Source organism: Strigops habroptila, chromosome 1 (genome assembly GCF_004027225.2).
Source record: "Strigops habroptila isolate Jane chromosome 1, bStrHab1.2.pri, whole genome shotgun sequence".
Lineage (NCBI taxonomy): Eukaryota > Metazoa > Chordata > Aves > Psittaciformes > Psittacidae > Strigops > Strigops habroptila.
Window position 1 is genome coordinate 152,116,799 of NC_044277.2, and position 431,610 is coordinate 152,548,408.

The 431,610-nt window shown below is 40.2% G+C and overlaps 8 protein-coding genes and 1 long non-coding RNA gene across 24 annotated transcripts; 4 read left to right on the plus strand and 5 right to left on the minus strand.

Annotated features, from left to right (window-relative positions):
* Positions 1-11,951: 11,951 nt before the first annotated feature.
* Positions 11,952-16,174, minus strand: LSM5 (LSM5 homolog, U6 small nuclear RNA and mRNA degradation associated). 2 transcript variants are annotated; one of them, XM_030480393.1, is made up of 5 exons: positions 16,072-16,174; positions 14,979-15,074; positions 14,718-14,745; positions 14,002-14,074; positions 11,952-12,239 (listed from the first exon to the last, which is right to left on the minus strand). In XM_030480393.1, exons 1-5 carry the CDS (start codon positions 16,115-16,117, stop codon positions 12,207-12,209), a joined length of 276 nt encoding a protein of 91 aa, XP_030336253.1. In that variant the 5' UTR covers positions 16,118-16,174; the 3' UTR covers positions 11,952-12,206. The 2 variants fall into 2 exon arrangements, with proteins under 2 accessions (XP_030336253.1, XP_030336243.1); XM_030480383.1 differs by having other exon boundaries at positions 16,051-16,153.
* A 3,935-nt stretch (positions 16,175-20,109) lies between these two features.
* On the plus strand, positions 20,110-55,885 carry AVL9 (AVL9 cell migration associated). 2 transcript variants are annotated; one of them, XM_030480341.1, is made up of 16 exons: positions 20,110-20,325; positions 31,385-31,505; positions 33,646-33,731; positions 35,537-35,608; positions 36,265-36,354; positions 36,739-36,805; positions 37,496-37,536; positions 38,686-38,724; positions 42,243-42,312; positions 42,895-43,424; positions 46,377-46,511; positions 47,357-47,576; positions 48,612-48,729; positions 49,605-49,658; positions 49,954-50,042; positions 51,415-55,885. In XM_030480341.1, the coding sequence occupies exons 1-16, from the start codon at positions 20,260-20,262 to the stop codon at positions 51,507-51,509; spliced, it is 1,893 nt and encodes a 630-aa protein (XP_030336201.1). In that variant the 5' UTR covers positions 20,110-20,259; the 3' UTR covers positions 51,510-55,885. The 2 variants fall into 2 exon arrangements, with proteins under 2 accessions (XP_030336201.1, XP_030336210.1); XM_030480350.1 differs by having other exon boundaries at positions 47,357-47,507.
* Positions 55,886-59,035: 3,150 nt separating this feature from the next.
* Positions 59,036-72,043, minus strand: KBTBD2 (kelch repeat and BTB domain containing 2). 2 transcript variants are annotated; one of them, XM_030480363.1, is made up of 4 exons: positions 71,879-72,043; positions 64,941-65,458; positions 62,210-62,375; positions 59,036-61,759 (listed from the first exon to the last, which is right to left on the minus strand). In XM_030480363.1, exons 2-4 carry the CDS (start codon positions 65,108-65,110, stop codon positions 60,224-60,226), a joined length of 1,872 nt encoding a protein of 623 aa, XP_030336223.1. In that variant the 5' UTR covers positions 65,111-65,458; positions 71,879-72,043; the 3' UTR covers positions 59,036-60,223. The 2 variants fall into 2 exon arrangements, with proteins under 2 accessions (XP_030336223.1, XP_030336233.1); XM_030480373.1 differs by lacking the exon at positions 71,879-72,043 and adding an exon at positions 66,071-66,089.
* Positions 72,044-76,058: 4,015 nt separating this feature from the next.
* LOC115618047 lies at positions 76,059-83,136 on the plus strand. Of its 3 annotated transcripts, XM_030509193.1 has the most exons (4): positions 76,059-78,030; positions 78,985-79,110; positions 80,917-81,036; positions 82,271-83,136. In XM_030509193.1, exons 1-4 carry the CDS (start codon positions 76,224-76,226, stop codon positions 82,306-82,308), a joined length of 2,091 nt encoding a protein of 696 aa, XP_030365053.1. In that variant the 5' UTR covers positions 76,059-76,223; the 3' UTR covers positions 82,309-83,136. The 3 variants fall into 3 exon arrangements, with proteins under 3 accessions (XP_030365053.1, XP_030365043.1, XP_030365033.1); XM_030509183.1 differs by lacking the exon at positions 82,271-83,136 and having other exon boundaries at positions 80,917-81,130; XM_030509173.1 differs by lacking the exon at positions 82,271-83,136 and having other exon boundaries at positions 78,985-81,294.
* Positions 83,137-83,406: 270 nt separating this feature from the next.
* On the minus strand, positions 83,407-92,479 carry RP9 (RP9 pre-mRNA splicing factor). Its single transcript, XM_030509249.1, has 6 exons — positions 92,105-92,479; positions 90,870-90,900; positions 89,992-90,121; positions 89,032-89,123; positions 87,524-87,585; positions 83,407-86,817 (listed from the first exon to the last, which is right to left on the minus strand). The coding sequence occupies exons 1-6, from the start codon at positions 92,305-92,307 to the stop codon at positions 86,610-86,612; spliced, it is 726 nt and encodes a 241-aa protein (XP_030365109.1). The 5' UTR covers positions 92,308-92,479; the 3' UTR covers positions 83,407-86,609.
* A 14,590-nt stretch (positions 92,480-107,069) lies between these two features.
* Positions 107,070-124,398, plus strand: FKBP9 (FKBP prolyl isomerase 9). The gene is given in 17 exon segments (XM_030509263.1): positions 107,070-107,360; positions 110,741-110,886; positions 111,474-111,663; positions 112,977-113,122; positions 114,096-114,285; positions 115,840-115,985; positions 117,163-117,201; positions 117,204-117,250; positions 117,252-117,311; positions 117,313-117,336; positions 117,338-117,351; positions 119,735-119,880; positions 120,962-120,987; positions 120,989-121,045; positions 121,047-121,094; positions 121,096-121,123; positions 122,688-124,398. Coding segments are annotated over 17 exon segments (1,746 nt in total). The 5' UTR covers positions 107,070-107,106; the 3' UTR covers positions 122,873-124,398.
* A 4,225-nt stretch (positions 124,399-128,623) lies between these two features.
* NT5C3A (5'-nucleotidase, cytosolic IIIA) lies at positions 128,624-156,628 on the minus strand. 5 transcript variants are annotated; one of them, XM_030509228.1, is made up of 11 exons: positions 141,353-141,388; positions 140,875-140,981; positions 138,222-138,272; positions 134,083-134,181; positions 133,552-133,621; positions 132,802-132,848; positions 132,344-132,429; positions 131,996-132,085; positions 130,629-130,791; positions 129,945-130,145; positions 128,624-129,245 (listed from the first exon to the last, which is right to left on the minus strand). In XM_030509228.1, the coding sequence occupies exons 4-11, from the start codon at positions 134,179-134,181 to the stop codon at positions 129,144-129,146; spliced, it is 858 nt and encodes a 285-aa protein (XP_030365088.1). In that variant the 5' UTR covers positions 138,222-138,272; positions 140,875-140,981; positions 141,353-141,388; the 3' UTR covers positions 128,624-129,143. The 5 variants fall into 5 exon arrangements, with proteins under 5 accessions (XP_030365088.1, XP_030365080.1, XP_030365097.1 ...); XM_030509220.1 differs by lacking the exons at positions 138,222-138,272; positions 141,353-141,388 and adding an exon at positions 156,333-156,598; XM_030509237.1 differs by lacking the exons at positions 138,222-138,272; positions 141,353-141,388 and adding an exon at positions 156,362-156,470 and having other exon boundaries at positions 140,875-140,984.
* LOC115618095 lies at positions 136,810-138,215 on the minus strand. The gene is made up of 2 exons (XR_003994731.1): positions 137,902-138,215; positions 136,810-137,511 (listed from the first exon to the last, which is right to left on the minus strand). It is a non-coding gene; the product is annotated as an uncharacterized LOC115618095 (long non-coding RNA).
* Positions 144,219-419,592, plus strand: BBS9 (Bardet-Biedl syndrome 9). 7 transcript variants are annotated; one of them, XM_030509118.1, is made up of 24 exons: positions 144,219-144,230; positions 147,158-147,162; positions 158,089-158,203; positions 159,853-160,003; positions 161,086-161,150; positions 163,203-163,316; positions 182,972-183,146; positions 185,167-185,251; positions 186,762-186,945; positions 187,868-187,997; positions 200,194-200,375; positions 203,623-203,699; positions 205,672-205,725; positions 207,409-207,511; positions 208,452-208,556; positions 210,605-210,619; positions 214,195-214,335; positions 216,640-216,735; positions 221,305-221,477; positions 223,638-223,790; positions 272,828-273,010; positions 287,464-287,686; positions 314,803-314,913; positions 415,931-419,592. In XM_030509118.1, the coding sequence occupies exons 3-24, from the start codon at positions 158,098-158,100 to the stop codon at positions 415,969-415,971; spliced, it is 2,667 nt and encodes an 888-aa protein (XP_030364978.1). In that variant the 5' UTR covers positions 144,219-144,230; positions 147,158-147,162; positions 158,089-158,097; the 3' UTR covers positions 415,972-419,592. The 7 variants fall into 7 exon arrangements, with proteins under 7 accessions (XP_030364978.1, XP_030364994.1, XP_030365011.1 ...); XM_030509134.1 differs by lacking the exons at positions 144,219-144,230; positions 147,158-147,162 and adding an exon at positions 156,903-157,100 and having other exon boundaries at positions 214,255-214,335; XM_030509109.1 differs by lacking the exons at positions 144,219-144,230; positions 147,158-147,162 and adding an exon at positions 156,904-157,100.
* Positions 419,593-431,610: the final 12,018 nt, after the last annotated feature.

Consider the following 431,610-nt stretch of genomic DNA (forward strand, 5'->3'; position numbering starts at 1 on the left):
GAGAAGGCAGCAGGACTCACTTACTACTTTCTCAGCAGGAGTAACATTTAAGTAAAATAAGCTAATGCAGTTCTCTGGTATAATGGATACCCCATCCCTGGAAGTGTTCAAGGCCAGGCTGGACAGGGCTTGGAGCAACCTGCTCTAGTGGAAGGTGTCCCTGCCTTCCTGGTCTAGTGGCATGGGGTTGGAACTAGATGAGCTTTAAGGTCCCTTCCAACCCAAAGCAGTCTGTGATTCGATGGTTCTATGATTTTAAGAAGTCTTTAGCCACTTACACAACAAATGGGATTAGATAACAAACTGCATTTTTAAAAAGGCATCTTCTGATATTTCACTCTGACTCAGTTTCTAGAACAGCAGGTTGTAAACTATGATTTATGCCTGCTGCCTATTTGTTGTCCTGCAACTTCTCATCTATATCTGTGTTATTACTGTATTTTCCACAGCTGTATTAAATTCAAAGCAACAGTGCTCTCAAATACTAAGAATGAACCGTCATTTCCTCTAACATAAAGAGCTGTGAGCTATTATCTAGACGTATATTATACTCATGAGATTGGAAACTCATAATCCCTAAGGCTGCTATGTGAGTTAAATAATAAATCTTGGCTGATAAACTGTATATATCGCAGCTTCTTTATACATTTATGTACATGAGCCTCAAGACAAAACAACTCTGTGTTCTGCATGTGTCGTTTTAGATAGAGAAGACACTGATACACACAAGTAGACAATTAAGATGCTTGGAAGGTTTTGAAGAACTGACAGAAAGACAAATAACCAAAGAGGAGCAAAGATGTATCACAAAGATAGTTCTGCCATTGGATGTTTTCTTATTGCTTTCGTATAGATGTTCATACTATAAAATGAAGCTGCTGTACTTTGTCTTTCTGAGCCTCCCATTCTTTGTGAACTGTGAAATATCTGTGCAAAACTGAAATACCATCCTAATCTTACGTTACGATATTAAAAGAAAATGCCATAATGTAACATTCTGATTGAACAGCACTGGTAGTATTAGTCAATGTCTTTCCTTTGAAGACAAGAAGTATTTCAAGGTGGCAGCTCTCTTCTGCATGTTCAGAATTTCAGCACTAATTTCTCCAAATATTTACAGTACCCAAATTTAAGTCATTTCAACTTCTGTATACACAAGCTAGAAAAATTCACTACCTAAGTATGTGAGTACTAACTATGCATGTACCTCATATAATGACTATCCAGTATGAGCAGACCATAGAAATTCAGCTACTTCTTTACACTTGTACAGCCATGATGAACTTTTGGTTCATCCCTAATCATTACTATAACAAAAAACACTCAGACTGTTGGATTTAGCAATTGCTTGGCACAAACCTCTCTCATGGCATACTGGAGTGCAGACTGAATAACAGTTCCCCTTGCCTTAAAACCCACTAACATTTCCACTTCAAGATTGCCTTGATACTCGATTTTTGATATAAGCTTGGTGGGGAACGGGGTGGGGAAAGCAGCAACGCAAGAGAGGGTTAATTAAACCAACACACCCATCCACTTGGTCACTTGGGACTATTGCCATAGTGAAATGCTTTTTATAGGCAGCAGCTTAAGAAACACATGCCAATTATTTGAACTAAAGCGGATATGCTGTGCCCAAGTGCTCATGACACCATCCCACCCTCTGGGAGACTCCAGCATGTCAGAAAAAGAAAGAGAAAGATAAAGAAACATAAAAATCAGTAGCAAGAAGAGTGTCGTCTCTTCTTTGTTCAGCAGATAAAGAAATAGAGAAGATTAAGAAATAGATGAAGTTAAAACAGGTCTTCCCCAAGAGCTTCACATTCATAGCTCTGATCATGGTTCAACCAGATAGCTTTTATGCTTGACCTCACAGAGGACAAGCAGAGTTTCTGAGAACAATAGCTTACTTTCAGCTAAATGTTTAACATGAGACAGAAAACATTGTTATGGGTAGAAGAAATGTCATTCTCCTAAAATTACTTCTTCACATTTTGTTCTGTAGGGAAAACTCCATGAATTTGTTTGCTTTTCTTTAGGTTAGCATGGGTGCTACAGCTAGCATATAAGGCAGAGAAGTTTAAATTATATACTGCTATTATCTATAGGAGTAATTCCCTTTTAATCTCAAAGGGAAGCAACTTCTCCCCAAGGTACAGTCAAATCTTTGCAAGAGGAAACTATTAGCTTTAAATTTGGTGTGTAAATTCTAACTGTTTATAAGGCTTAACCATATTTATGGCTTCAGCAGAAAATAGTAAAGGATTTCCCTTTTCAAGCTGCCCCCGTTGTTTGCATACACTGCTAATTTAACCTTGGAGCACGTACATGCTCTTTCAGCACATACCTCAGAAAATGTGTGTTGACTCGATGTGACAAATCTCTTCCCTTTTTACACAATCTGAAACTTCCAGAATAAGCACAGTGAATTCATTATGTGAAAGCTCAACTTCAGTTTAATATTAGTTCCATTTTGTTCAATAATAGATTACTCCTCACGTGTTTCATTTAGCTATGTCTAATTGAAAATACACATCTTCACTTGTGAAGAGAGAAGGTGATTTGGCAGTATCATGGATTTTTGTTACAGGTACTTCCTGGCAAAATTCTCCTGTCATAGTTTCAGAGTAAATTATAAGCCATGCCAGATGTCATTAGGTTCTTGTGTTGTCATGAAACATTAATTTGAACTTACTAAACATACTGCATTATGGCATACACACAGCTTAGCGTTCACAAGAACTTTGAACAGAGGATAAAGAAATACACTGGTAAAAGCAGTTGGTTACAGCTAAGCTTGCACCTGTAAGGTGCTGTAAACTCTGGCTTTGGTCCAACAAAGTGTACAAGCTGTAGTTCAATTTCCATTGTACTTTGTGTTCAACATCCAGGTACTACCGGATCACCTAGAAGTTGAAATTTCCTTTTTGACGAGGTGTAAGCACATTTCTTTTGACTGAGCCAGAATTTATAATCTCATATTTATGACAGTTTTAATGCTTTATGGGGGAGGAAACAGTCCATGATCTATCACAGAATCTTCCAGGACAAATTGCTCATTCAATATTTATTCACAGAACAAATTAGAATAGCACCTTTCGCTGCTTTGCATCATAGTTGAGTGTTCTAAACTACTGCTGAGTGTACTAAAACCAGACGTGTTGTTTCAAGAAAACATGGTGCCACTTGAAGTCAGTAGAGTTTCTTCTGTTTGTAAACATTAATTGTGCGCTTAAAACCTTCAGCAGACTTACAAATTCAAACCTCTGACATGGTACTTAGTCCTATCATTTCTGATATCCAGGACATATGAAAATAAATCTTTCAGCTCAATAGTTGTCAATGAGAAAGATCTGAGATAATCTAGACCACAGAGATGGAATAATACTACGTTAGTCAAGTAGCCTTTATTAAGAGCTTAAAATTAACTTCTCAGCATCTTTTAAGTTTCTAACCATGACATAATTAGTGTAGCTTACAGATGTGGAAGAGAAATATTTTGGTATCATAACCAAAGTAGTCTTTCCCTCTGTGAACTGGAACACAATCTATACTATTGCTTTGACACTTCAAAACCCACTCTGTTTCTCCTCTTTTCTCGTCCCACATTTCCTTTTAGCTATTTCAAGAAATTCTTTCATTGTCTATCTCATAAAAAGGAGAAATAGATTATTATGGAAGAGCTCATAACATAAAAAGTTAATGCATTAGACTGTGATAAAAAAGTTATTTGAGATACATTTCTATTTGAGCTTCTGATGAATTATCGAGTTGTTTATAATTTCTAGGATTTCCCTCAGCAGTAAAACACTGGCAATGTGCATAAGCATGTAAAACTATTCATGAAGCACATTCATCCTGTATGCAGTTATATGAAGTTTTTAAATCACAAAAGGATTTGGCTGTGAGACAGTATGTTTAAATTACATGTGATAGTAACCAAAACCACAAGACCACGTCTGTCATACTTTGCTCTGTTTCAGAGCAACCTCAGCATGCAAGGCAGACCAGTTTTCTAACACAGAGATAACTAGGGCTCACGCAGACAAACTTCTCATTTAGAAGGCCATAAAAAGAATCACAAAGAGACCAAATATCTTTTCCTTAAACATTGTGCTTAGACAGCTGTTTTACCTCACAAAGTGCTATGAAAATTACTTTCTCTAAAAGTATGTTCCATTTATTAATCTTTTATTTTTCTCCTGAAAACAATCTTACATCTTAACCCTTAAAGCAATTTTTCGAGTTTTGATTTTTTTTCTAATGAGTGTCAACATAGGAACATTCTAAATTGTTCAAGCAAATCAAGTATTTGCTACAGCTGCACTTATCAACATCCCATTTTTTCCCAACAAGTGAACAAGTGCAACCAAGTTTCTTTCAAGAGCCATACAGAAGGAGAAAGTATAGAATCATAGAATCACAGAATGGTTTGTGTTGGAAGGGACCTTAAAGCTCATCCAGTTCTAACCCCCTGCCCCGGGCAGGGACACCTTCCTCTAGAGCAGGTTGCTCCAAGCCCCTGTGTCCAACCTGGCCTTGAACACTGCCAGGGATGGGGCAGCCACAGCTTCTCTGGGAAAAGTCTGTGCCAGCGCCTCAGCACCCTCACAGGGAAAAACTTCTGCCTCAGAGCTCATCTCGATCTATCTCCCCTCGGGCAGGTTAAAGCCATTCCCCCTTGTCCTGTCCCTACAGGCCCTTGTCAAAAGCCCCTCTCCAGGTTTCCTGGAGCCCGTTTAAATATAGATGCTGCTCTGTACGCTAGCAAGTAAGTGAAGAAGCTGCTATCAATTTGAAAACTGTATAGGCTCTGCTGTGCCAATTTTGAAATGGAGAAGAAAAACATCCCTTATTGATTTAATATTTAGGTCCACATTTTCTAAGTAGATCCATTGCTTTGAGAGACCGACTAGAATTACCTGGAACAAACCTTATTTTAGTATAGTATCTATTTGTTAGCTGATAAAACACTCACTATGTCTTGATTAATGATACTAGATGATTCCATCAACATATTTCTGTCTCAGTGGTTCCAATTCTATTTTGTTTTCCAGTAATACATTCCTATTCAATTCCTATCTCTGACTTAGAGATGAGCAGGGCACAATTTCTTCAATGTCTACTGATCACATGAGGAAGTCAATAAATCTTTTTTCCACAGGCACAAGCAGTTTGCAAAGATGAAACAGTTTGCTCCAGCCATCAAATGACCCTGAACAAGGAGGAAAATACAAAAGGATCAATAGAGAAGACCTTTGGTATTAGGGAACCCAGACAAACTGGTGCAACTTCTTTCCCTATTGATCTGAAAAGAATGCTGTTTGACTGTCACTCATAATCCACATATTATCTACTATTCTAGCCAAAAGGCTAAGGCTGTGCCACCAGCAACTCCATAAGATACCCTGAAACAAAGATCAGATATTACAGCTTGAAGTCTGAGGACACAGCATCAATGCTTAAGACAGCTGCAAGATGGAAGGCATGGTCAATGACAATTGTATAAGTCATTCATAATTTCTCATGGCTCTGTTTCAAATGCTGACCTTTTCCATGACTTGGATTATGCTTATTACTATGAGATCATACATCACCTATCACACAAGTGTAACTTTGTTAACTTTGAAATAAAAGCTGCTAGACAATGTACAACTCTAAGTCATCCAAGCAAGGGAAGTACAGCATGCTTCCACAGGCAGTTTGGAATCGGACGCCTGACTCTGATTTCTGACTTTGAAAACCTCCCTCCAAATCATTTACCATCTGTCACTAAGATCCACCAGCAGTTCTCTCTTTAGTCAACCGAAGCCCACAGAGCTGTACTGCAAGCTTGAAGACCAGTATGCCAGCCTCATGCCCCATTTCTGTCACCTAGCTTTCATGTACTGTTTCACACTAATTAAAAGGCACAGCGATTCCTCACCACGTCACACTTGAGTTAATACATCCACACATCTTTTTTTGCACCATTTGCCTGGATTGCTCTTGAGCTCTCTAGTTGACACACTGCATTTCAAGAAGGGCATAGTATAACCCAGTGAGCCCCTACAGGAAGTCCCAAGTGGGTGCTCAATGATCTACAAAAGTCTGACTTCAAAGTATAAACTGAAAAGCAGCTGCTTAACCTGGAAAGGGAAATGCTGAAGAGAAACAACGATGATTAAACATCTAAAAGGTAGCAGTAAAGAAAAGCTTTTGGGTATATCCACTGCACACAGGACACATAATAATGGGGTTTAAATTACCATCTGAAACATTTAGGACTCGTAGCAATCTTTGCAACAGTAGTAACAACTACAGGAAGCTTTAAAGAAGAGGTTAGACACGCAGTTGTCAAGAAGGATACAGAAAGTTGATCATTCACCTTTAGAATGAGAACTCTAAACTACCTTCAAAGGTTCTTCTTTCACCATTGCTGCCCTTCCGTGTATTCCTATGGTCAGCAAACACAAGCATCATCCTCAGCTGTGCACCTACAATTATGTATGCATATGCACATGCCTACCTATGCAAATCTATTTCTTTGTTACACACAGTTAAAGGAGATTACTCATAGGTAAGCCAATTTACATAGATAGCATTTGAAAACACCTCAGTTCCTTGCAAAACATCAGCCCAACAGATCACTGTTAGCAGTACGTAAATCCTTACTCCAAAATTGTGTTCTCTTAAATCTTGTGAAAATCTTTTGTAATATAAAGCCTACTTCATCTATTTTCTGACATTCTCCTCTTGTTAAAAGTACTTACTAGACAATAAAACAACTGACTGCGAGCAAACACCATGACTAGTCAAACAGCCAACTTTGGTAGCAGTTGCATATTACATCTCAATAAATGTTACCATTTAGTAGGTATACAGGTAGATACATCTTCATAAATGCACAAGAGCTGGAAGAAGTAATCTGAACAGGTAGACTGAGGACTCTGCAGTAGCATCCACCCTAAATCCACGTGCATCTATGGGGAAGCGTAGTACAGAATCATTCTTCTGGATTAAAACAATATGAGCAAACGTAGGAAAAGGTATTTGGAATGTGTTACTTGCAATCCACTGAAACAGTGTCTGCAATAGCAGTTAGAACACTGACAAACTACCTTTTCTGTTCCACAGAGCCTTGAAACCAATATGCATCATCTGTTGACAGTTGCCATTAGCAAACAAAAGCGTTATGATCAGCAAAAGTGTGTAGGACACCAAAAAGTGACATTTTTGAATGTATCACACACAAGATATTCATTCTCAGTAGTCTGTAAGGTTATACAATTGTGAATTAACTTCTGAACACACGAATCCTGGAGTCTGCCTTGGATTATATTAGTTTTTAAATTGTGTTTTGCTTCATATTTTGTCCCACGTGTTTTAGAAATACAAGAATCTTGGTAAAGTGATTCTCACATACTGCACGAACACAGTGTTTCTCCCACTGAGAGAGGAGTACAAAAACACTCTTATCTCTGTGTTAGAGTGACCGAGGTCACAGGAGAATCTGTACTTTTCCACTGATTAAAAGGTGCTTTGTGCCTGTGCATACAGTTGCCTGGTAACTTGCTCTGAGCTATTGCATATTAATCACACAGACATGTAGGAACACAAAGCTGACCACTTCAGTTTATCACCCTAAATATGGTTTGATGAGCACAACTTTTATAAATAAAAAGGAAGCAATAAGTCATTCATACAATAAGTTATTTACATGTGACTTTAGATCATACAAAAGCATAGTCTACAAAGCAAATATCAATTATTATCCATATTATCATAGGGCAAGATGTAATGTCTCAGGCTCCATAAGCATAACCTGACAGACTGTTATGATTTGAAAATTTTACAGAAGTTCTAATAGTGCACCCAAACTGGAGGTGTTTCAGTGTTTGGGATAGACTCATTGTCTTCAGTAAATACACCTCTTATTTCGAACACAGGATAAAACTAATCTATACATTTCCTCTTGTAAAAAGAAAACTGTTACAATTACACTGTTCACTCATATGTAAGATATTAAATTGCACAGATCAGAGAATTGCAGAATCCCAGATTGGTTTGTGTTGGAAGGGACCTTAAAGCTCATCCAGTTCCAACCCCCTGCCACGGGCAGGGACACCTTCCACTAGAGCAGGTTGCTCCAAGCCCCTGTGTCCAACCTGGCCTTGAACACTGCCAGGGATGGGGCAGCCACAGCTTCTCTGGGCACCCTGTGCCAGCGCCTCAGCACCCTCACAGGGAAGAGCTTCTGCCTAATGTCTAAGAAGTAACTTTAACCAATCCCACCTACATCCTGTATCATTCCAGCCGTATCATAAGCATAAGCTGTACAAATGCATTTAAATCAACAAGTATAAAAGCATGATCATCAGCCACAGAAGCAGAATCTAGCAAGGTAAACCACATCTTATGGCTGATGTAGGAGCAACCTGCTCTAGTGGAAGGTGGCCCTGCCCATGGCAGGGGTTAGAACTGGATGAGCTTTAAGGTCCCTTCCAACACAAACCATTCTACAACATGAGCATAGGTAGGAGCAAACTTTACCCATTTGCCTTTAACTGATGATGCTCCAATTATTTTAAAGTAGCTCTTAAAGTACATTACTAGCCCAGTATCTGAAGGGTGCCTATAAGGATGCTGGAGAGGGACTCTTCATTAGGGACTGTAGTGATAGGACAAGGGGTAACGGGTTCAAACTTTAACAGGGGAAGTTTAGATTAGATATAAGGAAGAAGTTCTTTGCAGTGAGGGTGCTGAGGCACTGGAATGGGTTGCCCAAGGAAGTTGTGAATGCTCCATCCCTGGCAGTGTTCAAGGCCAGGTTGGACAGAGCCTTGAGCCACGTGGTTTAGTGCGAGGTGTCCCTGCCTATGGCAGGGGGCTGGAACTAGATGATCTTAAGGTCCTTTCCAACCCAAACCATTCTATGATTCTATGATTACTCTTCATGCACAACCCTCCTTCAAATGTAGGTTTGTTCTCTTCAGATTTAATGCACGAGCAGAAACCAAACCTGCATAACCACTGAAACCAGTGAAATTTGCTATAAACTTTAGCAGTGTCAGAAATTGTCCTCAAGTATCTTTCATACGGCAAATGCTTCCCTTCTTCAAAACTGGTGGGGTTTTTTAGCACGTTAGTGATGCTGCACCACAAACACTTACCCCCAGTCACATATGTTCTTCCTGAGACTGGTACATGACTTAGGATTTTAAAAATCACCATCCTGTGTACTTGATACAGGTTCTCCCCTTTTTCAAGTCTGTTGATGGGGAAAAGCTGCAAGTACTACACAGCCAGGCAGACTCGCTGCTTCTTGCCAAAGAGAAAAAGATTAGGATTTATTAAAAAATAAGCCTATTGCCTAGCTTTAAGGATCTATAAAGCTATGAACAACTATGATGGCTTGTTAGCATCAATGTTTAAACACAGGTATGAAAAATGTCCTTTAATTGAATTCCAAACTCAATTCATTAACTGCTGGGCAACTCCCCAAGGATAAAACACCTATTAAAAGCCAACAGCAAGCCAGAAATCTCTTTCCATTTCATGTGGTAAAAAAACAATACATAATAAATCCTGAAAAAAGGTATAGATGCTGGACAGGGAAAGCCTACATTGTTACAGGGCAAGCATACAACCTCACAGCTCCAAACAGCTGTCTTAACTATGGCTGCAAGTAAACTGAATTAGTAGGTAGAGAGGAACCATGTCCATACTAAGCCAGTTAGCCACGTAGCAAAACTAAAGGTCATTGCAACCAGTGCCATCTTAAAGAGGGACAATAAAAAACTACAAAAACCAAAAGCTGAGAGGAACCATCACTTTGCATGTCATAAGCATGCAGTCATTTTAACTTGATGACTTCCCTGCTCTAAACTTTAAGCAGAACTTTTACATGTTTTTAAAGCTTAAGGTTATTATGTTAAATGATCTACTTGTAGTGGCACCCTAAGTGGACACCAGCGTCCACAACTTCTACAGGACAGTGCAGTGTGATTAAGCACTAGATTTCTAGGGGAGGGAAAAAAAACCCCCACCAGCAGTCACTTATTCAATTGAAAAGCTTATCACCTGCACTTCCAAAGCAACAGGCTACAGGAATATTGAATGCAAAGCAAGCCAGATCCATCTGGAATACTGTGTATTCTCAGCTGAAAGTTTATAAAACCATATTATTTCTTTTCATATTATAAAGGATTAACGGCATTTGGATGCACAGAAACTCTCTTTAGAGTGATGACTTCTCCAAGTCATGAAGTAAAATGTCTTCCTAAAATGTAGCAGTCATAGCACTTCCTCTAAGTGGGGAAAAAAACCCCATAACCAGATGAGGATGAAGCAATACCAAGCTTTTTTCCTAGACATAACAAAACCCTGAGAACACAAGATGTTAGTGCTATCAGAATCAAAATCCAAAGAGACACAAAATAGTTCATCTTTCCCCCTGTAAAGCTGCTTTTGAGTCAAGATCTGCTCTTTTCCTCAGCCAAGCATGAAACCTCTCTTCAGTTTAAGACTGTTTTCCAAATACTGAGTGAAGTAGAAATCAAGTGCACACACTGGAACACGTGTAAAATCTTCCTGGTAACCAAAAAACAACACAACACATAGTACTAGACTGGGTAGAACGCTCTAAGTGATTTAGTTCTGACGAAAAGACTCAGCTTATTGCTAGGAAATCAAGTGTTTGGAGCCCAAATTGACTGATGACATTCCAATCAAATGCAAGTTCGAAGAAAAAGAGTATTTTTTTATTGTATTAAAAAAAGAAAAGCTGGAGAAGGAAATGGGGACAGAAATGAAAATCCATTCAGGGAGCCAATGGCATAGCTTGTCACCACACAGTCTGAACATGCCAGTTGCAGATACTCAGAACAAGCAAGTCCAAATAGCACATTCCCTGAGAGAGAGGAGGGAGTCTCTTTCCCTTTTAACAGGCTAAAGCAAGACGTTCTCAATGTATTTCAAGGTAAGGCCCAGCTAGCAGTGGGCAGATTTTCTCACAGATGAAGCAAGGCAAAGGATCTTCCTTTCAGTCTCGTGCTCTTGAGCCCCCTTCTTCAACTCTTCTTCTGGTGGCAGGAAGGCAAAGCATGTTCTGTCTCTGTGAGCCTGTGCCCTCCTTGTCTACAGTAACAGCAGGCACCTGTGATTCCTCTCCAAAGACATTTATACACTGAGATCAGTTGAGTAGTGCATTATGAAAGCATAAGCTGCAGTGGACACGATTTAGAATCAGTTATTTTTTTGCCCACCATGACAAAATAGGAACAGCAATTCCTTATTTTATAGAAATTCTCTTAAAGTAGCAGTTGCTCCAAACATCTGTCAAGTTTTTATATCCCAGGAGAACAGATGCAGCCAAAAGAATGTTGTTTTAAAATGATTACTCTGAACTTCACAAGCAGGCAGGGGCAGCTCCCGATTTAATGAAGCACACACACAGCAGCTCCCAGTTTAATTAAGGATACACAGCACCACTTAGTGGTGAAAGCAGTCACCACTGACGTGGATGAGAAGTAGCAACACCAGCCTTTTTCCTCACACCCCCCAAACATGAACCAAGCCTGGTCTGCCTCTCCTCGCTGGCCAAACACTATTACAGTGTCTTTACTACAAGAAAGTGTATCTACCAAGCAAAAGATGCCCAAGAGAGCTGAACCTCAAGGCCAGTAGAGCCAAAGGCTACTGAGTATCAAACACATGCATCCCCTTTGAAAAGCTTTTCAGAATTATCCAAGTTTCTGGTGACACAGCCTCAAGCAGTGTTTAATCAAATGATCCAGCTTAATTTTGCCTGAACTCCAAAGAACAGCAATCTGTTGGTTCATGATTCATGTTTTGTATAGACTTGGGTCATAAACAAATGCAACAGATGTAGAAAAACTAAAGACTGACTTTCCACTCCATCGACCAGTTATAAAACCTAACTTGTGTACTTACAGAACAAACACAGTAACTAACAAAAAGAAAGCCTTTTATTCAGGACAGATTAGTGCGTCCTTACAAGAAAGTCATGATTTCAACTTACAAAGTCAGCATTATCATTAGTAATGCACCTTTCCTGAAGAGGAAATCCTTGTCTTTCATCAAATATCAACTGCAAGAGTGCATAAACAAAATAAACAACCAACAAACCCACCCATATCCCAAAAGCTCTATTTATAGTCTATATATACATATAATATGTCTTCATAGATGACAACTGTATCAATTTATACTTCAGGTCCTTCTCCTCCAGGAACCAGCTATAAAAGAATAAGACAATTGTGTGTTAGTGGCATAGATTTGAGTTTTACAAACTCGTATGTGACAGTTCTTGCTTTAGAAGATTTTAGCACATGGAGACTTCATGGTAGACCACAAAAGTGTGGTTAGATTTGATACTATCTTCCTCTGCCAACAGAGGAGGTCAGTTACTGCCAGAGAAGCACATGCCAAAAAGAATCTCCAAAATGCAAAGAATGTTTAACAAGACATAAAGGAGTTACTAGATAAGACATGTTTTGGGTTTTGTCTTTGTTATTCACTTCAAGGAGATTATTTTATCTAGAAACACTACAGCTTGTTTTCAAAAGGCAAAGAACATGTTTCCTTTCATGAAGGATTTCTCCAATTGCTGATTCTTCCCCAGACTGTCGCTATACTGGGAAGTTGCTTTCCTCTTTCTGACTTCTATTGCTAAGCACAGCCCAAAACCTAACAGAGCCTGAACCCTTCTACAGACAGCAGAGAGTAAGTCAGCATAGCGTTTTCCTGTGAAGAAAGCAAAGAACTTTTAGAATAACTCATACATTCCTTAAGAATCACTTTAAGATTCTTTAAGAATCACTGATACATTCTTAATAGTTAGCTGACCACTAAAGACAAAGAGCTTGGCTGCTTTTGGGATCAAAGAAAAAGTCTAAAAGCATAGTCTTCCTGATGTGGGAAGAACCGTGCCCCAAAAGAGACACGAGATCTAATACAGAAACCTATCCATGTCTCGCTGAAAATGTGCACTCTAAGAATCTCCAGCTTCTGTTTCAAGGGCAGTATCCCACCAGCTGAAGTGGATGGTAGTAGTTTTATCCCATACAAGAAGTCCAAATGTGCACTATCCCTTCAGGATGCAGAACAATAACCAAAGCAGAAAAAGGCTTAGAAATGAAGTCCACCTGCTGAGACACACAGTGAGGAGATGCAAGGTAGGCAAGACAGCAAAATGGAGATTATTAATCATTCACACAGAGCCAACTTGAGTCTACATCAGCCTTCCTCTTCTCTTCCTACAAAATTAGGAATGCCCTTATGTACAAAGTCCAGACTTTGTAGCCATTGATGCAGACAAGCAAAAAACTACTGTGGGTCTGCTTCTGTAGTATTTAGGAAGTTGCAGAATTCAGCTTAAGAATGCATAATCATAATATCTAATCACTGTTTCAGTACTGATCTACACACATCAGCACATGATAAACAAAACCCATAGTGCTTTCCATTTGGCATCATCCAAGACCTCCATGTGTTTTTTCAGAGCATGTAAAGGTGCATACAGCTCTCTGAGCATCAGGTGGATAATCATCACCAAGTGACTCCACAAGCCTGTAAGCATCCAAACTGCTGCAAACACATTTATGTATATAATAATGGATAAAAGAGATATATTCCACCTACATACTTAGGCAGGCAAACACTCGGAGGAGTTTAAAGCCACTGTATGAACCAGCCTCCAGAGCGGGTAACAAAACCAGTGATTCTTTGCACACCTCAAGACCAGAAAAACATCCACCTAAGTAAAATTAGGGTCATGCTCTTCTCATTATTATTCTTTTTAAACTGTAACAGGAACCAAGTAAGGCAATAATATCACTTTTCCAGCATCACTCATGCACAAATATGCCCTGGAAGGTATTTGAAAGTACCTCATGCAATGGAACTTTCTGGAAAGCTCAGCTTAAAGTAACTTAATTACTGACAGATTCACAGGTACAGAAAATAAATGCATGCAGCCTCTTAACCACGATGACTTACCATTGTTATGTTATTTCCATTTAACAAAATCTGGTCTAGTTTTGTGATTCTTCTGCCCTCAGGTGTAATCTCACTGAAGCAACATTAGAAAAAGAACATAAGAACACGTAACCAGGGACAATGCTTCAAGTTTTGATTACAGAACTGACACACATCTCTGCATTAAAATGACAATTGTTGGAATTAACAAAGACATCAGCCACACCACAGTGTAACTGACCACCTGGGTAAAGAAAGCTACCTGGCACCTAAAAAGTTCCATTGTACTTTTCTGCTCAGTACAGAAAGACACGGATTCACCCTGTAAATCTCGGCAATTTCTTGAATACCACCAATAGTCAAAATAGGTTTCCAATATAAACATGGCCCAACAAAGTAATAAATACTCATCTTGAAGTCTGCCAGCTTTTTAAATCTTTGCTTAGACCTTAAGGAAATGTAAAAGCAAACAAACTACCGGAAAGTTCAACACACAACCCACTCAAAATCAAGGCTCCAAAATAGGAACCTGATTACAAGTATAAATCATGCAACAGCTACTCTATGACATGGCTGTCATATAGATCACCACCTATAGTTTAAGTTGAAGGTATAAACTATTCAGCTGGCAAGTACTCAAAAAATATAAGAACATTTTGCATATAGATTTTATACAATATTTTTTCCCTCAAGAAACCAGACACTAAATAGCAAGAAAAGGCAGAAATAATACTTACAATTCCGTAACATCTTCTAACACCATATCTGAATATCCAGTTTCAAGGAAAATAAGGCCCAGAGTTTTAAAATCAAAATACTTCAAAGTTATTTTCACTTTTACTGAACTGTGATTCTGTCTGTAAAATAAAAACTCCAGAATAATACAACTGATCCATAGAAAAAGTTTCTATCCAGTGAACTCAAACCTCTCAAAAGCAATACATGAAATGAGCTGAAACATAAAAGTGTTCAGCATAAACATCTCCATCAAAGGATACTGACAAAGTCATCAAATCCTAGAAGTGTTCCAACAATTTCTTTATCACTCTTCATCACAATATGAATGCGGGAACCTATGCATTTGTCCACAAGCTCTGTAAATAAAAACAAACAAGAAAGTTGAAAGGTACAAGAGACTGTTTTACAGAACAATACATTTTTTGAACGAAAACCCTGACATTGCACGGGGTGGAAATATATTTTAAAAGTTGCACATGTACCGCTACTACACAACCAAGTTTCTGAGGCTGGAATTCTGCAGGAAGACGTTCCCTTCAGTGAGAACACTTTAATGTCATAGAATGTGTTGGAAGGGACGTTAAAGCTCATCCAGTTCCAACCCCCTGCCACGGGCAGGGACACCTTCCACCAGAGCAGGTTGCTCCAAGCCCCTGTGTCCAACCTGGCCTTGAACACTGCCAGGGATGGGGCAGCCACAGCTTCTCTGGGAAAAGTCTGTGCCAGCGCCTCAGCACCCTCACAGGGAAGAGCTTCTGCCTCAGAGCTCATCTCAATCTCCCCTCTGGCAGGTCAAAGCCATTCCCCTTGGCCTGTCCCTACAGGCCCTTGTAAAATCCCTCTCCAGGTTTCTCGTAGACCTCCCTTTAGGTATTTAATTTAAATCACCGAACAAAACCTAAACCCAACTTTATCAGTAAAAGAAACTGGTTAAAGACACTGCAACTTCTCCCGAAGGACATTCAGCTATAAGCAGTGAGCTGCAATATGTACACACGGAAAATACAAACGCATGGCAAAGGATGTTGCTCCCAGCCCCTGTGTCCAACCTGCCCCTGAGCACTGCCGGGGTGCGCAGGGCATTACCGCTCACCGGCCGAGCACCAGCGCTCGGCCCCAGCCGCTCTCCGCTCCGCACCCCCAGACCCCCGCCGGGCTCCTCATTTACCTCAGGCGCCTCCCAACCTCGCCTACCCCATTCAAGCTTCCCGCCAAGCGCCGGCGCCGCTCGCACCGCCCACAAACGGGCTCTCCTCTCCCTTCCCTTCCCCTTCCCTTCCCGCCGGTCCCCGCCGGTCCCCGCCGGTGCCGCCGTCCCCCGCCCCGCCGCACCCCGGGAGCGCCGCCGGTTACCGAGCGGCAGCAGCTGAGACGGGTTGGTGGCCGCGTTGGCCGCCATGTTGGACCCCGGCCTGAGCGCTGCAGACGGGAAGGGCGGCGCGGCAGCCCCGATGAGCAGACGGCAGAGCAGTCGCTCCGCCGTTCTCCTCTCAGTGGCGGGACAGCAGTTATGTCCGACCCAAACCCCTCTTCTTGTCGTGGGGAGTGAAGGTGGAAGGACTTAAGCGCTCTATGTCATAGCTGTTTTTATTTCCCCACCCAGATTTGCTCATTAGTTCACAAGTAGGCTGCAGCAAGAAGGATTTTTGGAAGCCCTTTTGGGTATACACATGGCCTGGAGCAAAAATACACTGGCTGTTCAAACATACTTTGCTTGCTTAATACTGCAGCAGTGAACAACCTGCTCTAGTGGAAGGTGTCCCTGCCTGTGGCAGGGGATTGAAACTAGATGAGCTTTAATGTTCCTTCCAACCCAAACCAGTCTATGATTAGATAAAACTGGTATTTCAACACCTAAGAGTCATCACACACTTTGTGACAGGCTGCCTCTGGAAGAATCAAGCCCAAATAAATTCCATCCTCTGCCTTGGAGGGCATGAACCTTTCAGAGGATGTAGAGCTGCTGGCTGCAGGGCAGCTCGCTCGGTTCTTGAGTGTGGTTAGTTCCCAGGCAACTCCGAATGGTCACAAAGTCAAATCCAACCTCTGGCATCAGCAGATGCCGTGGGGCTCCACACAGGATCACTTCACAGTGGCCAGGGCAATGTGAGGCCACACTTGCCTCATAGCGAGGGTGCAGGGCTGTGTCTCTCCCTGGAGTAGAGGGTGTACAAGGTGCTAGTTGGGGTAGTTGTAATGATGATGTAAGTTGGCACAGGCAGAATGAAATGCAAAGAGTAAGTTTATTTTCGTTATCTCGCCAAACGGAGGATCCCCTGAGCAGCACCTGGGCAGAGGCACGTAAAGCAGGGACACAGGCATCGTGGAGCTTGATCCGTGCTAGAGGATCACCAACACTGCTGTTTTCCCTCTTAATAATCAGAGATTCATGCAGGCCTCATTTACCACTGTGCTTTGATCTTCTCCATAACAGAGCAGGAATTTCAAGTGTGTCCGATCGGATGCCTCCAAGCCTATCATAGGCCTGTGTTACCTAAACACAGATGCTCTACTTGTCAAGCACACAAACAACAATTAATATGATATATGTATTTTTCTACAGCCCAGCTGCAACATATTTGTTGATGTACAAAAATTCTGATCCGCCTTTCAGCAAAGTGGATTCAGGTCCATTCTGTCAATTCCAGGAATGGATGAGATAGTCCTTGGGCAGTCTGGGTCAGAGGAAGAGAAGGGCTTGGAAAATCTTGGCTAGGAAGGCTTACAAAATGAGTTTTCCAAGAAGTAAGCCTTGTTTTGGTGGGTTGGTTTTGAGCTGGTAAGTTCATGGGTTCTGTTTGCAGACAGACATCTGCAGAAGACAACTACATGGGCACAGGGAGAAGACCAGTGAGGGGGTGGAAAACAGTCTCTTGAAAGTGTCAGTCTTCTCTTTTTGCTTGCCATGTCTGCTCACAGAGTTTCCTTTAACCACTGCATTACATGCAGTGTGACACGGAGACTGTCAGGAAGTGAAAAATAAGAAGGAAAAACTAACCACTTAATCTAAAAGGCAGTGTTGGCACCAGAACAAGTGGACACAAGAACTCCTTGTTACTGTTATGAAGTGCAGAATGACTAATGACTTGATGGATGGATGGGGCTTTGAGCAACCTGGTCTAATGGAAGGTGTCCCTGACGGTGGCACAGGGGGTAGTGGAGCTGGATGAGCCTTAAGGTCCCTTCTGACCCAAACCATTCCATGCTTCTATGAATTACAATCACTAGGGTAAGGTACAGTAGGTGGTGGTTCTTAAGTAAAATATTACCTCTGAGTAACAGAAGAACTGTAGGGCTGAGTTTTCATTGCTGTTTGTTAGCTATGCACCAAGAAAGAAAAGTCCTTTAGGAAATTCCTGACTGAGACTTCTCCAAGAGCTTCTGTTTCATAGCGGCTCTCACTTTCCTTTCTTTCTCATAAATACATGCAGTGTGAGCTGTGAAAAAACCAAACAAAACACAGATCATATCAACCAGTTTGTTTTCCTACAATAGGTCGATGTTGTCAATCCAACGTTTTTACTGCCTTAGCAGGAAAGAAAATTTCAAGCCGAAAATAAATTACCTAATAATCTGTTTAGGGAAGCAATAAGCCATAATTATCCAGCAGGATCATATAGAGATGTCTCGGTAATGCAAAATCCATAGCAGGAAGAGTGATGCCACACTGCGCTTTCCTCAATGAACTGAGTATGAGCTATAAACACTCCCATGCATCTTTGGGGGGGATATCTCATTACTGCAGGAGATAATGGCCAATACTTCATACCCTTTTCCTTTTTTAAGTGATACTAAACAGTAAGTTACAGACTAAAACAAGAAATCATTCACTTGCCAGAGCTGGATTGTTCTTTGTAGCTTATCCTGTGTTCCTTGCAGTGTATTTTTTTCTATAATGGCACTTCTGTTGGAGCTGAGGAACCATATGTAGTTAGAGGCTTTGTGGTTACAATCTGAGCCTCTGGGTACTGTGCCCGTGTTGAGATTTTCTTTAAGCACTATTCTTTTACAGTTCTTTCAGAAATAATCTCTTCCTCCAATTTCCACCCCAGAATCTTAATAATTAAGAGTCCAGTCTCTACGAAATGCTGTTGATTTATATAAGCAGAATTGAATCATAACAAAGGTTAAAGAGGGAGGATGGCCTGAGTGCACTATGATTTTAAATCACACTAAATTTTTCCTGTGCTCTTGGGCAGGCTTTTGAACTGTCTTTCTAGGGTAGGGAGTCATAGAATGAGTTGGAAGGGACCTTAAAAATCATATCGTTCCAACCCCCTGCCATGGGCAGGGATCATAATACACATTTAGCAGCAGAGCAGTGCTAACATTAGAAGCTTTTACTTAACATGAGCCAGCAGTGTTGCTAGCAGCTCAGAAAGCCAACAACATCCTGGGCTGCATCAAAAGAAGCGTGACCAGCAGGTCGAAGGAGGTGATCCTGCCCCTCTACTCTGCTCTTGTGAGACCTCACTTGGAGTACTGTGTGCAGTTCTGGTGTCCTCAGTATAAGAAGGACATCGAGCTGTTGGAGCAAGTCCAGAGGAGGCCATGAGGATGATCAGGGGCTGGAGCACCACTCGTATGAAGACAGGCTGAGAAAGTTGGGGCTGTTCAGCCTGGAGAAGAGAAGCTGCATGGAGACCTCATAGCAGCTTCCAGTGTCTGAAGGGGGCCTATAAGGATGCTGGAGAGGGACTCTTCCTTAGGGACTGTAGTGGTAGGACAAGGGGTAATGGCTTCAAACTTAAACAGGAGAAGTTTAGATTAGATATAAGGAAGAAGTTCTTTGCAGTGAGGGTGGTGAAGCACTGGAATGGGTTGCCCGAGGAAGTTGTGGATGCTCCATCCCTGACAGTGTTCAAGGCCAGGTTGGACACAGCCTTGGGCGACATGGTTTAGTGTGAGGTGTCCCTGCCCATGGCAGGGGATTGGTACTAGATGATCTTCAGGTCCTTTCCAACCCAAACTATTCTATGATTCTGTGATTTTTCTCATTTTCAGCAATCACTCTGACAAACCTGGATGGAAACCCTCCAGGGCTCCCTTCTGTGCTGCCATTAACCTGCACGGCTGGAAGGATGCAGCCCGAGGATGTGCTGTCCTCTGCGCTTCGAGCGGGCTTTGAGGGGAGATCTGCTCACAGAAGCAGCAGACCACCACAGAGAGGCGGCACCGTGGTGGGACCAGGACTGGCGACGACTCCAGTGCCCAGCTTTCCCGGCCGCAGGATAACACTCAGCCGCATTCCCTGACAGTGCTTTCGATGGGGCGAGCTTTCCTCAAGGGCTCCCAGCGCAGGAGGAGCGGAGCAGTGCCGCTCCCCGCCCGGCCGAGGGCACCTCCTGAGGGGACGAGCCGAAGCGAAACCCCGCCTTGGCAACGCGGCGGAGGGAGGGAGGGACGTGCTGCCGGTGGCGGCCGGGCGCTGCGGAAGCGCTGGCGGCCGGGGCCGCGTCCCTGTCGGACCCTGGGCGGCAGGAGGCGGAGCGAGAGCCCGTGCAGGGCGGCATCCTCCGGAGCGGCCATCGCCGGGGCTCCATGGAGAACCGGGGCCCGGTGCTGCACATCGTGGTGGTGGGCTTCCACCACAAGAAGGGCTGCCAGGTGAGGAGGCGCCGCTACCCATCGCGCTTCCTCCCTGCCTCGCTCTGCCCTCAGCCCGCGGCGGGGCGGCCCGGCTGCGGCCCGCGGGGAAAGCCGGAGCCGCTGCGGGAGGGGCGCGTCCGACGGGGCCGGGGGAGAAGGAGGCGGCTTCGCTTTACCTCAGGGCGGGCTGGAGCCGGCGAGGCGCCGCCGAGCGCGGTAGGGCCGCGGCCTCCCCGGGGCCGGGCTGGGCCGGGGGTTCCTTCAGCCGTGGGGCCGTGACTCAGCCCGCCCCGGGCGGTGGTTAATGTTTGCTGGGCTGCGTACGTGACTGCGCCCGGTGCTGCTCCCGTCGGGCGAGTTCGCGGTGTCCAGGGTGAGAGTTAAGAGGGAAACAGATTTGTGACCTGCCTCCCCTTCCTGCCGGGCAGCTTGTGCACACACAGCCTGGTGGCCCCAAGGGACAAGTGCACCCGTGATTTAAGTTTTGAGTGTCTGCTCCGTTCTCTCCTAAGTGTTTGGCTGCTTCCTGTGGCCTGTAAGGTAGAATAAGCTTATATTGTGTATTCCATAGATATTTTATACTCGACTTATTTTAACCCTTGGAACAAGAGAGGCTGTTGCCCAGACACAGTTGCTTTGCTGAGACAAGAGTGATGTTGCACCTGCAGTGAGCCTTTGTCCATGGAGCATCCTTAGTGTCTACAAAAAATTGCCAAAACAATAACAAACACCGTGGTTGTTGTTATACAAGAATAGGTCTGACACGAACACATTTCATGCAAGGTAGCAAAGAGTTAAATTAATCTTTGTTAACGCTTCAGGAAACAAAACAAGCATAGCATAGTAATGTGTTAAACCACTCCTACCAACAGAGGCTGAAGCAGAAGTGCAAGAACTCATTGTAGGTGTTCTTCCATCTCTTTTTCGGAAAGATCTGCAAGGTTTTGGAGTGCATCATTTCTCCTCAGGGTGTTTATGGCCTGTTCACATGTGGATGTTCGCAGGATCTTCCTGTGAAGTAATTAGATCATCTAGGCTGTAAGGTTTGCGGTATTTATCAGTCATTTTGTTGTCAAAGACTGTGAGGAGATGAGTGTTAGTTGGGTATCTGTAGGAGGAAGGGCACGCTGTTGACCTCTTGGAAAAGACATAGGTTGGAGACAAAAGCAGACGTGGCTTTTGTTGCTTCTAGTCATCTTTTGGGGCATGTATTTTTTTCCTTGCAGTGTTATGGAGTGTTGATGCAATGAAAAAACCGTACACAACCCCCCCCCCACCTATACATTAGTAGCAGTGAATTTTATCTTGCTGCCAGTAAAATGTTTGTAGAAGTATGTTTTCAGGTGGTGTCAAAAATGGGGTCGGAATACCTCTGAACCAAATCCTTCTTTAAGTTTCTTAAGAAATGAACCGGAGAAGTTGGAGAGAAAGGGAAGGCAGTTGGGGAAGGGGATAAGGTACCTGTGTCACAGGGAGAAGAACTGCAGGCATAGAAGGTCAGTTGGTAGAACCACGAACAGCCAGGCTTCCTAAGGGAAATCTAACCAGAAATCTAATTTTGAATGTATTCTACTTCTGACTTAGCAGATTTGTTACTGAACTATAGTTTCCTATAAGAACTGGAGGCAGGGAGCTGCACAGCTATAGCCTAATGAGTTTGACATCAGTAGCACGTGAGTGTCTGGAGAATTGATGAAGGAAAGAATTAATTAACAACATGAAACGAAGTAGACTGAGTCCTGCGGGCATTCACTGAAGATAGATCATGCCTGACTGACCTGCATCTTTTGCAAGAACAAATGATTTACTTTCTCTAGAAGAAAGAGAGAATCTTGAATCTGCCTGCAACTTGCTAACAGATCACACAGCACTGAGAAAAACCTTTTTTTCTAAGGTGGAGATAATGGGGAATTAGCACAGGAGCTCGTACCTGAGTGAGGAATAGTATGAAAGTGAGGAATCAGTGTTACAAAGCAAGACTGGAATGTTGTGGAAGAGCCAGATGATAAGGAATGCTGGAATGGTACAGATGGGGTGCGTTACAAAGGCATGCAATAGGAGTGAATAATAACAGTATAGGCTTGGGAATTAACATGAGGACATCTGTGGAAGAGCAAAGGCAGACCATGTATGATCAAGGACAAGTCCCGAAGTGGCATGTTTTGGGGGTGAGAGTGGCAGTAAATGTAGTCCTATAATGTAATAGTATTTTTATTGATGCATAAAAATTCTGATCCACCTTTCAGAAGAATGGATTTGGATTCTCTCTGTCACTTCCAGGAACGGATGAGATAGTCCTTGGGCAGTCTGTTTTCGAGGAGAACACAGAAGAGCTTGGCTAAGTAGGCTAACAAAATGGATTTTGAGGCATTCGACTGTCTTCATCTGAAGACTGTTAAGCTGCCTCTGTGAATATGGGAACATTCTTCCCTTTTCCTGTCCTACCTCTTCAAAGCTGGAAGATAGAGGCAGTTGTGTGTTGGCCTGAAATGGAGAACTGAGATGACCAAAAAGCAAACCTTGTTTTGGGTTAGTTTTGAGGTGATTAGTTGACAGGATCTGTTTGCTGAGTGGACATCAGCAGAAGACAACTACAGGGGCACAGGGAGACTAGTAGGGGAGGTGGAAAAGCGTCTCTTGGAAGTGGCAGCCTAGGACTTCTCTTTTTGATTGTCATGTGTGATAATGGCCTTTGAAGTATTCATTGAACCACTGCATTAAATGGAATTGTATTCCAGGAGACTGTTGGAGAGTAAAAAATAAGGAGGAAAAAACAACCATTTAATCTAAAGGCAATGTTGGCACAAGAACAAGTGGATATGAACCGTTTGTGGACACGCTGCAGATGGCAAGCGAGAAACCGCTGAGTGCAGAAAAGCAAAGCTCCAAAGCAACTTTCAAATGGCAGCAATTCAGGGTGAATTTGGGGAGCTAAAGTTGGAGAGATCATACAGCTAACCAGCCTGTTGTAATAGGAGTTTACCTGGTTTGCCTGAGAAGGCTCCTTTCGGGTTCTATGTTTCCATCTTTCTTTTCTCAAAGAGTCTTCCTAGTGAATGCATGTGGAGTTAGATATTTGGATGGATTTCTTGATGCTTGGTGTTTTTCATTAGCTGACTTTTCCTCTGAAGCCGTAGTATGGAAGGAGGGTGATAGAAATATATATGTGGTGTAAAGCTGATTTGTACAGAGGTGTGTAGCTTGAAACTGAGCTCCGACATTATGGATTCTCTGTCTGGGATTGCTGTTGGTAATGGACGTAATTGGATTCTTACACATTCTGTGTTGTTCTGGCTTGAGGCTGGTGTCTGAAGTGTACAGGTCTTCCTTTGATTATCTTTCAGTATAAGAATCGTTTATAGAGAAAAACTTTTATGTGCAGTTTGGAAATGTGCAGGAACGTACTTTTCTTGCATAGACCTGAAAAACAATCCACATGCATTTGTTTACAGATGAGAAGGAGAGTCAGGGAATTGCTTTGTCTCCTTCCAAGGCCCCACTGTTGGGCTGTGGGTCTTTTTGCTGGGTGAAGTAGAATTATGTAGGCTTGGCTTTGTTTAGGGTTAGGAGATGTCTAAGGAATGAGCAAGTTCAGTCTGCTCTTTTTATCAATTCTTGAGAACTGCCCACGTTTCCAGGTCTCCTGTGCCCTCGACTGTAACACTTGCTTCCAAGAGGGAAATTCTGAGGTCGCTCTCTTCAGAGGATTCTACAGGCAGCCTTTCTGGAGGCATCTGGCTTTGCTTTTGTTAAGGGGAACACTTCCAGCTTGCTCCTGTTTGTTTGCTCTTGTTCTCCTAAGACTATTTTACTGGAGAATTACTTTTTTTCACTTCTTGGTCTTTGTCAACCTAGTAGTTGCTGGGATTGTTCGATGTGCTTGATGCGCTTCATGTAAGTGAAGTATATGTTTTGTCTTCAAAGTCCTTGTCTCTCTGTTTTGGGGAGCACAGTAGGCAGGTATTAAGCAATAGGTAATCTCCTCTAGGGATTAAATGAGATGTTGTTAAAAGGAGCAACAGAAACACAAAATAACTTGGAAAGGAACTAGGGTAAAATCAAGCTGAAGGGCTTTGTCCTGGTTCTGTTGTCAATAACCTTTAAACGTTAGCTCAATTCCTTCTGTTTTCTTCCCTGTTTGTAATAATATTATTTAAGCACTTCAAAGGACCATTATGAGCAGGAAATCTCTTGATGAAGTTAATCCTAGCATAGGTTGAGTATCAAAGGTTACCCTGTTGTGGGTTTGCTTACGTTCAACAGGTTGAAACTTTGAAAGAAGCTTTTAGCTTTTATTAGAAAGGCTACTCAAATTAGCATGGGATGCTATTACTTTCCCAGGAAAAAGAGGATTCACTGGACCATTTGACAGCTCCCTGCCGGCATGCATGTGCTCCTTCCCATTGGGAACTGGGGCGTGCAGCAGAGCTGGGGAAAGGATGTGCATCTGAGTCTTGTGTGTGACGAGGTGTGGGTGCTGTCCTGGGGGACAGGAAATGCCTCCAGGCCCTGTAGCTGGGTGTATCCATTAAGAGCCAGTGGGTGCAGCAGCTGGTGGGGTGAAAGATGGGCTGCTGCTGACCCCAGTCTATACTATTTGCTGTGTTGAGCTGACGTCAGTTAGGAGTAGAGCTGAGGATTGCCCTCTCTTGTTTCATTAAGGAAACTACCCTCTGTGGTACCTTATATCTTCTTAAGAGTTCATCCTTTATGAATTCAAGCTTAGTTTCTGTAAGACCATAAGGTTTTGCCTTGAGGGCAGAATTCCCTAGCAAGTCCCCTAGGCTGGACTGGTTGCAATAGCATTATGTTCCACTCTGGGAGGAGTGTGTGTGTGCGCTTGTTCTCATTTACTTTCTTTGAGGAGACTGATGAAAGTTCCAAGGCACAGGATCTATGTCTGACTTGAACTGCATGACTATGAAAATAAAGTGTTAAGTAATTGGAAAGAGTGTCTAAATGCATCCTAGCATGACTTTGACAGCAAATACAGAGGTTTCAGTGTTTCAGATTATTTTATATTTTAAAGGCCTAAAAGTCAAAACTTTGCTAACCTGGTCAGGGTTTTCAAAGCCAACTTGAATGGTTACATTGTGCATGTGCAGCAGCACAAATGGTGCCTTACAACTTGTCTAAGTGGCAGCTCTATAGCTTTAGCGATAGAGGAACATGAGGCAGTGCCAGTTTCAGGAACTGGAAAGATAGAAAAGACTATGTCCTACCTCTTCGTAATACATGGTCTTCTTTCACTGTTACTCTGGATGTATGTAATGGATTTCTAAATATATTGATATAAATATGTATCATACATATTCTACATCTACATGTTTATATAAATATGCATGTGTATTATACATAGTTATTACATAGACATAAATATATAATGTAAATTTAAAAATCTGTTGTTCGATGTCATATTATTGCATAGGCATTATTGTTATATGAACGGGCTCTTCAGCTTGTAGATCCTGACCTGATGGTTCTGTCAATGGGGAAAGCCTGTCATTTAAATCGGATTAAATTGTGATTGAAATAATAAATTGTCCTCTGTGCTGAAAGAGCAACAATGTTCTTGGATTTCCAGTTGGCTGCATGCTGCAGTTGTTACGGTGATTCAGATAAAATCACCACTATGCTGCTTTTCTCTGCATCTGGCTATGCCAGGACTAATACATCAAGAAAATTTCTTTTAAAAATCCATACTTTGTGTGAGGAACAAATACTGACTTATACAAAAGGAGGGGTCAAGGTTTAGGTGTAATTTTAATCTATTGGGGGGGGGGTTTGATCAGTGTTGCTCGATACTCAACATCCTTCTACTTTTCTTTCTTAAATGAGAGAGGAAGAGCTGGTATCCTGCAAATGAAATGTGTTGAAATGATTCATGAAGGGGAAAGTTTTCCTGAATGGGAATGTAATAAGTGGGTTTTGCCGATCACTTTTTCTTCCTTCGGACAATTCTTCTACCTGTTTGTGCAGTACGAGCAATGGGAGAGATCATCAAAGCAATTGTTCAGAGAATGGAGTGGGTTCGCTCCCTGTAGATTAGATTTTGCAGTTTACTGAAGGCGTCCTTAGTCTTTAACATAATACTGTCATTCTAAATATTTTCAGGGTTTTTTTATAGAGATTTGAGGTTAAATCCTCTCTTCGTTTAACTGATGGGAAACCTTACTTGGGTCCACATGTTTTTTCATTTCTAGTCTGAAGAGAAATCTTCCCAAACACCCGTCTTAAAGAGGAGACATGATATTGTGACTGCTGAGTAAGAGGGGTTAGCTCGTAAGTGGAGTAGTAAGTGGATTGTAGATGGAGGAGGGAGGATGGGGAGTTTATACTGCATTGCCAGCACATTTTAAATCATCACTGTTTAGTGCTCACTGAGGATGTTGCCGTGGTTGCCAACACATAACACTTTTCACAGGTAAGGGAAACAACCTTACCTGAGAATGAAGCTTGCCAAAAATTAATGCCAACTTCCTGTACAATGTCTGAATGTAATAGCTTAGGTGGACATGTATATATATATTGGCAATTCCTCTTTTATCAATGCCGTTTAACTTCTCTTCTGATTGTGTACTTGTAATTTAGAAGACAATATCAATGCGTTGGGGTTTCTTTAAAGAAAAACCAGCATGTTTGTTCCTAAATATAGGAGGCGAAATACATTTTTCCCTGCCTGCACTCGTCTTTTTTACTGTGAGTTGATAAATGGCAGGTAAATTCCTTCTGACTGGGAAGTCTCTTTAAGGGGAGGGGGTTTTTAACTTGTATTTCAGTTTTATTTGGCAATCCACAGAGGTTGCAATACTCTGTGCAGAGCGCAGTTATTTATTTCTCCACTAAATCGCAGCACAATATTCTATATCGATTTTAGTTCTGAAATCCATCAAGAGCTATGTGCTTGCAGAACAAGACAAGGTGAACAGGCAGAAAGCATTGCCATCAAACCCCTTTGACAGGCATAACCAATATTTCCAGCAGTAATGAAGATCCCCAACACTGGGAAGAGTGGAAGAACTGAGTGGAGATTCTAGTCCATGTGTTATGTAGCTTATTCTGTCGTCTCTGAAGAGTCCAGCTTTGCATTTGAATTTCATTTTGTCAAGTCTTCTTTAATTCACATGAGGAGACAAAAAACTGCTCTGGCAGTCTGCTCTGAACTTGCACGTATTTCTTTGTTCCCGTTGACTAATGAGCTTTATTAAAAGACTTCATTTCTCATATTTGTAGGCGTTTTTTGTAATGCATCTGTGTATTAATGACAAACAGGGAAACTGAAGTGCATGCTTACGCATGCACATTGTCCTGGTTTCAGGATATATGTACGTATATATGTAAGGATTTACATAAATCCATTGTATTTAAATAAAAAATTAGCTCCTCTTTCTTCATTCTGTGAAGAGGGTGAAAGAAGAGCTCTGAGACAGGTCTCTTCTGTAGTCCCATCCCATCCCCCTGTCAGTTCGTCTTGGGTTTAAAGTGGAAGGTGAGAAATCAAATAGCTTTAAGTTGCTTTGATTAGGGACACTGTACATTGTGCACACGCAGGCTGAGAGGAGGATTTGACTGAGGCTCCAGCTGTTCTGCAAGTCAGAAGTGATAGGACTGAGATTCTCTCTACCCTGTTATTATCACTTCTGTGTATGTGCACTGTGCCAAGCTTTTCAAGAGCTGTGGGGTTTGGTTTTTTCAGTATGTTTTGGTGGTGGGGTTCTTTTTTAGGCTTACTCAATGTTCTTATCCTTTGGGTTTGAAATAATGTTTTTTATTATGCAAAGGATTTGTAACAGCAGTCGATGCAAGTCTGCAAATGGAGCTGTAGAAATCTAGCGGGGAGCAGTTATGGTGAGTTTCATCTGCATTCATTCAGTCATCTGCAAGTTAGAAGTGTGAGCGAGCTCTCTTCAGGAGGCGATGGAAAGAAACAGATCAGATGAATCATCCTGTGCAGGTGTCTGTTTTCTCTGACTGCAGAATGCTTTAGGAAAAGGAAAGCTGTCTTGGAGATGGTGCTTTTTGACATGTAGTCAGCTGACATGAATCCCACCTGCACTGACTACTCGTAAAGAAGTTTGATTTAAAGAGTTCCCAGTGATTTCATTTCAAAGAGTTAAGTCAGAGGAGGGGTGGAAGGAAGTTCCTCAGGGCATTGCATGCTCTCCTTGCTGTTGGATTATCCCTGTTCTTTTTCCTGCTTCTTTGTTACTTCCACGCTTTCAGCCTCCATGGTATGAGGCGGTGCTTCTACAAGCAGTGATCTATTACACTACACAAATGTGATTCCTCCTTAGAAACAAGGGTACTTCCTACACGGACCCTCTTGGGGAGGGGAAGGAATAGTATGTCAGAACATAAATCAGGTCTGTCATAAAGTAGATCTCTAAAATAGACTATTTTAGGCTTAAACAATCTTAATTCTGCTTTATCTGAGTTTTGTGATATTCTCTCACTTATACACACAGATGCATACAGAAATCTCTATAGTAGAACGCGCTTTTGAAGGAAGCAGACTAATACAGAACAAGGTTGTCATTAGTGTCTAATGTCTGCTCAGTTTGTTGAATTTGGAACAGTCAGAGCCTGCAGAAATCCCTGTTGCTGGGAGTATCAGATAGCAGCTGAGGTGCTGACAGCATATTGTGAGCTGGAACAAAGTAGTTCCTCAGCAAATTTCACGCTGTCAAAAGAACAGAGGGGCCAGATCTCTCAGCTTTATTCTAGGCTTTAAAAACAGTATCCTTAGTGAATACATGCTTCTCATATAGTTTGAGTTGCCCTGCCCTTTTTTCCATTAGTATGTCTTCTAATTCATTGTTTTGGTTGGAATGCAAAATAAAATTGGAATTCTGTAAATGCTTGGAAGCAGCTTGATGTCTTAGATCCTTACTCACAGTATTTTACTGTGAGGAATGATGCTTTGAAGGTGTTCACTGAACTCTAAGGGACCCACAGTCTCCTGTATTTGATGGAAAGAATCTCCTGCTGTGGGTCATGCAGTGAAATAAAATGCCTCATTCAGAAGGTTAGTGGAGATGCTTCTTGACTATCTATGTTGTAAAACTTAGGAACTGTGCTTTATTTATTGCTAAGGTTACTCCTCCTGCAAGAATCTAGTAGTAAGTTTTCCACCAGCCAGTTTGAATCTGGACAGCATCAAACTGTATAATCCTTTTGTGTATTGCAGATATTTACATGAAGCTTCTGACATTTTCATTTTCTTATATCTGTGATTTGAAAAGGATAGCAAGAAGTTCTCTGGATTTTATATGTGCAGTTCCTCTGCCTCTTGGATGGATGCTAATTCCAGTATTTGTTTCTCCTTTGGAAGTCAGATGCTCTTCTGTTCTGCTCAGCATAAATAGCAGACTGAGGATTCTTGGTAACTAACTGCAAGTCAGGGTCTGGATTCCCTCCCCTTTCCCCTGCCAGAATTAGTCCTTTTTCTATTGCATGTTTTGTTGGTTTGGGTTTTTTTCCTCCCCCTTTCCCTAATTATTTTAGTGGGTTAGTTACCTTTTGCTCAGGACTTTGGTCTTTCACCAGACCTTTATTTTTTGTGGGTATTTTCAAGATCTCATTTATAATATAAGGAATAAGAAAACTTGATACACCAAGTAACAAGGCTGACTTCTTGTGGCGTTTTCTTGTCCTTTGTGCTTTTTTAAGTTGGCAGCAGTTGCAGAAAGAGTGACACCGTGTGTTAAGGTGAAGAATGTCACTTTTCTTGATTTAGTTGCTATTTCGTCTTCAGTACTCTCATCCTTTACAATGTTTTTCTTTTATCATCTGTCAAACGTTAAGATTTTCTGTATGCTTGCTTTGCCATGCTTTTTTATTTTCCATGTATACATATTACAGCTCAATATTTATAGCTGGATGTCCTTCGGGAGAAGTTGCAGTGTCTTTAACCAGTTTCTTTTACTGATAAAGTTGGGTTTAGATTTTGTTCGATAATTAAAGAGATTAAATACCTAAAGGGGCTCCAGGAAACCTGGAGAGGGGCTTTGGACAAGGGCCTGTAGGGACAGGCCAAGGAGAATGGCTTTAACCTGCCCGAGGGGAGATCGAGATGAGCTCTGAGGCAGAAGCTCTTCCCTGTGAGGGTGCTGAGGCGCTGGCACAGACTTTTCCCAGAGAAGCTGTGGCTGCCCCATCCCTGGCAGTGTTCAAGGCCAGGTTGGACACAGGGGCTTGGAGCAACCTGCTCTAGTGGAGGGTGTCCCTGCCCGTGGCAGGGGTTGGAGCTGGGTGAGCTTTAAGGTCCCTTCAACCCAAACCAGTCTGGGATTCGAAATGCACATCTGGAAAAAAGAGTTTGTGAAAGTGGCTGGAAACCCAGTGGGGTCTCCACAGAAAAAGAAGATGAAGGATAGTACTGTGAAGATGCTGATGAGGAGGATCTCTGGTAGATATGTAGTGTAGTGCTAGGAATAGAAAGGTTTTCTCAATTTCTAGGAAAAAGGTAAATGACAAATAAAGGAAAGGTGAAGTTGAAAAGCAGGGTTTCTTGGGGAAAGGAAAGGGAGGTGCTTCAAGCCAATGTGTAGAACACATGGCAGCGAAGGACATAAAAATACTTTAAAGCAGTATTTTGCTATTAGCATAGTTTCTGAGATTATTCAACACTGTTAAGGATAAAATAGAGGCTTGCGTGTGTTAGAGTGTTCCCCAGTCATGAGCACTTGGGGGGCTGAGAAGCCAAATCTGATTTGAGGATATGTGTGCCCCGCAATGGCCCCTGCTGAGGTTGCAGTGCAGCAGTGTGCTGCTGGCTGTGTGCGTACAGAAGGTATTCAGATCTGCTTGAGGATCTGTTTCACACTTCTCTTGAGGAAAAGGTCCTAGGCTGGACAGAAACACTGTACAAGCCAAATCTGCTCAGGGCCTGTCAGACCACGCGTGAGTCTGTCTGTGGGTGCTTTGGAGGAAGAGATAAAGCATGCTAGTAGGAAATAAAACTTTAATACCATTGCTAAAACAAAAGGTGCTGGGCTGAATCACAGACACTTGGTTTGTTCGATAACAGTAATGTATTGTCTCTTTGCCTCCCCTCTGCTTTTGTTTCTTTGTTTAGGTTGAATTTTCCTATCCTCCCCTAAAGCCTGCAGAAGGACATGACAGCCACAGTTTGCCAGAGGAATGGAAGTACTTGCCATTTCTCGCCTTACCGGATGGGGCTCACAATTATCAGGAAGGTAAGAAGCAAGAGAGGAAGTTTTATGTACTACTACTACTGCAATCAAAAGAAACATCCTGATGTCTGAACAGTTAATCAGTGATTCTTTTAGACTTCCTGGATTTGGTGGTTTTTTGTTTAAGCTGCCAAATACATTAGCAAAGATATGTTTCTTCAGACTTTAAAATGAAAGTAGATCATAAACGTGTACCTCCTACATCAAGAAATCAGATATTGATAAAAGCCTACACTTGTGTGTAGTTCTAGAGCAAATCAAGGCTACCAGCCTTCTCAGTTCTTTGAAGGGGGAATAAACTCTTGAGTAAAACCTAATCGAGTTTTGAGGGAAGGGAGGAATGAAATTCTAACATTCTGCTTTGTAATGTATGTAATCATTATTTTCTCTACTAATTCAGAGGTTCTTAGAATGACCTCCAAGTGATTCAGTTTCTGTAGAATGATGTATTTTGAAAACCAGCACATGTAGAGGGCAGGAACAGAAGCGTTAGTGTATTTGTCAGCAGAATGATTCCTTTGCCACGTATTTACCAGCAAGTTCACTGCACTTATTTTGTTTCTGTTGTTTAGTATTGCATTTATTTATTTGACAGCAGTTTGGTTCATCACCGTGACGTTTATACGCATGTTCAGTTGTTTCATCTGGGTGATTTTCTCTACAGAGCAGTGAACAAGGAAGTCACTTAAAACAGCAGAATCACAGAAATGCTTTAATACTACTTTTAATAAGATTTTGGGGTTTTTTTTAACTCTATGTACTTAGCTTCCTAATTCTCCAGCTTCCAGAGATCTCATTTGGAAGCAAGAAGGAAGTCATATCAAAATAATCCCCTGCTACCAGCAAGAAGACTCCAGTCTGGGCCATGATATTTGTTCAATTTTGGTGTTGTTAAATACATAAGGAGAAATAGGTTACGTTCAAAGCTGGGAAAGTCACATTCAGCTGCACCTACATGTTCTCTCTTGGCTCAGTACCATCCCTCAACTTTAAGCATTTTTATTGCTGTACTGAAAGATTATCAGTGTGTATTTTTGGGTAAATAAAAAAAGACTTGGCAACAAAACTGATATATATTCTTGTGTTTTGTAAGCAAGAATACACATGAACTTGAAACAGGCAGGTATGTTTCAGATAATAGTTATGTTACGTTTACTGAAGCTTTATTAGATATGTATTTTTTGAGTTTTAAACTAATTCCCATTGATAGTTGCGTTTTTGCAAAGGAGATGATGGTTCAGGAAATAGTCTTCAAACCCAAGGTGGTCTTCATAATGTCATTAAACTTGTTCGAGGGAGTAAGCTTTGTTATAAACAGTCGCTCTTTCTGTTGGGATTAAAGCCTGTGGGATTGTCTCTTCATTTTGTTACTAGGAAGCAAAGTATTAGTAGTTGGTTTCAAAGCAAATTCCACTCATGTTTTTGAAGGGCAAACTGTTGTAATGTCTTCTAGTTACGATTTAGCAACTTTTGCAGCAGTAGCAAGTGCGTGTGTGTATACATTGGTGTGTAGGTCTCAAGCCATAAAAACCTTTCTCTTGTCATGTTTTATAGATACTTTTTTTCTTTCATGTTACGCTTGCACAGAGACAGCAATTATTTTGCGTGAGACAAGGATTCACAAATCCTTTCTGTAAGCATAGTGGTGCATGGATATCTACCTTGGCAGTGGTAGCAGCTACGTTCATCTTTCAACTGTCCTCCTTGGTGGGCTATTTTTTCCCTATCTTCATGGCATTTACTGTCTTAATGGCATCACACTCCAATTGTATGCCTTGCCTCACAGTGCTTTGTCTTTGCTCCTCCATACTGAATTGGGAAAGCAGCATGCCCATAGGTTTCAGTGGTGCTTTGCTGCTGTCAATAGCTGCTTCTGAGAACCTGTCAGTGGGCTTGTAGGAGCTTGGTTAAGCTAAACATCAGGCTGTTGTCAGAATAGCCATATGGGCACAGTTAGAGATTCTTCCACAAAGCATCCTGCAATCTGGATGTAGGCATAGCTTTATAGATGACTTGTTAAAGTCTCAGAAAGTAAGTGTGCCAGTATTTTCAGCAGTAAATGTTTTATAAATAAGTGATGCTGAAAATGACAATATTGGACTCTTGTTAGTAACATATGAAACAAATCTTTTCTCTTGCACAGATACTGTGTTTTTCCATTTGCCACCGAGGTGTGGGGATCGAACCACAGTCTATGGTGTCTCTTGCTACAGGCAGATTGAAGCAAAGGTAACTTCCCAAGTTGGGAATTGTATTAATGAAATAGTAGGCTTGATGCATTAATGACCCTAAAAATCAGTGGCTTGCATTACACCAACAAACTGCATGATCAGCTTGCATTAAAAACCTGTGAAAATGTGCATAGTAGATAGCTCCAGAACTTGGGAATTATTCCTTTCCCTTATGTCAACAGGCTTATTGTGATCTTTTGAAATGATCAAGGCAGTTAACAAATATGTTTCGGCTATTGTGAGCTAATCCAAGCATCAGCACCAAAAAGCAAATACCTATCAGCAAATAGCTGATTGTCTGTCAGGTAGCCAAGTCGTGTTTCCAAGGAGTAGGCATCTGGTGTGGAAGAAGTTGAAATTTCTCCAGTGTGTGACCATGCAGAATTTTGGAGTGTTTCCTGGGATCTGACAATGCAAGTGTAGGGATGTTTCTCTTCACCTACCTGCTTTGCCAAAAGTAGGCAGAGTAGACCAGAATCTTCCCATTCATTGTAGCTGCTTACCGATACTGAGCAAATAAAAAGCAGTAAAGGTGAAAAATAGCTGAGAGGTGGTGTGCACCTGAGCAGGCTGAGGAAATGATGTTCTTGATCTACTGAAATCTGCCCACGTTTTCAGAAGCAGTAACGGCAGTATGAGCTGTGCACTTACAATTGAGAAGTTGGGAACTAAATGATCTTTAAAATCCCTTCCAACCCAAACCGTTGTAGGATTCTATTGCTAAATTATTATCAATGTATTTTAAATTTCCTCCCTTTTCCAGTGAAATGCTAAAAATCTGGACTGCCATGTGGGTTTGAATTTTAAGTGAGTCTCGTATTCAGAAGATGTAAATTTTGTACTCTATTCTAGTGTTAATCATACCTTGATTATATTTCAAGTTCCTGTTTATGCTATAGGAGAAATTTCACACATGCATATTTTAGTTCCATTTCTTCTGAACTAAATCCATGTTGACTTCAGTTCCCTCACTATCTTTGTAGCCAGTCCTCACTGTATCTCTGATTTAGAGCCTTCCTCTATGTAACTGTAAAATAACTTGGCTTTATTGTGCTCTTGATTAGTTTATGTTGTTTAATAACTAATTAAGAAGCTAAAGAGATGTTTAAAATGAACACTTTGGAACAAGTAGAACACAAAACAATGTGTTTCATAGGACAGCTGTAGCGCTCTTCCCATCTGTCCTTTCTTGTGTGGGGGCTGCAGTCTGCCACTTGCTGGTTTGTACCATTAAGTGAATCACTTGGCTGGATTTCTGCCCCCACCCTTTCTAGGTCTGCTGTTAAATGCTGGGACCATTTGGTCTGGCTGAGAATGTAGTTGATTCTGCAGATGATACCTCCTTTATTTGATGGGTGGCTCAAAGAAATCCTCAAGTATAAAGCAAACAATTTCTAGGCAAAGACTTTTCAACCCGGTCCATTATCACAGATACTGTTAGAGAAGAGCAGGCAATGTGTTGTGTCTCCTCTTCTGTTACGTTACCTTGAGTTAAAATGCCATTGCCTTTTCCAGGGCTATTGCCTTTTTCTCATGCTAGTGTCTTTTAAACAGTCCTCTGCCTATCGTCACAGCTGTATTTGGATCTTTGCTGTGCACAGTGAGATGAGAACACAACTCTGACATATCAGTGTTATGACCATTTTTACTAGGTAAGGGCAAACTGTTGCATGGTTTGGATATTCTACCATTTAAGGCAGTCAGTTTTAGGATTCTATTCAAAATAGGGAGGTGGCATGTGGCAACTAGACCTGTATTCACAGTTGTGTCTGGTAAAACCACTGTAATACTTCTATGTTTTAGGCATTAAAAGTACGGCAAGCGGATATCACCCGAGAAACTGTACAGAAGAGTGTCTGTGTTCTCAGTCAGCTGGTAAGAATGTTTGTTTAACTCCCAAAACACTTTCAGATAACATACTAAAAATTATTTGTTTTCCATGTTCTGATTTGGAACTTTTGCCTCCTTAAATCATTGCAGAGTGGATTTACTGAAGTAAAATTGAGTCAGAAGGCTCTGGCATTTGAGTGAGCTGCCTGGAATTGGTATCTCCGTTTAAGAGTAATTGTAGAAGTGTCTGCATGTTGTCAGGGATCAGGATATTTATTTGTGGTTTTGATTCTTCTTATGTGCTACTAACTTTATTTCATGTAATAGGATTGTGGGTTTTGGCCATTATAATACCTGGAGAGAGTGGCTGTTGACATTGATGCTCTGACAGTTGACATTGAAAGAGGTTTTAAGGTAGTCACACATACAGCATACTCTGGCTTTGAAGAAACATCTTGTGTTTCTACCTATTTAACAAAAGCTACCAGTCACCAGGCAGGGAAAAGAGATTCTTTCTGTGCTCAAAGCTGAAAGGTTTAAGCACAGGAGAAGGATGCTGCGCATTAGCAACTGCCCCTCCATGAACTCTGTGTGTAATAATATGTCTATATTGCAAGATAAGAATGGGAGAAGATTCAACCTCAAAAGGAGTGACTAAATAAGTTTTCTTCACGTGCTTTTGTGTTTGTTTTTCTTCCAAGCCTCTGTATGGATTGCTTCAGGCGAAGCTGCAGCTCATCACACATGCGTACTTCGAAGAAAAAGACTTCTCACAAATTTCAATTCTTAAGGTAACTTTTAAGGAACAGCCACACAACTAACTTCCAGTGTACAGAACAAAGCTTTCAGTGTAAGGCTACAGCCTTTAGTGTTTGCAGTTATTGCTCAAATATTCCATTTGCGTAGGTCATTCATTTATTCAGCTCTTGTAACATTTTAACATGAACTACCGTAATCTGACAGAGAGTCACCTTTCTGGCTTGTAACAAGATGCAAGAACAAGCACGATTATCAGCCTGTATCTCTGTTGACCCCATTAGTAAAATTTGACTTTCTTTCTGGAATAAGATGTTGAAATCCTTGAAGAAGTGAATTTTCTTTATTCTGGATTTTTTGTGGCCATGTGCCATTAATGGCTTCTCGGTTTTGTTTTGCTTTTGTTCTAACTTTTACAGGAACTTTATGATCACATGAATAGTTCTCTGGGCAATACCTCGCTAGAAGGGTCACAGGTTTATCTTGGTAAGTGATTTTTTTTGTGTAAGCAGCAGAGATGTTAAACTAATCAGCATATTCCCTTCCTGAGCTAATTTGTTTATGTGCATTTAACAGATTAAGCACCAGAGGTCTGTGTGCCTGCACACTATTGTTATGTGTTTCTTTCTTAATGGATTTCAATAAATGTCAAATAAACTGAGTGTTGCTTTCATAATAGGAGTTATTTGTAGGTTGAAAGCCACATTACCTCTTGACCTAACAGTCCTAACAGTCTGACAAGCCACTGTTTGGCTGCTTTTAGGAAACAGTACCTTCTTAATTTCTAGATTGAGCTATTTGATGGTGTGGGGTGCTCAAGCTTTCATCATCTGTTATTTGGGATAGATCCCATCTGATTCTGACTCTTCCCTGTGTTTTCTGTATGCACAGTGCAGTACTTCAGTCTTCCCATAATGCTGTATGGTATCCAACAGGAGTCAACTCGAGAGTATGACAATTCAGGTTATTATTGTCTCAATTGTAGATATAACTCTTGCTCCTGCTCAAAAGAAAGAATTTTGTATGAGTTCTGCTGTTGAAATAACCAGGTTAACCATAATAACCATAATAACCATAATGGGTGTCCCGCTCCCCCTGAAAAAGAGTGACAAGAAGTAAGTTAGTATCTCTACTAGCTATTAAGCTGTAGTAATTGCTCTCTTTTTGGAATCTCAGGTCTGTCTCCTCGGGATCTTGTTCTTCACTTTAGACACAAGGTGGGTGTTCTCTGCTGTGTATGAAGTATGTGATGTATAAAGTACAACCCTTTGTGGAGTAAAATGCTTTGAGAGGAACTGAAAAATAAACATGTCTAGACATACCTCAGCTAGGAGCAAGATGACTGTTTCCTAAGTGCTTCTGGTGACAATCTCCTGATTTCCTATCCCCTTCCACCTACATGACTTCAGTGAATGTAAGTCCTAGACTGAGAAGTTTTGCCTGTGTGCTGGATTCCCTGGCCATTTCTAGGTTTGTGTGACATTTCTTTAGACCTGTCCCAAACTGCAGGTGGGATCTCAGTTACGGTCTTGTTTCGATTTCCTGCTTCTCATCAGATGAATGTGATGGAAGAACATTGCTAAAGTCTGTGCAGACACAACTTGGAGCATTTTTCCCTGTATATTGTAATTTCTGCAGCTTCTGCCATCATAGAACTTAGGGGACTTGCACCTCTTCTATTTCCAAATAACTATTGAAATGCAGTGTGTATCCTATAGCTAAGGTATAAGTAGCATTTAGAATCTTTTATTAACTGAAAGGCATCAAGAAAGCAAATTAAAGAATCTGGATTTCATGGTGTATTTGTGCCTGCTCAGTAGATTTTTGAGGTAGAACTCATTTTTGTTTAACATCAGATTAAACAATGTTAAATCGTTTCTGCCAGTCACACCCCAGAATTGTCTGTGTTTTAATTTGAGTGTGGAGAGTCTGTACGGCCACTCTGATCTAGATATCTCATCTGTAGATGCCTAAAATTAGGTGAGGTGAATGACATTTTTGGTTATTTTGCTGAATCTTTTCTGTATTTCTGTGGGGGAACTCTTTTATCTTTATGTAGTTTACTGGGGTTTTTAAATTCTTGGATTACACAATGTTCTTTCCAATAAGCTTTGTATGATTCAAATCACAGAATTCCTTGTGCAGGTTTTTTGTTGTGTAAATCAAATGCTGTTTTAAAATGAGTCCTCAGGTGGAAAACTGATACTGGAACACTGGTTGTCACTGGTCAAATGTATTTGCTCATTTGACGATCATGCAGTGATTAACATGAAACCTTGGATAAAAGATTATGCTTGCACAGTATTTTTGATAAATGGCAATGGTTCACTCACCATATTTTTCCTTTCTGTGTTTGTTTTCTCCAGGTGTTGATCCTTTTTAAGCTGATTCTTCTAGAGAAAAAGGTAACATTTTGTAGGCTGAGGTAATTGAAACAGAAAATGCAGTTATAAAAATTTGCCTCCACTTCTGTTCTGTTCACACTCTACCTTATTAACAGCTGTCCCAGCCAGAGTAAGTAAAATGTGATTAAATGTGTGAGTGGAGAAACTTAACATATTATAAAAGATAAGAAAGGATACACATAATGCAAATAGGTACCTGTGTGAAAGAACCAATAGGAAATGCTGGTACCCAAAAGGCTGCGTAAAGCTTATAACAGGTTTGCAGTAAGTGGAACTTCTGGTTCAGGCTTTAAATAGGCATAAAAAAGAAAACAAGTGCTAGAAGTGTCCTTCAGACCTGAGTTGCCTGGACACCTGCAGGGTGGCAACTGTTGGGTCAGGCTGAACTCACATTATGAATTGGTAAAAACTGTTGAATTCTAGGCTCAGTGTTCGATTTGGGCTGTCTCGCTGCCTCAGAAGTAATACTGTCTTAGTCATTTAAGTGCAATATGCAAAATGTACAAGCAGATGTGAAATAGTAGAGACATTTTTTTTCTTCTGTGTGTATATATATATATTTAAACACCCTGGAACAAGAATTTTCAGTGAAATGATTGTGTATCAAGTCTCAGACAGATACATGCAGGGATTTGCTTTTTGTTTGTTTTGCTTTTTTCAACTTGTTGTTGAAAGTTCTGTTTCAGTTTCCCAAATGTCACTTTTTCTTCAGCAAACCTGCTCTGTTAAACCCCAACTTCTTCAGAGTACTGAGAAGGACAATTAGAATTTCCCTTAGCTGCAATTGGAAAGTCAGTAGGACTTAATCTATAAAGGCAGTGTTCAAGGCCAGGTTGGACACAGGGGCTTGGAGCAACCTGCTCTAGTGGAAGGTGTCCCTGCCCGTTGGCGGGGGTTGGAACTGGATGATCTTAAGATCCTTTCCAACCCATACAGTCTGTGATTCTATGATTCATTCTAAGTGTAAACAGTTGTGGTTTTTTAAAGCCTGTTGAAGGCCTAGGTATCTTTTGTGGGGCAGTAAATACAGCTTTTAAAACAGAAGTAACAGCTTCTCCAAAGCTTTTGCACTTGTCACTTGTAAATTACATATACCTTGACAGTTCTAAGTATTTATTGATGAGAATAAATGCAGTTTCTGCATTTAAGAGCTGTATGGTAATGACTGATATATTTGAAAGGCTATGCAAAAGGTATACTTGAGAAATTATGATTATGACATAGTACGAGTGCACATGGAAATATGGATGTAATCAAGACTCAATATGCAAGCTTTTTCCCCAGAAGAACCCAAGTCTACACTGCTTTTTTTAACCATAAATGGAAAGAATATTTCCCAGTAGGATTTTGAAATGTATGTCCACTGATCTGTTTAAAACCTTGTAATAGCATTTCACTAAGTCAGTCCAGAATTTGGACATGAACAAACAAAATGCTTTCTTGAGCTACAGTTCTTCTCTGGAGCTGCTCAAACCACAACACATGAATGCACAGGAAGAGGGAGGGTTTCCCAAGCATGTTCATGTGACTCAAACATATGAAATTGTTTTGAAAATAACTGGATACTTATTGAATAAACCTGCAGATTGCTCTGGTTTTGTTTTTCCCTAAGCTCCAACAGGAGGACAACACTTTCAAAAGGAAGAGTTCTGGTTTTCTGGCACTGCCTGTTTTCTGCCACATGTTAAGGTTCCAGAATAACTGAAGGAATCTGTATGTTCAAAGACCTTAAACATAATAGCCAAGAAACCACTAATAATGCCAGTTTTCTTTGAGCTGAAAAATGCCTGAATGCCACAGACCGATTTGCTTTAGTCCTTAGCAATTTGGTTGATGCCTTTCCACAGACTAAAGAACTGTTTTTCCACCTCTCGGCTGTTAGTAGGCTGGAAGACCACTTCCAGATGGTGATCATTGGATTTTCTGCTTCCAGGACCACCCGGTTTGCTGATGTAAACGTTGTAGGGCATATAGTGAGGTTGGGAGGGCTCAGGAAGTGTGCGCACATATAGACAGAGAGATGGCAGAGGGGCTTGATGGAGCAAATACAGAAAAGTACTCAGCTTCAGTAAGCAGTATACCCAATGAAAACTCAAGAGTGGAATAGATTTCTTGTAAGCAAGATGGTACTTAGACTTCATTATTTCTGTAGGCTTAAAAATAAGCTTGGCTAGGAATACATGGTATCTGGGTATCTAAACCTGTAGAGGTATCGCAGGGTTTCTGTTGTAGTTCATTGCTGTTGGGTCCTGCATCTTTCCTACGTGCATTATAAAGCAGCATCCTAAAAGAAGTTTGACTTTTTTGATTCCTGTTGGAGTCAATAGGAATCCTTCCCTCAGTTGAGCTGCTTGTTCTCATCGTGCTTTCTCTGTGCCTGTAGCAATTTGAATTTGCCTATCCTGAATATAGACAAAAGAAAGTTTGTGCAAGATAATATACATAGTCTGTTTCTAGCTGAGGTACCATTAAACATCGTTTGGTATGTGTTAGGACTCCATAGGTTTTTCTCTTGGTTCCATCAATTCACTAGCTTGTAGACTTGCAAATACTGGTGGAACATGAGTTATTATTTATCAGTCACTTCTAAAGTGTCTTCCTAGCTGACAGCAGAAGTCTTTTATTAAGTCTTAAGTCTGCAAACTTGCACTTCTAATTTCATCATATACCTATTAAACTGGCCTGCAAAGTCATCAAGTTAGGTCATTCTGCATTCCTTTGGTTGATTCTTTGTAATGCTTGCCTGTCTTGCAGGAACTCCAGTAGTAATATTCAGTCTGGTTTGTGGTTCTTCTTTCCTTGCTAGCCTTTGGCATCCCCCTTTTGAATTCCTAACTAATTCACTAATCACAGTCTCTCTGATTTAATTAAGGAGATTCTCTATTCCCATGTTATGCCTTAAGTGCTTTACCAAAGCTAAATATCAGTCATGTCTTCTGTTTCCACAAAATCTTGTGTTTAATCATGGGAAGACACTGTTAATAAATGCATGCTGCATTTATCCTGGTTTTCATTTATCTGCATAGCCTTAATATATTTTCTTAAAGAGATGGTTTTGCATAGGTTTTTGTCAGAATTTTGGAATGGAGATTTGGCCTCTTTGATTTATAACAGAGATTATAATGTAGTACACATGGATAAGAATTTATGTGGTGTGCCAGGAACAACTTTTTCCTATCATCAGTTATTCAGTAATTACATCAATTTGGGGGGAAAAAACCTGAACGACTGACAGTAAAATCTGAATGATTGATAAGTATATATTACACTTGGGTGTATACATGTGACATATATATTACAAACAAAATATGAGGGTATAATAGACACTTAAATATTTGAACTGCTGTAAGAGCTTTTGTTGGTAAGCAGACTTTCTAAAATAACATAAAAAGCAATGCCTTGAATAGTTTTCATGTGTTCTATGTATCTGTGTCGTGCTTGAGTGTAATTTTATCATTCTCATTCTCTCCTCCCTAATTCTCCTCTCCTCTCCCCACCCCTCTCCCTTCTGCCACCAGGTGCTATTTTATATTTCTCCAGTAAATAGATTGGTGGGAGCACTGATGACTGTCCTGTCACTCTTTCCTGGTAAGAAGAGAAGTTTGGACTTCTGTTTCTGTGCTTTCTGGTTGTAACTGGGACTGGCAGTTTCATATGGAAAACAACATAGGTGACAATAGAGGCATGTTGGTATGTTGCCTGAAAAATAGGTGACTTTTATGTATGTACACATACCTTAATCCTTACTACTTATACTGTTATTCTTGTGCTTCATTAGAGCACAAGAATAGGGGTTATTTCTTGTGCGTTATTAAAGCCACTGGATCTTCGTATTGCCAGTGGGTAACATAGGTGGGACCCTGAAAAAGTCACACGTTCCTGTTGAGTTCAAACAAGCAACAAACAAAACCAAAACCCCTAACCTTGCTAATTCTTAACTTCTAACCAGTCTCCTCAAAGCAAAAAAGTTGGGGAAGTTTCTTTAGGAGAGAAAGTGTGGGGTTTGGTTTTGGTTTAGTTTTGTGTTTAGCACAGCTTCCCCCCGAAAGTAGTGTTTTAAAAACCATGATTTCCACTCAGCACACCAAAGCACTTTGTTCATTTTCTTTATTCAAAGTCACTTAGATTTCTATTGAGATGCTGGTATTCATGTGTGCTCTCACTTTCCAGGGATGATTGAACATGGTCTTACTGACTGCTCACACTATAGACCAAGAAAGAGCATATCAGAGGATGCTGGCTTGCAGGAAAATACACCACATTTAGATGACTCTGTTTCTGCTGCTGATACTTCAGATACAACCTTAGGAATGGGAAAGGGAGGCAAGAAGGTGGCAGGAAACCATTCAGTGGAAGGTCAAAAAGCAAGTGTGCCTTTCTCCCCATCAGAGAAGACTTGCAATGGAGCTCAGTCCTCCAACAGTGCTGTGCAGCGCTTGAAAGTTCCTTCCCGCGCTTCTCCAGCATCCTCTGAAAGTGACTGGGAGACTTTAGATCCGAGCATTTTGGAGGAGTCTAATCTGAAGGAAGGAGAGCGTGAAAATACAGCATCAGAACAGGCTGAAAATCTTCCGAGCTCAGAAAGCCTTCCAATCACTGTGCAGCCCCAAGCAAATACAGGACACGCGGTGCTTGTTCCAGGACTGATCTCTGGGTTGGAAGAGGACCAATATGGTATGCCCTTGGCTATCTTTACAAAGGTAAACATGTTGTTTATGATACCTGGTAAACTCATAAAGACATCTGTTTTTCAGAAGTGGCTAATAATTTTGGTTACCCAACTCCAGATGGAGAGTAGGGTACTACAAAACACCTAAGTACAGTGTCTGGCAAGTGACTGTGTTCCTAGGCAGGTGGAAAGTGTGAGTGCACGTCTGAGAGAGGTGCGTGCACGTACATGCACACATACTTGTCTTTCATATGTATACTTATTTCAATTCTATGTGATGGCAACCTGCAACCCCTCTGTGGTTAATGAATGCTATGTACCTGCTGTTTTCTTTCACTCTGAATTGTTGATCTAACCTCTATGGGGCAAGATCAGAGTACTTAAGAAGTGTATTGATACCTTAATCTACACTAAGATTCTGAAAGCTGTGTCTTAGCTGACACCTAAGCCTGTGTTTCCCTCTTCTAATTTTTATATGTATGCATTTATAGATACATTTATGTGTATATATGCATAAAATGTGTATATAAATGTGTATCTGTACACACACACAAAAATATATAGAATCATAGACTCACAGGCTGGTTTGGGCTGGAAGAGACCTTAAAGCTCATCCAGTTCCAACCCCCTGCCACGGGCAGGGACCTCTTCTGCTAGAGCAGGTTGCTCCAAGCCCCTGTGTCCAACCTGGCCTTGAACACTGCCAGGGATGGGGCATATATATCTAATTTCACTCTTCTTTAAATGGTAACTGCTGGTTGTCTGGCTCTTTCCCTGTGCATGGTGCTGAACCACTGAAGTTTAAGCTTGTGCTGGTGCCTGACTGAACTCAAGTGTCTCTCTAAGGACTCTGGGCATTGTCAGATAACAAGCAATACGTTTGCTAGGGCTGGTTTCCCATACCCCGCCCCAGGAAAATGCATCCCTGTTAAAGATATTTTTGTGAGTAAAAAAGTTTTAGTTTTAATTTAATAATCTTTTAGAATGAACATTTCATAGAATCATAGAATCATTTACCCAGAAAGAAGAAGATTCAGATTGATTTCCTCAAGCTGATGAGGTTCAAAGTGGTATTTCTTCCTTTGGAGGTGCTCGTTTGCATTTGCTTGCAGAATGTTTTATTGCATGACCCTGTGAGCTCCTGTCAGTAACTCCCATTGGAAACAGGAGGTTATGTGGGCTCAAGGGAGCAGCTCAAATGTCATTGCTCTGTATTGCCTCACGTCACTGTTAGAAATGCTTTTTCAACCAAGATGTGCAGTCTGGTGTTTGTCCTTGTGGTCTGTCTAATGAAAAGGATAGCCTGTAAATTGTATTTAGTGTAGTTCTATTGGAAATACGAGATGGAAAGCAAGAAGAAAATGATTGATAAGGGGGCCTAGGAGTGCAAACTTAGTTTGCTACTAAGCCCATAAAGTGGAAAAATAAACAATTTTAAGGAAACCGACAGTTCTTAGATGTTTACCTTCTGTTCCACATTGGCACTTTTCATTTGAATTCATCCAGTGTAATTAAAGCAGAAAAGGCTTTACATCTCTTTAAGTTATCAGAAAAATGTCATTTGAAGTTATAGTTTAACCACTATAAACTTACTGCAAAGTTTAAATCTCTTTTAGAGCTCTTGTGTCAGGGCTGTTTTATGCCGTGCCATGGAAAGACTAATAAATCTGACTAATGTGAGTGGGAGGAGATTTTGCCAGATGGCCTAATACCTTATCCAAGTACACCTGAGCATAAGGCAAAATAGGTTGTGATACTTAGTTGTTTGGTATCAGTTCTCTAAGTTCTGATACTTAGTTCAGTTGCTTTAAAAAGAATGGAACATATTCACAGAAATAGAAGTTGTTGTATTTAGAGCCAAATGTGAATTTGGGAACTGACACTTGATGCTTAAATAGCGAAAGATTTCCAGGACTTTGCTGCTTGAGTATCCAGTAATTAAACCTTCCTTTGCCAGCTTCTCCAGCCACATTTTGGGAAAGTTTTCCATTTAAGTTGGTGATTCCCCTCAAAGCACCATTGTTCCTTTGACACAGGCTGTTTGTTCTCAACTGATAAGCCCTTGTCATCTGGGAAGCCATCCCTGTGTCTAATCCAACAAAAGGGAATAGCTGTGCTCCTTTCTTCCATATGTTTCCCATTACCATGGACTGTGTGATGAAGTGCACATGCTTTTTGTTCTATGAGATATGTGTTAGCCCTTCAGGGTTCCTACCAGTGAGTAAGTTGCTTTGTGTTTTATGCAATGGAACAGCTGGAATTAGACTTCAGGGGTATGTTGAGCCTACATTTAAAAGAAAATTACAGTTTCTACAGCTGCTTCTCAGTGATCTCTCAATGATTTACATCAAAACCTTTTTACAAAGGCAAAATATTTGGTTGTTGGGGTCTTTTTCGACTGGAATGTAGGATACTAGCTTAACTTCTAAGCATCGAGTGGCTAAGCAGCACGGTGTGTTGCTTTCTATCCTGCTCTTTCTTAAATCAGGCATGAATATGCTTATCAGAAATTGGTTGCTATCTCTGGAGCCTGGAAATCTCCACCTACAAAATGTGGATAGCAGTCTGCAGCTTTCTTGCATTATGTGCTTCAGGACTACTAGAAGACTAGAAGACGTCAAGTGGAGAGATGAATCTTTGTTGACTTCTTGTCTCTGAATTGACCTGAGACCTCACTCTTGTTTTATATTGCTTGATCTGTTGCCTTATAAACAGATTTGATTCCTGTCCTTTGCATTGTGTTTCAGTCCTGAGACTGAAAGGCAACTCATCCACCTCTTGAAAAATGTAATTCATGTGGAACCTGCTTGCTTTGCTTTGCAGATGTGATGTAGCAAAACAATAGATAATCATGGCTGAAATAGTAATAACTAAGGTTCATTTTGGGTGGAATGTGCTGGGTTTTTTAGGAAAAGCTCTGAATATAGACAATTTGAATTTGTTTGGCGTTATGTTAATCCTCTAAACATGTCTGTTCCTTTAGGGGTACCTCTGTTTGCCCTACATGGCACTGCAGCAGCATCACCTCCTGTCAGATGTAACAGTGCGCGGCTTTGTGGCAGGAGCCACCAATATCCTGTTCCGGCAGCAGAAGCATCTGAGCGATGCGATTGTGGAAGTATGAATCTTTGCCTTTGAGCTTTTTGAACTGGGGAGGGGGGAAACAGAGGTTGCGTTGTAAATACAGCTTTAAAGTGTCACGTTCACACCCAAACTTTGAATTATTTCCCTGTGAAATAAATTCTTCAATGCAGAAGCTTATTAAATTGGTATCATTTGGTAGGATAGGGTTAGATAAGCTGTGCAAAACTACTGCGTGGTCTTCTGTATAGTTTTCTATCCAGTATTCGAATTTGCAGGGCCCTTAGCTTTTTATTTTGTTGCTGGTGTAATTTTAACTTCTCATGTCATGGGCTTTTTTCATGACTTTGTAGTAAGGTCTTCAAAAACAAGTGCTTGCAGCTGAGAAACAGCTACCATTGGGTAATACAGCACATTGCTGTTGACTTCCTTCTGATTCAAGCCAAGAGGCTAAAAAAACCAGTATCTGAGAAAACATCATGTCATATGTTTTCTTAGCAAATAGATACAGCTATAGCAAATAGATACAGCTATATCATCAGCATTTGGTAACGTAACATACCTACATATAGGTAACCAACTTAATAAATTGAAGTGATAATCAAAGAGCCTCTAGGAGAATGCATGTGAGCACCAAACTTCCCCTGCCAGATCCTGTCAGATAACCAGCTTTTACTATGTGCCAGGGAGATGATCAGGTTCTGGTTTTATCAAGCAGTATCTGACTTTCTGAGAACAGTTAATTCTTTGTTTGTTTGGCTGTTTGTTTCTTCTTGATATTTGGGGGGACTGTAAGCTTAGATTTAGGTAGCAATACATAGTAGTATATATACAAGTCATTTTATTTAGATGAATGGTTACCCTTGGAACTATTTCAAACAGATAGAAGATGCTCACGTACAAATCCATGATCCAGAACTCCGTAAGATCCTGAACCCAACAACTGCTGACCTGAGATTTGCAGATTACTTGGTGAAGCATGTAACTGAGAACAGAGACGATGTTTTCCTCGACGGCACTGGATGGGAAGGAGGTGATGAGTGGATCAGGGCTCAGTTCAGTGCTTATCTTCATGCGCTGCTTGCTGCTGTGCTGCAACCAGGTAGAACAGACACCTTGTCTGGGGGCTGAGATGAGGGAGGGTGTAATAAGCATTTGTACTGTTGCATTAAACGTGTGGGCTGTCATTGGATCTCTCTCTGCCTCACATTTCACTTGAGGCTGCTTTTTCAGTTGACCTTGGCTATCCTTGTTAATCCTTGACAAGCTTGTTACTAATTCTTACTCCACAGCCTGACAGACACTTTCTTCTTTGTCTGTCTCCTTGATTTAATTAAGCTTTCCTCATAAGTAGAAATACCTGAAACCCCATATATGATGAGACTTTTACAGACTTGGGTGTCTTACAGACACTGTGGCAGCCTGAGGTTAATTTTGGGGAACTGGTTGGATTTGGAGACATTAAGAGGCTGTCTTCAGGAAGTTTTCCAAGGCTGTTCCATCTCTTTCCCCTTCCTGCCATAGTGCCAAGTAGGGATTCACATAAGTGAAAAGCATCATCTAGAGGTGCGTGTGTTTTCTGGAGCTCAATTTTTTGTCTTAACTCAGAATTCTCAATGTTCCAGCTTTTTGTGCATGAATATAACTAAAAGAATCAGTGTTTTATTTGTGAGAAATGTTTAGTTTGCCCAGCACTGACCCTGTTAACTTCATTCTCATCACAATTATTCTATATTCATATCAAATAACAAATTCCTATTTTGTTCTGTGCTGTTTGTGAGAAAACATGGGATTGAGAACATGATTTTTCAAGTCCAGAAGATGCTCAGTTCTTGTCTGACAATATATTAAGATGATTACCCGATTGATATGGAGTGCCAGGGTTTTCGTACTAACTTTGCTGGCTGGCTCTAAAATAACTTTTTCCCTTCTCTCCTGGCATTGTATGTTTGGGACAATTTAAAATGAAAATAACAAAACATTATTTAAGTGCCTGGTTCTTAGTAGTAGAGTTTTACTTTGATTTGATAAGAGCCTGGAAAACTGTAATGTTTCTTTACAAGAAAGAAAGTCCTTTGTCTCGTATTAGATCTCTGATGAATTGCTGCAAATTCTCATCTTCATTTTAATTTATCAGACAACGAAAAGACTTTGTCAGACTTTGGAACGGCGTTTGTAGCAGCCTGGAAAAACACCCACAACTACAGAGTATGGAATAGCAACAAGCATCCAGCTCTTGCAGAGGTAAATTCTAGGTAAGGAAAGCATGATTTTCTTCTTTAATCCATTTACCATGGATTGCTCCTAGTCAGGCACACCATTCTGTAGAAATACAGTGTTCCCTTGTTCCTGCTATAAAGCACATTGAATCAATACCTCCTTCAATCCTTCTTGCTCTAATTCCGAGCTATAGTTCTAGGAAGAAAAACACAACCTGACTCAGAAGAAGTGGAAGTTGTTCAAGTTGATTGTTGGCTGTCTAACAACATATAGAAATCTATAGAAAGTTTGTCATTCCTCAGGAATTGTCCTCAGATGGTTCTGCTTTTCAGTAATTGTTTCCATGTGCCCAGGGAATAGCTGTGTCCAGGGTGGTCATTAATGGGGATGGAGGGGAGCTGCCTGCTTTGTGTCGCATCTTCTACACTTTGGATTGTTTAATGTGTATTTTCACACAACGATGAGGTGATGCCAGGCTGGGTGACACTGTTGGCTGTGCCTGTGTTTTGTTTACAATGGGTTCTTATTGTACTGCAGGGAGTTTTGCTTGCTTGTGTGTTGTCAGCTGCTCTGGTCTGAAGAAGGCTTTTCTTTAGACCTGCAAAGCTCTTTTGGTCTACTTAAGGGATCTTTTCCATTTGCTCTGTTTTGTTAGAAGGAGGTGCTGTGCCTTTGTGTGAAAGGATTGTTAATATCTGGACTGTAATTAGCACCTTATAGGTAGTTCCTAAGAAATCTCCAGTTGAATTGTCACTGGGACCTCGCCTTTGGTAAAGTAGTGTGTCTACAAGAGATTTTATTAGTTTTGTTGTAAGCCACGGGGAGGTGGACAAGGAATACTTGTGTGACATGAATTCATTCTTAGAACTCAATTCTTCAGTGTTTTCTTGGGTTTTTCCTCCTCTTCCAGCCACCCATTTCAAGGACAGTACTCTGTGTCAGACGTGAAGTTACGATTGTCACAGTAAGTGCATAGTACTTTGACTTTTTATATGTTTTTAAAGTGATAGCAAATAATAGCCTACTGTTGCTATGCTGAACTAAACAAAATCCTCTGAGAAGCTTGCCTAACTGATCTGTGTGGATAAGATGCATGCAGGAATTGTGGGCTTGATCATATTTATATATGTATATATAAAACTATGTATAGTATGTAAATTAGTGTGCATGTTGATATATATACTTTAACTCTGTATTTTATTTACACCTGAAAGTACTAAGTCAGTCAGCTGACAGTGTTCAGTGTCTCTCTTCTTTAGCTCTGTGCAAAACAGTGAACGGGGAAAGAAGATTGGGAATGTGATGGTTTCTACTAGCCGAAATGTTGTACAAACAGGAAAAGCTGTAGGTAAGACATTTGTTTCAAACCAGCTTGCATCTAAGCCATCTCTTTTTTGAAGAAGCATCCTATATCTCAGTCATGGTTTGTTTTAACCCGGCTCTACTTTATTACATACAAAGCAGAGCAACATTTTGAGGGGTGAAGCCGCTGGTTGAGGCTCTGTATATCTGTGGAATAGCAGAAAGAGAAGCAATTAGACAAACAAAGTATAAATTCCTTTTCCAGTGTGGGCTGGAGATGAATGTGGGAAAAGAGATGTTCAGGTAAAAGCTGTCATGTAATCTGGAAATGCTTAGACCACATCACCATCTTCTGCATCGAGCTATTCTCATTTTTATATCACTTTGACTGAAACTATCCAGAGCTGGTTGAAATCGGAGGAAAACCTCGTGTCAGTTTCTGCAGGTTTTGCAATAGTCTGTCATTTTCTGGAAAAGCACTTCTTGCACTTGAGCAGGAGCCACATCGCATTGTCACAGAATCACACACCAGGTTGGAAAAGACCTTTAAGCTCATCAAGTCCAACCATTCCCCAGCACTGCCAAGGCCACCACTAACCCCTGGCACTGAGGGCCTCATGTACACGGTGTGTGAACACTTGCAGGGACGGTGACTCCAGCCCTGCCCTGGGCAGCCTGTTCCAATGCCTGAGCACCCTTTGGGGAAGGAATTGTTCCTCAGCTCCATCTAAACCTGCCCTGGTGCAGCTTGAGGCCGTTTCCTCTTGTCCCATCCCTTGTTCCTTGGGAGCAGAGACCAGCCCCCTCCTGGCTCCATCCTCCTGTCAGGCAGTTGCAGAGAGCGATAAGGTCCCCCCTGAGCCTTCTCTTCTCCAGACTAAACCCCCCCAGGTCCCTCAGCCGTTCCTCATCACACTTGTGCTCCAGGCCCTGCACCAGCTCCGGTGCCCTTCTCTGGCCCCGCTCCAGCACCTCAATGTCTCTCTTGCAGTGAGAGGCCCAGAGCTGACACAGGATTCGAGGTGCGGCCTCACCAGTGCCCAGTGCAGGGGGATTATTACAGGGGGATTATCATCTTGCAGTGCCAGATAATGTGAGTTCACCCAGCGAAGAATCTGATAGCTGTTCTGCCAAAAATTTTTTACTTCCTCTTTTATTCCATTGGAGCCTTTCTACTCTTTTTGCTGTTGTACAAGCTGGGAAGGAGTGCCTTTCAGCCCAAGGTCTAGCAAGCCTTCCAGGGCAGAGGGCAACATAGGCCATTTGTGCTGACCTACAACGTTCAAGTTCCTTGAATAGTTCCAGACACAGACTCTGGACTTGGATTTTAAATCCCAAATTGGATGACTGGTTGTGTGGCTTTTCTCTGTTTGTTTGTAGTGGCTTAATACACTCCTGACCTTTGTTTTGTGATGCAGGTCAGTCAGTTGGAGGAGCCTTCACAAGTGCGAAATCAGCTGTGTCATCCTGGTTTTCCACTTTTACACAGTCAAGCCAAAACCTCGGGGATTGAATGATGGTTTTCCACAATGCTGCTGAATACTTCAGGTGCAATCCTTCCTCTGAGCTGTAGAAAGACCGCTCCGAAACATAGGAGTGGAGATGAACTATCCAGGACCAAAACAAGGTATATGTTGCTTGCAAGCAGACATGGAATGTTATTATTCAGCTTCTCTAGAACTACAGAAGAATGGTGTCTCCATACAATGGGATGGCATTTCCAATATACTGGTTATACTGAAAATGACTACTTTTCTTTCAAACTGAGCCTTTATAAAGACATTAGCAAACAGGGCTTGTGGCAAGCCAAATGTGTTTGACTTTAGATTTGTACATTTTCTTGGATGTTGAAAATATTTATGTAAACTAGTTATATTTTTCAATCCAAATAGCCAAATGTTGGTGAATTCTTGTTAGAAATAAGCAGAGTATAAACACTGATTCCTCTTTCGGGTTGGACTCGAGAAGATCTCTGCAACAAGTATGTATTGGAAACCCTCAAAGGGTTCCTTCCAAGCCGGGTGGAAGTTTTTTGCCTGCAAACTGCAATCAGCAGGGTGCAGAGTAAGACTGTGGCTGACTTAAGGGGTTTATTTTTCCCTTTATCCCCTGTAGCCATGTACAGTTGTTTGCATTATTCTGGCTCTCTCTGTCCCCAGATCTGTGTGACAGTTGTGAAATCAATATTTTCTTGACATCATGCAGTAAGCCTTCATAACTTTGCATATGTTTCGGCTGTGGTTTTACCCTGGGACGTGAATGGAATTCCATTTGGCAAGATCTCTTCAGGAAAAGGATAACAAAACAATTCTCCCAAATCGGGATTGGATCACAGGCAGTTTTGTGAGATCTTGCTGTAATTACACCATCAGTGTAGTTACATACGTATGAACACAACGTCCTAAACCCACCTAAAACTACCCCCGTGGCAAACTCTGCGTGGCTTTTTTAACCTTTATTTTATTTTTTGTTACAGTAAAGTTATGAAGACTCTTCCAAATGAAAATCAGCTCTGTCGATTTTCTGTGCAAACTCAGGGAATGTTCTGTTTGGATTGCTACCTTTTTCATAAGGAAAGGAACGCTAGGGTTGAGAAGGGAACTGAAATGGTTCAGTTCATATCCTTGTGTGAAGAATATCGTAGTTTATACGAAAAGACGTGCCATAATGCTGTATTTTGTATGCAACATGCATGAGGTGTCTTCTGTATGCACTTCCTCTCTCTGTGTGCCTCTCTATGCCTTCCAACATCCCCACATGAGAGCTGTTAACATTTTCTCCATTACATTATCAAATGTTCCAACTTTCTGTAGTAAAAGGCTCTTAGTTTATTGCCTCGTCAGTATCTGTCAGCATTTTGCCATGTTCTTTTCCGGGGCCAAGATTTCAAGGCATGGTTATTTCTTCTGTTCCTCAAATAAAAGACAGGACCTGTACAAGAGAGAAACCAGAAGGCTTGAATGTAATTTGTTTTAAGAAATGAAGTTCTTGTTTCTTCAGGTGCATTTGAGAAGCCAACAGAAAAGCCGCACTTGTATCACTGTCCAACAACTTAGTTTTCAGTTTTATTGCTTCAAACAGCAATTTGAAAACACAGGGTCTGGTTTAAAGCCTTCATTAGTTTTTTTCCAGGACTAAAGTAGATAGAATGGCTGTGGAAAACCTGTGAGTATACAGCTAGTATGAGTAGTTTCATTTGAGAAGGGCAAAAAAGGCCCCTAAAGCTCTACTAATGTACTGCTTCTGACATACAAGTAAAATATATCTATAGAACTGCTGCAACTATTGCTCCTGGTCTCTGCGTGTATTTGTGTATCTCCTAAAACTCCTGATGCTCTTTTCTGTTTTATTCCACAACTCTGTAATAGACATTTAGGTCTTTTCAAAGCCTAAGTAATACTCGATAGGCAGGAAGAGCTCTGGTGAAATAAGACAAGGGCTGCATTTATCCGCGATGAGTCTGGAGCTTTCTGATTCAGCATGCAGAGAAGAAAATACTCCCAAATAATCGCTTGCTTTTGTGAGATGGCTAACACATAATCTGCTCTCTGGGGTTTAAGTGGTCAGGCTTCATGTTGTAGTGAAGACTGAAGAAAAATGCATAAAGGATTTAAGCACTTATAAAAGTAATTGCAGCAACTTAGGGCACGCTGGGTAAATGCAGGCTTAGGCGCTCACGGTGGTGAGTTCTAGGAGCCAGGCAAGTGATTGGTATTTCCATGTCCAAGGTACAGAAATGGGACCTTCAAGGATCCCTTTCCAATATCTTTGTCACCTCCTCACCCGAGTTTTTCTGCAGAATTCTCCTGTGCCCCAAATTTGTATAGCAAATTTGTTATTGCTATACAGTTTGTTATATCCCTGCATTCCCCTTGCTCCCACAGACTCCCTCGCTGGCCCAGGGATATTAGGGATGATATTAGAAAGCTGACCTGGTTTTTGGCTGTTGTCTTGCTTTGGTAGATTGGTCTGAGGAAAGGCAGAATGAGGTGTCTCTGCAGTGCTAAGGTGATGCACGGCTGCTTGCTGCTTTGTACAGGGGCTCTTACGATACTTCACAGTGTTCCTCTTATGGGCAAGAAGACCAGGCAGATCTTGCTCTGCAGTGTTTTTCCCACTGTCCCAGCTGTCTCCGTTGTGGAGCCAGACACACAACCTGCTTTAAGAGTATTTTCTGTTCTTTACAAGTGACAGAATAAGAAACTCGTGTCCATTTTCAACCTTTTTAAGACCATGCTGCTAGCAAGTCAGACTGTGATTTTAAACTCGTACGGTGATGAAGAGCATGCAGCAGGTGAAGTGATTTTCATAATAGGTGATCTTCATGAACGTGTTCATTTGCTCTTTGACACATGTTGAACTTACTTTTGGGCGGTAGGAAGGCATGTGGCCACTGAGGTTCATCTAAGCTCATGTAGTCTTAATTTGATAGTTGTAACCTCTTCAGTTAAATCCAGTGCAAATGCAAGTTATTTTCTTCCCCTCTGTTTTCAGATGTCCAGTGCAAGCACTGGTATTTAGAAAGATTTAAACAGTCCATTTCCCTTTCAAAGATCCTGATGTCCATTTCTGCCCTGCAAGAACACTGAGTCCTACATCAATTGATGATAGTGCCTCTAATGAGTCAACTGTGGAGCTGTTGTTACAGCTCTGCCATGACGAATGTCGCAAAGGTATTTCTGGCTGCTGATGTGCAGCAGGAACTGACTTAGAGCTACTGCAGTAGCGCACCTCTCAGAGTCCCCCAAACCCACAACACTAACTATTGTTGACCTAATATTTCATTTCACTAAAAGGTTCAGCACTTTCCATCGATCATTTTCATGTTATAACCTTAATCCCTGTGCACATCTGACAGCGGTTCCCTCAAATATCACAATGTGATTATCAGTTTCAGATCAGTGTTCTAGTACCTTGCACTTGTTTGACCTTGTACATGTTTTAAAGCACCTTTGTAATGAAATTTAGTCTTTTGCCTAAGCAAGCTTCTGATTTCCATACCAATTATTACTAAGCAGAGCAACTAATGTGGCAGTATTTAGTGGTGAAAGTGAAGGCATGAATGCAGTTTTTAAACATAGAAACTGTTGTTTGGTAATGAAACATACACGTAATGTATTTGATTTTTCTTGTCCTGCTTGAAAAATAAATACATCCAGCCTGTTTAAAGCTCTGTCTGCTCAAAAAGCTGTATTATTTTAAGAACTGAATCCCACCAGAAGACACTTGCAGGCATCTGGGTTTGATATTTGTAGCCGCTTGGTTTAGGCTGGCAGTCTTGTCTTCCATTTAAACTGCTTGTGCTGTTGCTCCTTGCAAATGTAGGACAAGAGGATCCTCGAGTGTGATTTTTGATGCCCTATTGGGTACTGCTCATTGTGAATTGATTAAAGCCTTCAGCAGGTCACAGAGCTCTCTTGCACCAGCGAGAACGTCAGGTACGACTACGATGTGGATGTAGATTTAGCTGCACATCCAGTCCTCTGCCATGGTGAGCTGTTTTAAAACATGACAACTTCTACTCTTACTGTCCCTGTCCCTAGCTGAGAATGATCTGGTAAATTGCTGTAGGCTCAAACTGCCTCCAGTAAGACTGGGATGTGAATTAGATGAAGCTTGTGTCTAGAAAAGGGTTGCAATTCTCCAAAATGTGTTAAAAATGTTCCAGCCCAAACACACTGAAAGAGAAACCTCCATCATGTTGTCCATGTGGTGGCATTTGACTTTCTTGCAGGTATTTAGTTTTCCTTCAAAAGGGCAACATGGAGAGTATTGATGAGGGGCAGAAATTGTGATCAATTATCATTATCATACTGTGATTAAAGATGTATGACAAATCGCTTTGTGGTGTTTGGAGTCTTTAATACTATAGCAGAGGAGAGACTGGCTTAAAAAGCAGGCGCAGAGCTTTAGTGCTGTGATGCTTCTGGTCTTTCTTTATTAAACAGTAGAAGTAGTGCTTGGATCCATAAAAAGAAGTTAACTGGTTTAGTAGTGACCCTTACTCAGGTTGCTTTATTCCCTCTAATTTGGCATTGTACTTATGCACCATCTGTACACAGGCAGAACTTGGCCATCAAGCTGTCTTGTTGAGTCCTTCTCTACAGGTTCAGAATTGCCTGATCATACATTGCTGCTCTTGTAATACTATTCCGAAATCAACTGATAAAGAATAAGGTGGGGTTTTTGTTACGTCCCTGCCTGAATGGACTGATGTTGGTGAAAGCACAATGACTGTTTGCCTTAATAGGAGCAGGGAAATTCTGCACAAACTTCTTTTCTTGTCTTAATCTAGATCACCAAGAAAGGCACTCTGCTTTCTAGAAACAATATTTAGACTGAAGGAAGACTGGTTATCTGAAGTGAAGGCAGATGTAGAGGTGGGCAATAACATCCCTTGCATGCTCTATGAAACAGATGGGAAACACTGAAGAAGCGAATTTGGATGGTCCCTCTCATCTCTGCATTCAGAGACTTTATGAAATGCACACAGAAACACTGTGGAAAACTCATAAGTTGAGGCAAAACATAAAGTCAAAAAATAACACTGAGGTTAACGTGTTGCCCAATATGACTTGTGGGTACTGACCTTTGGTGCTCTTAATGAATTGGAGGCGTATGCATTTTGATGTGTGAAATGCTGTGCTGAGGAGTATGCCCACTCTGAAATGGTATTCTTCAGTAAGCACACGTGCTCAGAGGTCAGTCAGCTGAGCCACAGCTCTTGCAGTGGCTGAATAAAACCCCAGCGTCGAGATATAGCTTGATGTTTAGCACATCAGCTGAATAGGCTCTTAAAGCCTGCGTTACATCACTGCCCTTTTGTTGTCTTGTTTACCGGCTCTTTGGGCACGTTCATGCAGTAGAGTGTGTGTCTGTATTCAGGTCACTGTTTTAGGAGATGAAGTCATGTAGCGTTTGAGGTGACCGGTCCTACTTCAGCACTTCAGGAATGGTGTGTGTACACTTAAACCCTTTCTTTGCTGAAACAAAGCTACCTGGAGTCACAGGTTAGACCGAGCCCCAGAAGAGCCACGTGTTTTAGGGCAGGAGGGGAGAAAAGTACATGCTTTTATTACCGTCACCTTCATGCCTGTCTCACCTTCTCTATTAGTCCTTTCCTTCCACATTGGAGTTTGTTTCATTCAGTACTGACGCAGGTCTTGCTGGTTGTGAGTGATCCCTGCATTTTACTCAGGCTGCTGGTGCTCCTCCTCCAGGTTACGAGTGCTGTGAGTAAGAACTCTGCCTTCCTGCATTGTACTCGTGTTGTAGGAGGGAGACAATTTTAAACACTTCTGGAGTGGAGCCAAACAGAACTGGGTCTGGCTAATGTTGAGCATGAAGTGGGAACGAAACTGGTTTTAAGGGCAAGTCTGCCTCAATTAAAGCTCCTTTCATGCAGGAATCCAGATCTAAAAAGAAAGCAATGTTAAGGTAGCTGTAAATGGGAAACAGAGGAAGGAAAACACAGGCTGCTGCTGAGTTCAGGCATCACAGTGGCTTGTCCACACGTGTTCCATAGTACCGCAGCGGGGCAGGTGCTAGTGCATTGGAACAGAAGTGACATGAGACATGTGAAAAACCAAAACTTTAGAGTTTTATCAGATTATCCCCCCCCCATCCAAATTAACCACCCCTGTGATCCTGTTCTCTGTAAAGCCTGACACAACTCACTGCCCTGGACCTCCAGGCACATGACAGCAGTTTGCCTGCACAGTTTCCTTCTCCAGTTATGCAAGGAAAGAATTTAGACTTGAGAATAGCATTTCCCAGCTGCGTTTTCCTGTGGGGTTGAACACTGACTGCAGCAACTGGTTGTATAAGCAATTGAGCTAGTATGTCTTGAATGGAGTCGCTACAGAACCGCTGTCAATACAGTTTAAGTACTGTATTAGTAATAGTAAATTCATTTACGATAAGCTACTACATCATCTTAGACCATATAAAATGCAGGTAAGAGCTAGAACAATATAGAAATAATACTTAAAAACGCAGACCAGCAGGAAGTCATGTATACCAGCTGTGTTTTAACATATTCCCAAATGGATAAAATTAAGGACAGCTCTGCCAGGTTCTGTGAGGCAACTGCAGCTGCTGCAGTTTAGTCACCTATTTCCTATTCGAATTTACCCTTTTTCCCCTTCCTTTAGTAAGGAACTACGCACAAGATTTTAAACTCGAGCTGAAGGTTCTCACACAGCAACCGCACTGTGCTCCTTCGCCAGCTACAGCTCATCTCCAAGCACTTGGGCTTGTCCTGAAACCTCCTGCAGCATGACACAGCGGGCAGAAGGGAGCAGCCCCTTCAGCCCAGCCTTCCTAGGGCCAGCACTCACGGTTCTGGCTGAGGTATGTGATTCTAAAGCAGTATCATGGGGTTTCCTTTATTGTGCACTCCCCTGAGTGGGTTTGCAAGTGGAGGTCCCAGGCTACATGCCAGCAATGTGAACAGCTTTACCAGCAGCTTGCCTCTTTCTGTTCTGTTGGACCCATCAGTGTTCCGGCTCCCATAAATCCCTGCAATAGCACAAAATGCCAAAGCATTAGGAAGTGTTTTCTATAAGGCAGGTTTCTTACCTGAAGTCCCTTTCCCAGTCAAAGCCTTAAAGCTTTGTAAATCCACGTAGGTGCTGTGCTGTATTTATGGAATAACAGAATCAAAGGAAAGCCAGCGGCAGGCTGGGTGATGGAGTGAGTACATTTGTTCTTGGTATTAAAGACTGAAAATGGGTCTCCCATCTTCCGAGCTTGCAGAAAAGATCCCTCATCACCTCCTTACTGCCCGCTCATCGCTTTCAGTTGAGCAGGGTTTGTCCCTTGACTGGAGAAGTGCTGATACACCAAAATCAGAGCGGGGGATTCCAATTCTATATAATCCTTAGTTCACCTTGGATTCCCCTTTCAGTGACTAGTAAGCACAGCCCATTCCTGTGCTTCTCTCCTGGCTTTTCATAGCTAAACTGTTTCAAGCTGCCTTCAACAAACTACATAGAGTAACTCGATGTCCTTCGGGCAGAAAGCACACTTCAACTCAGGTTGGATTGAGTCTTTTTTAATAAATTAATGTCATTCAAAATACAGTGCCAGAACATGATGCAGCTGAACATGCTAGTAAGGTTTGTCATGAAGCACCTGTGTTCATGTTAGGTTGGCGGCGCCCCGCTACTGCTAGTGGTTCCTGGGATTAATGCCAGAGCAGCACTAGTCATCTGCTCTCCTGCACGCAGAGCACAGGATATTCCTGAAGTTTGCTCCCCTCCCTCCCCCGAGTAAAAAACCTGATAGCTAAGGGATATCTATACACAATCACACTACAGTAATGCTTGTTATTAAATTAACAGAAAATAAAAGACCTGGTTAATCCACACTAAATCTTTCGTTTTACAATGGAAAAATACATCAGCAGCAGGAAGTAATATACACGAGCCAATGGTACTGTAACACAGAGCGTGGAGGCAGTTCCTGATCAAAGCTCCACGCAGACCCGCACTATGAGGGCTGGCAAGTCCTACTCCAAGCCCAGCAACTGAAGTCCACACCTGGTAATCTACCAGCTGCTTGGAAGACCTGTATTCTAAATAGACAGGTATAAGTTAGTGAAAATAGGATACATGCACCTAACGATACAGCTTGACTGAACCTGCAGTCATCGTGCCCTGCATGTTACCATACAATGGAAGATCTACCCTTCCTACCACAGGTAGATCCATGGGATTTGTTTCTTTTTCTTTTAATGGCATTACTATACCAATATGAATATTAGTATTAAGTAAGTGCAGCCCAGTCCTGGAGCTGGGCTGCACTCACAGTTAGGTAACTAGCACTTAAGCAGAATATCCAGAAGTAGTTCAAATGTAACTGGAAGATACTTTCAGAAGAGTTTGTGACATCATCCTAGAAATAGAAACTACTTTTTTCTGAAGCTAATTTTCCTGAACTGAGACTTCATAGAACTAGAAATTAATTCTTTAGACAAGTCAGATGCTTAAGCTTATGATATACATATACGTTTCTCAATTATCAGATAATAGGATTTCAGATTACGGAAGCATATCTGCTCATTTCACTGATTCATACTGAATGGCGGCAAGTGTTAGGGGAGGGCATAAAAATACATCTTGGGGAAAGCCGGGTCTGACACTTCATTTTCCAGACCTGCTCTTTCACAACCATTTATTTCAACATAACTGAGCACGGAATCAGTCGCTCAGTCTGATGCAGGAGCTATACAGGCGGCAGAGTAACCATCTCCCCATCCAGCTCAAACTCATCGACTCCATCTGGTGAGAAGAGATAGGTCGGAGGTTTCCAGGGGGACTCTTCAAGGCAGGATGGATAGAGCTTTCCTACAGTGCACCGAAAGTCCTTCCCCAAGTCCCACAGCACGCGTTCCGATATGTGCTGCCTTAGAAACCAGCGGTCGAGTTCCAGGTCATACTGGTAGGTGGCATACTTGGCTCTCTCGTTCATGTGGGTTTCTCGTATAAAGACACACAAAGAATTGGAGATGACGACGGCTCTGATGCAGGGGTCCGAGTACCGCTTGGCAGGGATATTGGCTGCCATCCTCCATTCGTTTTTATTCACGTCATAGATTTCCACAGTTACGGAAGACCCATCTACAGTACTGCTGGGGAGCCTTATACCGGAGTTGCTGGCAATGTGCAGTCCTCCAATATAGAATATTTTGTCACCGAAAGCAGCAGCTGAAGCAAAACACCTACTTGTTTGGCGCATGGCCATCTCGACCCACGCGTCCGACCTGGGGAAATAGCAGTACATCAGGTTGTACGCCATGACATAGATGCAGTTGTGAACTGCTACCGCCGTGCTCCACTGCCACGCGCAAGGCAACGGGCTCACCATGGTCCACTCGTCCTTCTCCGTGTCGTATCTCTCCACAGTTCTCCTGTTGAGTTCTCCACCGACACTGTCTCCTCCGATTGCATAGATGTATCCTTCACAGCAGACCAGGCACGGCTTTATGCGAACAAAGAGCATCGGTGTCTTTGGGAACCAAGTGTTTTGCTGTGCATCGAACCAGTAAAAGCAATTGACAGTTCTGAAGGCAGCCTGGAGTTTGCTGCTTTTACTGTGATTGGCTTTTGTGTTTTTCAGAGGAACCTGCCCCCCCGCTATGTAGATGTCATTATCAGGAGTTACCAGCGTCCCAACCTTATGCAAGTCAGCAGGAGGGTTGCAGAGTTTGTAAACCTTTTCTGCCTGTGGGCTGTAACAGACAGAAGAATAAAGACTACCAGGGTTTTCAGCAGCAGCTTCAATGAATATCATCATCTCCTCTTTTGTCATACCGAGCCTGGGCTTGAAGAACTTGGGCATCGATTTGTAGAGTCCTTGCACCACCACTGACTTATCGTTAGGTGGCAAGCCTTGAAACCAGGCTCTCTGTGTCACTTCTGAAAGTGCATCAATCCGGATTTGGCTAAGAACAGAGGACAAGTACTGCGACCGTGACTCCGTGTTGTACTCCAGCCATAACATAGCAGCTTCACGCACCGTCTCCTCCTTCTCCACGTTTAAATTGTCACTGCTTAGAATATCTATCAGTAGATCGTGTGACAGTTGCATGAAAGCCTCCTGGTGGTACACAGCAGTGAACTTGTGCTCTACCATTCTTTTAGCACTCTGCTTTAACTCCTCGCAGCTGAAGAGATCAGCAAAACTCAACAGACGCACGCAATTCTCTGCATTAATCTTTTTGATTAAGTACTCTCTGCACCGCTGCAGCACATCATCTACCTGTAATGCACAGAAGAAAAGCACTCAGTGTTCCTGGGTACAGCCTGTTCCTTCACACACATGAAGTTCCTGCATTTAGTGTTGAACAGAGTTTAGGCCTGGAATACTACATACACCAAAAATTCAGCAGTGACTTATCAAGTGCTTCATATAGATCAAATGGGTTACTCAACTGCTTCATACAGATCAAGTACATCACATGGTTATGTGTTTTGGAGGAACTGCTCTTCTGCTAGAAGCACACTGTTTTACTTCCACCCTCCATAGGGCCTGTGAAGCAAGGAGGGCTGGGTACAGGACACCCATCTGGCAAGCAAGTGCTGTCTACGCTGAGCAAACTGAACGAGAGTATTTTGAAGTGACTCCACAGAAAAGACTATTTAACAAGGTAAAGAACACGGTTCAGGGATTAGCAGCAGTTATTTCATGCTCCAAGACAGACACTCCTACCTGTAAGAAGCAGGCAGTTTCGTACAGCTGCTCTACGGTGCTGTCGCTTATTGCCAAGTTACCCGTGTATGCGTAAGTGATGATGATTTGTAAAGTGGCTGCATCCACGTTCCTCAGGTGCACGTGGGTCTGTTTGCTTTCACTTAGCCCGCTCATGAACATGGCTCTGTGGAGAAACACAAACATTGAGACAAGGATCACCAGTGAGTAAGTACAGTCACCTCTAAGGCTTCACTCCCAAAGGGGAACGGTCTTTTTGGGTGCCCGTTTAGTATTTACCATCTAGTGTTTAAGAGAAAGCATTTGTACAGAACTTTCAGAAAGGGCCATCAGTGCCTTCTGGAGAAAGATTTTACACTTATGCATTACTCTTTTGCATTACTCAGGGAATTCTAGTGATTTGGGAATTTTAAGGCTGGAATTGAAAACTTTTTCTGTGTTCGGTGATGATGAGAAGGCAGAAACATTCTCCAAGAAAACACTGTTGAAACACATACACAGCTAGATTTCAGATTCCGAAACAGAAACAGCAGATTTAATGGACAGAGCTAAGTCATATCAAAGAGTGTGCTCCTCTAGGAGGAGGGAAAAGTTAGCTCAGAAAACAGAGCAAGGACTAGCACTCCGTGAAGTATTTCTCATACATCAAAATGCTTTATATACCTCTTGCCCATTCTGGCTTGTTTAATTGCACCACAGTTAAGAACTAACTAGATCCTAATCGTGTAAAGCAGGTACTTGCTGATTTTCTTAAAACAGGGGACATTGATTTTAAGAGCTTGATACTAATTCAGGTTTGGTCTTTACAGTTGTATTGAAAATTCACCTCAAGGCTCTTTATATGTATTTGGGTCTTTTTAGGCAGCCAGGCATGAGAAGCTCCAGCTGCAGAGGTGAGGGGACGCAGGCACGCTCCCTAAGCAAAGCTATTCCAAGCAGCATCTTATACAAAGACAGTGCCCCACCACTGTTCCCTCCTGCCTCACCCCTATCTCTCTGTCTTCTAAGCTCCTTAACTGAGGGCAACTTGCATCTTAGGAGGGAACACTGAGTGGCCAAGTGAGCATCAACTTGCCATGCAGGTAAGCGAGACGGTACAAGTGCCAGCGGACTCCTCTCTGTAGAAAGGAACAGGCAGCTGTTAGAGACAGCAGCGTTCCAGCACAGAGATGGAAGGTGATCTGCCTGCAGTCAGACACAAGGGCTGCATCACACCAAGAGATGTTTTTCTGCTCTTCCCCCTCTTCCCCACAGCCTCCTTGAGGGCTATCAATTTTTCATAATAAAGCTAAGTTTAGGGAGCCAAGCATCTTTTTGTAAACCAAAGTAGAGAAGAAAAGCAGAACATGACAAAACCACAAGCTTGATACTTCTTTTAACCAGTGCCAAACCCTCATTCCATAAATAAACAAACACACACATATGAATAAGAGATCTGACTGCACAATCTGCAGCACACTGTGTGGATTCGTGACAGCTTTCCAACCTTATGATTAGCCACCAACATTGAATCTGGCTGCATTTCCAGTGGCTGTTATTTTGTAGACTGTTGGAACCATGTCATCTGTGCAAGGCCAACGGCAATAATCATTAGTTAGTGACCACACAATGCTTGCTGCTAAAGAAATGTACCAGCCTCAGCTGAGGTGAAAAGGTTTAACACAAAACCCAGCAGCAACAAACACTTCTATGAAAGTAATAAATGAATCCTCAAAGAGTTCTATATACGAGAAAGCAGACAATGCACGCTAAAAGTGTTGTGCATAGTGAGCCCATCTCAGTGACAACCTTCCCTTGATGAAACAGGAAAGGAATGTCAGAATTGCATCAGGAAGGTAAAACGTGGCTGGATGTCACCAAGACTGGTTTTAAGCTTCAAAATTCCTTCCAGACAGGCACACTAATACTGTGTTGCCCCCAAAAAAATGATTAATCACTGCAGAACATTCACGGTGCCTCATCTTCTAGGACTTACTATGAAGGTATCTGCAAGAAGCAGTAGATACACTTAATGTATCTTGTTAATAAAAACTTCTCCAAAGCCAAAACCCAGGACACCTGGGGAGCAGGAGCTACTGAATTAGAAACTGCAATAGCATCTTAGTGAGGGGAAAAACCCAAACCAAACCAAACTACACACATACAGAGGAAAAAAACCCAAACCAAACCAAACCACACACATACAGAGGGAAAAAACCTCACAGGCAAAAAGAGACTCACACAAAAAGAACAACTCTCAGGCAACAGAAGGGTTTTGGCTTCTCTGCTGAGCAGAGCAAACCAGGTTATTCAGGCAAGGAAGCCATGAACATGCACAGCAATCCCTACTTTTAGCAGAGGCTTCTGCTAAGAAACCACAGCTAATAAACCTGACAATGGAGCTCCCACAGCCAAATCTCAATAATCCCTTGTTCTCCTACCTTAGGAAATAAAAAAAGCTTAAGCATTGCTAGATTAAGTATGAACAGTAAGAAATTTACTGTTTATTCAGACTTGATTAACTCCCTAAAGAAAAAGAACCATCCCAACTTCTTCCACTTACTGTGAAAAGTACAGTACCTGTCCAGAGTAAGTCTTCTGGTGTTGGCACATAATGGTATTTAGGATTTTAATTACTCCACTGATGTTTAAAACTCTAACACATTAATTATTTAGCAATCAAGTAATTTTACACTCGAAACCAGGGATCACAGATTGCCCAGAATTAAGAGATCCCACTTGGAACGCTTACCTGAAATACGAGCTGCACGTTGCAAGAACCATCTTATGGCAGGGAAATTCAGTGCCCTCAACAATCAACACTATGTCAGTGAGCAACTGCTGTTCATAGAAGAATTTTAACTGCTCCAGCAAGGATACAGCATACTCTGTATTTATCTGCCTCTCGTCCTGGGTAGACATGACTGTATTCCATTAATATTTCCAGGACCAGAGAGAAAAGTCACAATCTTTTTGCCAGAGAAAGGTCAGTTGAATGTTTCTGAAGTAAGAGCAGGAGGTCTGTAGCCTTCAGAAGTGATAGTGAGGAAAAAAGGCAGTGTTATCTTGGACTGCTGAATCAATGCTTCAGGCTTTGACCGACTCTTAGGTCATCCTGCTTGGACTTGCTGCCACGACGTGGTCAAAGCCCTTCAAGAGTGTCTGCAGAGCTCCTGGGGAGATCTGTGATGCAGCAAATGAACGAGCGAAAGCGAAGTCTGAGGTAGATTTCGTGGGACCATCTCGTGAACAGCAGCTGCACGTGAGTGACTGAAAGAAGGAAAATAAAGTTACTTCACACAGGAGCACTTTGTCAAAAGCCCTTTCATAGTTACCCCTGAAAAGCAGTTGTCTAAAACTCATTTCTAAATCAAATAATTCCAGATTTAATCTTGCATTGTTGTTTCACGTTCCAAAATCAAGCAATAACCAGGGTCACGTTTGTCTAATGTATAAGGCATCACTATCATTATAGTTCATGATGAATGGTGAATGCAGAAATACCTTACCTGAAACATCATACTTGAAATTGCAGGCAAAAATACACCCTTCAGTGTAAGGCAAAGGCTGTAGGAATCCCTGCTGCCATATCACACATCTGCTCATTCAACAGAGTCCTGCCTCCAATACAATTCAAAGACAGCTGCCTTTTAACATTCACTCGCTTGAAACAGATCTGCTTAATTAATGCCACTTTAATTACTACTAATTTAGTGTCACTGATCTTTCTCAGTGAAGAAATACATACAAACAGGAATCTCAAACTCTTTAGTTTTCACTGGTTGTTTAACTGGAAACCAGTCAAAATAGTCAAACCCAGTGTGCGCTGGTCAAGTGATGCAAGTTAATTAAGAATCCCAGCCTGGTTTGGGTTGAAGGGACCTTAAAGCTCATCCAGTTCCAACCCCCTGCCACGGGCAGGGACACCTTCCACTAGAGCAGGTTGCTCCAAGCCCCTGTGTCCAACCTGGCCTTGAACACTGCCAGGGATGGGGCAGCCACAGCTTCTCTGGGAAAAGTCTGTGCCAGCGCCTCAGCACCCTCACAGGGAAGAGCTTCTGCCTCGGAGCTCATCTCAATCTCCCCTCGGGCAGGTTAAAGCCATTCCCCTTGGCCTGTCCCTACAGGCCCTTGTCCAAAGCCCCTCTCCAGGTTTCCTGGAGCCCCTTTAGGCACTGGAGCTGCTCTAAGGGCTCCCCTTCAGGAGCCTTCTCTTCTCCAGGCTGACCCAGCCCAGCTCTCTCAGCCTGGCTCCATGAGAAAAAGAGAAAAGGTGTTAATATTCAGGGGAGGAGAGACTGTTATCTGCTATAACACCAGATATTTGCATAAGTCTTGCCTTCAGACCTCCAAGTTTCAGGAGCAGTTAACTGCTGGAGTCACTGAACCACACGTGTATCAAGGATATACAAAGCATTGCTCATCTAAAAGCAGTGACCTGCTTCAAGTCACACCTTCTCACCAAATTAGCATGCATGCTGTCTGCATCCCTGACATTATCCTGGTTATCTGATAACAGCAGAACATGCAACCTAATCCATTGACAGATTTTGCACTGAACTTTAAATGGCTATAGAGACAGGCAGACCTCCTAAGTGCATTAAGCCCACAGGAATAAATAGCTCGTGGCTCTACTGGTATCCCAGGTCTCTCTACAGCATTGGTTTTCCTGGCTTAGGAGTAAAGTTTCAAGAACAATACAAGCTAGTGGAGTAAGCTCTGCTGAGGCAGAGCATCGGAGTACTAAAGCTTTAGCAAAGGAAGTCATTGATATCCTAACTTCCTATTCTGAGGTCATTTTAAAGGATATAAAACTTCAGGAATAGGCAGAAAGAGCAAAACTAATGTACACTGGTTTAATCATCAGGCAACAGACCCAGCCAAGGATGCCATGGAGAAACTGACAGACCCCTGCTAGTGAGATTAAGGACTTTTTTGGCAGCGTGTGGCCAAGGGTAGATAAGTGAAAAAGCAGACCTGTTCAACAGGAGATGAGCTGAAACCATAACATTAATTACTATTAATAGCTGGAACATTTCAGTATGACCCTCAGGAGCAGAGAAGATTGAGGAGATGACAGGAGTTGTGTTGTGGAACATTTATGTGGTGTGAACCACCTCTGAACTGTAAATTCAGGAAGCTGGAGTGCTTGGTTTACAGCTGATCCCAACCCATCGTGTTTCTGTGATGTGCCCAGGGAGGCAAATGCACATGGTAGGGACATGCAACATACATGGCTCCTGTTTCCCACATCCATACTGTGTTTTGCTGCCAGTGACAAGCATTTGCTAATGAACCAAATTTTGTGTGTGTCACAAAGTCGGGAGCTGCATCCTATTCTCTTGTAATGGGGCCATCCTCAATACTCCTGAAGAGAACAATAAATACATCAAGGATCTATGCACTTCTGGTTTAAAATTATCCATCATTCATACTGTCATTTGCCCAGGAGAAGTGAATCTGTTCAAAACATTTGGGTGAGTAGTAGTGCAGCATTATTTAGTGCCTGGGAAGACATCCAAGACTACTTACCTACCTCTCTCATGCCTCTCTGAAGAGTTCCACAGAGTTTTAAAGGAGAAACTCTACTCACTTTGGAGGCAGTGAAGTAAGAACCAGCTTGTCCAAGGCCACAAACTTGCCAAAGGAGAACTACAAGAGGCTCAGTCTTCCCCAGTCCCAACATAACATCTCTCACTGCACCGTGCTTGTCTGGCACGCAGCTCTTCATCTCACCTGACCGATAAACTATGAATGTTAGATGTCTACAGAGGCACTACAGCATCCTGTGGTTCTAGAAACTACACAAGAGTGGACATGTTGGATTTATGCACGAGAAGACCTCTGGCTGAAGTTAGCTTAATGTCCTGAACTGAAATTCTAATAGACTAAAAATAATCCTTGAATACAAGTTCCATGAATAAGACTTTCCCCTCCAATGATGTCACTGGAACAACCGTGTTGTCCTGGGTAACTTCTTGGTAGGCAGCTACCTAAAGCAGGACTGGCAGGTACCTGCTGGAAGGCCACCACCAAACTGGACTGCAACCTAACCCCAGGGGATCCAAAGGAACTCCCTATCAAGCAGGAGAACAACATTAAGCAACAGCTTGATAACAGGGTTTGTTTTTAAGTAATTATTCCTTTCACCTTGAGTAATGAGGTGGCTTTTAACACTCGTTCATGTACTTCAAATCTGAATGAGACCATTCCAAAAATTAGTCATCAAGTGTTAATGAGTTCTGGGATAGGCTATTAATTGCCTTCCTTGGATCTCTTCATCTTCTGAGGTCAGGCAAAGACTGATAAGCAGAGATACAAACTGCACTATGTACATGGAAGTGTTAACACTGTACGTCAGTGTGTAACATGGAGTACCGATGGGGACTATTCCCAGTTTAATTAGTAGGGAAAGGTAGAATATATGTAATATTCTTCAACTGAACTCATTCAAAACAGAATTTGCTTTGGTTTTTTTCCCAAAATGGAATGAAGGTCAAAATACATATAGACATGCAGTATTTAGGGGGTGGAAAAGAAATAAATGCTTCTGAAAATCCCACTCAGAATTCTGCTAGATTAGATGCCTAACTTCCAGTAGAATTCTGGGATGTATGGAAGTGCCACAGGTTCCTATCTGCATCTTTGACCATCTAAGTGTCTCTTGAATTCTAACGTCACACTTCAATAAGCCTGTATGTTTGGAAGAGAAAGAAAAAACACACCACCAACGCTTACTTCCCCAGACATTCAACTTACTAAATCTACTTTTAACCAATTAAAAAAAAGCTTTAAATACTATTTTTGTGCACTTTTAGTCAAATTCCTATTTCCATCCAAGGGCAGCTTCATCCAAATCACAAGTAAAAACACGTCTAAAGTGAGTCACTCACTATTTTTAACATAATAAAATGTCAGAATTAAGAAGTGAACAACTGGAAGCCAAACTACACAAGCTCATGTGTGTAGAGAGGAATCCTCCCAGCTAGCAATGAAAGTATCGACCTCAGGGACTTTAATACTCAGTTACTATTAAGCATATGCTGAGTTACACATAGACATGATAAAAAATGACTACACCAACTAATAGTAAAGGGGAATACAAGTACTAGAAGTGACTAAAATCAATTCTGTAAATGAATACACCTAGCCAACAGATCTCAAACAGGAAAGAAAGAAGAAAAAGGAGCTGGAAGTTCTAGATTCTCGAGTAATGGATCAAGTTTGCATCCTTGGCAGCAAAAACGAAATAGGTAATTGATGAAGCAGTTCCAGACTTGGAAGTTTTCCTCTCTTCTAAAGCCATCAAAGGTGTCTTTGATAGCACTGCAGTCCAGAAACCTGAGGACATCAAGGAGATGCTAATACGGCAATGACATGAAATTTCAGAGGAAAACAAGGAATGATTTATTCCTACAATGTTATCATCTTGAAAATTACTGTTCACTTGGAAACTACTACTATTTCCCACACATATTATGCTTGGGAGGCTAGTTACAGCTCGGAGGCAGGTGAGCCTTCTGAAACTACGCAGAAGCTGGAGACAAGGAGTGTCAGACTCCATGCTAACAACACGTTTGGTCACAATGTACTCCTCATTACCAGTTTCTTTCCTGTTTTTCTGCTCCTAAAGGAAGTTATACACTAAAGGAAATACCTGCTCAGAAATAAAATTAGCACAAGATAAACCAACAACTTCACTTGGCAACTGGCCTTCTATGCTGAGCACAGGTAGTTTCCATCCCCAAGGGCGTTTCTGTTTTGTGGAAAGACTTGACCTGTTTTGGAAGATTAACCTTTGAAAACAAGAAAGAAAGAAAAGTGGGCCATGGATGGCTCCAGCAAGATCCAGCCAAGCCTCACCTGTAGCCAGAAAAGTGGGTTTTCTCTCTGTAGTATGTTAATGAAGCGAATCTGTTTAATAGCTTCAATTCCAGTTCACAATACACGTCACTCCCCAAAACGTTCACTATGAGATATGGTGATGTTCAACTATAAATTCAAGCATTTCTACATTAAGAAATTAGATTAATAATTAAGCCCAGACTGGTTTGGGTTGAAGGGACCTTAAAGCTCCTCCAGCTCCAACCCCCTGCCACGGGCAGGGACACCTTCCACTAGAGCAGGTTGCTCCAAGCCCCTGTGTCCAACCTGGCCTTGAACACTGCCAGGGATGGGGCAGCCACAGCTTCTCTGGGCACCCTGTGCCAGCGCCTCAGCACCCTCACAGTAGCTTAACTTACCATGTTAGTTCCTGAAGGCTGAAGAGTCTTATCATGGGCATCTTATTAGTACATATAAAATCTATTCTCAAAATGAAACAGCCAGTAAATTAAGGAAACCTCAGCATTTGCACCAATTCTGTTTCAAGATCACCAGACCAAGCTAAAAAAGCCTGCCTAACAAAGAGACCCCAACACCTGACCAATGGGTAGTAAAAATACTTCTAAATAAGCAGCCACAGCCTTTCTTCTGCTTTGGTCTGTTCTTGTAAGAGGCTAATTAGACAGCACCGAGTATAACAGGACCCTTTTACTCCACATACAAAAAGAATCGAGAAAGAGGTGTGACACCTATGCCCAGTTCATGGCAGTACATGACTTATACATCTGAGTGCATGAAGGATTAAAAATTACCTATTTCTCCTGGTACATTTATGAGAAACTAACTTCATTTTGTATTTTAACAATCTCCTGAACATATCACCTTAACGAAGCTCACGTAGGTACAGCCCGAAGTGTGCTCACAACAGCACACGGCCTTTCAGGTCCAGCAGGATCCCAGAGTAACGTGGAAAGCAGAGCTGTGGTTTTGCAAGGAAAGCTCTAAAAACAGAGATGCTAACTACAACACAAAGCCATTTCTACTCATCATTAAAGCTATTTCAAAAGCAGCAGGTATCTATCCTGTTCATAACAGAAATAGTAGCAAGTACTAGGAAAATCTTAGGCATGCAGATACCAACTTCAAAGTTATCCTATGCATATACTTAGGCCACAAAAACTCTCTAAGACTTACTTGGCTCTTCAAACGCACATCTGAAGCCCACCCCTCAGCCGCTGTAGGCACGAACGCAACTAGATGTAACAGCAAAGAAAGGCGGGCAACAACAACAACAAACAGCAATGCTTCTCCAGCGCGGTTCCACCAGGCTCCACCGTGTCTTCAAGCACGTCTAAACACACCCCCCAAGCTGCAAGCACCCCAACCCGCTCAGCCCAAGGGGCGCTGAAGCCCCACTGCCCACCCCGCTACAGGCCGGAGCTCACAGCCCCTCCCGCTTGCGGACACGGCAGCGGCGATGGGGACACACGTTGTCCCTCCTCCCAACACCCGGCTGTGCGTGAGCCCCTCCGCTGCCGGCATTCCTCCCCTGCTTCCCCCAGGAGCTCCCCGCCGGCCCTAAGGAAGGGGACACCTTCCTGCTCCGCCCGCGCTCCGGCGGCTCAGGCCGGGCCCGCCGCGCTGCCCTCTCCTCCTCCCGCAGGTCTCGGCCAGCGGGAGGAGCCGCACCCAGGCTGCGGGAGCGGGGCAGCGGCACCAGCGCCGCCGCAGATCCCCCCGCGGGCCTCCCGCCGCCGGGGCCCAGCGCCCCTCACGGCGAGGGGCGGCCTAACCCCGCGCGGGAAACGGGAAGCGGCGCCTCGGCCACGCCACCGCCAACACTCCCCTTCCCCACCGCGGACAAACCTCCGGGGCCCCGCTCCCTCCTCAGCGGCGCGGCGCGGCGCGGCCCGGGCCGGGGCAGCGGCGGCGGCAGCGGCGCAGCAGGATCCGGCCTCACCCGGGCGGCGGCGGCGGCCGTTGAGACGCGCCGCCCGCCTGCCCTGCGCATGCTCACCGCGCGGGGAAGGGGGGCCCCGCGGCTGCCCGCGCAGCCGGGCCCGCCTCCGCTTCCGGCGCTGCCCGCTCGGCTGCGCTCCGCTCCGCTCCTCACCGCCGCTTCCCGGCCCTGCGCGCAGGCGCTGCCGCCTCCAGCCGCGGCAGGGCTCGGCCGCGTCCCGCCGCGGCTCCCGCTACCCTCAATGGGCCGTGAGGCAGCGCGCGGGCATGTCCTGCTCCTCAGAGGGTCTTTCCCCTCACTGCCCCGGGAGCGGAGCTGGAGGAGCCCGAAGGGAAGATCCTGAGGAGAGGCGGCTCTTCAAAAGCATTTTGTTTATTAATTGGTTAATTATTGCCCAGGGCAGTGCTGGAGTCACCGTCCTGCAAGTGGTCACACATGGTGTAGACGAAGCCCTCAGTGCCATGGGTTAGTGGTGGCCTTGGCAGTGCTGGGGAACGGTTGGACTTGATGAGCTGAAAGCTCTTTTCCAACCTGGTTGATTCTGTGATTGCGTTTGGATACATCCACCAAGAGATATAGACAGGACAAAACAGGAATTTCCCAGTCTGGAAATGTGAACAGTCTCCAAGCACCCATTCCTCTTTATTTCTCCAGTCACATACCTTCTTGCGTAGCACATTGGTCGTGCTTTCTGCTGTCTCTCTCTGTCCCAACACTGGTGTTTTGCCGTTAACAGATGAGAAGTTGCAAAGTGGCCGCTGTGATTCTGATCTCCTGAGAAGAGCCAGGGCAGAGACAAATTAACACCTCGCATGTGGCGGAGTGCACTGTGCCGGGGTCAGTGCGTCTCTTGCCCACATGGAAAGAACATGGTGTTTGTCAACGCACGTAGCCACAGAATCACATAATCAACCAAGTTGGAAAAGACCTTCAAGACCATCAAGTCCAACCGTTCCCAGCACTGCCAAGGCCACCACTAACCCATGGCACTGAGGGCCTCATGTACACGGTGTGTGAACACTTGCAGGGACGGTGACTCCAGCCCTGCCCTGGGCAGCCTGTTCCAATGCCTGAGCACCCTCTGGGGAAGGAATTGTTCCTCAGCTCCATCTAAACCTCCCCTGGTGCAGCTTGAGGCCGTTTCCTCTTGTCCCATCCCTTGTTCCTTGGGAGCAGAGACCAGCCCCCTCCTGGCTCCATCCTCCTGTCAGGCAGTTGCAGAGAGCTATAAGGTCCCCCCTGAGCCTTCTCTTCTCCAGACTAAACCCCCCCAGGTCCCTCAGCCGTTCCTCATCACACTTGTGCTCCAGGCCCTGCACCAGCTCCGGTGCCCTTCTCTGGCCCCGCTCCAGCACCTCAATGTCTCTCTTGCAGTGAGGGGCCCAGAACTGACACAGGATTCGAGGTGCGGCCTCACCAGTGCCCAGTGCAGGGGGACAGTCCCTGCCCTGGCCCTGCTGCCACACTGGTGCTGGTACAGGCCAGGATGCTGGTGGCTTCTTGGCTGCCTGGGCACAAGCTGCTCATGTTCAGCTCCATCGATCCAGCTCCTTTTCCACCGAACAGCTTTCCAGTCACTCTTCCCCAAGCCTGTAGCATTGCATGGGGTTGTGGCCCTAGTGCAGGACCCATGCTAGGATAGAACATCACTCCCTTTACTCAGTACTGACTAATTCACAAAATTCGGAAACAAATTGAAACTTTGCTGTGCATTACCTTTCTTTTCCTAAAAACCAACAGTTTTAAGCAGAAGAATAGCAATATTTCAATTTGTTTCCTTAACGTAAGTTCCAACATCACAAAAGGGAAACATTGGATTCATTTAGGAATGCAGCTTAAATACCCACAAGATGAGACTGGGCTTCCTGTAAGCAGAAGCAGCAGCTGAAAGCTTTTAACCATGATTCCTACCCTCATTCTTGATTCTCCCTCCCCGCATTGATAGAAAAAGGCTCCTGCCATCACTATGAAATGAGCCTCAGGTGGAAGGGGAGCAGACAATTAGCAGCTGCCTGCCATAAAGAGGGTGAGCTGAGGGGTTGGTTAGTTTCTTGCTGGGCTGCAAGCTGTAGCAGCATGGACCTTAGTTATATAGGGGCTCTAACGGGGCAAGACTAGTTTAGGTTTTGTAGGCTTAGGGTTTTGTTTCTTTGCTTTTTTCTATATTGCTTTCTTTCTCCAAGGCCAAGATAATTCTAGGAGTGTTGGCCTAGGAGAGCAAGGGGAGCCTGTAGGCTTTTTGGTGCTTACAGGAGCTGACGGGCCGTTCTAGATGGAAACTGAAGAGGGCTCCAGTGTTCCTGGAAGCTTTCTGAAACTCTAGGTTGAACCGTGTGCTAGCTTGTAACAGGTCTTGAATTCAGATTCGTTTCCCTGTGATTTTGAAGTGTTTAAGCTTTCCAAAGAGCTAAGCTCTTTTTCCTGTCTCTTTTTCCTGTCTAGTCATTGGACCTTTTGTGTTCTCCACTAATTTTTTTATTTCTCTTCTCACTTATAAGCTGTGTGTGACAAGGTTGTATTACTTGCATGGGTTGGAATAGACTGAACTTAGCATATTAGTTAACTGAGGCAATGTGTAAGTGTGGGAGGAAGTTCTGTCTTGTGAATATTGTATGGCTTTGAATGTGAACTTATGCATAAAGATTTTCTTTGTTACCTATTATTGAGTTTAAGTGTTGTGTCACTCAAATATTTGGGGTTTTGTGTTAGCTGTCCTTGTTCTTGAGTATCTTATGAAGTACATTTCCTGAATTAATAGAGCTCTTAATAGTGATCTCAAATGCGACATGTGTGTTAGCATTAAGAAGTGCTTTCTTCAGGAAGCACCAAACTTCTGACTGTGTGAAGTTTCCATTGAGTTTTTTGCTCAAGGCTGACTTCTACTTGGCTGGAATACTACTTATATGGATATGTACATATATAAGGCTACATTCAGCTTACTAGTCCTGTGGCTTTAAAATGTGTTCTAAAACTGAAGTACTACTATTGAGAGCTGCCTATAAAAGCTTGCTTGACAAAGGAGAACTTAAAATCTTTGACCTTGATAGCAATGTCAGTTTTCTACTTTGTTTGGAAGATAATTGCTTTTTCGTGGAAAATCCTGGTTTCATTGGGCTGGGAGAGGAACATCTGCTGAATTCTGACAGAGCATCACAATCATGAGGTCACACAGTTCTTTCAAGTGGTTAATTCTGGTTATTTTTCTCTTTCAGTGTCCAAAAAAGAAAATGAATACTGCCTCAGCTTCAGAGAGTGGATCATATTCCACAAACCACGCAAGACCCTTTTTTTATGTACAGCCAACAGCACAACAGCCTTTTCCAAGTCCGTGGTACCTCAGTCATCCATACAGTCCATACTGTGTACCTGCTCCAGGTAAGGTAAATGAGAGCTGCCTGTGGTAACTTTGCTTAAGAAGTTAATATTTGTTTCTTCTACTTACTAGGTGGAGGAAACAAATGAGTATTTGTAGTAAGAAGCTGCTTGGGGGTTTAAGGTAGAATTATTGTAATGTTTTAGTTAGTAAAAATCTGCTTTATGGAGTGTTAGTTAAATGTGGAGCTTGTGTGCTGGAAAGCATCTGCTTGTGGAGAATGGAAACTAAGCAGAAGATTAAGTAATGGTTATCCCACAGATATGCAGAGCTCTAGAATATGCCTAACAATTAATGTGTGTGTATATATTTGAGTCATATGTATGTATTATAGGTATGGATAAATATAAACTTAAAAATCCACACCAAAACAATACTGTTAAATACATCTTGCAAATATATGTGTGTTACTATCTATCTGGAGCTGCCTTTTTCAAAGGCAATGCTATAGTGTAGTCCATAAAATAGCAGCAAGGTATGGAAAGCTCCATAACTGGTGTATGTTCCAAGGAATAAAATCAGGTTTTGTTTCAGATGTAGCTGTCCACATAAGCTCCTCCATAACGAGGAGCCCTCTCTGCTTTTTTGCCCCAGATTTGCTTCCAAGTGTTGATGAAGTGTTTTACTTACCTATGCTCTGATCTTGTAGCTGTCCCTGTGTATGCGAGCAGCTGTTAATCAGAATGATTTATTTCAGAAAGAAGACGTATTTGTCTTTGCCTTTTTATTCCCAATATCTAGGCTTCCGAAGTGGACATCCCTATTTTCCATTTTATTCTGTTGCGCTCCATGAGTACCCCGGATTTTTTGTTCCACAGCAACCAATACATGCAAGAGTTAACAGAAGGCCTTATTTTAATGCTCCCCAACCTTCCCCTATGTTTTATCATGCAACAAGATTTAGACACTATAGTACCCCTGGGAAAAAGATGGAGACAAAAGAGACACAGACTGATCCTAGACAGCCTGAAAGCAAGCAAAAAAAGCATCAGGATATCCGTATGGAAACGAAAGGTTGTGATGCAGGGAATGCGGCCTGTGTTTCTTCTGGAATAGGTACAGAGACTGAAAGTACTTCAGAGAAACAAGATTCATCTGGATCTTCCATTGTGGTAGACAGAGAGTTTCATAACAAGAGCTCTTCCAGTTCTGCACAGTATAGAAATCTTCCTACTGGAAGCTATGCCTTTGAGAAGGAAGAAGTGAGGATAGAATATGGCAATGGCTCTCCAGCTATTCAACTGTGGAAGTCCTTTAAAGAAACTATCCCTTTGTATGATGTGGCAAGTGGCAAAGCAGTCCCAGAGAATATAGTGCAGCGTGACTTATTTTCTGTTAGCTCATGTGAAGGAATGTTATATAGCACTCCTGAAGGGGAGAAAATGGTGGCAGGAGCTTCCTTAGAGGAGAGAAAAGCTGTTCTTCCCTCAAAACAGGGTGTGGAAACTGTGCAGGAAAAAGAGGTCCAAAATAATGAAGGGAAGCTGGATGCAGAAAAGCAAGCAAATACAAGTCAAGGGGCAAAATCTCCCCCCGGAGAACCCATGGCAGTGCAAATCACAGAGTTGTCAAGGTCTGTTAGTGTAGATCAGCCGGTGGTAAGACAGGATGTGGTAGTAGCTAAGAAACTGAGCTCCAAAAAACCTACTGGCTCAAAAACTTCTCAAGAAGAGCCCAGCTTTAGTCAACAAGCAGGACTGCTTCCATCTAGCGTGGAGGTTATGAGTGACTTGAGTTTCCAGCAGAAAAAGCTGAACCGAAGCCACAACGTGACCAGTGAAAGTCAAACTGATAGGAGTATTTGGTGTGATGAATCCATGGAGAAGTACGTTCCCTCTAGCAGCTGGCTGGCTTGTGTGGACACTATGGACACCAACTACAGCTATGACATCTGTTTGCCACAAAGGAAACGTCAAAGTGTACTCAGTCTTTCTTCTGGTGACATGTCCTCTAGAGAGGAAGGCTCATCAATTGATAATGCCCCGGTGTCTTATTTTGTCCCTGACTATGTGCTTCAGAAAAGCATGTATCCTTTCCAGAAGAATACAGAGGGCTTGGAGAAAGAGAAAATTAAAGGTGCTGGGTCCCTTAATGAAGATGAAGTGGTAGGAAGGGAGCAGATGAACAGCTTGCATGACCAGGATGTCAAAAACTCTTCAACCATGAAGACTAAAGAGGCTTCCAGTAAAGGCAGAAAGCTGGGAGACCTTCCTAGGTCTTCTAGTCGGATGAAACTCAATTCTCTCAAGACAAAAGCAGCTAAGAGTTTGTCAGAAGTTGAGGACTCTGAAGAATACTCTGTGAGGGGAGAAGAGGATGATGAAGATGGAGAGGATGAGGAGGATGAGGATGATGACTATGACATGGATGAAATGGAATATTTTATTCAGGGAGCTGCTCCATACGGAATCTTGACGCCTAGTACAGGAGGCTTCTACCAGGTTGGCCAGAGGGTGCTTTGGAAACCCCCTAGACATGCTATACCGGCTCAGTTCATCAGCTGGCCTGCTCAAGAGATGCTAAAAACTAGGAGTGGGCTTGGTGACAACACTGGTGTAGTTTACAAGCCGAAGGAGAGAGAACAAGAAGGTGTATGCAGTGACTATGGCTGTTATGGAAGAAAGAGGCCTACAGCAAGAAGAGGAGGACTTGAACACCAGCGAGCACTACGGAAATTCCTGGGAGGTAAGGAAATGGCTGAGGACAAAGTGCTGCTGAATAGAACACGCAACCCACCGAACTGCAGGTGCAAACTGTAGTTGGGACTAGTGGGGAAGATTGGAGCAGAGCCAGAAGAGCTGCAGAATGAGGTTGACTTTTCTTGGGGCAGAGGGGGTTTGCTACTATCTTTTACCAATTGCACGAGGATTCTGCATCTTCACAACCAGCAGAGGGCTTTGCAGAAGCTCTCCTTTGAGTTAATTTGATCTGCTTCACTTTCTGACATTCGTGGCAATTCATTAATTTGAAAAGCTTAAGGTCACTTGAACTACACATTTACCATTGTTTAATAGTATCTTGGAAATCTGGCATTTAAATCCATACAAACATTCTGACTTCCCATCACAACCATGTGTTAAGTGGATGAAACAGGGTTAAGTTCATTATAATCTGGTGGCTGTACCCTGTGTAACTTCTCTGCAAAAGAGGAGTCAAACCATTATTACTTCATTGTAGCTGCTGCTCTCTTACTTTTAGCAACAAAAGCTTTGCTTTATTTTCATCAAATCAGTGTGAAACTGTATTAAGTTTGACCTGGAAAAGAACATGTTCTTTAATCAAAGAAATTAGATTCATCTGGATTGAAAATGGGTGAAGTTATCAGTCATGGCTCATAACTGGTTATGTAGGAACTTCAGTGAGTGGCTGCTCTTTAGTCCAGCCTCGTATTGTGACAGGCATCCAAAACAGGGTGATCTGCTTCTAATGACAGGCTTATATGTTCTTAAAGTTTATCTTCTTTGTACAAAATCTGTAACCTAAAACAGCTTGTAAAATATCAAGTGTGGTCTTTAGAAAACTATGGGGTTTTAATAGCCCCTTAGAATTAGATTCAGTAGCTAGCTTTGCATTCTGACTTGTGGTTGAACAGTGTATTAACATTAGCAAAACTAAATACTAACTTCTTTCCTTAATTAGGAAGGCTGTTAAGGGAGAACATGGGGATACCACCTGAAGAGTATTGGATTAGAAGTGGTGCTAAACCCAAATTTACCAGCCAAATACCTGGTAGTCTCTCGCCCCCAGCCAGGAGCAAAGAACAAGGTACAACTTATTTCCTTGGTGTGTTTCTGTGCTTAAGGAACATTCAAAAGAATCTGATACAAAACAGCAAGTTTATGGTACTTGAACAAGATTTGAGGGTGATAAAACTAATGCTCATCACCCTGATACTGATGAAATACCTGTCAGTGCATCTTGAGGTATATTTATATCCTTCTCAAATTAAAACATGTGAGTAAGAATGCATTCTAGCTACTCTTTTTGTTTTAAAGGTACCAGGGGAAATCAAAGCATCAAATGCTTTGTGGCCAAGCAAAGCCTTTATTTGTGCAGAGCTGCTACTTCCATAAACATGGAAGTAGCAATGTAATGTTTATCTTAAGTGCATGTGCAGTGGTAGCTTCTGATCTTGATGAGTACGACAAACAAGGAGTCGTGTGATAGCTACAGAGGCCAGTGCTCAGAAACTAGCATGGACCACAGTGCCTTGCTACTGCTGAAGGATGTCTGAGTGCAAATCATCCTGAGGTGGCTAAGGAAAAGGTGAACAAATTGGTTACTTTAACAAAGTAAAGTTTCTGTAGCTTTTTCCTCTGAAGAAGGATGCTTTGCCTTTACAATTAAGGTTTACCTGGAGTGCAACTCTGTTTCTAAATGCTCTTCAAGGGTGTTTCTCATTGTAAGTGCTGTTGGAACAAGTGTAGAATTTGCTGTAGTCTGGGCATTAGTACTGTCCTGGCTCACATGCTTTCAAAGTATCACAGGATCACTCGACTAGGTAAGAGTGTGATGTTATCCTCAGGACAGACTGACTTGCTTCTCTTCAGTGACAATATCTATCAGGTTTCCTGTATCAACAGCCCAGTAAACTATTCTTCAGAGTGTATTCCTTGGTTCTCTCTACGTTGCTTTCGTGCTTGAGCATGTTGGGGTTTGAGATTTGCCTCCTGCATTGGAGACTTTGCCCTTTCTGTTATCAGACTTGAAACTGCTGTGGGATTTTTATGCTAGCCTGCTCTGTAAAAGTTGAAAACATCTTACTTTATCAGCACTGTTCTTAGTTCCTTACAACAGTTCATAACATAAAAATCATAAAGTAGTTCTAAAATAATTATCTTGAACTTTCAGCATGTCTCTTCTATCTAAGTTATAGATAGTGTGGCATGCTAAGAATGTTTGCTATTCCCTGCTTTTTCCTCCTCCTTTTCCAGCTTACAGTTTGAAGAAGCTAGCACATCCAGTACTAGAAAGAAGAAATAGGTTTCTTCTGAATGCTGTCCATACCAGTGGATGCCTCAGAAGTGCTAGTAAAATTGCATCCTTTTAAAATGTATCCTAAAACTGGTTTCTTCAAGTTAATCTTAAAGTGCCCCGCAAGTAAAGGGATTTGGCTAAACAAAGTATGTTGCTTTAGCAGTAATATCATATGCTAAATTTGACTACTTGAACTGTGTACCTGTGGTGCATAACTTAACAGGTCTGAAGAAGTGAGTGTTTTTAAGACAGTGGCAAGTTTGGTCACTTGGATGGCCACCAAATAGTCTTGAGCACTTGAGAAGTGAACTAAAGCAGGATTACCCAACTTTGACTGGGTTCTTTTTTGCCACATTAACACCTATCCAAGTTATGCCCCAAAATACAACGCATCCAGAGTTATGGTTAGTGATTCAGTATTGTAGATGTAGAGGATTGTTGCTTGACATAGGCAGTGCCAGTTTTATCTGCCACTAAAATGGGCACATAGAGGGATAGGAGAAAGAGGAACACTACAGACCAGTCAGGGGAAGTCAAGCTTAAATTTTTCTTTATGCTTTGGAGAAATAACAGCAGTTGTATCTTGCTATGTAGGGTGCCCACCTCTGGTTAAACTAAAGAAGAAAAGAATAGGCAAGCCACCTTCAAAACGCAGAGACACGAGATGTGAGGTGGAAGAAGCATGGGAGATGCCTAAAAGCAGTGTCCACAAAGGTTGGTATGCAGTGACAAGCTACAACAATGGCTGTTGTGAGATTTTGCTTCATTACTGTCTCGGGGACTAATGGTTCTGTTTGAACTGCAAGGACGTGGGATAGATTGTGAAATAATAGCAAATACATTGCTATTGTATGCAGGTAAGATGGGGGGGGAAAGGCAAGCTAAACTTTAAACACTCAATCATCTTGCTATGAAGACTGTTGTAGCTTTGAGCAGGTTAGGTTCCTTCTCCTTGTTTAAGGGAAAGGAAGGAAGAAAAACATATACAAAACCCTAGTATTTTGGTCTAGTTGCTCTTTAGACTATTCTACTAATATTTTCAAGTGTCCGGCCCTGTGTTGCTTTGCAGTAATACTTTTCTTTAAGTAACACTTCTCTTTAAGCTAAGAAAAGCTGATACTTTTCTTCTTGGTCTGTCTCAGCCAAAACACTGTTGTTTGATACAACACAAATGCATATAGATGGTTCTTAAGGACTTGAACTTTATGGAGTAGGAACAACTTGCTACTTTGGAGGAAGTTGAGAAAGGCAATGGAAGGAAATACTACATTGAGTAGGTTCAGTAACAAATATACTTTTGTGCCTTTGTGGGAGAGTCTGAGAAGGTTATAGATTAAAAAAGGTTGGTACATACAAGAAGCTACTTTAGATAGATCAGAGTTCCTTCTGGAAAAGAACAAGTTGGCATGGTAAAGCTAACCTGAATAGTCAGTCAGGAAACACAGGGGTTAAAGACAGTCTCTCCCGTATTAAACATGACACTTCCATGTGTTTGCAAGGTTGGAAACAACCTTGGACTGAAGCATCTTACTACTCAAATTGGCATCAGTCCTGAAATCAGATTATTTGAAGAGTGTTAAACCCTTAATTGCTGATCCTCTTCAGTAAAAGCATCCAGGAAATGAGTATCATTCCAAAATACTTTAGATTTACCTCAGAAATAATTGGTGCTTCTTGGATGCATTCAACAATGTAGTTGGAAGAGCACATTGAAAATATGCAATGAGTTTCATGAAGAACTCATCAGTCTGTTATCCTGAGATATTCTGAAGTCCAGCACCATTCCTGTGGAATTTATCCTTGCTGGGAAGCTGAGCACATAGTTATAATATCAGTGTGTTCTCCTGCAATAGGACAAGGCAGTTGCTAGCCTGTCTTTAGAAGCAAATTGGCACATATTTGGAGGGAGAGTGCACCCCTTGATCTCTTCCTTTTCTTTTTTCTTCAGGGCATGGATCAAGAAAGTCCCTCTCTAAGAGACGATAAGCGCCAATACTGGGGCAAGAGGGGAAGCAAAAAATGCATGTTTTGCATAAATCCACAACTCTATTATTGTGTATTTTGTAAGTTGCTGTGTACTCTTAGAGGATAAGTAGCAGCATTGTACAGACTGAGGACACTTAAAATGGAATTAAGTATTTAACACTAAAAGCACCTTTTTACAGCTAGCACACCCACTATTTAATAAATTTAATAGAATTGCACTTTGAGGCTTCTTGTATTCCATCTACACATGGAAGCAAAAAAGCTTGTTACAGGGGTATGTGTGCATCAGTAGTATTAGAGCTTAGCATTTACTGCTGTCCTGCTGTTAAACTCTGCAAGCTTGTGAAGTGTGTCAATGTCATCTCATAGTCAGCTTGTCTGAATGGAGGGGCTCTAAGTACCAAATTCTTTTCCATCAGCTGGGTTTTTGGCTGGATTTGCTTTTGTTGTAAAAGAATATGGTTAAAACTGGATGAGTACTGACTTGAAGGTTCAGATCGTAACTCTCTCAAGTGCATGATTGAGGACTAAAACTGAAACACTGTGGTGATGTGATGCTTCCCCTTCCTCCCCTTCTTTTTCTGTGGAGACCTTGGAGTCCTCTCTGGATGCCCTGAGCTGGAGAGATGGACTTTGGTGAAGCAGGAGTTTTTACAACAGCGCTGTACCCTGTTCCTTGACTTCTTACTGGGGACATCTATTAGTGTTGATAGTGTGCTTGGCAACTTGCTACAGGAAAATCATCTATAGAGCTAAGATGATAAAACAAATGATCTTCTGAATAATGGAAATAGACTGATCTAGATGAGGTGGATAGCTCAGAAGTGGCTGTTTTCACAGGAGAGTATTGAGGTTTCCCTACCCAACTGGTCCTTGTTCTATTACCTTTAACAGCACTTGCTTACTTGTTAAAAAGCTACTATAATTAAAGCCTTCACCCCAAGCTGTTAGTGGAAAGGATCCACTGCAGTGCAAGTTATTTCCTCTGTACCCTAAGCACTTCAAGAAAATAAGGAATACAGATTTGTATTTGGCTTTTGTGCTGCATAAAGCCTGTGTTACATCAATCTCAAAGAATAAAATGAGGGAGGGAATTACTTCCAGCATGGAGCTTTTTAATAGTCTGGAAAAAACAGGACTGCTGCTCTCGGACATCTAATACAGGAATGTGCTGCTCTTAGAGGAGGGAAGACTTGATTCTGGTGGGGAGAATCAGTGGTAGAATCTCTTCAACTTGAAGACCATTCTTAGGTAAGGATTGACCTCTTTTCCCTGAACTCGAGCATAGCCTTGTACTAAGCCAGTTCTGCTGACAGACTTACCAGACAAGCAGCAAGAGACAGTTAAAGGAATATTCATGACCTCACAGTTAAATGGCACTCTGGTAATAGCTAATACTTCACAGGTACTCCCAAGATCATGCTAGTCATCCTTCCACAGGTCTTGCAGTAGTCAGTGTATTTTCTACTCAGACATAAGAAGCAATTTAGGCTCTGGTGATGCCAGCTCCCAGGAAGATGCGAGGGAGCAGCAGTAGGAGTGTTTAGACACCTCTTTGTCTGAAAACAAATGCTATTTTAAACTAATTCCTCAATCTTGTAGTGTACCCATGCTATGTATCCATACCAATGCTTAAAGTAGTAGGCATGAATGTTCAAGTGCTCCAGAAATACTACTTGGATCATGTTATATGTGGTGTATTCTACTCGGACAGTACTAGTCCTGTGACCTTAAAACTAGATCTTCTACTTGGCTTTTTTTCCACTCAGCAGCATCATCATTTATGGACTGCATCTTAAGTCAACTGGTTTACAGCTATATTTAATATTCCAGTAGGTAAAATAGCCATGCTTCAGGCAGGCTGTGAAGTACAGCCTGTATTTTATGAGGCTGTGAATTGGAAGTCCAGGCTGGTTTTATTCAGCCAGGTAACCAGGCACAGGGATATCTGAGATTTAACTTTACAGACACACATACGTGTCAGGCTTTTGTCCTCACTGAGGCTGAGCTTCCCAGTGCTGGCAGCATCGACTGTGCAACTGTGGCAAGTACAGCACTGCCTTTGAAGCTTTCACATGCTTCCTGCAGCACCTCTGAAGGGCAGCTGAAGAATCTATTTGCTGCTTGGCACACCAGAGGTAGAGGCCTCTGAGGCTGGGAGGTTGGTTTGGGCAGACTGACTGACTGCGACTCTGAGTTTGACTCCTTATTTGCAGCTGACTAAAACCTCTGTTGCAAAGTGGGTGTGCTGCAACCACTGAAGTGGAGCTGGTGTCTTACATTGGCTTGCCATGTTCTAATTCTCTATTCCAAATGTCAATTTGGTAGCACCTGGATGGCATAAAGCTTTCCCTTTTACCATGTCCTGTCTACTGCCTTATGTTGGAAAAGATTAATTACAGGTGTCTCCATGAAAATCAAACTATGGAAGACCAGAGTCAATGGCACCTCTCCCTCTCCCCACTTACCACATGCTAACTGAGAGAAAAACACATACATGGCTTAAAAAGGAATCCTCAGATTCCCCTGGCTGACTCACTGCCATCTCAGTCAACAAGACTATAAGCCCCAAGTAATTTCATGGCCATAGAAGACATGCCAGTATTTTTGCTGAAATCTGACAAGGATGGTCATTTCAGCTGTTAAACCTCTTTCTGGTGGAAGAGCCAGGAGCTCTGACCTTGTTGCTGATATAGGGACCTATCAGGAGTCACCAGTATATCCCACCACAGGGAGATCTGCTATAAAATACTGGAGGATAAAACACAACTCCACATTCAAGCTCTGGGAACAAGCATCTTTTTGTAAGCAGCTTTTGACTACCTTGTTTTTCCCCAGAACATATTGTGAATGACTGGCAAGGAATAGGGGTTCATCTTTACTGAATGACGCGAGACATGTAGGAGGGAGAAAACACATTTTAATGTATATTTTCCCCTGTAATCTCTTCCAAAGCTCTCGGGAGGAAAAAAACCAATCATCTTCCATGAGTTTTCCTCTATGGTCCCTTGATGTCAGTGTTAACATTCACCCTACTAATGTTAGAGCTTCATCATGCCTTTCTTTTTCTTTCAATGTAAGCATAAGCACAGAGACTGAATTCTCTGCAAGTCCTTCCTACTCCTTCCAAAGCAAATCTGTTTCTCCTCCTCCTTTAGCAGACTACCACTCTGTATCTCACCTCAGTCCTGAAATCACAGCTTTGTACCACTGCACCTTGAGGTTTCAGAAAGAGCTGCTTACCCTAATGCAGTTCAGAACTAGCTCTATCTTTCTAACTGAGCCTGCAAGATTAGTTAGAATAAAAGCATGGTCAGCCCACAAGGTCAACTGAGTAGACACAACTTTTCCTTCCTCCTGCTTTACATGTTCTTTACTCCTGTTCTGTGGTTTACATGCCCATATTGAAAACCACTGTGAAAGCCTTACACACTTGTATTCCTGTGGGATGATTCAGCACATAATGGTAGTAAACAAAAAATAAGGTGGAATTTATTTCCCCAAGGAAAAAAACCTCAGATGTATCAACACAACTGATACTAAAATGTCTGTAGAAATGAATCCTTTTCATTATTAACATGAAACCCCCTTTTAAAATCACTAAACCCACTCCCTCTTTACACTCAGCTCCCACTCCTACAGGTTGGAGAAATGCTTCAGGTGTTGCAGTATTAATGTGTGTATTAATGGTGATGATGTTGAAAGTTTATTACACACAAAACCAACTCCAAGTCTTATTAACACTGCAATTTTGTCTCTAAGTACATCCCCTTGATTAACCTTCCTCCCCTTCAGCAGTGCTCTTTATTCCCTAGCTGCCAGTACTAGGACAAATACACCAAAATTCACACAGGCTGTAGGCAGAGGCAAAAAAACAATACAGTACAACCTGCTGCTTATGAGCGCTGGAAGTGAACTCCCAGTGCTCTGTAATACAAGAACTTCACAGAGAAAAGACACTTCAAGAGACAGCCTGCTCCTGCTGCAGGTGTGTTGGCAATACCTTGGTAGCCGCTGTTTCCTGCCACAGTCACAAGTGGCAATGCAGAGCCCAAGCTGACCAAGGCAGATGACCCTTAGCACACGTTTTACATAAAGATATGGTTGATGGAGAGTTGTTTAATGCAGTTCTCTTCTGGCTGCAGAGGGGCAGGAATGGGCAGCCAGTGTACGATGTCATATGTATCATCTGTACATTCAGAGTTTAATAAAGCTCCTTCTGGTGGTTTCTTCTTCATCCTTTGGATCTTGCCTTTTGCTCCACCAGAAGAGGTCAAGGAGCATGCAGCAGGTGACTGCTGTTAATCGGATTCCGACTTCTCATTGGATTTAGATGACTTACGCTTTCTCTTTTTCTTCTTCTTCTTTTCTTTCTTTTTCTTTTCCTTCTTTCTCTTTTTTTTCTTGTGTTTACCTTCAGAGGAAGTGGAGCTGCTGCTGTCTTCATCATCCGTATCACTGTTATCTTCTGAGGTAGAGTCCTCCAAGAGTTGCTTCAGCTGCTGTATCCTGAGTTTAAAAAATGGAATGAGAATCCCTTCTAGCTCTTCTTTACCTGTAAAACCTTATTCTAGCTTTCATCTGTTTCCTTCCTAGCCTGAGAAATGGGAGCTGTGTGCAAAGAGCAGGGGAACACGTCTGCTTCTGCCGAATTACACTCCTGTTACAGTATTTGCAGACTGATAAAAGCAATCTCTTCTGAGACAAGCAGATGCTCTTTTCTCTGGGACTTCCCATCCCACAGGATATCCAAGGCAGAGCAGGATATTGGCCAGTATTTATGTGTGCAAAACAATAAGGCTACAGCTATCACCAGACCACCCTAAGAAGTTCTGTGCTTATCTATACGCAAATGCATGTTGGAATGCTGATCTTATGACGTTCATTGCCCTGATGACACAGAGGTGATGGCATTGAAGCCTTTTTTAGGCCTACAACTAAACTAAACGCAAGTACCTGACTCTTATGGCATAAATGACTGACTATAAACTCTGTTTTGGGAAAAAGCGTAGAAGATGATAGAATTAAAGAGGCAGGAAGTATTATTGTGTGATTCTTAAGAAAGCAGAAATGCATTAGTCTCTACCAACATAAAGAAACTGCCATTAAACAAAATGTAAGGGTAAGCTTGTATCAAGATTTCCCCTATGTATTAGTATTGTGATCAAAAGGAAAACCAAATTGAAAATGCATTTTACTACGGAGCCACGCTTACCTCTTTTCTCTTTCTTGCCGTTTATTTTCCTTTATTATATTGTACATTGGATCTTCATGGGCCTTTAAAGTGGAAAACAGAAAATGCAGTGTTGGTAAAGCAAAGTATTTATCACTGACTGTTATATTTCCTAAAAACAAATAAACCAAAGCAACCCGCTTCCAGAGGCTTTTAGCAAAAGATGAAATACAGTTAGCAAGCTCTTAATTCCCAAGTATACACTCAGGCTTACCATGGTTAATCTGAACTGGTTTGGTTTTTATTACTTTAGGAAAAGCTTATCTAAATTGCATCACCAATGAAGGGGACCCTTCTTAGGTATAATGCCTCTCTGCCTCTTCAAGCAGTTAGCTAAGAGAACCCCTTCCATATACAGGGACAAACAGAAGTTCAAAATACTGAGCTGTATTTACCCTTAAAGCATATTTTGAACATAAACACACAGGAATGATTACAGGAGCAAGGAATATAAGACAAATAATAAAGTTGGAGTTGTCCTAGCTTGCTCTGCGCTACCATTATTGGTTCTTAACTCAGTTCTTTTGCAGTGAAATAGGCATTGCAGCAAAGCTTGTTGTGAAGGAAGGTAGCACATAAAAGCTGCAGATGTTTAAGGTGAGTTCATGCCATGCAAAAATGCAGCAAAAAGATGGGGCCATCATTTCTGTTGGAAGATTGAGCAAACAAGTTCAACAGAGAAGAGGGATTTGATGTCGACCAGAGGTGGGAATTAAAATGTCAGTAGCAAATGAAAGATGTTGGGAATGCACCATGAAGGGTCTTGGACATACAGCAAGAGTATGAAGCAACAGAGAACAAGCCTGAGGAACAGTGAAGAACAGAGGCAATGTGGTCATGGGAGAGAGCTAAAACTACTCTTTGCAGTAGCATACAATCAGTATGAGCCCAGAATCAGGACAGAATGAGTCCAGACTACGTCTTTTAAGGATAGAAATGAGGACATAAGGCGATGAGAGCTTGAAATATAGGTTAAGAACGCAGAGCCACAGGAAAAGTTAAAGAGGTCACGCAGAAGGAATCTGCAGAACTGAGATGCAGCCTCGTGTAGCAAGAGATCAGACCTGTAGACAACTGGATTACAGACCTAGACAACAGGCTTCATGATGTGGTTGTTCACAGCGACAGCAGAAGGCTTGAAGCAGCTGCAATGTGGGCAGCTCAAGCTTGACTAGACATTTTTTGTTACGTTGACATTTTAATCACAAACACTGAATGTAATGGTTGAAACAGCTTCTTGAAGATTTTCAATGTAAATGTAAAAATTACTAATTTTCCTTTTGAAGAGTAGATTTTCTGCAAAGCAGTCAAACATCCAACCACATCTGTAGCTTTTTCTTTATTAGGAGATTTTCGGCATCTGTATTATACTAGAGACAGGGGAAAAGTCCTTAATAAAGCATCATCTACGAGGCTTCTCTTCACTTGGAAGATTATGCATTGTCAGTATTAACAAGTACGAGCAGTAATACTACAGTATTTGTACTCACTACTCTAAATTGTTCCAATTTCTGGTTGCCTTTAATGAAGAACGGGCATTCTTTATCTCCTGTTCTGTGTCCGTAACGCTTACACCTCCAACCTTTAAAAACAAAGCAGCAGTGAATTGCATCTCAGAGCCAGATCAGAAGGAAAACACCAAAAACATATTTATGCAAAATATTTTCCAAGTGTTGGAACAAATAGTATGATGTTCATAAAAGTATGGCTTTTATGAAAGGCTAGGCAAGGCTACTACATCCTTCAAGATACTTTTGTATCAGAATGAGTCATAGATTCATAGAATGATTTCAGTTGGAAGGGACCTTAATGCTCATCCAGTTCCAACCCCTGCCACGGGCAGGGACACCTTCCACTAGAGCAGGTTGCTCCAGCCCCTGTGTCCAACCTGGCCTTGAACACTGCCAGGGATGGGGCAGCCACAGCTTCTCTGGGAAAAGTCTGTGCCAGCGCCTCAGCACCCTCACAGGGAAGAGCTTCTGCCTCAGAGCTCATCTCAGTCTCCCCTCTGGCAGGTTAAAGCCATTCCCCTTGTCCTGTCCCTACAGGCCCTTGTCCAAAGCCCCTCTCCAGGTTTCCCGGAGCCCCTTTAGGCACTGGAGCTGCTCTAAGGTCTCCCCTTCAGGAGCCTTCTCTTCTCCAGGCTGCCCCAGCCCAGCTCTCTCAGCCTGGCTCCAGAGCAGAGCTGCTCCAGCCCTCGCAGCAGCTCCGGGGCCTCCTCTGGCCTCGCTCCAGCAGCTCCACGTCCCTCTTGTGCTGTTGCCCCAGAGCTGGATCAGGGCTGCAGGGGGGCCTCCCCAGAGCGCAGCAGAGGGGCAGAATCCCCTCCCTTGACCTGCTGGCCAATCTACATGGACCTCCTCATCTGTCCAGCAGACATTCTGCCCTCCCCCAGTGTAAGTGGATGGCTCATGAAGGTCCACTGACATCTGGAATATTTTCAGCCTTACACTGCATGACTTTGACTTCTTTTCCCAAAGGCATCCAAAGCCCTTTTGTAGGGGCATGGGCCAGGAATTCTCGGGCACCTTCATTGCCCGGCATATCGGGTATGCAGTCCTCTGGTTTTGTTTCATTCTCCTATGAAAAAAAATAAGGAGAATAAAATAACTTCTTGACCTTGGTAAAAATTCATACCGCAAATGTTCAGGCTTTCACTTAAAATGGAAGCTATTTTCCCCGTAACATTTCTTTTTCTTGTAACATGTAAGAGATTTTAAATGCTTTTAACAGCATTAAGTAATTTTCTTTTGTCCCTCACCCTTGAATTTTCCAGTCTGGACTTTATTGCCATAATAATTCCATTCCTTCCTGTTTATTTTAGTAATTTATTTAAATAAGTAATGTAAATGAAAACTTAACAGACAAGCAGAGGCTTCTTTTTCCTCTTCCTTCTAACAAGACATAACGATTAAAAGCAGCCTTTACATCACAGAGAGTATTTCTTTAGCTTAAAAGCACTAAATGATGGCTTAGGTATACAAATTGGGCAAAAGAAATTATAATTGTGAAAGGAAAAGAAGTATTTTTTACACAACTATTCGAGCATAAGTAACCCAGAAGCATCCTGAAAAGATGTCATTCAAACTCAAAATCTGCTTTACCATAGATGACTCCCCTTTAGCCTCCCTATTAGATACTGCATGAAGTGTGTGTGATGAAAGAACTGGTCTCATCCTATCTGGGCATTTCACTCTGGATTCATCAAATCAAAGAGTTCAGGTTGTAACTGATGAGATTGAGTTTTACACTGGAAGCACCTACAGGTAACAGGTTGTATGGAAAATCCCTTGTAATGCTAAACATTTACTGCAATGTATTTACCAACCTTAATTAGCCCAGGGGGAGGTTTCTCATAGCTGAAAAGCAATAGGAACATCGTTACTCTGCAGCTTAGCACAAATACATTGAGAATATACAGTACTTTGATGGCATAGAGCTAAAACTTTCACCTCACATCTTCCCTTGGGTTTCACTCAGTAGTTATCAAGACACACTGTTTCTCATATGGCCACACACACTTCTCGCAAACATCCTTCGGGTTCATACTCATGTGGGAGAACTACTCTGATTGCGCTGCTTTACAGGGATGTGTGGTACATCCAATTCACCTTCAGTTATCATAAATGCACAATTCTCTTTTCCTGTAGCTCCCTCCTCAAGATCTCACCGATCCACATTTCTTAACTCCAGCGCTGCTGAATCATAGACACAGCCAGCTGAAAACTGGTCACGTCAGACCATTCCTTACCTCTAGGCCTGCCAGCCAAACCTAACACATACTGATTTAATCTCTCTGTGTATTAAAGACAGAGCCATACTGACCCAAGTATCATCGTCCCTGCAGCATTTCTCTAGAGTTAATAGCAGATACAAAACGTATTTAAATCCAAACAGCAAGCTACACAGAGCACAGCACCTGCGAAAGTGCCTGCGTTGGGAGTTAAATGCCAAGGCACTATGAAATGGTCTCATTTTTGAGTGCTGTTTAGTGCATTTCAGAACAGATTTTTACTTCCATTTGGAAAGGAAAAAAAAAATCATATTCTTGTGAACCTCCTGTTTATTCCATTAAACCCCTTTCAATGAAATACCGTAAACCTTTTGGTTTATCTCCATCAGCACTGCAGATGGAGTCATTAGGCACATCTCAAACCTTTGTATCTTCATTTCTTTCTTTCCTTTTTAACCCACTCTAGTGGAAAGCGCCTGAACAACCTCTGCTTCTATGCTGCCACTCCAAGCCTTCCAGGAACCTGGAAGAAACCCATTTTCCCCCCCCACAACCTATGGTTATAGAGTCACCGAGCAGCTCTGCAAGCGGCCCCGCTGCCGGAGACACGGCCTGCTTATGGGGAAAAAGGAGACACGGTTTCACATCGTTATACAGGACTGGAGCAGCCGCGGAGGGAAGGGACCGGGCCTCCGCCACCCGCGGGGCCAGGAGGCAGGTAAATCCCTAACCCTCCCTCCGAGCCGTGCACTGGAAACGCGCCGCAAAGCGGGCGGGGAGCCCCGGCCCCGCCACCCCGCGGGCAGCCTCCCTCCTCCGCCGCTCCTTACAAGGACTCGAGGTGCTGGATCTTCTGGAGCTGCTGCGCCTCCAACCTCTTCCGTTTCCTCTCCTGCCGCTCCTGGCTCTTCCCGCCGCGACCCGCGGGCTCCGGCCACCTCTTGCGCCGCGCCTGGCTGCCCCTCGCCTCTTCCTGCTGCTGCGCCCTCCCCTGCTGCTCCTCCTCCGGGCCCTGCGGCGCCGTTTGGGACATCCCGGCTGCGGGCAGAGCCGCGGCGGACGCCGAGGCCGCGCCGACGCGCCCGCCCCTCCCTGCTGCGCATTTCGGTTTCACTTCCCCTCCCGGGCGGGGCGCGGCCGCCCAAGCGCCGACTTCCTCCGGTGCCACGGCCGCCTTCGGTGTGCTCCCCGCGGCCACGGGCCCGGGTGGGCGGCCCTGCTCAGCCCAGCGTGAGGCGGCCTCATTCCCGGCCCCATTCCCGGCTATTAGAACTAACGTGTGGAGTGTTGCGCCTTCAAAACACCGATATTTAATATAAATAAGTAATAATAACACAAAAAACACCTCAGTGCCACAACCATTCACACCATTAGGGCAGGTGGAGAAGCAGAGGCTGAGGGTGCTGTGTGTCCCTTACTGAGGCGTCCCGGCGATGGGGATGCAGCTGAGGGGTGTCCGGCCGTGAGGAGATGGCTGTGGGTGCAAGGAGAGCCCCCATCGCGGTGGTAACCGGCCACCAGAGGCCAAAATAGGCGTGGATGTGAGGGAGGAGAAGGTCAGGGATGTGTCCTGCAGCATCCAGAACACATGGAGGCAGGTTTGTTGTCTTTCTTTTCTCTTTCAATAGGTGGGTTGGTGCCCATGGAGGTAGGGACAGGCACAGCGAGCTCTGGCCAGGGCCATGCTGGAGCTGCCTGACAAGCAAAGGGCAATTCCCTCCTCAAAGGGCTTCTTCCCTCCTAGACAGCCCAATCTATCCCTAAGTTTTGCAGTTTCCTGCCCCGGCTGTTATCCTTTGGCTGCAGGATGAGGAATGGAGGCAGGTCGGTGTCGGGAAGGCGAAGTTTGAATTGCTGCTTCAGCCTCGCACTGAGGTTCAAGGGCACATGAGATTCCAAGGATTGCTTGAGAGCTGAGTGAAACATACAAGATGGATCTTAGAAGTTGAGGAATTGAAGGTGATATTGACTGCTTCAAAAGTGCCCATCGAAGGCAAAGGGTGCTGTTCCCTTTAAACTGATATTACAACACCATGTGGTTCTGGAGTTGGACAAAAACAGCCATGAGAAAGCCTATCTTTACAATGGAAATAGCAATCTTTATAAGGGTTTATTTAACCACGTAATATTATTAAACAAGCACTATTTTAATGTTGTTTTAGCTTCTACTTGGTAAAACCTCACTTATTTGGGATGAAATATCACGTCTTGTTTCTCACTTGCTTTCAGCTAAGTGGCTGCCATCATAACTTCCGATCCCAGGACACTATTTTTGTCCAGTTATTTCTGTCACAGTCTTTTGCAAGGATTCGGTGCTTATTTTAAGGTTTAAACAAAATAATCCAGCTCTTTATTGCATATCATGCCAGTATTACATAATATTGATGATTTTTTATTTCATGCTCCAAATTTTGTAGGTTTTCTGGCACTGGAAGGAACGCAGCGGCCATTCGGGCACAAATCAACACTCAGCAGCAAAGCGCTGTGATCTTGGAGATACACTTCAAAGAAAACCAACTTCTGCTCTTCATAAACTAATTCCAATGTGTCCATCTGGTGAAGATGTCATGAGATGCTGTGTAAGTTGTGAGAAAACCTTTTTCATTCATTTAACCTGCCAGAGGGGAGATTGAGATGAGCTCTGAGGCAGAAGCTCTTCCCTGTGAGGGTGCTGAGGCGCTGGCACAGGGTGCCCAGAGAAGCTGTGGCTGCCCCATCCCTGGCAGTGTTCAAGGCCAGGTTGGACACAGGGGCTTGGAGCAACCTGCTCTAGTGGAAGGTGTCCCTGCCTGTGGCAGGGGGTTGGAACTGGATGAGCTTTAAGGTCCCTTCAACCCAAACCAGTCTGGGATTGTATGATTCTATGATTCATCCCATGGGTCTGTAGTTAGCTCCTGTGTTCTGCTTTGCAGCGGGCCCCTCAGCAGTTTTATTAGTAGCCTTTCTTTGGGCCTAATCTGAGAAGAAGAGACTGAGCTGCTGCCATCTCTTGAAATGGCAGGTCGCAGCAGTTGACCCGAGGTGCAAAACTCAATGAAGACCTCTTTTCTAAAGGCTTAGAGAGGCAAAATCAGTTTATTTGCTAATCTGAGTTACATACCAGTGTGTCTACACATAGTATGAGGCGAATGCAAGGTGATGTGATTTGAGGTAATCCGCTCTGGAGCACGTTAAACTGATGATTTCATGTTTGCTGGAGGCCAAGAGATTTGCTGCTGTGACACTGCCAGCGTGTGGGAACATGTCAAATGCCATCAGTCCCTTACATGGTCATGTATCTTCGAGCAATGAGTGAGGCAGGAGAAATGTTTTTAGGTGTTGTAATTGCATTTAGAATGCCTGAAAGGACTTAGATGAGACACAGTGTCAATTTTTCACTCTATTTAGAGAACTGGCAATAGTTACTAAAAGTTATGTATCGGCTGGGCTGATGCCTACTAAATAGAGACTTTATTTTGGAAGCAAACCCGAGTGATATAATGGAGGGTTTTGTCCCCCTTCTCATTCCAGTGTTATTTTGCTATTTTCAAGTGCCTTTTTACTTCATGTTTTCAAACCAACACAGTAGTCAGACCCTGAAACAGCTTTCCAGAGTGTTAGGACAGTGACAGAAAACCTAATGAATTCTCAGGTGGAGACTTTCCTGTTTATGAACAATATTCTGTGGGAGGGATGTGTGCAATAGCAAAAGACACAGGAGTTCTCTAGAACCCCTACCAGTCTTGCTTTTGTACACCCTTGACTGTCCTGGCTTGGCTGGAGTAAGAAGACTTCTGCCAGTTTGGAGCAGGTAAGGGCCTGGTTTAACCTCAGATTCAATGATTTCTGCCTTGAGAAAATAATTGACACAAATTCAGGAGCAAAGTGCATAGTCTCAAGAGAAGTGTGGGGTTGCAAGTGGAGGCAGAAGGGCAGACTGTGGTATATTATCCTCTTCTTCCCCTTAAGTCAGTGAGAGCTTGGCTGTGTTCTTTGCATCCTAGCGTCTTGTACGTCCAGGCCTTGATTTCTGAGCACATCAGGGCATTGGTGTAATACTCTTTCTGGCAGCAACTGAATGGGACACACAGAAGGTAAAATTAAACAGGTACCTAAATCTGCTCAGCCACAGTGTTCTTTCTTTGGTTTGGTACAAATAATTCACTAATGTGTTTCCTCATCTGCCTTAGAAGTGGGCTTTATCACTCTGTTACCCTGCTCAGAAGTACCTAGCTGTGAGCTCAGGCTTTTTCTACCCTCCGTTTTTAATAGAGGAAGAGTATTTAAAGCTGCAGGTAGCCCCAAAGTTATCCAAGGAGACAATTGCTTTTGTATCAGTCCTTAGGAAAGACCAAAACGAAATGAATTGGGAAGAAGGAGGGAGTAGAAAAAAAGTAGTCGTTATTTTCAGTTCTATTTGTTCTGGAGCAAAGATCCTCAGTATCTGTTGCTTATCTATTGCTTAAATCTGGTCTGTTTAAAGGGTTTATATGAGCTGAGGATCTGATTCCTTGTGCTTAGCAGGATATTTATTTGAAGTTACATTGTTTTTTCCCTTTATTTGAATATAGTGCTTCAGACATTTGAAGTAGTTCATTGTGGGGGAAATGTTGTCTCACCGTAAGAGCTGGCTGTTACGGTGCTGTAATTCCAGCTTCATCAAAACATCTAAGCAGGAACATTAACTGCTCTCCCAACGTGAAGTATCTAAAAGGCTCGTGTGTTTCATAATATCCACTACAACTTTGTTATAAACAACTGAATGCTTCAGCTACAAGCGATAGCCGCATTCATTTACATCTGTGTCATCCCATGGGCATCAGTATTCCTGTGAGAGCGTGGCCCTGGCAGAGCATCAGCCAATCTGTTTCTCTCCATTTTTGGCTGGCTAGAGCTTTGAGCCAGGATCTGTTTCTGATTATGTGTCAGATATTACGCACAGGAGAAGAATCCAGAACCCGTGTTAGGCTCCATGGGAAGCTGAGTACCTCCTAATGGGATCCAGAAGCAGCAGCACGCTGAGCAGAGCACAGTCTAAATCCAGCGTGGCCAGCCCACCGCTGCCTGAAGCTAGCTCATAGGAGACATCCATAGCTCTTAATGTCTGGACCATTTCTGACCTCAGCACTGAACAGCACTTCGAGCCACTTGGGAACCTTGGTTGTGAAGAGAGGTGCTGACACGCTTTCTTACAGAGAAATTAAAAGTTCAGTGTAAGTGGAAGTGCTGCAATTTCTTTTGTATGCTAGCTTAACAATTAGGAAACGAGAGACTTGGATTCGGTTTCCTCCTTGGTCTAAGCATTCAGTGATGGTGGCACTGGGAAAAAATACCCCAACCATCATGTTAATGGCTACATTGGTGGGGGCCACCAGCCATTTGTGTTCCACTCTTTGGGAGCAGCAGAGAAAAGCATTTGAGATTCATGGGATCAGAAGGACAAGTGTGTTTGAACTTGTCTATGAGAACACTAAGAGGGGGGCCCATCCCAATGCTGGAAACTGTACTTCTTTCTCTAACATACAAAATCAATGCTCTAAGCAGGGGCCAGAACCCCGTTCTCCCTTGATTAGCACCGTTGCACCACACGACAGTATTGTGCTCCTACTTCCCACTTCTCAGATTAATCTCATTTTAAAACTCGAGAGTTATTTATAAACTGGGCTCTGGCCCCTGCTTAGGTCATTGATTCTGTGTGAAAAGTGAAAAGTGTTCCTTCACAGCTGAACCTTTGCTGTGGTGTGTACTGCCACACATCATCATGTAGGGGGAATGAGGGAGCAAATGCCTGAAAGAACACAATGGCCACAGCTGCGTTTTGTACAGTCCGTGACAGTGTTCAAGACTGTAAATGTCTACAGGAGCAAGCCTTTTAGGAAAATTGGGCAGAAGAACATCAAGGATTTGGATCCCAACCAAGCACAGGAGTGAACTAAGCATTGACTTGCTTGTTTCTGTTAAAATTGTGGTACCACCTGAGGTATTCAGAAATACCCACCTGTAGGAAAACTCTACAGCTGAGCAAGGAAATGTCTTTAGAAATTAGGGTTGGACAGCAGCTGAGCAAAGTTATTTGAACTGTAGCTGTAGTCTGAAGCTCCTTCGTAAAGCTACATCTCATTTTAAGCACTGAAATGCTCAACACTGCTGAGGCTGCCCCTCAAATCCTGTGTCAGTTCTGGGCCCCTCACTGCAAGAGAGACATTGAGGTGCTGGAGCGGGGCCAGAGAAGGGCACCGGAGCTGGTGCAGGGCCTGGAGCACAAGTGTGATGAGGAACGGCTGAGGGACCTGGGGGGGTTTAGTCTGGAGAAGAGAAGGCTCAGGGGGGACCTTATCGCTCTCTGCAACTGCCTGACAGGAGGATGGAGCCAGGAGGGGGCTGGTCTCTGCTCCCAAGGAACAAGGGATGGGACAAGAGGAAACGGCCTCAAGCTGCACCAGGGCAGGTTTAGATGGAGCTGAGGAACAATTCCTTCCCCAGAGGGTGCTCAGGCATTGGAACAGGCTGCCCAGGGCAGGGCTGGAGTCACCGTCCCTGCGAGTGTTCACACACCGTGTAGCCAAGGCCTCAGTGCCATGGGTTAGTGGTGGCCTTGGCAGTGCTGGGGAATGGTTGGACTTGATGAGCTTAAAGGTCTTTTCCAACCTGGTTGATTCTGTGATTCTGTGATCCCAAAGACTGATAAGCTGGTACTTAAAAGAGGAATGATTGTCTTCCTTCGTGTAAATTCTGTCCTCCAAGCCTCTGGTTGTTGATTGCATGGATGAACTCCCTCCATCCTTCTGTGGAGATACTGCCTTACTGATCACTTCGAGTTTGTAGTGGCAGTGTCACCCGTTCCATCAGAAGTGTAATGCTTACTGTCTCTTCAAGCCACCACACAGTGAAAATAAGCTATCTTTGATCTTTCTTCATTATTTTAACTCCCTTAAGATTTTAGGGAAATGAAATCACCGAATAACTTGCGTCTTTCACAAGTTTTTGCCCTTTGCTTTCCAGTCTTTATAAACAAATACAAGTAACTATATGTGGTCCTGGCCATTTTGTGTTGTGCCATTGACACTTTTGGAAGAATGAGGCCGCAGCAGAAGCACTCAAATGCATTTGCATTATGGTGCATTATGCAACAACAGTGGGGAAGGGAGATTTTGGCTGACAGCTCTTGGAGAGCCTCCCAAGTTCTTACAAAGCATACCATCCTTTGTGGGATCGCTTGTGCCCAAGCTGAATGGGCAGGGCTTTGGTTTCATAAGAGACAGCCAGATGCAATGAAACGGGTAATTCTCTATTTATCTGTTTTTGACAGATGAGAGGTTGAGTCAGGATCGCTGCAATTTGAACCCCTTATTAAGAGGGATGATAATTATTCCAGAGTGGATGTTCCTCATGTATTAAATCTATATATATACTGCTGCTTAACCCCCAACGGTTATAGTTTTACTGTCGTCAGGGTTGGCAGGAGTTTTGCTACTGACTTAGCAGGGATCAAGGCTAGATTCTTTGCCTGGTAGCCAGGCTTTGTCTTTTCATAGCTGTAGGAAATTCCTCCTCCTGAGCTTTGGCTATATTGTTGTATCAGCGATCAGTTTGCAAGCGCTTTTCCCTTGCAAAAGCAGATTCCTTTCCAGAATTTCTTCTCCAGAATACAGTGACTGATAAAACAGTTCTTATTTAAATGATGCCCGGAGTATCAAATAAAATAGGCAAATCCATCTTCAGTGCCAGTATCTGCCTTTGGTATGTCCCCTCTGAGCTGCCAACTTTCCAGTGGAACACTGGTTAAGTTGCCTAAAAAGGCTCCAGAAATAAAGTGATGAAAAGTACAATCTAAAAAGTTGAAGGCAGAGATTCTTGGTTGTGCTTCCCACCTCTGTTAAACAGGGAGAGGTCTTTCTCTTCTTAAAACAGCTGCTCTGTTAGTTCCGTGCAAAGCAGCTGTTCCCACTTAACCACAGGTTTTTCAAAACTATCCAAACTTTGCAGCTTTTTAGGCTTCAAATACTTCCCAAATGTCAAGTTATCATCAGTTTCTTTCTAGGTAACTGCAAAGAGATGAATGGAAACTTACAGTTCTAGAGTTTCTGCTTCCCCTGACCCTGTTGAGAGGGTGATACAGCAGGACCAGCATAGCAGCAGTAGCAATGAAGCAAGGGTTAGTTATACAAGTTGACCCAGGAGTGTCTCTGACAGGAATGAGAAAGGAATTCTGATATTAGACTGTTGAAACTCATGCCAAACACACACAAATAATGTTTCCCAATGCTGGGCTAGCAGTCTTCATACTTTCATTCCACTACTCTACTCTTGCTATGAATAACATCCAGGAACACTCCCTCATTGCTTGAAAGTTAATCTCATCTTTCTTAGTGCAGTCTGTATCTAGGCAGATTTGTGCATGGCCTGTGCTCCTTAATGTCACTTGTGGAGTGCGTAAAAACAATCCATTTATCATCCTCTAATAGAGCTTTCTCCTTGTGTGCCAACCTTGTGTGCTGCTTTTTGGTCCTGCTTAAATAAACTGGGAAATGAGAGGTGTTCTGCCCAGTTATAATGTAATTTTAACAATGTCCCAGTGGTATTGCCAAAACAAATAGATGCTGGCTACAGGTGGGTAAGCAGTGTTAATAAAACATTAGTTAAATTATCTGGAATGCAGATTGGAGGCTGTGGGGAAAAATCCCATGGCGTTTTGGGCCTCCCAAAATGCAAGATAGCAGTGGCAGCATTGAAAACTCAAGCACAGTAATGGAGGCCTCAGGGCTATAGACACAAACCACAAACTTAACCACAGGTCACTGAAGAAATGTAGCTTTAGAAGCTGAGTCAGTCGACTTTGTGAGTTAATAAAGAGAACAGAGAACAAGTCAGCAACATAGGTAAAACCTAAAACATGCAGTAAACTGGGATGTAACATGGAACTGTGAGCCAGCAAAGAAGGAGCAGGTTGAAAGGCTGTTAGCAAACATATAAAAATGACCTAAAGTGAGGAGGAAGAAATGCACATCATCATTCTCCTCCTGGCAAAAAGGAAGAAGAAATTGTAAGTATTAGCACTGTAATCATGGCAAAGGACTTGGAATGCTGACAGCTTACTATAACCAAGCCTTGCTGCTTCTAGAGATCTTTTGAGCCCAGTGGGAGGGTAAGCATGAGACCAGAGAAAGGCATAGACAATGCTAGGTTTGTGTATAGTAGTTTGAATTATAATGTTATTGAATGAGCTGCAATAATCAGCTAATTTGACTATAAGTCTTAGCATGACTGTAACTGGACTAATAATAACTCTTTCACTTGCTAAGACTTTAATTCTTGGCTTTATGTTTATGGAGTGTTTCTTTAGCCCACACAAATTGCATGGGATGGTTGTTCAGGGCCCTAAGCATAAGCACAGACAGATAAACTTGGCTGCAGTGGTTGGTGGAGAAGGCAGGCACAAAGGCTGTGAGCTGTGCTGCAACAGCCCAGCAAACCAGGAATGGGATCAGAACGTGCCCAGCACTCAGTATGATCTTAACCAGCTCTGTGCAAACACCTAAAGCTGGTTGTGTGATACAAAAGCACCCAATTTTGTAAGCCTGGGTCTAAAACTGTCTTTCAGCGCACAGATCAGATGGCTGCAAGAGGTTACTGGAATACCACCCTCCAGTTGCTCCACAGATGGGCTATTCTCTGTTAAAAACAAGTTCAGAGATGTAGTTAATATCCTATGGATCTGTGAGAGTCTGCTTCCACAAGAATGTTGAAATTTCTAGTAGAAGTGTTAAGACTTGATGTCTGAATGTGACTTGTTTTCTCTCAAGATGCAAAACGGGCATAAAAAATCATGCAAGAGTCACTTAAATACTTGCTGACGAGGAGAGATTGAGGTGATCTTCTTGCACTTGGACCCTGGGTAAGCATCTTGCATACGTGTGGAATGCTTACATACGTGTGCTTGCAGCCCAGAACCAACTGTGTGCTGGGCTGCACCCCCAGAGCATGAGCAGCAGGTCAAGGGAGGGGATTCTCTCCCTCTGCTGCGCTCTGGGGAGACCCCCCCTGCAGTCCTGATCCAGCTCTGGGGCAACAGCACCAGAGGGACGTGGAGCTGCTGGAGCGAGGCCAGAGGAGGCCCCAGAGCTGGAGCAGCTCTGCTCTGGAGCCAGGCTGAGAGAGCTGGGCTGGGGCAGCCTGGAGAAGAGAAGGCTCCTGAAGGGGACACCGTAGAGCAGCTCCAGTGCCTAAAGGGGCTCCAGGAAACCTGGAGAGGGGCTTTGGGCAAGGGCCTGTAGGGACAGGCCAAGGGGAATGGCTTTAACCTGCCAGAGGGGAGATTGAGATGAGCTCTGAGGCAGAAGCTCTTCCCTGTGAGGGTGCTGAGGCGCTGGCACAGGGTGCCCAGGGAAGCTGTGGCTGCCCCATCCCTGGCAGTGTTCAAGGCCAGGTTGGACACAGGGGCTTGGAGCAACCTGCTCTAGTGGAAGGTGTCCCTGCCCGTGGCAGGGGGTTGGAACTGGATGAGCTTTAAGGTCCCTTACAACCCAAACCGGTCTGTGACTCTGTGATATACTAAGAACCAGTGAGCAGTACTTGGTAACACCTATGCACTGCGGGCAGTTCCCAGGGAATTCACACATGAATATGGATGAAGGATAAAATAACAAGGTGTCCTGTTTCCAGTTTGCTCAGACAGTGCCACTGGCAGCTGCAGCAGTAGTACACAGAGGAGTGACTGACCTGAGTCGCCTCTTTTCCAATCCCCTCTGCAAATAATCCTTTTACCCAAGACAGGTAAAGTGGGTTTGTGGTGTGCTCATTTCGAAACGCAGGAGGGTTTTACCTCTAGTAGAACAGATACCCTTACATGTCAGGCAAGCTGGCTTAGTTTATTTCGTGTCAAGTTGTTTGCAGAGGAACTGCTTCCTCTTCTCTTCCCGAAACATAGAGCTTCCAGAAAGCATTTTATAGGCAAAATGCTTTCAGCAGGGCATGGGTGGATGTGGGAGTGGAGGCTAGACTGGGGCTTGCATAAAAGGGTTCTGTCATAGTCCACACCTAATTTACAAACCAACTCCATTAAGGCTGCTTTGTTTAAAAGAATGTTGGAACAAGACATTATTATTTTTAATTTATAGAGCCATAACAGTTCTCACAGACAGAGCACAGACTGGCCTGATAAAACCTAGGCGGGATGCATTAGTTACCCAATTGTGGTCATTTGTTTTACAGACCTTCTTGAGAAGCTTTTTAGTCTTCAAATAAACGCATAATGCTTCCGCCCTCCCCTTTGATTCACTGAAGACCGTTTGTACCAGGCAAACTATCAGTCATGGTTTGATTGTTTTGGATACATTTTAGACAACAAGCGTGATCCTTGTTGCAGAAACCACTCCTTTCTGCACAGTTTAAGCAACTCAGCTCTGAGATTGTGCATGCGAGTCCAGAGGAAGCCACGGAGCTGCTGCGAGGGCTGGAGCAGCTCTGCTCTGGAGCCAGGCTGAGAGAGCTGGGCTGGGGCAGCCTGGAGAAGAGAAGGCTCCCGAAGGGGACACCTTAGAGCAGCTCCAGTGCCTAAAGGGGCTCCAGGAAACCTGGAGAGGGGCTTTGGCCAAGGGCCTGCAGGGACAGGCCAAGGGGAATGGCTTTAACCTGCCAGAGGGGAGATTGAGATGAGCTCTGAGGCAGAAGCTCTTCCCTGTGAGGGTGCTGAGGCGCTGGCACAGACTTTTCCCAGAGAAGCTGTGGCTGCCCCATCCCTGGCAGTGTTCAAGGCCAGGTTGGACACAGGGGCTTGGAGCAACCTGCTCTAGTGGAAGGTGTCCCTGCCCGTGGCAGGGGGTTGGGACTGGATGAGCTTTAAGGTACCTTCAACCCAAACCTGGGTGGGATTCCATGATTCTGTAATATATTTAGACTATGCTTTATTTCACATGAGTTTTGATAATCTGTTACCCAACATGTTCCCCATTTATCTCCAGCTACTCACCTCACATGAGGTATGTCACCAATGACCAGATTTTTAAAAGTTTATCCCCTCCATAGAGGAACTTCTCTGAAAAGCTGGTGACTGATTTCATATTTATGTTGAAATCTCAGCTTTTCAGAAACAGTCACTTTTAACCCCTGTGCTCTCCATTTTCAAGGGTATTTAGGTCTGAAAGCATTTTAAATGAGAGGCTGATAAGTGCCAATGAAGACAGCTCTGTTAGTGTGCCTCATTATGCTGTGACCTTCTGCAGGGGAGTTGCTGAGTACCAAGGGGCAAGTGAGACCTTCTCCTGGCATGGCAGGGTCTGGAAGTGAGTAATGGTTCACGCTGGTTACCTGCTATTTGTTTGACTTCCATTGGAACATCTGTAGTTGATGGAGTAGAGAGAAACTGAAGGTGTATTGGAGTAAGTGAAACGTGCCTACAGGTGTCCTCAATTTAAAGTGTATCCACTTCTTATGCTCTGTGCACTTTTGTGTTTACAGCTAAACCACTACCAGTAGTAAATCAGGATAAAATCTGCATGTGGAGGAGGCTGATGAATCCAGTGTGACTCTGTGACAAGGAAGGAGCTCTGTGGCACAGTATTTCTTATGGCCCACCAAGGAAAAAAGCCCAAATCACCTGGATCTCTTTGGTCACTAAAGGCAGTTAGGGTCATGTCACACCATTGACAGTAAATTTAATTACACCTAATTTAATTCTGTGTAACTGATAGAATTGATATTAAAATAACGTGGGTACAAAGAGCTGCTTCAGGGTCCAGGCATTCTGAATTTATCATGTAGGTGCATAAAATAACAACAGTATTTGTTCAAAATGCTGCTTACTCAAACCAATACTTACTGAGAATGCTCAATGGATGTAGTTTAGCCATATTTAATACTTAAAAGCAGTGTAGATACACTGTGCTTCTGTGGTGGATTCAAAGTATCTGAAGATCTCCGCAAATTTTACAGATGCTTAGAAGGAGAAATTAGCTTTGAGTTATAATTGGGGCTTTCATTTTCCTTACTTGCAGTTCAGCTCAGCAGAGAGAGCACAATGGCTCTTTCACATCAGTTGTAACCCAAAACTGTTCTCTAGGAAGCTGCTTAGGAGTTTGAAAGAGAGCACAAAGCCAGGGGAGCTGCTGTGGAAAGCTGCAGAGGGTAAAAGTAATCCACAGTCCCTGTAGATTATACAGCCAAGCCCAGCATCACGCTGTGACCTTTCTGAACATCACCTACTGATTAGAAGCAAACTCGTGCTTTTTTAATTTGGATTTTATATCTATTCACGCTGTGATTCCCATTGCTCTCACTTTTATACTTCTAGAATCCGAGTTTCCTCTAAATTTGCCTGCCATCATTTCGGGGTACCTGCAAGCTGCAGCATTTCACATGTTCTTTCTAAGAAATAAAGGACTCCTTCTGTTTTTCTTGAGCTGTAATTGAGAGATTACTTAGAAAACATCCCAGATCCACGCTATCTTTTCCTCTCTGGATATGCCACCTTTTTAGAGAACCTTCCTATCAAAGCACTATACACACTTGAGGCATCCAGGGCCTGAACCTTCAGGCCTGTAATCTTAGCTGTGCGATGGCTAGTTGAGAACAGTTAGTGGTTAAGCCCTGGGTAAATCCAACAGCTACTCAGCAGAATATTTCACTAGTCACAACCTCTTTTATGTTGATGTGACCGAATGTGTGGCAAACACTGTAATTTACATCATGACTGCCTGGCACTCGGCTTCAAGCACATTCCAAGGAGCAGAATGGCACCTCAAGTGACACACCAGTGGTATCCAGAACTGGAGTGTTAGGCATGTCTGTATTTATCTCCCTGCTCACACCGTGTTAGTCATTGCTGTGTTTTGGGCTGACTGAAGAACGGGCGATCTGACAGTGCTCAGCATCTCCAAAATGCTTCCTGGGAAGCTGGGTTAGTGTTCAAACAGACCTGAACAACCCTACGAGGACAGAAAGCAACAATGATCTTGAGCTCTGTGGGTGCTGGTGGAGAAGCACATGATGCACGAGTTACAGGGTGATGGGACCGGAGGGGTGGTGACACAGAATGCACATGTGGCTCTTCTAGGAGCTACTAAAACTGATCGCACTTAGAGCAGTCCTGAGACAATGGTAATTACATCAGAAGTGGAGAATTTTTACTGACAGAGGTGATGAGCAGTGAATCATGGAATAACAGACTGGTTTGGGTTGGAAGGGACCTTAGAGCTTAGAGCTCATCCAGTTCCAACCCCGTGCCATGGGCAGGGACACCAGCCCTTGGAGCATCGCCGTGGCCTCCTCTGGCCTCGCTCCGACAGCTCCACGTCCCTCTTGTGCTGTTGCCCCCAAAGCTGGATCAGGACTGCAGGGGGGGTCTCCCCAGAGCAGAGGGGCAGAATCCCCTCCCTCAGCCTGCTGCTCACGCTCTGTCTGATGCAGCCCAGCACACAGTTGAGGACAAAACTGCATAAATATGAAAGAGTCCAAGGAATTGTTTAGAAAATGTAGAACATCTCAATAAATGGGCAAAACCCAAAGGCTGTGTCACCACCTGGCAAAAAGAAGTGCCAGATGCAGGGCGAGCTTTGTGTTGGTTGTATCAACATACTCCAGTGGTGAGCTGTGAGTTCTCCTTAAGAAAATAAGCGTGTCCATACAAACTAACATCAAAATAAGCTATTTCAACCTAGGCAACTGCCAGACAATCTACACTCTTGTTTCAAGGATGCTTTGCAGGGCTGGTTTGGGACCTGCAGCATGACTGTTGTTGGATCTGTAGCGGCAAATCTGGTTATCTTCAAATAGCTGCCTGAGTTGCCAACTTTTTTCACGGGTTAGGTCATCGAGCAGCCACCATCTCCTAGAAAGCACTTGAGAAACGCTTTGTTTGGCTGCATCCCTTCGGCTGCGGGGTGATGGAGCGTGTTGGTGGCTCTGTGAGGAATGGGGAGCTGGGCCTATGGAACACAACACTCAGGCATTGATCACTGTCCCACCTTCAGTGGTTTCTTGTCACGAGTGCTCCACCTGAGTGGAGGTTATGCTTGTTTAATAGTGTATCAATAACGAAAACTTATCATAGAATCACAGAATGGTTTGGGTTGGAAGGGACCTTAAAGCTCATCCAGCTCCAACCCCCTGCCACGGGCAGGGACACCTTCCACTAGAGCAGGTTGCTCCAAGCCCCTGTGTCCAACCTGGCCTTGAACACTTCCAAGGAAGAACAAATCTGAGTTCCTCCTCAGCAAGATCAAGAGGGAGGAGAAGGGGAGAGCTGGCTGGTCGGGGCTGTGATGCCTCATGGGCGCTGGTGCCTCACTGGCTGCTTCTCAGGTCATTTTCTCCATCTCTTTCGCACCGTTTCCCTGGCAGGGTGTTGCAGATACCTGTGACTGGTGCTCACCAAGCAGCAGATGCCAACACCACCTTGTTACCTGCGGAGTTTTGATCTAAAAATGGCACATTTGCGACGGGATTTTTAAACCTACAACTATCCCAACCCGCGCAGGGAGCACACGTGCGGTACGAGCCCAGCACCAACCGTCCCCGGTGCCTTCGCTCCCTCCCAGGCTGAAGAGCTTCTGGATGTCTGCGGAGGGGAGGGGGGGGACCAGGACAGGCCGGGAGGGCGGCCCGGGGGCAGCGCCACGTCGCACCGGCCCCCGGTGGGACGGACGGACGGACGGACGGACGGGGGAGCGATCGCGGCGGGGTGTGGGGAGCTGGCGCCGAGGCTGCTCCTCCCCGTCCCGGCTGGGAGCGCTCCATCCACGTCTGCAAGTTCGCAGCGGCGGGAGGAGGAGCGGGCGGGCTCCCCCCCTTCTCCCCCTTTTCTTTCCGTCTCCCTCCGTCCCTCCCTGCGCCGTGCGCTGCCCGCTCGCAGCGCTCCATGGCGGGGCCGGCGGCCGTGCGGCGGCGGGGCCGGTGCTGCGGGGCGCTGCTGGTGCTGCCGGCCGTGCTGGTGAGCTGGGCCGCCTGCCAGGCGCCGCCGGTGCCCGCCGCGCAGCCCCCCCCGGACGGCGCCGAGCTCCGCGTCGAGCGGCGCTTCGTGCCCGAGAGCTGCCCGCGGGCCGTGCGGCCCGGAGACTTCGTGCGCTACCACTACCTCGGCTCCTTCCCCGACGGCACCCGCTTCGACTCCAGGTCTGGCCGGCAGCCCCCTCGGGGTTGGGTTCCTGCGAGGGTGCTCTAGGGGAGAGCGGCGCAGCGAGCGGCGCGGTCCCCCGAGGGTGTTGCTGGGGATGGATGTTGCGGTCGAGGTTCGGTGCAGCTCATCCCGTGGGCGCTTTTGGGGTGAGCGCTTGGAAGCAGGTCAGTGGCAAGCTGGGCAGTGCGGTGCGAGCGAGGACACAGGGCCCCCATGGGAAGGTGCCTGTGGAATGTGGAAGGATGAAGAGCTGGGGTGTGATTGCGGGGCACTGGGGGTGAGAGAGCGCTCTGTGAGGCTGGGTCCGGTTCCCAGTGGTTTGCGTGCCCAGACGGATCCCCACTGCATTCTTCCAGCTGCTTCTCCAAGGCGCCGAGCAGGACCTTTCTGCGCCGAGAGAGGAGACCGTAAGGATATTCGGTTAGCCTGGTAAACAGGAGCGCATATGGTATCGGAGGCTCTCACAGTGCCCTTCCCATTTCGTTCTGTATGTTTCCTATGTCTTCTCCAGGCTCAAACCTTCTGGAATGCAAACATTTCTGAATCATTATCATTGCCAGAAAAGTAAGAGTTGTCAGGCTGTGCTTACATAGAAGTTTTTGGATAAGTTGACCTATGTACAGTGAAGAACCTGGCTGCTTTCCTGCTGTTATTTTAGGATCAGGCAGCCTAAACAGTGGGATCAGGAGCTTGTGAGGAATGTTGATGCTGCCGATGGCTTATTTGTTTTTTCTTGTTTCATTCATTGCCACTGATCAGAAAGAAAAACCAAAATGTCTTTTCAGTAATCCTGCTAATCTTCCTTGTGCTTCAAGGAGAATCTGGTGCCTTAGGGAAGTAGCTGTCCTTCAAAGCAAGCTCAGCTCTTCCTCTGGAGCTGAAGTGGCTGGTGGTGCCCCTTCCCCAGCGCTGCTCCGGGTAACGTTTGGGATGCAGTAGCTGGAGTTGGTGCGGCTTCAGTGACGAGGCACAGCGAGGACAGTGAACTCATTGGCAAGTGAGACTCTTGGAGAATCATGCTGAGCTGCAGATGTGAGGACACGCACACACACAGGGCAGCATCCTCACGGCTCGGTTTGCAAGTATGCGGCAATTGGAAAACCAGCCGTGTGCTGAGAAATGCGTTTCTGCTCTCTGCACATACACACCGAGGCTTATACTGTGGGCTGAGCGGGACCAGCACATGCCTGCACCGAGGCAGGGCATCTGGAGGGGCTTCCCAGATGTTGGCTCTCACTTCATTCCAAGGTCCTTGTCATTTGGCTCTCAGTTATTTGGGGCAGGAGCAGGCTGTGCAGAACTGCGCAGCATTTATCTCTTTGGGACGTCTGAACATCAGTAAATCAATAACATCAGTGATAGTCTAATTGAACTTGGGGATCTGTATGGCTGCCTTCGTTTCAAAAGGGTGCATAAAGTCAGGTTTGTTCAGCTCATATTGTTTTCTTTCACACTGATATAGGTTTTTGTTATTCACTGTGGTCTATTGTTACTATCAATGACAATGATGGTCTTGTTAAGACAGTGGAAAATGAGGAGGGGTTTATGTCCTCTAGCTTAATGGAAGAAATATTTTGGAGTATTTGTCGTAAAATCTTTAGTGTTCCCTGCATACAGTCAATACATAGTAAAATTAGCCTATGGAAAAGCTCATTTTCTACTTGTCTGTGTTGCTTGACAAAAAGCCTGTTGATTTTAGGGTATTTTGTAGGTTTGGGGAAGTGTTTACCAGCATCAAAGACTGCTATGAAATCGGCCTAGAAGGCACTCCGGGTGTTGAACTGAGGAACTTTGTTCCTTCCTCAGCTGCTGGAATTATTCTTGCAGTTTAAGACTATCGTCCTGTATTCCCAAGCAGAGGTGGTCATCCTGCTCTTCTTCCTACCACGCTGTTGACAGGCTCTTAGTAATCATGACCATGTTTATTCTTTATTGTGCGCCTATTTATTCCCCCCCCATCAGTATTCGCACTTCTATTTCCATGGCCATTGAACGATCTGCAGCTTCAAGTCTGAAGCAGCTTGCCTCATCATCTGCTATTAATTTGGGAAATTCCACTAACAGAAACTAATTTGACTTATTTTTAAGGAATCAGCAGAGTCACTCGTCCAGAGCTGCGTGGTCAGTTCACTGCTTTGCCCAGTTCTCTGCTTAGCATCAATGTCGTCTTTGCTGTAGGTTTATATCTGGCAAATTTCTGGTTTCTTAGAACCTGTTACTACTCTTCACATCTTCTTTATGTTTTTGCACGTATAGCAGGATTTGGCAGGAGCTAATTTAAACATTTTCCACCCTTGCCTGGGAATAGGGATATTTGCACAACCGAAAGTGAGTGCTCTGTACAGTGCTCTGTATAGAGGGCTGGCTGTTCTAAGGGAAGTGGTTGCCAGAAGAGAGAATGATGGAGCAAACAGAGAGGTCACTCAGCGGGATACTTGAGGGATTTGAGGCTCCGGGCCTGTTGGGAGGCTCAGTGTGTTGTGGAAGTGATGCGTATGGTCCTGGAAGGAAAGTTTGACATCATTTCCCTAGCAATATCTAGCTCCTGGCTGCTTTCCAGAGTGTTTCAGCAGGAAAAGAGGCACAAGCATTTCTTTTGTATTTACATTTTTTTTTTTCCAGGGCTGCCTTTTATCTGACAACTGAAATAAAGCCCTTTAAATGAGAAAAGGAATTTGAGAAAATGGAAGCAGCAAAGGCTTAAAAATAGGCATGAAGCTTTTGAAATCCTTCCTGCTCTATGTTTATACATCGCTTCAGAATGTTAAATAGCAGCAGTAATTCAGGCACGGCCAGGCGGGAGCGTTGTGCAGATTTAAGGTGGTCAGACAACGCACGGAAGCTGATGTTAGTGTTCTGCTGTGGCAATGCTGATGTTCTCCGGCCTCGCTGGGAAACTTAAACCCATTTAAGCATCATTGCTTTTACCTTTCAGATGCTCATGTATTATCATAGTGGAAGGTCATTTAGTTCTTTTGGTTCTTGTTCAGGCAAAGTTGTTGTTTAAAGCATGTCTCTGTGCTTGAAGTGAGAGCTGGGAATGTGGAGGAGAAAATAAGTAACCAGCTGGAGAAAATAAATAACCACTGGCCAATCTCACCACTAGTATTCAAAAAGGCACCTTTTCCCTTTTCCTCTTCTCCCACAGAAAGTCCCCAACCATGATGTCTCATTATAAAGCTTATCAATCTGGTGTCATATTTTTGTGGTGTTACTCACCAAAGTGGTGGAATGGTAGAAAGGTTTAGGTTGGAAGGGACCTTAAAGCTCCTCCAGCTCCAACCCCCTGCCACAGGCAGGGACACCTTCCACTAGAGCAGGTTGCTCCAAGCCCAAAACGAACTGCTGATGTTTTTGCCCTCTCTTCCCCCTTTAGCTATGACAGAGGATCCACGTTCAACGTGTTTGTGGGAAAAGGTCAACTTATTGCTGGGATGGACCAAGCTCTGGTTGGGATGTGCGTGAACGAGCGGCGCTTTGTGCAGATCCCCCCCAAGCTCGCCTATGGAAGTGAAGGTGTCTGTAAGTACAGCCCTGGGCCAGCAGGGAGTTGATGTGCAGGGGATTCAGCAGAGCACGTAGAGAACGGAGACACAGAAGAGTAGAAATGGCAAGTAGTGAATTTCAGAGAGGTTCTGCCCTGCTCAGGGGTGTTTGTTAAGCCTGGCTAATATCTCCAGGCTCCCCCTGCATGCTGAAGGAAGAGCTGTTGACTCTCCAGGACCTTCAGCAAATGCAGCTTGCTGCTGAAGTTCACAACGTGTTTATACCCACCTCGGTGTTAAATACTTATTGTGGTTTGGGATGGCAGTGCTGCACAAGGTCTTGCCATTGCCAGAAGCAGCCTTGCTCTACAGGCTCAACAGAGGCAACAAATGCTAAATCAAGATCAGTTTGCCCAATGAATGTGTTTGATAACAGTTCATGCTGCCAGATACTGCCCCTTAAGTAGCTGCAACAGTGACAAGGGGCCAGGGGGATATAAGCATTACAAGGAATAAGGTGTGCACTGTGCCTTTTTTTTAGGATGTGCATGGATTTGTTCCCTTTTTGCTGATGCCCTGTAGAAAAAGGGAAATGAAACTGGTTGTGTTGTTCTGCTTTTGCAGCTGGTGTGATACCCCCCAATGCTGTGCTCCATTTCGATGTGCTCCTGATAGATCTTTGGAACTTGGAGGACGAAGTGCAGGTTCAGACTTACTTCAAACCTGAGAAGTGTCCTCGGACAGTGCAGGTGTCTGACTTCGTACGATACCATTACAATGGAACATTCCTAGATGGGACCCTGTTTGATTCAAGGTATGCAGCTGGGTTGTGTGTCTTTGTGTATTTTAGTAGGTATCTCATCTCACTTAAACCCATCATTTACTCCCCCTTCACTAGTGTAACAATTAATGCTAATTGCTGAGAAAAACAGGAAATAAAAGCATCATCTGAGTGTCAGTAACTTACTTAGAGGTTATAGGGCAGAGGTACTGACTCAGACCAGTAAAACAGTACATTGTTTCTTCATGGGCATTACAAACCAAGATCACTATTTATTGCAATCAGCTCAAAATTTCTATAACCACTGCAGCATAGCTGTTCAAGTTAGAAACAAGCTTTCTAAACTAAGCAGAGTTTGTAATGAAATTGAGCTGCTAAAACTTTCATGCTGAGATTTGAAGTTTGCAGCATGTGGACTTCATTGAAGTTCAGTGGAAGATAATGCTTTAGTAACAGCTGCCGTTAGGTTTGTGAGCCACTTTTCAAGACCTCTGTTAGGTTCCTGAAATAGCTAAGTACTCTGGAAGACACTGCCCAGCCAGTCCTTGGTAAATCAAGGAGCAGGCTTTTTGCAGCAGCAACTTGTGAGTTACAGCATAGAACCACAGAATCAACCAGGTTGGAGAAGACCTTTAAGATCATCAAGTCCAACCGTTCCCAGCACTGCCAAGGCCACCACTAACCGATGGCGCTGAGGCCTCGGCTACACGGTGTGTGAACACTTGCAGGGACGGTGACTCCAGCCCTGCCCTGGGCAGCCTGTTCCAATGCCTGAGCACCCTCTGGGGAAGGAATTGTTCCTCAGCTCCATCTAAACCTGCCCTGGTGCAGCTTGAGGCCGTTTCCTCTTGTCCTATCCCTTGTTCCTTGGGAGCAGAGACCAGCCCCCTCCTGGCTCCATCCTCCTGTCAGGCAGTTGCAGAGAGCGAGAAGGTCCCCCCTGAGCCTTCTCTTCTCCAGACTAAACCCCCCCAGGTCCCTCAGCCGTTCCTCATCACACTTGTGCTCCAGGCCCTGCCCCAGCTCCGGTGCCCTTCTCCGGCCCCGCTCCAGCACCTCAATGTCTCTCTTGCAGTGAGGGGCCCAGAACTGACACAGGATTCGAGGTGCAGCCTCACCAGTGCCCAGTGCAGGGGGACAGTCCCTGCCCTGGCCCTGCTGCCACACTGGTGCTGGGACAGGCCAGGATGCTGGTGGCTGCTTGGCTACCAGGGCGCACTGCTGGTGATACTGTGCTTTAATGTGTATTAATCTTTAAAAGCATGGGGCTTTTAAAGATTAATACTGTTCTGTCTGACATTTAGTTGTGTTTTGTTTGTGTTTTTCTTTCCTTATTTCATTTTTAGCCATAATCGGATGCGGACTTATGATACCTATGTAGGAATTGGGTGGCTGATTCCTGGTATGGAGCAGGGTCTCTTGGGAATGTGTGTAGGAGAGAAGCGTATAATCACAATACCACCTTTCCTGGCATATGGAGAAGAAGGAGATGGTAAAAGTTATTACTATATTTTTGATATAAGTAATTAACATTTTAAAACAAACTTGTACTTTGTGTATTTTAACTTTATGGGCAGCATTATTACCCATTCCAGACAGATGGAACAAAGTGGTGGAGAGAGAGGTTCAAAATGTATTATAATGTATTAGATGCAGGGTTGGACTGGTTAGAAAGTACAAGGTTTTTGGGGTTTTTTTGGGATAAAATTGTAATCTTTATATACTAAAATTTTATTTCATTCAGAGAATATAATCTAGAGGATGGATTAATTGTCGTATGAGGCTGTGTGCAGCCTGCAGGTCATACGCAGAGGTCCCCATGTTAAATGAGGAGACACTTGGGTATAGTTTGGAACTCTTCCTTAAATTCTTTCCCTCCTCTAATATTTAAGGATATGTCTGTGGTGTCCAAGGTTTCATCCCCCTTCCACGACTTCGTTACCATGAACTGTGATAGCCGTGGATAACAAAACTGGGGGGAGCTGGGTTTGATCTCAATGGTTCTCAGTCAAAACAACCCACACTGTGGTTTGTGTATGGATGGAAAGGTACTTTTTCACTGAGATACTCAACTTACCCTTGTTCAACTCCATCATGTGGTCTCCTGTTTTGATATTAACATGATGGGAAGAATAAATGTGCCACATTTGTCTTCTGATGGTTATTTTATGCACTTCCATGGAGTGTGTTGGAAATACTGGTGGGCTAAACCACACGGCTTGGATGGAGCTATATTGACTAAAATAGGTGTTGCTGAAGAGGCTGTTCTTAGTGAGGCAGTGCCACCACAGTAGGAACAGAAGGAAATAACTGAGTTGGAGAACTGAGTGACAAACCCACTTAAAATGACTGACTAGAAGCAGATTATGCTGGTTTATTTTGCGAGGGTAGGTGCTTGATTATCAGCCATAGGTTACTTTTCTTCTGCTGTTTCTAACCAATTTTCTGCTCCAACACTTCTGTAGGTAAGGAGATTCCTGGCCAAGCATCCCTTGTCTTTGATGTGGTTTTGCTGGACCTCCATAACCCCAAAGATGGCATTGCTATTGAGAACCAGCATGTGCCCGAGTCCTGCGAGCGGAGGAGCCAGGCGGGGGATTTCCTCCGGTACCATTACAACGGCACGCTCTTGGATGGCACATTGTTTGATTCCAGGTAAGCAGGCATTCCAGCCCTGCAGATCCCGTTTGCACTTTGACTTGTCTGTCTGTCCAGAATAGATCCAGTTATTTGCTTTTCCTTCTTTTTTGCGATTTTTGAGTGGAGTTGGAGTCCTCTTAAAAACCTCATAGAAAACTTTTCGATATAGGAAGGAAGACAAAGACCTCTTTGTGTTATGACTATCACAGACGCCATCTAGGGGTGGTGATCCACCTCGTGAAGCCATGTATGCTTCAGACACACGTGCCTGAAGACTTTTTGCTCCATAAAGCTTATCTGCCAAATAGGTGATGCTACTGAAGAGAGAGCAGGTCAATATGATTCCCATTGTATGTCCTGAGAACTGGGAGTCAACATGCTAGTGGCTCATTTAAGGTTAATCTCAAGACACTCTTTCCATTTGCACTTGAAAACTGGTTGCATTTTGGAGGCTGATGTCTTTCAGGACTGAACTCAGTGATGGGGTTTCTGTGATAAAGGAAGAGGGACTGTTGTCGTGTCGAATTCAAAGCTCTGTGGGCATGTGAGACTCGTGTACAGAATTATACGATGAATAATAAATACCCTTGTAGCTGCCTGCCACTGTTGGTTGCTCTTCACTAAGCAGCACCCTACTTTCACTCCAGTTTCAGAACAGTTGGCACAAGTAGCTGAAAAGACTTGAAGATGAGCCATGGTAAAATGTTGTACAAAATAAACTCATGGAAGATTGTTTAGTGCTGCTACAGCTGCTGTGGTTTTTCCCTCTGCAATAGTGGCAGCTCAGCCAGGGCTGTCTGGGCTCAGAGCAGTTGAATTACATCAGGGTCTGTCCTGGTTAACTCTTCCCCAGAGTTAACTTGAAAAGATGAATTAAAACCTTTCTGCCCTCCCTTCCTTGGGTTGTGCCTTCATGTAGAAGAAAGGCAGAAGACAGGCACATCCTTGTAATAAACCTCATTTGTTGGTGTGGGCTTGTTTTGTTTCTGTCATTAGGTGTTGAAGCAGATCCTTCAGCCTGCATAGAAGTGATTGGCATAGTTGGAAGGGAGGGATAGTATTGATAGTGTTTGTTGGTGTGACTCATTTTAATGATGTGCATCCCACCTTCTCCTTGTAGTAGTTGTACTACATAGCTGTGGTTGCAAAATGAGATATAGTCTGAAGGGTGTCTCATGAGAATGAACGTAAACTACATCTAGTTGATAAGCACCTACTAAAGTAGATTCAGGGCAGAGGAAAACTTAAAAGAGAGAACTGGGTTTTCTTCGGTTACTTATCAAAACGTGTTTTAATCTAAAATACAGAAAGAAGTGAGTTTAAAGATATAGCAGAAATGTGTTTGTTTGCAGATAAGCTGTTCCCTAACCAGGGTCCCAGTGCCAGATAGCGAGCGATCGCTGACTGAGGAAACTTGGTGGCCTGGATTCATTGAACGTGGTCATTGCATTGTGCCTCTCAAGTGCTCCTTAATGACCTGAACTGGTTTCAGGATCGTGTTGCAGCCCTCCTGCAGGGTTCTGTGTTTGCAGGAGCACTCCTCACGCTGCTAACATGCATTTCCCACAGCTATTCACGGAACCGCACGTATGACACCTACGTTGGGCAAGGTTATGTCATTGCTGGAATGGATGAGGGTTTGCTTGGTGTGTGCACTGGTGAAAAAAGGAGAATAATCATCCCCCCTCACCTTGGATATGGAGAAGAAGGAAGAGGTGAGCTCGACTTTTCATTGAAGTCTTCTGTAATGAATTAATGATGTTTCCTTTATTGTTGAGTGCATTTGTGTGTAGTTCCCTTTTTTTTTGGCATTGAAAGACTTAGGTTGTTATTTTGTGGGCATAGAGCTGACAGGATTACACCCAGGATTTGCAAAATGAGCTTAATTAACTAATAGGTAGGGCAGGAAGAATGCAGAACAACCTCACATGTCATCGGTGACCTGAACTCGTGTGGATGGTCGGTGTCTGAGACTGGCACTTGGGTGCCAGGAGCTCTGCAGGGTGAGATCTTCCTTCCTGTGTGTCTTCACAAGCTCTCTGTGCTGAAGGAGCTCGTGTTTTCTTCCTCGTTCTTTCCACAGACCCAGCTTTTGGGGACTCCTAAACCACCTCTGTAAGGGGTGGATGGATGTAACAGCAAAGTGTGTGCGTAACATACAATTATCATTCCTTTGGGAAAACTCATTAGCACCTACAGAGATCGCTTGTAGAGAGGTTGGAGGTGGTAACCCTTCACACCAGTCACAGACCTAAGGCTGGTGTTTCAAAAGGTACCTCCTGGGGTGTTACTTGGGAAAAGTGACTTAGGCAAAAAGGCCTCTCCTCTGGGAATGTAAATTCTCTGCTGGTTTGGTTTGGGAATCAGGCTCTTTACCAACAAACCCCATTCCCCGGGTCAGGATGTGCCTGTTAGTCCTGTAATGCAGTTGCACATTGTCCTGGGAAGGAGGAGGAGAAGAGGTGCTTTGCTGTCAGGACGTTGTAAGGTAATGTCACCTTTTAGACATGATGCTTCCTCGAAGTATGCAAAGTCCTATGGGAATTTCGATGCTCAGCAATGAATTGGTACATGAAACACAACTCAGTTATTTAGGAAGGTCACAGGAAATACCTGGTTATTGCTTCATTTCAGCATATTGTTCAAATTCAGAGTGATGCAGTCTTTCTCCTTCACCATTGAACTGAGGTTTTAATGCTTTTTTCCACTGCTTCTCCTTCACTGGATGCAGCTTGCAGTAGTTAAATAATCCTTTAATTCTGAATGAGAAGAGCAAAATAACTTGGGAGCAGGCGCAGTGGGAATACATATTCCTACAGGATGCAGACTGGTCACTGTAAGCCTGTTTGGGTACCATTTCTTTCTCTACTCTTTAATTTTCTTCCTATTTAGGGAAGATTCCAGGATCTGCAGTGCTGGTCTTTGACATCCACGTGTTGACTTCCACAACCCCTCAGATTCAGTCAGCATTACTGTGAACTTATAAACCTTCCAACTGCACCGTCCTGAGTAAGAAGGGAGATTACTTGAAGTATCACTACAAATGCTTCGCTCCTGGATGGTACCTTTGCTAGACTCAACGTAAGTAAATTCCCTGGTAAAGAGAATATCCCTGGCAGCTGGTGCAGGGCCTGGAGCACAAGTGTGATGAGGAACGGCTGGGGACCTGGGGGGTTTAGTCTGGAGAAGAGAAGGCTCAGGGGGGACCTTATCGCTCTCTGCAACTGCCTGACAGGAGATGGAGCCAGGAGGGGGCTGGTCTCTGCTCCCAAGGAACAAGGGATGGACAAGAGGAAACGGCCTCAAGCTGCACCAGGGCAGGTTTAGATGGAGATGAGGAACAATTCCTTCCCCAGAGGGTGCTCAGGCATTGGGAACAGGCTTCCCAGGGCAGTGCTGGGGTCACTGTCCCTAAAAGTGTTCACAGATCATATACATGAGGCCCTCAGCGCCATGGGTTAGTGGTGCCTTGGCAGTGCTGGGAACGGTTGGACCTTGACGAGCTTAAAGCTCTTTTCCAACCTTGTTGATTCTATGATTCTGTAGCATAATGAGAGAACTGGGAACAAAGAGGGTGTAGGAGTGTGTTGGAGAAGAACATAGACACTACAGGTGGAGTGATGAAGGAGGTTGTCTGTGTGGCAGTTCAGGTGTCCGACACTGGGCTCAGTATGAATGAACTGCCTGAGTGTGTTCAGTTTCTTGGGCAGGATTTGCTCCCTCTGTCTGGGTTCAGGTGCTCCCAAGAGAGGTCTGGTAGGTCTGTGTGGTGTAGGGCTTGTTAAAGCTGTTCTTTGAGTGTGGTGTATAGTAAAAGGTCACCCTTCACATCTGGACACACATGGGTGCTAGTTTTTTGTGTATTATGTTGTTGGTGTCAGCATGGAGAACTATCAGAGGGCTTGATTATGGTGGTGATGATCATTTCCTCTTCCTCCTTCCTGTTGGCAGTAGGTTGATGAGGGAAGCAAGAGACTGCTCCTGCCTCATGTAGAACTGAAGTGAGCCCATGGCACTGGTTGCTGCAGCTACAAGAATGTTTCTGCTCGCTTTTTTTTGCCACCTTCATCTTTGAGTAGTGCAAGTGATCGCTATTTAGATTGGAAGATTTCTTTTTGGAAGGGAAGTTGGGAAAAGCTATTTTTAAGCAGGTTATAATTAATGTAGGAAGCAGCTCATAGTTTTCACAGTGTACACCATAGCTTGCAGAGCTGAAAAAGCTGGCTGACATGAAGCTCTTAATGTGATGCTGTAGGCGAGTATGTATGCAAGTAATGTGTTTGGAATCAAAACACCTTTTATATGGCAGGAATGCTCATTTTGTAGCAGGAAGCAAGGGATGTGGAGACTGTCTTATTCGAAGCAGTTTATAGAGAACCAAAGATCATGAATCTCGTGCTCCTAATTTTAAGGCTGACCTCCTAGCCACTGAATCATTTTCTTTCCAAATAATACTCTTGTACCAGCGTGTCCTGTGGTGGCACAGCCAAGCCAAATAACCAAAGAAAGGAGACTGCCAGGAGAAAGGGTCAGAGAATCATAGTGTCACAGCCTGGTTTGGGTTGAAGGATGTTAAAGCTCATCCAGCTCCAACCCTGCCACGGGCAGGACAACCTTCCACTAGAGCAGGTTGCTCCAAGCCCCTGTGTCCAACCTGGCTTGAACACTGCAGGGGTGGGGCAGCCACAGCTTCTCTGGGCACCCTGTGCCAGCGCCTCAGCACCCTCACAGGGAAGAGCTTCTGCTCAGAGCTCATCTCAATCTAGGTGCTGGTGTTGTGACACATACCACGTATAACACTGCAAACTCTGCTTTTAGAATCACAAGATGTGTTTAACTTCTGGGGCTTTAAGTTGTGATAATGTCTAAGTTTAGAAATAAGCCACCAGCAGTAAGGTAGAATTCAAAATACAATATAGTTAAATAGCAGGAGTAGTATGTGAGATACTTCTATGCTGTGTTGGTTCAGTGACTACTACGTTGTAGTGACTGATTTTATTACAGTGCTGGCTGATCCGTGTGAATGCACCCTGATCCTTACAGGTTGGTAGTTCTGGAACAAATGTACCTCTGGAATTTGGACATCTGCTAAGAAGTCCAACTTAATTAGTTAAGAATTATGTGAAAGGCAAAAAGCCTTGTTTGAGATAAAACACCTTTGGGGGCTTTAGTTGCAGGATTAATGATTTTAATTGGATTGCATTCAAGAAGCTTATCATTTTAATATCAGAGGCCTTGTCAGCAGCAGGGACGCTTCTGTTTGGTGTTGGCCATAACTTGCTACCTTGGGAACAACTTCAGGTAACTGCTTGGTAGAACAGAACATTGGGCATGTAGTTAATTTTTGGTAATGGCAGGACACTAACTAGAAACTGCTCTTTCTGTGGTAATTTGGAACAACAGAAATCCTCTACTGTATGTTGAGGGCTTTTATAAGTCGTCTTCTTCCTCCTTTCCTCTCCAGACACAGCCTTGGCAAGACCTACAACATGTCCTGGGGTCCTGGGCAGGTGGTGGTGGGGATGGACATGGGCCTGCAAGACATGTGTGTTGGGGAACGCCGAACAGTCGTTATTCCACCTCATCTTGGGTATGGAGAAGATGGAGTTGGTGAGTGAATCCTAATGCACCTCCACTTAGCATCTCTTGAGTAACTGAAACACAAGTACACAGGGTTTGTTACTTGCTGTGCCTTAGGGCATAAGGTGAGTGCCTTGAATGGGATCTTTTTTTAGAGGTTTTTCATGTCATTATTTGAGGCAGATCCATTTTTAATGACAGGGACAACAATAATGAAAAGAACACTATAGAAGCGACAAGAGCTTTTGTATCCCAAGATGTGTGGTTGCTACTGCTCCTCTGAGTTAAAAGACTCGAGGAAGAGGAGTCAGGCAGGAGATCACCAACAAACTCTCATGTGTATGGAAACAGTTGCATAAGTTGCTGGGTTCTTTGAATAGCTCCAGAAGAGTTTGTGTTTTATAAAGACTGTCAAGCCTAATGGAGAATTAATTTGTGATAAGAAATAAGGAAGCATTTTCACTTGTACCTGTCTTCCACGAAAAAGTAGGAGTATTATATATATATTATTACATAAAATTGCATAGTTCTATGTAAGAAATTGAAAATCTCCTCATAACCTAAGAAGTCTGCTGTGTTAAGTACCTGTCACAGCTATTTGCCATCATTCAGATGACATTTGCTCTACATGGTCTGAAACACTGTGTGGTTTGTTAGTGCCTTGGTGTGTACCCAGGTACCTGAAGAGATGTGCTTGTTTGCTGCTGGGCAGAGGTTAGAGGTGACCTCCTTTTTCTTTGTCAATAATAAACCAAACTCCTTCCATGGTTTCAGCATCCCAAGCTGCTGGAACACTCTGGAGTCTGTCAGTTAGCACCTCGATACACAGTGTGTGGGTGAGATAAAGGAAAACGGATTCATTCCTGCAGTTTTAGAAGTAAAGAATAAAAGATGGATGCAGTTTTATCCTGAAAGCTTCCTTCATGTTTTGGTCACCTCTGCTGAAGTGAACAGGAAGATTTGGGGGGCTTGGGATCACGGGGTTTGGGGATTGCAGTAGAGAAGCTGCTGTTGGAGCAGGAAGAGAAATTTAATTATGGATTAAAAGGAAATAGACCCTTCAGTGTACGTGAGGATCATGCCCCTCTTTGCCATTTGTTGTGACAGAAAGGAGAAGTGCTGGTAAGTGCTGTATTGGGTTTTCGACATTGAACTGCTGGAACTGGTGTCTGGCTTGCCCGAAGGGTACATGTTTGGTGTGGAATGGGGAAGTCTCTCCCAATCTGTTTGAAGAAATAGACCAGAAATCATGATGGAGAGGTTCTTTTGGAAGGAGGTAAGCTGAAACAATGAGAAACACTTGCAGCGATTTTCTCCTGCCACCATCATCAGGATGTTTTCTCCTAACACCATCGCAGCAGATGTTGAAGAATGGGGTCTCGTCTCTTCTCTCTTCTCCCTTCTCTTCTTCTCTCTCTTCTCTTCTCTTCTCTCTCTTCTCTTCTCTTCTCTTCTCTCTCTTCTCTTCTCTTCTCTTCTCCTCTCCTCTCCTCTCCTCTCCTCTTCTCTTCTCTTTTCCTCTTCCCTTCCCTTCCCTTCCCTTCCCTTCCCTTCCCTTCCCTTTCCCTTCCCTTCCCTTCCCTTCCCTTCCCTTCCTTCCCTTCCCTTCCCTTCCCTTCCCTTCCCTTCCCTTCCCTTCCCTTCCCTTCCTTTCCCTTCCCTTCTGTCTCTTCCTTTTCTTTGACATGGTGTTTGTTGTCAAGTTAACAGGAAGGCAACATGTCACTTACTTAAATTGTGGTTATTTAGCCTTAGAGAGAGAACCAGAAAGAAGCAATTAATGTAAGAATGGCTAAGAAAGGAGTTGTATTCTTTATTTTCTTCTTAACTCTTCCTTTTCACCTTTCTCTGTCACGCTGTTTTGTGTCCCTCCTCGCTGGAGTAGTGTTGCCTGCAGCACTCAAGGGGCAGGTTGGGGCCCTGTGGAACAACATGAGATGCCTTTGAGCATTTTAACAAGCCAAAGGGGTAAAACCAGAGTCTCATTTCCCTTCCCCTAGCACTGTCTTCCACGTCTTTGTTTTCCTTCCTTCCTTCTCCTCCTCTCTCTCATGTTTACCTCCACTTCTGCTCTTGCAGAGAAGAAAAGCACTTTTAGCAGCCTAGGGAATGAGTGATGTTGGATGTGACTGTTGCTGGCACATCTTGCTGGTCACCTAGCAAGGAGGAGAGGGAGAAGCTGAGGAGATAGGAGAGGTGCTTGGCCTAGGAGGTGTAAGTTAATGTCAGGAGTAGCTTTCCTTGCTGAAGCTTATTTAACAAGAGGTGCCAGAGCTCACAGGAATTGAAAAGGTTGTGTTTGACTGCAGACTTCTTGTCTGTGGCAAGCCAGCAGCATGGCCTCTGTCAGCTGTTGTCACATCACATTGAATAACTTCATCATACACATCAGGAAAAGGATTTTTAGGGAAAACTAACCTTGGAACCTTTCTCACCATGGAGGCGAGCCAGAGGCATAATGCCTGAAGAGACTTTAGCAAATCTCATGGTATTCTGATACGTAAAGTCTCATTTCTGTGTTTCACTCTTTGTCCCTTATGTGTGGTTTCTTGTAAGATGCAGGTGGATGTTTCTCTTACAGTGTGAGCTGCTTGCATTGGCATCTGAAATTTTCTTGTTAGGGGTCCAGGACCCACTGGAATAAGCGAGGAAATCCACAAAGAGCAATTTAACCTCACGTGTCTGTCCGCATTAGTCCAGTTTGGGTTGTTAGCTTTATGCGTGTGTCCTTTTACACACCCTTAGTAAAATGCTAACAGTCAACAACAAGTAAATACTCATTCAGTTTTAAATGTCCGTCTCACTGTGAGCTGTTTTCTCCCCCTTTCCCTCCACTCAGTTTTCAGAGTACATCCAAGCTCAAGTCGATTCGGGCAAAGGAAAACTAGCTCCTGGTTTTGATTTTGAAAAGATCGTGAAAAACATGTTCACCAATCAAGACCGGGATGGAAATGGTAAAGTGACCGCTGAGGAATTCAAGTTGAAGGACCAAGAGGCCAAAGAGGAACACGATGAATTGTAAAGATCCAAAAAGCAGAGTCCTGAGCTGAGCTACTGTTTGAACGTGCGTACTGGAAGGGGTTTGGGCAGGCATGTTTCTGAAAGGTCAGCGCTCAGACACACAGCCTGTGTCTGTCTGTCCGCTGTGCTGGCAGGCTGCTACATGGCAAGAGGTTTTGCAGTTGGAATCGTTAGGTCTATTTGAAGAAAGCGTTCAGTGCCTCAAGACAGGATGTGTCAACAGAGCGTACGGCTGGACGTGAGCCACGGGGGCTGGCTTTGTGCTAAACATTAGATGTTCTCATTGAGCAACACACGGGCACTCGGGTGGGTGGTGGATGGATGGATGGATGGATAAGGGATGGGCGAATAGATGGGTGGATGGATGGATGGATAATGGATGGGTGGATGGATGGATGGATAATGGATGGGTGGATGGATGGATAATGGATGGATGGATAATGGATGGGTGGATGGTAGAGAGAAAACTTACCGAGTGCTTTTAAAAGCATTTTAAGATACTTTCTGTACCTGAAATATTCGTGCAGGAAAATGAACCAGAAAACATTCCCCATGAAAATAACCTGTCAAATGGGCAGCCCTTGAGCCCTTTCAGAAGGCATGAGCTCTCCTTCCAGTACCTGAACAGCCTCCCAGGACTCTTTGCCATCCGATGTGCGAATTGCAGAGCATGCAGCTGCTAGCTATGCCATTGCAGAATTCCATAAGCTGTGAATTAAATTAAACAGGCCTAGAATTGTACCCGTGTGTGTGCTGGGTTTTCACCTTCCGGAGTAAAAGTCTGCTACCAGCTGCCTTGTATTTCATTAGTAACCCTGACTCTGGCTGGCCTGTTCAAACAGTTCCCCTCAGCGATGCCCAAACCTCCCTAGCTGCAACCTTATTTATAGTGTTGTTAGACTTCAAGTATTGCTATTCCGGGGTCCAAATACTGTCAGAAATACTGGACACGATCGATGTTGTGTTGGGCGTCTGTCTCCTGTATTGGGAATTGTTAGAGGGAGGAGGAAGGACATGGAGCAGAGCAGTCTGGCACGGCAAACACCCAAAAAGACAGTGACACGATCAATAGATCCCTCTGTGTCTGCAAAGGTTCTGGCCGGTCCCTCCATATCAGATCAGCCCCGGGAGTGCTCCTGGGACAAGCACCCTTTAGGTCTGTAGACCAGGCTGTTGAGTAGGAAATACACAAACCCCCTTAGTATGACCCCCCCTCAGTACACTGCATGTAAAGAGCACAAATACACCTCTGGTGAGACACTGTTGAGGACAAGGAGAAGGGGATTCGTGTTCCATTATCTGCTTTGTGTCTAGTCTCTTGCTTTTCTAGATCTGTATGTGTGGGTTGGGGGCTCCCCGAGACCCTCTTTTTAAAACCTGGTATTTCAATTGGATGAAAACATTTTGTATCGGGGTTTTTAATACAGTTGTTATAGAAGGAGCAGTGAAATATTTTGTTTGGAGTTTGATACCGTTAAATGTCGGGTTACTGATCTTTTTGTTAAATAAAATGTTGATGAATTGTTACTGCTAACGTTTCTTCTTTTCTTTTTCCTCCCATTTTGGGAGCTTGAGAGGAAGCAGGACCCCTTGGTGCAGCGCTCTCCTCCTGCACACCGCAGGCTTATCCCGAGTATGGGCAATACTGCTATTAGCCTTCAGGAAAAATGCTTTAAACTAGGATTCTAAGGAACAACGTTTCATTCCTCAGGTTAGTGAAAGCAACCCCCCTGGGCTTTGTGTCTGAGGTTTGGTGCTCTCCCTGGGCAGCCTGTTCCAATGCCTGAGCACCCTCTGGGGAAGGAATTGTTCCTCAGCTCCATCTAAACCTCCCCTGGTGCAGCTTGAGGCCGTTTCCTCTTGTCCCATCCCTTGTTCCTTGGGAGCAGAGACCAGCCCCCTCCTGGCTCCATCCTCCTGTCAGGCAGTTGCAGAGAGCGATAAGGTCCCCCCTGAGCCTTCTCTTCTCCAGACTAAACCCCCCCAGGTCCCTCAGCCGTTCCTCATCACACTTGTGCTCCAGGCCCTGCACCAGCTCCGGTGCCCTTCTCTGGCCCTGCTCCAGCACCTCAATGTAACTCTTAATGGTAACTCTTTTCAGGTCACTAATAGCCACATGAAAAGGGATGGTTTGGGAAGGAGAGACTCCAGCCATGAGCTGCTGCTCTGGTAGCACAGCAGCCAGGTTCCCAGCCTGGGCACCTGATTCCCGTTAGGCAGCCGGCTGATGAAAGGGAGCTGCCCTCAGCCAAGGGTGGAGTTTGCCTGTGGGGTTACCAGAGGTTTACTAGGAAAGGAACATGGGTGTACACCCAGAGAAACCCAGGTATTTACATTCTTTCTGTGTGTTTTTCCTGTCCTCACTTGACAGTGATGCTTTCTGCTTTGTAATTCTGATCAGGAGGAAATTATGTTATAGAGGAAACATTTTGCTAAGTAAAGGCCCCCAGTACTTGACCTTGGACATGTGCTACAGACAGAACAGATACTGTGAGTAGCGTCAAAAAAGTTGTAAATTCACTTAACTTTGCTGCTTATTCCTTGCTTTAAACTTTAAATGGACTCTGTTGGCTCCAAGAGAATGGTCTGGGAAATGTATGATACCTTTCTAAGTTGAATCATAAATGAAATATACTGTTAGTGTTGCAAAATGTTCCTGGTTAGAAACTTGATTCAGAAAGACATCTTGTGAATAATATCTCTTTCCCAAAACTGAATGCAGAATCTGGTCAGCAATTAGAGGAATTGGACTTCCTGCAGGAGGACGGTTTAACCTGTAGCTGCAGGGATGATGCTGTGTGTAGTTAATTTTGCTCATGGTTTTGGAAGGCAACTGAATGTATCAATTCTTATTTCCAGCCAACAGACTGGGAACAAAAAGATGGGATTTTGAAAAAGTGGAGGATATCTGAAAATGCATCTTATGTTTTCCACTGGTTACCATATAATCAAGAGTTATGGTTGGCAGTGGGATGATGAAAGGATCTTGTTGCACTGTGCAGTACTGCGTAGGTTTTTAAACTGGACTTCCTGGTGCAGGCGGGTTGTTAGTGCCTGTTCTCTCTGGAAAGCTGTATGTGTGGCACTTCAGGAAGTAAATTACTTGGTGTACAGATCCCTTTGTACAGGAAATGGGCTCTGTCAGATGACTGAAGCGTGGCTCGGTTGCTCCTGTGTCCTAGCAAAGGTTCACTGCGCTGGCAGACCCCTGATGCCGAGTCTGAGACTGACAGGATTTAATGGCCAAAGGTGGAAACCCTGCAGGAGATCTGAGCTTTCCTTGTGGGAGGGTGAGAATCCTTTCTCTAAGTGATTGTCGCTGTGGACTGAATGTTTGGGGAGTGACCATTCAGCCAGTGCTCAGAGTTCAGATTGGAAAACCTTCTTTATGTAATGCATGGGAGATGGTTGGTTGATCTGAAATCCTCTATCAAGGCAAAGAGTTTTAAGTGTCCCTGTAGTTGGGAAACCATCAAGTGATCCCTTCTGATACACTGGGGTTCTAGGCAGGCTGAATACTCATTTCAGTAGCTCAGATTAAGATGTAGTTGGAGATCTGCTTGGGTAACTGCTTCTGAAGATGCTGCTTAATCCCTTTCCATAGTGCTCTGAGTGTGCTTCTCTGTATGGTTTGGTTGGTTTGGTTTTGCTTTCCCTCCAGTTGGGGTGGGTTGTACAATGAGATCCTCATCACGCTGAAGGAGCGATGGCTGGGGTTGGGTGAGCCTGAGGAAGAATCCTGGCGGGACGATCAATGAGGTGATGTGGAATCCTGAGGCAGGCTGGATGAGACCATGGGACAATCCTGCCCACAAGACATCAGAGCCTCTCACACCTTCTCACCGATGCTGCGGGGGGTCAGAGAACTCTGTTTGCTTGTAGCCAGAATGATCTTGTGCCAGAGAGTGTGTTACTGATGGATCTTGTGCTGTGGAGCTGTGGCTATCAGCTGCTTCTCACATACTCTACATTTCATCTGTTATCTGTATTCCAAAGGTAACCTACCTGTAAATGGAAAACTTCATCCCAATGTAGACTTTGGGAGTAATGCCTGGTAATTAGCCCCTTGCAACCAGAGACTGGTTGAGTAAGCAGTGCATCCCAGCACTGACAAACATCTCACTTTGTCAGAAGGCCTTTGCCTTTTGGACTTCTATTTGGCAGCTGTGACAAAAGAGCCAGCAAGATTGCTTGTTTAAAAACCAAAACCCAGAGCCACCAACTCTGCCCCGCTAAAAAACCTTGATGCTGACTCAGGTAATGTAAGTTCTGTAGGTGCCTGTAACCCAAAATGTACACTGTTAAAGGCAGAAGATGACTGTGCAGAAGGCACCTCCCTCCTTCCCTCCCTGTTTTGCAGTACAACCACCCAGACCCTCCTTGGATGGTCTCCTCCTGTCACTGGCACCACCAGGGTGCTTCCAGCTCTTCCCGTGTGCTGCTGCCCGAGTCACGGCTCTAAAGGGAAGGCAGCCAAGATGCTGTCCTCGCCTTGGTCGTCTTATGGTTCAAGGGGTTTTCTGCTCAAATGGATGGCTTCTAACATCCCGTTCTGGGGATCTAGCTGCCCCTGTGCCAGGAGGAGGGAATGACATGACTGTTGGTTGCATACAAGGGGGACATCATGTCTCAAACATGTGAAGATGCATGTCTTTGCCATGCATTCGGAATATGTGGATGGTTAAATTTCACTCTGCTGCAGACAGAGGTGGGGTAAGGAAACCACCCCCATCCTGCCTGCTTGGAAAAGTTCCAGTGGGTGTAACAGATGTCAGTCTGCTGATTGGGACTAAACGTGGCTGGTGGTACCACGTCAGAATTTAGATAACAACAGACCACAACTTGGACAGAAAAAGGCCATTTTGTGAGAGGTCTATTACTTGGTGGTAGGAGAATGTGCAGATCTAGGCTCTCCCATGTTTTCATTCCTCAAGGAATGGAAGATGGCACAGATCCAAGCAAGCAAAGGGGAACAATGACCATATTGCATAGCAGGGAAGTTTCATGATTGCCTCTGTGTTATTAATGAATAGAGCTAGCACAGCCAAGACCTCTCAGAGGTACAGAGAGGTGGTGGATGCCCCATCCCTGGAAATATTCCAGGCCAGGCTGGATGTGGTTCTGGGCAACCTGATTTAGTTGAAGATGTCCCTGCTCATTGCAGGGGGGTTGGACCAAATGATCTTTAAGGTCCTTTTCAACCTGAACTGTTGTGTGATTCTATGAAGATTCAGTAGGTGTTTGAACAGAGAGGACTTGCATAACAAAACTAGAAGAGCTAGATGCTGTACTGATGCTCCAGAGAGTAGGAATGTGACCAAAGGCAGTCTGCAGAGGTGTTCCTTAAGTGCTTCTGAGGCATGGGGCTGGTAGCAAGAAAACTCAATTTTGCACGTGGCTAAGTCAGCTCCTAAAATCCAAGATTAGGATCTAGCTTTGGTTTGATTTTCTGTGCCTGGGGCAGCTCACTGAGAATTCCAAGAGAAATTCCTTTAGCCGAGCCATGCCAGCTTTGACATGGGGCAGCAGGCTACAAGTGGAGTAGTACCCAAAAGATCTGAAAAGGGGCTGAGGTTATGACTGTAATCTCAGCTTGTGAAACTATCTGTTGTTACAGAGATGGAGAAACTGTATCTCAGATACGCTGACTTCAAACGTTCTTCCCATTCCACAGAGGATAAAGAAACAGGGAGGATGTAGAATAATTCGTACACGGTACAAAAATCTGGTAAGAAGAAACACTTTGCCTGAATTGGGTGAATAAAGCATTTTTACTGATGAAAAATAGATGTAGGAAAGACTTGTGTGAAAGTCTGTAGCATACGAGTAAGATCTTTCAAAGTGCAGCTGAGACTGAAGTCTCTTCTTTGAAAGAAGAAAAGGCAACACCAACGGGCACGCTGCTCAATCACAGAACGTTCACATCTTCAATGGTACAAAATAGCCACAGTGTCTAAAATGCTCCTCTGAAATGCCTGATTAAAAGACATTGAACCATAGTACCCCATCAGCAGCAGTTTATCACATCTATCAATCCCAATTTAAATCTAGTTGTCACTGGAGTGTGAGACAATAAAGAACAGCATAAGAGCAGTAAAAGGAGCTTCTAGTTGACGATGGAGACCCATGTGTATTTCAAAATACCAAAATGAAGAGAAAAGTTTTAAATTAAATTAAACAGTTCTGTAAATGAGTGATCTAAGACAGCAGCCACGTGCTGCTCTTCTGTCCAGTTGCCTCCTGGAAGGAACGGAGTGACTTGAGACTGCAGTTTACAGGATTTTCTGTAGGATGGAGTTGGCAACTTCCAGGGATTCATCTTTCACCAAGACAATATCGTAAGAGTCCATGTATTTTTCCAAAAGCTCATCTACCTAATTGCAGAAGAGATGAAAAGACCCACTTAGTTATATATTTAATTATCAAAAGAGGTTTTGTCTTTAGAATATTGCCCAGCCTTTCCACCTAACTCAGGGAATGAGCCATGCAAATAGGTATCGCTCCTATGAGTGAATTCCATGGGGTGACAGAGGAGGAGTGGTGTGACACAGCTGGGTGTGCACTGTAGGATACAGGGCCTCCCATTTATTCCAGGATCTCACACATAAAGATACCTGTAGTAGAAAAAACTACTTCCTCAGCTTCCTGAAAGAGAGAAATAGAAAGCTGAAGTCTTCTGTCTCCTGGATGCACATGGAAGTGCCTTACAACAAAAGGAGACGCTGCCTAAATTTGTTTGGAAGGTTATAATTTAGCTCAGTTACAATGCAGTACTGATAGGAGGGGGAGGAGCCACAAGAACATAAACCAAGTAATTTCTGTAGCTTCTGATTTATACTTCTCAACAAATACCTTTTTGGAAGGAGTTCAGTACAAAACCCAAAGCAATTTGTGGTTTTGTAGCTTACAGGTTAGGAAAGAAATCGAAGCAAGAAATCAGTGGAAAAGGTTTGAAATCTTAAACCAAATATGGGCCAAACACATGGTTTGATACCTGAAGCTTAATATAATGGACCTGTTTCTAACTCATCATGTCTCACTCAACGTTTAGAAGGCTAGATCAGGCTACTTACTTTATCGTTGAGATAGCCAATCTTAAGGATGTGTTCAACGTTTGCTACTCCATCTGCCATACTCAAGTCTCCTTGAGAATCACCCAGCAGTATGATGTTACTGTTGTCTTTCAGTTGTTTGAAGTACTCTGTATTCTTCAAGGCACCATCATGTTTGTTGTAAACATGAATCAATTCTCCTTTAAATCCTTTTAATATTCCCTATTTGAAACCCCCCCCCAACAAAACACTAAGGTTATTTCTAGTGTCGTGCAGACAAGATAGAATGTAGAATGAAATACGGGATGTTACTGCTGAACTAACAGTGAACTACGTAATCTCTAATGAGGAACAAGATAAATTACTGTTAAATAATGTAATCACTGCAATAGAATAGTTAAGACTTGACAAACAGCAATTCTCCCTGCTTGGAGGAAGAGTGGTGCTGTACTGGGCTGAGTGTGAGGTTGTCATTCAAGGAAATGAATGGTACCTTAGTCACAGCATGCTAACAGTGTTTGAACTGTTATCCTCTGCTGCTTTTGTGCCTGGGAAAGTGCTGAGTATGCAATTCTGATTTTCTGTGGCCAGATCTGTTGCATTAAAATAGTCATCTTGTAGTGTGTGTGTATATATATACACACATATATATAGCTACTAAATACCACAGTCATGCTTGGTAAGAATGTGTTATTTCATACATACGTTTTCATCAAAATCCATGAAATTGGAAACCACTTTGACATTGGGATGGTAGACCCCAGCCTGGTGGATCACTTCCTCGAGAATGTCCCCAATCCCAGCAGAAAATATGAACACGGGAATATTGTGTTCACTGAGCTTATCAAAGAAGTTCTCGTATCCTTCTCTGCAACACAGAATGTAAATACAAATCACATCTCCAACAAGGAAAGCCAAGAGAAGCTTTCAGAAGACATTCACATTGTCTTTGGGAAAGAAAATGAGTTTTCCCTGAGCATTTCACTTTATTTCTTTTACCTCACCTTTTCAGGTTAGCAAGAACCATCAACCTAATGCAAGGCACGTAGTTTTAGCAAGAAACTGCTGCATCAAGCTGTCTGGTCTTGCTCTGCAGAATTATTTTCCCCAAAAACTTCTATAAAGAATTAAACACACTTTGCCCTCCCCAAACACCCCACAGCAAGCAAACAACTAGTAGAACTCTCCCTAGCTCCTATGAGTCTGTACATCTCCTTTTAGTCTTCCTTGTTGAAGTTTTGACTTTCTTAAGGGTTGTTGCCATAAAGCACATCTTGTTTTGGTTTTAAATCCTGAAAACATTTATTGTGGCTCTGTCCTGAAAGGTTTCTACTTTTCAGTACCCAATCCAAGCTATATATAGTATTCCGGGAACAAGAGAATGTTATCTCCGTATGCTTTTTCCACCCAGACACCAATAGGTAGAATTTCACATTTAAAAGAGACCATGTGCTTGTCTGCTTTGGGGAAGGTAAGAATTTAGTCAATATGACAAACAATCACTTCCACAAGTGAAGTTCTAACATCCTGTTTCAGTCATCCAAAATCTGCCAACAAGTTTGGAGAACCCTGGGAGAGATGGGAGCTCCATCACATTTCAAGCAGGGATTTTGCTGGCTTTTGAACTTGCCTTTAGCCAGAGAGGAAGAACAATACTTAATATAACATATGAAATGTGTTTCGCTGTATTTTTATCTCACATAAAACTATTACAGGGGATATTTCTCAAAGCAACAAAGTTGATCTCTACATTCCCATTAAAACAAGCATCACCAGTGCAATTTCAAGAGGATGAGAGTCTAACAGAAATGAAGCTTGTAGAGATGGGACTAAAAAACCCCACAAATAGCAGTTTCAGATCTCTAGTTTACATGGAGTGATCACTGCAGGCATTTAGCTACCACATACCAATGAACTGGGAACATGAAGAGCTCTCTGTGTTCCAAGATTGAGGTGTCATGTTCTCAGGAATGTTGTTTGGTGTCTGCTTCCTCCTCCTCCCCCCCCCAACACCCAGTCAGAATCTATAGAAAATGTTCCAAACCGGTATCATTCAATCAAAAGGAACTTACTTCAGCATAACATCAGATTCCCTCACAACTTCTGCAAACTTATCCTTTTGTAAGCCTTGTTCAATGAGTAATGCATGAGATTTATTGTACCTAGAAGAGAAACAAGAAATGGGTTGGAATTGACTTAAGAAGTTTCACCTTTCATCAAATCCCATGATGAAAAGCATCCTGTATGGTTAATTCTTGCTCATTCAAGTTAGCAGCAAAGCAAAACCAGCTGTTGCACAACACTCAAAGAGATTAACTTGGTTCATGCGTTACCTAAAGTTAATTACTGCTATTAATTTGCTTCTAAAAACTTACTATAATGAATCTTAGCTCAATTTCAGGATGGGAGGTGTCTCTTACCATTCTACCATATAGGGATATTTTTCTTCAATAGTGAGAGTTGGATCAATTTCAATAGCATAATAGGTTTCTTTCAGCTGCAATAACTGAAGGGAAAAAAACCATCAGATGTTTCATAAAAACACATTAAACAATTCTTGGTACTTGATCTAACCATTCTGATTCCATTATTTAGATACAATGGAATCTGAAATGCTTTTTGATCAAAGCTTGTAAATATAAGTATTAAAAAGTGGATGCTGTTAAAATCAACCACGTGCTACTATCAAGAATACAAATATTTCACTTCTATTAGTGGTGGGATTTCTTTCAATCTCACTCAATTTCTTGAGTGAGAAAGCTCAGAGTTTTAAAGGTTGGATCCCTTTTCTTGTGGTGCTGTGTAATTCAACACAGAGTACAGCTAGTGAGTAATACCAGTTGTCTGCCCAACAACAGCTAGTAGGTTTTCTGCTTACCTTTTTCCGACATTCCTCTGTGATGAGCTTGGAGTTATCAATGATGTCTGGGGGGGTGTGAAGAAAAGAAGTGTTAAACAAGATGGTCTGTGTCTTTTGCTTCGCTTTACAGCAGTGTCAATGGCACAGATGAGAATGTTTGATGACATATCACTATGTTTCCTCAGAACTTTCCTTACCCGCAACCAGTAAAAGGCACATTTCTCTTCATAAGCATGAAGATGTCCTTCCCCTCATCTCTGAATTAAAAGGTCAATTACAAGCTCTCTTTATCTGTTTGTCGAGATTTAACTGTTTCTAAAATCATCATGAGCCATCCTATGTGTTTTAGGATTCCCATTCTTTAGTAAATGGATTATCTTTCTTTCTTCTAAAAGGCTACAGGATAAGAATGTTGAGAATTATGAAGACTTTACTATCTGCATCTTGCAGGCCTCAGGAATCTTACGAGCTCTTAAATATAAATTGACCCTACCATGTCTAACTACCATCTTCTAGTTCAGAAATTAATGTTTTAGCTGTGAACTTCACTGATTTTAATTCACATAGATTGTTATTAAAATATATATATACATAAAACCACATATAGGCAGTCACTAGAATACTTCTTCATTAGGGTGTACAGGTTAGGTAACAAGTCAATATAAAATGACACATATTAGGGAATAAATTGGATAGCAAATTAAAACGTAGGAAAAACTAAAAGGAGTGAACAAACCAATCTCTATTAAACAAAAAAAAAGTACTCACTATGACAAGTTGGACATCTTTTTCCATTGTAGGAAAATCTACTTAATGTCATATCAAAATCTGTAATAATCTATTTAAGGAAAGAAAAAGCAAAACTGTCTTACAACATGGAGGGACAAAATAAAGAATGGCTAGAAATTCTGCACGATCAACAATAGCTGCAGCTCAGTAGCATCTGTGTCACAGAAATCCCCCTGTTCTGTTCAACTACTGTAATGCAAACTAGTATAGCTCATGAGAACAACTCCTTTTTCCTAACACATCTGGTTTTCTAATTCCTTTGGTTAAAGTATTTCCTGAGATTACGTGTTTATCCATTTACTTAACTAGTGTCTGGCTGAATTACACTTGAATCAACAACAACAACAAAGAGGAGTTAATATGTCTAAATTTTGGAGATCTCTTGAAGGCTGACTTCTGGTTTTTAGAGAGATAGATATATATATACATGTTCTTAAAACTTTTTAGCATAGAGCACCAATTGCATGATTGCTTTCATTCTGAACTGGTTACACCTTCTACTATCTTTACCTGAAGTTTGGCAGCTCCACCTTTGATGAGGCCACAGATAATCTCCTCTACTCTCCCTGGGTCCTTAATATGGACAGTCTTCTTCTGGAACTCTGGCATCTATGAAGAATAAGAACAAAGAAATCTGCTTTACAGAGGAAAACTTACTAGGTAATACCTGCTATCCATCACATTGGAAGCTCTGCGTCTATTCACAGTTTGACGTGACATGCTCAGGACAGGAAGGCAAGTTAAGAGCAAGAAGAAACAGAAAATACTCTAGGTATATTGACTCATGATTGCAGACAGTTCTGTTTGCTTTCAGCATCTGTTTCCATTTCCTTTCCTAACATCAAATTATTCAGTAAGCTGACACTCGCAGAAAATGTAACTGTATTTGTAGGAAATAAGGGATATATGGAAACAAGATGTATGGGATCACCCTGTGGCTCAAGTCTGTCACTTGGAGATGGTGAACTTTAAAACTAGCTCTTTGTGCAGTTAATATGCCCTTAAAGTTTCAACATAGATAAAGAACACAGGCTGACTTTAGACACTGGTTGTTTTGTTGGGAATGCTGCACTTGTCAACCGAGTGCACCAGTACAACAAGGCCAAATAGTAATCCCTGCTCCCGAGCTGGTCCATCAGTCATTTTCCATAATCCCTTTGAATGAAGAGTAGTTCTCAAATATTATGAGAAATGCTGAATTTGGAAATAAACCCACAAATCCCCCATTCCTCCCCAAACAACACCCTCCCTGCCCCCTCAACCAAGCCTTTACTCCCTCTAAAAGTTTATCTTCATCCTTGCAGAAATGGTTACTGACTTACTGACAGAAGTTTCCCAATTTAGTATGTATTTCCTTCCTTTATAATCATGTACGGACTCTTCCTACCGCAGAGGCATCAGACATTTGCAGTCTCTTTACATAGGCATTTCGGATTGGTATGTTTTATTTTCTGTATCTATAACTTCAGAGAGGAGGAAGTGCTAGGAATTTCATTTCTCACATCCTGATTGTTGAGCTTTCATTTTCCTATACCTAGCACGTAATCTTTGCTGCAGTGAGCCAACTGAAAAAGGAAGAGGCAGCTTCTGTTTCCAGACACGCTTCTGGAACCAGAGTTCTCATATCACCAATTGTTATTAAGTCACACAACACTCTCTTGTCCTGCTCTCGATACTACTAAGCCTTTAACAACCGGCTTGCAGTCAAACTGCAATGAAGTTATAATTGAGGAAAAAGATGACATTTTAAAGTCTTGCAAACACTTGTTTTTATAGTGGAAAAGATACTTGTGTGTCAGGAAAAAGAAGGAGTTGGAGGTACCTTTAAATATCGGCTCTAGTCCGCTCTGCCCTCAGATAGGAGCAAACTTACAGCTACGTAATTCTCAGCAGATACTTGTCTAACCCATTCTTCAAAACCTCTACTCACATGTTCCTCACTTTCTTCAACCATCTACTCTACTGCTCAACTGTATGTTCAGAAAAGTTTGCTTAATCTCTATTTACCCTAATTTTAGGTCATTCAACCTGGAGGAAAATACTCTTTTTCTTGACCAGGTGCTTGCTGGATATCTTCCCCCTTCTTCCTGCACTAAAGAACCCCAGTTTCTCCAATCTTCTTTTGCAGAGCAGAGTTTTCTAAACCTCTGACAACTCTTGATGCTTTCCCAGCCCGTCCATTTGAACCGTATCATTCCTGAAACACAGCATCCATAACTATGGGCACGACCTTTCTGCTGCGCTCTGAAAAGGCCGAATGTGAAGGGCTACTTCAAACCATGTCTTCAGATAATATGTCTGCATTCAGGTTTGAATATGTTTACTTTGTTAGCAGTAATAAAGTGATAATTATTCAAATTCAGTTGGTAATGACCACATGTTCTTCAAAATTACTCCTAGGCAGAAACAGGTAGTTGCACAAAGTGCTCCATTTTCCATGTAGTCTTGCTGGATTGTATCTTTTCATCCACATCAGCGCTCCAATTTTTCCCTATAACAAATAACTCTAATCCCCAATATGCTCGTTGCTACTTTCTGGCTGATACCCTCGAAGACACTAATGAAAACAGGAAATAGGAATCCTTCCAAAAACTTAATCTTGAGTCTCTGATAATTTCCAAGGTTTTCCACCCATCCAAAATACTTCTTCCAGAATACCCTGCCAAAAATTCTTAAGTCATGACAGGGCATTTACTACTTCTTTGCTTTAAAAGTCTCATAAAGAAACAAATCGGCTACATCCCAGGCTGGGAATCATTGAGAAAGTTATTAACAAAATATAAAATTCCTGGAAAATATCCATGAAAGAATTCCCTAATCTTTTGAGAAATACATTTACGAAGCATTTTGAGATATTTATTCACAATTATCAACACATCTAGCTTCACCAAGTGAAACATTAACAATCTGCAACTCCGTACAGATGTTTTATGGTTCTTTCTTTTGTGTGTCAGTGCTGGTAAACAAAAGTAACCTTACCACTGGTTTGGTGGGTATGCCCCATTTTTTCTCTCTAATGGAAGATGAAGCAATTTGACTCTGTTTTGTAATGTTTTCACTGTAAATGGACTCATCTAATTCATTTGACTTTCAGGAGGCAAATGATACATGTATTTTTAGACTTGGCATGCAAAAATTAAACAAAGTGGAATCTAAATGCATGTTTTTCTAAGAAGTAGTTCAAGCATTATTTGGTTTACTTAAGATACTAAGCAGCAGACTTCCTAATATAACTGATTTAAACAGAGCAGATGTTGGGGGAGATGGAGAGAGCACAGGGAGAGGCTGTCTGAGGAAAGCTGCTACTGTTTTATTTCAGACAGGCCTTTCCTAAGTTTCTGAAACAACCTGAGGAAAAACCTCCTTAGTAAACACTTCAGTAGATGGTGTTGAAGAAGACATTGCTTAAGATTGTAAGTATGGTGAAAGCTTCCTGCTCTGATGTTGTAAACTGATACTCCTACTCAAGATCAGCTTTTGAGAGTCATCGATTTCTAAATAAAGAGTCATTTCTTTCATTTTTACATGAGAATTGAAGTCAGTTGAAGAGGATTTTATTTTAGGGGTGGAAAAAGAAGAGTCCTCTGCAGCAAGTATAACCCAGGCAATTTCAGTCTCACAGGCTCTTTCATAGGCAAAACCACATCTTCATTATAGATACAGCATCTGATAAAGCCTCAGACAAATAGAGGTAGTCAAAATAGCCACTGTCCCCATCGCTAGTTCTTTGTATTCATATTTGCAACTGAACATTAACTGGCAGTTCTTTTATTTAGGCTTTATCATTAGAAGTAAATGAAACTATCAAATAAGCAGTCACCAGTTTTCTGGCAAACTGGCTCCTTCAATGTCTGGCTCCCAGACTAGCTCTGCTCTTTTTCTTGCATATCTGCCATTTGCCAGAGTCGGAAGAGACAAGCAGATTCGAGTTGGAAAGAACTGATAAAACAGATGAAAGAACAAAGAGTGAAACAATATAAACAATATAAATATGAAAAGTTCAGTCAGTTTGCTAAAATTTGTGTTTCTATTAATTAAGAAAGCTCTAAGAGTCAACTCAGTACACACAAAAGGCCCCAAATTCTGATGCTGGGGAAGAACACATATGGAGAAAGACGCAAACAAAAATCTCCACAGCACCTAACAAAGGCAAGAAGGCTTTTCAGAGCAAAGAGCTTCTACACCGAGAACTAAAACTATATAAGCCCAGGAAAAGGAATTTCACATTTTGCTGTTTTGAAAGTACATCCTATTGAATCATTTAAGTTCCCCTATTTATTCTGTCATTTTATAAGTGTGAGAAGAGCTTTGCTTACCAAGATATCTTACCAAGGATATCTATATGTTACTGAAATAGCTCAGAGGCCAGTATCTCTTTTAAAACACATGTTAAAAGATGACAACTCCCAAAGGTAATTTGTAGTTGGCTTATATGCTGGCCAGAAATACACTGAAGTTTCTAGTCTCTGACATTTTTAAGGAGCCTTCAAAGAGAAGCAAGGAGAACAAAACTGAACAAGATTATTTTAAAGGTTGAGCTTAATTGGATTTATGAAAAGGAAAAACAAAGATCTGCTTGTTTGTGACAGCAGGTAACTGGAATAAGGATGTAGGAAATTCTTTTGTAGCTAATGATGTTATAGTCATACCTTGATGAATGAACCGTAATGGATTCACGCAGGTTTGGAAATCCCCCAGTCCTACAAACCACAGAATGGGTCATTTACAATGAGGATAGTTCTGGAAATCACAACTCTATTTAGTACCCGAGACATGCATCTGGGTTAAATAAAGAGGAAAAGTATTTACTGTAAAGACTCTGTTGAATTCTAGTTTTGAAATATAGTTTCCTTTATACAATTGGGTAGCAGGAACTAGGTGATCATTAAGATCCCTTCCAACCGAAACCATTCTATGAGTGCAAACAAAGCTGCTTTTGTGTTCCATCTGGGTGCTGTTTTCTTAGTATTTGAGACAGATTATATCTAAGTGCATGCTCCATCAGTTCAATTATAAAAAAAGAGTTGGTGATGATCACTGAAATGAAAGGCAGGTATCCAAGTGAATGCACAGCTGCATTCATAGCAAGCATTTCCAATTGGGTATCCTAGGGAATTAGTAACTGATTGTGTGCACAAGGTGTAGTGTCATATTCTGGAGTTAAGATTACACTGAATTTTTCAATCTACCAAGTGCTGGAGGGAGAGCAGTTACTTCCTTCCCCTTCCCAGTAAAACAACAATGTAAGTTCCTACGATTTAAAACAAACAAACAAAGAAGCCCATAAATAAATAGGAAATTTCCTATAAAGGATGACTGTGGGACCTTCTGTTGTTTTCACTAACCATAGTTTTAAGTTGGGAAGGAGGAGCTGATGAATGACTTGCTATCTTAACTACATGGAGATACGGCTCATTTCTTAATCAAATCTTGATACATGGCCCGAAATAGTACTAGTAATAACTAAAAATGTAAGATGTTATCATCAAAAGTCTAAGTAATGCTTTGACCAAGGACATGAAAAAAGTGGGGCAAAGTATTTTTATACCGATACTTGTAAGCCTACACTACTTGACAAAGTTGGTTTCTATTTTAAAAAGATCAGTATGGATCCCAAAAAACACTGCTAAGAAAACACCCCACATTGTGGCTGAATAAAAGGTAAGGGAACTTCTCTATAACTCTCAGTGATTAACAGAGTACTTTGTTAGATGTCAGTAATTCTGAATAATAGCAACTGTTCTTGCACTTACAAACATATTATATTCTACAAAATTTCAGATGCCTATACTGTTATATAAGTGCTAAGACCATGAATAAGAACTAGCCATAATACTACTGGCAGTGTGTAAATCTCAATTATCACACAGTTTCTTTTTTCCTACTTTGCTGGTAAACCTGCCTTAGACGAGACTATGTTCCAAACCTATTATCTTTTGACCCGGAGGACACACAAAGGTGAGCTGGCAAGGAGAGGGAACTAACAATGTTATTTCTAAACACGGAAATTGCAAATCAAAGTGATTAAATGGACAGGATTCAATTATTTGTGAATTCTATTTCTAGTCTATGGTGACAGCTTCCAAGTAAAAGAGTACAAACCAAGAATAAATGGCATTTATTTTGGGAACTGCAGATGCCTAATTCTGAGGTCTGAGACTAGCTATCACATATACTTACTTATGGACATGTACCAAAAGGGCAGGGCCTGGCATCAGTGAGAGCTCTGAAATTTGATACCTTGGCAAGCTACAGAAAATTGGTTTCAGAAAGTAGGAGTTTGGTGAAATTGTAAAAGGGGCACATTCCTTAATTTACATCTTACTTTCCATTCCCTTTTTCTTTTTGCTGTTACTACAGAACATTACTTTTATCTACTTTAGAAAACAACGCTTACCAAAAAGCTTTTGAAAAGCATGCAAGCTTTCTCATGTAACTTCTGCTATTTGCAAAGTATGAGTTGCAAGAAGCAGGGGAGCTGTAACAAAACCACAGAATGGGAGTGTGTGTTTATCTTCTCCTCCATCTCTACATGCTCATATATAGCTACAAGTGCTCATATGCTCATATATGTATAAAGCAAGATTGGCTTTGAATCCAGACAATTTGAACTGTGGTCCATGAGTGCAATAAAGGTTTCTCTTTGCAGCCCCAGCTGTGAGTAGGCTTATCTTTTAGACAGGAACATTAAAAGCCACTGGATGCGAGCACGGTTGCATCAGACACACCATTAGGTGCTGCTAGGCAGGAGATCTCCACTAGTGATCGTGCAATCTGCTAGCATAACCTCAGCTCAGGACAGATAGATATTCGTTTGTAATTACAAAAAACATAGTAAGTTTTCTATTCATATGATGTAAACTCAAATACAGTAGTAAGAAATCCTTAATAACTAGTATTACCAAATCACTCTTTTGGTAGTTTTGCCAAGAAATAGCCCTAAGTCTATTTCTTGGCATAGGACTATCTGAAAAGTAAATAGGCAAATGTTATTACGGAAATGAAAAAAACAGAACACTGAGTATCTTCACAGTTGCTTGACACCACACTGCAAAACTGGATACCCAGGTTCTATGAAGTAACTGAAGTGGCTTCACTACCTAAGCTATTTTAAGAAATGGAATAGGATGCGTACTAAAAATGTTTTTTCCTGTTTTGTTGCATTATTTACATCTTTTTACACTGGATTTGGATACTAGTTGTTTTTTTTCCCCAACTAACACATATAGAAAAATCTGGAGAGAGAGCTTTCACAGAAAACATGACAACAGCATTTCCTCTTGTGCTTTTAAAGGAGAATACCTGTGCGTTGAGCTTAGGGCACTCCTGATTCTTCTGTCCTTGATTTTGTCCTACTGCAACAGCATAGGTGGCAAGCAGAGTCCAGAGATGCAGGGCTTGCATGCAGGCTGCCAACAAAAACCAACCAAATCCTTTTAAGAATTGGTCTGCTGTATTATGTGATCTTTGCTATTCCTGCTGCATAGAAATAAACGCAGACATGCACGGTACATAGCTACGTCACTCTGAAAATCCCCGCACTTACAAGGCTGCTCTAACACGTATTTAAAAGCAGAGTTGAATTCATCTACTCAATCCAAACTGGTAAATAGATTTAGTCCTTCAGTGCTGTTGCCAATTCTTTGGTATCGAATTTTCATTTAAAAAAACAGAGCTTGTCACAACAAACAACTGTAAATAATGCTGCAGCTCATACCCTTGGCTTAAAAGCGCAGGCAGAAGAGAGTCAGTACTGTTGACAGAAGCTGTGCACACTTACCAGAGGGTTTTGCAGGAGCAGCTGCCAGAAGCAAAAGAAAATTCCTCTTGCTTGAGAAGCACTAATATAGCAGGACAGGGTGCAGTGGAGGGCGTTTCCAAATACAGCCTGACTAATCCCCGTGCAAAACCCCAGGGTCCTGTGACGCACATCAGCAGCGCACAGCAGTTTGTTATGCTCAGCAGTACAGCCGGCCGGGCTTACAGCCCGTCAGCTGGTGTACCAACAACAGAACCTTTGACCTGCGCTGAATGAACGGCTTTCATGGATGCAGCAGGCAAGTTGGGGCTGCTCTAACAGAGGAAGGCATTTGTTTTTCAAAGCAGAAGTTTACTACTTCGTTACTTTTTAACCCTTTTATGAGATCTTTCCAAGTGTTTCAGGATTTCCTGTTGCAGAGCGCCACAAATTTCTTACAGCTCATTGACATGCTCTCATGAACATGTAGGAGGGAGCACACATTTATTTGTGTAGAAGCAGCAAATTAATTACTCAATTAATCTTTGTTTGACTGTAATTATCTATGTGATACTGAAACAGGAAATCAAGGAGGCCTGTTTGTCAGGATTTTTGAGAGGCAAGGTGCCACAACATGCTTTCAGAAGTTTGTCATGAGGCATGTTGCCTTATCAAAGACGGTAACTAGGTGCCACAGGAGATGCATTTAAAAGGAATCTCTTTTTTGCTGTTAGAGTATGAAGGAAGTATTGTCTAATCATATTTACACTTTGAAGTTGTGTAAATGCTTGGAAGTGCCACGTGAAGTTAACTCTTACTACAGCAACAGTGTGAGCTTCCCTATACTACTCTGTCAGTCATGTTCAACCTTAGGTTTACGATCAGTGTTTCAGGCCAGTTCATATGTAGCCATGAACTCGACCCGTGCAACCCTAAGAACTGAAGCAAGGGCAGGTTAGACGTGTAGCACATACAAACCCCCCAGAGCTACACCCCACCCCTCCCAACCCCAATACCAGGACACTAGAAACTCATCGGTGATACAAATTTCTGTGTTTTTCTACATTTAAAAGAAAAAAATCAGTAGGCTTTTTCCCAATGGTTCAGGGGATCCGTGGTTTGTGTCCACATTCCAGCTGTAGGCCAGTATGTACTCTGTCAGAACCCCCGTTCTGACCCAATGAAACAACTGCTTCTGCTGATAGAAAACATGCAAATTTCATCAACACTCATCCTCTTAGAATTGAACAAGATCCCCTCAAATGTACATGTATAGGACTGCTGTATTCTGAAGCAGCAAAACAGTTTGAAAAGTATGTTCAAAATATGACATAATCCCTGCAAAGATTATATATAGTAAATTGAACACACTTGGCATTGGTATTTGCCAGGATTCATAGCTCCTATTAATCTACTTGTTACAGCATGTGTCTACTGTTGTAATAGGTAATATACAGAGAATGTCACCTTTTATAGCATTTTAATATAGTTAGCATGCTTTTGGCTAATAATAGCTCCATAATAATGTTTGAGAAAGATTTGTATAATACATTATCTTGAATAAATCTGAATTATTTGCATTACAAAAAGCCATAGCTTACATCAGTGCTGGATTTCCAATTTTAAAGGATCTTATGAAGTAAAATATGCTTGCTGGATGAATCATGGAGTTCAGGTAAAGACATCGCTTTATACAGTCAATTTCCAGAGTACCTGTCTTTGAGGTTTTTTATACATATATCAACGGTGACAATGGTAATAGCTCCATAATAATGTTTGAGAAAGATTTGTATAATACATTATCTTGAATAAATCTGAATTATTTGCATTACAAAAAGCCATAGCTTACATCAGTGCTGGATTTCCAATTTTAAAGGATCTTATGAAGTAAAATATGCTTGCTGGATGAATCATGGAGTTCAGGTAAAGACATCGCTTTATACAGTCAATTTCCAGAGTACCTGTCTTTGAGGTTTTTTATACATATATCAACGGTGACAATGGTACTGCTATAAATGAGTCTGGTGAACCTCCTGGGTGAGACTGGCATGTGGCGGAGCTGTTGATATTCTGGTACTTCTAGGATGTGATTCAGTGAGGAAAGAAATTCTAATGCTATCAAGAATCTAAAGGAAATTAACTTGTTTTTTATGGAAGTTGGGGAAACAAAAAGAAGAAATGTGTGTTTTTGTTGTTTTTCTTTTTTTAAAACTTTACATACAATTCAAGATTGAAGAGTTGCAGAAATGAAGCCCAACTTGGACAGAGTACATTTTGCCATGCCAGCCTAATTAGAAAGCATTTTAAAGGCATGCTTACAGTGTTAGTGCAAGAGCCAGAAAATGACGTGAGCAACACTTCTGTAAACGTTAATGCAGCCAACACCTAATTCTTGGAAAAACATCTCCTGTATCTCTACCAACAAGTAGAGTCTAATTAAAGTACTTTCACTTTAATGCAAACGTGGTATATGGAACTCCTCATGTACAAAACAAGGCAGACTGTCTTTGCAACTCTTAAGAACCCCGTGTCAAACACTTTAATGACAATAGCTACTACTGACCACGTTCTGTTACTGCTGAGTTGAGCATTTTGTTTACAGCGTTTAACTTCTGGTAAGAGATGAATTAAAATCACTTCTTTTTTGAAAGAGAGAGAAACAAAGCCCAGCATGACATTTCTACTCTCACGATACCAAAGGTCGTTTAAATATATTTTAAGAACCATGAACTAAAGATGTATAGCTATTGCAACAGCTAGGTTCTATTTTAACCTCTTCTCTTTGGCCGAGGGCCATATCTTGACTGCAGAATATTCTGTGCAGAAAAAGGGGGGGGGGGGTGAAGAACAACACTTAAAACATTAGATGAGTTGTTATTCATCTAAAGCTAGGAAAATGTTCAACTTTATATGGTGGTGTGTTGGGTGAACTTGGTTTGCAGAGATTCAGGATGCTCTCAGAGTATGAGGCACTGCAAGTTTTAGTCTGAAGCAAATAAAAACTGGTTCTGCTGGTCCTTACACACACCTCTGCCCTATGTTGCACCTATTTGTGGAAAGAAATGAACACAGCACAGGTAAGTTACGTAAGCAAGTAAGCTGAACTTTTGGGGTTTTATGTAGTAAGTTGAATACTTCAACTAAACTGCCATCAGGTTTTAGAGATCAAGAAAGGTCACGTTTAAGAGTTACTTCTGTTCACTGGAATATTTGCTACAAAAATTAGAGGTGACTGAATCCTGTCTACAGTTTTCATTAGTAAACATTAGCTAGTGGCTTTTCATGAGCTTACTACCTTTTATCCTTGTTTAGTAAGCCTATTACAACTGAACAACTTTGAACACATAGCTGTGTCTTTAGCATATTGCCCAATCTTACTTGAGCAATACTTTGTTTTATTGGAGGGATCAATTTTAAACGTTAAGGAACTGTATTTGTTTTCTAATTTTGCTTTTGTAGTAAGTCTGCTTAGTCCATATTTGCCAAACCAGACTACTTGATATAATCTCCACAAGACAGGGAAAGCTAACCGAACCTTAGCACTCAAGTACCAAAACCAAGCAGAAGAAAGGAACCAACATAAGCCAATTTAATTCAAACATGATTTTTATTCATGCCATAGTAAACCGAGTTAATGATCAGCATCCCGGTTCCGGGAATAACTTTTTATACTTGTGACCATTACAAGGAAAAGAACATCAATGTTCGGGTTGAGGAAAGTGGGGTAAATAAAGGTTTAGAAGGCTGCTTTGCAGGAATGCTGGATACCACTTATTTTTCCAGTATAGGTCTGGCGTTGTGCTAGCCATATTTACAGGTGGCATGATGCAATACAGAAATACTGTTTGTTTATGAAGATGTGTGTGCATTATGGAGATGACTCATGAGGAATATAAGAGATAATGTTTAAACATAAAGAGCTTGAACAGCACTTGCTATGGGAAAGTGCTAAGAATGTATTAAAGACTGATTTAATTCAGCTGTAGTAAATCCAGAGAAGACACATGCTAAGAAGGCGAGGGTCTTAACCTGAACCATTTTAAGGCTCGGCAGTACCATTTTTGCTGAGAATTTATTTTGCCCACTCAACTATTGTATTTTGAAGAGGCAGAAAAATAAATGCATGCTCAAAACCAAATAGAGGAAGGAGATGCCATATCACAAGACATAATTAGAGATTTCATTTGATATTAGATCTGATCAGAGATCCATCTTTCTCTACAATACAAGAGAAAACTTGCATTCTTCTACAGTCTGACCATTTCTGGCTGTACTGAACACATGACATTACCAGTGATAACACATGCACTAAAATGTATAAAGAACAGAGAAGTATTTATTCTTGCTGTGTTTAATACAACAATAACTATGATGTTGCACTTGCTGAAAAATGGTATCTCTACAAAACCACCGTCATTCATTAAAGAAATAAGGCTACATAAAGACACCTTTCAAATCAGCAAGATAACTGTGCATGTTTAAAGCACGGGGTAGATCATCAGTTTCATTAGGACTAAGCAAAGGTTTTAAATGGTGGACAAAACCAATGACTAGATTATGTGAAGGTCATGCAGTGAGGTAAATTGTTCTGGTTTAATGATCTCTCAAGGTGGGTACTCCATGAAAGTCTATGAAGCCAAACTTAGACCAAATTAGAACCAAAAAGACCCAAACCAAACCACATCAAAACCCCCAAAGGTTTCTGCAGTTCTGGAAATCTAAAAGGAATAGTGTTTGTAGCATCAATTTGAAACATGGAGGAAGCTGTGACTTGCAAAATTCTATATGGAATTGATTGTTCAGATGAGAGAGTAGAAGATACTGCAGCATCATTGTCCCTTATGTACCTTCCTTTTGTGCTTACAAAGCCACTCTAAAAGCAGAGATTTCTTCTGGATGATAAATCGACAGATATTTTGAATCTTATAAGAAAGCAGGAATGAAGGCAAGCCAAACACATTGCTGACTTGGTATATTGAAGTTCAGGTAATAGAACGTAGGGGCAAGAGGTTTAGATGGACTTACACGTTAATCAAAGATGTATTTCTCAAACACAGAGGTATTGTTACACATTACGAAACTCAGAAGTGTAACAACTGTGGCAATAGAAATCAACACTTTATGCGGTATTTCAAATCCTCTATAGAGGTTTATGAAGAACTAACAGTAACTAAGGCCTGAATTTCCAGTATTTCATGTGATCATCTCCTGTTAGTCACTACTCCAGGCAAAAATTTAGTCTGAGAGAATATGTGGGGTACAAACCACAGAGAACCAGTTCCGAAGCTTCTGGGAATGAATGACTGAATACAGTGCAGGGCAGCCATCTTTTGCCTGCAGTGGTATGTTAGGGGAATTGCTTCAGCTCTGGGCTCTGCTCCCCTTCCCTCATTTTGAAGAGAATTAAACTGATAGATTAAAAAAAAAAAAGGTAAAAACAACCCCAAAGGATTGTTTAATAATCAGCAGGTATCTGGAAATGACCAGGTGATCTTCAGTCAGTAACCACAGATCCTGGAAATGCTAGTCTATAATGGCTATAAACGGCAGCCTACCTGAGCCAGAGTTTAATCTGCTGGGGTTTCTTTTTTTCCATACTTGCATTTCACTGATGCCTATTCTTGCCAATGCTTTCTGGATAGCCCTCTTTATCAATCCATTATGCACTTGCAAGTTGAACACAAAACGCAGTTCTGGTTTCTCTGCCTTACAGGGGATAGAGCAGAACCGGAAAAGGCCCTAAGGAGACCAATAAGGATAAGCGATGATATGAAAAGCTTCCCTACAATGAACAGCTGAATACCATAGAATTCTTCAGCTTGGAAAAGAAATGACTGGATGGCATAGAAAAGGTTAGCAGGGAAAGATTGTTCACTATCTCTTCCTGTGTAAAGGTAGTAATTATCAACTAATGTTAACAGGAGGCACATTCAAAACAAGTGGAGACAGCTAGAGGTCACACAATGAAGTAAAGCAGTAAGAGGCAGGAATTCCTTTCTGGTGAAACTGTAAATTTACACAGCCTTAAAAAGGGACTGGATAACAACATGAAAAAAGCTCAGCTTAAATTACAGCCACTGTCTCTTAAACACAAGCTGCTGGAGGCTAGGAAGTCATTCTGGAAAAAAAATCAGGACAACTTGTCCCTTTCTTATGGTTTTGCTGGGCCTCTGCTATAGACTACTGCTAGACAGATGATCCTGCCTGTATCAGGCAAGGCCTTTCCTGGAAGGTAAGTCAACACTCCCTGTTGGTAACATGATGGCAGGGAGAGAATCATTTGCTTTTCAGGATAGTGCTTCAGTTTCATCGCAAGTATCTTATTTGCTACCTGTTCTTCCTTTTTCCTGCTGGTTCTTCTTCAGAGAGCAATGAAATATAGGAAATTCATTTTGGACAAATTAGGATTTCTGAATTTGAGTGGTTCTCTCTTTTTCCTTTATTACTGCTGGGGTAACAGGATAGCTATTGGAATCTGGCTACCTGAAAGACCCACTTCCCTCTCATCTTACACAGAATCTAACGTTTGCTGAAAGAATGCTTACAGGTGAGGATGTTGGTACAACTAATCCTTCTTCAAAACAGTACAGAATTCTAAGAACTGGCAGTATGTAGATACTGTGCTATACTTATAAATTCTTACTCAGTTATCAGGTGTGCAAAAGCTCACCTTGCACAATAATGTAATCCTGATGACCTTGATTTTTCCCCAAAACTGTACATTTGCATGTATACTTTTTACAAATAAATATTCTGCATGTATCTATACGCACTGAAAGAACTTAAATGCTGGCTTGCCTAGCAACTTCTCATGTAACACTGTCTAAAATGGAATTTGCATTAAGCCCAAGGCCTGGACTAAAGCAGTTGCTGCTGATTCTCCTCTTCTCTTATCTGCTTCTAAGAAAAAACCCCATCTGCTTAGATTTTTCTTCCCACTAAGAATGCTGTATCTAGATCAAATAAACTCTGACCCTTGAATAGTGGAGTTGCGGGACGCAGTTTGAAAGCAAAGTCAGCAGGACAAAGTTTAATCTACAATGTATAGCCAGACACTACCATTCTGCTGAAGAATGTAGTGCAAATATAGTATTCCAATTAAAGTTGCACATCGAGACTAACTAGGTTTTTAACTGTTCTCTTTGAGTACAGACCCTTCTTTAAACTTCTTGAGAAAAAAACCCCCATCTCTTAAGTCTAAAGATGAAATACCACTATGATACACTCAGTTGAAAGGTAAGAGGCAGCATGATGACTTGAGGTGTGATAGATTCTTTCACCCCTGTGTCCCATTGTTTTATGGGTGTTCCTGACTGCTGAATCCATTCGAAGATGTAACTGGATGCTCCTTATTTCTTGTATCTCTGTGTATTTTTCCCTCTGGAAGCGATAGAGGACATGTTCAAAACCAGTCTGTAGTAATACTACCACTAATATACTTTGCACTATACTACTACTACTGCTAAAGTACCAGTACTGCTGTTGCTTTGTACCAACTCCTACCCTTCAGTTTCACATACAATTTTTCCATGGTAACATGCAGACCAGGTTCAGGCTTACCCATAACTGATTTCCGTTGCAAAGGCAGATGCAATCCAGGATCAAAAGTGTTGCATTAATAACTACTAAGTGTAAAATTTACACTTTTAGTCTGAAAACTTGTAAGTTTCCAACATAGAAGGAGAGCTTTCAAGGAACAGGGTTAATGGTACATTTTAGTGGTATTCATTCTGTCAACATGAAGGTGGAGTAAAACAAACTCTTGGGTAACCCACCCCCCCAATAAACTTGAATTATTTCAGGGATCCAATCTGCAAAGCAGACAAACAGTTGACAAGTGGGGACGAAAAGTAGGAACAAGTATATTTGAATAGGAATCCTTGGTGGCAAAACCAGCTCAAGAGGTCTCAAATTCTATATTCAGACACTTTATGAATCTTCAGTGTCTGAATCTGGGCCTTGCTCCACCCCTTTAAAAAAAGAAATTACAAATTAAATTCTTTTATTTTTTTTTAAAGGTTGGCATATATGAAAGCAGAAGCCACATTTCCTTCTAGCAATAGGCATTATTCACATTATTTATAGAGTATTTTTGTTGTTATTGTCTGAGATAAGTCAGTGCAGTTCTGTATTCTTTTGTGGCATTACTTTTAGTATTTAAACACGGTGTCTTCTTTGACCTGTGTGCTGCAACCTTAAGCATATGTCCACTTGTACTGAAAAAATGCCTCATCTTTTTTTCACTATTCAAGTAAACCACTATATTAATACAAGGATTAGACAAATCCAGCAGACTTTTAATGAGTGCTGTTGTGGTTCTTTTTCCTTACACGGTCAGAAACTCCACACAAATAACCTAACCTAAGACAAAGGTGACCAGCACAACAGCCACAGATTCCAAGTTCATGGCACAGTGCCAGTCAAGCTGCTGCATGATAGATGTGGGACTAAAAACCTGCCTACTGCAGCCATCACAAGTTCTCTAATGTTTTACAGCAGCTGACCATTGGCGATCGATTACTTTTGGGTAAGAGAAAACGGCTTACATTCAGCAACTGGTCAACGCATAACTGCTATACAAAGAGCTCTGCCCCAGGAAGAAATAGTAACTACAGATCAACTGCTGCACAGTAACGTGATCACAAGGGCAGGGGGAAAGTTAGGCTTCATGTCTTTTTATTTTCCACACCCTTCACAACAGTATATTTACCCAACTTTCTTGCCCAGTTTTATCTGTGCTCCTGTCTCTTTGCATGCTGGTGAGGAAAGGAGGCCAGGAAGAATAGTTGTGAGCTATTCCTGCCTCTCAGTTGCACTTAGCATGTGATAGGATCAGCCAAATTTCAGTGCTGAACATCTGGCAGACAGCAGAGACACAGCTGCTACTGCAGGCCCTCTGCATGCAGCAGCAGTTCAGTTGTATGTACCTGACCTGGAGTCAGGTAGTGGCCAAGAAACGCCAGTTGTTGTGGGACAGGATTTCTTAATGACAGATTACTTACAAAATAAGCATATATCCATCTTCAGAGATGCAAACAGATACTAGTGCCACCTGCTGCTCTACACTGTCTGCTGCAGCTCAACTAGCTGGAATTTAAATCTGGAAAATTAACTGCCATCTGACAAATGCACCAAATTAAAGCACTAAAATCTAACAGTGTGCTTCTCTTCTCATATATCTTCCTTGAACTTTCCCCAAGACTTACTATTCACAGGAAGTGAAGAGTATACTGTAGTACTACTGGCGCTGTAGTACACTATGCACACATGGAGGGAAGAAAGGGGCTGATGGCTTGAAGGCTATTAATGTGAACTGGAAATAGCCAACACAGGAAAAGATGATGTATTTTGCATTATGCAATTCGTGCAAGTGAAAATAAAAGGTAAGAGGCAGCTATCTGACTTTTCTTTAAGAAAAGAACTTCAAAAGTTCAGGTATTTTTAAAATGTTTCCAGACTTACACAAAATGTGATGGTTTTACATTTGCAGGTACATTTGAAATTGCTATTGAATTTACAGCTAGTGTTCTCCTGCCTCTAAATGCACTGATCCATATACCCTGGGTCTCTTCAATGCCATTGATCAATTTAGGTATTTTTAATAACAGTTGATAGTTCTTGTGAAATCAAGACTGACTGTTGGAGTGCTATGCAACTTTCATTCATAATATGAAGAAATTTGCAATGATAATGTGTATTCAGTTAGAAAAAACCTTCTTACTGCTTCTATTGTTTGACAGTGAAAGGTAACATGTTGAATACTTGCAGTATTTGCTATTGGTCTTGATCTGTATAAGAAGTTTAATAGAACAGATACCGTTCTAGCTCAACCAATAATTACTGCAAAGAGGAGAAAATTCACTTAGAAAATATGTCTTAACACATACTAAGCATTTATGAAAAGTAAGCATATTCCAGAGGAGAATGATTCATTGAAAGATTGCTTTTCTGTCTTGGAGAAAGACTTCATACAAAAGATAAAGCAACAAACAAGCTCTTCTGAGCCTATAATGCATATCATATCCTGACATTTCCTTATAGTTACTACTTGGAGCTCAATTTTCAGGTGTGTAGATCATTATCATGTTTTTGACAACTGTTGTAATGAAGATAAATGAGTTCTAAAGAAACTCATGCAGAATTAAAGATTCAACTGATCTTCCCATACCCATTCCTTGTAAGAATATATGTTTCAAGATATACATGTTTCTACTGAAAACATATACATGTGTATATGTTTCAGGAATATATGTTTCTACTGAATTAAAACCAAAGGTAGCAACAACTTCAGAAAATTAAAAACTACTTCTGAAACAGATGATTAAATTGTAGGATCAGCTTATTATACTAAGGTAAAATATTAGTATGTACACAATGTATATAGTAGACTACTTTTTGATTCTTAAGAGTGTTAGAAAAGAACATTGAAATTGTGTCCATTTTTCTTCTCCTAGGACCCAAATCTTTCAATTTGCCAACTGAATTATTTTACAGTGAGAATGAAAACCTGTTACTGGTATCTAAGTTGTATCAACATGAACTCTGCTTACAGTGTGTTTCCTGGCCTGTATAAACTTGCTTTACAAGCCACATTCTAGGTAATTATTTATTATGATTACCTGTGCAAAAAGCCCGTGGGCAACAAAACCTTGTTTTAGTACTGCTGGTGTCAATGTGATTTTTCTTTGAGGGACACAATCTAAACAAAAACCAAGACAGAAATAGTTCTATCTGCAGAACTCATATCAAATTTAACTTGGATTTAAAATTTTAACAATATTCTAAACATTATTCTAATACTTCAGTTGCTAGTAATACAAAGGCTCTCATAGACATGTCAGTAGGCAGGGGCACTATTAGGTTTCAGGAGCTCTTTCACGTTTCACCACTTCACTACCTTTTATTGTTTCCGGTTTGCTCAGGCTCGAACTCTTCTTCATCTTTGTAAAGGAAAAAGGATGTATGAAGGAGTTTCACATACTAGCCATTTAAACTCTTGAGTATGTTTGCTACTTATTACATACTCTTTTACTTCATTCTCCACTTGGAGAATGTCATCAAGGTCTCATGCCAGAGTAACGTCACAGTTACTATAACAACTGGTTACTAGCAACAAGACAAGAATGAAGAAGTGGGGAGGTACGTGATTGCTGCTGGTTGTAAAGGTCTGTATCCTTTGTCTGTGGCACAAATCCCCTGATGCCCTATGAAACAAGGTGCCAAGCTCACCAGAGACTGGCAAGTAGAAGAAAATATTAACAAAAAACATCTCCCCACACAAACCCTATGACAGTCACTGATGTTACTTGATTTCTTAGGGAAGCAGACAAACATCAGTTACCTCACTTCTTACTCGTTTGCTTATCTCTCTCCAGGTAAACTGTAATACTACAAAGATCCACACACTTCTTTTCCTCCCCCAACGTATTAAGTAGGAATCGGTCCAGAGATTTTAACAATGGCTGGCTAAAAAGTTTCCTGTAAAAAGAGAAACTGCTTTTTAAATTGATTTGTAAGTTGCTGCTCTTGACATTTGATACAAAGTCTGGTTTGCTGCTAACTGGATCCTCTCATTTCAGAGACACAATGGAGAAACAGACAAAAGTAACTAAGCATTTGCCCAGTTTTCTGGATAACAAACCTGGGAGAGTAAGGAAGTCCCAGTTTAAGGTAGTCTGCTATTCTGTTGTCAATCAGCTCTATTATGTTTCTCATCCTTATAAAACAAATACAATAAAAAGCTCCAAAACAGAAGTAATGAACAAGCTGCCAAAAAACCCCAAACATCCAAAGTTCAACGATGTTGTTTATGAAACAGACAAACAACAAAAAATACTGTTACCCCATTAAGCAGTTGTTTTTACATTAACCCCATGTTTTAGTTAGCTTGGACTAATCCTTACATATGAGTGTTTTCAAAAGACTTGGGCAATGTTTTTCACTCTGGTTCGTGAATGCCTGTTTTCTGCTGAGTTCCTAAAAGGCTTTACAAAGAGTAAGCAAGAAACAAGGTCTGCTGTCAATAGAATTGATTTGCTATAAAAGGATCCACAACTTCACTGCAAACTTGTTTAGGGCCTGAAAAATCCCAAAGATTGAGTATATCTGCAAGGTTTAATCTACTTTTAAAGTAGCTATCAAGCAGCATCTAGTAAATTACTTTAAGGAGCTAATTAATTATTAACCTTCTCTTTAAATTAAAGTTAGTAACCTTGTGGCTACCTGTTACCTTCACCTGACTATAGGAATACTTTTACCGTTTCAGAGATGGCAATTTGGCTGGGCAAAGTAATATAGAAGACTTTGGGTGACAGTTGCCTCTTAACACATAGAGTAAAACTTCATGCGACTGGCTATATATTTACTATTAATGCTTCTGTTATTTCAGAAGTGGAGCCAAATTAACTCTGTCTACATCTATCAGGGCCTAAGGGAAACTCCCTGTTTGCAAACTTCAGGTGGTCAATAAAAATACATCATTAATATTTTAATTCCAAACTTAAATCTTTGCTTCCAAATAAAATGCAGCGATTTTATGGTGTCTTTATTAAGCTTAAATTTGCATACCAGTCTAACTACTTTGGTAAAGAAATAATCTACTGAAATCTAAGATAGATATTTATGAATTTCGTGATTTTTGTTATTCAACAAGGAAACACGGTTACCCTTACATTTTCCACAATGCTTGAGAATCCTCTCCACTTCCCTCAGCATCATAATTCCCAATACTAACTTCTCTTATAGATATTCTATTTGATTTGTCATGTTCACTCTCCTTTTAGCTTTTAAACACTGCTGTAAGTCAGCTGTTTACTTACATTTGAGTTTTATATCCATTTTAACTAGGAAAAAAGGAAAAAATGTATTGCTGTAGTTAATGATAAGGAAAGAATATTTCATGGGTGAGAACTGAAGTCACATAACTAAGGTGTAAATAGGCCTGCTCCCTACTGATTTTGATGACCTTATAAATTAAGGTAATTCTGAGTCTAATGTGGGTATGAAACCAAAGTGTATTATTCCCCAAAGAAAACATGAACCAAAAAAATCTGCTGAAAAGACAAAACCAATCCCATAATTTAAATCTAACATGGAAGACCAGCCTGGTATAGTAACTCATGGATTAGATAAAAACCCCAAACTGTTTTATCAGTGACAAACATTAAATCAAATCTACATTGGTGCATAAAAGTGTTACAGGAAGTTCTCTAGAATGCAGCATATTTGAGTAAAACAAATACTAAAACCACATTTTGACCCTTATTTCCTTGGTATGAGGTTTACATAACCACTTCCCTTGTTACAAAGAAATTTCACAGCCTGATTACGTGTCCACTGAAGATACTGCTTGAGGAAGAAAAAGAGGACTTGCAGCTGATGAACTGAAGATGTTTGTAAGCTGAGGAAGCTGCCAGTTGGAATAACGGTTGAAATTCCAGCTCAGTGAGCAGAGAGTATTAACATGTTGCACCCAACTGGTAAAACGGTTCCACCCGAGATAGCTGACATGCTTTGAACAAGCTTTATTTTCCCCTTGCCATTTAAAACTGAGAAAAATCTCTGATCATAAAAGCAGAATTTTTGGACATATCTATTTATGATCATAGATCTGTGTTGAAGAACATAGCTCTGAAAAATGTTATCTGAACTACATACTTAAGAATTTCACTTACCAGAAATCAATTTAACATTGGTGTAATGATTTTCCCTACCAAAGGCAAAATCTTTGCAACAAAGATAAAAGCTAAAGTCTTCCCAGCCAAAACTCTATTTAAACACTGCACAGAAAGTGAATACAAACACATCTTTAGCAATTATTTGGCACTTTCTGAACGACAGCTCAAATGGGATATTGTGAATAGGAGTTGATGAAACTATTGGAAGTTTTAGTATTACACTACTAGAATTAAAGAGTTGTATATACTTAACCACTGTTATGCCACGGTAAGTTTTCAAATGAGTTTTATAAAATCCTTCTACAGAATCCAGAGCCTTTTTTCAGAAATATATTTAACCCTCTCAACTTTCTGCTCTCCCACAAGCCAACCGGGCTCACAGAAACTCAAAAGCAAGACACCCCTCTCCAAAATGCTGAAGGCTGATGATAAGAAACAGCATTCAAATGTTATGTATGATGGCTTTATGATCAGTAAAACCGCACAGTGGAATTCTTCTCTGGACCCACATTACCACATACTGCACTGTATGACTTCCAGGGGCAAACGTTGTAACATGTGAGCACGTGAGTAGTTAGCTCATAATTTACACGGAGAATCCCAGTTTTTAGCAAAATCTATGTTTGCATGTGTAATTAAAATAAATAAAACTGAGCTTTTAGTAAGATTTTGCAGGGCAGATCACAAAATATCCATTGGCTAACGTCAGGTGACTTGGTTTCAGTTCCGTTCTTCAGTACGGCAGTGTCCAAACCATAAACTCAGACTTTGAAGGATTTCAACACAATCAGAATATTGTCTAAATTAAGACCTTTTACCATTCAGTTAATATCTGATAGGCAGGTGTTTAAACAATGCCCTAAACACCAAGTTTAACAAGGGCAGTGGGGAGGAAGCTCTATCTTCCTTTTATAGTAACCGTGAACAAGAACAGTTTCAACAAATGGCTGAGCATCCCCTCCTCCCCCCTCACTGCCCTCTTTTAAACAAGTTACAAACAGGCTTTTAAATTACCACCAAGACCTAGATAGGCCCGTATATACCTATTGCTTTACGCATAGCTGGACAAGACAGGATGAAACTGACGCTTTTAGCGCTAGTGGATCTTGCCGTGATGGAACAGCCTCCAGAGCCTGTCCTTATGGCCAGAAACCGGTCCCCAACATCGCTCCTTCGCCTCAAGGGGTGGACATAAGGCACAGCCCCACACATGTGGCCGGGACACGAGCTGAAGGAGAAAGGACTCGCGTGTTCTAGCTAAGGGGCTGTTACTCGAGGCCGGCGTCAGCCTGAGGAGGAGGAGAAGGGCGTTCGGGCGGCGGCGGAGCGGGCCTCTTACCACGTACCATCTCGATGATCTTGGTCTTCCTCCCCGTCTTCTTCTTCATGGTGAAGATGTACTGCGCCAGCACCACCCCGCCGACCAGCACGCACACGCTGGCGCTGGCCACCGCACCCATCTTCGCCACGGCAGTCCTATCCATAGCCAGCTGCCCCCCCGGGGCAGGCCGAGAGCCGCGGTGGCGGAGCGGGGCCGCTCCCCCCTTGGGCGCTGTGAGAGCGCCGCGGGCTCCCCACAGCGCCGGCCCCAGCGGGTCCGCACCCACACGGCAGCGTGACGTCACGGGCGCGTGGCCTGCCCGGCGCTACCACGCAACAGGCAGAAGAGGGGGAGGAGAAAGAGAAGGGGACTGGTGGTGGAGGAGCAAGGGGAGACCGTCCCCGACAGCGAAAAGCTTCTGTGAAGAGTTTGAAAAGGAAACAGCACCAGCGAGGAGATGAGGTTTTTCCCTCAGGAACACAAAGGAATTGTTTCTCTTCCTTTCCCCCTCCCCCCCCCGCGGGAAGAAATGAGCGAGCCCAACGGGCCACCGCGCCGCTTCTCACACTACGCTTCCCGGCGCCGGCGCCCCCTGCTGGTTGGGGCGGTGAGGGCGGAGCTCACCGCGCTGAGGGGACGGCGGCGATGGCGGCGCGGGGCGGGCGGTAGCGTTGCCGGCTGGTGCTTCACCTTAGGCTGCGCCTGAGGCGAGGGGCTCCTGCGAGGAAGGGGGACTGCCGCCCCGGAGCGGCTCGGACCGCACCACGCCCGGGAGGTGCGGGCTCCCGCCCAGGTGAGCACCCGCCAGTCTCGTTCTGTTGTCCCGCTTCAGGGCGTGTGTGTCCGCTCGGGTGCGGCACCGGGGGTCTGTGAGGGGGAGAGGGCGTGTGGGGAGGGCTGTGCTGCGGGCAGCCTGCCCTCGGCTGCAGCGGGGAGCGGCGGCAACCGCCTGAGGTGAGGAAATAGAGGTTTTATCTTCCAGGCATGGTTTCCTTTGCAGAGGGAACAGCGGCGCTGCCTTTGCTCCGGAGGAAGGCAGAGGGTGAGCCCGTCCTTAGGAGCCTGTAGCCCCCTCACCCTCCTGTGCCGGGTCGGGAGTGCCGGGGGTTGTCCCGCTCCCGGCGGGGCAGAGGCATGGAGCCGTGAGTTTGGAGCTAGGGCAGTGTTACTGTTCAGCCGCATACAAAAGGATTAGTCTCTTCTCTTCCTCCCCCCGTCCCCTTCTTAAAATAACAGCAGGTAGGGAGCAGAAAAGCTGATTTGTGCCCTGACTGACTGAGTTCTTTAGTCGTGTCACTAGGGCATCTGCAAGGCGATTACTTGTTGAAGGTTTTGGTGTTGTCGTTTTATGTCTAAAAATAAGTTTTCTTGCAGAAGAATTGCATCACAATCTTTTTTTTCCTTGTATTCTTTGATAAGAGACAAAATCTCAGTTCTGGGGCTTTGAAATCTTGTTTTACCTCATGTTAGTTACAGAAGGCTTTTAACAATTAAAAAACGCTGGTATTTTTGTGTGTTTTCTTCAAGTAACTAACATGTCTATCGTAACTAATCTCTAAGGACAAGAAGTTTACTAGGGTTGTTCTCTGAGCTACGTAATCAGAAACCCAGGACCTCTGAAGTCAACATTTATGCAGCTCAGACTAGAGCAATACGAAGCTAAGAGGTATATGAGAAATATACTAAATCAAAGTTGTTGATAACAAAGGAAATTGTTTGTATGCACAGGTGTGTGTATATATATTTGCGTATACTTTACTAGCGGTTTGTTTCCTTTTCAGTAAAGAAGAATGTCCTTGTTTAAAGCTAGAGACTGGTGGTCCACCATACTTGGAGAAAAGGAAGAGTTTGACCAAGGCTGTTTGTGTGTTGCTGATGTTGATAACAGCGGGCAAGGTAAATTCAGAAATACATGTTTACTGACTTTTAGGCTACACAGCTGCCAGGTTCCTTCAACCAATGCATACTGGAAGTTTATTGCCCATGTTGTGTGCATTAGCGTAGATGTACTTCAGCTGAGCTATTGGTCATGCCACCTCTTGCGGGGCAGAAGCCCTGATTGCTGTGTAACTCTTGTCAGGTGCTTCTGTGGTTTTTAACACATTGCTCACACCTGTGTCTTTGCTGCTGCATGGATCTCCATCCCTGCCTCCACTGAGACCAAAGGACCTAATTAGCACACCATCCCTCAAACCTGCTGCCCCCAGCCTTATTTCTGGTGAGCCTGGTTTTATCCCTTTCCGCCTTTAAGTATAATCTAGAGCTCATTCAGTGAGCCCTGCTGACTCCTGTGCAAAGATCCTTTCCCCTCTTTGAGGCAGGTGTACCCCATCTGTTGCCAGCAGGCTTGCTGTGGTGTGAACTGATCCATGATCACAACCCCCAAATTCTGCTGGAGCTCTGAATTGTCTTTTCCTAGTGGAAAAAACGTGGATATAAAAGCAGTGTTGTGGGAATAGCAGTCTGCTGCTTTATTTACTTTCTCAACATTATATTTTTCTCTTTGTTTTTAGACGAGGCTTTTTCTTCCAGAGTTCAGGACCCAAAGTGAATCAGCTAGTTGCAATTGCCTAACCCCAGGTTGAAATATCCTCACTTAAACTTAAGCATTTTTAAGGAATTAATAACTGCAGTGGATTTAGTTTACTGCTGCTGGAGTACTTGTTACTGAACTGAGGAAGAGATGTGGGGAAGGCAGCCAGTATTCTCTGACTGAGGGACTTGGGGGTTCAAATCTTTTGTGGCTGAACAAGAGAGGAAGCAAGTGTCTGCTCTGAGTTTTTGATGTGGGATCCCATGGAACCATGCCAAGTCTCTAGACCCTGGTGAACTTGGTTTAGGAGTACTTCTATGTTCTCCTGGTTTGTGGAGAAGTTTTATTGGTGTCAGTTTTGATTTGCGTTTATAGGATCATCTATATCTGGAAGAAGTAAGTACTGGCAACCAAGCTGGGTTGTTGGTTGTTATCTTGGGAGGCACCTCTTTGGTGTTTTCTTTTGTATTAATTATTTTGTGTTACTCACTAACAACCAAATGACTACTTGCTTAAAATACTGATTCCAAAATAACTCTGATGTAACTATGGCATTCATCTTGGTGATAATGGGCCTGCCTCAAGAGCAGGTGATCTCAAGGCCCAGCTTTGTGGGCCTGATGTAGTAATTATCTGCCTTTAGGTTTTTCCATTTGGCTAAATGTTATTGGTCCCAGCTTTAAAATTTCACACTTCTGCAGGTGTGGTGTGTCTGTGCACAAATCAAAGGTGTAGAAGCTGAAAGTTTGAAGTACTCTTCAAAACCAGAATGGGACTTTTTAAGTGAGATCGTCAGAATGATGGAATAGTAAGAATAGTCAGGGCCACCACCATCATGATTGCTGTATTGAACCCTTTGCTAATCTTAATCTAGAACACAGAGCATAAGCAATGTTAATTTAATCATGGAAATATTCTTTTAGGTACTCTTTGAAGCACTTCTGCAGCAAAATGAATTCCGGAGGTGCTGTTGTATTCTGTAGTCTCATTTGGTTACTCTTTTTCTTTGTAGATAAAATTATTGTAGGCAGTTATATGGGATATCTCCGAATCTTTAATCCACATCCTGTGAAACCTGGAGATGGAGGACAACCTGAAGACTTGCTCTTGGAAGTGCAGCTACGAGAACCAATATTGCAGGTGGAAGTGGGAAAATTTGTCTCGTAAGTCAACAACAGGCTTTGTTGCTGTTTGTTTAAGGCTTAGATGTGATTTTGTTTTGGGGAGGAGTTTTCAGTTTCCAGAGGGACAACTATTAAGCACATCTGTGAATACTGTAGTATGCACATGATCTGCTGCTTGTATCATCTTGGTATCATAGGATTTTTACTTAATGTATACATGGAGGATAATCTTCCAGATCCTTTTAAGAACTAATTTCTAAAATAAAGTTCTCCTAAGCAGATTCTCTTACAGCCAATTAAATACATGTTCTTAAGGGATTATTTTTAATTTTGAAACATGTTCTTAAGGGATTAATTTTAATTTTGAAATAAACTTCTAACACTGCAGCATGAATTTTATTTTAAAAAGAAGAGCAAAACCTGTACTAAGCAAGGGAGAAACTTGTGCTCTGAGATCAAAGGCTGCAAGCTGAAAAGCCTACAGGTGGAAACTGTTGTCCTTTCACTCAAGCACTCATGGAGTGACCCTGTGCTGGGAATTCCAATACCTTACCTTCTGAAATGATCTAACCCATTTTCTGCAGTTACAGCACAAGAACTTTCTCTGCAGGAAAACGTTTTGGGGAAGAAGAATGTGAATGTAGGATTCCACTATAGGAATGTGCAAATACAGGATTTGACTTCTGCCTTATAGCGTAATTAACTTAGGTTCCATGCATGTAATGCAACAGTGAATTTAAAAAAGTAATATATGTGGTTGTTCAATAATACATATTTGGAGGGTTGATCCTTATATTCATTTGGCTTTTGGAAGAATTAACAGCACCTTGTTTGAAATGGATTTCAAGCTAAAGTGGGAAAACAATTGACTTGCTCTTCATACTTAAATGCAAAAATATGTTCTTAAAAGATTCCTTTTGATTCTGAAATTAGCTTCAAATACTTCAGTATGCATTTAGGAAGATTAGTACTTCTGAGATTGCATGCTAGCATAAAACACCCAAGCCTTTGGATTTGGCCCACACCTGAAAATAGTTTCAACATGTTTACTTGAATTTTATCCTGTATTCATTTTACTTGTAATTTATCTGTAAACAGTACTTTTTTAACCTCCTTTACAGTGGTACTGAAGGACTTCATCTGGCTGTGTTGCATTGTCGAAAACTCTGTGTATATGCTGTTTCAGGTTAGTTACACAAGCTTTCCAGTGATTTTAAGTGTATTCTGAAGTTCGGATTAGGTTAATGCTAATCTTGGTATATACAGTGTTTGCTCATTGTCTCTGAAGAGCTGCAGTCGTGTTCTCTCACTCAAACTCGTGTCTGAAGAGGAGTCATTAGTAATTAGGTCTACATATTTCCCAGTGATTAACAGAGCTTTGCTGATCTGCTGAGTGCTTGAGGTGCTCCGATGTGTGTGCTGGTCTGTGGTTGGTAGTGCTTGTGAATGACTAGTTCTTATTACACTTTTAGGAGTGGGTGTTACTGTTCAGCATGCTAATGAAAAGAAAAAAAGGTTGTTTAATGACAACTTATCTCTTTAAAAATGAATCCATTACAATTACTTCTGAACTCAAATCCAGATAATTCTTAGAAAGCCAGAACACTCATACTGTTGTGCAATGAGGTTAATAGGAGGTTAATACTGGTAAGAAGGTGAAACTGCTGTGTTTTTTCTTAAGTCCTCTTTCTTCTGCTGCCTTTGGAAATTGTAAATGCTGTGTTCTCTCAGTATGTGAAGAGGCAAATCACAAAATAACTATTCTGTGCACTGAATTCTTTCTAATATATGCTTAAAGCAAAGCCCAGATTTAGGAGATTGTATGCCCCTCTTCAGAATTTGACAGACAGCTATCCATTGTGCATTTTCTGTGTACAGGGACAGCTGTGGCATGTAAGAGCATGGTTTTCTTGCAATTTCTGTTAATTTCTGTCATCTGAACAGGTACTTTCAAATGTGTTCCTTTGAAGAATAATGATTACTGTTTCTTTATGCTTCTGTGGCAAATTACACTTTCATGACGTGGGATCTTCACTTGGTTTATACATGTTGCCCTATCTGTCGCTTGTAATAAAATAACTCTGCTGCTTATCCTGATGAGAGCATCCTTCAGGGCTGACTAACTTATGGCCTCAATGTTGTATTCCAGTCAATCCAATGGGTATTCCATATGGACTGACTATTTTCTAACTTGTTTTTTCTCCGGTGTTGCTACTCTGCTGGTTACTTCTCCAGCCAGGGCTTTTTTTCCTCGCGTCTGTTCCAGTGTCTTTCCCTAACATGGGCCTGCTTTAGGGGTAACTGCTTAAAAGCTGTATTGGGTTTTAGTTGGAAGAATTGCCTAAAGGGTTACCATAAGCGACGAGTCTCTTATAGCATGTTGTTTAAGATGGTATTGGAATAGTCTTTGTATACTTAAAGCTATGGTAGGGTTTAGCTTAGATAACATTCACTCAAAACACCTTTTCCCCTGCTGATGTGACTGTTCTCAAAGGGTTTTGCTAATATTAGTCCTTAAGTGTCACTCTACAAGATGAAGAACTTTGTTTACTTCATGGGGTGCAGGAAAGGCTTATGATTATCAAAAGGGGAGCTTTAACTTCAGTTTCTTTAGGAAGCTTTTTGCATTTCTCCTAGTTCCCTAAAGGAGTCAGGAAATTAAAGTTAATTTTTAGTGAATGTGATGTGTATCACCAAATTATTTTTGTCGCCATATGTTTGTGTCTTACCTTTGCATTGTTGATCCCTGCATTTAATTTCAGACAGAGTAAAGGCAAGTGATAAATGTGCCCTAAGCATAGCTTTGCCCAATTATAGAAGTGACTAGCTATGTCTTAACTTGAGACAAAGACTGTTAAGGCTGAGGCTGGATGTTGGATACAGTATATTCACTATATTCACTGAATAACTAGAGAATTGTAAGAATTCCCCTTTGAGCAGGCTTTTTTCTGATCTTAGAGATGTGCCTAATGTGGAGAAAAATATATTTAAGTAATAATCTCAGCGTCTTACTAAATATTTGTGCCATATTTAGTATAAGAAGACCTTATTTATGGGTCTGGCCTTTAGGAAGCTTGGTGACTTCTTTAAATGAAAGCAGCAGTGTGAGCCTTCATATCTCAAAGCCACTAGGACTAAGTTTCAGGTGTTTTCAGGTTGTTTGAGCTGATACTTCTTTACTTCTTCCACATTGTGTGGATCGAAGGTATAAATATATAACTTTTGGGTTTTTTTGTAGAAACTCTGGGAAATGTGGAACATGGGAACCAGTATCAGATTAAACTGATGTATGAGCACAATCTTCAGAGAGCTGCTTGCAATATGACTTATGGTCCATTTGGTGGTGTAAAAGGTAAGCTCCTTGTTGCGAATTCTTTATTAGTTGTTTGACTGTGAACAGTTAAGGATTAACTTAAATTTTGGAAGGCAACATGATGCTGCTGTCTAGGGAAAAGTGTCGTTCTGTGAGTGATGGTGCCTTTTATCTGATGCATCTAGAAAATAAATGAGGCAAAGAGTATGAAATGCGGAATAGTTGTGTCCTCGCATCTTGAACTGGATATGAATTTGCAAGGATAATACTGATTTAAAATAAACCCCAAAACATTACAACACCCCTGGTTCTTCCCTTGTAAAATACTTTAACATCTAAAATAATTGTCATCCTTTGTGCTTTAATTCTGGTTTGCTTTTCTACAATTTGCTTATCCTGGTCAAAGAAGAAAGTGAACATCTTCACTCTCTGATCCTAAAATATAAAGTGTCTTTTAAAGATATGCAATGTAGGCTTTTAAAAGAAGTATTTAAGCTTTGATTGGAAAAACATAACAGTGGAAAATAGTATTTATGGTGTGTTTGTCATTTTGAATGAGTTTGGTAGATATCAGTCTCTTTGAACTTTTGAATGATGAATGTTTGTGTTCCAATCTGGAAGCATGTAGATTTTCTCTACATGACAGTTCTTTCTCTTCAGAAGTAAAGTTTGCCCAACGATATGAAGGGATGGTAGTCATCTACATAAGTAGTGTCCCTGAACTGTTGGCAGTGTGATATCACTTTACCAAGGCAGAAAATCCTCTGAATCTTCTGTAACAATCTTCTAGTGGTAACTCTACAATGCCTTACCCTAAACTCAAGCTTGTTCCTGGGCTTAAATTCAGCTGGCCAAAATTCATATAATCCATATTGATTGGAAAGATTTTCACCTACTAATTTTGCACAACCACTGTGGGAAACATGGTCACCTCCTGTGGGTGAAAAGATATCTATGTTGTGAGTATCTTGAGGAGTGAGTGTACGGGGAATAGTGTGTTTTCAGGCATACTATAGTGGAATTCCAGTAACAGATGTATTGAGGGGATCGTAAACTAAGAGTTGTGAGTGTCAGGAATGGTTCAAGGAGAATAAAAAGCAAATACCCAGGTACCACCATGCAGTTCTGCAGAATAAACTCTGGATGTTTGACATGATGTTTGTTCATGGAGATCTAAGTAGAAGTCTGACCTCTAGCTCAATCCTGATGCCAGGCCTGTCTCTTACACACCTTATCATGAGCTGTGCAAGTGCAAGTGATGTCTTTGGAAGAAAATGTCTTTGCAAGCTAGGGAGACACAAGGTAATGTTTTGCTCAGAGCCTGCTCAGCCAGCCAAACACTTTTCAACACCTAGGATGGTCAAAGTGAGGGCCAGTTCTGACACAGCAGCAAGAACAGTAGAGGTTACTCTGGTAAGTTCTGCAAACTTTGTTTTCTAGTAGCACTTCTGCTCCAGCATGTCAAGCTGCTTTCCTTTTCCTTTTTAATTCCCCATGTTCCAGTTTGCATTAATGTGTTCATTGCTATGGAAAAAGAATGACCTCAAGTCGTGTTTTGAGGTGGCAACATAATAAACAAGGAAGGCACAGATTTGTGTGTTGTAATAAATAGTAGATGTTCATATGATAAGAAGCTTTCTGTTTAAGACCTAAATCTAGGAATATTATAGTGGATGTACCTTATAGCAGGTATTGAAGGATCAGAGAAGTAGGCAAAATGAACACTGAAGAATGTTCTTTTGGGGAAATGTAAGAATATTCTTTTTGATAGAATTCCTGGACTGAATGTCCTTTTTTATGTGGCTTTCCTGGACTGTCTGGTTAGATCTCTTGTCAAGGATGTGTTTTTAATCTTGCCCATAGCCTTTTGCTGTCATCCTTGATACAGCATTGGGGTTTTATTTTCCATCCAGAGTGAACCAGAAAGGAAGTTCATCAAGTGCTGTTAATTTTAGTAAACAGATGCATGTCCTGGTCTGGCCTGCCATACTATCTGTGTGTATCTCTGGCAGATGTTCTGGGATGTAATTGAGAGCCAACCAGCCTGTAAATAACTAAATATATTTTTTACTATCTGCCTGCCACAGGCTTCTCTGGAATTCTTGCCAGGCATCTGCTAACAGTCTTTCTTGCCTTCAGCAGAGGCTAATTCATGATGGTGGCAGTGCTGTAAGCATGCAGCAATGAGCTGGCTTTGCTGATGGTCTGACCTGTACTTCCACTGCCAAAACATAGGGAGAGTTTTTGTATTTATTGCCTTCTGTTACTGTTGTGACTCATATATATCTTAGTGCTATACTCAAGCATCCTTGAAACAATGCGAAGGTGAAGGAAGCACTTCAGAGGTCATATTTACAGAGCTACTGAAGCAGACACAGGAGAGCGGCAGCTGAACAGGAGGAGGGAAGCATGTGTATAGGGAAAGCGTGCTGTGGGAGTGTCAGGGAGGAGAGTGAATGTCAGTCCCTCAGGAACATAATCTTTCATCTGAGGAAGTAAAGAATGCTGTAGGAGTTGACACAGAGCACTCGATCTGTGAAATTGCTCAGTCTTGCTCAGGTTTCTCTTGCTGAAGATTATGCTTTTTTCTCTTCATGGAGCTCTTAATCCTATACCTTCAGGGTTAAGAAACTCATTCTACCCAGCCATACCACTTAACGCTGGCAAAAGAAAAACAGGATTGACTTTGTGTATGCTAATTCATGCTGGTGTCCTCTAACATATTCTTGAGGGTTTTCTGTCCTTTCTTTGGACCAACAGTTATTTGGTTCTAGCTAAAGCTCTGTTTCTTTTTTGTTGGACTGCTTCCAAACAGTTGCCTGTCAGTTTAGTGGATACTGCTGAAAATGATCAGTTCACTACTGCTTGCCCTTACCAAAGAGACAATACTTGCCTCTTGCCATTCAGATATCTACTGTTATCATTCATAATGTGATTTCTACCCATGTGCAGGTGCAGTGTTGTGTTGTATAGCGGGCCACTGCAGCTGTGGTTTCAACTGAGATGCCAAGTGCTCTGTTGGTCTCTTGATGCTCTAAGGTTGCATAGTCAATTTTGAAAATTGGGGTGTAAAGCCAGCACATAGTTTCCATTTCCCATCCTACATCTGCTTTGGCCTCTGTGATGGCTTCTGCTCATTCCTTCAGGAAGAGTTTCAATTTCCTTTGAAAAAGGAAGGTTGAACAGCAAAGAAGGTGGCTGGGGCTTACTGCTGTCTCTTGCTTCATGGAAAACCCTGTGGGAAAAGAGATTGAGCCCTCTCTTGTCAAGAACCTTCCAGGGTGTGGGATATGGGGTACGTAGGGTTGCAAGAGATGCATAAACCAGGCTGGAACAGAGGTCTGAGGCTGCGTGGCTGCTCCTGAAATTGGGGAACAGTTCCATAAATAGGCAGCAAACTGTGCATAATGGTACAGAAAGGAATTCTCTTTCAATCCTGCACTTCTTTTCAAACTTGTCGAGTTGCTGAAAATCCTCCAGTTCCCTTTACATCCTTAAAGGAGCTGAAGAGGCTGGTTCAGACCAAACTTTCAGTTTTCACAGTATTAAAGTTCAATTTAGATTGTATTGGAGTAGAATGTGGTTCTCCAACTTAAAAAGCATCTTAGTGTCTTTAGGATGCCTGTTTTTAAGGAGAAACTGCCTGAAATTTTTCTCTTGACTGTTCTTTGACCTAGAGTCCTAGCAGAGCTTTTCAGAAATCAAGCAGAACAGCTGTTAAAAGCAGATGCTTTACTACTATTTTATGGTTTGGTTTGGTTATGAAGCTCCACCAAGCATTCTTTAGCTGTTTGTAGTTAGATTTGTGCTTACATAAACCTCTCCCTCTGCCTGCTTTCGGCAGCTTCATTAGAGAGGAGGCTCTCACAGCTTCTGTTACTGTGGTAGCTGGGGAAGAACGTCTCTGCAGGTGTTTGACATGTTCAGAATGTAGGAACAAACACCACCAGGTGTATATCTCATTCTCAGTCCGTTTCTTCCAATGTTTTTGCTTTCCTGTCCCTGTTAGTTTGTGGGAATCTTAGACCATTGCTATGTTATAATTCGGTCTGTTAAACTGCAGATCTGTTCAGCTGAAATGTGATGGAGATGTGAAACGTACAAAGTGCAACTGTCATTACTCAACTGGTGGGTTTTTTTGCCTCTTGTATTAAAAAAAAGGTACTACAAATTTCTCTGGGGGGAGAATTGAGGTAAAACCCTCTATTTTGTAGCCTAGTTGCCAGCAGCTTCATTCTTGCTAGCGTCTTCAGATTAATGATTGGATGCTATGAGCAACTTTCACATGTGGAAGGATGTTCTCGTAACAGGAGCAGATGAAGAAAATCAACAAACCCGTTTATTTAGTCTCATCATGGAAGGCTGAAACCTAAATTAAATAAACGATTAAAGCGATGGCATAAAAAAGCCAAAGGCTGAGAAGTTGTCCATTGGCTGGCATAGATGCAACAGCGTGCGTTTGTGTTTGAAGTAGCAGAGTGTGAATTGCGTTTGTCGCCACTAGATGGTCCTCTGACTACAGGTATTGGTTAGTAGCTGCGTCTCTAAAACTGCTTTTATTCCTGAACTGGTTCTACAGGTGTATTTACTGCAAGACTTGGTGAAGCATAGAAAACACAAAAGTGCTTTCTGAAAACCTGCATAGCAAAAAGTTTCATTGATTGGAACAGAATGTGTTGTGTTGGTTGTAGACGTTCAGCAAAAAGGTGAAATGAACTCGAGTCTTGCTTTCGCCAAAATTAAGGGGCCAGGGATATGGGAAGTGACAGGGAATTCCCTGATATGTTTAGCTAGAATCCTAAACACAGCTGGTGGAAGCATAAAAGAAAGAAGTGGGGAAAACGTACAAAGATGAAAATGAAGTGTAGGCAGAGTTAATTGAGATTTACAGCTTTAAAAGCTGTGGCAAAGGGAAAGATTAAAATACAGAACTGTGCGTTTCTTTGCTGCTATAACTTTACATTTTTTCCTTGCTGTCTCTGAGCACTGGTGCTAAAATGAAAACATGAAACTATCCAGAAGTGACAGAGGAAGAGCAACTGACAATTTTGTGTTAAAAAAATCCTGTATTGACAGCCCAGACTTTCAAAAACTGAACTTACTTCTTTTGTTATGTAGAATGCATCTATCTGCTTTCCAGATTTTGAACTCTTGCTCATGATCTGAGGGCTGTAAGTTGAATTTGCCCTGCAATGCTCTGATTCTGACATATGGGCCTTTTTAGAAAGGATGATTCATGATAAAACCATGAGTTAGGAGTGCTGAACACTGGTTTTCAACCACGTGAACTCTTAACCTAGCCACAGAATGTCACAGCCTTTAAGTAATGGTCAGATTGTACAGTCTTCATGTTTTACTTCAGATGTAAAATTTAAAGAACTTGAGGTGACTCTGCTGTAAGCTTTTTTTGGTTCATTTTTCCTTTTTTTTTAGAAGGAAACAAAGGTGAAAAAGCATCCACTTTAATGAGTTGCATTGCAACCCTATGGTGAGGATTCAGTTCTACAAAAATATACTTTATATAAGCCAAGGTGATTCTTCCTCCTGGTCAGACCCCAGCTGGAGTACCACGTTCAGCTCTGGGGCCCCCAGTATAAGAAGGATGCGGGTCTGCTTCAGCTCATCTGGAGAAGGCCACAAGGATGCTCTGGAGCCAGGCTGAGAGAGCTGGGCTGGGGCAGCCTGGAGAAGAGAAGGCTCCTGAAGGGGAGACCTTAGAGCAGCTCCAGTGCCCAAAGGGGCTCCAGGAAACCTGGAGAGGGGCTTTGGACAAGGGCCTGGAGGGACAGGCCAAGGGGAATGGCTTTAACCTGCCCGAGGGGAGATTGAGATGAGCTCTGAGGGAGAAGCTCTTCCCTGTGAGGGTGCTGAGGCGCTGGCACAGGGTGCCCAGAGAAGCTGTGGCTGCCCCATCCCTGGCAGTGTTCAAGGCCAGGTTGGACACAGGGGCTTGGAGCAACCTGCTCCAGTGGAAGGTGTCCCTGCCCGTGGCAGGGGGTTGGGACTGGATGAGCTTTGAGGTCCCTTCAACCCAAACCAGTCTGTGGTTCTATAATTAGACCACCAGAGACTGCTGTCTTAACAATTCAGCTCTCATTATATGAAGTTGTGTTTGCTGTTAGTTTACAATATCTTGGAAAGTATTTTTTGTCTTCCCATCTATAGTATATTATCTTTATAAGATACTTGACTCAAATACCAAGTTATTGGGTAAGATGTTAAAGAACCTAATCAGCTTGTAATAGCAAGAGTAAAGTTTGCATAACTCTGGCTTATAATTTTGTTTGGGAGGGAAGTGAGAAAGTTATTGAGCATCTTTAGACTTGTTTAGAGTTTTCGATCATTCAAATGCAAAGCTCTCCCCTTATTACCCTGTTGATCAAAGCTGTGAGTTGTTTCTCTAATACGAGTGAGGATGTAGTTACGCTTTTGTGGTTGTAGCTGTGTGATGCAGAGGCAGCTGCGCTAGTTTTAAAGCAGTGTGAGATGTGCTAGTTTAGAACTGTAGTTAGTATTCCAAACAGCATCTCTAAGATGCTTTCTGTGAGGTATCAAGTACTTACTTGAGGACAAGTAAGTAAATTAGTTTCAAATGTTGTACAGGGCTGGTAAACCCTAAGTGATGGAACTTCATGTGGGTTATTAAAACTCTGTGCTGATTGAAAGCTTCTGATAAATGAGTTACATGTTTTGATGCTGTTAAAAGAATGGAGTGAAGCAAATGAATTGGATATAGAGTTTTAGTTCAGAATCCCTTTTCTTATTCTTTGCACAGCAGTGTGCCTCCAGTTCAGTTCTTAAGGCATAAAGATGGTATTAATCTACAAATAGTCATCTTATTAAGCAATATTCTACCTATTATTTAATCTTAAAGTTAAAACAGCATTTATGAAAAGATTAAGATTTTTTTGTTATATAAGTAGTGATGAGATTGTGAGCCAGGATTGCTCAGTTTTGTGATTGACATCATTTGATCACAGTTTTGTTCCATTCTTAAACTTTTTTCTGTGCAGTTCCACCAGAGTCATGGAGGTCTAGTTCGTTTAATTAAAATAATGCTGAGTTGGATCTGTTCTAGCTGTGCAGGTAGTTTGGTTAATTGATTTAGCAGTGTTGACTTCAATTATATGAAACAGTAGCTGTGAATGATCATCACATAATAATAATAAAACTCCTTATAGCTGGGTAATCACTTGGAGATAGTTGAGATAATTGTCAACTGTTAGCTTAAGGATCTCGTGAATTTGCATATTGATACAGTAGAAGATTTGCAGGAAATTGGCATTAAGCAAAACTCATTTTTGTCTCTGCAATCTATATTACTTCATAATTAATCTTTATAGCCTTTTTCTAATGTGATGTTTAGTTAGTTAGTGCTGAACTTACCTTAATTTTGCCTCTACAGCCTATAGAAATAAACTGTCCTGTGCCTTGACTTGGTCTGTTTCACATTGAGGGTATTTGGAGATGGTGTGTTGTCATGCCCTTAGTGAAATCTGAGGAAGAGACACTAACTTGGAAAATCATGGAATCCCAGACTGGTTTGGGTTGAAGGGTCCTTAAAGCTCATCCAGCTCCAACCCCCTGCCACGGGCAGGGACACCTTCTACTAGAGCAGGTTGCTCCAAGCCCCTGTGTCCAACCTGGCCTTGAACACTGCCAGGGATGGGGCAGCCACAGCTTCTCTGGGCACCCTGTGCCAGCGCCTCAGCACCCTCACAGGGAAGAACTTCTGCCTCAGAGCTCATCTCAATCTCCCCTCGGGCAGGTTAAAGCCATTCCCCTTGGCCTGTCCCTACAGGCCCTTGTCCAAACCCCTCTCCAGGTTTCCTGGAGCCCCTTTGGGCACTGGAGCTGCTCTAAGGTCTCCCCTTCAGGAGCCTTCTCTTCTCCAGGCTGCCCCAGCCCAGCTCTCTCAGCCTGGCTCCAGAGCAGAGCTGCTCCAGCCCTCGCAGCAGCTCCGGGTCCTCCTCTGGCCTCGCTCCAACATCTCCACATCCCTCTGGTGCTGTTGCTGGACACAGGACTGCAGGAGGGGTCTCCTCAGAGTGCCATAGAGGGCGAGAGTCCACTCCCTCAACGTGCTGGTCACGCTGTTGGGAATGCAGCCCTGGACACGGGTGGTTTCTGGGCTGCAAGTGCACACTGCTGGGTCATATTGAGCTTTTTCACTCTTGTTACATGACCTGCTTCTGTTGAAGCTTATAGCTATTAGCTTAAGTCCTTCTACATCTTGAGAAGGGAGTCGATATACTACTTGTGCCTGACTGCTCTTAAAAAGAGAGATTTTCTGGTGTGGAGTCTGCTTATAAGAAATGGTAGTATTATGCTCTTATGTAGTGAAGAAAACTGCCCTTACTACTGCTTTGAAAAAGCGTGCACATCGGGCTGCACTTTTATTCTTTGCCTTGTTTGTCTTGAGTCAGATGTGACTTAGGCTTGAGGGAAGTACATGCAATAAATGTCTGCTGAAATGTTATAGTGGATGGAGAAGTGCTTAAAGTAAAAACAAACCCACTGTTAGTTGAAGCTTAGGTAGCTTTACAGGTCACTGCATATATTTCTTGTGGTCAGTTGTGCATTACGCTGAGTAGTGGGCAGGAGAGTAGGTCATATATGAACAAACAACAGTGTATAAGAAGTGGATACTGAAATTCTATACTTGGAGGACTAGTGGATGAAGTGCAGGTTCCCCGAGCTACCATCTGATGTGCTTACAGCATGTGTGGATGATCACGTGCTGTAATAGGAGGGTGACCTTTCCCAGGTGAGCGTTGAGTTCTGTGGTTGTTCTCCAGGGTGTAAGTGGTATGTTGAGGTGGGTGTATGAACGTTCTCAACGCTTCCAGTTTTCTTCTTCCATTTACATCATGAAGATTTTGCCTTTTACTTAAGAACTAAAGAATCAGCATATTGATAGCTTACCGGTGAGGGACACAAGCTGGGGTGCTCTTGAATAGAGTGTTGATTTTATTTAGTGACAAGGAGAAAGCATAGTTTAATAACCCTGCTTTGGTAGTGGCCGAGTTATTTCGAATGGTGTTCACTTGTAGATAATGGCTTTTTATTTTCATTGCAAAAGCAATAGTGCTATTTTCTATGATTCCACAGAAAGATACTTGCATTATCTAATAGTTCAAGAATAAGTGTATTTATCCTGTTTTTATAGAACCTCTTCAAACGTATTGATAAATGATTTAGAATTGGATCCTCCTAATAATGCACAGGTTTTGGAAATAATTTTTTCAGCTGAAAGCTTAATGCCTTAAGTTAGCTTCCAGACTAGTTCAGATATGTTTGAACTTGTTCAATGGATACTGCACCAATAAAAGGAAATAATAAAACAACAGTAAAAAGAAGGAAAAAAGAAAATACAGCTTTGACATGAAAAAGTTACAAGCAAAAGGAAGTGTGAAAATACCTTGAACCTGTCTTTTCCTCAGCAAATAGCCTTGAATTAATTTTATTATAGCACTGGCCTAGAGGCAAAGCATGCTTCAGAGTTCCAACAAAGAGGGTGCTATACAGAGGAATTTTCTTAATAATGAGATGCAACATATGTGTAAACCATGCGACCTTGTAACAGGAAACTTCGTAAGAAGGGTTAGACTGTGCTTAGCTTTTCCACAATTCTGCAAGAATGAGTTTTATTAGGTGTTAGTCAGAAAAAAATTATCAGCTGAGTTTTATGCTGTAAGGTTAAATGATTCTTGCGACTACGTTTAAATACAGCAGCAGTATAAATTTGGACTTGGATTTATTGGCTAGTTCTGTTAAGGAGAGGAATGTTTAACTGTTCCCTTCCTGTTAAAATTGCTTCTGGTTAAGGACAGGTGATTTGAAAGGCTTGGGCATCAGGAGTTTTTCGTGGAATAGATCTGCTGATGACTATTTCTAAATGATTTCTCATGTAACTTTGGAAACCTGGGGTTTTCTTTTGTAAATAATGGACTTAGAACCTCTTTTAAATTGATGATGTGAATGGAAAAACAATCAAGGAAAGTGTTGTGTGAATCTCTCACCATCCGTTTCCTTTCACCTTTCTCAACTTCTCCTAACAGTAATGACTAAGATCAGGGGCTAACTGAAGTGAAAAATCCCATTGCCTTCAGTATGTGAGAACTTTGCTTCAATCACAAATTGTTGGGTATATCATTTAATCTGCATTTCACTTAAAGCACTGTGATTAAAATGAAGTAAAACCAATTGTAGAAATACAGAACTGTGGGACCTCTTGTATATGTAAGCGAAAGACTTGTTTTTCCAAGCTTTGGTAGATTTTGTGTGCTACTTGTTTTGAATTTCCTTAGTTGAAGTACAGTACCCAAACGTGTGCGGTCATGGTGCACTGGTAGTATAAAATGTTTTGTATCTCGCATGTGGGCTTACGGCTTCAGCAGTGCTCCTGCCAAGAATCAGCGAGTGCCAAGCAGAACAATAATTACCTCATGTGTTTTTAATAGTGCACGTATATTAATAATGACCCAGTCTTGCATTTCGCCTTTTGCTGACATATTGTTGACTCATATTTAATTCATCATCCTCCTCTAATCCCCAGATTCTTCTTCTTAGTGCTGTTGCCTGCCGTTGTCTGGTTTCCTGTGAGACAATTGTCTGAGGTCATATCAGATGTTTGACTGAAGTTTAGAGATGCTGTCTCTAAAGTTTAGAGATGCAGTATATATTATTACTCTGTCTAATAAATAGTTTGGCATGATGAATTTTCTGTTACTTCAAACCTATGTGCAGCTTTATTATTTACACATGTACTTTCTTATTAAATGTTCCTGCATTTCATGTGGATGCATTTGTCTATCAGATTTGCTTGCTTTCTTCATCCAAAAGAATGCAGTTTTCTATTTAGTCTCCTTCGTCTTCTCAAAGGGTCTTTCAGAAATGTGTCTATGTAGCATTTGCTTATTTTTCTAGTATTCAGCCATGACTATTCCATGACAAAGTCTCTTAACTTGTAGGAATTTATTTGGAAGGTCACCAAAACCTTGTTAGTTGCTTTTTAGAGGGGTGAAGTGTGTCTTGTTCAGGCTGTCATGCTTTCTACTAATTCTAGTTTGGGTTATTAGGTTTGGTGCAAATAATTTCTATTAGAGATCACTCCATGTCATTCAAGAGAGATTTTTTCCTTGGAGTGTCAAAAGGGTGAGGGAACAAACTGGCAAGAGGAGATGAAAATCAACACAACTGTGGCAAGGTAATCTTGCTTTCAGATTCATGAGGAGAATTCTAACTTTGTGGTATCCAGTTGATTCTGATCATGGTTACAACTTGTTCTAGGCCTTGTGGATAGGTTTATTGTTGGGAAGATTGGGCAGCTGGGCATATACAGTTGAATAAGACTTGAAAAGTGTCACCAAATGCCTAGAAATGCAAGAAGCTGGTAAAAACTGAAGTTAGATTTAATTGTATACAGTTATTTTGTGTAGGACTGCCATGTTGTCCCCTGGGTGGCAATGCAAGCTTTGGTAAGTGAGACTTGAGCTTACCTTAATCATAGCTCTTGCTTTAGTAGCAGAGCCTCTGCCTCCTGGAAGTTTAAGGGCTGGTGCTGTAAAATGCTGTCATTTCAAAGGGCAAAGTTTTAGGGGAATCAAGAGAATTCAGAAAGGTTTAAAACAAAGTTCAGCAGACCAAAAAGTGTTCATAAGTTAAAGAAATAATGCTGCAGCCTTGCTAAATTTTTCTGTTTCTTTACCATGACTGAGTCTGATTATGGGCATGGTTTAATAAAGATAAACATGCAACCCCTCCAAAGAAGAAATGTATTTGATGACTATAACAAAAAGGACAAGGAAGGATTACAGCAGAAACGAAATGTTTGCGACTGCTCCTTGGTAGACTTCTCTGAAGATTGCTCTTTGGTTGGGATAAAAATGTGTCATCCTGCTTACCTGCAAAAGTATGAAAAGAATACATTGCAAGGTTAGTGGCAAAGGAATAAGATAATCTCAGCATTTGCAGTGTGCTTCCAACAGTCTTAAAATACCAGATAACAAGTTGTTCCTGCTTTGCTAAATCCGTGGTGTCTTTTCTGAGGTTGCCAAAAAGGAAATCCCTGGGGATGGTGATTTTTTGGTTGATGGAGACATAATTCTTGGTCTCATTTGACCACAAAGTAAGAGTTAGTCCTTTCTGTGTGTTGGTTACTAGCTGAGGATATATATAGACAAATGATCTGAGTATGAAAAGTGGCTGTATTTTATTGGTGGTTTTGAGCTGTGTATTTCTAATTTTAGCGGGATATTTGAAACTACTTGAAGAGGCATAGGTGTTCCACCTGATAGTCTGTAAACTCCCACTTGTGCATTGCAAGCTTCACACTGTTAGACTTTATTCTAAACTGGTTTTAACGAGCTCTTCGGATGTGACTTCAGTTATTCTGGAGGGTGTTCTTCAGCAAATATTTTCAACAACTCTCTAGCTCAAAATTAGTCAAGAATGAAAATACTTTGGGAAGTGCTCAGGAATCATGAAGCTTCTTACTTTAAGGAGATTAGAAATGGAGAGTAGGAGAAAAGACAGGGAATTTCACTGGGTTTTAGCAGTGGGATTTTGTATTCTGTTTGGTTATAAGTCTGCAGGTCTGTCTTAAATGGAAATTTAAACAAGGTGTATTTATTGTCTGATGGTGACTTAAGATCCTACTGGTAACTTTTGCAAGTACCTAAAATATTGCAGAACAGGGCCTATATTCAACTTCAGCTGAGCTCAATACAAGGTCTGCTATTGGTTTGTGATTCATTAAAAACATCCATGTGCCTTAACTATAAAGTCAAAGGCTATCAATTTGGAAGGGCAAATGCTTGTCTTCATTTTTATTTGTGGGAGATTTGCTAGTTCAGTAAGATGTTCTATAATATTTATATAGTATAGGATAGGTGTATAAATGCAGATGAAAGCAGCTTGCCATTGCAAAGGTTCCCAGACTAGAATTTCTCCTGTCCTCTTTAGGAAAAGCATATGTCAATGCTCTTTTTAAGGACCCACTCTGTTTATACTGTCTGGAATTAACGTGCTATATTGAAAACCAGACTTTAATACTATAATCTATTTAGGGGAGGAGGTTTTACCTTTCATGTTTATCCAGTGCTAAATACTGGATTTTTTTGCAGTAGCAACTGAAAAAGTGTGCTGGATGTTACAGCTGTGATACTTTACTGCATTTAAATCTTCTGTGCTGCTTTGAACCATACTAGTGTTGTTTCTAAGGGTCCTTCCACCACCTCAAGTCAATATCATAAATGGATCATTCCCAAATCATCATCTTCAGTAAGAGTCAGATCAAGAATAAAGGAGTGTATCACAGGTCTCTAAAGAATTGATTATGTAAATGAGGGCTGATTGGCCTTTGCAGATACTTTAATAGTTCAGGATCTCCTTTTCATCTAAATCCCTCTGATGCTTTATGGCAAGCTGAAATCTGCAAACGGTTAGGTAGGGAGGATACAGGATGATGACCGAGAGAAGCAAGAAGATGCTTTATCTCATGGCAGCTCTGGCTGCATGCTCTGCTGTGTCTTGACCAGGGAGGCTTCTTACAGAGTGGGCTGTTACAGAGAGAACATCTCTTGTGTTGGGACTTGTGAACATGTTTTGCTGCAGTGCTTTAATTTCAGGAAGGGATTACAAAATAATAAAAGCTAACATCAATGAAGTAAGCATTGAGCATTTTCCTTAAACACTTTTGCTATTTTCTCTTAAACTCCTATCCACTTCTCTGGTTTTCTTCCAGCAGAAAAGCACTGATTCAGTCTCAGCTGGAACATAGGTGCGCTTCATGCATTGTTTGGGATGGGGACATGCATTAGCATTGAATGATGCAGGGCGTTTTTCCCTTTTCTATTTACATGTGTGCAGGGTATTGTACCACCTTGGCAGTGCCATCAAATCCTCTGGCCTAGAATGAATGGCTGCAGCTGAAGCCCTGAATTTTGATCCCTTCTGTAGTAATGCAGCGAGCAGCCACCAAACCACCAAGCTAGTCAATTCAGAGGTCTTTAAGAATGCACACTGACATGTGCTTCCTGCTTTGGGTTAGGGAAGTAACCTAAGACTTATACCTTTTGCTAGGCATGCATTGTTTGAAGAACCGCCTGTCATATTCTCAAATGGGTTTTCCATTAGCCAGAAGTGATTCCTGAAGTGCTTTTCTCACAGTTGACCCAGATCTGTTTTGTTTCAGGAGCTATACTCAGCAGCAAGTTGAATTCTCCAGAATGGCTTTGAACTAGAGGAGACTGTTTTCTGTGCTGAGAGAAACTTTTTGGGGCAAATTTCAATGACAAAGGAAAGAGAAAATGTTTTTTGCTTGTTTCATGTCAGGACACTAATTTCAGCCCCAGTGTGTGGGAATACAGTTTGTGTGGTGGATTTAACTTCTTTTATCATATTAGTGTGTATTAGTGTGTATTATATTAGTGTGTATTCACACTTCCTATGTATCGTTAAAGGGCTCTTAGGTTCCTGGGCATCTTATAAATGGCAGTTGATCTTCTAATTGACATTTCCTTCCACACAAGGCTTTTGACTAAAGCTTTTGATTACCATTGAAGGCAGTAAAGTTATCCGTGCTGACGTCTCCCCGAAAGCTGTAACTCTATGAAGCTTTTTCTGATCTCTAAATCATCCCATTTGATAGTGTAGTTTTCATTGCACGAGTTCACGTGGTGCTCAGGCCTTGTGCTTACATAATGTACTTTTAATGAAAATGATTTGGTGCCAGAGGGGAGGCTCGGAGCAGAGGAAATCATTAACATGCAAAAAAACCTGGAGCTCCAAAATAACTTTAATTAGAAGCTTATTTCAAAGAGCTACCACCTGCCTCTCATTTTGGCTTTGCATTAGCTCTAAAAATACATTGTGATTTAAAAGTGTGACGTAAATGTATTCATGTCATGCTAGAATAACAAAAGTACAAAACAACAGTAGCCGGACTTGTGCTTAAAAGTAACACTTTCTGGCTGCAGGACATTCCTCTTGAGACACAAGCTGCTGAAACTATGTGGAGTATACTAAGTGATTCCATCTGATCTGCAGAAAACACTATGGTTTATATTTTCACTTTATAAATATGTCACTGGCAAAGCCAACTGGCTGCAATAAGCTTTTTTGAAATGGACATTTCTGGCCCAGTTTTTGGACGACTGCATTTCTTAAAGTGAAACATAAAAACTCTGTTCACTAGCTACACATTAAAAACAAATGGCCAAAGGAAATAAGTTGACCTATAAAATGCTGGGAAATAAAGAGTTCATACACAATTTAGTTTTCTTTAATTATGCTTTGCATGGAATAGTTTGGATAATTGGAGTTTGAACCACTAGTACAAGCTAGTTAAAATCCCAATTTGAGAATTCGTGGGAACACCACAAATATGATGAACAAAGCAGTAGGTATATTAAGAGGTGATGCTGTGCACTTGAAGTCAGAAAGTGATTACTGATTCAGTCTTAGGTGCCTTATATGTGTTTTTTCAGTAGTGCATTGTGCTTGGAGATCATTGGAGTGCTCTAAAGAACTCCTCAGTCATGTCATATTCAATCATATCACTACTGTTCAGCAGGAGAGATTTTTAACATTGATATTTGTATGTGATTAGGGATTAGGAATGTTAAAAGTGAATTGTGTAGCTCCATCTTCATTGCAGAAAATGCTATAGTTTTCATCATTTTCATGACGTAACGAATAAGATTGATACTCATAATCAATGAATAAGATTGATACTCATAATACACATGGAAGCAGAAGCTATTACTACTTGTTACTTAAGCAGTAACACTTCAACACTCGCCTTGAGGTTTCAGGTACCAAGGAGTTCCACAGAAGCTGGACAATGAAAGTTAAGGTTCTGGAAATAGGGCAGACAGCTGCAGGTTTCTTCTCTAGCACACAGCTGATGGTAGGAAAATTCATAACAACTTTGCAAGGGGAGTTGAAGATTCTCTACACCCAGACTTACAGTGTTGCATTCTTGATAAAGGTGTGAAATGAAGTGGAGCTGAATAGTTGGCTAATGTATAGTGTTGAGAGGGTTTTCAGTATGCCTTTGAATGTGAATGTATATGGTTTTGAGGTAACAGATGTAGAGTAGCTGTGAGCACGTGGGCACCTGGATTACGCAGCACTGTCTCCTTGCAAGCCAAATGAAAATACCACTAGTTAATGCTAGTAGCCAATAACCATAAGGTAACTACCTAAGACTGTGCTGACAACCAGTGGGCTAGCACCTTTTACTAGTTACCAGTGTTCATACAAGTTTCTGAGAGTGCTTTTACTGGTTACTCATAATTTTATACAGCTGGATGCTTTTTCTAGACTGTATCAGCACCGTGATAATACTGTCAGTAGCTGTTGGGAAGGGGAAGCTGGGCATCATTAGCATTGATAGCATAACAGTGCAAACCAGCTCACATTAATGGTTTCCATTGTTTGCTGATCAGCAGTATGGGATAGGACTAAATCCTGTGAAATTTCACAGTATTGAAGAACAGATATCTCCCATGGTGTCTTAGAGTAGACCAGGCATGAAAGGTAGAAGCTTTATGTGAATTATTCTTCTCTTGACATCATCTAGCCCAATCCCAGTTTCCAAGCAGGTTCATCTAGAAGTTGCTTAGGAGTATGTTCAGTTATGTTTTCAGTACGTCCATGGAAAGACGTTCTACAACCTTTCTGGACAATGGGTTCCAGTGTTTGATATTCACAGTAAAAAACCCAACCAACCAACCAACCCTTTTTTAAGTTCTGATAGATTTTCATGTGATACAGTTTGTTCCTGTTGACTTTTGTCCTGTAACTTCATGCCACAGAGAATAGTCTGTCTCTCTCTTACTCATTCTGTCCCATTAGGTATTAATGCACATTGATGAGGTTCCCCTGAGCTGTAGGCTGAGCACCCCAAGCTTTCTAGGTTCTCATCTGAAAGATGTACCAATTCCTTAAGAATGTTTGTGGCCCTTAGCTGGGCTTGCTGTGGTATGTCCCTAGGTGTGTTTTTGCACTGGGGAGCCCAGAACTAGACTCAGTGTTATGGATGTGGCCTCACCAATGCCAAGTTGAGGGGAAGGATTGCTTCCTTCAGCTTCCTGTTGATATTCTTCCTAACGCAGCCTGGGATACTGTTGGCTGCCGTTGCTGCAAGGGCACATTGCTGGCTCATGGTATAGTCCCCAGGTCCTTCATTTGGAGAACCTTTTTCCAGCTGTTTGGTCCCCAGTGTATACTGATGCCTGAGGTTATTCCTTCCTGGGGCAGGACTTTGCCTTTCTCTTTGGACTTACAGCATCCCTGTCTGCCTGCATCTCCAGCCTGTTGAGGTCCCTCTGAATGGCAACACACCTCTGAGCCTGGCAGTTTAACCAGCCTTCAGTCCTCCTCATTGTCCACTTCTGTGTTAAGTTTATCCTACTGAGTTGGCAAGCCTGTTGGCAGAGATACTTCTGCTGGATTTAGTTAGAGGATCCCATCTCTTTCAAACAGCTATCAGGTCCTCAGAGAGGTTTCTCAGCAGGATGAAGGAGGAAAACCACCTGGGCCCATATATCTTTAACCATCACCCCCAGGTCATGTCACACTTTTAAGCTTGAATGGAGTTATTTATGTGGGGTGATGATTCACTTGTCTGAAACGTAAAAAAGCTACAAATTCAGGATGAGTCCTGCTATCAGCTTAACAGCCATCAGGTAAGTACGAGGTCTGGCTTGGGAATGGGGAGGAACTATGTGTCCTGGGCAGAGGGAGCTGGATACCCACAGAGAAGGAGGTGAGTGAGCAGGGATCACTTACCTCCTTAGCATTAGATTGATTTCTCTCATTTGTCTACTCACAGCCTTAGTGTGCTTCAAGTGATCAAGTGAACTTGTGTAGTTGCTACAATTTTTTTATGTATACATTTTTAATTTACACAAACATAGATGTATTTTTAATTTACACTAATAGTAGTTGGCAGTGTCAGCTGTTAGTGATGAAAAGGAGGGCATTTGGAATTGCAGTAGCCTTAATATTAAATAACTTCACATAAGCATCTTTATTTTTTAATTGAAACATAAAAGGTACTTATAGATCACTATTATTTCTGAATCATCTGCTAGCAAAGTCATTGCAGTGCTCTTGGCTAGAACTTCAGAGACTCAGTATAAGCAGCAAACCAAATATTCTGACTATGGTCGGTAGTCGCTTTAACTGTAACCTCTTGAATACCACATATTTTAGGTGTAGAAATCAGCTACAAGTTATGAATATATCAGAAAATCCTGGAATCTGTTCTATGAAGAATGTTTAAGAGGGTAAATGATTTTTAGAGACTTAGTAAAGCTGCTTTATAGAGATAATTTCAGAGGAAGTGCACGAGTTATGCACATTTAGGAGTTGTGTGTTTATCTGCATGTCTGATGTGTTTGTGTACTGTGTGTTTCTAATTTTATAACCAATAAATTTGAAGATTGAACAGAAGCCCTAGACCATACTTTATCGTTTTAAAAGTCTGTGTAGAAAATCCTAGTAAAGTCCTAGCTCTAAAACAATTTCTCTGTTTAGAAAATGCTTTTGGGTATCCAAAAGCCCATATATATTCTCTCAAATACAGCAATATATCTCTCAACCCATAATAATTCTCTCAAAAATGATTGCATTTAGTCAAAGGAAACATGTCTTCATTGACTTCTGCTGTTAACAGACGTAAAGAGTCTACGTTTTCTAGAAGGATGTATGCCTTTAATCTGCACACAGAAGAGGGAACATTTAAAATGTTTCAAGTTTCCAGGTACAAACTTGAGCGTGTTCTAGATTAAACTTCTGAGAGTGAAATCATCAAATTGAAGCTGCTAGTAACAAGTGGTCACTGGTTTAATGAGCTGCTATAAAGATGATACATTTACATTTTCTCACTTGCAGTAGTAAGAAAAACCCAAAGACGTCTTGATTTGTCTTTAGTATGAGGCAAAATCTCAGTCTGATTACTTTTGAACGGCAATGATTTCCATGCTGAATTGCTGTTGTATAGCACGTTCCTATATTAATACAGATTCTGGCATTTTTTTTCAGCTTAAGAAGATGAGTTTTCATTGTCCTCCATATAGTCCTTGGTCTTGTTGATAACACAGAGTGGGGCTGTTTGGTTTGGTTTGGGCTTGGTTTTTTCTTTCCCACCAGACAAACAATGTGAATGCAAAGTGTGGCAAACATTACCACTGTGTTGTTTTCACAACAGTACATATTTGTTAGACTTTGTATTATATTGCTTAAGTAGACTTGAAAGAGTAGAATAGGTTATTTTTAAACCGTGGTTGTTATGACTGCCTGTAAGGTATAGAGGCATTTAAGAACCAAAATAATTTGGGGTTTTGGGAGTATTAAACATTTCTTTAAACTGAGATTGTAATAGTAATAGCTTTAGGAATTTTGGTTTGAAATAAAATAGCTGACTCTCTTATTTGCTCTTAATATGTTCTGAATGTTATTTCCCCCCCCCAGTCTAGTTTATTTTAATGAGCAAGCCTTTATTGAGGTTGGCATATTTAGCATTTTTCCTCATGGTAAATACTCATGTAAATTAAAATGAATCTTATTTTTGTTAGGATTACTTCTGAATACAGTTTTCATTTACTAAGAATTTTAGGATTAAAACTATATAAATAACATTGTTTATTTCCTTTGTATTTTCTTTCTCTTGTTTTCCTTAGGTCGAGATTTGATATGTATACAGTCCATGGATGGGATGCTTATGTTGTTTGAGCAGGAAAGCTATGCTTTTGGCCGTTTTCTACCTGGTTTTCTGCTGCCTGGTCCCTTGACTTACAGCTCTCGGACTGATTCTTTCATTACAGTGTCGTCTTGTCGACAGGTTGAGAGTTACAAGTATGTGTTAATGTTCAGTGGTTATAGCATGTTTTGGTGCTATCATTTAGTGTGTAAACCAAAAGTAATCATGTCTAATTCTTACTGCCTGTACTAATATAGGACCCAAAGCAGGTGATAAGTAATTGCAGGAAAGAAGAAGAATGATAGGTTTTATGTTGTTTAGTGATTACTGTGTCTGTGCAGTCACTGAAGAAAGCATATTGTATGTCCCAAGGACTTTATGGACCTATTTTATTTGCATTAATGGGTTAAGTTTACTAGCTCATCAAGTTGTCCTGCAAATGCCAGGATTTTCCCTGCTTCAGTTCAGTCTAATCTGTGCTTTCGGTGTTGTCTGCACTATGCTGCTTGAGGAAGATATTCCTTCTTGTTTCAGTGGCATTTTTATTTCGATGCAAATAGGTGTTAGTCTGATGAATCTGTTCAGTTTTTGGAAGAGATTTGAGACAGGGCTTCGTTAAAGCCTCTACTGGCAGAGGGTCTGAAGAACAAAGAGTTCCACAGATATTTCAGATGTAAAAACGCAGATCCAGGAAATTGGCCTCTTATTGAACAGATTGGGCAACTTCAAAGGTGTGAAAAGACCAAGGAACTTGATGCTTGCTTTGCTTTATTCTTTCTCCATTAGAACCTTAAATATCAATACATATTGCTGATTGATGGGAGTTTGATTTGAAAACTGTGTATTAGCCCCTGATTAGTTAATAAAATGACAATGTGCTTGCTAAGACTGTCAATAAAATATGGTGAAAAGAAAAAGATGTATTTGGTCAGAATCTGCAGGTTATCCTACAAATGTGTTAAACTGGAAGAGGGAACTGAATTTGTTCATCTAGAGGACAATTAAAGACACAATAATTGTACTAAAAGCGGCTTATTTAGTATTTTTAACTAGGCATTCACCTTAAGCAGTTAAATTTCTTACTCCAAGTGCTTAGTTTACTTCTATAAGTAAATATTCTTAGAAACTAAAATCCTTCAGTAGCGAGCACTACAATACATGCATCTGAAGTGTGAGGGCTGCTGGTATCTTTGTTTTAAATCTCTAAGTTTGACAATATACAAAAATACATACATCTGTTTGTTAAACTTCAGTTGGAGCATTCCGAATTGTGTTGGTTTGAGCTTAGGAGCTGATGGCACTCCATGACTTCCAGAATTGAATGCTATCTTTCGGATAATTCTTTTGTTGCTTATTTCACTTCTATAGGAAACTTCAGTATTTTTACTGATAATGTGATGCATGAGCAATGGAGCAGTTCAGTATGTTAGGACAGCAGCCTAAATTCAGGAAAGGAATAAGTTACAGAAGTGTCAGTGAGGACATTTTGAACATTGAGGATTGCATATGAGGAAGGACTTGCAAAGCTTTTCTGGCAGTTGACATCTTTTTGTTCTAATGTCTTCATTGCCAGTTTTCTTAAGTGGTTGGTTGGCAGTTTAAAAATAATAAATCCCAACCCAAACTTGCAAACCTCTCATCTTTTGCTAGATGTGCAACCTGTTGGTGCCAATTCACTGTTATATCTTGGATTGGAACCACTTAGTTAATGGGTGTGTTTGAGAGTGTAACTGTTATATACAGCAGATTGTATTTCTGGGTAGTTTAGGAGGTTTTGAAAAAGCTTAAGAGAAAAAAATTCCCTTTTGTATTAGAATCCTAATGTCACCAATTGAAAATACGTTGGTTTCTTGCTGTCTTTGTGGCTTAGATTTCTATCCTCTAATATATTTAGCTGTTGAAATAGTTTAACACCAGATAAAGTCTGAATAGAAATGTTTGGTTTAATTTCTACCTTTATGCTTAGCTGTTAGCCTACAGTGCTATTTATCTCATCATCTTTGCTGTTGATGGATGTGTTGCAGTAGGCTTTCTAAGAACCCTTTTAGACTGTGCTTTACTGCGCATCTATACTCATGATAATTATATTATTTCCTACTTAATATAAGGGTATTAACTACAAAGATACATTTCATTTTTTACTTTTTTTTTTTAAACATCCTTTCTTCTAAACAGATACCAAGTGCTGGCGTTTGCAACAGATGCTGATGAGAGACAAGAAACAGAGCAGGCAAAACTTAGTTCTGGAAAAAGACTTGTGGTAAAACCTGTTTATTTTACTTAACCTGTATGGTACGCTGCCCGCATGGTAAAGAAACCAATGCTAAGTAACAAATGGAAACATTGTCTGCTGACAAAGGACCTGATCCAATTGCCATTAAAGGCAATGGAAAGACTCCAGTAGATTTCTGTTAAGATTTCTTTCAGTTGTTTAAGGTTGGGCCTTAAAACTCACTGATGTTCTAAGGAGAAAAAAAAACCCCATGAGAGAACTGTGTACTGGAAATGACTTATTTCTAAGGCAGCTTTTGTAATACAGAACTTCAGATGTAGCAAAGTAGATAATTGGGAAATATAGCTCATGTTTTTAATTTAAGCTTATTTGTGACTTTGTACTGGACTTAGAAAACGAACCTCATTCTATTAGGGAAACTCAGCAGTGAAAAACAGTTCCATAAATAGTATCCTGGACTCTTTTGGTCAAAAAACCTGTGGATTCAATAGTCTTCAGGAGGTCCCTGGGACTGAGTTGTTTAGTATTAGAGCTGTCTCCTTTGAAGAGGAAGAAAATTTCCTTCTTTGAGGTCCTGCAATAGAATTGCTTGTCTGCTTAATGTACCGTGTATACTCAGCGTATTTCAGGTACAACAGTAAAATACTGGGAGAGCATCTTCCTTCCAGTGGTTAATCATAGAACTCTTTTGAAACTGTAAGCCAGAATCCTAAATCTTGAGTTACGAGAAGACATAGTTTTTAAATAAGAAATTTGGATATGCTGCAAACATTATTATTTTTTAATATCAAATGAGAAGCATGCATGGGGACAAATGTAACAAGCCTGGCTTTTTTCACCTTTGACTTTTCAGATGGCACTTCCAGCTTCATGTATCAGATAGGCACCTATGTTTACAAACACATTCTATGTTCTTTAAGCAAAGTGATTGATGCTGTTCGCATAGGAAGTGCTGACAGTTCAGCTTGGATACTTCTTTTTACTTCAGGAATTCAGAATTTGTAGTAGGAAAAATAGACTGATACACACAACGTTCATCAGACTGAAGGGTATACATGAGTGACTGCCAGCACGAATGTTGGCTTAGACAGCTAAAATTTTGTCTATTTTTCCATTTACATGTATTAGCATAATAAGCTACCACCTTTTGCTCTCCAGCCTTGCCCTTTATCTAAGGATATGTACAGATATAAATGATTTTAATTCTCTGCTCTTGGATTTAATAGTTAAAGTATGAAGCATTTTAATTTTGAATGGGATGTGTGTATTAAAATTTGAATACACTTAAGTGCACAGCCATCAAATCATGACTGTTTTAAAAAGTGGGTGTTTTTGCTGCTTTACTCACAATAAGGAAAATTACCTACTGCCTTCAAAATAATAGGATAACTCTCCCTTAGAAAAAGACCTTGATTTTACTTTTCTGTCTATGTTAATGATATTCATGTAACTTGATGAGCTCTGAGCCTTCTCTAAGTTTTGTCTTTAATATGCAGCTGTCGACTGATCTCTGGAGCATGTTGTTTTTCCTTTGAAGGTGGATTGGGTTTTAAACCTCGGCGAGCAAGCACTGGATATATGCGTTGTCTCCTTTAATCAGGCAGTTTCTTCTGTTTTTGTGCTTGGTGAGAGAAACTTCTTTTGCCTTAAGGATAATGGGCAAATTCGATTCATGAAAAAGCTTGATTACAGTCCGAGCTGCTTCATTCCTTATTGTTCAGGTTTGTAAAAGGAAAATTCAACTCAACTTTAGCTTGGTTACTTCTCAACAAGCTGTCGATTTTTAGAAAATCTGTGGAATCAGAGCTCTCTTTTTAGATGAAGCAGGTTGATTGTCAACTATTACTCAGTGTGATGTCTCATAATTTTTAGCATCTGAATAGATATTTTTCTCATCACCAAACTGAGGTACTTGTCTACTGTTTGAGTAAGTTTGTGCAGGCTGCCAAAGCAACAGACATTTCAGAATGAGAGATTTTGGAAGAATTAAATTGGTGTTTGAGACCTTCTGTCAGTTATGGACAGGTAAAAAAAATCAAGTTTATTGGTAGGAGATGAAACTTACTTATTACATTGTGTGGAAGCACCTTGGTTGGATGCTACTACAGAACTACAGATTCTTCATGCCTATTCTGTTTCCAATACTATTAGATAAATTTTTGACACTGTCTTATTTTCGGTTTAAAATATTATGTTAGGCTTTATAAATATGATCTTAATTTTCACAATTTATGCTTTCTGATTTAAATTATACTATAAATAAACCCTATAAATACATCCATCTTTAATCAGTATTCATGAGACATTGAAGAGTTTAAGTAGCTAGTATTTAACCAATGTGTATTTTGTCACATCTATCCTGGCACGTCGACATGGCAATTATGAGTCTTTGTTCATCATGACGTGGCGGGCTAGAGGCAGTTTGGGATATGTTGTCTAGTGTGCAGTTGGTATTGGTGTCCATAATTAATCACATATGTGCTTGGTTATTGTCAGTGTAACTTTCATAACGTTGGTATTTGAATTTATAGGAATTAATGTCTTAAAAGGAAAAGAAAAAATAATGTAATGATACAAGCCTCAAAGAAAAGTACTGGCTTTTGAACATCTTTCATCCTAAAGCTGTTTTTGTATCTCTGACAGTGAAAGAAGGAACAATAAACACTCTAATTGGAACCCATAGTAAGATGTTGAATGTTTATCAAGATGTTACGCTGAAATGGGCCACTCAACTTCCCCACGTTCCTGTAGCAGTGAAAGTAGCAAATTTACAGTAAGTAACTTGTAAAGTTTACTTTTTTTCAGATCAATTTCCAGTTGTGAAATTTGCTCTAGATGTGAACAATCAGTTCTGAGGTATGCAGCGAGGTGACTTGTAAAAGGAGAATTCAAAATATTTGTTCTTTGTTTTGTAAAGTATTCATTTCATCAGGGGGCACACTGTTAATTCTAGAAGAATACTTAGAATTGCTGTATTGTGCTCTAGATTTTCTGTTTTCCTTGAGTGAAGGTAGAACCTGGGATCTTGTAGCTCCAGTGGAGTAGTTTCTTCTCTAAGAGAATGAGAAGAGAAGCTTTGCAATCTGCTAAGATCCTTCTCTGAGATAGGAAAATAGGGAATCTCACTGAAAATCTGGTCTTCATTAAGCATTTAAGAGCTTATGAATTCCGGAGATGATTTGTTGGAACAGAATATTAAACTCCAACGTTAAACTGTGGAAATGAAGGAACTGTTTAAACTGCTGAGGATTGCACTGCACCAGACCAAAACCTTTTGTAAAATATGCATGAAACAGGTCAGGTGTAAAACTGGTTGGATGGGGGATCAAGTGTACAATAATTCTGACACATTGATAACTTGTGCTGAGCCTGTCACTGAAATAAGGGAACTACAGAGAAGTTTAGCTTACGCCTGGACTGCACCACCAGAGCTGTGGTAGGTGCTGGCTGCTGAGTCCCTGTGACCATACGGGATGCAGTAGTACCCTTGCCAGGTGGATTCCTTCTAATCCTCAGCAGGCTTGTGGCTGCTGTGCCATCATACACTGGATTGTAGAATACTTGATCACAAGTCATGCGTTTTAGCTCATACCAAATGAAAATGCATCAGACTAACTGGCTTTACTGACTAGCGCAGAGCAATCTGAGGGATGTTTTGTTTGGTACTAATGGTTACCTAATGATTTTTTAATAGTTTGTAATTTAAATGTTTGTTTAGACTCTCTGGAGAGAGTTGTGCTGGTGGCTTTCATCCAGCGCGTTGTACAAGTGAAACAGAACGAAGAGTCTCAGTGGGCCAGTTAGTATAAACCAGCAGTTAATTATGCAGGATATGACAGTGCAGCTTTTGGAGTTTGGAAAGAATATTTGTGTCAGAACAAACTTTGAGAAAGGCATAGATTTTTACAGCAGCAGGTTTTACTAGTGTTTGTGTATACACCTATTTGTTTGGAAAGTCGTATTGTTGAACCATCTCTTTCAATAATACCTCTATGAAGTTGATGCAGATTCTGCCTTTTCCATGTGAACTTTAACACTCGGTGGTTTGATCATAGTGAGAATTTTGAGAGCCTACTCATTTGTCCCAGATATTTTTCCTAGTTACACTTAGAATTCCCACAGACCTACTAATGCTAGGGTTTGATTTGGGTTTTGTTCTGTAGAGGGTGGAGAGGCAGCAGTCTGATTATACATACCTCTTTACACAGGTACTGATAAATGAAGGAATGCTTGTGTGTCTAGACCAAATGGCCTGAAAGGCAGGGAGAAGTCGAGGGCAGATGCATTTCAGAGCTATGCTTCTGTCTTTCTGTTTAGAAACATGCAGTATGCTTGTACTTTTGACATTAACAATAAAGATGAGCTAAACAGCAAAAACTGTAGTAGAGCTTACAGAGGTAGTAATTTGTCTTAAAACATGGTGGCTTTAAAAAGTAATTTGAAAGGGAATTCTTTTGAGTCAATGTGATAATGATTTTCTAATACTCCACTCGAGAGGCCTCAGCCTCAGTCAGGGCCTCTGGGCACTACGGTAACATAAATAACATGAAGTACTTTAATAAGCATAGAGTTGTTAATCCTACACTGCTGAGAGATTGAAATGCCTTAAATGTGAATGTCAATTAATTACTTTCACATCCTTTCCGCTTTTATTGCACTAATACTAAGGAGGTAAATGGGGTGTTCTGAAAGCAGTTGTCTCTACAGATCATAGATGTTCATCTGTATTTTCTTGTTGGCATGTCTATTACTGGTGTATGGCCCTGGCTTGATGAATAAGAAAAGCATCATTAGAAGCTGTTTTATGTAAATCCCTTGGGCAGGGGTAGTGATTGCTTCATAAAGGCAGTCATGTACTTTATCCTATGATCTTGATAGTTTACTTCAAAGATCAATTTACTCTTTGTGAATTGATTCATCTTCTTACAATAATGTGATATACAGTATTTCCAGTATGTAAATAATGACACGCTACAACATTTGGGATGAAATTCCAGCATAAACTGCTCGATTTCTATCCCATTTTCAGAAACATGCAAGGAAAAATAGAATCAAAGGTAGGTGGTTACTTATAACATGTTTAGTGAGGTGTCTCTGCACTGTGTTTTTAAGGTGTTGATCTACTACTGTTAAACCAGAATGTTCTCTGTCAGGCAACTGGATATTCCATATAAAAGCTTGTGATCAGAAACTTGAACTACAGGCAGAAATTTGAGAGTTTGTTCTGGGTTTATGAGTTTATTCTTATTCTGGATTTTAGTTCTCTAGAACTATGGTCACTGAACTGAAAGTTCAGTTCTAATCATTGTTATAGAAGTTTGTTCACTATTTTGTTAGATTATGGTCTGGTTCTGTTGATGTATGGTAGTTGCTAACTGTTCATGACATGGTTTTAATGTCAAGGGGACCCCTCTATGCTTAACACTTCAGAGATATAACCACTTACACTGACAATTTTGATTAACCTGCTTCGGACTTTGTCTCAGCAACAACTCATCTTCCCATTGATAAGCCTGCTTGGACAGTTACATTTCTTCATGCCCTGTGTTGTCATCCTTAAAGTCATGGCTGTGCAAAAGCATTCTCACTGCAGCTGAAACTCTGGAAGAAAATGGTGTAGGTGTTCTGCCTGAGTTGATTCAAAATCCCCCCCCAAAACTCCTGAAACCAACAAAAAAACCCCTTCTAGTGTGGATTGAAGAGAAACTGTCCATATGCTGCAGTTAGAAAAACTTGAAATCTGGGAACTTACACAAAGGAATGACAAAAATTCCCACTTCCCTCAAATTTTCAGTGTGGAAATGGTAATTGTGAGCAGCACCGTTTGCTTGGTATCCACCATAAATATCTTCTTAGCATTGACCTCAAAGTCCATGCCTTTTTTCCTTGCCCTTTAGTTTCCATTTTTCTGTTTCATCAGAGACCTCTGTTTCCAAGACCTTCCTTGTACCTCCATATCTTTTTTGCAAAGGAAATGTCATGAGCAGTATCTCATACATTTATAGATGATCAAGTCTATGAATTTGTCACTTTTTGATGTTTCATGAGATGCGTTAGATTTTTTCCTGTCTCCCACCCCATAATTCAGGTAATTATGAGGGGAGCAAGCCCACATAGGACTGTGGCTCCTACAGAGAGTTCCTGTTAGCAAAAGCGCCTCATATGAAAGTCATTTTTTCTCTGTTGGCAGGGATTTGAGCCTGTAAAGGCAAGTGACTTAATACTCCCCCACCAAAAAGGTGGGTCATGTTTGTCTGAATCATCTGAAATAACTTATACAGAAAGTAGCAGAAAGTCACTTTTTAAGGGCCTATCACAAGTCTTACTTGTTTTTCTGTGCCTGAATTATCCTGTCTTTATATGCTTGACCATAAAAGGTCCTTGGAGCAGATTAAAATACTTAGACAACTACTTTTCTATTTATTCGACACTAACTCACTTGGCAAAGCTGTTTCTAAGAGTACCATGTTTTAATGGCTGGCTGATTGCACTAAGTATTACTCTGACCTGGCTGGCCTGAAACTAGAACATTATGTTAAGGTGCATTCAGTCTGAAGCAAAATAGCTCATGTTGCTAGCCTCAGGGATGTTTCCATCACAAACAGCTGAACTGCCACTGTGGGTTGAGTTAAAACTACATAGATAGAGCATTGTAGCTTGGACATAGTCTCAGGAAGGGGATTTCTCTTTTGATCGCTTCCAAGTTACAAACCTGTTTTTGCAATAGAAAAGCATGAAGTCTTTAAATCAGGGAGTTTGTTTCTTCTGAACATGCTTGAAGTTCACTAGTCTCAACTTTACTACTTGGTTTTGTTTGTACGCAGCCTTCAAGTTATACCTGATAAGCCTGTGAAATTTGCCTGACCTTTTTCTTTCAAGCTGAAATAGACTGCAGAGTTCCTCAGATACCTCTCTTTCAAGTCAGTATTTAATAAGACTAATAAAATTTCACAATATTCGTAATATTTCTTAAAATTCACAATTGTGGTTCTTTGTGCCTTTGCCTATGCATCAAGAACTGAAGTCTGGTGGTATCTGTATGGCAAAAAAGTGTTGATTTCATGTGGAATTTATCAGCAGGCAGAGTTTTAAGAGTAAACCAGCCTCCTCTCAGGGTTTAGGGGGATGTGTTGTGGGAGATATTTCTTCCCTCTCATTTTAATCTATTGAGGACTCTTAGTACTTTAGGCACCAGTTTATCAATGAAGTTCTTGTCTAAATGAAGGCTGTTCTCACCTTCAGCCACACTGGAATTGGATTAAAAATTACCCAAAAGAAAAACCTGATAAGCCACTTCTAGTGCTTGTCTATAGGTATTTGGATGCTTTGCATATGTGGTGCCTCTTGCTTTTAGAATATGGGAACCAACTTTCTTTTGTCAGAATTTATATGTCCTACTCTATCTGTGAGCAGAAGAACTGGAAGAAAGATTCTTGAAGCAAATAACCCACAGAGTGGCCTATATGCCTTGTAAAATGTGAAGTTCCTTTTATTACGAGGGGTTGACAGGTATAGGCAAGTGGGTGAAAGTTACTAGAATATTTCCTTTCAGTTTCATGTATTTGACAGATAAATACCATTTTACTTGGTAATGGAACAGCATGTTATCTGAAGGGGAAATATAAAGCAGTCTGGAAAGGTTTTTTTGTGCAGAAGTAATTCATCACCTTTAAAGAATAAGAATTTCTGAGTTTCGTAAAATATTACATTTCCAGTACTCAATTTTTTAGCTTGAGCTAAGCTAGTAAATAGGTTTTCATTATTTGAGATGGGGGGGGGGGGGGGGGAGTTTTTACACAGAAAACTGTTGAAAAGCCAGGAAATAGAAGTACACTTTATATGTTCAAGATGGCAAGCAGGGCTACGTGGTGAGCTTTATCCGTACTTCAGCTCTTTACGAACTTCAAGTCTGTCTAGGTTTATACTGAGGAATGAACCTGTAATTTTTTTGTTATCTTCTGCAAATAAGATACCAGCAGGCTTGACTATAGGGGTCATGCTTGAACTTCTAACGTCGGTGGTGTGAAACACCAGCCATAAAGACAGTATTGCATGGTAGTATATTAATCAGCCATCTGTTAAAGCCAGCTACCCATGGGCTATTGGTGGTCATGTTTTGACTTATGCTGTTACATGTTTGATTTTGGATTCTACTGTATTAGAGACTTAAAGTAATAAATTTATTACTTAAAGTAATAGAGACTGTGTAGGCTGAGACGCAGGAAGCAGTGCAGCTTACTGAATCACTCCAAAGTTACTGACTTAATATGCTATAGTAGTGTCCAATTTTCTTATTGCTTGTAAGACAACATAAAGTAATTAAATAGGTCTAAAATTTGTTGTTCTTGTGGAAGTCTTTCTTCCCCTTGCAGAAATCATTAAGAAGCAGAGTGTATTTGACTAATAAAGGTACATAGTTAACGTGCTCATAATTTCATGACGCTTTATCTGAATAAGTTTATATATAAAGTCTCTGATTTAGTAGCCTGTCTCCAGGTTTAAATTGCTAGCGTTTAAATTCTGTGTTTTGACACAGGATTAATTCCCAGATTGCAACTCCTAAATAACAACAACAGCGTGATCAGTTTAGTTTAAATGAGGTTCATGAATCAAAAGATTGCAGTTCAGTATTCTGGTGGACAGCCATTGGTTGCAAATGTGCTGTATGGAGTTTTAGCTTCCAGTAGTTTTAAAAGAAATCTGCAATCAATTTGAAAGTGAGAAAATACCGGCCTGGTCCAAGTAGGAACTTGAAATTTCAACTTCTCTGGCACAGAACCATGGTACATTGGGTGGTTAGATGAACATACTTTGTGCTCTCCAAACAGTAGAAAGGTAACAGGAACTGAATTTATCTGGAAAAAATATCAAGAACTATTGTTGAATTAAGTATATAAACTGTAAAAGCACAATCACAGACAGGGTAATAGTGGGCGGAGTCGAAATACAACCCCTCTCATTGAATTTTTTAGCTGTCCAGATGCTTGGATATACTTTGTTCTTCATTCCAGCTCATCTGTTATTCCTTATTAAAACTGACATCACCGCAGCTACCACAACTGTTAAAGAATCGCCATGTAAAAATGGCAAAACTTACATATAAACCCAGCAAAACTTAGCACTTGCTACACGTTTTTATGGAAAGAAAACTGCAGGAATCAAACTTTATAGTTTGTTGAAAGATTTTTCCTTTTTCTGTATAGAAGGACTGTATTAGAAGCAATGCCAGTTATGACGCACGGTATGAACCGTTCCATTATATACGTGTATATATATAGAGTTATATGTGAGTGTTCTGTAAGAATATTGCCTGATCTGAGAAGTTAAATGCAGAGAATTCTAGAATCTTTCTACTTAAACATAATCACATTTTAAAGAGATGCTTCTAAGGAGGAAAAAACCCTCATTTTTTAATCACCGAATTACCATTGGCTTGTCAAGAGGTGGCAGAACAAAACATTACCCTGTTAAAGGTCTTTAAAGAGATAACTTTAATTATTAATGTGTGTAGCTTAGCCACAAAATATGAATGTGATTGTATTTCTTTTACCTTAGTAGGATTCCGATCCTGCAAAAGGCAGAGATGTGCCAAATACTGTGTCCAGCATATACTGTGATTCATGAGTGAGCTTTTTAGCAAGTTAGTTTCAAAAGGTATTTACTGTATGCTATTAAGCACGTGCCCTTATTGCCAGTTCTCCTGATTTTATTGCATGTCACTGATTTGCTTTTTCACAAAGCCTACATTTTACAGTCATGGTTTTGTCAGCTTTTCAGCTTACTTTAGAATAGCACTTAAAATATTCCTGCCCTCACGGTTCTAGGGAAAGCCTTAAAGGTGAAAATTCTAACTGCTCAGGAACAAGAAGGCAAGTAACTCCCCTTCTAGTATTTAAAATACAATACTTGCTTTTAGACAAATTGCATGGGTTTCTTTTCTCTGCTAATCTGCAGTTTCTCTGTGCCTGTTCATATTGTGACAGACCTGTAGTGCCTAATATTAGCTTGTGTGAAGCCAACAGCTGAGAATAAGCTTTATCTAAAACTTATTAGAGTGTAGATGTTATCAGTATAGCACCTTACACCTCTTTATGGTTGGAAGCAGAGATGCTAGGGTCCTCTTCAGCTTAGCTGGAGTGAAATGCACTCTAAACACTATCTTGAAGTGGGAGAAGAGAAGGTTTAGAAGGATAAACTTTTGAGGCTCTCCAGATCCTGTATTCATGATGCTGTAGCTGCTGGCTTTTGGTATAGCCTTTGGAAGCTACTCTATGCTTGTCTGCCAGTGAGGGAGTCTGGCCTTGAAACAGCTTTTAGACTTAATATGTTTTAGGTGTCACACTTCAAGAAAGAAATTGACACTGGTACTGTCATAAAAGAAATCACAATGTAATTTCTCTTGTTTCTTATTATTTGGAGCTTGGACTCAGAGGCTGCACTCTTATTTGAAGTAATCAGGGTTTTTTATCAGCCCTCACGTTCATTTTCAATTTGGATAAGGCCACTAGAGGTGTCTTAGATACGGAACTGTGATGATATGAAATACAGGGTGGAAGTTCTGAACTGTTCCTTGAATATATTGTACTTCAGAGTACATTTTTGTACTCTGCAAATGCAAATCTGCATTTTTGCATAGTTGGCTACCTTATTTTTTAATACAACCTTCACTGCTTTTGAAATAGCTTTGATTTTTATATTTTAAAACAACAAGAAACTAAGGATTGGTTAATCCTTCAGATAAAAATTAATTTTAGATAGAATGTGTAGCAAGAGCTGAAATTGTGTGTCTAGCCTGCCTGTACTAGTAGGTGTGCTCCCTGCACTAGTAGGTGTGCTCCCTGCCTGAAGGAACCAGATGATGATCACAGAATCACAGACTGGTTTGGGTTGGAAAGGACCTTAAAGCTCATCCAGCTCCAACCCCCTGCCACGGGCAGGGACACCTTCCACTAGAGCAGGTTGCTCCAAGCCCCTGTGTCCAACCTGGCCTTGAACACTGCCAGGGATGGGGCAGCCACAGCTTCTCTGGGCACCTTGTGCCAGCGCCTCAGCACCCTCACAGGGAAGAGCTTCTGCCTCAGAGCTCATCTCAGTCTCCCCTCTGGCAGGTTAAAGCCATTCCCCTTGGCCTGTCCCTACAGGCCCTTGTCAAAAGACCCTCTCCAGGTTTCTTGTCGGCCCCTTTAAGTATTGGCAGACTGTTATGAGGTCTCCTCGGAGCCTTTTCCAGGCTGAACAAGCCCAACTCTTTCAGCCTGGCTCTGTAGCAGAGGTGCTCCAACCCTCATGATGTTGTTCGTGGATGACAGTGTCTCTGCATGCGTTAATCTTTAAATATAAGCGAATCTTAACAGTTTAACTGTCAAGCTATTATACTAACCCTGTTTAAACCCCACTGCTTCATTTAGTATGATGTGGGGCTTGCCTGTGCCTGAGCTGTGCTCCTTGGCTGGTCCTCATTCACCTTGTGCTGCCCCGCAGGTGGCAGTAGTGCTCTGGCAGACAAGACCCCTGACCCAAACTGCTGTAAGTAGCGTTTAAGCCCTTTCCAACCCAAATCATTCTATGAGTCTATGATTTACCAGTTAATGATATTCCATATAATTACAGATTGTTAAACACTTATAACTGAACACTGTATTTGCATTATATGTTTGCATTTCCTCTTCGAAGTGTGCGAAGCATGTTAAATACATCGTATAAATAACTTTAAAAGAATTTTAGTTTCTGAGAAGCAAACAGATTATCTGTTTTCATGTGTTATAGGAGAGTGGTGAAGTCTTACACATACAAGTATTACTTCTGATGTAAAGTTGAACAAAGGGGATTTTTTTAATGAGGAGGGGGTTTTCAAAGGAGCCTGAGGGTCTTCCACAGATACCCCAAACCAGTTAAAAATAGGTGCTAGCTGGCACTGAGTTGTACCATGTATACTTTATATATTCAGCTGAAAGTCTGATTTTGGAGGTAGTGTTTAATAAGAGTAAGATGGGCTTTTGACTTTTACTCCCACTAGTCCATGTTGGAAAACTCTTAGAGTTTATTATTCGTAGTCTAATCTTCCTTGAGCATTTTATCGAATAGTTCGCACAGCTAAAACGACACTGCAGTCATAGTGAAACTTAGAACAATCTGGGTTTTCAAAAGCACTAAACTAAGAAGTGCTATTGTGTCGTTATGCTCTCGCATGTAATTACTTCAGAGGATGATAAAATTAAGAGAGAATTGGATTCAAAATGCTTGAGTACAGTTGAGGAATTAGTTTCCTTCTTTAGTAGTTTGTAAATAATACATTATCAATAAAGCTCTGAAAACAGTACTGCAGAGCATCTTGTTTTCTGAAACGATTGGTATGAGTAATACCAATTAAGACTACTTCTGAAATTGAGGTCGAAGTTTTATGTGCTATTATAAATAGACATAATTAAAGCTGTAAATTGTGTCAATAACCAGACCTTGTCCTGGGAGTTGTCCAGGGCTTAGCTTGTGTCATTCAAGTAGGATTCAGAATTACAGCTTCAACTTCTATGTCAATTGAGTGATCAGTTTGGTATTATAGAACTGGAAACACGCAAAGCATTTTAATTTCTTCAAGAATTATATTGTGAGCAATTTGTTTAGTAAGAGAAGATCTACAAAAAGCATATGCTGTTATTATTACCCAGAATCCAATAAAAGATACTTTTTCAAATTATTACCATATGCGTGTAGGAGTTGCTTTGTACTGTAGTTATTTTAGATACCAGAATAATTTGTTTCATACTTTGAGTTCTTCACTGTTAAAGTGTCCCCTTAGATTTGCCATTACTTTGACTATTGTGTGAGAGATAGTAAAAAAAAAAGTAGTTTACAATAAAAGAAAGTTAACAAGTAATTGGAATTCCAGATTCTGCACAAAATGTGCCAAATGAAGTAATGGTATTTGCAGGGATATTGCCTGAGTGCAGTAGCTGTGGGGAAACTACTATAAAACTGTTAAATGTGCTCCCCTTCCCCCTGCTGTCTTTAACCACTGTTACAGAAGCTTGAGGAAAATAAAGCAATCTTGACTGGCTGACAAACATTCCAACAGAGAAATTAATGTATTATAAATCATATGTTATAACTGGTTACCCATATTTTTCTTATTGCTTCTATTCATGGATGGCTTTAACAAGGAAAGGTCACTGAAAAAGGCTTTTTTCTATTTGTGTATGTTTTATGTTGCACCATCTTCTTGGGACCCAGCAGAACAGTAGCTGAAGCAAAGAGACTTGTAATGCTGCTTTCTTTAACTAATGCTTTTGTCTCTGAGCTAGTGAAGACTTAAGGGATTTGGTGACTAACCGGGAAGTTGCTTGAAATGAGTTTGTTTTAAGATGGAGTTTTTGACTGTGTATTTTGTAACGCTGACAAACTCAAGTTAAGAAAAGTGTAATTTATATAGGAAAATCACCTCCTTGATTTGAGTTGATTTCGTGTGATAGACTGATTGCCAACTTCAAGGTACATAGGAAGGTCTGTATTTGCAAACCACTTTTGAATATGTTATACTTCAGTAGTATATCATCAAGGACTTACTGCTAAGTGTGTACCTATATTTCTTCATGCTCTTTTAATTTACATTCAGATGGCCTCATGAATCTGTCTTTCTTTCTTAGCTTAACAGATTCATAGCCTCAGGAAAGAAATTTTAAGATGGTCCAAAGCCAGTGCTGGAGAACTTTAGGAATTGCCTTGCTTTCAGGTGTCAGTTTTCTTCAGTTGTGCAATAAGCTCATGGTGCACTTTTTCTTGTTTTCATTATTTGCTGCAACTAAATAGTTAAGTGTGGAGCAGACTATTCGATAACATGGTAACATCTGCTTCAGCAATATCCCTTTTCTAAAGACTTTGCTGTGCCCTTTGCCAGCTTTCATATGAAAATTAAGTTTTAGATCTAAGAATTCAATTTGATCTATCTTTGCTTTATATGACAGTTGTATTTGAGGCAAAGGCGGTGTCTGCTGTAAGATATTCTAATTATGGAATAAGAGCAAATGATCGGCATGAATATGTCACCTCATGGTTGTGAAAATAAACACAAGCTTTTAATTAAGAGTAAGCATTTTAAAAAGTAAAAGTTAACTTTGTCCTAACTTTTGCTGCTAACAACTATTCTACTCTACTATTCAGTTCCTCTTCTGTTTAGGAATTACATTAAAGTTAATCAAAATGCTGGCAATACTCTCTGTTGCCTTGTAATTTGTTAAATGCTTTCTTAAATCTTGCCTTGCATGGTACATGGTCAGATACACGAAATAAGTAAGATTTTTGTAGGAATAAGTTCCGGGAAGTCCTGTTCCCTCGACTGAAAAGAAACTGCAATGTAGCTAATAAAACACTCATTTGTATTGATCCAGAGCAGCGAAAGGGAAATGTTCTGGATCCGTGTGGCTTCCTTTCAGAAAGATACCATGGGGAAGAGCCAGCCACAGTCCTACTGCTGTCTTCACTGTTAATGTGTTCCATCCAGTGTGATTTCTTCTAATGCATCCTTTCCCTTCCCTTGCTTTCCCTTACTTGGTGTTCCATTTTGCTAATTCCTCTTCCAGCATACTGACCTCAATCTCGGTACTTCAAAAAACTGAAGTAAGAAGTTGTGAATAAAAGAGGTTACAACTGTACTGTCTACTCAGCTTGTTTGTTCTGATCCTTTCCTTTACTTGTCTTAATTATACAGATTCTGAGACACTTGGATTATGTTTTAGTCATCTGTCTAGCACAGATTGGTTGTTAGGTGTGATTGCAATAAATAGGAGTAATATTAGTAAAAACATCTGAATTGAAGAATAAGTATTGTTGTTTTCTTTTTGTCAAAGAATCTCGTTAAACCCAGGAAGTTCTATTATATTTGTAGGTGGAAGAATAGAAGCAGCATAAATTCAATGTTACTGCTTCTGTGATTCTCCTCAATTTCTTAATGAGCTGTATTTGTTTTTCTTATGCAGAAACTTGAAGGGTGTTATAGTCACTCTGAGTGATACTGGGCATCTTCAGTGTTCCTACCTTGGAACTGATCCTTCACTCTTCCAGGCTCCTAGGGTTGAATCTAGGGAACTAAACCAGGAAGAGTTTGATGCTGAAATGAAAGAGCTTCAGAAGATCATCAAGGAGGCCACAAAAACACAAGGTATATTTTATATGTGCTTTTAACCACCTGCCTTTGCTTTTAGCACTTCGAAATATTTTGTTTCATTTTCATCCCATAACACATTTCTGTAGGAAATGTAATGTTTAATGAAGTTTAAGTTTTAATTAAAAAAAATATACAAACAAAATCCTAGACTTGGATAGGAAAGTCTAGGCCCTTGGGTAGGAAAGTCAGGCCCTTGGATACAGAGTTTATTCTTTGTATTTTCATAATGCCTGTTGGAACTTTCAAGATACTTCTGTCAGGTTGCAGGTAGTTTTCACTAGTGCAAGGATTCAGGGAAGAAAATGACAGTGCATGTATTACCCAAAGGCAAGAAAACTTAGAGGAATTTCACAGCAACAGTCTAATATACTTAGGCTCCAGAGAGAGCAAAAGTATTGCCAAATTCTGTTTCATTATTACAAATGGCTTTTTAAGTCATGCAATGAACAGAGGGTTATTTTTGTTAAAGAAACTTCAGTTTTAACTTCTCTCAAAAGCAGTTGTTTTAGAAGAACATAGACATCAAACCCCAGATGATGATAAATTCTGGAATTTACATGCATTGCTAATAACTTGCATTGATTTTGTTCAAATAAGGGCACATAATTTCTGCAGAGATCCTTCAAAGCTTGTGTTTTCATAACTGAGTTTTTAAACAGTGTATCTGACTTGCACAGGGAATTGGAAGCATGTGATTTTACAGGAGACTATGGAAAAATCTTAGACAAATAGAAAGAACCAATTAAAATCTCTTCCTGATGATAGTTAGCATGTTCTTAAATTGTATTAAAGAAATAGTCGTGCCTTTTTGTTTGAAAAAGAGAGTGGAAAAGCTCATGGTTGATATCCCTAGAAAACAAGAAATGATTTATCTGCAGGTGTAAACTTGATTCTACAACTCAAGGATTTCTTTTTTGTAACTGCATATAACTTTGTCCATTATTGTGATAGATTAAGGTCAGATTTTCAGTTTTACACATCCAATAATTGTATTTTTAAGCATCTAGATGTGAGTAAATTCCACTGATTTTTACCACAGCTGCTCTTTGTAAGTAATTGACATTTTTATTCCGGCTGTCGTAACCAAAGGAAAGAAAGCATGATGGAAGGAATAAATCCATTTAAAGTGAACCAACTTCTGTTTGTTACTTTTAACATATTGTGGGGAAGATCCAGAGGAAGTAAGGAAACATAGAGCTGTTCCTTTATAACTTCTTTAATAACTGTCATCGTATGATTGACAGGTTTACTGGAAATATTGTTGGTCTTCCTATCATTTTCTCTTCCTCTTAGGTTTTTTTTCCCTTCTTCAATCTTTCTAACCTGATCTAAGGTGATACAGTGGTGTTTTCAGGTGGGTTTTTATGAATGCTCTCTTCGTTGTGGAGAGATGCTCTAATGATGTGTTTGGCTTTAACTGGATGTAAAAATAAGAGCATTTTTACAACGAAACATCTTACTTAAGAATGCCTTTCAGTTTCAGGTGGTTTGGCTTTGGTTCATTTTGGCTTTTTACTTAGAACTTTAGCTAAGTCTTAAAATAACTGCTAATCATATCTGGTTGAATCGAAACACTCCTGAACGTTGGTCACCATTAAGATGCTCCTAAGCATGATCTTTAAAATGAGCCATTGACTTTTCTGTCTTTTGGGTTCATGTTTTTGCAGTAAGAGCTTGTGTTGTTTTGAAAACATCTATCCTTATGTAGAAATACTTCTTTTTATTTCATTTTGGCTTTCAAACATGGCAACTATTTAGAATTAGGTCATCATATTAAAAATAAATAAAACCCTCCAAATTCCAAAGCCCCAAAACCTAACCAGAATAGTTATTCCCATAAATGCCTTGTACTTCTGTCCAGTGCTGACCCTTAAACTGTTGAAGTTAAGCTGTTTTGTACATTTTGAGGAATAAGGATTTACATTGTAAACTGAAGTATTTTAAAAACTTAATGTACTGACTATACAAATTAATGTTACTTGCATCAGTTTGGATGCTGTAAGTGATTAAATGTAGGTGTTTTTGCATGGGTCACTAATAGCAAAAAGTTGATGCTTACATTGAATCAACCACGTTGGAAAAGACCTTCCATTCCTGGCAGTGTTCAAGGCCAGGCTGGACACAGGGGCTTGGAGCAACCTGCTCTAGTGGAAGGTGTCCCTGCCCGTGGCAGGGGGTTGGAGCTGGATGAGCTTTAAGGTCTCTTCAACCCAAACCAGTCTGGGATTCTACGAAGTTGCTTCATAGTTTGCTTGAAGAAGCAACATGAAGAGAAATGGTTAAGAATGGCTAGAAAAGGAAGATACTGTCTTACCTGTTCAAGTGGAATGAATTGTGCCCATTTGTGTGTAATTGACAGAACCTGTGGTTTCTGAATGTGCTGGTGCTCTCAATTATTCAGTTAGTATGTTAATTTCCCCTTTCCATTAAGTCTTTCCTGTTTGTTACTTCAGGAACTATACATTTCCTGTTTGGGTTTTTCTTTTTCCAATACATTTAGTATTAAGAAAGAAAAGTGCTTTTCAGAAGAGTGTAAATACCTTAGAGCTGGAATTCTGGACGCTGAAGAGGAGAGTCTGGAATTCCTCATGGTATTTAAGTGCCTAGCTTTTAATCCTTGCAGCTTTTTTTTTATATATGTGAATCTGCATAAGGTTTTATATCATGGATATAAATGAGTTCATAGCATTCTTTACCTTTTATGTTGACAGTCCTGGAAATCATCAGGTAATATATTATAACCCAGCCCCATATAATGTTCTGTACATAAAACTTCCATATACTTTCTTACACAGAGGAATTCCTACAACCTGTTTTAATTTTACAGTATTAGGCACAGGATCTTTCTGTGTCTAATGTGTTCATTATCAAATTACTTAGATGAAAGTGCCGTGAGATGTGTGGAGATAGTTGTTTATTAGAGGTAGTGTAAGCATATGAAGACAAAAGCTTTACAGTCTCTGAAGATCATGAATAGTACGTGTAAAATCTTGTTATAGAATGCACCTAAATCCTTTCTCATAAAGAAATCAGAAATCTAAAATGAGATCCAAGTTTTAGGTTTAGGTAGAAATCTTACGAACTTGGGAAATGTCTTTGGTCTAAATCATAGGCATTGTTATACTTTTCCTTTACACTTGAGGTGTAATGATGTAAACCTGAAACTCGATGCTGTTAGTTTTAGAAATGTAGCTGTGTGTTTGTTAAAGGAGAGCTGATTTGCTTTTTCCTTTTCTTTCAGATATTCTGCCCAAATCTGAAAAGACCAGAGATGTAATTGTCACAGCTGAAGTTTCACCCGATTTGGATGCAGAATCTGTATGTACCTGTAGAAAAAGGAAATTACTCTGAAAACATGGGTTTCACACATGACTGGTTGATCATGGATAGTGATTACTATGTATTTATATTTGTGGGACTGAGCTTCTGCATAGCCCTCAGTCTCCATCAATTAAAGTGCACTTTTGTTAATGATTTTAACTAGAATTAATAAAATTATTTAGTATCTTTTGTACCTTTAGATGCCTGGCTAAACAAATGTAAGTGAACATGAACTTAGGTTCTCAATTCTCAAATAACTTTGTAGTGCTGAGAATTTGTAATGGTCAGTAGTTAATAATATGAAGGGAAAGAGTAGAAGTGTGGATCATCCTGTGGATCTTTTAAAGATAGAATGCATGAACCACTCAAAGAAGCATTGTAAGAAATAATCTTTCTCTGGTCAAGGCATCATTCCGTGTTCTCTGGTATTACAGCCTAATTAGTTTGTTCATCCTGTAAGCATACATAGTTTATAAAAATTCAAATTAAGATTCAGGAGAGCTTATATTGTCTCTTAAAACTTTTCACTTTAACATTTCAGAACATCCTCATTGCACTAGAACGTGTGTAGTAAGTAATTTCTGGCCACTGATTTCTGCAAAACTGATTTGCGGGGCTACTTACTGTTTAAAATACACACAAGGAGCTGCTTTTTAATACGTTAATATATATATTTGATACATTTATTTAAACTCTGTTATTACTACTGCTACCTCTACTATTATTTGATAAAGGGACCTTTTTTGGTATGTGCTAGTGGTCTTGGCTAGCTTCAATGATCTTCTCACAACACTGTTAGGTCCACAGAACGCTCTAATGCTGCTGTGCTCATTCTCTCATCCTTCCAGATGTTTCATATATAAGTAACTCAATATAGCAGTTGAACCACAGCCTTAAATCTTTTCTTTCCCAAGGTTGTCCATGTGTCTTAGTTGCCTCTGTGACAGGGTTTTTCTGGGTGTCCCTTCAGTAGCCATCTAGAAAGGAAAAATCTGATAAGATAACTCGTGGGGAAGGATCAATACAGCAAATATGAGAACAATTTTAGGGATTCTGCTGCAATCTTAGAAACTGGTCTTGTAGATAGTACTTCTGCACTTGTGGAAAGATTGAAATTGCACTGTGGGGGGTATAAGCAAAGAAGATATAAATGTGTTAAGATGGATTAGGTAGGTAAGTGGAGGACTGTTGCCGTTAGCAGCACGTCCTGTGTATGGCCTCTGATCCAGGAAATCCAACTGATTTCTGAAAGCTGTGTTAGGGATTAATCTCTTGGCCCTCCTGCTGTTGCTTCAGGATCAACCGCTGGTCACCAGAGACAGTGTGCATGACAAGCCAGTGTGAAAGTAGCTATCTTCTTTTAAGTGAAAAAGATAGACAATACACAAATGAAAGTCTTATTTCTAGAACCCAGAGGGCCTACCAACTTCCTGACTGAATTGGGTGGAATTGTCTATTGAAATAGAAATCAGCATGAGTAGCAGGATGCCTACTGTAATTTTCTTCTGAAACTGAAAATATATTTCTGATTATAAGGTAACGTGTGATGATATTATAGCGCATACTCTGGTGTGTATATAATATATTGGCAGATTGGAAGTCACCTTTCCCTACTGAGTAACAGAAGGTATTTCCAGAATTTAAATAAATATGCAGTGGAAAGCAGTGTGCCAAACAAAACATTTTCAAATATTCATATATACATCAGAGTGTATTAGCTCCTTATATACATAACATTCATGACCTTCTGCTGTCCTTTTTGCAGGCGATTTCAGACAGAGGCTTTACATTTTCAGAAAGAACTCGGAAATGTATTTTGTGTATTTTAAACTGTCACAGGAATGATAAGTCCTTTACTGTTAATTCCCTGTTTACCAAGTTGATGGTAGGAAGGTAATATTGCATTCATTGTGTTCACTCATCCATGTGTAATATTGAATTTACTCTGTTTTCATCTTTTTCTTCACAGCAAGCCATTGACAGTGAGGTAAAAGCAGAGGCAGTGCCATCAGTCACAGTAAAGGTACTGTGCCTAACTCAAACAGTAGCATTCATGTAGTGGTGACAAATTTTAACAAACCTGTCACTGTGTATTTCACTTAAATCATGAAAACAAGTAAAATCTGAAATACAGAATATACTTAATTCCTTTTCTGTGTAGCATGGCAAGGTGTCATTCTAGTAAGCCTTCTGCTGCAGTCAGAAAGTGATTGGAGTTTTATTTTTGATAGGCTTACCAAGCAGCAGACACAAAGACATTATTAGGATGGAATGAAGTTCTTTCTGAAGTTATGATTTTTCCACCACTTTTCAAAGGCAATAAATATTTGATTACTCTCAGTGTGAAGGTTGTTATCTTTTTAGATGTCAATAAACAAAATGAGACTTTCTTTCATAGCTTTTGCTAGTGAAAAAGAAGAATGCTAAGAAAATCTTAACTTGAAAATTGACATCACTGCAGACCTCCATGAGAGTTGCTGCCTGTAACTGGTACTACAAAAGGGTGGCTCTGTGTCTGCCTGTGCATGTGTGTGTGCAGGTGTAGTTTTGCCTCAGTATTGCCTAAGAAAGGATCATGATTTTTATTTCTCAGTTTGAGAGGATCTTCTAGGAATATCACTTGAGCCTTATTATTGAGAACCTTTCAAGTTCTCCCTCTGTGTGGAGTGAAAAGTTCAGCGGGCAATCAGGCTATTTATTGAAGCAGATTCTCCTAGACGAGTGTGGTTTGGTTGTACTTGGTCTAACACCTTTCTCTGCATTTTTAAAGGCTAAAATGATACAGGATAATCTGAGGGCCTGTTTGTAGCCCAAATGCATTTTGAAACCAAAATAAATGTTGACGTTGACCCTATTAAAGTAGTCAAACTTCCTAACACTTGAGTGATTTTATAACTAATAATATTTTCCTAAACTTAACCTGGCTGAAGAGAGCTACTTGTTAGACCAGCAGTACAAAAGAAGTGATAATAGATAGCAGATACGGTCTGTGTATATTCAGATGATGTTCAGATCTCAGCCACAGTTATGCTTTTATTTTAGATCTGAGTTAAGGACATTCTTTTGGTATCTGTTGGTTTTGCAAAGAAATAACTGCCTGCAATAGAAGCACCCAGGGCCACTCCAGGTTTGTGGTTAGGTCAGCTCTCGTAATCTAGAGTTGTAGTTGTGCTGCGTATCCTGTATATTGAATATGAGAATTTGTTGGCAGTAAAAAATCAAATAGAACTTGACTCTGAAGTTATTCCGAAAATTGTGCATTGCTCTTTGCAGTGAAAGGAAATAATTTCTTTGGTTAGCTTTGTTTGTTCTTCTTTTTGTGTTTTCTTACTGTAGTCACCTAAAAGAGGCAACGTTTTCTTTTTATTTCCATGAGGGCAAATGCACATGACACTTAGAAAATCTTAATATTTTAACAAACACTTTAGTATTGGTTTGTCTTGGGTTAACATTACAAAGAACACGAGAAATCCCCTCAGGTTTTTGTAGCCTTTCAAGTTATCGTGAACCATTATTGGCTGTAAGTAAGAACGAATTGTAAGAGCAAAGTACTGGTTTTGAAGTTGAAATTTGAAGTTCTTTAACAGTGTTGCTGAATCGCTGTTTGCAGGGTTTTCATATCTTTTTGCTGGTTATGGTTGTTTTCTGCTATACGGAGATGAATTTGTTGCTTCCTTTAAATACATCTGTATGTCACTTCATTTAGATAACGATACAGAGCAGAGTCACTGCGAAGAAACCAAACCTGGAAGTGTGTGTACAAGCTCCATTAGCAGTGACCTGTGAGCAGTTCGTCTTTGATGATTTAGGTAAATTATTCTAGGACCATTACAGCTATTGCATCATATTATGTTTTCTGAAGACGTTTGAAAGGTATAGTCCAGCCTCCATTCAGTGTATTGCTGCAGATATGTGGCAGTTAAAGCAATTACAGACTTGCCTTGCCTGCAGCTTCTAGATACTGCTTGGTGGAGAAGACAAAGTAGAAAGGAATGGAGTTGCTTCCTTGATTGTGGTATGATGCATGGCAGGTGAGGAGAGGCAGGGCGGCAGCTTCATGACGGAGGCAAAATACATCAAAATCAGTTACTCTGCAGTACTTTTGCTGGGGCATTTTGTTTTGCTGGCAATTCTGTCTCTGTAGAAATGGCACTCTTGAGCTGAAAGCAGGGGCAAAAAGCTTAGCTGAGGACAGCCTAGCATATGCTTCCAATTTAGCATCAACTGGTGGTTTCTAGTCTTTTCCTAGCTCTGTTGATAAGGCTGCAGGTGGGAATGCTAAGTGGAGCTGAAGACCTGAGAAGTGTGTCCTGCTACCTCAGTTGGGACAGCAGGCTATTTCTGCTCTGAAATGTGCAGGCATGGTCCCTCTTGAAACAGGGCTTTAGTGACTGCTGCTCATCTGAAAGGACAATCCTGATGTTTTCTCAACATGTGACAGGGGCAAAGGACTGATGGCTTTGTAAACTATTAAAAACACCATATAAAACTGCATTTGTTGTGATATGCTCTGTGTTCAGTCTCTTGAATTGTTTTATTGGTTATATTTCAAGATGTAAGCTGGGGAGACTAGTTTGCCTTTTACAAATTACAGATTTGAAAAAAACCCAAAACATGTCCAGAGATTTGATAAAGGTGAACTGATGGAAGCAACTCATAATTTAGTAGAATATTTCCCAAAGTGCTAGAAAATACATTGCTTTCATTTAGATGCTCCTATTACTTGACGTAATTTTGTATTGTTTCTAGAACCCGATTCATCTGAAACTGTGGTTGTGTCTGTCTTTTTGAAGAGGAATTTTTCTCCATCAGAACTCGAAGGGAACTGTGTGCTTTCATACGGTACGCCAACAGGTAAGGCACTGGAGATTTCAATTTGATTTGCCTTTTTTGAGGTCTTTATTTTTACATTTTTCTTATAAATGTTCTTTTGAAATATACTGAAGGCAGTAGTAATTAAATAATGTGTATCAGAGTCTAGTCTTCAATTTTAGCTGAAGTTTTATGTAGCATCATTTAGTTATGTAGTTGTTCTTATAGATGTAAAATCATATGCTTTTATGGCTTGGGAAGCAGCCCTACAAGCTTTCCCAGCCTGTCCTACCAATTTGCTGTGTTCAGCTCTTTAAGGGACCACCTCTTGGAGTGAGAAGTTAATTACATCTTTATGACTCGTCAGCCTTCTGGGCTGCCAACAATTGTGACAGTAACTGCCTCCCCACACAGGAGATTTGAATAAGCATTGGGGGTGATTATGCCTCACTTCCCTTCTAAACAGTTGACCATGCTGATTCTAAACAAATAAACTAACTCAAAGGAATAGCAACTAAGTCGTTCTGGTTTATAGTGCCCTAATGACCCTAGTGATAGCATATGTAAATTTGCTATCCCTAACTGCAGACCGATTAGCTTGGTTTTCCGCACGCAGCCTTGTCAATGTGTCAGCCTACTGAGAAACAGTATTTAGGCAAGACTTCTTTGTTAACTTAAAAGTAGCATACATCAGTTTAAGCTGCCTGTTCTTCACATCTCGCTGCTTGGCTTTGCTCCTGCATCTCCTCTTCCCTTGTGCTCACACAATCAACAGTTAGTTCTCAGCCAGATTTGCCGATTTGGTTCACTCTGCAGAGCCAGGGAGCCGTGCCAGCACAAAAGGAAGAGTGCCATGGAGTAGACTGGCAGCAAAGAAATGCATGTGGAGTTAGGGCTTCTGAGAAGGGTGGTGGTCTTGCGTACCTTATCCCACGTTGATGCTTTTATTTAAGCGTTCACTTCTCACTGAAACACTGCGTTTATCATGCTAGTCTAGGCTGTCTGATGACTGACAAAACTGAAACTCGTCTTTAAAGAATTTGATCTTACCCTCTTGCAGATGGGTGCAGAGGGTGGAGGGGAAAAGGATGCTCCTCCCTTATTCTGGAGAGCCTGCACAAGCAGCTTGTACAACTTCAGTCCCTCTGTATTGCGACTGGCTGCTTATTCCTTGTGAAGGAGATGTTGTACCTTCACGAGTGTCCAACTTAGTGGTGTGGCTTTAGACAGGTTTTGTGGTACAACTGTATAGGTAGCATACTTTTGAGTATCTTGGCTTCTCTGACTGAAATCTTGCTTTTTGTTTTGCTGGTCTTGCTTCTGTGATTTTTGTTTTGTATAACCAGAGTATCAAAGGGTATTTCTCACCAGCAAATGAATGGTATTTCTTTCAGGTGATACTGGTTAAACTTAGGCTTATATTTTAGATATTAGGTTGGATTTTGCAAGCCTTTTGGTTAAGGAAATAAAGAAATCGTGTATCTTAAGTATGTTTGATTGTTTATATGCAATTAAAAAACTGCCCAGAAGACATGAAATCTAACAGAATTAGGGATCTGTAGAAGAGATCTTAAAAACTTACCTTGATGGTAGAATTTGGAAGACTTCTAAATAAAGGAGCATGATTAAGATCATGCTAAATTTTTGGATATTCATCTAAATTATTAAGCTGGGATAATTCTCTTCAATTGCATACTAATGCTAGTGTTATATGTGCAAGGCAATCAAATCCCAAAATGTAATATATTAATAAACAAAAATAAAGTGCCTTTGTGACTTAATTTTGTCTGAGTAGAGACTTTTTCCTCTTTTAAGATATCCATATTTGTGGCCAAATCAGTAATCTATGTGGGATTCATACAGCTGAAGATTAATGAGTCAGTCAGTTGGATGGGATTGCACTGTTAATGAATGTGGTCTCATGTCTGCTTTTCGGCTAGGATTATGTCTTTATGTATTGTCTACTTAACAAATGTGTTTTAAGTTCTTGAATAACTATTACTACACTTGCTGGTTTTCTTATTTGAGTAGCATCTTACATATTCTTTTTTTTGCTCTTCTCTTTTGTCCCGTTGCTGGTTGTACGGTAGAGCTCTTTCCTGAAGGTGAGTGCATGGAGAAAATGCAAAGTTGGAATGGTTTAGTGAGTGACAGCATATGCTGAATAAAGCAGATTTGGAAGGAAGCTGTTATTTTACCTATTATTTCTGTATGTTCTCATTTATCCTTGGTTTGATGCTATAAAGGTGTGAGTATTTGAGAGAATTGAATGTAAATGAGGACTAGACATAAGCTATGGAGAAGATAGTGAAGACATTTCTTGGTGAATTATAATGCACTTCCTCATATGTAACCTAAGACTTTTGCAAAGTATGAAGTGCTTTGTGTGTTGAGATTGGAAATGGAATACACAATTGTATGTTCTTGCTTTAGCATCTTTTGAGCTGGTTTTTTCAGGTTTCAGCAAGAAGTTAAGCAGGTAAACCATAGCTTTTTTTGTGCTACTGAAACAGCCATTAAGGATTTGTAGCTAATGTTACGCTCTCTGGCCTGAGTAGCTCTCGGAATGATGTCACTTAACATCTTTTCATTCCAATTCCTATTAGAAACATGTTATTCAAGGCTAAAAAGCTGCTTTCTAACCAAGAATACCAGCAATACAAAACTTAGCTACGGTTGTGGTAGATATAATACTGGCAAAAGGTACAATTAAAAGACAAAACTAACAAAAGGACTAAAGCTTATGCATTGGTGGAGTAGAAAGAGAGAAAAGTAGTCTTGCAATGTAGTTGTGTACATGTGTTGAAAAGATACAGCCTTGTAGGACTTACTTTACTAACTTTACAAATTTAAAGTCCAGATTCCCTCGTCATTTTGGGAAAGGAAAGCCAGGTTGCTTGTCATAGGTTTAAGGGTCTTTTCAGTTTTGCAGTTTTCCTAAACTGAAGTTATATATCTGAATATTTGAGTCTGGTTTTTCAATACTTGTGCTTTTACGAGCATACGAAGTGAAGCAGAAAATTAGATAACTGTGTTACTGGCACCCTTTTCTGGCTTCTGGATGTTTCAGGGGACCTTGAGGTGCTGTACGAGAAATAGATACTCGAACCATCTCCATAAAATACTACTCTTGGCAAGAATAGCTATCACTTTGTGGGCAGATTCCTGCTATACAAAGTAATTTTAAAAAATATTAAAAAAGAGAATAAATATATAAATCAGCTATCTAAAAATAAATGTATATCTTTTGAAAGGGTAACATTCTAAAAAAGAATAGGATTTTGTGTTAACAAGTTTCTACTCGAGGTGAACACCTGATGCTGAAGAGAATGTTGTGGAGCATAGTAAGCTTAGTAGAATTATCTGGGGCAACATGTATCTGGGTTACTCTGAGGTGCACTGGGCTGGTTAAATTCAGGGTCATCAATATCAGAAAAAGCATAAATTCTCTGAATATTTAACATCCTAAATTAGGGGGCTGAGCTTTAATGTTTTTTTATCATGTACATCAGTGTTATGTTTCAAATATAAGTAAGAATGCATGAGTGATTTGTAAGTGAATTGTAACTATAGTGCATGGAACTTTGTGGCTTTTATCAGGTAAGTGCATAGTACGCCTTTAAATCATAGCAATTTATGAGGTAATGTTACAAAATTTCTGTTGTACTTCAAATTTGAAGTTAATCTGATTCTTTCCACATTCTTTCTTTATTACAGTGCTAAAATTATGTATCATGCAATGTATCACAACTCTAGATGAAGTGAGATGCATTGCTAGACATAACGCCAAAGGATTGAGGAAGTTCTGGCTCCCACACTTGGCTACTGCTTTGTATTTCTTTACTACTATTTAAAATGCTAAAATACTCTGAAAGCCTTTCCCAGCAAGAGTTTTTCACTGTAGTGATAAACTTTATTGGTGCTTTTTGATTTGATTTTCTTATATATAGTTGTTTTGGACTCATCAACTAGAAATCTCTCCAGTCCCTTCCAAAGCCAGATACTGTTTGATTTAGTTTTGATTTGACCTTTGTCTGAAATACTGAAACACTATGTTTCTGGTGAGGCAGACTGAGAGCAGACTATCTAGGAAAGGCTGGTTTGAAACAAGAAGAAAACATCTTTTTGGCTAGTTTTGTCACTATTGTTCTTCCTGTGGATAAGTCTCCATATCTAAGTTCAATAGTAAGATGTTTGTGTGATGTTGTCATCAAGAAAAGATCTTGGTTTTCTCATCAGATGATGGAGATAAAGTTGAGTGAATCATTCTGAATGGTCATGGGTTTATTGTCAAGTATTTTTTCAGGAATTTTCCTTGGAACCCAGGGATATCCTAGTTTTGAGGACCTGTCTTAAGCTTTCTACTTGTTTCACACTGATTTTGCTTTCTACAAACTGATGGAGAATACTTACTTGGAGGCATTATCAGCCAGCCAAAAGAGCTAAGGAATTGACAACCCAGAGGGATGAATCTGAGCGCTGTTATAACATTTGTCCCCTGAGATAAGTCTTAGAAATAATTTTTCATTGCAAGAGCTATGTGAAGCAGCAAACAGAATTGTGAGCAAAAAGGGTGGCTTGGATGACTGTTAAATGGTTGAACTCTGTTTTTACATTAACCTGCTAAGCTGGCAGGACTGAAAACTTGTGTAGCTGTTCAGTTTCGTGACTTTTCTGTCTCTATATAATCTATGACAATAACTTTATTCTCTCTAAAAATGTACTATGTTAAATTCTGCTGAGGTAAGCGTTGGGTTCATGTTTGAGTTTTGTGGGTTATTTGGGAGAAAATGAGAGAATGATGAGAGATTGAGATGAGGTAATGTTAATACTGATCTCAGTATGACAGGTAGTTCTGCTGATAGTGATGTCTGTACCTGAACAAAACAAGGTTTCCCTGTTAGCTCCTTCATCAAGAAATCCTCCTCAAAACCCCTATAACCTGGTTGCAAGAACTCCATATTTCATAGCAAGTAGCACTTCTACCTTTCACATATCACAAACTTCCTTTTTTCTCTTGCACCATTCTGATTTAATTGCATATGATATTAGATCCTGAGCATCAAAGGCAGTAGCCTGTTTGTTGTACAGTTCTGTTTCATTATGATGCAGTAAGTTGAAAAATAGAATTTAATATACTTTTGGGTATTAATGTCTGAGATCCATTTTTTTGCTAAGCCACAGACCTCTGGCAGATGCTATGAAGGTTGCATAGATGTTATTTAAGAGTGTAAAAGAGAGTAACTTTGTTCTTAAAAAGGATCTAGTTGGTGATATTCCTGATGAAAACATTCATGCTTCAGTTCTCTGTTCGAAGCATCAGGAGTAATCACACAGCTGTGGTCTACGTTGAAGTAGAGTTTTTTGTCTAGAGCATTAAAATGCCAATCTTCATTGCATGTTAATTGGTATAAATACAGGTATACAGTGGATTGAACTAATAACTCTTGGTTACCCATTCAGTTGAAAGTGTTTGCTTGAAAATGTCATTAAAGGTATTCAAATTTATAGATATTTTTAGGTGGAAAATAGAACAAAAATTGAGAACTTTGCATAGTTTTCGTTTTAATGTATCCCTTAATCACCTTAAAAATACCTTGTTATGCCTCTCTGAGGATAGAAGTATGAAGTGTATTCAGAATATGGATATGGAAGATGAATCTGTGTTTTTTCATTTTAGGAATACTGAAAGCTGCACAGTGTAACTTCAGTCTGCCTTTACGATTAATTTGCTTTCCAGCTCAACCATCAAAAGCAGCAAACCACAAGATAACTATTGATACCAATAAACCTCCCATCAGTTTTCTCACCATTTTTCCAGGTAGGTTTTGAAATATGCCTGTAATAGAAAATGTGTTGGGAACTCCACCAGGAATTGTTCGTCTGTGCAAAGTAATGAGGTAATTAACAAAATTAATGTTAGAATGTTAAAACAGTGTATTTCGAAAGAAATAATGTAGTGGAGTTCTTGCTACAGCTGCCTGGAGTTGATCTTTTTTAGTAATAGCTTTCTTGGACCAGAAGGACAATATGTACTTACTTATATTTTCTAATGTGCTAACCTGAGCTACTTTTCCTACTTAGGAGAGTGTTACAATAGTATGAAGGAGTAAGTAGGTGCCATTTAGGACTGGAAAAGAATAAAATTGAGTACTATAAAGTGTAATGTTATGAAAATAATTTCTGCTGCAATTATGAGCTCATAATTTGGAAGAGATAGAGGAGGTGGAAGTTACCACAGAAATACTCTTGTAGTACAATATGGTACAATCATAAGCAAGCAAATAAGAGCTGAGGATGCATTAGACAAAATGTTTCCATGCAGGAAACTATCATATTACTGTGCCCTGGCACACTGAGTGCTGGTTGCTGATACTAAATAAAAATGAATTCAAACTCAAAAGCGTAGAAAAAAAATTGATGAACATTATCTAGGGATTTGAGGAGAAATAAAAGTGACTCATTTAGCTTAATAAAACACAGGCAAAAAAAGGGAATACAGTTGACTTCAGTAAATATTTTGTGGCTGTATCATGGATCTAGAGGATCATATTGGCACAAGAAGAAATGAATAAAGAGGGCTGTTGTGGTTTAAACCCAGCTGGTAACTCAGCACCACACAGCCGTTTGCTCACCCTCTCTTTTTCCTCCCCCGCCACCTCTGTCCGGGCGGGATGGGGAGGAGGATGTAAACCCCATGGGTTGAGATAAGAACAGTCCAATAACGAAAGTATAATATAAAACTACTACTACTAATAATAATGATAAGGGGAAAGAATATAAAACTAAAAGGAGAAAGGGAAAAAGAACAATAAACCCAAGTGATGCACAATACAATTGCTCACCACCCACTGACTGATACTCAGCCCGACCATATCAGGATAAGTGCTACTTAGCAACAACTAAACCATTGCTGTGTTATCAGCACTGTTCTCAGACTAACGCCAAAACACAGCACTGCACCAGCTACTAAGGAAAGAGAAAAATAGTAACTTTATAGCTGAAACCAAGACAAGGGCTTATAAAGAGATTTTGAATAATTTAAGTCTGGCAGTGATTAAGTTTCTGAACTTCAGAGGGCTAAGGTTCTGGAACAGTTTGCTGTATGGGCCAACAACTTTAATACGGTATTTTTAAGGTGGAGCTGCATCTTTTTTTGAAGTACATTTGTCTGAGAGCAGCGGATTAGGCATAGTTGGGTTTTTTGGTGACCTGTTTTTCTTCGCTTTGAGAGTAAATATACCTTTTTTTTACAGGTGTGCTATGTAACACTTAATTGAAACAGAGAAACTTCTTTTTCATTTTGAGGTTTTAATCCTAGGCTTCCATTATGGCTAAGCAATGATGCTTTCAAAATACAGCATTATATTCTGTTGCTAAACCTAGGGATGTGCTGTTGAAAATACAGCAGAAAGCGTAGACCTAATGTGCTCCAGAAGAAGGTATTAAAACCTGATTTCTGTTCATCCCATTTTCAGTGATTGAGGAGGGGGGGAACCCAAGAAAGCCATGCTGATGTGATCTGTGAAGGAACTTCAGATTCTTGGTGTGCACAATAAAAATTATCTCTCTTCTACTCCCTGTTTGCCTTATTTTTAGGGGAAGGTTGGGAGGATAGGTGGTATGGAGTAGTTTTTAAAGTACAATACCCTTAAATGGAGCCTTTTAACCTGGTATGATCCACTGTTTGGAATGAAAAGAAAGGTGGACATGCATGGGACTTTGCAGAGTAGCTGGTTTTAGCAAGGTAGATGTTTGTTGTGCTCTGTACTGAAAGCTGGAAACATTTTCCTGGATAAATTTTGCATGGATATCTGAATTGTAGGTGACCTCACATCTGGTAAAAGATGATAGTCTTTGAGCTGTACACTAATCACAAGTCTTCACAAATCTACCTCTTGTTTCCAGGCTGGGGAAGAACAACAGTGTGTGGCTCAGCTTCCACCTGTGACCGAAGGGAGATTATACCAACATACTGCTGCTGGTCTTTACTCCTGAGCCCTAAGAAGGGGAGCAGTCTCATTCAAATTGCCTTTCCTAAATTGCTCGTGCAAAGGCTATGGCTTGAGGTTTGTTGGATCCCAGCATTGAATTACAGAAAACTGTATTTAACTTTCTCTTTCAGACTTCGTTGATCCATCTGAGGATGACCAGGCAAATGTTCTGGGATTTCAGTTTTTAACTGGTTCAAAAGCCACTCTTCTTGCTTCAAAAACATCACGTAAGTGCTATTAGAATTCACGCTAAAGGAAGCCTGATTATTAGTTAATATATGTATAAAATGAGAATGTGAATCATACAAAGCAGGATAATAACTGTGTGAGAATTAACACGGGACTTTCAAAGTGTCAGCTGACTAATTCTCATCCTCTCTCTGGTATGCAATGATGTTACTAGGGAAGGCACAAAATTTTACAACAAACCAAAAAATCCTCCTCAAGATCTAGTACGCTACAGTGACAATCCTCTGAAGAAGATGAATTTCTGTCAAGTTTTTAGTAATGTTTTTATTCATGAATTAATACTGTTGTCATAATAACGAAAAACCCCTCTTTTCCTCAAAGGTATTTCAACATCTGTGTTTGGGTGTAGGCATCTACTGGAATTTCTGAAAGGGATTAAAAAGCAGGTTTCTAACTCTCCCCTGAGTTTCAGAAATCCTTTAATTAGACATCAGACCCTGCTTACTTGCTTTTCTACCTGTCTCTAAATGCCTGTATATCTTTATAAGTATAGGATTATGGATTCAATATCCTTCCTATTACATTGACAGAATGTATGAGGGTGCGTGTAGATATGGTGTCTCTTGTATAGGGCAGTTTGTGAATGAAATAGTCATGTTACAACCACTTTGAATTTGTGCTATTTAAAATAGATTGGCTCTCTTCATTTTGGAGGGTTTATGGCCATCCCTTGTACAACTGCTCAACTCGCTAAACTCTTTCTTGGCATGTGCATCAGAATCAAATCAGTTCAACTGTGTTTAGCATTTTCCATGCCAGCAGAGCACAAAATCTTCATTTAATACAGCAGACTAACAAATTGAAAAGCTATAATACCTATTGTGCATGGCACGGAGTTCAAATGGAACAATGTGTGAATGCTTTATGAAAACTGTTTTGAGGGAGAAAGCAGAATCTAGTCTTGTTGTAAAATTCCTTTGATGCAAAAATAATATGCCTCTTGGTTTCCAAAAACTGGTATTCATGATGGGTTATACAAACATTGGTGGCATCAGCTGTGAGCTCTGGGATAATATTTAATACCTTTTCTAACGTAATCAAATGTGGGTAAACGAGAAAGCATTCGGAGAGTAACTGTCATGGTACCAAGAATCACGTTACATTTCTGAGGTTGGAATCCGTTTGCACTGGTTTGTGCATGCATTACTTGCACGCTGGTTTATGGTTAGTTTGTTTTTAATATTTGTTTAAATAGTATGACTTAAACAGTTTTAACTAACTGGACGTGCAGTGATAGTTTCTGAAAACCAAGGAATGTAAAGGATTTATAATAACTGCCTTTTTCCTGGATTACAGTTTAAATCCTTTCATTTCAAATTTATTTTGTGTAGTTGCTAAATCTGATATTGTGTAAGGAACAAATTTGTGTCCATGTAATTCATGCATTTTAGCTTCTAGTGAGGCTATAACTTTTAATTCCCCTACTCCAAACCTCTCAGGTTTGTTTATTCACTAGCTGGGAATGACGCTTGCAGCCCTACTATAAACTTTCCCACACTGCTTTACTTGTGAAATTCAGTTTACAAAGAAGATTCAAAATATGTTTCTCTTAGCATGACTACTCATTTCTTGTGTCTGGGAATCCTGACTTCAGACAGTTGAGTTGTTCGGTGCTACCTTCTGTGTTTCCAGCATCTATTTCATGGATTGGATTGGGTTGGTTACAGAATTTCTGAGGACGATTTGCTTATTTGAAATGTTACCCAAGTAAAAGTTATTTAAAAGGAATAAGTTGTAAAAGGTCTGATCCTGAAGCATAATCCAGAATATTTTTATGAGCTGAGACTCCATAATAAAAAAAGCATTGTTTGGTAGAATTTCATGATACTAAAATGATTCTGCTTGAGGGGACAGCTCTTCTCTGGAACTAATGAATGCAGATGAAATTGTATATTAATTCCATTAGTTTATTATGTATTAATTTAACACTGAGTTTATACTTTGTGAAAGTGCTTATGCAACATTATCGTTGTGGAATTAGCCTTCAGAAAGAAAATTGTACGTGATAAATAGTGATTAGAAGTAATGGTGTTTCAGAAAAGTACAAAAGTCCATTGGGGCTGATCAATCCTTATTTCTGGTTTTCCGTGAAAGAAGTTAATCTTGGTCAATGGAAGCAGAGTTCTTTTTCCATATCCCTTATCAACTGGGCTATAAGTTCTGAATAGGAAGAACTGCTTGTAGCAGTGAAAGTCTTCAGGTTCATTTGGGTTTCGCTGCTGAGGCTGCAAACATGAATGGCATCTGTGTTCACGTTTGGTTTTAATTGTATTAGCTAATCCAGTTTAAACATTGTAGTGATTGAAGATGTTACCTCAGCCTGTCAAAAGCACTGCTGCAAAGAACCCAGCCTGAAGTTCATTTTGACGGTACACATTAGAAAGTATCTTGCCTCATGTAAGATTAAGGTTTGAAATTTGTTTGTTTCTTTTCCAAAGTGTTTTGTAACTGTCTTTTAATCGAAGTGTAAAGGAGGCTTGACTGCTAATTGTGGCTGCTAATGTGGGTTTCCTAGCTGAGAGGGCAACAGAATCTTCTAGGCTTCCTTCAGATAACCTACTGGCAGGGCAACCTTTCTTAATGCAGGTTGTGCTAGTTGGATGATTGCTGTAGTGTTAAAAGCCTTTGTAACCTGTTTAACCTATGGGTGCTTCTCAGTCTCCTGCTTTTCTGTTTGAGTATTTTCCGTAACAGAGCTTACTTTAACAAAAAGCAAACCCAAGTTGGTTAACTACTGTAAAAGGACAGGATGACCAGAAGCATAGTTATTTGTTGGTTTTTTTCATTGCATTTCTGTTTGAAGCACATACAATTAAAGATTCTGTTTCATGCAGTTTCTAAATCTAATTTGTCTCTTTTTGAGAGCTGGAAGATTGTGTAAAGCAAATGGCTGCAATGCTCTCTACTCAGGCCATGGTCAAATTAGATTGTGTTTGTATTGACCAACAAACAGTGTATGGAAACCAAAGACGGATTTTGGAGGAAATTAATTTTATCCATTTTAAACCATTAATGTATTAGATATGTCAATTATAAATAGAATGACTGTTGATTTGGCCTGAAAACATCTGAGCTAATTTCCCTCAAGGAAAAATCACTTAAGGCAAAGTATGGTGATACATCCAGCTCAGTCCAGCCGTTACACTGTGAGTGTTTAAAAAATGGATATTAGGTTGAATGTTATCTTGAGCAGATGGTGTTCTTTTCTTTAACAGGCATGTTTTTAAATAAAACTTGCTTCTTTCCTGTTACACTGTAAACAGAATTTGTCATTCTTTGTTCAGTGAAATACGTATCCTGGGAATGATGCCAGTGGTAATGTCAAACAATCTTGAATTACTAATGTTGAGAAAATTTCAAATAAGTACATTCAAGTTCTAAAGAATTCTGGTTAATTTGATTTACTGTGAACCTTGTTAACAAGGGCAAAAAGAGAACTCTTTTGTATCAAGTCCCAGCAGCTCTTTTTCCTCATAGCTACATTTGTCTCTCCTTTTGGATAAGGTATTGGTAGATGTGTAATGAAAAGAAATAAGGAACTGTTGTTTGAAAATATTTACCTGGATCAAAACCAATGCTGCTGGGATATTCCACAATGTTTTCGTCTCCATATTTGATTCTGATTTCCTGGAAATCATTATATACATTATATACTATATGTACACTGCTATGTGAATGTGGAGTAGAAACAACAGAAATCAAACCTTATCCCGCTAGCTTGATAATTTGCAATTTACTAAAATGTGGTAAGTGAAGTGAATTTGTTGGGACAGATAACACTGGCACAAACAGGATTTGTTTTGTCACTTCGGTTTAACACTTTGCATTTGTACACTACAGCACTTTTACAAAGCCATAGGGTGTAGATGGATAAAAATCACCTTCTGCTAATATTAGCTGTATCTAGATTAAAGCATAGCTCTATTAAAGCTGAATATTGTTGTCTGTGACTAGTTAGAGTAATACTTTTCCTACTAAAAGATATCCTAGAAGTGGAGCTGTAATTAAAATTATATTGACTGTATTATCGAAGAACTCAATAACTGTTTCCAAAAGACATTCAGGATTTTAGGTGGATTGGAGTTGGTTTTTTCCCACTGTTACCAGATGCTTTGCTTCTGTCATGGTCCAGAGTGAATTGACCCGGATTCTACCTCCAACTCTCAGAACAGCTCACTAAGTTATATTATGACAGAGAATTGCAGACAGCCTCTTGTGATGACTTAATATCATCCAGTAATTATCTTGTTTCCTTATTATGGTAGTTCTTCAGAGCTTTTTGTTCTTCATGAGCAGGCCCATACTGTAAAGTAGCCCTGAAGCAATAAATACTTCTGTTTTGTGCTACGAAATTGCTTTTAAAGTTAGAACAAAAGAGCGAGTATTTAGGACTAACATCAACAAAATACAAGTATTTCTTTAACAGTGGTGAACATGCATCTCTTAGGAAAATCTCATATAGACTTAGGATGCAGTTAACAAGTTACATTTGTGTGTTAACTAAACTGTGTTGTTTATTAGTCTTGTGTTTGTTCTTGTTTTCAAAGAACGATACAGAATCCAGAGTGATCAGTTAGAAGACCTTTGGCTGATAACAAAAGAGCTGAGGCTTCGACTTGAAGAACATTTCAAGAAGCAAAACTGCAAAGATTTCGCATGTACGTTTTCTGGTTCAATTCCCCTGCAAGAATATTTTGAACTAATTGATCGACATTTTGAGGTATGTGAATCATTGATGTTCTGCTAGTTTAAAAATCATAGAATCATAGAATATTTCGGGTTGGAAAGGACCTGAAGATCATCTAGTTCCAACCCCCCTGCCATGGGCAGGGACACCTTGCGCTAAGCCATGTCACCCAAGGCTGTGTCCAACCTGGCCTTGAACACTGTCAGGGATGGAGCATTCACAACTTCCTTGGGCAACCCATTCCAGTGCTTCACCACCCTCACTGTAAAGAACTTCTTCCTTATATCTAACCTAAACTTCCCCTGTTTAAGTTTGAACCCATTACCCCTTGTCCTACCACTACAGTCCCTAATGAAGAGTCCCTCTCCAGCATCCTTATAGGCTCCCTTCAGACACTGGAAGGCTGCTCTGAGGTCTCCACACAGCTTCTCTTCTCCAGGCTGTTCATGTGTTAGTACTATGATTGGTTGGATTAGAACTAAAGTTATCACAGGCATTTGGCTTTCAGGAAATAGAAAGTTGTATCTAAGATAGTGCTGGAAAAAAGGAGATGTACCAGAGCAGATATAAATGTAATTACTTTTTCCCGTTTGGTCATACAGATGACAATGAAAAACCTCCAATAGTTCAGCTAGCTTGTGGAAATGGCTAATAAAGTAAAATAGATACACTCCTCCTGCCTCCACCTGCCTTTCCAGTTATAAAAGAGAACAGCTATTTGGAAATTTAAACTCATGTAAAGGGCAAAAGCAGCAGCAAATGTGTGTAAGTGAGAGATACTATTGGATGTTCTTTCATGCCAACAAATCTTCTGTGAGGTGGAGCCATTGCCACATAGAAAGATGGAAGTTGTAGTTGGGATTCTCTGGGATTTTTTTTAAGGAGTCAAGCTAGATCCAGGTCTGTCTCTCAAGCTCACAAGCAGTTATTCTGTTAGCCTTTCAACTAATTGGAAATTCAAAGGTGTTTGGTTTTGTTCAGTTTTCTTTGGGGTTTTTTTAATGACTGGTATAGTAGAAACACCTTAAAACATAGGCTTCATTAGACTGTCACAAGCTGAAATACACTGAAGTTTGAAATAGAGGTGTGATTGCTGGAATGCTATTTTAGGTTCTAGTTCCATTGCAGCTGGGGCCATTTGGAAGTTTCTGAAAGGTTACAATAGTTATCTGCTCTAAAAGTATCACACAATCTATCGATGGGATCCTGATGCTCCATCCCTGTTGGTTTCAACACGCTCTTTTTTGACAAGCTTGGGAGGATGTTACCTGAGATGTCCCTTTTTGCCTCCTACTTCTAGAAAAGCTGCAGTGTTTCTTTTTTTCTTAGCTTCCCTGAACTGTCCTTCATAATCATGTACTGACAGAACAGTATGTTTGCTCGTTTTAAATAGGATCTGTTTTCTAAATTTAGGAAACTTCATTTTTCTTCTCATTTTGGGACACTTTAAACTGGGCATGTGTCATAATGCTCACATCTGGAAAGCCTTAATGTTTCTTCTGATAACTTGTGCTAGTTACAGCATGTCGGCTGTACAGGGGAGTCCCTGCTTTTTGAAAGACTCACTTTTATTTAGTGTTTTTTGTGTGGAAAATGGTAAGGTGATAAAAAGATAAAATAAGAATTGTCGTTATCTGGGCATTAGATGTGCAGTGTTGAACAGAGTTCTGTGAACGCTTCAAGAAAGTTTGTTGCTGTGGCTGATCAGTGTATGTAAAAGGAGAAAGGATTTCACTTCAGAAAAAGACAGTCATTCAAACAGTGCAGAATTTAGTACTTCTATTCATGCTTAAGGGAATAAAGATCTACTTTCTGCTGCGATGAATATAGAATTCAATATACTGTGTGTATGTGTCATGAATAGCACAGCCAACCAAGAAGAAGCCTCGAGAATACTGGTGGTGAAATTTCACTCTTGTTATTAGGCTTCTTGATGACATATTTATACATTTTCCCAGATTATTGTGGCTGTTGACAATTAGCTTTGATTTCAGTGGCAAAAGCTAAGTCTTGAAAATGTTAATAAGCTTCATGAGGAGTGTAAAGTATGAAACTGGTGTAAATGACATTATCGTATTTGAATAATACACACTCTCCCAAGCATTTTACTACAGTTTTCCCATTTCATTTGGAATGTGCATACATAACATATATGACCCTTAACCTGAATTCCTGAAAACCCTTAAATTGCAGCTACGTTTGAATGAGGAAAAACTTCAGGAGCTGTTATCTCAAAGGGCTGCACAGTTTCGAGCTATTGAGCGGCGATTGCTGACGCGATTCAAAGACAAAACTCCTGCTCCGCTTCAACATCTGGACACCTTGCTGGAAGGAACATTCAGAGAGGTCAGTACAGTTTGATTATGAGCCTAACCTTTCTTTATGTTGTTGGTAATACTCAGCTTAAAGCATATAAGCTATGCTTTCCTGGTTATATTTACCATCCAAGAGACCAGGAAGCAGTAATTTGTTTAACCTAATTTTCCCTGTAACTTTCCAGATGATTTGCAATAGTTTTATTTCATCTGCAACCACAAAATCTTTACTCCTGGGTCACACCAGCTTGACAGCACATCATTCTTTCCTAACTGATGTTGATAGTGTAAATATTTTATAGTTCATGTGAAAATATTTTATAGTTCATAGCTTATGTAAATATTTTATGGTACACTGTAAACTGGTGGAATGGTTTGGCCAGTGTAACATTCACAACAAAATTGTCTGAGGCTGACCATGCCCTTCCTTACAGAGATTTTATGTTCTAATCATTCCAGAATGCGATAGCATTCATTACTAAACCATCCCCATACTGGAAGTACCCAGGAATAATACAGTTTTTCTTCCTTTTCCTGCCTTAGCCCTGCATTGCTTTAGAATAACCCGTGTTTCATGATGCGTCCCCTTTGCTAAGAAGTAACTTTACACGTTTTCTGTTGGAGGGTCTGATTTTACTTTCCAACATACTTTGTTAGAGAAGCTGAGTCACAATTAGATTCCTTGCTGGAAAAAAGACTTCCCTTTATGCACTGTTGTATATCACAGCAATTAAAACCCAAAGGTATTAAGGAAAAATATTTTTCCTTACTGTTTGCTCTAAGAAAACGTTTCTCTAAATTGGAGAAAACTGCCTTTCCGGGTAGGATTATACATGAGTCAAACAAAATTTGCCTTTATTTCAGTCTTTACTGTGAAGGAGTTAACTGTGAGATGTTCTAAGTTAGAAAGTGGGGGTTTTCTGCTTACTTCAAGAAATAGGTATTGTTGTGATAGATGGGTGATTCTTTAACGCTTGGAAATGGCATGACTAAATAAGCCCTAAAGATAAACAGAAGCAAGTCTCTTGAGTCTGCTTTTGCTGTGTAGAACTGTTGCCTTTCAACTTAAAAGCGACTGTGATGTGCTTGACAGTTTCTGTATGCGGTTGAATTGAAAGATGAGTTCTGAGAATATGACAAAAATCAGGTAGTTGAAATAAATGGATTCTGCAGAAGCTTATTTTGTGAGGTCCTTGAAACCAAAATTGAATGGGTGCTTTTCCTGATAATTAATGCTGTAAGTTTTTTTTAATTGGAATTAGTGTGGTTGAAAGGAGAATGAGGGAAAAGATTTCTTTCCAGAGAACAAATGCATACATTTGTCAACGTTTGTTAAAACTTCCTTTTAGGCAAGCTCACATTTTTCTTGGTAGATTTCCTTTGTTGTCAGCCTTTTGTGCGAATCTCCTTTCAAGAAAGAATTGTTATTGTTAGTGCAAACAAAAGTGTAGCAAAATAGTAATTACTGCGGACACCCCCACTGCTGCGTATGTTGGTTTGAAAGCAAGAGTTGTGGTAGGATTTAATACTGTCTCTTCGCTGTGTGGTTGAAATGAAATTGCTCAATGATGCATTTCCTATATTAGAAAATGCCTTGTCTTTAATTCAGCCTAATCTTTGGTCTTTATTTGAATAAGTATATCTAATGCAAATAGTTGAAGTATTCAAAATATGGTACATGTGTTTTCAGTAAAGGAATAATAAGGCCGGATAAATATGAACAGCATAAAATCTCACTCCAAAAAGCATGTGTAGCCTTTTTGACATTGGAATTGATATGATTCTGTTTTTGAGAATGCTGCTTTTCGGAAGAATTCTTCAAACAAGTTGTGTCTATATTTCGTTTTGGAAAGTTGTCTGGTTTGAGCCCCATGGTTGTGTTTAATGATTTTCCTAATGCAGAATGCATTGAATGAAGAATAATGATCCGTACTTCATAGAGTCTTTAGTGGAATGACTTATTTGCTTTGGTAGAATTTGGATTGAGCTCTGAATAAGCAATGTAGAAGTTCTAGGGGGTTTTGTAATGAAATAAATATGATAAATCCCACAATAAAATACATTACCAAGGTAGGATGTATTTAGTGCTACAACAGAATTACTAACGGATTTATTATAAGCAAACTTTAGCCTTACTTTTCATCTTCACAATAACAGAGAAATGTATAAGCAGGCATCAGTGTATGCAATGATGAAAAGCTTGTGTTTGGTTTTATAGTCCTGTTTAATCTTTTCTTCTATATTTTCTCTTTCTGAAGTAATATTCTAGGTCTAAATAGATTTGAGTGAGAATTAACAACAGTTAACAAATAGTGACATCAGGTGTTCCATTCTGGAAGGAAAAGAAAAGCTGTTTTATACATAATAGCCTTGCAGAGTGGAAAAAGGAAACGTTATTCTCACGAAGTTTAGGAATGATTTGTAGGAAGGTGCTATGAAAATAATGGAAAAATTGATCTGCGGAGATGCTATTTGTATGCCTGTGATTAATTTCTTCATCTCTGGTTAAAAAATTACCAGTGCAATTGGACATGCTGGTAGCTGCTGTTCTAAGAAAGGAATTTAATTATAGGAATTTGAAAGCAATTGCACAGTAGTTGAGATTGCATAGATGCTTTGTAGTTTAAAGGACTTCAAATGCGAAATGAGATTGCAGGGAATTTTATGGTAGCTGCTGTAAACAGCATGTACTTTGTATAATGCTCACTTACTAGAGACATGTTATTGCTTGAAAGCGTAATTTAATGATCTTTAATGTCTGCAATGTGCTTTCTGTCATATTAAAGTAAATAAAAAAAAAATCATAGTTTGGCAGTAGCTGCAGGTGCTTGCCCTGGAATGATAATTTTCATGCATTGACTCCTGACATATATTATTTGGGTTTCCAGGTACACGCTGGAATTAACAAGTGTTATAAAAATCAGATAATTCAACTTATTATTTGAACCCACCTGGATTTTATCCTGGTGAATCGAAGCTATAATGGCTGCGTCTAGTTGTAAGCTGTGTTTAACCCTGTAACCGTGTTCAGAAGACTACAGCAGGTACATTCTTTTGGAGAAAGAGGAGGAAGGATGAATTTGAAACGTGGGGTGGAGTTCTCCCAGGGCACTAGTTGTTGTTGCTTAACCAATTTTAAGTACTTAAAACATGAATCTTGGACAAGATGGAACAGTTCAAGCTTACAAAAAAATGTAAGGACAAAGCAATTACATCTGCCTTGCATTGTACTACAATAAAAGGTAGCAAAATTAAGATATATTATGAAGCAAACAGCTATGTCCTATATCCCCACACTTCCATTGTGTGCCGTAAGCATTGCTCCCTTCCTCTTCTTCAATGCCACTATTGCACAGTACCTGTTCCCCCATGTCCCGAGGCTTCTCCATCCCCACCCTGTAAAACCACTAACTGGCTTGTGCTTTCGGAGACTGACATTTCAACTCCTACCCATGGCCCCAGCAACCCTCCTGTAGTTGCTTATCTGTGCACTGTCAAGCCAATGTGCTAGTGCTGACTGGCAGTAGCCATCTAACCAGACGAGATGGATGATGTCCCCTGAATCAGTAGAAATACTAATAGTGTCTCTAACCTCCCAGCCTGCTAATTAAAACAAATCTAGAGAGGAACTTAATGATTTCTGAATCTTCATGTCACTGGAGAAATTTGTGTTGTCATTGGAAACAACAGAAGCTAGGAATGGAGCAACAAAGTCTGGCATAAATGGCCAGCAGAGCTATATAACCTTAGACATCTAAGCTTAAGAACCACGCGTTCTGCAACAGTGAGTCTTTGGTTTTGACTGGTGATACCTTTTATTTTTTCTTTAAGAAAAGGTAAAATTTCTTTTATCTTTAAGGTACTTAAAGGTACTTTATAAATTTGAGAGCGTCTTGCCATAAGTAAGAGAACCAAACACATTTTTCTAAACAGGACTGCTAGAACTAATTGGTGCTGCGAGTTTATTCCCTTTATTTTCTCCTGATTCAGTTATCCCATCATGGTCATTTATATAATGACTGAATAACCTGTCTCACAGAAATACTTGGCTGTAAGCAGCAACAAAGTGGCTTTCAGTGTCATTTTCAGATCTTGCTCTGAAAACAACTCAAAGTTGTCCATTCTGCTGGCTTTAGTATATGGCCTGTATTTAACTTGTCTGGGCTTGGTCTTGCTTATTGCAAATTCTGCATATGAATTGCAGCTCCAAGAAATGCACGTGCATAGGAATTGCTTGAAACAAGGGGAAAAGTGTTCAGTCTTTCAGATTTGAAGAGATGCTCACAGGTTACTGTTTACAGGGAGTAGGAAGAGGGACCATTCCTGCAGATTATTTTTCAGTGTAATCTCCTTCATCTGTTCTCCCTTCAGCACTCTTGTATTCTTTAACTTGCTGATACAGCTAGCAGTGCTGGAAAGCAAGTGTAGCATTTCACCATCGGGCTGTTAGAAGCGGTCACCAAACACAATTGCCTCCAGGTAGAGATACGATGACTTCTCATTTAGAATAAAGACAGCAGTTCCAGCAGGACATCCATTTGAATTCTTTACGCAAAGTAAAGTGTGTAGGAATTTGTTGTCTGTGACTGAGAGGGCTTTTTAAAGGGTAGTTGTTTTCCCTGAGGTCTGTGATCTGAGCTGTCGCTCATGTATACGGCTCTGGATGTTAGTTGGAGATCTTGAGCGTTCAGTAGAAACAGAGGAATTTCATGAAGGATTTGGAAGTCATATCTCTAAATGAATGCACTGGTTCTTTTAATGAGTAATGCCACAGGAGTTGCCCTTTCTCTTTGACGTGGCAGTGTTGAAGAAAGGTGCTTCTAATACTTTTAGAACTTTCTGAACTTCATTACACAACTGTTTCTTTGTCGTAGCCTAATTTAAACAGAAAGATGGACTAGTTCATGGTTTTGAGATGGAATTTCAGCAATTGTGCTGTGAATTAATGCCAGCTGCTAAAACTTAGGACTGGCCCACAGTTTCATGCCACAGGGCAGGGTTGATATTTAGGTGTCTTACATTTTGTTTATGGATAACATGTCTTGTAACCTGTTTGATCCTTCTGGAGCCCTTCAATCCCATGTTATTTTCAGAGTGACATTAAGGAGCTGTACTACGTGACAGGATCTATTTTAGTCTTGAAAGTGGACATTCAGATAATCATATCTAAAGCTATCTTTGAGAAAAATAATGCTACAAAGAAAGAAAGAATTTTAGAGCAGCACCTCATTGAAGCATGTAGGATCTGACTTGCAGCTCAGTTTAAATATACTCTAAAATACACAAAAAGTACATTCAGCACATGTCGAAGAGTTAACTAAATGTTTTCTTAGAAAAGCATCCAGTAAGAGAATTAATCTGTAATTAATCTGAATTTTGGACGCAATTTAAAGGAACTTAGAGTCCCTTTGAGCACATCTTACTTAACAGGACAATTGTGAGGAATTTTCACCCTAGTGCTGCTGATCATGCATGTGATGATGTCTCTCTTCCATTGTGGTTTGTGATCAAGCCAAGAGTGTTGAAACCTTGTCAAGCAGTATTTTAAGTGTCAAATACTGTGTGCCAGTAATTGTCCATTTTACAGTATTTGACACTATCAGGCAAAATTAGGTTTGGGTGCAAATCATTATCACAATTGAGATAACTAGGTGATTCTGAATTGTGTCATAGAACCATAGAATCAACTAGGTTGGAAAAGACCTTCAGGATCATCGTCTGACCATGCACCTAGCACCGGCAAGTCTACCACTAAAAACCCAACTAATTCACCTTCTTCACAGCACTGCTCTAATGTAGTTCTGTGGTTCCCACCTGGAGGTGGTTCACACTTGTAGAACAATTCCATGACTGTCTGCACCCTTCTCTGCAGATCTGTTCTAACCTTTTCCTGTGCTGTTGGGTGCTGCGACAAGCAGAACTGCAGTTGTTCTTTGTCTTTTGGTTTCCAGGCATGTGCTCTAGGTTCGATCTCATATCTGCTATCTCTCTTGCTTAGAGTTTCCTGGAGGGACAGCTCTTCCAGCTCTGTCAGGTTCCTGATCCTGAATTTCCCCATTCTGAAGGTATTTATATTTGACACTTGGAGTAAATTATAATTTAATTCCTCAAAGGAATTTTAAAATGTGCATGTACATGTGCATTTTGCTGTTAGCACGAAAAGTGTAGCTGTGTGGAAAACAGAGCCACCCAAATTGGAAGGTTCTAGCTTATTTTCATCTCTTCAGCAAGAGATTTGGATCTTGTCACTGTCTTTTGAAAGGAAGCACAGTCTCCCCATTTTGCCTCCTTCGTTGTTACTCCGAGTAAGATTCCCCCAGCTATCAAATGACACCCTCCTGTTTGATTTTTGAGTCTGTTAGTTCTGGCACTTGGTTGCAGACTCACATGATTGAACTGACTTCCCTATAGTCAGTTTTTCTATTTTAGGGAACTGGAAATACTCCAGGTGAGTAATCCCTGGTGGTTTCAGGCTGCTGGATGGAGGCACTTCTTTTGATATTCCCATAACGATTTCAGCATGAAGAAGAAGAGTATACTGAAAGTGAATGCTTTGGTACTCCTTGCTCCTTTATAGGCAGTACAAAAGGACATATGTTTGTGAACATATGCACATGAGTAATTATGTGTGCATACACATAAGTCGTCACATACTCATTTTACTTTTCAGAATAGTTCCTGAATGTCTTTTTAGAACTGTGTATCTTAAAAACCAGAATTTTGCTTCCCTGATAATTGATACCAACAGGTCCAGCACTTAATATACTGAAGAAAAAACCCATCTTCCCCTTTCTCTCCTTATCTCATGTCCATCTACTGATTTAGGAAGCTGAACTCTTTCTTTATAATTTATAATCTACAACATAGCTGTAATACAAAATAAGGATGGACATTACAATTTTTTAAGTAAACATAATGTTCTAATCTCTTGAAAGCATAAGTCCTGTTCCTTGCAATATTTTAACCCTTGCAATGTGTGGAGCACTTCGATCGTTGGTGGTTTGTGGTCAGTGGCAAATAAAACTCATTACGTTCTATTCACTAAAACACATGGAATGTCATTAAAGGTCCATTAACTCTTTGTTCAAGCCCCTCAACTCCTTTCCTTGCTTATTAATTGGTTGATAAAAATCTCAGAAGTGATCATTAATGATCGAGTGTTCTCTCTAGAGTCACACTTCAGACACACATGGCCTCAGGAACTCAGCGTTTTGGGAATGATTCATTACTTGATTAGTAAGGACTTTTACCTCAAAGCAAAACCATTAGGGTTTATCATGCATGACTCAAAGGCTATATATCACACCCTCTCCCGTAATAGTCATTTTCCCCAGATAATGTCAGTGAGAACTACACCCATAGTATAAATTAGCTCTTTTTGGCTTGAATAAATATGCTGTTCTTTGGAGGAGTTATATTTAACTTCTCTCGTTTTATTGCTGTTTCTGCTAAATGTAGCTTTTTCATAGGCACTAAAAGTAGCTTATTGGCTATTACATATAATTAAAATTCTCTATTTTACTGGTGTTCAAACAGTGTTATGTTTCTGTTTCCCGAAGACTTATTTCGTTTTAAGAGTGGAATACTTACAGTGTCATCAAAGCCCCTTTTTTATTAGAAGATGTATTCCAGAAATGTCTGAAAGTAGTTAGCTGTGCTTGGGAAGCATATATTAGGATTGCTGGCACAACTCTTCTGTATTTTTGGCTGTGGTAGCAATTACTTGCTCCAGTGTGGGACTGTCTTCACTTAAGATCAGCCAGTTTTTAGGACAAATAGGTATAGGGAGGGAGGGAGATGCATGTAAAAGCTGGAAATGATGCGGCCATCACAGGAGAAAGAGGTTGGAAGTAAAATGTCCTTGTGTGTATAGATGTGGCACAGAGTGCCTCAGCTGGGATCTGCTGGGCTGCGTTCAGTCTGGCCTGTCACATTTCTACAAAAGAGGGTTTCAGCTACACTGTGTTATGCCATACAGCCCTATCTCCTGAATGACTCCCCTTGAACCTATGAATTTGGAACACCCACTGCTCCATTCAGATCACTAAAGGACCAGAGGTATGGTTTTAGGTAATATTTTTTCCCCCAATCCACCCTGGGTGCAGTTTCCACTTTAGAGCTGTTGCACCAGTGTGACCTGTCCGAGGATTCCCCAAGCACTGAGTCAGTCCTCATGGGTAGGGGCAGATTGGTGTATAAAGGCAATGGCAGGAAGTGATTTATGTCACTCCTTGTGACATAAGCATTCTTTGGCACTTCTTGTGACATTTGTTTCAGTGGCTAATGCATTTTTGAAGGGGAAGAAGTTAATATCCCTTTGTAGGGGTAAATCTTGTATCCTCAGCCTGACATGAGCTCACCGGACCATGTGAGGGCTTTCTGTAGGGACTGAAAGAACCTGTGTGCGTTTGAATGAGTGAAAATGGACCTGATTAGCTACAATTCCTCAAAAGAAAAGAAACGTCAAATCTGATCATCTGAAATATCAGATACCCGTGCTGAAGCTTAAATCATTGACAGGCTCTTTCACTGAGAGAAATGTACTCCATAAGCAAGAGAGAAAGTGTTCTGCAGTAGTGTAATCGACGCTTGAATCAAGAAATTGATGCTGTCTTCCTAATGGAAAACACAATTATTTCATGCTCCTTAGAAAGTTTTCTGTATCAGCCCTGTAATTATGCAGTACAAAAGCATTTGAGGCATGAAAGCTATGCAGTTGAGAACAACTAGTGAGCGTATGTGGTGGAAGATACAGTGGCTGCTTTGCGAGTTTAGGTACGTGATCTTTGTGCAATTGCTCATTTTGAGTGGTCCGGATGTGACCAATTAAATGAACATTAAATTATTACCAGTTTTGATTAATCTCTACATGCAGTATTGAGGACATTTTTGGTCACTTCTGATATAATTGTAAAAGCTTGCTTTTGGGTGGCTACTGTACTTGTTTAACCAGTTTGTACATGGATGCTGTGCCTTCAGGTAACTGAAGTAGCATTGAACTAGATCATGTTCTGGTGTAAGCTCACAACAAGTGATAGTGGTTTTTTTCATGTACAGTAGATGATAATTTTGCACTGTGGTTGGATGGCAAGTATGTGTTGGTGTCCAATTCATGCTGAGTACATGTCCTGGTGGCTTTGATACTTGGATTCAGGGAAATGCTGGGGTTTGTCTTGACTTACATGTTCATTGTACCAACAAGTAAATAAGGGGGAGAGCTACATAAATCATGTAATTTAATAGCATTTAATGCCAGACTGTGATTGAAAACCGAAACAAAAATACCTCCCTCTGTCCCCCCAAAACAACCAAGCAAACAAAACAACCACCTTGGCCATAAATATTTGAGGGTCCAATTCACTAGATTATTTACTCCTCTAATGCTTGCAGATCTTGGTGTGAGCTGGGTATGGAAGTTGGTTTGGTTACTTTTGTATCTTTACTGTCAATCCAGGAACACCAAACTCTTTTGTCTGCTAACTTAATCTAAAATCATTTTACATCACTGTTCACAATTATTTCCATTTAACATATAGCGAGTGAGCGTGTAAATCACCATTCTGTTGATCTCGGGTACTCTTACAGATGTGACATTTAATGTAGTCACTGATGATGGCTGGCCTGAAATGACTTGTATAGACTGTTGGTCTACCCCATAGACCAGAGTCAGAGGTGGGAATAGACCTCAGGTCATCAGTACATCTAATAGTGCTTACGTCTTTGTTGCACATTCCTGATCGCCTGCCTTTGGATTCTGTTTGGTGTTACTTACCAAAGGTAGTAGAGTAGTGGGCTTTGGATTCCTGAAGGAAAAAACCAAAATAAGAATTTCAAAGTTAGTGTAGACACTTCATCAATAAAATAAATGGGTTTCTCTGTGTGTATGCCCCCTGCAGTCAGCTCAGAGCTGCTGCTCTAGCCACTACCTCTGTGAGCAAAAACATAACTTGTGTGGTCACTCTCCCAATTTAGATCTTTTAAATAAAAGATACAGTTTGTGTTGGAGCCAAACTGTTGGTTAAACCTGTAAATTGACAAAAACAAAAGGGAAAAGAACTTTCTTCTCCATTTCTTCTTGCCAGTTGGCATCTCAGCAGGTCTGTTTTATGTTTCGGTTGTACTTAACTACTAACTTCCACACAGTAGGTATTTCTACGTTGTGAAGCCTTTAATTATTCAGTTGTGGATAATTTAAACCAGCATGCAAAGGAAAAAGGTGGTTAATGCAGGAAAAGTTGGTGTAATGAAGTGAGGGGGTCAAAAGTTGGGAAGTAAGAAGACAATAATGGTAAGTATCATAACTGTATATAAGTATCATAAGTATCATACAGAGCCGTTATTTTAAGGCTTTTATTAAATAGAATGTTCTGACTATTCTGCTTGCCTTGAGTTCTTTGACAAAACGCCATGGCTGCCCATTTCTTGTTTTAATATTGTCAATTTTTTGTGGATCCAGGCTTGGTATTATTTAGTAATTTTAAAAGGAAGTGTTTGCCCGAGTCCCTTGTTGTATGGACAACCAGGACACTGAAACGTTGAGGTGGCAGGTTTTTACCATGACAGTTGTAATCATGATTTTTCCAGAAAGCCTTTTAGTCAACCTGAAAAACATCACGTATGGGTGCTGAAGACTATGCTTGCCAAGCTAAATTCCTGTAACATGGGAAGGAGAGGTGGAGAAAAAGACATTATATATCAAAGCAACTGGATTTTTTAAATGGTATTTTTAAAGGAATCGCTCCATTTCCCTTTAGGAAATTTGAAAGTATTTGGTATGGATAACATAATTTTTATCTTGTTCATTGTTTATACTCATCAGGCCAATCTACTTAGAAAAAGCAACACCTATTAAAGGCCTTTGAATTCAGAGTCTTTCATGTTACAATGCGTCTATTTACTGCTGTCAGTAGGCTTGTAATATATTTAGCTTGAAGAGGTTAACAAGCATACCTTGGAGTGTTACTTTTATTTTCTGCTCTGTGACACTTAGCAAAATCCCATTATACAATTGAGGAGTATTATGATGTTAAAATGTTAATTTGTTCTGCATTCCGTTAAAATTGGATTTTTTTCTTGTGCATTGGCCCATGCGCTTTGTATAAAACCTATAATTTAAACACTACACCATAGAACTGCCTAAATTAGGAACCTTTTGCCTTTGCTACCTTAATTACAGCTCATTATTTAGTACTTAAAGAGCAACCTCTAGCTATTGGTTAAATATTTGCTAGCTAAATAGATTTGTCGTGTTAAAGAAAACAGTAGCCCTCGCCTCTGTTCTGATGTGAATGGGGTTCCAGAGGTTTGAGAAAATTCTATGCTTTGCTGGAGGAAAAGGAAACTTTTTGCATTTTCCTGATTTCTTTCATTTCTCCTTAATGAGCATTTCATCGTGCGTGAGCCATCTGTTATGTTCCAAGAGGCAATTGAAAGCCTGTCTTAAAAGAAGTGTTTTCCAAAAGACTGTTGTGTGTCAGTATGTTCTGTGTCTTCTAGCTACGTTTATTCCTTTTAGCTTTTATGAGCATCTGATACACTCAATTTCTTTTCTCTTTTTATTGTGGAAACAAATAAGAAGCAGATAACTTGTTGGCTACTAATAGCTATCTTTCAGATGTTTTTCCCTCCTTTGGGGAAGAAGTGTGTGTGATCAGAATCACAAAGAATACGATGCATTACAACATCTGTTGAATTGTCTTTTCTGACAGATTTTAAAATCACTTTGCCTATTTACTTGACCGTATGCAGGAATTATAAACTGCAGAAGTCATCAACAGCTCGCAGGTGAATCTTCAGTATCTTATTTTGCTTTATCTTGCTATTTTGCCATTGTATAAGAGCATGTGAAGGGATTGTGGTTCATAATTGCAATTAGTTAGAATTCCACGATGTGAAATTCCCTGTCATAGGCAAAGATATCCTGCTTCATTCAAGAAACTGGTCCCTGTGAGGGTGCTGAGGCGCTGGCACAGGGTGCCCAGAGAAGCTGTGGCTGCCCCATCCCTGGCAGTGTTCAAGGCCAGGTTGGACACAGGGGCTTGGAGCAACCTGCTCTAGTGGAAGGTGTCCCTGCCCGTGGCAGGGGGTTGGGACTGGATGAGCTTTAAGGTCCCTTCCAACCCAAACCATTCCATGATTCTGTGATTCATTTCCGCTTCTACATTTCTTTTTCCCTGAGATCCACAGCAGTGGAAGCTTGTCTACAACAGATGTGTCCATCTGACTTGATTCCTACCCATTACTTAAACTACTGCTCTCCTTAAGGAGCTCTTAAATTACTTGTGCTGTTCATTTGCTTTTGGAAGCCCAGTGTCTCCAAAAAGTTCCTTCACCCGTACTTCCCGTATGTTTTGTTACATCATGGGTTAAAAGTTGCAGATTGGCATGGTTACAGCTTGAAGTAGAACTCTCCATTTATGTTTATTGCTGTGATATCACTGACCTGCTTTTAGAAAGGCAACAGAGGCAAATAGAGAAAACCACCTTGATTCAAGTCTTCGTCTTGCTCATGTGATTCTTCTTCTGTGAGAAACCCATCTATGGAACAAAGAAACATTTGGCCGCCAGTGTGTAAATCTGATCCTATGAAAACCAGTTTTAATGTCTGAAATGTATTTCGCTTAAACTTTTTTGAGGGTAGTGGTGGGGGGAATACCAGCAGTGCAGCTACAAGAGAAACCAGTTGGCCTGTCCAATTTTAGGCTAAGGACTTCAACCTTTTAAGCAGATAGTGACGCAGGAAACAAAACATGAAAAGAAGTTTTCAGGGAAACTGTTGATGCATTTGATATCTGTAAGCTCTGCAGTCATTCCCTCACTATTCATGTGAGGGTTTCAGTGATTTGTTGACTATTGTATTTATTCTTGGTTTTGAATTCAGCAAGGCAATCTGTAAAGTTCTGTGGAAACCCTTCCCTGAGAAGAGTTTCTGAGATTCACGTGGATTACAAAGCATTAAGAAGGGTCATTCCTTAATTTTCTTTCCGAGCAAGAATGCCAAGAGACAATTTTAGTAGGTATTAGTAAAAACTGAAAAGGATGCTTTGTGTTCTGGGCCTGGTGCCAGCATCTGTATTTGCAACTCCCAAGACAGGTCTAAGAGTGAAAGCTTTTCCTTATTGCCCTCGGAAGACTGCTTGAACAAGGCTGTGACATTTCTGTCCTGTTGCATCAGTGATACTTACTTTCCCCTTCCCAATTTTTGTTCTTTCTTTGAAGTTTATGGTCACTGCAAAGGAGTTTACTGTCTGGGGGTGGGAAGAGAGAAAAAAGTCTTTGTTTTGATCACAGGTGCATTTTTCTACCAGGAGGTCACATTGAATTTGTGTAGCATGTTTGGGTGCTTCTGGAGCAGATCCTCAGCCAGAATGAATTATGATGGGAGTTAATAGCTCTGAGTGTTAACACAGGCTGAGGTCTGTTCTCCAGCGCAGGTAAGTTTCTTCATTTTTTTAAAATTAAAAAATAGGACTGTAAATTTTAGAATTCCATCAAATGTCCAGTAAATGGGAGTAAATTTATTGAAGAGATTCTAAGTCTTGTCTCACTTTCTGCAAATGTTATAGGAACCTATATTGTCCCTTAATTTTTTCCTATTTTGATCAGGGATCACATGGAGGGGGTTGGGTTTCTGTGGCTCTTTTAAAATCATATGTTTATGGGATGAAGGACAGTTAAAATGCTGCATGCAATTCTGGACATTTCCAGTCTGTGTTTCAAGAAGCTTTTCAGTGCCTTACTGAGGCACTTAATTTGGTGTAGCTTTATTCTGAGCAGTATGAAGCCCTCTTGTAATCCTCTTCTATCTAGGACTGTTTCAGGTGCTCTATCTTTGAAAACAGGCCACTTTATTAGGTCAACGAAATAGTCATTTAAATTCTGGTTTCAAAAATACATGTGCTTCAAGAGAGTACATTTTTACAAGCATTTGGATTCCTGAATTTTTGCCTCTCTTGTTAACTTTCGCATTGTGCACGGAACAGCATTGCTTTCAGTTGAAAAATCGATTGTTCCAGCAGAGTGCAGCAAAAGACAAATAGTGTAAATATGTTTAGTTCCCTGTCAAGAGTTGGTATTGTGTAAAAAAGGAAGAACTTAGATAAAGAACTTGTCATTCATAAAACACCAAATAAATAATGGAGGTTTAGTTAAGGTCTGTCTGAAAGTTCTTCTTTCTGCAGCCCTGAGACATCCATAGAATTTACTAGGAAAATAATCATTAAAGAAGTGTTAATATGTAGTGAATAAGTAAAGTCTAAGATCTCCCAAGCATTCCTGGTAAATAGAAGCAGAACTTTGTAGGTAGCTAAATGCTGCTGGTTAATAATTTCTCTGAGGCTGGACTGCAAGCTGTGGGAGAGTTGAGATTGTAAGTCAGGATTTTTCTCATCTACCCCATGCTTCAGCTATTAGACTCCCCCCCCCCCTTTCATCATTTCAGCTACTAATGGTTTGGGTTTGGGTTTTTTGGTATTAGTGAGCCTAATACTGGTTTCTGGATAATATATACAATTTGAATCAGTATCCTAGTTCAATCTTGAGGAAAATTCCCAATGATGCAAAAGGATTCTTGCATGTTCCTTGTATGTCTGCATGTCTAAGCGTACTTTAAGACATTATTTTTCTTCATATTGGCATAGCTTTGCTGGATATTCGCAGTATAAAAGAATAGTGAAGACACCACATAGAAGTATGGTTTTTTTATAATACTAAAGCCAGGAGGAGTTTTCAGAAGGTGAAAAAAGGGGAAATTCTTAAAACATGTTAATGAGTGTAAGAGCTACATAGCTAAGAAAGAAGTGAGTATATGTATATTCAGAGATTAAAATGGATGGGTAAAAGATTTCTTAAGAAATCTGAAGGGATTGTAGTTTTCCTTACCCCATCTGTTAAAATTTATATAATTTGAATCAAGCTGTACTTTTTTCCTAATAGTTTCTAATGTTGTTCCCATGTCGGAATCTGGATTTAGAGCCCTAAACAGGCTTATGTTTTCACTGTTTGGGTTGCAGCCTGATCCCCTGGTCCTCCTGGTCCTGTGTTTCAAAATGCCTTGCACTGCCAAAGTTCAAGTGGGAAGTGTTCCCAGACCAATTCATCCTCAGCTCATTAATCAGCATGAACAGGTCAAATGAGGGACTGAGGATGAGTGAGTCTGGGATCCCCATCCAGTTGGTGTGGGCACTGGAGACCCATCATCCCTACCAGTGGCCTTCCCATCCTTCAGTGGATCCCCTTCCCCTGACACCTTTGCCCAGCAGAAGTGCGGGGTACTGCTTGATGCACTAGTCCCTTCCTCCTCCTCCTCCTCCTCCTCACTAGTCAGGTAAGGACAGTTCCCCAGGGCACAGCGAGAGAAGTAACCTATGGAGAAACTAATGCTGCAGTGCTGAAGAGGTAGGGATGTTTGGAGAAAAATCAGAGCAGGCTTTTAGGAGGCTATCCCAGCATTCCGGTCTGCTGCAACCAGCAATTTTCCCATGTCCTCTGGCTCTAGCAGATGATGGTAACAGCCTGTGATATATGCTGATTTTCTTCTAGTGTGACCTTGAATCTCTCAGGTGGCAGTAAAAGAAAGTTTCTGTTTAAGTTGAAAATGCCTGGGTTTGGTTCTGATCAAGATCTTTAGCGCAGCGTGAAGTAACTAAATTTCAGGAGTGCCTATGGATTCCAGTTAGGCTCAAGGCACCCAGTGTATTGGATGCTGTGGAAGCACAAAATAAAGTTTCTCTTTTTATTCTGAAGATCTTCCCATTTCAGTACAGCAAATCTGAACCAAGTTTTGAGTGTAAGGACTGAAGTTTTGGGGTAAGGATGAAGGTCGGAGTGATAAGAACATGGAGATATTTAGGAAAGCTGTTACACAATAAGATGATTCTGGGTTCATTTACTGGCTTTTCTAATACTGTTTTTTGTTTAAATTTTTGGATCCGACTCAGTCTGTAGTCTGAAGGGAATTAGTTACTGACCTTTCCCATACCAGAAAATCTTAACAAAGGAAGAGTGGTGCGAAGCTCATCTAGTATTTTTCCTGCCTCAGCTTTGTAAAGACTTTATTTACAAGAAGACAAAGGGGAATAGATTTAAGAATCCCTCACTAACAAGAAAATGTTATTGCAGAATGGTCGTTATTCTTGTGAGAGCGATGCTTAATTTTGCAAAGCACATTGCTAGTCTTGGTGAACTAAAACAAAAGTGCTCAACAAATAAAGCCCATAAAGATCATGAAGAAAAGCTTGAAATTCTCTCCGAATAGTGTGGGACATGTGGGAATGCCTAATTTTAGGGCTGCCCTACAGTATTCCATATCTGAACATTTCTGTTGTGGCAGCACAGTGTGGCCACACTCAAGTTGGAACCCATCTCTGCAGGCAGTCCAAACTTAAAATACCAATCATTGCCTCAGATGTTATACAATCTAATGCAGTATTTCTCTGTCCTTTTTTAACATAATGGGTACTGATTGATATATTTTTGTATTTTCGCCTGCTGTTTGCAAGTTGGAAACAAGGAAAGATAGACGATAAATTGCTTAGAATTTAGACAAACAGCATCACATTGTTTTACAGGAGCATTGCTTTAATGCTGTAAACTTAGATGTTTTAAATTGGCACTGACAGCAGTGAGGAGCTGGCCTCTGACTTTGCCTTCTAGCAGTCCCAGCTGTATACCTGCCAGCTACAGTGGGGTTTCTGTGTAGGTGGTTTGTATTTGTATTCTCAGTTGCTGGTTGCTTCGTGAATGCTGCTAGGATGACCACCGGTGGGTCCAAAATCCTTTGAAAAGCTGAGTTTACAGATGGCCAGAATAGAGGTGTCATTGCTGAGATTTAATAGTAATAATAAATGAACCTGAAGAAAGTCATAAAAACCCTTTGAGGGTTCTTTGGGATGATAATTATGCCTTGGTAATTATCATGATGGGAGTTGGTAGGTTGGTTTTGAAATTAGTATATGAAGAAGTCGTTAGTCTTTGAGAGCCATTTTGTCTAAGCAGTACAATGAAGGTATAAAACATTCAGCAAGTGGGAGGAATGTTAAGATAGTGGCTACAAAGAGCACGCTCACTGTTGGAGGTTTTTTGAGATGAGGAGAAGAGAAGATGGAATGATGACTTGAAGAGAAAGCAATCTGTGTTTTTTTGATTCAGTGGTGATACAAACTATATATCCCTGGACTGTCTGTAGCACATGAACTGCATGCAGAGAGAGGAGAGATTTGAGGCCCTGGGATACAGAGCTGTCTTTGTTAGTATGATACCAGACCCTTTGCAGGCTTCGTTTTTACTTTTCCAGGCACTGCAGCTAGTAGGGGGTATTTATGATCTGCACAGTCTGACTGTTCATGGGGGTTACGGGACAGTGGGGAAGGAGATTGGAGCTTTGGATGGATTTGGGAAGCCAACAAGAGAGGTGGGTGCAGGCTATTTCGAGGCAAGGTGTTCTGTAGGAAAGCACTCTCCATATACGCTTATCAATGCTAGCGAGGCTAAGAAAGAAGACTGATCTTAGCTCAAGGAAGGTACTTGTGGTGAATGGCTGTTGCCGTTGGGTAAGCAAGTAAGACTTTAGGAAGACTGGAGGCTGAAGTAATGTAATGAAAGGTTGTACTTGGAAGAAAAGATGGGAAAGATGGCACACCGAAGAAAGGAAGAGAATCTGGAACTTTCAGACAAAATGAGACAACTGATTTTTACATATACATATATATGTCTTGAGTTTTAAATTCAAATAATCAATTTATAGAGGCCTAGAAATGATTTGAAACAGGAGTGGGCGTTTAGATTTTGTGTGTCCTGATTGGGAGGGGAAAGAGGGTGGAGGGGAAGAAACCCCAGAAAGTACAGAAGCTGGTCATGCTTCAAAGCAATAATAAATATTTTGGTAAAGATAAAGCAACGTTTATGCTGCTTTTGCACTTTTGTCACAGTTGATTCTTTTCATCTAGTAAAGCTAATAAATGAATAATCATAAAATATTTGTGTTTGAAAGGTCTTCCTTGCTTTTCATGAAGAGTATTTATTTTCCATCAGTCCATTACAGTGCAACATTGATTGGTGCATGTAATGTATTATTCATACTGTTCTAGTTTCATCCCATTAGCAATGCCAACATTATGCTGAATTCTGCAGTGGTAATCTTGTGTGAAGTCTTTGTACAGTGACTGGTGCTGTGGTTCAGACCCCGTTTTCACATTTAGTGACAAGACAGAGTGCACAACAGCACCTTATTGATACTACTCAGACTTTGTTTCCCCTTTCTCCCCCCAAAGCCATGAGAATCGTAAATGTACTGTAGACCTATAAACCAAATTGTGAAAGGCAGAAAGTGTATCAGAACTGGTTTATTTTTAGTTCTTGTAGTGTATCTTTGTTTTCCTGATAGCTGATGTCTTTAGAAGAGCCAAATAACTAAACCCATCGCACTGCAAAAATAACAAGAACAGAATTAAAACCAGCCTTCAGATAAAATAGTCTGTTGTGTTGGTACATATGTGATCCTATGGGTGCAATTTTGATCATGTAAATTGTTGTGTGCAAAACTGATTTAAATATGTGCTAAAGCCAGCTACTCAGCACGGTTGAGATGAGCGAAGGTCTGCCTAAAGCTAGTACAAAAAAGCACTTTTTCATTCGAATCTTCAGTATTTGCTGCTTTAACATTTAGAACAAGAACCTTTTTCATGTGCAATAGGCTCAGACCTGAGTCCATCAAATTCAGTGCTAATCTGTTGATTGGCTGAATGATTTGGGCCTAGTCTCTGTAGGTTAATACTTAAGGTTGCATTTTTCTTTTTCTTCTGGGAAAAATGGACTTCTCCACTGGCTATTCTGAGAATCCATAAGGAATTGCAATCTCGAGACAGATGAATGAAGATGAATGTAAAAAATACCTTGGTTCCAAAATACTTCGAATGTGAAATTACAAGGAAATAAAATGAAAAGTTGGAAGAACGTTCTTTTCCAAATGTTTTCATTTTTTTGAAAGCAGCTGTGTCAACACTGAAACCAGCTCTTCCTGGAATGAATGCTGAAGAAAAGAGACAAATAACCCCCCCCAGCATGCTTTAAGGTAGATGTGTCATGAAGGAGAAATGGCTGGTATCTGTGAAACCGTATTTCCTTGGATTTTTATCTTTGGAGAAAGGGAGAGCCTGAGCAAAGTTGGGAGGGCTGTCTGAGAAATGGGAAGCTCACAGGTCAACCAGACTCCCGCGGCTCTGAAAACATGAGGGGTGACAAAGAGTCCAAAGAAGAAACCTGGAGAGGGGCTTTGGACAGGGGCCTGTAGTGACAGAAGGGGGAATGGCTTTAACCTGTCAGAGGGGAGATTGAGATTAGACATTAGGAAGAAATTCTTTACTGTGATGGAAAAACTGTGGCTGTGCCATCCCCATCCATTCAAGGCCAGGTTGGACACAGGGGCTTGGAGCAACCTGCTCTAGTGGAAGGTGTCCCTGCCTGTGGCAGGGGGTTGGAACTGGATGAGCTTTAAGGTCCCTTCCAACCCAAACCAGTCTGGGATTCCATGACATTTAAAGGGGTAAATAAGATGGAACAAGGGAGACAGCTTGAAGTACGAAAGGAATAGACTTGATAGTCAAGGAGGGTTATACCAAAGGAATAGAAAACAGAAGTTTAAAAGAAAAACAATGATGGTGAGAGAGGGTGAGTGTTTTTGGCTTTAAGTGCGTGTTTATTCCAAGAGGCATGGTTATACTTTGGTCTTCATTAGCGTTGGGGAAAAGATTTGCTCAGCCTTTTGGAGAATAAGTAGGTTAGCATTCTTTACCAGGCTTTGGGTGTTGTTCTGAAAAGTACTTGTGTTGTATATATGCAGATTTTCTTCTTCTTTGTTTCACTGGTAAGGAATTGTGCATACTGGAACTTATGTCAATAAAACACTGACCTTTCAGAGCTTAAATGAAAACGAGGTAGAGAAAGCTCAGTTATTTACAGCAGTGTTATCTTGTTTTCATTGTAGTAAAATTCTATCTGTGATGTGTTGAGTAGATTTTAGCGTAGAAAATGTGGGTAAATTACTATTTTCAGTGAGAGTTTATATATTCAGGCATATATTTTACGTTAGTTTTTACAGAATAGACTTTGATTTGTTGCCTAATATGTTTGTCAGTGTTTCAGAAACATGTTTGAGTCCGCTGAGCACTTAAAATACTTCATCTTCATTAACTGCAGCATGCACATATAATGTCAGACAATTACAACAATTTGTTTTTAAAGAATTGATCAAAATTCTAATTAAAACAGAGTAGGATGAACCTCTTTGCTGGAAAAAACAGGGAAGAGGCTTCAACCAAATGGTCCAAAAATCAGTGAAACCCCTCCGTGGTGTATTTCCTTCCCCCTTTACCTGGTATTACCCAGCATATGAGCAAGAAAGATTTTTACAGTATCTTGTGTGGTATTTGACCTTCAGAAGAGTGGTTACATCTGACTGCATTCCAGTGAATAGGACAGTTATGGGGAAAGAATTTAGTCTGGCCAGAGTAGAATATGCCATAGCCAAACAGCTCAGTGGCTTAGAAGAGATTTCGTCTCACTGGCTTGCAGTTTGTATTCTTTTATTTTCTGGCATTATAAATTTCACATTCCCTACTACATTTGGGTCCAACTTTGGAGGGTCCTATCCCAGGATCTTTTCATCCTGATGATTAGGGAGCTTAATAGGAAGTAAGGAGGGTTGGGTGTCATGCTTTCTTAGGGCAGTGCTTTAATCCCTGTGTAAAGGGTCCTCTGTAAAGATACGCAGCTTCAATTAGATGCCTTCCTGGATCGGGCTTTCTGAGGCTTTAGTGGGTAGCAGGAGCTACTGCAAAGCCCCGGGGTACCATGTGTTTGCCAGCTGCAGTGTGATAAGGCAGCAGCAGGAGGAGAATATAGGCATGAGATGTTGTTCTGCACTGGGAGCTGCTGGTCAGTAGTGATCCCAGTGAGAAAGGCACTCAGACTCTGTGGGGTCTCATTCACACTTCTGCTTATTGGAGCTGACGCTGTAAGAAGCACTGATACTCTTATGTCCTTTTAGATGCTGGGAACCCCAGGTGGTGTAGCATCAAATGCACCTCCAATCCATGGGCAGTGTGCTGGGCAAACAGCATCTATAGGAAAGTCTCCCTTTTGGTCATTCCAGCTATTAAAGGATTGTGTAGGAAAACAAGGAAGCAACTCATCAGCATTTCTACAGTCACGAAGGAACAATGTTCTTGGGAGACCTTGCTGCCCTTTCAGGACTTGCAAGTCGTGTAACTGCTGGTATGGAGGTGGAGCTGCCTTACAGCCTCCTCTGTTACAGTGTGCTGGTTCCATTTGCCCTGTGGCCAGTGGATTTGTGCAGCACAGCCCCGGCTGAAGGCCATGCTGGGTGAACTCTTCATTGAGTGGATCGCCAACTTAAGACATTGAGTCTCAGTCTTTCAACTGAGTAAAATGAACAATCTCTGAAGAAATTCTGTCTCCATCTACCTTTCTCTTTTCAGTTCACAACTCTGTATTCCTTGGAAAACATTACTTTTGTGCAAATTATGCTAACTGTGCTTCATATTAGTATTTGAAATATTCTTTTAAAGTGCCTCTTTATTGCTCTGATCAATTTATTGGAGTTGATAATCCTCTTTGAGATCTTTGATTTTGCAATTCCTCGTAAATCAAACCCCAACCATCTCACCAATATTTCTAAAGAGGTGGAAAAAATCCAGCAATGGGAACAAGTATTGTTTTGGCATTAAAATTTTACTGTGTATTTTAGTATGTTCCAACAATCATATTTCTACCAGGTTGGCTTGCTAAATCTTGCTCTTTACACATAGCAGGTCAAAGGTGCTGGATTCGGAGGCTTACAGCTGTGTATAACATTAGAAAAAATAACAAATCGGCAGATTAATCTGTGAAATTCATCCTCTAAATGTAAAAACTTGATCGAAAGTCTTACGTTGTTTTGCTTATGGGATTCTCTCTTCCAGCAGTGTTGAGTATTCCTTCAAGTCTAGATCCACATGTGACTCCTATTTCGTCATCCATTGAAACCACCGGTTGATTTTAGTGGTGAATCATTCATAAACCTGTGATGATAAGATTGTGGAATTTTCTGCATCTTCAATTTCACATTACAAGCTTGTGGGATGTTTAAGTAGTGGGAGGAAGACAAATGTTCAATTAAACACTAGCATCAGTTTTCCAATGTGGCAATCGATATTCCACTCAGAGGTGTGAGGGTTGTTAATAAATTATGAGGAAGCAGCAGAGCACTGATGAGAGAATTGAACTAAGTTGGCCCATGAAGAGATTTGGGAGTACTTGAGCTTTGCTGAGGGCTTGTTATGGCTTATGTTCATGTAGGTTTTGTCTTGAAGCAAAAGGCAAATGTACTGAGACCATAGCGTAGACGCTTATGGGTGTAATAGAGAAACTGTACTCCACAGTCACTGCTTTTAAAGCTGTTGCTCCAGCCATATCAGATGGTTTGCTCCAGCTCAAGGTTATGGGTACATTGAATAAGCATAAGGATAAAAAGGATAAAAAAAAAACTTTAGGAGAAAAACTTCTTCCCTGTGAGGGTGCTGAGGCGCTGGCACAGACTTTTCCCAGAGAAGCTGTGGCTGCCCCATCCCTGGCAGTGTTCAAGGCCAGGTTGGACACAGGGGCTTGGAGCAACCTGCTCTAGTGGAAGGTGTCCCTGCCCGTGGCAGTGGGCTGGAACTGGATGAGCTTTAAGGTCTCTTCCAACCCAAACTGTTATATGAGTCTATGATACTTTTCAATAGTTGCATAGCATGGGTTGTCATCTGAAAAGGATCTTTATTAAAATCTTTTGAGCCTAAATTGAAAGGACTTTTATGACTTTCACTCTATTTTCTTGTACAAATTTATTTCAATTCAACGCCTTCTCACATCTACAAATCGGGTGGGCAGGAGCCTCTTTACTTCTGGCCTCCTGAATGTCTCCTGTAGATACATCTCGTTCCTTTTTCTCGCTCTTCTTTTCTTTGCCACATTTAACAAGCCTTTTGCATTTTTAATGTTTTTCCTACACACAGAGCTTTTTCCATTATTCTGGAGTTCATGATGTATCTTCTTGGGAGCTATTTAGCTTTCTTTGACAAAGTATCATTGGAGAATGCCGAGTCACTAAGATTAGCCCATTAACTACTTTTAGCCAATGTTCAGGTTTTCAGAATTATCTGTAGTTGTCAGAATGTTCTATTCAAACATTTTCTATGTGGAGCATTCTGTAAAGATTTCTTGTTCGTGTTGAAATTTAACTTGATTTGTGTTTCCTAAGGCTAAAGGAAGAAATGGAAAAGGAAACCTTTGAGATCAGCTAAATGTATGTTTCCCTTGAATTATTATCGTTTTGTCTTTTTTGTTTTTTTAAATGATTTTGTATTTTCTGTATTGAGATGTGACCATTTCAAAACTCAAACCCCACAAAATTAAATAGCCTGAAAATGGAATAGTTTTGAAAATTCTCTTGGAAAATTTCAGTCCTGTGTGTTTGCGTTGAGGGTTTTAATTGCTGAATATTCCGCAGAATGGAAATGGTTAAAATCTGCTGTTATGTAGGCATGTTTTTATATTCATTAGAGAGCCAGAAACCCTGTAACAATTTCTCGCGTTAGAAAGAAGTCTGAATCCTTGTTCCCAATCCGCTATTCTCAACATAGCATTCCCTTCCCAGCTAAATTCTAAAGGGAATCCAGATGTTTATTTGAATATTCATAACACACTGCAGTTAGTTCTGGGAGGACCATAGATACCTGTGTTCCTTTCACGCCACATTCATCTTGTAGTTGAAAACGTCGTATTCATTGCAGTGCTAGCAGATGAGCTCTTTGACAGGAAAATGCTTTCCCTCCCACCCCCCTACAAGTAAGGCTTTATGGAAAGGCGGTGGTAGAGCAGTCTCAGAAAACGTAATGTATTGAGTATTGACCCCAGCTCCACAGAAGCAGCTTTGTGTACTGTATTTAAATATTGTATTCTCAAAGAATTCTGAATTTATTTGCATTGCCTTAGCGCTGGACATACCTACAAAGGGCATAAAACGTTGTAAAGAGCCAGTTGCAGCTTTGCAATTAAGGTGGAGCTGAATTACGCATTGAACAGGGGGAATTTATTTCATTGCTCATGGAAAACAGAGTTTACCATCAAAAATTAAGACCTGCCAAATCTTTATTAATTTGTAAACCATCTGAAAAAGACTGTATATTTGGCAGCATTTACTGACAAACTTGCCTAAGAATCATGATTAAAAGCTGAGATGTTAAGCATATTACCTGATAAAAGTGATGAAATCCCAGTCTCTGTTTAAATATATAAAATAAAATCTATTTAGTATTTGATATATAATGTTTATATCTGGTCTGCTTTATCCCTGCAGATATTTGTCCGTCAGAGTGGAAATGGTTAAGGAGATGAAAAGTGGTGTATTGGACATATATTAATTCTGGAGTACAAGGGAATGTGTGCAGTGAAAGGAAATTGATGCAGGGGAGCGTGAAAGCCACCAGGCAGGGAATTTGGGGTATGTGTATAGAAAGTCATGGGAAGATGCAAGCAGCAGTGGGAATCTGCAAGGTGAAAGGGAGAAGAGGAATGTGCTTTCTAGCTGTTCTGAGGAAATAACGCATCTGTAAACCTTTCCAAACTGGTACTGCATGCTTCTGCTTTTCTTCTTAATAATGGAAATGAGTCAAATTCCCAGTGAATCTGGCCTTAAAAGCTTTAAGGAAAAGCAGAAGTAGGGAGGTATGATTGATTATACTAAAATATAAAATAACTTATAGTCAGCAAAGATTATGTAGATTATTCTATCAAATGACTAAAGTCCTGACACCACTCTATTCTTCACTTATTTAAAGGTGTACTCCAGTGTCTTTCACTATAGATTTCAATAAATGGATTTTAAGGGGAAATGTAAAAGGAGGATGTTTCGCAAATGACAGCAGGAGCATTAGATGAAAGTAACAAGCAGAGTGGGCATGGTTCTTAAGGGAATGTTGGAACATCTTCCCTGGAAGATTAGGTACAAGTGGTGCTTTTTTTCAGATGTTTTCTTCCATCCTTACTCATGCATTCCTTTCCCAATATGGTATCTATCTAGGTATCTCTGTTAGCAGTTGTGACTTTTCAGCCTGGATTCAGATGGTGATGAATGATGATACAACATATTTGCACTCTCAGCTCATTGCAGTGGCTTTTTAAAAATGCTGTCATAATGCATTTTATGAGTATAAACTGCTTTCTGTGTCTTGTGGAAGACAAGTGATGAATTCTTGTAGGCAAGCACTATACAGCATTATTGTCTGCAAGAGCTAGACAGATATTTGAAAACACTGGGTTTTACATTCCTTTCAAACCATTGTGAAAATACTTGGATGTACGTAGTGTTTGGTAGTTTGAGCTTACTGGAGTGAGCGATACATGTAGGCAGACTGGACTGTGAAGGAACAGAATTGAAGGCTTTAAATGCCATGTGAGGGAATAGGATTCACAGGAATGGAAGAAGTTTGGTCCCATTTGGTTACCCTGTCAGAGGACTGGCCCTTGGGACAAAGCACACCCAGGAGGCCGGGCTGCTCAGCAGCTGCAGTGCTGCCTTTTGTATGATTTGAGGCTTACTTTGGTGTTTCCTGCAGTGAACAATGATAGTGGGAAGTACTGGTCAGGAGGGATAAATATTAAATCAGTCTTTGGGCTTCCTGCCACGTTTCCTGGTGCTTGGGCCATCTTATTTATAAACCCAGGAGAGTTTGGTAATTATTAGAAGAAAGTGTAATTAATTTATAGAGTTCTAGTTATTTTGCTGAGTACTGTCATTGGAAGTACAATGAAGCCTTTAAGTAACGTCCAGTCGCTGTATAAAGCTGTCTTGTGGCTGCTAAACTTTCACATTATACTGAAGCTGGATATAAACACTCCTTTTATAACTTGCATGTCACTGAAGTACGCAGATGTCTTGGCTCTGAAAGCACATTTGTGAAACGAGTGCAGTACTGGAGCTGTGCCAGGATTGGGATGCGGTAGTTTGAGGGGGAGTCCTAATACCTCTCAGGATGGGAGGTCAGCTGAATAAGTGGGCCTCCCTTGTTCTGGCAGCAGAATACTACTCCTGAGAGAGCGTGCTCTATGCATGTCAGCTGCATGATGCTACAGCTCACTTCTGAAGCTGCATGGAGACTGCATTATAACACTGCTTTGGGCCTTGCTGATTCTGTTTAGTGCAGGCAGCCTGCCCTGTTAAACAGGAAAGTTAGGAAGAAATAAGATCTGGAAAATTGTATTCATCTTTGACTTGTTTTCACAGCAGTTTTGTGAAAGTGCATGGGAAACGCATAAATTCCTCAAGGCTTATTTTATATAGCTGATATGTGGATGTATATTTATATAATGTGTAATGTAGTGTGTGCAAATACATATTTGTGTTTGTGTATTTGTATATAAACCACAGAGGTTATAATTATCGCTGTAGAATACCTCTAGCAGTTAAATCCAGTTTGATTTCTAGAGTTTCAGCTGTTTTAAATATGGATGTGTTTTACATGTGAAGTGTTTGTAATAAACCAGGTGGGACAGCCTTTTCTCCATGGCTGGGTGGAGGCATGGCTGTCCATCATCCAAGTTGGATAGTATGCTTTCTTTTGTTTAGACCTAATGCGTTATACAATTTGGCAGAAACGCGGTGGAACAGAGTTCTTTTTTTGGGTAATTTACATTGTAGTTTTGATCTGTCATTTGAGACTGAAGTGTGAGATTTTATTCTAGTTATTTAGCACATGAGGAATTAATGGCAGAGACTTGAGCCCAGAGATGAAGCGCTTGTTTTTCAACACTGAGCCACTTTCTTCCTCTCGTAATAATGATATGAGCTAAAATTGAGATGGCAATCATATATGTTTTACATTTCACCATTACATTGATTGGGCAAGATCCTTGGCTCTGCAACAATGCTGTCTCAGTATCAAAAATAATCCTATGGGAATTCTGCTTTTGGTAGGGTATATCTACGCGTTTCTTACAGGCGCATAGAAGTTCATTCTGGCCATGCTGCAATTCTGATGGCGCGGTGTGAAGTGCTGGACCCATGCTTAATGGGATAGCACAGTGCTGTAAAATTGCTGGGCTAGAGCTGACCTGTACCTGACTGACCTGTTCATGTAGCAACTGGAGAATCTTGTCATCTGTGATCACCTTCTTAGATCTGGGTTTTTTAGATCCTTCTAGGAGGATATAGAAATGCCAGTTGCCATGAGATCCCTGTATAGGGTCATGCTCGAGTAACCCTGAGACTAGATAAATTGAGAATAGCTGGTGTCTGTAGCTACAGATAACTGAGTGTGAGTGGCTCAGTTGAAAGACAGCATAATGCACAAAGCTCAGCCACGATGGAGAACAGGACCCCTTATTTTTCTTTTGCGTTAATCCAAGGTATTAGTGCTGTCTTTCAGATTTATAATTTAGTGAGTTACTGACAGAATTCTGATGCTCAAACGTACAGATTTTGTATAATGACATGGTCAAGCTTACAGATGATGTGTGAAATTATTTTTTGAGAAATACTGGCTTTTGGCAGAAAAAGTTATTGTTGCCTTTTTTGATTTGCCATGTTTTATGAAAGAACTCATTAAGGTGTTTGTGCTAGGTGCATCAGCCTTCAAATAAGCGAACGTCAAGATGTTAAGCTCAAAGAGGGTACATTGAGATGAGCTCTGAGGCAGAAGCTCTTCCCTGTGAGGGTGCTGAGGCACTGGCACAGACTTTTCCCAGAGAAGCTGTGGCTGCCCCATCCCTGGCAGTGTTCAAGGCCAGGTTGGACACAGGGGCTTGGAGCAACCTGCTCTAGTGGAAGGTGTCCCTGCCCGTGGCAGGGGGTTGGAGCTGGGCGAGCTTTAAGGTCCCTTCCAACACAAACCAGTCTGTGGTTCTATGTTAATTTGCTTCAGCTAGGTATCATATCTTTTGAGACTTGCACATCTGAAGTTAGAAGAGTTGAGATTAATTGGCTGACTTGGAGTAAGCTGCAGCAGCAACTGTACTTCTGTGTCGAGGTTTCTGGAGTGATGGGATAATCCCAGCTGCCCATGTGAGTCTAATGCATCGGTTATGTCTGATTTCCAGGTAAAACTGGTAATTGGCCATTTTCATTAAATAAGATGACTGAAAGAATGAGGAAGCTAAGTTCTGGTCACTGTAATACTTGGATATAGTTTTCATTAATGTGTTTCTTATCCTTACCTTTTCAAAGAGACTGTGGAGGCAATGGGATCAACCACGTGTAATTGCCTTTATTTGAAAGTACAGGACATGAAAGTTTTCTAATTTGTGTAGCTGGAGAAGAGCATGTGAGGCATGGGAATCTTGAAACTACTCATAATTCCATAAAAGTAAGTTTGTTAATAGAAGTTTCCTTTCTTTTGGTAGTCTCACAACTCGAGCAATATTTTTTCACTACAGGCTTAATATGTAAGGTAAATATTTTCCTAATTTGACTATTATTATTAAAGATTTTTGAAACATACAGGTAACTGTCATATACTATTGAGAACACACTGTAGTATGAATTCATCTTAATTATTTTGAGCATGTATTTTATCAAATGTCTTTCAGAAATAGCCTGACAAGAGTTTTCTTAACTTTAAAAAAGTTTTTTAAGTTTATATTTCCATTAACGAATAAAGATTCTGCCTGTAGATGTTTGGTATAAACTGTTAGATCAGTAGAGCGTCTTAACAGTCGGTAATATTGAGTGTGCAATGCTTATGTCTGTCTGGCTTTCGCCTTGCATGAAACTTGAGGAAAGCATTAGGTGTAGATCTTGCCTCTTAAAATCTAGGACCAGAAAAAGGACCAGTCTAGCCTGTTAGAGGCATTTTGGGAAGTCTGTGCCTTCTGTTTGGCTGTCACGGGCTTCAAAGTGAATTTTGTTTCACCCCAGATTACTCAAGGACAGCAGTGCCTGGGATGGAGTATGGGGACATGCTAGAGACCCTCTCTCTATTGCTCTTAAACAGAGGCTCCAGTGCTCCCTCAGAAGCAGCGTGTGGGTATGACACGCAGCATGTTCCAAATGTCCTCTAGAGCACATGGAGATCCTGGCAGCCCGGACTGCTTGTGGGCTTGGCGTGCTGTGGGGCAGCTCCCAGGCGCTGCGTGAGGCAGTCGGTGGGTACAAGGCAGATGCGCTCACTGGGACAACAGAAACAGGTTGGGCAGGGTGGTAGGGAAAGCATTGAGGTGGCTTCGCTGCTTTGAAGTCTCTGATACTGGAGCAAGTGATGTAGGAAGCTAACCCCGTTTGGGTTTAGATGGTATGTGTTTATGGTGTGTTAGCAGAAAGCAAACATCCTGGTAACCAGGATGTGGTCCACTATGGCTAAACCAGTGTGCGTTTATAATGTCGTGTCAATTTTTATAGTGTTATTTCTAACCCCTGTTATCTACAGCTATACAGCACGATCAAAAGAAGAGGTGACTGATGGCAATAAGAAAGATGAGAATGTGTGGAAATAAATGTCAGATGGGTGAATTTTTTTTATATTAAAATACTGGTTTTTACACTTTCAGATTTACATTCTTTACAATAGGTTCCTGCACCTTATTTAGGTACCTAAAATAACAGTGAAGTTTCAGCTGGTTAGATTATTCGTATCCTCCAAAGTTATTGAAAGAGATTCAGTGCATTTGACCATCAATCTATGGTGCTTAAATAGCCTCTATCTCACTGACGTAGGTTTCTGATTTTCCATGTGACTTTTAAGGATCTTGTTCAAAGCAATAGATTCATCACCATTTTACTTCATTATTTCTTAAAGTTGGTTAATTTTCAGCAAAACCTACAAAATGTAAATCTCTATGTGAAGAAGTTGCATACCTGAATTTGGCAAAAATGCTGTTGATGACAGAAGGCTTATTTTAGTTCTTTGGGTAGTTCTCAGAGTAGAATGTTCTCTCCACTCTGTGCTGACCTGTTTGTTTATATTATATATAACAAAATATTGTTAATATTTTGGTATTTATGGTTCCTCTATAAATTTATATGACATCATCGATGCATAAATGGGAAGTACTGTACACTGTGAGTTAATAATTTGCCTCATTTGTTGGTAGGCTTTGAGGGTGTGTTTGTGTTGACTAAACCAGTGGCACCAGTTCTTCAGGTGGGGAATCTGAAAGCTGTTTCTGTTGCTTTCCCTGTTTTCAGGCAGTTTGAAACACCTTAGATAAGTAGTCAAACTGCAGGTTGCGATTAATTGTTCAGAACATGGGAATGGAATGCAGGTCTGGCATAGCCCAAATGAGTTACACCGAATTTGGCATGGAGCATAAAAGAAGGTGAAGTCACTTTTAATGGTATGTCCCAATTCGTAAACAGGTGTTTGCCCAAGGGGAACACATCAGTGTTACTTTGCAAGCATTATGGTAGAGTGATTCACTGGAATATGTGAACATTTCTAACCCTTCCCTCCCCCCAAATATATTCTGTCAATCCTTTTAGCAATTCATGTTCAGTGAGATATTGCTTGCAGCAGTGAAAGAGATTGGATTCCAGAAATAGTGGCACTCTTTTTATCTATTAGCCTATCTAATGAATGGTGTTTTAAAATTTGATTGGCAGCTTCTTTTCCTATCTTAATTAAATTGGTCTTTCACCCCCGTGTCTTTGAAGGACAGAGCCTTTGTTAAAGATGTCAAGTTGGTCTTTTATTGTTTGTTTCCATGGGGAGCAGGGCTTGTTGACAAGTTAAAGGTGCAGAATCAAGAATATACTTGTTGAAATACTCATTAAAAAGGTTTTAATAGTACTACCTAGGACGAAGGAGGAAAATGGGGCCAGTGACATTATGTTCTTCTCCTCCTGAGATGCAACATTTCTACTAAATCAAATTCTCTAGCTAAGATAAGATTGAAAAGAAGGTCGTAAGGCTTGTTCTGTAAGTGTGAAGGCAGCTAAATGCATAGAGAAAAGAATTCAGTCAGAAAGTATTCTGTTTGGTAGTATGGGACAACCCTTGCTTAATTTCCATCGAAGGGAAAGTAGCATCAAATGAACACTGTAGAAAAATAGCATAGATGTAAAGGGAAAAAAATGTTGATGGCGAAAAGAGTTGATAGAGAGTCTGTTTATTAAAACATTTTTTTGGGTGGATCTATATCTGTTTGTCAGTACCAGGTGGCTGTAAAATGTTTGTCAGTTCAGTGGGAATTTTCACTGCCTTGAAGAAGACATAGAAACCCAATTTGAAACAAAGGTCATCTTTTGCTGTTAGGAATGGATTTGCCATTCATATTAACCTCAAAGGCCTGGAGGACTGTTGAGTGTAAAATTGTCCTTTATGATCACAACTTTTTCGAAGGACTTGTACAGATTCTGACTTGTTAGCAAAAAAATGCTTTGCTGCACACATAAATAACCTGATGAAGAGTTGTACTTTAGTATATTGGCCTATAGAGACAGGCATTTTGTGCTTTATGCTTGGATGTTTTATGTTTGGATCTTAAATCAACTCCTTCTTTGTTTGCCATCATGCTTTAATTAAGCTTGCATGCAATATATTTGATAAGGAGCTGATACCACTTATGGAAATGGAGTCATAAAACTCTCCTTTAAGTCTTGGTGCTACAGTATATGGTAAGCAAGCTTAAGCTTAATGGCAGACCCTTATTTAGGACTTACAAAATATAACAAACCAGAGTAAAAATTAGCCAGACTAGTGTGTAGTGACAGGACAAGCAGGAATGGCTTTAAACTGACACAGCATAGACTTAGATTAGTTATTAGGAAAAGAATTCTTCCCTGTGAGGGTGCTGAGGCGCTGGCACAGACTTTTCCCAGAGAAGCTGTGGCTGCCCCATCCCTGGCAGTGTTCAAGGCCAGGTTGGACACAGGGGCTTGGAGCAACCTGCTCTAGTGAAAGGTGTCCCTGCCCGTGGCAGGGGGCTGGAACTGGATGAGCTTTAAGGTCCCTTCAACCCAAACCAGTCTCTGTTTAATGACTCAAATTAAAGCCCGTTCATCTAATGCATTGTAACACCATTGCAAATTATGTTAGAATGAGAAAAAATTCAGGCTACAATGTTCTAGCAGTGATATGAAAAAGGTGGTGATAGTTCACTGCTCCTGATTTTTCTATTAGTTCTTCAGCTGAAAAAACATATAATGGAACAAGATTAAAGAGCCCAATTTGCTTTTAATATTGGGCATTTCTACATTATAATAATTCCACGGGCTGCCAAGCAGTCAGAATAAGGTTGGAAATAGAGTGGTAAAGATGTTATGGAAACACATGCTTCTCTTGCTACCCACAGGGTACATGTGGCACCATGAGTTAATGTATTGCCCTTTCAATTATAGGGATCCTATTCGGGCAGTATGTGGACTGTGTTTGTTTTGACAGGTATATTGATGCCTATTGTTACATCACCAATTACTTGAACATCAGTAAAAGTAGTTGTAATGGGATATAGGGAAAAGCTCTTTACTTGTTCAGCTCCTAAAAGTGGCTAGGAATAGGACAAGATAGAGAAGTCTCATGTTTTTCCCTGACAATTACTCAAATGCTTTCTTAAGAGAATAGTTTTCAGCAGAGATATGTCACTAAAAATATCCTTTTCTATGTTATATATAGAATATACATATTTTCCATATATAGAGAGAATATACAAATTCTCTCTGTCTCGAAATATCCTATTCTATAAATAGCCTATGCGGTATTCTCCCTAGCTGTGGAGAATAAAAGCCAGGAATCCTTAGTGGTTGAATCCTGCAAATACTAACTCCCATGACAAATCCTGAATAAAACCATAGTCCCCACCAGTTTCAAGGGCCATAGATGAGAAGCAAAATCTGACCCTTAATGCAAAGCCAACACCTATGGAGAGATGCTGTATTACTGTGGAACATAACTGCCTGCGTGCTTCCAGTTTACATGAAGCTTTTGTAATAGAATTGGAAGTTTGCAGAATGTCAAATGTAGTGGAAAGTTTAATTACAGCTCTCCAAGACCTTACTTGATAGTATAATCACCTCGTAGCAAACTGACAGACACATCAGCATTATAATCATAAATGCCACTGGTGCTTTCAAACCCATTTCACAAGTATCTGTATGTGGATGGAGGTAGTTTTCTCATTGTATGAAAATTAAGAATACATGCAAACAAAATCTGTATTTTCTGTGTATGTAAACTGTCTGTAAAAAATGAGTTGTAAATTGTTTTGTGGGGTTAACTTATAGGTGATGGGCTGATATTTTGCTTATTAAACTTGTGGCATCAGAAGAGAGGAATGAAGGAAATAGAAATGATAAAATGAACTATTTCAGTTGTAGTAATTACATTTATGACACAGATTAAGGAAAAGCTTAAAGAGTAAGTTTAGTGCAGGTGTGGGTTTTCTTTCCTGCAGAGGCATTTACGTGTCTTGCAGCAGTATCATTCAAGTTGAGAACAGAAGACAGGGATAGACGTCCACAGCACAATAGGGAAGAAGCCTGTTTGATCCCCTGGCTATTTAAGTTAATTAGTTAATAGCATATTTTTCCTTCAGCTTTCTTCTGATGGGTTTAGAAATGTATGTGTAAGGGTCAGTATGAGGGGGCAATTCCGCAAACAAGGATGTTAGAATGTTATTCTGCATCTAAATCTTCAAGAATCTGAAAAGTTCCAATTGCCTGAGACTGGCGCATTCATATTGGGCGCCTTTATCTGTTAGAAGTGTTACTTTATTGGTGTTTTTCTTTCTTTCCCCAGCTGTGATGTGATACAGTAACTTAAAGAAGCAGAAATGTCGAATATATATTCTTTATTGATATCAACAGAAAAGTTGCGTTCTGATCAAATGATGTGAAAGTTTCCAGTAGTCCCGAAGGAGAATATTAAACATTACTGTAAACCTTTAAAAATCCTCAACCTAGCTCATATTTAAGAATTCTAAAGGTTTGCACAAACAATTCCCTGTACAAGTAAGGTTAGTTCGAAGTGACAGAGGAGGGCAGCTCCAGAAAACTGGGTAAAGCTGATGTTCAAATGAATTAAAGAAGGACTGAGGTAGACGTAGGGATGTTGGCCTGACATTAATCTTGGGTAAAATAATGGAATGGCCAAAATGGAATTGCATTAGAAAGTTAGGTAGAATTATAATGCAATCAATAATAGTTGATACAAAGTTATGGAAAGATAGGAAATTATTATTTGTATTCCTTTAATTATATGTTTAGTTTAAATTATTCACAAAATAATTTCTGTTCAGTTTCCACAAAACTCCTCATTGATCATATGCTGTTGGATTTTATTACTCTGTAGAGAAGGAAAAAGTTATGCACTGGGGATTCTGTTTTGTAACTACCATTGTTGTTAATTCTGTGCAGTTTGCCTCCCATTTCTACTGTTTGTTATGGATATTATTGTGCAAAATCACCACAAAAGGACAGGGAAGACTGGAGGTACCTGAAGATAAAGGAGAGGGGGCTAAAACCAGACTGCTTTTCAAAGAGCTGTAGGTGGATTACAGATTCAGGTAATACCTTTCTGTAAAATCTGTTCGCATGTCATCTGTCAAACATCATCATCAAAGCTGAAAGAAAAGAGTATCTTGATGTTCTGTCATACAGAAAGTATGCTTCTAACTCATCTACCATTAGAACCTTTATCAGGTGACCCCCCAAAAACATATCTTTGCCATATTTTCATAGATTGATAATAAATAAATTGAGAAATACTCAGTTTAAACAGGTTGAAAACTGGAAGATACTTGAAAAGCAAACAAGTGATTATGGAGGGGTTAGACTGTTAAATGAAGCAGCAGGTGAATTGAGAGAGGCCCTGGCTGGTATCACATGGAGAAAAACAGATAAGAGGAGCACTCACTAGAAAAGACTAAATGAAAGAGGGCAATTAGCAGGGATAATTACTGACAGGAGCACCCCCTTGCCATTTTGAAAGGGATTTTGTCCATCAGTACTGTGATAATAAGTGCTGATAACAGTAGTGATCTTTGGAGGTTGCAAATGCTAAATACTGACTTTGGGGGAAAGAATGTTTTCATTTAATATGGAGCTACTCTTTCTTAAGGGAATTATTACATCAGGGTAACTGCTAAAGTTCAGGGTTGGTTTCGGGTTTTCTGTTTCTGTGAAGATTTTTGAGTGATAGCGGCTGAATATGTTTTAGCCACACACAGAAAACTGTTTAAGTTTAAAACTATTTAAGAACACAATTCTGTCTTAAGAATTATATATTTTAGTATATTTAGATATATATAGTCATATGATTAAGAATTATGATTATATATTGGAGGAAATTTACTTTATTAACTTGTTTACATTTTGCATTTGACTTTTCCTTGTATAAATCTCAGTTATGCTGAAGTAAGTGACAGAACTTCCTTTGTCTTCAGGAAAACTTCTGGCTTTATTGACCTATGTGTACTCTATTTAAGAAGTTTACTTAAAATTAATAAAATTGAAAGTGCTCAGAACATAGTAGAAAAGCAGGACAGAACATAGTAGAAAACTGCAGGATACAGTAATTTTTTTCCCTGACTCATGGTTCATTTCACCCTGATGCTAACTACATTGGTGAGTGTTCTAAAATCATTTGCCTCCATCACAAAGTACTGTTGGCCTGTCTTATCTGTGGCACAGAAAATGGAAAACAGCTTTAATATGGTATGATGCTTACATGCTGCCCTTGGCCATGTGTCAGTTGAAGTAATGGAATTTTGTATGCTGTGGATGGGCCTGCAAGGGTCCAAGCAACACCTCACACATCCATCCTTTCTTGAACATGATGCTTTAACCACCAGAGCCCCAAATAAAAAGACACTTGTTTGCTTTCGGTTTATGTTGTTTGTTTTTAAACTGTAGTTTGTTTTCAACAGAAGTGTGTGGTATATAGACTTAAGTTGGAATGTCCTGTTTTAATACAAGAAGAAATATTCTTAATAGTTTCTTTTCTCAGGTAAAGCTTTGATTTACTTACAGCCAGAATTATTTAACTTTTGAGCACTATAGATCATGAATCCAAACCCAAATGTAGTAAAATTTTGTTCTTAAGGGATCTAAAATGTCTGTGGTTAATTTGTCTGTGCACCGCTTTCTTGGCTGCTTTTGCAGGTTTAAAATGTACTACTATTCACAGTAGGAAAGCGTTGGGAATTTTGTCTCTAATACTGTGCTACTATGCAGAAGAAAAAGCTGTGGTGAATACCAGTATGTAGCATGCTTTGAGCTTTTCACTTATTCCTATTCTCTGTTTTGATTCACTCTGAATGTTAAGCTTTTGCTGTCGGGTGAAAACCAGGTTGCTTAAAGCCCTGTGTCCAACCTGGCCTTGAACACTGCCAGGGATGGGGCAGCCACAGCTTCTCTGGGAAAAGTCTGTGCCAGCGCCTCAGCACCCTCACAGGGAAGAGCTTCTGCCTCAGAGCTCATCTCAATCTCCCCTCTAGCAGGTTAAAGCCATTCCCCTTGGCCTGTCCCTACAGGCCCTTGTCCAAAGCCCCTCTCCAGGTTTCCTGCAGCCCCTTTAGGCACTGGAGCTGCTCTAAGGGCTCCCCTTCAGGAGCCTTCTCTTCTCCAGGCTGCCCCAGCCCAGCTCTCTCAGCCTGGCTCCAGAGCAGAGCTGCTCCAGCCCTCGCAGCAGCTCCGGGGCCTCCCCTGGACATCTTGCTTAAAATCCATTGTTCAGTTGTCTATTTCAATGAAGTTAAGTCGAAGGCATTCATTGATAATGAAGATTGACTCTCGTGAGATGTAATTTCTTGTATGTTTTATTACAGTATTTACTGCTAAAGATCTGGGCATATCTCTTGGCTAGGTGCAGTTTGCTTTATTGTGCTACAGGTGAGATTCACAACAGCAGTTTTCATCTAGAAAGTTAGGTTTCCTCTGTAGTCAGTGGGGAAAAAGAAGGGTCTTCTGGAGTCAAAGGCACTGAAAGTTAGATACCTTCTATGGTCTTTGTAAACTTCCCTCTGTTTTCAACAGCTATGTTCGTGTATTTGCAGTAAAAGAAAGCAATGCTGCATGTCTTCTGGTTCTTCTTAGTTCCTTTGCTCTGTTAGGGTAGCAGGCATCTCTTCCTCCAGTTCCTTTAACAATAAGCTTTGAAATGGAGTTAATTCCTTTGGGAAATTATTTTTCTTTTATATGTTCCCCCAGGAATTTTCCATTTAGAAAAGAACATAATGTTTGGTTCATATTCTCATTGCACAGCAGGTTTTCTTTAGTACTTCTTCCCACAGGAATGGTGCTCAGTAATTCTCTCCAGTCCTATCATTTAAGCAGATGCCAGCTGTCTGTCGATGGAGCTCAGTAAGTTAGTTCTACACCTGATATGAGGTTTTATCTATTTTTATGTATTTTCATCATTAATTTTTGACAAGTGGCTCAGCATCGCTCTGAGGGAATTGCTTACAGGAAACCTGTTGATGCAGTCTGAGCTCAGCTGTGTATATCTGTAATGTGAATTTCAAATGCCATCCTTCTCTATGGCTCCTAAGCAGACTCCAAGGCATTTCTGGTAACAGGCCACTGGAGATGGCCCTGGAAAAGGTATGAATATGAATGAAAGTAGACAAATGTTTTTCCTTAGAATCCTACAATTTTATTAATGATGAATGCTTCCCCCCCCCCCCAGCAGATGCTAAAGGAGGAGACGGTTATTACTTTTTCTGAGGACATAACTGTGTAATTTAGATCATGTTTCTGAGCTCCACCAACTTGAAACATCAAAGTGAATTTGTTCTGATATTTGGCCAACTTATCTAGTCATCCCTCTAGACAGAGCGTTTATCTGGATGTTTGGTCTGCAATGTGGCTACAGTGTACGCTCCCCAGATGTGTTTTCCTAACTTTGATGGAATAGAATAAAGCAAACATAAATACCCTTTTGAATACATCTTGTTATGAGCAGTAATGACTGAAATGAAGTTAAAACTATTAGATTTGACTGAACGAGGGCGTGAACTTCAACTGTATTACATCAGGGGAAAAAGACAAGTGTTTAAATGGGAATCTTTTGAAAGGGAAATATTTTCTTATCAGAAAGCTTATCTTAGCTAGAATCAGGAAGAGCATTTGTTACTAATTTAGTGGGGTGTGTATGTGTGTGGTTATATATTAGCGTTGAAAAACAAGCTCTTTCCTGTTCTCTGTAATTGAGGGTACAATTTGTTAACCCAAATATGCAGTAGAACTATCCATAAACTTCTGCTCACATAATAAGGAAATTTTTCTAGATTTAAACCAGAAAGTTACGAGGTTAATTATCACATTTCAGACACTGAAGTGTACTGACTTGCTCTCTCTTTCCTCTGCTCCCCTACTTCAAGGCCTGTGGGAACCTTAGTCTACGTGAGCAGGACTTAAAAAAGACCTTACATATGTTGTCCCATCTCTTTCATAGACTCAGCTGCCTTCTAGAATAAAGAAGTTGAGAAATGAAATGTTTGCATGGAGGGCTGCAGTGTAAATGCATTAGTTCTTGTGCGTTTGATGGTAGGCTGTGTTCCTTCCTGGAAAAGAATGGCTTTCTTCTAGGAAGTCGAGTTGAATTGAACTTTGAATCTTCTAGAGTGTGCCTCTAAAGCCTTTTTAAAGGTGAGAGATTGTTCCCCCTATAACTCCAGGTGGCCTGAACTGCCTTGCTTTTCTATCAGCATACCAGGGTACGTAGGTAGTGAGGCTAGGTCAAAAATGTGTTTATCTCAAAAACTGGCAGGTTTGCCACACGGCTGTTCTTTTAGTGGAGAATTGGTGCTAAACATATTGGAAGGATTTTTTCTTTAGTCTCTTTGTTAGCTCTTCTATCTTCATTTATTTTAAGGAAAAGAACAGCAATGTAGGGTATGAGTGGAGTTAGCACCGAAAGTAGGGAAAAAGTAGTGTTACCAAAGACATAGGTGAAGGACTTTTGCCTGTGCTGCCAAATATGAACTGTTTCCTTTTTTTTCCCATGATGTTTTTCAAAAGCTAAGAGATTGAGTGCATCATTAAATAATGAATTTTGAATGAATGTTACAAAGCCATATAGCTTCGGCTATATTTAGAAGCACAGCAGGAGTACAACATAGAATGCTATTATTAATAATAAAGCCCCAATCCTGTAAATATGTACATGTATCCATAATGTTGACTTTTACATTATTGGACACAAATCAGTAGCCTATGTTGAGACACACATACTTCATCCAAATAATCCTGTGATGAAATAGTTCTTACATGCTAAAATAATGACTAGTTTTACAGCTTGTCTGATTTTGAACATAAGATGAACCAGTTTGGGGAAAAAACACCTGCTGCTTTTGGTTCTGTTCTTTATTTCTTCTGAAGTTCTAACTCCTCAGTTTAACTGGCAGAATGCACCGCTGGAATTTGTTGTGTGGCTGGGGTAGGTGCGTGTGTAAAGAAACCTGCACCTGATCCTGTTCCTGTGGGCTTTGTGCTTGTGAATTAACAAGGTATTTCAGGTGGGAATTTTCCTAATTTGTCAGGTTGAGACAAGAGAGTTTAGAAGGTGCAGTTCCAGGTGTGCAGAAGGTGGTCTTTGGCCATTATCTGCAACACAATGATTTCGGTGACCTAAAAATATATGTTCTTTTGACTGCCACCTGAAGAGTTGCCACTGAATATACTGTAATGTTACTTCAGGTGGTTCCTTTTTTGTTTTCTTTGTTTTTCTGTAGATGGATGGTCCCTGGCAGGGATATGATAAGCTCTTTGCTCCATCACTACTAGATTAAGTCCACCTACTGTGTGACTTGGCAGTGGGATATTTGTGGTCTATCAAAACTTGTCTTGCTCCCATAAAATGAAATCTGCATCACTGAAAATAATCACACCTATATGGCAATAATCCTTGGCATAGAATCCCAGACTGTTTTGGGTTGGGAGGGATCTTAAAGCTCCTCCAGTTCCAACCCCCTGCCATGGGCAGGGACACCTTCCACTAGAGCAGGTTGCTCCAAGCCCCTGTGTCCAACCTGGCCTTGAACACTGCCAGGGATGGGGCAGCCACAGCTTCTCTGGGCACCCTGTGCCAGCGCCTCAGCACCCTCACAGGAAATTAGATGTTTTTCCTAATATCTAATCTGATAGAAGCCAAATATTGTGCAAGTTTTTAAAGGTTATTTGCTGGGTATTGTTGTGGAGGGAGCATCGTTGTGGTCTCTGCTGTACTTCATCTGTGGAAGAGCACAAGAGTCCTATTCAAAATTTCTTGGTGTATAGCCTAGTGATCTCCAGTCCTCTGAATTATCTTCAGGTTTTATAGACTCTGGTTATGACTGACCTTAAAACCCCCTGCATTTCATCATGATGCCTCTTTGTTTTGAAATGGTTACATCTCTTTCAGATCAAAAAAAAAGCAGAAGAAATTATGGCAAACTTGTAATTCAAAGACAAGGTATTCAAGCAAGCAATTCGTATGTTTTGCAACCTTTGCACTTGACTTGAGAATCATAGAATGGTTTGGGTTGGAAAGGACCTTAAGATCATGTAGTTCCAACCCCCTGCCATGGGTAGGGGTGCCTCACACTAGACCATGTTACCCAAGGCTCTGTCCAACCCATTTTATTTTCAAATGTACTGGCACATTTCTCAAGAATTTACTAAAAATAGAGAAATTCTCTAAAGCGTCTCAAAATAGAAGAGTAATTTTAATGAGAGATGCCTTGAAATTAGTATTGTTGTTAAGCTTGAGCTTCTAATTAGCCTGCCAGCCATATTCTTTGATTGCTATGTCTAGAATTTGTTTCCAGAGCGTATTATCTTAATTTAATCACTCTGAATCCTAGACACTCTGTTAGCAACCACTGTTTTCTATCATCTGAAATTATATGCCAGCTCGACCTGAGTAAGGACTTCTGGACATCTCAGGTGGTTCAGTATAAAGCACAAGTGCCAAAATTGCTGATGGGATTGGGGGAGGCAAGTTTAATGGGTTGAAATTTAGCTTAGACCTTCATTGCTAGACTGGCTTGCTGATTTGTTTGATACTGATACTTTTATTGTTAAAGATGTTGTATTAAAATTTGCTGGAATGGCTTTGTGTTCATCTGTGAAGATGGAGAAATACCTATATGACGTGTTAGTTGGATTTGTTTTTATTAACCTTTTGAAGATGTGTCTGTCAGCATGTCTATTGTTTCTCACTATAATAAAATACAAATGTGAGATGAACCTGAGTTAGGAGGTGGATTTTCCTGTGTACTTTGTGAGAAGCAATGACTTGTGGATTTATTCTGGATTTCTAAAACTCATGATCTGATACCTAACATGCTGCAAATACTTCTTTCCCCACTAGGTGCATATGACTGATCACACTGTGAATAATGGTCTGTAACAGGATGTAATTCTGCCTTTACTGAATCTGTGCAATGTTCTCACCGCTATTAGCAAGTCTGTGTTGGAGCTTCACTATACATAAGTGTGTGCAAAAGTAGGATCTAATGGGTTTTCCTTGATTCCTGGGCATCGGTAGGTCCTGTTGGACTGAAATACACTTAGAAATTTGGAGGATGAGGCCCCTGGTAGTTTTTTAAGCTGTTTGTTGAGGTTCCCAGCTTATATTAATAGACAGAACATGCAACTTCCCTGTGTAAAATTTGGTCCTTTGTTGTAAAATTTTCTTGTGATCATTACACAACATCATATATTTGGGGCTATAAACCAAACTCTCCACCTCTCTGTCTCCATTTAGCTAATGTCTGGCTGTATTTCATTTTTATACGTTGCTGCCAATTTAACCACAGCTTCACAGTGAAACTCTGTCTCCAATATTCATGGACTATCAGAGGTTCCATGATGTATCTGTGCATTATTTAGCACATCCCCATGCTTAAATGGAACTTTTGTTTTGGAGGGGTGAGTAAAGCATTCATTGTAACTCACTGGCTTCTTGGGGTTTGTGTAATTTGTGACAGATGTTACTTCACTCAGATAAGCTACTAATTTTATAACTCCGCTTTTGAATTTGGGTTTTATAGTGTAGAACTTGTTTCTAAATGTATTGGAAAATATCATATATGTATTTTGGAATATGTTTGTAGCCTTCCTTAAAGGAATTATTCCCCTAGCCCCCATCTTGGTATCTAATAGTTGTACCAAATAACAAGCAGTTACTCACATGCAGAACTGACTGCAATATTTGCTTGTGGATAGGCTATCAAGAGGAGGTCAAACGCCAGGTATTTAAATAATTTTCTTCTATGTATTCTTCCTTTGTACCATATTAATTTTAATCTGGCTTCTCAAAAATGCTAAACCCCTTTAAAAAAAGGCCCAAAAACCAACCGACAAGCAAACAGAGAAAAGTATATTAATCACGTTAAAATACTTTTAAGTGTAATCCTTACCACAGAAAGAACACCAGAGACAACAGGAATTCTTTTCTGTTACCGTGGGTTTAAACAAAGCAGCTCAGAGGGTGATAGGCAGCAGTATAAAACATTAGATGTTGGGAAGAAGTTCTTCCCTGTGAGGGTGCTGAGGCGCTGGCACAGGGTGCCCAGGGAAGCTGTGGCTGCCCCATCCCTGGCAGTGTTCAAGGCCAGGTTGGACACAGGGGCTTGGAGCAACCTGCTCTAGTGGAAGGTGTCCCTGCCCGTGGCAGGGGGTTGGAGCTGGAGGAGCTTTAAGGTCCCTTCCAACCCAAACCAGTCTGGGATTCTATAATTGGTTTATGTATATGAAGAGCTGAGTGGTTGGACTTAGAGGGATATGGATCTGTGTCCTTTAATTAGATGGTACCCATTTTAAGTAGAGCTAACTGGCTGGTCTTCATGTTTGGCTCTTACTAGCATAGCTTGTTTAAATATTTAGTCCCAACAACACAGAAATTTCTGTGGCAGAAGGTGACATTGATCTATCAGGGGTTTAATTTGGCTTTAAATGTATTAAGAATCAAGTACTTTTGGCTAATGCACTTAGGTGTCTAGCTTTCTGAACCCACTAAATATTTTGCAGTAATTAAAATAATTCTAGTTAGAGTATAATGGTATAAACAAAAGCTGGGGGAACAGAAAGTTATAAAGACAAAGTAACAGCCTGTTTTCTTACTGACTGTTCCAGAGAGGAAAACCGCAAAGGGCAGAGATCTCTTTTTCCTTTTGACCTGACCGTATTCATAATGTTATGTCTCTGTGTAGCTGAAATAATTACTTTATCCCAAAAGATTTTATTAACATCATTGTCACTAGTTCTTAAAATGAAATAAAATAAACTCAGTGGGACTCTACATGGTAATAATGCACTATTACTTTGGTTTGTGGAGGTAAGAGACAGCTTTAATACCTGCAAAGTCTCAAAAGAGGATTCTAAAATTAAGCAGTACATGCATTTGGCTTTTATGAAGTGTTTGAGCTGACTGCCATCTTAATGTGTAAACTGTGTTATGTGCTTATAGATAGAATCACCGAATGGTTTGTGTTGGAAGGGACCTTAAAGCTCATCTAGTCCTAAGCCCCTGCCACGGGCAGGGCCACCTTCCACTAGAGCAGGTTGCTCCAAGCCCCTGTGTCCAACCTGGCCTTGAACACTGCCAGGGATGGGGCAGCCACAGCTTCCTTGGGCAGCCTGTTCCCAGTGCTTTACCACTCTCAAAGTAAAGAATTTCTTCCTTACATCCTACCTGAATCTCCCCTTTTTAAGTTTGAACCCAGATGATACTGCTTTGTAGCAATTTGCAGTTTCGTTTAACATTGAAGAAAACAAAACCACACAACTTCCCTTCCGAACTCGAGTTCTTCTTAATCTGACTTTTCTATTTTCCGGAGGCAGTTTGCTATATTAATCACTTGTGATGATCAATAATTCCACGTTCCTCAAGTGAGGCAGTAGAACTTCAAGAGGTAGCTGGGCGCATCCAGCTAAAGCATGGGTCATCATGCTGCAATGTCTTTCATCTCTGATGTCTTCTCAGATTGAGGTCATGTTGAGCTTCACATGAATGCTGAGTATTTGGTGTGTGGTGAATGGATGCTTTATCATCATGGTGGGCCTGTGCCACCGTTTTAAGAACTGAGGTCATGGTTAGCACTAGCCCAGGTCTTCTGAGAAGGGTCAGGTAATTGTGGCCTGAGGTACTTAATCCCAACATGAGCTCTCCCATACTCATTGCAGTGCTGTGGGAATGCTGCAGTGTTTAGAAGTGCTCCCTTGTGGTGAGTGTTTGATAAAGATCGCTTTCTGACATGGATATCTTTGCCCGCATTCCATAAAGCTTTAGTCATCTGTCAAAGGCTCTGTGCACAATGGTTGTTGAGTGAGATGGTCTGCACAGGGAATTGGGCTGCTAATCACTGTTGTTGTGAACTTTGTAAACTAATTTGGGAATTGCCCTTAAATGTTTACTCCCAGAATAAGGGATAATTGGGATTGCAATTAATTAGGTGGATATTATCACTTATGTTGTTTTATCAGTTGTAAAAGTTTGCTTGGCTGGTGTCTTAGTTTTTTTTATGTGGCTGCATACCATGTGTGCAAGGTAGACAGAGAAAGGCTTGTAAGGAAAAAAATACTTTCCTTTAAATGCCTACATGTTCTATGTGAACCCAGATATGTGATGGAGACTTCCTTAAATCACATAAAAATACTCTGTTAGATCTTGTTTTAGATTTAGTAACTGAGTTGTATTTCATTCTCTGGAATGAGTTAATCTGTGAAAGGGTGAAGTAGAGTAGTAGTAATTGTCCTGTTGCAATAGGAATGGACAAGCAGTAATCCTAGCATTTCTCAGCATTCTGTTTTCTGATTTATACGCATTAACATCCTGCTTTCTAATTTTGTTTAAAAATAATTGGAAGGGATCGGGTAGTGAACTACCTTGCAATAAATATTCCATAAGAACAATTGCCAGAAGAGACCCATGAGCTTAAGATCTTTGTTTTTGCTTCTATATGTCTCTTTTGAACCAGGTATGAAGGCTTTGGTTATGGATTAATTTACTGTGGAGTGCATAATAGTCTTGGTAATTCACCATCCCTGTGTCCATTTAATAATAATTACATTTCTGATGTTATTTCTCCTATTTTAACAAATTTTGCATAGAAGACTTACTCTGAAGGGCTTTGGATGAAATGTAAAGTGATTCTGTATTCCTTAAATGCCAAACTTTTCCTCTCTTCAAACTTGGTTTCTGCTAGAACTGAAGATAATTCAAATTTACTAGAAGCTGAACCCGGTGAGATAGAACTAGGTGAGAGCAAGAGTAGTTGGCTGAATTTCACTAGTGGTGGACAGTTATGTTTTTCTTGGCTGGTTAAAAAAAAACCCCAAAACTCCAACACAACCCCCCCAAACCAAACTATCAGTCACATTTCCTGTTTTCTGGTTTAGAATATGGCACAAAACGTGTGAGAGTTTCCAGTCCCAATGGTGCTAGGGACTCCAAGAAAATGTACTACCAACTCGGAAGAAAGCTCCTTGGAAATTCATACTCACTTCTTGGCCTTTAGTTTTTCAGTTTTCTTCAACTTTGTAGCCAGCTAATAAGAAGGCATTTGGTATTTTTGGAATTGTATTTGTGTTTTTTTTTTTGTATTACTGGAATGAGCCTGGGAGAGTGATGTTCATTATTGCCCCAAGGAACTTGTCTGAATATACAAGAGTGGGTATGTTGCAAGCCGTTTTCAAGAGGGATTAGTAAGTTTGAAGTTAGTGCTGGATGTTAAACAATGCCCTAAAAAATATCTTTAAGTAAGAAGTAATAATGGAGAAATATGAATGTTTTTAAAACTTAAATCACCATTAGTGTGCAGTTTTCAAATGCTTGACATCTAAGGTCTACTTAGCAATAAATAAGCATAGAATCATAGAATGGTTATGGGTTGGAGGGGACATTAAAGAGCACGGAGAGAAATCTTTCTGCTTGAACACTTTAAGATTGAAAACATGAGAAATGCTCTATGCTTGGAAATGATTGCATTTAAATCCTGATAATAATGTTGAGGGAGCAAATTCCTAAGATGTTAAAAACGCTTCTGGATTTCAGCTCTACCTCTGCAACTGTGAATATGAAATTTAGTGAAAATGTTGAATATGAGCTTTCTTTAAGGATGTAAATGAAAATCAAGTTTTGATCAGCTGTAAGAATATATAGTCAATAGTGTACTTTCAACCCATGCCGGTTTCCTGCACTAGCTGTTTTCCTTTCTTCCATTGCTGTTAGAAAGTCTGAAAACCTGGTTTTTAGTTTTCTTTGTTTGAAAGCTTTGGGATATTAAAGAGGGAAAAAGAAAACTGTTAAATAGGCAATGATAGGCCGTATGCAGTATAGATGGAGTTTTCACCTGATGGACTGGGAGATGTTCACAGTAGTTTTCCTCTGTGAGGAAAGATTTCTTTTCCCCTCAGGTCAAATACTTACTGTGGAACCTTGTGTTCTCAAACTATCTTTAGTTCTTCCAGCTGCTTTCTGGTGCTTTGGCTTTCAGTTTGAACATATCTTAAGGCGTGCTGTTTGGACAACCTTCTTTTCTGTGGCATAGGCTTTTTTTAAACTACCATGGTTGTGTGTGCCTACATTATAGCATGGTAATTCATATTGTGTTATCCTGGGTGTTCCAGACCTCAGGAAGCTATATTAGGTCACTTCCTCTATTAACAGAATGATTAGGACTTAGAAATATGGGGTTTTTTTTCCCTCTTTGGTTTCTCTGGAAGTGTAAAAGCTGAACTTGTATATATGCAGTCGTGTAAAGATTTAATTGCTGTATGTTTCAGTGACCTGCAACACTCCAAGATTGCACCTCCTCTTTAGAAACTTAGGCCTGTCACTGGTATATATTTGTCTTGTATTATTGTGCATTAGAACTTTAGAATGTTGTACCAAGGGCAAACTTTTCTAACAGCTGTATTTTTAGGGATTCTTTTGAAGGTGCTTTCAAAATAGCTTAGAGGCTTGGTACATTAGGTGTTGTTTGGGAGCACTGGGAGATTTGTTTTACATCTATAGCCTATGAAAAGGTGAGCACCTCCTTTGGTCGTGGTTATAAAATGGAAAGAAAGCAAATTCTGAAATGAAGGATCCTTAAGGTAAAAGGCCATGTCTTTATGTGATTTATGCTCCTGAGATATACAGTATAAGTTGAAATATAGCAGAGTGAGAGAGCACCTAGGAATTCATTCATGAATTCTAAAATGCCTTCTGGGCAGGAAAGGCAATTAGATATTTGAAGGCCCCAGTCAGACTGAGGAGAGCTTTACTAGTAGTTGTCATTTGTCTCCTCAGAAAGGTGAAGCTGTATAGTGTGTACAATGACTGGTTGCAGTGCTCGGATGTAACTGATGTAGGGTACTACATAATGTTGTGTCTGTGATGGAGCTTTGTCACCCATAACTGTAGAAATACAGCTGCAGTGTGGAACTGAACCTTGTGTAGAACATGAGGTATGAAGAACATCATAGCTTTTGTCTGAGCAAACTGACTGGGGGCACAACTATGTAAGGTGACATGGCTGTGACACTGTTACTCTCCTCCAACCGAAGTATGTCGTGTTGGTTTTCACTATATGGGATTAACGTCTCACTTCTCCTTCGCATGGTTAGCTGGGCTTTTTTTGGTTTTGTTTTGTTCTTGGCTCTGATTTATGTTCTGTTTGGGCTCATGGGTGTCCTGTGGGTTCTCCATTTTATTTGGAAACGTTACATCTTAAAATATAAACCAAAAGCTATCAACACATTTTGTTTGAAATGTTTTGTATTTATAGTTCCCTAAAACTCTTTGTTTTCTTTATCTTCCCAGTCACATGGGAGTTTGGAGGGAACACACACACACACATCTCTAATGCCAGTGTTGCAGATTAAAAATAGTTTTTCTCCACCAAATGCTAACAGCTGGTTGGCTTTGATTCCCGGCTGAAGATGCATCGTATAGTATTTTCGTTTCCCTGCTGTTGCCAAATGTTAATGGATCAAGCTCTGCAAGTTTTTCCTTTGTAAATTCTGTTGTAACACTAATTACACTTTAACTACATTTCTGCGAGGCTTTTCACAATTCCAGGCGAGCACCTATGACTCCATTTTGCAGATAAATAAACAGAAGGAGAATGTGGTTGAGGGTGGTGCTTTGAGTTGACTTAAACGGCAGTGAAGGCAATCAGCACTGCAGTAAGCCAAGTGTTATTCAGCCAACACAAAGATGCAGTGGCATTCAAGAGAACAGGTCTTGTAAGTTGTGCTCACCCAGCATAAACCCCTTTCCTTTAGCGGAGCTAGTTCAGTGCCAACACTGTGGAAAATCTCTTGTTGTCATATTGAAATTGCCTAGTGAAATCACTGTCATCATCACTTTTCACTGGTGGTGGAAAATGTCTAAACATTGTACTTCAAGAAAGAAGGCGTTTATAGCAATGTTTCTCAGAATACCACTTTTTGTAATGCTGTGAGTGGACAATATTATATACAGTGACAAGTTATTTCTGAACTGAGTAGAATATCATATAATGGCTCTTCTGTTCTTCCCCATCTTGAAGTACTCAGCACAACCATCTTAGAAGAAGTGAATCTGATGTTTTATTTTGATTTTTTTCATAATGTCTGGCAAATAAAGTGGTATTGAGTTCATATACTTGATCCATAATGTTTACATCTTAGCATAAAAGCTTAAGCAACTAGTGCAAAACATGGAGAGACCCGAGAGCTAATACAATAACAGATGGCAGTTCTGTTCATGTGGAAATAATTATATACTGTATTTTTAATTGCATCGAATCAATGTATGGTATATGATTCATACAGTAGGCTTGCTGATCATCTGGAGATTAGTGTCTTGTGTGCTATAAAATGGAAAGTTAGTGTGGTGTTGTGTATTATGTGATATGATGGAAGTCGAGCTCAGGAATGCCTTAAGACTATGCTCTAAACGGAATCCTTTCTGCACTGTTGCCTTGGGTATGCGAAAGAAAAATCTTGCTAAATGATAACTCATTTAATACTTAGTGGTTTGTGTTTATGGAAAACAGAATTCCTCAGGATCTTCTAAAGGAAAACAAGAGCGTGCCAAAGGTAATTCCAGTGCTGGTAAAATTATACTTAACGGACGTTTGTGATTTTTGCAGGTAATAGCTCTAGCAGATGCAGCAGGGGAGAATCAAGCCAACCTATTCCAGGCATTCACAAAGCTGAAAAGTGCCACCCATCTCGTGATTATGCTGATTAGTCTGTGGCAGAAGCTCAGCACTGATCAAGTTGCTATTCTGGAAGCTACGTTTTTGCCATTAGCAGAAGATACAAAAGAGATGGTAAGAATCTGTATAGACCTGCTCAAAAAATGCCACACAGCTTTAAGTGCTTAAATTTATGTATTTCACCATGTGTTTTGTGGAAGACTGTCCTTTGAAGTGATACAGTAGCGTTATTAAATAGGAGTTTGATGCAAACTACATCAATTTCACAAGAAAGTGGGAAAGTAGGAGTCGATTATGGAAGGCTTCATTGGAAGATATGGTTGATAGTTAACTTCTGCTTAATCCTTCCTTATCAAGCCAAGTAGGAGTGTCCCACGTAAGTTTAGCTGGCTTTAGCTTCTGTCCAGTTATTAGCACAAACAGATTAGCCCCAATTTTTTGAAGACTAATATAAATGCTATAATATTTATGTGTACTCACCTGCACATATTCTAATAGAACTATAAAATATAGACATGTGCACATAGTAATACGGCATATTTAATCTATTAAGCATTGGCCATACTTTGTCTCCAGTGTTTGCACATTGGTTTATAGAACGGTTGAAAGTTATACAAATAAAAGACTCTGTATAGATAATGTACTTGTGTTCTCCAGACTGTGCTCTAAATAGTCCTGCATTGTTTAGATACTTCAAGCAACCTGGTCTAGTGGAAGGTGTCCCTGCCCGTGGCAGGGGGCTGGAACTGGATGAACTTTGAGGTCCTTTCCAACTCAAACTGTTCTATGATTCTATGATATTTTGCAAATTCTGCTCTGATTTAGTGAATATGACTATGTGAGATCATGTGCGAAGTTTGGAGAATGGTCTATAAAGAAAGATAATGCTGTATTCTATCCTTTCCTAAGGCCCCCACCTAAATACTCCTTTAGCTGAACTAACGAATGTTCTAAACTTGAAACAAATGGAGTCAGTCTCCAGGTAGTTTCAAGTCCAGCCTTTTTACTGGGTTCTAGAATAAAGTACTTAAAGATAGCATGCCACAGTTAGAGGAGAAATAAACTCTGACATTAATACACCTCAACAGTTTCCTTTGGGAATCTGAACAGTATTCTGTATAACCTTTCACAAATGATTTCTATAGACTAAAAATCAAGAATTATCTTAGGTACACATTAGTGTTAATTTTCTTGCTCTGCACAGGGTTTTTGCAGTGTACAGTGAATGCAGATTTTGGTACATGCCTGGAATACTTAAGAATGGTTTGTGGCCGTTCAGAAAGCTTGTGTTGGGTTCCAAGGGAATGTAGGATCATCTGCAGTTTCCACCAGGGGGTGAGGAACAGTGTTTTGGCATTACACGTTATATTGATCCATAGCAGGCAAAGCAAAACAGTTTCGTTGGGATTTGTTTTGGATTTTTATCCTCATTTAAACTTGCAAAACCAAGCTGCCCAACTGAGGAGTATTCATTCCCATGAATGGAATTGAAAGAAAGTTCATATGAATCTCATAAAAGCCCAAACAACCATTTTCTGCATGACTCACTTTTATTTTGCCATCAGGAATTGCATTGCTTTGGCACATGTTTTGATAAAACATGGTGAAATCTGTTACGTATTGTATAATACATGATATCAATTCAGTACATATCCTGATGTGGTTTTGATAGAGTAGTTAACAATATTCCGTGTTAAAGCTGTAAGACCTCACAGATATTGTAAGGATATACATCCTGCAGTGCAGCCAGGATGAAAAATGTAAACCAACAGTAACTGGGAGTGGAAATGGGAATGAAACCTTTACGAAATACTGAAATACATGCCATATTGAAGTTGTTATGGTACCACAGGAATCTGAATGTAATTTGAGGAGAAGTTTAGGCAGGGAAGGGGGAAATCTTCTGACATACCAATGATATTTACAGACAGAAGCTCCTAGCTAGTGTTCAGATTTCCTTGCAAGCAGTCAAGTGGAACACTGGTGAAAGAAACTACTCTGAAGAATTTTTATTTACTTTTCAAACAGTTCGGCACGATAATTTATTGTATTTTTATTTGGAGGGAATGTGTTAAAACAGGGTTTGGATGCGGTCTACGTCTCCAGAACATTTTCCGCCTTCTGATCATTAAGCTATGGAAGTGTTTTGGTGGTTGTTTTGGGGGTTTTTTTTGAATGAAAGGAAAATGTTTAGACTATACTGTTACCATAAAAAGAAATGCTTCTCTGACCATAACATCAACATCATTCTCATACATGCCATTCCCTGTAGAACAGATTGCATCTTGTTTTCTGGGTCTGGCAATCACTTCAGTTAGACATTTAGCAAATACAGAAGTGGTGTTTTGCATTCCCATTGTCACCATTTTTTTTTCTCAAACTGCTAAATGGTTTCTGTTGCTGCAAACTTTGGTCTAAGAACATGGAAAATTTCTGTTTCCCTGTCTATAAAGGTACATGTAAAATTTGCTTTTTCTTGTCTACAAAGATATAGCGGAAGGAATACTGCTGATTTGGGTATTTTCTGGGAATAACAGATATTTGGCATAATATTTTATTTCCAGCAGAATATTATTATTCCATACTATTTTATTTATAACTAGCACTTAAATAGTATTGCTTCGATTAAACTAAATGGTTGCTCCTATTTAGTATTGGACATAGAAGGCCAGGTTGGATGGAGTCTTGGGTGACATGGTTTAGTGTGTGGTGCCCTGCTCATGGCAGGGGGTTGGAACTAGATGATCTTAAGTTTGTTTCCAACCCAAACCATTCTATGATTTTATGATTCCCCCTTTTCACTGATTCTTTCATGATTCCTCCACAGTCTGAGAAATGTAACAGCAGAAATTGAGTAAGATCCCTCAGGTCTCCGCTTTTTACCAGTGGGATAAATGAGCTAATCCTTCTGCTAATGAAACCATTAAGAAAGTGATGCTAAAACTGAATAAAAGTTAGTTTTATTTGCACGGGACTTAGGCACAGTTTTGTCCAATGAACTTTGCTACTGTGGGACTAAAATTAAACCCATATTCAAAATATAGTAGTATGTATTGTCAGTATTTTGGAGCGTAACTTTCTAGCTCCTTGCAAACTACACTTTAAAACGTATACTCGTTTTGAGTCCTATGCTTTGCTATCAGTTGAAATATATGGTAGAAAACTATTTTAGAGTGCTCTGGAGACAAAAGAATCCATGATCACCATAATAATATTAATGAGTTATTGGAGATGTTATTATGCATTTCACTTTTTTCAGGAGAGTTGGTGACTGTCCTGCAAGACTCCAGCATATTTGTTATTAGGTTATAACAGGGAGTTGCAACAATTTGAAGTATTGTAAAGTCTGAAAAGTGAAAAAAGGAACATTTAAAGGGGTGTTTTCCCTGATTAGACTTTACCAAGCTGTTATCTGCATAGAAAAAGATATAAAGGTTGTGTGGTGTCTGGATATACTGGTGGCTCGTATGTCTGATCATGAAGCAATTAATGCTTTCTTTAAGATACTACAAAAGAAAGAAAATATCAATACTAACATTTTAACTTCAGGACTGATGAAGGACCCTCAGCAGCAACTTTACTGAAGAATAAATATTTTCATAGTTCTCATGATGTTACCAAATAATGACATACGGGTGCTTCATTGCTCAGAATCATCCCTTTCTTGTTATAGGCACATTTGTGATACTATAGTTAATAGTAACAGCTATAAATTGGCGTTGAGGAAGTACATTTTCATCTCCTTTTAACTGTGTTTGGAATCCTACCAAGTAAGTAAATGTCTGTATTGTATCTTATTTTTTTACTGAAGTTGTAATTTGGAAGAAAAAAATGCCTGAGGGTGAAGTGCATGTTTTTAAGTGGCTCTATGATCTGGTGTAATTAACTTAAGTTAGTGACTATAAATTTGCTACTTTACAGTGTTTATTAGATAAAGTAGAAATACAGACTTAAAGGCAATGATGAAAAAGAGATGGTGTCAGAAGAAAATCACAGAATCAACAAGGTGGGAAAAGACCTTCAAGATCATGAAGTCCAACCATTACCGCAGGACTGCCCAGTCCATCACTAAACCATGTCACTATCATGAACCAAATTCATGAAGTGTCTAGTAAGACTCATAAGAGTTACTATCCAAAGTGACTGTGCTTTCTGTAAGAGATGCAGGAAAAGATCAGGCCATTGGGAAAGACTAGGTAGCCTGCTAGGCTTTATGGTTGATAGCAGATGGGTTTGACTGGTAGGGTTCTGGAGTAAGGTAAAAAGTACTATCTGGATGTTTTCCACTTCAGAGGAGTAGCAGAAGCAGCCATGTCCAATGTCCATTGTATTTTCAATTTTTTTGGTCATTTGCAGTTTTTTCAGTTCTGATAAGAAGGGGACATCAGATTTTTACTTTCTTAAAAGGTTGACTTTTGCTGATTGGTAATAGTGGCATAAAATTAGTTTAAACAGATTTATGTAGAAATAGCTTTCGATGTGCATTATGAATTCTTGTCTTGTTAAATTGTATTCCCTAGAACTTGTATCAAGCTCAGAACAAGCATTCAGCCTTGATATAAACCTTCTAATGGAGAATCTGACATACCTGGTTTTGAAAATTAGTTTTGTATTTAACATGATCTGTCACCGTATTTGTTCTGTCAGTATTAGGAGATACTGAAATTAATCTTCAGTGGGCTGTCTCAGTTGTGAGCAGAAGCCTACTCAGGGATTTTCTTTCCTGGTGTAAATTAATCAAGGTAGAACTGTGTTCTCCTGTGATTAGTTTGCCTCCAGCATATATTACCTTCTGGAAAACTAACTTGGATTTCCTTCTAAGTATTGCAGTTGTCCCAAGAGACATACCCTTTGTTTGATAGATTAAATAAGCTTCTGTTATCAGACATCTTTCTCTATGTAATATTGTGATGGAGACCTCTAAACTTTCTCTTTGTTAGGGTAGTGTAATCTACCTAGTTCAGGTACAAAGAGAAGCTAAAATATTTTAGTGCAGTGGTAATTACTGAACATGTGCTGCATACCAGGAGTTCAGATCAGTTGTCATCTAAACTGCTTAATTACAAGAGTGATGCATTAGAGTGATTACAGCCATGTTTTTCACCAAAATGACTTAACACTTAATAATCAATGACTCTTCCTTTTGGGTTGTTTCTTTTGAAGAAGCTGATTGTCAGTGGAGAATTCCCTTGATATTGGGTCCTAATTGAAAGATCTGTAGATCCTTGCTATGTGCATCTTTCATCTTGTTACAAGATCCCAGGAAGAAACTCACTGGCTTTTTCTCCATGATTTTCAGGGTAGCCGTTTTTTCTCAGATGGATGTTTTTCCATTTAGTTAATGGTAAAATGCTTTGTCTTAATCCCTAGATCAAGAATGCTATACTAGTGTTCTCTCATATCTGCACAGGTGGCAATAGGCACACTTTACACTAGGACAGGCCGGTTCACATTAAAGGAATATTGAGATTGCATAGTTTATTTCTGACATCTTCTCCTGGCTTTTTCAATGAAGTGAGAGTTTGATATAGCCAAAATACAGTTTTGATACCTCAAAAGTAAAACAAGCCATAAGACAAGGCTGTGCAAACAATGGAGAAGTTAATGATCTTTGCTAGGTTGGACTAGATGACCTTTGAAGGTCCCATCCAATCCAAACTATTTTATGATTCGATGATTCTACTGCCTTAAGCCAAAAAAAACCCCAATGCTTCTAGCATAAGCTTGAGAATTGGCTATCCAAGTAAATGTGCAAGTCCAGTTTGCCACTGCCCTCATTGTCCTAACCTGTGCATTTTGAGAGAATAGAAATTCCCCAATTTGAAGCCACAGAGCTGAGTCTAAAGTTAGTGATGAGTAGATCTAAAGTACTGTGAAAATTTAAATAGGAAACAAACTTTTTGTCAAGCTGTGGGGGTTTTTAGAGGTAAAATATGTGAGTGGGCATGTTTCCATATTTCACAGCTTTTGGAAACAGAAACTTGTCAGGCTTTCGTAGCATCTTATATTGGTAACCTAATAAAGGATATCGCAGTAAGAAAAAAGTTCCTCCCCAAAGTCTATCTCTGATATTAAAATAAAATATGGGGTGAGATGCAATAAAGATGTCTCAAGAAACTTCTTTTAGCATATGTCTGATCCACTTTTTTTCTCCAGATCAATTAGAACAAGGTCTGGTTCCTCTTCCCTGGATCAAAAAATTACCTTGCTGAGCTTCAACCTCGTTTATAGACCCCATGTGTGGCAGAATTACTGCTGGATGTATAGCCTTCTTCAGCAAGATGCGTGACTCCTGATGTGTTTGCATGCTTGCAGACAGCTTTGACAGCATCTGCAAAACCCAAACAGCGCCTCAGTTTTCCTAGCTAACTGGTGACAAGTTCTTGAGGAAAAGAAAGATGAGGTGTTAGACTATTTCAGTACTAAAAAGCAAAACAACAGACCTCTGAAGCTGGCAACGAAGAGGCCAAACCACTCCATTCATGTAGTGCATACAAGAGTTTCTTTCATCAGTTCCCAGGAAAGGATCAATGGTTGTAAGAAGTCAAGTTAAAAAGAAAACTAAGATGACAAAACCCCCTAAAAATTTCAGGATTTGGGAATAGCTTCTACAGAAACCCATGATGTGTGTGAACTTTCATGATTCCAGATAGAATGTATTTGAATTACAACAAACATGCATTACTAAAGGAGTAACTGTACAATTAGAAGAATGTACCCTTTTCTCTGCATTTTACCCACTCTGCCTTAGAGATCTTCGCTGTTTTCACTGTTGTCCAGGAATAAAATAAAACAAGGTGTTAGGCCACACTCTGGGTTGCTCCAATTTTGAGATATAGGACAATTTGAAAGAGGAGTTGGGCAATATCAGTACACATGGCTTGTCAGGAAGAAAACTACTGATCTAATTCTAGTCTAATTCTGATCTAATTCTAACCTAATTTTGAAAGTCTTTCTGTGCAAATGAAGAACATCCAGTCCTGAAGGACTCAGCCCATGTGGAAATTTGGCTATAAAAATCAGATACTAATTAAATTTTAATGGAGGAACAAATAACCCACCATCTGTAGTCACCCTGATCTGTCATGTTTTGGTGAAGCATCTGCTTTCCTGAGAACAAATTACTAAATCCAATATCACAGAAGAGTTGAGCAGCTGCAGAAATACTGACTGTGATCCCCACCTGGAGTAGTTCTGCTTTCTTACAGGTGAAACACTCTCTAAACATGTTATCAGTTGTTTCATTAGTACATGAAAATCTACAACTGCTAATAATAATAATTAATTTCTCTGAGCAGGACTTTCTTCCAAATGAGACTTGAAAAATAAATGACCATCTTTAATGATAGAGGCCATTATCTTGATGGAACACACCTTTGTTTAGGAGTGCTTTCAATTTTCTAGATTCCTGAAACACCCAATGCTTTAGTACTATGCTTCTACATTCTCATTTTTCCAGAAGATCTTTGGTGAAATGTTAGTTTAGGAGCACTAGTCCTAAAAGAGAAAGTGTATATTATATAAGATAGCATTAAAATGGCTATGTGGGTTTCTGAGCCACATGCTTTTTCAGCTTTCCTTCCATACCTGAAGACATTAGAAAAGGAGATTTTGGCAAATCTTGGTTTAGTTAAATGTCCATGGAATAGAATCCTCTAAAATCTCTTAGTCTAATCTTTAGTACAGGAATGAACAGTGCTTTTTGAATTGTGCTTCAGAGGACAAAAATACCAGAGAAAGGAGAAACTTTTAAATGTGTGCTTTTCAGGAGGAATCTGTCATATAGATTTCTTTCGGGCGAAGTTGCCAGAGGATATCAGTATATGCAGGATTCAGAATGAAGAGCTGAAGCTTCTATTAAATAAGTATTTCTACGCTGCCCAGATCAAGTTGCTGTTTCTGTTGTCACTGGCAGTTACAGCAGAGCTGTGCAGAAATGTTAAGAGTCTGCGCCACTTCAGAAACAAAACCTGACTCACAAAGCGTTTTTTCCTGAAGCTGATATTTACAACCCACTACCTGAAAATGTGAGATACTAATAGTTGAATTAGATGTGCTAAAGTAGCTTAAAAATAGTTGCTAGCATGGATAGTTATTGTTAAATAGGTCTGCACAGATCTGTTGTGCTATACTCAGACTAATTCAATAAACATTATAGAGATCTCATATAGTTTCCTGTATAAGTCTTGATTCCTTTCTGCACTCTTCCACTTCTTATTATTCATAGATGCTTTAATCTTTCATACCTTAAATATCTGTGGTATCAGGATCCCTACAGCACTTGAGTGTTCAGGACATGACATGTTGCAGTCAGTTATCAAGGTGTTACCTTGTACTTTCCTGGGTTTTACATTTGTTTTTTATCCCTTGTGTTTAAAATAAATCGTAGTTAGGTTTGGAGTAGGTTAAGTATGCTAACTCCAAATCCTTAATAAGAGTTAAAGCTCTATAATGTAGCTCTTTTGAGTCATAACTCAATAGGGTATGACTTCAGAGTCCCATCTCACTAATAAGGATGATTTTCTGCCTAAAATTCTTTCCTTGAATTAAAATGAAATTGATTCATTTGCTGGTTTGAACTCTTCTTCTAGAGCTACATACCTTACTAATCTTCTTCATTTTAGTTGTTCTGTCTCGTACCTTGTTTTGGATGTTCAGTCGTATCCTCACTTTGATATTGCTTTCATCAGTCTGTAAACTGTTAGATTTGAATTATTTTAAATACCAATAGAAATAAAAATCAGATCAGTTATTATTATACATGATATTTGATTTAAAGGAAGATACGATTAGAGAGAGCAGGATTAGTATAAGAATCTCTGCTGCTGGTTTTTGTATTCTGTGTGCACTACAAATGTCCCTCTTAGGCACTTAATAGATTTGGAATGTGTTTAAGCTTGAGTCACTTGTCTGGATTTTCATCAGACTTTAATTCCACTTGTCTGTAGGATTTTACTATTTCCCAGCTTTTTAGGTATTCCAGAGGTAGATGTTTTAATGCACTATGTTGAAGAAAACTGTTTTTATATTGTTACAATGATAATTCTTCAACCGTGCCATGTGCATCCTAAAAAATACCATCTCTTGGGACTGTTCAAAGTTTAATACGTTAAGACGTCAGTAATATTTTACTGCATTTTTTGGGTTTTATATAGGTATACAGCCTATTTGCTTGGCTGCTTCTAGAATTCTACTAAGACTGTTCAAAAAAATCTCCTTAATGCTTTATCAATTCATTTTAGCAGTAATTTCTCAGGGACACTGACAAGAAACATTTGGCAGCTCCGTTTCTAGCAGAAAGGTAGATATTGCACACTGTCTGCATGGCTGCTGTGGCTGTTATCTCCTGTTCTAGACAGATAGGTCAGTTAGAAATATAGAATATGCTAGAAGAACGTAGGTTAGGATGCCTGGTAGCACAGCGAAATTGGCTCATGGTCTGTGCCTGTGTTGGAGACTACCAGTTCAGTAGCCCTGGATTAGTGAATTACCAGTTTATATGTGTAACAAATAAGATAATTTTTGTTTTAATCACTGTAAAAGCAAAGTGTTGAGAGACCCACAGCTGGTGTTTCTTGTGAATTAGCATATCTAGTGCTTTCAGATACAGAAACCTCCTCTTTGGTGATTTGGAGAAGTATAAATGCCTGGGGTTTCATACAGTAAGGTATACTTCTAAGTATTATAGCATTTCTGAGAGCTGATGAAATCATTATTGTGACTAAAATCAAGAAATAAGATATAGCCAGGCAAATTCCCAACTTAACAGCTGTAAGAATTCCCGTAATTTAGCTTGCACCAATTCTGCATAGTTTTTGCAGTATGTTTCACATGGCATTTGTATTCTTTCAGAACTGTCTGGACTATCACTCCAGGATACATTACTTCATAGGCAGCTTGAAAAATGGCTGTTGCCTTAGGAATAATATTAATGATAAAGGCTTTCAAACTAAATTCAGTCTTTTAAGGTGAGACTTAAGATACAGAATCACATGTCTGTCTGGCTCATGAACACAACCCAGGAACAATCTTGTTCAAGTTTCCAATGTGTTAATAGAATGATTTATTTACACTTAAGACAAATAGTATTAATTTGTAGGTCTCTAGGTAAATTTTCCACAATCCCTAGAGTTCTCTGATTATTTGGACAGTAAACTGAATTTTTAGCCTCTATTGATGTAGCTTACTTGGCATTTTTATGGAGAAAAAATAATTCTTAGCGTCGTGGGTTGACGTGTTCTTTGATGCAGTGCAGCAGATGTTGATATTAGGATGGGGTTCAGCTGATTGCAGTGATTGCTTAAAGCTGCTTTTATAGCAGATTGTGGTCCTGAATAGGAGTCAGTATTCTTGCAGTTTCAAGATATGCACATTATCCTACAAAACATTATAACTGCAGATTGAAGAGGCTATTTTAATACTACTTATTCTTGGTTTTGTGAGTCTTGTGAAATGTTGAAAGATTTTTTTTCCTGATGATCACAAGCCACTTTACTTGGCTTTCTAAAAGGAACTGGCAGATTTAATTGAAGCAAAACAGAGTGGCCTAATGGAGAAACAGCTATGAAAACGTTTAACCATTGTAGAATAATACTGTGTCATAGTGGGCCTCTATCATTAGCAATCATTTGTTGAGAGGTTGCTGCTCTTCTGCATTATGTAGTACAAGAATAGAATTGGTTCTGAGTGTCTTTGTTAGGCCTACTGACCTCTACTTTTCTTGTATTAAGAATCACAGTGAACTAGAGTTTGCATTCAAAAGGAACCCTCTTACATCTAGGGAAGAAAAACATTGTTAGGCTAATAGCTTAGCAAAATGGAGTCTCCTCAATTATCTACATTAAAATTGAAGAAGAGTCATTGGGTCATCTGGTCAACTTCACTATTAACCACATTCTCCATGTGCATATTGTGTCACAGGATCAGTGCCCTTTCTACAGCGTGCCAGTTTATTTGCAGTGTGAGATCTCAGAAGCTCGATGGGCCTCCAGTTTTATTGCCTAGAATTTTAGAATAACACTAAGCTGGTCATTTACCCTGCAGAGAAAATAATTTTGAACGTTTCTTCTTATTCAGCAAATGGTAGAACCTAAAAATCTTCCTGAAAATTAGGTACCCTGGATTGAATCTTATGCCTAAGTGAGAGCAAATGTAGAATCACAGTTACACTCAGATACGCCGTGACGCCTGAGGATCCTTAATGGTAATATGCATGAAATATAAGTTACGTGTACTACTACAGTCTTAGTCCTTCTGGTATCATTTGGTCTTCAGAGCCTTGCAGAGTATGTGATTTGGTTAAAATAAAGCGCCAATCTCTTCCTATTACCTACAAGAGAAAAATAATAATGTGTACATGCAAAATATGAAGCCAAGTCTTTCCCAATAAAAAAGTTAAATTGATGAATTGAATATTTTTCATACCTATTTCAGGTCATACAGTCAATATAAAGAATTTGCACGATTTAGTAATATGTCTTCCTGTGAGTCTTCACTTATATTTGCTGTGGCAGTTACGGCAACGCTTGCTGGTCATAGGATGATGGATTACTGGTATCACACTTCTGTTGAAGGTGTTCCTTTCAGACCTCAAATATGCAGAATAGTACACAACAAGCCATTAGTGAATATTACAACCATGGCTGTAGAATCATTCTTCAGTGTGGGGTATAGACTTGGACACTTTCATTTTCAAACATCTTTTAGCTTTTTAACGTGTAAGGGGTGAAGCGTTTTTCTTGTTCTTTCAATTCTCCCCTTGCACCAATAAAAATTGCTGACAAATGCAGTCTTATTTGCAGCCATCAATTCCTAGTTGTATAAAATCACCTTAACAGATTGCAATCGTGAAGTTTTTTTTCATGTAGAGGTAGCTTTTGTGTACTCTTTCCCTAATCATAAAGGCTGCTTTGGATTTGAGTGGACTTACTACATCAACAGTCATTGAATCGAAGAAGATAGCTTTATGGTCTACTGAGAAACCAGTTTTACGTGGAAATTAGATACAAGAACAAGGATTGGAAAATGTTAAGGTATAAAGTAAAACATACCTGTGTGAGCCAAGGACGGAATACTAGCCACTTTTAATTTCCTGACTTTCCTTAGCTTATATTTCAGTCTCCTTATTTAAATGCTCCTTTTGCCTGCATTTATATAACTTATTTGGAGGGATGTATTGGCCAGCTTCTCAGCTACTGTATGCTGACACCAGTTAATCACGTGTTTCTTTGTCTTTTAGTGAAACTCAAGATTCTGATGTTTGTATTGTCTTATTTTTCATGATTTGTAGTATAATGAGGAGTGCCTGGGCTGATTGTTTTCGATGCTTGGTACATATTAAGTTTCATTGCCCAGTATGTGGGAAAGTAGACAGCATTTACCAGCTCATTAACCTCTTTAAATTGGCTGCAGAATGGATTATTTCCTGTCACCATCACAGGTCAGTGGATGGATCACACTCCAGCGGACTCTTTCTAGAATATCTGAAAAACGTTAAGCTACTACTGTATTGATTGACTGGCATGATTTTTCTGATCTACATGGGTTTTTTTGGGGGGGAATCTAGATAAGACAGTAGTTTAATATCATTGTTCTGAAGTCAGGAAAGGTAAATGTTGACTATGAAAACCTCACTAGTTGATCCTGTTCCTCTGCAAAATGTAAATGCTTTATACATACACAGCATGTTTTCAGGACACTATTAAGAATAGTATATGTTTGGACCAGGATGAAGTGCCTGTGACTCTGGTCTCTGATGTACTTGACCACTAGTAAGCATCTGTCCTGAACCTATTCTTAGGAGGTAACAAAGTCAGGAAGGGTGGCCTTTGCTTCTTTGTGTCAAAAGTAGTACCCTAGCCTTCACCAAAGCCATAGATATCTAATTAAAGAAATTAATAAACCTTATTTGTTTGACAGTGGACTCCAAGAGGGTTGACACCATCATTCTTTCAAATGTTACGCTTACCCAGTCATGAAAGTTTGGATAGATAGGTGATTTTGCTGTTCATCTGAGTGTTTTCAGTCAAGTAGAATGCATCATGAGAAAGAGTTAAAAAAATAGAAGGCTCTAGGTTTGTATTAACTACAAGTGGATACTTGAGGTTTGTTGGGGGGGGAGTTATGACTGCGTAATTGCCATGTAAAGAGCTGTCTTGGTGTCACCTTCTGTTAGCTTAGCAGCAGATGGAGCTGGGGGGTTCCAGACTGTAGCCTCAAAACCTTCACAGTCAGGAAAGACTATTGCCAAAATATGTCCCAACCAATCAGGAATGTTTGGAGAGCAGACACTACACTAATACTATAGCAACTGAATATTACTTCCCTGTACGTGTAGGCAGCACGTATATAAAATTTGCTTATACAGGTAGTTGAATGCTGAGAGATGTTATGAGTCCTGAGGTTAGCAGACCACAAAGCCCTGTATTAGTTACTAACTCTGTCCAAGCACTATATCATTGTCATAAAAAGACATGAGCAGGCTTCAGGACTGTCTTGCAGGTTCATTAATTACAGAAGTTTCGGATTGATGACACAGTCTCATCACAGACTGTAATTTAAGATTAAGAATGCATCAAGATGAGTCAATTCGGCATTGCATATTGCATAAATGAGATAGATATCATATTAGATTTTATGTATTAACCTAATAACGTTGCACAAAAGGTAAAGACTTCTGCTATCTGGGATTCTTACTTGAAGGAAAATCTTTGATTTGTTCATGTCACTGAAAACCATAGTACAGATTACAAACTTGAACCATTTTAAAGGTGCTCTTCAAGCTGCCTCAGGAAAATAAACTTCCTTGTCTCTTCTGAGTGGTATTTGGAGGAGTAAACGATTTTGTGGAAATACGTATACTGAATATGACCTGAATACAGCTTTTCCTCCTGAAAGCTTTTCCATAGGTAGCTGCATGTTTTAACTTAACTGATTACTAAACCGGTGGCTTATAAATGTTTACAGCTCGACATGATGCTGTTAGAAATCTAAGTCGCAGCTTATCAGAGCACTGACACATCTCTGCTAATGCTGTGGGTATCGTGATTTAAAGTTAATCAGTCTGATAGATAGATGCTGACTGTCTGCAGATTTTGATTGCAGTCATGATGCTCCGTGCTATTGGCATATTGTCAGAATCTTAGACAGTGATTCCAAAGAATTTATAACATGTTTTTGGCTTTTTTTTCCCTGTCCTTGACATATCATCAGCATAATGTTATATACCACATATTATATTTGTATTTACATCTCAATTCTGCTCTTAATTCTAAATGTTACATCTAAGAACTCCTGGTTTTGTTATTAATACAACTACTGAATTTAACTGTTATGTCAATCTTAAATTCAATCTTAAATCTTGTCAATCAATTTCAGAGTTTTTTTCAGTTTTTGCTTGTACAAGCTGAAGAACTGGGATTTCATGACATTTGTTAACCCCTAAATTGTATTTAATGTATTGCTATCACTTTCAAATTCTTAGTCCTTGATTTGTTAGTTTGTTTTTTAATATGCTAGATCATATTATATTCACCTAATTTTATTTAATTTCCTTTTCTTTAATCCAGGGTTGGGAAGAAACTGTGGATGCTGCCATTTCTTACTTGTTACGAACTTGTTTGTCAAAGAGCTCTAAGGAGCAGGCTCTGTCTCTCAGCAGCCAGTTGTGCATGCCCAAAGATACCAGCAGACTGAAGAAGAACATCACCCTCTTCTGTGATAGATTGGCCAAAGGTGGTCGCCTTTCCCTAAGTACAGACTCAGCCACTCAGCAAGCTGCTGTCGTGCCAGGTGAGACATGAAGTACATGTTCACGATTCACAATATGTATTTGTATATTAAAACTAAAAACTATGCACATATGGTTGTGTGAGCAGTTTTCACTGGTTGTGGAAACCAAACACTGGTTGTGTTGCTGACCAGTAGAATGAGTTAAGTAATATTAAGAAAATACTAAATCCAAGTTTTATCTCAGTCTCTAGCCAAAGATGGTCCCGTAATTGTTCAATAGTGTAACTGTCCTTATCTTGAGGATTTTGTTCAATGCCACTTTTTCTTAAAACTATTCTTTTTCTTAACAGCGGAGACTCCTTTTTCTGTAGCAGCTAACTTTTAGAAATGTGTTTAAAAGTGCCTAGAACCCTTCTGGCATCGCAGCACTATAACAGTAAGCTGGATTTCTAGAAGCTATATTTGATATGTTTGAGATGGGGTACCTTGAAATCTAGACAAGTTGCCTGAAGCCACATTGAAAAGCTGATGATTATCTTCACATGTGCAACTACTTGAAACATGCCCTTTAGAAAATAGCTATCAGTATTTGTAGTTAATCCAAGTGTATATGTTAGCTGTGTGCCGTGGTCTCTGCTGGGTCTGGGTTTGTTCATTATTTTCTTTAATGGCTTCAGTGATGGAATATGAGCATTAATGTTAGAATTGTGGTTTTGCAGCAAGCTAGCAGTAATTTCAAGTACATTGAAAGAGCAATAATGGAGCTTGATAAATTAGAGGAAGGAGCTGAAGTTGGTAAGAGGTGTTCAGTTGAGACAAGGGCAAAAAACTCTACCTAAAGCAAGAATCAGACAAACTTAAGCATGGTTGCCATAGGATAAACTCCTGGGGGTTAGAGTGTACCTGCAACTGAATAACAGTCAGCAACATGATCCGATTAAAGGTGAATTCCAACTTTGGGATCTAGTAATATGACTTTTAATGAGGATATCTATAATTACTATTTCAGAGAAGAGCACAAATAGTATAAGTGATTGAAACAATTTTTATTTTTGTTCATTCTAAGGGAAAAAAGGAAGAGAAGGTTGAGAAGGGATGTGGTAGTTTTCCAGTATGTAAAATGTTCTTACGAGGATGATTAAAAGTTAATCAGAATCATTGGCTAAATATGATTGCGACTGTAAGCCACATCAGGCTATAGCATGCACTGTGTTGACTTTGGCAATCATGACTGGTTCACTTTGGTTGGATGAGAGGAACAGTGAAGGGCTTAGGGAGCAGTGCCAACCCAAAGTGTGGGTCAGTGCCAGGGAAAGGTGAAGCAGACCACCCAGGTTGTCATGTACTGAGTTAAATGGGTGCGAGAACTTACACTATAAATCCTGATGGCCTGCAGTGAATTAATTCTGTAGCTTTAAAGGTCTCCTATAATATCCTGTGTGTTTTGCAGGATTGCTTTGAAAACCTTAAGAGGTGTCAGATGTTGCTAATTGGAGACTTGTTTAGGTGTCAGTCTGCTTGAGAAGCTGTGGCTGCCCCATCCCTGGCAGTGTTCAAGGCCAGGTTGGACACAGGGGCTTGGAGCAACCTGCTCTAGTGGAAGGTGTCCCTGCCCGTGGCAGGGGGTTGGAACTGGATGAGCTTTAAGCTCCCTTCCAACCCAAACCATCCTGTTGTTCCGTTGGAGCACTATTTGCAGTATTGCTTCACCACTGTCCTTATTGGAAGATTTTTCTAATATTTCATATACATTGTTTTTCCTGCAAATCAAACTGGTTTATTGTGAATATTGAAGGTGGAGGTGGCAATTAATGATGTTCTCTGTAATGTTTAAAGCTTTGGAAGCTTTTTGGTACATCCCTTCAGTAACTTTTTCTTTTGTACTAATTGTGACTAAATTATCTCATATTTTCATGATGATTTTCAGTTCTTACTGTCTGTTTTCCAAAATGGAATGCTTTTCTTTTAATCTGTAGCAGGGACTATACCCTCCTATACTCTGCTCCATCTCAATCTCCAGACCCTTTTCTGTACATTTGTTACCTAAACAGATGTTTCTCATTTTCTATTTAGATATATGGTATTAGTTTCCTAAACGTGGTAGTGTATATGTGCCTTGACACTTTGTCTTCATAGCTTTAAGTTGTCAAGTTGATCATAATTCTGCTTTGTATAATCATGATTCTATCACTCAGATTATGAATGGGTAAATGCTAACTTGAAAGACAAGTTGCTTTGCCACATTAAATACACATATGCACCAATAATGTATTCAGAGTCATGCTTTGGAAGACGAAAGTTTTTCTAGCTTTTTGTTATTTCTTGCATAAGCTTATAAAAACCTCTTTTCAAAATTGTGCTGTGATATCCATGAGTGAATATCACCCATTTTGGAGCTGTGTTCTTCACTGGAAAACTGGGATGCGAAAGAATGTGTCATATTCCTTAAGGAACATTCTGTTTACATGCTACTAAACTTGAGGAGAATGTCAGGACTAATTGGAAAAACATGTGGATTTGAGTTCCTGGAAGAACAATGTTCATTTTTATATATGTATTAGACATAAACATTGCTGCAAAGTCCGTCGTACACAGAGAGCGTACTGTCAAGAAAGACTATTACTAGTTTGTGCTACCTGAAAAAATAGGATTCTCGTTGTTGCGCATTCCTCTCTTAGGCTGTTAATTATTAATTCTTCCTTGGTCATTAGGAGGGGGAAACAAGCAGTGTAACTCAGGCATTCTCAGACTTCATAGTGTGGACTTTTAACACAGAATGGTTTTTGCAAAATGTAGTGTTTGCTATTTGTACTCACTGTCATGGTAGTATTATTTCAGAAGCAATTACAGTACTTTTTGCCTGGATAAGTGAGAATCATGTAATTTAAAATGGCTCCAAAGTAATTGAGCAGCCTGAAGAAGGCACAGAAGTCAGCAGCGAGGACTAGACAAGACTTTGAACTATTGGCAGATATGCTCAAAATCCTGGGAGGCTGACAGATGACTTGGAAAACTTTTCCTGGAACTTAAGTATTGTTAGCCTGAGATCATGGTGCACTGGCAGCTTTGCATAGCCCTCCATGCTGGTGCACAGAAGTGTATAAAAATTGCCAGTATAGTTTTTTTCTCATAGATGTGACACAAGTCCAGTGTTGTTAATCTCCACTGAAGACTATAGTCCATTGTGAAATGTGATTCTCGCTTAATATATTTTCCATAGGTTTCCTGTAGCAATAAACTACTTTTTTTCCCTTTGGTAACCCTTGAAATAATGATTTTAGATTTTTTTCTCTTAGTTTAAATATATTGGGTATTCATAAAGGTTTTTAGCAATGATTATTAGATCTGCGTAAGGAAAAATGAAAGAGAAGTTTTATTCACAAAGCCTGCCGCAAGTACCTGCAAGGATTTCATACACCTGAAGACTGGTCAGTGCTGATGAATGCAACTGGTGGTCCACTGAGGTCAGTGGAAAATGTTGTTGGCCAAAAGAGATTCAGCATTTTACCCATCTTTTTCACTGTGTTCCTCACCTGTTTCATGAGATGGTACCATTTACAAAAGTGCCCAGAGGACATTGGTAGGTATCTTTAATCTCAGGAATCTAAACCTTAATAAAAGTGCCTATTTCTTATTGGAAGTCAGTTTGCTGAGGACTTTTTTCTGGAATGTACCCAGAGACCTTTAAAGTACACTTACAAACACTGCAAGCCAACTCATTCCTCTGAATTTGTTGGCTCAGGTCCTTAAATATGCAGTTGATATTTAACTCACTTTAGCTGTTGCAATGAAAACTCTTAACTCATCTTTTCTAGCTTCTATAAAATCATACAGGTTGGTCAAAAAAAATACCTTGAAGGACTGATTCCCCCAGGAAGTGGGTTATTTACTGAGAGTGAAAAAGTGATTTTTAATGTACGAGATGATACAAAAAGACTGAACTCTGCATTTAGATTTTTGTTTATATTTGCTGACTAGATTTATTTCTATATAAAGTATAGCTCTGTATCACTAAAGTATCACATTCACTAACCTTCATTTTCTTAAGTGCTCAAAACTTATAGACATATTTATCTGAATCTGAAGTTAACATATGTTTGCATTTTAACAAGTACATGTTGTTTTTGTTTTGCCTGAAGAAGCTGGTGTTCCCATGCCCAGATAAAGGTTTCTCTGTGAAAAGTTGTGTACTGCTTGCATTAAAACCAAAACAGATCCATCATCACTGTATCAAATTTCCCATACTTTTCACTGCTGCCTTAAAGCAACAAACCTTTGGTAAAACGTATACTTTTTATCTCTGTAGTTCTTCCTTCTAGTAAGGCTGCCAGAGTGGGGTTGGACCTAGATGATCTTTAAGGTCCCTTCCAACCCAGATCATTCTGTGATGGCTCTGCTTTGGTTTTCACTGGTTTTCCTCAATTATTTTTTGCATTTCTCCTCTCTACATTCCACTTCACTAGTTTCCTTCTCCATACTGTGCCCTTTGATGTCCATGCAACTACATGCACAATTTTGTCATTGTGATAGTTGGAGCACGTAACCGTATCACTAGCCACCCAAGGGAGTAAATGACAAGGAGAGGTAGCAATAAAAGGGTAGAAGACCCTTTTCCTCAACAGCTGTTAATCTGGGTGTCCCAAAGCAGTAACTGCAGATTAAATCCTGTGGTACAAGTGTGGATCTGTCGGGCAATGAGATTTTAGCAAGGTTTAACAAAGGCGTAATGGAGACTGAATCCATAAACAGTGTGATCATTGTGTACTTCTGTATCCAATTTGTGCAGCCCTGCATGGCTGAGCTGTTGTGCCAGTTTAAACATAACTTTCTTCTCTCCCTCTAATTGCAGATGGTAATCACATAAGAACGATAATAAGAACAAAGAAGTTGCCATAACTCTTGCAGCCCTCAGCATCGTCATGCACTTCTGTTCCACTGTGTCATGCCAGCTAATAATGAGACATGATGCGGTGTATAATGGGACACGATACGGTGCTGCAGCTTTAATGTGACTTGTAGTGCTCCACATGTAAAGTATTTTTGCAGAAAGGTATCGGCTGTTCATGAGGAACAGTTCTATCTTAATAGAAAAGTCTAGAAATAAGCAAATAGTAACATATCAAAAAATTTAATTATTTGAGTTCTATTTTTGAGACTAAAATATGTCCCTTGCCCCATAAAGCTGATGTAGTGAAAAGGAAGGGGAGTAGCAAATCATTAGGGAGAATTTTGGGAGTGCTTACAGCAACAAGATCTGTGGTTGCTCAAGAAAAGCTTAAGAATAGCTTGGTGGAGCCAGAAACATTGACTGTTTAGCTCTCTGATGGGAATCTTTACTCTTTGTAACTTCTTCCCATTGTAACTTTCTTTACTCTTTCAAACTTTTATTCTATTGTTTTAGTAACTTCAGTAATTTATTTCTGTGGAAAGAAAAATTAAACAATAGAGAAATCAAGTGACACTCCCAGGGTCATCCCATGAGCCAGTAACACCTGTGTATAAATAGGATTCAAATAGGCCTCTCAGTCTTGCACTGTAGCTCCTACATACAGTTGATTTTGTGTTTTACTGTTGAAACACAGGTTACAGATTAATAGACTGGAGAGAGCCAGCTTGTCTTGTGGCCTGTTCTTGTATCATTCGCATGGTCAGATGAACACATTTAAAAATGGAAATCTGAAGATCAGACAGAGGAAAAGAATGAGGAAGGATGTCAGAGGTGGTCTTTAATTGTAATGAATTCAGTCAAATCTCATCACCCTCCTGGACTCAAATGATAGTTCTCTAAGTGGTTAATTTTCAGGGATTACATGAACGATGGTAGAGCATTGGTATTCATTTCTTCTTATTGAAAAACAGGTACTGATAGAAAAAACATATTTGGCTTTTTTCAGGACATTTCCAGATTCCAGTATTGTGAGAAGGGGCAGAATAAGATGGAAGTGTAACAAGACACGTTTGTGTGCAGGGTTGTGAGAAGGTTTTTTATTATGTTGTTTAGAAAATCTCCCCATCTCAATTGATATTACAGCTGGCAAAAACCACAGAGGGAAGGAGTACAAAGGTTAAGGAGGCTAAAGCCATAACATTTCTTCAAAAAATGAATAATTTAAAGAGGAAAATGTCATGCATAATGAATAAAAAAGAAATCCCGCTTGAGATTTGGGATTCATTCATTTGTTGTACTATGAAATGTAGTTGGCAGCGTCGCAATTCCAACTTGCCTCATCTAAGCACAGGATCAACACATTAGTGCCTTGGTGTGCACAATCCTATTGCTGGCTCTTTGCATCAAAATCCATTAAATTTTAATATGTCCCACTTAAGTATAAGTGGTCACAAATGATTCATAATGTTGAGGTAAGCTTTTGGTGAAAATAATTGTCAGTTGAAAGAATTTCCCCTAATGATCGTGCTTGTCATTGGGCTTTATTTTCTGAATTGTTTGAGTCCTTGGGAGACCACGAGCAGAAATAAGCTTCTGAAATCTGCACTTAGAAGCTAACTGTTCAAAACTATGGAAAAAGTGTTGCTTAAAGGAGAGAGCATGCAGCCTCTGACCTTCTAGTTCAGAAGACTCAATAGCAGCAAGTAAAAAAGTGAAACCTAAATAGTTATTTTAAGAGGCTGTAGCAGATGATGTAATCTATTTTAAAATAACGCCAAACTTTTATAATGTAGCATAATCCTTGTCTTTAATGTATGCTATTAATAGGGAGTCAGTCTTGTACGTCCAGGCATACTTTGGATTTCCACTTAACAGGTTTCTCTTGGTTCCTTTGAGTTTTCATTTCCTGTGATACTTCGAGAACAGCCTGTCTGGTGGGGTGCATTGGTATTCGTACATGAGCTATGGGCATTTGAGGAGCATAATTAACTCTGCAGTTTAGATGACATTACTTGTCATTTCCAGTCCCTATCTAGACAAGACCACCACGAAATTACAGTGATTGTCTACTTTGCCTAAGTACAGCCACAGAAAAACATACCCATCCGCAAAAAGGTACTGGGGGAAAGATATTACAGAGGGATGGAAGGGGGTGGTGGAAAATAATTTCCAGGTCATCCCTCCTCTCTTAAAATGCTGAAAACAGGTTCTTTGGGAGCCTTTCCTTTTTTCCTTTATTTTTCTTTTTTATGTGTGTGCAACGTTTCTCTGAAGTGGATTGTAAATATTTCTTTTAATGTGATATATAGCTCAAGCCAGAACGTGTAAAGGTTAATGGCTTATTCATTTTCTTCTGACTGGAAGTAGCATCCTTTAGTCAGCAGAGATGCAACTGTTTAAACACCCAGAGATGTTGTGGCCTTTATTTCAGGTACCACAACCCATTTGTTTTGCATTTGCTACTTTGCTTTGTTTTCTGGCACATTTAGGTTGAGTAAACCTGACTTTTCTCTTACACTGCCATAAATTAGATGCATCTTAGCTGAAATTGCTAGTGTTAGGTTATTCTGAACTGTTCGGAGCCACTGTGCCCAGAATGAGATAGTTATTTGCATCGCTTTTTTTTGGATTATCACTGGATTTGGCTTACAGCTTTGGAAGGGAAACTCTTCATATTTTGTTTTGATTCTCAGTTGAAAACAAAACAAATTGCTTGAGCTATGACAATATTAGTGTGTTTCTCAATATTCAGGTCTTTTTAAAATGAAGCAAAGGTGTGTGTGTATGTGGGTTGATTTCATCATTTTTATTATGTACACGGTGTAAGTAACATGTATGAGTCTGTGGAATGCTGGTGAATTACCAGTGCAAAGCCATATGTACATCACTAACACCACTTAAAATGTATTTGCTCTTCCACATTACCATAAGGGAGTCTAATAAATCTAAACCTGGTGAAAATTTCATATTTTGTCCATGCAGAACTGATTTTTCAATTACTTCAGACTTTTTTAGAGCCTAATCCAAACCCTGATGAAATCTATGGGAGTTTTTCCATAGACTTCAGTAAGGTTTGGCTCAGACCCCCACTTTTCAATTTTTCAAATAGATTTGCCAAAAATCTGCAGAGAGCCAGGCTCTTGGAAAGTTTTTCCTTGCAAAGTACAGCTGGGTTTGAGTTGCATACAGAAAAGTTCCCCCAAAGAAAGGCTTTTTTGAAACAACAAAAGAAAAAAAGAGTTTTAAAGGTCTCATAACTTTAGTGGGTAAAAGAGTGGCTTTAACATTGGAAGCTGAAGTTGCCTTCGGTCTTAGTCTAAGCACGATAAATCCTATACTAGCTTATTTATGTAATACATAACTATATGATAAAGCTTAAAATGACAATATTATTGTAAGTTTAGTTAACATTTTCTTGGGTCGTGAGTTTCAGAGAGCCAGGGATGTCTGTCCTGATAAATTATGTCTTTGTTTTTTTGCTACACTGCAATTAAGGAGTAATTCCCTGAAGTTAAACTATACTAACATGAGAGAGAGCCCTTGAACTTCAGGGAACATATGACACAGCCAGATCCATCTGGTGATGCTGGGCCGTTTTCTCTGCCTCTGGGTGGTTGGATCACCAGATTTGGAGGCAGATGTGGTTGGACAGGCTGGGTTTTAGCATGGGGCACAGCCTGTGCCTCAGCAACCTTTTGCTCGTAGCCTTGTATATCAGCCTGAGACTAAAACAGTGGCACTTGAAGGTCTTAGGTTATGGATGGCAGACAATGGGGTGTAGAATCTCTCTCAATTTCCCTTTTATTTGTAGCTTGTTTTTTCTTTGAGTGATCACCTTCAGCAGATCTGGCTGTAGTAAAGCTCCTCATTATGAATTGCTTCATTGCGAATTGCCCGCTCCCACGGTCTTGATGGCTTTTCCAAATGGAGAAAAAGGGTGACATCTTCCCAAATCTGAATGCCTGACACTGTTACAAAGTTGTGCATCATCAGTATTGAATTTTTTAAGAATGAGAGCATTTTGGAAGACCAGGCCTGTTTATGACAGTTCCAGTTTTTGTGAGCAGTCAGTTGTTAAGTCTGCTCATGAAGCTGGTTTGATGGTTCAGCTAGCGTTCATATGATGAGTGAAGGTCCATAAAGTCATGTTTCCCTTGCCCCCGTGCTCAGATTCAGCCATCTCTAATACTTTGATCTGGTATTTGAGCTGGAAAATACAAATGAAATCAAACACGAGGTGCTTCAGCCTGGAGAAGGGAAGGCTCAGGGGTGACCTTATAACAGTCTTCCAATACCTGTAGGGGGCCTACAAAGAAATATGGAGAGGGACTTATTTATAAGGGCCTGTAGGGACAGACAAGGGGAATGGCTTTAACCCGCCAGAGGGGAGATTGAGATGAGCTCTGAGGCAGAAGCTCTTCCCTGTGAGGGTGCTGAGGCGCTGGCACAGGGTGCCCAGAGAAGCTGTGGCTGCCCCATCCCTGGCAGTGTTCAAGGCCAGGTTGGAACACAGGGGCTTGGAGCAACCTGCTCTAGTGGAAGGTGTCCCTGCCCCATGGCAGGGGGTTGGAACTGGATGAGCTTTAAGGTCCCTTCAACCCAAACCAGTCTGGGATACTGGTAGATTTGAAAGTTCTTTAAAATAGTTCTTTTTTCTAATGGTGTCGCTGGCTGAACCACACGCAGGGGTGGGAATGGGGCAGGCACAAATGAAAAGCTCCATGAACTTGAATCCCTAAGGCTGGCTTTTGTTCAGTTAACTTTGAGGCAAAGGTTTAGCTCACCCTTTGCTAATTCAAATGTTGCTAAAGCACTAATAAAAAATAATGTGTAGTTAACTAAATAATGCTACAGTGCTTTCTTGCAGGATTATAAAAACCTTCAGCAAGCTGTTGCAAACTGGAGGCTTGATGGCTTTCACATGATTAACATGGTAGACTGCCTATCTGTGGGATGTTTGCTATGTATTGTAAGGGCAAATACCACAGCAGGGTGCATTGCCAGTAGCTCTCTGTCTTCTGATGAAAGATGTACTTTATTAATTCTGACCTTAACCAAAGCTTGACTGTTATTCTACTTGAAGAAAACTAGTTAACTGTAAATTAGAGATATCACCGAAAGGGGTGTTACTTCAAAGTTTGGATGCGATTAGGGGGATGTTCCACTGTATTAATTGAGTTTCAATTTTAATGACCTACTGTCTTCTATGTAACAATAAGCAGCTGTGCCACACTGTGTGTTTCAAAGAGCATTTACTCAGCCTTTAAATTTACCATTAGAGATCAAAGAGAAGGTCTGATGTATGTGGATGATGAAGGATACCTCAATTCAAATGGATGGCTGAACAGAAATAGTGCAACTAGAGGGTAATAAATATTATGAACCATCTTTTTTAATGTAAGTTATGTGGTGCTGAACTATATTAAATTTTATGGCTGCACTGAGAAATCTTTCACTATTACCTTTAGACTTTATCAGAGTACCGATAAGCATGTATTACTTCTAGCACTTTTATTTCAAATAAACTTTTCAGTCAAAACCGAGGGGTTTTTAAGTAAAAATAATTGCTGGTGACATTCTTGAAAGCAGCTTTAGAAATAAATGGATGCTTGAATTACGTACAGGAATTTGTGGAGGACATTTCTGAGTAAAGTCTGGTCAAATGATCAGACTGTTCCCTTCCAATCTTAAAATCTATTTAAATAGATATGAATTAGTAATTCTTGGTTTTTATCTTCTCTAAAATAAAGAGGGTTTCTTGTAACCGGAGTAGTCATTAGGGGTATTAGGTTGGTGTTCAGGGGTATTTAAATGAAGTTACAATCTGACATTCTCATTTGAATCAGGTCATAGATAAAGGAGATGATAATGTGACAGGAGTTACACAGGAGATTAAAGTTAGTGGAATAAATTATGTTAGATATCCTGGGTCTGATTACGTTCTACCATAAATTGTTGAGAAGAAAGAAATCCTATGGAATAATGTAGAGTCCAGCCAGATATGATGAGGTAATAAGAGTTTAAGATCTAGCAAGGGCCATGTTGCATATTACAGATAGGATTTTCCTATGCTCTTGTGGTTCTATCTTAAAGTCCTTATAAAAGTAAGTCAGGTTCTTATGATGCCATGTTACCCTACAAAGGCACTGTATTGTCAAAACTAGTATGTTGCAATGCTTTCCTAGTCTGAGGAGAACAAATTAACCAGTTCTGCTTGATTATTTCATTTAATTAGTTCTCAAGGGGAAAATGCTTGTTGTACAATATCACAACAGCTTTCTTAAATATTTCCAAATGAAAAGTACTGGTATCTATGTCAAAAAAGAGCCTTTATTTTTGGTCATCTTTGCAGCACATTAAAACCAGTTTTGTTCTAGTTTAGTGTAAAATTGATTCTCATGTGGATAGCTATATTCTCTCTGGCTATTGGATTGCATGTACATGAGATCATTTTGGTTAGTGCAGTTACAGGGTATATTGTAAACCCTGTGAAGAAATATAAGAAGTTCAGTTCATCCTATTCATGGTTAGTCTACTCTGGATTTGGGTCCATGCTATGTTTCAAGTGTGTACTTTGTGATTCACAGAAAAATGGGAAGCTTTCTGCAACACAGCATTGCCAAACCAAGAAAGCACTTCAGTTCTTGGTTCAAACCATTCCTTTTTAATGCAGGTATCGACATTAGTGGTCGGTAACGGGTGTTGAGGGAGTGTTAATTATTCATTTTCAGACCTGTGGTAAGGTTATGCTAAAGAGAGCTTTTGTACCTCTGGCTTCTTGCTAAGATGAAAGCAAGATCTTTGTTGGGGGTGCTGTGTGATTATGTGGTAATAGGTTTGGTGAGTTAACAGTTTACCTTGGTAGAATGAAAAAGGAATCATTGTGGAGGGATCTACAATTAAGAATTACCATGGTAGGTTGCATTAGGAAATTCTTGGCAGGCACAGCAGTCTAGTCCTGAACAGTGAAATTGTTTTGATCAACAGGATAAGAGTGAAATCCTGGCCCCACTGACGTTTTGCCAATGGGAGTTTTGCCATTGGTTTAATATAGTCAGATTTCTCCTGTTTACTTGACAGTATTGTATGTTGCTGTTTTACTCATATTCATGTAGTGGTTGGTAACCTCCTGGCTTAGCAGAACACGTGAATGTTAACTCTGAAGTGAACTTCTTTTAGAAGTGTCTTGGGAGTTTGAATTCACTTCAGGCGGGTCTTCAGTGTTTGGACAAAAAGGAAGCTACAGAAGATGTTTTTTAGCTCATTGCAGATTTGGTGTTAGTGGAAATGCAAACACAAATACCCATTTATGTTAGCAGAGACCTTATAACAATCTTCCAATAGCTAAAGGGGACCTACAAGAAATATGGAGAGGGACTTTTTATAAGGGCATACAGTGACAGGACAGGGGGGAATGGCTTTAACCTGCCAGAGGGGAGACTGAGATGAGCTCTGAGGCAGAAGCTCTTCCCTGTGAGGGCGCTGAGGCGCTGGCACAGGGTGCTCAGAGAAGCTGTGGCTGCCCCATCCCTGGCAGTGTTCAAGGCCAGGTTGGACACAGGGGCTTGGAGCAACCTGCTCTAGTGGAAGGTGTCCCTGCCCGTGGCAGGGGGCTGGAACTGGATGAGCTTTAAGGTCCCTTCCAACCCAACCCAGTCTGTGGTTCATCTACCTGGACTTGTGCAAAGCATTCGACACTGTCCCGCATGACATCCTTGTCTCTAAATTGGAGAGACATCAATTTGATAGATGGACCACTCGGTGGATAAAAAACTGGCTCGATGGCCGCACGCAAAGAGTTGTGGTAAATGGCTCGATGTCCAGTTGGAAACCTGTGACGAGTGGCGTCCCTCAGGGATCGGTGTTGGGACCGGTCCTGTTCAACATCTTTGTCGGTGACATGGACAGTGGGATTGAGTGCGCCCTCAGCAAGTTTGCCGACGACACCAAGCTGTGTGGTTCGGTTGATACGCTGGAGGGAAGGGATGCCATCCAGAGGGACCTTGACACGCTTGTGAGGTGGGCCGATGCCAACCTTATGAAGTTTAACCAAGCCAAGTGCAAGGTCCTACACCTGGGTCGGGGCAACCCCAGGCACTGCTACAGGCTGGGCAGAGAAGAGATTCAGAGCAGCCCTGCAGAAAAGGACTTGGGAGTGTTGGTTGACGAAAAGCTTAACATGAGCCGGCAGTGTGCGCTTGCAGCCCAGAAAGCCAACCGCATCCTGGGCTGCATCAAAAGAAGCGTGACCAGCAGGTCGAAGGAGGTGATCCTGCCCCTCTACTCTGCTCTTGTGAGACCCCACTTGGAGTACTGCGTACAGTTCTGGTGTCCTCAACATAAAAAGGACATGGAGCTGTTGGAGCGAGTCCAGAGGAGGGCCACGAGGATGATAAGAGGGCTGGAGCACCTCCCATATGAAGACAGGCTGAGAAAGTTGGGGCTGTTCAGCCTGGAGAAGAGAAGGCTGCGTGGTGACCTCATAGCAGCCTTCCAGTATCTGAAGGGGGTCTACAAGGATGCTGGGGAGGGACTCTTCCTTAGGGACTATAGTGGTAGGACAAGGGGTAATGGGTTCAAACTTAAACAGAGGAAGTTTAGATTAGATATAAGGAAGAAGTTCTTTACAGTGAGGGTGGTGAAGCACTGGAATGGGTTGCCCAGGGAGGTTGTGGATGCTCCATCCCTGGCGGTGTTCAAGGCCAGGTTGGACAGAGCCTTGAGCCACATGGTTTAGGGCAAGGTGTCCCTGCCCATGGCAGGGGGGTTGGAACTAGATGATCTTAAGGTCCTTTCCAACCCTTACGATTCTATGATTCTATGATTCTATGATTCTGGGAAGAAAAACAAAAATTAGAACACTGTGGAAGCTTCATTTTCTCCTGTAACTTTGGTGCCATGATGACAGTGCTGTCTTGTCTTCATGACAAGTGTCGAGATGAAAGTGTAAAGAAAATATGAAAATTAAATTAATTCATTTCTATTAATTCCTACTGAGTACCAAGTAGGAAATACTCAGCATGTAGTACTTATAGCTGTCCCAAACCCTTTGCAAAGGCTGACTTTAGCAACTACTACAAAATGTGAACTTGAAATACTGTATTTTCCCTAGTTTGTTATTTTTTTGTTGTTGTTGTGGTTGAAATCTTCAAGTGAGGAGAAGCAAAGGATCTCTTGGGGAAACATAAGCAATAGAAAGAATTCGAATGTACCTGAATTATAATTACAATTTAATTTTAATTGTACGTTTCATTTAATGCAACTCAAATACAAAGAATCTAATGATATGTTATTGCTTCCACCATGGGCTGTAACAGAAAGGGCCTGTTGTGTAGCTGGTGCTTAACAAATTCAGCCATTTAGCTGGTGCACAAAATATACCACACGTGTTAGAGAGTTGACAGGCTAAAATGAACAGTCTGCTGTAAGTAGCATTTCATGTTAGAGAAAATGCAGATGCTGCTGCAAGATGTATTATATTTCCATAATCAGTGATAGATAACAAAGATTGTTCGACAATCCATATCCTTATGTGTGCACTTAAGCTATGGGCAGATCGATAAAAAAGCATTAAGCCTGGTGCCAGCTGAAGATATTACACCTGCAGGCTGTTTGACTGCATAACGGAAACGAAATCTGGATTTCAGTAACTCTATTTAGGCAAATCATTATTTAGACAGTGTCTTTTCCAATTTCTGTCTTAGTTCTGGGTCATTTGGAAAGAGAAATTCTATACTCAGTCAGTGGAGTTTCTTGTTTAGTATTTGTAACAAATAGTTTTTCCGTATATGAAGAAAAGATGGCTGGTGTCTTAATGTAAATGTTGCAGTGCTTAATAATAGTAATTTTATTAGTTAAAGTTATTCCTGGGTCTATCTGAGAAACAGCGGTTAGTTACACATAGAAGAAAACCTTATGAGCATGTGTTGAAATGAGTGCTCAATTAAAAGAAGCTTTCTCAAGTCTTCAGAATCCGATAATAATTGTGTCATGTACTCACAGAGCGTTGAGGACATGTTGCATTCTAGATACTGGTCTGATTTCATACGTTTTACCTGACCCGTTTGTGAAATCATGAGCAAAATCTGAAGTTTGAGAACGTGTCAGAGTTACAAAATCTTTTAAACATGATCAGAGTGAACACTGAATCCTCAGCATCAACTCTTTCACTCTCAAGACAGTCTACTATTGCTCTGCTTTACTTGAATTATAGACGTGACTCAATTAAAGCAAAGGGACAGAGATCACTTTTTTTTTTTTACCAATGAAATGTATCCTTGGCCTTTGCTCATTCTGTATATGAAGTTATGAAGCTTATTTTATGGAGAAGAGCCAAAACAACTTAGAGTATGTTTCTGTCATTGTGAGTAGGCAACAGAATGAGAGTGCCACTGACATGCAGTGAGCTTGGCTATACAACAAACTCTTCATAAGAACACAGGCTTTTAAAGCAAGGAAACGAAATAGTGTGATGTTTGCGTAGTGGGATTTTTGGTGGGGTGTGTGGTTCGTGGGTTTTCTCGTGTGGGGTGTTTTGAGGGTTTGTTTTTTGGGTTTGCTATTTTTTGTGTCATGGTGGTGGGTTTTATAGACTAGAAAGGTCTCCCATCAAGTTATTTCTTTTAATGAAGGAATTCTGATCTTCCTGAGGTCAGGATGAATTTTGGTGCTGTCAGAGTAAAAGTTAATATCAGGTGAGACAGAAAAAAGGTCAAAAAAGATGTAATTGATTTTTATATGAACTATTTCTGCTATCTGACGGTACAAAGAGGATCATATTTGATAACGTTTGTAGCCACTTGGACTCTTTTTAGAACAACTTGAAATATTGTGCACATTGTAGGGACTAAGAAAATGCTCATGCTGTTACTCAACTCTTGTTAAAGCATACTGTCAAAAGAAGTTAATATGAAAGATCATTGGTTTGATGACAGCAAACTATAGTTAGATGATCTTTGGTTTGCCACTCAGAGATAAGTATTTGGACTTCAGTTAACTTCTTTCAAGTGATGTACAAGTAGAGAAATATGTCAGTGCTGTGGCTTGAGGGTTGAAAGAAAGAGGTAGAACTTAAAAAGAACTGGTAAAGGAGGAATGACATTGAAGTATAGGAGAAGCAGCAGCTATCTTAATTAGCAGCTTCCTAGGGAAAAGTCCTCCAAATAATATAAATTATTCACATTTGCTTCAGTTGAGAGTCGTTTTAGACAGGAAAAGCAAATTTCAAATAATGTTTAAGTTGACCTTCCAAACCAATTAGTGCTTATAGCCTAGAATTAGGGATTCTGGTATCTTCTTCTTGTTTAGTTCTGTAACGTGGTGGATTGGCTTTGCGTGGCAAGATGTTGGAGCAGTCTGTTCCTGAAGGAGTGCACCCTGTGGGAAGGGGGGAAAACAAAGGCAATCTGTAAAATTCTGCCATTTCAATTCATTCTTCTCTCCAGTTTCAGGTTGTCTGATACTTGTATTTTGAATATATACAGTCATTAGATTGCTGTATATAGTTTCCTTGCAGATGAGGTAGACGTTTCTAAATGATGTTTTATTTAAACTATGCATTGCAAGATTTCTGTTTAATTTGACATAGACTTTCTTTAGCATGTACTAAAGATGTACAAACCCAAGACAAATATGATTTGGAGGGGAAGGGAAGCAGAAGCTACCCTCGTCATACAACTTTAAGTTTGTACTTTAGCAGATTTCAGGGTATCCAGTCACAGTTACAAACCCAGATATTTTAAAATGAGTAACCCCTTGTCCCAGTGAGGTTACAAGATGATCTTTAAAAACTAAAAAGCTGATAGAATTAAATAAGCATAAGGCATAAAAGTAGCTGACTGAGAGCATCTCTGTATTCTACTTGCGCTGTCGCTTTATTTATCATCTTGGACAGTAGCAGCAATGTCAGCTTTTAAATAAGATGAAACAGAACAGTTAATCCTATGCCTTCCTGTATAAAAAGCCACTTTGTTTCAGACGTAGCATTTTGTTGTAAAAACAGACCTTGCTTTTTACCAAAAAAGCAGGTTGGATTTGAACACAGCTCTCCCTAAATATCCATTATCTTCTAGTGGATGTAATTCATTTGATGACATTAGCCAAATTGAGTCTCTTTGCCTTCTCTGAAAAGTTCAGTGCCAAGGTTCTCCCGAGTTGTTAGAGTTTTTTGGGAGGGCGGATTCTCAGACCTTCATATGCTTTGTGCTTGGTAGAAAGGTACTTGGTAAAGTTGGTTCGAGGTTTATCTCCTGAAGCACACCGACCTCCTGGCATGTCTGAAAATCCTTGCAGATTAAGGAAAGCCCTTGCAAATTAAGTCCTTTATTCTTAAGAAGAAAGGTCAAAAGTAACCGCAGTCATGGAAGATCACTCTTCTCTTTCAGTTGTATCATTTTCATAGCATTTGAACGCTATTGCTGTTAGTAAAATTGAATGATTTACACAAATAGAGGTGTGGTACTAGTGACGTAATGAAAGAGTAAAATTTGCTTCATAGGAAGTTCTTCTAAATAAAGGCAAAATTCTGTCTGCAGAATAAGAAGTAATTTTAAAGTAGTGTACAGTTCTGTGCTCGTTTCCTCCAAATAAACTAGATTAATTGCAGGGCACTATGATACTAAATGAGGCCAAAGTGGCCTTTTTTTGATTCCTCCTAAAATCAATCCCGGAGATTTTAATGCTGTAAAAGGTTGAGCTAACACAATGAAATACTTGGATTTATTTGGTCAGAGGAGTGTAAAGTAAGTGAAGTACTAAGTAATAGTGGGATTAAAGTAGATGTAAGTAAGGTATGTTTCTTATTGCAGTATTGGAGCAAAGATAGGTTATCATTTGATTTGTTCTCAGCTCCTAATACAATTAATACAAATGATAGTTGGCCGTTAAGTAAAAGTGTCATTTTTTTAGTGTAGCAAATACGTATTACTCAGGTTTTACATGTTTGACAAATCTGGTGTTTGGGTACAATTGAGAAGTAGAAATTTGCAATACAATATGCTACCATTGCTATAATTGACAGACAAGTAAGTATTCTCAGCAAAGGTTGCATTTCAAGTGTGGAAGGGAACTTCTGCATTACAAAAAGAATTCTCTTTCTCTCCTATGAATACTTTGGTTTTCCAGGTTCAAGGGTCTATGGGCTGTTTATCTTGGAAAGGCACCAGATAGATGTTTATTGGTTTCATTTCAGTAACTTTAAAAAAGAATGCTTGTATCCATGTTTGTTTCACCACTTGAGTTGCTTTTTTCCCGAGTGGTATCTGGAGATGCAGAAGAACAGAGGCTAGTTCAGAATCCTCTTGAAAATACAATGTCTGATTTTTTGTATTAAATTTCAGCACTTGGAATTTTATATTTTATAATCCACTATCTCTCCAAACATAAACTTAGTAAGTTTGCTTGCCAAATACTTTCGGCACCAGAATTGTCAGAACTAGATTTTTTAGGTGTTAGCAATATCACGGCTGGTTTTTAAAATGAAATCTTCTCAATGATATTTCGGTCCCAAAATCTTTACATGTTTTACTTGCCATTGTGAACTAGTGGTTTACTTCCTACACCTGGCTACAGTAGCCTGGTAGCCTACTTTTTGTGGTGTCTCATGTTCAGCATGACTGCTGGGAAAATATTGTTAGATAAATAAAGAATAGTAATTCATTAATGTGCTGATGATTAGATGACTACTCACAAGTAGAGAACAGATAGTTGGATAATTTTAGAACACTAATAGATAAATCTTTGGAGGGGTAGAAGGGAGAGGGAAAGGAAAAATAGAAATTCCTCATTCAGAAACTCCATTGCTGTGTTAGAAGAAGGTAATTTAGTCCCATTCATGAACGCAGTTGATTACCTCCACAGTTTCTGTTCCGGTGTTGTTCCAAGCCCTTGCTCTCTTGGCAGCCAGAAACCTAATTTCAAGTAAAAATTAATTTATGATCAATTCCTGATGATCTAAGAGTGTCTTTTATTTTGCCAGACACGAAGGATTTCTCACCTAATAGCATTATTGGTAAAGATCAGTCTGTTCCATTTTTGGTCCTCTTAGCTAGAGCGATCATCTGCTCATGTGTCGGTAAGGGAATTGATTCCTAGATGATTCTAGTAATCTTCAGCTGAATTTTTCCAGGTTTGTTTAATCTGTCATGAGCACATTAACAGGAGTTGAACCCAGTATTCCAGATGTCTTACCAGTGCCTTGTTCAATACTATTACTGCTTTCTTGATGCTTGCTTGGAACGTTATCAGGTGGATTTCAGAATTGCATTCACCTTTTTCCTGATCATCATACTGCCGCCTTTTGCTTTTATCATCCTTTGATTATTTCAGTGGGTTTTCTATGTTCTTTCATTTCTGTAACACTACCATTTCTGATAAGATTAATTCCTCTCATAATATTAAAGCAACTGCAATTGCTCTTGAAATCTGATCTTGGTATTCTGTAGGTAAAATTTGACATTTTGTGTATTAAATTACTTTAAAATCCTTTTCCAAATTGCCTAATTCTGTATACTCCTCTTTCAGTAGCCCATCACAATGGTATATAAAGTATTACTCTACCAATTTAATTTTACCTTTCTGAGCAAAATATATCCTTCAGAACCTACGTTTGATAATAATAATCCCAGTTATTAATCCACTATCTTGTTATCCACAGTATATTCGATATTACATCTGATCTCAGTAGTTTTTATTCCTGTATTCTCTTGCCCAAAATCCTGCGTTAGTGTACCTCTCAAATGTTTTTTCTTTGATATCACTCAGTTTCTGATCTGGATTAGGAATAAGCCGCTTATTAATTGTTTCTGCCTGACTACTGTTCCATCAAGGCTGTCCCAAACATACAAAAGACCTTGTGTAACAAGTTCTCATGCAGCAAATTGCATTATTAGCATCTATTTCACATTCACAGCTAGAACAAAAATATTCACTAACTTGCATTACTGAACTTCCTCTTGTTGTAAACAGTGTTTTGCTTAGGTCGATATGCTTCAGTCTCCTTGAAGGGAAATAGTTATCAGTTCCACAACCAGTCAAAGAATACTCACCTTGAAAGTCTTGCAGTATGGTCGTGTGACAGACCACTTAACTCGTGCGTTACAAAACTACAAACCATGCCCTAAACACTTACTGTCTGTTCAACTGCTGGCTGCAGGGAATGAGGACTTGCTCGTTGAAGAATCACTAATAAGTCCAGAATTTGTGTGTGTATACATATATGTACAAATATATAGTGTCTATATATGTGCCTGCTTGCTTGCATCTTCCCCTTGTAAAATGCTTCCTATATGTGCTCCAAGAAATAGAAGTGTTTTAAATGGTGTCTTCAACCACAAGAAGTGGGAATAAGTGCAAAACAATTCTTTAAACTTCTTAGAATGATGAATACCAGGAGGGGTTGGTATCAAGGTTACAACCATCAGTTTTAGTCTGTCTCCTTTCAGTGTACACTGAAGAAAGGTCAGAGACTACATAAAGACAATATTATGAATGTTTTTTTGACAAGCATCCTCTGGAGATCCCAGCTGCTCTGAACATTGACTTTCAGGTGTTCTCTTGGGGTGTGTTGGCAGATAGAAACCAGAACTGACAGTACAAATTCATTTATCAAAGGGAGCATTACCTCTTCAAGTTTTTGATGTAAACTAGTGAGAGAGTCTTAAGATCTAGTAGTCTCCTTACCACTGTGTGTTATTGAAACAATGCAAGAAATACAATCTCTACAGAACTGGAAGAATGTCTTATGGAAACCAAAAAATATTTGGCATAAAATTATTTATTTGTTTCATATGTACATCCTAATACACATCCATGTATATTTATGTGCACAAAAATTAACTTCTATGTGTAAAACAAAACTACTGATAACAAAACCCTTGCATATTCTTCTTGCTTCCCAAAAGGCTAACATGGAATTAAACTTGTTTCTTGAATCAAGAATGCTGTCCTGAAAAGATGCTAATGACAGTATATCCTATAACTTCTGTGACTGCTGTGTTTAAGCATCTTGAAAGAAAACCTTTTCTGGTTATTCTGAACGAACTGGTACACTGAATATGGGGAAGAAAATGTGAGACCCAGTTGACAAAAATCACCGGGTGTTGATGTGTGTGAGCGTACTCTGAAAAATACAATCATTTTTATGGTTATGGTGTTTGTCAAGAGCTGATATTCCCCTTGAAAAGTTCTTGTTATAAGCTGATTTTGTTATACTGTTACATAAAGGCAGATGGAAGTCCTCCAAGCACTACAAAACTCCATAACAATTACCTCTCCCAACACATACCAGAACACAGAGAGTGCTTTTCAGCCAGTCTGTGCTCATCAGGTGAATAGGTTGTTGGGTGGACCAGTACACTTATGCGGTTGAAGCACATCTGTCATTCATCCTTTGTTCATGGGGAGCAACAATTGACTTTTGTTAGATATTGAATGGCACTATAAAGTTTAATGTTACTGTGTTCTCAGTTCTGCTTTAGTAAGGGTACTACTGAATGTTGATTTTGTGTTCTTGGCTGAATGTCCAATAACGCTTCTTTAATGAAAACAGCTGTTAGATGTGTTCTTAGCAGTGTGTTTCCCAATGCCATTTGTATGACTTGCATACCACATGCACTGAACCTCATCCTGGAAGAATGGCCAAGACAATTTGACAGCTTAAACAGCATAGTTGCTCCCATAGAAAGGTTATATTGCCAAAGTCCCCTGAACTTCTTAAGTCAAGATTTGATGAATTCAGGCGTGTTCAAAATATTTGAACAGGCTACAAGCTCAAACAGAAGCCACACAATTGGTGCAGATTATCTCTGCATAGCTCTCAATGCAAATGGTGACAACTTACAATAGGATAAGTGATGGAATTTATGAAGATTTGTTAAGAAACATTAGAGTAAAGCAGATCAACAGTCTGGTATGTCTCTGTGTACTCCTATTGAAAATGTGTTTTGGTGATCTACAGTGACCTTGGACTGCATATTCAGTTGGTATGAATTTTCATAAATTTATTATCTTAATGGAATGTAATACAGAAATATTTTCCATCATTTTGTTGAATTGATTATGTCAGATCAGGCACAAAACAATGGAATTTTGTGACTGCACAGTTGTAGCCACACTATTAGGCTTAAGTGCTATGTTCTGAGATCTATACCTGATTAATTAGCAACCACATTTTGCTAGTGAACATCTGAAGTGGACCCGGACTGTTTTCTACTGTCATTATCAGACACACATGTAGGAAAAAGAACCCCTTCTTTGTCTTTCTCTAGTTCTTCTTTCTCCTTACACTCTGCAGTGGAAATACACTTGTGTTCCTGGAATGTGTCTATTCAAATGACACTAACCCAGACCCAGTATGTGAATAAATGTTCCCTGGACCTCACCATACACTCAAATATGTATTGTTTTCTTCTATAGAGTTTGTCTTTCTTCTGGAAAGAAGCAACAGCACTATCTATCTACAAAACCTGCATGCCATGTTTACCTCAACAGGCAATCTACTTTCTGATGGGCAGGTACTAAAAAAGATTTACAGGACTTCAATAAATGTAGCTGGCAGAATCGGTAGAAGTAATCGATTAACTGTGTTTTAGAGAGAATATTCTCTAATGCCTTCAACTGCATTTTTTGTATACACTTCCCAAAAACATTGTGGACACCAAGAAAACCCAACTGAACACGGGTTTGCATATAGCTTTGGAATCTCTGAAATAATTTTGTTTAGATTATCTCCATTGTATAATGGTATACACATGGATGACAAAACCTGCTGTTTAGAGGACTTCCTGCTCACATTTATACTCCTCTCTTGCTGCCAAAGACTGCTCAGGAAGCTGCTTTTTTTTCCTTCTTTCTGTAGACTCTTTTAAGAGTTAATTTCAGAGGAAAATGGAAACTTTATGCATAATTCAGATTGTGATTGAGTGGAAGAGAAAGGGGAAACCCAAATAGTCTTTCCCTCAAAGTGCCTTTTCATTTTTCAGATGTATACTACTTTTGTTTTCCTGTTTTTCAACTTTTGGAGCCATGTTAAAACGTGTAAAAACATGGTGATCGGAACCTGTAGGAAAACTGTCAGTACTTAATTTTTGTTCAATATGTATTATATGTTTATGTTTCCTTTGGGTGTGGGTGTCTTTTTCCAACTTAAGAACCAAATGTGTTACAAAAACAGATGTAGTGAAAATAAACAAGAGAAGTCTCATTTCCTTCGGTGAACAAAGTTCACAATTAGCTTGAGTGTAATTTTATGCATGTTGTACCTTATCAAACAGATTTGCTGACCAAAGCTTGCTTTCTTGGATTTATCACAACTGATAAAAGATCTGTGATGTCAGACAAGAATTTAGCTACACAGAAGAACGGGAAAGAGTGGGTCAAATGTAATAACATATTCTAGATGTTATTCCTGCCAACAATTAATGGGGAAATTCATTTTATGAAGCACTGTTTACAGACTGACATCTGGAGAACTTCTCAACTTGGATCATTTCCAGTGTGTAGATTTATGTACTACTATTCCTGCCTCTCTTTTCCCCCTTTTCCCTTAAATATTTCACTTTTCTGATTTGTACCATTCACTTACTTATGAATGAATGTGAATTATTCTGCTGCTGTGATTTCTTTTAGGATTCCACGTGCATAAAAATCTTAAATGCTTGCTAAAATGGACATTCAAAGTATCAGAAAGTATCAGTGGATACTTTCTGAAATTGCTACAGAGATATACAAGAATTCAGGGAGGTTTTGTTTGGGTGGGGTTTTTTTTTGTTTGTTTGTTTGTTTGTTTTTTTTAACTTTAAGTTCTATTAATCTGTGACAGAGATTCGGAGTAGATACCCTCAGTAGAATCCCTGCAGTTTAGAGTCCTAGCAGGAAAAGTTAACAGTTGTTATATGTTTTTTGAATCATATAATCCTGGTTTACTGTTTTTGAACCACGTAATCCTGGATTAAATATTATATTCAGTGGCGTATATTTATGCCTTATCCAGTTTCTTTTTTAGTCTAGTAAAAGTTTACAATACTTTGAACATTTCAGTTCTTTCAGTGTGACAATTGGTTCAGTGTGGTCTCCACTCTTTTCTTCCTGTGAGGAATCATAGCATGTTGTCAAGGGTATTCATCCAACATAAAGATGGGTACCTGTGCTTATTGGAGCAAGAAACTGTCATAGAATCCCAGACTGGTTTGGGTTGGAAGGGACCTTAAAACTCATCCAGTTCCACCCCCCCTGCCATGGGCAGGGACACCTTCCACTAGAGCAGGTTGCTCCAAGCCCCTGTGTCCAACCTGGCCTTGAACACTGCCAGGGATGGGGCAGCCACAGCTTCTCTGGGAAAAGTCTGTGCCAGCGCCTCAGCACCCTCACAGGGAAGAGCTTCTGCCTAAGAGCTCATCTCAGTTTCCCCAGGGGCAGGTTAACGTCATTCCCCCTTGTCCTGTCCCTACAGGCCTTTGTCCAAAGCCCCTCTCCAGCTCTCTTGTCAGCCCCTTTAGGCTCTGGAAGCTGCTCTAAGGTCTCCCCAGAGCCTTCTCTTGTCCAGGCTGCACAAGCCCAACTTTCAGCCTGTAATACTGGTATTACAAGAATAAAATACAAATGCAGGGGCACAAAGACCGTGATTGTGTGAGCCTCATTGCCTCAGAAGAGTAAAAATACCACTATTCTATTACTTTCTTGTCTGGTGATTAATTTAAATAATTATTGGCACAAGAGTTCTGGTGAAATCCTGCCCCACTGAGAACAGTGCTCTCAGCCCATGGAATGCCTTTATAAAACAATAGTATTTAAACAGTTTAGAGAGAACAAGTATCAGTGTCTTTGCCAAATAAATAATTACTACTCTTAATATTGATACTGATACTATTGCTGTGTGTATTCTGTCTATGTTTTCTTTTGATGTAAAATAGTCTCTCACTGGTAACATTTCAGTCCTCACTACTCTCTGTCAAGTAAATAAAGTTATGGAAGAAGTGAATTTTACTTCTGATTTTACTGACTTCTGATAGTGTCAGATGACAAGTAAATCTGAACAAACCTCTTGCATCAAAACCAAGAACAGGAAGTCTTGCTTCCTTTCAGCAAATAGCCTGTTGTACCTAAGAGCAAATAGACTTTTTCCGATTCTTACTCATTTACTCTCAGCATTGATGACTAATGACATATTTTGGCATCAAACCCCATCAATTCTCAAGGCTATGTGTTGCTGAGTTTCAGGTTTTAGAATGAACATTGCAAAAGTTCTTTGATTTCCATGGGGAAGTTCAGTAGGCGGTAATTGACTTGGTGAGTTTTCACTCATGCTGTTAGAAAACGTTCTAAAACCTTTTAAAATATGCGATGCCGTTCTTAGTAGTTATTTTGTGCAAGAAACCTTGTTTTTGTGTCCTGTATTTACAGATTACTGTTCAATAGAGTAGATTTTATCTGAAGAATAAGAATGAAAAATATCTAACTTGACCTTTAAAGCAGTGGTTTCCATTTCATCAAATCTCATAGTTTACATTTTAGTCACAATTTGCAAATGGGAACAGACGTATTAGCTTACTCATATTTATTTTCATTTAGGGTGTAGGTACATTTATCTTTAATGCCATGTCAGACATTGCCCCAGTGTTACAGTATTTTAACATGAAGACTTTTTCTAATTTCCTATTTCCTCCTTCAGTTTCATAGCAGGTATCTTAAATATCTGAAGCTGTCATGGGTCATAAGTGCACATTGCTGACACGTTCACTCCTAACCTTCCTTTCTAACTGAAAAAAATTGCTTGCTCTACATCAAACATAAACCCCATGATGCATCTTACTCTTCCTGTCAGGGTATATCTGCAATATAGTAGCTTGTGTCTTTCCTCTTCGCTAGGAACAAAAGACGCTGTATCAGTTCTCCATCTGGTAGGAATCATAGAATGATAGAATACCAGGTCGGAAGGGACCTCAAGGATATCTTGTCCAACCTTTTTAGGCAAGCATGACCTAGACTAGATGCCCTGGCACGCTGTTTGCATTGTGTATCTCCAGGAATGAGTGTTTTCACACAGGACTCACTGGAGCTGCCATGCTTTACCCTAGCTAGACAGCACTGTACATTGCTGCAGGACACGGTGCATTGATTTGCCAGTGCTCCTGGAACTGCTGGGGAAACTGCAGCTCTCCTACGTTGGAATGCAACCTTATTTTCATCTGTTTTACTCGTTTAGTTTGTAAGGAGAACATAGCCTGTATTCCTGCAGACTGGGTATACTGGTTATGGGGCCTGGAGTAGAAGAGTTCTTTTAAAATAGAACAACTCTGATGTAAAGGTGAAGAGTCTTTATGTTCCACTGGGAGTTAATGTGCTGTTTATAAACATGTGCTTTCAGAACACAATAGATAAGTGCATGGATTTGTTTGCTTGCTAGTGGTGATCCTGGGAGGCCTATGGAAAAGAGATGCAGCTCAGTTGTGTGCTATATTGTTGGCAACGCACTTACAGTTAGTCGCGGTTTTGGTGCGGGATAGTGACACATCCTCCAAAATCCTGATCATAGCCAACCATTTGAAATCAATTTACCTCAGCCTAGTCCACTGCAAGCTACTGCAGCTGTCTTCAGGTGATACTACTACTAGATTCTCTCTTTCTTTGTATTTTAAACACACGCACTTAAACATGTTTGAGGGCTGTAAGGCATTGTGTTCTCTAATGATCTGATCAGAAAGGAATATTGCAAATACAAAGAATCTGTTACGTCATATATCCTTAAATCACTTGAGTAAGGTGTTGCCTTACTCAAGTGTGTTACTGGGCAGTGAAAGTGTCCCTGTGTTTTCATATCTCTAACACTGAGTAATAAAAATACGGTATTCAATGGCCATAGCCCATCCAAAAAATGTCCTTATGTCACTCTCTGTGGCAAGCTAACGATCTTCATGAGGTTTGTTGACTTTGCGCAGTTATTTCATTCACACTTAATTACTTTTATTACAAAACTAGCTCCCAGTAATCTGATCTTTAACACAAATAATATTATTTCCATCTTTTATGTGGAACCAGTTTTACATGTTCTGTGGTCGTAATACACTCATACATTTTTCAAACCAGGATAAGAAGTAGTCATTAAGGCACAATCAGCCTTCTGAACAATGGTAATAGTTCTCTTCAACAAACATTTCTGTGAAATGAGAGCAAAGACTATTTCAGTTTTATGTGTTCCTGTCAGCTAATTTATCACCTCTTTTCCTTAATTATGCACCGGTGGAGTTGTTTTGTTACATAAACACCACATTAAGGTTCTTCCATTTTCAACTAGGTGGCTGTGCTACAATCGCAGAGTCTGATTCAGAGGAAAGAACAGTTACACTGGGCTCCACAGCAATGTTTCCCCATCATGGACAGACCACAAAGCAGAAATCCAAGCCTGGTAAGAAAAGGAAACTACTTTGTTTTACTTAGAGGTGTACAGCTCATCTCTTCAGAGTACTTGTGGACATAGGAAACAAATGATGTATTTCAGGCTTTGTGAACATAATGTCTAATTTTTCTTGTGATAAAAGTGCAATGTGTAGGATTCGGAGTGTATTCGGCTTCTATCAAGAATTGTTAAACTCTAGAGATCAGTCTTGGAATTAAATAACTTCACAGTTGAAAGGTTTTGTGCTACATAACACTCAAATGGGATTCCCGCAGGTTTTATTTCCAACCTTTTCCACAGAGGCAAGATGAAGCTGAGGACGTTTTTGTGCAATAAAGGCTTTTTTTCCTGCAGGATGGTGGTTAGACTTTGTGCCAGGTGATTAAAACACGGTCATTACTTACCTTTTGTGGGGAAGGCTTCCTAGAATGTCAGAAAAATATTATTGGATATAATCAAATGAAATTATACCAGCTATAAAATATACTGCATAGAGTGATGACACATTTTCTGGAAAGACTTCATGCTGCCGGGAACTGCAATATAGTGTTAACATCTTTAAAAGCAGCATTGTAAAGTAGTGCATTGCAGTTTAATAAAGTGCCTGGTAAGTTCTTAAGCTTTGACTGCAGCTATTTCCCATTTTGTTTACTAACTTTTACCTTCCCTCCTCTTTCCCTCCTCATTGTCTAATTTTTGTCCTGTAGTATCTAATTTTAAATATATTTGAAGGTGGTTTTTAAGTCAGATGTGTTCATTGTAGATGGGTGTTGAAGTTAAGAGCAGCTTAGAGGTTGCAACCAATAATAGTCAGAAACTCCTTATAGATCTGCAAAAAGCAGTTAATTGTGTTTAAAATATATTCAGCTGCTTGTTTGCCCAGCTAACTGTTGCACAGACAGGCAGGGAGTTGAAATACATAGATAATTGCAATAGTAGAATTAATATTAGCAAGTTTTTAATAGCGGGCAAGGAAGAAGGGTATGTAATGCAGCAATATAGTAATGCCACAGTGTAACTTAAAACTCCAAAATGAGTATCTGCTTGCACAAACAACTTGAAAAATCCCCTGAAGGCCTAGAGCTCTGTTCTAGAGTGCTAATTACTTCCAGTCCTTATGGACTTCAGGTCATAAGAAGGAGAGAAGCTGTCAAAGTTGACGTAGATAGAGTTTAACCTTTGTCATCTAGCTATATTAAGTACCGTCCTGGTAATGGAAAAGTATATTGTCTCTTTGATGTAGATACAATCCTGATAAAATTCCAACTCCAGGCAATTAAACCAATAAATCCAGAACATATGGCAGGCAATCCCTCTTCTTTGTCTGATGCTTCATTCTTCTGATCAAGCACATCTTTGTTCTTCAGTAGATCGTGTTCTGCTATGTTTAAATAACCTCACCGCTGAAAAGACGAGCACGAGAGGAGGAGCGTAGGAGTGTATTCATGTGATCCAGAAACAGCAGCATGGGCACCTGCATATCCTACTGTAGGTCTTAGCCTGTGATAAAATGGAGACTTACATCACATAGCTGGCTGTTGTTACTTTATGCCTATAAAAGGCAAAATGAAAACTTTGAAAGCTTTAAAAAAAAACCCCAAAATCATTAGGTTTACAGCCATGTGTTATACCAATGAATTTAATTCATTCATGGTAAGAATTGACTGCCATCCGCAAGTTAGTGCTGCAGTATGGAGAGTAACTAGAATATCTGCCACTGAGCTGTCTGGAAATTCTAATTACTAAGAGCAGTGTGTAAGAGCCAAGGGAGCTACTTAAACCATAAGGTAACACTAGGCATGAAATCACAGTATTGCAATGTTTTTCTGTACATGATATTTCTGGCCTGAATTCTAGTTCAGGCACCAGACTGCAAGACCATGGTGATTACAGTGAGCCCTTAAAGAATATTTGTTGTGTCTTATGTATCTTTTTATGAGCTTGCATTTAATTTGACTACGTCCAGTCAGTAAGTGAAAAAAGGGACAAAGTAAAGTAAAAATTATTTTCTTGATATATCCTCATTCATTTCCTGAGGGAGTTTGAGATAGATTCTGCTTATAAGTTAAAATTTTTTGTTTTCTTCTCGAAGATGGCTTTTGCTATTCATATCTCTAGCTCTAGAGGTAGTTAAATGGCAGTGCAAAGTTATACTGACTTTAGAGAGTTTTCTGCTGTTATTTTGCATTGGGCTGTGTCAGCTGAACTGATACGTCATGCCTAAGCTTCTTCATAAAAAAAATCCTACAGTTTAATGACAGAGGTTTAAATAGATAAAAATAGGTTGTGGCTGCAACACCAAATAGCTCAAAACTGATGAGAAAACCCAGGATCTTTTCAGCTGTAGTTGAGTATGTACATGGGCACAATGGCTGATATCCCTGTGTAGGAAACCTGAGAAGAAACATGTCTAATAACAGAGTACATGCACAGAGGAAGATGGGAATCAATTTAATAACGTGAACTGATCAAGTTAGAGTATTCCAAAGTATCCTGTAGATCATGTGAGAACTTCAGGTGAACACTCAAGACTACCATCCATTGAAATGAAGTGTAAAGTGTCATTATGTACTTGCTCCATCTGGTGCCAGACCAAATCTTAGCAACAGGATTTTGTACAGGTTAAATTCTATTAATAGTAGAATGTAGTGTTGGGGGAAGGAATTTGGACACCCTTGCTTATAGTTCAGTTGCTTGTGTTGATAAATCTGCCGAGGAGAAGTGCTATGGGGCAGGTTGGAATATAGGGAAATTATGAGCAAGGAGGAAGCCTTAAGACCTTGAGGGGACCTAAATTCTGTGCCAGACTCTGTGAGCTTCCTACGAGCATGTCTACATTTATTACTGCAGTGGCTGCTGCTTGCGTAGGTGATGTTCAGTTAGTCTTGAGCTAGCTAACTGCAGGACTGCTAGCAACCTACCCGTGATAGAATGGCATTGAAACCTGGCTGTAGAAGTTACCCAAACTCAAAATAAATGTTCAACAGTGAATTGGCATGAAACTCTTGGTGCTCGTGTCTGTGCTCGCTAATCTCTTACTTAGTGAGATGTAGTATGTACTGTATGGAGGTGACTGCTGGTTGCTGCATTGTACACTAGTATGTTCTTTGGTCATGCTGAGAGTTTTTTAACTTTCATGAGTAGACACGGACCTAAAAATATGCCTTAAAATCTGTTGTATGAGCTAGGCAAAGAACTGTGAGGGAAATGAGGGGCAGACCTGGAAGACTGTGCTGCGCTATGGGAAAGTATGCTGTAGGGTAGCATCCTGCCACAGACTTGTGAGTTATCTCATAAAAAGTATTATATTGAGACTTTCCAAGCAGCTGCTAAAAGCGTGTCAATGGGGCTTTTGGCTTTACTTGGAATAATTACTTAGGGCAGCAGAAAGTGGCTTCTAGTAGTGATGCTGCAAGTCTGTGCGAGGAGAGAACGAATGGTTCTGATCCAGTCACAGAGTCCCTTTGGAAGGGGAATTCATGGTTGTATGAGGCTTTCTTTTCATTACTGAAATAGTTCACATTGATTTTTTTTTTTTTTCTGATTTTTTCTAATCCATGTATGTTGTGATTCCATAGTAAAGAATGGGATCAGGTTCGTGATATTTGGAAGTTGATGATATTACTGCAGTTGTAGGAGTAGCTTCTTGCCAACAGCTTTTGCTTTGAGTGGGTACAAAAGTACTCCCTTGAACATTCTCTGTCCCAGTGAATGGAAAATTCTTCCTGCTTACCCCCACAGGGCACAGAGTTTGTGTGCACTGCATTTGGAGGAGTAATGTTAGCATGATAAATCTATCCCTGCAAAACTTTGATCTTAGTGCTTTGGTTAGAGTGTGGACAACGCAGCACAGATTACATCCTGGGCTGCACAAGCTTGGTGGAGAGTTTGAATATAATTTGAAGTTCAGTCCACTTTGAAGTCTCTTGTTGCATCATTACTTTTTCCATGAGCTCACAGCCACAATACCAGTGCAGATACACTGCAATCACAAATGGAGTGATTGTGGACTCTTTCCTGTAGGTCCTGTGCACTTCCTTTCTCTTTGTTATGCTGTTCCCTCTATTTTCCATCATCTTCTTTATAAGTTATGAATTTCTTACTAGAGTTGCATTCTGCTTGAGTGGTTTGATTTCAAGGAGAAATTTTCATATGTTCTAGATGGTAACAATTAATGGAGATTTGCAGAACTCCACTTCCCAAGTTCTCCCTTAAGTATTTCTGACGAAAGGAGTTGAAAATGGGGTTTGTAGAAAATAAATAGAAGGAACTTCTTGTACCTGCTGGCTTTCTAGAGACATCTTTAAGGGATGTGGTGAACAACCTTGTTCTGAACAATTAAACTGTGCTGGTGATGAGCTTTAGGAGGAAATAAGGACTTACGTATTGATCGGGATATAGCCCTTTAAGTATTCTGTGTTCCTCATACGCTAGTGCTGCATGCTACTTACCATGAAAGAAAATTTCCTAAGACGCATTTTCCTAACAAATACAAATATTCCTACTGAATATTTTAGACAGAAAGGATCTGGTTGCTCTTTTATGAATAAAGAGTTTAATGCTGGTAAATCATGAGTAACTCCACTAAGTTGATGGAAAACTAGATGAAAACTTAGTATGAATCAAAGAATTATTGGGCTGAAAAATGTCTGGTTTTTTGGTTGTTTTGTGGGGTTTTGGGGTTGTTTTTTTGGTGGAAGAGTGGTGCTGCTTACTTTGCAGTTTGCTTACTCATTCAGGATTTTACAACGCTGGGAGTCAGATATGTCAAGTGTCATGTCATGCAGCTGTTGGAATTTTCACAACTTGTAAGACTTGATTTTCCTGGCAGGATTTTCTCCACCAAAGATCCTGTAAATGATCCATCTGAACAAAAAAGAAGTCCGAAATATATACGGGAAATGTTTGCCTGATTTTTATTACTCTAATTCAGAATGATCATTGTCTCTTCCTGAGAGAGCAGCCGAGAACATGGCCTCATATTTACATTTATTCTTTCAATACAAATAATTCCGAGGAGCTATTCATGAGACCAAATGGACCAAAGATTTAGCATTTGCACTCGCTACTGTGCTGCCACTGTTTTTAGTTGAATTTTTTGTATTTTGCTGTCATGCAAATATTTAGATGACTTAAAGATTCAATTTCAAAGTTCTCATCTTGTATGATTATATTTAGTAAAGTAAATAAGCTTTCATAGTTTAATACTCCTCGCGTCTAAGACCAAGAACTATTTCAGCATTTATATTTATGTGTTGGAATAGATTTTTTAACTGTCTTTAATTTGAAGCATCTGGCTTGTTACTTTTGATTAAATACACGGGCAGCTATACATAAAGGACTGTGAGGCTGAGCTATAAACTCCAGTAAAACAAGACAATCTGAGCCAAATTCTCAAACAATGCTCCGAAGTTGCACCCAGACATTGCACAGCTGCAGATCTTTGCCTGCAAGTTTCACTTAGCACTTTTTATTTATTGTATTTGTTACTTTATCCACAGCATTGCATGACAGCGTTCATGTAGGTGTGGTGGGTGCTGTTTAAGAGGATCATTCAACTTTACTCTTCTAATCAAAGCTTGCTGGACTTTATATGCCTGGATAATTTTAGGAACTACTACGTGATTCCAGCCTGCGAAGATGCTTAATTATACACGGCTGTGTAAACAACTCTTGTTAGTAAACAGCTAATTTTCTTTAAAGGTCTAGCAGCACGTTTAAATTTAACTGCGTGCTTCATGTTTTCATGAATCATCATTTACATGAATACACGACCGTGTGAAATGCCAGCTGTAAAGCAGCTCATCACAGAGTGATAGAATACGAGATGAAGTTCTGTGATAGTGCTTCGTTTGTTTGATTTTAGAAAGGAGTATTCCTAAAACACTCAGCTTTGTACAAACAGTTAGATGGTAAAGAACTTTTGGATATAACTTGTTGCCAGCTATCGACTGAGTCTTCCATTTCTGTACTGTTCTTAATCTTATACAAATGAGAAGAGACATATCTTGAATTTGTTTTAAAGAGTGTTTAACCAAACTCCAGAACAGGTCTGTGAAAGATTTGTTTGCTCTAGATCAGACGTATTTTATTATAGATTGGACTAATAACTGCACTAAATTTTCAACATACACAAGTAAGATACAGATGGCCTTACTACTGTTATTGTAATTATCATTGTTTGCTACACTGGTAATCATTTGGATACTGATATTCTTGCCAATTACAGCAAAAGTATTTTCAACGTACGTGGCCAAGCAATTAACTTTTTCAGGTTAGACATTAGAATAGGACAGAAATCAATCCTAATACTAACTGTGTTCTACATGAGATTAAACAAAAGGGAAATGTATAAATTAAGCTAAAGATCATTTTGGAAAAATGTACGTGCTGTCTGGAATAGGACTTCGTGCCCATAATGAGCTTTCAAAACAATCAGTTGAACGAATCAGTGTTGTTGGCAACGCACTTTTCAGCTGTCCATGGCCACGGTTTTGAACCTGAACTTTTGTCCCAGGTTCGGTTACTACACTCAAGACCAAAGTAAAAGTAACAGGTCTGACTTCAGACTTACTGTTTGAAAATCATTGAAGGACCAATTAACAGGGCTCATCTGAAGGAGTAAATGTACCTTGGACAGTTTGAGTTCAGTTTCAAGCATTTTGACCCAAGAGTTGCAGCACAATATTTTGTCCTTGAGCTAACGAAGAGTCTTGAATTAGAAGCAAATCTGTCAAAAATGTGGAAACCTGTGATGGCCTCAGGTAAGTGAAAGCTCCTTCGGGACCTAACCTTGTTAGAAGCTCACTTCTGTATTTCCCACTGATGTATTGTAGCACTATGAGACTAGATCCTTGTTTCTCTCTGTCTCGACATTGCTATATAATAGGAAAGATACCAGGAGCCTGTAGCTGGCCCCACCTGATACTTTAAAATTGCTAAGCTAATTGTTTCCACAAGAAAAGGTGCAAAGAAAATCACTGGGCTACAAAAAGCCTATTTTTCTGGAGAGAGCTGAAGAGATTTATGGAGGTTTTCTTTTCCATAGAGTCTGTTTTTCTAAAGAGCAGTACAGCTTAAGAGATTAATGTGAGAATTCCTTCATTAAGTCAATACCAAATGAAGTGCAGTTTCTCTTTTAGCAGTTTGTATGTACCTCTCCTGTGAAATGTAATATGTGAGAATGTAGTTATGTTCTAGTATTTGCAGATTCAAGTATATTATAATGTGTATTATCCACTGCAGTGGGTGAAGAGATCAGTCTCTTCTGTTTGCCCCATGCCAGTGGTTGTGGTGGTGTTTTAGTGTTCTGCAAAATGTTTCCTTTCAAAGGTTAAAAGAAGTTTGACTAATTCCAGTTTGTTTCATGGGTTGTCTCAGAAATTGCTATGAGATCACAGAAAAAAGGTATGAAATGAACAAGTCATGGTAGGGAGAGCCTTCAAATTCAGTGGCTTTAATGGAAAAAAAGATGATTTGTTTAGAGCACTTTTATGATTTGAGAAGGCACTCAAAATTATTAGCTAAAAGATTGCTATTGTTGCAGTTACGGGAGCAGTAAAGTGCAATACAACATGTAACAACATACTCATGGCCATATCCAGTTTTTGGGATCTATGAGAAAGCCTTTCCTTATTCTTATCAAGTCCTGAACATGAAAACTGCTGATGGATACTAGAAGACGAGAAGCACATAGAAGATAGTTTGAGAGGAAGTGGCATGCTAAATATGGAACAAACCGAAAATCAAAGCTAAACACATTGCTACAAGTTCTGGATAGGTTTTGTGTGCAAGAAAGGGGAACTATAGCACAATAGAAGGAATAATAATAATAAAAAAAGATAATTTTAAAGCTTTTTATGTGGCCAAATGTTGTTTCTCATATTTCCTTGGCAGTTATCTTGCATAACTGTGAACTTAAGATAAGTAGATGATTGTCTGTCACTAGGAGTCATTCACTCGCTCATCCTCTGCCAGTAAAGATAGGCAGAAGAGAAGCTAGTCTGACTTTTCTGTTAGTTGCTGCTACTTTTGATCTGTGCTGGTGAAGGTTAATGCTGTTTTCCTTGCTGGTGTTTGTAAGATTTCTTGTGTTGCTTTTGTTTTCTCACACCAGTTATTTCCTCCATCATACCAAGTGTTGCCATCTAAAGCGCAAATACACCCAGTGCCTGGTTTCTGGTAGGTGTTTTCTCTAGCTGTGGCAAAACCTTTTCAGTGAATACTCAGTAAAACTTGTTTCTCAAGGCATCTACTTTCTCACCTAATGCTTTACTGTCTCTACATTGTCTGACTTCTAAACAAACTTCTTGTACCTAGTTTTTTGTTTAAGGGGGAAATGATCATTTTGTCCAGAATATGGATAGCTTTGAATTTCATATGCTGTTTGGATTAGCGTATTACTCCTGGCTTCGCTCCTTTTGTCAGATCTTTGTTGGTTAGTGAGATGGGACACAGATATCTGTGCTGCTTTCTCGACATTATAGAAAAGTGTGTATGAAATTTACTTCCCGCTATTTATTCTTTATTGTGCATTTGTGTTAGATGTTAATGGCTCCTGTATGCTCTTGACAGTCTTTGAGAAAAAAAGAATAAAATAGAGAAACGCATTGAAACATTATTTGAATGCCCTTTCAGCATTCCAAGTCCTGAAAATCCAGAAGGATTTAGTGGCTGCCAGGTATATTATCAGTTCCTGGTCAGTTGTTCAAAGCCCTGGACAACAAGGTCGGCAGGCAGAGGAGAATTTTAGCTTCTAACATCCATCTTCATATAATGAGGTAATTAAAAGGAAGATGTTCAATAGCACAAACCAGAGCCAAGCACTCCACTTTAAGACCTCCTCTACTGCTGAAAATCAGTACTGTGAGCATTAGGGAATCCCCAAAACTCATTGAGTGCTCCATGGAGGAGTTTTTCTGATGCAGAAACTTGGGGTTGGAATTGGATGGCTGAAGTTTTTTATATAAAAGTCAGATTACACATTATAAAGGTTACTTCTGTCCTCAAACTGTTTCACTAACTTTCTCAGAATCTTAAAGTTAATACTAATGTAATTGCTTGATGTATCGGATGAGTATTAGTTAAATCCAGGATGAGGCTGTAAAATGGTTTTCCAGGTCCTTTTTCCAGGTTACACAAAATGCCAAGACTCGCTTTATAGCTTGTCAACATTGGCCACCAAAGGGAGATTAGCTCTAGGTCTTTAGGAACAGTTTGCTGGAAAAAAAGAAATGACATTGTGGAGGTGTTAGAGGTTATTTTCCAAAGTATCTTCTTTTAGAAGTAATTTTAGTGTCTTGCACCCCTTTCTCCCCTCCCAGTTCCAGAAGGCAGCCATCCATGTTATGAGCTAATGGCTTAAACTTTCTTTAGAGAAAAGAGCTGTTTTTGAGATAACCAGATTGCATGAAAAGCACCTGAAACTGCTAATATCAGTTCTTTCTCCCTGAGGGTGACTCTGCAACCTCTTGAAAAATAAGGGATTTCAATGGAAACATTGAGTGTCTTTTAAAGAACTGCTGACGCGCCTGAAATGAGGGAGCACATTCCCACATGCTCTTTGTTGGAGAGTGTTACTGGAATTGCAAATAGGTTTTCCATGTCATTTTATTGAAATTATCAGTGCCATTATTAGCCACTTCGGAGCACTGCTAGAGCTTTGAATTGTCAAGGAATGGGCATTTTGCTCATATGGATGATATATAATGCTAGAGCATATCATCTTAGTTAAATAACACTGTGAATAGTGCTGAAGTGTTTCCACAGTTGGCATCAGCAATTTTTTCCTCTTAATTATTAGAATAAAATATTCAAAACGTTACTGCACCGTCAATGTTCTACAGCTCAGAGCTTCCCTATAGAGGCGATGTGATGTCTGTGTTTGTACAGGTAGGTGATACTGTGATGCTAGGGCTGACATGTCTCAGAAGAGGCTTGAACCCCAAATCCCAATAGTCTCAAAGTTGTTCTCACATGGGTATGCTAGAGCAGAACACATTCCAGTCATGTTGGCTGTAGTTCTTAAAACTGGTCACTTAAAATGGACAGTAAAATTCTTAATTTATAGTTCTGTACAGTAATGTTAAGAGCTCTTCCACAGTTTTTTGAATGCTTGGGGTCACAGTTCCCCAGTGTGAAGATATGCTTAATTCGCAGAAGCCCTTTTAATAGGAATGGCTTTTGGGGCCCTACCTCTGTGTGCTGTCACAACTGTCATAGCTGGTGGCCTGTCACAAACTGCTTGTTTCTTTACTTGGCTCTCATTGCCTGTGGCTGTGAGATACAGCACATGTCCCTAATGCTTGAATTAGCAACCTGCTCTAGTGGAAGGTGTCCCTGCCTGTGGCAGGGGGTTGGAACTGGATGAGCTTTAAGGTCCCTTCCAACCCAAACCAGTCTGGGATTGTATGAATGTGTCATATTGTAACTTCAGTGGAGAATTAAAATTTAGGAGTTAATGACTCTATACATTTGACTATAGTTAATGCAGGTCTTCTGATGTTTTCTGATCAAGGAACACATCAGTTACAATAACAGAATTCAAAAAGTTAGGCTTCAAGAACTGGTTCAAGTTCACCACATTGAGTGAGGGTGCTTGAATGACTGTTAAAGAATTGTTTGGCGTGGTGTGTCTTGCCACCCTGTGTTATTGCATGAGTAAATCTATACCCATACTTTAGCTGTATGCCAGTGCATGAGGCTAATCAAGTTTAGGTCTTTGGTAAGATACAGTGGATGCAAAAATAGCTTGTATTTCCTAACACAGACTTTCAAAGTGTGGTTTTATTTCAGGGAGAAAACCAGAAAGACGTTTCAAAATGCATAGCAGCACAGGATGTGTTATCTGGAGTGGTGTTACAACTAGGTTTCTCTCCTTTTGTGCTACCCGCAAAACAAACGTGCTGTGCCACTTAGTGAGGACACGTTTGCTTTTATCGGTGACATGTTATTTACAGCTCATGCTGCCTCACACAACAAGGTGAACCACAACAGAAACCCTGCAGTTCCTTAGCTTGCTCATTTCCTAAACAGAGTAAAAAATTTCGTGACTCTGGTTAGGCCAGATTACTTTTCAGCTCAACGTATAGCTCCTATCTAATAAGATAACAAATAAGATACTACTTAATTACTTCTGAACTCGTAATTTATTTGTCTTCATGTTAATAATAAATCGAATCTTATTATTTTAATGTATTTTGGCTCATAGATGTCTTATCTTGTCTTCAGTGTCCTGAGTGTCATGGACAGTGATGTGCTATGTAGCACTGTGCAATGCTCCAGCTATGTATTAGCACCCTGGAGAATACTGCTTTAAAAACTAGAAGCAAAGCTTGCTTTCTGGAAAGTAGCCTTAGCAAAATGTTGTAACTTGGATTTCTGATGTGATCTCTGGTCCTATTAAATAAAACCTTAAGGTGAAATTTAGGAGTTAAAAATGCCAAGATTATATGTAGTTAGAGTTCTCCTGTGGCTCTGCTTATCAAGAAATATTTGTTCTTTTGGGGCTTTATTTTAGTGTGTTTAACATTCCAGCAGCTATTGGATTATTTTTCATGCATGTGAGTGCTAACAACTTGCCACTTTGAGATTGTGAACTGCTATCGTTGCTGGTGGGAAAGGGGAAAAAGCAACAAGGTAAGAACAGAGGATAGAAGAACATGTGATGTTCCACATCACACGGGTTTTAGTTCTCTCCCCTGTAGTCATAATCCAGCAAAGTTTTTAACTGTGAAAAGCATGATTAAAAACATGTGTCTGCTTTCATCTGGCCTGCACTGTTCGCAGCATTAAGCAACCAGTCACTGCAACTGTTCCTCAGTGCACATTGCAAAATGAGCCTGGAAAGGTAACTCGTGCATAGCTATGCTGCTAGCAGTACCTAGGTTAGCTAACTTAAACTAGATTGGTTGTATACGAATGAGTTATGACCTAAACCAGGAGAGTTTTCTCTTCTCCACAGCCACCAAGTGTTTCTCCGCTTGCCGGTGCCAGCACTACTGTTCATATGACCAGGTGCTAAGGCAGCTTTAGGGAGCTGAACCAACTGAAACCTTGCCCCAAATGGGGTTAAAGCTGCTTTTTATTTAACCTTAGTCTTACAGTTAGACCATTAAAAGGAAAAGTTTTGCAGTGGAGGAGGCTGGTATGAGCATCACAATACCTGGAGGAGAACGTGACTATCCATTTTGGCAGCAGGCCATTGGTATATGAAATTAAGTATAATTAAGTATAATGTGAAATTGTGTCCTAGCTTTTGACTCGATCAGCTTCCCGAATCATTGACCACGTAATTGCAGGAACATGAGTGCTCGTTCAAGGAAGAAGGGAATGGGGAAGCCACGACTGCTTACATGGGCTTACACTGCTGTGTGACTTGCAGCCACAGTAGCTGAAGCACATTCGGACCCTTAATAAATAGCAGCACCGAGAGAAGAGCCCAGAATGTTATTAGGATTTGTTTAAATTGTGTTCTGTGCCTTATTAAGTGGAATTTTAAAGTTATTCTGACTTCTGTTAACTAATGAACCAGTGCTGGAAATACTAGTTTATTTTTGTGCCGTGGAAGGTGGTTTGTGTATGATGGGGAGCCTTTTCATTCTTGTGTTCACAATCCATTGTGCCAGAACTCATTTACGCTTTTTCCTGGCAATTTTCTCACAGCTCTAAAATTGTGGACACAGGACCTAATCCAATAAAGTTCTCAAGCACATATGCTGCCAAGCATATGTAGCCTTACCGGACTCACAAGGGAGTATAGTAGGCAAAGTGAAAACGCCCTCTGGTCTTTCTATATCAACTGTATTTGGTCTTTCTTGGAGTCAAATTGGTTTTTAGCCTGAAAGAAATGTCATATTAGGACAGCTGCTTCTTCTATTCTCCTTAGCATTTTGCTGGTTTCGTCAAATGGAGAATAGGTCAAGACTCCCATCACGAACATGAAGCTAAGCCAACCCTTGAGCAGCAGTTTTAACATTTTGGAATATTTATAACAGCTAAACTTCAGGATAATAAACTGTTCATGGGCTGCGTTAGTTCATTTTCTCTAAAATACAATTTTTATTCTGGCTGAATTCCAGACATCTGAGCATGGACTAGAAATCAATCTGGAATGGTCTAAAATGAAATTACCATTCTTTCTTTGCTTTTCCCTTTGTTAAAAGGATTTTTCAGAGGAGCTGATACACCAAGTGTAAGACAATAAATGGGACCAAACTAAAACAAAAAGGAGGGGGGTGGGTAACACAAGAACCTCTGTGAAATTTCATTTGCTTTCTGGAGTACAGTTCTGGCAATCAAGCATTGATTTAAAGTAATGTGTCACATCCTGTATTTCACTGTTTTATTTCTGAATCCTCAATATCTGTTATTTATAGTCACGTAGTACATCAAGACTTGTATACTTTGAGGCAAACTAGAAAACATAGGCTATTTAGCCCAAACTGATTTCTTTTTCCAGTAACTACATCCCCCTCTTCTCTGGTGACCCTTAAGATCTTATTTGAGATATGTTTTCTCTGTTGATCAGCTTTATTTTGGAGTGATTCTCCTTCTGCTCCCACTTTCTCCTTTCATTCTTCAATCTTGGAGTCTTTTTTTCCTTCCTGGCAAATCATTCTCAGTATTCCGCTTGTAATATTCGGTAGAAGTGCAGGAGGTGTTAATGGTTATTGGTAATTACAAAGGCAAAGGTGATCAGGACTACTGGATTTCCTGTACAGATACAATGTCTGCTCTGCATATTCAGTTCTGTGATTTTGTAGTCTGAATTTCATGAAGAAGAATTAGGTAACTTTCTCAGAGTGTAGGTTGTTCCTGAATTTTAAAGAACAATCATACATAGCACTCAAGTTACTGTATTATGTGTAGAGAAACATAGTGGAAATGAATGCAAGATTTCATTAATTTCATCAGTGATTACAGTATGGTTTCCTCAAACTGAATTTTGCCTTATTCGTATGTTATGTTATATCCACAACTGTTACAGCTGAACCCAGGGCACCATATTTACTACCCATTCTTTTAAATTCAGGATAATTTCTGTAAAAGTTTAGGTCAGTGGCTGTCAAGCTTGCTGTTCCCTCCAGAACTGAGCTTTGCTTGTCAATTCCTAATGCCCAAAAGAATGGTCTTCTGAGGTTACATCTCTGAACTTGTTCTTCAGAAGAGCAAATGGTACAAGCTAGAGTTTACACATGGGCAGCCACAAATAAGGCAACAGAAATACCAGCTCAAATAGCTCTAGAAGCACAACTTACAAGTTTGGGTGCGAAGCTGATTTTATTTATTTGCTCCTAAATCAGATTCTAGGTGGTTCGCAGAATCACAGAACAGAGGCGATAGTGGTATCTAATGCACTTGTTAAGGAATAGCCAAAACGTAGCCAACTGAAATGTGAAGTATGGATGCAGCTCAGGCTAGAGAACCTGAAAATGTTTTCAGACTTATTTCTGCAAATCAATGGGAAAACATTTGTGGAAAAGAAAATAAGTTCAGGTTCCTATAGGAATTAAATATATATATGAGATAAATTAGGCATTATAAGCTGTTCTCTAATACTCAGAAAGTCTTTCCACCTAAATCACTATTTCAAACACAAATGATTGCCAGGGGTTATTTGGTCTCTGAGTTATCCGTGGTTTCAGTACTTCTCAAAGTAGTCATCTTTCATGGTTTTCCTGATGGCTGGCCCGTAGCTATGTTTGTAATTGCCACTGTACCAGCTTTGAGAAGTACTTGGTTCTTATGTCACAAAAGCAGGTGGAGGGGGCTCCCCTCCTGCCTTCTCCTCCTTAAATCTGTGATAGCGAAATACTCTGCTAACTCTTTGAAAGCAGGTGTTTCAACAGTGCTTGCTCACCATTATCTGCTACCACAGAAATATAGGAGTTGGGTTTGAGTTCCCGAGATAGGGTTTTTAAAGCCCTTTTAGACCTTTGGACTACGATTTTGCTAGTTATTTCTTGTTGTCCTCGTTGCAGAACCATAGTGATGTGCTTCATTATAAAATACCAAAAAGCAAATCTGTTTTTACGGCAAACGGGATGGGTTTTAAAATCTGCAATGTACATCAACTAATGCATGTTGCCTGATTTTGTTGTAAGTAATAGTTTCAGGGGAGACTATTCTTGGCAGGCACTGCTTGAAGTGGGATTAACAGGCTCACGATGAGAGAGATCCCAAGAGACCTGCTGTCTTTGTATAGATGTATAAAATAACCCACAAAACTTTCCACAGGAATCTCTGGGTAGACAAGGTACATTCCCTTGTTTGTGCATCTCCTTTCTCTCAGAAAAACATCTGCCTGTCACTCGTATCTGTTCATATTCACTTGTCCTATGATGTGACACTTCACCTGCCATTCCAGTAGAAACTGGAGTCAGTGTTCTTGAGCTGTTCTGATAGGAGGCAGTTTTTCTCATTGAGCTGAATTTGAGAAGTTTGTAAAAATTCTACTTTGTTTTCCAAGACAGATTTATGACCAGTAGAGAAGGGTATGTCTTGGTAATTGACTCACTTTTGCTGAAGGAACAGAAGAATTCTGACAGTGGAACAATGATAAGCAAGCTGATTTAGCAGCTCTTTTGATGCTGGAAGCATTAGTGCTGGAAAGGTAGTTGTGGCTTAGGCTTAAATCTTTTGCTGAACTTGTGTTGAGCATGTTAATTTCATTTAAGGGTAGTATCAGTTCAAGTGACATCAGAAGCTGTTGCAATTAGAGGAGCATTACTATACATCAACCTGCTGATTAGTGATGCTTGAAAATTATTTGATCATTAGTTTATACAGAGATAAATATATTGAACATTTATGAAATCCACTTTGCTAAAGGCTGAACAAACTCTGAATCCATTTTCAGTGTGGCTAAATCTTGTCCTACGTAACAGATACCTGACAGCAGCTTTTGGTGTATCTTAGGCCAGTTGGGGATTAAAAACATTGTAAGGAAATATTTTTCAAAACCTAAAGAGAAAATAGATTAAAAATATGATTTTTTAAGTAACAAAATGCAGAAAATTATCTTCAAGTGCTTGCTCCCCCACTCTCCCATCCAGCCGATTGTGTTATGGCAGAGCTACATTACAAACTTGGTATTCTGTCTTCTTTCTTTCATGCTGTCCCAAATCATTGACATGCTTTTAGATGATGTGTTGAAAAGTAGGTATTTAGTAGAGAAGGGAAACCAAGTGGAAATTTAAGACCACCAACGCTAGCAATGCAGTACCAAACACAAGTAGTGCAGTTTTGTCTGACTATAACTGATCAGGTTGATCCAAGAGAATAGGGGTGTGAATAGGAAAGTGTGAGCTTTTCCCCCTTTGGAGGATCAGCAGAGCTCTGTAGTATGTTTAAGTGGTGCCTTTGGAACCTGAAAATATGTTTAGCCAAGCCTATTACTAAGCATATGCTGTAATAAAGAAAATGGTGCTAACCATATGTGTAAGACACTCCTAATTCTCGTGCTTATGTGACTTATAATACATGTCCCTGCACCTCTGTCCCTTTGATTCTACTGAGCTCACAGCAGTGGAATGAGACAAAGCTGCCAGTATCTTACATCTCATTCATTAAAACTTTAAACAAAACTGTCTTATTAAATTATGAACATTTAAATCTCTTCTGGAATGAACTTCTGAGTTATTTTAGATATAATTTATTATTTGAAGGGTTTTGCTTATATAGCTTTCAATTCCGCATCTGGATCTGTATAAGATTTATGTAGAACTACTGATATTCAATTGGAATGTTTATCCAGATATCCAGGTTATTGACTTAATCTATTAGAATTGGAAAGAAGCAGACTTTTGCGTTTTCCAAAGGTCAACCCTATCAGATCCCTAGCATTTTAAAAAGGGAAAGAGGGAAGACAATTTTCTACTGTCTCCGGTGAATCCAAAGGTCAGAGTTTTGTTCCACTGACCTCACTATTCAGTATAGAGAAAGTAGATGGCATAATATTTTCTTAAGTTGATTTGAATGTTACTATTGTGTACTATATGTTCATATCATATATAGGTATACATCTGATATATTCAAGGTCATTGTTACCACTGATAAGCTTTCTTTTGAACTAAATGCTCTTTACATCAAGCATGAAGAGCTGTATTTTGACTGCTAACTTCAGGTCTCAAAGTATTTCAGTATCTGAAATTGTTTCAAGCTTGGTCATTCATTCCACCTACATTAGCAGCCTAAACTTCTGGATTGTTCTGGGGCTTACCCTGATGTCTGCATATAGCAGTTCAGTGCCTCTGCATGCCATGCAGGAGGCCACATGGCACTGGGTGAAGCTCTAGGTTCAGGCATTCATGACTGAATGTGTCTTTGCATTGGAACTTCTCAGGCCATGCTTGCATGTTGAGCTATTTTCTCCTCAAGCAGTTCTCAGATTCACTTCCCTGCATAGGTGCAAAAATGTTTGAGCCAGACCTGGGAAGTTAAAAGGTGAGGGTTGGGGAAGTGCACTTGTCTATTTCAGAATCAGTATTGCTTACTTTTACTAGCTTTGTGGAACTGTAGCATCGGCAGATATTTGTCTGCTTGGGGCTGTGGAGAGTAAACACTCTGAAGTTCAGATGCCAAAGAACAGGGAGAAGTAACAAGTTCAGTGCTGTTTGCACAGTTTACTCTGCAGTACTTAAATAGAAGTGCATACGACAGTAGCCATAATTTGTGGTCTAAATAGTGTTTGTAATGGCTAAGCTAAACAGTGCAGGGCAAAAAAAAACCCCAACATTTGTGGAAGGAAATAGTTTATGTGGTGAGCTTGATGTTCACGCTGTCTATATGTCAGGGTGTTTCACTTCTGACTCCCCCTAATCTGGTCAAATGGACTCCATTAGTGGTTGAGGTACATTTTCTAGTGTTGCCCCATCTAGAGGGAGTCTCATCTGTAGTCTTTTAGACTGTTCCATGATATTTGAAACAAAGTGCAGAAAGTGGGGGATGACTTCAAAATCTCACTTCTGTTCCAAATGTAAATTACAGATGCGCAACATATATGTCACTGATAGAGGCAGCAGAATTAACTTAACATGCTGTTCACTTTTCACTTGTGTTTGAGTAAAGCATTTCAGTCATTGGCTTCTGCTTATTGAAATATTCAAATTCTGGCTATTCTATTTTAGCTTTAAATGAATTCTTATGATAATTGCAGATGCAGTTGTTTTCATCTAGATTATCTTGTCTGTTGTGTACTGCGTCATTGATAAAATTATCTTCTCTATGTAAAATACTAGATCTCATGTTCAGTTATCTTGATGCATGCTATAAATTACACTGATTCAGAGGCTTTGCATGGGCAGTTTAAAGACTACATCAGGAAAAGACCTGTGAAGGAAAAAGTAACCAAATTGACTTGATAATTAGCCCTATCATATAACTATATAGTTTTGATTTAACAGAAATTTGGGGGCTTGTTGAAGAGAGAGAGTTTCTTTTTGCTCTGTCTCCACTTCACATTGGTCAGGTTGATGGCTGCCTGTGTTTGAACTTGTCCAGAGACTTCTAACAAAAAATGAAATCATGGTTTCACAAAGCCACTGGAGCGCATATTACGTCTGTGCTGGTATAGGCAAAAGTAATTTAAAACTTGATCCACAGAACAGAGAGTAGAAACCTCAATTAGAGTTTTTCTTTAATTGGGTTTGTGGATTAATTTGGCTCGCTCGGATCAGCTCTGTCTAATTATAAAGCTATATGTCAGATTAAAGGGAACTGAAAAAAACATACCTGTTACTAATGTTCCTCCCACAAGTCCTTTTCATTGTAAATTATTTTGTTTGTTTGTTCCAAAATTCATCCTAACAGAAAAGCCTCCTGGCAATGAAGTTTAAGGATCAGTTACTCTGCAAGTCTTAAAGAAAGCACAAGGAACTCTTTTATTTTCTCCTTCTTCCCCTAAGGGGTTGCTTTTGAAAGATGACTTATAATTTTGTAAGGACAAATTTCTGTCTGCTGTTTAATTGCCCAGCCGTAGTTGGGGATTTAGTCACCTAGCCACTTGATTGCACCTGCCTACTAGGTAGTTAGATGACTAAACCCCTTAATTTAGTTCTTCAGTTAATTGCAAAAAGAACTCTCATTACATTGAAACAGACATCAAAATCAAGAATGGTACTGGTTTTTCTCCCTCTGACTTTTTATCTACCGCATAGTGTAAGGTTGTTTACTCAGCTTTTATTGCTGTCTCCTCTGGCTTGAGCCATGATGAAATTGATTTTTATTAGTAGCCTTCACTGACGTTACGGTTTTTGACATTTCTCCTTTTGGCTGATAATGCTGTATGAAAAGGTCTCTGTGTGTGGTATATTTAACCGTGGTAGAATTTTACTTTCCATTTGTATTCGCATATTTTTGTTGTCTCTCATACAGGTGGTATGTTAAGTGGAACAAATGGTTGCAGTGATATTTTCAAAGCTGCAGTCACTGTTTTACTGGTGTGTTTAATACATGTTGGAAATACATCTTTTTTTTAAAAGAGACTAGCTTCTTGTCTTCAGTGCTCCTGATTCATAACCCACTATGTCCTGCACTAAACATAGCATTGCTCATTTATGCTGAGCTCGTTCCAGGAATGTGTTGTGTAACTGATGGCAGTGCACAACCAGAGGCATGATCCCGAGTGCCTGCAAATTATTTCAGCAGAAGCTGGAGTCTCTTAGTATTTTGTGTGCATTGTTTGGCTCTTCCCAACATATAGCACCTACTGGCTGTCCATCTCACCCCTGGTGCTTTTATATCACCCATAAGTATGGTGCTGAGCCAAAATTTGAAGCTCTTTTGTATTCTCATTGTAGTTTGTGCATGGCTGTTGCTGTTATCTAAGGAGGCAGGAAAGGATTTTTCTCCTGAGGTACAGAAGCAGGTTGCCAACTACAAACCCTATATCTTCATCTTGCTGCTGGGATTGCTTTTCCTCTGTTGTCTTTCTCAATTTTCTTCCTTACTGAAACTGTAGACCAGGTTGTTGCTTGTTGGGCTGCATCATTGTATGGCTGTTTTTACATAGGCAATGCCGTGAGTAGTGAATGTGGGGACTGCAGCTATGCATAAATGTCAGTTGAGATACCACACAGAATTTCTTACTGAAGAAAGATGTTTTCTCTTATTGGTTTTGCTTTTTTTTCAGTTTGAATATTTTTATTGAACATTCCGTACTCTCCAGTTTGGTGATCTCTTTTCCTTTCTAATTAGGTCTTTATATCTTAAACATATACAAGTGCTTTGTTGTTACCATGACATGATACATGTGGCAATAATTACTTTTCAAGAACAACTTGGATCTTTCTTTTTTAAATGCAGATATGCAGTAGTTTGTGTGTTTATTAGATCACATCGTCTTCATGATGCTGTACTGAACTGAGATTCCTTTCACAGTGTCCCTTTTCTAAAGGCAAGATTTAAGCCACCCATTTTGGTGTTTAAAATGGGACTTAAGAGGAGTGGACAAAAATCATGGGAAAACAATAGTGAGCTCATGCTCTACTTTAGCCTTAGAGATGCCTTAAGTGCACTAAGGATGTCTGTTGGACTAAAAGTTCCCCTCGCTTTCACTGCCTTGCACTGAGTAAGTGGGGATGTGCCTGGATATTACTGGAGATGCATTCCCTGAGTATTCTTTTAATATATATATAAAATAAATAAATATAGATATATAATAAATATATATATATTAAAAAAAAACACAGGAAGGGAGTTTTATAAAGAGACAGTCCTGTTTGTTAAGGAGCCTGTTTTCAGAGACTTCTGCCATTGATCCACTCCAACTGGAGACACTGGGTAGGAATCATGGTTTTCATGGAAATAGAGATGAAGTTCCAACACATGTAGAGTACAATATTTTCTACTTGTCCTTAGTGGATGTACACACAGCTTTTGGGGTTTTTAGACCCTTTACTTTGAAGATACTTTGCTGTGTCCACAGGCTACGTAGCCAAATGACCAGGACTGCATTCTGGTACCACATATCGACTTCTTGGGGGTTTTAACCCTTAAGTTATAGATTCCTGAGGACATATTTCTGGATCTCTCCCACAATTCCAGTTCAGGTTTTAGCCCATTTGCCATCCAATCTGCAGAATCAAATGCAGAATAAATTTAATTCCTATGTTGTTATCTCTCATTTTTCTAGCCTGATCTTTCAGATCCAGTTTCACAAGTACACTTAGGGACCAGATTTCCCCTGGATTTGAGTTTGTCCCACACACACACATGAATACATATGCCTGTGGAGTGTTGTTGCAAAAAATTTGTTGGGGAAAGCAACTTTTGGGAAGGATCTGAATGACAAGCAGATGGTTAATTAGCTCTAAGGGAGGGAAGGAGAGAGACTAGGAGCTCTGAGTTCTGTACTGAGGGTGGCAGGAGTACGAGAAAGGGAGGGGATGCCGTTTCAGGCACAGAAAAGAGCAATGAGGGCAGCAGGATTTGTTTGGGGGAAAAAAATGTGAAAAGATGAAGCCCATATGGATTTCTTTTAGCTTCTTTTCCATTGCTTGAGCTTTGCCTTCTTTTGGTTTATAATGATTTTCCAAGTGCAACATACTTAAAAATAAATCAGTGTTTTCATCAGAGTTTATGCACTTGCAGTCCTGATTCTGTTTTGAAAATGCAGCTGTTGAGAATCACTCAAGATAGCTTACATTTCTTCGTGTTCTCCCTGATAAGTTATACTTGGCTTTTTTTGCCAGCTAGTTCTCGCACAACTTCAGAATGAAACTTGTAAAACCCATTAAAATGCAGTTGAGAAGCAGAACTAATAATTCTTGTGGGTCTTTTATTTTGGTCTTATTTCAGATGTGGTTTTTAGGCTGACTGATCTGCTCTCTGCAAAGTAGGCCTATGGCCTTAGACACAAAGCACTAGAAGGCTCTGTGGTCATATACAATATTACTCTGTGAGGAAAAAAACTATACTAGAGGATAAACAAAAAATCCGTTGGGAAAGTAGATAAGTATTTTTTAATAACTGCTTATGAAGCAGCATGAATTAGCTTGAAGATAATGGTCCTGCTCATGTGCAACTCAATTGAAGGGCTTTGAGTTTTTATCGCAGCTAAAACTGTATGCTTTTGATGTATAAAACATGCAATAAAAACTTATCTATAGCTGTGGACAGTATAACTTTCTATTACCCTTTCTTTATCCTTAATGCATATGTGATACATTACTGAATGGACACTCTAGAATATTAAAAAGAAAAAGAAATCTGATCCTCTACTTTTATTTGTTCCTAAGGTAAACTATCATCAACATTATGTATTTTCATATTTATAGTTTAATCAGTAAAATGGTCTTATGTTTCCATTCATTCAGGAAATGCTGTATAGTCAAAACATTCCTCGACACTACAGCCTTTTGCAAGGAGCCATGTTCTTGAGGTTTGACTATAACATCTGTATGTTCCTCGACAATTATATTACTGCAAGCAACAGCCTCTTTGCCAAAACTGACAAATTTGTAATTTGTATTTAAATTTATTCTGTATGAGTTAAAGATATGCTTGGATAAATTACCTTTTAAGTTGTTAGTGCAAGATTTGTGTTGTATTGTACTGACTTTCGATTTGAAGAACTGATTATATGCTTCTGCTTAAACAGAAGGGAATTGGGCTGGTATAATTTTAGCCTGTCTCACTAATTATGTGTGCCTTGTCTGATTTTATGTGTGTGTTCAACTGAATATCCTGCATTTTCTGTATGTCTAAGGAAGTTAAAAGAAAGGCCATGTTATAGGCTGTGGAATTCCATGATGGTATTGAAGTGTTGTTTGGAAGAAATTGAAGTGAATAGAGAGGTGGACCAGGTCTTTGAGATACTGGAATAGACTCAGAGACTACTACTTCCTTCTCATACTGATCTTTTGCTGATCTTTTTGTTGTCTGTATTGCCTTGGGCATAATTTGAGGGACAATGAACTAGAAACCCAATGAGTTCTCTCTGTGTAAGAAAAATGCTGGGGCTTTCATTCTCTTCCCTCTCAAATTTATTCAGTGAGTTTTGATAAAGGGGAATGCAGTAGAAGCAGCTTGCTTTAAGTTTCATCTAATTGTTACATCCTCACATTTCATAAGATTAAGTACGGGTTTCGGTCAGGTTGAATAACTTGTTACTAAATTATATGTGTTATCATATCATGGGATGATTTGAAACAAGAAGTTTGTCATAATCAGCAGGAATTAATACAGACCCAAAAGGTGAGCATTTTAATATAGAGTTTTCTTCTGTTGATGGGTAACCTCCCAATACCATCTGATACTCAGTTCTCTCCTGTGCCCAGTGACAGCTTCCTGAGTGAGTTCCAGCTTATTTGCCTGTTTATGAATTATTTCTTGGCATATTACTAGTGTCAATTTTCATTGAAAAAAATAATTAAAGCAGGGAAGTTCTTGAATGGAAATTTCATCTGAATCACACTGTTCACAACCATGCTGTCTGTTTAAATGTCAGGAGTGAGGGATTAGGAGATTTACACTTGGCTGTTGCTTTTCACTCAATGGTCAAAATAGAACCAGTTCAAGAAGAGGGGTAGCAGGAAAACCAGTTAAGCCTCCTGCTAAAGTCATTGGTTGAACTGAGACTTGTGAGGCAGCTTCTCAGAATTCACCGCATACTTTCATAAATGATATTGTGATGACATTCACTTTCTCAGAAGTTCAAAGTGTTCCTTGGCTTTGCTTTAGGCCTTGCTGCTATTTGCAGCTCCTGCAGAACTGTAAAAGCTTTCCATAGGGACTGTGTGTATCTACAGTTTATGCATACCGGTTTGGGACCGTGAATTCCTTACATAGCCTTCTAGCACCCTGCAAATTTCATTTCTATTGTGAGGCTGCTTGCATCCTCTCCTCTTTTCTTCTGACTCTTGGGGTAGAATTCCAGGCTCATGGCACAATGCTAGCTATGAAAAAATTGTGTTTTCTCTCATCGTGAATCTAAAGGCATAGATTCACAAATAGGGAGAAATGGGTGCGTCTAGAGAACTGGTCCATCCAGTTATATTATGAAACTTAGAACTGTATCAAAGGCAAACACAGTTGTTGAAAAGATGACTAAAAGTTAGTTCTTTATGATTTTTTCCCCAGTGTTGAATTACAAACAACCTGGTGCTCTTTTTCTTAAGCATTTCTGCTGATTACGATTTCCATCAATACTGAGCAGATCATACAGTGACAATGGTCAAGAGTCATCTGCTTGATGAACAGCAACTTTTAAAAAGGTAACTTTTCTACCAAGTAGTTTTAGAGCAAAGGAAAAACTCAGAGCAACATGACGTTGTAAGAAAAGAAAGAGGATCATAGACATGCAATAGAGATCTCATTTGTACCCACTGAAGTCCCGAGAAAGGGGAGGAGATAGAGACTGTAAAGGTCATACAGATAACTTACTGATTTCTTGGGCACTGGAATAGGTTGCCCAGAGGGGCTGGGGAGCCTCCTGCCCTGGAGATGTTCAAGAGCCTTTTGAAAGCAATCCTGAGCAACGTGCTATTGGTGACCCTGCTTGAGCAGGGAGATGGGCTATATGACCCCCGGTGGTCCCTTCCCGCCTCAGCCATTCTGTGATTCTCTGAAAGTATAATATACAATAAAAGAAATGCCTCCAACAGCTCCACTATAAGTTGAAGCTGTGGTTTTCCTTTAGGCTTCATAGGGTTTAGAGCTTCTTTGTAGACCTAGATTCACAATTAGGGCATGCCTGGTGTCTTTCCCTTGGTTTAGGATGAGTTATCTTTACAGCTTTTAGGAAAATAAATAGTGTTGCTCTTCTACCAAAACTACTACAGGGAGTTGCAGGTGCGTGTTTGGTTTGGGGTTTGTTGTTTTAGTTTAGAATCATCTATAGATGAGTTTATTAATTGGCAAATGGAGAGGAACTGTTGGGTTGGTTATTTTTAATTCCGCTGACTTAAAAAGGTCTTTTGCCATTCTTCTGGCTCTTAAATTCACGGGTTTTGAAAGTTTTCTATCTTTAATGTGTAGTCAGTTATTGTTTGTAACAAATTTTTGTGGTGAGGGATGAAAAAGTCATTTGTGCTCATTCTTCCGTAGTCATAATTTATTGCCATGTTAAAAAGCTGTCCTCATATTTGGGATGCAGCAGTTTTCTCCTGTCATATTTTCATAGTCTACTTATTTCAGTCAGTTTATCTACTGCTAATGTAACGTTTTGCAGTCAGCAAGCACTTAGCATTCTTACAGTTTTGCTCTCACAGTCCACCAATTTTAATAACTAATTTTAGCAGGCAGTGGTGTGATTTATTCTTAGCAGACCTACATTTGATTATTAAATATATCAACTCTTGAATAAATACAACCTGTTCCAGGTAGGTTGTTAATTTCTAGCTGAGTACCTTGCTTTTTATTAGTTCTTGCTGAGATAAAATAATTTCTAAGTAAGTCACCCTTTGCCATCTACAAAGCACAGTGATGGTTTTAAACAGCTTGCTAGTAGGGTTCATGCAGGTGAAGTGTAGTTTTAAGATGAATTTTGGTAACTTACGAAGTTGAGGCCAGCAACACCAAAAAACTGGTCCCTGAAATAAATGGGAAGTTTCTTGCAGTAATACACTCCAAAAAATAGATTCTTAACTGGCTGCTTTTACTTACTAATAACCATTATTGTATCTTTTCAGTCCTTGCTGTTTACAGGTAGGTATTGTGTGCAATAGACTGCATTCAGTATGAAGGACTACAGTAATCCCAGAGGCACATCATGCTATGGTGTCACTGAATTCAATGTAAATTCTCTTTGATTTGGCTGATATTGCCCTGGATAGTGTGTATAAAGTTTAATAGAGTGGCTACTATAAGTACTTTGTAGGTGAGGACAATATTGTACTTTTTAGTCCTGCCTGTTGGGTTGGGAATTTGAACCTGTGTTTGCAATGAGTTGAAAGATGTAAATGTGAGGAAGAGAGAAGTGATCTGTAGCTCTGAGTAGCTCATAAACTAAAGCTGAGAGCACCTCAGCACTAGCGCTAGTGTACCACCCACAGGAACTAGGATTGGGTAATGTGAGTGTATCCACTTAAGACTACTAGAAATTACTAAAGTGGGGGTGCATTAGGATAACTAGATAAAATTACATAAGTCATTGCTTAAGATGGCTGATTTGTGAGGCACAGGCATGGTTATATTGCTTTTATATTTCTGACAGAGGCGATGCGGTCATTAATCAATAGTTGTCTTGCTGGATTTAAAGGTAGAGGGTGGCCTTAACAACATTAAGTGAGAGGCTGTGGTAGAAGCCTCCTTTAATAAATAACAAGACTTTGCACTTACATTGCAAAATGCCTTTCATCTAAGCAGGATAAAGATTTATGGAGGTGGGTAAGTTATGATGCTTTCATTTTTCTAGAGGAGGAGCAGAGGTATACTGTGTTTGAAATTCACCCAATGTCAGGATCAGAATTCAAGAATCATAGAATGGTTTGTGTTTCCTCAGACAACAATATGATTAATTCTAAGTAATCTAGTGTTTAAGAATTCTGTGTTTTCATAGATCACAGAATCCCAGGCTGGTTTGGGTTGGAGGGACCTTAAAGTTCGCCCAGCTCCAACCCCCTGCCACGGGCAGGGACACCTTCCACTAGAGCAGGTTGCTCCAAGCCCCTGTGTCCAACCTGGCCTTGAACACTGCCAGGGATGGGGCAGCCACAGCTTCTCTGGGAAAAGTCTGTGCCAGCGCCTCAGCACCCTCACAGGGAAGAACTTCTGCCTTAGAGCTCATCTCAGTCTCCGTCAGGTTAAAGCCATTCCCCTTGTCCTGTCCCTACAGGCCCTTGTCCAAAGCTCCTCTCCAGGTTTCTTGTCAGCCCATTTAGGCGCTGGAGCTGCTCTAAGGTCTCCCCTTAAGGAGCCTCCTCTTGTCCAGGCTGAACAAGCCCAACTAATTACTTTTTGGAGTCCAATGTATTTTCTTAAAAATCATACTTCAAGCCAAATAAACACAGCTATTTTTTGAGAATCGAGGAGCGCTGAATGACTGGTTATTCTGCCATGTCTTGCTGCTGTTGCATAGTTGCTGACCAGTAGAGCTGCTTGTGGGGTAATACTTCATACCAGGGCTGAAAGCTTCCTCCCCTGAAGTAGGTTGGAGTACTTTCTCTTTGACTGCAATATGTCTAGGAGCTTACACAATGTGCATACGGCTAGGATAATCTATCTTCTCTTGTGATCTTTTCATGATGCTGCTGAATCTTGAATTGAACAAAAGCTGAAGATAAAATTAGAAAGCTAAATTAGAATCTTCTTTGAAAGAAGATTTTTTTCTAGAACCTTGATGTTCAGTTGTTTCCCCATGGTACGGAGGAAGCTTTCTCTGCAGAATGCATTCAGGTGACTGATTTTGAGTGCTGTTCTGGTGGGCTTTTTTCCTCAGTTGTAAACTTTTGGAAAAGAAAATACAAATCAACAGCATGTACAATAAATTCCCCTCATTTATATTGAAAAAGCATGTAAATACTTTATTTTAGAATGGTTTTGCAAATGATCAATTATTTTAAACTGAATTGTGCTATGGACTGGATACGTGTTGCAAGATGACTTAACATTTGGGAAGAGATTTTAAAGGCACCAGCTTAATTTTGTTTTCAAGCTCTTACTACTTTCAATTTCTTCCTCAAAAATCACGTTGTACTTTAGGAATCTCAGCAGCTAAAAATATAGTACAATAAAAGTTGAATTGTTCTAATGCAAAAAGCCTGCACGCATGAGAAAATAATGAAATATGGAATGTTTGGCATGACCTTCTTACTAGAAGATCACATCGCACCACAAAGTGCATATTCTATTAAGTCATATTCTTATCAGCTGTAGAAAATGCATTGTCATTTAAAATGCTTCCAGAAGATGATTTCTGGACATTTGATGTTTATGATGACTTCATGGATGCTTTGTAATCAGAAACACTTGCATTAGCATGGGTAGTGATTCTGTTCAGCTGGCTATTGCCAGAGCAAGTAGAAGGCAGAGGATAAAGTCAAAGAAGCAGAAGTTTCAACAGCTTTTCTACACTTAGCCCTGTCTTACAAATGCCTTGCTAAGAGCATTGGTTTTGGTTGCATGGTCTTTTCTTATGTGACTCTCTGGTCCTTTTGTTACTTCATAGTCCCGTTCAGAAATCATGTCCTGTGGTGTCTTCTTTGCTTTTATTATTGGTTTTCCAGTTTTGCTTTTTAAATTCTTCTTGAGGTTGGCTTATTTCTAACCATGGAACAGGGGTGTCAGGGAATATTTGGCCAAGGAAACTTCTTTGAAAATACATACGTTTGTGAATTAAGAGTTGGGCTTGTTCAGCCTGGAGAAGAGGCGGCCCTGGGTAGACCTTATTGTTGCCTTTCGGTACCTAAAGGGGCTACAAGAAATCTGGAGAGGGACTTTTGACAAGGGCCTGTAGGGACAGGCCAAGGGGAATGGCTTTAACCTGCCCGAGGGGAGATTGAGATGAGCTCTGAGGCAGAAGCTCTTCCCTGTGAGGGTGCTGAGGCGCTGGCACAGACTTTTCCCAGAGAAGCTGTGGCTGCCCCATCCCTGGCAGTGTTCAAGGCCAGGTTGGACACAGGGGCTTGGAGCAACCTGCTCTAGTGGAAGGTGTCCCTGCCCGTGGCAGGGGGTTGGAACTGGATGAGCTTTAAGGTCCCTTCCAAGCCATTCTATGATTCTATAACGAATAGTGTGCAATCTTAGATGCAGTGGATTTTTTTTCCTTCTGGCAAGATAAAGCATGATTGATGATTTGGGTCTGTGCTTAATTTGTACTGGAGGTTACATTTGCATAATGTTCATGAACTGTCCTATAGCAAACTTTGATATATAGTAGAGAAAAATTGCTTCTTTGCTATGGGGTTTTATAAATTCATTCCAAATAGGAAAAATCTTGTTTTCTGACAATTCAGTAGGTTGCTGGAGTAGGTGCTGTAGAACCCTTGTGATTACTTTGTTGCCTGTTGAACTGCATATTCCAAAGAGAAGGAAAATCAGCCACAGCAGTGGTACTGATTCCTTCACAGAATATTGCCATAGTATGTCAGTCATGTATTAGAGAAACTTAATCAAAGCATGTAAAGATATTTTAATTTTTGGCCTCTGAGGCTGTCAACATGTTATATAGTGTCCAAGATCCTAATGCAAAGTTCTGTGAAATTTAATCATAATAGTTAAGACCTAAAATTTCCTGAGAGATCTAATAACTCTGTGTGTTGTAAACAAGACTGAAGGAACGAATAGAAGTCAGTGTCAAATTTGAATCTTCCCATAGAAATCTGAGAGGAATGTAATTAAACATGACAGGAATGTCAAAATAGCCTGCCAAATTCTGCACAGATTTTTTCATGGTGGCAGTTTCTTGTCAACTGATACATTGATTGAAGTCATCAGGATCCTTAGACCAGTGGAACTGAATATAATCACATCTGAAACGAAGATTTTGAGTTACGATAATTATTGTCCCATTTCTGATCTGTTTAGTCATGATGGAGTTAGTGTCATCATGAAGTGTGGGAAGAGATATGAAGTCGCTTATACTTTTTGTATGAAGCTAGTGAGGCTTTCAGGTGTCTGAAGACTTAATTCTGTAATAATGACAGCCAAGCTAACACTTCGAAGCAGTTGAGGTAATGGTTTTAACTCTCAGATGCTGCACAAGAAGCAAATGCTTGACAATTGAATTATTGGGTTTTTGGTTTTTTGGGTTTTTTTATTCAAGTAGTTCTCCCTATAATACTTATATCTGTAAATGAAAAAAGAAAACCCCACCAATCTATTTTATAATATTTGTCTTGTCATATCTTGTCAGTGCTTCCTTTCAGTTGTTTAAGCAAATTAGTCTATTTTTGACAACCTGTGGAATAGGTCTTTGTATGAATGTCATCTTGGAACTAAGATGATGAATTTATTATGACTGACCTGGAGAAGTAGGTTTTAATGTTAAAATGTTTATAAAGAAGAAGAATGGCTTACCATAGAAACCATGCTCAGGAGAAGACAACTGCTACCAGAGGAAGGAGTACATTTCTTCTCCTAGCTTGTTTTCTTTGTAACCTCTGCACAGACCTACCACAGGCGAACAGGAAATGCCAAGAGGTAGTTGGTTACCTAGAAGGTGAACACAAGGTTGTTTCTGGATTTATAATCCACAATTATTGCTACAAGCCATGTAGGATCCAAAGAATTGCCTTATTAAACTTAGCAATGGGTTTCGTAACATCTCCTCTCCAAATCAATACTTTCTTGCGTGATTCATAAAGAATATTGCAATAGTAAATGAATAGGACAAATTTCTCCATTACCAGTTTTAAGAAGCAGGGAACTGAATTGTTCAAAATAGCTGCTCTTTCCCGACTGCACTGGCAATTCAGTTTTTATTGTAGGCAAATGGTGTTTTGTGCTGTCTAACCAGCTCATTTCTCAAACTCTTTGGCCTGATCAGGCTTTGCATGGGAATGAGATCCAGCTCTCGAATTGTTTTCAAAGTAGAAACTATTTTATTCCTCTGCTTACACACATAGCACCTAAGCAGTCTAATATTGTTTAACCTCACTCATAATTGTTGTCAGTAATTTGCATCAGCACAGAATAAGATTGTATTATTGATAGTTCACACTTAGTATCAATTGAACATTTTGGTTAAGATGTAAGATTTCTATTCTGTCAACATCCTTTTTTTCATATTAAAAGTAATTTGGCTGCAAGTTATTTTCAGGAGTCTAGTGAGGCAAATGTGGGTATTGTATGCATCATTAGCTCAAGTTTTTTGTGCCTGTATTAACTTGGCAGTTACTGAGGGTACATTGGAAAATTAATTCCTCAGATGTATACAGTAGTTGTTTTATCTGGATATCTGTGTTAATACATCTCAAGCAAGTTGCACTGTCATGTGAAAGATCATGTGGGTAGACATGACTCAGGCTAGGAGCAACTTCAGGTTAATTGCTTAATTAACTCTGCAAAGAAGGTAAGCCCATAAGTGGCATGGGGATGGAGCAACAGTGTTGGCATGACACTACAAAACATACATAGCTACATATACTTGGAAGCTGTGCAAGCTAATGGAAGTGGTCTTTGATGATGCTTGTGGCTCAGGATTGACACCTTATGTTATTTATATACATATGTCTGTCTTATATATATGTCATAGATATATATGGCACTGCTTCTGCAATTCCTGCCTCTGGAAGAAGCCTTTCTCTGTCACTGTGGAAAGAGGATGATGGTTGTTTTGGTGGAGCACCACTCCTTACAGGAAGTCATTGCACTGAGGAATAGCAGCGTAAAAGCTAAAAAGAAAGCAAAATATCAGGATCCATCCTTCTGAAAGAAGAACATTGTATTTAAGATATTTATGGTTGAGCTTTAAGCCTAATACTGGCTTCAGAAGAAAATGGAGTCTTCTATAGACTTCTTGTTTTTCTTATGACCATTCATTTGTTTGATTTCTATTGGGTTTTAATGTTTTTGCTCCTTGGAATTTTTGTACAAACATCATTGCGAAGTCAAACATATTCAAATAAAACCTAATAAATCTGACAGAAAAAATATTGTATAAAAGTTCCATTTACATGGTGAGGACTCTCCCATTAAAGACTCCTATGGCTTTTTATGACTTTTTATTTGGATGTTTGGTTCCTAGCATCTATAAATTATGCATGTTGGCTTTTCATTAACATAGAAGGCAAACATAATTCATTGTGGAGAATTCTTTGGTCACGCATGATTGAGAAGTTCAGAAAGATCAAAACCACTTTGCTTTGTGGTAGGAACAAAACTGTATTTCATGTAAAGGCTCCAGCTCCCTGATTTTTAATATTGATTCTCTCCTCCCCCTTCAGTTCCACAGAAATTCAGGAATGCTGATAGATTACACAAAGACATTTTGTAACTGCTGGAGTTCTACAAAGAGCCCACAGAGTGATGTTAACCTCTTCCTAACAAATGAAGCGATTGCTGCATTGCTTTTCGTATAGGAGTCATGCATTGCAATGATTATTTTTGCCTACAAAAAGATTGAAGGCATTTATTTTGTTCAAATGTCTTCTCTTGGTTGAGAATGAAGATTAAGATAAGATAAAGATGACACCAAATAGGGGAAGTTTTGTTAGTGCAGTCTTGGTAGGGGCTTGTGTGGTTTGGGTATATTGGTCCGAAAATGGTCTTATATTCATAAGACTTCCAATGGAACTTGTGACATGGGAAAACAGTAACTAAGATGGATGAAGATAAGGGCAATGGTTCTCGCTTTCTAAAAGACAGCAGTAGGGAAGGATTAAATTTCACAGTGTTAGTGCAGGAAGAGAGTTTTCTATACTGTGAATATGCTGAGTACAGCATGAGCTTGGTACATGGAAAATTGCATGTTGTCCAAAGGGAGAAAGAACCCTCGTGGGGGCTTATGAGAGTGGTTTCAGTACTTTAACAGAATAATTGTAGCTGACACAGGACTGGACCACAAATATTGTAAGCTCAAGGAGATAAGTGAATATGAGATGCTGATTTGGATTTTAATACCTGAATCTGTCAATTTTTTCTTGAATAGCAAAAGTACTAAGAGAACATTCTTGTCCTGTGTGTGCAGGATATCTGGCATTTCTGAAATACACCTGATCTCTGAGTAATCCACATAAAAGTTTGGAACTCCTACACTACTGTGAAACATAGATTAGGAAACGCACAGGGGTATTGGAGCCCTGCAGCATGCTGAGGCGTTTGTAAGTAGTAAGCAAGCAGTGGCTGAGGAGGGTGAGCAGGCATATCAGTGCATATCCTCCACTGTCAGGTATGGAGGCAAATGGGGCCACTGGTTCTGTGTAAATGTGGCTGCCCCATCCCTGGCAGTGTTCAAGGCCAGGTTGGACACAGGGGCTTGGAGCAACCTGCTCTGATGGAAGGTGTCTCTACCCTTGGCAGGGGGTTGGAGCTGGATGAGCTTTAAGGTCCCTTCAACCCCAAACTATTCAATGATCCTATGTTTCTAAATCTAAAATGTGAGACTGCTTTGGCTGAGACTTTTCAAATCTAGGACTAGCTGGGAGGTGAAAAGCAGGGGAGGCACAGGTAACCTACACAGGTCTCTCATCAGCTTATTCCCAAACCGATTTATGTGGGGCTTAACTGCTACACGGAACCTTGCACCAGTTTTCTACTCTTCAGCACAAGACTACTGTAGAGAGCATTAGAAATGGTGCCAGATACCGGGTTTGACCCTGCACCTTGAAAGTGGTCAAAGCATAGTACTGGGAAAGCTGGCAAATGATAGTCCTGCCACGTGTCAGATATTAAAACCCCCCCCATTTTCTGAAATATCAAGGTTGGGAAAGGGGAGTTATTGGGTGAGGAGTGAAACACAATGCGTGTGATACATGGTGCAATAGCTGGCTGTGCATATTGACCGTTTCCAGTTCTGTGTAGCTGGTGCCGAGTAAACTGGATGAAATGTTAATAGTTAAAAGAAAGTGGCCCTAATAAATCCCTCAAATTCCATGAAAGATGACAAATTAATAGATCACAGTGATATATTCAGCATGTGTCTCATTTAAATCTCTGAAGTGTTGGGAAATAGTGTTTGGCAGGGCCACACTCCCATCCTAAACCAAGTAAATCAAAATCTTTCTCCAGTACAAACCATTGAATGGCATTCACAACCCATGTAAATTGGCATCACTCTATTGCCTTCCTATTGATCTAAATTGTCCAAGTCTGATAAAAAGCTTGGCTGAGTTACATTGCAAGCCTTTTCCTACCTCACCGACTGCAGTCTGTAACCTTTCATTTCTCAGAGGCTGGTTGTAGCTTTTAAGGTAGCTTCAAAGAAGCTCGAGTAAGACAGGCAGCCAGGGAAATATTTCGCTTTACTTGGTAAAAGAGGAGCTAAAATACAGCTAGATTGTGAGGTGAGTGTTCTGCTGGTGGTGCTGCTTTGTATCCAGAACCTTCAGATATACTAAAGAAACTGATTTATAGCAGCGTTCATGCTTAGGAAAGCTAAGGAACTTTCCCAGTACAAACATTGCTGGTGTTACCTTGTTCACTGCTTATTATTGGTAGCTTTTTATGCTTCATAATATAATGATTAGGATCACTGTATGAGTAAGGCTCTGTGATTGGTAAAACCCTATAGAATGTCAGACTTTCCCCAGCAGTTCACAGGATTTTTATCTACAGATCAGTTTAACTGCAGTGTCAAGTATACTTGCACACAAATATATATTTTAATGCTATATTTTAATGTATTTTAATTCAAACTTCTTGTGGTGAGAAGCATGACTGAATTTGATAAATGTAAAATGGTAACTTGGAACAATGTTATGTGTGTTCCTAGAATGCTTTTAACTGCAAACATGCAGGCAGAATACTGTGGCTGCAGTTTTTTGTATATCTATACTAAAAATGTTAACTTGAACTGGACCATTTAACAGGCCTAATCCATAGCAGCTGTAATGGTCAGTGAAACTATTTCTGTAAACCACTTCTATTGGCATTATGAGCTTCCTTCAGTATTGATTTAATTTTAGTCAGCCACTCCAACTTTAACCAGAATAAGCCGGTGCCAGATTACGCATCAATGACATATGTATTCTGTATTCCTCACACAATTGCAGATTTCACTTGCCTGTACCACCACTTTGTACCTAATTAGACCAGACGTCTCGCTATAGAGAAACCACAAACACAGCAGTATGCCCTGATAGATATTAATACAGTCCAGTCTCCTAACAAAGTGAACAATTGCCCAAATAATGATTTCCTGCTGTGGACTTTTTATGCTTTGTTTGTTAAATCCTATTTTCCTTCCTACTTTCCTGTTGACTACAGCAGAATTGAATTTTATTCAAGCTGACTCGCACTGGGTCAGCAAAAGTCTTCACCTTTGTGGAAGAAAAGTTAACCCATTGAAGGCTGTCTGGTTTTGAACATATCTTATCGGTGCACTGAGCTCCCACTCCCAACCAAAGAGAAGGGGTTAATAGTCCTTTATGAAACGTGGGAGAAATGAGGAGCTGAAGTACATATTTGCTAATGTGTTTAAAGCAGAGCCAGAGTTCACTGGACCATGGTTTGGTTTGTTTTCATTTTCTAACTGTTCATTCTTTTCTTAGTATTTGTTCATTGCCTTAGTGACTTAGCAAACTGTTGTGCTAAATATATCTAATATAACATTAACAGCGATTACTAGCATAAGCATCACTACTGAAAATGAAGCTATAGTGGAAATTAATCCTGTGGAATATCATGTCATTAAAGAGAATGGCAACATCTCTGCATATTCATGCAGCTGCTAACATGGGGATACTGGAAGTAAGGTAATTTACTACATAATTTACAGAAATATATGTCTAAGCAGGTTTATCTGATGATATGCAGGGAAAAACCTTGTTGGTGGGCAAAAGAGAAGTAATTTACTAACATTCTACTGTTTGTATGCGATGTGGTTGCATGTGGATTTCAAGTAGGTGTATCAATAACACTGCTGCTTGCTACCTTTACAGTTGGAAAAACAAACACTTCTGCAGTCCTTAGGAAATGTGAGCATCTGCAAGAAATGTTTTGCATGGAATAACTTTCTTGCAAGTACAGGAAAAGGAAAGGTCAGAGGGGTACATTTGTGATCAAGAAGCCTTAGTCAAATCTTGATAACTTTGGATGACCTTCCTGTTCCATAATGAAATCCATGGGTCATTATTTTCTAATAAACAGACAAGTGTCCGTTTATTACAACCTGTTGTTCACTTTAAAACTCTGAAAATATTAGGCCCACAGGGATGGAAATGGTGGTAATTGTCAGAATTAATCAGTGGGAGATAAATAATGAAGTAGCATTTATTTACTGTATTTTTTATGTTGCTATCTTCTTCTGCCTTTTGCACACTATAAAATATGTCGTGTGGATATAGTATCATGAGTCAAGAGTAAAGATTCTATACTAGCTCTTTAAACCCTTAACTACTGCTAAGGTTTTCAATTGAAAAATCAGTGTTTTATCAGGGTGAGAAATTGCCACTGTGGTAGATAGAAAATACATTTAAAGCAGTGAAGAAGTGTTCGAAGTTGCATTTTCTTTGGAAAGAAGAGTTTCATGTTGTGGCTTCCTGTGCTCTCGAAAGCTACCCAAGGCATTTGAGTCCCATTCATGTTTTCCCCATTTTTGCTGTCTTTTTTTTACTCCTTTCATCTGCTCAGGTGGTATTGCTCGAATGCTGAGCCTCCTGATAGGAAAAAGGTTTGAGAGATGCACGAAGGAAAGGTCATTGATTATGCAGGAGGAGAAAATCTAAAGCTGAGCCTCCCACAACTGCTTTGGATAGAGTCGTAGTTGCAGAAGTCACTGAACTGGCAATGGCACATTCCCTGTATCCTTTAGAGCCCTTTGAATGGTGGAAGGGCATGCAGCCATTTATTTTTGAATTCTTGGATGAAAAGTGCTTCCAGTTGCACAAATGGATCATCCCAGAATTGGGTCCACTTCTGAAATTTGGAAGGGGAGGGGAAAGAAAATAGCTCATAAAAGTTTAACTGTTACTGTTTAAGGACCTCTGCCAAGTGCAGATGGCCCATCCATTTCGTGATCTCTAATGCTTTGTGTAATTATCCAAAACAGGTTATATTCTACTGGTATTAGTTTTTTGGAGGAGTCTTTGAAGCATTTTCTGCCTTCTTTTAACTGTAGTCTTTGTTTATGCTACAGACAAGATGCACAGATTTATTAAAGGAAAACACTTGGTGAATCGTAGCTCTGATTTATTTTCTGTGATAGGTAGTTGCTTGTTTCTCTGCCCTATTTCCTGTCCCAGGAATGATGCTTCTTCCTAGATGCAGAATGGCTTTACCAGAATTTGGCAGTGCAAGAGGCAGCTGTGTAAATTAGGAGTGCGAGGGGCTTGGCAGGGAGTAGTTGCGCCTATTTGCAAGGGACTTCTGCAGATCATTCTGCAGATCTGAGCATAAGCATTTTGTAGATTCATTGGTCAGCAAAGCACTACTGTGAGGCAGGTAATGGTAATTAGCTGTATCTACGCATCTACCAAAGCAGTTGCATTGCATGAATTGAATAAGTTTGAGGAGGAATCAGGGGCTAAAATACGGAATTTCTCTAACTTGATTCTCACACTTTGCTTGTTACACCATGATATTTTTATTGTGTGTTACACTCAAGGGCGGTCAAATTCTGTTGCAGTGACATGCTGGAGAAAATTCAGGTGTGACCTGAATCACTGCCCTGGCTGTGAAAAGCTGAGTTTTAACAAATGTTGCATTTGACTGATGGCTCTGACTTCACTTCAGGTTTCAAAGGAAGAGGAAGGTCCTGAATGATTAATAGTATTTCAGAATAAAATAATTTGATAGTGCCCTATGTGACTTCTCTGGCCTTGTGTAAAATAAAGGGACAAGAGCCTGCTTTAAAAATCTTTGCAATTAGCTCTAACATTTTAGATTCATGAATCTTCAAAACCTAACTCTGCTTTTGGTGCTTCATCAGCCATTTTTGCTCTACTACTACGGGTATTATTCCCTACTATTGAGGAAATCAGCTTCTGCATTGGAATATATAGCAAATTATTTATGTTTTTTTTAGTTTAAATACCAGGAGAAGGCAGATAATGATCTATGTATCTGCCTTTTTTTTCTGAGGTCAATAAGAGCTATAATATGTATATTATGTATGACATCCATATGCTGCTTTGGATTGTCACTTAGAGCTGAAGTGATGCAATCCATTGCTGTATTTCCAGGCATGTGGTATACTGCTTTTCAGAGTCTGAAAAAGTGAACTCACTATCAGGCTACCAGTATCTGACCAAAACAACTTCAGTTCTGTCACTGGACCAGTGTTTGCTAATCAGGGAAATCCAAAGGAATTTGGTTAGAGGTGTGTTTATTTTAGAGCTAATATGAAGTTTAGACCTCACATCATCTGTAGAGTGGGAGAAAATGAGTTGCTTCTACAAGAGTAATTATGTTAGTGCATTTTTATTGTGCAAATAATTAAAAAGAATGTTGGACTTGAGTTCTTCATCATGTTTCTGTTCATCATGTCCGGTTCAAGCCAAAATTTGTGTGTCTGTGTCCAAGCTGTGATTACAGCTGGCCTCCTTGGTTAAAATGCAGCACCTAAGTCTCCACACTGTCTGGTGAGGTGAAAATCTATTGCTCTTAATATAGACTAAACCTTTTGTATAAAGTAACATCATTGATTTAACATGAATTATCATAATATTACAAAAGAAATCACAGTCTAAAGTTTTGATATGCAAATGGATTTATGAAAGAGAAATTAGAAGGTCACTAAAAGGTTTGATGTGCTGTCCAAGAAGGCACTGAGGCAGGCACATAAACCTGCTTATGTTGTGAGACACTGGCACGGGCTGCCCAGAGAAGCTGTGGCTGCCCCATCCCTGGCAGTGTTCAAGGCCAGGTTGGACACAGGGGCTTGGAGCAACCTGCTCTAGTGGAAGGTGTCCCTGCCCGTGGCAGGGGTTGGGACTGGATGAGCTTTAAGGTCCCTTCCAACCCAAACCATTCCATGATTCTGTGATTTCCTACTCTGAGGTATAGAACTGGCATAAGACATGGCTGGTAATCCTGCTAATGCGTCCTGCTGTGGGCTGGCTGAACCACTTGACTCCATCCCACTCCAGTTCTCTTTGAGGAGGGATTTAGATCCTGAATCACATCATTTTTACTTTTTCTTCGAATTCACAGTCTCCTGTCCTCAGTAGCTGGTAAGCCCTATAATGTTTTTCCTGGCAGAAAATGCTGACTCAGTCCTGTTTCATTTTCTGTATGGCTTTATGTAATGAGCCTTCTGAGACACAGCATAGTATTTTGTATGCCTGTCTAGTCTGGCAGTGACACTGTGAATGGCCCTAACTATTTATCTTGTTACACTTGTTGGTTGTCCACGTAAAGTTGCACTTCTGTTTTATTTCTAAGGAAATAGCTTTTATCACAAAGAAACAAGACCTTATTGAATCTCAGCTCCAGATAGAACTCCAGTATTGTAATACACAAGTTCTTCAGTGTCTCCCTGACATATATTGATGCAGTTTTGCTCTCTTGGCAATATTCAAAGCTTAGAAACAGCCTTGTGAAGGCTTGGCAATCCTTAGTGAGGCCATTTGCCTTACTGGCATATTAGTTGAGAGACCTATCTGACTTGTATCCAGAATGAACAGGAGCAAAGCGAGTCATTTTCCCTATTTAGATGCTGGAAAAGTATAAAAATACACAAACGTTCTTTCCTTTTAAATATGATCAGATTTACGATCTTCACATTTCTAAAAGCCTGTTTTGTATCTGTACTGTTTCTTTGATGGAAGAGGGTAAATGAAGGATAAACTATCTTTGAATATGGCATGAATGTTTGAAGTGGGAAACTGGGACTTGCTCCTTAACTTAATTCTTCCAACAAGCAGGCAAGAAGGTGACCTGAATCTCAGATTTCATCACCCACAATGGAAATATGGTTATCTTTTTTCCTTTGATCGTTAAAAGGATGTTGGGGAGGGTTATGTGTGATTCTGTAACTTTTCTATTTCCCTTTCTGCTGGAGAACCGTTATTGTTCTCTGCTGCCCTTGCAAATAAAACAAGTTCAATGGTCAGCAGACATGTGCAACCTGATGACTGAGGAATGAAAAATAATCCTTCACCTTCATTTTCTTTATCATTGGCCTCTTCTGTGACACAGCAAAACACATAAACCAGAACTTTATATAAGTCCCTCTGCTACTGGGTGCCAACTTTTGGGGGTGACGGACTTCTTGGGATGACTTTAACTTGCTTTTTGGAAGCTTTTGGAGCAGTGAGGTCTAAGCATATTTTACAGTCAACTAGGGCATTAAGATTCAAAGGTTCTCCCTGAAAATCTTACTGCTGACCTTGCTGTTCCTATTTGTGATGTGTAAAGATGATTGTTTACCAGTATCACGTTGACATCTGGTTAAAAAGCTCTGAACAAGGTCCAAATAGTGTTTATACTCATCTAGAGATCAGTTCTTTTCCCGCAGTGCGATATAGTTCAAAACTGACCAACCTCAACTGGAGAAGGAATTTATCAAATGATGAGGCAGTACAGATTGTGCATTTCTTGAGGATATTCAGTGGCATTTACATGCAACTTTCCTGGCAAGCAGTGAGTTGGTTACATCTCACTTGTCTGGACATGTTTCTTCAGGTTGTCTGACAAGAAGTTACTTCCTTGCGAGATATTTCCCTGCCCCATTCCAAGAAAACCTTTTGCAGAACGAACTTGCACTGAAAATAATTCCAAGATTTCAGCAATTATAACTTGACCACAGAGGACAGGCTTATTTTTGTTGCTTTCCTTTCCTAATGTGGAGCTAGAATCGTGGAGCCAGTTTATGCCAGCATCAAACAACGTCAAAAGTAGATTAGCTTTTTTCTGTTCTCTTTCATTCTGGGGTTTTATAGCTTGGAATTTCCACATTTCTATTCACCTACTGGAAAAAAGAAGGCTGCAGTAACCTGCCTGTGACATTTAGAGATAAAAGCATTTTGTGCCAGCAGCAGCAACCAGGCATGATCACTGCAGTGAACCAGGTTATTAAACTCGCGTTTGGGTCCAGCTGGCACAGCGAGCAGTGACTCAACTTCTCCCCGTGGCACACACATCAGCACACACTCACTGCCTGCCACCTTCACTGGCTCGGGCGGTCAGATAAAACTTCTCCTTCCAAGCCAGGTCTAGGATCTGTAGCATGTTTTATCAGCCTGACAGAAGGCACGAGTGACTCGGTGTGTCTAGCACTGTTCAGCTGGATTCGAACTTCACAGACGTGCCACTGTAGTGTAATGTGATTCAAAATGAGCTGCCTGGCTTAGGCTGGCTAAAAGCAATCAGAAGCGTGATCCTGGTTTGAATATATCTGTCCTCTCTTACTCTTGGCCTCTGTTAGCCATTAAATTTCCATACTCTATTGAGTCTTTCCCGACAAGGCCATACCAAGATACTTCACATGCATCTTCCAACTCTGTTCATCTCTGTCTTTGACCAGTGTGTAGCTGGTGGCCTGAAACCCTCATCTCCCAGAAGCAGCTGGTGATGTTTGTGGGCATTTGTGTCCATTTGATGCTACTGTCCATTTGATGTTCACTGTGCTGCTTGGAACTTTGAGTTGGCTCCTGAAGTTCGGTTTGGAAGAAAATGATGGGGGAATTGGATGTAGTCCTGATGAATAAGGGACATGCCCATATGATGATGCAGCAAGCACCTGAAGCCAGCTGATCCTCCTTCACATGGAGCTTTGTTACTTCCTTACCTACCTTTGAGCTTGTCTTTGGTAGGTGCCATGCTCCCACCATTTGTTTTGCAGGCTAATGAAGCTTGGTAGGTGGATATGCAGGAATTTCCTGGAGTTCTGAAGTATGGTTTTGGCAAATTCTGAATATATCGGATAGGAATTGCATGGGGAGGCCAAATCCTCCTGAAATTTTATGGCGTTTGGTTCTTAAGAAGTGTAAACCTATTGTTGTATAGGTAGCCTGTTTTGGTTTTTTAGGGGTTCATGGCCTGACATCTTGTTCCTCACTTAAGAATTAATGTTCACCACATATTTAAAGGTTTCCTTTTAGGCTTCCATAAAGGTAGTGGTGGGGATATAGCTAAAAATAATGGAGTATACATTTCTTGGCTCTGATTTTTAAAATCTAGGAATTGTTGTTGTTGTTGTTATTATTATTATTGTTATTGCCAAAAGTGTACAGGTATGAAGTGTGTCTATTTGAAGTTATAAAGCTGGTTTTATGACTGCCTGTAGTGTGAGGTAAAGGTGAGCTAAAAGAGATACATACTTTAAATATCATTTTTCCCCATGCCTGATCTTATACAGCACATGAAATCTCCCTTTTGTGTAATTACTCTGTAAAAATAAGCTGAAGAGGGTGTACTGATTATAGTATTTGTCATAAGGATGTGTAATGAAAGAAACAGTAAGAATGTCTGTAAGCTTTTGATATAATCCTGCTTTGCTGTATATTCTCTGTACTTCTGTAGGTACTCACTTGTGTAACTGTGGGCATGTGGATGAGTGTGGCAGGAACAGCTCATGGTACACGTATCCGTACTCATGATGAGGAAAAGTGAAAAGCGGGTGGAAGTTCCCTGTTGCTGCAGCAGTCTGGTAAATGCACTTCTGGTGCACTAGTGCTGTCCGCGTTTATTCTACAATAGAGGGCAGGATGCTGTGGTTATCAGGAAATTCCAGCAGTTCTCACAGTTGGCCATTTCCCATGGGGGTTACAAGGAAACTTCTTAAATTCTTCGTGTCTAGACCAAGCTGTAGCAACCAGCTACCACTGGGAAAAATCTTCTAAATGCCAGTCAGGTCCTGTATACTCCATCCATTAATGTCTTATGGTTGAAACATAAGGATAGCAGAGGAGTGGAGAAGAGGTTGTAACCTGCCCTCTCCCAGCTTTACCCTCCCATCTAACTAGTCCCACCTACAAGTATGTACAGTGTCAGGGTACAATAGAGAAGTTCACTAAGCGTACCTGCATCCAACCCTAATAGATATTTCTTGCCACAGGGCTGAGGGTTCAGGTATGGGTGCGGATTGGGTAATACCCTCATGACTAGAGTGTTTATGAGGAGAGCTGAGGTCAACGTGGATGAAGGGGCAGATGGTGGTATAAGTTGTTGTTCTGTTGATGGAGTGTTTTGCTTAAGTCATGCAGAATTTCAGTAGTTTGCACTAAGCCATCTAGTTCGTTGCAGAAAACTGGATTTCATAAATCAGTAGGAGAAACTGCTTAAAAGAAGCAATTGGGAGCCATATATACTTAGTTAATTTGCTCTGACAGGCCTGTTGGTGGTGGTTGTTTATAGCGTGGTAGTGCACTGGAATTCATTTCACAGGCTGTGACCCTGCTATAGTAGGTGCTACATAAACGGTGAGCAGCCTGTGCCCGAGCGGTCGATCAGAGGACAAAACAGGAGGAAGGAAGTGGAAATAGAGAAGACAGTGGAGTACAAGGAGACAATATGCATGCAAAGCAGTGTTTTCAGCATGCTTTAAGCCTTACTATTCTACAGCTGAATCACTACTTCATGGGGAGGGCCAGTAAAAGCTGTGTTCTGTTAATACTTCTGGCAAGATTTTGCTTTAGAAGCTGTAAAATGCCTATCGTGTCCTGGAGGGGGAGGTTCAGAGATGACAATTGCCAGCAGCCTGGCAATTTGGTGTTCTAAGAGGAGCACAGCATGTTTTTGATAAGGCATTGATTCCTGTCTCCTGCTTCTCCAAGTGATGTGTCCTCAAGGCTGGCATTGGAGAAGGTAGCTGCACCCATGTGCCTTGCTCAGTTACATATGCTGCCTAAATCATAGTAGGTAATAGGACTAGCTGTTACTACTTCTATTTATTATGTAAACTTTTCTTAATTACACTGTCGAGAAACTTGACTCCATCACCTCAATAGAGGCTTAATTACTGAAGTCTCTTTTGGGTGACACCACCAAATATAGGTAACCTAAATTCCACCTAATGCATCTCCGCCTTGTGTATTATGTTCAGATGTTTCTGAAGGTTTATGCCACAGATTGTGCTGCAGGAACATAGGTGGAACTGAGCCTCTTAGGTATAGTGGTATAACACCTAAGATAGATGTTTGACCCTTGTCTTTAAGCCTCACACATTAGGGACCTGAGAATTTTTTCTCCACTGGAGAATGATAATGCAGAAGCTCTGTCTGCACCTAGACTCACTCACCTGCAACATGGGCATGCTGCCTGGCCTAAGGGCTTATTTAATCTTACCTACCTTTAAAATGTGGTCATGAGATTGGTGCTGGCTAAGGAAGGAGAGCTGGAACGAGTTTGACCTTATTGCTCTGGGCAGGCAATGTATGTGGATAGCCTGACTCAGAGAAATAGAAATATTAAGTTCTGGATTTTTGAAGACATCCTGTGCTTGAGAGTACTTGCATGATCTCCCGCCACAGGAGAACATAAACCACAGGCACGAAGAGTTTTAAAGACCTCTGAATCTGAATTGGACAGGGGCACTTACTCTTCTGTTCTGTAGGTATGGTCATCTTGTATGAATGTATTCATAGTTTATTAATTAGTACTGTAAGCTCTGTATAATATTCTACATAATATCAGCTTTATTATTCATGACAATAATATCAGAAAATACTTTTGTCTTAGCAGTAGGAGACTCATGGCAGTGTCTTTCTGGTAAAGCTGTGCTAAGATAGTGGTGAGCCTGCCTGCCTTTTGAGATACTTCTGGAGGTAGGATGGTTGGGACTAATGAAATGACAAGAAGTGTTGTTTTACTTTATGGACTATATAAGGGATATCATCAGATGTACCTTTCCTAAAACCTTTGATGTATTATTGTGCTCACTGTGGTAGTGAAGGATAACTCATGCCCTTTATTGCAGAAAAATGTAATGCAAAGTACTGTTGTCTCATAGATTAAAAACCCCTTATAAATCAACTGGATATAGTGAGGGTTTTGTTCTCTAATTAAGTCACCCTTTCTCATGTTTTTACACAAATAAAACATTTTCTTTTTCATTCAGGCTAGTGATTTATGTCTTTGGCACCCTGTACTTGATGCTGTAGGGGCTCTGAGATGGTCATTGTTAGGCTCAAACTATTGCAATAATTCCATTGCTTTCTGTCTCCATGTGTAATTTTCAGTCAAAGATTTACAGCCATGCACCCCATGGATCCTCATATTAAATTGTCTCATCTGCAAAAACAGATACAAATGAGTCCCTTGGCTATTTCTTCATAGTTCTAACACTCTTACGCAACCTGCATATGGCCAGCACACGAGAATGCTCATTCTTATTGATGTAAGAGCCAAGTCAAGTTATTGCCACTGCCTGTAGGTGCACTTTCTTGTACAGTTGTTTTCAGGACAGCATTATCCTTATTTCATATTGTCCTTTAATCTATGTTAGAAAGCTATGAAAAGCAGATAGGAGATCTGTGTTGCAGAAACCTTTGCAGTTCTGTTCTCTCAGAAGGCCGACGTCTTTCTCAAGTACACTTAATTTGATTAATTAATTTCTTAATGGTCAACTTCAGTAGTCAGCATATGTAGACCATAGATTGTGAACAAGTTGGGTTTTGAAACCATGTGGGAGTTACTGATTGAAAGCTTGTTTAAAATAAGAAAAAAGCGTTTTCTTAAAGACTTTTTTACTGTAGAATAAAATAGTAATTATCATTTGTAGCTTCTAAGAGTATTCTAATGGAAGTTTCCAAATAAAACATGATCCATTTTCCTATTAGAATAAAAAGCAAACCACTGATTTAATAAATTTCAGTTCTGCAAACTGAACATATTACACAAAAATCAGGTTAGGTTCCTCGGGGATCATGTTTCATCCACGTGTAGGCATGCAGAACCCACAGTTGGAATTAGCTGATATTATTCTATTATTCTGTTTTATTGATGTTTTTCTTTCTTAGATATTTTGAAGATGTGTAAATCCATATTTTTTTCCCTTTAACATAGTTTTATTGTTTTGTGCTAAGTGATTAAAACCAATTGTTATTTTGTCTAGTAAATACGGCTGAGAAAGAGGCAAAGATGTGTACAACAGGAGCACTGTAGTAGTATATGGAACATGCCTTTTTTCTTCTTTTCTTGCCCAGGCTGCAACAAATTAAAAAATATAGAGAACTGTCTGGAATCTCTAAAAATTTGATGAAATTTCAGATTTTTCTTGGTTCGTTTCTCTATGCTACTTCATTGTTTCCCTGCTTTCTCTGGTTTAAATTCGAGTTCTCTGTGCATTAGTAAGTGTTTTCCTGTGCACATCACTTGTGATTCGAGCATATTTGCTTTTGATTGAGATGTATCAGACTAATTTCTCTGCCCACTATCCTTCCAGATTGCAGGCTGCAATAGGTATTAATTTCTTGCAATCCAGTGTTCATTTGCTCCTTCACACCTTCTCGGAGGTCCTTCAGCTCTTTCTTGGTCATGTTATTGGACACAGAAAGAGAAGCCCAAATACCGCACTGAATATGACCTTTGCATGGCTCCAGAAAAACCTATGTCTCCAACCTGAGGAGGTGGTCAGTATTGGTCTACAAATGAAATTTTGAGGGGAAAGTGACTTATTTTTGATCACTGGAATAACAGTTTGACATTGTAAAAACCTGCGTTGGAAATGTTGCGTTAGTTGAATTAGTGTCGGGGTGCCGTTTACAACAAAATACCTTTCACATTCTCCATGATTTTTTTCCATACATCAGTCAGTGGTGTTTCCCAGATTCATGGCAATAGAAAAGTCATTTCCTTACCTAGTAATTTTTTGCTTCCCCTTTGCTGCTTTTGTTTAGTTATAAAAATAAGATGATGTTATTCACTTAATTTATTCTTACAAAGGAATAAGCTGTGTTTTGTTTGAACCACATGCAAGTACATACTAATTCTTAATTAGTGGCATAAACTTAAGGGCCTTGGTTTCTTCAATACAGCCAAAGATACATGATCTTACCATCCCTTCATGGTTACTTTTCATGATCAACCGCGCATTACAAGCTGCCTTCAGCTCTGTGAAAAAGCATCTATTGTGTCCTCTTGTGAAAGTGAACTGCTGTCTGTGTGCTGCTTAAAACCTTTGTGTCCAATGCACATACAAAAACACAAGGGTGGAGGGGGAAGGCTAGACACCAAGGAGTCACTATATATAGTAGGAGTTTTTCTTTTGACTGCTTGAAAAGATAAGTAGCTGAGAGAGAGTCAAGTGTTGTTTCTCTATAAATTGTGCGCCAGCAGGTTTATCACTAAAGGCTGTAGGTTATGTTGAGTGGAATAATCAGGAGGAAGAAAGGGAGGCTAAAATAACAGAGTGGTAAGACTATTTTGACTCCACAGTCAAACCCTCCTTGACTTTTGCCCTTTGGGTGGAAAGTGCTTATGTTACAAAACAACATGAGGTCAACCTCTAGGTTCTGCTGTTAGTTTCTGTCTTGCTGATCTATACTGAGTGAGTAGTTGCCTTGTACATTTGTATACTTTGCTTTTGTGTTAAATATTACATGCTGTCCCCATGCGGGTGATAAGAAGGACAGTTGCTTTTATTACAGAGTGTACGAAGAATTGCCAAATTGAAGAATGAAAAATTGCCTAGATGGCATTGAAGAGCCATCCATGCCTTCAGGAAGGTATCCTGAGAAGTATATGAGCATCCACTTTTCAAATATCTCCTTTCCTCAAAGGCAGTGTATGGTGTTAAGGCTATTTTTATGAAGTCAGTTTCTATAAAAAAGGTGGTTCGGGTGCATCCAGTTGCGTTGATAGCACTCTGTGAAAATTCTCCTGAGTTCTTTTGAAAAGGTAAATCGTACCTGGTGTGGTCTTCAGCTTTTTTTCCTGAACTCTTATCACTGCTTGATGAGTGATCCAGTGATAGACCTGTGATGTTGAAGAGATGTGGGAGCCTGAGCGTATTATTTAATGGCTGTGGTGCAGTGAAGGAGGCCCCTATCAGGAAGCAATAAAGTAGTTATTAGGTAATGACTGTGGAGGCACCATATATAAGGTTAAATTGATATATGTAAATCACTGACTTTAAGATGCTGAAGCTGCCTCTTGGTGCCCATCTTTTTTTTACACAAGTAGGGATCAAATAGTGCCTGTTTTGATAAATGGTATGTAGCCAACCTACATTAAAGACCTTAAGGGAGTTGAGCTCTTAAATTCCTGTGAAATGTAATGGAATTTGAGCACCGAGTGCTGTTTCTTTTTTAAAAAGAGTCACTGACTTATTTGCTTTTATTAAACCGCTTTTGAAAATAGCGTGCAGCGACTTTGATGTGTCCTGTTAGGCACCCGGGTATACATGCAGACAAGCACATCTGACTTCAAATGCGTGTTGACAGTGGCAGAAACCAGTGTAAACCGATTAGGATTAACTGTCGATGACATTCTACTGTTGTGTGTAACGCGTGGTGCATAAAATTGATGTCAGGTTTTGGAGGTCTCTGCACAGGCTGTATGGGATCATTTGAACAGAAGTGTTTCATGTTGGTTTGTTGTCTGTGGATCGTTAGTTTTACTTAATATATTTTAAAAGTGAAAAAAATAAATCTGTAGCTTACTGGAGACCTGACGTATAGGAACATGTCTAGTGGAAGGTGTCCCTGCCCATGGCAGGAGATTGGAACTGGGTGGGCTTTAAGGTCTGTTCCAAACCATTCGGTGATTCTATGCCTGAGTAACTTTCACTTGCTACGTACTTGTCTGCTCTACAACCGTATCTAAAGAAAATACTTCTATTCAGCAAAGCTGTTACACATGCTAAACGGTATAAAAATCTAGTGGAATGATCATTATTACCCACATTCAGAATAGATTAAGCAAATCCTTAATACTGCTGAATTGAAGTTGCAGTTTACTTCTGTAGTATTATAGCATTAGGGTATCTATAAACATTTATACATACAGTTCCTATATGAGAGTGGATATATTTGTCTGTAAAATAGATATAAGCAAGTTTGGTTTTTTTCATATGGTAGTTTACATGTGAAACTAACTACTCTGAGAATTGAATCTGCTGTGATTAAAGACTATATCTGATACTATTCGTATCATTTTTGCTTGGAAAATGTGCAGCTTTGCAACAAAGGTGAGTAAAATACAAAACAATTGCAAGCTGCTTTTCTTAAGAGAGATGTAGAATTAGGTGTCGGGCTTACAGGTTAATCTTAGGTACTCTGCTGCTTGCAGGGGTAATCACCAAGGGAACAGGCTTGCTTTTGTTCATGGAGGTGCATGCAATAAATGCTCAGTAGACATCTGAATGGAATTGTATTTCAATATAATCATGTGAAAGAAATGCAATTAGAATGAAACCAAACCAGATGTAATTTTTGCTAATATTCTTTAATTATGCGAGTGCAAATCCTGCAAGTGTTCAGTTAGAAGTTCACATGTAAATGCGAAAATCCAGCTGTAAAGTTAAAACAGAAGTACCTTAATCAGAGCTGCACAAACCTATGTAATCAGCATGAAAATATTTTTGTACTGCCACATGTGATATATCATTGCTTTGCTGTATAAACACAATTAAAGAGTGCCTTGGGGACTCCCTCGACAAGAGATTAAACAGGGAAACGAGACCAGCAATTCTAACACTTTGCATCTGATGATTTAACCAATCCAGACAGGCTTTAATTCCCTCAGATTTCTATTCCCTGCAATATGCATTATAAAACTCACAAGTGCAATTGTCTAATGCTTTAGGTCACAGACATCCGGTCTTTCGTATTCTGCTTGTCAGTAAAAGGAATAATCCGTAACCTTTCCACAGATTGTCTCCCTCTTCCCCCCCTTTCCCCCCACGCTGTCAGAGATTAGCAACAATTTAGACTCATGAGTGGAGCTAATTGCTGAATGCTGCCTAAACTGCTTCAGACAAAGTGACCTTGCTTAGCAAAAACCTACCATTTAAATTCTTCAGTTAACCTCACTTGTTTTGTCTGGAATAGGTTAAGGAAGCAGATTGTAGGCTGCTCTGGAAAAGGTGAGCGTTTCTGGTGGGGAGCTGAGTAGCTGCAAGTGCTTCAGGGAGCATCAACTTTCTTTGTTGAAATAGCATCAAGTAAACCACACAGAACGTGAAAAATAGTGTCTTAACTCAGGAAATTGCTTATTACTTAGGTGATTCTTTCTTATACAGGCTGATTCTGGCTACTCTGGATTTACTAGTTTGGGATAATGAATCCCTGTTTCTCATGCTTTTTAAAATGATATATGGAATGCTATAGAAAACTTTGGCCTATTGAAATTTGTTATGGAGGAAACTAAAACTTGCAAAATGGCTATTTTCAGAATTTATTGCTTTTGATGGCATTCCATAGAATAGAAAAGTGGTAAACTAGTTCAGATCAATCTCTTTTTTGATGCTGTGAAATCCGTGAATAGTTTCGCTGATCGTTTGTACCCGTTGTTAGTTACAAATAGCTTACGATATATTTATGCCCCTAACTTTTGAATTTCTAGTAATAAATTACAACAAATTCAGCGCGGTTTTGGCAGTGTCTCATGGGTCAGTTCTCACAGCAGCAGGCCTGCTGCCAAGAGATGGGGTACACTTACCTCAAAGGGGTCGAAGAATCATAATCTGAGGGGAGATGGTTCAGCGCTGGGTCCTGCACTTGGGCCACAGCAACCCCATGCAACGCTACAGGCTTGAGAAAGAGTGGCTGGAAAGCTGCCTGTTGGAAATGGGCCTGGCGTGTTGGTCAGTAGTTGGCTGTATATGAGCCAGCAGTGTGCCCAGATGGCCAACAGGGCCAACAGCATCCTAGCCTGTATCAGCAATAGTGTGGGCAGTAGGACTAGGAGAGTGGTTGTCCCCCTGTGCTGGGCACCTGTGAGGCTGCACCTCGAATCCTGTGTCAGTTCTGGGTCCCTCATTACAAGAGAGACATTGAGGTGCTGGAGCGGGGCCAGAGAAGGGCAATGGAGCTGGTGCAGGGCCTGGAGCACAAGTCTTATGAGAGGAACTGGAGTGTTTTAGTCTGGAGAAGGGGAGGCTCGGGGGAGACCTAATCGCTCTGCACAGCTGCCTGAAAGGAGATTGTAGTGAGATGGGCATTGGTCTCTTCTCCCACATAAAAAGCAATAGGACAAGAGGAAATGACCTCTGCTTGTGCCAATGGAGATCTAGATTGAATATTAAGAAAAATTTCTTCACCAAAAGGGTTGTCAATCATTGGAACAAGCTTTCCAGGAAAGTGGAGGGGTCACCATCCCAAGAAGTATTTAAAAGACGTGTAGATCTGGCACTTGTGGGCCTGGTATAGTGGTGGACCTAGGTTAATGGTTGGACTTGATGATCTTAAAGGTCTTTTTTGACCTGATCTATTCTATGATTCTTGGAGGAAAAGAAAAATTCCTTTTAGTCAACTTAGTTTTGATGCAGGCTGTGTTTTGGATTGGAAAATTCTTTTCCAAAAATTCCAGATGATTAAAACATTTTTTTTTAAAAGCAAACTTCTTTCTTTTTGGCTTGAAGTATTTTAATTGTCATCCTTATGTCACAGCAAAAATCTTTGGCATCAAAATTCCATTCCCATGCCAAATACTAGAATGTGTACTGCAGCATACAGCTTAAAGTCATTATACTGGGTTGGGTTCAATCTTATTGTGGGCAGAAGGCAGAGATCATCTTTTCCATAGGTTGTTTGGGTCTCCAAAATTAGCCCCACCTTTGTCTGATGTTGTTTCTAATTTTGAGAAGGGCTAGTCAACGACATTGGAATATTTTATGAGATTTGCATGTTTTGCAAAGGTAGAGGTGCTCGTAGTTCTAATGTCTTTTCATGTCTGTCATGTGCGTATAATAGACCTCATCCTCTTTCAGTCATTACACTGGTCGTATGCAGCTGTTCTTTTCCATGAGGTTTTTTTTTCCATGGCTGCCTTGCTTCACGTCCAAGCAACTGGAAACAAAGTTAGTTTTTACCATACAATCACAGTCATGGACTCTAAATGACAAGACCTAACCAACCTGATAAATAGACTGTGGGAGCTGTCTACAGCTGTTGGCTCTTAACCAAGAGCATTCATAGCCCTATAGCTCTATAGTTAACTTCTTTTCCCTCTCCATGCTGCACCTGATGTGCAATGGTTCTCTAAAGCAAGTTTTATTAACAATTCAATTGTCCTTCTGCTACCTAGAGATTTCCTTTAAAGCAATAAAATTCCTAGTGCCCTAATCCAAATGACTACCCGAAGGGTCAAACATCCTAATTAGCTGGTTGTGAACATTGCCTCGTATCGGAAATGGAGTTTACGCATTTTATAAATGAAATCCAGATGAAAAATACTTTCTTTTCAATCATCTTCATAGGCTCCTAAGACCAAAAAGTCTAATTGAGAGAGTAGGAAGTAGGAGTGGTGACGTTAAAAGCCTGTTCTTTCACTGTCAGCCTCAGTGCATATGATAGGAATTGGTGAGTTGAAACTGTAAGGCATGAACTAAAATGAGAGTTTGAAAAGAAAAATACACAGACATGGTATGTATTTTCTTACTTGATTCCAGAAAAGTAACTTTAATTCAGAAATATTGTACTGTTAACATCCGAAGCCTTCAACAGTGCTGCAAAGTGATGAAATGTTTAAGATTTTTGCTAACTGTCCAGGAATATTCAGTAGCTAAAAAATAAATAGCAAATGGTAAAGGAAGGAAATGGATTTTTAAGCCCCATTTAAAATTAAACCTTGTGTTTATTAGTATCAATCCATAATAGTAATACTTGTATTTGAATATACTGTTACCAACAGGGAACATTTGGTCTATTTGGACATGCCGTGAGATCCAGGCAGCTGCTGTAGCATAGCCATTTTTAAATACTTAATAAACTGGCACTCCTAAACCTGACTTATTTATTATTATGGACATAAAACCCTGCAAAAGAAAGCCAGATGTTTAGGGAACACAGTTTGGTTTCAGGGCTTTCGAGCTGTGTATCATGCTTTTCATTATAAGATTTCCTATTCCCCAATATCTGTATTTTTTTACATCTTCTAATAAGGCTACCAAAAATTCTTGCAGTTCACCCATTCTCCACATATGTGAGTTGAATGGAAATTGTAAGAAATAAAATGTATGTGGTTTAAATGCGTATTTCAAGAGCTGGTGTGTTTTCAAGAGTAATGTGAGGTTTGGGGTTTTTGTTCAGAAAGAGCAGAGTTGCTTTCATGTGCTTTTGAAAATCTAATTCAGATCAAATCCCAGGAAATAAGCTTGTGAAGTTTCAGTCTTCAGAACACTGCTTCAAATAATATGCCCTGTACCAAATCCTGCTTCCATGTGATTGAACTATGTGACTCTTCTCATTGTCTGTCCCAATTTTACGTTGTGTTCATTCTGTCTGAAGAATTCCACCAACTTTAGTTTGTTTGTATTTCTCTTCTATATATATCATCCCCTCCTCAGTGGCAGTGTTTAATGTCTTTGCTCCTCTGTTGAAATGTCTCTTGCATTTCAAATTTCAATATTCATATACGTTGAATGACGACCCTCATTGAAATTCTTTTTGCAAGTGCATTTCTGTGCAGCAGATTACACTGGGGTGTTCATTTAATTAAGCATGTATCACTAGAAAATTGATTATTCATCTTGGACATGGTATTTGTTCAAACTGAATTCCGTTAGAGAAAGTTTTGTAATATTTAAAATAGTTGTCTGTTTTTATGTAGCATTTTTTATGTTTGTGTAGAATGAAAGTAAGCAGCTCTGGCTGCTTAACTGTGGGTATTTAGTTGTCTTATAATTGATCTATCTCATCAGTGACAACTGTTTCCTGAATTGTCAGATTTGTGGTTCATGTAAAACATGTCATTAAATTTTATCTGTGTGATACTCTAATTAAATTTGTCTTGCTAAGGAGTTTAGAAGTTCACGTTATAAAGGAGGAAGAAATCTTGGCCAAGCAGAAAGTGGTTGTGTCTTAGAAGATAGTCTCATCAATTATAGATAATGACTGACTGATGGTAAAAAACAGAATTGAAGAGTGGGGATGGATGTGGGAAATGTGTGTTGAAGATATGAGGATTACCTCCCTAATCTGATGAATCCTCTCCTTTTTGTCAGTTCTCTCTCTCCTCTTGAAATCTCTCCTTTTTCTTCCGCATCCTCCAGATGCATCACATGCCTATCTAGAATGCCTTTGGTTTTACTTGGCAGCTACTGATTTGATACGCAAAACATAGAAAAGGGCTGTGTACACGTGTGTATACTTTATTATGTTTATGGAATGGAACAATGTTTTAAACCCTGGAAAGATGGAAGAAAAAGCAGGGAATATAGATTTGTTATTCACTTCTTGTAGTAGAAGTTAAGTATGGTTTAAAAAATTAACACAGTATATGAGTAAGTTCTCCTGAAATAAGTATGAGGAGGAAGCAGAGGGATGATTTTTAGGATTTACCATGGAAAATCTGAATATGTTCAGTAGGAACATATCTTTTTAACAGATAAATCCTGTGGTAAGATTTTACCAAAAGAATTTATAATGACAAATAATTACCCTTAATAGCAATTTAAAAAAAGCAACATATTCATTTGCATCATTTTTCTTTTCTTCTAGATGTGTTTTGAAATAAATGTTCTCGGATCAATGTCATGAATGCTGCCATTTAAAATTCTGAATATATTCTTACGGACATGTGGGTTCATGCTCAGATGTGTAGATACCTTTTCAGTGGAATAATCAGTGGCTGAAAAAAGGATTTGAAATGACTTGAATATTGACGTAGAACCTGAAATATCTACTTATGGAAATGGTGGAGTTAACATCATTTAGTGAGAATCAGAGAGTTTGTCATCCTCTCTTTTTATATGATTAATCCAAATTACTGGAGTATTTCCAGCACCTCCTTAGCCGCAGATTTAGCCTTTTAATTTTAATTAATTTGTGCAGTCCATGTCTTTTTATTGAGGCTTCTGCTGTTTTCTGAAAGGGTGTAGATCAATATCCTTTTTATACCTCTGAAAGAAAATGATATTATTTGAACATAGAAACAAGTTACAAATGGAATTAATTATGTATAGAAGATGACTTTAACTTCAGTTTTCCTAGTCTTCTATATCCCTATCTCTTCGTACATTCACTGAAGGTGCTATGTTATCCATGAAACAATAAAGGAATGGTTTGAAAATTATCTGTAGTTAGTGCTCAGATTTTCTTCAATTGCAAAAGAGGATCTTTAAATGCAGAGTACAGTATTTTCTGTGAGGGAAAGATCCTTTTATTTTCACTTGATTTTTTTGTATTGAGGTAAAAATTTTGTTGCAAGTCTAGAACTAGTAAATGGAAACCAAAATTGAACAATCTTGTTTCTCTAGTTAATATAAATATATATTGCACGTAGGTTTATATTGTAGGTTTATAACCTACAATACAATTAATGCCTGTGTATTAAATGTATTTATTGTAGGTAGGAGTATAGATAGCATATCTCATTAAATTTGGCCCTTTGTATCATGCATGCCTATTGATTTAAAATATAATAAAAACTCTAAAAATCCAGTATCCACGATTTCTTCTTAAATGGTGCCTGAGAAAGGACATAACACAAATGGTTTTCTGTATTCTACAGTCACACCTCCCAGCCTTAATCAAAGGTTTGTTTCTGGTCTGCAGACTCTGGCTGGAGCAGGTGTAAATGGAAAGCAGATTTGTGAGTCGTGAGCCCAGCAGCTAACAACTTCCTGCCATAGTTGCTCATGCATTCTCTATAGGACTTCTAGTTCCTTAAATGCATTAGCGGTATAACTGGATAAGGACAGTTACTGAGGTGATAGTTTAAAGTGAATCCTGTGTGTTGTACTGAGATTACTGGTATCTAGTAGTACCAAAGAGGTACCTAGCAGTACCTAACTGATTACTATGGCCCTACGGACAGGGCTTTGAGCAACCTGCTCTAGTGGAAGGTGTCCCTGCCTGTGACAGGCGGTTGGAACTGGATGAGCTTTAAGGTCCCTTCCAACCCAAACCATTCGGTGATGCTATGCTCTATACAGAACTGGCATGTTTTTTTAGGGGCAAACATAGACATAATATGCTGAATTGATACAGTTCCAGAACTAGGTAAATGTGAATTGCTTTCAGATACATGATTAAAAGAGTCCAAAGTCTAATCAGATCTAAAACCAGGTTGCACAGGATTTCAGAAGGGGACTGAAGCTCCTCAACAAGTCTGTTGAGTGCAGGATGGTTAAAACCATCTTACAATGAAGCAAGAAACAGAGGCCTCAATACACCACCATGCCTAAATCGTACTTATTCACAATTGTATTATTAGTTTCACTGAAAGTAAATACTATTTGCAGGCACGAATTTCCCCCGTAGTTGTTTTCTCGGTGTCGATATATTTTCTGTACCCTCAAGGTCTTTGCTATGTGATAGCTTTTTTCCTTTTGGCATCCATGTTTAGACTTAGCCTAGTTTCTTTTGGCCAAATTTGGAATGTTCCCAGGCACAATGAAATGTGACACTGTGTTATTTGGATGAGATTGTTTCATCAGTTGCAGTAAAATGTCTGGCACTTTGAACTGAAGATGAGCCTGCAGTGTAATGTAGGGTTCTGATTTGGGATCTGTAATCTCAGCTTTGAAGTTAAGAAATGTTCATCTGGCATATGAATGGGAATGGCAGATATGTATAGGTCACCTGCAAATAAATCTGGATACAAAGTCAGAAGTGATTTACAGTCAAAATATCATGTAAATTAAGTGCAAGTTAATATGTTTGGAAAATAATTGCATGTTACTATACTATTTTGGGGTCTGCACTAAAATGCAGAGAAAAGGGGGTTGCAACCCTTAGGTTAACATGCTTTTCACCAGGATATCAATAAAACCCTAATGCCAACCTTGTCTGTGAATAAAATACCTATAAACACAGTATATAACACGTTTTTACATAGTTGACCTGTTGAACATTTGCACATGTTTTTCATTTGCATGGAATTGTTCTCTCTTACTAGACTCCATTCAATTTTACTTTTTTTTTTTTTTTAAGCTTGATTTAAATACAGCAGGCACCTTAAATATCTTAACAAGCAGAGCTGACCTCTTTGTGGAATTCTCCAAAAAGCATTGTGGGCAGCTGCTGTGGCCAAGGTGTGCTTAGATCTGGTTTGTGGAATGAATAAGGTAGAGGAATCCTCAGAAGAGTTTGTACAAGTAGAGTGTAAAAGCTAGACACGGGGGAAAATATTGGCACTGGTCAAAGGAGCGTATGTGGTGCATATAATTCCCCAGCAGTTGTGCTGTAGTGCACTCATACGCACAATATACTGCTTAACTGGTAATAGGAAGCCATTGTTTTCTTTACAGATCAGAAACTTTGACTCCTGGCAGGTCATATGAACACGTGCATAATGTAATAACTTAAACATATGTCCCTGTTGTAAGGCAGGTGTGAAACAAGGATATTCAAGTTGAAAGATCCTACAGCTAGCTTCAGAGTCAAGAGGAAGGCCAGGAGGATGCGTGGTCTGGAAATAGGCGCTATAAATGTTTTAGGAGGTTGCTTTAGTTCTGTTACGTGAAACATCAAAATCTGCATCATTCAGTTCATTCTTACTCTTATTCTGGTCTTTGCTTAAATGCTTTTTTTCTCCTGGTCTCTGGGGGAAGAAAAAGGCAAGTTACCTTTTCATAAGCTTTTTTTGTTGTTCTTTTTTGTCTTTAGCTGTAAAATGCTTTTAGTTTTTCAGGTTGCATGCTCTATATTAGAAAAAAAGGCAGACCTTTGCATGCTTGGTCTTAAAAGGATTTGTTCATACCATTTCTGACACAGAGAAGGAGAATTCCTGTTTAGTATTTTAAAACCATGTTAATTTCTGTATTAATATGTTTAATTTCTAAACTATTATATGTGATTTTGATAGCCTTCAGTATATGTTATTGCTCCATTCTAGCTACTTAAAAACACCAGCTCTCAATCTGATGACAATCTATACTCTAAATAGTCATTTCAAGGTGTAAGTTCATTTCCTTTTGGTAATGAGACAAACTTTCTCTGGCTCATAAACCCTAAAGCAGCTTTAATATAAAAGTAAAACTGAGGAGTGATTTAGCCATATTAGGATCTTGTTTGGGGATTTTGCTCCCTCCCTTTTGCAAATATGTTTTAAATGTACAACATGAGATTATAAATACGAAGCAAAGCCAGTGGATAAATCACAGGTTCAGGGCTCTGTAAACTGCCTCTGTTCTATAGAAAAGTTACATTCACAATCATTGTGGTATAAAACATGCCTAGTACTGCTTTAAGATCTCCTGTACCAGAGACTAGAATATTGTATTTAACTTGTACCTGGTTTTAAATCCTTAATTTGCAGATTAGGATAATTTGCAGAAGCCATACACTTTTTTCCTGAGTAGTCTGGGCACATGCTTTTTGTTTTTAACTTGGGAAGAATTCTGATCAGTAGGAAGTCAGAACTGATAGTTGCAAACTTTGTGTAGAAATTAGTCCATCCACAAAAATCCTGAACAGTTAGAAGGAAAAGGTCATTTTAATGAATCCGCCCCAATGAATCCTCTGTGTGTGAAAGAGAATGAACAAGAGACCAAACATTTTCCAACTTGTAAAATTGAGGACTTGAATTCAAGGGTCTTCTTGCTTCCTATGTGCTTGTTTGTGAGTTGGCAATATAACTAATCTGCAGCATTATTCTTCTTCTCCTCAGCTGTTAGCAGGAATAGGAGTAAGTGTAAAGCCTCATCCCTCATGAACTATCATTTGCGTCTTTAAAACAGGGTCCTATTGTGGCTGTAACTTCTGTGTATGGTGTGTGAAGCCTTGATGCAAAGGAAATCAGTAGAAAGTTTGCCATTGACTACAAGAGTCTTTGGATCAGGCCCTGAGCTTTTAAGTCTGCAACTGTCATGGAAAATAAATACTGCACTTTAAGGAGCAAGCTCCAGGGTCTCCTAAAAGTAGCTTAAATAGCTCAGAGAGGAGCAGTATAATAACTCCAGCTTTCATATAGTAGGTTCTCACTAGTTTTACATCCCAGGGATACTGCTGGGACTCCCAAATCACTGGTCAACGGTGTAATGATACATGGCAAATTACCTAGGTAATGGCAGTCCGATAAATCACCTCCAGCCAATGCTGGTTAGCCAAGGGAGGGGTGTGCTGTGTATTAACTGGAACCAATTCCCCAAAGACAAAATCAAAGGAAAAATGGACTTGAGACAATTTTTTTTTCAACCCTGTCTGATGATTAGTGGTCATTAGTGAAGAAGATTTATTTTTCCTTATGGAAAGGCTAGTGAGTGACTTTAGAAAAGCAAATGTGAATGTTTAACTTTTTACAGAAATTGCTGGAAGGGATCAGAGGCTTCACGGCGGAGCTGTTCACCTTCAAGACAGAGTGTCTGTGCTCTTCAAATAAGGCAAAACAAACACAATGGAAAAAATCCAGAAAGCTCTTGATAACATCCAGGGCTGCAAACCAGCCACAGTGACTTGGCATTGTCATTTTCATGAGAAAGAAAGGAAATAACCAGCAACTACTCGCAAACCTCCTACATGTTTTGCTGGGGTGATGTGAAGTTGAAGATCAAAGTGCTGTCGACTTGGTAGGAATTGAAGGTGCTGAATGGGAACCTGGCAAAGGAAGTGCTGTGGCTCATCTTAGCCAGAGCACAAACTTTTTTGGGAACCAAACCAGAAAGCCAGTTAAAGTCACAGCAAAGTGTTATATTTTTCATACCTCTATCCAGAAATGTAGGACTTGTAAATCCCATCTGATGCTCGCAGTTAGCTGTGGAAAAAATGAATGTAGTTCAGGCTGGTGCCAGTTGCAATAATAATTTGAATCATCTTAGAAAATTTCAAAGTATTTTTCTGACAGAAATGAATCATGGGCTAGTAAATTGAGCAGTTAAAGGAAGGTGTTAATGGAAGGTGGGTACATTGACGAGCATTAAGCACATGCTGTGTTAGGCAGTGATGTACAAGCCCACGGTGGCATTTTTGGAACTTCCTTTGCGGAGCATTGTTGAGTGCTGGAATTATCACCTCTTTATGAAGGTACAGGCAGGGTGGAATGACTTAGCCATCTCTGTTGCAAAGTTCAAATTGTAACTGCAATGAAGACAAGCCGAGAGGCTCCCATCTTGTTTTATTGATCACACATTGCTGGGTTTATGCTATTGTGATTTTAGTGCATGTAAGTGTTTCTATGTGAGATTTTCAAGTATTTCAAGTTGAATAATTAGGATGATGACTCACAGAATCACTTGCATGTAGGGTGCCATCTGAGTTTACAGTGATTATTAAGCGACATTCAAAGCTCTCTGACTTAAACCTAGTATTTCTGTTTTCCTCAAATGAGCTTTCTTTCCTAACGTGCCCAATTCTGGCTCACCTGTAATGTTTCTGACAAAACCGTCCAAGACACTTACTCTTTTAATGTTGTGATCTGCACTCCTGACTAATCTTCTTTTCCCTGTAGCCTGGATACAGTGCGGTAAGAGAGAAGTAGATATGATTCATCATCTACTGTAAAGGGCAGCCAAATGATACATGAATTCTAAAAACAAGTAGAGGTTGAGTGTTGGAAGATGAGACTGAAGCAGTCATGGAGGATTCATGCTAGCAGCAGAATTATAGAATCATAGAATGGTTAGGATTGAAAAGGACCTTAAGATCATCCAGTTCCCCTGCCACAGGCAGGGACACCTTCCACTAAACCAGGTTGCTCCAAGCCCCTTGAACACTACTGGGGATAGAGCATTCACATCTTCCTTCATCAACCTGTGCCGGTGCCTCACCACCCTCATAGTGAAGAATTTCTTCCTTATATCCAACCTAAGTCTCCCCTGTTTCAGTTTGAACCCATTGCCCCTTGTCCTATGGCTACAGTCCCTGAAGAAGAGTCCCTCTCTGGCATCCCTGTAGGCTAAAGTACAAAGAATCTGGTGTTAGACCAAAAGAGCCTTTACCCTTTCAGTAGCTTTACACAAAAGAATAATCCTATTGATAAATCTTAATCTTCACATAGTTTTCTCAATATTTTGATTATAGACAGACTAATGTATCTGGAAATTCTGTTAAACTCTTGTGGCAGCGAATCCCATAGGCCAGTGACATTAATGACATAAGATGAAGTGAGTATCAGTGTTCATAGTCATGAATTTCTACTTGTTGGCTAAATACTGTCCAAATATTGCAGAGAGTTAGGCAGATTTTTGTTAATGATGTGGCTAGAATAAAAAGAGCAATGGTAGCTATTAAATCTGTCTGAGTTGTCATTTTGAAACGTTTTGAGTGCTTCAGGGTACTTTATTTTACCTGGGACTTCAGCTTGTTCTTGACAGCCAGAGCTGGGTTGCAAGTCTGTTCTTTAAGCATAGTTTTGTTCTGTAGTTAAAGTCTGTTCTTTAAGCATCTGTAGTTTCTTTCCATACTAAAAAATAGATTAGGAAGTGGAGATCTTTTTACTTCGCATCCTTGCTTCGGTGAATTTTAGTTATCTAAAATGAAATGGTTGCAGAAAGTGAGTCAGTTATCTCCAAGGAGCCAATAGACTGATAGAAAGGGAATGCCTGGGTATCTGGGGAAACAGTGGAATCTAGCACAGGAACTGAAGACTCTCTCTTTCCAAGTTAATATCCTACCTGGAGGCATTTTTGTCATCCTCTTTTACCCTTTTTGAGTCTGCAAATCTGCATTTTCCAGTTGAAAAAGACTGTGGAAAACTTCTTAATGAGTTCTAACCTTCATTTGTTTTGTAACAAATGTTAGAGAAGAACTTAATGCTTCTGTAGCGATTTTCATCTCCAAGTAGCTTTACAAAAGGTACTCTAAAATGGACTGCATTTAGTTTTTATTTTATTTTATTTATTTAAGAAGTGAAACTTTATTCTGCAAGGCTAGTAGCTAGCATAAGGTGGAGCAGTGTCCTTGCCAACTGTAGAACATTTGTTAACAATGTTTATTATCATAATGCTAAAAGTATGTTGTTACTAACTTTGTATGAATAATATTTTTGTGCGAGTTACAGCACACAACAAGGTGTGCATTATAAAAGAGGGTGTCTTTGGCTGAATGACTTAAGTGCCTTGAAAAGTGGGATTTTTGTATCCATCCGCACAAATGTATTCACACCGCTAAAATTTTCCCAAACTAATGTCTTTTGAATGGCGAGAGAGATTAAAAAGGGCAAAGTGATTCCGTATGGTCTTGTTGTGATGGAAAGAACTTCAAGCTAATGACTGGATTGTATTTTATAATCTGTTCCCATTTTATTCTTTCGCTGTTTGAGTATATTGTAGTTTAAGATGGAAACAGTACTGCTTTGTGAGCTTAAAGGGACTTATCTTTGTGATGTGTTGAAAAATGTTAGCGCTGCACATCCTATCTATTTTCAACTCATACAGTTCCACATAGGTTTTAAAAAAAGAAGACTGTTGATCAGTGTTAGTTCGTTCATGATGTAGCAAAGAATCAGCTACTACGTACATTCTGCTCTGTGATTAATTCGTCTTTCAGCTCCGGGGAAGCTGCAGAAAAAGAAATCTGTAGCCAGATCAACAGCTTTTCACAATGACGGTTTCAAAGCTGGATGTGTGAGCAGTCCTAGCTACTTAGGCTTGAGGGGATGCAGAAAAGTAGGATGGGATTAAAATCATCTCCCTCTGAGATGGATGTCTTACATCAGGCAAAGGATTACTCTCTGGTTGTGAATTCCTTTCTCCATTATCTGTCAAAGTCTATTTTATTATAACAAAGTGGATGCCTAATTTTTGCACGATTACTATTAAGTGTGCTGGATCCTACTCCCCGCCCCCATGTAATGGAGTCAATTGCTAGATAAAAGTGAAGCTGGTAACAGATGAAACAATTAGTGTGTTTTATATTATGATGGTTTCATGCTTTGAAAGAACTAGTGGCTTTACTAAAAAGCTAAGAACTCATTGCATGTAAAATCACTGCCATTCTACTGAAGTCAATGGACTTGTGCTGATTTTACATGAGCTGAAGGTCTGGCCTGTGTTCTGGAGCTAGTGTGGAGGACGTTTCATGTTTACCTTTTACTTTATTACTGTCTCAAAACTACACTGCACTGCCATATATTTGTCAGTCACCTTTTAGAATTGGCATTTATTAATTGCTCATGAAGCATGTAAAAGGATTGATAATTAATTGTTTGACCCAGAAATAACTTAATGAAAATACAAAGCAGTTTTTGCCATCTGAGTGCTGGCAGGAAACCAAAGCGTTAAGCTCTAATATATACCTCAAATAAACTTGAAATATAACTGTGAAATGTGTAGAGAGGTACTTTTCATTAATACTGTATTCGCATAACAGAGGCAAAGTTCTGCTTTACATTAAATGGAATTCAATTTCCCAATATCATTAATTCAAAGGGAGAATTTGGCCTCCATCTTCTTAAAACACCCTCTCTTTATTATTGATAAGCTGCTGGTTGTCTTGGTCCATTGTACTGGTGTGGACTTTTGGCTTGAGATGGAAATTGGGAAGCTTTCCTGAGCACCAAGCAGTGCAGTAGGTCAGTGCTGTTTAGTTAGTCCGCATTTACTAGCATCAGAGTATATGATGGATTGCACTGAAACGAAACCATCAGGTTCTGAAACAGAATGGTTCCTTTCTCAAGTTCAAGAAAAAGTTTAAACCACTGGATAAAATTATGTGCCAATTATGTATAAACTCTTTTACCACTAGAATAAAGGAAGCCATAATTCTATAGACTTGCGTTTTATTGCATTCGTCTGTTTTCATTTATAAATAGAATGTAAGAGAAAAAGAAATCTATGCTGGTGGACAGTGAAATAACGCAGCTTCTATGCACTTGCAGTGAAATGAACAAAACCCCACGGTTTCTTTCTTTGACAGGTTGAAAGAAGACTCAGAAAAGACAAATCTACTTTGAGAATGTCAGTCTTGAATAATGTGTTTGTTAATGTTGATCTTGAATATCATAGTTAATAATCAGCCTGCTGAATTTTAACAGCATATTCAAGCTCCTCCTGGAAGGAGGAAATTTGGAAGGAAGACAATTATTTTAACAATTCTTCAGAGAAGAATTCAGACCAACCCTATAAAACTCCATATCTGGGGCACTGTTCTCTTTCTAATTGCCTCCAAAATTCCTAAGGATCTCATTTCATTATTTAGAATGTTTAAACTTGTCCTTTTGTGTAGAGCCTCTTAAAATTAAATACAACTGAAATCTAAAAACCAGGGAGGCACGAGATATTTAGTACGTAGAAAAACACTTCAGCTGGGACAATAAAGCAAGAAATCCTATGGTTAAAATTCAGATGTTGTATCTAACTTGGACATTTGCGCACTGGAAAAGGGGAATGTTTTTTTATTGAAGATAGACAGATTTGTTGATACTAACTTCTTGAGAATGATAAATATACCTACTGTTAAATCTCACTTCTATTTGTTCCTGAAAGTAATCTTGCATTACATCAGAGTCTTAAAATTAATCACTGGAATAAATCATAATTAGGGTAGCAACTGGTACAAATAGGAATGAAGTATTTAGTATACCTGTCACTAATGAAGAATTAATTTCTCTAAAGTATATTAATCGAAGTATGAACATATAGCTTGCTAATTGAATTTATGGTATACAGAGTACAGGATGAATATATTCTAAAGTACCCCCTTAGATCCCTTTAGTAGTAATTAGGACTCTAAGGACAGCCTTGTGGTATTTTCATTGCATCATTAAAATGAAATGATTAGTTGATTAGTTAAGTAATCTTGTACCAGAGCCACATCAAAAGGGTAGTGATTGCTTAGAAAAAAGGGATTTTTTTTTTCTACTTGAAAGCACTACGAAATCCATGATCAAAATGATCCTTCTGTGCATGTGTATTGATACAAGTACATGAATTACATAGAATCTGGAAAAATATATTACTGATACTAAACATAAAAAGTAAATAGCATTCATTTCAAAATAAGATGTGTGTAATCTGTCACCCCCTGTAAAATCCCCAAACATCCTCCTTGATAGGTCCAGATTTCACTACATTTCAGTGAAATCGTGGTATTTGGGTAGTAGCTACAAACTGCTGCAATGTTTTCAAATCTTTATTGTGGGAAGGTCTGAGCTTCAGCGAACGTCTCTGAAGGTGGAAAGCATCTTCCACAGTTGGGTTGTCTGTGGTAATTTCAGTCTGAGCTGTGGGCATCATCTTGTTGACAGGAAGTGCTGTCGTTTGTACTTGTGTGGTGCAGAGTGAATAGTAAATGTGTGTGCAATTTTATTTTTGTGAATTTAGGATAATTTTATTTCTCTCGATTTTGATCCCAAACCTGTTATATTAGAACAGTTCCTCAACAATGTTTTCTCCGAATCCAATCAAAAACTTAAATCCCAAACCCATCACTTTGTTGTTTGTTTAAATGACACTACTATTACATTGCAATTTAAGACTTTATTCAGAGTAAGAAGCAATAAAACTTCTGTGGAATCAGCTGGGGGGTGAGAGAGGGAAGCTGTTTCTAGCCAAAATACAGGCATATTTTGCCACTTAATGTTAACTCTCAGCAAAACATATGTGGACAGAGGAGCCTTCCTTGTTTACCTCTATGTCCCAGCTAGTAAGTGAATGTGACTTCAGCACAGGAAGCTTTACTCTGGTGTTGGTGGCACCTGCACTGGCAATGAGTGGCACAAGCTGTTGGTGGCACAAGCCAGTGGTCCCAAAGAGCACTGAGAACTCCTGGCAAGCTCGTAGCTTGTCCTTGGTGCCACGTCTGCACAGAGATGCCCATCAGAACTCCTGGTAAGCCTTCCCTCTCTCATAGAATCCCAGACTGGTTTGGATTGGAAGGGACCTTAAAGCTCATCTAGTTCCACCCCGCTGCAATGAGCAGGGATACCTTCCACTAGGCCGGGTTGCTCCAAGCCCCGTCCAACCTGGCCTCTGTGGAAATATATGAAAGACAAACTGAGCTTGTGGAGAACTGCAGGACACAACATTGTGAAAACGCAGCCTCAAGAAGAAAGCAAAGAGTGAGCTAAGATCTGGCCCAGTCCTGACCAAAAGGCAAATAATCATGTTAGTGAAAAGCCACGTCAAAGAAGTAGTGTGACTTTCTCATTATTTTTTCTTTGTAGTAGAAATACCCTAAGGATGCTAAATTTTGGCTTCCTGCTCAAGCCAAAAAGAAGTAATGCTGCTCAGGCAAAACTCCCAAAAGATGTGTCCAATAAAAGTGTATTACTTTCTTGGATTGCTTTTTACTGACTTAGACATTTAGATGACGTAGCGTACATGAGCACCATAGGTCTGTTTGCTTCTCTGTAGTGTTCAAAATTATTCTGCTAATAGCTGTCATAAATTACGTGTACCTGTTCTGCACCCAAAAGGCTTTCTAATAGCAAGAGTCTAGCCAGAGTTATGGTCTCTCCAGTTATTCCTCCTTTTTCCTTACCTCGTGACCAGCAGGTGGGACATAAGGAATATAGGAGTCATTATCCATGCCCTTGAACGCCTGAGAGCTCCTTTGCAAAGGTGAGCCATCTGTTTACTGCAGAAAATAATTCTTAATGATTGTTTTTCAGCACCAGAATTCCAATGAGCAGCTTTTAAGAGGTCAGAATGACTGCCTGTATTTTACTGCCATAGGAAATCCATCAGGCAATAATTTAACCTGTATGCCCCTTCATACACATATGCACGTTCCATATTGTATTACAAATCTGTCATCTACTCCGTATTTTCCCAGACAGTCTTTTTGACTCATAAACTGTGTTTTCTTTAAAACTGTGGCCTGCAGAATTCTCTGTGGAGGCAGTGGAAAGGAAAAGGATTGCACTGAATTGTTTCCAGAGTGCTTGTGTATATAGGGATGCTCAAGAAAGAGTGAATTTATGTAAGATCGAGAAGTAAAGCACATAAACCAAAATTGGATGGATGTCTTGTGGAGGGTCTCCTTCTGGAATTAAGGTGAGGGCAGAGTGTGCCACCAGGATGCAAAAAATATTCCCTTATTATAAGGTGTCGCAAGTGTTAGTGGATGCATTTGTCTTCAAACCTTTTTGCTTAATTGCTCCAACTTTCCTGAGTGAACCCAGATGCATGTAGCTAATCCCGTCTTGTGGATTGCTGCTTCACTTCTGTGGTGGTAACATGAGGTTTATTTGAGGCATATTTGAGGCAGTTTCATCATGTGGATAGAATAGGATGATTTTTTTTATATTAATTATAAAAGAAAAACACCCCACTTACACTCCAAAAGTGAAAGTGGCATGTGAAGGCAGTTATGCTACTCCCACAGCCACTGTGTTAAGCAGACCACTCTGTTTAAGATACACAGTACTCTCTAGCACTATGTAGATTTACTAGCTCAGGCTTCTGCAATCTCAGCATCATTCTCATTGTGCGTTGTGAAACCACTCTGAGAAAGTTTGGTCTTTTACTAAATGAAGTGTCATTCATGAGAAGCTATCCTAGGAAACTTTCCAGGAACCATAAAATGTAAAACAGCATTATTTTTTTGCTTTCAAATACCACTGAATCAAGAGCCAGTGCTGTAGCTACTCTACTGCGAGTGCTCGCCTTTAAAGGATGTGTTACTGATTGGGTTTTTTAACTTTTTACTGTGCTATCCCATTTTTAGTTAGTGAAAAAATAGTGCACAAAAATATGTGTGATTTTTCTGCTTTATGTTCTGAAGCAGGATTAGTAAGGCTGGAGGGAAAACATGAAAACGTGGCATACCAGGCCAAATATAATAACAGTTCATTGTAATAATTTTGTCTTGTTTCTTCATCCATGATAACTTTCTTATTCTTAAGTTACAGTAGCCAAAATTCTATGAAAGCATAAACTCCTTAATAGAGTTTTTGGGGAAATGGGCGAATTGGAATATAGGAAAACTGTAAATAAACAATAGATATATTAAAAGACTGTGTATTTGGTGGGTTCCCCCCCCCCCATCATACTTAAACAGCAGCTCTAAAATGTTATCATAAAGTTCATATTCAAGTCTGTTTGTCAAACTCTGGGGTTTAGCTGCAAATTTGATTTGGATAATCCAGAGCAAATGTGACATGAGCCTGCTAGGTATATTGCTCTAAAAGAGAGGGCTACATTGCTTCAGATTTTCAGCTTACTCTGTCTTTGTGCATGTAGTGAAAAGCATGTAGCAGACTACAGAACTATGTAATTTTGCAGTGCCCAGACAACATGATCTTATCAGAGTGTGATTATCCATACTGTCAAGACTGTAGATACCAACAGTAGCTGTATTTTCCTGTGAAAGACTGGAAGGGGCACTGTATTCACAAAAGCATCTTTGGTATTTTCAAGATGGCTGGAGTTCATTTCAAATAAACCATTTAAGTTCATACTCTGTTTAATAATGTTGATGATTTCTGTTGTTGGCATTCTTGGACAATATTAATTTTTAAGAAAATCAATTCCGTGTCCTATATAGGCATCAGGAAAAGTTGTTTCTAGTGTCTTCACCAAAGATTGGATAAAGGTGAGTACATTTAGCCACTTTCAGTTTTCCTCCCACCAGTTTTAAAGTGAGGAGATATTGTCAACTCTATTTAGGATACGTAATTTGCTGATTCTTGAAGAACTTGTAGTTTTTTTCCTGTTATCTTCATGTGGTTGTTATCAAAGATGAATCTGTTTGAAAATAATCCTTTCCTACTTTTGCAGCAGCCTTTGCTGCGCAAGGGGAAACCTCAGTACCCTTCTCCTTAAGTCACAATAGCTCAAGTTGTTAGTATTCAGTACATGCATTATGTTTCCGTTGACTATTCCTCCCTTGTCCTTGATGTTTGGTTTTAGTATCCCTCTCCATTTTCTATGTATAATGTTCATTCTTGTCTAAGTACAGGAAGAACCAATTATTGTTATAGTATTTCAATTAGGTGACATTGTATATCGAGGTATATTAGGCATTTAGGAAATACCGCAGATAGACGGTTGATGGCTTGCCTGCTCTGGCATTCCATTCTTCCAGACAGCTTGGCCACCTTTACTTATGCATTTGATCTTGGGGAAGCTTGTATCTTTAGTCCAGATATAGCTAATGATCTTTGTAGGTGCTTCAGGCAGCTTAACGCAGTTTTTAAGATCGCTATGTCTTGGTGTTCTGTGTTCAAGGAATAAAATATAATTAAACTTATATAAGGACTTAGCCACAGAGATGCTTGTGGATAAATTAGGACTGGTGCTTTTTCAAAACTGCTTTGATTTGTAAATTATGACACTTCTTCCAAAAGAGCTGCAGAACTGCAATGATTTATTTTTTTTCCAAGGCCTTTAGAAGTAGACCATTGATTATGAATTTAAGACACTAGTTGTAAAGTATGATTAATAGAATTATCATAACAACCTTTATCTGGAAACCTCACACTTTTGATATATTTTTTTCGTGTTCTTGTCCTTCCTGTCATTACCATAACTGCTGTGATCTCTTCATTGTGGCTTTCTCTCCCTCTTTTGGACTACTGTTGCTTTCTGGTGTGTGCTGTTCCGGTGTGTGCAGTCCTTCTGAAGTCTTTCTTTCTGTGTATTTGATGCTCCTGGCCTAAAACAATCCTTCAGGAATCTCTTTCTTCCAAATTCCTTCTAAAACTTCTCCTCAGAAACAGGAGCACATCTTTTCATTAGCTGCTCCTCTGTCCATTTTCTTAAGTCCTACAGGTGATAAGCTTTTTGGCAAAGGGATTCCAGTTAATGTGTATTGATGGCACTGCTAGCTCTCAGTTGTACGTCTTGCAAAATCTGATGCTCCAGTAAGACTTGCAGCTCTTGAACACAACAGATCTGAAAAGTATGTCGATGTCTATATTAAACCCTTTCCCCCCACCTCCCCCGCCCCCCGGAAATTCCATTTTTTATACCTTATCTTTCTCAGGAGTTTTGGCTTTGCTTTTCTAACTCCAAATATTTGCGGTTACATTAGGTAATTACATCTGGATATTCTTCCAGTACCTAAAGGGGACCTGCAAGAAATTGGAGAGGGACTGTTTACAAGGGAAAGGACAAGGAGGGTAATGACTTTCAACTGCCAGGGGGGAGATGGAAATGAGCTCTTAGGCAGAAGTTCTTCCCTGTGAGGGTGCTGAGGCGCTGGCACAGGGTGCCCAGAGAAGCTGTGGCTGCCCCATCCCTGGCAGTGTTCAAGGCCAGGTTGGACACAGGGGCTTGGAGCAACCTGCTCTAGTGGAAGGTGTCCCTGCCTGTGGCAGGGGGGTGGAACTGGATAAGCTTTAAGTTCCCTTCCAACCCAAACCAGTCTGGGATTCCATGATTAGTTTGGGGGTGAAGACGCAGGTGAAGAGGACAAAGTTTAGTGTTTCTATTTCTTTTTATATCGAGATCCCAAGTTTTGTGTTTAGGCTTGAACTGGATTGTCTCATTTGTGGTGCAAAAGAGGGATGGATCCTCCATACCCTCGTTTATGAAATCAGAGAAGACACTTTCCAGCCCCACGCTGGCTAAGGCTATTCTGTTTCTTTGAAAAATCTCAGGAGAAAGCAAGCATCCAATTGTCTGTCTGTCTGCTCTATCTGGCAGATAGAGCCTTATCTTGCTCAATGTGTGACCAGTCTTATTGAAGCAGTCCACTGGCTCTAGTAAATCAGGCTCTAGTAAACTGGCATCTGTGGCTGTTGTAGCAAAAGAGTTCTGAAACTCTTGACTTTCTCCTTTTTTTATCAGCAGTTTTCTGTCTTGAAGGATTAGCTGGACTAGTTCTTTTCAGTAATCACATCACCTTTTAACACAAAAAAGCAGCTATCTTCATTCAGAGATTTAGCACATAAATAAAATGATTTTTTTTCTGTATTAGAAACTTAATTTGAATGAATATTTAGCTCATGATACCAAGGGCTGGAATTCACAATCTAATTTTGAGAACGAGAAGTTATGCGGCCATAAAGTGTGCTTTATTCACAGGATGGTTTAAGCTTATTTTATTTTTGTGACTATATGTTCTCTGAAGTCCTTATAGATAACCCTTTTTTAACCTCTAAATATAGTACAACGGTAACACAGACCATTTCATCCATGGTACAAGTAATCTAGCAACAAAAATGCCTGTGTTACAAGGTTTGAGTTCAAATGTTCAAGGGTAGAATTGGCTGTAATGGTATATCTGTGAAAAAAATAGGCCTGTGGTGAAGCTGGAACCCCAGTGCCAAAGCACAACATATAATTGGGCCTAATTTTTTCCATATGTATCAACAAAAACAGTCTTTGCTTCCATGAGAGATGAAAGCTTCCCTTTCTGTCATATTTTTATTTTGTATATAATTCCTAACTCTTTATAATTTCATAGGCTTTTTAAAAAAACATGCCTAGATTTAGGGAGAGATGAGCTGTCGCCCTGGATTTGAGTTTATATTTCTAATAGAAAAGCCTTTTTTGATGAGGAAGGGAAAACACGACTATTTCCCCTCCCCTGCCAAAAGGGCCACTCTGTTAAAATCCTTGTACAGTGCCTGTGAGCTATCCAAGTTGGCGTGGAACAATCCATTTGTGAATTGATTTAAATACCTCATTTAAAATAAATAATCTAGTGGAATTAGTGTCATAAATCTTCATAGAATAAGCTTACTATTTATATAAGATTGAAGAAGTGTTAAATACATTTCTGTTCTGTTGACAATGTATGGTGGTGTTTCTCCCTCTGCTCAGTTTTATGTTAATTCCCAAATAAAAGATGCCTATTTTATTATGCATTTGATCTGTTGTTTAAAGTGGTATCTTTCCAAATAATCTTTCTTCCTCCTGTCTGTAATTTCAGTTAACATGTATCTGAATCCTGCAGACACTGACAGTAAAGGCAGACTTCATGGAAATGCCCCACAGGATGCCAGTGGTACCTTGCTGGTTTACTAGTTCAGCTCACTTCAACTCTAGTTACCTCTAGAATTTGGTTTGTAATTTATTCTTTCCCTAACTGATTCCGTGGAAGTGAAGGGATTGTTTTTTTCCTGGCCTTACATCTATGCAGCATGTAAAACATTTTGTTCTAGACATCTTCTTTGGTAGGAGCAGAATTGAAAGTTGCATTGGCAATGGAAGCAGACATCACTGAAGTGACTTTTGAGTTCTCCGTGTTGCTGGCTGTGCAGAACTTACTTGGATGTGGACGTGAGCTAAAGCCATCTCCAGAGTTATTCCTAGTGGGCTGTTACAAAGATAATGAAGATAGTGCAGCACACCTTTCCCGAATGACTTTACATGTTAATTTTCTGTTTCTTAGGGAAAAAACCCAATCAGGCACTCCAGAAGGAGGAAGAAACATTCTTCCACTTCGGATGCAGTTAGAAAATACCTAGTTAAAATCAAGGAAGGCATGTCTTGGTTATGGTAACCTCCTTCTATGGATCCCCACTGATATATTTTTGTACAAGCAGTCTTGCACAGTTTTGCTTCTGGTTTATGAGACTCCAGGAAGAGCAGCCAGCTCAGAAGAATGAAGCAAAGAAAACTTTTCTGCCTTGTTCTCGGTTTGGGTCAGCCAGAGAAACATTCTCTCAGATACCAGGTGACCGCAAATTCCAGGGCCCTCCTGGAGCAGCAGAAATCCTTTTGGATTTCTTCCAGAGGATTTCTTTGAATCTTAATGCAGGTCAGCCACCTTAGAAACAGGAGCTGCTACTTACGGTGTTCATCGCCTCCAGGTACAAGCCTTACTTCTTCAGTAGTCTGCTCCTTTCACTTGATTTTTTTCAAGCCTCGGGCTGGTTCTGCTTACCTTTACTGCATCCATTCCCCATATGTGCCAAGCAGTCCTCTCAAATCCCCACACTACTACCTCCACCTCCAGTATTGGGATATCAGAAGCGAGAAGCCTGCCTGTATGCCCACTTCAGGCTCAGATAAACATGCTGCTGACCTGCTTACAGTACCTCTCCTGAACCCCCCTGCTAGTCCAAAACCCTTCTGACAGCTAATAACCATATTCCTCCCACTCAGTTATGTCTAATGAGATGTACTGCAAACCAGATACATCTTTCACTTCCTTTATTGGCAGCCACTGGTTTTATTTGCCTCCGTTAACTACCATTTCCTGCCTGAATCACCTGTGTTGGTCCTCTCACTTCATTGCTTTCGCACTGTCCTTTCAGGCTTCCAGCTCTATTTGTGCTTTTCCCGCAGCCCTTCCTTTCTAGCTGTCTCTTGCTTGTCTTCCTATCTTGGCAGTGTGTTTTTATTCCAGCCTCTGAGCCGCCTCTTCATAACTCCATCATTTTGAACTCCTTTTACCTTCTCAAACAGGATGTCTTAGGCCAGAATTGTAGGAATGCAGTTATGGCCCTACTCAAGTCAACTGGCTGAGGATTTTGCCATCTATCTCTTCATGGTTTTTTTTCCCCATGTGTTTGGGCACTATTTGCATGTATAATTGTTACATATGGATCTGCCTCATGGAAGAAAAATAAGCTGAACTTACTGCAGTCTCTGTGTAGTCAGATGATTGATATATGACCAGTATAGACTAACAAAAAGAACATTCTCCAGTGCGCATATTGCTTTGATTACTGAGGTTTTAGAATGTCCAAACGCTGTACAAAATGAGTAACAAACATCAGATGTTTGAAAAGTTAACTCAGTAGAAGTTAAGGAAATAATGCTTAGTAGCAGCTTGTTACAAAGAGTTCATATTTTTCTATTAATGGAAAATGACACAAAGATACCCTTAGGCCAGCTCAGTATTTGTATTAGTAAGTGACCAAAACTGTGTGTCAAAGCACTTGCACACATACTAATCACTTGCATTTGTAACTGCTTCCTCTGTCTTCCTGGCAAAATGTCAGCATTAGGAAATTGTGACTAATGGTAAGAAGAAAGAACATTGAAACACTTATCTTAATAGGCACTGTATCAGTACAATCTTTATAGGTGCCAAAGAAAAACTAAAATACAGTTTGATTAACCTAAATCCGATAGTGTGAATGAAGCAGGCAGTTCCTTTGAAATGTAAGTGAAAGTGACCAAAAAAGCTCCTACAGAGGTTGCCTTTATTACTTATTATTTTTTATTGCATTTGTTAGGAACAGGAACAGTGTACGTACTCATTCCTTCAACACAGAATCAGTTTTGTGCACGTACAGGCATGAAAGAACGGCAAGGCTACAGTGTTCATCTGTTTTGATTTTTGGATATTTTTACTCCGTTTAAAATCTAATATTTCTGGATAAAATTTACATCCTTTGTTCCCTTGTTTAAAAATGGGGAGGGGGTGTTTTTGTTTTGAATAATTAGTTGTGGCGTCTGATTGTATAAGAATTACTCTATTGTTTGGACAGTATGACAGCCTCTTGTGTTTTAAGAATCTTCTTTTTTTTTTCCAGGCAAATGGCTTTTGAGAATGGCAGCATTTCAAGATTATGAAACTGCTGCTGATGGTAATGGTTCTGTGATAATTAAACTGTCCACAGTCTCTTTTTTTGTGTGTGTGTGAATCTGAGACAAGGGTAGTTGTGATTTCATCAAAGGCTTTGTTTGAGCTCTGGCAGCTGGCAAGGCAGAGCCCTCTGCTAGCAGGCTAAGTACCATCCTGAAGAGTTTTCACTATACATTTCCTTCATCAGCTGCATATTCATCGCATTTTATCTTTGCCCATCTCCTAAGAAGACAAGTCGGCTTCTTGGTGTTCTTTGTTGACAGAGTAGCCAATTTGTCCTCTTAGTAATAATGTATTAAAATTGGCTTTTGGAGACTTCTTAAATCAAAGGTAGGGACCACATTCTCCTTGGGGTTTCATTCTTTGCATGACTGTTTGTGTAAGAAGGTACAGTAACCTAAACATGCCCTGATACTAGAAATAAGTACTAAAATGATAAAATACATTGTGTCCCTGCATTAAAAATTAAAAAGGTTGGCAGCTCTTCTTCTCTAATGAAGGAGACAAACTGAGTTTGGGGTGGCTCAAAGGGGAAGACTGACATGTGAAGGAAAGGCACCATCATAAGTAGAAAGTAAATCTGGGTAAATTCTACTTCTAGTGTTGTACTATGAGAAATGTTTGGGAGAATTTGGGGGAAAGGTAAAAATGGTTAAGGAAGATGAAGGGGATTAATACACAGAGAATAGTGTGATTCAGAGTTTGGGTAACTGGGGAATGTGGGAATTGGTAAACACTCAGCAAAGCTTAATTGGTGAATTGTAAGACATTAAAAACTAAGAGGCTGAGAAAGTAAGTGGGAAGTTGACAAATACTTGCAAGCAAAGAGCAAGACAAAAGGTCTCTAAGGCTATTTGAGTTAAAGGTCTAAAGTGTTTGCATGTACAGCACCACAGGGGTAGAACATCTGGGTTAATTCACACAACTCACTAGCTTGTGGCCCTTTACAGAAATCCTTTAGTGTGGAGTTACATGAGATGACTGACCTGGCCAAGGATCACTCCTTGCTGGAAAGAGGAGATTGTTCTCCTTTCTTCCTCTTGCTCCTGCCCCCCAGCTCCAGAGCCCACCCCTTACCTAGACCATGTGCTAACACTTTGTTCACTAAACCACCAGGAAAAAAGTGTTTGTATGGTTTTTGCCAGTTTAGCTTTCCATGGTGTTAGGTGGTGATTCAGCTGTGAAGTTTGATGGGCACCAGCGCAAGGAAGGAGTGGGAACAAGCAGCTGGAGTAAGAGACATAAGACTCCCTTTTGTATTAATGACTCCTTAGAGCAGCTATTTTACCTGTCTCTACACAATTATCTGAATCCTAAGTCCAAGCTGCTGCTGAAAGGAGTGGGAGCTATGCTGATGGTGACGCCATCATGGTGTGTGTCATCGTGGTCAGTGGGATGGTCAGCTGAGCTAAGAGAAAGTAAGCAACCTGACTAAAGAGGTCTGTTTCCAGCTGGATCTATTGCCTGGTGTGGCTGTTCCCAAGGACCCAAGAGGAGGGAGAAGGAGGAAGGGTGGGCCTTCGTTCTGGGCTACAGCCCATACTTCGATGAGTTTCAGCCAAGGGTGAAGCCATGCCCATAGGCTTTTCTGGTCCCTGCTGCATTAGATTCAGGTTCTGTAACACAAATACAAGTCTTGCTTGCCCAGAGGGAAGCGAATTGTAACTAAAGACACAGTTCACAGAGATATGGTAAAACTTCATGTAAAGTGTTAAGTTCAAGCTTTTTGGGTGGAAGGCGTTGTAGAAATACTGTTTGTATTAAACTGAGAAAAAACCCCACTGTTTAAAATTTCAGGAATAGCTGTGGGAAATAATTTTAGGTCTGTGTAAGGAATGCATGTTATTTTAAACGAGGGAAAAACACAAGGATAAAAGTTACAGCAGAGCAAAGGATGGCTAGAATAATGCAGTGATACAGGGGTACTGGATATGCAAAATAATTCTTGAGTTCTTTAGGAAAGGAAGGCATCCTACTGAAGAAAAAGGCATTCCACTTGAAATGTATGTAATTTTTAAGGGAATTGAAAGAGGGGATCTTTAAAGGTTTTCTGAACTTGAGTCTGGGGCAGAAAACAAGGAGATATGGACAAGACTTGAAGTGCCATGTATGAAAGGAATTGAGGAGGAATTGCTGTTTGATAAAGATGGTTATTAATATTGTACAGCTTCCAGAGAGACGACAACAGAGAAGCAGCTGAAATAATAATAATAATAATGATAATAGGTATTTGAAAAATAATAGGTAGCGAACATATGCAGACTTAAATGAGGGGAGTGTCCTACGTGGGTATCTTTGGCATCTCTGAATGAATGGAAATCTCCCTATGGATGGTAGCTTGTCCATGGTGATAGACAACACAGGAAAGGAAAATATGTGGTGGGCTCTGGTACGGCCAGTTCACCGGAGAAGTTGTGGCATGTGGTATTTTGATGTGTAAGCTCTAGCACAGTCACCAGATTTCACTTCTGTGGTTTCATTTAAGTAAGCCCTGTATTTTGATCAGTCTCTAGGCTGGTGGGTGTTTATTTGCTCGCCAAATTGCACTTTCCTATTTGGGCAACATTCGATGCATTTTACTCTCGTGCTTCATGTTGATGTTCTTGTGTTCCTTAAAAAACAATACATATATTCTGTGTGTTTTTAGTCAAACCAAGCATATATTTTTATATGCAGATGGCAATTACAGCGAATATATATAGGGCAGAGATTGGGACTTCCTTCCTTTTGACCACAGCCTTCTCTGTTCCTGTATAGTTACCTCATAACATAAAAGTAGTCATAAGCAGTCATGCATACTCAAGGTTAAAAGTGGTTTCTCACAGTAGTGTTATACAACCTGTAACTAGATGCCAAACCCCCAAAGTGCACTGAATCAATAAAAATTCCTCTCAGTCTGCGTTGAATAAAGTGATACTGAAGTGCAGCAGCCAATACTATTTTATGTACCTACATCCCTTGGTGCTCCCTTGCAGGTGACAGAATTGCGGCATTCCTCCCCTCCTTTCTAGACTCCAAAGGAAATAAATGGTGAGGGGCAAATCTCAAAAGAATTGAAAGCTCCATTCCTACGGTTTTTCTGTTTAGGATATTTATTCATATTGCTTTGATTTGGAAACTAAGCTGGGAATTTCATGAGAACAAGCATTTTCATGAGTTTGCTGGGCTTTAATTACCTTCTGTTTGATAGAAGTTTTACATGTTGTAACATGATTTTAATAATGCTCTGTGTTTATGCTTTTCAGAAATGCATTTCTTATGTAGTCTTCAGCTACGTGGAAGCTGTACATGTAAAAGGGTGCCCTCTGTTCGCATGGTAACAGAGTACTTTGATTGTAATCTTTTGAACTTTCTTACTTTAAAGAAAAAAAGATTCTCTGAAGTGCCCTAGTTTGGACGTACAAAACCCTGTATTGTTCCAAAGGCAGTCATGGAGGTTGAGGAGAAACTCCCATCTCTCCAAGCTATTGTTTTCTTCTCCAAAAGCTATTGTTTCTTCTGTCTGTAGAATCGAGATGTGGTACTTTGAGCTTGTGTTTTCATTTCAGCATGTTATTGTTGCTTGATAGAGGTAGAGACAGGGACTAACGCTCCAGTAACAGTTGATTGCTAATTCTGTAACTGTAGATTCACTGAAGATCCAAGACCTGGTTATTCCTTATCTAATAAAGTTGTCTGTGTAATGGATCACAGATAAAAAGATGGCTATGATCTTTGAGAGCGGTGTGGTTTGAAATACTGAGAGTGCCTTTTGAAGCAGAGGTAAAGTCAAGGCTGAAAATGAATGAGGTATTAGTATGCTTTGTCTTGTGTAGTTAGAGAGTGCTCATTCCAGTTGAAGGTGAAGTCAGGAATTAGAAAAGTCTTCAAAATTAAAATAGAACTAAAAACCAGGTTAACTGAAGCTGCAGAAAACTTTTGCTTTGAGGGAAGATTTATGTAGGTTTTTAGTTTATCCAAATTGCTTCGCCCATTCTTAGGAACAGTAATAGTACTTTGGAGTTCTATAGCACCTTTCATCTGAGGACCTCAAAGCACTATGCAGGCATTAATTTAATTAAATTTCACAGCACTCCTGTGAGCTAAGTAATGTTTAAATAAGGATCACTTCACCCAGCACTGAAATGGAGCTACCCCTGGGGTGGAATGCAGTAAGCGGTTAATAGTACATAGCAACACTACACAACAGTTCAGGACAGAGCATGAAGAAAATACTATATCCCACTGAGACTGCAGGGTGAATCTTGTTAGCCAGCATTTCTGTTTGCTTGTTACTTTTCCTTCTTAGGTGTAGGTTATATTCCACCACTTTTCTGATGACTACAAGGGGCTAAGAACTTGCTTCTAGGTCCCACCAAATGGTCTTTGTTTAACGAAGACTTAGCTCCAGGTGTTGTGATGCTCCATTCAGTGAGGTGTCTTCTCTAATAAACACAGTTTCTGTAACATCCATGCCTCGATAGTTTGATACTGATTTAAAGAATGGAGCATATCATCTGCTCTGTCATCAGTTGTGGATTGGCAGCACCTTTTTTCCCTGGAAGCTTACCATGCTAAGTACCACACTGGTCCACCCCAGTTGTGCTTGAACGATCTGATAGGACCATAGCGCAAGGTATGGTTATCCTCTCAAATCAATCCATCTTTTTTTGGCACCATGGCATGCCATTTCTGGTAGCTTACGTTCAAAGCTGAGCTAATGCATTGAATCAACTTCTACCAAAGTCTTAAATCCACAACAAAGAATTTTTCTATTGTTACTTTTTGAGTGCTGTAGAATATAAACCTTCCTGTTCGTGGCTTTTTTGCTTTGAAGAGTAGCATGTTATGGGATTTTAACTTTGAACATGCCTTGCATGACTTTTACCCAAATTAGAAAACATAACTGAGGTGGGAAAGGAGGGGAAGGGACTCATGCCAGTGGTGCTTAGTACTTGCTTTGGGAACCTGAGCTGGGATGTTCACTGGTCAGCAATACACTGGTTATTGAAAGCAGAAGGAATTTCTATCCTACTGTCTGTGATGATGACATTAGCTTGAGATGAAAATTGCTGTCATAACTCTTACTTTCTGTTTCTTTTTCATCACATTTTGCATCTTGTTTGTATGTGTTTTGTTTTGCTAACCCACTAAGGTACTGTGTGTACCAACTGGGAAAAAGAGTCTTTTATTTTTAACTTTCTTCATATGCATTTATCCTTTTAAATTGCCTTCTCTTTTTTTAAAATGACATTGAAAATATCCTGTCTCGTAAGTAAGTAGTATAGAGGGAATATAATGAGAAGTTCTGTTCTGTCATAACCAGGAGGCAGGTGGTTTCCATTAGAAGCTCAGCTGGAGCTTCCTTCCATGCCAGCAGCTTCCCACAACTGAACTACTCTACTCATCTCTGCCCTTTTCGGTGGGGAGTGTGGAGAGGAAGTGGAGCACAGCCCTGACAGATAAGGGATTACTCAAATGGCTTCTGTCACAGTTTGGGGATTAGGTTCAGTTATGAATCCATTTATTTTGTGAGTCCTGTTAGTGCTTGTGACATTCATGAATGAAGACGTTCTGCTGGCAGGAATTTGGCACCAGAGGAGCCGTGGTGTCTGGAAGGGTGCAAGGAAGCACTCTACCCATGTTGGTATCATGTGTCTCTCACCTGGTGGAACAATGGGACCTTTTGCAAATAGAAGCATCCTACCTGTGCTATCTCCTTCCAGGGAAGAGTACGTGACTGGAAGTCTTTTTGGAACAGAGTCTGGCTAATTTATCCAGCTGTAAACACTTAACCAAAGAGGGACAAATTCCTGTTTGAAGTAGGAGGTTGGTGTGCAGAGGTGATAAACTTATCAAGACAGAGTATCTATAATAAAATGATGAGGTGAGATGCTGGTCATAATCCATAGGGATAATAAAGACAAAGGGGGAGGAGGCACATCCAAAAGGCAAAATTTAAGCTAGAGACCAGGTGCTTTGTGATATTCATTTTCTAGAATGGGGGGGGGGGGGTGAATGAGGCATGAGATAATATTATAGAGACAGTGAAAAACTTGGATGGTGTGGAGTCAGGAGGAATTGTTCAGTGGTTCTCAAAATACTAAAATTAGGGTCTCTGAGTGAAATACGAGGCAGCAGGTTGCAAAAATAAGAAATAAAGGGGATACCCTTCTAGATGGCATATAAATTGTAGCACACCTTCCCACGGGATGTTGTGGAAACCCAAGGTACAGATGAGTTCAATGATTAGATGAGTTTATGAAAGGAAAGTCAGTTGAAAACTGCTAGCTACAAAGGTGTAAAACTGATCCTAGCTCAGGAAACTTTCTAGCTGTGGTGTGCTGGAAGGTGGACATTGCTTTCTATTTGCCCTCTGCTTTATGCACACAACCAAAGTATCTGCTTGGGACCACTATCACAAGATGGCTATTGGGCTACGTAGGATTATGTATGCCAGTCCTGTGCTTTTATCCAGAATAATTCTGGAACAGTTATTTTCTTAGAGGTAAAGAAAGGTTTGTTTTAGGTAGAAACAGAAGGCATAGAAGGAAATGGGAAGCAGGAGTTACCCAGTTTATGCTGAAAAATTAGATCATGCTTAACTTTCAACTTGTGAGCAGTGTCGCAGAAGTAAATGGAAATATGTGTATGCTAAGGCATAAGTGTAGATGTAAGTTCTTCCCTGTGCCATGTTACATGGCAACATATGAACATGTACAGTTGCAATTTAACAGAGTATTTTTTCCCATCTGCTATTCAGTGTGAAAACAAGTGTAGTTATTGCCAGAGAGTAGATTTTTCTGTGCAGATTGGCTAGTTGGGAATAGGAATAGGTAGATAGAAAACCAGATATGCCGCTGGTTTGGGGCATAAGAAAATAACGTGGTGGTCAGTAGAAGCATTTATTTCTCTTCTCCCTCCACCCTACTGCCAGCACTGAGCACTAACAGTACAGCTTGCAAGGGGAATGAAATGTGCTTGCTGTAAACTTTCTGGAGATAGATGGTAAGTGGCTACTTGATTCTTTTCAGGTTCCCATCTCCATGCTGAAAGAGTGCTAAGGAGCATAATGCTAATCAAATTTCAGTGGGATTTGGGTAACCCTGAACTAATTTGAGCCTTTAAGTTCTATGCAGAGTTTTGAAATGCTGTTATTCAGTTTTGCTTGATGGACAAGTTGCATTTTTAAGCAAACATGCTATGTAAGCAAATTTAAGCAGGCATTTGCAATACAGATTTTACTTAAAGCCTGAAGCTTAATTGTGTGGGAAGAACTAATCCCAAAGTTAATTAAAAGAGGATAAATTAAAGTTATGAGATAGGCATAAAATGTTAAAATGGATTATTTACAAAATATTTACGATATTACAGTATTATATCCAATTATAAGCAATAAAACATACAATATTATTCACTAGGTAAAAAATTAGAATCCCACCGCTTTCATTCAGCAGGTGCCTGTTAAAGTTGTCAGTAAAACAAAAAATGAGCTGTATTCATAGAGAAACCTGTAAAAAGTAACCTGTTCTTTAAATTTTCTATTTCAGAGCCATTTTTATTCCCGTGTATACATTGATAAAGCAGAATTATAGCTTCAAATTTTAAGACCTCAGGTTAATTTTCTTTATATTCCAGGAATAACTGGCCCCTGGGTCACTGGTTTTGAATGAGCTTCCACTTTATTTACACAGCCGTTCTTACGTTTGGTATTCTGTTTCAGTGGTGGAACAAATCTTTCTTATTGTTTGAGAGAGTTCAGCAGATGCTTCAAACCAGAAATATTGGCTTAGCTGCCAACCAGTTTGACCTGTGGCTTAGGTACCAGCAAATGTCTTGCCTCAGTTCCTAGCCTCTTTGGTCACAAAGTGCATACTGTGCAAGATTCCTGTTGTTCCATGGGGAAGATTGTTTGGTTTTGTTTTTGCAAATCAAATAAAAATCAAGTGGTGAAAGACTCAATAGCTCAACTGTAGTCAGGAAGTGGTCAGAAACAAGGCAACAGTAGCCTGTTGATTCTCAGCTGGATGACCCAATGAGGGGACCTGGTCCCAGTGTCTACGTATGCCTAAATTATGAAGCTACTGTCTTTAGTAACATCACCTTCTGCAGAGCAGCTGCCAGGAATGGCTTTAGGGCTTGAGGTAAAAGATGATGTATACGTGGACGTAGCTTGTTCCTGGTATTGTTCTTGGTTTGTGGAGGAACACAGTAAAATGATATTTTTCCTGCAATTTTATGTTTACACTATGAACTCTGCTACCTCAGCTCAGCCGGTGTCCCACAGGGAGCTCTGTTTTGGCTTGCATTGCTCTCTTCCTGTGTGCCATTTAATCTTGCAAACCTGGATGAAGATTTCACCACCAGCCACAGTCTTTGGTCAGCGTCCTTCATCAGAGGTGATGGAGACATAGCATATCCCCTCTGGTTCAGAAATACTGTAAAACTGTGGTCTTCCCTTTCCCTCTTAAACCACTGATGCAACTTGGTGCAACTGTATTCCCATACAACTTATTTTCCTACCTCATGTGCTCAAATGTCATTTTAAGGACACTGAACAAGTGTCCAGTTTGTCTTCATCTCTCTACACACTTCACCATTTCTTCTTTTCTGATTAAGTATGAACTTTCTCAACAAGAAGCTTATTCCACCATTGTTACTGTGTTACAACACTGAAGTTGAAGACTTCTAGGGAAATACATCTGCTAGTGCCTTCTGAAGAAAACATCAGTGTCCTAAACAGTAGGGACCTTTCTGGCATAACGTTTCCATGTGCAGAGTACAAGTTTTTAGTTTATAAAGCACAGATTCAGTTTGCCAGGACTCTCAGCATCTCCTCTCTGTGCTTCTAATGACTGACACAGAACACAGGACTGAGCTCCTATTCCACAGTTATGGCCAGAGAAAAGCAAATTTGTTTTAAAAAGAAGTAGTTATGTTATAAAGAGAATTATCTGGCAGTAGAAGGACTTAGTAAAGCAAGGCTTTTTGCATAAGTCATCTGGCTTTCAAACATGCTTTGAAAAAAAGGAGGGAAAAGTCCACCACACTATTCCATATCCTGTGGAGAAAATTCTGCTGAAACTGCAGAAGCACAGTGTGGCAAGCGTCATTTCTGCCTCCTTCGTTCCATAAGCACTCCCTTGACACATGGGGAAACTATCCATGTTGGGCATAGTTTGCTTGGATACATGCTTTACCTAGACTTAATCCTTCTAGTACTGACCAATTGAACTCGCTATCTAAGCAATGACAATTCCAGTAGACAATGTGTGTTATATTCGGGATCGTTATCTCGTACTTTGTATGACACTAGACATGAGAGTAAGTGCTTTGTAATGTGCATATTACAGCGATTTTTTTACTTCCTCTCATGTTTTGTTTGATGTAAAGTAGAGATGAACAAAACCAGATAATGATTTTAGAGCCAATGTATTGCACATGTACATGGCTGGAAGCAGAAGCAAGAAAAATTTGGACCTAGAAATAAAGGACAAATTTTGAGCAGAGAGGAATAACTTCCTTACAGATGTGATTCATTCTTCACTTGAAGTTTTTACATCAAAAAGCTCCACTTGAAGTTAAGGGCTTGTTGAGTAAATTATTGGGTGAAACTCGGTATTCTGTATTATTCCAGGCATCTGACTAGATGGTTGTGTTGAGATCATCATAATCTAAGCCCTTCTGTTCTTTCAAATCTGTGAACAGCGAATGTTGCTGGCACATGTTTTCATGTTACCATGCAGTGTTTTCTTAAGTAGTGTGCCCCAGTGAGGGAGCAGCTTTCTAAAGGTTGCTCAGTAATACCCAGTATTCCTTTAAAACAGTCAAATTCTGCTCAGCTTACCTCCAGCAGGTTTTTTGTACGTTCCCGATGGAGAGTTTCCCTAGCACAGAAGTACTCTGTGTTTGGTGTGCATTTGCCAGATGCATTACCACAGCTTCCTTTGTTTGCTGATCCATTAAGGAGTTTGGTGGTGCAGTTTAGGGTTGTGTAGTACCAGCTCGTGAGGATGAGGCCTTTCATTCAGTCCTTCATCCAGAGCTGTATGTTAAAAGAAAAATAAAAGGACCTGATGATTATTTCGTTTTGAGAAGTGTGTGTCCTTACTGAGAAGTGTTTGCTCTGTGGATTCCTGTTGTCTCTGTTACCTCCTAGGCACCTCTCACACGGACTGGCAGAGCTGTGCTCAGGGCTGTGGTGGAGAATCCAGCACTGGCGCTGAGTTTGTACATGTGCATAGAGGTATCTGCTGGGGTCCTGCCAACGTGTTGATCATGCACACATGGGGCAGAGCTTGTGTTAATGAGCCCCATGCTCTGATCCACAGAAACCTGGGGGTAAAATTGGGCATAGCCACTGAAAGGGCATTTTCTTTGTCTCGTCGAATAATGCAGTTTTCAGGAGCATCATTCTACAGAACGCTTATAGTCAGTAAGGCATTTTTTAGAGGTATGGAATTCACACTGCTTTTTAAATTATGTTTGCTTTTTTAACATGTGGCATTTTATAAAGCTAACTGATGGTATAAATCATAGGGTTATTTTTTAAGTTAAGTTTAATATGAGCCTCTAATTTAGAAGTGCTTCCTTATAGACTGTTTTCCTAGTAGAACATATAATTAAATGTGAGGGTGTGGGCTTTTGATTTTTGAGTGTTTCTTGATTCTCTGAAATTGCTCATCTAAAGCTCCTCTTATCCAGGGAAAATCAACAATACCGTTTCCTCCCCCCATTATGGTGAATTAGTTTATGTAATGGTTTTCACACGACTTTGTGAATATCTCTTGAAACACAGATGGATTGCAGGAAACCAAGCTGAAAGTACATGTGTTTTTGTTTGACATGTAGTAATTGGACATATTGAAATGGGACATTTGGATTTGCTAAGCTGGAATCTCTCAAACTTACAAATTCAGAATGTCCAGTTGTGTCTGGTTACTTTGTGTGTAATAAAAATGCCTTTCATTTTTAACCTGCTTTGAAACCTTATGTTATCGTAACGGTTGTTTCTTGTTCTTCTCTTGCCACCCTTGTTGAACCCCCATGGCCAATTTCCTGTGCATTTTAAAGAGAGAGAAACATCTCAAAAAATATGTCATTTCATATGGATTTCACAGAAGTTGTCAGGTGGGTGTAAAGGAAAGGTTCAGGTTACATGGGGAAGGCTCAAACAGGAATTGAACAGTTACCTGTTGCTTTTGATGTGATCTTGAGTAAGTACACTCTTACCTCAAAACCAGCCTAATTCGTGGCTCTTGCTTGGGAGAAAATTGGTAGATGTGAAGGGTTAGCTGTGAGGGTACTGTGAAGTGAGAGGACATATAGTTGGGTTTAGCTGTGGGAGATGAGTATGTCAATGACAAATCAGGACTAGGAATCAGGAGAGGAAGTGACACTTTGTATGAAGCTGTTCTTCATAACCACAACTTGTTGTATGGTGACACTGCCAGTCTGAAATTTAGTGATAAGTTTAATTCTTTGTTATATTTCCGTATTTTTATATAGCTGACAATGAAAACCTATGGCAAATACCAACATTTTCCATAAAGCAAGCATTCCACTTCCAGAACTGAGTTGCAGTCACAGACTTTGCACAGTTCAGAGTACGTACATTTGTCGAGTAAAAGTATTGCCAGTCAGACTTCAAAAATTCTGATTTCATTATTCTGGCCTCTTGGCAATTCAAAGCTATAGGCAGATGTCAGAAGAACTGGCAGAAAGTTACCTTATCTTTTTAATACTTCCAACTATTTCGAGTTGATTTATAGCCTTTATTTCATCTCAACGAGCTCAGCTATCAGCAGATTTACTGCTTAAACCTCTGCTTTATCTTCTTTGTTTTTCTTTCTCACTGTTACAATTCAACAGAATGAGATGCAAGTTACCCTTTTATCTTACTTTTAATTTAGCAAAAAATGAATGTTAGCAACTTGTTAATCTTTAATGAGTGTAAAGGATGATGCTATCTACTGTTTACAGTGTTAAAGAAAATGGTCTAAGGAGTGTCTTCCAGCTATCAGAGCAAATATAAATAATAGCGATGGTGCAGAATTGGCAGTGAATATACATATGTACACAATTACCTAATTATATAAGGTCTTGTGGGGTATATTTACATCATGGTAATAATGTTCTTTTAAAGTTTTAATCTCAAGTATACTATCCTTTAAGATTTCACCAGTAACATAAGAAATCGGAAAGAGTGCTGATGTTAGAAAGTTTTCATTTCTTTTTCTTATAGATAAAGTCTGTAATGTAGAAATCATACAAGAACAGCACAGTTCACTAGGAAAATGAGCTTAGTGTTCTCAGTTTAGTCCAAGTTGGACAACACATTATTTGGCACAATTGAGTGGCCTTACTTTAAGAGAAGTACAAGACTGAATAAGCACAGAGGTTTTATTATTTGGGTGAGCTGAGCTGGATGCTTAGAACGATGAGAAACCCTCGTACTGCGTCCCACCTGCTTTCAATTGCACTGCTTTTATAAGCATTGGATTTACAGTACAAAAGTCTCCTAGAGAAATGCTGTTCTTTCCTATTGTCTGTAGATGAAAGGCTGTGTACTTCTGCCTTTCACATACCGTACTTGTGTAGATGAAGTTTTATAGAAACATTGATAAAAATATCAGTGTGTACATTAAGTGGTTGGATAACATTTGTCAGAAAACAAACGTGAGGTATTTTATGTTCAAAAGACAAATGAATTTGTTATGTTGTATATTTCTCTAATGCCTTGCCTGTTGAACAAACCCTCCTTATAAGGGGAAATGTTCTTTTCTTTGTCCAGTCTTAATGACTGCTTGGTAAAATGTTGACTTCTGTTAGGGTGCAAGTGTTAAATTAAGCATTCAGTTCCTGTGGATTCTAACGTTAAGAAGGATGAAATTAGTACATTAAGAAAGAAGTCATTCCAGTCCATGGGGAGTGTTATTTGTGTTGAATGGGTATGATAGCAGAGGCTACCAAGTGAGGAGTTTCCCATTCTGAGGGTCTTTAGAAAGAGGCTAGGTTACCGGTTGAAAAGTACTAGCTCAGAGATAAGATTTAGTGAAAGCATGACAGAAATCCTCAGTCTGATATGTTACTCTGTTACTCTGCTCAGAGACGTAGAGCATGGGGACCTGAATTTTCAGACTATAATTGCAATAAAAGGATGGGATTATAAATGATGGCCTTGCAGTTGACTTATGGGTTGAAGAGGAGCTGCTGAATTTCATTTCAAGAAATCAAAGAGACTGTGTTCTGTATTCAGTTTTGTCTTGGACCTGAAGTTACAATGCACAGGGTATTTTAGATGGCTTTAGCCTGAGCTGAGGTTAAATAAATAAACTGTGAAATTAAATGCAGTTATCAAGTACTCGGTCAAACAAAAAATAAGGCTGCCTCTTTCATATAGTCTTGGCCTTCTCAGAGGTGCCAGTGAAGGAACTTCAGAATTAAGGGCGTTGAAAATAGTTGTAAAGCAGAAGCCAATGCTAATAAACAGTTTTGGAAGTACAGTGAGTGGTTTAAGCATAGTCTGGATTATTGTTATTACTGTGTTAAATCACAGCAATCAAATAGCCAAGCATCGCTTCGAATGATTAAGTGGGATGGCTGTCAATGAAAAACCTTCAGGCTGTATTTGCAGGCATAGGGACGGGTGTGGTCATGGTCAGCTCTCCCAAACATGACTTTGGATGCTGTTGCAGATACAGAGCAGGGTGTTACGTGATATTTTCAGAATCTGGCAGGTTTTAGTTTGGTTTGGATGTTTTTTATGTACCTTGGCAGGCATGCATATCCCTGCAGCCGTACAGCAATCTGCATTAATGGCTGAAGTAACACCTACTGGTGAGGCAGAGTCAATCAGCAACAGGCTGCTGTTGACTCATGACTTCAGTTGACTCATGATCCCATTGAGCTTTGCAGGTCACCTTTTGTTCCCACCCTGAAGCCCAGTGCCAGTTCCTGTCATGGTTTGAATACCCATTGATTAAGAAAGTAGGTGATATGCGTTGTGGAGAAATGAGCATATGCCTTGAAGGAGGATATGGTAAAGTCTTATATTGCTTCCATCAGTTAATTAAGTTAATTAAAATTATTTATTCACATTTGCAAAAGTCTTCGCCCAGAGTTTTAGATAGATTGCACTAATCATAGAACCACAGAATCATTTAAGATGGAAAAGATCTGTAAGATCATAGAGTCCAACCATAGAGCTCAGTGTGTTGTTGAGTCCAGTTCAGAGCTCAGTGTGTTGTTGTGTCCAGTTCAGAGCTCAGTGTGTCAAAATGACACAGAAAGATCTCACAAAGGTAAGTGATTTATTTTACAACGTATTCAGATTTTACCATCCTCCTTGTATATTTCTGTCTCTTGTCAAAGAGCCTGGAAAAACAGATGAGGTTTGAAATGTGCCAGATCTGGGTATTGTCAAGTGAAGGTGGCATCGTATGCCAGATAACGGGATTTCTAGATCAGATTTGAGAGAAAGAATAAAGGAAGAGAACATTCTGATCCTGGAGTTTGGAAGGTAAAGAAGTCTTAGAAGCATTTCTAGGAAATTATTCAGAGAGTCTTGGCTTGAATAGGAAGTGGTGTTGCACCATCTCTGAAGATAGGTATCTCAGTATGCTCCAGTTTAGTTTTACAAACATGAAGTCATTTAACTTGTCATCCCATGCATGATGTGTGATACATAGGAGAACAGCTCATTCTTTTTTGAGTCTGTAACTTGTTAAAATGACTAGCCATCCTTTTCCACGCTACTGCACAGGGACTGAGACTGGTAACGTGTATGGAATCCTTCAGGCAAATGCTATTTCTGACAGCACAGTTTGAATTCTCCTGTGTGGGTGGAGAAGCTCTGGCCATGTTAAGCATGAGCCAGCAGACTGTTCCACCGTGCTTAAAGGAAGCTACTTGGTAGTGTTCACCGCAACCTGTTAAATGGACCGATTTCAAAAGTGCTTCTCTTTTACCGCCTTCCAAAAGGCAGGAAAGAAAGATAGGTGCTACTTGAAATAGTATATTTGGAACTTCATTACACACTGTTGTTCATGTTTTACTATTTTCTTGTTCATCATCTGTAGTTTAAATGAATAACGGTAAAACTGCAATTTGATCCTCTACTTTTCATCTTCACACACCATTGAATGAGTGGCTTTCGCACTTTCACAATCATGTATTTCTGCTGGCCCATTTCCTGCAGATGATCATATCTTAGCACCTTTAGCTGAAAATACTATAAGGATGATGTTTATTTTCTTATTTAATGTGATTTCATGGGCTGCAGACCATGACTTCATGGATGACAGATTGGAAAACACTCTTACGATTCCAGGTAAGGGTTAAAAGCAAAAATGATCTGTACCTTAAATCACAGCTCCTTTCAAAACATCTTACATGTGATGTATGTTGCCTTTCTTCCAACAAAATCCCTCATTACGGCAGTAAGACCTCTAAACTGCAAATGCATTGGGAGAGAAGTAATAGCATCCAGCTTGTTGCAAGATCCTAGCAGAAGCAGATAATGGGCAGGCACAGTGGGACTTTGTCTACATTTTGATAAATCTCCATCTACTGTATTAAGATTTCACTCTTGCTGCAACAGAATGGCTCTCAATAACATGTCTGTCTTTGCATTTTTGCCCAAACTATCCGCTTGAGAGGCTCCAGTGGAGCTTTTGGAGCTCTATGTGAACTTTGAAGTAAAGCTCTCCTGCAGTGAGAGATCAGAAATGCCTTGTGAAAAGCAGAGTCTCCTTTGAGAACACTTTGGAGACAGAAAGGCATCTGTTTCCTAAGAAAGTTCTAAACAAAATTGTATTGAGTTAAATGTGATATATGATTTAGATATTTCCTTGGGTAATGTCACCAGATTCTTCTTAGACTTAAAATGTCCCACAAAAAACCCATGACAACATTCCTTGCAAGTCATGTGCACAGTAAAATACAAAAGATTAAAAAACCCCAACCAACCCATTGTTGGTTAGCATTGTTCATTAGAATTTTATATTTCATTCAGAACACGAAGGTAGATTACTTTCTGTTTCGCGACTGTTCTTTTATGCCACTTTCAGAGATCATTAGCAAAATGAGGAAGAGAGAAAGAGAAAAGGAAAATATTATATATAAAATTACTTTCCTGTTTCTAAGATTTTTCCATAATCAATATTCTAGCAACTTTAAATTTGAAATAATATTGAAATACATATAAATATGTATACGTATAAATAAATGCATGGAGATCACGACTTTTGGCGTAGAGTTTGAACTAAGGTATTATAGCATCAGAGAATTCTGGGGCATTATGTAGGAAAGCACTTAAGGCTATACTTCGATTCTTTGTTACTACAGTGCTTGTGCATGCACCCAACTTGAACGCATACATGGTGCATTCAGTTCCACTGATCTCAGCTGATCATATGCTCAAGTGATTGGAAGCAGTTTTCTGGCTCGGAATTGGAGCTGATTAAGTATCATGCATGATTAGTTGGCTACTGGCCAAACTAGTAAACCCTAAGTCCTTAAAGCTCTGCCCTATAAACTAAATAGCAGATTTGAGGAGAACTTTCACCAGCTTCAAGGTGGCTTGTGAAAACCTGGATGTCCACCTTCTTAGTGAGGCAAACATTATTGCTCACATAAATAAAGACAGGTAAGGGTGGCCTAGATGCTATGTCAAGCACAGGTTTGTGGACCTTGCATGCATCAGGTAGGGAAGAACAGCAATAAGCTGAATTGGAGTAGGAGGAAACCTGTGAGGTTCCTCTGTCAGGTAGGTTACCTTCAAGCATGGCTGAGCTATCTTTAGGCTGTTTCAAGTGGACAAGAGGGAGACTGTGGAGGTAGAGCAGCTCCAAAGGCAGCTCCTTCTGTGACATAGATATAACTGCTGAGTCTGGGAAACCTGACATTCATACTTCAAGAGAAATAATTTGTTTGCATTAATATTTAATTGATAATATTATATTACTCATGGTTGGTTTTGGTTTTGCTTTGATTTTTTTCCCGATTTAGCATGTTTGTCTTTGCTTTCTTAGCTTTCTCCAGGCACTTGATTTATTACCCAATGGAGAAATAATCTTAACATTAGATAACCACCAGAATGAAATTGTTTGCTCTTCCTAGAGTCGTTAGGGTCCAGTTCCAGGAGAAGCCTGTGATCTAAGACAGCTAGTTGTGTTGCGCTTTAATGAAACTAAGTTATTTACGTGATGTGAATGTATTTTGAGCAGCGTCCTTGCAGAATACAGTCATTTCAACATAACCTGCATTTATTGTGGGAATCCCATAGCAGTGATACTTCCTGAAAATTCGTAGTACTGAATTGGCTGTCTATAAAAGTGGAGCATATTTTCCCCAAAGTCACAAAAATTTATGAAAACTATATTGCTTTCCTGCAGTCTGACTATACTTAATTTTATTGCTTCCTGAGGCTGTGAGAAAATCCATAATACATTTAAAACTGTTACTTCCATCATTCCAAGCCTTAGATGCGGGTGTGTTCGTTTCTCCTGCTCTTTCTGGAGGTGCTAAAAGGTTCAGTCCAACGAAGTGCTGTCCTCCTTTTGGTTCTGCTGAGTTTGGTGTGAGGTTGGAGGGCCCAGAAATTTCTACTCCTCTTTCAGAAATGCACAGATTTGGGCCTTAAGGAATCCTCAGTTGGATCATCAAATCTGAGTAGCTTTCCAATTTTTGTTGTGAGTACTGAAATTGCCATTATAGCTAAGATATGCCTGGAATCATATGGCCAAGATACTCTGGGAAGTATCCAGGGGTGTAGCAGGGTGTGACTGTACTTCCATCTGTATGAGACAAGACTGATACCAGTGGAAAAAATAGTAGAAATAAGGAGAATTACATTACAGGTCTTTGGTATAGTGAGCTATTAAGACAGTTTAGAATATAAGATAAAACAATACGATCTGCTATTACATTACCCCTCTAGCACACTCCACACCCCCCAAATCATCCTTTGCATTTGCAAAGATAAGGTTTTAGTGTGGGGAAGAAAGGGGATAGACACATGACCAAAAAAAAGGCAGATACAGATTTTTGGTGAGCAATAGAAAGGAGTTTAGTGTCCATTTAGAAGAAATTTCATCTGTTACTTTAACACAGGTTCTTTTTATTTTCTTCTTTTACTTTTAAGCCAACACTGAGACTTATCAAAAGATTGCATTTGGAGAAAAAAACCCTCTTAAAGCATTTTTCTCATATACTGTAGCTTACCAGGAATGTGTGAAATTCAAGATTGGAAAGTATTACCCCAAACTACTTTTTTTCCTTTGTTGTTCTTTTTTTTGAAACACATTTTTCCTCAACCTGCCTCTCTACCAATGTCTTTTTTCCCACAAGACTCCAAAGGAAAAATGACATCAAATGGTAAAATCCTGTTGTATGTTATTTCCAGAAGAATCCATGGAAATCTTGAATATGATTTTATCATTTGCACTGTAATGTTCCATTGTTAAAAGGAGCAACATACTGAAGAGTATTCAGTTGCTAAATACTTGATGGTAAGCAAAAGCTGATGTTTCTGTGAATATTACAAAACACTTTAGGAATTTGTAGCACCTCAGATCTGTTGTATGATAATGGGAGTTAGAAATGGAAAACTCTCGTTATATCAGCTTGACCATCTCCCTGACACCACCAGATTGTTGTCTTCATTGTGGTACTAATTTGAAAATGTCATAAGCCATGTAGCTTTCACCACTTCCCTGGGGAAAACACATGGCATTAAAGCAGCTTTGAATAGTCCTTTCCTTGACTTCATCTTCTCGATTCTATTTTATATCTCTTCATTGCAATAAACAATTCCTAATGTTGCTTTGCCTTTAGCTATTTGATTTGTCTCCCTCTCTTCTGTTTTCCACAAAATCACACTGTTTACGCTGTTCCTTTTGGGAATTTCTTCTCTTTGTTTATCTTCCTGGAACCCAGGAGCCATGGGCTTATGTATACTGTAGGCTGTAAAGAAAATGTTAGAAGTCTCTACTGGAGAAACTTACGTTTATGTATGAAGGTACTTAGTTGTCTTGTGGCCATACAAGTTAAACATGCACAAGAAGGCCGTAAATGCAAGTCTATAGCAGACTCATTATCCATAAAAAGGTGGGGTTTTTTTCCCCTATAAATCTAATACACTTTTTATTCAATGTTTTACTGAAGCTGGTGTTGGCTAGAGCTGCATATACTTTGCATGTAGTATGTATTTTAGCAAAACTTGTTGAAAGGTTCAGTCTGACAATGATATCATGCATATTAAAAGGATAACTGCACTATTTTGACTGAAGATCCAGGTACACACTAACAAGAATAGAGCTCTGGAATAGAAAATCTGTTATTTCAGGACACCCTCCAGTGATTGATTCAGGTTTCTCTTTTCCTGCTCAAATGAAGTATTTTGCTTAGACTTCGTATCTGCTAACTTACTTTTAAAAGTAAACCCAACATGATATTCAAGAAAGTTTATTTGCAACCCTTCGGTGTGAAACGAAAATTCAAATGATTTTGAAAATATCAAAAATGCTGTAAATATTTACTTTTTTTAAGCCAAATTGATCTGACAAATTCAGCAGAAATGTGACTGATGCTTTGTTTGACCTGCATTTGCAATTTTCTAAGGCAAATCATCTTGGCTGAAAAGTTTTCTCAGTGTTAGCTAATGTTATGTAGGTAGATGAGGAATGTTTGAAGTTAGGCTAACGGGGAGGTTGAAGGTCTTAAGAGGTCAATTATGAGTTGCAGCCAACCTATAAAAGTAGGAATTGGCTGTAATATATATATATATCATATCCGTGAAGGATCTCAGATCTTCCTGCAGGCAGACACTGGGTGGCTGTCTCCAGGAGTAAGATTCATTGCCATTCATATGAAAATGGTGGAAAATCTTGCCCTAAAGCTAACTTACCCCTGGAGTTTTGCCTATCTGTCATGGTGATCACTTGTCTGGCAAGATAAAGGATTTGGTAATAGTCAGCTGGCTGTTCTGGCTGTCTGGGAAGTCAACAAAACAGCACAACGAATCAAGCAGGCAAAAGACTGATTACTATGGCATTACTTCTCCCCAGGAAAAAACGAAGAGTTAACGTCTATGCAAAAAAGACCCTGTTTTTAATAGATTATCATCTGTCTAATCTCAATGTACATGGCCCAAATATATGGGTTTTTTTTTTCCTGTCAGCAAATTATTAAAGAGCCAACGGTTCTGAGAAGCTTAGTAGGATTTGGGGTTGCAGTGAATGGGAAGGTATAAGCATGACGAAGAATAAATCGAAGCATTGACATTTGTGTGGCCGTAATTAGTTAAGTTTTAGATTTGTGTTGTGTGTATTTGCCTTAGAAGCCACTGCATTAATTTACTGCCCTAACAAAGGCTGATAGCTAATTAGGAAGAAAGGAAGTTTGGCCACTGAAAAGCAAACTCCTTTTAAGGGATTTACTTCTCAGCAAGAAATATCTCTTCCAGCTGAAGTGTGTCATTTGTGACTTCTTCCTATAACCAATTTCTAAAGGAAAACAATCATTTCTCAAAGAAGATTGCAAGCTTTTCTAGAAAAAGGCCCAGGATTTGATAGGTGATTATGATAGGCCAGGTATTTGGAGCAAATAGGTATTTTTCATGCAATTGAAATTACCTTTCCCACAGTAATGATCAGTGACTTCATTTCAGATAGGTTACTGCTTTTTAAGCAACGTGTCTCCATGCAAGCATGTTCAGTTGTGTCTGTAATAATTTACGGTATGTTTTTTGGTCCCAAAATGAAGCTTAGAATGCTGTTATTATAGTGCTGCTTATAGAGCTCTACATGGCCTCAGACTTACCAGCATCCCATTCCTCTTTTCTCCTTGATACCTCTAAATGTAAGCTAGATTCGGTGTTTTGACAGCTCCTTGTGTCTTACAGAACGTGTTTGTTCCAGCAGTGTGTATATGTGTGCATGGGGGTGTGTGAATATGTATGTAAGTGAACACGGCCATCAGGAAAAGCAGCTGTGTGCCTTGGGAGTTTTTTTGGTCATGTTGCTGGATGTTTTTCCTGGTGTTCAAATTTGGTAACTTTGTATTAGAAACATTTCATATGTCTTGGGTGTTTTCCAAATGCAAAGCAGGCCTAAAGAAAGCACAGAAACTTTGCAACGTTATAAACATAGAAGTCTGAACTCTACCATTTACAGCTTGAGTACTTGATAATCCCAGGAACTGTGAACTGGTGCACACCTTCTTACCTTACCCAAACCAGGGCAGTAATTCAATGCAATTCATTCCTTGAACCCACTGGTGGTAGCTCTAGTGCTTTTTAGGTGCTGGGGATCTCAACAGGAAAGTTTGTAGTAGGTGTATGTAAACGGTACATATGTGTATGTACACCATATAATGTAATGAAGGTTGAAGAAAACAGGATTATACAAAAGAAGCACAGCATAGTTTATTAATTATCAGGATAACATTGATGATGGGGATATTTAGTTGCTGTACTTTGGAAAACAAAGACAAAACAAAAGAAATTGCCTTGGAAGGGACACTAACTTTTCCATCATGTCCCATTTCACAGTTGGCCTGAGTTGCTACAGGCCCATGTCTGCAGAGTTACCATTGAGGGCTACTGCCCAGGGGCACGAATGCACAAGAGCTTTGTAAGGTGTTAAAAAGTTAATTAAAAAAAATGAAAATCTTGGACACTTGGTAAATGTTGCCTTTGTGGTTGTCACTGCCTTGTTATCTCCATTGTGTTACACTGCTACTCCATGTCACTACTGCATCAGAGTGACAAAAGGAAGATTTTTAGCAAGGTTTTTTAAGTTTTGTGGGAATAGACCCTGCTATCCCCAAAGTAAGAGATGCCCCTTCTCCCCTGCTACTTTGTGGCAGTTCAGCAATGTGATTGTTGATGGCTTTTTATAGGTTGGACTTGTCATATTAGTTGCAGTTAGTAGGGGGCATGTTTGAGAGTGATGGAAACTGTTGTTTCACATTATCCATCCTGTGATCTATATAGTCCCTTAGGACAAAGAAAAGTTCCCTGAATTAAGTCCTTTTGGTCACACTGCTTCCGAAACGAAAAGCCAATTTATTTGATTTACACAATTCTTCAATGAATGAGTTAGTCTATGCTTCCCCCTCATTCAGCTACCATCGCTCCCCTTTCAGATAGAAACCTGAGCGCTTTTAGATCATGTATGCAGTGATCAGTGAGTGACTGGTGGCTTGGGAGGCAATGGTAAGGCTCACTCTCAGTTTATTATTCCATGAAAAGTGATAGAGAATACTGATCAAGTCCAGTTTATCCTGTTAAAGCAGTATAGGAAAGTTTGTAGCTTGTCCATCATGGTGATCAATCTTCAGCACTGCATTGGAGTTGACGATTTTACACTAATCCATTTGGCACTCCAACTAAGCGTGTCAGTTTGCTTGGGATAAGCAAGGTCCTGTTGCTTTCTTAAGCTTTCTGGAAAACCCTTTGGATTGTGTTCATGAAATAAAGATTAAATACTAAGAAAAAGGAAGCAGTATATATTTCCTTGATCAGTTTATAGCAATAAAGAAAATTATGAGCAGTGAATAGAGTTTTTAAAAGGAAAATTATTCTGATTTTCAGAGATGTGACCTAAAGGTGCTGGGAAAAATCTATTGTCTTTTGTTAACAAAAAAGTGAAAAGCTGTTAACTTTGGTCATTTGGAACATTTCATTTTGGATCCAAAATTTTATGAAAAACAGTTACCTTGAAGTTGTAGTTTGTTCTAAAACTGTTTTATGTCAGGTCTAGAAAGAGCAATATTAACCATCAGGCTATGAGATGGGGTGATTTTTCCATCTTTCAGGTGGGAATAGCTGAAGAAAGGGGTGCCTCCCTTCTCTAACTTAATGCGAACTCAAAATAACTTTTGTTGTCCTGTTATAACTACCCTTTTTCTGAGTCACTGTATGAAAGAGAGACTGGGAAGCATTGAATATTGTAGATCAAACACTTCAAAGCCAACTTTGACTTAGTTTTATGCATGCTTCAGAATAGACTAATGTACAATAGTGTCCAGGAAACTCAGCCAGTAATTCATAAGAGTCCAAAATGTTCTCCTTAGGATGAATCATAGCAGCATAAATGATAGGATTGGAGAAGATCCTTTAGGTCATCCAGTTCAAAGCCTGTGCATCTTCCTTTTTACTAATCCCCACTAGGATTTCATCGACCCTATCTTTGCAAACCTCTCATATTCTTGACTCAGCCACCTCCCTGGGTAGTTTCTTCCATTGCCTAACCTGAACATCTTTAAACCTTACACCATCATGCTTAGTGTGAACAATTTATGACTACAGAAAACAATTCTTTCTCCTCCCTTCTGCCATCATGCTCAAATATCATCCCTCCCTTTAAATGGTTTTGGTTTGCTGGTTTTGTTGTTTCATTCCCCCACTCCCCAACCTGCATGAGTAATAGTTCCAAGAAAGTTGGGGTTTTTTTTGGCTGGTTTTGGTGCTTCTGTCATTGTAACTGATTTTCTTTGAACTTTCAGTTTTCAAGACTCAAAAATGCATTTTATCTAGAAATGACCTCTCTGTGACTGAATGATATGTATGCATTAAGTCATGCTTTTCAAAAGGTAAATTAACAGGACTGAGGAATTCTGCATCTTTGTTTATAGAAGCTGCTTTCATGAGGGTGCTAATGCGCTCTGATTGACAAATACACAAAATTGGAGTAATTTCAGTGACTGAAGGTGGAATCTGGTTTTGACCTCAGATACATGCAATCTCATGTTACTAATCAGGATGTTAATTGGATCATATATATTAACTCTGTTTTGAAAAACTTTCCTCCAGAAACTCTGGGGTTGCTTACTGCAGAGGAGTTAAAATTTATCATGATTATTTCCAGAAGCAGTTTCCCAGTTCATAGCTGAGTTGATAAATAGAGAGATGAACCTTTTAATAAACATTTGTCTGTGTGCTCAGACCAGTGTTATTCTGATAGGATTTTTGGATGACCTATAAAATGAAACATTGAGAACTTCATAATGGGGATATGAAGATGGAAGGAAGGTTATTTCCTGATGAAATGGCATAAAGGAGCCTTAATATACAGATTTATTTTTTTTTTTATATACCCTGTATTTCTTAGGATCTGCCTGAGCTTGTCGGAATATGCTGATGAGAAACCTCTCTGATGTTAATCATCTCACGTACTATGATGTAGCATGTGCCAGTTAGAGCAATGTGACATGTACGTTGTTCTCCTAGATGACTAATTATTATTGCATGTTGAAAACGTACAGGGTAGAGGTGGGAAGGCTGCTTGTTGCAAGCCAGGTTTTCATACTGCCTCCCATTCTGGAGTTACACAATAAAAGTAGCTGCAGTTTGTACCTCACCTGTCCTCTCGCCTCTCCCACAGTTCACTCACGTGGTAGTTCTTTGATCAGTGCAGGTTCCCTGTAGTCATGGATAGTGTTGTTGGGCAAAGTTGTGTGAAATTGAGGTAAATCCTGCTATATTACTTCAGTTCTGCCAGCTCATAATTACAGTTAATGCATTAGGTTTTGTGGATCCACTGGGGTTAATGTGCTTGAAAGTAACCATTCACGTTGCCCATTTTGGCACGGCGATTTGTAGAAACAGACACAAGGGTTGTTTGTGATAAGTCAATATCATAGAAATAACAGGTTTTGAAAGCAGTATCTTGGGCACTATTTTATGGCTCAAATAAATTTCTTTGCGTTATAATTTTATAATTACTTTTTAACATGCCATGTTTTCAGCCTAGTGAAGATGCGTTAAGAAAGCTTTTTCAGTAAGATTCCCCCCTTCTCCCCAATATTTTTGTAAACCTCTCTTCCTTAATTTCAGTGCTGTTATGCTGCTTTGGATGTTCTCTAGCCAGTCCTCAAATGTATTGAAGTTGAGGGCACTGTGCAGTGGCAGTATAATGTCTCTTGAGCATGCAGCTTAGTGGGCGATGCTAATGCAGAGGTTAGTGCCTCCTGGTCTCTTGTAAATCATGGCTATTCTCTTCAGGCACAAATTGCTAACCATAACCATACCACCTTCATGCTGTTTCTCATCCGAACTATGTGTGTGTCCAGCTTTTCTAAGATTGGGCAGAAACTGATTTCATAATTCTTGCAAACTCTTTTCCTTGATTATGGTGGAGAAAGTACCTTTTATGTAGTACAGAGCCGTAAACAGCTCCATATGTGATCTCAACAAAGCTATATAGTCAGGTACAGTATTAACCATGAGCTCTGCAGTGTCTTTTACACTGCATTGAGCTATGTGGGGTATTCTACATGGGGTATTTCACTGCAGATGCATGTCTTAAACTACTTTTTCCTTTATGCTATTTCTGCAGGGCTTTCCTTTGCAAAGTACCTGTGTTTAAGATTATTATTTCCGTGATGTATTTCAAATGGTATCTCCTTCTATCTTCTCTCAACCTCATTAATCTCTTAGTCCTAGAGCAATATCTCTTTCTCTTCAACAACATTTGTAGCTCATCTTAGTTTCTTATAATCCACACATTTCATTATGATGCTACCTACCTCTTTCCCCTAGATGATTAATGAAACAAGATGGGACCTGCTGCTGGTTCCTTTGGCATCCCAGCATGTGCTGTGTGGTGAGAGTTTTGAACAAAAGAGCTACCATTTGAGGGCTGACCTTTGTAAACCCAAGTCAGCTCTTAACATGGTATTTTTAATTGTCCTGTAGGAAAAAAAAGCAGCAGCTTCAGCAAGGGGAACTTCTTAGTGCCTCAGGGGCCTTGGGCTTCCAGCTGGTGCTGAAATTTTACTGCTTTAGTCTTTTGTATCTTGGTGATTTTATCCTCGATCTGCTCTGTTAGCTTCACTGATGCTTTCCCTCAGTCTCAAGGCCTGAGATAAAGTTTGTTCAGTTTAGTACCAGCAGCAAAGCATTGTAAATATGGAAAACCCCAAGCACCAAAAAACATTGACAGTGGAAAATAAAAACTGAGAAGTTATCTAGTTTTGTTGATGGGGAATTGCACACATGTAAATGAAAGCATATTCTTTTAAAATTACATAGATTGTTGGTGCAAAATTCTGTGTGAACAGGATCGCGAAGGCAGTCGGGCTGACAGGCAACTGGTGGCTTGGATTTAGAAGACTTGGATGCTCAGATTTTATTCTGCTGACCTGCTGGATCATTTCACTTCACTGGGGGGTGTGTGGATTTCAGCTTTCTTCAGAAATGGCTCGTAAAAAAATCCCAACCAAACCCAAACACCACAGAACAAAACTTAAAAGCTGTGTGTTGTTTTAATTATTATTCATATATCATTTGGAGATGGTGCCCATTTATTTTGGATTGCTTTACATTCATTAGAAAAGGATTTAAGTTAAATCATTTTCAACCCAAACTAAGAGTGGACCTGTAAGAAATTGCTGGGTTAAATAATCACTTCAATTTAAAGTCATGCAAGTATGTGCCTATACAAATTCGTGTGATTATCCACGGTTCTTTTTCTCCCTAGATACTCCAAGCAACTTTTTATGAGTTTCTACCCACTTTTTCAATTCTGTCAGGTTCATTATTGCAAAGATTAATATCCAGTACAGGATGGATTCATGTCTCGAACTGATACTTGAAAATAGGAAACTCAGAGTCTTGGTTTAAGGCAGAAGTTATCTTCAGTACAGGGACTTCGCTATTTTCCCCTTGACCAAAGTGTTAGTCTGGTACTAAAAAAAAAAAAAAAGAATAAAATTGTTGTTAATGGGTTTATGGAGCCTAATTTTCTATTGTTTTGCAATTTGTTTTGCCAGTTCTATGTAGAAAAAGGGACAGGCAAAATGCAAGTAGATTGGAGTAAGTGTGTCTCAGATGGTATGCCCAGCTGTTCTCTGTCATGTTTTCCTGATGTGAAAGTAGTCTGTGATTTTATAACTTAGACTATATCATCCATCATATGCATAAAAGAGCTGATGTGAAATTGCCCTTATTGCCTTATTTTTGTATTTTCTAAACTTGTGAGTGCTTGAATTTGCAAGTTATGCGTTTTTATCGTGACTGTTTTGCATGTAATAAATTGTTTCCTCCAGCTATAACCAAGGCGTTTACAAACTGATGGAATCAACAATATAGTGCATGTGGTTGCCAAGTACACTGAATTTTTAAGCATCTCCTTTCTTCTTAATAGGTTTGTCTGGGGATGCAGCAGAGGAAGCCGAAGAGCCATGAAATCCAAAGACGACCCTCAGGAGGGATTTCTATCTGATGTCAGATGCATTTATAATGCAGCAGCACCAATCCATTTTACTCTGCACTGACTGCAGCTTCCAGAAGGACTGTGCTAATTTATACAGATACAGAGCTGGATCTCCCTGCCAACTACTAGCATCCTTTCTGTGAACAAAGTTTAAGCACTTACCCAACTGTGGTAGGGGTGTTGTGTTATGTTATCCCTTTCTAAGGGTTCAGTTGATTGATCAAAGACTATTTACACATAGTTAAAAGCAACCTTTGTTTCAGGATATAGTTTATCTTTTTTTTTCTTAAAGAAAAGGTACCTCCCTTTGAGATTATATTAACATTTGTTATATCACAGTTTTGACAAAAGATAACTATCTCGTTTCCTCCTGTACTAACATTCACGATTCCAAACAGCTGAATTCACCACCAGAAGAAAAACTGGTAATCCATCAGCTCTCTTTTTTTCTCCTCTCTCATTGCTTATGCAGACTCCTGCTCTCTAGAGATACAGAGTAAAATATGGTTACTGGACATAAAGGGCAAACCCTTTTGCCATTAACTATGTCACTATGAATGTGAATAAAGTTTACACTGTAAGTACCTTGAGCACAGCAACACATGGATCTTTTTATGGTTACCTGTGATTTCTGTTTTTCTTTTCAATCAGTCTGTTCTAGTTAGGGGTAAGATTTTCAAAAGTAACTATCAATTTCTGAGTGCCTTAATTTTTACTAATCCAGTTGGAGGGTGCTTTGAGAGTTGAGGTTTTAGAAAGTGCTGACTATTCGCTTTCTGAAATTCAGGTTCATGCAAGGTGCCTGAAATGGAACACTCAGCAACTGGGGTGACCTTCGAGAGGACTTTGGATTTGGAAGCATCAGGCTCATGTCTGGATTCCAGAGAGTGATTTGAGATATCAGTAAAAGGTACTCAGAACTGAAAATAACTGAGACATGGGTCAAGTGTGAAAACAGGCATTTGAATGAGGCCTCTCCTGGCTGTTGCTGGTTCATACCAAAGTATAAGTTGCAGTCTTTTGGATAGCAGAATCAAAAGGCAGTGCTTGTCTTAGCTTAGTTTCTGGTGGATGCAGTTGCGTGAGCCATCTCTACATCCCACCCTCCTCAACAGGGGTTCACCAACTCCTGTTGTAGCTGTGGAAGATGTCCCTCCAACTCACTTTTACGCTGTTTCAGCAGAGGTTGTGATGGTTGCTGTGGAGCTAGGTTGATATGTGGGTAAAAAAAGAGACATTATTTTTCAGGATGTCTTAAGCCATCAACCTTTATCATCTCTATATCTACTTTCAACCTCTTTTTGTATGCATCCCCAGAACAAAACCAACTTTGCACCACATGTGCATCTGCTGCTTAACTATCTGGTCCTACTCTGGCTCAGTAAACATGATATAACTATGTTTCACAGAGCCTTATTCAACATGTTAGCTATTAAATAGAGCTATGTGGCCAGGGAACTGGGTTCTGATACCTCTAGGACTGAAGTGGGCAGTGACTCCCAGTAAAAATGACTCTGTCCCCCAGGAGACCTCAGATATCTGCAAGTTGTGGGGCCAGAAATCTTGCTGCTTTCCCAGGAAGGAAAAAATCCTACCCCCTGCTTGTTGTGGAGTGATTCTGCTGGCTGAGTTTTCTTCGCTCTGATCCCTCCCCTGTGGTTTTTGTCAGGAGGGTGGTATCCATCCCATTGTCCAGGCACCCTGCTGCGCTGCCAAAATTACTCTATAAAATAATCTCCTGTAGTCTCTGTACACACCTCAGTGACCAAAGAAAATCCATGGAGAACTAATCAATTACTGTAGCTATTAGGTTTAAACTTTAACTATAGATCTCAAATCTTCTTTTGTCCGCTTGTCAGCAGCTACTAGGTAATCTAGAAAAATCAACCACGGTTACTACTGGAAGCCTGTACCATAATAGTGTAGAATCCTGGACCAAAGAGTCCTAAGCTATAGGCATATAATATAGCTGGAAAGCACACTACTATGAGACTTCTGTGAAATATATTACTCTGTCATAATTACCATTATTGAATATGATCCCAGTGCTCAGAGCTGCCTGGCTTCATTGGGAATTTAGGGTAAACAACGAGTAGGCACTGAGGTCAATTATATCATCCACTCTTATTTAAGTTATTTTCTGTCATTTTAAGATGTAAGGCTCAGAAGCACTCTTATTTGCCTTTTCCGCTCCATGCTTTGTAAAATGAGGTCTCATGAGAATAGTTTTACAGAAAGGGGAAACCATACTGGTAATAAAGAGGAGGGGGGGGAAAGGATAGAACTATCTATAGTAGTAATGTATGACCTCTTTGTACATTGCACTAAACTGCGGTATTTGGTAGTATCATCAGGATTTAAAAGTTACATTGAGTAAAAATGACTTAGTTTCCACCAATGCCAAATAGTTCATCTAATTCAGAGGAAGGAAGTAATTGAAATGTAGTCATTTACGCAGCAGGCTAAGAGGAAATATTGTAAAGTAATTCTTCACAGTTCTCAAATGGAGTTTGAATTTTTAAGAAAGTTCTTTTTGGCTGGAAAAGTTCAGGCCAATTACAGGAAGTTTGGAAGTGAAGAGAGTTGGCCAACTGAAAAACGTAGGGAAACATTGCTAGTTCAGGGGGACCAAATGTTTGGTTCTCATCAGTGATGTTTTGGAGGCCAAGACAGGCATTGCTGCCCAATCAAACTATTCTGAACAGGATTTGAGAGTAATGCCTGGTCAGTTCTTCTGGTCAGGTTAAAGACACAGCCTGTCTGCATGTTTAGCTATTTGAGGTGAAATGTGTATGGTTAGGCGTCTCCCAGATAAAAATAAATGTTAAATTATTGTCTTATTGAAATTAGTTTTGTATACATATATCTAAAAGGAATTTTTCTGACAGTTTGAAAACTACGTTGTGAGTCATGGCAGCTCCATTATATTTGTGCTACAGCACTTTGAAATGCATTTTCTGAAATAAGTCCCAGTGTCAAATGCATACTTTTTTTTGTGTTAAGCAGGTAGATCCTTCTAGAGTTGATTTTCTTGGTAGAGATGATTTTCTGAATGTTACTGTCCAAGGGCTTTTCTTTCATTTTGCTTTTGCGCTGTTGCAATGTAGAAAAACAGATTAAAACAATTACTACTCTGATGACCAAAATCTGGAGGTCTGGGCTCTGCTGATCTTTTGGGCTTTGAACACAATGCTGAGTTCAAACTAGGACTGTGGTTTCCAGCCCCAGATTGATTCTTCTGTCCAACTATTATTAAACTATGACACAGAAAAACAACATTTCTTTACTTTCAAGGGGCTGGGTTTCGAATGTAATGTCTTTTTTTCTCCAGCATTTACTGTAACAGCAAGCATTAGAGATAAGTTCCAATATTCTTGTATTGCTTCTGAAGAGTAATTTACTGCCATAAACTGAAATTTGCTGAGCAGAGATTGTATTTCTATGTGAAGTCTTGCCAGCATAGAAAAAAACCCCACATAGTATGCGTCATATTGAATAAGTATCTTTTCTTCTTACCAGAATATCCTGTTTATAAATAATCCATTCAAAAACTGCTGCAAAGGTGCAGTGAAATATATGACGTACTCCTGAAACCAAGCTTCTGTATCCCTTCTTTATTTGAAATGAACCTTGAGTTTCCCACAGCCTTGTTTATTGTCACCCCTTGGCATCACGTTGCTTTGTTCATTTTTCTCTTGTAGCATAAGGTTCCTCCAGTATTTATGTGGTATCTTTATATGCTGTTTGCAGGTGACTGTGTTCCTTTGCAGCTCAAAGGTAAAGTTTGCATAGCTCTCCACTGATTTATCAACCTTAATCCTCTTGAGGGGAAGGAACACCCTCAGGTCCTCTGGAAACAAGTGGGAGGCCAAAGCACTCGCTGTCTACAGAGCTGGGCTTATAATTAACAAAAGTGACCTAATCTCATAGTGGGTTTGAATGCATTGTCTGTGAGAATTTATCCTAATATTCCAGTAGATCAAGTTCAACACAAGGTTGGTATTTACAGAAAGACTGAAAAACATTGTTCGGTTTAGAGTCTGAAACTCCTCCTTACTTGTCCGTTTCCTGTCTTACAAATTCTTACAATGGTCAGTGGTATCAGGAACAATTATTGCAGTCCTCTTTTGCAAGATTCCTGGCTGTTTGCTGTATAAAAGCTGCTAATATGGGGGAATATGCTTTATCCAGAAGACCAGCAGAGACACCCAGCACTTCTGTTAGCATTAAATGTATAGCAAGTGATTTAGTTAATCATGGGATGGAAGTTAGTTGATTTGACCTGGTGTTCTCTGACGATGTGTCCTTATTGCTGTATCTTTACATCTGCTAATAGCAAGGAGTACAAACAGATGCAATATGCAAGCACTTTTGCATGATTGTTACTTTAAAATACTGCGGTTTTTTCCCAAGAGTTTCATGATGTTGAAAGCAGGAAAAGGAGTAAAATACCATCATATTTTCATACGCACTCATTGTAGGCTCATGTTTCCTTCACGTGCACTGTCATGTGCTTAGATTTACTATGCGTGTATAAGGTATCCATGTATTTGTATGAACCTGCTGTATTAAAGATTTTGGTATCCATCCTCATTCTTAAAATTAAAGGATTGAGCAAAATTGTGGTTTTATAGCAGGAAGAAAACATGGAAGTAACCAGGAGCCCTGGAAGAGATCCACACTCTCAAGCCACAGCTGGTGAATTGATATTAGCTCTAATGGGAGTATTTTCCATTTGGTGTAGCATGAGCATGTTGTATTATTCACTGGTTTGCTAGCATCACTTTAACACTATGCTCTCATCATAAGAAATATGTCTTTTGGGAATTATTTTTGGCAAAACCAGTTAAAGCTCCAGAGAAAAATGATAGCAGTGTTTGATAAGATACTTTGATTCATCTTTATAAGCAGAATAGAGACTTGGAGTGCTTCCCAAGCGGGGATGATCATTGCAGATCATAGCTCACCCTCCACCACAGCTCCAGCTGGGTGCAGGCTGAGTGTATTCAGCTGCAGAAGCAAGATAAAAGCTGTTCCAACTATGTCAGCTGTTGCCTGATCAGAAATCGTGAAAGGGATCCTGAGTCATTACTGTAACCTGATTAGAGTCCTAAATCTATTCTCATTGAATTTAACTGAGTATTTTGCCATTGATCTTGACAGGAGAGCATCCGTACTCTTCTGCCAGAGTCGTGTCACAATAAGATGACATACAAGCACAATTTAACTCCTAGCTAGTTGATGTAATAAATTATGAGGGTCTCTCCAAAAGGTACTATTCCCAAATTATAATATTCATGAGGGTTAGCCAGTCAGTATAAATTAAATAGCTTCAGCATTCCACCCCAGAAGTGGTTGCTTCTCTGTAGAGAGTGATGCTGCATGTGGATTAGGCCCTTGCAAATAAAACCACAGAGCATTTTATACATGTTACTTTGGCCACTTACGAGATGAAGTCACTCTCAGGATGGTGTATAGCAGCTTTTCAACAACCAAAGCAGCACTATGAAACAGTTTAGGAAATCAAGCAGTGAACAGCATGCTTCCCAACCAAGAGAATACTGAAGGGATGTATTTCCAGGGCACATTCTATTAAGAAGAATGCACTTACTTAATTTGGCATGTGATCAACAGGAAGCTGGGACCTCTGTCTTTTAAAAAGTTGCCATGGTTTCTCTAAATTGTTGTTGTTGTTATTATTACTATTTCCTGAATTTCACATACAGTTCAAAACCTGGCAGCTCCAGTCTCCTCTCATTATACTGAGACGTTTTATCATTGTTAATGAATGTAGCATAGGTGCTATTCTTAGACAACCTTAGGAAACAACAAGGATTTTGATCCAAGGATGGCTTGGGCCAGTTCTCCTTACTCTGCTAAATCTGGTGAGACTGTATTGCGAAGCCTATGGTGTGATTGGGAGAGAAAAGAGTTTTTATTGTATTGGTTTTATTACTTTATTCACTTTGAAGTATAGACCAGTTCCACAGCATCTTGGATGTGTTAGAGAATATATGAAGAAGTTGGTCTATGGCAGATGCTATTCCAATTCATTATGAAGCAAGTATTCAATAATTAATAGTTACTTCAAGTGCCCATAATATATTATAATCATGGTTGGATTCAATTACAGGAGACATAAAGGGGATTATTGTACTTTTTCTTCCCCTGATGGTATAATGAAGTGGAGGCAGTTGGGAACCATAAATATTGGAGAACAGTCAAGTTGCTACATATATAACAGGAACTGTTTTTTCCAGCTGTCTGGATATGTAGTGTCTTCATTCTGCTTGAGCTATGACTGTAACTAAGAACTGGTGAGCATACAGGTTGGTTGACATGGTGCGATTGCTTCTGATCCAGTAGAAACAAAGAGAGTTTCTCTTGGCAGCGTATTTGAGTGCCATGTTCCAGCATTAACTGGATATTTCATGGTGGTACGACACGTATCTTTCATCATGACACTGGACAGCTGCTTTGCAGACCTCAGGGTGCAAATCCCAAAAGCAGTCAAATTTTCCCATTGCAATAGTATTACATTTGTAAGGATTTGTCCTCTCTGGTAGTGACTAGAGGGTCTGGGAGGAGGAAGAGGAGACCTAAGGATCTGGATTCCCATCAGGATTGTGTCCTAAAGCTCCCATGCCAGCTGCCACAGAGAAATGTATTCTGAGAAGAGGAATCCTGTTCACCTGGGTAAGACTGTGCCCTCAGGGTTAGTACATGTGGGTGTTTGATGGTCAGGCAGTAGGGCTGGATTCAGTGGTAACAAACAGCTTGATAGCTGTAAAAGAAGAGTAAAAGTGAATGTTTCTGTGGCCAAACAACCAAATAAGAATATGGACAATATGACTGGCCCTTCAGAAGAGCTAATGATTTATCACTGCCGTGTCACTTGTACCTTTCTGGTTCCACCCCGCTGTGAATTAAGAGGTTGAGGATCACAGGAAAGCAAGGTCCAAGCAGAAGTGGATGATACTTCCTCACTGCAGGCAGGCAGGGCTGGAAAAGGTAAAGGGTGGTCTTCTGTTAAGTACCGCAGGTGAGATTGGCAAAGATGAGGTGGAAGAGTGTGTGGAAGATGAATGTGCAGGTGGTTATAGGTTGTGGATAGTACACACTTAGGGTGTTAAGAATCGATTTGTTTTTCTATTTTGGTCTCTTTAACAAAGTCATTCCACATTCAGCATTCATTAGCTCATCTCATGGGGAGAGAGAGGAGTCCTTCTCGTCATCCACATTTTTGTAGATAGCAGTCACTCTTGCAATCACGACATTCATTTCTTCTCCTATTTGCTGCTTTCTTTTTTCTCCCAGATACCATTAACCATAAATTGATGTTTCTGCCCAGCAGCCACTTTGTAGATGTGTTTTAAAATTCTGAAAGAAGGAAAACTTGCAGCAAAATGAGTGTTTTGGTTAAACCTTTGAAATACAATGTAGCTATTCTTCTCTGGGATGCATAATACTACTTTCAGCATCAGGAAAATAATGAATGGAAAACCAAATGTGCTCTAAAGAAGTTGAAGCTTTTTTTAAAGGGCTACTGCCCAAGTATGTCATCCAACGGAGGAAAGTTGGTAGCTGCATTGTTTTTTGTACGACAGCTACCCAGACGGTGATGTGATACCTTTTATAGGGCTAACCAAAGTTAAAATTAGAACTGAGCAAATAAACCCCAATGAGTAACAGAGTTTGTACATTTAACCTTTCTTGCTTCTCGTTACGATCAACTTTTTCAAACCTGGCCACTGATTTTTTGGCTTCCAGTGTACAGCATGCCAAGAGAGGACCTCATTTCTAAGCCTGGTGAGCTTCCTGCCTTCAGCTTGATAATGTTGATTGCACAGAAACGAATAGGCATAAAGATACAGCCTAGTCCTACTTGTTCAGGATTATTGCATTGGCCGGAAGAACAATTTCTACAAATCCTCTTCCATGTCTCTGTCATTTGAAGATACCCAGTGTACAAATCTGAGCCCTGAGTGTTCAGCTGAGTTAGGTCTCAAACAAGCAGGCATGTCCATCCCTCTGGGGTTGAGCTAGGATGTGAATTCAGGACTTACCTGCATGTTTTATGTATTTGGGTTGCTACAGTAGAGCTGGGGGGAGGCTTTGTGATAACACTTATGGAAACCTGCATGAGCTGTGACTTTTTGTATAAAAGTTTGTCACCAGATCACTTCCACGTTGACTTCTGATTTGAAACTCATTCCTCTCCTTCTGGTCATTGTCCTCACTCCCGTAAGTTTTTATTCACCAAGTTTAAAAACAAATTATTCCTTCTCTGTATCACTTCTCCCCTGTCGATAGCTACCTCTCCTTCAGAACCAGTTGTGCGCCACTGCAGGTAAATTGAGCAGCATAGCAGAGGTGAGCAGATCCAACCGCTTGTAAATAGCAAAGTTGTATAACTCGCACTGATTCACCATCCAGGGGCGTGGTGGAACAGTTTCCAAAATGGTAAACTTACTCACCAAAGTGTCCAGAGGACATTTTTCTTCAGAAGAAAACAGCCAGAGGCTATAAGCAAAAGGAGAACCTTTCTTCTTCTTAATTTCTTGTGCCTACTTCATCGTTACTCAGCACTAGACTGTTAGTCATGTGGCTGCTGTGGTGAGAAGATTGTGGGTTTGACTCTCAGCTAGAACAAACTTGAAACTGGGGTAGTTGAGGCTTTGACAGGGTGCCTGGCCAGCCCCAGAGCCATGCATGATCCCTTTTGCCCTTTTTCCCCTCTCCCCACACATGCACAGGCTCCTCTGTGCTCCTGAGCAGGGCAGAAGCAGGGATGCTCAGTTTTACTTCTCAAGGGTAAATCTCCTGCTCTGGCACAGAGATGCAGGCTGTGCCAGCATCCCTCAAGATTCACAACGGATTCACCCAGCTCCATGCCTTTGCCTGGCTCGTGTCAGAGGTGTCACTTAGCTCCCCTTTATATATTTTCCACCCTTTGTAAACTATAGCACCAGGTGGTGCTTAGAATAATATAGAATAACATTTGTAAACTGGTATAATAGTATTTCGCTTCTCCCTACAGGCTCCCATGTCTTTCTCCATCTTCACTGTGTGCCCACAAGGATATCTTTGGGTTCATGTACCACACTGTCTCGGCTAGGCTTGGCTCAGTCCCTGTCCTTTCCCTCACTAAAGCGTTATCAAAACTAACTGCTAATTTGGATTGTGCTCATTTTTGAGCTACCCCAGTTAAACTCGAGGCCCGTGGCTCAGACCGGGAACCCCAAAAGTGAGACTCCAGATCTGCAGAACTTGGTTGCGGGTGAATAGAGCTATTGTTGGGCTGCTCCCGTGCCTCATACCTTTGCAATCTGGCTGGATCCTGCTAGCTGTGAAAACATACTTAGTTTGCACTACACCTCTTGTAGGAGAAAACAAAGTGTAGCTTTCAGAGCCATCTTTTCTGCTTCGTTTCTCCTAGTTTGCATCATGTTAATTCAAACTGTCTTGTCTTAATCCTTTTCTGCACTTGAGCCAGCAGCTGAAAGCCTTCAAAGTATGTGTGTTTTATCCTCTCTGTGCTCTGCAGAAACAGCTTTACAAACCACAGAGGCTATTTTAAAATAAATGGCCATTTTTTGAAATCCTATCATTACAAAGCTGAGGCTTGGTTGTTGTCCTCCAAGTGCTTCATAGCTGCAACATTCCTGCATTTTGGGAATTGTGCTGTGTATGCAGCCAGCTGGAGTGAATCCAGCCGCAAAGCATGGAACTGTTGTGAGGGCTGTGTGCTCACACTGTTACTTTCTCTAATAGATGGCCTGTATTGTCGTTTTGTGGAATGCTCAGATGTCAATTCATTATCATTTGGAGTGTGGGGATGATTTTTTATTAAAGAAGGATGCACAGAAATCATCTTTCAGAATTCCAGTTGCTTTCATTACTTCTGGCACAACAGAACTGAAAGCAGCTCCACTGCAGGCCTGCGGAACCCTCAGTTCTGTGATTTATTATTTGATATTTTTCTTTCTTCATATGAACATTTCTGAAGGTGAACACATGCTTCAAAACAAGTCTGTCTGAGAAAGTCATTGTGAAAGTTAAATAATCCCTGGCAGTGTTCAAGGCCAGGTTGGACAGGGCTTGGAGCAACCTGGTCTAGTGGAACTAGATGGGCTTTCAGGTCCCTTCCAACCCAAACCCATCTGTGATTCTATGAAATACCATCCCAGATGATCTCTTAGTGGAAGGCTGGAGGCTCTACCCTGCAGGTGCCCCATGCTATGTGTGTCCCAGGTAAGTCACCCAAGCAATGCCACGCAGCTTGCCTGGCACAGCCTGTAAGTACAGGGGCAATCTCTGCCTCCCCCAGATCTACTATACCCCCTTGGGAGAAGAGATCTGTTCTTTGGATAACCCAACACAGAGTTGAACAGGAACACAGGGGCTCCCCTATGTTGTAGTCATTCCCTTTTAAATGGAGGTACCCTGGTTTCCTCTGGGGACCTGCTGCAACAAGTACTTAGAGGAGGGCCTTCTGCCCATGATGTGATTATTGCTATGGACCTCATCAGGGCTATTCTGATGTGTATTTCCTGGGGAAGGGTCTAAATTATGTGATCTGTTAGAACGGTGAGCCCAAGATACTTCCAGCATCTTAACCTTCTGTTTGTTTAGAAATAGCTATCTTACTGGCTTCCACACTGACACAAACTACACTACAGCCATACAGGCTGATTTCAATTTAAAACGTAAGGATATTAAAGCCAATTTGATCCACAGCTAACAATATTAGCCACTACCTTCAGACTTAAGAGTCTCTGTTTAAAGATACCTAAAATAAATAGCATACACCACATGTAAATACATATTTAAAATTCTGTGAAGCCTTAAAACTGGTGATTAATTGTTTTCTTTGGACACAAGTCATTCAGCTTACTCTCCTGGGTTTCACCTGCTAGTATATACAAGCCATGTGACTGATACTTTCCCAAAGTAAATACTATTCTCTGTCTCTGTTCACCTCATGCTTCTAAATGATGTATTTAGAGGCATGCTACTGTCAGAGAACGTGGGGATTTGGCAGAAACCCCCTGCAGATCTGTGTAATGACACCAAAAGCCCACCTCTGGCACATTCAATGATGCTCTCATCTCCCTCTGAAAGAGCCTTAGATAGCCCAGAGGCAGGTAGATGAATTACACTGCCTTCTGGAAGTGCTTTTTTTCTCTTGCCCAAGTGGCTGTGTGTTTTCTTTTTGGCGAAGGTCTGAGATTCATCTGACCTGAGTGAATCGGTACTAAAATGAGACGGGTTTTTAACATATTTCTACTTTGTTGTTGCTAGTGTAGTTGCTGATTTCTGGGTTTTTTTTGTGTACTCTTGAGTACTTTTGGGTTTAAGCACATGCAGAATATCCAGGGTTTCATTCGTCAGATCGAGGGGCAGTTCAGTATAATTATTAAATCTTGTAGTATTGCTGCTTTCATAATGGCTATATTACTCATTAGGAAGGTGCATAACTAGCAGAAGTTTGAACAGATCAGTACAGGATTACCCCAGTTTGCTCATGTATATTATCCCAACATATCCTGATGGTTGGAGCTGAAAAAGACTACTTGCGATTGCCAGTTCATTGCTCACTCTATGTGTGGCACTGTCAGTCAGTAGTATAGATCAGGTATTAAATGCTTAATTGAATGTGCTTCATTTAAATCAGAAGCCAAGAAGAAATAGCAGGGAGGATTTCTTGCCTATACCAGCTGCAGTGTTGCATAGCTGATTTTCTTAACGAAAAAAGTAATCAGTAAATTGATTAAGGTTTGTACCTGGGAAATAACAATAAATAGGGGTTCTTTGTAAAACTGTCTTTTGGCTTGTTTTCCAGATAAAGTAAGTTGTGTTGTACTAATGGCAGGGACAGCAAAAGCCCAATGCCAGACGAGGGAAAACGAAAAGCCCATTCCGAGAGCAAACCAAGAGAGCATTTCGCTCCTGTAAGAGCAAGGCGTTAGCACATACGGCTTAGATTGCTATAACCAGCTCTGTGGTTCAGGCTAATTGTGGCAGCAGCTCCAGCTCATCCCGGCTCAGTGGCTGCTGGCTGCAGGGCTCTGGTCTTCCAACACTGCCACCTGCCAGCAACTGCTCCACACAGCAGCAAATTGTCGACAAGCTGTAACTTTTATTATAGATGTCTTAAAATTAACGGCCCTTAGTCTCCTCTCAGTCATTTGAGTGGGAATGAGGGCACCCCATGTGAAGGAGAGGAGGCTCCAGCTTGATGCGTTTCATTCCTCAAACCTCACCTCTGAATTTTTAAGCCTTTAGCTATCATTCAAAGAAAGTCCTGGGAGAAATTCTGCTGCAAAAACAAGAGCAGCAGCAGGAGGAAGGAACTCATGGGGTAGAGTCTCAGTAGGTGAAGTGATGCTCTTACAGGATGCATGTTGTTGGAAACTTGGCTTTTAGCAAAAACGTGAGCCTTTGCCTTTCTGTGCTTGTAGAGGCATCTGATTTTGAACTGCATCCTGGCTGAGGGGAGCAATCTTCTGTCAAAGTAAGGATGTCTTGTCTTTTAGGGGGCATGGGTGGAATCCAGAAGGAGGGTCCACCCTCATATGCAGTCATCAACCTTCCATTTTATAAAGTGTTTCTGGAGTACACCTTGGTGTGTGGCATGCTCCATCCCTGGCAGTGTTCAAGGCTAGGTTGGATGGAGTCTTGGGTGACATAGTTTAGGGTTGCCCATGGCAGGGGGCTTGGAACTAGATCATCTTAAGGTCCTTTCCAACCCTAACTATTCTATGATTCTATTTATAAGCTAGAATAGCAAAAATGCAGGTTTTGGTTTGTCTCACAAACTGGAAACAAAAGAAGAAAGTACCTCACATATGTCACTGTCCGTGTGATTTCATTAGCTCTTATCCTTTATCAGGCACAGCAGATGTTCAGGGGTGAACCCAACACAAAAACACATAACTCACACAAAATAATTTTTATTATCTCTGGAAGACAAACTATTTACAGCAGCGAAGTAACAGGGAGGAGTACGAGCATATGCCACTGTACTCTGTTTGCTTGGCCTCTGGCCTCTTGAATAGCTTCTGCTGGGAATCCCATGGTTAAAACAGCACCAGAATTGCTCTTACCATTTACTTTCTTGTTGTTCTTGTAGGATATTTGATATGGACCACTACATCAGCCTGTTGTCTCCATACCGGAGTGATACTTTCTGCTGCATACAAGTGTTTTTCAGTTTGATGTGCTGGTGGCATGGATATCCAGTTTAGTTTAGGCTCTGTTCATTTGGTTTGCACTGCACAAATACAGATGATGAGGGTAATTCCGAAGACTTTTGCAATTAGAAACTCCCTTTTTTGAGTTCTTAGAAAATATAATTTAAACACTAGAAGTATGCGAGTTTGACCATGCCAGGACATTCTGTGTTAATAAACTTGTAAAATGTTACTCATTATCTTGCCACAAATAAATTAAATGCTTTGCATGTTCCAGAGGCTTATGGAAAACTGTCAAAATGACAAGTTGTTTGATAAAATTTCTAAACATTTATTCAGGAAAGTGTCACTGTAACTTTTAGATACCTTCTTGTACTTTCCTTTTATTTAAGGACTTTGACCATATGCCATTTTTAATCCTGTTACAGTTTTAAAACCTCTTCGTGTGGTCTCCAGAACTCACTTTACATCCATTTCGTCTTCTGACTATTTTGCAGTAGGGGAGCTTTGTCAGGAGCACGTCTTTGATATACTCAGGCCAGTCTGCACGTTTATTAACTTTATCTCCTGGAGGAAAAAGGGTAGTGCAAGAAATACTGTTTGTTCAGACTGGTAGATACTCTTAACTTTGGAACACGCTTAAGCACAGAAATGAATGGATATGTGTAAGCATTTGAAAGGCTGCAGCCCAGCTCAGTATGGCTGAACTGTGAAGACCTGATGAACCACCAAAGGATGAACAGTAGTGTAACTCCCGTCTGCTCTCCTGCATTAAAGTGCAATGTCTCTATCACGAGTTACTGTGGAGCTTCCCAATTGCTGTGTGCTGATGCACCATGATAACAAAATATTTTCACAAATTACAGGTGTCTCTGCAAGCATTCACAGGGTTGAAGCTTAGCAGACCCATGCCTCCAACTGCAGTGAATGTGCGTGACCTTCTTTTTGATTGTGTAAGTTATTGGATCAAGAGTTCTTTATCTTTAGTAAAATGTTGATAGCAGTAGAAATGCGTAAGCTCAATGTGAATTAAACTATCTTCAGTGCTTTGTAAATGTAGCATGTTTATGGCACACCTTGCATGATAAGGGACCCTTAGGAAGACTTACGCCCAAGACCTCGAAGAGTGAATTTCATGAACAGAAGAAAATACATGTGAATTTTAGTGTTTCAGTTTCTTCCTCCACTTCTGGAAGGATTGTCTAGCCCATGAAGAATGGGCCTTCTAGTGATTTTGACTTGCCAGATAATCATGAAGAAAGATGTGAATGTGCTCTTTGTCTTCTTTACTGTTACTATTGCTAACCATACAGGTTGTTTTCTTTTCTTTTTAGGTGGGTGCTGAGTTGATTCTTTATCATGACCAGCTAATGGCTGACATTGTTTTATGGCTGACTGCTGGGAAAGCATCATTGGAGAAGGAGCTGCATTACATATAAAGTGGTGTTTGTGAAGAGCTACCATTCCATCAAGCTGGATGAGCCCAGGCTGACCAGAACTAATGAACATATCCTCTCAATAACAACTGATACCATGTAATGCCTGTACAAAAAAGGTAAGGGTTTTGATTACATGACTTCTGTTTTAACTGCTGGCATACAGCAAAGCCTCTGTGCATATCTGATAGCAGGACATGGTTTTCAGTGAGACCCTCTGATTTTGCTAAAATTACCACAGTTTTGAATGTTGCCATCAATGTTTCATTCAATGTTTTGAATGATAAATAAGTACCTCTTTAAACATGGATGTAAAAAGGAAAAAATCCCTTGAAACTGTGCTTAATGTGGCATTACAATGTGGCATTACAATGTGGCATTACAGTCGGAAAGGATGCTGACCTCTGATAAGGTAGACTTGGGAGATACGGTAAGGGAGAGGTAAAAAGCTGAGACAAATCCTCTACCTATAGCACTGAATGGGTGAAACTGAGGTGGGGAGGGCTTGAGAGGGTATATTTCCCTCCCAGGCTGGGTCCAACTTCATGAGAGATATAAATGAGAAAGTAGTTTTCTTCTATGACATGTCACTGTTATCAACATCAGGAAGAAACAGAGGTTGCTGCTAACAAGGAGCGTCTCCCCTGATGAGCAGGGAGATAGGGAACCAGGGCATCAGGAGACTTGGAGACAGCACCAGCCCCAGCAGGCTCCTCTACCAGGCAGCAAACGGGCAGGCTTGGTATGGGAGGCCTTAGAATCCCATTGCAGCAGGTGTTTCAAACAAGGAAGACAGGTGAATTCCACACCCCAGCACTGGTGCTACCATGAAAGAGACATGGACCCAGTGAGCTCACCCCACAGACAGTATTTTCATGCCACAGATGGTGTTTCAGAGGTAAGTTTTAGGCCTAATCAGTGTGTTGAAGGTGCTTTAGTGATCATGCTTTTTGTTTTTTTCCTGGGAAAAGTAGAACTG

What these genes read in the sequence shown, in the direction of transcription:
- RP9 (XM_030509249.1), bottom strand. Translation starts at nt 92,307, where the DNA reads ATGTCCCAAACGGCGCCGCAGGGCCCGGAGGAGGAGCAGCAGGGGAGG. An exon ending in AGAAGTCAAAGTCATGCAGT is followed by an intron (nt 89,124 to 89,991) that starts GTAAGGCTGAAA and finishes TTGTTTTTAAAG; the next exon opens with GTTGGAGGTGTAAGCGTTAC. An exon ending in AATTGGAACAATTTAGAGTA is followed by an intron (nt 87,586 to 89,031) that starts GTGAGTACAAAT and finishes TCCACTTTAAAG; the next exon opens with GCCCATGAAGATCCAATGTA.
- AVL9 (XM_030480341.1), top strand. Translation starts at nt 20,260, where the DNA reads ATGGAGAACCGGGGCCCGGTGCTGCACATCGTGGTGGTGGGCTTCCAC. An exon ending in TGATTCTTCTAGAGAAAAAG is followed by an intron (nt 38,725 to 42,242) that starts GTAACATTTTGT and finishes TTCTGCCACCAG; the next exon opens with GTGCTATTTTATATTTCTCC. An exon ending in TGCTGCTGTGCTGCAACCAG is followed by an intron (nt 47,577 to 48,611) that starts GTAGAACAGACA and finishes TTAATTTATCAG; the next exon opens with ACAACGAAAAGACTTTGTCA.
- LSM5 (XM_030480383.1), bottom strand. Translation starts at nt 16,117, where the DNA reads ATGGCGGCCAACGCGGCCACCAACCCGTCTCAGCTGCTGCCGCTCGGT. An exon ending in AGGATTTGATGACTTTGTCA is followed by an intron (nt 14,746 to 14,978) that starts GTATCCTTTGAT and finishes CTGGATATTCAG; the next exon opens with ATATGGTGTTAGAAGATGTT. An exon ending in TTAGAAGATGTTACGGAATT is followed by an intron (nt 14,075 to 14,717) that starts GTAAGTATTATT and finishes ATGTTGCTTCAG; the next exon opens with TGAGATTACACCTGAGGGCA.
- KBTBD2 (XM_030480363.1), bottom strand. Translation starts at nt 65,110, where the DNA reads ATGTCTACCCAGGACGAGAGGCAGATAAATACAGAGTATGCTGTATCC. An exon ending in ACGTGCAGCTCGTATTTCAG is followed by an intron (nt 62,376 to 64,940) that starts GTAAGCGTTCCA and finishes GTTTCTCCACAG; the next exon opens with AGCCATGTTCATGAGCGGGC. An exon ending in AAACTGCCTGCTTCTTACAG is followed by an intron (nt 61,760 to 62,209) that starts GTAGGAGTGTCT and finishes TGTGCATTACAG; the next exon opens with GTAGATGATGTGCTGCAGCG.
- BBS9 (XM_030509118.1), top strand. Translation starts at nt 158,098, where the DNA reads ATGTCCTTGTTTAAAGCTAGAGACTGGTGGTCCACCATACTTGGAGAA. An exon ending in CTGTGTATATGCTGTTTCAG is followed by an intron (nt 161,151 to 163,202) that starts GTTAGTTACACA and finishes GTTTTTTTGTAG; the next exon opens with AAACTCTGGGAAATGTGGAA. An exon ending in AAAGCAGAAATCCAAGCCTG is followed by an intron (nt 314,914 to 415,930) that starts GTAAGAAAAGGA and finishes TCTTCTTAATAG; the next exon opens with GTTTGTCTGGGGATGCAGCA.
- LOC115618047 (XM_030509173.1), top strand. Translation starts at nt 76,224, where the DNA reads ATGTTTTATCATGCAACAAGATTTAGACACTATAGTACCCCTGGGAAA. An exon ending in ACTACGGAAATTCCTGGGAG is followed by an intron (nt 78,031 to 78,984) that starts GTAAGGAAATGG and finishes TTCCTTAATTAG; the next exon opens with GAAGGCTGTTAAGGGAGAAC.
- NT5C3A (XM_030509237.1), bottom strand. Translation starts at nt 156,470, where the DNA reads ATGGATAGGACTGCCGTGGCGAAGATGGGTGCGGTGGCCAGCGCCAGC. An exon ending in AAGATGTCCAACTTGTCATA is followed by an intron (nt 132,849 to 133,551) that starts GTGAGTACTTTT and finishes ACACCCCCCCAG; the next exon opens with ACATCATTGATAACTCCAAG. An exon ending in TATCCCTATATGGTAGAATG is followed by an intron (nt 132,086 to 132,343) that starts GTAAGAGACACC and finishes TTTCTCTTCTAG; the next exon opens with GTACAATAAATCTCATGCAT.